A 472,987-nucleotide genomic window follows, 5' to 3' on the forward strand; every position below is an offset into this window, starting at 1 on the left:
TGAACATACATTTATGAACATTTTCGTAGCCTTTGAGGTGTAGTATCAGCATTTTTAGGGGAATTGTTATATTTTTTATGTAAATATACCTTAGATTATTTAATTGCATCGTTAGAAAGAACAAATATTTTATTATAACTACTCGTATTATATAAAATTTAAGTTTTATTGTAAATTATTGTACATTTTACTAGTTTTATTGCAATTTCTTGTATACTGCAGTACTTTTGTCGTAATTTATTTAATACTTCCCGGTTTAGAACAAAGAGAAAGAAAGATATATAAGAAAGCTATAAGAAGGAGTGAGACAGATAATATCGACCCTTCTCTCGAACCCCTGACTCCATCCCTGTGAAAAGTGTTCAAACTGATCGCTCAGCAATATCGACAGCGGCGTAAACTACTGAAGCACTAGCACCATCTCTTTAAAAAACGCTGAAACTAGTCGAGCATTAGTTTCATTACTTTCTGCAGAGATGGCGCCAGTAGTTCTTGAGTAGTTCACTTCGCTGTCGATAATGCTGAGCGACCAGTTTGAGCACCTTTTACAGAGATGGAGTCAGGGGTCTAGAATGGGGTAGGTAACATCTTTCTCACTCTTTCTTATAGCTTTCTTATATATCTTTCTCTCTTACCTCTAAAGCGGGAAATATAAAAAAAATTGCAATGAAACTAGTGAAATATGCAAGAAATTACAATAAAACTACTCTGGAGAGACTGGTTTCTCGAAAACGGTATCATGCTAAGCACTATTTGCATCAATTTAAGCGATTTGTATGATTATACTGTAATTAATTAACCGATAGTATAAGTTAAGTTAAGTTTAGGTTCCTGCCGCTGGATCGCCGAAGAACGCGGTCTCTTTAATTTTAAATACTTGTATAAGTAATATGTAACCTGTAACTAATACGTTTGTAAGACTATATACGCACATAATATGTGAAACTATTCACCCAATGAATTTTTTTATCATCCTTCCTACATAAGAATCTAAAGGAACTCTTTGCATTTATAACACTTTCAACACAGTGGAAAATCCTTCTGTGTTACATATATTATTAAAACCTATGGCAGCCATTTGCTTCAATTATTTGCGACATAATTTTTAATTGCATCATATCGTCGTATGATGCAATTAAAAATTATATATCAAACAATAATGCCCGGGTCTCACCACGTGGAGGTTGCTGCGAATGGAGACCCACCCTAGCCGCGTCCCATCCACCCTCCTTTTAAGCAAATTTTCATTTAACAAAATCTTCTTTCAACGTACATTTGCAACACGATCGCTATGCAAATGTACGGTCAAAGGAGTTTTCTTACAATATTCGCGAATCTAATGCGAAGTTGGAAATATAAATTTATGTAGGAAGAAGACAAATTTGGATCAAGAAAGAAATTATCTGGCCAGAAGCCTAAGCAACCCACCTACGCGACATATTATATTATAACCAGAAGTAATGGTTGCAAACTTTCACATGCACATGCGTTGTACTACAGATACATGCAACTATAACCATGCAGAATGCAGTAACACACAAAATAACCATTTCCAGAACATTACGAAGAAATAGCAGAAAGATGTAATGTACAATGTAACATGAACGTATTGGTAAGTAAAATTTAAATATATGTATTACACATATTATCCCAACGTCTGCAGCACCTGAAACAGAAATGTACAACATACGAAAAAATAATAGATGGTGAGGAGTTCGCCAAGATCCTCAGAGTTCGCCAAGAGTACCTGCGAAAATAGAAACACACACAAGCACGCACAAACAAAATATAAATTACAATATAGAAATACATATATGTATACATAGAAAATTAAAAATTTATATCACTTAAATATAATTTCGTAATATACCTCTTTTTATACCTTTTTATGTTCTTTCATTTACCCTTTCATTTGTGTTGCATTTCCATCTAGGTAGCTCCTGATATAGTCCCTTTTGTTATAATAAATAGTATGGCTTCCAAGCCATTGAACCTTTGAACCTTTTTCTAAAATCTTAAATCTGTAACAAACTTGTTCAATGGATTAGTAACAGTACACACATATATGTATGTAGATATACAAGATATACAGGAATAAACATAAGTATGTTACAGCAACTGGACACAGAAACATTATTTTATCAAATAATACATTTGATATATATATATATATATATATATATATATATATATATATATATATATATTCTTACATGTATTTTGATTAATACGTAAATAAAAATTTGAATTTACTTTTATTTCTATCTCATCTTTTATTGTTCTTAAACAAATTCATTAAATCTTCACCAGTTTTGGAAGTTAATACATACTTATGCACAAAACACATATAGAATGTTTAAAGATCAGTCATGAATTAATATTAAATGAACAAATTACTTATTTATTAAGTAATAAAATTGACCAAGCATATTCTAATGAACAATGCCTATTTATTGAACAAATGAATGTGTAATATTTTCTGACAAACACTCGATTTGTAATCAAACGAAAATACAAGAAATAATTCAATAGAAATTCATCCAACATAGAAAAAATTCATTATTATTCAGTATATTTATTATTAAACATGAAATAATCATCATATATTTAAAGATTATATGTCAAGAGACAAAGTGAGCAAAATTATTCGCGACAATAGCCACATTGTGGCTCTCTTCATCATTCGCAACGCTAATTTACTAAATAACGAATAAAGAAAATCTGAAATTTAATCGCGAGGTGTGTCATGAAAAAGCAATTCGCGAGCAGCCACCTCAGGGCGCTTTTCTTAATTCGATACGCTAATTTATACACCCATAATTTAAGTACGCAACGCTAGTAAGAGAGATTTTTAAACAATGATCTGCATAAGTGCAATGTCACCACGGTGCAATGTAGCCCTTGTGGCTACTGTGGTGACTCTATATGCCAGATCATCACTTCCACAACGCAAGTGGAAGATTTTATAGATGCGACATCGCACTCTGGTGCGATGTAGATCCTTTGGATGACGTTTCCACAGAATCAGTGGAATATTTAGGCAACTCATTAATCGCAACATTATCGTAAAAAACGCGTAATTCATTATCGCAACACTAAATGGAATCAGGAACTTCACAATTGAAAACTATTATTTCTACAAGAAACAAGATGCAATTACACGCGATACCCGTAAATCGCAACACTATAAAACTAATTAAAAATTATTACTACATATCAAAATAGCAAATACAATTTAACATTATTCGCGAAACAAATATTAGCAAATAATAATTATACATTTAGCAAACAATCGCGATCTCATGGTTCGCAACACTAAAAGAGCAACGCGATTATCATTTCTACGCAACTCTAACTCAAAGCCCGATATATTAATTAATACGCAACTCTAATAGAACTCCCGATCTGGATTAGGACGTAACTCTAATACAAATCGCGATCTGGATAAATACGCAACTCTAATAAAAATCGCGATCTGGAGTTAAACGCAACTCTAATGAAACCGCGATTTAGATTTATTCGCAACTCTAACAGGAACCGTAATTAATTATACGCAACACTACAATTGAAATCGCGATTAGCCCAGCATATGATGAGCCAGCACTCTGCTGGCTAAACTATACTACTACTACACAAATATGAGCACAGTGACAAAGTAGTAACAAAGAATGACTTTGCATTCAGAGAATTACTTCCAAATGCATAGTCATTAGTAGTTGCCCTCTTCTCCGGGCCTCTTCGGCATATAGCCTCTTCTTTCTTCGAGCTTGAAGCCCAGTAACAAAAAGTCCTGAAACTTATATCTAAGCTCGAGATTTCCTGAGCGCAAACCAAAGAATAACATATAAAGGTGAAATAAAAATATAAATCGCGAGAACTTGGAGTGCACGAAGACAAGCAACGATTGCAAAGAATCGTTGTTCGTACAAACGTGCCAAACCTCGAGCAGAAAACACGTTCGTTTCGACCAAATCGCGACCACGACCGCGGGTCGATTCGAAAAATCGATCGAGTGAAGCCAGTGGCGAACGACAACCCCCGTTCGCGCCAGCTATACCGTCGATCTTTCAAATCTAATTCCCTGAAACAGGTTGAACCACGCGAGAAACGCGCCTGCCCGATCGGAGACTGTGGTCAACCTGCCCGGCCCTACCTACTTATTTTTAACAGACAAACATACCAGAAGTAAACTACCTACCTACCTAGCGCTATATTTAAAATGGCAAAAGATTCACACCAACACATTCATTCAGCCCCCGGAAATTTCTCACTCAAACACTCGGGCGCAAAAATCCTACACTAGAGAGAACGTCCCGGGACGCCTCCGACACCCGAGCTTGGCATACAACTTTCACACTCTAAGGGTACGTACCACTGCTGTAATCGACTGACAAGACTAGCGAACATTGCGTACAACGCCAGTAAAGCGTTTTTATCTACATTTGTATGTTTGATGTGAACTTTGAAACATTGGAAAAATCTGTATTTTTCATCGAACACAGAAGTTATATTAGCGACGAGAATTTTATTGAAATTGGTACTATTATAGTGATCAAGAATAAATTTGGTACCACTTATAAGTAATAGTAAATTGTTTCTATGGAAACGACGCACTTCCACGGCCTAACCACACACACACACACACAATGTGGAAGATACGTCGTGCACGATACACTAGCTCGTCAGCCGCGAAAAAAACATTTCATTAGTTACAACCATCGTGCCCATCGCCTTTTCCTCACCCAAGTAGCACCTGGGCACGTGAGTGCGGTCCAGGCAATGAACACGGAAAGGGTTAAACCTAAAAATCCTGATCTAATTATAATGGTTAACACCTCGTTGAAAGTTATTCATTGATAGTTATTATGCTGCACAGAGTTTGAACAATGACACGCTGGATTTTTTTACAGTACCTTCAAACGTAATCCCTGGGCATGATCTTAAAAATGATCAAGTCAAATATACGCGATAATGCCGCTATAGCCACCAGCGTCGTTGACGCATTTTCGCGTCCGCGAAAATGGTTAACGTGACCAGAATGTCATCGAATAACATTCCAGACACGGCCTCCCATGAGGCAGGAATTGAGATACGCTCAATTAGCGCGCCGCGAACCCCTAAGCGAGATTCGAAGCTACCAATACCCTTGGTGGGGGTGGCGGGCTCCCCCGTCTGCCCTTCAGAATAGCTGAGGGCCTTACGGACGGGGCAGGGCGCCATACTGGGACGCTATAGCGACAGTTAACAAACTAACCGGACACGAAGCTAGAAATGCTCTATGCAGTGGAGTAACTAACTACCAATTATTAAATAGTGATCGAGAAATGAGAAAGAAGCTTGACAATTCATTGTAACATTATAATGTTTAGAATAGAATTAAAATACGCGGCGCGACGCGAACAAAGTGAAAGATTCTGCACCCTCAAAAATGATCGACACCCTTTGGGATGTATCCCTTCCTTCGAAGCGCACCCACCCCCCCATGAGATCTTAAAAAGGAGCAAAGCAAACCCATAAGAGGTTACTACTACAGCCACCAGTACCATTTGACGTATTTTCACGTCCGCGAAATGTTTAACGTGACCAGGTGCCTACGGTGACACCCAGGCACGACCTCTCCTTGAGGCAGGGATTGGGATACGCCCAATCAGCCGGCAGTGAACCCAGTGCAGTAATCTTAGTACGCAGTCCACCACTACCGATGCCCTCGGTGGGGGTGACGGACTACCCCGTCTGCCTTTTGGAATAACCAAGGGCCTTACGCAACGGGATAGAGGCCAATACTGGGACGCTATAGTGGTAACACTTCGCTACTCGACGATGAACGCAAAGTTCATTTATTGACTAGCAAGAATAATTAAATTTAAATTCAAAATTATATTTCGTTTTCAAGTTAAACTTCAAATTAAAAGTAAATTTAAAGTTGAAGATAAACTTTAAATTACAATTAAATTTAAGATCAAAGTTGAATTCGAAATTAAAATTAAATTTAAAATTAATTACTTTATATTCCGTACATTACAATGGTAGAAGGAATTGGAAAGTGTCTCTCTCATTGTCTCGAACAATATTCAATTTAACTATAGAATCGAATCTAATTTTATAAGATATGTACTATTTTCGAGCGATCTCGTCATCAAAGCAATCATTCTAAAATATGAAAATAATATTCAAGTTCAATGCTTTGACTTCAAGATCTACTCGATGCAAAATGCCTTCTTGCACATGTGTATGAACATAGTTTCGGAAATCAGACTTTAATTACATGAAAGCTACACTATATATTTATAATCTATTCCATATATATGATAGTCACCATATATATGATTTATTTTATGCATTCAATTTGCAATAAATACAAACTCGATAGTTTCTCTCACATTAAATCAACATTAAAATAAATATTACATGTCTTTGTATCAATAATGATGCACTTTGTCAACATTATTGGACACTAATTATAATTATTACAGATACGAAGTCGGAGGGTATCCGACTTCACAACTATGTACTGCTATGACAAAGCAGTTTTCATATATATTACTTATTTATCCACAAAATATATTATTACTACATATACATAGATATATATAATTATTCATAAGAATATTGCACCTTTATATATATTCATATCTAATATAACTATTGTAATATTCATACTTATTTAGTTAATACTTATATATTCATACTTATTTATTTGTTTAATAATTATCAAATATTACTACTTATTATCACATTTAAAACCGCGAAGTGCAAGAAGACCTAGCCTAATCTAATAAATAACACACATAAAATAAATGTTACTACTCATGGATGTATCCATTGTATATCCATGGTCACTGTGCTCATCAGATAAATTCTACGTAATTACAACCAGTCACTCGTGCCGATTTGGATCTTTCGTCCTACGACATGATTGAGTGACCAGAGGAACTTAAACGCATGCGACTCACAGAACGATGAGTAGAGCAGCTCAGCCAGAAGTCATCTGAGATGTTGCTGGCACGTGGGAGAAGTCATCAAAGACGTTACCAATGCCTAGGGGATGTCATCAGGGATGCTGAAGCCTCGGTGAAGTCATCGGAGATGCTGAAGCCTCGATGCAGAAGTGGCAGCTGAATCCGTAGTATAAGTAGCTGAAAAAACTTAAATAGAAACCACATTATTATAATTTGGCCTTTAAAAGTCCTTCTTGGAATGTTTTATATTAATTTTCTTGATTGTAATTAATTTTGTAACTGATTACAATAAATCAATCGAAATTATGTTAATTTTGCAACGAAAAAGATTAAAAGTTTAACGAATTTAGAATTGTAAGTAAAGTACGAAAGATACTTACATTTTTGGCTTTTGAAGCACAGCGAAGTCCTTTGGGAAGGCAGCAAATATTTAAAAAAAAAAAAATAGGAACAAAAAAAAGAAAATAAAAGACTACAAAGCTATTGCCATTTATACGAATCAAACACTGACTCTACTTTTTCGCGTATGATTATTAAAAAAAAAATGTGAATGAAATTAGAGCAGCTGTGCTCTAAGTAATATTAAAACTATATCGGAACAAGCACTGATTCTACCGACCGCATTGCGCGCGGTCACCAAAATTTTCTGAAAGAAAGACATTGTACATGGGGAAACAAGGGTAAGAATAAAACAACACATTATACTTTTATATTATTTTTCGTCTTCTCCTAATCGAGCGTCTATCAAAGAAAATATTACTTTCTTTCTAAATTATTCAGCTATGTAAAAATATATATATGTGTGTATATAAAATATTATGCATAAATAAAATAGATTGTAAAATTTGAATATATTGTAAAATATATTCAAATGTTATAAACTATTTATGAACACATAAAAATATAACATGACTGATCTATAAAAATTCTACTGTGATTATTTGTTATACACTATCAATTATTTATCAAATATATCAATTATGTATCAGTATACAGTATGAATTATATATCAAATGTTAACAAATAATCAATAAAAATGTTAACAAATAATGTTAACAAACAATCAATAAAAAAAGATATATAAATTTATACCATACGTTCCTCTTGTCACCTCTTTTAGATATCACTGCAATATTACTCGCCATATCCATTGTTTGTAAGATGCAACTCATTAAAAACCTGTAACAGAAGAAAACAAAACAATTCGAATAAATCTACAAAAGTACAATTAGTTACGACGAGATTTTATAATAATTAAGGCTATAAGTCATTGAATAAACAAAATTAATAATATAGTAAATACGTTAATAGAATCACATTGAAAATACTACGCATTCGATAAACGTGTAAACGTACCTCGAAAATAGAAGCGTGTCTCGACACGTATTATCAACAGCAGAGGTCATCCAACTAGAGGTACGTCTCCTTACGCGTCCTTTTGACACGTATGTAAACTCCATCAAAGACATCATTGGTCGTTATTGAATAATGATTACGATGTTAATTACTCGTTATATCCATTTTTTGAAAGATATAACTGCTTAAGGATCTGCAACAAAAGGAAATAAAACAATTTGAATTAGTGTACGATAGTAAAACTCAAAGATATATCGATAGCTACAATTACAATGTTTAATAAGTAGTTAATTAAGTGTGTAATGTTTAAACAATATTAATAATAGAACGAAAGTGTTAATAGTATCACAATTAAGAATATTACGCAATTAATAAGCGTCAAACGTACCTCGAAAAAAGGAGCGCGGCTCGACACATCTTATCGATAGAAGATGTCGACACGAACTAATTGGCGGAAAACTTCACGTGCGACACGAACGCGACCGAACGTAATCCCCCACTCCGCTACCATATCGTATTCGGTTTCTTTGCTATTTCGTTCATTTGCAAACGTACTTAATTAATTATATTACGTATAGAACACGTATAATAATAATCATTTAATATTTCCATAATTTTTGCCATTGAAAACGAGATATTACGTATTATACACGTAACAAATTATAAATTCGCGTGGTTTTCAAACTTTTGTTTCTTTTTTTAACATTTGTAACATATAAAATATAATTTAACAGTACGTATAAAAGATTAATACTTACTGGTTAACAAGAGATGCACTCACGATAAAAGCACAAGAAAAAAAAGGAAGCGAACCGAATTCTTTCCGCTCAAAGTAAATAGGCGATCGTGATTGGTAGAATTCAAATATAACATATTTGAGGGAAAGTGGTACCAACTTGGAAATGATACAGATGGAGTTGGTTTTTATGGATACGAAACGTGGGTTTTTTGATTAGAAAAATGTTAACACAACTTTTCATTAGTTCATTCTATACGCATACATTACTGATCCATGGATCTTTCTTGCGACTTACCAACCTAATAGCTGAATTGAATATCATTTTTGAACACTTTTCTCTCAAAATTGTAGAGGGCAAAACCTTTGATTTTTGCACAATCGGTATTTCAGAGCACGCAGGTAACACGTAAAGACTTTTAGAAAAATACGCACATTATATACATAAAACACGTTCCAAGAAAAATATGTATTATATTAAATTTGCATATTTTTTTACAAGATTTCTGTAAAAATCAAATACACATTGACTAGCTTGTTTCGATTTATCCATAGTTTCTAAAAATTCTGTTTCTGTAAATTGACCAGCAGTATGACAGCATATAACATCTTTTTTGATGCTGTCAAATGCATAGGTGAATTCTGCTCTTGCATTCTAAAATAAACGAACAAATAATTAAATTTTATTTTATACTTAAAAAGATATGTATACACTCCTTCATCTACATACTTGTAACTGAATATTATCAGGATCCATTATAATTTTTCCTGTATCTTCTTCAATCATGCAGTTAATTGCTGCAATAGTAAATTTCATTGGAATACCAGCATTAATAAGAGCCAAACAAGCTGCATTAATTGTACATGCTAATATCTGTAAAATTAATTTATAGTTATTACTTTGTAGAATAAGAAACTTTACAATTGAAAAGTATAGAAAATAAGTCGTACACTGCCAGAATCTTCTACTTCTTGTATATTAATGCATATCGCTGTAGCTGGATGAAAAGTAACAATTATTGCAGCCTCGCAAGTCTCTTTTATGTACATTTCTGTCATTCTATCATCCACCTCTTAAAAAATTAATCAAATGATTATACATATAATGTTACATTATCGAACAATATAACTGCTTGCAAAGTATATTAAAAATACAATTATACTTACTGCCGGGTCCTTTTACAGGAATGTATGACACTTCAACCGATGCTTTATCATAAATCATTTTTTGTGGTTTAGCTTCTATGGGTCCATAGATTCCAGCAATTACTGCCGTCTCACCTATATTATAATTATATGTTTATTTACAAATAATAACAGTGATAGTAAAATCTAAACTACCTTGCATTAACATCGCCGATCCGTCAGGCATAGAAAGTTGATTTAATTCACAATTTATTGGTCGCAGTATACACTCGTTCTCCGTTGCCTCTTCAGACATATTTTCTTCGTGAAATTTATAACTTAAATTCTTGAACTATATTTGGCGGGATACGATTTCTTTAGAGGTTATGAGATTAAAAACAATGAAGCACGTGTAGCGTGGACGTAAATGTTTGGAAACAAAAATTCCCTAGGAACTAGCTACCACCTGCTTTATCGACAGCGAGATAATAACAAGCCTGTTGTCCGAAAAGAAAAACAGAGTAGAGCTCTGTACAAAAAAAACCACAACTAATCTCAAAATCATGTGTTAAAGATTATTTGTTAAATTTAAGTCATTTGCAATTCAATTCTTAAACGTTCCAAGTCCTGAATGAAGGATTTGGAACGTTTATGTTAAATTACAGATGACGTAATACATTATTACATGGCAGAAAAGAAGAAAATGCGGGAACACGCAATATTTAACTGTGTCATTTATTAAAAAACTGTTGACGATAAAAAATATACCCACTCCCATGCCGTCGCTACAATACGACGAGCATCTACGAACTAACAAGTGTTATAAGGTACATGTATGCAAACGGGTGCTTACTCTGTTCATACACATACATATACATATACGTATGTATGTTTGCGATTATATTTCGATGACGATTCGTGATTTTGCTGCGATTTCTATTAAATGAACATGACTGCTTTTGTGCGTGTATCGATCGCTCGAATCGACTCTCATATAATTGACGAAAATAGAAGATCACGTCTTTGGAAGAAAACGAAGCCTCTACATATAAGTATACGTACTCTAGTGACTGTAAGTTCGAATTAGGAAGAACAAAGATAAAATATGATCAGCTTAACCCTCCAATCAATTTGATCGATGAATTTAATGCACTTTGTAGTTTTTGAGCATTGGCCTTGAAAAACACTCGCTTATATATCGAAGTGTTTGAAAGTGCTTCGACTTAAACATTTTAAATATTTGTCTAAAACCTCTGGTCCTATTTAACATCTGTTAGACATCTAGACTGCAGACGAATACTTGAAATACTGAAATATTCGAACATCTTAATTTTTTCTAATCATTAGTTGGTGGAAATGTTTAGAAATCAGTATCTAAAATATCTAACTAACAATAAGTTCTCCCTAAAATATCGATACCTTTATGATTCTAATGTTTCGTAATATCTTAAACATCGAAAGTATCTAGGAACCACTTTGCAATTACTTCAAGTATTCACAATGTATTACAGCTTAAACCTCCGCTGATTCAAGTTCATATTTAAACGTATAAACGTTAACACGTTTGATCAAATAGCATTCTATCGTATTATTTTCAATAGATGACAAAACAAGATACATAAATGTCGATAACGTACGAATTGGCTAGAAATTTCAACCTATTGGAGGGTTAAGAAAGGCGTCTAGAAAAATCTTTGTCCATTAAAAAAATAATAGCTAGCCCAGTTAAATGTAATCTCAACTATCAGTCTTCCCGGATATTCCTGTTTGTTTTGTCGTTTAGTATATCCTCTAGTCGCTTAAAAAAATACAACGCACAGGTGCGTTCCTTTCGTGGTTTGCGTCATGAGTACAATAAAATTAGTATCGTTCGAGTTGCGATCGTAGGAGGATCAACGTGGCTCACGATCGAATCGAATCAACAATGTGTACGTGTATACGTGTACACGTAAATCGCCTCGAATAATCTACGATCTTGATTTCTCTTAGCTACAAAATCTCCCTAAACTCTAAGATCGATTTCCGATAAATCTCGCCGATCGACGAGTTACACAAGTTTATCGTAGCCGTACGATGACTTTCACGTTTCCTCTCTCATTTTTTATATCTACTGGTACAAACATTGAGTCGTATATATTTAACAATCACGCTACCGAGGCCAGGGTATTGTTCTGTTCGTGATTTATATGTATGCTTATATGTATACGTACAAATACTCGAGATCGTTCGAACCTCGAAAGAATCAAGGCGACGATCTTCGTTTCTCTGACTATTACCAAATAAAATTACTTTGTCTCTGATAAAAATCACTTTGGCATCGCTACACTCCGAATGTCGATGAAGAAACGCAGAATCTGGAAATTTTTCACCTTCCAGTTTTCAAGTTTCTTGGAAAACAATCTGAAAAATTAGAGAACTGTTGTTTGGAGTAACGGATGTCTGTTAAGAGATCCTCGTATTGCTCCTCTTCTTTTTATTCAAAGAATTACGGAATTTTTGTTAGCTGCGACTAAACATTTACCAATCGTCTTCCCTTCGCAAATAAAATTTTGGCAAAATGATAATCACCCAAAGATGGCATCTTTATAAAGACAAAGTAATCCTCTTGGCAATCGATTTTAGCTTCTAATATCGATACAATTTTCAGAACTCGACTACCCTATGGTTCTCGTAGCTCCTAAAGTTGTCCAATACACAGCAGCGTCTAGAACTCGTTCAAAATTCACCTCAGAACAGTATACACGTGGAACGATATGAAATGTACGAAATCGTTACAAAATCGTCTATAAACGTCCTCGCAATTTCTCCTCTTCTACCTCTAATTGTAATATTACAATATCAGCCGATTAATTCGTGCTTGATTCCTAAAATCAGCTCTCCGTAACAACTTCTGCAGTTTCGTTCAAAATACGGTTTCAAAAATTGATGAACATGCGTGAACGCGTCCTGGAACGCTTCAAGGTAGATCCTAAGAACACATTTTCTTCAACATCAGTCCAACGAATCATCGTGCATACGGAATCCTCACAGAATTCCGTCGGAGTTTACTCCATCTTCATCTTTCAAACTCGGTGCTAGGTAAGGTGTCTTTTTTTTCTCGTTTTCTTCGTCTTCTTTTCATTTTCGAGTCGATTCTTTACACGTCGATACCGAGCAGCTCTCTGCTGTCCGCTCTGGATAATCGACGACGTAAACTGCGACGACGGAACTCCTTCCATCAGACGGATGCACGTTTCACGCGGAGACTGGCAGAAGTCGAAGGAGGCCTGTACCCTTGGTACCCTTGGTCGAGAAGCTCAGAATTCGCTGGTCCTAGACACGTGCACGAGCACACGCTCACGCAGTCCTCGGTGTCGTGAATGATAGGCACATGGCCGGCCAATACTTTACCGTTGACAGCGACCACCTCGCCGTCTAAAGTCAGGACCTGGTGGGAAGCTGGCTGAAGCTCGTTATCATCCCTACGAGCTTCGCCAGTGTTCCTGTTCGATCAGTAATATCAATTGCTAGTTACGCGAACATTATGCGTAAAAATGGGTGTACAGTTTTTTTCATGTAGATGTTTTCTGTGTCCAACTTAAGAGTGAAATAAAAATATCGAGAACGAGATCATTTTTCCACTTAAACGATGAGAATATTCTGACGGATACGGAACCTTTTATAGGTGTAATACCCAAAGGTGCTACGTGACCTGGATTTACACAGGCAGGGGTTTTAAAAGACAGCGATGGTAAGTAAAAAGAAATGTACGACATGTGAGTATATATGTGCATACATAGGTATACGTGTACGGGGACAAGGATTAAAGAAACGCGTACTTACATCGTCATAAACCGGAGTACGAGTAAATTTATGCTAGCAGCGACGACGGCGAGGCCGAATAGGATGAAGACTAAGCTTAAGGCCACGTATCCAGGTTTATTGGAAAGCGCATGATCGTTCTGTAATATTTCCATCGGAAACGATGGAGTTAATAAATTATTACACTTTATCTTTAACCGTACGATTTCGATTTCAGACATACTAAGTTCATCGGGGGAACTGATGGAATTTTAAACTAGAATTTCGATAGAATTCTAAAGTAGGTAGAATTAAACAAGATCTCGAGAATACTAAGATTATCGATACATATCTACCTGTAGAGCGACGTAATCACCAAAACCGATGGTAGTTAACGTCACGAAACAATAATAGAAGCTGTCGAAATAGCTCCATCCCTCGTAACGCGAGAACACAGCTGCCCCAGTCGTGATGATTATACTCGAGAGCAAACCTGTCGCTAGCATCAGGTTCATCTCTGTTGCATCTGTTTTCTGATACCTTAAATAGGTTTTCGCCCGCTTGATCACTACAGAGGCGAACTTGTTCAAGCGTTCACCGATGCTCTGGAACATTACCAGTCCCAGAGGAATGCCCACCATGGCGTACGCCATACAGAACGCTTTGCCCCCTATCGTCACTGGGGTCGAGTGTCCATACCCTCGAAATTGAAAGTTAATTAAGTGAGCAATTAAATTATCATCCTCGTTGACGGGATTTAATTATTATGCAGAAGGCTACTAGGTTGACTTATCGAGAATGGCCAATATTGATTCGCATAGCCAATGAAAATGTTATTCGCATTTAATTTTTAAAATAAAGTAACCTATTTGGCTACGTAAATACCAGCACGTTGAAAAGTCCAAGGTTGAGACTCGATATTGATCACCTACGATATATTTAATTCCCGCTCCACGCGAATTAGCAACCGCGACGCATATAGCAGGCATCCTGAGAGGTATTTCTTACCTATCATAGCGAGCACAAGTGTCGCGAAGTAAAAGGCGCCCGCGAATTTCCACTGCGGACCGGCTTTGTGCGGTTTGTTCTCTATTATTACTATCTCCAGCATCTTGTAATCTTCCTGCGTGATGTTGTACTTCTTTATCATGTTCCGACGAACCTCTAAAACCATCAATACAAATAAACATAATGCAATTTAATGAGATGCTTCTCTGTACAAACTCAACCGTAAAACTTTCCTTTTTATCTACATTTTTAGCCTTCGTTATTAGTTTCGATAGGCACTCGCTCGTTTTCGTATCAATCGTACATTCACATGTGAGGAAAACAAACCCACCCCCTGACACATACATAATACCATATGTCCATGTTTGTAATCCACTGTTCCACTACTAATTTATATTACCAGAACTCAAGCTAGGCGATATCTACCTTTTTACCAATAATTTATTGTTTACATTTAACCAGTCGCTTTTTGACAATCGTATCGTAAAATGTTCGCGTATGAGAACAAAATTTACAAATACCTTGGATCGTTCGTACCTTCGACGCATCCCATTCTTCTCTATTTACAATTCTACCCTAAAATTTTCGTCGCCTCGGAAACGTATCGTATTATCTATCAACGAGAGGCTGAAATACCGACACGTGAAAGCTCACCCGAGAGAAACTCCCAGCGTTTCCTCTCCGTGTTCGACTCCAACGCGTCGAACACCGCCGCGCCAATCAGCAGATACGTGAACGTGCACACTACCAGCGACAGGGTCCTGACATTCTGCCTCTTCATCTTCGCGAATGCTGCGAACCGCGGTGGTGACTGATCGTGTCGTCTCGTAGAAGCCGCGTCGCCCGGCGCACCTCGCAACGATCCGTCACGTTTATTCTGCGCGCTGCACGCCCGCACGAACACGCGCCGCGCTCCTTTTCATGCCACTCGCCAGACCAGGCGAACAGCCGGCAACATTTCCCTCTTTCCTGGCCCGTTTCTCAATCACGCGACGCTATCGATGCCACGGCGACATGTCACGAGGGAACGGCCGTGAGAAACGTCGAGACGCGTGCAGGAAAGCCAGGCACCCAACGCGACACCCAACTCGCTCGACGACGACGCTCACCTCGGCGACACACGGCCATGACGAAGTATTGATCAGAGCCGCGTGCGTGCTGGAATAAGCTCCATGGAGACGTGGCTGGTTCGTTTCTGATATCGCGAGACTGGCTATCGGTAACGACGATGTTTCAGTAGTACAGGTTGACTGAAAGTCGGACCAAGCATTCGAGAGGAGACTGATAAAGGAAAATTAATGCTGTTGGCTTTTTGTTCAACAAATGATAATGCAGATGGAAGTAGTAGTTGAGAATATAGTGTTTTAAGGTGATAGTGACAGAGGAAAATTGATATCGTTACTGACAAGTAGTAATAATGTAGGGCGAAAGCTCGTAGAATAAGGGATACATTGTCTTTCAGTAGTTCGAATAAACCATTTGCGAAACAAGTATTTCTTGGTAGTATTATTCATTTGGAGGTATTGAAAGGTATGATAACTTTATGATACGAGGTACCTTTGAGTGATATTATAAAGGTAACATTTGCGTTTATTGATTGAATGATCGGTAAGAGCGGTTGCAGTAGTACAAGTCAGTCTGATATCAGCCGGCATGCTTGGAAAGGCACTGATAAGGAGGAACTGATATCGTTGATAGCTATGTATGATAATGTAGATAGAAATGTCGTAGAGTGGTAAATACTTGAAGGAAATGTAATTTTTTGAAATTGTAACATCATTAATGGTAATTGTAATTTTACAGTAAATGATTTGTGAAAGCAATATTTTTATAAAAGTGTAATTGTACAAATAGATAAGCAAATTGTATGAAAATGTGAGTAATATTTATTGATTAGAAGATGAAAACGATAAAGTCGGTCTTTCAGTAGTACGAGTCGATCACAAAGCGGACAATAAACGAAATATAGAGTAAGCCCGTCGTTCAGAGTATTTGCGTGAACTAAATTCGTGACAATTTAAATCTCCATCGTTATTTTCATGTTACACCCTTCTTCTTACAAGAGATATATCATGGAACTATAAATAACATAAATAACGACTATTTTAATTAAAAGAACTAGTTTTTTATTCATTTCAATTGAGTACAACTGAAAACAGAACTTCGTATAAAGATTAATAACACGAATAAAAATTATTATACAGAAAATGATGATCTGTCGATAGAAATAAAATTTTGCAGTAATTTGAGTCGGTTATTAATCAGACACAGTATTCAACAAGTCCAAAACGGATGTAACCAAGTAAAAATGGACGCTTCCAGGCCTCATAGATAATTCAAAGGACTCCTTATCGACCGAAAGGGTTGACGAAGATACTCTTTACCTGTTCAAATAACCGGTATCGTTTAAAAGGAACTTGCTACCTCGATGCGCAGTTTCGGTTTAACTTTCCGAACTGACTCGCGTCTAATCGAGTTGCTGGCGGTGCGGTGCTCCAGTTTTACGGCCAAGTTAGGCTTCGTCGTTGCTTATGCAATTATTTGCCGTTCACAGGTCGCTATCGCTTACTTCAAACCTCGTTTAATTTATATTTGATGCTAATGCGTCCTGGTGCGACCAGGAAATTCCTCTCCCGGCATTCGCCTCGTTTACCAAAACTTCTACCAGACGAGATGGAATTCCAGGGATTGTGGATATTTTCGAAATTAAAATCCAACGTGCGTTATGCGTCGTTTCTTCCAATTGTACTCCCCTGCAAAGTATTCGAGGAATTATCCCTTTAGTGGAACGTTAAATAGAATGTCGCGTCTTGTTTGAAGCCGTAAAGAAATTCCCTTGGAGCAGCTCGGGCGAGATAAGTGCGCAGGAGCGGAGAAAAAAAAGGTGTACAAGGCAAGAACGTAGCTGCTGCGGATCTAGGTTAAAGGCGAACGACCTTCGCGAGCCTTCAACCGGAAACCGTAAAATAAATTGCATTCAAACAAGAATTCACCGTGCGCGCGTCAATCGTAAAAAACGTTCGAAAAATGTTCTCGCGCTTAGAATGTAAAAATACCTGGGTCCGTGCTTATGCGAAACTAATATTGGATCGGACTTATCGCCGGTCTCGAGGGTGTTCCTCAAGGGCGTTCACGGTTGCTGGACACATGGCGCTACGATTTCACGTTCGCAGTTTCATTGCGGTTACACGTCTTAAAAAGAGACGTTTACGAGCAAGAGTTACGGCCTCCGACTGGCGAAAACAGAAGGTCCGACCTCGTGATAACTAGCCATACGTATAGCCTCGCGCATAGAAATCCATATTGTCGGAAAACAAAAAGGATCAGCGTCACGTAGCCACGAGCCAAGTGGAGTCTGCAAATGCTATTCCAGACGTGTCGCTATCGGATATTTCGGAAATTTACGCTTTTCTCCTCTCCGCTGGAAAACTCAAGCTGTCGGATATTTTTGGAACGATAAAGAACAGAGAATTTGTTTGCGCCAATGGAACCCTATAAGAAATGAAACAAGACCGTCGCGTCTGCTGGCGATTTTCGCAAATCCCTCGTGAAACACTAGCGCCATTGCTTTAAAATAAAAATTCGATGACTAATTGTTTTTGAATATCTCCATCTCGTTCAGAGATTCTATAAGTTGATTTAGAAGCTATTTCGAAAGCAAGCAATCAAACACCAAGCCGAAAGGACGAGATGCACGTATTAAATGGTTCATAAAATTCGGTTCGCACTTCTGAAACGCGTTTAACATACAAACGTTGGTATAAACGTTTACCCCAGCTAAACTTTACGTTCATCTACCACAGCTGGAGTCCCGATAAATCGCTAGCAACGTATATATCGTAAAAAATAGTTCCCTAAATAGTTTCGCGAATCACTTTTGATCGTTTCAATGAAACCTTTGAGCATTTTTTACATATTAATATCTCTTCTTCCGGCTACCATCTCTAGCTGAAGATTCTGCTTCGATATTCCAATAAAATCTAGTATGAAACATTGTGGAAGTTGAAGGAATTCCAATTTCTACCCACACGAAATAATAACAGTTTTTCTCATCGATCGAGTACGTTCCTCCCGTGAAATTGTTCGCTCATCTCAGCGGGGAACCCACTGGCTCCAACACTTTCACACCGGACAAAGCTTTGAACCCAACTGTTCGACTATTTGCACGCAGATACCATCGCGGACGAGCGATCCAGTTCGCGCGAGTGCCATAGTTGCACCGCTAATAACAAACGCCCCACGGACTCCCTGCAAGGTGAAGCACCAGGAGAATTACCGTGTGTTTCGTCGACCGTTAAAGGTGTCGCCTTATTTATCGGAGAAATTGCACTCTTCTTCGATCGTGCGTCAGAATTCGCCTTGAACGTGATACGCTCCGAATACGCCATGGAATGGAACATCGAAAGGTTACGCGAGATCCTTGGGCATAGATTATTTATTTTTTTAATTCACTCTTGACCAACCCAACGAAATTAGATTCGTAAATATTAAGGGATCTTTCATTGAGAGTTGCTTTGCATTCGTTCAGATGAAATTTCAGCAACAATAAAGGAGGATTTAGGCATAAAAGATGATATCAGAAAGTGCGGAAAGTAATTAAACTTTAGCATTGACTCGTTTACAGCGACGTCTGACTCCGGTGAAATTGACGTTCGATTGATCAATGACCCTCCGGAAACTTTCGCCAGATTGTATTTTTACCGATGGTACACACAGTCGACGATTACGTTCGTGGATATTTGGTCGTAATGTCGAAACGATTGCAACTATTCGAGCAGGTATTTCGAATCTTGCGGAGATTAATTAAAAACGAAGCAAGTATCGATTGAACGACGAGATTTCATCGCGCCAGATGTTTAATGAATAATTTCCCTCCCATAAATGTTCGATAGCTTGAACGAGATTTATGTCGCGCGAGATATTGAAACGGTTCACGCTGAACGTATTTACGAATGCGCGAGAGATTTAGAAGCACGCGAGACGTAAGGATCGCTCGTGCCATCGAAAATCTGCTAAACAAACAGCGTCCTCTCTTTCAGCTATAAAAAGAGATTCTTCGACGAACGGGGAGGAGGAAAAAGTATCTCAAGGCTCAGGCAGTTACCATTCAACGGGACGTTAAATCAAAAATTTAATAAGGTCTAAAACGGATACTGCAGCTGGTATCGAAGGAAAAGAAACATTCCGCTTTATCGCTGTGAAGAAAGGTAAAAATAAACGAGGGCGAGAAGAAAGCCCTCTGAAAGGCTGGGGGGGAAGACGGAATATCTACTCGAAAGGGAGCTGATGAATGGCCTGTCTTTGGAAACACGCTTGCTTTACCTTTATCATCGCACAAACAGACTGGTGTTATGGAGAAACGGTGGAAACGTGGCGATAAGCCGCGACAATAATTGAAATCTGTTTCGAATATAAGAACGTGACGACTTGGAGAGAGAAGAAAAACACGTAGCTAATACAACGAGTAAAATCGTAACTGGTAATATCATCTGAGACGTCATTCGAGTGAACTCGCTTAACGTTGATGTAACATCGAAATTCAAAACGTGCGTAGTCTAATTAAATTAAATAATGTTTGATTCAAGTATATGAATCTTAGATTTCAAGGGCTAATTATTTGGAAGCTCCAATAGTACGCCATGTCGTAAACTCTGCGTCAGCTGATGCAAAAGAACGAGTTAGCCGTCGCTGTGAGAAAAAATGATGTTTGCCGGCTTTACGCCGGCTTAAAAGGCATCCTTAGAACGTCTTAAATTGCCCGAACACGGAAGTCTCTCCCATCCGCTTCCGTTTTCTCGCTGCCGCGACTACATCAAGGCGTCAATGTCAGGCTTTCATACGGGGCAAAAAGGGCGTGGCTGGTGCCAGTAAATGCACTCTCCGCTCTCCATTTCCCATGTAAAGAAAAACCCCCAGGCATGACAGCGAATTTATCCGTACGATGAGCGATCCGTGTAACTACGTATAACACCGACGTGAAATGTTTTTTGTCGCGGATAGCTTCAGATTTCCACTGATCGTCCGCGAAAAGAACGTCGAACGTCCCTTGGGTTCCTCGAATTAGTCATGTCACTCGACTTCGAGTCGCTCGAAATGATGCAATTTAAAATCACTTTACGTACTCGTATTCGATGGTCTCGTAAATTATCTTCTGCTCGATAGCAAGCTGAGGGTTGCGAATTTGAATATCTCTCGTCTGTGACACGGAACTGGTTCGTTTCTCGATGAATCGCACGAACGAACTTCGGGTATAGGAAGCGAGAAATAAATGACATAAAATTAAAAACTGTAGATACGTGTAATTATCAGGACATGTGACGTTACGATAGACGATGAAATGAATGCACCGAGTTCGGACAGGTTCGAAAAGCGTAAAATTAGAAGCGAAAAGAAATGCCCGTTTGTTATCGAAAATTCGTCGCGTTTCACGCCCCGTAACGTAAACGAGATTTTATGTTCCAACGACTCCTTCTACGCTTGTATGTATAAAACTGTCAAGTTTAAACATCCACCGATACTTCACGCGGTATTAACAAATTATTCCAATAAATCCGATCCCAACGATATTTCCTGCATCAGCTGTACGAGCTCTGAAATACGACCATCCTTGCAGCATCGATCGATCAAATGATTTATCAAAACAAAATATTATTTACCGGAAATCTAGCCAGGAGGATTGAAACGCGGTCGCGGCAGCGTAATTTAGGCGTTGGTTCGCAGGCTGGATTCAATCGTAACAGGACTGGATGCGTCTGCAACCGTTGCGGGCACCCTCCGCGTAATTAAATGAGATACCGTAATTGTGATCGCTGGTCCCCGCGTCGAGCTCTTGTCATTACGCTCACTTTTACGCGCCCTAACAAGCTTTCAGCTCGGGGTTTTATTACAACGCGACCGAGCCCCTTTCTCTGCCTCTTCTTTTGAAGCCTTTTGTTTCATTTGCGACTATTATTTCAGGTCACTACCGCGAGACATTTATTTAATATATATCGTAGTCACTCAAAGGAAATATATTATTCAACGTCCTTCGAAATTTACATTCGATCGTCTGGTCGATGTTTAGTATCAGATTTATCTGCTGGTTCAATTAAAGGAAGCGGAACGCGATGGTAATAAAGCTGCAGAGCATGCGAGGAATCTGGATAGCTGCTTGTGAATTTATCCTCCCTGTTATTCACCCATTCTTTCCGAGATTGCGTAATTGGCAATAATGAATCATTCCCTCGGGATGCCCAGCCATATTCTCCACTTGTGCCTTCCGCTGACCAATAAAACTTGTATCTGTTTCCCTCCCGTACGATCGTTCAAGTAGATTGAAGAGTAATTGAACTTGACTCCCAGTCCATGTATCGTGGCATGTCCTTGAATCTAACGGCAAGTTCGTGCCACGGATCGGCAATAAATCACGGCCGGTTTCTAGGGTGCAGCCTCGTCGTGAATTAACAGCGAGGGCCTCGGTTTCCCCTGCATTTTGCAGCGAACGAGGCATCGCCGCTCGAATACAGAGGCGGGTTCGCCTGGGAATGATATCGTTCGATGAAAATTCGATGTTCATCGTTACTACGATTGCACGTTGTCCGTGGATACGCGAGAAATTCCATGTAAATAGGTTTCAACGTTCGGGGCAGACATTTTTCCGACGATTGCTTGTCCATCCGCTGGTATTTTTACGATCATGAAGTCCAGCTCTTGGTTTCTTCATATAAAAGAGATTAGGAGTACGCTTAATTCATGATCGTCACAGTGAAATCGTAACCATATATTAAATAAATTTTTATTTTAAATCAACAGTTATTTCACAGTATCATTACATTTTTAATAGTTTTTCGAATTAACAGAAATATATAATAACGATTTTTGTAGGTTCCACCGTAAGGGAAAGAAACTGAGTAACGAAGATTCACGTATAACATGAGAACCAAGTAAATGTAACAGAATACTGTAATAACGATTGTATAACGCTCCACCAAGTAAACATATCATCCTATCGATACAACCAGTTCAATACATCTCTTCTACCCCTACAACTTTCCACCTTTTTGACTGGGAACGCAACAAGCCATCCCACACGCTCTGCACGCGAATCTCGAGGGTACTCGTGTCTACCCACATATCTGGTATTAGATGGTACGAAGAATTTTGCAATAAAAATCGCTCTCTCAAACGTCCACGAATTCAATAACGCCGATTCATCAGTCAGACCAGCAAGACCATTGATAATTTTACACCCTGGCACATTTGCTTCGCGAGTAAACCGAGCCAACGTTCGTACCAAACCGTTAACGGCGCGAGGCGTCGGATCGGACAATCGTTCGACGCTTGACCTATTTTTACGAGCTTCCAGACAAGACTAACGTCAGCCTTAAGGGAGAAAAGAAACGCGCGGTTCCCTTTAATGCCCCGGACTCGCGAAGAAGAGGCGCCTCCCAGGAGGATTTCTACGGGCTGCCTTTTCTCTACTCTTCGTTATTCACCTGCAGCACACCACGCCGGTTTATGACGTCCTTGAGGAGGCCACCGAGAAACATTACCACGGGACATTGCTTTCGCGATCACGACGAACTTTCGTCCCCGCGTTGTCCTTCGGAGCGCGTCTCACATTGGGGAATAAGCGGGTTCCTCGAATCGTTCGGCCCCTGGCGACCAACGTATAGGATGTTTCACGTAACTGAGCGAAAATGTATGCTGTCTGCATATAAAAGTACCGTGCGAGGTTTGAAGATATCTACCAACTCATGGGACGTTTCAACTTGGTTGGTAGAATCGGCGTTGAGATGTAAAACTATCAAAAATATATTCCTTAGACGACTTTCGATGCGATAAAATGTTGCCTCGAGGAACAAGTAACTTCAAGTTTCTATTATTTGTCAAAGAGAATCGTCTACTGTTTCCTGGGACTCTAATCGCTCCCTTGACCCTAAGAAACCTTCCATTAATCATTTTCCAGTTGCCTTTGCATCCACTGCACACCATCCTCGGTCCAAACTTTCCCTTTCCGCGCAAAACGAGCACCAGTCACTGCGACAATTTTTTACTCGCCACTTCGAATCCAACAACACCTCGAAGAGACCCTAACGGAAGGACCGTACCGATAGCAGCGTATTTCAGCAGACGAATCTCATCGAGGATCTTGGCACGCGTTGCGGTTCGCTCAGAGGAAGCGGAAATCCGCGCTAATCCCAAGGGTGAAGCAGTCGCGAAGCTCTGGCACTCCTCGACGACCAGTCGAGCGCGCAGAACGCTGAATTCGCGGGGGACGCAGGAGTCAAGGACGGGTCTCGAAAAGTTTCCCCATACGACTCGACCAGTATTGAAGTTAACCGAAAAAATAATGTATCAGCTAGTCGACGAAGCGACGAACCATCGAAATTCAATGAATCGAGCTACTTGCTTGCGTCTTTGCAAACGAACGAGAGGGTGGCACACGGACGTGTGCAAATTTCGATGAATACTTCTGTGACACCTGTTAGGTAAGGCTCGTCGAGGAAGTTTGATAGAGGACCTTGGACTTTGCGCGCGACTAAGAGGTTTCACAGGACGGCGGTTATGATGCAGGGGGGCTTACGACCACGGCCCAACGACGGGGATTGTACGTCGCTAACAATGTGTACGAGATGAGTGACGTCGGTGGAACACTTTGTCGCGGAATTTGACGGCGATTAATTCAAGGTTGAGCCGTGCGGCGAGGAACTTGGAACTGCGCGTTTAGCAGGGATGACGAAAGGGGTTGCGCGGGGTGAAACGATAACACTCACGACTTGGAAAGTGATATCTTTGAAAGCACGAAAGCGGGAGAAGGATTTTTCTAGGCGACTGCGACTGTAAGATAGATCCTCTCGTGTCAAATAATTTTTATTCGACAAACTTTTCTCTCGCTTCCATGGCTTCGTATATATTCAAGGCTGTCCAATTTGTGTCAGTTTTTAGCACGCGCCATTTGCGAACGCGTCTAGAAATCTGTGACTGACTGAGACTTAAGGTTTAAAATATTCGTGGCGTTCGAATTCAATGAAAAGATCTCGAAACTATAGCGTCAGTCCCGTGGGGCGACCTCGATGTCGCAAAATGCAATGTTCACAGTCCCGAAATTGCAGAACAGGACGCTGATAATTCCGCAACAGCGAAACCTATACAATTCGATAATTACGAAACTTCTCCCCGGCAACGGTGAAGTTGTGCAAGCTGCCTGGCGCCTTTGCAATTGCGAAATGTCATGGCAACAACGGTGACGAAGCTGTCAGTTCAGCGTCACCGTTTCAAGCGGTGAACACGCCACGCAACGTGACGTTGCAGCTGATCGCGCGACACGCGAGGAAACTTGCTGTTACTCTTGATGCTGATCGTGACTCCACTGTTTCAAAGGGAAACTGTTCGCGGGAAGAAATGCCATGGCCGAATAATGGCACAGCCGAAGGAGAAAGCGAAGGACCTGTCGCGGAAGGGACGATTACTAAGGGCGCATCATTTCCGTCGACGAAATCGTAAACGATCGGACGTTCCGCGTCGATCGCAGACTCGTCGACCTACCGCTGCACGGGAAATGGTCTACAGACTATTCTGCGACCATAAACATAACCAAAGTACTTAATTCCAAAAATTAATTGCCATTTTCAGTCGTGCACGCTGGATTGTTTCGTTAAAACTGCAAAATAAGATCGACTGACGTTAGAAAACTTTACGTGAAACCATTTTTATATCAGAAAGATAATTATTGTAATTACTTGCGTGTTATACGCGCGCAATAAAAAGTAAGTATGTGTACGATGTACATTAAAATAGAGGTAAAAATAAATAATATCGCAGAGAGTAATGATACAAAATAACGTGTAGCTACGTCGACCAGAGCTCGACTCTGTCCTCGAAAAGAAAATCATATTTATCGGAATACCGCGCTCTTTCGAACGTACTCGACGGTAACGATCGACGGTTCTTCCAGAGAGAAGGCAGAGCAGAGGCTACGGAGGTGGCGGCGGAGCCAGCGAAAAAATTCGAAGATATCAGGCCTCGTCTGATAGCTCGTCTCTTCGCGATAGCTCGCCGTCAATCGAGGAGTCCAAGTACACTAAATCCGCGGCAACGTCCGTGGAGAACTTGTCGAGGGTGATGGACGCCGCAAATAGCTCGGGGGCCAGCAGCTCCGAGAACAGCAGCGTATCGAATGTCTCCGTGGAGCCGATTGCGCGCGTTGAATCGATCGACAACACTAGGGTGCTTTTGAAGAAGAAATCTCTGGTGCAGGTCATCAACAACTACATCAAGGCTGGGATAGAAGAAGGTATCCGCGCGATTGATCTTCAATTATTTGGATTTAGATAAGCTCTGCTTGGGAGACTTGTGGTTCGTTAGTTGATATTGGAAATATCAACCCTAATAAGCACCCTATTCGATGTATCTCGGTCTTATTTCTTTCGTATCGCGATATGGTCGAAAAATCTTGATTAAATTAAGGCAAAAAAGTCTTACGCGTGGATAACTTTAGGGAAGCGACAAGCCAAGAAATACATCCGCAAGGCACTATCCTTTGGCGTGAAGTCCGGCTATCTAATACCTGCCGATCCGAAGGGACAAGTGATTCGAATATCCCCGACGTTGATAGGGGCGAGAAGAGGTAACGCGGAATTGCGGAAGAGGCGAAGGAAGGCTCGAAGGGGTGAAAATGAACCGTACACCAGCGGTAGGGAACGCCGTCGATCCACCCCTCTGTGGAATACAAAGAAAACCCCGCGTCGTGAGGACACACCAAAACCGGAGACCCCTCCGCGGAAACGAAGGAAGACTTCCGATTCGAAGATCCCGGAGTCGAACCAGAAAAGGAGGAAGACCGCCAGAAAGAAACCTCTGGAGCGTTCCAAACGCAGTAAAAAGAGGACCACCGGAAGACGCAAGGGGTTAGTGGTTTAATCATCATTGGGTCTCTTCGTGCCTTTGAGATTGTACGGGATGTTCGATCGAATCTCAGGGAAATTTCGGGACGCGACGCTGAAAGTTAAAGGCGAGAGAAAAGTAGAGTAGAATTAAAAACGTGGAGTTGGAAAGTAATTCGAAGTTCGCACGTTTCAGTTACAAATCGATGTCCAACCACTCGAACGTTTCGTTGAACAAAAGCGAGGAGGATCTGCAGATAACAAGAAGAGCGCGAAGCTCCCACAAAATAGCCGAGAAGCAGAAAGCAGACGAGCAAAGAGAGGAGGACCGTAGGAATCGAAGGACCAAATCCTCGCGAGCCAGGAAAGAGGACGGGGGGAATTGCAGAGAAGAATGCCGGGACTCGAGCAACGAGGACGAGGACAGCGTGAAATTCAGCGGAAACGAAGTCAACGAAAGAATCCCGTTAGGACGGCGAAAATCGGCGACCAGTCGAGAGGATGCTCCACGAAATAGCAGCGTACCACCCGGAAATCCCGCGAGAGAAGTGGAGGAATGTCTGGAAACCGCGAATAGGGTGAACGGGGACGACGATACGACTGGAAATGTGAATTAATTTTATACCTTTGTACGTTGGTCTTTTTCTCTATTTTTTTAGAGATTGTATATTTCGAGAAGTTTAAGACTGCAATAAAAATTATTTATAAAATGAACAAGCATTGCATCAACACAATTATGATATAAAATTACTAATAATTTGTATCGCGTATTGGAGAATGTGTTAAAGATGTACCTGAATGCGAGTTTAATTGAACTGTTATTAGAAAAAAAAAACTAGAAAATGAAAATTGCAAGTAATTTGTAGCTAAATTTTAAAGGTTTGATAGAGATTTGTTCAATAAGAGTCTGATTGGACTGTATCGATTCTCTAACCGCGTGAGTATAGAATAAAAGCAATCTTCCGTCGTAAAACGTAATATGGGTAACCACCCAATCGTATGATTCGCTATCGATGGTTTCTGAGTATATCTTGATGTATTTCCAGAATTAAGATTTCTCAGATGGTTACAGTAATTCTACCATTTATTATTTCATATTGCACGAAAATCGTAACAATTTTTTAATTATTTAATTACTTCGAAAGCGAGATAGATCCTCGATAAAATTACTACGACACGTATCTCTCCACTGTTACAAGCATGAAAACACAATTTCCGTTTTAATAAGGAATGTTTCGTCACGTGAGAATTTGAAAACAATTCGTCGCATAGCTCATGTACAACTGTCGAAAATATATCGATAATTCGTCGTGTGAAATGCACGAATGAACAAATCCGAAATGGCGTGGCCACATTTCCATGCAAATTACTCGCGGCGACTACGATCTACGATAAAAGTTTTTATCCCGTGGATGGAGTATTTCACGTTTTCCATCACGAGCGATTAAAACAATTTTTACTAGAGAACTGCAACGACGAAACCACGGAAATTAAATCGCAGATATTCGCCAAGCACCATTACTCTTCCGTACCAATACTGTGATCGTCGTAATTTTACGTTCGTCGAGGATCAATATCGTCGTCGTAAATTTCGAAGATCCATTTTCCTTTTTACGAACTCTGAACACGGTAGAATGAACGTTGGCCTTGCCATCGCGAAACTTGACACGAATACGGGTCCTAAAGTCACGATATTTGGGAAATGTTGATGTCGCACGAGACTCGATGTCGACAGGTACGTGTCGATACCAAAATCTTTCGTACCGTACAAGTCGATGGATTCCCCTGGCCGCTTAAGACGGTGTCACCGATCTCTGGTGCTGGTGTTTGACCCCGTCACCCATCGCGGGCCACTCCATCCAGTGATCGTCGCTATTAGGTTCCACGTGTCGGAAGACTCTCCAGCTTGTGTGTATGTGCGGGTAGGGAAAATGGATGGAAAGGTCAACAGACGGAAAATGGTTCGGATGTTACGATGACACGCTCGCTCGTAATGGTACAGGCGTGGATCTACCACCTACGGCGAAATTGAACTTCGTTTCTTTCCCGCGCGCGCGCGTGCGATAAAGTCGAAGAGTAAAAAGCGTGGAAACTTGTCGAGTGTGTACATTAGCTAATTACCGAATTAAACTGAATTTGAATCTTTCGTACAATAGCTTGTTCAATGAATTTTTAATAACGCAAGCGGAGATTATTTTAGGACGAGGCGATTTCAGCTGATAAATCTGGAGAGCGAACACGCGCAGAGCGGTGATAAATAAAAGCAAGGCCTGCTTTGCTAGGTTTGCGATATGAAAAAAAAAACATGCAAACGTAGTCGATTGCGCGAGATTTCGCTGTTTCGTGGAAAATAAAAAAGGAAAGGCGGAAGGAAGCGACGGGTTAGGACCCGCCTGTTGTGCCCCTCTTCTTTTCTTCAATGTCCTGGAAATTGGCAGACAAAATTTCGCGCCACGATCAATCAACGACCTAGAAAATATTCAGACCGATCGAGGAACTTGACTCGATGCAACGACGGCTCTCGAACGGTTGCGGACACCCGGAAGAATTACGGATCCAACAGTAAGCACAAAATGGCCCCCGTTAAGAGACGTCCTCACACGCGAAGCCATCAGATGAGTGAGTGAAATCACTTTGCACGATGACAAAAATCAAAATGCGTTACCAAATTCTTGTATCGTCCTCGTTCACAGCGCCAGAAAGTTATGCGTTGCAAATAGATGTACATCCCACTCTTTAACTAAACGTGACGTAGATATTTTCCGCAAACGATAAACTATTCAGTAGCTTTGATACTAGAGAATTATCTAATGTGATATTTGCACGCACACTAAGTCGATTAATGGGAAAATACTACAACGTAGTACAATAAAATATAATTAGATATGTCTGTTGCAAGTGAAACACATTCAACCGTCTTTGTCTAACGTATCAATCAGGTGGATACAAAATGGAGTAATTAAAAAGCGCTTGGCTATTTCAAAACTAATTAAATTTCTATCAAATACGAGTGTAATGAAAATTCCGTGAGACGTTAAAGAGGAAAAAATATGTAGCCCTTTCAAGCTCTCTCTCTCTCTATTTCTCTCTGCAGAAACAACGGCGAGTTTCATTTCAACAAATGTTGAACGCAGTTTATTTAATCGTCGCAATATCTGCGCGATTAAGCTACATTTATTCCAGTATAAAAGTACATCGACGGCTACGAAACACTGTTGACCGACTTTTTTGATCGTCGATAAATGCTACAAAAGCAAGACACTTCATTCGTTTTACCTCTATTTTTTTTTCTTTTTTTCGTGATTTGCTATATTTAAAGGGAACGCCCACGGTACGGTACTTTGAGCTCCTTCTGCCATTTTCCACACCGTTCCTTCGAACTTGAATGTCAAGCTTCATTCAATATTTGCAACAAACAGCCTGGTGGAACTCCATTGAAAATTTCCCTCGCGGATTCCGATAACTGTGTACCTTTCCAACGATTCGATGGTTAAAGTCGACTTGCCCCCTTTCACCTGCCACTGTGCACTAAACCCAGCTACTAATTTCTCGTTTCGTTTAATTTTAAACAGCTTCCAGAGGTCAGAACTTCTTGACGTCGAATAAACAATTTGCTACACTCTGAACTTCCAGTGAACAGAGTTTTTTAAATTCTTTAGAAATTGAAAATTATTGTTGTCCTGGGATATTTAGAGATCATAATTTCCCGCATTTGACATTTTGAGATCCTGCAGTTTTCAATTTTAAGACATGTGAATTAAGACCTGGGATATACAATATAATGGTATTTCCATATTGCTTTTTCGCATTGGAATTCCTCTTCATTACTCACTGTCCAAGGTTGAAACACTTTCCAACCGGTTTTTCAAAAGATTACATTCCACTATCCATCCTTGAACTTTCATGAATCGAAGCTTTCATACAACTTTAAAATTCTGCAGAAGATATTCGGATTTCGCATCTATCGCGTACAAAAATCATTACTCGTTGCTCGAAAATTCGTAAAACTAATTGAAGAACGTAATTCGCCGACTTTTTCCAACAACCATCGTTACAACTGCATCCAACCACCGACTAAAGTAGAACGCGTCAGCTTCTACCTAACAATCGAGTCAGATTTGCCGGAAGTTGTAAATTCACGACGAAAAATAGCGTGTTTTTTTTTTTTTTCTTTTATTTCTAAGAGAACCTCGCTCGTGAAGCAGCCTCGAGGTGCGAGATACAGAAAATTTATCGCGTTTCAGAGCTGCGACGCCGTAGACCGAACATCTCCGAGCTGGTATACAAATACCTCAGCGAGAGCGTGAAGGAGGGTGGCGCGGAGGCGTCGAGGAACTGCGACGGTGCAAAGTGCCGCTTTTGCAGCCGACCGAAACCTCGCGAGGAAGTTTTGAATTCCTTGGATTCCCGAGCTGGCAGAGGCATGGCCAACAAACGGAAGGAGTCCGCGAAGAATTCCAAGATCCACCGCGTGAAGAGGCGGCAAACCTCCAGAGAGCAGACGCTCTCGTCCTGCATGCACAGAACCACCAGCAGGGAAGGTTAGAAGGGATGAGAATAAAAGAATGGTGCCAGTTATTGCGCCTGGCGGAGGAAGTTGCTTTTAGATGATACACTGTTAAAGCGAGATTGCGGTGTTTCATTTTATTGCTTCATGAGTTACCAAGGTCATGATTCATCTATATTTCAGTGCAATCTTCCTTTCTTAAAATAGATAGATTTCAGAATAACTTATCGCTGGCTCTATATTCTCTGTTGGTAATTGCTTAATTTATGTTGTCGAGGACTGGGAGGTAATTAGTACATAACAGAATGAATAAAATATAGGGAAACTGAACAGGCCTGTTGAATGCGTTTGTAATAAATGGCTAGTTATCTACGTTTATTTAAAGCCTACTGGAAAGTGACGTAACGAATCATCCCCTCCTCCCATGCCTGAAAGTGATTATTTAATATTTACAAATTAGCTTGACCTTAATCGCTCTTCCAATAACATTTATCATGGCCTGGAGATAATTGTAATCGTTTAATGAGCGTGAAAAGGGTGGACGCTGAACGGTTTTTGTTTCGGTCATACAGTTACACAATCCGATAAAATGTATCATTAACGTAACAGTACCGTGTTGTCGTGAAAACCGATAAAAGGACGATCCAATTTACCGTTCTAGTACTATTGCTTTCAACAAGTTACTGTACATAATAATTTATATTATTTTTAAATTATTATTTGAATAATATTCAAACCAAACTGTCGCTTAATCCTTTGCAAATAAATGTTCGAATAACAGACATTTAAGAGATAGATGAACAAGAGATAGATAAAGGAGGCTCCGCTATACCTCTGTTTATTATCCGCATGTACATCGTATACTAAAGGTGTACTTCCACTTGTTAGTGACCCATCTATTTAGCTCCGCAAAATTGCATCGTTTGTCAGTATCGTTCCCTTGTGACCCTTCAACCCTTTCGCTGTTGAACGTCGCTATAGCAGCCTTCCCTCCGACGTTATATTACAACACGTTACTATAGTGAATTGGTCCTTACTCTGGCATGTCAAAGGACGCCACGCCACCAAAGTGTCGTCCATTTCCCATCTCGCACTTTTTTTTTTCGCACTATCTATACCTTTCATTTTGTAAAAATAAATAGGAATAGCGTAACTTAATCAAGTAACGTAGCTAAGTTTAGTGAAAAGCCGATTATGAACTCTTCGCTGTTGAATTAAAGCTGATGTGCGGGATTGCGCGCCATTGAATGGACGCTTATCACTGATACGCATGAACAGGACTCGAGGAATTCCGCTGTAGTGAATTTTCCTCTCACCTTACAGGGGTGAGGAGGATGAAAAAGTACATCCAAAAGGCGATAAACTTTGGGGTGGAGTCCGGCTACCTGATCCCAAAGGACGAGGCGTACAGGGTCCTGCGCGTATCCTCGGACCTTACGAACGACAGCAATTACACGTTCAGAGTCCGCAAACGCGACAGCACGGTATCGCAAGCTAGGGACAGGAGTCCGCGTCGAACATCACCGATTAGGTTCGAGGATTACGAGGTGCAAGACGCCAGGCGGCGACGAAGACGTGGTCGAAGACGCAGGAGGTCAAGGCGAAGTAGATCGAGGAGCGGGTCGAGAAGAAGGCGAAGGAGATCGCGCAGACGCGGAAGAAGGCGCAGCGCGTAAGTGCATTAAATTAACTTTATTAGCCCGCTGGATTAAAATTTCTGATTAAATGACATGGTTAACGTCGTTTCGCGGGTCGACGTTGTTTTATCGCGCAACTGTGCAGTTTCAAGGAGAAATCTTCGCAGAATTTGAATCGCAACGCAAATATGCCGGTCCCAAAACAATCTACTTAGCGGAGCTAATAGAATTGTCTTAATTCTCGCGAATTCACGATACCTCTTGGAAACGTACAGGTAAGTAAATTATTTCAACGCACAACACGTTCCAGATCTGCTGACGGGGAGGAAGTGGTGCAGATCGAGAACGACGATGACAATTACGACTCCGACAAGCAAGATGAAAGAAAGAAGAACCCAGAGAACGCGAAACGAGACGAGGGCAACGAACAGCTAAACCAATCTGACGGCGAAAAGACGATCGACAAGAAGAGGGAGGACGATGCCTCCGATATGTCCATGGACGACGAGGAGAGCGACGAGGACGAGGACGAGGAGAAGAAGGCGGAGGGTACAACCAAATCGTAACCGCGAGTGCATCGCTAAATTAACCGTGTGACTGTGTCGGAATCATTTCATCGAATGTGTCGCGTAACACGCTTTTATTCGTTCATCGAAATTGGCAAAGTGTCCTGTGAAATTCATCTTGCGCTTATTGACAGTTAATGTGAAAACGTTGCTCCCTTTTATTACGATCGTGGTGATTTATAGAAATGTACAACAATAGATAACCTGTTTTCTGAACAGTAAAACAATAATACGGTGAAACAAGTTATTGTTTTAATGGAGATTTTGGTAAAGCATCGATTTTTCGGCAAAGCAAGTAAAATATATCACTTAAATTCCAAAATTCAAGTTCCAAAATTTGCAAAATGGATTGCAACAGTTATCTTCTTTTATGGGGTAAAATTGATAAAATACAGAAACGTTTCGATTAATTTCCGGAAATAATTTCACGTAAGGGTCGACCATTTTCTGTTTACAGCCTCATCGCAGAAGTGATCCGGGTTTCCCTGCGTATCTCGACATTATGACAACCACAAAACGTTCTCGTCGTGCACCAGTAGTACACGTGGCCTCATAAATTTAGCCCATTATACGTTTCCAGTGGCTCATAAAGAGGTAGCCTAATTTCCCTCTTCTGCTCGTTACATCGATCGTATCTCCACGAAAAGTATACCTGCGTACCGTACGCCTCCGCATCACGGGAACGTTCACCTTTGCCCTGAACGCGAGTAAACGACCCATGATGGAATTATTAAAATGATAGGCAGGGTAAACGATGCAAGAGGTACGTCTGGAAGTCGGTTCGTTTAATCCAGTGATGAGCAGCAACCCCTCTTTCCCACTATCGACGCCCCGTGTTAACCTTCTCAACAAAATCATTTGTTAAATTCAAATAACGAAGTTATTGAAGATACTATTCTTCCTGTAAATTCCTTAAATCGCGATTAACGCCTACTTTCGCATACATCTCGTAATTACCTTTTATGGTGGATGACATTATGCTAAATTCATAAATTGTTTGATTTAATGCATTTGAGAAATTTAGCAGAGAACAGGGTGCTCGTCAGTGATGCTGCTAGTTCAAGGTTAACCATGACAAATGGACACGAACCTTCCTTCGAATGAAACTGACCATTAACGACCCAAGATGTCCCTAAGCTATCTTTCCCTTTTTGTAGCCACCCTAGAGTCACGAAAGTATCGTAGAACCGGTGATCGAGGCTGGAGCGTGAGAGAATCACGCGATTTTCTAGTAATTCGTATGCGTATACTCGTGGCCCAAGGGGTGAAAGGGCTAATTGGATGGGAATAGAGAATACTTGCAACCGGGATGAAAACGCGCACGTGGACATACGAATAGTTTATATTTTATTCCTTCGAGCTTTTATTAGATCTTTGTCACTTGAACATGTGTTTGGGTTTTGTATACGTAATAATGAGAATTAATAATTTTCATTCTTTCCTTTGGACCAACAAGTTTTAGTAAATACCAACTGTTTCCTCGCGAACAAAGGAAATCAGATTATTATAAAGCAAGTCCTTCGTAATTTAAAATATAGATCGACTGCAGAATATTTCTGCGTAACTCAGAAGGTAATCGATACGCCATTATCGTTATTTCAATTCCGTATAAACTTTCTAGAGTTCTGTGGAATCTTCTTTGAGAAAAGTCTGTCAAGGACATGATGATATTCCCTTTCGTAAAACAGTCAACGTTCCGAAAAGTTTCGAATGCTTCGAAAATATTGTAAGTCGAACGCGTACAACAGTTCTCCCTTGGCTGACGAGGAAATCGTGAAATTTAATTAATTATCCGAAAGGTATAAGGCGTATATGTATACACTGTAACTATGTATCTAGTATACTCGGTTCAATCTAATTTTCTCCTGGCGATTTACTTAATTCTTGGCTACACTGTGCGTTCGTAAAACCAACAATTTTCTGGGGCTGGGTTGCTCTTGCCTCGAACAATGTGCTCGTACGATGAATCGTAGCTTTTTGCTGGTCTCGCAGTAAAAACCCTACACCTTCGCGTTTACTCATATAGCTGCGTACACTTGAATAATGAGGGCAAGAGCTGCTTTATTTAAAAAATTGGTTTTTCAAGCAACTGGAAGAAATAGAGAAAATTGGTTTACAACCTATTGCTGCGTACAATATATCAATAGCTCTTCGTACAATATTACAGTTTACTTAAAAACGAAAGAGATGGCCAATCGATAAATACCTCCGATATAACATATTACACCAAAAATGTAATTATAGGATAAAAAATTGTACATTATGTATTAAGCTCGTGTTACGGAAGATTTTATCGACGCATGAAACATCTCTCCCTTTTTCTCTCTCGAGCCTCGAAGGATATTTAAAATGAAACTTTGCTACACGTAGAACTGATCCTACGATTAATTGATACGGACACAAATAGACGTCGAAGATAGCGAATTGGAGAGCGATATTAATGATCACAAAATAATCCGAGAAAAAATGAACCACAAGGCTCGCCATCGATCACCAAATGTAAAACACTCCGCGTTTACAATTCCCGCTAAATAAACTACGAAAACGAGCCTCTCAGCCGCATACACATTTCCTCGTACATTTCAAACCCCCTCCAATTCCACGCGAAACGATCTTCCGCGGTCGGAGATTCATCATGCAACGTCTCCCGGCGAGATTCGCTGCTGGATTTGGCCATGTGCGCGCAGACGAGCACGACTGGCTGGTTGGCGCTCGCGGAATTGCACGAAAAGCACGCGATTTCTTGGTGAACGGGAAGCTGGCACGTTGGTCCAGCGGTCGCGATGGCTTGCAGCCATGACCAAGCACTTGACCTTCGCCAGTCCGTGAACCTAGCCACGAAAATTTACGGCCCCTCTGTTCTCGGTCCGCCCCGTTTCCAAGCCCTCACGCCGCGTATCCTGCGTCCTCGTTCGTCCTGCTGCGTCCTCCGCGCGCGTTATCCTCGTTGCACGCGGACCCAACGGTGCACTCGATCGATCATCGACTGCATCGTCGGCGAAGGGCGCAACCACGTTTCCCGCTTCGACGGCGCACAATGCGACCGAGCCGCAGCTTTTCAACGCGACGAAAGTCGGGAACGGTGTCCCGTACGGTAGTTCGGCTGGGCGGACGAGAAGTTGGGCTGACGGGGGGTTTGGCGTCGCAAAGAGTCGGAGGGTGACGAAACGGGGTGGGTAATGTGAATATTTTGCTCTGGTTTGATCGATGGTCCTTTTCGAGGGGACACCAGTGCCAGTTTGTAGTAGTCGAGTAGTTTGTTTAGGAATTAGCAAGCTATGGAGTCTGTCGAACTGTCTGCGGGTGCGACACGTGACAGTCGTGGCACGGAAATGAATACTGTGACGTGAAGTGTTAATCTGGTCTTCGTGGGTTTGTACAAGAAATTGATTCAACTTATCGAGCATAAATTGAACTGAGATTAAAACGCGTGTACCAACAACAGACACGCTGTACGCACGTATAACAATTAATCTCTACCTGTAACTCTAAACAATCCCCCATCCCGGCCGTCCCATTAAACAACCACTCTGAATCCTCCATTCACCGCAAAGAATCGCACCCATACATCAACACCGCTAGATTTCACCACAATCGCCAACCATTTATACCAACATCCACACCTCTCGTCGCTCTCCACGCGCATTCTTCCTATTCATTCCCAACCCTTCGACCCGCGTTACCACTTCAATTACCCAACCATACAAAATAAGACAATAGAACCGAACCAAAGCCATCCTGGCCAAGCGCCACGCATCTTCGTAATAATCGTAGAAAAAAAGAGAAAGGGTATGTAAAATCGAGCGTGCATACAGTGACTGTAACTCTTCGAACGTCTGAAGCTTTGATGCTGATATGGCACGTATCTCCAACAAAATTAACAGAAGAGGCAATTTTTCATCCCCTGTTTCGATAATTCGTAACGATTCGAAACTTTTAGCCAGTAGTGCACGCATAATTGATAAAAAGTAACCGATGCAATGCGTTCGAACATAGTTTCACGGAGCGGTGCAAGTTTCGACGAGCGTCGACGATTGCGCACCACGTGGATCCGAATTCGCGCCAGTAGGGGTAGACCAGTAGGGGTGGACTGCGGCTGGCGGGTAGGGGCAGCGTCGTTATAGATGAAGAGAGGCGGCGGGCGTCCAGCAACGGCAGACGCACCCTACCTTCTCCCCCCGTGGGTCCGTTGCTTCAGAAGGAAAAACGACGGCTTCAGTCGGCACGCGGCGTCGCGACGCACTCCATCGTACGCGTTTGATCCAGCGGCGGGACGACCACCTTCTCGGGTCCTCTCGTTCGCCGCGAAACGCGAGCATCGGTTTCACGCGATCCATCGGGGTGAGATATTACGAACGCTGTGAAGTGAAAGGGGACGACGTTCCTCTGAATGGACGATCGAACGTTCCATGCAACTCGAATGGGACGGACCTTGAACTTTGGATCAGCCAGCGACCGGGGACGTCCACGCTATGACCATTGCTGAACGGTGAGTTTCAAACAAAAGGGAAAGTTTTGCGGACGATTTGTTATCGTCGTACATGGATTTCGTGTTCTTTTTTTTATTTGGTGTATTTGGTGATTAGACTTGGAGTTCGAGGGAGGAGATCTGATTCGATTAATGGTACGTAAACGATATTGGAAAGTGAACGTGGTAATTGCAGAAATAAGAAATTTTCAAAGTGTTACGCTACCAATGTGAAGATTCGCATAATTTGACAAATGTCTCTCTCTCCGTTAACTTCCTGCTACGATGAAACGATGTCTTATTATGACTTAGTCGAACTCCCTGGCAAACGTTTACAAACAAAGACTCTACGATTTCTTAAGTTGCGCATTCATGGACTTGACTTAGAAGCAATGACACGTAGAATTGTTGGAGTTAACAATGAATGAGACGTCGGTACCGCTACGTACATAAATTAAAATAATCGTGGCGTAGAAATGCATACTTTACTAGACGTTTAATTACCGTGAATGTCTCTCAATCTTGAAATACGAAATATCTACAGAACTCACGGCGTCGAGCAATATATTAACATTCGTTAACACGCGCGAGCTAGGCACTTATAAATCTTCCTGGCGCAGATTTATGGCAGTTTGGATTTTAAGGAACGTTCTGCGCTATCAATTACCGCGACGTTTACATCAGAGCAGTTTCGTGCAATTACGCGGGAATTAACCGAGCGTGGTTTACAGTAATCGCGGTGCGTTCGTGTAACGGAAGGGTAATGAAATCAACGGAAGATACTGCGCGGAGGCGCGTTCGCGTAATTACCGATGAGGCTGGCGGAAAAATTGTATCGATCGACGACCCGACCAATTACGATGATACTTAAGAAAACAATTCCGTTTCCCATTAGTCCGCGTTTATCTAATTGCTATTCGTATTAGAGGAAGAAATTTGATCGATTCTCGTCCGCGTAGCCGTTACTGGAATTAACAAAACGGACTCCATGGAACCTCGAGTATCGCGAACAAATATTACCTCTTGATTAAAGAGAAAATTGATCGGTAAAATAAATAAATAAATAAATAAAAATATCACTTGAAGCTAAAGAATATTATCATTTGATATTTTAACGTTTCTTTCCGCTTCAATTAATTTTGCGATCTCTCAAGATTATTAAAGCTGAACTTGGGCAACTTTTAGTCAAAACCTAGAGATATCATTCTTTACCTGTAAGTTACGCCCATACAGCAACAAGATTAATTACTGGCAAAGCTCTCAGAGAACTTTCAACATTTTAGTACCACTGACGGTATCTAATCTAAAACGGAGGAATGCATAGATTAATTAAGTAGGACCCGAATGCGCCAAGTTCAGAAAACTTTCGACTGGACTCGTCGTCGGTTTGGCAGTCGCTCGCCGGAAAATATTCTTTCCCCGACTTTGTCTCGACTTCCACGCGATTCAAACGTCGACTGTCCGTCGCTGCACTTTTCCGCCCGTGAATCCTCATTTTCCACTCAATTTTCCACCGCCGGCCCCTTTCATTCATTTCCTTCGGTCCCGTGATATTTAAGCCTGAATTCCCGCCGCCCTCGCAAGAAACGATGATGATGAATTCCCGAACGAGACAGAGGAAACTTTACGGCGCGGAAAAGCCCGCGTTTCCGCGATCCCCGACGTATCGCGCTCGGTGAAATAAAATCCAATAATCCTGTCGGCGTTTCGCCTGTAAATTGGCGACTTCTATGCAATTTTATCGACATCCATCTGACAAATGCACATCGGGTCGAAGATTCGATTTCAAGGGATATTGCTCGAGTATCTCCCGCCTCTCAAAGAATTTACTCCTTTACGTTCATTAATTTATTTCATTTCTGCTTACCTCCTTTCCTTTCCTTTTCGTCGCGACGTTGTTCCGTTAAGATCAGACACGCTTTCGTTGGATATCGGTAACTACGATGTATCGTCGTGTTACAAACGTCTATCGTCGATCCGTAAAATTAATTCTCAATTTCCAGTGTTACCTTCTTTTTTATTCGTATCGATAACGTTGCAGCGTATTCAGTGTGTTTCAATATCGATCGTGGGCTGCCCCCCTTTTCATTGTCTATCGTGTTTACTAATTAACCGATCCTACGGGCGACAGTTAAAATATTCAATGAAATCCTGCCGTTCGGACTACGTGCAGAATCCCCCTTGAAATTACGTCGTCACGCAATTCACCGTACCCGCCCCTGCAGACTATCGCTATTATTTATGCCAGCCCGTAGAACGCACTTATACACACAGAATACTTAATACATCGAATCGCTACGATGAGCATTAAAAAATAAATTTAACCAACTTTCTTCAGCACTCTTCTAATTACTTTGCGATCCTCTTTTCGTACTTTCATAATAAACTTTGCAATTCGACCATTAACGGTGTTCTATAATTAAATCGGTTATATAAAATAGTTTCATAACAATCTGTATTAATAAATTCGTAATTCCTATCAAAGAGAAATTATTATGAATTACATAATCTCCACGCGCGTGTAAAGTTCGTTTTGCCTCTACCTTTTTAACTGTACCTTAAGTTGAAACACCTTAAAACCACATTCAACGTAGCTGGAATTGTCTTCGCTCGTTTACGTTCACGTGTGAACATACTCGAGCAAACAAGACGACCAAACTCAATTTTAACGTACAATTGTTCGCGTAACACGTAGCAGTTATCGTCCGAGGGCACGAATTTCTCGTCGAACTGCGAGGTAAAACTAACTTAGAATAACTCGGAGGGAGGAAAGAAGCTTTCATGATACAAAATTGTCAAATCTTATCGCGCCACAGTCAGACGAACTCCACTAAGTCCTCCAGTTCAAACTCTTGTTCAATCTCCAACCAGGTAAAAGGGACTCGTAATGAATCTCTCTGGTTCACACGCGCGTAGCTCTGTCGCCAGGAAACTGTCAGAAGGAGGAAATGTGAATAACGCATCGTTAACGCTGGAACAATTAGAGCTAGATTTATACCTGATTTAGCCGCATCCATCAATTTTACGAGCATTTTCTTCCTTAAACGACTCTACCAATTTCTTCAAAATCTTTCACCAGTCTGTCGATTTTTTTCCACTTCCCTTTTACGTTGATATCGTACGTTCACAAAAATAACAATCGATTTCCTGCCTCGATAAAAGTCGACATATATTCGAACCCAAAGGTAGCTTGATAGTTTCTATAATTTAAGAAAAGGGCTCCAAAGCTGGCCATTTATACAGGTTTACTTCCTCGAGCATTAACCTGGGCGAAGGGTTGGCTGGCCGTCACATGCATGCCACCACCTTCCACCCTGCCGTAACATTGAATTTTATTCTCCGTCCATTTCTATCTTCCATCGCTTTACCTGCCATTTATCTTTTACACAGAGGAAGTATATTCGAAAAATACTACCTGCGTTCACTTTCCCTCGTTACATCAAAAAACAAGCGCCACGAGCATGAACTTTCCTACGCGAAACGAAACGAGAAACGATCCGTCTTTCATATATATATATATAAATACAGAAGGACAGCTGTTTCGTTCAAATGGTAAATTTAATTTCAAATAACAGGCAGAATCTGACGTCGAAATCTTTTTAAAGTCTAGCTATACAGCCACGTGTCCCTTGGATCGCCAGGCGAACGTGCTCCTTCAAGCATATCGCCCACGGATCTATTTCAACAAATGTAATTTTCGTCGAGGACGGTGGCCAAAGACAGATCTCGTCCGGGCGACGTCAATTTTCCAGCGACGCGAGGTCGATTCGACGCCTGACGTTCGGGGTTGCGTGTCCCGAAGAGGGCGAACACGTGTCGCGGAACGTCCGCGAGCCGCACGCTGCCCGTGTGGTTTGAAGAGCGCGCAAATTGCATGTACAGCTGCAATCGGCCAAGATCGTGCGTCCCGCACGTTTCATTCGGAAATACATTGTGACGCCCACGAGAAACTTTGAATAGGGAAACCTTGCGCTCAACGACTGTCCCCGCGAAGGAAGGCAACAATAAGGGTGGCCGTCCTTAACGGCCAGCGTTTTTATCAGCGCGCAATTGCGAGCTCAGCGTTACGCTCGTGCGGATAGGCACTTACGCCGTCGCGAAACTAACGGAACAACGCTTCCTGGCATTGTCATCGAGACGTGTAAACGTCCAGGGATGAGAAAATTCGAGGACAATTCTTGGGGGATGGGACTCTTCTGATATCGCTTCGTTTTACGAAGAGAAATATGAAGAAATTTGAAATGGCAGAATGAGATTGTAGTGAGGTAATTATTTTATTAATTTCACGACGAGAGTAAGTGGGACCAACGAAACTGTGCTATGAAAATTGTCGTTCAGACAAGCGAACGTGCAGAGATGAGAGACACTAAAGAAGATTTTTGCTCTTTGATGTTACTTTACTTTGCGAAGGAGTAGAGAGGGGAATGGAAAAATGTGGAACGAAAGGTCATTGTAGAATCATTGGTAAATTGTTACCTGGCCTATTGTGAAATGATGGAGACTACGGAATGTTCTATAACGAGAAAATCAGGAGAGAATTTTACTTTTTGAATATCGTACCTGGCTTCGATTTTTCCATATTAATATTTCAAAATCGAAGAAAATAGTCCCGTGCCCTGGCATATATCTCTATTATACGTGAACGAATGTAGGTCAGGCTGGCTATATATAGAACCGAGGAAATTAGAGAGATTCAGTTTTGCCTTATATTTCTTTCCTTTGTGAAGGAGTACAGTGGATAGGGTGCAACCTGAAAAGCTGGAATCATAGAGCAGGGCGCTGACAAATTATTTATCTCAAACGTTCCGTAATAAAACAAAAAACGGATCGCACTTTTCGCGAGACCTTCCGATCCACGTAGCGACGCATAAATTAGAATAACAGAATCCCTTTTCCCGTGTTCTTTCAACAAGCCATTAAAAGGAGGGAAACTAAGGAAGGTCGAATAAAAAATTCGAACCTTCGCTTCGGATCTCATGGGCAGAGAAATTCTATTTAGAAGACCTGAATATAAAATCAAAACGACTCGTAGTTCTACTTTGGGGCGATGGAATATTGAGAGAAAGAGAGAGTTGGTAAATATTGAACGAAAGGGCAAAGTCCTCGCGAATTGTTCTCCTTGCGAATTGCGCTGTAAAGAGATAGGGGAAAATTGTTTTCCTCGCGGTCAAGGACTTTTCAATCGTGGTGTTCGAGGAAACGCCGTGCATCTTTCCGTACACACACACACGTATAACGCAAACTCGATCCAACCCCACGTTTCCTCCGCAGCGGAGACGCGCCACCCTTCTTTATCCTCGACTGACTTTCGAGAAATGTATGGGGCGAGCGGTCACACAGACGGTTCGATTCGTCCTCATTCAACCCTAAGATTTAGAGCACGAAAATTCCAACGGATTTAACTAAAAGGACTTTTTCCTGAATACGGCTACGACTTTATACCCGCTCAGATAAGGGGTGAACGTGTAGACAATTTAACGTGAAAATTCTCAAGATTGCCAGGAAAAGTTGGAGCAAAATAGAAAAGGGTTACGTAACAGCTTATGCAACGTTGTAAACGCAGAATTTCAGCTGCTCGGATTTTTTATTGGACATTATATAATCAGAAACTGCATACCTCCAATCGATTATGAAATTGCGTATATAAAATTGATTATAATTACAAGTGATAATTATTACAAGAGTGTATTAAGCATAACGACGAGGATTCGTTGTTCCAAAGATGCAGATCTACTTTAAGAAGCACTCTTCGTCAGTTTTTCACACCTTCTGCAAAAATTGGATTAGTAAATCATACGAGAGCAAATGTATACTTGTTTTCGAGCCTTTTCTCAATCGTTTAGTACAATTCGTAGCAATTAAAAACGAGTTAATACCAGCTAAGTTTACGAGTTAAAAATAATGTTTTATCGTCAATTATCCAACGATCCATTCACACCTTCGGAACAAACGCGCGAAGACAAAGCGTAAGACAGTTCGTTTCTAATTGACACGCGAATCCAGCGATTCGAAACGGACACTTCCGGGGGACGATGAATCATCGCGACGGAATCGCTCCAAGGACAATTGGGAAGCGTACAATAGGGGATGGTTCCCTAGAATTCACCGGAAGTTGCTGGACAAAAGGCTGGAACAGTCGGATAACTCTGGTAAAACGGCGACGAAGTTCACGGAGGGTCGCTTTGCTGTTAGCAATGTTGAACTTTCGGTCCAGAAATTACGTTCGACTACGTCACGTGGATGTCGATGATATCGAGGCGAACTGGAACTTGTTTCGAGCTTATTTTCTCTGCGCTCGGAGTTGGTTGGCGTGCGACGAGCGACGTAACGTGGAATGGAACACGAACACGTGAATATGACCTTTCGTCGAAGGTGCGTGGTCTATTCTCGTGCCAATTTTCGGACGTGGCACATTGTAATTTGGCAATCTTAATGACGATTGATTAGGTCCTTATTGGGTACAGCAGCGAATTTGTGATCTCGAACAGCAACAACTTTCGTTTTTCAATATAAAAGGAATCACGGTACGAGGCGATAATTAAATACAAACACCCAAGAGGATAATTTCACGGAAAAGTAATTATAACGAGTCGCTAACAGCATTATACGCATGTCGACTGCCCGTTACGCTTAAACAAGAGGCAGAAACAAGAGAAGAAGAACGAGAAAAGAAAACGCGAGTTGAAAGATAGGGGGAAGCCTCGCTCTCGTGTATAAAATAAATGGCGCCATAAAAAGTTAGCAAATCGGGTCACAGCTCCGCGTGGACGTAATACAGGATCCAAGGTCTGCTCGGAGGGACCGCAATTTTTAAGCAGTCCTCTCATATTGCGTCTTGCGTCTGACTTGACTCAGAGTGGAGAGCGAACTTTGGTACCCGCTTTGATCGCGTCTCTCCATTCAATCTTCAGCACGTAAACTACTTACCTAGCCGTGCCATCTCGCGCGTCTGCTTTACGCTTCTCCTCAGTTTCGAGCATTTAGTTAGCGAAACGAACTTACAGCAGCTGCGATTTAGCTGCGTTTGCGTTCCTTGGACTTGGTTGGGACCGTGTAAAGTGCATTGTGAGGCGTGGACGAGTATCGTGAACCGCGCGAAGACGCGCGAGGACGACGTTGAGGACGAAGTTCTCCAGGATTCGTGATCGAAAAGCAAAAAGTGACGTGCGATAAGAATTGCACGCGCGATCGATGCGAACGAGTCGCTGAACCCTCTTCGCCAGAGGAAGCATCGCACGTGCAACCCTCCTTGAACGCCCTCCCTATCACCATTCTCTGACGCGCAATGTCCTCCACCCTAGACTCAAAGGCAATCACGGTCCGTCACCACCTTTGACGAGGCGTTGGCTGCTTGGATCCGTCCACGTTACGAGCCCGATATATATTGTATTTAACGACACGCGGTCGGTCAGCAATCGATAGCTTTGTCTATCAGTGTTCGCGGTCGAGCAAACAGGCCCGGAGGTAAGGAGGCTTGTGAACACGCGAATGCTCGAACGGGTAGGGAAAGAGCCAGCCAAAGAGGGCCTCTGAGCGGTGTAGATAAGCGGGGATTGCAACACCCGTGACAAGACACCGAGGAAATTCTGATTTTATCGTCCAACCAACCATCCTCGAGCTATTAATTTCTCCTGCTACTTTTCGATGAAAGAGCATTACTTTCGAGGCAGCCGTTCAGCTCTGGCTTAACCAATAATTGCTGCAGCCAATTCTTTTAATAGCTCTGTATATTGAGGATACAGATCGAGATTAGAAGATTTGTTTGTTATGGTAATTATTAATATTGTCGTAACAATTAGAAGAGTGTGCAGAAAAATTTCTCTTGCTGATATTTGGTCGGGAACTACTTAAACAGTACTCTGGCAAATATTAGCACAGCAATTCGCGGCCAGAACGGCCCCAAAAGATTTTCAAGTAAAAACCTCTGTCTGAAAAGTTCTTTTTCTACCTCAGATTATTCCGCGGACTGGAAGGAGGAAACTTTGGAGAGCACCGCTGATCTCCAAACTCGAGCCTCTGCAGTTAGATAAATGTACCTGTCTCTTAACGTCATCCCTTTCGCAAATACAGAATTTCCCTCTTATCAGCTTGACATTAACGATTGTTAGCCACGGAAAGAAGCTGGGTTAACGAATCGATTCAGATTGCACGTCTAACTATTACCTTCAGAAGTTTACTGTCTACTGTGATTTTTTCTAATTTCTGATTTTTAAATTTCGTAACATAATATATCGATTTTTGGTAACTTCTGGCGAGAGTTGCGATTTCTACGTTAGTCTGGCACAAGATATGTAGCAGTTCTATTCTTTATATTAGAAATTTGGAGGGTGGCTGATGAATTATGTAAATAAATATCGGAATTTAAAAGCGTAATTAAAATACCAGATTCCCTGTTGACGATGCATAAGTCCGAGAAATTTGCAACTTTCGCGGAAATTCCGTAGTTTAATCCCCTCGGAGCATCGTCCTGGGCGTTTCACGATGTAATAATTTCATAAGGAAATGCGATCAACGAGTTCGGTTTTTTGCTCGTCGGTAAGACACGGCCAAAGGAACTTCTTTCCCACTTTTTAACGAGTTATACTCGAGGGACCAAGGTAAAGTGCGGCATAATCGTCACCGTCTCGCGTAGATTACTCGCTTACGCTGCGAACCTAGCGCAGAAATGTCGATCGTTGCAAAACACACATCTATATATATCTTTGTACATTAAAAAGTAGCGATCGCTACTCTTTAATGTACAAAGATTGCAATCGCAACGATTACAGAACGAACAGATTGCCAGGTAATCACGTTATTGGACCGCGGGTTCAGGTAAATCGAGTTGCGAAATTGGAAATAAGAGAAAGAGTGAAAAAAATGCGAGGAAATCTACTTTTTCGCAGCTTGTCTCAACCCATTTAACAGTCGGTCACATTACGCGAAAAAAAAATGAAGAAACCTGTTTACTACGGAAACCAGACCGAGGTAAAAATTGCGTTTCAATTAATTAATTCCAAATCGTTACATTATGAACACTGCTGCGCAACATTTGCGCGCTGTAATGCATCTCGTGGAACGAAAAATTGCAATATCCGCGAATTTTAATTAAAACCGCGTCTCGTCTCGTCTCCGCGTAATTCTCAAATATTGCCAACCGCATGGAAAACGAAGGGGATGTTCTAAAAGAAATATCCCACAAAAGATTTTCACGCTCGAACAATTCCTTTACTTTAATCATCGTTCGTCACGCACCAGCGGGCTTAAAAGAGCGAGAATCATATTTCAGATCGCCACCAAAGGGGGCTCGACGAACGGCGTCAACCCGTCTGGTTGTTGAACCCCCGCCAGACAAAAGGTATCCGAGAAGTGAACGAAGAAACAGAGGCGTTGCGCTGGGAACCGACGTCAAACGCCGATAATTCTTGCCGTTTGTTGTTGTTGTTGCAATTACAAGCGTTGCCGTCGAGCCGACGCGCAACCAGCGAAGGGTTCGTCAAGCGATGATTGCCCCGTTTCCTTCGGTTAACGCGCCTCGCGAGTAAACGTTAGGGGTGGGCGCGCGATCGACGCGCGACATAATTAACGCAGTGGATTTTCGTAGGGTGCTCGAACTCGGGGCTAATTACGAGCTGCTGAGGTTAAAACCGCGTTTCGGTCCTGCGAACGACTGGCTGGTTTTGTACGTCTCTCGAGGGAAACGGGAACACAATCACCGGCGGTGGATCTACAAAGCCTCGAAACTTCTCTGTTCATTAATTTCCAGGCACTGCTACCCCTTTGAACTTTATTCAAGAAACTGCCGTCGGGACAATATCGCGCTTTGAAAATCGAGCCAGGCGTTAACGAGTGCGCGGTAAGATTTTCTACGCGAGGTGAGAAAGGATTTCATCGATACGTTTGTTGGGGTGGAAAATAAGGGTGCTCTCGTCGAATGTTCTATTTAGAATTAGCGATCAATTGTAATTTATTCCATTCATCTGTGAAGAAATTACTGAAACTTCGTATTCTAATTACAAGCAGTTCGCGGTATGATAATTAAAGATAATTAAGCTTGGGTAAGAGAGAACGTGATTACTTCGAACTTTCTTCGCCGCGGTAACTTTCGCGTATGCTTAACCCTTCCTCGAGAATCGCTAATTACTTAACAATCACCTCATAATCGATACCCTCGGATGATCACCGATAATTATGCATTGAAAGACCCCTCAGCTTCTCGAGTTGGAACTTCTTCGTGGAAGTTTAACGTTACACCGCGCTGCGATCCGCCGAACTTGGCTTCGTTAAACTTGTTATCACTCGTTCAGTGATCATCGATGTTCGTTGGAACGAATGGTAATCTTCGAGTCTTCGCGCGCAAAATCTAATGCTCTGTAAAGGCTATTTGAATTCAAAACTCTGCAGTCTCGAAATTTTGCATTACTTTAATAAATAATATTTTCATTTTACATACAGTACATCTTGATGTACTGATAGAAACAAGTGGTAATATCTTAACGTTACCACTGACTTCTATTATTACTGCACAGTGCTAACTTTAGTACAAACGCGAGCATAATTTAACTCTATCTACTGGGCGACAGACTAGCTGGACGTGTCTGGATCTACTGTGCCAGTAGTATAAACATCGCTTCTCATTCAGCTACCGTTGCCATAAGTTCGTATTATAGAAATCAGTAGTATCACCACATGGAGTGTCATCCCACCATAGTGTCTGTTCAGCTATTCAATTTATCTCTTTTTATAATCAAGTCGAATAATATTGTAAACAGTTCGAGAAGATTATTTCTAACTTAATGTAAAGCTTAACTGAAAAACTTAATTTATCACTGAACAAATGGTCCCCTGGCAATTGGATAAGGATTGAAAAAAATTTGAACAATTCAATGACGCGAATGGAAGGAAGGAGAGAGAAGTCGTAGAAGCCACAGGAGGGGTTGACAGTCCGCGCTCGACGCTTAAAGAGGGTATTGCTCCACTGTAAACCCAGATTCTATTTCTGGTACGCACGAAGCTTAGACGTTGCTCGCGATTTAAGTCTGTCTACGATTCCCTCTGGCCGCTTTTTGATTCGCAAACGCCGCGACGTTACCATAAATGCCATTGCCTTAACTTGGTCGCTCGTTGCCGTCATTTTTAAAGCAGCTCAGTTTCGCAGCTCAGTCGTTAAAATAAAACGCGGGTGAATCGTCTCGATTCTCAAACAACTTTCGTTTGAGGAATTAATTCCTCAACGATTTTCACCACGTTGCAACGTCATTAACTGATGCAGAGACGATAATTAACAGAGTCTGTCTGGTTCGCAGCTACATCTGCGACACCAGAGATTACAAGCTTAATCTGTTGGAATTGCGGAAGATACGAGTTCCACGTCAATTGAAAAAAAAAACGAACACGAAGAAACGCTATGTTACGAATAATAAAGTGGAAACAAACACCAAGTATTTCCACCTCTGTGTAAACGAAGAAGCTTAAATAAACGCAAGCGTGAGCTTCCTCGTTGGTTATTATTCTGATAAAAATGTAGACCTTCAGCCTTGCACGTACACAGCAAAATGGAGCTTGCGTTCACCGTTCGATTAAAAACATCGAGCTTTGTTATACCTGACAATTAGCAGTAACGCGAATACTGCTTACAACCGCTTTGTGCCCACCCTATCGACGCACCAAATAAACGAATCTAATTAATAAACTCCAGATCTTTAAAATTCTTTAATCTACAGAATTAACAAGTTTCGAAATCGTTCAGAACCGTTAAAGTTCCAGGGTAAATTTCACGAAAAAATACACGCGAAATTTATCTCTCGCATCGAGTCCTTTACGTTTCGTCCCAGATCCAAACAGAAATACTTGGAGACTCCAGAAAAGTGTCGCACGCAGGGTAGACAGCCCATACTTTATCCGACGATGTTTTAGAGAGGTTTATGCGGCCTCTAAAAGTAGACAGCGTCCTTTTCCGTTACGGACGAGAGCCAAGACGAAGAAATTGCCGGAATGGGATCAATAATTATTTCAAATCGCTGGATCCCCTTTTTACTTTCGACTTAACGTGCTAACCGATCTCGAATCGTTACACCACTGTCTCGTCGTCTAACAGTAAAAGCGCTTCGTAGCTTTGTCCGTGGCCGCACACTTCGCACCTTTGCACGCAAAAGGAATCCGTAACAGGCGCAAAATAAATTACAACCCTTAAGCTGTATCAACTCTTCGCCGTCAAGTCGCACACAACGTTTCCAGCCCAAGTGGATCACGTCCACCGGGGGCTACTTTGAAACGTTGTTCATAATTCCGCTACGTTTTCATACTTCATTAACCATAACGCATTTGCAGTGGTGTATTTCTATTGCGTTAAGCTTTCGCGCGAAGCTGTGTGTTTTATGGGTCTAAAGTCGAGAGGAAGGATGTAATTTCGACTCGACGTAGATAGAAGTAAACGAGCGTGAAAATTTTAAGTACTCCTCCCGATTAAATCTTTGATGGACGATTATCCGCGTGACGTTAAATGTATTACATAGAATTTGCGTCTTTTCACTTGAGAAACGTATCAGTTCTCCTACAGCTGGTCCTGTATCTATGTAGCGTTATATCCGTCTCCGTCGAGTCCTGTTAAATTTCTCTTTACAGAGCGGCACTCTTAAATCATCCGGGTTTTCAAAGATTCATTGTCGCGGCTCATCTCCTCAGGGGAGCGGTTGGCGACGATATCCGGCGGTTCTTTCAGCGCCGGATCTGCCCCAAAGGTGGAAGAAACGAGCGCCAGGCGAGAATTCCTCGCAAAAACTAATTTCATAATGAAGGATTATTCGGAAAATTGACGGATAACGGATTAACCTTCTTTAATGGGCGGTTCGTTCGCTCGTCGGAAGGGAAAATTACAATCGAGTGGAATTTCTCACTTTTAACTGGAAATTCGAGATTAACAATTGTCACGACAAGAGGTATAATAATGTAAGATGGGTAATGATTAACGAATTGAACGCCACGATACCATTGGTGACTCGCCTTAGACTTTTTCCATAATACGTGACTCTCGAGTCAGAGAACACGTTGTACCATAAAGGATTAAAGGGGGTAGAGAAGTGAATTCGTGCGTCCCTCGAATTGGCATTTTCGATCGATGCCTCTGAAAGCAACCGATCGATCCTGATTACCCGGCAATTCGGATGACACGGATCTCTCTTACCTTCGGCCTTTCCGGGAAGATTCGATGAAAGGGCATCGCACGGTCTTCCTTTTTCACTTATCGATCCTGCCTCGCCATTTTCTCGCGGAGCAGGAGGATATTAAATCGTTAACAATCGCAACATCTTCGTCAACGCTTTAATAAAATACAACACGAACGATTTTGCTTACGCTATCCTCGATTCATCGTGCGGAGAAACGAGATTCAATCGCAAGAATCTCGTCGTTAATGCCAAAGGATATCGTGTTATTGCTAACAGCCACTTATTCTTCTGAAACAGGCGAAAAATTGGGAGTTGTTATGACCGTAACAACCCACTCGAAATTCCTTGCCTTCTATTCTCATCGTTAAATTTCGAACGATGCATAAACGAGCATAAAACCATCAGCTACCTTCGAAGCAATACCGCGCTTCATAACCAGATTGGGTCAAGTTCATTTTTATTCTAAATCGATTCGCGTGCATTCTATCGCTGTTCGTTCTACCTAAATTTATTAGTCTCGAAAAAGCTCCCTTAGCTCTGTTTATGAAAATTTTCGTCTCGTATAAACGGCAATAATCCACCAGCTCGATAAAATAGTACGCGAACAACACAGTATGGTTCTCAAGTATAGGATAACGCGAAAACAAACAACGGATGTTTGTACAAGCCCGTACTTTTACAAGTAAAACTAAAGAAGCCTATATTTATATCAGGCCTCTAAATATTATAACCCGCGCTTTACTTTCGATGTATTGTATATTTTTCCACGTCGCGTGTGTATTCTGCACCCTCCGCGTATTTATGTGAACCTTTCGCGAATGCATAAACATCGCCAGTCTAAACACAAACGAGGCCAACAAACGATCGTACGCGAGTTTACGATCACCAGTTTCGCAAATCAGCTTCCAACCGCGTCGCGATTCTCGTCGAAGGATCGCGGTTATCCCCCCAAAAGCGATGGCGTTCGCCAGATTCGTGTCGCGATTTTTCGCACGATTACGCGCAAGGATCGCCACGAAGGTGCGTAACAGCTCATTCGAGGCGCATTCAAGCCGCGGACATGAACGAAACCGAGACGTGCCCGCGCGAGTCTCGATGCTAATTATAATTCCGCGGCTGTGATCCGAATCACAAAAAGTCACGTAACGCGACGAATCGCCGTTGGGATCGACGCTCGACGCGGTTTATGTTAATTAAAATACCATCCGCGATGACACGTCCGATCTATCTATAGGCGGCTCGATGCCACGGGTCTCTTTGATTCGCAAATAATAGATTCGCGGATGATATAGCGCGGATTCGTAAATAATAGGGCAGATCCGCCATCGGCGCGGTATTTGCGCCGAAAATGCCGCTGAGAATCCCATTCGCGATGAATCATTCACCATCCTGCTGGCATTAATGGAGCGTTACTCGTCCTCAGTTCTCTCGCGTGGATTTACTTTTTCAACTTCCACCTCGGTTTCCGGAACACGGGTACCAGAACCGGAAGGCAGAGCCTCCTGTAACGAGGAACGCGTTCCGGAAAGGAGCGTTGGAACTAAAATACGAACGATTGCGTGAGAATAGGATAATATAATTGTCATCGTATGGGCTTAAAAATCAGCGAGGAGATAGCGCGCGTCGAAGTGCAGTTACAGCGATCGAGATTGTTCAGTGGTACAGTCTGTATATCAAAGGAAACACGGTGTTCTTCGAGCTGCACTAAACGCAAAGAAGTCCCTTCCACTTAACTCGGTCGTACCGCTTTAATTAAAATGATTCATTATAACGTTCCTTCCTATTTTACTGCTCCAGTCCGCGACGGTAACTACAAGGATCGCAATCGAATCAAGGAACGAGAACGTATAATTTAATCATACCACCCGGTGGAGCAACAAAAACGACACTACCCCGCGTTACCAATTAACAATTCATCAATCTGCATACCTTCCCCTACTGCTAATTGTTACGAGTGGTTCGTGAAATTTTATTGTCTCTGACTTCGCTTGAAACTTATCGAACAATTTATCCTCAGAGTTTCTCAGCAATTTTTCGCTGGTTTTACGATTCTAAAAATTCTGCACGGTTTAACGTGCCGCTGTGTACACGCTACTCGATGTCGCAAATGTCGCTGCTCTCAGAAGAGAACGTATAGATGACGATTAAATAATCAGCGAGCCGATAGCGGTCCAGGCGCGTGCGTGGAAGTTATTAAAGAGTCTCGTTCGATCGGAACCAATAAACTGGTCTCTCCCCATTAATTCACTCGCTCGTTCTATACCATTCTCTCCCTCGCTTTCCCTCTTTGATTAACGGACCTCGCCTCCGTGAAACTCACACCGTGTTATTCGCGAGGCGTATAATTATCGGGAACGAGGACTACCGTGGCGAAGGGTTTCGAGCCGCGACGAAAGATGGGGAGGATTTCGACGCGGAGGTGGAATCCGCCGCCCAGCGTCGCGCGGTGGATTCGTTGAAGAAAAAAATGTGATAACCTTTGTTCGCGAAGCAGAAAAGACCGAGGGGAAACACATCGATTGCGTAACCGGCCAGCAAGCAGTCGCGAGAATAGAGGCGCGCCTTTCTTCGTGGCTTTCCCTTCTTTCATCACCACTCCCTGCCACGACTCGTGCCTTTTTGTCCGACGAGAAAACAGCCGATATTCGCAGAAAAGGAGCCTCGTGAAGCAAAAGGAACTGAACCTTGGAACGTACAGGGCGATTCATTTCATTTTCAAGGGTTACCAGCGATACCGCAGGGTGTCTCGCGAAGAAAAATCGAACGGAGATTCCAAGCTTTACTTTGGAGTCTACATTGGAGTAAGCAATGTGGAGGAAGGATCGTTTCTGGTTGTAGAATTAGACGAGTCACCCTGTAGAAGTAGCAAAACGGTTTAAGAGGGCTGCACCTCGATTCGTTCCCAGCGGAAAGTTCGATTTCTTGGTGATCGTTCTCCTCCGGTGACGTGTAATCACGAATTATGTGCGTAGCAGAAGAGATAGTGGAGATCGAGGGGAGTAAATGTTGGAATAGTCGAGGGACTCGCGTCGAAATTGGAATGGAGGCGAACAAATTGACAGATCCACGGGTACCTGGTGGCGAACACGGTGAGAAGTCGCAGAAATAGAATTCTCGAATTGGAAACGACGGAAATAAGTTCTTATCTGCGCCTCGAAGAACTGCTACCACTTGGCCAAGCATTCGGCTGCCTAGCGTTTGATAAAGCGACATTTCATACGAAAAACTCGCCTGTTCTTCTTTCGCTCGCCGCGTCCCGTTCATTGCGGATGTTAATTCGCATTTAATTTCACTCGAGCTCGACAAGTGTGCGCTGGATTATTTGTCGGAATGAAGTATCGCGATTACACGCAACACGCTTGTTACAGCCGGTAAATAAGCATCGTTGGCGTGCAGGCTGCTACTGATTAAACGTCTGGCACGGTTTTTCGTGTGTATTTGCGCGACTGCGAATGAGACGAGTAGAAACGGGATTACGTGCCGTTCGAATAGCTCGCAAGATTCGAATGTCATAATATTTATCTTGTTTCTTTCAAGTTGCGTATAATTGGAACAAACTCGCGTAATCGCCTCGTGTTTATACGTGACAGCTTTATTTATGGATTCATACATATATATTTATAATTCGATTATGAATGGCTGAGCAAAGTTTAATCGCTTAACGTGGCTGATTGGACTGTTGCCGGCTATTTTCGAAAGCAATTTGTCACGATGCTAAATAAATAAGTAGACGCGTGACTAAATATGTAACCATAAATCGATCATTTTACATGAAACGACTCAGATTTACCCTATAATATTGCGATTACCGTAGTGACCCGTTCAAGAAAGAAAATCAGTCCATATTATACGTATACCTGCGTGCGTATGCGTACACGCGTGGGTAAAATGACAGAGATCCTTTCATCGTTGAAACATGATTTATCCGGGGAGAAAAAAATAACCGCCGGTCTGTCATGAACAAATTGCCTAATCCAATGTGCGACCTCAATGGTCTGTGAATATATTCATTGTCAGATGAAAGAGAAATATCCGCGTGTACACGTGTCCCGAAAAAAAAGAAGAAAATGCCGCAAAAATAACCGGGAAAATAGGACACGTATCGCGAAGTGCGACGAATGGTACGTAGCGTCGTCAGCCATTTATGTTGGAGATCGATGAAATAATTTCTGTGCGAATTTTCACCCGCATACCGTTTAAAGTAACAAGAAATCGCGTCTAAGAGTGCATCGTAAGATGGAGAACATATACTGATTCGAATATCTGAAGTTGTCGTACGAACGTGCTGGACCAAATTGGGCAAATCAACAGATATTTATACTCTGGAATGAACGTCAGAGAATTTCAAGTATCTAAGGACACCTGTACTTTAATTTAAGAATCGTTAGTATCAAGTTCCTCACGACCATAATTGTTTGTATCGAGTTCCGATGGGGTCGTGGTTATTTGCATCGGATTCCATGAATCGAGAGTGGCCTACATCAGCATTCAACGATCTGTGGTCGTTCAAATCGAGTCCCCCTAATCCGCAATCATCTGAATTCGGTTTCATCGATTTAACTCTACCTCCATCGCGTTCGCCGAATCTAACGGTGTTCGAGTCGACGATCCAAAGCCTGTCCCAGGAAATCATTCGTCCTGATGCTACGTAAATACCGAACTAGCAGAGTTCCGGGTATAAAACAAGAATGCACTACACATTCTATATCAATATGAACGCGAACTTCCGCGAAAACTGAATTAATTTCGAGCTTCTCTCTCATCTCTTTTCTAAATTCCGATACGCTACGAATCAGGAAAAACAATTACACTCTGTTAGTGTAAATTTAGAAACGGAACGCATCGGTGTCGAAATAAACTAATTTTATTATAGCACAGCGAATTCTTCGAGTTTTGAAAAAATAGCCAGCAAATTGCTTTCATAGTACGCGATTATCCAACTGGTATTTACATTATTACTTATGACAGACGTATCACGATAGCTCGAGTTATCTCATTGCGAAGAACCGTGATTATAAAAGCTGATGGATTGTGTGTTATGGAATCTTCGAGTATTTTCTATTGATATTACAGGGAATTTAAATCTTAGAAGGTAACCAGCGTTTTGAAAACACTTATCGATCCTGATGCTTTAGATACTTTTTAAATACAATGGCCGTTAATATCTTCAGGGGAAAAGATGTTTTTCATCGTGAAAGAGTAAAAGTTTGAAAACTTTGTTTCTTCGAAACAAAAATAGATTTCGCGAAATCTGTTTCGATACATTAATTAAATTTGAAATTTCACAGTATCAAATAGTATTTTTTTGAAAAAGAGGAGAACAGAGGACACTCTAATGAAATCTATCGTGCTCTGGTATTTTTTCATTGCCTGGAAAAAGGATGGTGAACCAGAGACAGAGTTTACTACCACATTGGAAAATGAGATTAAAGAAAAATATTAGCAATAAGACGTATTTTCTTATCGTTAACGAAGAATTGATGGCACACAGTCGAAGATAGAGTTCCCAAGAATCACGACAGAAAGTAACAGCAAGAAGTATTCGAACGTTCGATGAACTTCAGTAATATTACCCAGCAACAACTTCGCAAGATCATTATCCTCGACGATAAAGGATACTTTAATTTCTCCCGCTTACTATTATTAAAGTTAAGCGTCAAAAGTCCCAAAAGTCCAATAGCCTTTTAAAATTCTACAACCAAACTCTGACCATCTATCTTCTACGAATGATAATTTCACTTGCATAAAAATCCTTTGAAAATCAGACACTTCAAAATACGTAGATCCCAATTTACTCCCAATCATACGTTACCTCGATTAATTACACGAATCACAGATTAAAAATACAACATATTCACGTGCAAACATAGGTGATCCTGCGTCACACATACCTATCAATTTCCAATAAAATGTTTCAACTATCGAATGTCTCGATATAAATATTACCGTGTCGTATGAACTCTGAACAAGTGAACCGCGATAAAACATCGGAACGCATTTTGCAAAATGATATATCGCGCGTCGGCGTATCTGCCCCCGAGTAGTTTCAACAGTGATAACTATCGAGTTACCAGCGTGCAATTTAAAATGAAACTGAAGTTTATTTAATTGCTCGCGCGACAGGATACGACTTGGTTACACGCGTGACCGCTGCGAAAGGGGATACACCAGCGACACATCCGACCAGTTCGATAATTCACCCCCCGTTTCGATCTGTTTCGCCCAACGGTGGAGTAAATCTACCCTGGTAATCGTGGTTAGGAAGCAGAGGTGGGCGAAGCCGAAGGGGCGGCTGCACGGAGTCTGGGACTCGATGCGGATTGTTTGCGTTTGACATTTGGGAACAAAGATTATGGATGAAGAGGGTCGTCGACGGGGCCAACTTGGGCAAGGGTTGGAGTTCCCTGCGGTCTCGGTGGTTTCTCTAATGGCTAGACCAGACAACACGGACATTTTCCCCGTTAATTCGCGATTCTGTTCGAAGACTCATATATTTTCGATACGCCAAGAGATGTATCAGAAAGTTTATCCGGTTCGTTAAACTAGGTTTCGATGTTAAGGATTTCGAACGAATTAATGCCCAAAATTCCGAACGAACTTGTCGATCGAAGTTTTGCGCTCGGATTTCTCGATGAACTACATCATGAATGATTCCTCGTTCGTTAGGAATGAAAATCCGGGGGGATGGAAGGGCAAAAACGAAGCGACTCCCTCGACGAATCTTAATATCATGAATTTTAAAACATTCTTGGGAAAAATAGAGAGCAAGGGAAACGCTACGAATTCAGTCTGTATTCACGTGGAGTGTGCACGCTGAAATAGAAATTACCGCGTCTAGTTAATTAATGTACCGGATGTTTGCACGCCGTTGAATTTATTCACGCAGTAAAACATTTTCGTTTTTTTCTTCGTTTTCTGCCGGAGAGAAAAAGATGTACGGTTGTATCAAAGCATGAAACCGTCGATTTAAATATTTTTCCTAGCGTTGCAAAGGAGTTGCGATGTTTTGCAAATTCGAAATTGTAACGGACGTACTTCGAGTGTTATTTTATTTCTCTGCTAAAAACTGTACGACACAATGGAACTGTGATCGCGAAACGAATGCTCGTCGCACGGAAACACGTCTTATGGGGGTGAACAATACGCGACGCTGGTGGAGCCGCCCTGTTTTATTATCACAAATTGGAATGGAATCAAACACCCTCAGGTCGGAGGTCGTATACGTTGACATCCATTATAACCTCAGAATAAACCCCAGTATAACTCTTGCGATACTTCATAGGGAGCATATCGAGCCTAGGTGTGTAAAATTCGTGCGACCGTGCGACAGTGTGTGTTCAATTTCTATTTGCTGGCGATTTCACATTAATTAACTTCGACGCGATCAATGCGCGCATTAAAATTAATGCTTGTAACGCGTTTATTATCAATCGCGTGTCTTCGAACTGTAAAATCGAAACTCGTGAACTGCACGATGCAAATAATCCTATAAGGAGCTACTGCTTTTTCGCTGTCAGAGCGTTTTGTGCGTCGTTACTTATTCTTGAACATCTTTTCGATACTCAATCCGTGGTGGAATTGCTTCCTGGAACGTGAACATTTTTCTAAATCTCGATTTCCTTTGGGGCAGAGTGTACGCTTGAGGGATTACTGCCGAAAGGAAACTCGTGGAATGATAGATTGTCCTCGATCATTAATCTCGGAGGGCCACTGGCCACAGAGAACAGTTGTAGCTTGAAGTGAACCTGCAGAATTGTCCGCAGTAGTCCAATAGTCTTTTAGTATGATCTTGTAGAAAATGGCCACTGTTTCGCCATTACGTGGGCATCGCCTGTTACAAATAAACGGTCAAGTAGTAATGGTAAATGTAGAGCGCAACTTCAGACATCCAAGCACTTCCAAGACAACTCGTAGCAAAATAAATCGGTTTATTTTAAAATCAATTAAATATTTACTGTATGCTAATATAGAAAATAAATTTATACGAGGCATTGTAAAGGGGTGAGTGATGTGTTCGATCAAAGACGAGCAATGTTTCTATTACATCTGCCCAGAGGGTGGTTGAAAGAGAAGAACGATGCAATTAGACAGTAACGAGTTAAGAATGACCACGTCATCGTGGAAGAATGTCTCAACGAGCTCTCAGCGTTCATTCAAGTGCCGACGACAAACGCTTCCGCCACGTGTAATTCGCCCCCATAACAAGAATATTCTTATACGCGTCGTTATCTCGATATATAACTCTTGGCAGCTGTTCAGCTCGTTCTGAAACGTTACGACGGTAAATTTCAAGAAAACTACACGGGACTATATGTAATTTGGTCGCGCGCGTCAACAGCCGCTTATGCTTTTATCGTTCGCGCCGTTGATCGCAAACAAACCGTAAACTGTCAGCCGCGATCCTACTCAGGCCATTGAAAAAAGGCAAAACCGATGACGAGGCGAAGCTGAAACTCTATCTGGTACGGTAGAAATGATCTATTCCACCGGATGATGCAAACACGTTTGATCTATCTTTAAGTGATGGATCGTTGATGCAATTTTATTCGCATCGAACAGCCGATCCTAAAACTTGTTTAAAGAGAATCCAGCGTTTTCATTTCCGATCGCGTTCGAAAATATTCTCCACCAAATGTGAAAGCTTCACGGTTCAAGATGGTCTCAACCGCATAACATTTCGCAACAGGCAAATCTGCGTTAAATACAATATCGTATCTCCTCTACCAAAATCATAAATGTGCAAATTCACTTCATGAATAAGTATACTGTTTTCGTTTTTAATTCGTCAATTAACACACCCACGTTACCACGCAGATTTCCAATCATAATTTAACAGCGAAACGGTCTTCCGTACGTGACTCTGATCGATGGTACGCTTTTCTAAAAATAGCTCCAGTTCTGAAATTGTTTCGAGAGACGCTCGACGATGAGAAACAAGACCCCGAAAGAGACGGACAGGGAGAACAAAGCTGGTCGTATTAAGAAAGGAGGCAATAATTAAACCGAGAGAATCCCGTGTGTGACGTCTTCGCGCGGACGGTATTAAAAATAAAAACGGAACAGAGGCGAGCGCGAGGGGTGGTAAAAGGGGGCGAGAGGCCATCCGACGAAATGGAGGCTCGCCGTCGTTGTGGCTGGCTGTGTGCAGACGACGGTGCAATTGCAGCAGCCTCGCGTACAGAAATAACCATGGACACCATGGAAGTGTATAAAGGGAATCGAGGAACGAAGGACGTTTCCTGTTGACCCGAATAGCGTGACCTGTATTCTGATCGCAGGACGCCCGGTGACGTCGACCTGCCGGAGAGCTCGACGACCTGCGTGGGCGCGCGAGAGAGGCCCTTGCCTGGATTAATTGAAACTCCAGCGATAATAATTCGCGTTTAATTGAGCCGGAGCTCTGCGAAGTGCGTCCACCCGATTCCCGTGCCGTTGTGTTCGCCTATTGATGTTAATGATTTGTTTGACGGTACACAGAGAATAAACCCGGGGATAAAAATGGGATACGGAAATTGCTGACGCATCCGAACGATGAAAAAGAGGATTCTTTCGACGTTTTTTTAATTAAGTACCCTCGACTGTACGGACTAAACGAACGTGAAAATTATCAAATAAAATACTATATTCGATTCAGCTTCCTTGTGACACAGAGAGACTGAACTTCGTTTCGAAATGAATCGAAGGGAAGAGCTGAAAGTGCAGCCGAATAACATGTTACCCCTGTCCAGGATGCAGCGATAGAGTTTTTTTTTAATTAAGTATCTTCGACTATACAGACTAAACGAGCGTAAAAATTATCAAATAAAATACTATATTCGATTCAGCTTCCTTGTGACACAGAGAGACTGAACTTCGTTTCGAAATGAATCGTAGGGAAGAGCTGAAAGTGCAGCCGAATAACATGTTACCCCTGTCCAGGACGCAACGATAGAGTTGTAACGGTGAAACGGACGTTATGCCCTGGAATAACACGAAATCGTTGGGAGAACGTGTACACGGTTGTACAACGTGGATCCAGCGACGGGGATTTACGAGGGCGAGACGCAAAATCGAATAATTGGAACGTTTGGCTGGCTCGCGCGCACCGCTACGCCGTATCGCGTGTCTGATCGCGAACGGTATTAACCACTTTCCACTTGAAGTACGTCTCTCGGGCAGTTTGATGATTTGCCAGCGTTATCTAATGTCCATTATACATAGAAATTCCAGCAGGGATTCCAGTCCGGCTAGACACGCGAACACGAACGCGTGCCGCGGTCGTCCGATCAAAAATGACCACGATATAGATAAAACCACTTCTAATTAAATGGTCGCGCGACGCGGACGTATTAATGAATCACCCGTCCACCCCGGGCGGTTGGTCGCAAAGCTATGCATAAACGGTGAAATTTAATTCGGATGACTTCACCGTTGTTACATCACGTTTTCGAAAACCTCCCGTCGCGTTTATCGTGGGCGAAGTGAATTAGTAAATTGGAGTGCAAAGAATTACTGGGAGCTATTGTGCTGAATATGAATAATGTAATAACGGGATAACGTAGTGCGCAGAGATTTTAAGGTAGACTATACAATTATTGGGTTATCGATTAAGAGATTAAATAGCACAGCATTGTGTAACAGTGATTTTACAAAGGTAATAGCTGTACTAAATTATTCGAAGGAGGTACTTTAAGTAAGATGGACTTTCCGTTCGAATATATGAACACCGTTTAGGGGACCACTTGGCGGTCTCGAAAGATGTACGAAACTTCCTCGAGGGCTGCTGAAAAACTTGAATATGCATTACGTTATCGATCGACGCTGTTGTTTCTTCCAACGAGCTCAGACATTGATCTCGTTAAGAAACGAAGAAATGGAAGACACCGTAGACGTAAAAAGGAAAGTGGACGAAGAAGATTAGCTTCTTACGATGACTCGCGTATACCAGACGGGAGGTACAAAGTAACACGAATGCAACGGGAGCAAGATTTAACGAAGAGCTATTTGAAAATCTAACTCTGAGGCCATTCGACTCTGTGAACGAGGCAAGATGAAAGAGGCAAGTTTCGCGTCGGAATTCTCGTTGTCTCGAAATTCAATAAAAAAAAAAAAAGATTACATTTAGATCGACAAGGAATAGAAATGTACAAGATACATAAAAAATAAGATACGTTCACCGTTCCGTTGAAAATGAAATAATTCTCAACGACGAAACGTATAGCGACGAGAATTGCGAGCGCTATGTAAATTATGCGTTCGGTCCATAATTTGCACTTTAACACACGCTGGGCGAGTGCTACGTAAATAAGTACTATGCAAATTAATGCTAAACAGAATGATGCAATAAATATATTCGGTCCTGCATACGCGTAATTTATTCTAAAGATTTCTAAGCTATGAGTACACATGCACACCTCTTTATTTGCCGAGATTTCTTTAGCAAACGCACCTCTGCCGTGCGAATGCCTTTTGCGCTCGTCGTACTTCTGTTTGTCCAACGGAAACGCGTTGGTTCGCCACGTTTCACCTTGACAGCGACGTTTATCACGATTGCAGCCTTCCTCCGCCACCTTTCTTTCCCTCAATTTCACTTTTAAAGCTGCACTGAGGCGAAATGGATTTTTACGTCAGTTCTAAGAACACACGTTTCGAACGGTGATAGCGGTAACGGCTCGAAGAAAACTCGAGGACCATCCAACGGGCCCGAGATTTGATTTACGACCCTCCCTGGCCTGGATTCACTAGCTGAAGAAAGCGAGGGAGGACAAGGTATCTCTCCTGCCGCTCATTCGCGCTGAGAAAGTAAGAAACAGAGATTAAAGTATTATTTCTCGATCGACAGTGAGTTCCTATGGTGATACGTGACACCTGTAGGATGGTAAAAACAGGTGGCTAATATCGGTTCTTACCTTTCCATGCCTTTCTTATCGAGTTCGTAGAATAGAATGCATTCGAAGCGTAGCACGGAACAACTGATGAAGCTAATGAACGAATGGAAGAACTACTTTGAAAAAAAATATTGCGACGAGTTGTGATCGCGAATGAATCATCCACATTTCTAAAACTTCAATGATCGTACACGATCGATAGCACTGTCAATATCGTTGGTAAATATTGACAGTGTTGCCGATGAAATGCGGGTTCCTATAAAATTCGACAACCTTGACCCAGATCGTCGATAAATTCGCGATCACGTAGTGTGAAGCTGCTCGGAACTTTTAATGCTTCGGCCTATTTAAAGGTAGGCAATTTAGTTGCTCGAACGAAAAGCTGCTTAGCGATGAAAGGCTCCCTGTTTCGAGAGCAGCCTGACCGAGTGGTTTTTTTCTTGCTGTACAAGCGCGTAACGAAGTAACAAATGTAATAAACGAAACGGATATCCTGTGAAATTTTCGAAAAATAATCTTTGTATAATTTTCGTTGCAGCAACTAACTTCGTAGTAATAAATCGATACGCGTAATTACTAGAAACTGGAACGGCTATTTTGGAAGCATATAGAAATTGCGTTACGGTTACGCAAATTTCGTATTTACCTTCGCTTTATAAATGTTACGTGCAGCTGAAAATCATTGATGTAACGTTGATCGAAATGAAAAGTGTATAAACTATTCAAAGAAATATCGTATTCAACTAAATTAAATATTTTAATTGATAAAGAAATAACGAATTCATTGGTACCATAAATAGTAAAGTTACATAGCAACAATCTATTAAATAACACAGTGCCCGAATATCAATGACTGTACGCACAACTTCCCTCGAATGATTGTGTAATAACAGGAAATTCAAACAACTGATCTCGAAACTCAATATCTTGAGAATTTAAGTTTACGTTTCACTTGTTAATATCTACACTTCCGGATCTACGGAAGTTGGCATGGAGTCACGCGTTCGCGTGAGTGTTGGATCCAATCCTCTCTCTTAACCGTAAGATTCGATGGTTTGTCTATGGTCAGATTCGCGCTTCCTCCTATTGATAGCCGTACTGAATCGAACGATGGAAATCGGACAACGGAAGAGGCTCCAACGCTTCCGGCGGTCGAATTTATTTGACTTGAAACGGCCAAACAACCGCAGAACGAAATTTACTTTGCCGTATAGCGACTAAACTTTCGGCCAAAAGTAATGCCTTTCCATTGACGGGTGCTCTCTCGAAATACCCTGCAAGGTCAATCGACTCCACTTTGGCGAACGGTACATTCTCCAGCTACGTGAAGACTTATATCGAGCTTCGTGTATCGTTACGACGCTACGAAAGCAAACGTGAATTGAAACAAAAATTTATTTGTAGCAAAATGTTGCCAAATTTGTTTTCCCAATTCGTTCTCCCCGTCTGCCACGGGGATACGTGCCACGTCCACGTCTCTATTCTTGCATTCAAGGCTCTCTCTTTCTGCCTCTCGTTTCGACGAGGATCAGACGCGAACTGAGTCACCGCAGACATTTCAGTGCATACGAAACTCTCGAAGCTAAAAATATTGTCAGGAAATTGAGAAATCGTTACCTTTCTGATCGCCAAATTCCAACGAAAAGCATACTATGCGAACTCTTAAACACCTGACAGTTCGGTAGCGCAGCGAGGTCAGGAACTGACGCTCGAGGCATTGAACGCAGCCCCGTTTACTGTCAATTAGTACGCCCATATTGCTAAGCAAATTGCAAATCCGAGCTGCGTAAATTCGAAGCTAAACAGGGCGGTGTTGTAATATTATTATAGCTCGTAGAATGTTTCCAACGATGCGATATTACCGTAATTATGATGCATTCATTGCAGCGTCAATTTGATATCGACTCCTCTTGTTGCCAGACCAACTTTAATTAGTCCTTAGAATTTTTGACAACGATTTAAATATTACCAGTTTATAACGATTCAGCGATAGAATTTTCACAAGTATCAATTTATTTATCGTCCACTGATCCCCTTTGAACTGATTGCCGTCAATTACTTGTTAACTGCGTCGTTAGATCGACGACAGATGGTAGTAAATCAGCGAACCAGTAATCGAAATTTCCATTAGCTGCACTTTCCACATAGCAACTCTAGACTATCGTGCCCTGTACGACTTGTGGCCTCGCGTTTCATAAAGACGTACACCTAAGGGTCGCGCATCCATTAGCGCCATTAATTGCAAGTACCGCTTCTTAGTGATGTAACGTGTATATGAATCTCTATGGAACGTAAACGAGCAAAGTGTTCGAAGTACATACGACTGATAGAACGTCTAGCGATGCATCATATTCTAATTTTCAGTGAGCATTATTTACTGCAAATCTAATTTAAACGATTTATTAATTTCATTGGTGTCATCGGTTGAAGAATCGCTTTCTATTCTGTAACAAGTACAGAAATCGTTGTGAAAGATAAACGAGCGGACCGTTCCAAAATACATACATACGGTTATTAACAAAAATGTTATTAAATCACGGCCGAATGATTTGTCGATGCGAGTCAGCCGATATACCCTATTCTAATTCGGTGCTCGAAGCCTAATATAAACCAGCCTTCCGTGTTATAAATCAGACGACTATCTTTAAATTCATCCAGAACCACCATCATCGATCACGGATCAGAGAGACCGCAGCCTCGCGATTTATTCTCGCCCAATCGACAACGATTTTTACCTATCGAATAACAAACGCTCGAGCAAACGGCCGGTGTATAACGTCTAGCTCGCTGATAGACGTTTAAATAATCGCAAATAATCGATCACCACCCCGGTTATCCGCGTCAAAGGAGAAGGTGCGCGAATATGTAAAAGCACGGAACGAACTCGATCGTCGTAACGGCGAAGGGAGAACGCTTGCGATCGGCCAGGGAAAATAAACGTTCCAGTTTTAGCGCGTAACAGGTATTGTTTGAACTTGCGTGTATATCGAGGTCAATTAAACAAGCTATCCACCGGTGCCCGTCGACTGGTTCTAACCTCTCGACGTATCTTTCGCGCGTCTCCATGTGTGTCAGGGTTAAAACCCGCGTACACACAGAGGCGCCTGTGAATTTTCAACGACGAACGTTGCGCTTGATTACGCTTTCGCTCCAGGTTCTAACGTTCCACGGATTGATAGCCGTGGATGCATCTGCGGCTGGGCGACGTGATCCTCGCGATACTCAGAGAGATTGCGACAGGATTGCGTGGTGTGATCAGAGGGCTCGTAATCGCGTTCGATGGGAGCTCGAAGCGGCACGAATATCATCGAAACGATTACTTCTACGCACCGATTTTACCTGCGAATAGAGTATGACATGTAATACCGGAGGATTGAAAAATGGAAGATGAGTGAATCCTTCGCTCTTATCGAATCTACTCGATGCTGCCACGTGCAATTTCCATTATGGTCACGACCTAAGCGATTGATATACGTTGCATAAGATTACGATAGTGGAATTTAAATTCTTCGTACAAGATACGCGACAGTGTTCGAGAGTGTAAAGTTTAAGAACGGGTCATTCGCAATTTGTCATTGTAAAAGTTCCATTCTTTGCAAGCTATGACACCGTTGCTGTAGTAAAATTGTTTCTCGTATCTATCACTAAAATTAATCGCCAGTGACATTTGTTGGCCACTAGGAGAAATTAATTTTACACTATTAAGTATGTCACCAAAGCTCGATGGAGACTTTTCTCGCTTACGGATGTATCCGTCGATAGGCTCGCAAAGGATTAGATATTAATCACTGTGCTGTAATAGCGTAACACGCGTTACTTTCTTTTATTTTGCAGGGAAATCAACTCGTGGAATAATCAGAGCCTTTAGCCATTAGGCACGTGATAAATAACCTTTCGTGTACAGTGGATTCCCCATTAAATACCAATGCGATTTCGCCACAGTTTCTCCACGTGCAAATATTCTGATCGATATATGTGGACACCGATAGTTTCAGTGGTAAACCGTCCGTTAACGGAAAACAGTGGTCACAATTTCCGTTTCCGGTTAATCCGTCGCATCTCTATAGGTGTCGATTCAGTCTGAGCCGTAAACGTCGCAACCTCTATTCACAGACAGATTTCGATGCTCGACACCTGGCTCGATGGTTCTACAGTGGTAATCGGTCAAAACCGATTCAAAGCGAAAGTGACCCAGTTTTCAAGATCACAATTTCGAGACGCGCGTGTCAAAGCCGTTTGCGCTTCGATTTGATCTAAAGTGGGATGCATTCCGTCCCCGTATTAAATTGCAGGCGATAATATGATCGAGCTCCGTTCAGACCTGTCCATTACCCCTCTTTCGCTTTTTCCACTTCATATTTTTTTTTCTTTTTTTTTCTTGCTTCCTTTCTTTCTCACGCCATTATTCGAACGCGTAGCAGTACTCGAGGCCTTTGAGTCATTCAACGAACACACGATCGTTTCGATGGGAAATGATAAAAACCGTCACGGCCAATCATCGTCGATTTTCATTTTCCATACTCTTTTACTCATCGACCAACCCCTCTGCCGTACCGCCAGTCGCTGCATCAAATTGTCTGCGAGTTATTGTTCACATCGACGTGATGCAAACAAAACTAAGTACCGAATATTACAAACGGAAATACTGTTTTCAACGTTACACGGTATCGTGCTACGTACAACAGAGCACTTGCGTGCCATATTGATCATTTCATGCCGAACGGATCATTTTCGTGTTCGATGTCTGGATTAATTGATTGCATTGAAATCGGAGACAAGGGGGAGGATTCGAGGCAAATATTTCGTTGGCGTACAAATGATTTAAAAAGCACAACAATTCGAAGTTGATAATTTTCACTGGTTTTTTGCGAGAAGTATAATATTTTTTATATCATTCGTGTTTCAAATATAGCAAGCATCCTCTGTATCAATTTCAGTAAATTCTAACAAAATTCAGGTTTGCATAATGTGCACAAAATATTCCATTAAAGGTTCCCATCGGATATGTTTCAAGATACCATGTTATCAAGCTTCCTCCAACTCGATTTTTTCAAGACCTTTTTCGCAACGTCCACACTTTGATCGGACGTCTTTTAGAACGTGATCCATCCCCCGTAAAAATGAATTTAGTTTCCATAAAGCTAAATAGACGTTCTTAAAACTAGGTAAGATTACAAGACGTTTGAGAGCTGAGCACAGCACGCTTACAGTTCATCACTTTAATCCTCCATCTTAATCCTACACGTAAATTCCCACCCCCTTTTTTCGCATAACCCTTTCACCATCGAAAAGTAGACGAAATGTATTCATCTTTATCGCACAGATCTCTACGAAATTCCTACCATTCATTCTTCAGTCTTCACCTTCGATTCTACTTCTCAAAGTAGACGAAAATCTCGACGAGAGTCAAACCAGGAAACTACCCCGACGAGAATTTCATAATTCACTGTCATAGCAAGCAAGGTTCATTCGAATCAACTAGCACAACCTCTGCCCCCTTTCCAATTAAGCTTTCAGGGTCGAGTTTCGTTACTCTCGTTGCTCTGACTGATTGACACAGATACCTACAAGTCCACGTCCTGGAAGATTATCCAATATAATATACAGCGTCGAGTGGTAGCCACTCGGAACGCCTGAAATCAACTTCCACTTGCTTTCACAAACACCATCGATCCTCTCTAGACAATTAAATTCACGAGCAGTGCTTGTATCTACCTCCTAGACTATAATATCTGCTTTTCTGGCTGAATTTAACTAAACTGCATAGATTTTACTAATCTGAATCTATGTTGGTACCTAAATAGAACTAGAAATACAATTTTCAATCATTTGAAGATAGAAGAAATTAGGCTAGCTATACTAGGATTGAGAGTCTCAAGTTGCAAATAAAAATTACGATTGTAATTTACCTTTGTCAGTGTTATTCTATGATGCCCCTTGATTCTTAAGATAGAAATTCCCTTTTATTTTTCTCGAGCCGTCTCAGTTCATCCCCCGAGCCAGCCACAACGCTACGAAACACATGCCGTTAGAAGAAGATCCCGTGAAATCCCAGGGACAATGCAGAAGCCGCGAAATTCATCGAGTTCCCTCGTTTGGAACGAAACAACCGCGTCCACGGTTTATCGTTCCGCCCGTGAACTAGATTTCCTCGACATTTGCGTAAACGACACCCACGCGCCGCCCTATCGATCCACGATCGATCCCAGCCGCTTCCTCCTCGGAAGGGGGTTGCGAGTATCCTAGTTGGCCGCGCTTCGAACGCGCCGGAAGCCGATTTTCTCTCCGGGGCATATCGAAACGATCCTCGACGTTTAATTACGAAACCGCCACGATTTTCGCCATGACCGTGAACTACATTCTCGTGGATGGAGGCATCGCGATTAATCGATTAATCGCGCAAGCACTCGAGCTCCTCCTCGTTTGCGTCTTCCGTAATTAGCGGTCGTATAAGGTGGATAACGGGTTCTGCCAATAAGAATGCCTCGACCTGGCAAGGAAGCGACCACGGAAACCGCGTAACCCGCAATCAAGGACGAAGCGTTTGATCGCCAGATAAATCGCGACGCCATCGAGGGGTTGCGTTTTGCACGCGCGATCTCGAGAGCGTGACAGAGAAGTCCTGATGGAAATTGATAGAAAATTGTGCTTGTGGATATGTCAGTGAAATTGGTATTGGAATTTAGTAGCGGAAAGATTCTCTGTTTGGAAGAATGGTATCTATGAAGAAAGTGTTTGCGTTCGTCCACGCATATTGTAAGTGGTAGGCCAACAATAAAGTTCTGTTTAACTGCTGTCATAAATCAAACCCCACGTGGCACAGATTGATGGCCGCGGATTTAATTTGATCACATTTCGTCCATCGTGGGACAACACGTGATGTCGGACTCGGTTTCCTAATTTTGCCCGGTGGAGGACACGTGCGGAAATTTAATCACTTTTCCAGTCAGCCTGAGTGCCATGGGATTTAAACAATGCCACGGGTTAGCGTGAAAAAAAATTGCGAGGAAAGTGTACAGAGGTAGCCAGAGCTAATGTTTTATAAGCAAGGACGCAGGGAAAATATTCTCTTACTATTGTTTCAAGGATTGCAAATATTTCGTGCATTGGAGATAATAAAAGTATAAGAAATGCAATTAGAACTTTACCATTTTTTTTGCAATTGATCGTAGAAGTTGTGATTGTTTACTTTGAAACGAAGTTTAATCATTTTTAATGAGACAGGATGCAATCAAAGTCGATAATGATACTTTATGGAGGGTGCATAATGTATTTAGCTGCTGTAATGTATCTAATGCAACATGGCGTCGACTCTAAATAGTGTTTGGCATCGATGAAAGACATTTTGATAATCGTTATTGGCAGAAGGACCATTTGTGTCGACGATGTTCGATACGGTTTGCATTCTCGAGCTCGATTAATGCGAGATTTAAATGAGTGGCACAAAATCAATCTTGCTAATTGCACCAAGACAATTACTTTACACGCTACGCGTTGGCAGTTGCGAAATTTATTTCGTCCAATATTTTAACGATATACATTTCATTAGTCATCGCCTAATATCCTGTCTCGAAGAAATTCCTTTAAAATCCTAAAGACCACTCTCACAGGTCATTAATTATCAATTAAAAATGCAAGATAAAATCCTACGCTAAGAATTGTTCGAAAGTTTTAAGAATTCCTTATCTCTGAGAAACTAACGCTGAGAAACTACTTCAGAGAGAGAGAGAGAAAGCCGTTATGATTGTATATAGAGGGACGTGGAAAAAAGGGGCGCATCGCTAAAGGGGAAAACTTCGCTGGTAATCATTGTTCATCGGAAATCGGATGAAAAATGGGGATGCTGTTTACGGACAGAGATCCTGCCAGATGGTGGAAGTGATTTGGACCGACGCCAGAACTGTGATGTTCTTTTCGGTCAAAAACGATAGCCAGCCGAACAAGTGGCACACGATCATGCAAGAAATAGGTTCGAGCAGGTGCGGAATTATTCAACCGGCTGCGATAATAAAAAGCTCGTTTCTTTTTCACTTTATGCAGACTCGACAACAGCTAATCCGCATCGATTTCTATTATACTAATAATACGAAATCCGAATACGTATTTCCTCGTGAAATTTTATATTTAAGATAAACGGTAGGCTGTACATAGCTGAAGGTATAAACTGATTTATATTATGCAATCGTTATACGCTGATTTATTATACATACAGTCGGTACACATTAAAAGAAAATACGATTTTCCATAACAGTCACAGTATAGAAAAACTGACTTATACATGAAGCTGACTGCAATGAAATGCTAAACTTCCACTGTGTTTAGATTAGTTGATTCGATCTATCTTGCCATCGTTGTCATTAATTCATCAGCAGTATCAATCGTCACTAACACATCAAGGATTCTCGAAGAGCAAGAAGCATCACGGATGGTAGCTCGATTAATGTAATCGCGAATCGGTCTTACTTATATCAATCTGGCAAACATTCAGCGCAACGACGTTAATCCGACTCCTGTTTCCGCCTCAGTCACGTATTTACCTCTGGATATTGTCTCCACTGTGCAAATGTCAAGGATCCCACATCGAGGCTCGATTATCCACTGGCTAAATTACATTTTGCCAGTGTGCCTTATGAGATTTCTGTCACGGCTCGCAGCCCCTAATCCTCGACCAGAAGAAGTTCGATCGTCGATCGTCGGTTGATCGCGTTCGAATGAAAAATGAACGCAAATCGATGAAACGAATCTGGGAAATGTTGGCGGAAAGGGGAAGCAAACACTTTTCTAAGAATAGCAGGAAAAGTCACGTCCTGCTGTGGAGGCTGCATTGACACAGGACAAATATCAGAACACCGTGGCGCGGAGGGTGTCTTCCACGGAAATGGGGTGTTCCTGCGTAGGCGGAACACCGTATCTCAGCCTTGCATATACGTAATTCTGTTTACTGTTCGGTGCTACCCTTAATCTCGGTTCGACAGGGCTCGCAGCATGGGACGCTTTTTTTTTCGGATGACCTAAACCGCAAGAGATAAAAAAAAAGTTCGACACGAGTTATCAACGGAAGACCGATTTATGACCTTAAGAATTTTTTTTATAGACCGTAAAATAGACGCGGTTAGTAATAGCCTGCATGTAAAAAGCATGTTTATTAGAGTGTACAAAAATGGTGTTTTAAATTAATTACTCTCAAGTTGAGTATCAATCGTGCTTACTCTTCAGAAGCAAATATTACAAATTTGTATTACATTAAGTATAATCGTTTGCATGGGACTAGTAGATTTAAAGACTGGCTACCACAAAGGTTTTATCAGATAGAAAAAAGAATCGAACATTAGTTAAGCTTGGACTCGAATTCGTGACCTTTCTTTTATCAAGCCGGCTAGATAGATTTAATTGATTCCCCTAGATCCTGCAATAGTTCTCCCTTTAATCCTGATACCGTAATGGTTACTGTCTGTACCGCAGGAGTGGCACAGAAATCCCTGTTCTATATAGATACGGACACGCAGTTACAATGCTATCACAATATGATATCGTAATAGGGGAACCGAGTTAGATGAAGGATGACCTCTTTTAATTCATAAGTGGGTTTCCCTTGTAAACTGTATTACATCGAAGAAATCAAATACACAGGGGCTTTTAGCGGGTGGAAAAATTGATAAACCAAGGTATTTTTCTTGTAACTTTTAAAAACTTCACGGTCAGCGTTACCAACACTTTCGACTAGCCGATCGATGCCATCCAATGATATTGTGATAACTATATCTCCAATTTACCCGAGTCCATTTACATATCAATGTAGGTCAACTCGTGCGATCAGAACGCATGTATCGATCGGTCGAATGGAAAAAATCTGCGACAGATAATTGCATAGGCTAACATCGCAGCAGAATTGCTCGCCCCGTGGTTCGTTGCCGAGTAATATTTGAATGCATTTCGACGTAAATTAATATCGTTCGATCCTCGAGATTGAAAAGTTCCGGTTAAAATGACGCGAACGAAACTAATTGATTTACGAGTAACGTTCCATAGGAGGTCCCTGAACGCGTCTATCGGCCCCGGTAAACGCATCAAGAATTAATTTCAGCGAGGCAGGCTGTCGATCAAAGCCATCGTACGGGAAGCTGACGCAATTATCGCGAGACATGTTCAAACGATTAGGAAAGCCCCCGAAATCGAGCGCGTAGCAACGTGACAAGGTGGATAGGATCCCGTGCGCGCCTCCACGGGTACCACCGATCTGTAATTAGGCGGAGACAACGCGATACGGGCTCGATTATCGTCATCGATCGTCCCGTCATAACGTGCCCTCCTCCCCCCTAGATTACGCTTAGGCGATTAAATTAACGCCTGATGTCACGCAATACTTGCTACGTCTTGCACCTTCACACGATTGGTTAATTATCGATGAGCACAGTCTTCGCGATTTTTTTTTTACACTGTTATAGAAAATATCTAAATGGAAAAAAAGATTTATTAGAAAAATAAAAAGGGCCAGATTTATTGCATTCAAATTAAAAAAAAAATTGTTTAATCAAGTGGAAACGATATAGACTGAAGGGAATAGTTTATTCTGAAAACAGCGGAATATGGGGTGCAGCGATCCTTGGCCGGATATTTTATGGTTTACGAGATTCGAGGCGAAAACCTCTTTTATTGAAAACTTCCTGCTGTTACCGCCAGATGCGTAAGATTTGTATACATTTAAATTTAAATGCAGAAGGTGAACACGTTGATGAATAATGCATCTGAAAAATACACCCGGTGCCGGGGGAAGGTTATCGATCTAGAGAAATGTTTGATCTGTATCTGGCCGTGGAATGTGGTTAAAAAATGCACGCTCGGAAATAGCAAAATGGATGAACGAAGAGAATGAAAGGAAAACAATCAGAAAATATTCAGCCTGTGGAGAATGTATTTTTGGAACTTACTACGAATAACACTTTTGCATGATGTCACGGGTCTTATCAGAGGCAGGGGCATCCCGTTTTTAAATATCACGAGTTCGTGGAATACCAGCACAGTTAGCTGCAAGATAAATTGTTAGTATCGTGCCTCCCTATATTACATCACCTTTAAAGTAACGAATAAATAAAATTATCCTCGTGTACACTATGTTAATTTACTGGTTAAATGACGCCGTCCTCCTTGCCAGGAAAATGATAGATACCGTTATAAATAACGAAGCTAACTATTTCGTTATTTCCGAGATCTGATCCAAAACCAACATGGAATGTATCGATCATAAATAACATTTGTGTTTATATTAAGTTGTAATTTATCAAAGTTCAATTCATCATTGGTATTAAACGCCGCGCGCGGAATTCCAAGGATTTAATATTGAATATTGAGGTCAAACAAAATCATATCCTTGAATAATACAATATCAGATCTCATCTAACTTTCATAAAATATTTATCTTGGTAATTATGGAACGCAAAGCACTCGCAGGAAGCTTTAAAATTTATCTTAGACATTGTTTTATTTTCATGTTGTTCCACTGATATAATAAAACAAAGTTAAAGTAGATAATCTTACATCTCAACATGACTATATTCACAACTCGAGTATTAACGCACACGCGTTTCAAAGCTGATCATTTTTAATACCTCTTTCTCTCCACGTCCCAGCTTTCACTTTCTCAATCTAAAATTAATTTTTATAATGCATTGTCCGCGATAAAATTTGCTAGCCAGCTACGCAGCTTCTTTAACAGCCACTCTTTTCAGTTTCAACTCAATCACGCCTCCGTCTAATTATCCATTATTTCCGGAGGATAATAGAATTCACAAAAAGTGAATAACTGGCGCTGACCCACGCAGTGCATAAAGGTTAAGAACATCGCCTTGCTACAATGTCCGTCACAGACGCCTGATCGGCGCCTAATTAATTCTGTCGCAACGCTCGTTCCAGTGCCCAAGGGCCAAGAAATCGAGACAAATGCCCACGCAAACGTCTCGAGCGGATCCCATTCAGTAGTCCCGAGTCAAATTCCTACGTCACGTTCGATCGACTTCGAGGTGGAACCCCATCCGCAAGGGAAACTTGTTTACGTTCCAGTGAAAGGATTATTAAATCCACCCCCGCGCGATTCGCAGAGAAGAACAACGATCGACCGTGACGTTGCGTGTTCCCCCTGGTCTCGACCTATTCATTAACGAATACTTTTAGACAGCCTAACGAACTGTTCTCGTGACGAGGTCCAAGAGAACGCACGGAGCAAGGGAAAGGAGTAATCGATCGTTCGTACACATTCTTGCCTTCGTTCTTACGACTACGTTCGCCCCTGTCGTCAATTTTCCCGATACTTCTGCTCGCATCTCGCGAACGAGTGTATCGTACTTGGAACATGGTTGCAATAAAGAACGTAGGAACCAAAAATAAGTTGAGTTAATTCAGCGTAGAAAAAAATGGCGATCCATTAGAGAAGAATCGACGTCGCGTGAATGGCGCCAAGGGAGCGTGGGAGATCGCAACGATAAGAAACACGCGTTCTCGTTAACGCTCCTCGCGACGACCATGCTAATCGTCCACGTCGATCCTTCGTGAACTGTTTGCTTTCTCGATTAAGCGAATTTCATCGACGAGCAACCTTCCGCGCGACGACCAAGCTCAAGGTCCATCGTGGTAGAATGAAATTAATTCCCGACTCGCCTTGAGCGGTGAACTTCTTCGTGGAAGTTCAAGGGATTTTCTAATCGATAGAGAAGGATTAAATAAGGTCTGTCGTGTACGTTGCGGCGATTGTGTAATTTCAATGGGAATTCGTTGGTAAATAAATGAACGGAACGGATTATCCATTGTTAATCGCGTCTCGATTTAGGAGAAGAGGTGGATCTACTTAATTAATTTTTGTATCATGGATACATGGAAAACTAAAGCGAAAATGTTGAAATAAGGTTTTTTTTCTTGCAAGGAACGGTTTTCGAGAAAATCAAGTTTGAAAATTTGTTGAGTGCCGTTACACTTAAAACGAAACACGAAAACACGAAAAATAAGTTGGAAATGTAGAATGACATTTTTTCGTTCAAAGTTAATTATTCGATACAATCTATTTTTCTGCAGAAATGGAACTTGGTATGGAAAATTGACGATGTACATTTTCGACTCATTCCATCGTGTCTGATAACCTCCCATCGTCAACATTTATTCGCAAATTAATGAAGTGCGCGTGTACTCGTCAGAAATTTTTTTAATTTGGACTCTCATACTCTCTATGGATTAAATAGAATTCATTTCAGATAAGAATTAGCTAGGATAATTACACGAAGACCAACGTATTGTTACGGTGATTACATGTTTTGAGGTAAACTAAAGAACTGCGCTCTCCTAATTCACTTTCATGATTTTTCATTATAATTCAAAAGAAATTTTATTTTCACTTAAGAAAAATGCGGATGTTACTTCTGCTAGGCAGGAAATAAAAGGAGAAGAGATTTCAGGAAAGGATTTTCCGCTTCGCTAAGTGCTACGCATTCAAAGAATTAACGAGAAGAATAGAATGAATTATAAAACTCCTATAAGACATTCGTCCTGACTTTCATAAAAGAAAATGTTTCCGCTTATTAATTTCTTCTCATCTCATTCAGCCTCCAATTTCCAGCTAACTTCTACCAATTTCGTTAGAATCCTTCAATTTCTAACAACGCTTATACGATCACAGTAGAGACATATAGTTCTGAACTTGTACATGTCCAGTAAACAAGGTGAAATCAAAAATGATGAGAAAAGAAATTGATAAATGGTCTGTCTCTTCTTTCCTTCTTCAAGACCTTTAGCTCGCTGAAAAACAGCGTTATGAATTATAGAAAAGCTTTTGACACTCCGTTGGAATGTCCTCGTCGTGTCCCAGTGTAAGGACGCGTTGGTCGTACCTCGACCGATTCAGTTCTCATATCGATTACTCGCAATGTAATCAGAAATATGTACAAAGACGAGGGGATAACGCGCTTCGCGGGTCAAAATATTCCTGCAGAAAGAAATCCAATTTAGCTTCCAGTTCTCGACCGTGTCATACACGTAGTTTTTGCAGCATCGAGTTCCAACGATTTGCCTTGCCGGAGCAAGAGCGAGTCAGCTTTGCGCGAGCGTATTGGATTGAATCCGCTTTGGCGACGATGTTAAACGGTTGATCGCGATATGGTATAAGGCACAATTTAGAAAATTGGATTTATTAACGTGACAAGATCGACAACGACGTTTCGTAACAGAACGGACCAGACTTATGGACGTTATTGAAATGAACCATCGGAAAAATAGTTGCTCGATTGTAACGTGGATATCCATTCAGTTCTGAATAGAGCAAAGTTTCCCTTTCGTTCGATAAATTTGCGGCGCGGCCTTGCACGCCAACAGGGCGTAAAGATAAAATTCAATGAGATGCATTTTATGATAATGCGTCTTGGGGGGGTGCATACGATTGAGGGATTATTATTTCACGAGACGAGGAAACGGTGACGCAACATCGCGCGGACCTTCGAATACTCGCTTCAAGGGTAATTTGATAATTTCAGGCAAACTGAAAGATATACACGCGAGTTGATGGAATTTCTCGCGAAATTCATAACCCACGAAATGGAGTGACATGTTCTGCGTCAGATTCCTCATAGAAAGAGGATTATGAAACATAAGAATGATTTATTAAATCTCTTCCACAAACGGGCGTTATTTGCAATTTCTTCGTTGGGTTTATGAAACCTTGATTATAAAGTGATTTAATGGCGCTTAGAAACTCGTGTGCGTCAGTTATTCACACGGGTCATCTTCTATAATACGATACTCATTGTTCGGATATAACGGGACATGAACAATTGCAATATTCGGAAAATGGAAAATTCTATGCTCTAAGACCTAGTCACCGTCGATTTTCCAGGTTCCAATAATATCGAATTTCAATAAACAGCACTGAAGATTTTCTATCGAACAGCTTCCAAAGGAAATTTTCTGAGAAACGAGAAAGAAGAAGCCAAAGATTCACCTTGTATCAAGAAGATTGCCTCTCATACAAATCCCTGATGAACTAATCGTCGGAATCGTTGAAATAGGAACGCGCAATGCTTGTCCGCCAAGCGATTGACCAGAATCACATACTTGCTCGTGATGCTTCAGCAAGTCCTCGGTCTCGACTTGAACCAGCAAGCTGGTGAACGTGCTGTCGTAAGTGATGCTCGAACAAAAGTGGGAACCAATAGTATCAGAGCATCGTGAGAGCTTGAGACAACGAAATGTCACAAACGTTTTCTAATTTCACACTTTTGTAAACTAATCTCATCTTTAGGTTTACTTAGTAAACGACTAATCGCAATATTTCGCTATCAATTACTAATCGAACGTTTATTAATTTAATTATTTCGTCATTGATTAAACATCGATAAGTCAGCCTGATAAATATCCATTAACTTGCGATCACAGGAAATAATTGATGCGTTTTACTCCAAGCTTCCTTGACATCGTGATAAATTGTTCGAATGATCAAGCTCCTTTTCGACGCTGCTTCCAACAAAGCGACAGTTTTCATTGCCAAGGAAGCGACCTCGAAGCGATCATATTTCGCTTCTTCCCTAAAAGAGAGACACTGAATCCTTAAAATAAGACGATTTAGCAACGATATCGATCAGTGCCCGACAACTTGAAGCACCAGCCCGCATACGTTCGAGTCAACGAACCTTACGACTCATGTTTTATCGACGAAACCGTGTCATATCTATAGTTACAGTCGAGAATTAAACTTCCCTGAAAAACTGTAGTTCCGATCTAACTGAAACTATCGACTTTTCCAACCTAATCGCAGAGTATCCGTCCCACATGAGTGTCATTCTTTATTCTTCGTCCATTTCCGAACGAAATCAACTCGAGCCTGTCTTCTTCGCGTCAGAAGTAAGCAGCATCGTCCGTGACGATTCAGCGTTTCGCTCTGCACCGAAGAGGAATAGGAAATCAAACGGAAATCCGCGGCAAAACTCTGAAATCCAAACCGCGCCGTTCGCAAGCTGTGCACAGGATCCCACAGATCTGAACGTAATCTCGTCATCCGTTCTATTTGCACGGGTTGATCGTACTATTGGCTGCGTTATCAAACATTAAAAACACCACGTTCCGATAGTTAACCTTTAACAAATATCCAGCGGCGATTCTGGTACGATTGTAAACCGGCATCGCAACGTGCGCGAATTGGATTTACCAAAGCGGAAACAGGCGAGCCCCGAGTTCAGAAATCCGTGTACGTGAAACTACTCGCGTGAGAAGTATTGACGCGGCTCCGCGTGGAACAGCTGAGATCGCACGTACCGTCAACGTGACGTAGACGGGGAACGATGTACACGAGAACGTACACGCTCCTCGAATCTCGTCGCTCGCGGTGGAGGAAATTGATATCCCGCAGGAGGAACAACCTGGAAGTGCTAGACAGTATGAATGGGTAGCAATTTGTACGAGAACAGATTTTATCTGGGAAATGGGCGTGCGGTTCCTGCACGCGTCGATTATCAGCCTGCCAGAGTACTGTTTTCTGGCTTTGCGGGGCTTTACGAGGCTTCAATTTCGCGCGGCGGATTCGTTGCCACGCTGTACGACCAGAATCGTGAGAAATGGCCGGTGTTCGCGCGCTCCACGGTTAGAAAATTGCGGCGGAAAATTGGAAAATGATAGGGGGAGGGTGGGGGCCAGAGAGCACGTGTTAGAGTTCATAAATCAGAGTGAACGTTTTTACGATCGGAAGAGAGTTTGTCAGAAGAACAGAATGATAGCTTATCGCCTTCGTTTTCATTAAGATTTCACGTTCCGAACATAAATTACACCCTAACTTTTTTACTCTACCAAGAAAGACGTTTAACAATCCTCGTTTCGAGCACGCGAACAGATGTATTGGTATATTCGAATTTTTCTTTATAATCGCACAGATTTTTTACTCGTAGCTTGTTTAATTTTCATTGATCGGTTAATTAAGGAAATGGAACGAGGAGTGTTCATAGTACGCCATCTTGGTTCCTTAATGCTCCTTAATGGTCCTCTGTGTTGAAGCGGCTACAAACGATCGCCAGGATCGCGTAAGAGCTGCACGTGTCGATGCACGTGGACAAATGACACAAGAGACGTTGCGCGGCTGAGTTTAAAATGGCAATCGTCCATGACCCTCTGGATCGTTGCAGGATTTGCACGAGCCCGGGTGCAAGAGCGGGGTCAAGTGCAAACGGGCAACTTGCCAAGCGACCGCGTAACCGTCGACTTCCTAGTCTGCTCGAAACGTCGAAAAATCGCTCGATCGATCAATAACCGTACACGAGGATCCCCTATTTGAACTCGCGCACCGCCCACGGAATATTCAACGTCAACTGATCGAATAAACGCAACGCGATTTATCGTCTCATCCACGCGACGCGTCAAGAACTTCTTCTCGCTGCTGGTCGTTACATTTGCAACGGAAACAAATGAGGATCGCCCAAGGTTACCTTATCCCTCGTACTTTCAGCACGAGAGAACCCCTCGTCGTTCACGTATATCGTGTACAATTGCGAATAACGAGAGCGGACCTAATGGCTTTCATCAATTAACCCTTTCCTGTTCCCTGGCGTACGTGTCACCTAATGAAAGAAGCTAGCCACTTGCGACGAATTTCGTAACAGGACATTTTATTCGCAGTTAAACAGTCACGCTACGCGTTTATGTTACTTGTATCGTGAAATCAGGAGGCGTACTTGAAAACAATGAATGAGTGGGTTGTCTCGAGTAATTTATATTCTTGCCCCTGACTCTAACTGTGCGCCAGCTTTTAGCACGGAAATAGGGAAGAATCATGTGCAAGCACGAGATCAAGATGTTCCAAATGTTGAAGTTGGATCACCGTGTTGACCAGATGAAGGGACGCGATTTTCTTCTGCGTAGAATTCGCAAAGTGGCCGCAAGTTTGAAAAGTACGTTTTCTCCGGCTGCGAGGTATTGATCCGTGGCAATTCGAGAGAAAGTTTCTCGGGAGTTATAGAATTCTTTTCCAGTACCCCTCTGCGAATGCTCGCACCGGATCCTACTGGAGACACTGCGCGATTAAACGATTTGCGCGTGCCACGAGTTAACCTGAAACCTCTGAGCAAATTAGACGCTCTCTTCTGCAAGAATACGTACACTGCATCACGTGAATATCAAACGTGTTATCATTCGTACACTTCTTTTTTTCTATCGATAGTAGATTTCTAATCTTAATCTTTAATCATTCGGATGTTTATCAAATTTTGCAAGAATCCAATTGATTTTTCCTTCGATATAGTATATCGTGCAGTGAACGTCGGGGTTGTATCAAAGCATAAAAGTTCACCCCCTTTTATAGCTGTGCCAAAAATACCGAGCCGATCAATTCAATGAGATCACTGAGTTATCTGTTCTGGCCATCGCGGACACACCCTTTCCCTTTGCCAATATCCCCTTCGGTGAAACTTTTACTTTTGTGCAAACGCGGTGTACCAGTTGTGCAAAAAGGGAACTGAAAGGTAATTTAAACTTTCCACGCCTGCAGGATTCTGAAGCAATACGTAACGATTGTGAGCTCGTGTTTAAAGCTTTTTCTCCCCGATCACTCAATATATAGATACAGAATTACACTGAACCTGTGGCCTACTTTCCTTACATTAAAATCGAGAATTTACATCGAAATTAGAGAAGCCTCTCATGAAATATTCAAGATCCTAAAAATTGTAACTCGTCTTTAACCAATAACCACGAGGACTTAATCCTCGAAGCGTAGGCTCTAGCCAAAGACAAATAATATCTTTCTGTCCTCCTCGTTTGAAGATTATACACGTATCGAGGAATTAAACGAGCCATCGTATCGACCAACAACAATCGTAACGTCGTCGAAACGCCTAACGATCTACAAACAGGGGGTAAAAAGGAACCGTTAAACGCAAGTCAGCACAATTTCGAGATCAAACACCGAGAGGACGTATCACCTACGACTCAGCCAGCCCCGTAAATATGTATCTTTCCGTACGGAGGAACGCGACAAACGGTTGGCTTGACAATGGGATCGCATTAAACGCTCGTCCTCGAAGGGAGCGCGAGCGAATAATTAATGCCCCGCTCGTTGGTTCAACAGACGTATTCCTCTGCGTGCACGTGCCGCAGCCGGTCGATAATCGAAGCAAACGGTGCGATAGTGACCGCGGCCTTCTGGGAAATCTAGAAAACACCGACGAAGGAGGCACATTCGCGGCGTCGGGTTCAAGGACGCCGACGCAGACGCCGGGCGTCGTTCCGTCTCCACGAGGACCGTCACGGTCGTCTCGTCGTTTCTCCGTGAACGGCGATGCATCGAGTCGCATCCAAATCTCGACGCTACGAATCCTCTACGATGGCACAATACTGTTCGCATCCGAGAAATTCTATTTTCCAGCAGTACAATTCTTCGCAGACGCTGTGAAGAACTTTAATCGTAGACGAATTCAACGTTCGAACTCATTGTCAGATGAATTCACGACGCGCTGGTTGATTTTTAACGATCTTAATTACAAATTTGTGAGAACTTTTTTGTTTTGATAGAACGATATACTATGAGAGGTAGTAGAGCGGAGATTTGAAAGTTTGATGAGCCTAGAAAGTGAATCGTTGCGGGATAAAAAAAGGAATGAGTAAATAAGCCAATGTTATTTCTCGCCACGTGGGAGTGGAAGCTATAATGTACAATGAACGTGATTAATATAGCTCATTAATACGTGGTTGTTGCAAAGTCTGTCTTACGGTTATTTCGGTTAGTACAATTCCAATTAGTTAGCTTGGCTTTGAAATGCAATAATGTCTCGTTACGCTAAACTGCTTTGAAATGATGGAGTTGGTTTAATGAGATCGTGATCAGTTTTGATTCTTGAAACTCTGCGAGCTCAGGTCAGTTCGCTAATGTTGCCATGAACCGAGTAATCTACCGACCAATGTCCAAAAAAATAAAAGATTAGGGACTGGATTATTATGAGTAATATACCTCCCACTATTATTAGTGAAATGTACAATTAAGTGAGGAGAGATCGATTGGTGGTCGAAAGAGCGCGCGATCGATCGCTAACAAATTCTCTCAAGTGTTTCGAGCTCGCAAACAAAAGTCAAGGATAACGTAAAAGATGCGCCATCGAAATTTCCACGTGTCGGACCCTGTTCAACCTACGTATCGCGCTGTACAGTATACAATCTCCAACGTGGCATGCACTGAACAGATTATTCAAATTTAAAAACTCCCGCAAAAGCGGCGCGGCGAAGGAAATTCCGACCTCGTAGCTTCCACGTGTCACCCTTTCCCGAACCTCTTGCATTCAAATGAAGATGAGCATCTATATTTAAAAACGGCCGCGTCGCTCCTCGCTTCTCGTTTGCGGAAACGAAGTATTACTACGAAAACGGAGCAAGTAAATAACGATATCTCTGGAGACAGTGGAGTATGATATAAGTACAATACCAGAGATACGCGAGAGATCTCTGTTGGACGAGCCAAACATTCTATGTTTTTACATCGAAGAGTGTATCCCTGTGGTAACGTGTTATTCCGCCGCAAAATGAAGCAAACTCCATCTATCGGTATTATCGTTCCATTCCAACGTCGATCGATTCTGATATTATTAAAAAGTTCACCAAGAGAGAATCCACGCAGGAATCGACGTTTTGCATGAATTGATTCAACGTTCTCTGAAGGAACCTTGATAGTCATCGGAGTGACGGCGATGCGGGCGATTCTTACCAGCAGGTGCATGATAACTGAAAGCTGGCCATGCAAAAATAGGATCGTACGTGCGATATTTTTATACGGGTTGTTCCACGATAAATCGATTATTTTTGCGCTCTATTGCTAAGATTCTGTCTATGTGAACCTAGGAGGGATGTAACTATCGTTAGATATTCTATTGGACGTGTACACTCCGTCCTTGAATCTATAGTTAAACCAATTTTTGTCTCCCGCTTCTCTCTCAAGGTTCATTTCTCCGCGAATGAATGGAGAAATTCTCGTACGATGACATATTAAGGTAAATACCGATTAAATCGTTGCTACGAGGCGGGACAGAGCCAATTGGCGACGCACGGAACTCCGTAGCGTAACAAGCAGAGTAATTAAAAGTTCTCAACTGTTGCCGGCTAAGCATCGTTGCTACCTTTTTTTCGCTTCCGGTAAGCTGCTTTGAGTGACTGATGAAACGCAAAACATCGTGCACGCGGCATTATTTCTCCTGTTGCTGTGCTCTCTCCAGAACGGGGGGACTACGAAACGCTTCAGTTTCGCTGGTCTCCTCGTCCAAAACAAGCTTAAACGAGTAATCCCATCCCAGAAATGTTAACATACGCTATCGGGGAAAAGTGTAGAACGGCGACTAAAAGTGGAAAACACGTTGGGTGGGAACGTAGCTTTATGCTTGTAATCGGAAACACCGCTCTTACCATGAAGCGGCAGAGCACTTTTCTACTAAACAAGGGGCTAAACGAACGTCGTAACTATTCTAACTAAACAGTCGGATCATCTGATCTAGAGATTTTTACTCTTTGCACTCGATCTTTCTTAAGTTTATAACATCCTCGTATTTTTTAAAACAAAAGAAGCAATAAAGATTATTTTAATAGCAAGAGTACAAAATAAACGCTAATAACTTGGAGCACAGATGAAAATACAGCAGGCTATGTATTTATTCGACGACGAATATTACAAGCGAAGATTCGACCACAGATTGCTCGTTTCCTGTGCACACGTTGCCTTCCCCATAAATTTTTGATGAACACGAGCCAACAACTAGTCCACGGATCGCAGCGTGCGCAGATTCGGACTGACCAATCGTATCCTCTCCGTGTTCGATGATTGTGCGTACCAGCAATTTCCGGCCAGACTGACGACGATTATTCCTGATCCGTGTTATTATTCATAGGATGTACGCAGCAGAATCGTAGCGTATCGTAGGTGTTCAATGGCGCCATAACTCTGGTGACGTAGGAGTTCCCATAGTCGAAGCCGTCCGCAACGTTATTCAACAAACCACAAACTTCATAGACTCGAGGACAAACATTTTCAATACGCTGGCCCGAAAACTGCGTGTGACACTGCATTTGACGCTTTCATCGATGGATCCAACACCATTGGTACGGACGTTTCCGCCTGGCTACGAAACAAACACCGCTCGACTCGCATTCACGATCACTCTCCCCTATGCTTCTTATTATCTTTCAATTCTGCAACTTTGTCGACTTTCTTCTCGTCAATTGAACATCCGCTGAATTTTTGCGATCGATGATCGAGGTCATTCTGATTCGTGTCCGCTCGTGGACAAAGCTAATGGACAAAATTGGTTCGATATACAAGTTACAAGTCGCGTGACGTCATAAAGGGTTCGCGTGATTATTTTGTGTACTATCCTGTATTCCGTGCGATGCAATTATTCTGGATAAACGCCCTTCAGAGGAATCAATATGGCAGAGTCATTATCACGTCCCAGCGACGCTTGCACTATAATCTGAAAGTCTGATTAACCCCGGCCTTTATAGTCTAAAAATCGGATTTTCGTCCCTTTCGCCCCCATAAATGGTATCGTTCCGCTCGTCGGCGTAAACTTAGTTAACCACGGTTCTTTTAAACGGCATTGAACGTAGAGCGTTGCGTTTCTGCGCGACGAAAAATTTCATTACAAAACGTCGTTAAAATCCCATAAAACGGGGGAAGCGCGGTGATCTAACCGTGAGAAGTAAAGGCGGGTATCGTCCACGTGCGAGTTTAATTTCTACCCGCGCCGTACGTTAGTTCCGTTTCGAGCCGGATGAAAATTGCACCGGACCGCGCCAGGCAACCGCTTAATTATTAACCATTCAATTTTTCACGCTTCCGCCACGCTCAAAAGCCCGTTGGGCGAAATTGAATTTCCGACAAAGCAACCCTTTCCGCTACGCCATACACGCCGCGTGAACCCTCTAAAGTGAGACGCTAAATTCGCGCCTTCGTTCATTCCGCGTCCGATTGTTTGCACATGATACATTATTCAAACGCTGTTAGGCTAATTCATCCCCCTCCTGGTTGACCTTCGAATTTCATTTAAATACGCGGACCTTCGCGTACGAATCGTGACCCGTCCCTGAGAGGATCATGCGTGATCGAAATTCATGGCTAAAAGTGCGTTTGGATAGGATACGCGGATCTGATTTCACAGGGAATGCAGTTGCCGCTTGTGTCAGAGTTTAAGAGGATTATGCCTTTGCTGGCTTTGTCTCGTCTGTTTCATATATTCATACGAGCAACAGCTAGTACGCGATAAAAATAAAACTTGTTTTTCCATCTTAATATTTCCCCCGAGATCCCCATTAAGTGGATATTCAAATTTTTTCAATTCGATAAAATCCTCTAACACACGCTCGCATACGTCGTAACAGGGGTTGTAGTGGATCCTTTTACATGTACGCTCCACAAATATATCCCGTTTATATAACAACTTTTTTCTCCCTCTCAGAAACATACTAAAATAATCTCATTTATTCGAAGTGTTTTTCCTACAAATGCTTTTATCCACTCCCCTAGAAATTCTTCTTCGCGATACAATGATAAATAACGGAAACATGCTGAGTCTAGATTCTGTTCTACCGTCGACATCACGGACGCTTATTATCACCTGAAGCTAGCATTCTTGGATTTCTGATACGAGCATGGCATTTTTCCTTGGAACCCTCAGATATTCCAGGAATTTAAAAGTTGTTCAACCGAGAGGACGCCTTGAAATCTGTAAAAATTTCACTTATCCTTTTTGCTAATACTATTTTTTATTCCTTCCACGAGGGCGATCATTGATCGAATTTAACATCGCTGATACACGATCTTCCCCGTTTTTCATTCGCTGAATTTCTACTGCGACTGAAATTGCGTGTAATGTGCGTGATATGCGTTAATTATTAGAGACGTTGCCGTCATCCGACATCCACGATGTTGAAAGGAAGATTTGAATAGAAAAATATTCCGCACGAATCGATGGTCCCGCGCGTTAATTGATTTCCATTGAACAGACTCATCGTCCACACATCAATTCTCCCATCCTCTTTCACCGGCCACCCACCAACGTTAACCACGCTCAGATTTCATTTTCACTCGCTCACGCCCGACTTAATGGCACGTTAATTCGAAATTCCATCAACGAAATCGCCACCCATTAAAGGTGTTTAAAATGCCGTTGAAATTTTTGATCTAGCTGCACGGGAAGGTACTTTTTTTCAGTTTTAAATTTGAAAAATACCCAAATGGCGGGGTATTGACTGATTTTCGGAAATATCTTAGTTTTTTTGTTTCTAAATTTCTACGCGGTAATGATGCGCCAGGAAACGCACTTTAATCCGCGTGGCGTCACGCGCTCGTCTCCAAGGCACCGATCGTTCCAATTCGCGGACGAAAGGAGGACGAAAAATCGAGCAGTCGAAACTGTTATATATCGAATTAGAGCGGAATAATTAGTGCGATACGACGACAACGAGGTCCACGTTCTGACTTGTCCGACGAGTGCCGCTATACGTCCGATACGCCTGGGAAATATGTTCCACCCATCGAATTGATCCGTTCGAAGGGGTATCGCGACTGTCGAGACATGTGGCAAATTCGAAACGGCAAGCTGAACGCTGTGGATCAAGGGGGGGTGGGAATGCGTCGTCGAATTCCCATTGAATCGGTGGGTGAACCGCGGATTAATTAAGTTCTCAGCTAGAAACGGTCACAACCCGTTTTCACTGGCAACGATCTCGTCGTGATCAAATACCGGAACGAATTTATCGAATTTCTTCAAGCAAGCACGATTTCGTACAGGTACATAGTTCCGTTAGAAATTGGGATACCATCGGTTTATTTAAGTCTATTTAACATCTAGCTGGATTCTGTTTTATTTGAAATTATTTTTTCACAGTATCCGCGAAAACGAAAAATATTTTATCGTATAATACGCGTGTACGATACCAATGCGTTTCGAACGAGTACGCATTAGGTTCACTATAAATATCCAACGCGAATTTTTCGTAACAGCTGTTTCGATATTTACTGAAGTTAAAATAACCTGATCGAAATCAATATCGACCTACATCTGGCGCAGTGAAATGAAAAGGATACTCGGACTGCGAAAGCCTTTTCAAAAATGTATTGAAAATGTATTTTCGTTCCCGGTGCACAGCATCGTGAACAGCAGAAAAAAAATGCAGAACGAAATGTTTACGAAACGATAGAAAATTACGATTGAAAGCCCGCAGAGCAGCTATATATACTATACCTTGTCTAATTAAGCTGTTATATATAATATACCTTGGCCCAGTTTACCAAAAATTTAACATTCATCGAAACAGGATATCAAACATAATTAGCCATCTCATAATCGAAATCAAATTGTCTAATTTACACAACAAACAATTGCCTTCAGTAATTACGTTAAACGGTTTAATCCCTGCAACTATTCGAGCGTGTATCGCCAAATTACCAGTCAGGTATGCATCAGTCAACGTGGCTTGTTGGAATAATTGTTTGAATCGGCGGGTACGATGAGAATTTCTAGAAACCATAACGAGCGAAGCTTTCCCGCGCTTTAAACCGACCGGTCGATCGGTTCTCGGTTCGATGAACTGTGGAAATAGGAACGTCGAAATTCAAACGCGATCGTACGCAACGGAAAACGAAGATACCTGAGACTCGTCACATTTATGAACAACCGTGCTCGAAATGCTATATGAGAATTGAACGCGATTTTTATAGAAACGTTCTAGAAATATCGTACTATTCGCAAATAAAGATATTTCTGAAGAATCAGATTTAAATATCTCCAAGCATCTAGAATTTCCCAGGCGATATGACCGATTAATCCAATTATTTGATTTTTCTCTTGTCTTATCACGAAAGAAAATTTGCCAGAAAAACTGAACTCTTGCGAGCGATTAGTCGCTCAACGAGAAAGTAAGCGCTGTGTAAATAATCAACCAACCCTTCAGCCGGTAAATGGCTGAAAACCATCGAGAAATGAAAAAGGAAAAACTATCGTTTCTCGATGAAACGATTTTATTGGAACAGATAGGTTGTTCGTCTCTGGTGGATACTTTTGTAAACGGTAGGCCAATCGGAGAAAAAGAAACGGAAATCGATTTATGCCACATTGGTAAAGCATTGTAGTTCATTTAAGCAAATGAACGACGCATATTTCTTTTTCAAAAGGCGTCGTAACAAACGACGATAGCGTTATGCAATGCAGTCGGAATACAAAATGAGATTCAAATATTCATATGAAGATTTCCTTAACTGTGACGGTGTCAATTGGAAGATATGTGCATTGAACTACCTGACTACAAGCTACGTGACGACTTTTACTCGAAGTTATTGGGTGACTCTGAACTTCAACATAGAATATGAGCACAATGATGAATAACAGTTCACAGAAGCTATCAGCAAAGCGATATTGACTCTGGTCTGACAGACGGTTGGTCACCCCAGCATAGTTAGAAAGCTATTAACATCTTTCATTATGACTAAACACGCAGGATGTCCCATAGATTTCCATACAAATTCCTCTGGCGTGTTCTACAATTCTACGGTACAGTTCGTTCCACGTCTAAAAATAGAACACGAACGCTTTACTAAAAAATTGCAACAAGAGTGGAAATCTGCAAAACGCTTAGATTCTTATTATATATTACCCTACTGAAGTTGACTGAAAAATCAAATTTCGCGTAGTCCCCAAAAATGTCTGCTCCCGGCAAATGTACCGAATCCAGGAAAACCCGATAAATTGCTCGTCCAAATTTGCTTTCGTTGGCGAAAGGAGCGCGTGTCGTAGAGAGTCTCCCATTCAAATTCCGCTCTTTCTGCATTTACACACATCCAAGCATGAAAATGCAATTTGTCCCAACTCCGGGGCGATCCCTTTTTCCATCGGATCCGGCAAAGCGGCCCGCGGGAAAATAAGAAAAGAGGAACAAAACGCGACACGGGGCGGATCGATTCGAAAGTATTTCACCTCGCGACTTTTCATTATTCAAGATTTGCCGGATGCTACGAGCCGAGAGACAGAAAAGGTGGGGGTTGGCGGAGGAACCGTTTTCCGCCACAGTGCAGGGCGACGAGATCGCATCAGGCCGCCATGAATAAGTTGAACTTACTAAGTAGGGTAAGCAAGTGTCTAGGCAACATTCCCCGTCAATTTCCCAGCGATGCACGTGCCGCGCGTTGCATGAGCGGAACGTATGCAAATGCATGTATTCTCCGCCGCGGGTACACAGTCGAGGGCATAACTCGCGATATAGAAAGGACCTGGCGTTATGCAGGAATAATGTACCGCTAACCAACAGAGCACCGGATCCTCCGCAGAGAGAACGAACGCTGCGAAGGTTCAGGTAAACCTGCTTTAACGTCGGCTCCACGAGGATATTCCGGCAGATTTCACAGGAACTGTAAAAAAGCGCGTTGAATGGACGTTGAGCTTCGACGGACGATGTTGTGATGCAACTTTTATCTTTCAGATGGTTAATCAAAGTTACGGCGAGTAACTTTAATTATTCGAACACAATGGGATGGATGAAATTGATTCTGAAAATTCATCTGCTTCTGATATTTCTAAAGACATACCACGAGTGTATAAAAAAGTCTGTTCATTTAGAACATTAAAAGGGAGATATGAAAAGAATGTGTAATTTTATTGAATATCTATATTTTATCTATCATGTTTGAATTCGTTGAAGGAAGAGAATTTTTGCGGTTTAATATTTCATGAAAAATTCGATGCTTCCGGTTACCACATGATTGTCTGATCAATGAAACTACCCAGAGTAATCGACAAATTGCTTCACCTTAAGCCTAACATTCAAACTGACTGACGTCTATAAACCCAACGCCAAACTTTCGCCAACGTCAGAACACTCTCAAGCTCGCATTAAGCTAAAGTCCGTAATTTAAAGTTCACACGATATTAACTAAGATTTCATCAGCTGATCGCATTGCTTAGACCTATCTTTCGCTTGCCAAACGACTGCCTTACCTCTTAACATATGTCTTCAGAAGTCGCACCTGTTTTTCCCACATTTCACACATTTTACGCCTTCCTTCAAACGTGTTGACGAGATTAGCGATCGTTGCGATGTCCAACATACGCGTTCTTCTCGCTGGTTCCTTTCCCTCTGCATTTCTCGAGCATCACAAGTTCCTTCAGTCCCAAAAGGAATTCGACTACATGTCTCACTAATTGTAAAGTCTGCATTTCTGATATACTGTCGTGGACAAGTTCATCGAATCTGGCTTTTCTTCACGTTCTGCCATCGTAAAGTTATTCACGGACTTATTACCTCTAATACTGGGCTGCGCAGAACAACGATTTCGTACACACGCTATCGTTTGCACCAGGACGATTTTGCGCACTTTGCGCCCACGCATACAGCAAATATTGAATGCACTCTCGCGTCTCCCGTAAGACCAATTTTGGATGTGCCTCCAAAGATATAGGGAACTTTGCATTAAAGATTAGAAAGAAGATTTATTTTATTCAACTGAGACGCGCTCTACGAACCATCTCAACAATATCGTCCTCGAACATTACCGAGAGCCTGGTTCGAGGACATAACCGTAGACAGTAGTCGATCTATGGTACAACATTCCCTACGGTAGAATATTCTAAAAAGTGCTTCGAGCTTCGAGTCACGTGTAAGTAAACGACCACCGCAAAAGAAATGCGTTACATACCCAAGTGAGGTTTGCTTTTTCACGTGCAATCGTGGAAATTTTTCTCATTCAAAAACCATCACAGGAACACATTTACATATATTCATACGAGGGGTTTAGAGTGAATTGAGCTTTCAAACTTTTCTAAAATAGCGCTAGAAACGCTCCTCTGGCGAACCATTAAACGGAATTCGATTCGCCAAAAGAAACGATCGCGATTTCGTGCACTTTGTATGGTTCCCAACGCGTAGTCTTTGGACTTGTGGCTATGGTTCACGAAAAAGACAAAAGAATAAAGGTTGAACCTTTATGAACCATGAAGCGAGTAAGCACGAAGGTAATGGAATAAATGAAATCTAAAGAAACATGCCAAAATCCAAATAACTTAATATCATTACATATTATTATATCTTTGACAGAAATAACATTTTTTTCTTCAATTTTTCAGGACACGTAACTTATTAATGAATGAAATTAAATCTCGTAAGACCCGTGCATACAAAGGGAGGGAACGAGATATAATTAACGTGAATTTTATCCTGCGTTATAAAAAGTGGAATTATATGATGTCATACATTATGATATTCAGTTTCCTATTCTCAAGCTTAATTTTATTCCTGAATTCTCATTGCTCGTTATAAACATAACGTTTAGTTCCCGCCTGCTCTTTTGCGGTATTATAAACACAGACTGGTAGAAAATATTACCGTTTAAACAGCGTTCTGAATTTTCTATCGGGGCTAGTATCGATTATGCAAATTCCTTCCTCCGTTTCAAATAGATCCCAATGTTCCCAGGTCAAACGTGGCGATGGTGCATTCTTGCACGTAATATCGAAAGTTTCGCGTCCCTCGATTGCACGTTAACACCGGAAGTTGAATTCAAATAGTGACCCGTATTGACTCTCAACAATTGCATTTCAACATTCAGAGCGAACGATCGCATAAACACCAGGATTTCGGTGCAATTCCGGTATACGTTCAGGAATAAAAACAAGTTCCGTCAAAAATAAATTCCTCCCCCCTTGGAAATATTACGTCGTCAGAGGCGAAATGAAGACAAAAAATTCATTTGAAAGTTCTAAATAGCTGGTGAGAAAAATGACTGTCTACAAGGTCCCCCAGATCCAGCTAATCCTGAGTTCCAGCTTATCCCGGACCTGCCGCAATCCTCTTCATGTACGTGACCCTTGAAACTATCTAGCATTATCTTAGACCATCTCACGTACTACTTGAAGCCTGTAAATTCTCTTGAACCTAAGAACACCTATATCGAGTACCCAGTTTCGAAATTCTCTTAAATATGTTCTACAAACGTGATGTATTGGAATTTTGTTGGATCTTATAGATCACAAATCCTATAGAGAAGTTGTACAATAACAATCGCGTAAAGAGAAATTTACTAAAGTCTTACTTCGCGCAGTGTCTGACCATCCACGTTCCAATTCTACTTACACTTTCCTTCTATGTATATTCATCACTGATCGCAGCAGAGGAAATGTTGAACTTATGAGAAGATCGCTATTTACGAATGATCGTTTCTCTGATATCTTACAAAACTGGTTCCATTCGTTCCATTAACCACTAACCATTAAAATTTTTTCCCCAAGCACCTATACGTTCGCAAGTTTCATCGAATTTCCGCCTGTCCCTCCATCATAAGCGAGGCCTACACGATTTCATATTGGAGTACGGGTAAACGGGAGACAGAACAATTAACGCGCTTAATGTAATTTGTTTCAAGCACATTACGAGCATTATTCGATCGTCACTCTGAAAAGGTGGCAGTCGCGGGGCGGATAATTGGCCTCCGCGTAAAATGAATTGCAAATTCATCGATGATACATACCCATCACAAAGACAAGTTGATTAGCAAAACTGAAACTGAATATTCGTGTCAGCCATAAATGGAACAGACGATGAAATCACACGCGTTGAATATAGGCGCGCGATCCATATTACGCCCTCGAACCACTCACGTGTACAAAACCGGGCGCACATCTTTACCAAATCAAATGTTCCTTTATTTCCTTATATCATTCTGTCATTTTATGCGCGGCAATGCAACAGTGCTGTCATTTCCAGGCAGTCGTAATATAAATATAAACGTATTTCGCCATTCTACTCGTTTACATACATATTGTATCGAACGAGTTTACATAAATTGCAAATGAATTTCATCTTGTTTTAATTTAAATTAGCGTTCAGCTGATATCATTTGCGACTGGTTAAAACATTTGTAATTATACCGTGGACAAGAAGACAGTTTTAATAGAAATTCCTTCTAAAGAGGGCAAGAAGGCAGTTTTAGGAGAAATTCCTCGGGGGTGTTTACCCCCTCTGAAGAGAGCGCACTCCTGTTTGTGATCCTGAAAGTGAATAACTTGAACACTGTACGAATTTTTGCTCCACCGTGCGAAGTGGTCACGACAGTGAGTAATAACACCGGAATATTAGGGCAAAGTTATCAAATGAACAAACTTCCTGACTCATAACGGGGAGATAATTGATCATTCGATACATTCACGTGGCTCAGCGAGAAGAAAAAGGACGAAAGTACCAGATACGAATCTGAGGAAAATTCCTATATGAAAAATTGAGATTTTCAACCAAGGCGCGAAATTTTTAACTAAATCGACAATCGTTTCCTTTCCTCAAAAACTTACAGAGATTAAACTAATAATGAAAAGAGGTAGAAGGTAAGGAATAATGCTCTTTTGCAATGGCCGATAGTCCTCGTATTTACAGACGATGGAGCCCCTTCGTTCCAATAAACGAAGGGCTTAATTGAATAGCAAAAAAGGAAGACGACGATAGTGTCAGATTCAGCAGACAGTTGAATTGGACGTTCAATCTGAAAGTTGATTATCGAACTTTCCCAATCAAGAGTCGGCTCTGTATCGGAAATCGAAACAATTTCGAAAATACAACCGAGAGAGAAACGACGCTAACGCCAATCTTTTGTGACCTGTTAGTCATTCCCAGCGAAGGAATTCGTTTTCCATTTCGATGATTGATTTCGGGTGTTGCTTTGAAAGTGCGTGGGAGCCGATGCAGTTAAAAAAGAGGAGGAAAATTACGACTACAGCGACGGGAGATCTATTCGTTGTCCTTTTACAATCGAAATTTGATTTATCCATGACAGAAACAGCTACAATTTATTAGACTATTTTTAGTTTGACTAAAAATTAATTATCGTTACGTAATGGCGTCCGTTCCAGAGCAACGTTTCACATTTCCCCTCGCTAATTCCTGCGTGACGATTTCGCAATCCGTAAAACTGCTCGTCGTTTCGGGGACAAAGAGGAAATAATACCTGGCCAGCGACCAAAGGCAGTTCATCGTTTCGATTCTCACAGAGGAATCCTTTGCGTGCACGGAATGAGAAATTGTCCATTATGAATCAGATTTAATATTGAAATTTTTTAATATCAAATATAGCCATCGTCTACTGTTGGATATTGAAATTGTTCGAACTAAAACATACATTCTGCATAAAATTTATCGATAATGTATAGAGAGAGAAATTTACGAGCATAGTCCCGAATCTCTCAAGTATATTTACTTAAATTACATCCCCTGACATAATTATATTTTCCACGTAGATTAGAGACTTATAGTGAGGTCTATAATAAACGTCTAATAACATCTAACTACAAGGCGACTCTTTGGTACGTAGTGTTTCACGCATGAATAGGGCTAATCATCGAGGCTGGCAGAAATTTTCTATCAAAGACTTTAAATGAAGCTCCGACTGATAAAAACGTGTCCTTAATGAAAAAAAAAAAGAGCAGCTCAGTGGACCTTTATTTATGCCAGAACACACTGCTCGCTCGATCGAACAATCGGCTGCGATCGGTAGCATTGACTATCGAAAGTGGAGCATACGCAGAGAAGCCTTCCGTATCCATCGAGACTATCATTATTATTTTATGGGACATGAAAAAGGTTCGCAAGGTAGAGGAAAATTTTCGCGATTTTCACGAATCTTCGACGCGTACAGGAATAGCTGTGTAACGTAGACTGGTAAAAGCATCAAATCCCATATCATAGGTTGGTTTACGATATCGAATGTCACAGTCTTCTACTCTATCCACGAGGTATGCTACGTGTCATTGGGTTTGAGGAACACTATATCTCTCGTGTTCTCAGCTACCCATATATTCGTTCGTACAGAGAAGACGCGTTATGTCTCCAGAGACACTTTGACAGACATTTGAATTTTAATAACCAATTAAAAGCGCCTCGAATGAAATTTCGACGACAGCTGAACGATATGCAGAGATTCTCCTCTTTAAAATGTACTATTCTGCCAGCGTATTTCGTAGAATTTCCTTCGATACTTTCCTAAAAATAGCCTGGCATTAGGATCGTTAACACCGATATTAAAAAGTCATCAGTTTCAAAAGCACCATTTCGCAGAACCTCATAATGAATTTCAGCAAAATTGTTCGCAAATGCTATGAAGGTAGCTCTTCTTTGAACTATTTATAACGATACCCCCACTTTGACTTCGCGCGATTCTTCTAAACTAACTATTTCCGTCCCATGTATTTCAACAGTACAGTAGAACGATTTATAAACTTGCATTATACGCGAAGTATATTGCAGTTGTGCTAAAAATAGGTATTGAATAAGTAAAGTATAACTATGTTAATTCAAGAGATAACATCGAGCTATAAATGATGGGGGTTCGTATGTATACTTTCTATCGATCGTCAGCAGACGTATAAATTGTGGTTAATAGATTAAAATTAGTAATGAAATTAGTTCAGTTAGAAGTTTGTTGCATCAGAGGGAAAGTGAGGAAAATTTCTCCAATTACAGATCACACCTTGGTGGCATGAACGTATTAAAAGCGTTATCGACGTGTCGAGAGGATTACGTAAATTATCGAAGAGGATATTTATAGAAGGGGTAGATAAGCAACCAAAATTGGTATCTAAAGTTACAATTTCCAGACAGCTAGCCAGTAGCGCTAGGCGCGTCGTAAAAACGAGTGGATCATCGTTTACTGTTTATGTGAAGCAGTAAATGCACTAGGATATAGCTCACTGCCGGGATATATAAATTGCAATTTTCTATCTTCACGGTCAAAAAGTGACGAACAAACGATTCGTGCGTCCAAATCCATCTTCTTTATCGATACACGAAAGCAAGCGGAAAGGCTCCGATGATTAAACGACCTCGAACCTTCCGTTTAACGCCGGCTGAAGCTGCCACGCGACGCGTGAAGAAAATGACAGAGAGAATCAAGCGAGAAGTGTAAGGTAAACCCATTCTCCATGTACCATCGGTGTCGTCACTATAAAATTATTTTAAACACAACGGTTGACCAGCGTGCAACACATTGTCAGTGGTGTAGAAGAATTTTTGACGTTCGTTGCATTAAAAAAAAAAAGGCAGACGGTTAAATAAACAAGCAATATTTGCAGATACTGCAGATAGTGTTGAATATTAAGGAACGTCGATGTTGACCGCAATAAACTTGCAGGAAGTAATTTTAACTTCTCGGTTAAACATCAAAGTGCAGGGACTTTAGATTGAACGCGGTCAGGCTGGAAAAGAGTTCCGATTGAGTTAAATCCTGAACGAATTAGAAAGCTCCACGAGCATATCACGCATTGTCAATAAAAAACAGAGATGTATAAATAGTCTTCTGAATTACTACAATAAATATTTAATCTGCACATTATGTGGCCTGGAAAAAACGCGAGGGAACTCATAAAATATATTCTCCTCCGCAACTTCCATCGAATTGCAATTTGTAAAATTCACACGCATAATTCATTCACGCTTCATCTGGTACCACGCGTTCGTATTACAATCGCGGAATCAGCATTTCCCCGGGGAACATGTGATACTCCCTCTTTCAGGTAAATTCCACTGGCTCGGTTAAATAGCATGGTATAACTGCGAAATCGCGTCAAAGCAGCGAAGAACATCAAGCAAGACTTAATTACAACGTCCCGACGCCGGAAAGCCACTAATGGACGGACACGCAGGAAAACGACCCCATCTCGAAATCCGCTTACGCTTGGACGAATTAATTAAACGTTTCCCCATGGCTGGAATAAGAGAAGTGGTACGCAATGAATGGCTTCCATGCGACAAGTTCAGCAACCGTTGCTAGCAAATTTAAGAGGTGATAATCTATACGACAGAACAAGATAGAGGTGATGAATAATGAAAAAAGCGTGTCGAGCTTGGTATTTGAGATGAACGACTTCGAAACTCCGTGCAGTGCGCGTGTACCAGTGATATAAGTCTATCGCAAGGGCGACGAACGATGGAAGTCTTATATGGCTGCGCGCAGTCATCCGCGTCGCGCTTATATCAAACTCGTACTACTGGTACACGTACACTTCTCAGATTTCCCAAGTTATTTCTCGCAAAAACGAAGCTATTCTTCACTCTCGTCTCATTTTGTTGCATAGAATTACCACTTAAAATATCAATTTTATACTAATGGATATAGATCGATTACGATAATCTAAAACGTCCTCGTTCAGACGCGAACGGTGAACCCCCCTACCCAGTGGTCATTTGTCTCTGAAAGCGTTAACACCAACTGCATTCGAATTGCAAATTCGAGATAATGGAAGACGTGAGAGCGAATATAAACTAGTCTGCTTGTGCACGCGAAGTTTGCGTTTCTTCGACGCTGGACAAAGTCTGTTACGTTCAGATGTGCCCAGGCAAACATTCTACTCTGTATCCTGGCAGCTGGGTCACTTGCTAAAACAGTTTTTGCACGTCTCTATGCAAGTGCATAAAAGTGCCAGGTCTTGGAAAGAGGTCCTGTCGTATTTCTGTCAACTACAAATGATGGAATGTATTTAGGTCAGTCTGACGGTAATTTTATTCATCGAAACCATTTCCATCGCGATCCTGTAGCTTCTTCCAACGTAACGAAGGATCATGATCTGTTGTGCTTGAAGTGCACTGATTTCGAAAGATTATACGTTTGGTATCATTAACAGAGAATCTACAAGAGGCGTAGTAAACCGATAGGTAAAGTATCTGACATGGTATACGTGAGTGGAGAAAGTTTCCAAGTGGGAATCGAAGAGTAAATAAAAGGATATTTCATTTGAATGAGTTTGAATGAATGATTCCTATTTGTCTCTAATATTGGTCTTTATGTACTTGCAATCAGTAAAGTATACGCCAAATATCAAACATTTTTACTGATTTCACGGACATTAAAAATTTAAAGTCATTGATATCAGAGGAATTTAAATGTATGAAATAAATCTAGCAAAACAGTTGCCATTTACCACCAATCCTAATAAATTTCGTGCATTACCGTATATTCTACGGCAACCATCTCAGCATAACAGCATAAACAGCCCAATATTAATTATCAGCGAGCCGAAATAGGGGAATACGATTCATAATCGCATAAACTGTAATCATTGCAAACGCCGCAATTACGGCACCACCTAGAAGTGCATTCTCCGAGATGCGTAATGCGTTTTGTAAGCACGATAACTGCGCCGTGCTCGCAGCTGTAGCGCGTAACAATGCAGGCCTCTAATATATTGTACAAATCCCAATTTTACGCGGTAGCGTAGAACATTTCGTAACGGGAGATAATCGCGACAAAATACGGATGTTTGTTTCCAGGATGCTCGAGGCAAAGGTGGAGTCGCGCGGACTGTAAAAGCCAAAGGATGCGAGAAGAAAATAGGGCAAGGTTGTACATTACCGAAATCGAATAATTTCCGGCCTCCATCCACGAAATAGCAGCGCTGCCTCGAATCGATGCTGATTCCATGACGAATTTACCGCCAGAAGCTTAAATCACTCGAAGCATCGAAGTAGCGACGATTCCTTCTTCGATAGTGGATGTCGAACTTTTACCATGGCACCGGACGATCTCTGTAAAGGCACGAAAGGTTAGCAGAGTTGATCGTTACCATTTTATCTCAAGAACGAAAAAGCTTTCGCGTGCGAACAGTCACGTTTGCGTAATATAGATAAAAATTATAGAGAGACAAGCTCAACGGTGAAGCTGTGCAGAATCGTAATTTTGTACTTTTTTTTCTGCACACTTGGACGCAGTTTTATCGCAACCTTGCATTTTAATGATTAAACACGGTGGCCAACTAACGTAATTTCCCTATCGCTGATGCGGCTACGATCGACGACATTTTTAGAACACTTCTGCATGAAGCGGGACAACAGGAACACGAGATTGCCGTCGGGCAATTAACGATTTCGCGAGGGTTGCATCGACGTGGCCCGTCGGATGCGTCATGTCGTCCTACGAGGGGCACGTTTACGAGCAGAATCTTACTTGAGAACGCCGTGCCGTGGGGCAAAGCATCTAAATTACAATGTCAACGCCCGCGACGGACCCGCTGCCGTCCACCATTTCCGGGGAATTGACGACCGCTCTTATACCGACGGTTACCAAGATCGATACGCGGCTAGACGTCAATCCCATTTCGGTGGTTTTGGCCGTGTCGATAGTCTGCATTTTATCACCGATCACCGTCACCGGAAACTCCATTATCCTGGCCGCCTTCTATAGGTACAAGAGGCTACGAACTGCATCCAATTACCTGCTGGTGTCTCTGGCCGTCAGTGACTTTGGGGTAAGCTGTCAACAATTTCTACCATTTATTTATATTATTAAGAGCTATCCCAAGCAAGATATTAAGATAGAAGTATCCCACTGTCCCGCAAGATTGATTATCTAAAAAAATATTTTAATTAGTCAGCTGTCTGTAATCAATCAAGAAACAGGACGAAGGATACTTCCAATAGAATTCGTGCGATAGTCATCATAATTGATTTTGATACATTTTACTCGTGATATATAGCGTTGCCCTAAATTAATCGGTTAAATTATATCTACTTATACTTTATGAGTAATAAATCGAAGGTGTAAATCTAATGGTAGTCGTATAAAAATATAAATTTCACGATTCAGATTCATTACAGAAGCATAATAAATTTAGGTCGATCATTTATCCTAGAAACGCTCTACTTGCATACACAAGTTCAATCCATTGTTCGAAACGATCGCAAGATCCTTAGTAAATATCAAATTGCACCCTATATCATTTCCACGCTCCGTTATCTTTGCAAGCCGAATATCTAACCCGAAGTTGAACTTTCAAACCCACGTTATCATAAAGCTTTCGTTTGCCCCTGTATCTGTTGCTTATTACTAAAGTTACACCATTAAGTTTAACGTTTTTCTTTCGAGACTTCCTGAAGTTAATTGAAATACTTCGACGTTAAATTTAATCCAGGATTTTTCGTAATCGATGAAAAGTGATTGAAGTATCAACGCACGCAAATCCGATATTATTATCATACAGGTCGGAGTGTTCATGCCCTTTGGAATGCAGCTGGAGCTGTCTGGTCTTCCGGAAAATGGTGTTTCCACGTTGTGCATCGTGCCATACTGCATTGTAATCGCGCTGTGCAGCGTAAGCGTGCTGGTGACCGTGGCAATAGCCGTAGACCGTTTAACGTCGCTTGCACAGCCCCTCAGATACAAGAACATCATCACTCACAGCAGCATCGAGAAGTACATAGCCGTGTTCTGGATCTACGCGATCGCCGTTGGTCTCTCACCTTTGATCTACGCTGAAGTAGCGGGAGAAACTCAACCGCACAGGTAAGTGGAGAGATCGTTAAGCTTCTACCCCTTCTCCCTCTCAATTCTTCGTTAACGAATTCACTTGTTCATTATTTTAATCTTCCTTTTACTGCATCGCTTTCTAAACTAAAAGCGCTTAGCACACTAATCGACACCATTTTAATCAATGTACCAGAAATGCAATAGCTGCACTGCACTATACATTTTGACAAGAGAAGTATTAAATTAAAAAGTACATATTCTACGACCTATTTTTCGTACAGCACGATAATCCAGGACATATTGGACAAACATTTCAAAAATTGTTAAAATCAGATTACCAACCAGTCACGTATCTCAAACAAAAATGAAACGAACAAGTAGAGTGCATTCCAATCAGGATTGCCTCTTTTTTTCTACTCTTTGCACCCGTCGTGGAAAAAAAAAATACCGTGGCGAATTTCATTGTTGTAAACAAACGTAACTAATTTCTTTTTTTCCCCTCGCGTGTTTCATCGGTACGTAACATTCGTTAAGAATGCGCACGTGCTTTGAAAAATGTCCGTTTCCCTCGTTTTCGCGTGTTTACGCAAAACCCAGTTGTGCAATCTAACGTATAAAAGCGACACGTGAATCCCCGCGAGAATACGAAGTATCGCATAAATCGTACCCTGTACCTAACAAATTGAGTTAATCTAAATTTATCATTGTATCCTTTTTTACACGGTACTTCGTTTGTATCGATAAATAGCCGTGGATTGCAATCACGCCATAATAGGATTAATATGCAACACGCGTGGAACGACGCTCCCGTAATTTACAGTAAAAGTTATAGATCCCAATATAGTTATCCAACCCCAACAACGGAATCAGCGTTGCTTTGACCTTGCCACGTGCTCCGTTTGTATAATATCACCGTTACACACACAATCAACTCTTGTTCCATTAACTAAATATCAACATGGTTTACATAATTCCCCGTTTATTTTGGAACAAAGATAAACAATTATAGGACGCAGTTACCCGTTAAAATTACCTTTAATCGCGATCCGTTCGAATCGAGACGCGAATCTCTTCGACAACCTGGTAAATGTTCCTTGGCGGTGCAATAATTCGTACCGCGAGAAAAAGGTTCAATTAGCAGCGAACCGTCCGCGAGCATCGCCCTCGCGAAGCATTTGACACGTGCGCTGGCAAGGCTTGCGCAGCTTGGCAAATTGGAATTAATTAGACGATATTCGAATCGCCGCAGTTACATAACGAAATCGAGTGGCTAACGAGCGAAACTAATTTGCTTTCTGTCACAGCGGCAACTGCAGGTTTGGCGCGGCGGTGCTGCCTCCGGTAAGGGTGTTCCTGGTGGTGGCAGTATGGGCGCCCAGTGCCCTCGTCCTTCTCGGCTGTTACATGTACGTGTACCTGGTGGCACGTGCACACGCTCGCGCGATTTATACGGTGGAGCTGTCGTTCAGGCATCAGACGCAAACCCTTGCGTTACCGCGTTACGGTCAAACGCTGGCAGTCACGGTCGGCGCATTTCTCATTCTCTGGCTTCCCTTTCAAGTGAGTAGATACGCGAACGGACACGGTCACCATATAAATCACCATTTGTTATCGAGCCCAGCGCGACGTCGCACGTACATCCCTGCAGATTAGCATCCCCTCGTGACGCCGCGTAAGCGGCTGCTGCAGCCTCCCGTCTGACTGTTGTTACGCACGTGCTACTTGCGCGTCGGGACATACGCGACATCAATTCTACTTTGTCGAGAATACGCGCACGCTGCACCGATCTCTCCGATACGGAATTTACGAGCGACGTACCGTGTATATTAACCTGTTCGGCACGACGGTCATGTACCGTGCGGTACTATCTGACAGGTAGTACTTGCCGTTCGACAGCGACATAACGCGAGAAACTATTTTTCGATTGACCCAGGGCGATTGAAAATTATACGGCTTATGCAATGATTGGTAGTGTAGGCTGCGCTATTCTCTCTTGCTAACCGCACACCGTTGCTCCTTTATTCAGAACTTTCACTTGTTCCACGAAAACAGTAATTTCCAATTAAAATGCATAATGAGTAGTTCTCTCGACGTAAAGGGCTACGTGGTATAGCGTGTAAAGTATGGACGAGGAAATACGTGTACGAAGGATGTGAAAGATTTAATAAGCCCACTATGATATCGAATAAAGAGGAGAAAAGTTTTGTCAGAGAGAGAAAGAGAAAATCGAGAATTGAAATAAAACTAGGTTTCAAATTGATATGAGATATTGTGAAATTAATTATTTTATCATAAAATAACAGAACAATAATATTAGTGACTTCTACTGGTTTTCAGTCGTAAAAGAGATACGATTCACGCGTTCGTTTCTTGAATTCGATTTCATTCCTACGCATATTCGATAGCTACACCGCAATTTCTATATTTCATACGCTCGGGAGAAAAATCAATATTCAAACTGTGACTGTTTGATCCGTCGTGCAAACAAAGATTAATAAAAATAAATCTGCAACTTTCTCTTCCGCTTCCTTTTCTACGTAAAAAAGTTATTTAAATAACGGATGCGTTCTCTTGAATCGAAGCTATCTAGCGAGCATTTGACGCCGCGCAAATCGATGTCGTAATCAGGTTTCCGTTACCCGTCCATCTTCATCCCCTACAAACAAAAGTTCCACGAACAGAAGGGTGAAAAACGACATAACTTTCGAAATTGTGGCGGAGAAGTTGCGGAAACGGGTGCTCGCTAACCGTCCAGGAAAAAGAAGCTGAGCTTCGAGAAAACTCCTAGTAAAGTGCTTCAAGTTTTTCTCCTTTCGCACAGAGAGAAAAACCACCAACAAGACGGTAATTGCAAACAATTTCGTTGTAATGTGCAAAAAACGGAACGCGAATTGCACGATTTTATCACATTTTCATCGCGACAGAATGATTGTGTTCATATGAAATGAACTTTATCGAATTTTGAATATTGTTACAGACTTTTCGATTTACGATCGCAATAAATATTATCACAGCACTCACTGTGGAAGTTTGTACATAAACACAGGAAAATAGTTTCGAAGCATGAAATGCGTAGACATTCTCTTTCTCTCTCTCTCTCTCTCTCTCTACCGGAAAGGGAATTAAAAGTCTGGATTCCGAAGTAATTTTCAATAATGGAGGTCAAGGCAAACAGCCACTATTTTAGTCTGCATAGTACTAGCAGACATGCAAAATGATGTAGCTGTTGTCCAAACTTCAAGTTCATTGAGGCCACCTACGCACACGAACCGAACGGAAAGTAGTTGCTTGCCAAGATTTTGCCAGGACATACTTCTCTAACTTTCTATTAATACCTCCCAACCTTGTACTTCGCCGTGATACATTCAATCACGACATTCCTCCGTTTTTACATTAAACATGATTAACGTTTACATTTCCTTCAGTGGCATCTATTAGCCCTGAGAGTCCCGGTATCTTACAGAATAAAAGCAGAAATTATCATATAAATTGTCAAGAATCCCAGATACCGACCGAGAGATAATAAAGTTTAAAACAAACAAACTGGGCATGATTACCATTTCCTTGTTAGGAGAGAGCCTCCCACGGTACAATACAATTTCATACAATCGAGTCACAAAGACTGAAAGCGTCCTTCTAACGCAAGGCTAATTTGCTTCGCAGACCTGCATGCTGCTGGATATTTTCTGTGGCACGAACATCCTCACGGAATGGGCGGTGATATGGCTGGGGTTGCCTATTATGGCGCACAGTGGCGTGAACCCATGGATCTATGCCTTTCACCACGGTGAGATGAGGATGGCCGCGGGAAAAATCACTGAGGAGCTGGTCGCCCTTTTTGGGGTGACACCCAGTCGGTATGGTTGCTCGCCGATGAGACGCGGCTCGAACACGCACATGGAATTGGCCGAGGTGAACAACAGCAACGACACCAGGAGGCATCCCGTCGAGGATTGTTTCGCAGCAAAGCAAAACAGTACTCTGTACACCAGCAGACGGTGCTTGGATGTATCAGGCAGGCACACTGATATTTCCCCTGAGAGGAACATCGATCACTCTTCCGGTAGCAGGCAAGAGAACATCATCGAGGAGGACATCCACGATCTCACGAAGATGCTCGATCTCAAGTACATCATCGACAGAAATCACATGATCGATTCGAATCATAACATCGACAAAATAAAAAATCTCAAATACCTGCTGGACCCAACGTTCAACAAGATCAGACACCTGCGAAGACTGAATCACAAGAGGCTGACCAGCAAGAACTTCTCTAAAACGTCTGAGCCAAAGTTCACCTCGTATCAGAATCTAAAAAGCGACGGGACGTTGAATCAGAAAGCGTTGCAGATAAACACGATGTCGGATCCGGTGTTGAGCGCGGACAGTCCGATGGTGCACGTTAAAGACTTCAACGATGGCCTGAGTCCTACGAATATAAATATAAGAAGAAACTCGAACCTCTGTTCCATGTCTGATCCCAATATCAAGGCAGCGATTGGGCACTCGTCAGAGGTTAATCTTCGACTTCCAGCCGATGGTAATTCGCAGGTGATCGAGACGCACAGATACTCCGTGCAGAATTTGGATCACAACAGATGCGACGGTGGATTGGCCAGACACGTGATGCTCTCCCAACAGTTGGAGAACCAAAGGCGACTCCAAGTTTGTCCGCGTCCACGAGTGAAGATCAGCAGTAACTACGATCGAACGAGTCCAAATTTGAACTTGAGATTCCAGAACAGTTACACGTCACTGTCAACGCCAGACAGTGCGAGGTCGAGCTTGTTGGATAGTCCGAGACAGAGAACGTCTCCGAAACACATAACGATTACTGCCAACAAACTAGCAAGCCTCGCTCATTCGGATAATCCGGCTTCGAGGAACTTGGAGCACAGAATCGATCCATCGTCCAGGATACTGCAAGCTCGAAGAAACATGGAGATACTGAAACATTCCGAGTCGATCAACACCATCGAGCCGATGACGCACGCAAGACTGTTAGAGCCCTACAAAGTCATAGAAACTTTGGCGGTGCCAACGATACACTCTGAACCGCCAAGCCCTATAGATCCTCTTCCCTTAGCCTCTCTGGAAGAAGAGGAGAGCAAGAACGCGGAGATGCAGAAGCCCTCCATTAATATCGATCGCTTGAAGTCCCCACTGGGTAACAGAAGGAGTCCAGTTAGACACTCGGACCCCGTGATACCATCCGTCTTGTTAAATATCGAAGACTACAGCGAGGACCACGAATCGATCAATGACATCTCTAGTCACGAGAGTTCCTCGAACGACGTTACATCACCAGGTCAAGTAGCGTCGATAGAACCCATAGACTTGTTCGAAGCCCTATTGAAAAATTCAGACAAGTGTCGAGAGGGGAGGCTACCAGAGCCGATCTTCGCGGAGCACGACTCGACGAGGTTCAGCTCGAGGAGACCCTCCGACTCGAAGTGGTCAGAGTCGTCGAGGAGCCAGGAGATCCTGTCGAACGTCGTCACGGAACACCAGGCGTTCCCTTCGTCCTATTCGGTGAACAACTTCCAAGTTTGCAACAGCGGCAGCGATCTGAACGATCTGACCTCCCTCGACCCCTTCATGTGCCCAGACGCGTTGACGTCCTCGTTACGAGAATCCTTCTTCAGCGCCCCATCCGTACCTGACTCAGAGATCTTCACGTCGTTCGAGGAGAACGACGAATCCAATTACATACCAAGCACCGAGCACGACTTGATCGCCTATAATTCCGGATCGACGGTCGATCTGAAGAAGTCGACGATCGAGGCCGATCTGCAAAGCAAATCCACGGAGTCTGTGCTCAGGAACAGATGCCTGTCGGCGAGGTCTTGCACGATCCTGAGATTAGAGCCGTTCTTACATCGTAGCAGATTGCGAATCAAGCCAGGAGCGGATTATATACTGAAGGATGTGTCTATGAAGAAGAATCCACGATTAGCCCCCCTCGCCTCGCCAACGCCCACGGAAATCTGCACCCCCACGTTCGAGCTCGTCTCAGAGATCAAAAGTGACAATGGTGTCGGTGTTAGAGTGTAAATTCGTTGGTGCAACTTTCGAAGCGAACACTTTGCGGTGACGCAGCGAAAGCGACGCTTCGATTTCGTTTAGATGAATGAAATTGGTGAACGACATTCGAACTCCTGATCGTCGAACAAGGATTTTTACGATGCGCCAATGTTATATAACATATATACGATTACGCATCTGTATTTTTATAATAGCTCGATGCCTGTTGGAGAAAATTGTTCATTGTGATTGTTGTGAAACAATGGAATCGAACTTTCAAGTTGGACTGTGATAGTACGACGTGTCTTTAGCGAGATCATAGAACGATCGCGCGAAAGAAGAAATTTTATGATCGTTTAACGGGGATTAATCCTTCGACTCCGAACAATAGCCACGGGGAGCGTGTGTTGCCGTTTGAAAGAAACAAAAAAAAATTTACCGCTCCACTGAGAAGCTTAGAATGTATTTTCGAAAAGTCCATCCAAATCGCCAAACTAAAGGTTTCGATTTCGTTCTGAAATTTATGAATAGCAACTGAAATTATTAGGAGCCTTAGGATTGAGATCGTCATTTAAATTTGTAATATATTACACGATTCAACATTGACGTATTTAATATAAAGAAAAAAAAAAAAAAGAAAGAACAGTTCAGAGTATAAAAATGTCAGGAAGGAAACGATATCGAATACTGTGTAATTCGTTAAATTAGTCGTCTATTGATAAAGCAAATACCGTTTAAAATATACAATACGTGAATTGTACTTAACAGATTTTGCCTCGCCGGTCGCACTTCACTTGGCTAGTATACTTAAAACATATTCCAGCGTTTTTTCTAAACATTATCGAACACTGTGTGCCAAGCGGATTACGTACGGTTTCTAAACATATTCCCTTCCTCTCGGATGAAGTACACGAGGACAGTAAACTGTGAACCACGTTACCTTTTGTGTACCTGATTAAAATTAATAATTTGCAGGCAAAGTTCTCTCAAATGATCATAATCTCAGAGATAGCGAGTAAACATTGATGAATGGTGTTTGTTTTTACACAGCCAACGAAATCTGCCCTTCGTATCGTCTAAGTTCCACTTCATACCTCCGCGTCTATCTCACCAGCCACGACCGATCACATAAATCATATCTGATTCCAATTAATTTAACGCATACGACCTAACAGTTCGAGATGACGGAACGTCGTTATTTATGATGGAAAAACTAAAAAAGAAAAATAAATCACGTTCCGATTCTTGGAAAATATCGAACCCACTGATTATCAATATTATCACGTGAACCTCTGCAACAATGCTCAGACAGTGTAGAGATTTTTAGAGTAAAAAGGATAACGAGAAACCAGGCCGTTCCCCTGATCAAGGCAGCTAACGAAAATCACATTAGATTGGGAGAGCGTGTGGAATGTACTTAAATTATTTAAGAAATCTATACAGTAGAAGGAACGTAAGGACCAACAATTTTCAATATACGAACTCAACTAAGAAAAATCGTCAGTCCTCGATTTAATAGCTCGTAATTATACGATAGAACGTCGTCAACATAATCGATTCTATTCTTTTGTAATATCCCGTGATGATCGATATTCTGCTCGTCTGACAAGTTGAATTAATCCGTGTGCATCCTTAATCGGATCAGTCTCTAATTTTTTATATCGCGTCGTTGTAAAAAAGCGCTTCGCTAGTTCGAACTCCTAATATATCTCAGGACTGTTTAGATCGTCCTCTCAACCATATTAGCAACGCCAATTAAATATTAAAACTACTTTTATACATATGTATTATAAGTTTACGAAAAGATTCTCAGTAAGATAAAGTTATTTTTGTCATATATCTGCGATATTTTTTAAAACAGATTATCCCATCCGCGCTCACATGTGTGTATATGCGCATATACCATATTACCGATCACACAGAAATCGAAACCCCTATTTTTTAGTTCGATGAATGATGCAAATGCGAGTGTGCGCGTCTGTGTGCGTGTCTGTAATAATAAAATGTCCCTTAATCGATAGCTAATTCAACCATATGAAATAAAACCTTCGTGTACTAGAAAACTTAAAAAAAAAACCGTTGCCAGAAATTAATTTTGAAGACACATGTCTGGGTAAATGACCACCATTTTCAATAGCTCTTAATTACTCAAAACAATTAAAGGACTACTTAGTGAAGCAATTTTATTGCTCAGCAAAACTCGTTCAATACAAAAGTTCCATGCTGTATATTCATAATTTGTATAATGAGAAGATTATACGAATATTTTATTTATTATTATTAAATATTTGCTTTTGATCCTTGTAAACTGTACGACAAACATGATCTCATTATTTTGAAAGGTATTTTGTGATTCGTACTTTGTTTTTATGAGTTCCATTCGCATTTTATGTTTATCTATACATTCTTTCATATACTTCTATGTACAAATTTATTATAATCTCTAAACATAATGTCGCGTCACGTATAAAGAATTCATTAAAATTAATTTAGTGTCCATTTCGAGTAGGTCTGAATGAAAATTTACTTTTCGATACGATTCAAAATGCATTTTGGTAATAAACACTGAAGCTTCACTATGTTAACGACTGCGAACAATGTACAATCAATTTCTTTAATTATACATACGATAATAAAAGCAGATTTCATATTTCAATTCCTTACAGCCGATTCGTTCTACGAAGTGTCTTCCATTTGTGTGAATCACGGAGAGACGGAAGAACGAAAATCTTAATTCGTTCTTGTGTGCTTGACTTTAAGTTATATGGATTAACAACGCTTTATAATACATTCAAAATTGAAGTTCTGTACAAATAAACAATAACATTCGTCGATGTAAGAGGCACTGATATATTTTTATGAAATAATTTTATCGTTCTTTGTAGATACGAATATATATATATATATGCAAATAAAATGAAAATCACAAATTAAAGGTTTACGTGAAGCTATTCTAAAATTTTTACCAAAAAAAAATATATGTTACTATATTATATTTACTTGATAGCAAAATTATATTCTATAATATCCAATTTACCTATCAATAATATTCAATATAAGAAAAACTCATAAATTGATTCTACTAATTCGCATTAAATTTATTATTTGTATTATATTCTTCTTTTGCACAATATTTAATACCCAGACAACACAGCAAATCAAACGATGTGATGATAATATGATAATAAACAATAGAGGTTCAAAAGCTCTTTTCCTTATTTTAAATTTTATATTTCCCGCATTCGAGGTAAGAAAGAGAAAGATATATAAGAAAGCTATAAGAAAGAGTGAGACAGATGTTACCGACCCTACTCGAGAACCTCTGGCGCCATCTCTGTGAAAAGTGCTCAAACTGGTCGCTCAGCATTATCGACAGCGAAGTGAACTACTCAAGAACTACTAGCGCCATCTCTGCGAACAGTACTGAAACTAATTACCGACCCAGCTTCAGCGCCCTTCCAAGAGATGGCGTTAGTAGTACTTCAGTGGTTTACTTCGCTGTCGATAATGCTGAGCGACCAGTTTGAGCACTTTTCGCAGAGATGGCGCCAGTGGTTCGAGAGAAAGGTCGATATTATCTGTCTTACTCTTTCTTATAGCTTTCTTATATATCTTTCTCTCTCTCTTACCTCTAAAGCGGGAAATATAGAACAAATTACAATAAAACTACTGAAATACACAAGAAATTACGATAAATCTATTGAAATATACAAGAATTTACAATAAAACTGCTGAAATATATAAGAAATTGCAATAAAACTAATAAAATGTACAATAAATTACAATAAAACTATACAATAAAATATACAAGAAATTACACTAACTAGTAACTAAAATCTACAATAAATTAAAATAAAACTAATTAAATATACAATAAAACTTATGTTTTATATAATATGAATAGTAATAATATAATATTTTCTCTTTTTATGGATGCAACTAAATAGTTTAAGGTACATTTACATGCAAAATAAAACAATAGCCATTGATACAAAATCAATATACGTATATTACACATCTATTGCCTTTCTGACCCTATTGAATCGACTCTATTGGCAAGACCCAATCATATCTGTCTAACTCTTTCTTATAGTATCTCTCTATCTCTCTTACCTGTAAAGCAGAAAATATACAATAAATTACAGTAAAACTACTAAAATATATAATAAATTACAATAAGACTAAAGTATACATCCCAACAACACAACTTTGTCACAGTAAGAGCACTGTGATGTCACTTGCACCACATAACATATATTTACTACCTAGTGTGCAATTTAAATAGGAAAAGAGCTCTTGAACCTCTATTGTATATCATCATATTATATATCATTTTATGACGATTTAAAAAAATATATCTGCTGAAATCTGACAATTTCAATTTGTACGAAAACAGTTTCCCCGTTAACATATATCATTCTACGGCACTGGTTAAAAAAATTCATGAATGAATGTATAACAGGGGTGGTACACTAGTGGTACTATGGTGCTGCACCGTATATGCTGCACTATGTGATACGCTGGTGCCCCAGATCGTGATGTTACCACGTGCTATCACAACCATCGACGAGTGCAGACGTAGATGGCTATAGAAGTGATGTCATGCGGCGCAAATAACATCACAGTGCTCTTACTGTAACAAAGTTGTGTTGTCGGGTTATACTATCAGAGATTTAAATATAATTTATCTTATAATCTTATTCATTAAAATAATGATACTATCTCGAAAAAGATCTGAAATATTCTTTATAAAATTTATTATAAAATTATAATAATATATGTAAATAATTTTCATTGCAATAAAATAATGATAAAAGTGGCTTCATCGCCGCAAGATGACGCTAGTATTTCAATTAATTAAAAGTGCTTAAACACTATTTTGATAGACAATTTGACAGATTATTCAAACATTATAAAAGCAATTACTATCAACGCATAAATTAATGCTAATGAAAATTACTAAATTAATAAATATAATAACTCATGATCTCATCAAGATTTAATTATAAAAAATATAGTTAATAAAATTTCATACCTGAAAGTGCAAATGCGTGCGCAGGAAACATACCGTGTGGCGATTAAGGAGCTACATAACCTGATTGGATTTGAAGCCGAGCTTGCATAGCATATGACACATTTTTATCGTGGAAATCTCTGCTCGATCGTACTGAAAAATCGAAAAGGATATAACAATAAAACGAAATGACAGCAGAGGAAGTAAAAATTGATACACTAACGTTAAATGGAAAAACGGATGACGAGGATATTGTAACACCCTGGGATGTTGCAACTAAGAACGAGTCTGGAATTGACTATGACAAACTTATTAGTGAGTTATGCAAAAAGTATTTTTCATTAAAAAATTTTCAAACATATTTTTATCACATAAAACCAGATTTTTGCTGTTTTATGCATCTTAATTGCACCAATTATAAATCCTATGCATTCTCTCTTTGTAGTGTTACATACATGTTTGGATATATATTATTCAGTAAATTTACTTCTACAGATTTTCCTTTTTTATTACAGAACGATTTGGAAGTTCGAAAATCGATGAAGAACTACTGGCGAGGTTTGAGAAAATCACAGGACATAAACCACATCACTTTCTGAGGAGAGGAATATTTTTTTCTCATCGAGACATGCACACCATCTTAAACCTTTACGAACAAGGAAAGCCTTTTTACCTTTATACAGGCAGAGGGCCTAGTTCAGATTCTATGCACTTAGGACATTTAATACCATTTATGTTTTGTAAATGGTTGCAAGATGTATTTCATGTTCCATTAATCATACAACTGACCGATGATGAAAAAGCAATATGGAAAAATATAAAAATAGAAGATGCAATTAAACTGGCCTACAATAATGCCAAAGATATTATTGCCCTTGGATTTAACGTGGAGAATACATTTATCTTTTCTAATCTAGAGCATATAGGAACTAACCCAGCATTTTACCAAAATATGATCAGAATACAAAGGAGCGTTACGTTTAATCAGGTGAAAGGTATTTTTGGATTCGGAGACAGCGATCCTATTGGAAAAATTTCATTTCCGCCTACCCAAGCTGCTCCAGCAGTTTCTGGAACCTTTCCCTTCATATTTAAGAACGCAAAAGTTCATTGTTTAATACCGTGTGCTATAGATCAAGATCCCTATTTTAGAATGACAAGAGATGTCGCGCCGAAAATTGGCTATCCGAAACCTGCTCTACTACATTCTGTATTCTTCCCTGCCTTACAGGGCTCTAAAACAAAAATGTCTGCTAGTAATAACAATACTGCGATATTTTTAACAGATACTGCTAAGCAAATCAAAAATAAAGTTAACAAACATGCATTCTCAGGGGGACAAGCTAATATCGAAGAGCATAGGCAATTAGGAGGCAATTGTGATATTGATATAGCATATCAATGGTTACGATTCTTCCTAGAGGATGATAAGAAATTAGAACAACTTAAAAAGGTAAGCTTAATACAAATAAAAATATACAAATATAATTATTAATTGTGTGTATAAATTTTTCAGGGCTATACAAGTGGAGAAATTTTAACAGGAGAACTTAAAAAAGAATTAATTGATGTTTTGCAACCGTTAGTTGCTAAACATCAAGAGGCTAGAAGTAAATTAACAGATGAGATAGTTAGACAATACATGGTTCCTAGGGATCTTGGTTTTATAACAAAAGCAAAATAGTTAGACACAAATTACTTATTATGCATATAAGACATACAAGAAGTCCATTTTCATCAGTTTATTTAACTTTATTTATTTTAGCAACACGAGTAATTGTTTCTTTAAAAAATTTATTTTTTAGTCTGTGATGGTGATAAATTAAATTGCTTTTATAAAAATACAGCTATTGTATTTGAATTTATGATCCTCACTATTTTTGTATAAAATAGAAATTATTATTATAAATAATGTAATATACATATTTATTAAGAAATAATGAATAATGTATTATTTATCAACACTACGGATACAATTTATGTTACATTTTTATATATATTGTATATTAAATAATTAATTTTTTTACATTATATGTATGTATGTGCATATGTGTGCATGTGATGTTAAAAATATTGAAAGAATATATAAGAAATAAATCCAGAATTAAATAACCACGGATTACATTATAAAAGTATTATTTCGATAAAATTAATAATTAAAATAAATTTATATTTACCAAGAAAGTTATGCTCTTACAGTTTCTAAATTATTACATATACATGTATATTTGTAACATAATGTTTTTAAACATACATTTGTAAGTGCATAAAAATGTTTAAAAAGGAGACTATCAAAATATATAATTACTAAAGCAACGAAATATGCATTATTTGATTCTTTAATTATATATCTATATGAATTTTAAATAATAAAATAGTAGATTGAAACGCGTCTATTGCCCGCCATTTTTATTAGCGAAGTATATGGTCGTATAGTTACATTTTACGCACATAGTAACTAATATATTGTTTGCAAATAACAAGAGTATCAGTGAAATTCAAATAGATAGTCGGTACGAAAGCAATGATTATGTAAAAATATTCATTAGAACGCACTTATTTGAAAAAGAAGAACTAGCCAGAACAGAATAAGAACTAAGTATTTTTAGGTCTCGCGTAAAGTATAAAATATTTAATACACCGTGTACTGATAGAATAAAAATAATATTATTACAAAATATATTATTATAATGCGTAAACTTTTCGTCGTTGTAATGGAATTAGTGAGAATTGATTAAAGCATGTACCAAGAACTAACTTACTTGCAAAATTTCGAAATTCAAATAAACTGCGTTTGCTGACTGTAGCGGTATTGATAAACATGGTAATCAGTGACAGTAGAATTTATCATCGACAAAAACTTGATGTTTTTGTTTATATACTTGTTAGTGAGAGTTAATTCCAGTATCGCGCGCGAGTTAATTTTACTTCAGGATCCTATATGATTGCCCAGGCTTGAGCGGAAATCGTAGGCTTCCGATTGGTGGATCGTGACGCCACGAAGCATGCTATTAATAACCGACGCATGCGCAGAAAATTGCCTAGTGTATATCCGTCATTCATGCAAGTCGATTTCGTTGGTTCTGTGTGTTGAGCCTAGCAAAAGAACATGGTGATAGTGATATGAAACAAGTCTATTAGCAATACCACGCTCTACACATATATACTTTCACGAAGTAACGATGATATTTGGTCACGATCTCCCTACGTAAGTTTTGTGAACATGCAGACTGAGGTATAAACTATTTTAGTCGCGAAATTTGGCACTGCCAAATAGTTTCTCATTAGAATCTAATATAGCTTACGCTTGTGAGATTTTCCATTTCTGTATTCAATTAATTTACAACATTGAAGAAGCTACTGTCATTATTATATAGTGAATGTAATTGCATGTAATTCGAATGATTCTATTTACATAAACGGTCCCGTGTTTCGTTTGAAATATTTGTGTATCGAGATTTTCACGTTCGTTACGACTCGACGATATTGAAGCAATGTTATGTTTTAATTATCTTTGTCCCACGTTTAAATTGATATTATAACTGCAACACGGTACTGTTTCATCATACAAACTCGTTTTATAAAACGATAATCAAGGAGAAAATTCTCTAAGTAATACTATACTATATACACGCAGACATGTACAACTTAAATGTGATATTGTTTCATTTTGCAGTTGATTTAAATTTATGTCTTGAAACAATGTCATCGTATTTAATATCATGCTCTATATGAAATGTAAAAACCCTTCTATTTTTTCCGTTCTTGTAATTTCTAGGTAAAACTCGAAAAAGTGTCATTTGATTGATCGGTTAAAAGATGCTGATCAAATAATATCTAAAAAGTAAAGCAAATTAATCGAGCTGATACAGCAATTGATAAACAAATACTATGGGGGCACTTTTGGATACTCCGAAAACAGATAAATACAATGAACATGGTGCTGGCAATGGACTACGTTATGGTGTTGCCAGCATGCAAGGTTGGAGAATGGAGATGGAAGATGCTCACAGAGCAATAACCGGTTTAAAAGGTGGTCTCTCAGATTGGAGTTATTTCGCAGTATTCGATGGTCACGCAGGTGCATTAGTTTCTGCGCATAGCGCGGAACACTTGTTGGAATGTATAATGCAAACAGAAGAGTTCAAAGCGGAGGATGTTGCTAAAGGAATTCATTCTGGCTTCCTTCGACTTGATGATGAAATGCGAGAATTACCAGAAATGAGTTCTGGTACAGAAAAGTCTGGTTCTACAGCTGTTTGTGCATTTATATCCCCCAGAAACATATATATCGCCAACTGTGGTGATTCTCGGGCAGTACTTTGTCGAGCAGGAGATCCAGTCTTCTCAACGCGAGATCATAAACCTGTCTTACCTGCTGAAAAAGAGAGAATTCAAAATGCTGGCGGTAGTGTAATGATTCAAAGAGTTAATGGAGCTTTGGCCGTGTCTCGAGCATTGGGAGATTATGAGTACAAAAATTTGAAAGATCGAGGCCCTTGTGAACAGTTAGTGTCTCCAGAACCAGAAATATTTGTACGAGATAGAGACGATGAACACGATGAATTTCTAGTTTTAGCATGTGATGGTATTTGGGATGTAATGAACAACGAAGATCTATGTAATTTTATACATTCAAGGCTGCTGCTTACAGATGATCTAGAAGCAGTTACGAACCAGGTTATAGACACCTGTCTATATAAGGTAACGATGTCTAAAGCCTTTTATGTATTTTACGATGAGCTTCTTACCACTAAAAGTGTGTTGATGTTTAAAATTGCAAACAATTTTAATTTTAAATATATGTATTCGGTGATATTAAACATTAGAAATTATTTAATTGTTATATGTGTTGTTAAATTTCAAGCTTTAGGTAATATTCTATTTTTGCTCATCTTATATCTTTATTTTCTATCACTACTTTGTAAAAAATGTAAAATCTGTTTCATTAATACTTTTCACATATTTGTAAAGTCAAATATACATGAAATACTAATTAGATTTTTTTTTATTTTTAATGCAACTTTAAAAATTTATTTTGTTATAAATAATGTTTTTATTACAGGGTAGCAGAGATAATATGAGTATAGTTTTGGTAACGTTCCCTGCTGCTCCAAAACCAAATCCAGAAGCACAGAAAAAAGAAGCAGAGCTCGAAATGGCTATTGAAAGGAGAATTAAAGGTTCATTAACATTTTCATATTCAAATCAATTATATTCTCTTTGCTGTTGCATTAATGCAAAATCGCAATATCATACGCGCACTTGACATTCTAGTAACTCTCAAATGGAGAGTAACCCTTAATATCATTATTTAATAATGATACTTTAGTACAATTCAAATATACAATCATTATAATAATATAATATTTACAAGTACAAAAATCAAATTTGGTACTCAAATATTGATTCATGTTTTTCTTGAAAAACATAGAAATATATATATATATATCTCGTTAAATACATAAAAAATACATACATAGTTCATAAAATATAAACAAAGTTTCTGTAAGTGTCATTATCTAAATATAAATATGCGCTCTCAAAATTTTTATCTTTTTGACCAATAATTAATTATTTTTTATAGTATAATGATACTTTACATGGATCAATTATTTATTACATATATATACCGTTTATTGGTAAAAATATTTTTCTAGTAAATGCCACATATTTTCCCTTGTATCTCTCTAATTTTCTTAAGAGAGGTATGTGTGTATATAAATATATACATATATATATATATATATATTTCCATTAAGAAATGTTAAATGTTTATTCTTATCCAATGGATGTATTTTCCTACTGTACAATTTATGACTTAAAGCAATTAGCTATAATATTCTTTCTCTATTTCACAATTACAATTACCAAGTACCGTTTAATAGATAAAGTGTTTATTTAAAAAATACAGCACATAAATAACGGTATAAAGTATATGCAATACCACCAAAGTAATATATGTGTCTGTGTAATAAAATTTTAATTATTGATAATCCAATTTATGGTTAATCATATTTGTGCAATATATAAAAGACTTCTACAACAGAGCAATAAGTATTATTGAAGTAAAAAGTTGAAATTTATTTTTACAAAAATTATTTTCAGCTTTTACTTATTTTTATCCACAATATAGAAATAATAGATATTTGAAATATACATTTCATACTTTCCATCTAATGTCAATTTTAATTTTCTTAATATTCAGATGTTGACATATGTCATTGAATTCATTATAGTGTAGCCTCTCTCTCTCTCTCTCTCTCTCTCTCTCTCTCTCTCTCTCTCTCTCTCTCTCTCTCTCTCTCTCTCTCTCTCTCTCTCTCTCTCTCTCTCTCTCTCTCTCTCTCTCTCTCTCTCTCTCTCTCTCTCTCTCTCTCTCTCTCTCTCTCTCTCTCTCTCTCACATGTACACACGCACACACAGAATATTTATACATATATAAAAAAAAGTAACAGTTGTTAAAATTATAAAAATTTCTATAGAATAAATTAGTGGAATGATTTTTGTAAATTCGAAATGTTGATAATATTTGTAAATCCAAAACAGACTTAATATAGCTTCCATTTTAACATTTATTGAAAAGTATTATTAAGGCACATACTGTGTATATTGTTTGAATATAATATCCATATTGTGCTATTAGTATATGAAGTTTCTTACAGTATTATGTTAGAGTATTGACAACTGCGTTTCTTACATAAACAAATAGCAAAATTATAAATGTTGGTAGCTGTTTATATATACATATATAATGTTAGTTTTCTCTCTGCTGTTAAATTGTACTAATGATTTCTCCGTTGATTAAACTCTTTTAACACCAATCATTATTTTTACTTAAAAATGCATTCCACCCTTGGAGTTGGTATTCTTTGAAACTTTTTTGTAAGTAAAATTTTTATTCAAAGTTGTTTGTTCCTCTTTTTTAAATATATTTAAGTGGTATCACAGGTAGGTAAATATTTCCTTATGAAAGTTTAGAAATATTTTATCTACTATGTTTTTATATTTCTATTAATAATGCATTTCTTATGGAGGAACATTGCAACATATATATCTATGTGTATATATATGTACGTGTATTATATAAGATTATACAATTCCAATGGTGGATGTATTTAACAAGATAGTTAAAAGCGCTTACTTATTTATAAAATAAACATTAATAGCAATGTATCTACTTAAGACCGGACACTGTTTCCAGGATTTCCATAAGAAATGTACAAAAGCACTAATTATTCCAGTCCTAAGTAGATGCATGTATTTGTAGTTACTTTGTTATGCATTTATCTTTTTGCATTATAAAACAATTAAAAAGATACAAACTATTTGAATTTTTGGAAACATGTATCATGGATATTGTAAAATATATTTGATTTGTTAAACAATATTAATCAAATGTTTGCTGCACAAATATGATAGTATATGCACAAAGCGCTTGAGTATTTGTAATCAAGTCTCAAATGTTTATAAGATATGTTTGTTTAAAGCACAAGCCATTGTAATTAATGAATCCAACAATCATCTTTTTTTTCTTTTATTCACAGAAATAGTTGCTGAACAAGAGGACAAAAATGAATTCGATTTTTTGAAGCTACTACAACTTCTTGTGGACCAAGAGTTTCCTAATCTTCCCCCTGGTGCTGGACTTGCAGCTAAGTATGTATAAGAAAAAATTGTAAAATTCTTATCTCAACATAAATTGTTGCAGTTAGTAAATTATGTATTAAATTATATTTGGTGTCTTTGAAATTAGAAAGAATTTAATGTTACACTTAGCTCCAAAATTTTGTTACATCAACTCTAATATTTGTTATTTTTTTAATATTTGAAGCATCAAGAGGGAAACAGTAGAAGTTCTAATAAATTGCTAAAGCTGTAATAAGACATTAGCGAAATCTACTAATGATGGACTCTTGTTGTTTTCCTGTCTATGCTATCATTTATTAATTAAAATCTCTCTAATTTGTATTCATTTTTCTCTTTTTAGACAACTTTTCATTGAACAAGTGTTTCGAGATGTATGCCCTAGCCGAGCGGATAGTGTAAGTCTTGGATACGATTTCCCTTCGATATAACTAACCTTTGACTTTTTTGTATACTGCATCAAATGTACAACTATAATCATTAGACATTGTTCCATAATCATATAACGGATGCAGATGATATCGGAAATTACCTTTATTTTATTGATCTCTTCTGATGTAAAAAAGAGATTAATTTTAAACTTGCAAGAGAAGTACACTGGTATATTATGAAGTAAATCTTACCTAAACTACAAATCTGCTGCTACAAAAAAAAAAAAAAACGTACGCAGATACTTACATTTTTGCAGTGCATTATTGTTGGTAAAAATAAATTAGAGTTTAAAAAACTACACTTAAAAATCGTGAACTATTATACATTCACCCATTTAAAAACATAAGTACACGATTCATTTCTTGAATTTAAAAATTATTTTGTATATGTCTAATTATAAAGACATATTAATTTTGCTTTTGAAATTATTTATTTAAAAAAAAAAATTAAACAAAATGTATACTATCGTGATTTGGTAAGATACCATACAAGTATGTAAAAAGTGTATGATTATCAGTTTCATAACTTTTGATAGTTGTTATTACAAAAGTATGTTTCTCTTATCAGTTAATACATTTAGATTACAATTCGAATAACATAAAAGTAATTAATAATATGAGTAGGTAAAAAAGTTTATTTTATAATATCACTCTTTTTTCCAAAAAGATATGGATTATAAGTGAAATTAACAAAAATGTTGACATTCTACAATATTTATACATTGAGAAGTATTTCTTGATGTATTACACTACATGATTTAAAATATAACAAGGTATGAACTCAGAAGTACATCTTACAGCTAATTCTAATCAATATTAGCATTGGTGGTTTTCATAATTATCACTATCTATTGTTGGATTTTATAAATTCTTCATCCAAGGAATGAAAAATGTTTATATTGCAGTTATAAGCAGAGGATTTAAAAGTATTCTACCGAGAACGTGTGCAAATATACTTATATTCTATGAGAAACTAGATAATGTGAAATACTAATAATGTTCATAATAAATTTTACACTAAAATTACATAAATTATTTATTTGAAATATTATATAGTAATTAAATTTACATATTCTCTATTCGATTTGTATCAAATTTTCAAAATAAAAGAACTTGTCAATATTTTTAAATCATAATTTTCATTTAGAATTTAAAAACATTTTGTGGTTCTAAATTCCTTCTAAATATGTTGATTGCAGTTTGATATTAGATTAGTTCCAGATTTTTTTTGAACATAGAGTTAAATTCACAATTATTTGCAAACCAGTCTCTTGTAACAGATTTTATAATTAATTTGGAGTCATTCTATCAATACAGTTTGTAACAGGTATTCGGAAAATCTGTTTGGGGAGACTTCTGATTGGGTCCTTCACAAATCTAGTTTTCCAATTAAATTAATGCTTGGTAGAATATTTATATCATATCCTCTTGCTATGTTGATAAAAAATGCATAATATTACTATAAACGATTATATATTTTTGTAGCTCTAGAGAACTTGCGCTCAGAACAATTACTTCATAGGTCAGTTTTTCATGCTCTTCCGTTATAACTTTTAAGTATATTTATATAACTGTTTATTATACTTCGAGAAGTATCAAATTTTTGTCACGCGCTAGAAGAGTAGAAAAACTGATCACTTAGCTTTAGAAATAATCAATACTATGTATATACATAAAAATTGTGTCCAGGAAGCTGTATCAATATTTTATTCTGATCATTTTTAAAATCAAGCAGTAGGAATTTAGTAATAAGGAGGCCTTGATTTTAGTTTCTTAAGCTGACAAATTGTACTTGATATGTTACTTATGTTTAGATGATTTGGATAATTGATTTTGGGATAAAATTATTTTGATTTAATAAATTTCATCACGTTTGAAACTCTGTAAATAAATAAAAGTAACATAATTAAGAGAAATCATTACTAAATATACAACTTGTAACTAAAAAAGAAGCATAAAAATCACTAAGATACAGGTTTCAGTATTCATCATATAAACATAATGAAGAACAAGTAAGTATAGTACTTAAAACTTCTTAACAGAAATAGTACATTATTGATTTCTGAAGAAATTGAGTACATTTGTGAACAGAGACTTAAATAGTTAATGAAACTACGTATATATGTATATCAGGTAACTATATTTATTCTCTTGTCTTGTTATGTGATTAATTTTGTAACTCCAAAAATGTTGCGTAACATGGAAACTATGTGTCAAGGCCATCCTCAAATATAAAATCTAGCATACATATACCAAAGTATATATATATATATATATATACTTATATATATATATATTACCGTTCCTGGTTAAAAAAAGTTCTGAAATTAACTAAAATTAACAGTCTATTATCGTTTTAAAGTAGTATATGAAAATAAATAACAAATCCCTTGCATAGAGTGATGTCCTCTATTTTTACTAATAATGAGGGGGGTATGGAGTGTATAAAGGTAGTAACATATTTTACTGATATCCTAGGTCGTTTATAATTTTTGGTCAGATCTTATTTTATATTCCCGGAAACGATAATTTGTCATAATAAATTTATGATAAATTATTAGAAATACATACATTGGAAATACGTAAATCTGTTCCACCCGAATAACAAATAATTCCAATCGATTGCAAAATAGTTAAATAATATCTAATTAAACTATCACACATTAGCTATTATATATTGATACCGCTAAAATGTGTTTATAATTATATTAAAAATTCAAACGCGCTAAAACTTTATTATCTTAATACCTGTGTACTTTTAAGTGAAAGGTAAACTGTTTTATCTTGGTACATGCAATTAGAAGTTTACTATCAATCTTTTGTTGGATATATATTTGAATATTAGTAATAACAAAAATAACAATAATTATACTCGTGGTAATAGTAACAATGGTCGTGAAAATAAATCCAAAGTGCATTTTTGATATGAGTTTCTATTGCTCTTCTTATACTTATAGTTCTATTCTGTATTTTTAATTTTAGGTATAATTCCTATTGATTTTGTGAACTAATAAAATTTAGACTACAATGCTAAATATTACTTAATTGTTGTTAAATGATAAATTTATTTTGTATTGTCTGTACTTAAAATAATGTAGGTACTAGTGTGGTACAGGATAGAACTATTAGTTAATAGAAATGATAGGAAATACATACATATTTATAAAATTAAAAAAGTAGCAATTCTTTGTTTCTTTTTCGTTTGTATATACTTATTATAATTTTTGTTTTCTTTTGTGTGTTTCTTGAATTTTATTTTGGAACAATTTTGTGGAATGTGCTTGCATAATAATTTTTACGATGACATAATAATATCCACAATATTTGCTTTGAAAAATCAGCATTTTTCTTTTAAACATTATATAGTGTGCAAAATAAACGGAAGCAAAATTTCAGCAATGTGTATTTAAATTGTGTTTTCTTTTCAAATGATTGTGTATGTTTTTCTTTATATATTTTTTGCTTATTGCTTCACATTTGACTTTTAGATTTCAAATGAATAGAAAAGTAATTTCTTAAAAAACTTTATAAAGTTTTATTGTTGCTGCATAATCCTTTCAAGTTCCATTCTTTTGTTCTTCAGATTACATTTCAACAATATTCAACTCCTTTCCTGCAATCCATATTGAAGTCTCCAAATAATGATCTCAATAACTGCTGTTAATATTTCGAAGCAATTATACATACTGCATAATTTATCTTGCAAGACAAAAAGATACAATTATATATAAAAGATGTTACTCTTTCTATCGTATATATCTAAAAACATGTTAATACATCGAAAATAATATTTGCTTTCTGTACACTAACTCCAATTATCTGCAAATGTTTGTGTAAATTAATAGTATATACTTGAAAATATAAAGTTTTTAAATCTTGTATAATTTTTGTTTTCTTTTCTAAAAGGGTGAAAATGCTCTTATCATTCGCATATATATATATATATTATGTGTATGTAAATAAAGGCGATCCTTTCCTCATTTCTCTCTACTAATAATACATCTTCTTAATTTTTTCAGTGTAGTACTTAATGCATCACAAAATAATATTAGAATGTGACATGCTTGGTGACATGCTAGCGTAAAATTACCCATTTTGACTGCAAGTGTATTAAGACCTTAACTGTCGTTATCCAATTTATATTAATTCAGTTATTGCTTTAACAAAATTACCTTGTATATTATACCATTACAATAATATTTATTTAATGATATATACAGTTACATGCGTCTACATATATATAAAAAATTAAACATATATTCAATGAGTACAATTGTTATTTTGATAAATAAGTGTGTGGTATTTCGTGAATTTGTATTTTTATTATCTTATGAAATTTCTTATTTTAATTCTTATTGAAATAATTAACATGCTCTTCTGTTGTTTGCTTTTTGCAGCTTTCAGTATCTTTAATTTTTCTCTTTTCTTTCTCATTTATTTCTAACTTTAATTTGCTACTACATATATTTTAGATTGCTTTCTCTAATGCAAACAAGTATTGTTTGAAAAATTTATATACAGCACACACTGGAATGCATTGAGAAATCCACTATTCCAAACAGTATTGTTATCCTAAATTGTATTTTGAGGGCTACTTTTTAATCATTTTGAATTTTGTGTCACAATGAAAGCTAATAATGAGTAATTTTACATTTAGAAGTAGTAGCTACAATTTTTTTCAAGTTTTTTAATTGTTTCCAACATATGTTTTCTCTCTTCCATATAATTTAAAAAAGTTAACGTGTTGTTTTTGGTAAATATGTAATACCTTCCAAAATTTAAATAAGATGGAGTGAACAATTTTTAATATTGTTTAAACAATTACAAAAATAAGGATAAATGTAAAACAATATTTCAGGCATAAATCTGGAACTTATCAAAAGGAAGCGTATAGAATTATGTTTTATTTGCTACATTTTAAAGTAAGTTTGAAATATAAAAAATTCAAAAGAGATAAAAATATTCTTTAACACAATTTACTTCATTATTTATATCCCACTTTTAAATACTTCAAGATATATAATCAACTTTGTTTATGTTTAATGTATATCACTATGTAAGTATGTAATGGAACTTATAATTTTTACCTATGCCATTGATATATAGTTTCCCATTATCTTACTGTTAAAATATTATTACATAGAAAATATCACACAAAAATAAATATTTTTAGGATATGCAATGCTTAAAAATTGTTTACTGTAAGATTAATATGTTTGTAATCTTACATTTTTAAAAATAACAGTGTAAAATAAATAGTGTTCTATTTTCTTTTAGAAGAATACTAGGAAGAATGATTTTCTTTTTCTTTTTTTTTGTTCTTATTAACAATAAGTATCTTTTATATATATATATTATAAGTTTTATGTCTAAAAATATATGTATATAAAAATTAAAATACTATATGATGATATGCTTACAGAATTCTCAAGCCAGTTAGTGTATACAATATGTATACAATTTGATACATGTGTGGTATACAATAAACTGGCGAATCCAAAAGTCATGAAAGTGAGATACCAAGCAACAAGAACTACTGACGAGTGAACTACATGAAGAGACTGTGGAATGGTATTCGAATGATGTTACAAGCATATTTCATTTTTGGTTACACAATCAATGGGAGTTGTATTGCATTGTAATACAGAAATTCAATTACAAAATTTATTGTACAAAGAGCATTTTAATTTTTAAGTAAAGATTAAAAAAAAATTTGATCAAGTTCTCTATAGCAATATACTTTAGGTTTTTATTTTGAACATATAGTTCATATTGTATATTATTATCCTTCTATACAATAAATATTTATCAACTATATTTTATTGATATTATTTTATCATTTAATTTGAAACCCTATATTACATATTTTATATATATATATATAATTAGTTGGTATTGAATTACAAAATACAAAGCAGTTGATAAAAAACAAATTCTAATTTATTTGCGATATCACAATGAAACTTTGTTTGGATAAAACATAGCCATCTTGTATAATATATAAATTGTATATCATTAATTTATATTTACATTACTTATATTACATTAATTAAAAATATCTTTTATGCTCTTCCATAAATTTTCAATTAAAGCACATAAGTTGTGATGTGCTATCAAATTACTTTAATGATATACATATATGTATGTATACTTATCAAATAACATTTACAAATTTGTGCTGATTTGCATATAAATTTCAATTCATATTTAACATCGTGTATTAGAATTTAATCATGTTTTCATAAAATAATTTTGTCCGTATATATAATTTACAAAACACTATAATTTTTTAAAAACCCGGACGCGTGTAAAATTACTTAATCGTATATTATCTGTGTACTGAATTTATCTATTCGTATAATAGATAGTTTTACATTTCATTGTATCCTACACTTAATAATTACAAGAGATAATTTAATTTTATCTTTTTGTAATGTTTCGTATATAAAAAAGAATACTACATAAAGGAATTGTATTATAATTGTTAGTAAATTATTATTACAGTTGTATTTGTAACAAATTACAGTACTTCTTTTTTTACTGTATAATCGTGTAAAATCAAACGTTAACACATATTCGCTAAACGTAGTAAAATTAACTAATTTTTTTATAATATACGCATCAGAAATGAAATGTATAACATTAGTGAAACGTAGAATATCTCGTTTCTATTTATAATATTCATACATATCAAATGTTTCGAGTAATTTCAATTTTACAAAATGAAATATTTCATTACAAAAAATATAATTTACTACAGGAATTTGCATGTTGTTAAGAACGATATAATAGTGCAACTATGCTACATCAATAAATTCGTGCTTTAGTGATGACAACGTACAATGTTATTTTTCTCTTACTGAATCTACCATACAACTTTAGCAACATTTTAAATATAAAATTCATTTTGATGTCGCATATGTCGTTCTTAATTTTTAATTGAATATAAATCGAAAGTTGTTAATCCAATACAACTTTCCTTGCACTTACATTCATATTACATATTGTCAGATATGAAATGTTTAACAGGTCATACTTTTATTACAGTCGAAAATACGTATGAAACGTGGTACAATCATATCTATACAAGAATAATAACATTTAAAGGGTTAAAGAGAGAATAATGAGAGTCCATTTTTTGGTAGGTTTCACACTCGATGCTGTCGTCTTATGATCCTTACAGTCTACTAACATTAACTAAAAGGTAAAAGCCGCTACATAATATCATACTATAATTTTCGTAAGAAGTACGTTGAGCCACATCGAGAGCTTAGAAAGACGCAGAAATCTTACGAAAATCAAAGTAGAGTCTCCTAAAATAGAATGTGAAAAATAACAGAAGTAATCATGTCCATGGGAAACGTGAAACAATGTTTCTCTCATTTTCTAAAAAGTAACAAAAACTGGACTCCCACCATTCTCCTTTCTCTGTAATCATTCATTTTTAAGGTATCATTTCCAATCAAAAAACATTATACCGTTTGTGAAATACGTTAAGTAAGTTTAAGTAACAGGTTCGTTACTTGAATTGTCCGACTGTACACTTTATAGAAAAACGTAAATTACTTAGAGCTTAAAGAGTGATTATTTTATAGCTGCTGACTGAATTGAAAAGTACATAGACAATATAATTATGATAGCAATGATACTGTTAATGCGAGGAAATATTTTATGTATAACATTAACAGATACATAATTAGACGAAGTTATGGTGAGCATAAAAAAGGCAGTCGTTTTAAACTCACATCTTATTAATGAATCATATATAGATAAGTAAACGATTATTGAAAATGTAATATTTATATATAGACTGTTCACACAAACGCTTTATTTGTACACTTAAAAAGTTTGTACCAAAGAATTACGATCTTTAATTCTATCGTGAGCATACTAAAAGTGTTTTGGAATTATATCATACAAGTAACAGCACAAAAATCGGTATATTACATAAATACTTTAAAATAAACTAATCATCAGATCTTAGAAAATTTATTATCGCGGAATTGGACTATTTCACGTACCCATAAGTATATGAACAAATAAATTCGTATATGTATTTACAGTATACTATACTTTTTAAACATTTATCCCTCAACTCAATATGTTCCACATTTTTATAAAGTATAGTCAACGCATTTCGTGTCTTTTAATACATACGTTCTTACATATGTAGATGGTGATTTTTGTATAAAAAGAAGTTTAATTAAATAGAATTGTCTATTTGTTTGTTGTCCAACCACGCCAAATAGAGGCTATACTAGCTGCAGCACTTGTAACTAACCCACCGGCAACACTTTGATTCACTTGCATACTAGACGATTGTTGACTAATCATTGCACCAGGGATGGGAACTACCATTTCAGGACAAGCAACATTTGGTACCTATGAAATAGTTGGTAACATGAAATACTTAAACAAAGTATACTATTTAGATGAACTTTATACATACACATTATACTTATATATAGGCTTTAAAACAGTTATTAAATAGCTTATCAATAGTTGGCAAGAATTAAAAGAAAAACTTACAGCTTCCCAATCCCAATTAAAAGCATCTTCCTCTTCATCAGAAGCAGAATCGTCGCTATTTTCTAAATCGGGAACTAATTGACTGTGCAGTTGTGCTATAATATTTGGATCAACTTCCATTGGACCAATCCTATTATAGTATAGAAATAATTATAAATTTTTAGTTAGTGCCAATGTTTGACAGCAAATGCAATAAATGTTTACCTTCCAAGATCACTAATTTCAGTATTGAGCAAATGCATTATATTTTGCAGAGTGTGCATCGGTTGTAAAACAGCAACATTGGTATTTTGTGTAAAACATAGATGTAAGACATTGCTATTGAGCCTTGCTACTTTTCTTGCAAATTTTTGATCCGACATTTCATTCCCGCAAAATTCTCTGTAAATATTTAAAATTAAATTTTAGATAATATAATAATATATATACATATTTCTATATAAAACGATCAGTGTAAAAATATTACATATGAAGGATGAAATATCACACACATACCCATAAGCAAGTTTATATGGTAACCTTATGTTAACATAATAAGCAATAATATTAACCAATTGTGTAGCATAAGTTAAAGCAGCACTGATATTGTATGCTGGATTGTGCATTGCAGTCTCTTTATTTGCACCTGGTACTCCATCTTTGTTTGCTGCCACTAAAAATGTATTTAATATAATTATAAAATAATAATACATAATATTACAAACCTTTTTTACATTTTACGGTATATATACCCCATAAAGAATAAGCACTATAATCTCCACTTCCTGGCAAAGTTGGAGCAACTATACGGTGCTGCACTTCTAAAGCATTTTCTGTATCATTAATCCATCTACCTCTCACATAAGATGTGCCAGATGCATCTGCGAGTGCACAAGTTACATCTGAACTAGCATCTTCTTCGCTGCTACACAAACTAAAAAGAATTAATATGTCATCACTGTCTCTCAATTACAAATCACTTTTTCAATAAAAACAAGTAGAAAAATATTTCATTCTGATTATAAATTATAAATCTTGCTGATATTAATAATTTTTAGAAACAAATTGATGAATTATTACCTTCTGTTTGGTTGCACTTTAGATAATGGAAAAATATACTGAATCAATTGTTTTGCAGCAGTTCTAATGACTTTTTTGAGCTGCTGCCTTTTCCTATCTACTGCTTCTTTTTGTTTTTCTTGTTTTGCTCTTAAACCAGTAACATAACGATGTAATTTTTCTACTCGTTCTTCATGTCTAGGTAATCTAAGCGCTAACTGAGAGTTTACATCTTTGAGAACATTTAAGCGTTGATTACCTATATGTTATTGAGTTTCTTTTAGTACAAAAATTTTTTCAAATGTTGTAATAAAATATAATTACACAAGTGTATACCTCTGTTTATACTTTGCCTTGTTTCATTCACTAATGACTGGAGTAGCCTAACTCTTTCTTTGCAAGTATTTATATCACATATCTAAAACACACCAATGAATAAATGAATGTAATAATGGCTTAAAGAAACTTATTCTTTCAGTTATTACTAATTTTACAACATTTCATTATAAAATACCAATTTGTCCCGTTGTTTGTATTTTTCAAGTGCTTTCACACATTTCTCTTCCAATTGAGCTCTGGCAGCTTTTAACCGTAAAAGTCGCAGTTGTTTATCTGCAAATCTGTTCAGATATAAATCAGAATTACAGTACAGAATTCAGTACACAATACAGTACACTTGTTTCAATAAAATTCATCGCTATATGAAAATATAGCTAAGAGAGTAAACTCAGAGAAATACTGTCTACTTCATATTCATTGCGTGCATTGTTTTTATTCAATACGAAATACATTTTTTTTTTGTTATATGGGGCATTTTATTGCTTGAATATTTATAGTTACGAAAAATATATATTTCCTCTCATAAGCACAAAAGAAAAATTTGTATTCAAAATTATTAAATTTGTTAGTGTGTACCGAAAACGGTACACGTGGCGTGTAAACGGCATCGACTGGTAAGCAGCTTGGCAGGGAACGTGTTAAAAAATAGTCCGACGTCAAATAGAGATTTAACATAAAGAATAAACGGACATTGATCACGTAAATTATGAGTATATATTTACCGTTCGGAGTAAACAGAAGTTGAATGGATAAAATCACCATTTTGAATACACTGTCGACAGTAAAAGATTCGACGGCTATTATGGCACAGCGGACACTTTAATAAATTCACGCTTAAACGATTCGAAACATCTTCCAGCTCTGACGAAAGCTGAAAATCTGCAGGTGCTGTACAGGACCCATCAGAACTGCTTGTCGCCATAACCAAGAACAAGAACAATAGACTTCCGTTTGTCTGTTGTCACTCATCAGCTGATCTACTATTTACTTGTAATCTCCCGCCACTCCGTGTATGATATTGTTTTCATCGCGTGTCTTTACTTTCATATTTATTCGGACTACACACGCGCAATCCAATCTCCCATAAAATTTCCATACAGTTCGTCGAGTGATCGTTCAATTATGGAAAAAATAAACTTAAATATCTCGACCCTATGTATCTCATAGCTCCACCGTGACAGCAATCATCTTGGGAAAAGCCCGTTATGCTGTAAGATAAGGAGAGAGACAAAGAAAACGCATACAAATCTGGAAAGAAACTCTTTTTAAATATACGAATAAGATAATAAAACGTACAAATATAGGTTTAAATAAAAAAAAAAAAATAGAATTTTTAAAATATATGAAAAACTTATTTAAAAAGATAAATCATTCACACCTCACGTATCAATTTACTCAAATTGAATATCTTCTATATTAATGTTCAATTGTTATTTATTTTTACGACATATTTATAGAATTCATACGCTTATTTAATGTAATTATGAGAAATATATATCAATTGTATTTAAATTTATCCAACAAATATAAACAGTATTAGTCATCTTTTTTTTGCCGCGAAATGCCGTGAGAGTAGTTAAAATCCCATTATCCCGTTTGTTGTTCACTTTTCCAAACTTGGATAAATATTTTAAAATGTTTTTTCAGGAAATCAAACTATTTAAAACCGTCTGAATAAATTTTGCGAACGGTATAGAATATATTTTTTTAAAACCATATTGGAACTTCTTAAACATTATGAATTTATTCATAGTTAATTACAGTGTGAAATTAGGTTAGAAGTAGAATGTACACAACTTATTTTGTAATAATTAAGAAACAAGAATACATATTTTGATAAGGAGCAAAAACAATTTGTAAGAATGACATCGATCATAAAACTTCATGCTGTTTCGGGGGCTATGGATGAATCTCCTCCCTGCTACATATTACAAGTCGACGAGTTAAGGATATTACTTGATTGCGGCTGGGATGAAAATTTTGATCAAGAATTCATTAAAGAATTAAAACGGTAGATGAATTATTATGACACGAATACAAGTCGTAGAGTTATAAGATATAAATTTATTGGAAAGATCAAATAAAGATAATTTATTTTCAGACACGTACATCAAATAGATGCAGTACTTTTGTCGTATCCAGACCCATTGCATCTGGGTGCTTTGCCATATTTGGTTGGAAAATGTGGTTTAAATTGTCCCATATATGCTACCATTCCAGTGTACAAAATGGGACAGATGTTCATGTACGACATGTATCAGGTACTTTAAATGAAAAAAAAATCTTAATCCTTGAATATTATACATGATGAACTACCAGAAGCAATTTAATCATGACATAATGTTTGAGGGTGATTCATTTTTGTTTTCATTTACTAATATTACATGAAATAATCACAAAAAATGTTTTGTTACAGTCTCGTCACAATATGGAAGATTTTGATCTTTTTACATTGGATGATGTTGATGCAGCATTTGACAAGATTGTTCAATTAAAATATAACCAAAGCATTTCGATGAAAGGAAAAGGGTACGGAGTTACTCTGACACCTCTACCAGCTGGTCACATGATTGGAGGAACCATTTGGAAAATTGTGAAAGTTGGAGAGGAAGATATAATATATGCAGTCGATTTTAATCACAAGAAAGAACGACATCTAAATGGTTGTGAATTGGAACGGTTACAAAGGCCATCGTTGTTAATAACGGATGCTTTCAATGCAACATATCAACAAGCTAGACGTAGAACTAGAGATGAAAAATTAATGAGTAAGCAAGCAGATTTTCAAATACTTATATCTTGAGTCATCCCATGGGTGATAAAGTATTTTAAAAACAAAGTAAAGATAAATATGAAATTATTTTACAGCAAATATTTTACAAACGCTACGCGGAGGTGGAAATGTTTTGGTCAGCGTAGATACAGCCGGTCGTGTATTAGAATTGGCGCATATGTTGGACCAACTCTGGCGCAATAAAGAATCTGGTTTACTCGCTTATTCTTTAGCTCTTCTAAATAATGTTAGTTACAATGTCGTGGAGTTTGCTAAATCACAAATAGAATGGATGAGTGATAAATTAATGAGAAGTTTTGAAGGGGCCAGAAACAATCCTTTTCAATTTAAACATTTGCAATTGTGCCACAGTATGGCAGAATTAAATCAAGTTCCAAGTCCAAAGGTTGGAATATTCATGGAAAAAATGATTGGCTTCTGAATGTTACAATTCAAAGTAAATTTATATATATAAATATTTCAGGTTGTACTTGCAAGCACTCCAGATATGGAATGTGGTTTCTCAAGAGAGTTGTTCCTACAATGGTGCGGTAATCCTCAAAACAGTATTATAATAACTAGTAGAACATCGCCAGGAACGCTAGCAAGAGATCTAGTAGAGAAAGGTGGCAACAGAAATATTACATTAGAAGTGAGACGAAGAATTAAATTGGAAGGACTTGAATTAGAAGAATATCAAAGGAAAGAAAAATTAAAACAAGAACAATTAAAACAAGAACAAATGTATGTAATTCTGGGATATTATAAAAATTTACTTTCTATCACCATCATTTTTTATTAAGTTTTGAATACATTGTTGGTTTCTAGGGAAACTGCTGATGTAAGTTCTGAATCAGAGGATGAAATAGAAGTTGGTGGAGGAAGAGGGAAACACGATCTATTAGTGAAACAAGAAAGTAAACCAGGTTTCTTTAAACAAAGTAAGAAACAACATCCTATGTTCCCATTTGTAGAAGAAAAAATAAAAATTGACGAATATGGAGAAATTATAAGGTATTGTTTTATCAAATTATTGATAATAATGTATGCATAATGATTCTTTATTTTTCAATATAATTCTAATTTTTAATTTCATTCAATTATATTTAAATGATTACGTTAGTTTGTATTCATTATAGACCAGAAGATTATAAGATAGCAGAAACTATGCCAGAAGTAGATGATAACAAAGAGAATCTGGAAACAAAGCCAGAGGATGCGGCCCATCACCCGGAGGTACCTACTGATATTCCAACGAAATGCATTCAAGTTACACGTACAATGACAGTCAATGCATCTGTCACATACATAGATTTTGAAGGCAGATCTGATGGGGAATCGCTACAGAAGATCTTAGCGCAATTAAGACCTCGAAGAGTTGTACTAGTTAGAGGGTCACATAAAGATACTGAAATCCTAGCTCAACAAGCAGAAAGCGCAGGTGCCCGCGTGTTTGTACCAGGTAGAGGAGAAACGTTAGACGCTACCACGGAAACCCATATATATCAGGTAATGCATGTATATAATATACATTGATCATTGTGAAAAGGTATGTGTAAATAAAAATTTTTATCATATATACATATAATACGTATTTTTGTCTAGGTTCGTTTAACTGACGCTCTTGTTAGCGGTTTAAATTTCTCGAAAGGGAAAGGTGATTCAGAGGTAGCATGGGTTGATGCAATGATAACTGCTCGCGATCAAGTGTGCCGAGATGCTGTTGCAGACACGGAATCAAATGATACAATAGATCAAAGCGACAAAATACTCACTTTGGAACCATTACCAATAAATGAAGTATGTGTCTTTACAAAAAATAAAATTTTAACATTTACAGTACAATTGTACTTGTGTTTTATAGGTACCTGGACATCAAACAACATTTATAAATGAACTAAAACTGTCTGATTTCAAACAGATTTTGAACAAAAGTAATATTCCCTCTGAATTTAGTGGAGGAGTTTTATGGTGTTGCAACAATACTATCGCCGTTAGAAGGGTTTGTATTTAGTGTGTTTCTGTATAATTAAATCAATATTATTTAGTATAATCAAAATATTTCATAATATTCAATTAATTAATTTTTTTCAGCACGAAGCTGGAAAAGTAATACTAGAAGGTTGCATTTCGGAAGATTATTACAGAGTGCGCGAGTTGTTATACGAACAGTATGCAATCGTATAAATTATTATCTTTGTACTAATAAATATAAATTTAATACGAAAACTTATAGTGTTCTTCTGACTCTTATGAATAATCACTAGAAAATAAGTTCATTAACTAAATTTCGATAAATTTTAAACTAGAATATTATCGCAATCTAAGTAAATTCAAATAATGGCGCAAAATTTCATTAACCTAACATTTACATTTTTTTGGTTAAGTACTTAAGTTTATCCGCAGCAAGGATTAATATTGTTTAATCACATACAGAAGTTGTTGAAAGTAATTTCCCTGACATTAATGAAGTGTAAAGAATGGAAGTTCGTAAAATCCAACAAATACCGTAAAAATTTAAGTTTTACCATAAATGAAGTACCTCGCTAACAACATACAATATTATATATCGCAAAGTAAAATTTCTAGATATGTTACTTTTAAGGTGTATAAAAACACAAATTGTTGTAGCGTTCATAAAAATCAAATAAAATTTTTGTTTCAGAATTCTATCTATGCGCGAGATAGATCAATATACAAACTGTAAATTGTTACATGTTATATGATAAGGTTGCTGCATTAAATTTTTAAACATGCGAAAGTATTATCAAGCTGCACTTGTAGTAACTGCTGTTGTGAGTCTTGTATCATTATTAATTTACCGACACGAGTACAATAAGTTAAGATATGTCTTAGAAGTTTTTAATTACTTTGGTAAACCAAATCTGAAGACTGCTGAAACAAATTGTACAATCAATGTGCCAATATTCACTAAGCCTAATATGAAATTTGAAGAACCGTTTTCTTCTTGGCAAAGATTAGACAATGATTTGTATGTTTATTCTGCATACAATATACGCGATAAAGAAGTTCAGGTAATAGGTTTTGGTTCATCGACTAGTATTAAGGATGTACAATGTGCAGTATTATTTGAAAGCATGGATGAACCAGTTTTAGGAAGCTTTAGTTATCTTTCAATTGATAATAAAGTAAATCTTACAAATGCTGATAAAAATGTTAATTATAAAGGATATCATTTCTATTGCACATATACTAAAAACAAAGTACCAGTAGGGATAATATTCCTTACAAAATCTAATACAAATTTTAACGAAGTGCCTATATTGCCAATCAAAACTCAACCACAAAGCTTAAATTACACTAATACTGGAATATGCATATCGCCACCATTAACAAAACCAATACAACGATTACAGATGGTTAGTTTCATAAATTTCCATGACATAATTGGTATAGATAATTTCATAGTATATGATTTTGGTATTCCTAACGAATTTAACAGCAACTTCAGAGAATTATCAAAATCCCAAAGTCCATATTGGAAATTTACATATACAGTAGTGCCATGGAATTTTCCTTTCCCTGGCATTCATCCGACTATAATAAATAATCTAATACAAGCGGATTGTCTGTACCGTACATATAATAAAATCACATACATCACCACATTATCATGGGATGAATATATAGTTCTAAAATACCATCATTCACTTGCAGACTTGATGAAAGATTATAAGAGAGCTAGAATGAAAGCTGAGCGTTATAAATTAAAGACATCAACTTTTTGTACCCAACAAATAGATAGTACAGTTGTTAAAAATATAACATTTACAATATTTAAAAAGCTACGTTATGATTCAACTATTTCCGACAATCAGCCAATTTATATTTATAATACACATGAAGCCTTAACAAAGAATAATATTTATACACGTGATATTGGAAATGATTTAGTCACATTGAATCGTTATAAACATTGTTACGGGAAATTCAATACAGAATCAGACACTAAAGATACTTCAATTTTGAAATTCACAGAAGACATACAAAATTCATATATATATAAGAAATTTGTAATAAACAATAAATTTTAAATATATAATGATTGAATAATGTTAAGCTAAAATTGAAAATTTAACTCATAAATGCTTTAATTTTCCAATATCATTTTTTGTATCAAATATATTTCACACATTAATGTTTTCTCATACTCTGATTATTAAAAGGAATAGTGTATAAAAACACTTTTGTAACTTATTTGGCACTGTATTTAAAAGTAAACTTTGCAAATTTTATTCCATTTTTTAGTTTTATTTCCTATTACAAGTGTAAGCTGCCTATATATATGTATATATAAATTATGTATAATAAATATGCCTAAATTGAATGATGTTATTGCAAACTTTATAAATGTTTTATAATTTTACTTTGATATTTTATATATATAACTAAAGTTTTAATATTATATTTTCATCTTTAACTCCTTGCATTAGCAAAAATAATGTTATATACAACAAAAATTATACTTAAAATTAAAATAAAAAATAAAGACACGTGCCATTCAATTACTAAATGTGTTGAGATGTTACTTTCAAATATTTCAATGTATATTTAAGAATCATCTAATCAATACATCATTCTTAATAAGAATCTAGAAAAGACATTTATTTCAGTCGTTGAATTATTGTTGTATTTTGTAAACCAGCTTCTTCGATTGTTTTATCTTCTGTAAGCTCCTTGGTAGGATACATTGTTAATAAACTGAATTCTCTCATAGCGTACTGAGGTCTCATACTAAAATACAATTAAGGAACCATACGTGTATTTGGTAAAAAAAGAAAAAATTAATTTATATTTTAATATAAATAGTGATAGAGTTCAGAAAGGATACTTTGTTATATATTGTCTCAAGTCATTAATTGTATGAGTTAAATTAAATTGAGCTTTTACACTACTTCCATCAGCAAGACGAATTTGTAATGTTGTAACAGGTTTTGATTCATCTAAATTTAACTTTTGTCTTGCCTGCGTCTCATTTGCTGTTTGATCTGCAATATCTATTGGTATTGTCATGCCAACTGTAGCTGGAGAAGGACTGAACAAAAGCATTATTAAAATTAATTAGAACAAATTGATCTTTTACATCTAAATCATAAATAAACTAAAATTCTTTAAACAAAGCATAGACACATATTATATACCTTCCTAACATGTGTCCTTTCCCAGTAAAAGCTTTTACTTTTGCTTTCGAAGGAACATATGTTTCATGATGATGATCTTCTACGTCAAGACGTGCTTCTGTACCTTGCATTTCTTGACGTATCTCAGCTGGTATTTCACCTCGTTTTATAGTCTCCAGAAATTCTCTATTTTCTGGATCACTATATAATCGAAGTTCAGAATCGTTTATAGTAAATCCATCTTTCCATAATTTTAAAGTTATCAGTCCAGAATTTGTTTGCTGATGATTGGACGATGTAGCAGTAACAACTGAAATAAAATAAAATATCTGTTTTAATTACAATATATGTTATTATAAGATACAAGATATTATAACTTACTCTCGGTATCAGAACTAGTTTGACCTAATTTATATCCAGTACCACTAAAAGTATTCGGTCTCTGATGTCCGCTTGGTTTTGGTTCTACAGCAATTGATTGTTTCTGACACGATTTGAACATATCGCTAACAATATCCTTCTTCTTTCCAGGCCCTAAAATTTGCTGTCCAGTGTGTTCAGAACCACCAGCATAAAATGCTTGTCCTTCCTCATCTTCAGGGCTACTTTCCCTATCTTTAAGATCACTGAGCATTGCAAATTTAGCCTTTGCCTTTGCCTTCTCTTTCGATGATTTTCCTTCCATTTCTGATGATTTCAAGCCTCCTGTACTTTTTTCTGCAGTGTCTGCACGTTCACCTTCCGACGTTGTACTTTCACTAGGTTCATTAGACAAACCAAGAGGACGATAAAATGTATCAAGAGCAACCTGAAAAAAAGAAACGTCCACTAAAATGTTTAAATATAAATAGTATCGATAAGTTATATCACTAGAAATCTACAGTGCACAAAGAATTAATTTTATGGCGACTGATCTTATTTTTAGGTATGTATACTGTCATTGACAATACCCTTAAAATAAGACATCTAACAAGTTTAACCACAATGTTGCAACATGTATGCAATATATTTATGTTGCGAAGAACTTTTCACTGTAGCCCTTAATTCGCTAGGAAACGTAATAGCCTTCTGTCGAAACGTTGTTAAAGATTGAATTAAAAATTGAAAAAAATCGGTAAGATTTGTCTTTAACTTAAGGTCACAGAACTGGTGTTGGAATTGCGTGCAACGAGAAATGTAGTTGAAAGAATTCAGAAACATTATCGTATTAAATTTTATAGAAGATGTAATGTAAATATGCTGTCTCACCTCGAGATGCCAATCAGATAACTGAAGATAGAATTGTGCCTCTTCGGCTTCAACGCCAGTTGTGTCTATAAACTGCGAAACCAACTCATCATGGTTCGCCATTGAAATTAATTAAATCACTCACAATGTATCGCAAAGTCTGTTTCTTATCGTAACTTCAGTGATACCTCTTCTAACAATTTCCTTTGTTCGATTATTCAACTTTACGTCAATTTCTTCAATTTACCTGTCATTCCTTCCATTTATGTGGAACTGAACCGGATATATACAGTGAATGAATCCGCGAAATGTTTGAATGTACATACAGTTTGATTTGCTTCCAATTTTTCGGCAATTTTTTAACTGTTTCACTTTTATGATACGATTCTCTATCATACTATATTCTATTTCTACTTTACTTCTTGTATTGTAAATACATTGTCAAATATTTTATTACATGCAAAAAGTATACTGTATACATATATATATTATATAAAAATTGTATTACAGAAAATACAACACAGTTATACTAGGAAACTGGTTCACGCGTATATTTTATGGTACATGACAATATAAGGCGGTGCCGCATTTTATCCAATGAGATTGTGGTACATTGGTTCTTAATGGTATACTAAATATATAATTCTGTAGTGGAAATTTAGTATTTTTATCGGTATGTTGAACAGCAGTTACGTAAACTGGACATCTGTATATTTCGTTTGTATCTTTCACGTTTCGTGAACATTTAATACGTATAGGTGGCATGCTTTGCCAGGTTTCATTAGTAAGATTTTCGACTAACATATTTTTTTCAAAGTCCCATCGACCACCGCATAAATATAATCCATGAATCAAATATCCATTTTCTGCATCGATATCATCCTCCTTTGACATTATTTCAAAATCAAACGCGATTTCTACGATGGGTATATCGTATCTTTTAGAAAATACTAATAAAATTGCAGAGATAGCCATTTTACAATGAAATAGCGCATCGAAGCGAACAATTGTAAGATATTCTAGATTCATCCAGTTTTTAATAAAATCAACATGTTTTACTATGTTATCGATGTATAGCGTTAAGTTTTCAGTAACAATATTTGTTTGTACCTTTTTCCAGATAGATGGAACTCTGTTTTTATGTATTTCTTCTGCTAATTCCTTTAATGGATCCGTGAAATGAAGATAACCATTCAATGCTAATTTTAAATCGTTTAAAGTTTCCCTTATGATTTCTAAAATATATTTTAACGTTTTAATTTCACAAAAAAGAACTCTTTGTAAAGGTTCTTCAAGCATAGTAGTACATTTGTCTTGAACATCATTAATCTTTATCGAATCATGTAATTTATCGTTAATATCGTCAATTAAACTTAATACTTGATCCTGTTGTAATTCTTTGTTTATCGAGTGCGTCGAAGAGGTCATATATAAAAAAGACGATAGAAATTCGGTGGCTATCATAGTATTTCGAATGATAACACCATTCTCATTAAATCCAAAAACTTGAGGTGGTAAATCTAATGGAATCTTTTTAATATGTTCAATTATATGCTGATATTCGTATCTTTGTGGTACTAGTTCTTCTATATGATTTAAATATGAACGTTGATCAGTTTCGATTATATTTGAATTACAATAATCGATTAGCAGATGCTTTAAACATCTACCATCAAACTCATCTTGAATTTTTCCGCCATAATTACACTCTCCAATTAGATATAGAAGAATATTAAAAGGCACATACTTTGTATTGTTTATGAAATTTTGTAACTGCATAATAGATAGTTGAAGGTCAGTATGATTGAATTTATATGGTACATTCCATCCATAAATTCCAAAATTGCTTCTGTCATTTATAACTGTATGAAATAGACACAACCCAAAAAGAAGTTTTAAAAAAGCTTTATCTTTTCCAGGGCAACCTTCGAGAAATTCTTTATTTATTATAGGTTCGGACTGATAAATATTCAATAACGATTCTTTGATATTCAATGGATAATCATACGTTATTTTTACGCTGTTCTCTAAGATACTAATTGGAAATTCCTTATAGGAGCAAGTAGATAACCACAATCGAAAATCTAAAGATATGTTACGTGTGTTGCAGTTTTCGCAAATTTCTTCAAGACGTGTCATCCAAGAGGATACTAGATGACAATTTTCCAAAAAGACCCAACTTCCGTCTCTCTGAGCTCTCTGTATCAGAAGTTCAGCTTTTTCTTCTTGACCAATACTCATAGATAGAGACTCAAACTTTGATAAGTAACCTTTACTTTTAGCAAATTTATAAATAAGAGATAAAGGTGTTATACATGTAGGTAAAGTAAATAGAAGAGGAGTTAAACAACTTGATTCTGTGTATAACTGAGATATTTTTATTTGCGGGGAAAAATGTTTTGTATTCCCTAATGTATTTTCTATTACTTGCACAATTTTTAGTATGATTTTATCTGGATGTAAAATTTTCACAATGATAAGTTTTTGAAACAAAGATAAGTTATTAATCCAAGGTGTGGGCATCAAATGGTCTTGAAGTGATTTAGAATTGTAATATAGTTTCCAAGCTTTGTTGTTACAACAAAAATTATTTGCTAGATCATAAAAAGGAGGGAGTGTTTTACTAAGATTATAAATGTTTACCCAAGTGTCATGCGGGAGCCAATTAAACTTGTAATCAGGAACAGTATTAATGTGACTTAAGTTTGGTTCTATAAAGTAGTTAATTTCTTCCTCAGTTGTTTGTTGTTCTAGCAACAAAATCTTGCAACATAATAAAAAAGAATATAACATTTTATGTTTTTCTAATAGAGATCTGCAAATGCTTGAATAGAGATTTTGAGTAAATGAAGTTTTTAAAAATATCAATCTTTTTTCAAGTATAGTGCTTCTATTTGAAATTTCAATTGACCTTTTGTATAATTGCATAAACCATGAAAAAGAGAAACGATACATATGGTCTAGATGTATCAACAAATTTAGCGTATTAAATAAATTTGAACAATATTTAGCAAATTGTACATAAGTATTTCGAAATTTGTTTATTTCTACTGACATTGCTTTTGTCAATTCTTCTTTTTTAATAATATTTAATGAAAGACATTTCGAAGAATCCAGTTTTTGTATAGCAATTTCATCTTCAAGAATATTTGTTGCTGTTGACGATAAAATGTTTAAAATAATATCTTCCTGCTGTTTTAGTACTTTTTTATTATTAACACTTTCCATAAGTAACGTTTCAAACTTTCCTTGAAGTTCTGGCATTTCTTTAAACATAATAAAGTCAAGAAGTCTGTCTTGGAGAGCTTCATTTGGAATAGAAAAATCAATTATTGTTAGTTTGCTAAATATTTCACATGAAAATTGAGGATTCAGTAGTCTTGTTGTAATATATAACCGAAAATCGGGTGAATATTTTATGATATTACAACCAGTATCTAAATACAAACATTTTTCATTGTTGTAAATTCTTTCTACAAGAAAGGGATCTAATAATATCTCCAATTTTTCCCCTACATTTTCAATCAATGTGGGAATACCATTCTCAGCATTATATTGAATAATTGATAAGTAATTGGAATCAGTAAATTTGATAGTTTTTAGATGATTTCTTTTCTCAATCTTCTTGATCCACTGGTTTGCTTGATTTTGCGAATCAATAAATAAAGGCCACAAGTTGGAATTATCCATAATAATTGCATTTTCAAGAGTAAAACTATTTTTAGGTAAACCAGAAAAATACCAATAGCTTATATCTTCTTCTTTACCAAGTACATTTACTAACTGATAGTTTTCATGATATGATATTTTTAGATCTTTTAAATACTGTTTCCAATATGTTAAAATTTCATTACGGAATATCAGGTTGTATGATGCAATATAACTTATAATACCACATGTCAGTATCATATCTCCCACTAGATGAACATATTTTTTTTCTAAATTTTCTGCACACTGTATCCAATGAGTTTTTTCTCCTCCTAAGCTTGTCATTAGCTTTTCCGCTTTGTGAAGTTTAATGCTACAATTTTCTACTTCTTCTTCTAGTTTCACTTTCTGTTGTTGCGTTTCTTGAAGGCTGTTATTTAAAGCTGCAAGCTTTGCATTTAATACTGAAAGCATTTCTTGTTTTTCATTTAATAGGGCTTCGGCTTTGTTGCATTCGTTTTGCGCGATAAATAACTTTTTTTTCTTAGGAGCAACTGTTTTTGCAATTTCGTCATAAGATACCATAGCACGTACCCATCTACAAAGACCCTCAGCAGCACTTGATGCTTTGGCAACGATATGCGGTTTAAAATTTTTATCACTTATATATGTTTTTTTAATAATTTGTATAGTATCTGATGGAATACTGTCTTTATCATAATCCTTTAAAATTTGTAAAAAGTTCATATCGCTTAAAATCCGTTTGCTTGAACTCCAGTAATCTGTATATTTTTTACCAGTAACGGAATCAATAGTTTTGTCAGGGGGAACATCGAGCATAACGCAAATTGCAGCCATTACTAACTTAACAGTATCAGGAGGATTTTTCATTGCTTTAACAAGTGTAATATCTGTAGGTTTTAATGTATTTAATGCAACAATAGCATCCTCTAAAATTGGAATAGCTACAGCTAGATCAGCTTCGCATTCCATTTTCAATTTTCCAGCAATCTCTGTTTTTTTATTTGCTATTTCCTTTTCTTGTTGTACAAGAATAGTGGCTTTTTCCACACTAATATTTTCACTTTCCACTTCTCTCATAGTAATTATCATCTTCTGAGCAGATAATTCTAATTGAGGTTTCAACATTGTCAATGTATCTTTCATCTTTTCTACTTGTTGGGCTGCTAATTCTAATTTTTCCAAACCCACTAAATATCTCTTTCTTGTAGTAGCAATATCATTCTGCTTTTTGGATAACAGATGGACATATAATTTCAACATATGGAAAAATGCAGACAATGTTACATGTATTTTTATGTCATTTTCTTTGACATATTTAGCACTTATTTCTTTGGCATTATTATGTAATTTTATGCAAGCTTTTACTACATTTATCTTTATATTTTCTTCAATATTGATGTCTTGAACATATTTCAAACCTACCTGTGTAAGTATCTCTGTCGGCCATATTTCATGCCAATTTATTGCACAGTACTTTACTAATTCTGGATATTTATGTAAATATAATCTGATGGCTTCATTTGTTGAGCTAAAACAGATTATAATATGGAGTTTATTCCTGCATTGTTCTAAAAAATAATTCATTACCGCATGATTACTTATTTCTTCATTTTTATTGCCATCTTGAGCATCTAAACGTACCATTTCAATGATCGTGCATCTTTCTTTAATAGAAAATAGGTCAGGTATATCGCCAGTAGCTAATAAACAACTAATATCATGAAGAAAATTAATCTTCATTTGTTTAGCTTTTAAGAAAAGAATAAAATCTTGTCTTAAACCACCACATTTTTGTAAAACTGTCTTTAAGTCTCTCCTCCATATATCAAAGCTACAGTAAGAATGTACAGAAGGTTCAAATAATTCTTGTTGTTGAATATAAGCAGCTAGGGTTGCTAAGGATTTTCTACCAGATCCTACACTGGAAATTAATAATAAATTGCCTCTTGGTATAGCTAAGATTCTTGAAATTTTGATCAAAGATTCTAAAACATATTGTGTTACTACCACATCTATACGTTTTTTACTTAAATTATTATTATTATATTCATTTAAATAGAAAACAATTTTATTTTTTAATTTCTCAATAGAATTTATTTCTTCGTACTTTTTATTTTTGTCTTTTCCCATATCCATAAAATTACTGAATATTAAACTATTGAAACTATCTTTAGTAATCTCGTTATTACATTTTGGTAAATAATCAAAAGCTGTTTCGAATGAATCTTTAAAGTGGCGTTTGCTAATTTCTCTGATTTGTAAAAAGAGCCACTGTTTGTCCTCATTGTCTAATATTCTATCGCCAAAAACACGCCATATTTCATGTGCCCAGAGCCTGATAAATGTAACTTTGGTGTCTACCGATTCTTTTTGAAGAAGACTACATCCATGAATGACTTCACTTATATCTCTTATATTAAACAAATATTGGAATTTAGTAGGGATTGGTCTTAAAGTTTTAATTACAGAAGTGTATACATCTATTATAGCATTAGTTATATTAGTTACAGTGCTAAATACATCTGCAGTAAAAGAATTTTTTTTCAAGTTAATGAAAAGTATATTTGAAAACATTCTGAATATTGTATCTGTAGCAGGCATGTACATAGTATATAAGATAAAATGTCTTAAAAATCTTGGACAAATTTTAGTCATGGAACTTTTGGTAATTGAAAGTGAAAACATGATGTTCTGAATAAAGACTTTTTCAGGTTCATTAATATCATAAAAGTAACCATAAGTATGATATTGACGAAGAAGTTCCAAAATACTGCTTATCTCTGATTTGCACTCATACCTTTGAATATTAAGATCATCTATAAAATTAATACTAAACTGATTTTCTGATGGACCATAATGTCTCTTCTTTATTTTATTTAATTTCGAAAGCAGCAATTGTTGCGTTTTAGCAACTGTACTCAAAGAAATAAAATTAAACCAATTAAAATGCATACCTTCTGATAGTTTATTCTTCAAAAAATTTTGTATGAGAAAAGTCTTTCCTACAGATACATCCCCATAGACAATAAAAGGTCTTCTATATTTCATGTGTTTTAAAAGAATATGATTATATTTCATTGTATTAATTGTCGGTACAAAGATTTCGCTGCATTCAGGACTTTCTAATATTTGCTCGCTCTTTAATACATCCAAACTTCCCCAATATTTCCAATTTCCAACTCCTTTGAAGATATAAAAATGATCTTGTATCAAACCATCATGAGGTAGAGTAATTTCGAAATTCTTTATTATTTCTGGCTTAGGATGGTCTTTATTTGTACCGCTCCAAAGTGACATGTAAAAAGAATTGAATTTTACATGGGTGTCCATATCCAATGTTCCTCCTAATCCCCATATTATAGACAATATAAGCGCAGCTTGTGCCCATATTAAAAAATGACTAGTTTTTGTTTTCTCCTCATTATTTTCTGTCAGAGCATCTCTTAAATACATTTGAAACAAATTTACTGTTGACATCACACTGTGTAATTGATTGTTAGCTAATATTGGAGAACAATTATTTTGTATGAATCGCAAAGAAGGATCCATTGCCCACTCAAACAGTAAAGATAATGTTTCTTTATATTCATTATAAATATCATGTTTAGAAAAATGAGTTTTAATATATGATCTCCAATCATTAGAATTTGATTCTATGTAAATTATACCACAAGTTGATAAAATAGTAGGGGAAGTATCTTGTATATTCGTTGTTTCAAAAATAATGGACAGAGAATTGTTAATATTAATCTTTTCACCAGATGATAGATATAATGTTTCATTTGTATCAACAACTGTGTGTAAGTTCTCGATCCATGTATTATTTAGAAGTCCATCAAATATTATCCATCTTTTGGTAAATGTATTATTTTCAGAGGAAAAGCGAAATATTTTTGAACATATTCCATCCTTCCATATTTTAGACTTTTTGTCAAATTGACCAAAAAAGTGATTAATATCAATTGTGCTTGGAACTATTGTTTCTATATCCACATTACTACCAAACTCGTTATCTTGTTTGTACAAAGCTGATAAAACTAGTTGAAGGACATTTAAAATTTCTGTTTTTCCAACAAAAGGATTGCCCACAAGTAATAAGGATCGATGAACATACATTAGTTCAAACAATTGTATAACTTTTAGTTTGAAAGCATCGTGAACATGAATGGATTTAGAACTACATATTGCTTCAAGTGTTTCTAAGAATATTGCATAATTGGGAGGGAGTAAGGGAGTATCCGGAAACATATTGTGAACAATGTTTTTAAAAATATGTATGTCTACATTGCAGAGTTTTGGAAGACTTGTATCAATTAGTGAACGTAAAAGTAATGCAGTTTCGTTCTCGTCTGGGTAACTCCTTTTTAAATAAATTACACTCTTAATAATTACTTTCATTGAGTATAAGTTAAAAATGTTACATAATTCACACCATAACTGTTCTGATAGAATTTTATATAATGTAATCAGTTTCAATGTTAATAGCTTTGAATTAGATATACCACCTGCAGAAAATTTGACTTCTACAATTCTCTTCATGTCTGGTACAACCATAGATACTGTTCTAAATAATGTTTTCAAATTATCTGGTATATTAGAACATTTACTCAAACCTAGTTTTGTGATAATACAAATATGTCCGGTTGGATTTAGTTTTAACGAAGTACCATTAAACATTATTGTTTTTAAATTTGTTGTTACAGCTTGAGAAAAGCAAATTATGGTTTGAGTAATTCTCGATAGGAGATCACTATGTAATATATCAAAATTTTCAAAACAAATCCATGCTCCGCAAGCAATAAATCCTTTAAATATACAAGACAAAAGATCAAAAGATAATATACTAATACAATTAAATGTACGAAATTGTATTGCAATAGCTTTTGCTAAACTTTTAATAGTTTCTGATTTTCCTGTAGCAGATGGTCCTGTAAGAGCTCCATATAAATGATATTCATATGCTTGTATAAGTGTATGAAAACATCTGTCTGTTAACGGAGTATTAATTATGCGTTGTTCATAATAACTATATTCATATCCATATTGTATAATTGTATTAAAAGTAGATACATTTACATAATCTGTTACCAAATAATATCTTAACTGTGCAACCCATTCAAAGTCTGTAACTTCAGAGATATTTTTATCCAATAGTAATTTAATAATGTCTTTTTGTTGAATTACTATGACAATTAGAGACATTAATAGATTTCTGAATTTATTTATTGAATAATTTTCCAATGCACTGGTTAGATTATTTAATTGATCAATATATTTCGAATACAAAGTACTTAGTGCTTCAGAATTGTATGGCGCAAGACATTTCTGTACTTCAATAGTCCAGTAAAGTTGAAAAGTACAAACAATTACCATACTTGGAAAGTTTATAATATTGTTATATGTAAATGTTTTTTCAAATATCTGATAAGATTCAAAAATGTTTTGCTTTAGCGTATTGTTTATTTTATTTTCAAAATATATCCAATGTTTCTCACCGTCTTCATCATTACTTAAATTGAATTGCTCTAAACACAATTTTTCTCCATAATCACTAATAATGAAACAGATACTTTTCTCAGTATCGACTTTTACTTTTTTTATACCTTCAAAACATTTTTGTATATATGGTGTTTCCAAGTTATAATAATCAAATAATATTTCTTGAATTTCTTTGTCAGAAAGAAAATAAAATCTTGGGAAATACAGCCTCTTAATTTCTATATAATTTGTTATTTTCTGATTTATGCATTCAAGCTTTTCGATAATATTAAGTAAAGATTTCAACATTAATGTATCATTAATTCCTGCAAATGTAGAATTATGTGAAAGTTTGTTTTGAATATCTTTTAAATCATTTACGATTGTATTGTACAACAGACATTCATTGACTAAATGTACTTCTATACTAGGATGACGAAAGATACAATTTAAGGAAACTAATAACGTTTGTATGTAATCCCATCGACTAATAATTTCTTGAATTTGAACGAGGGATTCAAAGAAATCTGTCATTATTTTAGCTATTTGTTTGATAAAATTTGATGTTTGCATTTCTTCGATTACTATAAGATGACTTTCAAGCATCGATTCTATGTCCTCTAAATTAGAAAATATATTCATTCCAGTCTGTTTATCAAAACTTATTTCGAAAGAAATTTTATCCCATTCTTTTATCATGTCCGATAATTTTTTATGTAATTCCAATTCTTTGTTAGCGCCTATGCTGATAGCACTGTATTTCTCTATATCATTCATGAGATTAAACGAAATAAGTTTTCTCAAATTAGTTCCAGCATTTGGTGTAAGGTCGAAGTTGCATATCATAGACATTTCTACCCAATGTCGTTTTTCAAGTGCTGGGTTACACATACATGTTACCAATGGTAAATATTGCTTGAAATTAGTTATTTCATTAAGCGCTTGCCAACACAGTTTTAATGGTGCGGGCTGTTGCAATGGATCTGGATCGTCTGCAATTCCAGAAAATTTGAAACATTTATTCGCTGTTACATCCAGCTTAATTTTTGTTTTAAATGTTTTGTTCATTTCAGTAATTGTTTCAAAATAATTCAACGTTTTGCTTTCTATAACACCAGCATTTAACCATTCGAATGGACCATCCAACCATACAGAATTATCTCTTCTCCATTGATAAACATTACAAATGAGATCATGAAACGATATGACTATTTCATGTAACTCAATCACACTCGGAAACTCGGTTTCAGGGAACTTAAACAATGTTTCTTCTTCGTTTATCTTTCGCATTTCATAGTCAATTTGATTTACTTGTTTAAGGAGCCCCTTATAATGTTCAAAATATTCCTCGATGCTATTTATGTCGTCCATGTCATCTAAAACACTAAGCTGAGGAATAATTTCATCTACTTTAAGGTTTAAGTTATTTATTCTTTTTTGCGTATCATCTTCTAACTCATTTTTCATCGCCTCGCATAACACATTGCTTTGTTTAAACACTGGTTCGATTTCATGTAACCAATTAATAGTGTCTTTATTTAATTGAACATGATCCTCTGACAAAACAGTTATATCTATTAACGTACACAACATGCGTATCGAATTCTGAATTTTACACTCCAGTTCATTTACTAACACTTGGGATGCATGCGTCATGTAATCGGTTAATTCAATTAGCGATTTTGCATCTCTCTGCACGTCTAACGCTTTTGTTCTTAATTCTTCAAAATCTGAACAAATGGACCGATTAAATTGCTGATGGTACCTAACAAGTCTAGTTAAGAAACTATCTATGATATTGCAGGCTTCTTTCCTTAAAGCTTCATTAGCTTTACGTTGCTCTAATTTCCCTATCGTATGATATGTGTTCATTACCATTGAATTCGCTTTTATTAAATAGCCATTATATTTCTGTATGTGTTGGAGGTATAAGTCAAATTTCATTTTCTCTGATATTAATAACGATATTCGTTTCCTTGAATTGGACGCATAAATAGGATGAAATTCTTCTGCGATACTTGCTATGTGTTCATTTACAGATTTAAACAAGTTATCCAGAATAACTTGTAATTTGTTGTGGGATTCTTTCATATAGCAATCGGGTAATTTTATTTTAATGTATCTCAAATTCGTTTTCATGTTCAACAATTCTTCTAACGGTATTAAATCTTGAGCAATTGAACCAATACTTTCAATTACGTTGTGGTATTCGGAATATATTTTCTCAACACTAGGGTCAAGAAGTAATTGATCGTCTTGCATAATAAGTTGAAATTTAATTTGAGGACATCGATACTCAGCACTCATAGTGTTTAACATGTGATCAATAGATTTCATCATAATGTTTAAAATTTGTTGCACAAAAATATTTGTTATACATTTCATTACATTCGGTGCTCTTCTTTTGTTAATATTTTTTAACACTTGAGTTTCGACTACAGCTTTGGATACTTCGGTATAAAAGTAATTCGTTATTGCCAACGATCCTTTTCTAATGTCCTTGCTAATCATATTTTGAAAGCCAGCGAATGACATAAGTCCAAAATTCCGATAATATTCAAAATTACAAATAAACGCTGGCAGTTTAAGTTGTGCGCTATTTACAATGATTCTAATTGACTCTAGAGAAAGGAAATATGTTTTCTCTAACATCTTCCGATGCTTTAGAAATGTATTGTAATTAAAAGAATTTCTTTCATTTGAAAATTTGCGATTTGTATAATTCATTTTTGTACGATAATTATCCATTTCCCTTGGATTTGATAGTACAACTTTGCATAGAAAATCTTGTGTATCTTTAACATACGTCTCTCTTACTTCTTCTAACATTGACTCTATCAGCGAATAATATTTTCTCCTATATTTCTTTGGTAATAAATCAAGAATAGCTGTTCGCCAATCAGTAGGAAATTCTTGGATACAGATACACTTTAAACATATTTTTACTTTATCGTGCATTAAACTATTATCAGATATTGAACTAATGGTGTTTAAATTATGCGACTGATGTACATTTTGCCTGCCTATATCCATGTTGTATGTAAATAAGTACCTGTTTGTTTTCTTCTAATTATCAGAGCTCGCTGTACATTGAATTACACAATACGTTTGGACTACGGGCAAGGAATGTTTTATCAATACTCTACTAGCGATATATTCCATTTGGTATACTTCAAACTTGATTACATATATAAATAAAATATATATATAGATGTGTGTATAAACATTTATTAAAAATAATTTTATGTAATTAACAATGTACGTACATTTTATTATTAATTATTACAAATGAGAAAAAATGAGAATATATCGTTATCAGCAACAAGATAATTTATTTTTATAGTTATTCACAGAACATATATGTGTATTATTGTTAGTAAACAATCAGTAATAAAGGATAATAAAATAATTAAATTGGCTAAATAAATGAAATTTAACCTAAATCCTACTAGAATTTAATTTTAATACTAAGTATTACATAAAGCCGGTAAATTATCTTTTTCTAATTACCTTTTAAATAAATTACATGATAGATTCAATTTAAACAAAATCCACAAGCTTACGCACGTGTCACCGCAATTTAAATTACCTGTGGCGCCATCTCTGAGAGAAACGCCGGAACTAAACAATTTGTTTTGGAACTATCCGCAGAGGTGGCGCCATCTCTGTGGTAAACGCTGAAACTAAATGACGATTAGTTTCGAAACTTCTCGCACAGATGGCGCCACCTCTGCGCATCAAATCTCTGAATTGACTGCAGTGGTGCCATCTGTGTGAGAAGTGTTGAAACTAATCGTCGTTTAGTTTCAGCTTTTCTCACAGAGATGGCGCCACCTCTGCGGGGCCAAGTGTCAGAATTAATGTTAGTGGTGCCATCTCTGTGAGAAACGCTGAAACAAAACGACGACTAGTTTCAGCACTTCTCACAGAGATGGCGCCACAGGTGTCGCAAGTGGTTTGACAGTTTACTGTATTAGTGACTTGTAATGCCCCTGAATTTCTGTGAACATTTTGTCAAAGACATCTAAATCTTTCAAAAATATTAAAAGTGTTAACTCTTCACTTCTTTTTAGTGAATATTTAAATATTTTACATCAGTATTAAATTCATCATTTCTTCGATTTACGAGGGACATGAGATTTTAACCTGTACTATGATTTATAGGTTACAGTCAACTAGAATCTTAATATGAAGTACTGTTGTTAACGAAGAATATTTGTAAAGAAAATGAGTAATATTTATATACAAGAGCCACCCACTTCGGGCAAAGTAAATATTCATTCAACGTATTTCAATGAATTATCTGTTTTCGCAAACATAACCTGCACGTAATGTTTACGTTTTGTTAGGTTAAAGTTTTTTTATATATTTCGCACAGAAGGCTACATAAAATTTATTTAAAAAGTATTTTATCTGCAGCTAATTAAGTATTATGAATAATAGGTGGTAATGAAGACGACTGTTGGCGATATCGATTTAGAATTATGGGCGAAGGAAACTCCGAAAGCTTGTCGGAACTTTATACAATTGTGCATGGAAGGATACTATGACAACACTATATTTCACAGAATTATTAAAGGGTTCATAGCCCAAGGCGGTGATCCAGAAGGTACAGGAGAAGGCGGAGAAAGCATATACGGACATCCATTTAAAGTGAGGTCTATCCTGAAAGAGAGAATTAGTTTTATTTTAACTTTTATTCAAACAAAGTTTCTGTATACGTTAGGATGAATTCCACACAAGGTTACGTTTTTGTCGACGAGGCTTACTTGCTATGGCTAATGCTGGAAAGGATGATAACGGTTCTCAGTTCTTCTTCACTCTTGGTTCTACACCAGAATTACAAAATAAGCATACAATTTTTGGTAAAGTTACGGGTGAGACGATATATAATATGTTGAAACTTGAAGAAGCACTTGTAGACGAGGTAAGTTTACCACTTCTATATAAATCTATTAACGATAAGTAGGAAGGCAATACTTTTTTAGAATGATAGGCCACTCTATCCTCCGAAAGTTACAAAAACTGAAATATTAAACAATCCGTTTCCTGATATCGTACCAAGGATAACGGCGAAGAAAAATGAGGAATTAGTGGACAGTTCGAAGAATAAGAAGACAGGAGTGAAGTGAGATTAATGAATGTTTAACGATATTTGATTGTTATTAATGATATGGTCTTGGTGACAAAATGTTTTGTTGCAGAAATTTCAATCTTTTATCATTTGGTGAAGAAGCTGAGGAAGATGAAGAAGAATCTGTGATATTGAATAAACAATTTAGCAGTAAAGGCAAGTCGGCTCATGATCATCTATCTGATCCAAAATTGAGTGCACAACTAGCTGTGGAACCAGCTGGGCCACCGAGTAAGAAAATAAAAGAGGATCGTAGCAGCGACTGGGAAAGTGATGATGAAGAACAAACTCAAGAAGAATTAAATGCTATAAAAAAAGAAAAGGAGTGAGTTTCTGATATCCAGTTTTATTATTATTATTATTAAGTAGGAGGCTTTATTTACAATTATATTATTTTTAGCGAAATGACGGAAAGAATAAAAAGTAAATTAAGAGATACAAAGAAAGAACCAAAGAAAGCAGAAAATTATAAAGTAGATGATGAAGAAGACAAAGAAGTAAAAGAAGATGAGTATTACCTTGGTAAAGACAGAGACGACGAACGTAGGAGAAAAGCGTATGTTCCTTTTGTTATTAATACTCCTTATTCTTTATAGTATATTATATATAAATATTTTAAAAAATTAACCATCACACAGAGAAGAGATTAGAAAAGAAATTCGAGACTTAAAACGGGACGTTAGAAATGAAAAGAAAGCGAAAGAAGCCGATAAGAAAGAGAAACAGGCCCAAGAAGAAAAGAAGGAGAAGAAAACTGAAATTATGAGAGAGTATATCGAGACTCAAGAGAAGTACAAGGAAACGAAATTAAAATTGCCTAAAAAGGGGAAAAGTCGCGAGGATTTTACGATGGAATTATTAAATAAATTCAAGTCTAAACTTCAAAGTGCTAAAGAAACTGTAAAAGAAAGATCTCCAAGTCCACCAAAAGTAAAGGACTCTAAAGAGGATGATTTCGATCCAACCGATGAATCTTGGATGGTACATGCATTGCGCTGTGAAGAAAAAACACCTGTTCTTGCTAAAGACGCGAGTACAAAAGACGACGATTGGTTCGAAATTTATGACCCTCGAAATCCGCTTAACAAACGACGGAGGGGTGAAAATTCATCGAAATCGAGGGACGATAAAAGTAGTCGGATAGATTCTCGACGCAAGTAACGTGTATCGCGAACAATATTAATAGTATATCGCGTTCAATTACTTGACTTCCGCACAGAATCGTGTATAAAATGTATATTACATTAAATACATCACTTTTTACAAACATCAAACCGCGTATGATGCGTTTATTGACTAAGCGAATGAGCGTTAACAAGCCTAAAATTCGAGTAATTCATTTTTTGCGCTTACTCTACCTTTCTGGCTAAATACAACATTACGCAGTTCCGCAATAGCTACGAAAAAAAAATTTTCGTACGTGTCGTCGTATGTTCGTGTTTAACTCATTTGAAGAGATAACTTTAATATTTTGATGGCACACAGGACGGATAGCAGTAGTGTTACGATTTTCTGCAAACATACGTATAGATGGTAGTTTATCCCGGGCACAGTAAAACTTGATAAGGCACTGATACAAAGCGTGACATGTTCGTTCACTGATTCAGTCGATCTGTTGACAGCGAACGACACGCATCACGTATTTACATAACTTCGCGATCGGGTGAATGCAATTAACTACCTCGCTCGGTTGATTATGTATTTATCGTTGCGAAAAGAAAGACCGATATGATATTTTAAATTAGTGAAATAGACTGTACAGATTTCAGTAATAATAATAAAAACGGTTGAAGATTAAGAGGAATAGGAAGAACATTTAACGACCAAAAATTTTGCGTTTCCAAAAATAAAAATAAATCTGCGCACGTACATTTTAATATTTATTCAACAAATTATCGACGTATATAATTGCGTTAGCGCGTACCGTTCTTCCCACGTTCAATCCACGTGTGAAAATAGTGATCCTGGTTGTGTGTGTGTACTCTTCACTGCGCGTCCACGAAGACAATGCCAACAACGCCATTAAAAATAGACATACTCGGTATGCTTTGTTTTGTTTATGCGTTTTATAAATTATTTCGATAATGTAACAGTTAATATAATAATTATATTGCGTTGTTAATGAGTCGTTCGAATTCTATACAAATTATATACTCTTTTTCTTCCTTCTCTTTTTGCCAATAAATCACTTACCATTCAAATAAATTTAATACGTTCACTTTTTGTCTTTTTCTGCGACAGCGAACTGCGCATTTGAATTTGCTGGATCGCTCGCGACGATGGTTTTATCTTCTTTCTCTTTTGCCACGTGGTGAAGTGGAATGTATGCGTTACAAATATTCGCGTGCGCAACGCGTGCACACACGTACATACGCTGCGATCGGGTAGCGGAGCTTTAGACGCGGTCCATCAAAATCGTATTAGCATTGATAGATGAATGAGCTAATTACGCGATGACAGTATTTACTTAAGCCACTGTAAGCAGCGAGAAGAATTATATTGCTCCTTTGAAACGAAATGTAGCACATTCACTCTTTAATCGTATATTCTTCTTTAATGTAGCTCATTTAATCGCAATAGCATAAGTAATCCTCCTTCTATCTTTCTTTTCCTTTTCGTTAGATAGAACTTTTTATTTTAAGTCTCTCTCCCTCTCTCTCTCTCTCTCTCTCTCTCTCTCTCTCTCTCTCTCTCTCTCTCTTTCTCTCTTTTTCTCTCTTAGTTTACCTATATAAGGGCTGCGTGCACACGTGTGCATCATGCATTAATACGAACGTTCTGCACCGACCGTACTGTTATACTATATTTCTTCGCTATCGTTCGAGGCCGCGTGACGACGATTTTATCGAGTTTCCTTAACTTTCCATTTTCAAATTTTAAAAGAAATATCCATTGATCGATCGAGCGGCATTAAAAACAATAAAACTGTTGAAAAGTTATTTCTGCATTTGTTTATTTATAAAATAAACGAATAAATTGTTGTTATCTTCTCTAGTTACACCGTAATCCCACTTAATACGATTTTATTACCATTATCAAAAAGATATTTCTTAAAAGAAGACGGGATCTGTGATAAAATTAATTATCTCAGGCGATACTTGCAGTTAGGATTCTTTTACCGTACAAGTTTATTTAGAACTCTACACTTACAATTATTGCATCGAAGGTACACACTTTAGACTCGATGGAACAATAGGCTTCGCCGTGATAATTTTATAGGTAAGGGTTATCACTCTCATTGTTGCTAAGTGCAAAGGTGAATGATAACAGCCAATGCCCTCGTACTCGTCGAACTTACGCTTGCGGAAAACTGTAATGTGTAGTTACGTTACATCCGATAGCAGAAGCAAAATGCTCGATTATACTTTCCATACAAGGATAACGGTTTTGTTCTCTTTCAATTTTTAATTATATTTTTACATCGCGTGCATTTGTGTACACATTCTTTGTACGCAGTGTGAATACATTCGAGCGTTCATCCGCGGAGGAATGTTTGTATCGGGACCAAACAAAAACGGTACACGATTCCCTCGATAAAAATGATTCGATCGTAGACAATAAGTCTCTGTACGATACGAATATTTGCCGACATCATTGATTATTATTTATCGCGAACGTATCTCGACCTAAAACGTACATAGAATTGTTGCTACAACGTCAACAAGATAGCGGTTCTAAGAACCGAGGACCGCCGCCGCACGTGGCGTTTTGTTTAGCTATAAACGTTAATTTTCTATTATCCACACAGCGGCTAATTGTCCATCTGTTTGGACGTTCATGTAGGACTTCTTGTTGTTCGAGCGAGGAGATAGAGAACGGCAGTTGATCCTCTCCAAACTGAGATTGCAACGTCGAGAAAGGATATTATTTTTAGTGACTGAATTGTTTCGATTTTCTTGGCAATGAACAAACAGATGGAAATTTATGTACCCGAGTGCTTACGCATGGTCTCACGAAAATAGCGTAACTAACGCACAATTATCGCGGAGAAGACGGAGAAGTATATAATCGTGTAGCGAAATTTAGCGTGAAACGAGATATTTCAATACGTTCCGTTCGAATTATTCACGATACATATGTACCAGGCGATAAATGCTTGAATAAATACAATATGTAAATTAATTATCTACTTTCTTCGAGCTAAAATTACTTATAGCGCGATGACTGTACTTTTGGAAGCTCTTTTGGCAAAGAAGAGCGTTAGAAGAAAGAAAGCTGAGGCATTTAATTATCTTTTTATATCGAATCGTGTTGCACACCAACGCATGTTTCTCTGACTATGTTTCGAATCGAAGAATCTGATGACAGTTTTGCAATTCCTAGAGGACGGTGCACGTCCAAGAGATTGGCAGCCTCGCAGGTCTCAGTATAAGGTGCCGTTGAGAGTGTTGCGATTATGTTTACTGGGAATGTTTCTACCTATCGTGTTGGTGGCGGGCCCGATGTACTTGCGGTATCGCGTTTATTCCGAGCAACTTTACCCTTTAACCGCCTCCGATCAGAGACTCATCGACGCTAAAGTCTCTACCATTTGGTGTCAGGTAAGCAACGAACTTCTATCGCGAGGTGTTCTTCTACCTTCTTCCTTCTTTTATTGCGCCCAGAAGCACGATACGATTTTACGAACGGAAACGATTCTTCGCAGAGCCAGGTGATCAAAGTTAACGCGACCTTCAACGCGTATCTGATGAGCGACGAGCCAAAAGTGAACAGCGAGATTCTACCCGTGTCCATGACGAGACACCTGATTCTGGAGGACGACATGAAGGAGTATTGGGGTTTCTATCTTCTCCGTGGTAGCAGCGTTACCGTTTCCACCTGCGTAAGGTAACGTCGATAGAAAAAAGCGAAGAATGTTGGCTTAAATTGGCAAGATTGAACGAAGAGATTGAAAGAGTGGATCTGAAAGAAGAATGTTGGGTTTTATGACAGATGGCCCGGTGCTTCCTTGACGATGATTCGCGGCCACAAACATCTCCACGAGTGCGCCTTTATTGGTGACGATAGTAGCGAAGAGTTGGAGGAACTGCTCGAGGTCGCTAAAGAAACTGGATTCCTCGCGACGAACGGATCTGTCGAGGTAATAAATTCACCAAGAACGTGTACTCGTTTAACCACGACGTACTTGAAGAGTTAAACCGTCATGGGAATCGCGTAACTTTTCTAGAACGAGAGTCCCAGTAACGAGCCAGAGAAGATGAAGAGGGTCCATCAAGGTGTGCAGTTCCATCACAAGGACCATGCCAACGTTTTGAACAACTCGAAACACATGGTGTCGCATCATTACAACAGTCACGAGTTAGACGCCAAGGCGATGAAGGTGATATTGACGGAGCTGTTCGCGAAGACGCTTGGGACGAAGATAAAGCAGAAGGAGAATCCTCATCATCATTACGAGGGTACCTTCGTGGAGACGGACAATATCGACAAACCGCCCACTCCAAACCCTTCCAATAATACGAAGGAAGTTGGAAGTAAGCAAACGAAGAAACAATTGTTAACAACTTTCAAAACGGTACTGAGAAAGCAGGACGTGGCGACCATTGACGTGGACGAAGGAGAATTGATAGAGAAACATGGGAAATTGGAGCATGGAAACGCTAAGAGGAATCAGAGCAACGAAGAGAGCACAACCGTTAAGCCTGAAGAGAAAGCGAAGACTGTAGTAGAATCGTCGTCCGCGGAAGTGTTTCGAGATGTCCTGGGCAAGATCAATTCCTTGGGCTATCGGGGTAAAAAGATTCTGAAGAAGTTGATGGATGAGATCGAGAAGAAGGGTCCGGATGGTGAAAGTTTGCGACAAGTGGTGAACGAGACGATGAACGATCGAACGCTTACGGATGCTGAAAAGCGTAGAAGACGAAGGGACTTGATCCTCTCATCGCCTCTTCATAAGGAATTAACCGAGGAAAGTGAAGACGACGATGTTGCTATCGAGGAGGTGAGTCGTTGCGATTTCACATTAATTATCAACGCATCTCAGCTGAAGAATGCACCGCAAATGTAGCGCGATGGAATTCTAGGATAGTACCCTGGAAATTTATTGGATATTTTCCACGAGATTTTATTCGTGGCGCCAGATTTCCGTTCTATAATAAAGATCCAATTTGATGGACCGTGATCGAAATATTATCGCGCGAAGATAGACGTGTATTGCTTTTACCGTTCTCATAAAAGATTAGGGAGCCATATAATTAGCAACGCCGCGGTGTTTGCAATTTACTCACTTGGATTTCCTTTAAGAATGCAAGAGTTTCCTTATCGTGGTATTTTCGAGACAATGTTAATATTTGCATGCTTTTGCCTGGGGGCAATAAGGAATATGAATTTTCTGTATAAAAAGTATCGTTCGATGGTTCGTCTCGTGATGTCAAACAGAACAAACGATTAAGGATTAAGACTGCATTTAGGGAAAGACGTTCGTCTGTACAGAAATAAATAGAAACCATTTCGTATTATTGGTCAGAGTCTCGACGAACTGCAATGTTTGTCAGACTTACGACATGTTTGGTCACTATTTTTACGATTTACGAATTTCGTCTGATGTTATTTTTGTTTTATTGTGTAATCTCTGCTTATACATCAGGATATGTTGAACCCAGATGGCATAGCCGAGGACAGAGGTACCGTAAACGAGACAACGTTGAACGACAGAAGTAACTCTGAATTCTGGAGCTCGTTCAGCAGCTCCGAAGAAAGACTTCTGGATTGCAAGGGGTTGATTCTGAACTTACCTTTAACCCCCCATAGGCTTTGCACGCCCAAACACGAGGACGAACACTCAACTGCATCGTTTGCTAATACGATCACGTATAGGTACGCATGGTTTTATGGATCGTGTGTGGGATAGTTCGAGAGACACGATAGAGAGGATAAGTCATTTAATTAACGAAAAATAGCAACTGTTTCGACAATAGCAAATTTTTAGATACACTGAGATTTTATCGACGTATCAAGTATTACTTTTACGTAACTTTATGAGTCTCGATGGCTACTGACGATTTTCATGTTGTTTGAGTTATCAGTGATTGATAAAGTGTTGGTAGAAATATAACTTTTATCGAATACTTTACGGTTTAATTCCTAAAAAATTCTTCGAAACATTTGTTTACTCTTTGTTTTTAATATCTTAAGTATCTACTCTCCTCGAGTTTTATGAGATTTTTATCTATATATATATTTCACTTCCGCTCTTTAGTATCTATTGAAAATAAAAATATTAAAGAGTCGATGTGTTAGATATCGAGATATGATCGTAGGCCATAGAGAAAAGACAGTGATAGTTATGGTTTTATTACTTGTTCTGGGGAATTATAGACGCTATTAATTGATAATATAAATCAACGATAAACAGCTGTTTTTACTCACAAGAATGAAAAAGGACGTCGACTTCCGCTGAAGTACGCTTGTCTGATTCACTTTTTAATACATTTTCCAGAGTACCCATGAACGGATACTACTTTTTCGTCTTCAACTCGGAAAACGAGATTCAGCCCAATTACCTACGCGTACGATTCGATCTTCTGAAGACCGTCTACAATATTTCCAACCCGGTTCATGCCTGCAAGAACAGCACGACAGAGTGCTCCTTGCCGTTCAGGATCTTCAGCAACGAAAGGACTGTGTTGGAATTACCGTTAAATGGCAATGACTCACAATGGAACGAGGAATACGTGGTGGTGTCAACGTGCGAGCCAAGAACTGCTATTTATTTGCTCTGCATCATATCTGTCCCTTTACTCATTCTTATATTTGCGTTTCACTGACAACATTGTCCACCACGAGGAAAGGATAGTGCGTAACTTCGACTTCACGACGAGGACGCTCGCTAACAATGCTCACTTGTATATAGAATTTAAGATTAAACCGATGAAACGCGCGTGGACAAATCACTGTCACCAGTGGTGATAATGCGACAGTATTATCTTTTTTTTTTCTTCTTTTATGTACCTTTAAATTGGCGGCTAAAATACGACGTTGAGTTTGTGATAATCAAAGTGGGAAGTATTTAAGTACCGATAACCCTACGAGAAGTAATTGTATAAATTGTACGCTGCGATACGGATTGTAAGAGCCAATATGCATCACAGTTTAATGTATCTCTACGTTAAAAAATAGTTGTACGATTTGTTAGGTGCAATTAAATGGTACGTATATACGGTTGCTAATATTGCTCGATGCTATTAGATTGTTATAATTGTGTACATAATATTGACGCACTTTATAGACTTTATGGTACCTATGTGATTTACGGATAGATTAGGATCATGTGTTTCTTACGTCAACGAATAGTGAGATCTTTTTCCTCTCTTCTCTTATCAACGAAGAAACTTTATTGTAATATATTTTATCTTCAAGTAACGGTACAGTTTCGAGTAGTCTCAATTACTTTGTTTTTTTCAAACAAATTAATGGGCTTTTGAGAGATCAATTGTTGCGATCGTAATGAAACGCGAAAATATTCCATCGTTACCAGCATTGTAGCGTACATATGCATGTTATCGCGTGAGCGTTATTCCAAATTGGTAGTCCTATTTATTATAGACGAATATAGTTTAATTTATTACTTTTATCGTACTATCGATGCATATATTACCGAAATGTGCGCTTATCGATTAACATTTCTACTGCGATTCCTACTCCAGACGAGATTAACTTTATAAACTATAGAAGGCGTTTATATTTTCAATAAAAAAAATTCCACAAGCAATCATAACAAGCAGCAAATCATATCGCATATTAAAGACCAGTGTACATAACAAATAACGACGGTAAACTTGGTAACAAATTAGGATTCCCTCGCTTAAGGTGAAAAAATGGCGTGACCGAAGCGATGCTAATTAAGCGTCCCAGGGTAATCCTTTACGTCTTTCGACGTCTTAAAAATTAATCTCCGTCCTATCTGTCCTTCTAATCCGTGAGATTAATACTCCATGCCGATGCAAGTGCCTCCCGACAACTTGACCCTGCGATTCTATGGCCGGGTGGGTGCGAGAGGACAATTTGAGGGGTTTCGAGGGCGGAGCATCCCTTATCAGCACCGAACACTCGTGCCTCGCGCAGCCTCTGTGGCTTCAATGACTTTTTGAAGCGAATCCACCACCGTTCGTCGTTCTTGCATACGCGGACGTCCTTGCTCGATACTCATCTCCGGAATATTACCAAAGGATATCTTATCTACCTTTTCTTGTAATAACAGTGCTTCGGTTGCAATGGAAAAACAAGCCTGCCCGAGTTTCTACCTCTTCCGTGACTTATGAAGAGGCGGAGTCAGGGAGCGTCAAGGGAAATTGGAAATTTTTCGGTCGTATTTGCTCGTTTATTTGCTGGGTTAAGATACACGACTTTTCGTTCTTGATTTATTGGTGTTTTAAAAAATAAATGGTTTCGTATAATTTATGGAGCTATTAGAACCACGATGCTACAGTACTTTTACCCCAGTTCAATATTTGACATCAAAATATTGGAATTCATTTGATTACTGTACGTACCTGTGCAGCAAGCGAACGATACCTAGGTAGAAAGAAAAATCGATCGTATATTATAAAACTGTTGTTTGCATTTAAATAGAGAACACTTCGACGCTACTTCGTAAAACGCTTCGATGGATTTCGTGGACGACAAAATTTTCATACGTATCAGTAAGGATTATCATGTATTGAGTGTCACAACGGAAAATGTATTTGATGACCAAGGCAATTGCATTTCTTATTATACGGAAATGCAAACAACTCCAGACTTTTCGCATTTTCGTGTACCGTAACTTGGACAATTTCAGGATGAATTAGCGATCGTCTAGTAGGTATGGCACGTGGAAAGCAAACACTAATAATGGGATTAATATGGAGCGGCTGGTTGACGGCGATAACGAAAATTGATTTCATCCCCGTGCCTTGCGGGTCCACCCTCCACCTCTATAGTTGTGCCACCGAGGCCACCTTCGGTATGGGGATTCTATTTGAACGCGTTGACGTTTCATGGGACACTGCGCAAACCGGGCGACACGCCTCTTTTCTATTGCCGCAGCCTGCCAACGATAATTCTTCTACGTCCTCGACCATATTCCATCCCCGGTTAGGTTTTGTCCATGCCATAATACCTCACTGATTTCAGATACCACCGATATCTCACGATGATTCGTACAGAATTTAAATCGTTACTTTTTACGATAATATGTCCGCGATATGCGCGCACGAATCGATAATTTTCAACTTTGTCATTTTATGCCATGGAAAGAGAAAAAATTTCTGTAGAGATAATAATTTGTGGAACGAATACAATTTTTTTTTACTGAATTTTACGTACACTGTTTTGTTTTTAAAACACTAGCATTGCGATCAATAAATTACTGAATTATCAAATAATTCTAAGAAGAGGCGTTTTAATTTCGTAATATATTTTTAATGTTTACGTCGCAATCTGTAATTTTATTTTATTTTAGATGACCACAGAGAGTATATTTCATGGGAGATAGTGGTAATACCCAATTCGTATTGGTAGGCACGCACAAATTGAGCTGTATGTTACTATCTCTGTGGGAAACCGCTACAGAACTCACCCCGCACGCCCTTTTTCTCACTATGCCGAGAATTAGAGCTCTTTTGGGGTGCTTATAGGTTCGATGGATATTTTTATCGTTTAACGTATCGACATCAGTTAATAATTCTTCTTTGAAATTCGTAGCTGCCCAGTTATCCACATAAGTCTAAGTACATAAAATGTTTTGTGCAACAAATTTCTCTAAGTGTAAATTCCGTTTACGCGTAGACGTGTATCGACGTTATTTATTCATATATTACCGCACTTCTCTGTCGCAGAAGTATCACACACCATATGCGGCCGCAATAATGGATTAGCGAAGAATGAAAAAGAAGTCACCCCTCGAATGGGTGGCATTACGAATAAGGCACGCGACACCATTCAAGGGTGACGCACGTGTCGTTTAGATGCCTTTTATTTTCAGATTAAGGTGTCGATAAAGTTAAAAAGTACGATCCTAATAGCGGCATTAAAAAATATACGTTCTTAAATTCCTGATGCCTGAATTATAAATTTTTAACAATGAACAGTTCGCCCTGGTCTTTGGTTCGGTAGCGATGGGTAAGAAAGATCTTTAACGAAGCCGTACTCTCGTTATCTGTGCGTCATATGCATAGAAACTCGTGACTAAGTCTGTCTCCACCTCCTTCCTGTTTCGTCCCATTTACATCTGCCTCGAAGATGTTTCCCACACAATTAAGCGACAAATAACATCGGCTGGTGTCTTATCTAATCATGGCTGCGTTATCAAACGAGAGCTGAACTTCATTTTTTCGTCCCGAATCATTGATTGTACTCGTGCCAGTCGATTTTTTTTACTTATATAACATTATATTAAATGTAAATTGCGTTTAACATAATTATTTCAATTTGCGCACCAACATGTATAACAATTATTTGTCTGAAGAAATTATTCGGTTATTATACGTTCGATGCTGAACACGTTTAAAAGAAAATAGCTTATTAAATTGGGTTATCTGTGTTCTATCTCAGTCTTGCTCTTATCTATCCAGGTGTAGTCAATAAATTAATCACAAAATAATGCAAAGTACCTACTGTCAATAGATATACTATAATTTTAAATTGCCTGAACAGTAGCATAGAATTGCATTTTCAATTTTCCTCGAGGTGCTTTTTTTAACGTTTGTAGCTCCAAACGTGCGATGATAAAACGTAAATTGTCAGAGTATGCAATAACACGGCGACTACCGTGTTTCGCAATGTATCACGCGTTTGTTTCTTTGTCTTCCCAGCAAACGTTTTCCAATCACCCTGGACTTAGGCGAAATTATAGCCAGCTCCCACGCAGATTGCCCAGTAATAGCGCTCGAATGAACGCGATCGTAGATTTAATCATTTAATCAGGATCGTACGATGACACCCTCTGACTCGTCCCGGTGGAAAATCTGTAGCACCCTCCGGAGGTGTCACAATAAAACAGCTCGTGGCTGGTGGCCACTTGACAACAGCCAGGAACTTCTCACCCCTAATGTATATTAAACAGGGCTCCCTTTTTTTACACCCCACCGTTTCCCGTTGATTCGACGGGGTCCGCTAATAAGAATCTAATTGTTTGGGAACTTGCTGAGATAAAAGATGCTCGCACATCGATTAAAGTATTTCACTCAGATTTTTTCAATATTACTTTTACTATCAATATAGAAAAATAGTACGAGAATAGAAAAATGGTAGGAATTGACTTAAAAAATATTGCTGTGTTGTTAAAATAAATTATTTAGAACCCTGACGACATCCAAAATTGAAATTCCATTTTTAAATCGCATCGTATCGAATTTATACGCAATGTTTGTTACAATACTCGCTGCTATGATGTTTTTTTTGCAGTGGATCGCGGACAATCGATATTTCTTTCTTTCTGTCGCGTTTATCTGGCACCCAGGGGTTGAACAGCGACCTAAGGGTGCACGGAGGGATGCTGGATACGCATGGAACAGTATGGGACGGTCCAAAGAGGAGCTCCACCCATGAGGCCTGCGCTCCGCCTTCGCAAAATTCATTTTCCCGGGGGTTGTACCGTACTTTCTATTAGTTAAATCGGCCCGTCTGGGCTCGTCAGTCGGTTTAACGTCAGCTACAATCGTAACCACGGGAAATCCGTAGCCGAAGTGCCCCCAAAGATCGTTACAACTTGTTTTACAAAGTGAATTAATTTGTTTCACAAATTGTAAATTCAGTGTCGAAGTGAAAGTGAACAAAAAAATCTTGTATTTCAATATGGTAAGCTGCTATTGTGCTGAAAATTACTTCATGTCTTGTGCCGATAGACTTCGATTTTGACAGAATACACGTTGTCTTTTTCGTTTTAATCGAGTGTTAACTATGCTGGCAAATTTTTGCTAAAAGTCTGTCTCTACTCTCGAAGTTTCATGGTTTATCTTTTCCTAGGAATTGTATTTTAAAAAATAAATTGTTTCGTAGAAGACGAACAAATGCTATGCACATTGACTGATAAAATGAAATAATTTGTTCGTGTGTGTGTACGTATCTATTAAATGTCAGGGACGAAAACGTGAAGGGAGGTTGCGATAGGGACGTCCTGTTGGCGCCTATGTAGGCTAAATTCGTTCGTGATAATTCAACCAGATTTCCCGCGTCTTCTGTCATTCATCGTTTGATTAATTACCATGCGGCTGGGAAACATGAAACAATGCGTATAAATATTAAGCGGACGTAAACGTTCGCTCATTTGCGTACATAAATGCGAACAGTTATGCATGATCGTTCGGAGATGTAACGTGAATAATTGTAACGAATGACTCGAGTGAAGACGTCGCGAATGATTCGCTGGTATTGATAGAAAAGTAAATAAGTAAAAATTGTAAGTCTTTTTTAAAGAGAGAGGAATTTTCCTTACATAAAACAGTGTGTTTTGATAACTTTTACTAAAAGAGATTCTAAAATAAAATATTTAATTAACAGAACGTTTCAAGAAACACGTGCGAGTAATTTTAAACGGTTTAACATACAATAGACTTGTATGCTTCCCTCGAAAGGAGAAATTGTTTCTTCGCGAATCTTGTTAAAAAGTAGTATCATTTTCGTGCAGATTTTCTACTCGATTCGTTTGCTGTTTCATAATCATTGGTGTGTTATTGAATCGCAGTCGATGCTGACGTATAATGGCTGCGCCGGAGGAACAGTAGAAACGGAGAACGGTTCTCCAGCGGACTCACTTTTGTCTGGCGAAGGAGAACTGGTGGAGGATGTCGGTGATTCTCCAGGCACGTCAAGGGACACGGAAGAGGAAGCGATGCTCTCTGATGAATTTTATTCCCACGACACGGACGAGGAAGAGGAACAAGGAAAGAAACGGAGGGACCGCACCAATTCCGTGAGTAAATGTGTACAGAATCTGGCGAATTCTTGTCGAACTCTGTTTAACAAATAGTGACCTACAGCTTACCATTAAAATTGATAATAATTTCATAGCTAGATGGCATTTCGTCCTCTGGTAGTGGACACCTTGGCTCGCCAATCCCTCGAGTTGGAACCGTGGGTGTACGGAAACTCTTTACGAACAGTCGCGAGCGTTGGAGGCAGCAAAACGTAAGTGGTGCATTCGCTGAGCTACGAAAATTGGTACCCACTCATCCACCAGACAAGAAACTGTCCAAGAATGAAATCTTACGGATGGCAATTCGGTAATTCGCTCCTACGAATAGATCGTTCGTTGATCTAGAAGTTCATCAAGTACGGCATGTAAAGTTGTAAATATTTTTAGATATATACGATTGTTGAGCAACGTCCTGGAATGGCAGAAAGCGCAAGAACGAAGCGAAGCGACGCAGCACGAAGTCCGTATAAAATGCGAGCCGAATTTCAGCAGTCAAAATTCAACGGGCTATCACACGAAGTCCACAGTGCCGTACTTGAAGCAGGAGAAGCAGATGAACGAGAATCACGCGTACAGAATGAACTACTCTGGACAGAAACAGTTACAGCATCCGATCTCTCACGTGGTGTGCGACAAGAATGGGAACAATTTGTTAATGATCGCACCTACTGGTGGTCACAATATGGCAAATACGGTTAACAAGAGAAGCATCACACCGTCTACGGCTGCTGCACAGAATCCACTTCCATCAAATGCGCCCAGCAACGGAAGTCTGCCTCGTTCTGCAGCCGGCTCACGAGTTTCTACCTATCCAAAGTCACCTCAGATCAACGTGCAAGTCATAACCAGTACGAACATCTTGACGAATTGTTCATCGAGTGTGTCAGTAACGAGCAACTCCACTATTAACGGAAGTGCGTCAAATTGCGGCCAAAAGAGACTGAAAGTCGAGAAAGAGGAGGAGGAGCAGTCGTCCAGTCAGAGCAGGGACTGCAAAACTTTACCGTCTTCTATACATGGCGTGCCTATGAGGAAGAGGGTGAAAGTCACATTCGTAAAAGACTCTAACTCAGGGTTTCGTAACGATTTTCGGAACGTCGAGCGCAAGTAAGATGAACGATCGTGTGGTTTATTGAGTATGACGTCTTGAATCGATCGAAGCTGTTTCAGTAAAGATGATCGATCGATTTGTTTGAAAGTAGTTCGTAATTTTAAGGGGCAATCTGGTTCTTCAAATGCCAATAGATAATTGTAAAAGCTCGTAATCACCTGAAAGTAAAAGTGTCATTCAATGCTGAACAAGTGCAATCTAGTCTAGAAGAAGTTGTTTTATTACTTAGAGAACCTGAACGTCAGGGAATCGTGAAGTTTCTTCTTAGTTGAAAACTATCATCTTTCTCGAAGAATATTTTATTAGGTAAATCATATTACATTGTTTGTACAGTATTAAGTGTACCTCTCTCTCTCTCTCTCTCTCATAATTTACATTCAATTGCAACCATAAACGATGTGTCTCATATATCAGTTAACGAAAATCAATCCTCTGTTCAAGATTTACAATCGTTTAATCAAACATCGGTGCAATCTCTTTTTATAATCTCGATTGGATAACATCGTACGGTTCAACAATGTTGCTAGATAATGTACAAGAATCGATATGTATAAAGCACCATCGTCAGCGTACGGTACACATATTCAACAGTCTGAAACTGAATAGTGGCGAGAAGGGTGCTAGTAACTTTAAACGACTACGTGTAACACTTAATTAGAATAACTGCCTTACTAACAACCACAGGCTGATAGAATAAATTATCAAACACAAAATCTATCTCGAACGCACATCTTGTCTACCTTCGATGGTACTCTGCCAACATTTTCTATTACGTTTGTTAAGTCAGTTCCGCGTCAAAGAAAATACATATTGAGTAATCGAACTCCTAAAAAGGTTCTTGCTATGTGTACACCAAGCTGTACACGCACACTTATTCGAGCACTAACTGGAAATCGAAAACACGCTCGGCTATTTTACGTCAGGTACACTTTGTATCTTGTACTGTCCCTTTTCTGACGTTCAGCGATCTGTTTGAGGCGAGCAGCTGCGTAACGATCATCATTCCATTCCACAGGCGGGACAGGCGACGATGGCCTCTCTTCCGTTTGGCTGAAAGCTCTTCGCGGCGGAAGTTCCACCATTGGCCTGGTACTTTTGCAGTCCACACTCGCCCGTTTCGCGGAGTAGTTGGTAACAGTCGCATAACTCGCATCGCTGGTACGGGAATCCCTCTTCACAGCAGTTATGGGAGCAACCTCGGCGTAGCTACCCCTGGACTTGCTGCTGGCATCGGAAGGCCTCTTTTTCTCAACTTGGTTGGTGGTTCTTTTAGCTTCTTGCGAGCCTCCTGCGCGTGCTGAACGCGTAGATCGAATGGAACCCTCTGTTTGCAGGGAACCTTCCGTTCGATTCGATCGCGTGGATGCTCGACGAGTCTTCTCGTCGTAATCGTCGGAATGGGTTCGTCTTTCTTTGATTTTTGGCTTGGCCAGACCAAGATCTTCGCTATATCGGAGCCTCTCGTTGAACTTTCTTAATCGCTCCTCGTACTCGCTGTTGAAAACATCGGTACCATCCGGGTGCTGCTCTGTCTTTGGCGATTGTTTGGGCTCCTGGTATTCTGATCGCACCTTCGTGTCCTTTAGCTGTGAAGTTTTCAATAAAAATTCAAGAAATATTTAGTATCCAATACGGTCGATGCTCACCTTGATTACGTTCATTCTATCGTTGAACTCCAAGTCTTGGCTGTTTCTGCGAATCTGTTGGTTAGTCCTCTCCTCCTCGCTGCTACTCTTACTGATCCATGTGTTACCACGACGAGCATTCGTCGCCCTCTTTGGCCATTCGTTTTCCGTTTTAAAATCGTACAGATCTCGCATACGTTGGGTAAGTCTTTTCGACTGCTCATTGGCATCAGGGGAATGCTTCGACGCTAGTAAATCACGGCTTGGTTCCAACTCATCTGCAATTATATTATGAATTGCGATTGTTCGCGCGTCAATTGTTCGTTACTATCGCACGCTTACTTACCTCGTTTTTGGCTAGTTTCCGTGTTGGTCTTCGACGCGAACTTTCGCAGAGGTTCCCACTTTGGAGACTCATGCTTAACTTCTTTAAGCTGCGATTTGTTGGTCGCGTCACACGCTTCCGTTCCGGAAGACTTTCTTTCCGGGTTCATTCGCGGTAGCGGACCCGGGGACGGGTTTTTCACGAATGTCATCCATCTGGTCGCGGCGTTTTTCGTGATTTCGCAGCTGTTGCTGATCCTGGCGAATGGTGACGCATCGTAGCGGAACCTTGAGGTGTTAATTTGCGGTAGCCACCTAAAGGTATTTGGTATCAGAAATCCAGTGTCTAGACTCGGTACATTTGGTTTAAGCGTCAGAAAGGGTCAGTTAATCAACAACGATTTTGTTTCTTTTTTCCGTTATGGCTTTTATATATTATACGTATGCTTTATATATGTATTTACCGAACAAACGAGAGCTGCGTTTTTTTCTTTTTTTTTTTGTTCTATTATAATGCCGTATACATTTCTATCCACACAACGACCGACATCGAATTATTATAATTATTATTCTATGTACATATAATGACATAGTTAACGTGTATCCCTAGTGATCGATTATTACAGGTTAGTGCAACAACTCGGTTACTTATCACGAATTCTACGCGTGTATCGAATCGACTCCGTTCACGGCATCGGTTTCTTTTTGACTAGGAAAATGTGCTCAGTCAACCTCGTCGCGATTGTTCTGGGGTCGCTGCATTCCGTATGCCTTCGTTCCTCGACCAGTTTCTCTTTCTTTATACGGCCAACATCCGCGCTAAGACTCCTGCCGGACGTCTGCCTCTGCGTGGCTGCCGAGGCTGTATCATTTTTCTCTTCCTGAGGACCCTTCGCTGCCCCTTCCTCCTTCGTAGGAGACAATTTCTTTTGCGTGCTTTCGTTCGCTTTACTATCTGTCGCGTTTTCCTCTGGTTCACTTGAAACCGAACTCCGTTTCTCTTCATCTCTCGCTGGCTGTGGGGATTTCTTCAACGCCGGTTGGATCCGCGTTATGTTTCTTGGCAGTGGGATCCATCTGGACGGATCGAGCTTGCTTGTGTCCGGTATTTCAGTGTGCCTTCTCTCCTCTACTCGTCTCTCCGTGTACTTCTTTAAACAGTCTACATCCGCGCTACGACTCCTTTGACTGCGAGGAGATCGAGATGGTCTTCGTTGACTGGTGCCCAGCCCTGGTGGGCCAGCCCTTTCCTGCATTCAGAAATCGGAAATCTTTATTGTAACTTCCCTTCGACGCGCCTGTTTCTAACAGCGCGGGAAAATAATTCACCTAAGCAAGATGAAGCTTCGCGTAATCCGATATGTGCAAAATACCATGCTGTGCGGATGCAACGTGTAAGCTGGCACCGCATGCTCGAGGATTTATTCGAGAGGTGTGCAATTCCGCGATTTGGCTACTGCACGCCGCGGCAGGATCTCCGCTCGACGACAAATATCCGCACCAGAATTCGTTTCCTACAAAACGAACGATTGATTTCTATGATTATTATGATTATGGGTATTATTCTGATCAACGTAAGTTATTCGACAACCTGGTAACGCGTTTCCGTCCCATGCGTACGTCACCACTAGAAGCTTGTCCACGTCCGAAGATCTAAATAGTTTGCTGTGAGGCTCTCTGAGAGCGAAGTGAATCTTAATATCTGGAAAAAGTTGCAACAATACAAGGAATACGCACAAAGTTAGCGTTCGAGGAACAGATAGCTTAGAATTGTTGGCAAACCTCCAAGATAGTCGCCGTTTCCCGCGTCGCCGCATTTCTGATGATGGAAGTACGCAAACATTATATCAGAGACGTATCTCAGTTTCTTGTTCATCTTCCTGAGCGCGATCTCGAACGTTTTTAGAAAGTATATTTCTTGGTCTTGAATTATTCTCCATACACCTGGAAATATATTTTTATACGAAAATTAATGATATATTTAAAAAATGTAAATATATACAATCTTTCTTAGAAGAATTTTTTACTAACCGAGACCAAAACCCACAACGTGAAGAAAGGCAGTCGTATTTTGCTTCTCGGCTCGTGTATTAGCTTCGAGAAGTATTATTTCTACAGTGAGTAGTGTTCTCTTCATGTAATTCTCGATGTCGAAGACAGTTTGACTGGTTAACGAGAGATATCTTTTGTTGTCTTTCGATTTAACTTGCTTCAGCGTTTCCTCGTACAATGGAAGGTGTTCCTCGCCATAGAATTTTGCCCACAAAACGCGCAGCCCACGTATCTCTTCTGAACTTCCACTCGAGGGCGGTCCATATCTGTTGCAAAAATACCACAGTACACATTGAAGTCTATTTTTAACCTTTTGTGTATAATTTTCATTTTAAATATACAGTAAGTGTTTTTTAGGAGGAAATAAAGTACTGCTTTTCTTAACAATGTTTTATTTATGTACATCTTTGACGCTGAAAGTGGATACCTACTACTAATTTCTGTAGCTTCTTGAAAAATTTATCAAACGATGAAAGGTATTTCAAATTATTTTGTATACACATGATTTAAATTTAATAATATTAAATATCAAAATGATTGTTTATTAACTAATATGCAAATAAAATAACTGTGTGTACTTTTTATACGATAAATACCACAACTCACCCGTTCTCCACGGTATTCTGCTGAGGTGTTGTAACGATATCTTGGTATTCCATAACGCGTGGTCGTGTGAATCTGTGAACAGCAAGCGAATGAAATGAAAAACTCATGCTTGATTAAAGCATACAGGTATTAGTTTTGTAAATAAATATTTAGGACAACTTTTGTTAATGGTAAGCGTTAAATGAACATAGAAAACCTTGTTCCCACGACACCTATAATGACTCCTCTCGGCTGAATGGAGTCTGGGTCGGCACTTGCGATGCCCCTGTTGTCTCGCGAGCCATCGTTTATGAATTCAGTGTGGGAAGACATCGCCATCATAGAAGACAGTTTGATTTCGTCGTACGACAAACATTTCGTCAACACCTATTATTTAAAAAAAAACCAAAACATTCGAATTAAATAATAAATAATTAATTGGAATGTCCAAAAGTAGAACAAGTATAATCAGATTTAACATCGATGGTGCACTAACCAGAGGTTCTTTTTCCTGATCAGTGCCAACGTTCTCCCATCCATTCACGCCTGTCTTACCATCTATCAGTTTCCATCGATCATTCGGCCCGAAGAAATGAACGGCACGTTTCTCGAGCAAACGATGAATGAACTGCACCAACCCCATGTCTTTGTACATGGCCCTCTCTATAGCACTGCCGTATAGTCGTTTGTGTTTCAACCACTGCGCGACGAGTGGTAGCATTGCCTCGTGTATCAATGGATAAACTGAATTTGCGTTCATCTGCAATTAAATTTCAGTCTGCAAACACCGGATTCGACAGTACCAAACCGTACTACGCGAGCCTCGATAAATGTCTTCAATTTTCTAAGATAGATTCGAAGAGTCCAACCTCGAGAATATTCGTGGCAACCCCTTTGTCTCTCAGCGTGGAACATCTTACGGTGTTAATCGGGAAATTGATAGGAAAGGCCTCGCTTCGCTTGATGATCTGTGACAGGGTCGTAGGTGTCGGTGTCGAGACGTCGATGCATTTCCTGAGGAGTTCCTTCGTGTCGTCGTCAAAGGGTACACCATCCGGTGCCCCAAGTGTATTCTCCCATGATATCTCCGGTGGTTCTTTTAGCAGTGCCTGCTGGCGAGTACTGTCGATTCTTCCATGATTCTGGAAGTTGCATGCAAAACAGAAAGGATAAAACAATAGCAAAAGTGTCTGTGCTGCGAGTAATCAACTTGTTCGTCGAGTCAAGGAGTCACGGTTAAAACTCAGTTCGAACGTGGTTGAGTTAAAAAAGGGCTGGGTACGTATAAAATTAATCCCTTGTACCTTGCCCGAATCGCAATCAAGCGATCGAACCTTTCGACCGAGAGCGTATCGTTCTTAACTTTCCGCTCCATAATCGAAGGGAGCCAACGGTTCCGTTCTTTTCGTTTTTTTTCTTCGTCTATTTCGAATAAGTCTCTTCTGGCGGGCATCTCCCAGGGCGCACAAGGGATGAAAAAGGCGCGACGGTTCTAAGAAAATTTGCAAAACCAAAGTCGCGTCCTATTAATACACGCGCTGATTAGAGCAAGGACACGATCTCTTTGATACTTGAGCATGAAATCCGTTAAGTAGCGGAAAATGTATCCGTTCACCCTAGCGAGTTGCGCTGAGCACACTCCCCGCCCCCAACAACCCCGCAACGAGAAGTTAACTTCATTTTTCTGTTTACCGATTCTGCCACCTGAGCGACAGGGGTGAGCAAGAATTAAGGCTAGCCCGCGACCATGGAAAAATCGACACGACACCGATTTTTTTTTTCATTTTCTGGTAAACAAGCCGTTTCTTTTTGTTCTCCCAATTGTCTACATTTTGGCCAATTGATAAACGGGTCCGTTAAAAGATGAACGTCGAAACGCATCGTTGTCGTTACCTTTACTCTTTTACCTTTGAATCTAGTCAAACATTAATAAATATTCTTTAATCTTGAATACAAGGATACTTTGAATAGTTTTCTTGTAAAAAGTACAAATATCCAGGAAATGGTTAATTCAAAAACACATGGGAAAAAATAATTTATTAGAACTTGAACTGGCTTCAAGTTACATAAAAGATATTTCTAAAATTATTCGCGTTAAATACATTTATAAATAAAGGCAGGCTGATTTAAATTAGTTACACTGACGTAATCGATGCAGGAATTAGTAGGCTATAAAATCGATAGATTCGCTATATTTGCTACGTTAATATCGTACATAAAATTTTCAGTGATTCAAGCAGGGTATTGCGTTTATCATTATTATATTATCATATTGTCTTTCAACTGCAAACATTTTTTGCCCCAAGATACTGGAAAGTAATCCATTATTCGTACGTTCGTGCGATGGCGCGTGATTCAACAAACCAAATAAATGGCACTTTAGATCCACGAGACTTATTTCTTAAAATCTGCTAAAGAAACAAAACGTTGCGTCAGTTCCGACACCATGTAATTCAAAAATATTTTTGGCGCCTTTTCAGACATAATTAAGCAAATCTAACAGGTGGGGTAAACAGGTTGAACTGGAACGTTAAAATAGAGTTGCACATTAATCGATTAAAATTTTTATTTTCATTGCCTGTATGTATGATCAATGCGTATTTATATTACAAAAATAATCATCGAAAAATTGATGACTGACGTAATTGGTTGATGAAATTAACCGTCACTCGTCGAAGACGTTAATCGACTATCCAATTGATGGTCAAAATTGAAAAGGATTTAGTGTCTGATCGCAATTAATGAGCAAAACTGGAATTCGATTACGTTTTTTTTCCATTTTTGCCTCAATCGCTGATAACACTTTTACCCAACTTTATGCAACAGTTGTTCTGCTAATGCATTATTGCAATCTCGGTAGGTATGGTTTTATGATTGTCCGCAGGAGGGAGCGGAGATGATAAAACTCACCCGACGTATGCAACAGGAGAACAGCGACATGTCACCTGCTCCGTGAAGTTTAGGCGCGTTAATATCGGATAAGATCGGATAAGCGCGTCCGTACGGGATGAGTCGTGAAATGAAACTTGTGTACAGTAAGGAGCTTGTAAGTGGCAGTCGGATGTGATTGGCTATGGGTCAGCTTAGGTCGGCTACGATTGGCTATGGTAACAAACACATAAAAACGCGTTTACCCCATTGGATCCTAGAGATCACATTTATTTATTTTAATTATATAGGTTTCGTGTAAAAAAGATACCCCTTTTGCCCCTCATACATCAACGACTGCCAACTTACCAGCTTCTAACGGTACGTGACACCGTATGGTTACACATGCGCGTGTCTTGTTTGGTTAGCGCGTGCGTAGATTTTCTCGTGGAAAAACGAAAGAGATAACGAAGCTGTAATCTAATTGCAAGCAAAATATCACGATAAAGAAGTAGCAAACAATCAGGATCTATGAATTCCTTAAATCGAATTTAGTTTTCGATGCAACTATAAATGAAAGTTGAACTGATAAGTGAACAATCGTTTCTTTACTCTAGTTGCGATTTGTGATATCATAATTATATTGGTACTAATTTTGTTGCATATTCAATGGTATGAAATGTTTAAAAAGAGCGGCTTCTTTTAATTTAAGAATAAGAGGCAATTTAAAAACCACGCAAGTGTCGCGCGTTATGCGCGAGTTCCATCTAACAACTGCCAGAGAAACTAGGAGCAGCGCGTCGGTATTATTCGCTTTCAGTCCGCGAGCATTCCATGGCCCCTGGCAAGTGCTGTTATAATGGAATTTATCATTCAATCCGGTCTGTACGTACGTACTAAAATACGTACATACAACGTACGTACTAAATTCTTCAGGACACGCTCGTCTTTAAAACCGGTTTTACGGTTTATACTCTGGACTACCCGGTAAATGCAAACTACATTCTTCCACATGAGTACACGCGCCGAGATCATTGTGTATTTTGATATCGCGCTACGATAATTAAATTTCACGTAGAATTAAGTAAAATATATGTAACGCGAAGCATTGATAATAAAATTTGCATAGGTGAATTCCGTACTGCGGAAACTTTCTTTGAAATCGTGTTTCCACGATTATATCCCCATTGGCCGCCACTAGGACGAGGACGGCGTATCAATTCGCATGGTACAACAGGAATTTTTCGAGGTCGACACGGTTATCGGACGAGGGATGGAAAGGTATGCAATGGACGCGTAAGTGAGTGTTAGACATTACTGGAACGAAGGAAAAAGAAAGAGAAAGAAGGGGAAAAGTACGTCGATAAAACTGAGGTGAACGCCGCCACGGTGAACGTACGGTACGTTGTATCCCCGTTTTGGAGGCAAGTAGTTAGTCCCTCTCTCTTTACGACGGCCCAGGGACGGCTCGATGAGACTGTATCTAAATGACTTTTTAAACGAATACGCTGGGTGCTTGCTGATTATTCACTGCCCGGTGTAACGGGTCTTTCAAAAAATTTACTTCTTTGACGTACTCCCTTGCTCAAGTACCGGCAACCTGTAGCGTTTCATTGTCGTCGGATGCATACTCAACATTGCACAACGTTGCGAAACCAATAGCTTGCACGTTTACAGTGCATGTTCATGTCAGTATGCAATAATTAAATAGAATGACAACGATTCAACTTTATAGACAACGTAAAATTTTATGTTTAATGGAATTATTAACTTTCTGTTCCGATATAGTGCTATTTAAATATTTGGTATACATGTGCGCGTGAGAGAGAATTAGAATGGTCAAAATCATGTGAGACAATCTATCGGTAATTGGATATTTATCCTCGTGCACTTTACCTTTCTAAACGATGATTTCGCCATGCGTCTTTTCATCTTAGATCACGGCACAAGGTTTTGGTATGTCGCACCTTTCTTCCACTATCCCCGATTCCTAGAGTAAAAGCTGAAACAGTTGTCCAACATTAACACACCGATGTAAGAATCGATTCTAGGTGTGGCCTTGTACAAAACATTCTTCACGACGCACGGGAATGCTATTTTTACCAATTCTGTGCAGAGGCACAGTTTTGGTATTCGATAATTATTTCCGTAAACTGAAAAACGCGGACATCAACATCAGGCAAAAAAGTTGTTCGGATGAGAATGCAAAGAAGAGAGAGAAACAGGAACTGCGCGCACAACAAATGATAGCTATGCGGCAATTTACGTGTTTATTCAAGAAGAATTCGTAGTAACCTTGTGACAAACTTATCAAATACCCTTTCTCAGAGATTGATCTTTTGCAAACGAGTTGTTCCATTCGATAGGAATTCAGTTTCGCGGAAAATATCGTTCGTACAAATTCTGAAGCTGCTTTATAATCGATTTAGCGCGCCGGCTCGTTCGTATTGTAAGCAAGGATCGGAAGGAGCGCGGATCGTACGCGTGGCACGGGCACCATTCGCTATCTACGCACCTGACGTGGTCTCACGGGCGAGGGCCTTTCAACTCGATCCGTATATCCACTACAGTCTCTCGTAAGGTGTGGTTCTCTACGTTCTGGTCAGAACTATGCTCGTCCGGAATCAACAAGTGCTTCTCGAGACTACGCCGGGAAAACACTTGACCTAACCGAACTCAGTGAACACCTTTTTCCTCTTCGTGGTCTCGTGTCCAGGAGAGACTTCGAAAGAGACGCGTATAGGTGGCGGTTAGAGTCGCGAACGCTGTTTAAACGAAAGAATTATCGCAATACGATTAAGGGGACTGATCTTCACTCGAGGCCCGACTGCTGAACTGTGTGACGAAAATCGTTTCGATGTTGTGTTACTTCGTAGCGTACGACGAATTCATGAATCATCGGTTTTCCCCTGATGCGATGCTTTTATGATGCGCATGCTTCTTCGCCAAGATCAGGCAAGGATATTGTTGTGTACATCGCCGTTTCGCTACACGTGATTTCAGGTCTTGCCGACCGCGTGTACACTACATGTATTGTGAATATACATAGTTGAATAGAAAACGCCGGATCGAAGTTGAGGGAAAAGTCACCGAGTATGAAGTACCGTGAGTACCGATCTCGAGTTGTTACGTTCTAATTAGGAATACAAAGTGAGAAACTTTAGTCACGACTGCGTGTCGCATTTCTACGTATAAAAATCGTCGACTGTGTAATTGTTTTAATTACTTAGCATGCATCGAACTTGTTAACACAGAATCGCTTGCTTTTTCATTTCGCGTGGTACCGTTCCCGTTCGTTACGAAACTCTGAAACTCGATGTTGCGATTCTGTTAATCGATTGATAGCGATTAATACTCTTGGTATAATAAATAGATAAATTTTATCGACAACGCGATGCACAAGCCAAAAAATGACGTTTTTCGTGAAATTTATTCCGTGAGAGTGTATTCGAGTAAATAAACTCATCAGTTGAGAAATATCTTTCGATAGTATAAAAACATCGTAAATTCATTGTCGATCGTGCTTCATTCTAAGTTCCGCGTGAGAGGGGACCACTTAGAAGAACAAGTTTTTCAGTGCACCTGTCACCAGCCATAGTGTTTTTGTATTCGTGGATACAGCCAATCTTAGAAGGAATGTAAGCCACGGATTGTTATACAAATTTGATTTTACTTTATTGCGTGTATTTACCCGCGTAATTAAGAAACGAGTGTACGGTAATAATTTAGAAAGTTAGCGCCGTGTTTGAAAGTCCAACGAACTTTCTTCCTTCGTCCCACCGGTAACTGATTCGAAATCGATTATCGATAAGTAGTGCATTGGATGGCATTAAAACGATTCGTTTGAACTGTTATTCAATGATCCGTTTTAAAAAATATTTCTGAGCTTAAACTTTGTCTCTCGGTTAATGTTTCAGAATATTCGATAGATACGAGTGAAGTTCTTTCCTCGATACGAATTTTATTAAGGAAGAATTGATTGTCAATATTGTGGGTGATGTGAATTATTCATAGTTATTCATCCAGTGTCTTTCGCCAGTATTCTATTCTAATTTTGCATTGTTAAGAGATACGGTACCTAGAAAAGTACACATACATTACGTTAAAAATAACTGATTATGAATCCGCGAATTGTAAGGTAAATTAAAACCAGAACGATGCACGAGCTACTGTTTTTATACTCGTTAGTATGTAACAGCTGTTGGTAGTAGCTTTAAATTTGTGTAATAAATTACTTAGCGATGTGACGTGTTAACGTAAGAATCTCGAAACAATGTTTAACGTGGAATTTCTAGGGCAAGAATGCAGGCATAGACGAACAAAGTAATGAACGTATGAAATAATAAATCAACACAAGGCTTGACATATTAACGCTGGAATCTACTTAGGTGTATACAATGTCCAGGGAGTAATTTCTGGGACAAGTGGATAACGTCACTATGGCGACGTGCTCGTCAAACATTAAGTCTATGATTCGATCTCATCGGAAGCTATTCGAACGCGTAACAATTCTTCACATAAATACGCAATATTTAACGTAACATAATATCGTGTATAAAATTTGTTGTACATTTGTTAGTTAATTTTATTCGATCTCCTGCAATAATTTTACATGACAATTAAATTTGGTAACGATAAGCGATATCTAATGTTATTTGTACAAGTGACGCGTAATGTGCGGTGGCGTGGCTGACTCATACACGATCCCATTCATGTATAATTCATAGGTAGATGCGCGATCGTATCCTTCGACATCGGAGAGGAAATGTGTACACACATTTTCATTTAAGTCTTATTTCTGGGTTTCCATCTAGGGCAATGTTCTCGTGTCATGTACCGTAAATGTTTGAAACCAGCGAAGCCTAACTGTACGTACGTCTACATGTATCAGTATGCCGCACGTGCATCGTTATAAAGTTTTCTCACCGAACGCCAACACCGCGGGACTTAAAATTATTCTGATATTCTAATATTCAGTTATTCGAATGAAAATACTGGCCTTCCTGTAGCAGGTGAGCGGTTCTCCAGCGAGGTACAGAAGAGAAATCGAACAACTCGCGTACATTTTTATTTCGGAGTATACCGTTTCGCTCGCGTTAGAAATTCCCTCTCGCGTGGTCGCAACGGGATCGAACGAAAGCGCAATTCTCCGGATTAACTCGGTCACAGTGCAACATTGTGCATTCGCTGGCGGCGTCGTTGCCCGCGCGGTCTCTATTGCAGCCACGATTCATAGATCGCGCCGCGTGAGCAGCGTCCGCGCGTACTTTGCAAGCCGCAAAACGCGACACGGCGAAGCCTTGTGCCCGTTTCCTCGAACAATACCGCAACGATACATGATAATAACCGACGAACCGTGATTACCGTGCTCCTTAACTCATAATCTGTCATTCAAACGCGATTCCCACTTTTTCCTTCGAATGAATGGATTTTTATTCCCCGTTTCCACCTCTGCGGCGCTAGAAGAACAATGTCCCCGTTTAAGGCTATTGTGATGCACGCGTGTACACACCGGTCCTGTGTTTCACGTGTTCATTGAGTAGTTCGAATGGCCGTTTGCGATATATTGTTCGAGCTAGATCGGCAGCATTGATGTCTTCGTTACCCTAATAGCTTGAACTGCGGGAATTTGAGAAGATCGTAATCTCGTTGAACAATACACTGGTTAAATAATTAATGCGCTCGTCGCGTGATACGTTTACGATATGCACTTCGCTTTTAACAAACTTTTATACGTCACCACGATCGCTCGTTTTCCAGCTTGTCCGTTTGCCTACATTCCGCGCAATTATCTTTTTTTTCAATTCTATTATAATAGGAATAGCGTTCAAGTATGAAAAGAGATACGAATCTTACGTTACTCCACGCAACGAAGACATTGAGAGACGTGTAATTATATAAAAACTTGCAGTATAATGCTGTGGAAGGTGAATGAAAAAAATTTTCCCATTATCTTGGAGTGTCAAGGTACAGATCGCGACGCAATTTCGATTTAGACGCGACGAGAAACGCAGGATCGTGTGCATTCATACGCACGACGTTTCGCAACACCATCATTTTTCTCGACAACATGTGTACGAGGTGGTATCTCCTTGTTGCGAACATCAGAAACGCCCGCGACATTGCGAGGACCCATATTCGCGGTTTTATAACATTTATCGCGGGTGCGACTCTGTCAAAGGCGCGCGCGTGGAACAGAGAAGATTTCGTTTCCGGCACATTTCCGGCTGAATTGAAACAAGGTAGACGCGCGTGAAGCTGCGAAAGCTCACGGGCGATAGTCTGACATCGTCACTTTTACGGCGAGTTAAATTCGTCGAGATTGAAGCATCAGCCGCGTAGACGGGGACGGGCAGAGGGGTTTTCTTGTATTCTCGCATCTACGTTCAATCGTACGGGTAATGTTTGCATGCAGTCTTAGAGATTTCTCTTCGGTTTCACTCTATGGAGATTGACTCGTCGAGATATCTGCTGGTAACAGGTTGGTAGCTCGCTTTCAGCTATGTAAACGAAGGTGAATCTATCTTATATAAACCTACCCCAAGGAAAAAAGCGCGCGATTCTTCTCGAATTGAAGTTCAGGTTTAGCTTGCAACCGTGGGTAGGAGGGACATCTTGGTTTTAGATCCTTCGAAAATTTCATACGAAGTCTCAGCTGATTTGTAGGGTCTCTGAAGTTCTCTGATAGATTTCCGGGATTTGCGAGGGGGTTCTATGAATTTGTAGGAGTCTTCGAAATGTTTTGGATGTTGAAAGATTTTGGAGTAACCGAGGATCTCTGAAAATTCTGGAGTATATAGCCAGGCTTTTGTGGATCTAGAAAAATACGGAATATTCCGGGATCCCTCGAGATACTAGATTCTCTTCCTAGACCTGAAGAATGTTAGGAATTTCTCGAAACGCCTGGGCTTTCCAAGTTCCTTGAGACCTTTGACGTCCTCCACATCGGGCACCTCTAGTTCAGGATTTTCCGTCTTATGTATCGCGAATCTTCGACGTCCTTTATCGAATCTAATAATCACGATTGGAAGGAAAGCACGGATCCCAATAAGCATGTTTACTCGGAAAATGCCAATCCTCGCGTTATCTGGTTGCAGCATTAAAGGGTTAATATCATCTGGTTACGAATTCCTTGCTTTCGGTAATGGTCCCATGAGTCACGTTTCGCTAGATTTCCCCTATTCTAACAAGGACAATATTGGAACGCCGCCGGTTTCTACGTGCCGCGATTTGTTGCAATAGCGTAAATGGACCATAACAAAAGTGGACACTATCGACCTTGTCTCGAATGCCTCGAACCTATAAGTATAAAATGGCTTTCGTAATTGCCCCTAAAAAGCGCGATTGTTCTTTCGATCGCGGCCATTAGTACGCTTCGGTAGAGTGACATGGAAACACGATTTCTTCTGGAAAAGAAAGGCACTACTGTTAAGAATGTTTCCATGTCTCGTGTTTACCTACGACGCATACGATTAGAAATAATTAGACGCCATTGACTGCATCGAGTGTGCGATTATTTTTGCATCAAGTTTCACTTGGAAAATGTTCTTACGAATGATCGGTTGAAATTTTATGAGGCGATATAAATGTGTAACGAGTGTAAAAGTTATCTGTACGCATTGTAATATTTATATAGCTGTTAATTAGCTCTGGGAATAATAAGCCCTTCAACATTGATGGAACAATACACCTCAGTTGGTTAGTATTTGTTCTGTCCACATTGAAACCTATTAAGATATATGATTCCATTGTGAGGAATTAATAGAATTGTATATTATATTGTGAAGAGTATAATTAATTCATCTTGAAAAATTTAATTCGTATTAACATTCATGTATGCCTCTTTGTTTTCCGCTTTTCATTAATTTGCGCTTCCAATTTGGTGGTACAACCGGAAGTAGGGTGAATCGATATGAAAACTAAGATAAAAGCGTAGAATAACGCGCGTTCATTTGAGATCTCGTTTTCAAGGAATTGAGTCTGAAAATTTGATGAGTGCACTTGGTTGACTGGCAAATGAATATACAACCGACAGAAGGCTCGAAATGAAAAAGTAATTCCCAAAATATACAGCGATATTTTTCGTGGAAATTCCACTTCTGTTTAAAGCTGATGTTGAAAATTCAATTTATTTATTTAATTGGTTCAATCGATTTTTTTTATCGCGGGGAAGTTTGATACAAAATAAAATTGCTCCTAAATTTTTCGTTAACTTTTTCATATAGAATAACCTGCTGTCAATTTTATTAGTTCTATTACACATATTCGTTTGCCACTTAGTCAAGCGGACTCATCGATGTTATCAAACATGGTTCTCTCGCAAATGAGGACACAAATGGAAAAAAGTTGTTTCAAGCTCCGCAAAAAGCGTAATTTATTTTAATTTCAGCGAGTTTGAGATACCAACGTACACTGAGTGAATGACTTATTGTTAGTACCTCGAGTCATGCCTAACCCACGCACGATAGACGTTAACTTTCACCTATTAGCTTCTGTTGAACGACCCACGTAATTTTTTTAATCACACATTCTGACAGGCACTAAAACATTGTTGTTCATATTACGTAAGTCATTTTAATCGTGCACGACCCTCGTCGTTGAAACGTGTTTACAGGTTGCTTAACAGATTTGACGAGAACGCTTGACAAGAAATGTTAGATAACGACGAAAATGTTGCACATTTCTATTAAAGTAGATCAACACGCGCAGCTGGTTAGTATAAAGTCAAGTTTTGTGGTTCGTAGCTTCTTCTATTTTTTTTATTAAATGAGTAAAATATTTTTTTTTCGACTATGGACTAATACGATTTAAGCCAGAAAAGTCAGAACTTTTCTCATCTCTCTTTCTTCAATTTCTTCTCCAATCTTTCATACCCCTTTACAAGATTATAAAGGTATCCGTGAGAAAGCTTGCGTATCTTGTTTGCTCGGATAACGCGGATCAAAATTTTCCAAGTTTCTAAAGGAAAGCTAATTAAAAGCTGAAAACTGCTAGTCCAACTTCGTAATCTTTCCTCACTTCCGTACCCTTCTTACCCTCGTTTTTATCTAACAATACCAATTATCCAACGGTTCGTCGTTTTTACTGTAACCTGATAATACGTTCCCATATATAACATAAAATAAATATTAATCCCCTCTAACCGAAATTTTCTTTACTTAAGGGAAAGAAGTTGCACACGATCGTTAGTACCCAGCTTGAAGTTTTTCATCTCCAAGAATAGACTTTATACTGCCGTAACAGCAATGATATAATAATAGGAGATAATCGTAGCTCAATTACTCCAACTTACATCCTCGAACAACCAAGAAAAACAAGATTCCATCACGTTTCTTGCCTTCGCATTGTGCTTCACTAAAATTGCACAAATTCCGTGGCTTCGAAAAACATTGTTAATTCTAACTTTGGCGATGAACGTAGAGTGATACTTGATCAAAATGAAACGGAGTAAATAAAATGAAGGAAGTTAACAAATACTGCGAAATCTTTCCTGTAGAAGAATTAGTAGCGTTGAAATTATTGTCGCTGATGACAACAGCTGCTCTATATCGATTAAGGAAAAGAGCAGCAGGAAACTCCGGCCGATTCAGTGCGATGACTAATGCCTGGCATGTAGGTTCAGGGTCAAACCAAACCTTCCAATGGACACGAGTGATGTGTACGCAGAAAAAGCGGGCGTTGTAGATCGCATCTGCAGGGAATAAGCACAAATTCCTGAACGTTCCATTATACATGCAGAGATGTTCCTGGAATTGGAACGATATCCTTGTGCGCGGTATCTTCTTCGTAATTATTCCCCAGTGTAGAGGTTGTAAAAACCAGATTGAATAATGCGTGGCTGGCTGCGTATAAGGACAGATTGTCGGTGGTGTCTGTTCTTCTGATCAGACTAGTCACGCGGGTTTATACGGTTGCCAGAGATCCGACTTTGATGCTCGTTCATTGGTAGGGACTCTTCTTGTTGGAGATTTGGTTGAGATGAGACGATTAAACGAAAGAAATCGCAAAATTAGACAAATTAAATGTACAAGAAAAAAAATAGCCAGCATAATAATACTATTTTAGATATAATTTGTAGAATCATTCGTGGTATTACGATGGATTATGGCTTAGAAAAGTCTGTAATGTATGTAAAATTGATGTTACAGAAATGAAGGGGACGTACCTAATCTTGCTAGGCGTTTTTTCAATGAGAACGCTGGGTTTGCCCACTGGCGCGCCTCAGAGTTCCTGCGAAGATATGATGCCTCGTCATCCAGGAGCTGCGAATCAGGAATCTTATCCTCCACCGTACCAAGTTTTACCAGCTGCAGGACAGGGTAGAGTCCGCTTAATTCTAGGAAGTCCTCATGGTCTTGCCTACGAGGGTTTCATGATACTTGCACGTGACTCCGATACTGGTGAATTTGTCGGGGAGTTCGCAAACTTGCCTGATTCGGCGAGGATCGTCGAGTGCACGCCAGGTGTAAAGGTAAAGCTGCATGATATACATATCTTATATAATTTACTTATTGCGCCACGTTTAAGTAATAATAATTATTATTTTTATTGTCATCATTGACCTATTCGCGATTGCGTTAATCCTGGAATTAATGATTTGAATTACAATGATCTATTCACTCACAGTAGATCGTGACGCATCTGATCAGACAAACGATTTCTTATGTCTATACTGCTCTTTATAAGTAACTACAGCAACGATCGATAAGAGCAAGAAACAGTTATATATTCCAAATGTATATTTAAAAAGTTCTTTAAATATTACAAATTGAATACAAATGGTGAATCTGACATAACTCCATTTACTTGTATTTTCCTTGTTTGTTCCAAGAAGGAGTAAGTATGTAATCGTATCATGACGTAGAAGGAAAGTGTACTAATTCTTAGTCGTTACATGATTCATTTTCCTTATACGCCCACAGAAATGTTCTCTGTGTTAAACATTTGGACGATAAGATATAACTAAATGTATTTTTTTTCTTTTAAGCAATTACATAATTGTCGATCCTCGAAAAATCATAATATTAGTAAGAAATCGTTTTTTATTGTTAGTTTTAACGCTAATAATATTAGCAACATTACGAGTAACGTTCAAGAAATGTCGTTGCATATCGCGGTTCTCATCGAATGACTAGGAGGAAAGTTTAATTGATTTGCACAAGTATGCGATAGGTCCTTTCTGATCGTACACACAGTTAACAGCGCGTTTCAAGGCTGCATGATTCACGTGTCGCACGTTTTTATAAGGAAAGAAACAACGTGCTACTCGACGATTAAATTGTTTTTTTCTTTTCCTTTTGTTAAAGAACGCCGTGACTCATACGAACACCAGCAAGAAGCACAATCTCGAGTTCGACTGGGAAGCGCCTGTGGATTACGAGGGCACCATTGTCTTTAAGTAAGTACTCAGCGAGACACGATGCTTTAATCTTGTTGGGATTAACAATTTCCGTCTTGTTAAAATTAGAAGTCGAGTAAATTCCGGCGCTGACTCGAAACGATCGGACGTAATTCCATGATATTAACGTGTTTGTGCAAATTTATTTTACCCTGATTCAATACTACATATTGCAGCTAAATTCACCGTGACGATACGCTCGCTGGGCGTGCAAAGGGAATAACTCGCGGGAATGCGGAAGCAAGATGAATCGAGTCACGAAAATCAACCATCGCTGTACTTTCACATTAATTTCCCTCGTAATAATCCGTGTCAGAGCGTCGCGACCTGCTGCATTTAAAGGTCTTGCACTTTGACGCTACCTTAAACTCGCGCAACTCTTTCATCGTCCTCAATTACGATGAAATTACCGCCGATATTAATTATTCTCGTTTATAAATATATTTTGCGCTTCTCATCATAGTTATCGTCCAAGTATTTTATACCGTTCCACGAAGTTTCCTCCACTTCTCGTTACCAGCAGCAACCTTTCAATCGAATACATATTTGATACAAAAACTTTTATCACGCCAGCTGTTACCATTAAGAAACTGTCTCGATACTTTTGAACGGGGATCTACCTACGTCCACCGACTCGCGATCGTATCGATGAATCGCCCGTTCAGTTTCTAGGACAGAATCTGACCTATATAGAATGCGCACGTAATACGTCGCGATCAGTTCGCATATGAATTACGATTAGAAACGAGCATGTGGCACGCGGCACGAGTCGCCACCCCGTGCACGGAATACAATATAACGCGAGTATAACGGTGAACGCTATAAAGCGGACAGCGTTCGTTACAAACTTTTCCCCTGGCGATCGCTGCCAATGGTTATTCCTTGAATACTCAATTAATGCGACGGTAAGAGAACCACGCGGGCTCCATTAAGCGTTCGCCGGAAATTTACGTCGATAGTTATAAATAACCCGTTCGCTTCGATTTCCTCTGTCGACGCGGCGGTACCAACCACCCCCTTTCATTCGAGCGCCCGTTCGTTAATTCTCCCGCTAGCCAAAACTCGCCTTATCGCTATCAAGACGATTTTTCAACATTACCTGTCCGCCGCGTTGGTCGTTCTCAACATTGTTATCTTTTGTTCCCACGCCTGCACCAGCAGCAGCTTGCATCACCCTGAATCCGGAAGATCGTAATTTACACGCTTATCCGCCGAGATGGAATACGAATAGACGCTGTTCCATTTGTATTTTTCCATCTTCATCTTGGTGGAAACGTGGAGAACGGACGGCTCGTTTCGCGATCGATTATAATCTGAGGTAATTGTAGTATGCAGGGTTTATCAAGCGAAGCAACTGCGGGGATAGGTTGTTCAATAAGGTGCTCGTTTAATTCGATGGAAAGGAGGAATGTTTACAATGTCTGCATATGTAATTGCGTCTGGCAAGACTTTCCAGAGTCCCGTGATATTACATTGGTATTTAATGTCTGCACTTGCGACCCGTTTGCATTCAGGATTAAACTCGCTTTAAAGTTTGAAACGACGGAAACGGTGAGTGTCAAGCGAAAGATTTCTAAACTCGAATACGTCGGGCGTTAATCAACTAGCTACTTCCGCGAGTTAACTCCGGCGATACAGGAGGATCGGATGGTGGTCGAATTGGAAACGACTTCCTCATTTAGAACGAGCAGTTTTAACGTTTAAATCCGTAGCTTAACTATCGATCAACTCCTGCCATTCCGCTGACTAATTATAACTATCGTTACTTCCTGTCAATGAGTCGCGTCTTGCCGAAACGTTCTCGTTTCCCGTTTCACCGATGAAGGATCGATTTTTGTTGCATCTATCGTGCGTTTCGCCTCTCATTCTCTCGTCCGTTCCTCTCGTTTCAGGTCCACGTTCGCGCAGGATTACAGTACGTACTGGGTCGGCGTAGAATCGCCGCAAGTTAACGTTCGTAAGCGAAACATCGACGTATTGACCTCGTCTACCCCGATCACCACTTCGAGAACAACCACACCGCCCTATTACAGCCCGACCGTCGATTACGAGGTAAGTATTCTCCCATTACGGCCTCGCTGTTGATCACGGGGCAAACGTGCTTTTCGCACCCGGTAATCATAGCAAGGGTTGATCATCAACCTGTTCCGCGTAGCAGGACGTAGGCGAAGTGAAATCGAGCCGCATCAGTAAAATATTCAACCCCAGCCTTTTGATGCCCGCTCGCAATTCGCGTTGATCGCCGTTCATGCGTCTCGATCGGAACAGAGAGAAACGTCATTTCTCTTTCTACAGCGTGTGGAATCTTACACGTGTATTTAGGTACTTCATACGTAACAGGCAGAGAGATTTGCCGAGAATGTTCGCATCGAGGTAAAGTTAGAAAGTGTAGAGAACTAGTTTTTTCTAAATTTGAACAGAGAAATCTTAGAGCCACGCTCATTTGGTGTACGCTCATTTTCAAGGAATCCGGGACTGAGATCGAGGATAATTAATATCTCCTCCAGATGGGTGGAGAAAAGAAATGATACTCTCGCGATTAATTGAAGTTTATTATCGAACGAAGTAGATAGAATGAGATGTACATGCGTTCATCGACCGAAAGTATGTTCGCGTTTCGGAAAATATTGGTTCTGGTTATACGCTCGCTGCATGTATTATGCATACGCACACGTGCACGCTAGTTAGCCGTGCACAAATGCATAATTTGCCATCGCCTGGATACGCTCTCGGGTTTACGCCTTGTGCACTTTCGCCGTTCACTTTCGTGTATCGGCCAGCCCGTCCGCACCCCGTGATTTTTACCAACGTCGCTCGCCTGTCGATTTATTTTTGCCCGGTTTTATCTTCGTCGCATCGACGCTCGTATCAAGGACCATGCCGGCTCAACGCTGCGCAACGAATGGGACGGGAAACGGCACGAATCGTATGAACGATTCAAATGAAATGCATCCTTCTCTGTTTTCATTGGGACGTACGCCCTGGAAATTTTCCATCGATCGAGAAATTCAGGGTGAATCGTAAAGTTTATGAAAGGGATGCATCTGATCCCTCGGAAAGCGGAATGTTTCTGATTCCTCTTCCATTAGGTTGTTCCACGATTAAATCGGTGTGGTCTTTTAGTTTACAATGAAATTTTTCAAATTAAAATTGCACCAAGTGTTCAAGCACCGAGTATTTTTGTAGCGAGTTAGCGAAGAACAGGTTTTCGCACTATACGCAAGAGTAGCCGTTTATAATGAAGAAGTAAGAGACAATAAAGAATGACTCGAGGTTTAAATGCACTTTTTTCGAATGATCTACGGCTTATCCTGTGCATTTATTGCTCGTTCGGATGCATTCGAATAAAGTAGGAAAGGAAAAACGATGTGTCTCACGGTCGTTAATACAGGCACGCGTTTATCTTATCTTTATTCAACGAGCAATTAATGTAATTACCAGTCCAATTATACTCAGCGCGGTACAGAAAATTCCACGACGACAGGATCAAACGGACTCGCGTTCAACTTAATGAAAATGAAAAAGCTTGGAAATACAGTACGGACACGGTAATAACCAGCATAGGAAACTGTAATTATTCTGTTTCACGGACTGTGTCTAAGTTGAAGGCCGGTCGTCATACTTCCTAGCTCCCGAGGCGTCGACTTCTCTTACGATTCTCTTGTACTTCGCGACCGATACTGCTTTCGTTAAGGAAAATTTCAGAGATTTTTTCAGACCCTGTCCTTCTTCTTAACTAAAGTGTCCTTACTATTCAGGAGGTATCTGTTAACACTTTGACTGCCACGCCGAAATTACATGTTTTGTTCAGGACGCCACGGAAGTCCTTTTGTCATTTAAAGCATATAAAATTAAAATAAATTGATGATATAAGACAAATTTTTAATTGTTATATTCAAAAAATAACAATTGTAAACAGTTGAAGCGCTCCGTTCACCAATGACCACCGTGGCGTCACAGGAAAAATCATGGCCGGTCCATATATGACCAACATGGCAGTCAAAGTGTTAAGGACATCTTTCTCAACGTTTACACGTTCGTTTATCGAGTGAAATTATTTGCTCTTCGATAAAAAAAGTTGCAAGTTTCCAAAGCAAACATCGGTTCGCGTTAATTACTTGAAGTCTCGAATAGAGCGACCTCTGCCGCTGTTCTGGTTGATGATTTCGTGAGCGCCGTCGCGGACGCGGCGGATTAACGCCTGCCTTAAATGAAAAGATACGGGTCGACGCGTTTTTTTACGTATCGTCCTCGTTACCGGTCCACTTTCGAAACGAGATCAGCGTGAGAAAAGGCGCCGCGCGAATTCATTCGCTCGGTCTCTAGCTTAGAAACTTTATTGAGGAGTTTCCCGAGTGTCGTGGCTCGGAACTACTCCATTTAATCGGCCGCGACGCGAACCGTTTCCCTGCACGCGGAAATAAATCTTTCGGAAATTCGCACGGAAGTTTCGCGTTGCTGCTGAGTTTCAACGATAAATACGATCGAAGGACCAGCGGACTGAGGAATCAGGGGGTCAACATTTGCGCGTCGAACGCATTGCTTCACCATTTCTCGTCTCATTGGCTCGAATCGTACAAGCTGTACACGAACGCCGCGAATTTCTATTCCTGCATAGAAGAGATTCTGTTTTTAGCGAGTCTTGAGAAGCCTCTGTCAGTATACTAGGTTCTAGAAACTAAATATTGCGCGGACTAGTTAACGAATATTAGTTAACGAGCAATTTCTTGTTAAGTTTGATGACGCGGCGCTTGTTCTTTAGCCGAAAGATGTGGAAGATCCTTTCTACGACGGATGTGGCTCGACGAAGAACTGCTTTGGCACGCCTGTGGGTTGCGTGGAGAGCAAAAATTGCATCGCTGCGGTCACCGTACTCGTTCGTGGAGAACGTTATCTGTTCGAGTTACAAGCGCGTGACAGTAAATATGTTGCAGTTGGCTTATCTGACGATAGCAAGATGGTAAGTTCATTGGTATAATAAATTATACGATAAGAACATTTTGCCAATTATCGTGTTACTATAAGAACATCTTGTCAATTATCGCGTTATTGAAATTGTAACGAACTTCACGCAGCAACGATTATGTTAATATAGTCGCTGAGGGATTCCTGTAAGAGTAACCGTAATCCTAATAATTCCTCGGCAATTATTTAATCCTTTGTCCATTATGCAGGGCGATGACAGCGTTGTCGAGTGTGCGAACGAAGACGGAGAGATTGCATTACACATGTCTTGGAACTCTGGGAAGCAGAATAAACGCCAGCCCATGGTTCGTATTCTATTATGCGTCATGCTAAAACACCCGCTGTCGGAATACCAAATTTTGTCGCGCGGAATATGAATCACAGAGATAATGAATTTTATTCAGCTGTCATTCGTTAAAGAACGTAAAATATCAATGGGCTTATATTATATGATTGGAAACCCTGAAAATGAAGAGATTCAGTAATTCAACGGTTCGAATGTTTGACGATTCAACAGTCTGATAGCTTGTTTCAATTCTGTTGGCCATTTAATAGCGAATATATCGTAGCAGAAGAACGCGTGTTAGGCTAAACGACGAGCCTTCCTTTTACGATTAATTTATCGAGGTCGACATTACGAGAGCTGCGAGCAGCGAGCAGGTGAGATTTAATACGGTCTCGATTGAATTGAGCCCAGCGGTGACGGTCGACTTTCGCTCGCGCGTAACATTGTTACCGATCAATCATGGGAACGATTGCGTAAACCTGTGGTTTTCGTGAAACCATACGCGACCTTGCTCCATTTCCGTTTCTCTTCGCAGCAGGAGGGAGCGGTGCAATTGGAGGCGAGCTCCATCAAGGACGACGTGATCTCGTGCAAATTTTGGAGAGAGAAGACCACAGTCGTTCGAGGTCGCGAGTACGATCTGGTCAACACACCATACAACCTCCTGGTCGCCGCTGGCAAAAGCTTAAGGAGTACGTAACAACTCAATTTCGTCTAAAAATACCTTTCCCCTTGAAGCGAGATCCTTGTATCGCTCGCGAGCATTTCTCTCAGACCTGCCACCTTTTTGTCCCTTCTGTTTCCTCGACGTGCCACGTGAAAGTAAGTATCGAGGGACGAAGGGACGTTTTGAAGAAACGTATATCGAAATGTTATAGGTAACGGCGTCGGGTACCATGACACTGTTCGCGACGCGACCGGTGCCGCAAAGTTATTATCCGACGTCGGTGGTTACACAACCGCCAGCAACGTCCTAATTCGTGTCCATGGTGCCCTGATGCTGGCGTCTTGGATCGGGACAGCGTCGATCGGTATGCTTCTCGCCAGATACTACAGGCAGACCTGGGTCAGCTCGCAGTTGTGCGGAAAGGACCATTGGTTCGCCGTAAGTATCCAATTTTTCCTGTAATCGCGGGTCACGAACCAGGCCACAGAGGCCAAGATCCCGATCGAACGGAACTAACGACCCGGGTGTAGTCTGTGATGGCACCTATTTGGTCGGTCGATGCGGCTGTCTATGGGCCCGTGGATACGGGATCGGGGTTAATCGTAGGAACCACGAATAGAAGGGCGATTTGATAATGTCACGCGGCGCTCTTTCGGAAAATTAACAGTCGGCACATGGAACTGTGATCGCAATTTAAATCGAGTGTGTTAATCATTTCGCGTAATCAGGCTTTAATTGGGTAGTATCCGGTGAAATTGTACCGGTCGCCGCGCGAGAATCGTTTGCTTTATGACTAACGATTTCGGTAATAAATATGGAAGCCAGTTATGTTAAATATTTGAGGGACAGTTAAACGTATCGATCGCATGCTGTAATTAGATGTCCCTCTATTTCGTTTTTAAATGCAGAGCAACGTTCTACCTTTTTCAGTTCAATATTTGTCAGTTTGTAATGGTGAACGTGTATCAGAGATACCGGTTTTTTAAAATAACGTGCTGTACTTGACACTGTCGAAAACCAGAGGGTATAAACGTTCCCGAAGCGCACTCGAGGTTGGCTGATGTCCAAGGATCATATTGAACTTATCTTAAATAGTTGAAGAATACTTATTATCGTTTGAAGATTATTTAACACTCGTCTGAAGTATCTATGTAGTATAACGGTATCGTTATCGCGTACGTTGCTCAATTCAATATCCTTCTATCTATAAATATCATTAAGTACAAGAGTCCAATCTTTTTCTTATAGCGAAATTAAGGTTGCCCATGAGGATGTATAATTTATTTTATTCTTTTTTTTTTTGTTTACCCAAGTGGCACAGATTCTTTATGATATTGACATGGTCTATGACGATTGCGGCTTTCGTAATAATATTCGTCGAACTAGCTGAATGGAGTTCCGAGGTGATACACGCGTCCTTGGGCTTAGCTACCACGATCTTAGCCTTTATTCAGCCGTTTATGGCGGCCATGAGGCCACATCCAGGAGCACCTCGGAGGCCACTTTTCAATTGGGTACACTGGTTCGTTGGGAACGCGGCGCAGATTTGTGGCAGTAAGTTCCCCCCCCGTACTTTAATACCGCGGGTCTTTCATATGTTTTTCTTAATTTACCCAGCGGACAATGGACTAACCGTCGCATTGAAATTCCATTCACAGTAATCGCGCTATTCTTCGCGGTTCGGTTGAGTAAGGCCAAACTGCCGGAGTGGGTCGACTGGATTCTGGTCGCCTACGTGGTATTCCATATTCTAACTCACCTCATCCTGACGGTAAGAATGATATATTTGATATTTTTCAGAGCGAAATTATCGTAGAACCTATACGGCATGTATGTACAGAGCTTGGTCAGCGTATTTTGTCTATAACGGATGTCCTACTTTAATCTATAAATGGATATCTCGATAGATACCGTTGAATTGAAAAAGTCGAACAAACGGCGATCGACGATACTAGGGTAGGTCAACGGAGAATTATAAAGAAAGAAGTAAACGTGCCGTGTCATCTGATGGTCAACTTCATTTTTCTAATGGACTTTTATTAGTCGCCGCTCTAATTTACCTTGTCAAGCTTCTTAAAATATTACGCGACTATCACGATGCACTTTTCAGTTGTATCCATTTGCAGATGAATAATGTTCGTCTTGTGCGTGTACGATTATCATAGCCGTTATGCAGAAATACATCTGTTTGATTAGTCCCGGTAATAAACTACTTTAAACATTAGTGTGGTTATTAACAAACTCAAGCTCCAATTGAATTCGTTAAATTATTAACGTTCTAGAAAGACAATCCTAATCGACTGTTTGATTTCAATAGTTACGTATTATATCTAAAACATCTCGATGTTGATAACACCAATCGCTGTTGAAATTATCCCTAATTATACGAGCGTGAATTCGAGACAGCTGATATCTCGAGCGTAGATTGGTTTCGCTACCGAGCCTGGCCGTTTGTGGAGCATTGTTGTATAACGAAGAAAATCGATATGTGTTATAGTTCGTCGGATGTGCTTCTGACAGACAGGCAAGTCAGAGGGTGAATTCATTTCCGATGAAAGACATGCACTCCCGTGGTTCAATGGTCCATCCGGATGCGAGGCAGGATGCTCCCGTAAGTTTCTTGCTAATAAGAATCGGCGCTGTGCGCCATGAATCTCTGAAAATCTTCGACTCATTTCACATTCTGTTCGACAGCACGCCGGAGTAAGGAAATTCATCTTCGGCGTATACTTCGTCGTGATCGTCCTATTCACTGCCGCGCTGATCGTGATCACGGTATTGGCGCCTATAGAGGACACGTGGGTCAACTTCACGACTACTATTAAGAATTATTAAATTTGTCGTTCGATGGCGGATGAAGCGGCGAAATTTGCGACGCCTGGACCGCGCGTTGGGCGCACGTTGTGTCAGGAAATTATCCTTGCGATAAGTTTCGAGCAGTTCCGTGCGCAGTACATTCTCGAGCGCACGGTTTCTAGGTACGTAAATTAATTCTGAATCGAGATAGATCGTTGTTGTTCACGGAAACCACATCGGAGTGTCAATTATATGCTAATATTCACGTGTACATCATTCGATGCACTGAACGTTGAAAAATGATTTCGAGTTTGTGGTAGTGCGAATGCGACTAGCGTTATTATCGAACGATAATACGTAGGAAGTATACATTCATCGGATAATTGTATTCATTGAGCGTAGGTATCTTCGCATATTTTCAGTTTGTTCTTCATCCTACTCGGTAGACTGACTTTTGACTATTGTTTGAATTTAATAAAGATTCACGCGAATTATCCGTACAAATGTCCGTCCAAACTATGAGAAAAAGGGAGAGAGAGAGAGAGAGAGAGAGAGAGAGAGAGTGAGAGAGAGAGAAAGAGTGCGTGTTTAATTTAAATACAAAGTATCATATTTTTTTTTATAAGGAAGAAATGGCATTAGTTCGTTTATAATTATGATTCATTGTTCGTAGGATGTAGTTTGTTGTTAGAAGTTCTTTAAGAGTTCTGTCTGTAGGGTGCTCTTATATTTAAGTTTCTCTTTGTATCGGTACAATCTATGCAGATTATCTATATTTATGATATAGCGTTTACAGTATTAGCTTTTATAACAATGTATTTTCGAATTTTTTCATATGTGTCTAGATTTATTTTGTACAGCAAGCGTTGCTCTACATACGAATGGAGACAACAGTTTGTGGAAGTATTATGGAATCGCGGCTTGATTAACCGGTATAATAGTTTGGATATGTTATTTTTTGTTAAATAAATTAAATAAAGATATAACCAATATCGCGCATTGTGTGAAAAATATAATTTAGTATAAATATTTTCTTTACTCGAATTGTATATCCATTATATTATATTATATTATATGTACACGAATATGAACACGAAAAGTTTGTCAGGGTTTCTCACAATGTGCGACACTCATCAGTCTCACGCTAGATTATTATAATCTTATTCCGTTGCACTTGCTCCAGATTTTCGTCGCTTCGAGTTTTCTACAGCAAAGGCTATCCGTTCATCGTTAAGAACTTGCAGAGAATGAGGTAGTGGTTGAACTCGATTAACTACAAGAGGCTGTTGTTAATCGGTTTAAACGGAGTGTGAATTAACTTGAACGATAAGTGAAAGTCGCGAGCTAAGTACGCTACCTGTTTTTATTATTCCCTTACATTAAAAGCCCTATCGCCGATATTTAACTCTCCCCCGTTACCTTTCAGATGAGAAATACATTGAAAGAGAGTTCCTCGTGGATTCTAGTATCCTTTGTGCTCCATAATCGTTACACCTAATTGTTACCATATTTGAACTCGCTCGCCGATACGCTTTATTGTTACGTGCATTACAGTACACTCGAATAGGCTCGCTGCTAATACAATTAATTCATATACAAACAGATGCGTCGAATCTATCCGTATAACTTACAACGCACGTCATTCGATTTCTCATCTCCCTAAAAATTGTCAAACCTATTTCACTCATTTAATCGTAACGTGAAACTAAAACTTACCGATTACCAAAAATTTATAATGCAATCCAAAAATTATTGCTACTTATGTCGAAGCATAATATAATTCAGAACGCGTGAGAAATTGCATGCGCTGCGTTGAACCGATTTTTTCCATCCCCTGGAATCGTACACGCTACCAAGTTCCGATCGGGAAACAACGTTCGGGGCGGAATGTTTTCAAGGGGTTAGTAACGCGCTTCAAAAAAAAAAATGGTGGCCGATCGAAGGCGGTGGCGTTATGACGCATGCCGCACGGCGAACCTCGGCGAACCTCGGCGTCCCTCGGCGGCGCCACCGTCGACCAACCCTCGCAGTTCGATTGGAGACACCGGCCGGCGTCGACGGCTGTCGCGGAGCTCCTTTACTTATCGCGTTCGCGTGTGCATCCGAAGTCCTGCCAGCGGTCGTATCTTTGCCCGTTTCGTGCCGAGCGGCGATCGCGAGGCCAGTCTCGACAGGTACGCCGATCGAACGACCGTTTCCGATCGTTACTTCCTCCCGTTCTTTGCCCGTCGTTTTACGTCTGCCTTCCTTTTCTGTCGCCGCGTTTCTTTCGCCGGGACACACTCGCAGTTACATCGCATTACATCGAGCTTGTAACTGCGATCAGATCGCGACAAGTGTTGGAAATTGTGATCGACACACGCGTCTCGACACGTCCCGTTCGCGTTACTTTCAAACGTTCGCGGGTGCATCTGTCCGTGGCGTTCGTATCTTGCATGGTATTCGTTGGCCGCGACATAACTATGGTTTCAAGCAGCTCGATTGTGGTCGTTGAACTTTATGAGGATTAAGGAGGATAGAGAGAGGGAATTTAGCTTGGACTTATCAGTCGATAGTTTACGTACGAGCTTAAATCGACTTCTGTCAAGGAGGACCGTGTTGGATCAAAATAGTTGTCCTCGCTGTTGGTTTACTTTCGGAGCGAGCCGCATCCAGTACGACATCGTGACCGCTGTTTGGTTTCCCTAATACGCTCCGTTTCCCGGAATCCTTTTGAAAACACTGCATACACGCACCTTACGACAATCGCTATAAGTAAACTGAGATTGTTCAGACGTGTGTTTCATACCTTTGTCACTGCTTGGAGAACGTACACCCAACATCTAACGACGCCAACGCGAACTTCTGTATAATTTGAATAGAAGGTCAGGCTAGCGTTCGTTTACTTTTTTTTTTTTGTTTTTTTTTTGTTTCATTCCCGTATTTTTATTCGGCGAGAGAAAAAACTTTTCGAACGGCCTCGTTATAAAATATGCATGTCGATATCGATATGCACACGGCGTCGAGTGAATTTGCATCGGATATCGCCGGGAAAATGGAGACTCCGATCATTTGCCGACGAGTAACAGGAACGGCAAATATCGGTAAGGGATCTCATTACGCGCACAATTGAATGTGAAACTACAGAGCTCTGTGAAAAGGGCTCTCCGCGCGAGAAGGGACAGAGGGAACGAAAGGACGCGCACGACTCTGAAAGATACGCGATCGCGTATATATACGTATGTGCATGCATGTACGTTTCGTTGTATACGCGTGCTGAAAGTGGAAGGCAGACAATTGTTCACTTTTTTTCTTTGCCCCGTGAACCGATACGACGTACTCGATACGATGTATGTAACGTTTCCTTGACGCGACCCTTTGTATCCGTTCTCTTGAGGAGAATCGTTGACCGAGTGCCTTCGCGTTGTGTTGCGCGCGACTTTTGGTGTTTCCGCACAGTGTTCGTAACGCGCGTCTCATTTTGATTTCCTTGAAATTTGCAGAATCAGTCGGTAAATCGGGGAGAAGTGTCGTTGACCGATTCAGTGTGCCGTTCCACGCGAACGGTGAAACCGCGATAATCGATAGCCGATCGGGAAGTTGCTTGGTTCGCCGTGAAATGCGAGAGTGAACGCTGTCTGGGTGAAACGCGTGCATGTACATCGCGGGACGATGGCTGAACTTCGTGTTTGCCGGTTTTTCGTGATCCTTGGTCATCTGGCGGTCGTCTTGGTGCTCGCCCAGAACCCTATCGAGGAGAAGACCACCTTTGAGGCCGCGTTTCAAGGTATGTCCTTTAACGAACATATTTATTTCGAGCTCCGACATCTCTGAAACGATGTCCATCGATCGTCGATTTCGAGCATACTCGTCAACAGTTAAAAATGAAATTTCATATTGATTTATATGAAAATTGAAAACCAATTTTTAATATCCAATTTTTAATACCCAATTTTTAATGGTTCAATTATTTCAACTCTACCTCTAAAATTGAAAAAAAATATATATATATATACATAAAACTTGTTATTCCGCACATTTTAAATTTATAAAGATATACATATAGTGCATGTCAAAAGTTAATATTTATGGACAATAAATATATTTGATGAAACGGTGGAGGAAAAGAGAGTAGAGAAATAAAAGGAAGCATTAATTGAAATGGAATATAAAAATTGGTAAGAGTTATATTTACGGGAGCTGGTGTATCGTGCGTGTTGATAACGCATGTACGGTTAACATTTCGCGTTGTTAACTGTTATTGCAAATATTCCGGTGCATTAAATGCATTTCTATTACACTCGAAAATTTATATTTCCATTTCGCGCGTTTTTATCGATGCGATGAAAATTTCAACGTTGCACACAGGATTTACCCGATGCTTCGCCATTAGCGATCCATTTGTCAACGCGGCGTTCCATTTGGCAACATTTTTGTAACGCGTACGCCGCCGAGTCGAAACTTAATTAACGTCCGCATATTTACGCACCGGCTTTTGTCGGCTGACAAATGAATCCGTATTGACAAAGTCGACTCGAGCGCATTAGCAAATTTTCCGAACTATTTTGAACACGCATCGAACCCAGCGGCTGTAAATAGTTACGCGCGAAAAGTGTTTGCCCGGCGAACGCCTCGAATCGTCAAACGAATTCTCATACGGATTCACTCGCTCGTGTCATCGCGCAATTCTCATCGCACGATTGTTTATCAATGCGACATCAATCGAGTAATCCAGGCAACGCGGTATTCATTATACACATTTGTCGCGAAACGAGAAACATTTATCGTTGAAGGTGTACACAATAATTTCCGTCGATGCTTTTTCAGCTAGCTTGATAATCGTTTTACATCCCGATTAAATTGTCCGATGAAATTCTGCATTTCGTCTAGGATTAGAGACGAATTTATTTACGAGTTAGTAATCATTATAATATTAAATACAAAATTGTATTACTCTTTCCACTTGTCGATGCGCGGAATAAGTGAAATAGCTCAATCATTGCGGACATGCGAAAGCGAACGGTAGTTCAGGACCTTCAGGTTTCACTATACATAGAGTGAGTCACTAGAAATTAGAACTTGAAACATTTTCAAAACTGTATTTTATTAATTTTTCCAAAATCGTACAATTTGTGCGTTAGAGATCTTAAAGGATGGTAACTTGTTTCACAAGGTTACTCAGGATTCGTCAGGGAGTGGAGACTCCAAGTTCCGTTTAACTTTCAGCGATAGTCCTGCAGACGTTGTCGTCGTTTGGCAAAGAACAACGAGCGTTGCATTCCTGCTGTCAGTTGCTCGCGATTTAACCTCGTGCACGCGACCCTAGGATCGTGATGGTGGCATAGAGCAGGGCATGTTGCGTTAATGTTAATGGCAAACGGTCGCGCAGGGATGCCGCTCCCTTTGCCAGATCTCCGCGGGCCCATTTACTAATAGCCAGAAAGCAATTAATATCACGGCCAGTAACTGCCCTTTAGACATCACGGATGCGTGCTGAGCTGGTTAGCGTACAGTCGAGCCACAGCCTAGAAACATTTCCGTGTAACAATGATGCTGCGCAGGGGTAGCATTCCAACGAGTGGCCGGGGTCATCTGCGCCGCACATATGTAATTGTGACGAATTTCAGATTCATCATGGGTCGCAAGTTCCATTCAGAGCCGCTATTATTCGTCGAGCTGAAGTTCGATGAAACAGGGATTTTTCATTTTGATTCGATGGGAAAAGGAGAGGTCGTTTTGGAGTTAACTTTATTAAAGAAAAGCCATTTTAGTTAGAGTTTATTAATTTGAGGTTTGAACTGGATTCGAATCGGTTTTTCGTTCTACTTTGCGAGAAACGAGATTATAGTGGACTAACAGGGTTCCTTGTTTTAACTGTGAGGTAATTAGAAATAATATTTGTCGTAGATGGAGTGTTCGATAGCAGTAATGCGATGAAACAATAAGTATATAATAGCGTGGTATGGTTGTGCGCGGATAGAAAGTCGTCACATGGTGTTATGGAAATGCATTTCGAGCTCGTTTTAAGAGCAGATTCAATTGGGGCGGAAAATGTCCCTTTAAAGCCTTTTACACTTCTTCTGGAATACCTTTTATATTTCGAGCGTTTCTCGTTAAAGTGTATACCTTCCTCGTTATGAATATTCTTCATCGTCTATTTAATTTCGTTCATTCGTTCTTTGCTCGATATTCAATTTAATCTTTCCAAGAAAACGACAGCATTTAATTCGTTCATCAGCGCACTCGCGAGGAAAAAAATGTTTCCAGCACGATTGGTTCTTCGTTTCATTGTCTGAAACAAGCTAGTTACATCAAACGTATTCCTGGAATAAAAAAAGAGGAGAGAGGAGAGCTCGGTTCGACGAGGGGATGAAAGAGGCATTTTTATCTTCATCGATCCGAGAAATCAACGTTGTTATACTTCAGAGGTTCGGAGAAATCGAGATTAAAAGCACGATAATCATATCTTCGCGAGTATCTGTTCAGTTCTGCCGGTAATTTTAGTACCGATCCAGGGATACTCGTTTAATACCCCGGCTGATTAAGAAAATAGGTAGTAATCGGTAATAAGGAACGCAGCTGAGAGAAAGTTCCGTTTCTGTATCCGAGTAATTTACTAATTCCTCGTCGAATAGTAATCGCGCGATAGAGAAGGAAAGAAGAAAATGGATTAACGACACGATCGATTCAGTCGCGCCTGCAAACATAGCTGAATTATGTATTTTCAAGTACGAAGGGCGAGAGACGTGCCCGCCGCCAAACGAACGAATTTCCTTCGTCCCGCCTTCTTGTTTGCTCGGGTCTCTCCTTCGTCTTCTCCTCTCTCCTCTGTCCTCTGCTCGTTCATCCCTGTCCTTGTTCTCGTGAGAACGTAGCAAAGGGACAACATCGTTCATCTTCCATACCCACCCTCCACTTTTTATCCTTGCTTATTTTCTACCACCCCGTCGCGCATCTACGAACAGGGGGTGGGTGTTGACGAACGAGTGGGTGGACGGGTGGCCTGTCGAACATGATACCGGACGAGAAGCAATCATCGGCTGGCAAATGCACTCTGGAAGAGTTCCATTGGCTCTGGTGATAAAATCTCTTATGAGGGTGGCTCGAAGACGCGAGATAAAGATGCAGTGGCTGTGGAGCGAGTCGGGTTACAGGAAATTTTATATGGCACCATCCTATTTCGGGGGATCCGAGCCCCTCTTCGTCTGCAATCTGAAGGAACGTGCTCTGGGCGGTGGTCGGATAATGAGAGTGCCACGGCTTTCTCCTGCGAACGATGTTGGATTCGTAAACTCTGCTGGCGGAAGGGAAATTATTACGGGGTAATCATTTCGATGAAAAGTTCAACGCGTTCAAGAAAGTTGTTTCGATCTTCTAAATGGACGTTGGTTTTTAATACTTGGTTACCTTCTAGATTTCTCTGATTCTATGGATATCTGTACGTTAGTCGAGTAGATTGAATGGGATTGGAAGTTTCGTACACGCAAACCAATTTTATCGAACGTACTTCTTTTTTGAAATCGAATAAATTGTTGGATACGATACAAATACAGGCAACGGAAGAATTGCTTACAGAATTCCGATTTCGCGATGTTCATAAATTCAGCCAATTTGTCTGCAGAAAAATCGAATCAACTCCTCGCAACGTTACGTGTCAGCTTTGTAATTGTCTATCCATTCCTTTCGCTCTGATTGACGCTTCGACGCAAACCAATATCGAAAGATGATGAAAACCGTATTTTCCAATAGAATATTCGTAGATGGTTGTAGCCGTAACAAATATTTATGACTTTTACTCGAAGAATAAAAGAAATAACAGAGATGGTCGGTTGTTTCCACTTGGATAACTTCGTTCGACGATGTCAGGGGTAATTCGGTCCTTTATGCACGCGACACAATACAAGTTGAACAGGAATGAATAATAGAATAGACTTTTCTAGGAGAATTTAAATTGCGTCCCTACAATTGTACTTTGTTTCGCGTACAGCTTATAGTCGAGAACTCGTTTGACCTTAACACGCTCGTAGAGGGTGTGCACTTTCGAGGGAGCGTTTCGAGAACGCAAGCCATTGGCGTTTCTAGTTCTCTCCTCGACAGGCTGGCAGGATTTCAATTGTTTTCGAAAATCGGAACACAAGCTCTCGCGTGCTTTCGCGCATGAATTTTCAAATATTCAAGTTCCAAACATCCGGGTACTCTATGTATCGGGACAGCCGTTCGCTCGAGTTCTCAGAGAGACCCTGTTACATCCAAGTAGCCGAGTATTTAACGCTCGAAACTGAATCCAAGTATCCAAGTATCCGAGTAACCTTAATTACGGTAACCAGGGAGTATCTTGAAGGCAAAGAGCGGTACCGAAGCCAGCACCCGTGTACCGTTTGCCTTCGAGGGAAATATTTGTCTTAAACAGCGTAGGATTAATCCGTTCTAATTATTAATAAAGCATTACCGGTTCGAGCGTAAACCGTCGCGCGTGATTGATGCCCCCCGTTCAATTATTTAAGGCATCATCTCGGTTCGTTTGGGTCTATTTACGATTCAACGTTGATTAATGGCCAGGCGACGTGGATATGTTGCGGCGCGTATAGGTTGGTATCACAGAAATACCTATTAATCTTACTAAGGACTGTCTGTTAGAACGAACAACGGGGTCCGCGCCACGGTTAAGGTACAACCTGATGCTCGCACGCATTTGCAGCACCTCGTGCCGCAGGTGTGCCCAGTTAACGTTTGTTAGCCTGGCAAGGCGTCGACGATTCGACTCGCGCGTGTGTACGCGAACGGGTTGAACGGTGACGCGCGTTCGCAGGCAGTTCGCATCGAACCAGGGGAAACCTGTGTTGAACTTAAGGCAACGGTACACAGTTGGTGCTGTTCATGGTACACGAGATGCATCGGCGATTCGCTGGCTCTCGCTGGTGTGCGGAACGCATATATACCTTCTGATTGGCTGATTCACGTGCACCGTCTCTACGTGTAGCCAATCATTCCGGTTATCGCTTTTTGTTAAGGACCAAAGCGAGCGCGGGGTTTATCTTGCGGACGCGGTGATTTCGTTACAAGCGCCGGACGGATTAATCCCGTTCTACTCTATAATTTCGTTGGACGCGCGGCTCGATTTACGATCGCGTATTAAAACTCGCGCAGTCGGTATAATCGACGTCCCATCGGGATTGTTTTCGCTCGGTTATTTTACTTTCATTTCCGATATCTAATCCGACCATCGATTGCCACGAACAGTCTTCCTGCTGTTGGTTTGGCAATAAATTCCCCTTCAAATACATTTTTAAGCACAGAACGTTTATAATTTGCTATTTATTTTCATTGCACGCGAATCGTCGAGGTAAATTTATTTCGATTGTTTCCACTTTATTAAAGTAGCGCTATACGATGGCGCAATAATCTTTGCATGGGGGAACGTGCTTTAATGGATGACGAATTTCGCTGGGAACAGACACGATTTGAATAATTTCACGGTTATTACGCGCTGGACCAGTCCGTATTATTGTGCTCGTCGTATCCGCGCTTTTTATCGCGGTCGTAATCGTTTGCTAGTGGCTTCCAACGATATTTTCGAGCGGTGAATTACATATTTAACTTCCGAGGGTAAACGGCCGCGGATCGATTCGACGACAACAACCACAGTCCACCCACCGAGGCGATCGTTAAAAAATTGATCGCGAACCGTTCGTCCGTCCTACCCTTTGCCCGGAAGCGATCCGTGTCGTTGCTTGTAGCCTACAATATTAAGCGGAAACACGACAGTGGTTTTCCTCACCTCCAGCTGAGAGCCAAATCGTTGCTGCGATCGAAAAAGTTTTACGCAAGCAATATGTTTCGTGATCTACAGAAGATCGATCTCGTTTTCGTTTCTATTTTCGTTATTGAATAAGTAATGCAAGGTTTCTCAAAGATTCGTCGTATTTTCGATCTTCGAATCTTTAGTTTATGTCCTCAGAGTGTGACAGAATTAATGAAGTTTCGAGTTTAAGTTTCTTAGCTGGTTCGACAATGTATTTACTGTTCTTCGTTCTTTGCAAAGAATTTTCTACTGCAGATATAAATTCATAATGAGAAGGAGGGGAGGAAGGAATCTCGAGCACGCTATTTTGCAAAAACATTTAGTTTAGAGTGGCCTTAGTTTACCGTGGAGCCTTAGTTAGCTTTTAATTATGTCCGAGGATCTGTTTAATCGCAGAGAGGAAAAACGTGCCGCGCGCTCTTGTGAACCGGGCGAGTGTTGGCATTTGAGAAAAGTCAGTCGAGCGTCAGCCGTGAAAGGGAAAGGTCACGAGATTCATGAGAACAGAAGGGACTTAGAGTGAACTCTTCACAATTATATTTAATTTTTTCTCTGTTTCCTTCTTTTTTTCACCACTCTTCCGCCCTACTCCCTTGTTTCTGCTGTTAAAAATATGCAATTCACCGACGTCATTTCCTGCACTTCCAACCCTTTACACAATTTGCGCGGGTTTTCCTTTTGCGCTTAAATTTTTTGAAGAAAAATGCAGAACGATGCGCGAGTTTGTAGATCTCGTTTTGCTCTATCAAAGAACAGAAATTTCGCGCGGAATGTTAGACCCACTGTAACTAAAATTTGGTTCGTTTCTGCGAAGGAAAAACCATAATTAATTGTGTCAAGCTTTTCATTTTAATTTAAATGTAATGTATGGGTCTATAATTTCTAAGTTCCATAACATTTATGGGATGTGCGAGTGGACAGGTAACACGTAGACTTGTGTTTTCACGTTTCTAGCTGATTTGGAGTCTAGAAACGACATGTAGAAAAGTACCATCTATTTAAAATTCACGTTAGTAATTTCCCTTTGGCACGAGAATCCCTGGAAATCGCAGAGTCACGACAGAGTTCGCGTGAGTCATTTTTAGCTGGCTTTTCCGGCAGCAACAGCGCGAACACGTCGCGATCGTTTCACTCTGGTAGAACCGGCGGATCGTGAGCGCGGCTGTTGTAAAAAATGTAACACTCGCAGCCGTATCGCACCCTGAAGTTTTCAAATCCAACGCGAACAGAGAACTACCAGCTTTTTTCATACGGAACGTTTAAAATCCACCGAAACGTCATCGGTCCACCAGATTTTCCCCTGAATTTTTCATTATCTATGAAGCACACTTTGTAGACGGTATTTTTTGATGGTTCCATTTTTTCAAATTCAGACATTTCGCATCGTAGCTTTTATCTCGTGCGCGGGTCACTTTTTCAAAAAGTTGAGAAATCTAGTTTTTCATATAGCATCGCACACTTGAAGTTCTGCTTTGCGAGCAAAAGATTTAACAAATTTACACAAACAACCTGTGTACAATACCATAATTCTTCGTTAATCGACACGATGTAAGTGCTAAATTAAATAGAATGACAGATACGAACATTACTCGTAGATAAATACCGTACATGTTTTCGCAGACTGTTATCACGAAGTACTGTGCTTCCTTTCCCATATTTTCTTCGATTTCAAGTAGAAACATAGGGTGATTCTCGTCGCATTACCTCGTATCGCCTCTTTCCTCTCGTAACAACCCCCTTTCCTCGTTTCCACGGCAGTAAACCTTATCCTTCGATGGTAGGGACAGAAAGTACCCAGGATCCCTGTTTTTTTTCTTCGTCATTCCATTATTACCACTCTGGCGGCTACCACCAGACCAACCGAAGAAAATTGTCGAACTAAAGAAAAAATATATTCCGCTAACCGAACTTGGTTTTCGTTCGTAAAAGTTGGAGATTCCAGAGACAGAAGGTGTTATCCGTTGTAATTCCTCGCGAACCTAACACTCGCACCGTGTAATTTCTTTAGAGAGTTCAATGAGAGTTTATCGCGCGGCCTTCTGTTTGGCTAAAAAGTTGGTTCCCCGTTGGCTTTAGAAATCTCGTCGAATCGAATTATTTGGTTGCCTATAAAACACACAGCGGTGAAACTTTGTAATCAAGTTGGAAAGTAAACGAAACACAGTGAAGTTCATTCGCTGATGACGGACTTAAAATTAGCGTAGAAAGTTCGTTGGATCGGATGAAACAACGGGATTAATATTCCATCGGCGTATGTCGGGTACCAAGGGTGATTTCCGTTCGATTTGTTAGCTAATTGCCTCTGATTTTCGTACGGCACGATATCGGCGCGCAGAGAATTGCCGCGGTTTGAATAATCGCGCGGACCGATAATGCGACACGTCGAGCGATTTTCATTCGCATTTTTATCGTCCTGCGATATTCTAATCGATCCATCTCGATACGCAGTGTAACGCGTAATCTAAATACATCGAAATGAAACAACGAAAATACGAAGTGGAGTATCGTATTATTTCTGTTTCGACGATATAAGATTCCCGTTTTCATCGTCGAGAGGTTCTCCAGTGAAACGCTCTGTTTTTTCTCGTTGCGGTTCGACGCTCGACGCACACAAGTGTAACGTCCTCGTATGTAGGTTATCCCATTCTGCTCCTTTTTCGGGTGTAATATCGATTCTCGGATCGGAGGACGCCGCCACGGATCGTAACGTGAATACAGATTCGTGGGAACGCGGTGTCTCGACCTCGAAATAGAATATTACACCCTCTGTGCTGCTCGACGAGACTGGTTAGATTTCTCGTTAGCCTGTATCAGCGTCTGCGACGGAACGATCGGGGTTTCTGTAAATACCACGTTCACGAGATATTATATTAACTGGTTTTAATATCGAGCCGATATTATGCGCCCACTCTGTATAATGCACGCGCGTTCCCCGATCCCGCTCAGCTTTTTCGCAGAAACGAAAAATTGTTACGCATCGTCGAGCGAACGATGAAATGTTCGCGATTCAGGGAACACAATTATCTTCGCCACCGAACAATTTAACCCCCTCGGCAGTGGAGCTCGAGTAATATTGACGGTGCAGTCGCGAGCGAATTGATCTCTCATGGAAAATTAAATCGAAATCGGGGAACACATTTTTTCCCACGGCGGAATTTCCTGTTTTGAGAATAATTCGTTTCGCGGTTGGCCAGTGATCACATTTTATACCGGTGCCAGCTGGCAAAATAGAATATCTCTTAATATCGGATAATGAAGCTGCCTGTATGACATAATAGACGACAAAAAGATCGTTTTCGATTTAATTTCCCTTTCAAACTAGCTGCAAACCATTGCTGCTGTTGTCGTAAACAAAAATCTGCTATATCAGTCGCGTCTGGCTCTAGTCTCGTTATTGGAATTTTATATGGTATGCTAGATTGGATTTCGTTCGTTTCTCGCTCGAACGAACGATTAATACACCGTTCGCGGTACCGTTGTTTCATTGCTGAAGTATAAATTGCCGTTAAATCTGCTATCGCGGCTCGTTTCCTTATCCATCGGTCGTCATGGCTTCGAGGCTGCCGCGGAGAGGGTAATTCGAGGGCAGGAAACGTTCGCTGGCTGGAAACGCTCGCGGTGAAAAAGGCTTCCACCCCTCCATCGATCAGCGATGGGAGTTAATGACGGAGTCCTGGCTGATGGTCGACTTCGTTTCTCATTCGCGTCGCGGAGGAAACGAGTCCTGGGACCAAGTTCGCTAACTCGATCTGCCCAAACTAATAGAAACTCGATGCGTCTCGCGCATAAAGAGACGCTGTTTTAGCGAGAACCCGATGAACAGGCCGTCGAAGTGGGGATTTGACATTTCGAACCGATTTTTCCTCGATTCTATATAATTTAAGCTCCACCTTGTCTTTCTATAACAATACTTTGTTTATCGCAACGATTGCACTCGAAATTACTCAGTTCTATATAATTCATGTTTCACCTTGTCTTTCTATAACAAAACTTTGTTTATCGCAACGATCGCACTCGAAATTACTCGATAATTGAAACTGAGGAGAGAAACGTCCTGAGAAAGCAAACGTTCGTCAGTTATGGAGCGTAGAAACATTCTGTTCGTACTTTCGTTGTTATCAAGTATCGTTACCGTTGTTATTATTACGAAACGTGAGTATGAATTTATGTTACGTATTGGATGATTGTCCGTGGTGTCGTGTTGCAGCGCGGTAATTGCAAGGGTTGAGCAGGTTTTTGGTATATGTTTGCGTGGTTTCGCTGAACAGTTGTTTACATTGTTGATTAATCGTTCCGTTTCCGTAATTAAAACGTCCCTCGAAGTGGTCTGCGCGGTTTTTATTAGGCACAAAGGAAGCGAAAGAGGAACTACCGGGAACACCTGTTCTTCTTTATACTCGTCATACACTTTGTCACATTTCTCACGGCCCTTTGTTCGAACGTTCGTTCTGTCATAATAGAGTCCACTCGATACGTTCTGTATTCATTTCGTTCGGTACATTGTTCCATTCTAACCATTCCACGGAATACGTTCATTCTTCGCGTGCTATTACGGTGAAGTTCGTCAATTACACAATTCACGTATTTCAGAATCGCGTCTATCCGCTTAATCTCTGCATAGCAAATTATAGAAACATCGAACGATTAGTTTAACCAAATTTTCGCTAACCTCGTGAATAATTCGCGGATATTGGAATCTGTTTGGTCGTTGAAATTCATCGAACTCACCCTCTAAGAACGTAATCAACATCGCGCGAATTGTTCGAAGCAAGTTTTAATTGAAACAAGACAACAACACGTCCGGTAACGAGATGTACAACACTTCCACCCATCTAGGATGATCATTAAATTATGTCTGTCCATACGAAATTATATTCGCGATATAGTTACCATGGAAATTCATTGGTAACGCGGTGCACCCGCGTTTTCGTCCAAGAATCAATTAACGAATGAATTCGAAACGCTGCTGAGGATTCATCCAGCGATGTAAGAGGAACGGGAGCTAACTGGAAAATGGAGCTTCCTACTGGTTGTTCTTTAACAAGAAACTGGAACTTCGAATTGAGCAAACGGGGCGGAGAACGTGGCAGAAAGAAGGGAACAAAAAGTAAATGGAAAATGCGCGATCTATCGGGCAACTTCTCCACCGTGTTCCTCCAACTTCTTCGTGCACTGACGGTGTATCGTTTTGTCTGTTAATTAACGCGAATCGAGAGTTTCGTTTCTTTGAATATAGAACTCTCGAAGGAGGACGGTTGCGCGCGGGTAGAAGGGGACGAAAATCTTCCAGTGGACGGAGTAGGAAATTAGGTAGTTCCGATTCAACTTGCAACCACTTCGAGAAGATGTCTCATAGCTGGTGTTAACGTAAACGATTGCAGAGAATTCGATACTCGAACGTATCTCTGATTTTCCTCTTATTCTAGCGAATAAGAAGTGAATTATTCCTCGAATTCGTTAGATTTATCCGTAGTTTCTGGACACCTTGTGTACAAACGGATACGTCAGAGAGTTACCAGTGTCCATTTGAGTACTGGCGAGATTTGTACGGGTAAGGAAAGGCTTTAAAATTCGAGAGCTGGACGAGAATGAATTCTCTCTTGGGACTGACAGGAAAACTACCAATCCGGCTTTCGGCTTGTACGATGGCCTTTCCTGCGCGAGTTTAATTGAAAAAGATGACCAACGCTCGAGTACGACGGCTGGTGAAAAAGTTACCACCCCCTGCTGGTCGAATAATGCGGTTCAATCGAGCGACGCAGACAATTAGTTACTGTAATAATAACGTTATCGCGAATTCTTTTAATTGATTATTGGAATTGATCCATTTGCCAGCTATTATCAAGAACACAAGGTACTTTTGTGTTCATCCTTTTCCATTTCGTATCGTGGAATTCTTATTAAAAATGACATCAATCTCTTTGTGTTTATTTAAGACATTCGAAAAGATTGATATTTTTAATGGCACTGTGTTTTAATTAAATACGTTACATAGAAGAACGTTACATATAAATAATAAAACGTCTCGAGGGTATCGCAAGTCTCCATCCACCATTTGGACTTCGAATTAATCACCAACCAAGTACTAGGAACTTGTATTTTCTTCAACGGGAACTGTTAATTAGAAATTGCTTAGTTAGACCGGCGTGAAACTTGAATTTATATTGCTAGTTAGATGTCAGCCTGCAATCGGGACTCTCTACTTACCCTCGTTACCACCGAACTTCGAAACGCTGCTCTCTAATCGCGAGTTAGAAATCCTCGCTTATTTTTCGCGTAAACTTCCAGTTGGTATATTAAGATTTAACTATCGAAGAAATCGTCCCTCGTACCCTTGCCATCGGTTACAAATTCGAAATTGCCAAACTCCCGTACAAACTCGAAATTAGGAACTTTCGGATCGAAAGGCGTCGCTCGCGAGCATTTTCGACTGGCGCGTTCCTCGAAGTTTCCCATCGACTCAGATCACGAGAAGAGAGAGAGATAGGCGTGTTCGCGTTTTAGGCGTTGGAGCGTGTTCGAGAGGTTCAATTACGAGGGACGTAAAACGCGAGCAAAGGACACGGGGTCCCGCGTCAGGCTCGCGCGAGTTTAGGGCCCTCGCCTCGGAGACGATATCCGAGAGCTTGAATTTCGAACCCTTTCGCCTTGGATAAAGCAATAAACCGTGGTAACCCGGCACAGCTACGCGAACCCTTTGCCCCGTCGCAGCTTGTCGAAACTGGATTATAAATGAAGGATTCGTGGACCTGGCGCTTTGCAGCGTTCAAGTCTCTCTTTCCTAGCGTAAACCGTGCGTTATTTGATAATGGAACGTTACCATTTATGTCCACGACTGAGCGAGCAACAGGGTGAGCCGCGTACAGCTTGGCACGATTAACAGTCGTTCGGAATAATGGTACTCGTAGAGTGGAATCGTTCTGCGTTAACGTAATGTCCTCTATTATCAAATTTTTTCCATATTTAATCAATCGTACCAGAAGAAGGTGAATAGAAAACCTTAATTCTGCTATTATAGTCATTCGATAATTACGATCAACATTTTCGAATCGAATACGAGAAAAATAAGACAGAGTCCTATCTCACTGAAGTGTTTTATTCGCGCTTCGTTTGAAATCACGTATCGTTATTGAATACAAACGAACGAGGAAGGCGAGAAGGCTTCGAGCAAGGAATTCGGACGCTTTGGTGCCATCGCGTTCTATGAATATTTACCACAGACCGATTTACTCGCATATTTTTGTATTCGCGGCAACAATCGCTGGGTAGCGTTCGTTCCTCTATTCTCTACTGGGTGTCCCTGTTATTCCAATTTTCCTGGCGAGGTTAAAGGTAACGATTCAAATGATAACGAAGCGCCACCGGCTCTTTATGCGATAATATCCCTCCGCAGCGTGGAATTTTAATGGACCGGAGCTTCTTTATTTACACCGGCGACCTACTTCGATTTATAACGCCTGCTCTCCGGGATCGCTCATCCTGGCCATTAGCGCCAGGTAATTAGACGCCCAAGCTGCAGTTTACACCACAATGAACAGGTAAACGCGTCTGCGTGGTGAAAACGGATCGGTGGCACGATCTTCCGCGTCTCTCTCTCCCTCTCTCTCTCTATATATATATATTTCTTTTTCTGCCACACACGTCACACACGGTGCCCTGGAAACGAGGATTCGTACTCGATGTGTCTTACCGTACCTTTCAGAGAAATTAGTCTAGATAGAAATAACGAGTACGAGGGACGTGAATATTCGTTAATCTCAATTGAAATGTCTTTATCTCGCCAATTATGAACGTGGACGTTGATATTAAAGAGCGAGAGGGTTGGAAGTTTAGATTGGTTGAGGTAACGCTGCGATATTAATTGACAAGTGCAATTAGAACGAGAGCTGGGACCGTATTTTCTTTTAATTGTGAGCTTCAGTCTTCCTCGACAGTGTACGAATTTAAAGGGAGCTATTTAATGAGGCGGAGAGGAACTCTGGGGATTGATTCAATGGAGTCGAAGGAAATCTGCGTGTTCCCAGCCGGATCGTTCTGCGGATAGCGTAATTGATCGCGACGTCATTCGCAATGGAACGCCAGGGTTCGTTCGATGTGCACGCCTGATATTCCTCGGGGGATCTTCGCCGATTATAATTAGAGGGGGCAATTAATGTAACTCCAAGGAAGCCAATCGAGTAGCCGACGTATGAGAACGATTTCAATTAGTCATAGTAAGCTGAAAGGCGGCTCGCTTAAATTTTGTCCTCCGCTCAGCATCAGAATCGAGCGAAGACCCTGACTTCCTGCGTCAATTGGCCTCCTCATTAAGGAGATCCAGGCTACGCTGCTTTTCTTTGCCTGCAGTTACGTGCTCCTCGACACGATACCGTAATCTTGCGAATTTCAATGCTTCTTAGTAGCCAGCCTCACCTTACTATTTATTAAATCGAGTCGATCTGCATAACTTCAGACGTCTCGTTTGGTGGTTGCTCTAGTTAACCCTCTATTATCATAGTACACTCTATCCTAATCGTATCGTACTCGATTAGCTGCTCTTGAGAGTACGATGGAGATCTTCGACTTACTTTATTATCGCAAGGATAATTGACGTTAGTGATATTGCTCGTCTAACACTGGCAATATTATCTTTATGGAAAGACTTGCCTCGTACCTCGAAAATTTCAATATTCAAAACGTACGCAACGTATACAAACCTGTTTCTTTATTTTTCTTGCAAAATGTTCAAAGTAAACGTTGTACCAAATAGCACCATCGTTGAATCGTTCACGATGATTCGAAAGTTTGCGTTAAAATTACGTTCAGTTAGAAATTTCCAGCGAGACTTTGTCGAATAATAGAAGCACAGGCTCCAAGCAGGGAATCGCACGGTTTACAAGCGTAACACCCGGAACGTGGCGTCATTGTGCGATTTTCTGCCATTCACACGCATTACCTTTTCTTCTATCATTTAGTTCAACCCAGTTACATGTCACGGATCATTTATATGCATATACGGAGCCGAAGCAGCCGTAAAACGCGGCCAGTTAAACGCGATCCCTTGTTCCAGCTTCCTCTCGCTAAAATTTGACTACTATCATTCTCGTTTTCATTATAACGTTCGCCACCAGAAAGCTACCAACCACCACGCCTGGCTTGGATCCAATGAAACGTTGCTGAAAACGATCCAGGATGAAACTAACGTTCGACTAGATCCAACGAGCAGACAAATGTACATTATATACCTGCACAGGTGTAAAAGTTTGATTCTCAGGATAATCGTCCAGCGACCTAATCGTAATCACGTTTCTAATCTCGTTTGTCTCCCAATATATAAGGTGGTTTATTAGTAATTGCGAAAACGACAACGCAAATGCAAAATTTCCAAGGACCACCCCTTTAAACGGCTATCAAAGCTCTAAGAATTAGCTGGTTCGCTGTTTCATCGCCGTAAGATCGTTCCAGTCATCAGCTAGGTCGGCAATTAATCGATCCGACGGCGAAGAATAAATGCCTCGAGATTAATTGCGAATACTAGGGAGCAACCGAGTATCGATGAAGGTGGTAGCAGCAGGGCGGCGCGGTCGGCGAAGCCGACGTCGCAAGCACGGTTAACGATATAACTTTATAATGGGATACAGAAAGCTATAAGGTAGCGTCGTCGTTGGGTGGCCACCTACAGCTCGAGGCCAGCGGGGCCAACAAATGAGACTCGTCGATGCGATGCAAGTATTTCCCGATAGTTTATCCGCTGGGGTATACCAGAGAGTGGAAGGGGTCGAAGACGTGAGTCGAGAGGAGAGAGGCGGATGGACACGGGGATGGGACAGAAACAAAGAGAGATAAAAAAGGGGGTGCTGCGTGAAGAAAAGGAACTGAAGAGCAAAAAGTAAGACAGCCGTCCAAGGCCTGCAGCGGATTGCTTTCAGCCGAAACGGGGACGTGGAACAGACGTTGACTTGTCGCGGGCTGAAAGTGGAGTCGGAGGAATCGGAATAGGGAAACAACGGGGATTTTTCATGAGAGTGAGAAGTGAATGAAATTGGAAGACGCAGGCGGCCGAGGTTGACGCTTGCGTCGTGAACAATAAACGCTCGTGTACCCAGGCGTTCCTCGACTTGGTGTGTCCTCCTTTCTTCCAATTGGGATGACCGCGTTCTTTTTTTTCACTGAGAGAGAGAGAGAGAGAGAGAGAGAGAGAGAGAACATCGTGCTGCTGTGACAGTTGCGTGATTTATGATGACAATCCGAGTAATGCATCCAGAGTGGAGAAACTCGAACCACATAGAGTTGATAAGCGAGTCCTATTGATCTTTATTCATCGATTCTCTTTGACCTTTATTTCTCTATAAAGAACGTTCGTGATTCCGCAACCAGTGATCTATAAACCTTTATCCTTTATCTTTATGATCTTTGGTATTATTCATGAGAAAACTTTTAGCCGTAGACATTGAAAAGTATCGACGATCGGTTGCAAGGATATGTTTTCACGAGCAATGAACCTGGCGTGACGATGGCAGCAGTCGTTGCACGTGGAATACGGGCTTAACGCTGAGAAAACAACGGATACGATCGACGCTCGACGACAGACAGCGAGGCGTCGCGAAAGTAAAACAAGGTAGGGGCGACACGGGACGATTCACGGTTCAACAGAGTGTTTAATTGGGCTACAATGAATCACGAAGTTTGCTCGGTTGCGGTTTCGCGTCGCATGCAAACCTGCCTCGCTCCGTCGCCCACGTTCGAACTGGTATCGACTTCTGTTCCGTATTAAACGATACCCTATCCGAGTCGCGTGGAACTCGTTAATCTCGATCTTTCCGCGGGTTACGACGAGCCCTGCACCCTCATCTGACTGCGTTTCAAGTAAGACACTCTTTTTTACGTAGCTGCAAAGTGGTCGCGATTTGCGTGCAGCGAACGCGTTGTCAATTCGATCGATCGATTATTGGGGACACGGTGTTTGGGTTTTCGATATGCGTGCGTTCTCTGTTCCTCGTTGAAATAATGCACCAGGACTCGATTTAACCGAACGAAAATCTGTCTCGATTCCTCTATTATGCGTTACTTTTTACTCGAATAACCAGAGCTCACTTTTTATCGAATTACATTTAGGTTCTGATGAATTGGAACATGCAACGAGCGATCAGAGTATTCGTACTATGACGTACAGTGATTGCTAACAATATTCGCATGTTATCCATATAAAGTGTATCAATTTTCATGGATAATTGTAGAAGCTGCAATAAGATCATTATTAAGAATAATTAGGCAACATTTGTGGGTTTGTCGTTTAAGAAAACGATTCGTCGAAAGCCATTCGCGTATTAATAGCAAGAGTTCGCGCAGCAGTGCGTCGCGGATGACCATGCACAGATACCACTACTTACTCGAGGGATATGTAGCAGCATACGCGCGACATGCTTCAATAAATCACAATGCGTTGTAGAAGTTTTGCACGACGAATTGTTTGCTGTCGTACAATACGAATACTTTCATCATTCACCTCACGTACGGCCATTCTCTTTTGATTGCATGTATACATACAAAATTGTAAGGGCCTGTACACATAAGTGGAGCAGCGCTTGGTAATAGTTCAGGCAATTAGAGCCCGGCGGAGATTCAATATACCCGGGCATTGAGTTAAAATTTCGTTCCAGTGAATAGAGTTCCGCAGCAGTCGTAACCTTTTAACAAATTAACGTTTCACTTGATTCACGTGTTTACCCTCAGTTTTTCATCCGATTATGCGGCACGGCTGCGAAACGTGCTCCGATTTTTATTAAGCTAACATCAACGCGAAACTTTGAATCGTCCACTTCACTCCTGCATCCGCTACAAACCATCAAGTTAATTTATCGTAGTTATCAACTTAGAATTGTCGCGTCAAACTGACAAAATTATAATTCATCGCGGTACGTTTTTTTTTCTCTAAAGCAGAGAAAGTGCTTTGATTAGCAGTGAAAGGAGTAAAAAGGGTGTGCTTGTTCCCAACAATTCCTTTAGAGTCTTTTACGGTGTGAATTGCGTATAAAAAAGGGGTGTTCCGTAAAGGACACCGAGGGTGAGATCCAAGGCAGTCCCTCGTCCGTGTCAGGACGTATGAATGGCATCACGTGCCCGTGAAACGCGTTTCCCTGTCGCACGAAGAAACCCGTACGAAATGTATTTTTATGCCGCTAGGACAATCGCAATAATCCCGCGTACACTGGCTGTTACACTTGCTCCATCCCTCGAGGTGGTCGCGCATCGCGTCGCGTACGGTTCCACGGAACAGAAGGAAGGTATTAGACACGTCGTTACGCTCGCTGCCATGAAAGTTGAAAAGAACAGCTGGCCAGTAGAATACGCGCACGGAGCTTTACAACTATTTGTTAACTCGAAACCCGTTTGTTCTATGAAACTTTTCAGAACCTGGTCTGGTTGGATGGGTTCGGTTGCTCGTGCCCAGCGCAACGGCGAAGTGATTCGTATTTTCTCTGCCATTTGTTCCTCGCTATTTTCACTTCGCTTCGAAGAACGTTTATTTTTTCTTTTTTTTCTTTTTTTTCTGGGAATGTTTGTGGCCTCGTGCAGTGGTGTAATTTTATCAGAGTTTCTCTTCCGCAGTTTAAATCACATCCCTTTGTCCAGACTGTTTCTTTTTTCTAACCCTCTCCTTTGCACTGCAAGTCTGTCTTTTTTTTTTCACTTTTTCATTTTATTCATCAACGTTTCAATGCGCAGCGACAGAATTTTACTGGGAAAACATTGCGCGAGGGAGGTAGAAAGCAACGTTTCGAGGAAAACACCGTGTCACAGTAGATACAGAGAAACGTTTTCAGACAAATACCTTTCTTGTTACAATCGAAGCAGAAATTAGTGGAAAACAATAATATTAATTTGATTATATACGATGTTCAGTATTATTCTCGCTCTTTCGTATCACTTTGAAAGTAGTCTCGTCCCATAATGGAAAATATGTACGTGGAAAATGTATTCGATCGCGAAAGTTAAATTCAGTCAAAATGCGCAACTTCTCGAACGTGCTCGCGGATCGTAATAGGTTCCACAAATTTCGACTGACCTCATTAGAGGGCATCCTTTGAAAATCCAGTCGAAAATCTACTCTGCCTAATAAATTCAGCGAGCAACGAGCGCCCTTAAGTTATTATTGCCCGTTACCGATACTTTTTCGACTGGCAACAGTTTCGAGGTGGTTGAAGCGCATCATCCGCTAGGCAACGGTATTGTAATGCGGGATCTCGCGCACGCGATGCATTCGACGTTGCTTCCGCGTGGTGCCAGCGCGGTGAAAATAATACCAGGATTTTTTCTCCACCCCCCCTCGCGATAGAACGTCGATGAACCAATTTTTTTCGCGTGCACCGTACAAAATACGGCAGAGGGTCGCGCGCATACCCGGATATTGGAATTTTCGATGGTTGTTCCGCGACAACGGCGTACAACCATGAAAGTATTCGACCATAGTGGATCACGTGCGACGAGCCGCGTGATCCGGCCTGGTTCCCGCTGTCGAGGCTTCTCGCGAACGATCGTTAGTTACTCCTTATCGATCCCGCCTCTGCGCGACGCGAAATCAATTTATGAAGAACGTCGCTGCTTTGTGTATCCGTGAAAAATTCGAGTGACTTCTCATAGTTTAGCTAGTTTCACTATTTCTTTGAAGGGTAGTTTCGCTCATCGAACACAAATATTCGATAATAAAATATGTACAGACGTATCGAACATTTCCAGATATTCTGTCCATATCAGCTTTTATCTTTTCTGCACGTGTCTTCTAAAACGAAGGTTCGAACGCAATTTCTTCGCTCTTGATTTCTAACTTGTTTCATCCCCCTGAAACAGTGTCTCATTTCGATCTGTACTCGATCACTCTGCACGTAAGATTACAAGTCGATCGAACGATTTTATCGACTTTATTTGTCTGGTATTCGAAGTAATTCCTTTTGTTCTCAGCTATATATATCTATACACGTGTTCCTCTGTACGATTCGAAGCAGGAGGGTAAAGGTGATGGTGGTTATTGCAGCTCGTAGAGCTCCCGGTAGAATAGATCGAATTACTCGCTTAATTTCAGAGTCAGCTATTGGAGAACCGAGCGGCCGCACGATCGCGTACGTATGCATGTACCTACCTGGAAAAGTTGGCTTCGATGTGGCTGGCGTAATTACAGGGTAGACAGTGAACGTAAGGCGCGCGCGCGCGCGCGCATTCACTCGCTTAGGGGTGTCCGTCGCATTTTAACGGTCGACGAGCTGTTTTAATATTAGATTATTAGAAAGTAGAGCGTTCGGGAAATGGTCTTTTTTATTGCCTCTTCTTTGATGTGGAAATTTATGGGGCGATTGGTAATTATTGGCGAAACCGGGTACGCGTTCTCCTCTATTAATTCCGGTTCTCCGCTTTGTTCATCTCTTACTGTTACGCGAGGTAAATTGAGGAGCAACTCAGAGTCGTTTGATTAACGGACCGTTTAATGGACACTGAATTTCAAGTTAACTACCGTCGAACGCTCGTTACTTGTTACTCTTTCAGTTTCTTTTATTTCTCTTCCACGAGGGAACGAATGATACAGTTTAGTAGCCTTGCATTTCTTCGTACAGAGACGACCACGAAGGTCTACGATTCGTAGTTATCATCTGTAATGATTGTTTACGTTTGAGCCTTGAAACGAATGTTTTCAATCGCCTCTTTGGACCCGACTAAGGGGATGGAACGTGGAAAAAGTAGTCCATAGACAAGAATAAAGCTTGCAGACCTTAATTCGAACGCCAAACCTCGTTTCGCCCCGCGATGGGCGCCTTCGTTGCAATTTTAGATAATCCCACGCGAAAGTCGGGACGCTGACAGGATCGCCGCTAAGCAGTTTAGGGTGAAAAAGTTCTCTGCACGAGTCGGGTCGCGTTGTTCGCTGAAGATCGTGGCCCGTTTTATCCGCGCCCCTGTTTGCTCTCCAGCATCCGCGCGTTCTTTATTCCGTTCCAGTTGTACCTCGTCGTTGGAACGGGAATCCAATATAGGAGTCACCGTCGCGGCACGCGGAGACACGAAAATCCACCGACTGCTGGAATATTATTGCAACATTCCACGTGGGGTACGCGAAGGGAGGTTCGTGTACCGAACGAGTTTCGCAGACGAAACGACGACCACCACCCATGCCTCTTCCTTCGTGGCTGCTGTCGCCATTTCGCGTTACTCACTTCGATTTAACGTTGACTTTTTCTGAGATGGAAAATAATTACGCGAATGAAGAAGAATCGTCCGTGTTGTTCGCTCTTGACGAGCGAATAACGTTAAAATTGCTGAGAACGTTATTCCAATCGCCAGAAGATGCGAAACTGAATAAGCAATGCGGTTTCTTGAACTTCCTCCGTGGCGTACTGAACTTTAAGAGTTTCGTAGACGAAACGACGACCACCACCCATGCCTCTTCCTTCGTGGCTGCTGTCGCCATTTCGCGTTGCTCACTTCGATTTAACGTTGCGTTTTTCTGGGATGGAAAATAATTACGCGGATGAAGAGGAATCTCGAATGAGGAAGAATCGTCCGTGTTGTTCGCTCTTGGCGAGCGAATAACGTTAAAATTGCTGAGAACGTTATTCCAATCGCCAGAAGATGCGAAACTGAATAAGCAATGCGGTTTCTTGAACTTCCTTCGCGGCGTAGCGAACCTTAAGAGTTTCGTAAATTGGTTATATGTTTCTCTGACGTTGTCTTTATCCTCTTCTTCTTCTAACTCCATTCTTGCCTGGCTTGTATCGGATCCCGTCTTACGTCCCGATTTGTTTCTTGCTCTTTAAAAGTCGAGGCACGTCTGGCACGTATTTCATTGCAGCGAAACAATAGGGCCCCGCGGAGCTGTAATAAATGCATTATTGAACGAGCTGCGAATAATGGGAGGTGAACTATAACGGTGAAGTTTCAGGTTGAATAAGGAGAAAAATACCAACTTTGGTAACCTGAGAGAGACTGGTAAACTCGACGAAGTCAGCGATGTTTAAAGAACTTGTGCAAACTATTAACCTAAAGTTTGATACAGAAAAGAATACAACCCCTTGATGATCGATATCGACAGAAATTCGAACGCAAGCGATTGTTCCTGTTAATTTTCACCCTGAACGGGTATCATCGCGATCCAGCCAGCGAGACCAAACATCCACCTTGCCTGACGAGGTTCAAACATGCACAGCAAACCGCCAGAGGTTTCCTTACGATCCATAAATTCCCTTTAACGGCGTTCGTTTGCTTCCTACCGATACACCGTGCTCTCGTCCGCTCCCAGCGGTCATCGTTGACCCGGATACGGAACGTTCTCCCACGGACGCAACGCGAAAACACCCGGAAGCTCGCCGCTGAACCGTGGATCACGTTTGCCGCGAACCTGCCGCGGACACGTAATTGGGATTACCTCCGCGCGCATCGACGAAATCGTTCCACGCGGCCCATCGATGATCCGTTTGCGTTAATAAACCGACGATAAATATTTACGTGTCGCGCGACGATAGGAGGAGGGTGCGCGTGTGTCCGTGTGTGGGGGGTTGCGATGGGCAGGATTAAAGATAGAGGGAAAAAAAAAGAGAAATACCGCGGTCGTTCTGAAGTGATCGCCACTTGGCGACGAGCTCGTGCTCCATTAGCTGGAAATTCAGTTCTGCAGGCTTAGTGCACGTCTGAACGGGTTTTTATAAGCCGATTGTACGGTTTTTGTGCCAGCCCGTAGCGGGTCCCCTGAAAGGATAGTATTAACGGGAGTAATTAGGAGGCTAATTTCTGCTGGATCCGAGTGTTGTTGCATGGCTGGGTTTGTAAGCGAAATTGCCCTATCCACTCTCTCGCCTTGAAAGAGTTAATTGCGGTTTTATTGGATCGCGGAGCTTCCGCGCGACGCACCGCACGGCTTCGACTACCACAGGTTTTATTAATGCCGTTAATTAAACGGAGTTTATTAAATAACGAAAGCGTTCGCGCTTTATTTTTATCGAATTTCTCGATACTCCATTATTCGGAGGAGCATCGTTCTCGAAGAATTTTTATGGATTTATACACGACGCTCCTTGAAGCGATCTTTTGCGGTCTTTAGATTTCTTTGAAAGCAGCTGAAGTTGTCCAAAACGTCTTCTATCTTTGTACGTTTATTTAAATTGACCTCGTGTAGAATCAATCGCGCAGTATATTAGCTCAACATCAAGGATATATTATACCTATATCAGGTAGCTCGACATCGATATCCGATAGAGTAAAGGTCCCAGTTCTGTACTATCCATTTGGTATTCAACGATCGCGGTGTTATTACTTTCGCGTCGATCTTCCAACATCCGTTGCACAAAATCATCGTGTTCTCCATCCTCGCATTCCTCCATCGGGGAATCTTCTCGCTGAAATTTCGTCTCTATCGACGAAAGCTGTTGCCAGTGGTCATGCTGGGAGTTAAAAAGGTAGCTTAATCGTAGCACAGCTGTTTCGTCGATCCCTCGAACTGTTCTCGAACGAAACGTGGCCTCCATTGTAAACAGGGGGTTAACATCGACGTTCGTTCTCAGCGGCTCGTCTTCTTTCATCAGACAGCGGGCAGAAAAGCGAGGGCTTCAGATTGTCGGCGCAACAAGTCTCGAGCAACTTCCGTTCCACCGCGCCCACGATGAAAAGGAAAACGACCGACAGACACTACCTTACACCCGGTTAAACTCGTTCAATCGGACCCTCGAGCTCCTGTCTGATCCGCCGTGGGCGGCAAAGTCAACGGTTCGCGAGCGACGCCACGCTGGATCTGGAGACACGTGATCCCGGATTTGTCACGCGCCATCGCGGTTAAAATAGACAAATTTCCGCGGGATTTATCGGACCTCGTCGAGGTTGAAATTCCTGACGCGAACGCGGAATGTTGGCGCACATTGGGACCAATGACGGTTGCCAGAAACAGGAATCGAACCTCGCTACGTATTTCGATGTAGCAACGCGATATGCCACCCTCTCTGCTATTCCTGGTATTTGCCACCGGAATTTCAAACTTTCAGACTCGTTACGTTATTCCAAAACATTCCACTTTTATTTTCACTCTCGACAATTCTTATCTCATCCCCGGATGAAGCATTCGCGACGCGTTCCGCCTCCAATTTCATCCCCCGAGCACTTTGCCAAGAACAATTACCAGCACAACGCCACGGAGATCCATTCGCTGCGCAATGTTCGTTCTTAAAATTCTTATCTAATTCTCGCATTAAAACGCGATGCGACTGCGCCCCGGTTTTCATCCCCCCGCATATTCGTTCCCACGTTATTAACCCCGTTCCTCGAAGACCACGGTTATACGTGATTACATTAAAAGCGCGAACACGACATCGCCATTAATAGGAACGGTCGAATCCCACCGTTGTCCGTTTCATTAAAAATCCAGGCTCCAACAGTCCACTTTGGTCGCGCGTGAAACGCGAGGGGATAGGAGAAAAAGGGTGGGCCCCGTCACGAAACAGAGCGAGGTCGATGGTTAAAAAGTTGCCAAGCCTTTAATGGCGCGGGCCACGGGGACTGGTAGCGCGGGCACCGACAGTGGCTGTCGTCTGTTTAAACATGGATCGATAGTCGTTTTAGGAGACCCAGCCGCGGCGGTTACTTTCTCCCGCGTCGGTCACCGTGCAATTAATCACGCTGACGTCCGTTGGACTTCTATGGACGCGGTCGGTGCACTCTGTGAAAACGTTGTCAAGTCTTTTAAGCCCCATGAAATATATCGCCGTTGGTCTCTATGAGCGGGGCGAGCGTGCATGGGCAAGAACGACGATTTGTTGCCCGCTCTTTTGCACCGTTCTTGCGATCTGCGGGGGACAGGATGTCGTTAAGATGGTGTTCCGCACTTTGCGCCAGGATTTCTCACGACTCCATGCCAGACGAAAATGTTGGCACGCGTGCGTGCTCTTCCTGTTCATCGATCTCGAATCATCTGGATGCTCGCTGTTGCTTATGATCGATACCATCGATCTTATATTTAATGGTTCTCTAACGTTGCGCGAGGGGTTTAAAGGTGCGATATTCCTGACGTTCAGACGCTTTTATCTTGACGTTAATTTCCCTGGCTAGAACGAAGCCTGTTACGGATTATACCGCTTCGTGTAATTAAAAATTAATCACTCGTATATGAAGGATCACGTTCGAGATTCAAGGGGATGGTTCTCAGGGAATCAGCAAGGTCGTCTTTCACTCCGCGCTCGTTACAATAATTATCCTGCTCTCTTCCGTCTTCTCGTAATTTTCTTGCTCGTGTCCCTCATTCTGATCAAAGTTATTCGTAGTTTCTAGCTTTTTTTAATGTCATTTGGAAATGTTAATCCGAAACGTGTTTTGTACGCTTTAATAGGACATAATGCGATATCCATGATCGATTTATGAAATTTGTTAAGTGTGGAGGATCGAGAGAGTCGATAGAGTCTGTCGACGTGAAAATTAAAGCGATACGAGTAGAGTAGTTTGTACTAGGATGGTATTTGAAAGCGAAGGGAGAGCTGTCTGATGCGTGGGTCGACGATAAAGTTTTATCAGGAAGTTAATCGACGCGGTTAGGGTAAGAAACGCGTGTTACGCAGAAATCAGAAGATCGACTCAAGGGACAACCCTTCCTCGTTTATTTCTTCTTGGAAAAAGGGGTTAAAGTGTGTCTGACGGCGATGTCGCGCCACTGAGGTATGCATAAAACTTTCCCCGTTATTTGGCGCAATAAATTCTACCCGGAACAAGTTCGAATGGAATTTAAGACGAATTTCAGTCGATTTTTACGATTTTCAATTTTCCTGAAATTCTATTGTTCGAGTAAATTTTTAAGTTCGAATAACGTTCTCTTTCATCGCAAGCGTACACCTCGACATGGGAAAGTTTTGGGTTCGAGGGTGTTTGAAAATTTCGAACGCTTGTAAATCGGCTCGATGTAGACAAGGGCGTGTAAATTTGGCGTGTTTCGCGAATACTTGTTTGCCGAACACCCGTGTTTGATGCCAGCTCGACAGCTTTCGAGTTGCAAAAACAATTTCCTAGTTTTCCCGTTGCGCCAGTATTTGTCCTCTTTTTTCCATTTTTCTGGTAATTATTTTACCATTTTCTCTCTCAATGGAACATTTTTTATGTAGCACTTCGAGTGTATTGAAATTGACGTTAATAGCTTTTAGTAAAATTTCTTATACAAGTGCGATCACCTTCGTAGAGTAGCGACTGTCACAGAATTTACTTACTCGAACGAATCGTTAAAGGAATCTTGCTGATCCTTACGTTTCTGTTGTAATTCAATCCCGTTGGATGATAGTTCGCGAGGCGTATGCGTATCGACGCACTTGGATAGCTCAGGTGAATCGAGCGTGCACGTAATAGCGGGGTTACCAGTCTTGTTCAGCTGGTTCCGTAATTCTATCGATTATGTAGTAACTCAGCGATATTCCTGGACGAAGTGCGTGTGACCCGGCCGTAACGAGGTATCGGGATTGACGTGTCAATTTATTGTGCCCGCGATACATCACGTGAACGTCAAAACAATTATCTGCGCTGAAACATACGGGACACGTGACAAAATTAAACAGTTTAATCTGTACCAGTCGCGAATTCCCATCGACCGTAAATGCAATTCATCCCCGATCGCATTTCCAGCTATCGTTCGAAAATCCGTATAGATCGACGTTATGCTAATAACGGTCTAGGGAAATATGTAGTTGACCGTTACGAATATTAGTTCAGCTTGTAACACGCTAATCTCCAATTCTATCCGTCCCTATACCCCTACAATTTCTAATTATTACGATCTCTCACCTTTGCCCCTGGATCATTTCATCCCTTACAACCACTGATTTTGTTTCCAACGAAAGCAAAACTGTATCGATTAAACGGATCGACGAACGTCCTCCCACGCAGACGTTAACCATTGTTTTACTACGAAACCGTGAACCATCGCTGGGTTAATCAAATCTCTATCTTGCGACGGCGAGGCTCTCTAGATTCTCAGAGCTGGAGAGCAATCCGTGGGAAGAAGTTCTCAGCCAGATTATACCAAGCGAATCCTGACTCGTGACGAGAAACGCGCGACGTCGTCCGACGCGGGGCGCAAGGACGGCCGGAAACAATCGATGCCAATGGTCCATCGGGAAATACGGATGCGATCTGGAGGGTGGAGAACGGTCGCAGTGTCGTTGCACTTATTCGGAGCATTTTCACGGCGCGAATTAGGGCGTGACTGCGGATGACGACGCGGGCCCGATTTTCCATCGGAAACCAGCACCCGCTCGACCCGGTTCCGTCGCCGTTACAACGCGAACGGGTGTACGCGCGATATTCGAGCGCGCCTTGCGGCGTCGCGCACGGTCGAGGTACCACGGTTATAACGAAGCCCTTTGCAATTAACGCGCGGTAATGTGACTTGTTGCGACGATAAATCATTCCCCTTCGCCGCGCGAATAATTCCGGCCCGTGGCCGTGCAACCGGTCCGTGTCGGAACGAGAGAAATCTGCATCGTCCTGTCCCTCTGCTCCAACCTGCGTTGGGGCGAACGCGGTTCGCCAAACGAAAAACATATACCCGCGCAGCCAGATAATTACGTGGAGTAGCCGTGGAACCTGAAATTGCCATTCTGAGAGCGTATTTGTGTATATAGTCGTTGAGTCGAGGCTATTCAGCGTGTGTAGTTTTAGTACGTTGTAGAGGCACTCGAAAATTAGTAATTTCATTGCGGATATTGGAAAAAAAATCGCATCGATCTCGATCGTTCGATATGCGAGGGAGTTACGTTGGGACGTGATGGTTCAGTGTTAGGTTTACTCGTAGCATTTGCAAAATGGATATTAATGTTGCAACGGAGAGGCACGCGAGGAAATAGCAAGGAGTAAAACGGAAACGCGGAGGCACCGAGGAACTTTAAAGAGACCTTTCGTAATTAAATATGCAGTAGAATGTCGTTCTGTTTGTGGTCTCTATGGGTCTCCGGTGGCGTTTCCCTGCAGAGAACCGAGCCAAGAAACACTCGAGACTGTCCTGTCTGTCGTTGATAATATTTTTGACGTCCTCAAAGGACGCGGCATGAAAAATTCAAGCGCACCGACTCGTTTAAGGAAATCTCACTTTTTATTCCGCGGCTGTTCGAGAGTACCCGTAAAAACGAATTTAAATTCAAGCCCGATGCGCGACCGTGTTCCGCGTCTTCGTTTATTTGATACAACCGGATAGATTTCAGAGGTAGAAATGAAAAATTTGACGAGGTTTTTTGTAGTCATTTAACAATCACTATCGTCGAAGGTACGCGTCGCGGAAGGATGAAAATTCCGTGGCAATTAGATCTCGAACTGGTAACAAGGTTTCATTCAAAATTTAATTGGCTTACCCTCTTTTCGAATTCGCCTAAGAGCAAATAACGAGGAAAGAAAAACGAGCTTATTCTTTTATTTTCTTTAAACACGACCACCGAGCCCCTCCTCCTTGGATCGATACTTGAACAAAGAAGTAACCGTCTGATTCTTCCTTTTTTTTCTCCCCTTTTCTCCTCACCCTTGGTTTCGTCAGGGACCTTGCGCATAAAAAATGATTTCTTATCGACGGTGAAAGCATTTTCGAAAATCTCTCGAGCCTTCCTCAATTAGGTCGCGTGGATCCTCGCGAGGATAAAATACGAGCGTCGCTTCTTCGTGTATATCTTTAGATTAACTCCACTTTTCACGATGAAACTTCTGCACGAACGGAAAAAGGGATTTCTTATTTAATTCGGAACAAGAATGCGATTGCTCGAGGCAATACAGAAAGGGAAACAGCGAGCAACCCTTCCAATCCTGTTATTTAGTGTAGTAATTATCCACCCTCGTTCAAATTAGCTCTACCCTCTTACCAAATAGTTATTGCAGGAGCAAACAATACGGAGTGGAAGATGTTTGCTTCCCTTTTTCACAGAAGTATCTCAGTCCCAACGATGGATCAATATCCGGTCAAGGGAACCAGTCTCATTTCTTTCCTCGATTATCAACAGCGACCATCAGCCCTCCAATAATCCCTCGTTCTTCTTCTCTTTTTTTTTTCACTTTTCCGTTCGAGCAGAGTTTACTCCACTCTCCATTTCTCACCTCGATTCATCTAAAACACTCGAACTCGTCCATGCAAGAACCAGCCATCCCATTAACTCGACTGTAACGTTCGAGGAAGACCGTCTCGCGTTTAATCGGCAATTTTACCGCCACTTTTACGCGATCCGTGGCTTATCACTGATCCACTCCAGCCAGGCGCGTCCTGCCGATTTTCCCTGACAATTTCACCGCGACCGCCACGTTCGACGACGGTTACGCTCGAGCGATTCGACGGCAACGCGGTCCCACCGATCCTTCCACGGTTCGCCGGCGAACGGAACCGCCTCGTCGACGATTCCACCCAGGCGTCGTTCCCCGTCGGCGTAATTAAAATAAACGGTTAATTAGCCGTGGAAACGGCAAGCCGGCCGGGCTCTCGTGGCCGTGCATGCGCACGCGATGGATTTCCAGCGGGTGCCGCCACGGCTGGCTGTCTGGCCTCTCCAGACGGGGCTACGGCTAGACTTTTCAAGCACGGTCCACTTCCGCACCCTATGGTCGAACGTCAAAAGAGCAGAGGCCATTTTGTGCGTCACCGGCGCGTGTCCTCGTTGCCGGCGTCGACGTCGCACTTGTTGAACCTTCGCCACCCGGATACCCGACTTAAGCTCTAGCTGGCTCGAATACTTTCTTTGATGCCTCTTTTCCGCCAGAAACGGTTCGTGGTTAAGGACAGTCGGTGGAAGATGGGGGTCTTTGTGACCGCACTGTGCCGAGAGAGTGGAAGGTGAGATCGTTGGTCTTTCGATTATGCTAGACAACGTTTCACGCGTTGATCATTTGAAATTGACGCTATTAATTTGTTGGATACGTATGTAATGATGATTGTGCCTGGGTCTTTGTGATCGCACTGTGCTCAGAGAATCGAAGGTGGGATCGTTGGTCTTTCGATCGTGTTAGACAACGCTTCACGCGTTGATAATTTGAAATGGACGCTATTAATTTGTTGGATACGTATGTAATGATGATTGTTCCTGGGTCTTTGTGATCCTACTGTGTCGAGAGAGTCGAGGGTGGTATCGTTGGTCTTTCGATTATGCTGGACAACGTTTCACGCGTTGATCATTTGAAATTGACGCTATTAATTTGTTAGATACGTATAGAACGGTGATTGTTTCTTCGTAACCTTCTTGCGTCAAGGATTTGGGGTTTGGGTTGGTAACGTTTTTCTAACAGAGTATTGGAAAGGAAATCTGTGTTCTGTATCGATGCATCTGTTGCTGAAACGAACGTACCGCTAGGTTTTGCCACTGCCGCACGGGACTAGCGTTCGTCGGTTATGGCAAACGATGTATCGAGCGTAAAGGGCGAAATTACACGGTTCACCGTCGTTGAACAGCCCTGTCGATTCAACGGAATTGATGCCAAAGTGAACTACGCGAATGGCCAGTCGATCAGTCCGTCCAACCAAATAGTTATTTACACTGTTCACTTTGTTTGCGATCCTTCTTTATCCGACCACGGCATCCGACCACAGTGAACCGTGTGTAATCGCGCGGCCACGTGTTCTGGAATTTTCTTTGAAACAGCAGCATCGTGACCTATTAGTGACATACTTGGCGAATCGATATCTGCCATGAAATCCTCTTCTAGAAATTGTCCATTAATTCCTTTGAAGTACGATCTGTGGAAATAGCTGATGCACGCGACGCGCTTAATGCGCTCGACTAATCCCTCGTTTTATAAAAAAAAACTCGACATTCACCGTCTCTTTCTACATCAATTTATATTAAATCAGAGTACCATAGCATTATCGACGCTCTCGTCTATCAGGAATCTTCTTCTCTCCATACGAGGGCGCTCTCGTTATTCATCGAGCGTTTTTTTCAACGTACACGTTCCGTACAAGTGGTTTATCCGTTTCATTTTCGCGTTCAACAGCTGGCACTCGCGTTTGTCCATCGTTCGAGGACGGAAGGCGGCCGGCTGGCTCGTCGTTTCCGCGTGCGGATGAATTTTTCACGAGAGACCCTCGTTGTCGCCGCGCACGGGGAAATTTGCGCACGCACGTGCGTGCGTTGCACATGCGGGATACGCGGCCGCGATGAGGATCGATCGCGAACAAACGCGTGGAGTAACAGCCGTGCGATGCCCGGAAGTTGGACCAACGTAATCCGTTCAATTTTACCTTCTTATTTTTTTATTTCAAACTGCTCTCGTTCACCGTGCGAGTCTCTTGTAGGCAAAGGATTAATCCATCGAGGTTCGACGCGATCTGAATTTTCATTTCGCGAATCGTTCGCCACGCGAGACTGACGAACTGCATGGAAAAGTAACTCTAAGGTGGATCTTCGTTCATCCAGCGATTCTCTGGTCGCAACGCGACTCTATAGATCGGTATTAACGATCTGAACTTCTAAAATATATGATTATGCGTATACGACGATTGACAGTGACTACTCGCATCCAAGAGCTTCGTTTCATCCAGAATTTCAACTTCCCAAATGGAATTCGAATACCCTCTGCAGGTTATTCGAAGCAGACAGACGTAATCGGCTCGCAATAATTTAGTTACCGCGCTCGTCTTGCTCGTCCTCCTCGACCTTTCATTTCCACTTCTGCGATTTCAGTGAGGTTCGTTACTTGGAGTCTTCTTGCGGATTTATTGATGGAGGGTTAGTATCTTCTTGCGAAAGGGTTACAGGTTTGCGAGGAAATTTGTGCAACTGTATTAACAGGACGCTCGAAACATGCGCGACGAGATTCAAATTTGACGATCTTCGCGTGTACACCTGTGTGCCTCTTATTTGCAACATCTTCCATCACCAGAACTAAATTCTCCCACTTTCTGTACGTCGATACAAGATCCAACGAGGACCCAAGCGGAATAATTTCGAATTCCACCCTCTTGTGTAACGTTCGATTTTAAATACCAAGGTGGAAAAAGGATGAATTGAAAGGGAAGAAGGTATAACCGTAGAAAATTCAGCGGAAAATCGGGGGGAACGGTGGGGCTTTCGTCGCGTAAGCTGATTACGGTACGAATCTGAAATTTCCTGCGAGGCTTCTGTGTTTAACCACCGATCGATATCCCCCGTTTCCAATAGCCGTTCTCCCCCGACCGTTTTGTTCCGACGAGCACGAGGAGAGTCAACGCGAGCGTGGTCTCGCCGTTTCGCGTCGAAAAAAGGAAGGAACCGATCGACGCTGTTAACCGTGAACTGCGTCGGTAGCCGGTCGACGGGTGCCTGGGTTTCGTACGATTTCGAAATCGTACGATGCTGAGAGAAGGGTAGACGACGACGTGTCCGAGAGAGTAGCGCCGTTGCTATAGAAACCCACCCCATAGCGCTATGGGTGGTCGTAGGTGGTTGTAGGTGGCCAGGGGTTCTCAAAACGCGACGACTCGTCGACCAGAGTCGAGTCGTGGGCTCGAGTTTCAGTAAAACGATCGAGGATTGCGAGGTCGAAGGGGTGCGGAAGTAACGCGGGACCATGCGAGCGCCAAAAGTGACGAAAGGCGTCGTAATGAAAGAAAAACATGGACAGGGGAATTATTCTGGTGTGTCTCGCGGGTAGAAATTGGCTGGCTTTTATCAACGGACGGTGTTGCGGTAGGATCGTTTGGAATTATCCGGCAGCTTCGCAGGATGAATGATAAAGAGCCACGGTTGCGAGGGGATGAGATGTACTGGGACCGCGTTAGCGCTTCGGAGGCCATTGAACCTTGAAATAGCACCTCCGATGCCGGACGTTGTATCTCGATAGATCTGACTTTTTGCGCTGGTTTTTATTGTCCCCCAGCCTGGCCTTCTCGCGATTCCTACGCTCGCGACATATTTCCGCGAAATAATGGTTTTATCGCTTACCGTGGTTTTATCGCGAGCACGAACGCGACGCGCGCTGAAACTTTACCATTTCGCCGCGCTATAAATGAACGCGGCTGAAACTATTATGGGGCGGGAATATTAGAGCGACTCTTAAAATATCGCGCGATGTTTGTCGATCTCCATTCAGGTCGTCCATTAAAACGAGGGATTCAGAAATTTCCCGCTGCTATTTTCTGTAACAACATCTATATTCTCCCATTGGTACTTTATCGAACAAAGGTATCGTTCTAGAATTCGTTTCTGTTAATCACGAGCCTGTATTCCTCGCTCATCATCGCTACGGCTCCATTAAAGGCGAATAATTACCAAATAGCAGAATTCCCTCCGATGCGTTAATCCAGAACCGTTCGACTAACAATCCAATCATCGGAATTCAAGCTCTAAACGGGTTATCGTCAGAAAATACGTTACCTCCGAACATCGTCCCTCGAAAATGTCCGAACGCGTGCTACGAAAGGATTCTGGTAGCCCTGTTCGTAAGAAATGGGACAAGGTGGTCAAACATCCGCTCGAAGGGATGTACCAGCCGATGTTCCCCTCGAATTCAATGCCCTTTCGCCGTCCTACGCGATTCTGGGATGAACGAGCGCGATAAAGAAGGGTTGATAGAAGAGCAAACGGACCAGCGATTCGAATGGCTCCCTCGGATCCGTCCACGCCCCTATCCTCCTTCTCTTTGGGAACCCGTCACGAGTAGAGGACGCGTGGCGCGCGATCATCCGGTTTTCTTCATCTTCGAAGCTCGACTTGTTCGTTCGATGGATAAGAGTGAACGTTTGGTCGAACGAGCCATCAGATCGGCTGCGAGAAGGCGTTTCCACGACGATTTCCCTGGGAAGCCATCGCCAGAGCAATTCGAACGACACACCGCGTGGATCGCGTCGCCTCGAATTGTCGACTTATTGTTTGGCTGGCTTTTAACTTGAAGGCGTCGCTTCTCGTGTCGCGATAAACTCCTGGAGATGGAAATCAGAATTTCCGTATTTATGGATGTCTGACGCGCGAATTTGTCCCTTTGCAAAAGGGGTGGCTGAGGATCGAGCGTGCGCTGTGGTTTCGCGAAATCGAAAAATTCATTCGCACTGAATTATCGGTGTTAACGATGTGATATGCGAGCTTCTGCTTCTCTTAACCTTCCTGCGTTCAAGAATCTAAGTTCAATTCACGCGACTCTCATTTTCCTCCATATTGGAACAGAGCCAAGTGTTGATGTACCGGAAGCGGAATTTTGCAATTGCGGTGAAACAGGTCGAACCGATGTTTAATTATTGTTAAAGGTCGCGCGAAATGCGGACAATATTGCGTTTTTAGCGAAGAAGTACGAGAAACGAGAAGTACGAGTTTACTCGCGATGTTTCGCCTGTCACGACCAAATATTTATGCATTCACAGAGAGTGATTGGTTAACTTTTTCATCGTCCGAGTGCGCCCTTGTGCAATCAGAAAAGTTGTCGTCGCCGTAATGAAATGTAAAGCTTAATTAAAAAAAAAAAAAACATTTCATTGACGACAGAAAAAAAACAGAAAAAAAAGGAAACATGGATATGAGCAAATACTGTTCGCGCTCATCCAGCGCGCGCATTGTCCACCTGTTTTGCGTCCGTGTTTGTTTCCACCGTTGTTTGTACTGTTTTTCCTGTCGTTATTATTCGCCCTCCCCCCGCGTCCAGTCTCCTTTTTTATCTCGCTCGGCTGTACAAATTTTCGTTCGACGAAATTGAATAATCTCGACTCTCTTTGCCGAACGTTATTACGGATCAGCACACGCGCCAGTGTCGATCGAAGTATTTTTCTTTCGAGATTAATGTTTCCGGTGAGCTATGAAATTGTTTTTCATCCACCCGCCCCCTGGCAGTTTTTTTTTTTAATGCTTTTGATTTCGCCTCGCTTCCGAAGCGAACTGGGGTAGGGCGCGGAAATTATTGGTGGTATAAATTTCGGTGTTACGTATTGTCAAAAAAAAAAAAAGAAAAAAAACAGGGGAAGAGACACGGGAATTTGTTGTTGATTCAATTTCAGTCGCTACAATGGGACGGATTCGCCGTGATGTTAAGCCATTTGGAAGATTGAGAGACCTTCCCGTCCGTTGTATTTTTAGGTCGCGGATGATAAAGGATATTTCGAGTTTGCTCGCGGATCGCGCTGGTTATAGCGATTCGCAGACATCACGAGCAATCCTGTTACTCGAGCTCTAACTGCAGGTATTATCAATTGAAACTTTTATTAAACCTTCATGGATACATCACGCGAGATATGTCCGTCATTCTTCTCTGTCGCCGCGTCCGCGCGCATCGATCGCGCCCCCCGTTTCACCTTAATGGGGTTCTTCCATTCGAGGGTGCAGTCGAACGTTTCGTTCCAGCTGTTGGTCGTTCACTGGCGAGTAAAATGATGAAAGTCGCGTTAAAAGATCGAATGCTGGACGCGATTCGACGCACGATGATCTGTCATCGTTATCAGGGCGGCAAAGCGTTCTGTAATAAAGATCCATGCGTGTTCTTGTTGCTGATCCTATCAATCAGATTCCTGTGCAGGACGTCTCATTAGGCTGCACGGTTACAGCAGCTTTGTGCGCGTTTACACGCGTGTCACTGTGCTAATATGGGTTAATCAGCGCATCCATTGTAGCACCGGCCGTGTTTCTGTATTAGCTGTTTGCCATCCTGTCCGCCGTTTAAACTTCTCTCTGCATCGATTATACGCCGTACTAAATTTTCCAGGGATTAAACGCGAGACGCTCGCGACACTTCGTTCATGTCCGACATTCTCTAGATTAAAACGCAGTGAAACATTACGAAAAACCAAGTACCCATCAAAAGTGAAAATTCTCACGAATTTCTCTCAAACATACGTGCACCACGCACCCATACACATCTTTTTATCAACCACTACTTCAGTCCTTCCCCAAAACGTTTTAAATTTCACTGTGAGAGGCGAAAATCTTGCGCAGACCACCCGTTCGTTGTCTCGAATCGAGGTCATCGCGAAATGAGCGGGTCACGAATGCACGCGATGTAGAGGAAAGTTCCATGGCGTACACGTGGGAATAATAGAAACACTTGATACCCGGGGACACGCTGACGTTAATTATCCTAATGAATGAGAAGCCAGCGGACCACGAACGGGACCGACGAAAATGTCACCGCGAAACGGAACCGCTGACTGGTCTCCTCGAATTCTTCGAGCAACGATGACGCCACGTTCGCGTACGTCAGAACGAACTCGCGTCCCGCGCCACGTGTCCACTTGTGTGCCATTTCGCATTGTCTCGTTTTCGACGCCACGGTAACACGGCCCAGTTCTCTGTCGCGGTTCTGGGCAATTCGAGACGTGTCTGTCGAGGGGTTCTCGTTGAAACTGGGGACGAGTAACGGGTACGATGCAACGGTGCGATAGAGGGAAACGTTTGAGCGCGGTGAACAATGGAAACGGAGGAAGAATGGCGTGACACGACGCTGGCGGAGATTTAAGAGAGTAATCTCTGAAAACGTATGAGAATCGTAGGAGCGATCGCGTATTTCGTTCGGTTTTGTTAGGAAAATGAGGGCCCCGTTGCAGACGTCTGTCGGTACGAGATCGTTTCCTGTCCTCCTGTACACCGTCTCTACATCGTCTCGTTCACCAGCTCTGGCGCGACGACTGCTTCTTAACATGAAAATGTAATCCTCCTTGGTGAATTTTAATATAGCGCTCAAAAAGCTGCGGATATATTCCAGGCGATTTTACCGTGGCTCGGGTGTTTTTACATCTCTAAGACGTCCCTTTATCGTTATTAATAAATTTCCTGGCTGGAGGGGAGTAAAGATCGCGGTTATGAAAATTTCCTTACGAAGCGTCGAGGGTGTCCCAGATTTTTCCGGTTAAATTGCAGCGGTATGTCGCGTGGGTGTAAATATGATAAGAGTTTCGCGTTTTATTAAAACGTGAACTACGCTGCTATACTTTTATACGAGTTACCTGGTTGCTCAACGTAGAAATAGACTTTCAGCTGTGGAGAAGTTTGATAGAAGAAGTGTATCGAACAGAAATTAATATGCACGACAGACTGATGCTATCTGCTGATGATTTATTCATCGAGATTGAGCAAAATCATAATGAACTCGACGGGGTAATTAATTCAGTTTCTTGCACGCCGTCAGTTTTTTTTTTTCATTCACGATGAATGTCTTGACATGAATGTTAATGTAATTAGTTTACCAATAAAAGCTACGAATCCATTGCTTCGTTACGCGACAGCGACGCGAACTTTCCTTTGCTAGAATTGCAAGAGTCAGACTAATTATGGATCGATGTGTACGTAACGGTTATCAACCGGTGAATCCAGCCCAGGAATCGTAAGAAATTATTCCATCGTTGGATGTTGGAAGCTCGTCCAATAATTTTCAGCCGGATGAACGGAAACTCGATGAAAAGGAACGAATCGCGGCAGCGTCCCGGAACTTTCGATCTTCCGCGGCGTGAGTTTTAATTAAAACCAAAATGTAAGCGGTCAATCGATAACGCGCCCGCGGTCGTTCGATATCATATTTTAATCGCGCGACGGTTGAACGCGAAATTATTTGCGTTACCAGACCGCAGCCCCCGTGAATAATGGCGGCCGTTAGGCGTCCATCGCGCAACACGTTCCCTCGTTCGAGACGGCGATGGTTCCCGCTTTTTCATTATTTATTAGCCGAGCAACGGCTAAAGACGCGCGAACGAAGCCCTCGCAGAGTTACCGCGGGAGTTATCCCAACGTTGGCCCATAAAAAGGCACGTGCAGAGAGCCGCGTAAGGCGGAGGGGAACGTTACCGGGGACTGACTCGCGCCAGAGTTAGCTGGTCGTCCATTTTTCTTCACTTCGCGGATTTATGGCGCATTTACGCGGCCAGGACTTTTCGTATAAATTCATCTGGCTAGGCTGCCCTGGGAGCCCCGTGGAAACAGTGCCTCCGATGTGTAAACAGAATTCCAGAGAGCCGTGTCGGGTGCTTGGTTTGCGCTCGAGATCAACGGAGAATTCGTGAGATTCAGGCCGAGTGATTTCATCTCGACGGAGAGAGAGCGGCTGTAATCACGCGTCGCGTGGAAATTCCGTGGATCTTTGAGAAGATCGATCTTCAAAAACATCGCAATCGATACATGATACCCTCTCGACAGATCTCACGATTAATCGTCAATAATTCCAAAAGCGATTACGTTATGCATTTAATAGCAGAGTCTCGTAAACATCGATTATCCCAAACGTAAACGAAACTTCGCATCATGTTGCTAAAAATCCTCCAATAATTAATCAAAACGTACCATTCATTTTCGAAGGAAGGTTCCAATAATTATACTCAAGGTTCAATCCGCACGTACGCTGGCTACGCGAGGGTTGGATAAATCTCGACGATTACCAACGTCGTATCCTCGTGAACCGTGCACGGAACAGGAGGAGAAAGCGGTTCATTTACCTTTGAATTATTCCGTGCCTTCATCGGGACGCTGGCTCAGCGTCGCAGCTTTCACGCTTTAAGGATTTTCCAGCGGCGACGGCGGTCGATCGACGCCCGGCGACCGACGGAATAATTCACGTCTAACCGCGAACTTCCTGTAGGATTACAATTCTCTGGCCGTCGTAACGGCACGCTCTATATCCTCTTACCGTGCGATCTGCGCGAGCCTGATTGCCCACGGCACTTTCCATCGTTGGATAGCGATGACCGTTTCAGGACGGTTCCACGTTTCTCTTCTCGTATCAGCTGAAACTGTGCAATCGCCTCTAATGGACTGCAGTCATGTAAAATTCTCTGCTAATCTTCTTGGTTCTTTCACCATTCATTTATTTGTCCAGCGTTAGCTGATTCGTAGCTGAAATTAATTCTATGTAGCATGTATATCATATTACGTTGGTTCCTGTAAAAGTGATTCGTTCAACAAGTACCACACGTTGTAGAAATTTCATTTGCATATACACGTTACGATTAATTTCGAAGAAACGGTTAAAATAATCGTCGAGACAGCTTAATTATGTTAATCCACGGGAACCACGTGCAGGACTGTTCTACTCTCATTCAGTCGTGAAATTAATTCGCGACTAAAACGAGAAACGCGGCACCCGGAAGGTACGCGGAAAATTCCGTTTCGCAGCGAGTCGGGCGGCTCTTAACGGAAGCGGAGGAAAGTGAAACGCGTCGCGAGACACCGCGCGTCTCTGGTCCCTCTGACGATATTTATTGCGCTCGAGATCGTCTCGCGCGAACGGTCCAGATACAAATAAGAGTCTCAGCGAGCCGATATTTCGCATTCCAGGAAGATGCGGCCACGGGTCACCGTGCGAGCAGCTCTGCTACGAACTTCACGACGGGATGTACGAGTGCGACTGCAAGGACGGCTACATTCTTCATAAAAATGGATACAGCTGCGCCGGTGAGTTCACCACGAGACTTGCCCTCCGCTTATCCCAGCCGCGCGTTTGTTTCGCGCGCGTACCTCGACCACGATTTCCCCACAGACAAATTTGTTTATTCGATCAGCTCGCGCGGCGAACTTCGACTCTCGACGGTTCCCCTGGAATTGCCTCTCCTCGAAACTGCCTGGGAATACCAACGATTTTCCCGGACTGTTCACCGTAATCAACTTTCCGGGGCAAATTTCGAGTATAAATAACGGAGAAGTTTTCTGATTATGCGAGAGGCCTCGCTCGATTTCATACGAGCGATCTTTTTTTTTTTTTAAGGTATCCAATTCGCGGACCTCTACTCTTGAGGTTTTTCTGCAAATTGCTTTCGAGAAGTCGGACAAATTCCTGCGGTTCTCTGCGATAAAGTTCCGCGTGACGTTTGGATTTCCACCGTTTCGAGTCTCTAATTCGATGATAATACTAAACGCGTTTCAATTTTATAAATCACCCCCTCTCGATGTTAATCGCTTCTCGAGCAACTTATATTTCGCGAATAGCGTCACTCAAGGAAATCCTTTCGCTGGGAACGAGGTTCTTTACGCGACATGTAATCAGTGGCCGCGTGGCACGTTTGAGACGTAGGAAAAATCGCGGGCTGGTAGATTTTTTCCCGATCGTTTCTCTCGTATGGAGATCCTGTTGGCTGCAGGCTGTGGGGCAACTGGCATATCAAGGGGAAAAGGGATCTTGGGGTCGGTTCAGGCGCGATAAACGAGCGATTCGACGTTCAATTTCGTCTCGAGACACTTGTGTTCCACTTTTTCCACTTATCTCAGTCTTGGCTGGCGGGAATTCAATCTTGCGCGTAATCTTATCCTCAAAATTGCATAAGATCGCCGTATTATTGGAGCCGCCTTCCCATCGAGGCTCTATAAATAATTTTTCGTGTCAATAGTCACGCTCGGATATCGAACGAGCCGCGCGAGCTTAGATTAAAAACCGTAGAATAAACATGTAAATTATAACGCGAATTTATATCGAGGAATCTGGGTAAATTCCTCTTCTAGATTTTATCAGGGGAAAATTCTTCGACTCGCGACGATAAGAAATTAAATTCTATCACGAACATAAACCCTGCGCACGCAATATGCTATAACAAACTCGACGTTGCTCCTGAGAGCATCCTCAGCTTCGCGAGTAAGGGGAAAAATTCTTGGCGAACAAGATGCAAAACTATGTTAACCAATTCGTTGTAAAACATCGCGCACTCGACGGACCTCAGCGACCTGCCGCAAAAACCGTTCGCGTGATTACGAAACTACGTAATACCACGACCGCAAAAAAGGACCGCTCGAAAAACTGCGACGCTTCATAAACGTTCTAATAACTCGCTCGTTTCGTCGCGTGCCCGCAAGAAACTCAGAACCGTCGAAACTGCGCTACTCTCTCGTACCTCGCTTATTAATAATAAACAGCGAGGAAACTCTGGTCCCTTTCGTCGCAAATGCCCTAATACTGCTCGCAGCTGGTTACGCGGTCCAAAAAACAGCAAAAAACTAGCGATTTACCTCGCTCGCGAAGCTTAATGGCCGCTCGTCGATGTTGGAACGCTGACAGTTCCGGTCTCCGCGGGACCAAAGACGGATACTTCGCGGTGGAGACGCGCGAATCAAAGGAGCGAGGAGCAAACTCGGCTCTGGGTTCGTTCATGCGTGAAGACCTCCGCATCGGCTGGTACCACCCGATGGAGGCCATTTTGCGCGCGCTTGCAAGAGGTATAAGCGTTGTTCGAACGTACGCCCGCTTCGATGCGCTTTCGACGCCTTGTCCGCAACCCAGCGGAAGCGGTTATTCCTCTGCAGCCACTGGGGGAACGCGGTCGTGATCTTCGACGGAATGGCCTCTTCCTCCTTGGTCCATCGAAAACGAACCTCGTCTGTCGCATCGAGGAGTTAGTTTTCAATAGATGAAAGTACGTAGGCGGGTTCAACAGTTTGGAAGTAAGTAGAACGAGTGTACCAGGGCCAAATTCCAGTCGCGATTCGAAGAAATGTTTCGTATCGTACGTGCGCGTTGTTCGCGATGCTTCTTTGGGACAGTAAGTAGTTTTGATCGAGTTTTAACGTTTCAATCAATCGATACTATAAATTCGCGAAGGTGAAACTAGAATAGGACGTTGCGCATCTTTGCGAGCTCTGCAAGTACAGCTATCTTACATTGGGACAGTAGATAGTTTAGATCGCGTTTTAACGTATTGAATTATGGGTAAAAAGAAATGAAAAACTGTCCAGAGTTCTTTAGAGTCTTTAACTTTATTCAGAAGCTTTGAAGGCACGTTAACAAGGTTTTGAAAGCTCTATTAATTGCGAGAAATCCGCATAGGAATTTGAGGTCCTCCTCTTAAAGAAAATTGACGACGCAAAGTCTGCATCTCTCTTTCACAGTTCATATACTGGATTCTATTTCCTAGCACAAGATTCATTTTTGTTTCTCCGTTGACGCGTGAAATAATCCAACGTACCGTTCATTAATCAATCGGTACTATAAATTCGCGAAGGTGAGACAAGAATGGGACGTTGCATCTTCGCAAGTTTCGCAAGCACAGCAATCTTAAATTCGAATCGCTAGCTGCATTCTATATTTCCTCGGTTCACTTCTCGTTCGCCTTCCATCCGTTTCTTGGTCCGAACGCGTGGCATCAGGAAGTTACGTAAAAACCTGGTCGCACGTGTTGCGTCTGCAGAGACGTACCCTTCCGCCGTGGAAAGGTGGAAAGATGGATCACGGTTGGAAACGGCGCTCCTGGCCGACGAAAAGGCACTCGAACGTGCGTTATACGCGGCAATGCAGCAAAACGCGTCGACCTTTGACAGGGGATCGTTTCAACTGGAAATGCATGCCGCGTGGTACACAGAGGACCGAACGACCGACCCGTTTCCCTCGTCTGCAGGCATTTCGCGCGTTCATCGCGCCACGTACCTCGCTCCCATTGAAATAACCGTGCATCACCCCCGCTTACGCGAGGTTACGAGACGCTGTTGGAACCTACGCGGGACAGAAAGATTATCGGGAAACGGTTTGCTGGCTGTCTCGTGATTCTGGATCATTCGTTTTTATGACTCACGGTGGTTGTTAGATATTGTCTGCGGTTTGATTGGCTGGAAATCTGCTGGGTATCGATGAAGCAGAATATGTGCTTCGAACAGAGTCGATTTTATTTCAGTATCTGAGGAAATTATTTACTGATTGAACAGAGAAGTTCTTTATCTACATGAAAATTATAATTAGGACTAAGTTTTATTGCAAATTAATAGAAGGATCATCAAGTTTAGAATTGCTAGAAAATTTAGTTAAATAGATTGTCATTCGTAATTGTTAAGCATAATAGAATTACTTCTCGATCGTTTCGAATCGCAAACAGAAACGAAACGACCTGTCTCTGACCCGTGTCGAACAAGCGCTCGAACACCGCGTTAACATACGCGTCACGCGATTAGCGACCTGGCGAACAATCCAGACGGACTCGACACAGGGTCGAGCAAGAAGAAGCCAGCAGGAAAATGGAAAAACACGACCTCGACACCTGCTAATGAGAGCACATTGTCGCGAGGACCACTCGTCGTTGCGCCGCGGTGCAGTCGAAACGCGTACAATGCGCCATCGCGCACTGGTTGGTCCGCGCGCGCCACCCTCTTCTCGTTTTCCAGGTCCTTCTTCGTTTCTTTTTTTTCCCTTCTTCTCCAAACGCGACCGTGTTGTTCTGTTTACTGCTCCCACTGGACCTCCACCTGGTATCATTAACGTGTATGTATACTCGCGAGAAGCAACGCGGGTGTGTTTGGCGCAGTCTGTCGTGCGCGTTGCGCACTCGATCTGTTTGGCTACTGAGGGTAAGAGAATCGCCAAGGGGTTGGCTTAAGGACCTGGAAGAATGGAAGGTTGTAAATTCATCGTGTTACTAGAAGTTTGTGCGCAATGGCTGTTTTGGTGGGTTTGTCTAGGCGATGGTTTTGGATTTCTTTAGCTGGAAGACCTCAGGAGGGTTGATTTTTCAGAGGATGCTTCGAACTTGCGAATATGCAGCTCGATCTTGTATCACGTGAATATATAATACAGAGAAGATAAGTACGACAGTTTTAGATATTTGTCGACGTATTTACCTATACGTACGAAAAGATATTGTCGCTTAATATTAACTAATGGCTTCAGACACAAGTAGACGAGCAAAGAGAATGAATCATGCATAAATCTGATACGTGTATCAGAATATCTAAACTGATAAGCTGTGCGCTGAACGAGATTGATATACCTCTCTAAGTAAGAGATATTTGAATAAAAAAATTGGCAGGTTCGAAATATATTTTATCGTACGTTTTATACGGGATAAACTGGATCGCTTCGACGTTGTACACCGTACGAAGGTACTTTGTAAATACCACCGTCTACCTCGGTTTTTTCCGACCGACTGCCATTTCTGTCGCCTCTCTGTGTCGCGAGCTGTTTGCGTAAGGAGCTTTCAGTGATAAATAAACCTCGACGGTAATCGAAGAACAGAACCGAGGCGGGCACGGCCGCTTCCGGGCGCAATAGCGGATCAAACCCTGAACGAAGAAGCTCGTCGAGCGTTCGCGTTTTCGAGCGTCGTGTGCACTTTTCCCTCGACTCGCTCGCGGATCGCCTGCGAACGGGGGAGAAGGATACGGGGCCGTGGAAAAGGACGAGGAAAGGAAATAAAATTCCCAGGACGATGCCTACGCGCGCTCCTTTTTGTGCCGCGCGTAACAATCGCGCACTCAGGGTAGTCAGGGATTCCGACTCGTGCATAGGCAATTCGAGTAATGGACCATTGTGCTGTTCAAATTCTGCGCGACCTTTTTTTTTTTTATCACCGCTTTGTGTTATCTCAGCTCGAGACGGGATCAATGCATTTTCTGCTAATACTTAACGCGATTCAAAACGAGAACTCGTCGCGGATAATCCGAAATCGGGATGCTGTTCTATTTTATTTGATACGTAACAATTTTATATTTCATATTTTATTCAAAACGGTGGTTGATTGACGGACGAGTCGTCAGAGATTCAAACTCTTGCCGATGCAATTTAAATGATTAATCGCTGTGACATCGAGATCCCGATCCGTCTCTTGGTACCTGCAGTTATTTCCGTTTCGAATAATATTCATTTTGGAACATTAGCTGATGAGATAGATGGCCACGAATGTAGAAGAGAACGAAGGACGTCAGGAGGATCTCTGAAAATTTCTTATTTATTCTACGATTGCGTTGATATTAGCTCGACTTGGGATTGCAATCTTGCGAGTCACGGAGGCATTACAGCAAAGTCCATCTCGCGACGCGAATCTTTTTTAATCCGCGTTCAAACTCGATACGAGAACTCGCAGGGGGCATCGCAATAAGAGACCTTCTCGTTCGAAGTTACAGTCATCCAGGTTGCTCAATAACTTACAGAATTCCGAGCCGGATCGCAGAGATAGCTCTTGTTGCGACTCCCTCCGTGTCGACTCGAGACCAGACGTAGCCTAAATTCAATCTCGTCGAGTCCCTCGCAGAATTTCCACCCGGTTTCGATAACATCGGTCCATATTGAAATCCAAAATGGCGCGCAGCGAGACGTCTCTTTCCTCTCGAGGCGAGGTTAATTGACTCGCTTAATGAACGCGACGAAAAGACGGGACTTATCGAGCCCCGGTCAATTATACCAATCAACCAACAAGTAACGTCCTCGATCTGCTCGAGGCTTCCGCTGACATCGATCTGTCGCTTCTACTTTGCTAGTCGTCTACTTTTAACTTGGCGAAACTGGAACACGATTCTACGACGATCCATGGTAATTAGAGAATAGTCGATAGTCTAGTCTCTTCTAATTATTAATGCCACGGTTCTTGACCCCTTTTATATAGATTCGATCGTTCCTTTTCTTTAATTGGAAAATTTTCTTCTTTGGGAATCCTACGTGGCTGAGATTTAAAGAATGATCGTTTGGTATAACAAAATAAATAATTTATTTTAACAAATAACGAAGTTAAACGTATGCTCGCTCTAAGTGTGGTCGCTATATCGCGCAAAACTTAACTAATTAGCTGAGGACTCTTTCTCCTCGCATTGCGTCTATTTCCGCCCTCTAATTTCGATGTCTCGGAAGAGGGAGCACGTTCACGAAAAACGCCCTTCTTAACTCTCGAAGACGAAGAGAAAGTTTCAAAGGAAGAGTCGAATATATATTTAATGTCTCCAATCTCTTCGCATCGAGGGTCAAGTCTTCTCTTCCTGCGCCACGGGGTGCAAGGCGACTACGATGATCACCATCCTTCAAATCTCAGACTGTTACAGATTTCACATGAATTTATATCTTTTTTTGTAAACTCAACCTTCCAAACTCTACGTCATCAAACGGATCGTTTGCATTACCGTTTAAATCGTCCTGGGTTCGATCGTTAATTGATACATCGCGATTACTTCTGTTCGATCGATCACGCGGAGAGCAAGAAGCATCGTCCCGTTGATTCTAAGTGAAACTTCGATTCACGGTTGCAGCCGTCGTGGTTCCACGAGTTCCAGAACCCACGAATCGATCCAGATTAAGCTGTAACCAACAGAATTACCGGGTCCTTGCCGCGGTGGCGTCAGTACTCGAGATACTGTCGCAAAATTATGCCCATGGGTTCCCGTTGGTGATAAAGAGCGGCCGGATCGGACTTTCCCAGCCCAGCCGGACACGGCTCTCGGCTTAGCAGCTGAGTTACCATCTCTGGAGGTTACCGTAACGCGTTTAACGCCCGCTGGAAACGATTCCAGTCCATATTGCCACGAAACAGGGCTGTTAATAACGGATTCCGGTGTAGCACGCTTGCTAGCACAGGGCGAAATCTGTTACCCGCTGCTTATCGTCGATTCGGCCCTGATACTTCATTGATATTAATTAGAACTTCGTAGTCGATCGATGAGACTGGCGTTCGAATATTTCTGGGGCTAGATTCACGATTATAGAATATTAGAAATGAACGAGTGAAATAAAAGTTTCCTAAAATTCATCGATACGAATTACTCTTTATTCTTTAGACTTGGAAGGGTGTTTGTATGTTTTGAGAGTTATACGAACAGTTAAGACACTCGATGGACAATCTGAGCTACTATCGTCTAAGAAAATTGACGACGCGAAAGTCTGTACGTGTGTTTCTTTCAGACTCTCAGCTATAAACAGTTGTTGGCTCGTTTGAGTCGATATTTTACTATTTTATATCCAAGATTCTATTTCCCAATTTGACGTGATCGAATCTAAAGCAAGTGAAATTCATCGTTCCTGGGGATCCATTAAGAAACGATGTCCCCAGCATTTAACAAATTAAAATTAACGATTTGGGTGTTGGAATGCATTTTATTGTCGAGCATACGCGAAGCTATTAGCTACAACTAATCTTCCACTTGGACTGTAATCTATGCCATAAGAACGAATAGCGGTTGCAAGGCAAAGAGACAATTGCAGTCGTTAGCGCACGTTTTTCAGTTGTCCAGGTACTCTAGTAACCTAGTAACTATTCCAGGTTGCCCCAGTCGCACGCTCGTTATTCTCACTGCTGAATAAACAATCGTAAACTATAGTCAACCCTCGGTTTTTCCGATGCAACGGAGTTTGCGAGCGCTACACACACACACGCTACAGTCTTAAATTGTATCCACCATCTGACCCGTTAACGCGGAGTAACGCGAGGCCATAGATTCCTGAAATTTGTCTTCCCTCGTTCGCCAGAAATGGAGCTCAGCTTCTTATCTACGACGGTTGTTCAACGCACTCCAAAGCATTCCATCCTCGAGACAATTTCCAAAGCGAGCGCCGCGGCACACTCGCCGTCACCCCCCGCACAGATTAAACCGATACCGTCCGTTTAATTAACAGAAAGTTCAGATCCACGTTTACGTAGCTTTAATCAACATTTAGTATCGAGATGCCAGGGGACGATAAGCCTCATTCAGCTCGAAACGAACGCCATTATTCGGCCAACAGCTTTGACGTTCGATCTCTGTCGCCCGTCGTCGTTCCTCGCCAACGTTTCAAGCTCGAAGCCTCGTATTTCGCGTTCCTTTTATTCCCTCTATGGCTCCGCTCATTTACTCTGACCTTCGTGCGCCGGCAACTCGATTGGCGGTTGATTAATCTTTCCATATCGCGACTACCAACACGGACCAGCGCCGTTCGCCAGCGTTTCGCACCTCCAGGTTACGTTCCGCGGGCTGGCGTAATTAATTTCTCCCCTGTCTCTCTACGCTCCCTTCGCGACACGGTGAAATTTTAATTGAACGTCCGCAGGGAGCGAGTCCTATTGACTCCACCTTTCACGGTTCGTTTTCGAATTGAATATTTTATTTTCAGACTGTTCGGTTGTGCGAGGATGTGATTCGATTTGACAACATTTATTCGTGTTTCGTTCGATTCATTTGGTAGACCTGGTAATTATCAATGTCTCACGTGTCTGACTTGGTTGTATAATATTTTTTTCATTTTCTACACTCTGGTTAATGAATGGTACTTATCAACGTCTCACGTGTCCGACGTGGACGTTGTACGAGTATGTTCACTTGGTTGTATTATACTTTTTTCATTTTCTACACTTTGGTTGATGAATGGTAGTTATCAACGTCTTTCATTTTGAACACTGGTTAATGGATGAAGTGATTGCACGGTATAGATTGATTTCATGGTTGAATTGGAACGACAAATTCGGGGGATGTAATGCTAAGGGGTTCAAGTAATTCGAGCTCGAATAGCTGAGAAAGTTGCAAGCTGCTCAGCGTAGAAAGCAGACTACTGTGGTCAGTTTACTGAAGCGATTCTGCGTACGATTGTGACCTGTGGTTCTAGTGGTTTCTGGAGATTTTGGTTGCCCCGTTATCTTAGGTTTATACCTAGTGGTGTCTTGGACATTTCGAGGACATTCTCTGTTGCTGCAACTAGCAATATCAAAGCATTAATTATATGGAAGACAATTAAAGAAAGAAATCGATGAAATAGTATATATTGAGTTGGCAAGAAAGTATAGTAATTTTATACATCTTCTATTCTGATCGATGCTCTTCCGCCATATTTCTGGTAATTTTATAATTGCACGTTCATAGAATTTCTGGTCGTTATGAGAAAAAAACTCAATCGAGTGCGATTCGAGGTCACTAGAGTTATTACACAAATGAAAGTTTCGAATAATCGTTTATTCGTATCTGGTTTGTGTCCCGATGAATTTCGAGGGAGACGAGGCGTCGCGACGATATACAATCTAGTTCGTGGTCATTGATTAACCAATTGGATTCAAGGGTCGAACGACAAATATTTGCCGTCACACGAGTGCCAGTGTTTCGATCAGCAGCAGGCATTAACAATCTACTGTTATTTGCATAGCTTTGAAAGACGCGTTCCTCTGCCTCCGTCATATTCAGCTCTTAATGAAACGACAGAATAAACTATGCAACAGCAAATTTACTTAAATCCCACCGAACGACATTTACCTTTAGATGTTCCTCTAGAATATATCTAGTCTTAATCCTCTGTAAACTGATTTCCCTTTGCTGTCTCAGACGAGAAATTGGGACCAATCAAGTGTTTCTCCTCTGCTCGATAAAAGTGAAAACCAACAATTTCCATAATCGAATCGCTCGATAATAATTATGATAATATAGTATTAATACAAGTGTAATGATATTTTGCTCTTAATTTTTCTAACCTTGAACATTTATATTTAAAAGGAATAATAGATTTTGATTTCGATCCTGTTCATGGTGCTTCTGGACAAGCTGCAAATGAGAAATACCAACGGCGGCGTTCCTTTTTAATAACGAAATCGCGAACAGTCGTGGAATCCGCCCCAGTATGGGCATCATTTCTAAATCGACCCGGCAATTGCATTCCAATCGGAATTGCCAGAGCGCCCAGCATACCCGATCGATCGCTCGGATCGCTCCAGCGAGCTCTCCGAAATTTTTGAATATAATCGCCGCGTTAGAGCCGCATTCGAATCGCGTCACGAGCTAATTGCTTCTTAATCAACGTTCGAGAGAACGCATCGATTTTTTTATCCAATAAATTAGACGATATTTAATAAGTAGAAGTTTGCAGGTAGAAATTAGATATTTTTTTTTACATTCGAAGATACGATAACGCTGCACATAATTCTTCTTGCTAGCTCCATTCATTATTCTCTTTCTTACTTTTGTAAAGTACGACATTGTTCCTTTTGCTGGGTTTTACAAGACGATCTTTTTATCTTCTTGTTTCCTATATACTCGTAGCTGTAAAGTATCTTGGTCCTTTTTCTCTCGTTCGTTCTTCTTTGCCCAATTTTTTACGCTCTTGTATTTAACTCGGTTATTTAATGTCCTTACAAAGTTTTACTTTCTTCGACGCTTTTTCTCTCTGCGTGTATATGTTGACCTCTTTTTTTTTTATTTAATCGCGCTACATTTCTTATTGTTTCCATCGCCATTGCCTTATTACTTCCAGTTTGGTCTTTATCCGAGATATTTCTCTTTTCTTTCTCAGTTTCTGTCCGATAACCCCACAGTTGCTCTCCGGTTCACCCTCTCCCCGCCTTTACGTCTTAATGGCCTTCCAGTTTCTTCTTCCGTGGCAATTTCCCGTAGACTAGTATCATTTCTACGAAACTTCTTCGACTCACACATTATCTAACTTCTTTTAAATTTCTCTCCACTTTGACGCGCCATCTTGCCAATTCGCGAATCATCCCTCAACCCCTCGAAACTCCTCTTCGTCGATCCTCGGTTAATTTCTCATAATTTGATCCAGTCGCACACTTTCGCGCGGAAAAAGTGTCGTCGATTTTGTCATCGAGTGGAAGCGCAGCCCTGTTTGCTATTCAGAAAAGAAGAAGTCCTCTCACGCCACACGTATCAGCAGCCTGAAACGTGGCGTCGCGTTGGCACCGGTGGTGCCAACTCCCGCGTAACTTGCAACCCTCTCTCAATTGTTTCTTCTTCTCCCAGCGCGGTCTTTATCGCGTTCGTCGCTCGTAGCTTCGCGAGCGGCCAGAATTTATGGGGAAAGTTTCTCGCGCACGTAGGGCCGTCCGCCTCTCGAAATAACGATATAGTAGTCCCGCGTATTCTCCGCGCCATTCTTTCTCAGCGGGGACGTCGACGACGCGCTCGATACGCGGCTGGTTCGAGAGATGCATCCGTTTCACTGATGTTCGACGGTCCAGACGCGAGTTTCCGCCATTACGCGTCCCATATGCTGATCCCAGTCGACGTCGCGATGAAATTGCTCCAACTTCGCCGCCCTCCCGCGACGGAGTCGAAGGAAATTTCGGACGATTCCTCGAGGGAGACGACGCAACGATGCTTGGGAGCCGGTAAATCGTGTTTATTAGCCGATCGATACACCCAAATACATTTATCTAATTCTAGTTAGCGAAAGTTCGCGATTTATTAGATCCATCTCTTATCTTATCTGTAAAAGATAAATACTCAGAACTCTTGCTGTCGTTACTTCTTCTGTACACATAGATTGTTCGTGTGACAATTTTCAAGGCAAATTTACTGAACGTAATCATATTTAAAATTATTGATGTGAATATTTCGTGTGATTTCTCGAGCATAGAATGTTCTCGTTTCGTTGTCGTCTGTTTTTGGGTAGGAGAGATAGAAATTGCCAAACAGAGGTTGCCAGAGTTAGTTGTGTAACAATCCTTTTTATCGTAGCTCTGAGTGGCAAATTCAATGAAAATACTGACAAAGTTCCCTTAAAAACGATTACGAACAGTTCTTAAAGATATCTCACTGGTTCTCCGCGACTAGTAGAAGGGTTGGAAATCTCGCGTCGGATCCAGCTAGATAAAATCGACGGAGTGTTCGCGACGGGTGGTCCCGCGTACCGTTCCTATTAATCAGAGGAATAAAGGGATCGACGATTCGACGGATGGTAGACACGGTGAATTTGCCGCGTAAAAGGATCTTTTGAAATGCATCGAAAGGTAAGCGGTCCGCCCGCTTGCTCGCGTTTTCCATTGAAAGGGGCCGCCCTGCACAGCCGCCCGCTCTTCCGTTTCCATAGACGCGCACGAAATTTCCCTTGTAGTGATTCCACGGAGCGGTTCGACCGAGCTAACGCCAACCTGCGAGAGTACGCGAGGAGCAAGCGGAGCAAAAAGAATCCTCGCGTTTCGACGGATTGAATCCCGCGGAAACCCGTCCCGCTCGTCGACGTCGACTCGTGTGTCTTCCCGTTGGATCGTCTACTCGCATGATAGATCCTCGTGATATACACGCGAGTCGAAGCTCGCGAACGAGAGTTACGTAACGTGAATTCGTGGCTTTTGTGTTTTAAGGTATCTGCAACGATCATACACTTAATGGATCTCGATAAAATGCTGACAAATTTCTAGAAACACTCCACTCGTATTCGATATTAACATTTCTCGCTGATCGATCGGTATTAATTATTAAAATAAGTTGATAAATTGGAATTAATGGCAGCGATGCTAATAATAATGGCCACTGAATGGATGATATCCGTGTCTAATTAATCATTTTATTCGTTCCACTGATACGTCATGGTAACGAACTGCTCGACTTCCGTTTCGAAATGTGCCGTTAGTTTGACCAATTTATAGTTCCTTCGCATACGCTCGCATCTACGCGTGGCGATCGAATATTAATGCTCGTTTGTAATCAATTACAAACGCATTACGTACCGCGTTCCCAGCGCATGCTGGACGTCGACTGCTGTTGATACATCGCGAGACACGGGCGCGCGATTTTTCGATCGTTCTGTCCCGTTAACAAATCGGGTGGCAATAAAACCGGCGCTACCTAATCGTTTCCATTCAATTGGAGGATCCGGCTCGACGGCTCGCATCGAAACCTGATTACCGGGGCTCGTTCGCGCGGAACGTTTTACGAACCGCTTCTAATCTTTGCGCCTCTCGTGCCAACGAATCCATCGATCCCACATACGCGAATCGTCCCTCTTCGAGCGTTCGAAATCCGCGTCGCACCCTTCTGACGACGCATCTGGAAGCTCGTTGCAGTCCACGTTCCAATTCCCAGAATTTTAATCCCACACTTTTTTGCGCCTCAATACTTTTAACGTTAGCTTGTGGTTCTTCGTACAAGTGCCATGCAAACAAACGCTGTTCCCTTTTTTCGAACGTATATACTTTCCTTTTTTATACATTCTTCTGCTATTTTTATTCGTTGGATGGTCCAAAAACTCCAATTACAGCTCGACGAAAGTTTCATCGAGTGTATCGTACAGGGGACACGAGGAGAGAATCATCAACGATCGGTTGTTTGTAATTCGCGAGGTCGTCGATGGCCAGCGTTCGAACTGGGAACCGCATCGATCTGAACGGACGCTCGGATTCCTATTCGACCTTTGCGAGGTTCCTAAATTCTGACGGGGACCAGGTCAATCTCGGAAGTGTCAAGAACAATCAAACTTGGTGCATTAACGGGGTTTGCCGTTTCAAAGTCAATCGTGGTTGAAACGAGCCGATATTTGCCCCGCTGTCCTTTGTGCAGAGACACGCGCCGATCGATCCTCCTCGCGGGACGCCAGCCACACTTCTCGCCACCGTCGAACTTTTCGCGATGCCCTACCAGGTATCTGAACTTCTGCTCGAGATCACAAGGGAAATTCACAAAACATTCGTTACACCACGGCATTGATAAAGTGAAGTGAATACTGTCGAGGGTGTACAAATAATAAATGGTATCGTAGCTGCCGTTTGAAGGAAGCGTATCGTCGACATTCATCGTCGAGTAGCTTCGCCTCTACTTGCGAAATCAACTTAACTAAATATAGAATAAAACAGACAATACAGCTTTGACGGTACGCTGGAAAGTAACAGAGAGTAAAAAACCACCCCCTGTTCGATTGTACTACGATTGCTACCTGTGAGGCACCCTATTTGATCCTCTCAAACTTCAAGAATTGAAATGATAGCAAATAACAGTGTTCACTGACTACACGTTTACAAATTCCAATACATCTTAGAAGTACTCAACCACTAAGAGTCCCAGCGCGTCCATCCAAGAACACACGAGCCATAGCGTTCGCCATTGATAAACCAATTTCCAAAGCGCGTCACAACTCCAGTTGACCTGGTACGGTTGACACCTCACTTGATCCTCTCAAACTTCAAGAATTGAAATGATAGCAAATAACACTGTACACTGATTACACGTTTACAAGTTCCAATACATCCTAGAAGTACTCAAGAACACACGAGCCATAGCGTCCACCATCGATAAACCACTTTCCAAAGCGCGTCACAACCCAGTTAGCCTCGCACGGTTAATTTGCGCCGCAACGAGCGACATTGACTCATTTTCCTCCCAGAAGATTCCATCAGACGTCCGTCGGAATCAAAGCGAAACAGAGACAGCAGGGCATACCACAGCCCTTGCCCATCGACGATATAACGGATAGGCATTCGAGTCCGTGTAAACGCGACGTGTCGCGTGCAACGACCAGGTGCCAGGCCGTCAAACTCATTTGCGGACACGCGTGTACTCGTTCCGCGGTGGGCATCGTGGACCGCGTAACACGACCGCGGGCCCATCGAACCGATTAGTCCTCTGCCCGCAAAGCGAGACGAGGCATCGTCCACGACTGAATAAAAGACGACACGCACAATCGATTCCAGGCTGATTGGAGCGCAGATTTTGCGTGTTTACAGGGGCGTTTGAATTGGGGTGGGTCGAGGGTTGCGCGCTGGGGATTGGGCAATTAGCGAACGAAGGGGTGAATTTCGGTGTTTTGGCAAATTTTGTTAATGGAGTATCGATGTTGGCTACGTATGCGTGGCATTAGGGTCGCCTTTGATCTTGCCAGGAGGTTTCTGGGTATTCGCGACTGTGTTGGTTTTAAGGGTGACTGGTGAGTCGGTTTCGACGTGTTTCCAGTGATTGGCTCGTATCGTGCGGGACATTAGGCGGGCTCCTTCGATTCTGTATTGTGTGCGTTTCAGGTGTGTTTCACTGTGTCAAGTATTGAATATTCCATGGTGATCTAGAGCTTTGATTGGGTGCCTCGATCGTGTTAGTAGCCGAGCCCATGCGTTTCTCTAGCATAGAGATGGAAAATGATGGAGTACAGAGTTGTATAATGCAATCTTCTCACCTGAAAGAAATTGATTTCTTGTTGTGCATTGCGGTTAATAATAGATGTCCGTTTATAGAGGCGAGCCTTTGTCTCTCTATGTTATGCCAACAAGGTAGTCAGTTCATCGGGTGTCGCTCTGGTAACACCCCGATATTCAACACCCCGTTGGAATTACCTGCAATGTTGATGAAACGCCAGAACACCCTCGTAAGGAGCTTATACGCGGACGCATATAGCCTCTGACATTTATGAATACGTGTTAATGAAAGAATCCATTATAGCTGCTACAACTAACTTATAATCTCCTTTCGATTCAACACTCGTGTTCAATTCTCCATTATTTAACGACCTCGAAATATGAATCGAATAATGTAAACGATTCACGTTATATCATCGCGATGACAACGAGGGTTCCAAAAAATGTTGAAATTCAAATCCAAAAGTGTATCACCGTCCAAATAATTTGCTTCGTGCAAATGAATCCGTGACGGATTCGAAATAAACTCTGGCTCCCCTTTATGCGGAACAACGCGTCCCTCTTGAACATTTCCAAGGAACACCGATTCGAGCGACGCTCGTCCATCAGCAGCGAGGAAACTCCAGCGCAGGCTGCGGTGCAGGGTTGCTCCGTTCGCGATGCATTCGCACAGGCGAAACATACAGAGAGCCGCCTCGGCTCGCCTGATCTGATTCCGTTCCTCACCGGGTCAAGTGAGCCATTCAACGGAGGAATTCGAGACGCAGCATCGCGCATTCGTAGCCGCCACGGGGATCGTTACCGACCGCCTTTCAAACGGCTTGTTTAACGCGCAGCTTGTACCTAGAATTATCTCGCCGACGCGAATGGTGTTACACGTTGCGTCCATCGAGAGAGAGAGAGAGAGAGAAAGGATCAGGAAGAAAGTAGCAACGAAGAGAGAGAGAGAGAGACGACGAGTGGTGCTGGGTTTCTTCGAGAGGAAACGCAATGTTTCTGCGAGCAGAGAAGGACGAGGATCGATATTAACGAGATGAGAAAGTGGAACACCCTGTCGAGGGTGATTAACGCTTGTTCCGTTGCAGCGCGTACGAAGTTGGGCTCGTTAAAAATATTTGTATCTCACCAAACATAATCCAGGACATTTCGACGAAACAATCTCCAGCTGAACGTATTATTTTAATTATCCGCAGAGTATTTTCTTCTGGCTGCAAAAATTCGCGTCCACTCGATCGTGCTCGTTGCACGCGATAATTCAAGAGGCTCGTCGACGATCTTTTTACCGTGGACGCAACGATTTACCGCGCCCCTGAACAGGATAATACGAAATTACCACCCGTGACAGGGTTGACGCATAACACACGTCTATTTTCTCGAGTGGCGACGGGCTTAATTGTAAATTTCCCTTTAGACGGGCTAAATCTAGCAGATAACTACCGCCTATCCACCGTTGCACACCGTTTAACCCCTTTGAAATACAACCGTTCAAGGAAAATGTAGCGCGTCGCCCGTTCCGTTTCATAAACGTTTCAATTTAAAAGTGAACCATCGAGCGACCGACGACGCATCGCGGCCATTTCACGCGAGCGTGAGGATCGCGGATTTCCCCACCGAAACGTTATCCACCAGCGCGTATTAACGCGCGAGCGTACTTGTTTCACGAAGCTGAAAGAACTTTAACGTTTCCGTGTTCCTGGTCAAAGATAATTAACAATCCTACTTTCGTAGTTTGAGATGGAAACAGACTAATATGTTCGCCTCGTTGTATTCGTTTAAAGTTGAATTTACAATTTGCTACGAGAAAAAGAAAAGAAGGTAAATTGTTAATCGAGTTGGTTGATTTTTCCAGCGGTTCATTTTGCGATAGGTGAATGTGGTAATCCACGAAAATTGTCGTGGGTTTTTCATTTTACAATTTTCCAACCCCTGAGTCGAAATTGAAAACACTTGCCGCGATATCCGTCGGTGAGAATCGATTTTGTGAATTTAGGTGTGAAACTTTGGCTCGTATCTCCTTCAAGTTTAATTCGCAAATTTGTTGCCAACAGTTTTACCGCTCGGTTGAGCCCCCCATAGTCTAGGGGTGTGATGAAAAACGTCACTCAACCTGGCCGTCGACGGTGTTCCGCGGAATTTCGCAGGCACGGGCTATATACGGATCAGCCTTGAAGCATTAACCTTGTCGGCGTAAAAGAGAAAGATGTTCAAGGCGAATGAGGGTACCAAGCGTTTATAACTGATGCAACACCTATTCTCGGAAGCAATATAACTTGAAATTACGCTGTTGGCTCTGGTATAATGGTAAATTTCATTCGCGACACGCGTGTTAAATAGTTAACATGCATTGAAAAATCCATGGTAAATTAACAACACCATCGATACTATCCATTCGAATTAAAATGAGAATTACGAAATGAATTTCGAAACGTAATCCTCCATCGATAAACTCAATCGAAAATTAGTATTCAAGCTGATAAGTCGAGATTGATAAGAAAAAGGGTCGTTGAAAAGGTCTAGCGACAATGGAATTCAACAGTCAAACAGTGGCACGAACGAGAGATTTAACGGGAGAAAAAGGTCCTCATTGAGACGCGCGCGAGTAGAAGGTCGAAGGAATGAAAACGGGGGCGAGATGAAAGTGGACGCGAAGGACAGCTCGTCGCGAGATTCCATCTTTACTCGCGCCTCGCGGTGGAGCCGTTGAAATTCATGCAAATTTTACGAGCCGACTAAGTGCGCCGGCCAGATTAGCGACACGCTCGAATAAACGCCGGCTTATACGCTGGACTGGGCGTTCTTCGGCACATCTAAGATTATCGCCGGGACCTCCTGCGCTCTGCCACTTTGGGATCAGAAAGTTTCGACCCGCACCCTCGACGAACGCCAGGATTTACTGGGAAGAGGCGCACGCCAGAGTTCCTCCTCGCAGACGTCTGACCATGAACGGAACTTTCTACTCGCCGCGACGCAGCAAAGGTCGATAACGACTAGCCATAACCGTTCGCGGGGGATATTGGGTTCACGATGGTAGGTTTTTCGTTGCTCTTGCCAGGGAAATTACTATGCGCGCCAGTCGAGGTTCGATATTTGAACATTTTCGAATTACGTGAGGTCGTTTTAACGAACATTCTGGAGACGAACGAGTGGGTTTCGAAGATGGAATTTGGGCACGTTGACCGTGCTCAGCTAGAAATTCGCTGATAGAATATTACCTCTCGAATAGCGTTTTCTTTTTCTTTTTCTTTTATCGATAAACGCGAAACGAATCTCTTCGAATTACGACACTTCTGCTAGTCGATCGTTTAACGAACTCTCTTGGATCGAGCGCATTAGAGCTCGCGAGGGTAGAGGGTAGTAAAACTGTCTAATGCACTCGCTTGAGCAGCACGGTGTCCCAGTTTGATTTATACACGGGTACGCTTCGGAGGACACTCGGATCGAAAAAGTAATGGGTACGCGAGGAATTAAGGAGGTCGAGGGGATCATTAAGATGTCACAGACAAAAATTGGTTGTTAGCGGTGGCCAGGTTTGTTTTCGACGATCAATTCTATATCTCTCCGTACCATACAGCCATTTGTCGTCGAACTGCGAATTCCACTTGTCGCGTTGCAAGCATCGCGTTCCAAGTTTTAAGCCCCCAGCTACGAACATCTGAACGATGGAGAATCGTGGACAGCTTGTTATTTTTATGTTCAACTGCTCTCTTAACGAAGACGAGAGGAATTATAGCAGTTCAGCGAGGAAAGAAACGAATAATACGCTCAATTATGAAATAATAATTAATTGAAGATTATGGATTAGAATTGGTAACGATGCTGAATCTTTTCAATGTCCACGACATTGTCTCGTAATTACACGAAGTTTTAACAGCTGGTAATTCAAGAAGTGATATTCGAAAAAATAAGATGAGAATTTTTGAACGACCGCAAAGCGTGAGAAAAATGTTTTTAACGTGGTAAAATAATTAAGATTCGTTTGAGAGATTCCTCGCGTTGCCCTTTACGTGGGATTGGCTGTGCGAGCAGTGAATTCTATCGTTCGCCTCGTCGAAAGTTTCCCATTCGGCTGTTGTACGAAATAAAATTAGTTCGAAGAGCGAGTTTTCACAAAGGAACCCGTTGCTGCGAAATTCTGTGCCCGCGCGCATTTACGGACAACGTTCGTGCCTTCAACATCGTTCCCAGTGTAAAATAAATGTGAAACTTTCGACGAGCAGATATTTCACGAGCAACACGCGGCTAACAATAACTCGGCTGAATTAATTCGCGGAACGACGTTTTTAAAGAATACGCAAGCATGTCCGCCCCTCTAAGTGCATTCCAAGTTTTCGTTATACTTTTTCTCCGCCGTGCCCTCGTATCCACTTCGCGCATTTACCTTACGTTTATGAGCGCTGAATTCCATTTCACGTACTTTAAATTCCATTAACGCCCGTGTTACGATAATGTGTTTCGCTTAAATTATGCTCTCGAAAAATCCTGTTTCCCTATTAATCCGTTCGCACCTCTGAACACCCGCTGCTTTCGCTACGATATTTCTCGCTTTATTATTATTAAAATTTCTATCCGTTATGTTACATACGCGAAAGAATTAAATAATGGCTACGAAAAATTGAAAGACACAGTAACTTAGCAAATTGATAATTTCACCCTCTAGAAGCCTTGGTTATCGCGAAGCATCATGAATCAACTATCCACTGGCGTCAGTTAGAAAAAAAAACAGACCTCTGAATATCCACTGCTTTGGCTACGATACTTCTCGCTATATTATTATTCAAATTCTATCCATTATGTTACATACTTCGTATGAAACGCTATTTCCATCGCGACAGAATTAAATAATGGCCACGAAAAATTGAAAGACACAGTAACTTAGCAAATTGATAATTTCACCCTCTAGAAGCCTTGATCATCGCGAAGCACCACGAAACAATTGTCCACTGGCGTCAGTTAGAGAAGAAAACAGACTCTATTATTATCAAAATTCTATCCATTATGTTACATATTTCATATGAAACGCTATTTCCATCGCGACAAAATTAAATAACGACTACGAAAAATCGAAAGACACAGTAACTTGGCAAATGGATAATTTCATCCTTCAGAAGCCTTGGTTATCGCGAAGTACCATGAAACAATTGTTATGGTTAAATAAACTGTTGTTTGGCGTCGGTTAGAGAAAACTATGGCCGCGATATTATCTCGAGGAATCGTTCATTATGAGCGATAAAGCGTCGAACATGTCCAATCATCGAACGCACAGAGAGACTGTCAATACGGTTCGCGAAATCGATTCTGGGGGAACCGGTTCGAAACGCGCGACGATAAAAGTTTCGCACTCGATTCGTCAATGCGACTTCTGTCCCCCAATTCCTATTCTCTCTCTTGTTTTATTATTTCGTTGGTCGTCCGGTCGGATTTTCGAGCGAACCGCGGAACGATAATGGAGTAAATGAATTCGCCGCCCGTCCCGGTATAAACGCGGCCGTCGCGAAATTGAAAAATGAAAATCTGTTTTAATTAGCGCGTGTCCTCGTTTACAGAACGGCCACGCTCGCGACGTTCTCGCGATTTATATTTATTGAAATTAAAGTCGCGCCCCCATTAAATATCGCTTAATTACGAGCTGCCATTTTGTTTTTTTAGCCAGCGGCGTTCTCCGACATCGAAATCGAATTTCGCTCGTTTGCTTCGAATCGACGAAACGATTTTTCTAAGCTAATTTTATCCTTGTCGTTTGACGTTATTTTTAATCTAATTTGAGTATGTGGATATTATAACTCTGTTGGAAAGTAACAAGATTAATTGTAACAAATGAATTCTTAATTTTATAGACATTTTGAGAGAGAAAAGTTAATTATAAAGTGTATAATTGGCGTTTCCGTATTGAAGATTTATCTGTGCCAGATACGTGGACGTTTGATTAGATATATATATTCCAATCTGGCCAACGTACGTGGAAGTCTATGAATTATTTCACACTAATTAATTAATATACGATCCTATTTTTGAGACATTAACAGACACGAGATTAGGTTAATTTTACGCGTACAAATCGGTATAACGTTTTTATTATTCACGATGTCAAACTCATTGGCATTTCTCTATCTCTCTGTTCGCTATACCAAGTGAAACATTTAAATGTAAAACTCTAAATTTATAGTTCCACGTAAGGATAGTTATTTATACCAAAACACACATAACAGAGTTCAATTAAACAAACTTTACACAATAAAACAATCACGATCCAACATAGAATCTCAGTCCCAATTTCTAAATCCACGAAACTTATCAGCTTCCATAGCCACCCGAGGAATCCCAAGTTCGATCGAAATTTCCACAAGCATTAATGTGCGTTCGATTCCCACCACGCTTCCGGTCCCGTGGTCTCCAGCGTGGCCACTCGACTGGTCCGCTGAATCGCAAGCCAATCGAAGATCGCCGAGTGATTTGAACGAGACCCGGGAGTGGCCTCCAGCGTGATCCTTTTCAAGACGATTGTAGCAATTAGCGGTTAATTGCCGCTGCCTCGTGGCCAGGAAAAACGTTCCAACCACCGATTCTCTTCTTCTTCGAACGAACCAACCCTTGTCCGTACGGGAATAAGGGCAACGATCCTCGACCTTTCGCTCTCAATTTTACTATAACAAACAACAACAACGATAGTGGTGTATATGTGGTACAAAAATGGTCCTTATCGTATGAGCGGTGCTGTGGCCACGATTCCTTCGCGATCTTATTGAAAACTCTAAACGAATTCGCAATTCTCAACGAATAGAATGGCTGTTCTGAACGAATTGCGGTGGCCTTTCGACTTTCTTAGAGGAACAGCATCATTTACACTTTCCTGAAAGTACTCGATGACCTATCCTCTCCAATATATAGAAGTTCTGACCTGTCCCTAATATCCCAGCGTCTAAGACAGGACTTGCTAGGTAGCTGCACTGATGAGTCCACTAGCAGGACGAAACGTCCTTTCCCTCTCTTGTCCTTCCTTTTTTTCTCTTCCATCTCTATAGCACACTGAAGCATCGTCCCTTCAGAACCAAGTGTTCTAGACGAACTGTCGCGAAGGCGAAACTGTCGCCCCTTAAAAATGCGTACAGCAAAGGATGGAAAAGCCAAGAATGAAAAGAATGGGATGGGAAAAACGCAAGGGATGGAAATTGGTCATAAATAAACGAAAGTCACACGACTGGGCAATGCTCAGTCGCGACGAACTTTAGAGGAAAACAATTGCTTGGCCTGAATGATGGACACAAACCAGATGGATGTCAGGATTAAGAAGCGCACAGGCCTAGTCGCCAAGTGCTGAACCGCGATGACCAAACCTGCGCTGAGTCGTGTAAACGCATTGTTATTTAGCTCGAAAATTTATAACTCAAAAAATCGTGGAATCGTAGCTGCCACAAACTTTCTGCTCGCCTCCAGCTCTTTCTCGCCGATCCACCAATGGCGACACACGAAGAACGCGTAGCTGCTGGCTCGTTCGCAAAGACAAGACGGATGGCAGAGGACAGAAGTCTTTAATCTGGCCATTTAAAATTTCATAAGACCGTGTAGACGGATGCTACGTTCGGTTTCAATGAAATAATAATTTCGTACCGAGGATGTCGTCTCGTTGCCGTTTTAATCCCCGTCTTCGAGGACGGCGGGGCTCTTCGCCAGCTTCAGCTGGATTTTAATTGTTCAGCCGGGACGACGGGCTGATTGGGTATTGAATTAATGTGTCCCGCGGCAATAACGAGCACTGGCAGCCGGAAAACCGTGGGACACCTTTGATGTCGGTGTTTTTACGTTACCCTTTGAAGCTTGTTCTATGATTTCATTAATTTCGATGGAAATTGGTACGAAGGTAGTTAAGGGACGAGTGCAATTTCCGTGTTTGCGTAAAAGTGTAGTTTCGATCAATCGAATTTATCTCTTGGTTTATTTAAACTGTACAAATGATAGAAATGTTTCGTTCAATGGGATGTTTGAATTATTATTCGTCTGTAAATGTACAGCTAGGAATATTTGTCGCTTTTCACGCTCGAACACAGACGTACAATTAAATGTCCGAGCCAGTTTTCGAACAGCAGATCTGGGCTGGTGTTTAGCGGCAATTAACGAAAGCTCGATCGTTCAGCGAAGCCAGAATCCACCGGCTAACAACCAGGGCCAGACTCTGTTCGGTAAACTTGGAAGTTCGCGGGCCGGAAGTTCGCCACTTTGCATTTTATACCAGCCTCGCGGCAAAGTTACGAATGAATTGGGTTGGTGAAGCTTGTTTACGAGACGGGGCGCTCGTAAATCAGCCTTAAGATCAGCGAGAATTATATAACTTACTATTGTAGTAATGAAATACTTCTTTGCGAGGCGAGGCGCGCTACCAGCGCGGTATCTCGCGAGTTTCTTCGTCTGTCCTTAATGCCTCGCCAGCCACCACCCTCCCTCTACCTTCCTCGAGATTCTCAGCCTTTGTAGATACCCTCGAAATGCCCTCTGCAAATACGCGGAGAAGATGAAGAATTGTCGGATGTTTGACGACGTTTACGTGTTAATAATGAGATTAAGTTTAAGTAAACTGCGTCCGTAAGAGGATCGTCTGTGCCTCTCTGTATTTGAATAAGTTATGCAGCTTCAGCTTTCGTTTCGTTTCACTGCTTTGTCGATCCTTCTGATGTACTCGATGGACAGCTTTAAGGTCTGCTTCGTAGCAATCGCAACAGAGATTTAATCACGAGAAATCTAGCTAAATAACGAACAACTTCTGACTCGAAATGAATCGGTTTTTAAAGGATTTCGAATCTATAAATCACGGCTGCTGTATAGAACGGTTCTCTTTAGAATCGCATTTTGTTCTAGAGTTGAATTCAACGTCCCCGTCGACTGGCGAGCTGGGCGAATTAATCGAGGGTGTCGAGAACGACGAACTGAACAAAGACACCGACGACGAGGATGCTGTCCAGGATATCCTTTACATGCGTGGCGCGTCCTTCACGATACACCTGGACCCGCCGCCGGAAAACGCTACCACCAATACCACGAGGATCAACGAAGAGACCAACCCACCCCTGGATCGAATCGAGCTGCGAGCCACGTCTCAGGTAGACGTCGAACGCTTCGCCTGAATCCACAATCTTTTCAATTATTATTTCACTGTTCCATTCTGCTATCGATACAAAACTATCTTTCAGACGTTGCAATCACATTTATCTCGATGCTAGATCTACACTTTTCCTTTCTTATTTCACCCCATTTCCGTTTTCGTTTCTTCTAACTCTCAATGCTCGATCCTTAATAGCTGTCGATGCACAGACACCCATCCTGGATCTGTTCGGAACAGTTTACAACGTAATTGCTCGCGATCGATTGCTTATTATCACTTCACTGGTCGATTTCTCGTTTCCATTCTTTCACCCCCTCAAATTTGTCTACCATCGTCGATTCCTTCTTTTTTATTAACTCGAGCGCGCGGAATATTGCACGGACGGGTCATCGAGATAATTGGAAAATTGTTGCCGTTATTTGCCGTGCGTAGATTTCAATCTCGCCGTATAATATCGCGCGTATATCGCGAGGGATGAACGCGCGCGCGTGCACCAGTCCGCGGCTGGTTTCGATCCTGGCGCAATCCGCTCGATCCCCTCGGGCGGCTCGCGTATACCCGTTCGCGCTGGTTCATTGTACGCGACGAAAATTGTACACGATTTCAGATTACGAATAATGCTGGGATTGTCGCCGTGTTCGGCGCGCGGAATTGTTTTCGCCGGGGTTTCGCGCGTGGAAACAGAAAACATCGTCGCACGGCACCCGTGGGGATTTTTAATACCGTCACGGTTCAATTGGGATGTCGAAATGATTGTTACTTGCTCGCGCGCGAAAGGGCGAGGGTAAATTTCGTGAATTTGTTGTTTCGAGCGGATATCGCGTTACGTTTTCCATTATATTTCTATATCGACGATACCACGACCACCTCAACCCTTTGTACGGGGTGCGAGTAGCTGTCGTTCAGAGTTTATCCATAAACTCTTCTTTTTTTGGCATCGTTCATATTTTTTGCGAGCATTGGAAATATTTTTTAAAACATACCAAATTGTGGATGATCTGTGCACGATTTATCGTACGCGAAAGGGTTTGAACGTTTCAATTCGAATCAAAGGCACTGGTTGGTTAAGTTTTGTAGCTACACTGAGCATTTTTTCTTATTCAAAGCGAAGTGAAAAAAGGAACGAAACAGGGACAGGGCTGTTTTAAGAGCCCTGCTCGTTCCCACGCAACCCGGACTTCCTCTAGCCTCGTTCGTCGGCTCTTCCGGCTAAAAACGTCACGACGCGTGCAACAGGTCTTCCGCGCGCCAGCTCGATTCGTTCCTGTCATCTCGAACCCTCCCTTCGAGCACACAATCGTCGTTCTCTTTATCCATTTCTAAGCCAACATCATCGTACAAACAGCATCCGCGTGTTTATTCTCCTCGACGCTTCATTAACCGTAGTTCCATTCGTTTCCCCTTAAATCTACGCTTCTCTCTATTTTTCTCAGAAAAATAACCCGCGCTAATTTCCCTCGAAGCTTCGATACCAATAGAACGCGATCTGTTTTCCAATCTCCGTTCGAACGAACGAGGATACCAATGTACTGATCGCTTGTGCTATACATTTTTCTGTCCATACAGGGTCCCAATCTGGAACAGAAACTGCCTTCGACCATGGAGAGCATCGTGAGCACGGAACCAGCCTGTTCCCTCGATTGTGGCCCAATTGGGAACTGCTACATCGAGCAGAGTCGCGGCGAGGACGTCGATCTGCTCGACGAGGACGCGGAGGACGCGCCAGACAACGCGTCGATGGCGATGGACCTCGAAGGGAACGACGTGGCTCCCAGACGGAAGCAAGGCTCCTTCAGACAGCGGTGTCAATGCCCCCTTGGCAGAGGCGGCGATCGATGTCAGCTTGGTGAGTGATTCTTCGGTTCGTAACCGGTTACATCTCGCGTTCTCTTTCCACTCTGCGAGTATCTCGCGGGGGAGTTGTTGGGCGAGAGCCAGTGCTCACTGCTCGAGCTGGAATTAATCAGTGGGCGACGAATCGATCGACCGAGATCTCATAGGGGAGATATTTAATTATCCAGCTGGACTTTTCGCTCGATACTGGGGGACTGAGAAGGGGTTAGAAGTACGAGCGAGATTGGGCTGCACTCACGGTCTGTCTGACCTTTTTCGTTATCGAATTGAACCGTTTTGGGTAATTACTGCACGCTTCTTCGTCTATATTTTCTGTTCATTCTGAACAGGTTTGCAATATCATTTCAGGAGTTGTGACAAAGTTTTCGAGTGCGATTAACACTTGTTTAAGAACGATAGTCTCATCTTCAAGTTTGTAGCCAGGTATTACTCTGTGTATCTGGATATATTTAAATACCAATGTCCCCGATATCACTTCGAAATCTGTCGTGTTTCTCAAGGCTCACGGAAAATGCAATGGCAAGGAACATACTCCTTTTTACGTTTACTGTTCTTGTTTCATACGTATAGCCAATCTTCTCTTGGAATTGCTTTAATTCCACGAATAGTCCAGGCGTTAAGAAGCCGTTGATCGGGCCGTGTACACACAGAGAGAAAGAGAGAGAGAGAGAGAGAGAGAGAGAGAGAGAAATTCGGTGGACAGCTCATCAGGGCAACCTTGTACTGCCCTAGTTTGCGGTATGTGCCACGTGATTTTCCGCCACCGCACGCGTCTGCGAATTGCAAATTCCGTTCACGGGGCCACCGGGGCTCGACCCGGGTTACAACACTTTGATCTTAGAGCCATTACTCCACGGTATCGCTCAAGTACAGCGGGTGACACAATTCAATTTAGCGCGGGACCATCGTGCAATTAGAATTTCGCCACGGTAACGCGATTACATTCGCTCGCCATTTAATTTTCTCTCGACGCACCCGCACCACCCCGTGGAACGATCGTCGAGAACAATTTTCTCAGCGAATTCTCCCTCCGCTCGAAAAGAACGGGACGCGTCTCGTACATTCTATTGTTTTCCTCTTTTTTTCATTAACAATCCACCCTTTTATCGCGTAACGAGAACGTGAAATGTGTTACGATGGATTTTAACGACAATTTCCGCGAGAGGACGCGGTCGTACCGCTTACTCGCGCTCCTCGAGGGAGTTTTTTTTCTGTTGCAAGCTCCAAGAGGATGCGAATACCTTGACGTGGACAGAAATAGTCTCGATGCTCGCGGTGAATCACGTCCGAACGAGATTTATTTATCAGCGCGGTCGAATCGTCCCAGGCACAATTCCTCCGCAATGACGATCGATAAGCTGACGAACTAGCAGCTATCGCCACGCCGCGATTTATGTGTCCATCTTCGTTCGTGACCGTTCTGGCGAACGTTTCCGCTGCTTTCTGTGACCTCTTCTTCTCCACGAATTTCTGTTTCACATGAATTTTGAACTGAAGAGTAGAAATAAGTAATTTCTTTCTTAGCGAACTTATAATAAATTCCAATCGATAAATCGTAGAATATAAATCGATAAATATATTTAACGCAATTCGAAACGATTCGCAAATCAAACGAACGATCTCAACAATGAATTGTCCTCGTGTAACCAGTCACGATCGACGCTCGTTAATATCAACTAGCGAAATGAAATTTATCGAGCGAGGTATTGGCTTATTTGGGAGCGTCTGGATAACATATGCCCGCCTCGTGGTCCGAAATCACGAAACAAAGCCATTCAGATCCCTGGGCGATCCTTGAACTGCTCCAGGCGAATTTCACCGGATCCCAGGGCTGACGAAGTTAGCCCCCGGATTTAATGAAACTACAATTTATTTGCGCTAAACTGTTGCAGCGACTGCGAAACTGAAACAGCAAATATTTGCGAGACATTAGTCGTGCGAACTTCTGCTTGGTCCTTGGCATCGAATCAAACGCCGTTCTAATTGCTGTTCCTCGTTCAGTGCCGTTCGATGGACGTTCAGGGGGGTGCTTGGTTAGGTCGCGCGATCGAAAGACGAGTTTCGCGAACCAACTGTGTTTCACTGCTTTTAGCTCGTCGAGGAGTACCTGTTTTATTGAAAGACGATCGAAGACGACTTATTTCGAAATGTATGCATAAACAGACACGCGAAGCGAAAGCTTTTGCCTGTTGCGTTTCGAATTGTTCCATTCTGCGTTCTTCGAGTTCCATTTCACTTATAATAAGGAATTTCGTTTTGTGGCGGCTCTTCTACACTTGCCAATAGAGGGACATCATCACTTATAGTTTCCTGAAAGTGCGCATTTGCTTCTCTATTTCAATATATATCACTTTTCGACTAAGACAAGGTCTGCTAGGTAGCATTACTGATGAGTCCACTAGCAGGCTCAAGACATAACGTTCTTCCCTCTATTTTCTTTCCGTCTCTTCTCTTTTATTCGCAGCAAAATCGAAGCAACACGCTTCAATTTGTATATCAGAAAGCAAACGGTAACAAGCATCGCAAATTTCCCCCAAAAAATTTCTAAAAATTCTTATTTTCATTCCACTTAATTCTAGAAATTTATTTCACACACTCGTGCACATCGTGTCGATTTCGAGTAGCCTCGTTTTACTAAACGAGAAACGATTAAAGATCACGTGAATAACGGTAACAAACGTTACAAGTTTGCCAAAAAAAATTTCTAAAAATTCCTATCCTCATTCGCGTCGAATTCGAGTAGCCTCGTTTCACCAAACGAGAAACGATTAAAGATCACCTACGCCTGAGATATCCTACGGTAGAATTATTCGTCATCCGTGATTCCTGTTCCCCATCCGTCTCGATTCGCGTCCAATTTTCCAGCCAACAGCCATTATCAATCCCAACGCGCAATCAGCTTAACAACGGGCACGAAATCGTTACGCCTTGACGTCTCGCAGCGAAGACACTCGCGGTGGCGTTTAACCAGGACCCCGTACCCGCCGTCAAATCACGTTTATACCCGCGACAAGGCTCGCCTTATCGCCGTGGTCGTAATCCAACGATGAATCGTATATCGTTCGTCTTAAAACGCGTGGTTGTATCGCGAAATTAACAAACGGCTGAACGTCTCTGGCTCTGAAACAGCTTCGCCTAGTTTCGACCTCGACAAGGTGGATCCTCGAAGCCGCGCGATGACAGAGCGCCGTTTTCCTCCGGGGATTACGGAAGCCACGACAGGTTCAATGGCTGAGCGTTTATCGCGATTCGGTTCCTCGAATTTGTTGGCTCGATGGCTCGATATTAATCAAACCCCGTCAGAGCCGTCCGATTCTGGTCGCTCTGCCCAAGTTTACGCGGGACGAGGCGACAGGCTGCCACTGTAATTCACGTCGCGAACCGTCGAGCGCGGGTGTAAGTTTTTCAATTTCAGAATTGTCCGCGAATGAAGAATGGTGGTGGCCTGGGGAGTGGCGAGGGTGGTGTTGCACGGTGGGTGATGAATGTTTTATTTATGAGAATGATTTATATATCTGTTATATTCCTAGGAGCACTTTCTGTGGTGTAAGATTCCATTGTCGAATAGTCAATGGATAAATCTATTGATTAACGAAATAAATCTTCCTCGATTATTGTACGATTTGTAATATGTATTTCGTCTCTGTTTGGAGATGTTCAATTCTCGTTGAATCGTGGTGAAACACGTCGCTTTGGTTTAGCTGCGAATGAAAGAGGAAGGGAGGAAGGAAAGTTTCGTCGAGAAAGAAGAACGTTTCGTCCTGGGCCTGCTAGTGGACTCATCAGTACAGTTGTATATATTAAAACGGAGAAGGAAAATGTGAACTTTCTAAAAATTGTAAGCGTCGATGTCCCTCTAATGGCGAGTATCGAAGAGCCGCCACAGTGGTTCAAATTATTTTTCTAATTTTATCTGAAACATTGACTGAAGATTAGTACAACCACGGATACAACCGACAGCAGGGGTTGCAACGCGATTCAGCGACCCGAACGCGAACAATTCGTCTCAGTTCGGAGATCACCTGCGATCTGTCCAAGTTTCACGACTCGCCTCTTGATACACACCGACCCGCGCACATATTCATCCGGGAGACAATGGGAGGCTGGCAGGGGGGGTTCGTGGATTATCTGTAGCAATTAATCTCGGCTATGTGCACGCACACAGCCACCGCGAATCGAGGGGAAATCTCGTGGAAAGCCTGGCTGGGCCCTCGAAGGGGTGGCGGGGGTGATTCAGAGATTAAAAAGATCGCATCGACGCAACTTTCCTACTCTTTTGTTCCACTCTCGAGTAGAAGTTGGCTCGATCGTTCGAGCTACGCAATCTCGTCGTCCTGCCCGGTTCTTCGCGAGCAAGTTTCATTTTTTTCTCCACGACCAACCGACTTTTTCTCCCTCTCTTTCTTGCTCTGTACTCTCCTCTTGGAAACTAGCTGACGAACTCGATCGAGAGATCGTGTAATTACACCCCTTCGAATCTCTCGAAGGAACCCTCGCATAGTTACCGCCACTTCTGCTCGATGACTTCCGCGAAACTCGTGGAAAGATCCCTCGTCCCCCTCCTGTCTCACTTTTGTCATATTTATTCCGCGACTGTCGACTGATGTCCCGCCATTGTTCGCCTACGGGAGTTGTTGTCGTTTCCCGATCCAGACTGTATTATCTCGAACGAAAGTAGATGGGTACGACAGGAGTCTTGTCTGGATTGCTTCTCTTAAGGGAGGGTCGGTGGGAACTTTCACTGTCTTCAGAAGTGCAGTGTTTAGATGTTCCTTCTAAAAAAAAAAACAGATACTCTATGAGTAAAAATAAATGAAAAGCTATCCAGAGTTCTTTATAATCTTTAACTTTATTAGCAAGATTTTAAGGCACGTCTGCACGTTTTGAAAGCTCTACTAACTGTGAGGAATTTTAGGCTCCTCCCCCCAAAAAGAATCGACGACGACAAAGTCTGCAGGTGTTTTTCTTTCAAGTCCCTAGGTGCAAAGAGTCGAGAACCCTACTCGAACCGATAGAACTATTTTGCAGTTTCTATATCTAATGGATTCTATTTCCCAACACGAGCAATAATTCTGTATCCACGTTTCTAAATTCGAGGGAATCTCGAAAAGATTCAGAAGCGGCGAATGAAAATTGAACGTCAGATTTGAACGATACCCCTTTTCGAGCACGAGAACACGAAGGGATGATTCGCAACGTTAAACGTCCGAAAGATGAACACTCTCAAGCCGTTAATTGGCAGCGTGCCGGAAAATTGGATTTTCCACGTGTGTCCCGCAGAGAAAAAAAAAAAGGGCGAGGAAGGGCTCCGCGAGGACACGGCTGACAGTAATTAATCTTTCCGACGTGTCGACCAGCTAGCAGGACAAAACTGTCGGGTTTTGTTTCAACGTGTCGAAAACACGGGCCGGGAACCGACAGACCGAGCGAGAGGGAGGAAGTTCGCCCGGACGGTCCGTCTAGCTTTTCGATGCTGGATGAAATCTCCGGGCGGAACTTTTTCTCTCTCCTCGGGATAAGTTTTTGAAACTCGCGGAAGATTCGACGGGGAAATATGCTCCTGCGTCACCGTCAACTTCCGGCACAAACATCCTCGACCCCGTTTCGATCGCTAAAATTCACTTGTCTCACTCTGGGACTATCGAGGAAAATACTTCACGCGTACGTTGGTATTTACGCTGGTTTACTCGATTTTTTGGGAAACCTACGTGGGTGAGGTAGAACGATGCTCGCTCGAAATGATTTATTTTAACAAATTTTATGCTCCCTCAAGGTATCGACGCTATGCTGCTCAGATGGTAACTAACGAACTAACTTCTGAGGACTCCTTTCCCTCATATTATATCTGTTTTTGCCCCGTTATCTCGATGTCGAAAAGGAGGGGGCACGTTTGCGAAAAACGTTCTTCTTAACCCTCGAAGACGAAGAGAAAGTTTAGGGTCAAATATATGTTTAATGTCTCCACTCTCTTCGCTTCGAGGGTCAAGTATTTTCTTCCACCCTGCGCCAGGGGGTGCAAAGGCGACTACGGTGATCGCCACAAATTAAGCTATACTTCGAATTAACTATAAGTATACTTTGAATTAAACTAGACCGATTTTAGCAATTTTTTTCAGTCGTGTACTCTAATAGTTTATCTCGAAATGGCATAATTTATATCTTCTGTCTGGTACACAGGGGATTTGATCGCGTGTATATATCTTGCTCAACGAGACGAGTTAGAAAGAGTGAAACATTTGCCTGTTAAACGGCACTACCACTTGATAGATGTACTTGTCACTGTTTCGCTTAAATGGTCAGTGCATGCTTTTGTTTACAGCTACTGACTCGCCTCGTCGAATTTACTATATGAATAGCCATTTTAAAAATGGCGTTCTGGTAATCCGCTAAAAAACGCGATTGGGTTACGTATGTTGACTCGATTTGTGCTCGGAAAAGTCCAATTTGGAAGTTGAAAATCCGCAATTTTTTACAGTTCGACAAATCGTCACGTCTCAAATAAGATATTTCCTGGCTAGAATTGAAAAACACAGTTTACGTCGACACTTTTTCCAGTATTTTCTTCCGTTGTAGTTCGTCGTATTTACTCAGTTGATGCAAAAAAAATGCTGTATTCCATCGCGGAAACAAAGAAACAAAGAGAAAGAGATATCGCTAAGAATCTTGAACAAATTGCCACTTTAAAGACGAAAAAGGTAACTCGAAATTTTGGCTGGACAAATTGGACATTGGTCAGGGAACGCCGCGTTCGAGAACACTGTACATCGTTAGTCGTTCGTCAGCGTTCCCACTGGATCAAATAAAACTTTCCATCGAAATGATATTTTTCGTCGAGAAAGGAAACCGTAGAGACGAACAAGCGCGGCAAACGAACCGCGTTGACAGTGGCCATTCTTCCCCGAAGTTCTGCCTCGAAACGAGACGTCCGGTCGAAAGCGATAACCGTGGAAATCGCTGACGAACGAAAGTTCGTCGGCATCTTTCGACATTATTAAGCAACCGCATTGTCCCACAGGAAGTAACCAGTCCCGATGAAATTCGTCGCTTTAATTGTCACCCTTGTGCCTGGGAAACTTCGCCAGCGATCGATCCTACGGAAGTCGCGAACGTCCCTCTTTAATTGGTCCGTTACCGCGGCGGTGCTTTTTTAAAATCAGCTATGCTAATTGGCACCCTTTGACGATGGGATTGGACGCGGAGTTTCGCTGGAATTTCTGAGGTACCCACCGTGAAAGTGTATAATTTCTGCGTTCCGCAGAGTTCGCGAGAGGCTAGTGTAGTATGCAGAGTTTGATATGCAGATTTGGTTAATTCGAGCGATGGTTTGGTCCAACTTTTTTTCTCAGTAATACCTTTACAGCGAGAGAAAGGAAGTGAACGTAATAGTTACATTGAAAACGCTCTCTGATTCTTTTTTCTTTCACTGCCTACACTTTTCGAAGTTGTTCGAAAAATGTAACGATGATTCTACTGTAATTAGCTGAAGTATGTATGGAGATGAAAGCGTGGTTTTATGAAACGTAGGATAGTATAAAAAAAATGCTAGAATAGGCAGGAAAATTGGCAGAGTTACGCTGGCACGTGCGAGTAGAAGCCCTTTAACTATGAGTAAGGCGAAGCGGTGCCAGCAGCTGTCGTACCCATTGCAGTTCGAGAAAAATCGGTTCCATTAGTGGTCAAGCTGGCGAAAGGGCAGACTCTAGACGCTGACGCCACTCGTGGCTGCTCCATTTGCTGTCGTGGATCGAAGCTTCGCAAATTCTGCTCCAAAATCCCTACGAATTTTACGTATTGATATATCAACTTCTGCTTACTATGACTAATATGCAAAAATCAATCTTCAAATTCTCTAATCCTCGCAAATCATTCGTACTCTCCAAATCATTAGATATTTACGAAGAATTGGAGTTTTGTAAATTGAAAAATGAAGCTGCGATCACTTAATACGCTAGCAAAATACTTATCCAGCAAAATTCTCGGCTTACTCGAGATCGAAACGGATCACTTCAAGATGTCCCACTTCGAAAGACAGAAGTCGCTTCGATCGCAACGCGGAGAGAGACGGAGAGAGTTCCACGGCTCCCTGAGGCGTTTCGAGCTTAAACCCGCGAAAAGTTTCATCCCCCGGAAACTGGCGCGTCTTGAACGAGCGACGAGGACCGGCGAAACTTTCTCTAATTGTCCTTTCATCGCGCGAACAGCTACCGAACCGTGTCCGACCATAAATGTCCCGTGACCGCTAAGTCCTCGAGCGCCTCTTTCTCTCTAATAAGACTAATTCGGGCAACAATTTTCGGGATCCTCTGCGCCCGGATCGGTTCGCCCCAGGCGTGAAACTCGAACTCGATTCGAAGTTCGACGGCCGCGCGCAACGTCTCGCTCTCGATTAGCGGTTCGACGGATGACGATCTTTTAATCGCTTTACGACGAGCCGAGCTGCGACGTCTCGTGTCCCATTTCTCTTCCACGAAGAACGGGAGGGAACCGTCGAGGATCCTGGGCGATCTCGAGGGGAATATCGATAGCAATTAGACCATCCGTTTTCGACGTTACTTCTCTGGGACAATCGAGAGAGATGAAGAGAGAGAGAGAGATGAAACTGTTCGCGATCGAATCGACGGGTTTTGTCGTTTTCTTGGCCAGACACGACGATCTGCCAGCGACTCCGTTTTATTCCCTTCGAGCACAGAGTATCGTCGTTCTTGTTTCGTTGTACTCCCCGTCGTGGTCGTCGTTTTTCGTATCGTCCCAACCGTCGAGACGGATTTTCCGCGAGGTATTCTATAGGTTCTAGCTACGCTGTTCCGAGATCTTTAGCCAAGGAACTCGTACTCGTCCGGGCGCGGCGAAGTAGAACAAAGCGTAGGGCCGAAAAAGATCTTAAGAGGATTTCAAGATCGGGACGGAAAGTTTCCTTGGGCTATAATGCACGCTCAGAAGAAGCTCCCTGCGATTCTGCTCGACGGACTCGTACAAATCCATTGCGTAGTAAGTGGGCGTAAATAGATCGATGAGTGGAGAACCATTGGCGAACGCGTTTTCTTCTTTTTTATCCACTGTTCCTCAAGGATTACCTTTTCTAATAATTATCAGAAGACTTGTCGTTATAGAATCGTGTTCACAATTGAACTACAATTGTTGAGTCATCTTATATAAAAAATAACAATTTGGAATTGGCGAACGCGTTTTCTTCTTTTTTTATCCACTGTTCCTTAAGAATTACTTTCTCTAATAATTATCAGAAGACTTGTCGTTATAGAATCATGTTCACAATCGAACCACAATCGCTAAGTCATCTTGTACCAAGAATACCAATTAGAAATGAAGAAAATAGTTGAAATAATTCACGCAGAGAAATCACGAAGGAACTCTGTTCTATATAAGCGATTTATTCATTTTTTTCAACGCGAACAGTGTTCGTTTTAGGTATGGAGATACACTCGTGGGTGAAGAGAACGCGATCGTAACATCTCGTCTGGAGGTGCTCGCGTCGAAACTTGGATAACGAGTTCCGTCGAATCCTCGATTCCCCGCTCGCGATCTTGGGTAGGTCTGAGCGGCGTGCAAACACCCGGAGGCGTCGGAAGAACGGAAGTTGCCCGCGCGGCACGCGGACTCCAGTCTCCGTTTCGAGACTCGCTGCGAGCAAGTTTTATGGGGAATAATCCGGTCGCGAAACTTTCCGAATAAAGCGGCGCGAAAACGCGTCTACCGTTACGATTGTTTCGCTCAGTTGTTGATACTTGTTACGGGATGTAGCTGAGGTGTGCGGAAAAATGGCGCGTCCCTCTCGAGGCAGTTCCATCGCGTTCTTCTTATTCTCAGCGTGATCTTTCTATCGTCTACGTGTTTACGCGAAATTTAAGTATGAAGAAATGTGCAGAATATTTATAACGCGCAAAAATTTTTAATATATTTAAAGTAACGTACGCCTTTTATAATATTTAAATTTCACTCTTTCATTTTTTCTAACGCGCAAAAATCTTTAATATATCCCAAGTAACGTACAGCTTTTAATATTTGAATTTAGTTCTTTTATTTTTGTTTCGAAAAATACGATTTGTACGAATATTCTGGTGGAGCAGTTACGTTCTGTCGCGTGGTTCGAGAAAGTAACCGATTTGAAATGAAATTACGAGGATTGTTCGTCCCAGTGGGGGATTCAGTGAAAGTGCGTGACCGCCATGTGGAGGAGGCCGTTGAAGGGTGTCTGGGACGAGCGCGGTTGTAAACGGGGAATTGCAGGAAACGCGGTTTAACAGCTGTTACGCGTTAGAGCGTAACGCTAATAGATCGCGCGGGCCGCTTTAATTTTGCAAAGTGCAGCTCGCTCGTAATTTCTGAACAGCTCGTCGTCCACTTTCATAAAACGGACGCCTGTGATTTACGTTACGGCCGAAGTGACGCCGCGAGACGAGCTTCAACCTTTTTACGAGAGGGCTGCCGCGATCATCCCCCTCTCGAGGTTATCCTCTGTCGCCGCGCGTGTGAATAGAAAGCGAAAAGAAGCTGACAGCGATGGCTGCGTCGGTTGCTTTGGTAAAGATCACCTCTCAGCAATGATTCGATCGTTCGCAGCTCTGCGCGGTTGGATGGAATTTCACTCGTTACTCGTATCGATTCTGCTGCTCGCAATTATTCCACGATATCAAACGCGTTTCAATTCGCTTCCTATTACAAAGCATAACAATGTAACAACTATGGAAATACCTCTGATTAGATAATTTCCTAAACATCGATTACTTATTCAAAAAGATAAGAAACAGCTACTTCCATATGATCGTTGCTCGATCGATCTTCACGATATTATACGCGTCATAGGTCACGCGTTCCCTACTAAATTAGCAAACACCAAAGATCAACATTGGTAGCAACCAGATAACGATATCGCGGTTATCGATTGCGTTCGACGGCGTCTTCGCCTCGAATTTCGAATCTCCTTCCAGCTGTTCGAATTCAGAAACGCCTCTTCTATGCATGCACGACCACAGAAGGAGTCTCGAGCAGTATAGTAATTCTGAGCGACAATGGAGCTCGTTGCCTAAAAGATTCAACGTCTTCCAGTACAGCTTCATTCAGAGCGGCGAAACTACTTTAATCCAGAGGAGAGAGAGATAATCCCCTCCGACAAGTATGCGCCATGTCAACTGTGCAAGCCGCAAGCTCGAACGTAGCTCTAACTTTAGGTACCATGGATCTTGGCGGTCGTTTGCCCGCGTGCCGATAAGGCCATCGCTGAGCGAGGAGGAGAGGTCTTTCCATTTCATGCGTAACGGTGGACAGACTGCAATTCAAAGCGGTTGTAGATTGGAAGGCTGGGTTACCGACTCTCACCCTTGGATCGGATACCCAGCCGGGCTTGCATGCCTCTTTACTACTGGCGACCACCACCATAGTGCTGCTACCACTGCTGTTACTCGAGTTCTACTCAGCTCGAGTACGATTAACTTGGAACCATTTTAATAATACGATCTCACTTAACTTTCGTTATTTTATTTGGCAAGAGGAATGTGTGTGTGTGTGTCCAAGAAATTGTGTAGGGAAAATAGTAATCGAGTATGATTAACTTGGAACCATTTCAATAATACAATCTCACTTAACTTTCGTTATTTTATTTGACCAGAAGAATGTATGCGTATCCAAGAAATTGTGTAGGCAAAATAGTAATCGAGTACTTTACTACTGGCGACTACCACCATAGCACTGCTACCACTACTGTTACTCGAGTTCTACTCGCTCGAATACGATTAACTTGGAACCATTTTAATAACACGATCTCGTTTAACTTTCGTTATTTTATTTGACCAGAAGAATGTATGTATATCCAAGAAATTTTGTAGGGAAAATAGTAATTGCTGGAGTACGATTAACTTGGTACCATTTTACCAATACGAATCTCACTTAACTTTCGTTATTTTATTTGACTAGAAGAATGAATGTGTATCCAAGAAATTGTCTAGAGAAAATGGTAACGCGGAGAACTAGATTTTATTTGATAAATTTCAACTCCTTCTACGATCAATCCTACCAAGAATTCGCACGCGAACGTGTATACGCGTGTACGGACGCAGAAAGTTTCTACGAAATTCCGTGAGGACGTAGAAGTGGGAACGAACGGCCGTTCGGTCGACGGAAACGTCGCGCCGTTCCATCCACGACGCTTCCGCAACGTTTCTCACCAGGGTGAATGCACTCGTGAAACGGTAATGGATAGACGGAGCTGTCGCTAGTCCTACTTTTATGCAGTTCCACGTTGCGGGACTCTCGTCCTACTACACGAAGAAATCCGTCTAACGTCGCGGGGATCGAAGTCGCGAAAAGTCGAACGCGTCGACCGGAAGTGTGGCCACTGCGTTCAGGAAGTTTCTACAGCATCAAGAAATTAATATCATCAACTAAACGCGTGCAGTTTTTTCTTACTAATTTCCAACAGCTTAAATAATTATTTTACTGTTTCAATCGAAGAGAATAGAGATCGATGTTTATGATGATTTTGAAATCCGTCTAACATCGCGGGGATCGAAGTCGCGAAAAGTCGAACGCGTCTACCGGAAGTGTAGCCACTGCATTCAGCAGGTTACTCTATAGCATCAAGAAATTAATATCGTCAACTGAACACGTGCAATTTTTTCTTACTTATTTCCAACAGATTAAATAATTAGCATATATTTTACTGTTTCAATCCAAAAGAATAGAAATCGATGTTTATGGTGATTCTTAAGAGAATCGTTCACAGTAATTTATTTTGCACATCTCATGCGCAATCTTCGAAGCAAAGAAATATTTTCCCCCATCGTAGCCGCAGACACTCAACTCGAGAACGATACAAAGTTCCTCGCGAATGATTTAAGCCCCATCCAGCGTAACGGAGCCATTGACCGGGGTTGGCGTTCGTAAAAATGACCAGTCGTTGCAGCAAGATTGCGGGTACCAGCGGTTTTGCTTCGAACGCGATTTGTAATCCGCGAGAGGGCGAAGTTCGAGCGTGGCGCGCATTAGTCGGCTCTCCGAGTAAATAATTGTCCGCGTTGAGAGCGTGACGGGCGTAGCCAGATCGAAAAAAAGAGAGCGAGAAAGAGAGAGAGAGAGAGAGAAAGAGAAGAAATGACACGGCTGAAGTTACAGTTTCATTATCGTCGCTGGGTGAGCGGCCAGGGGTGAAGTTGAGTTATTATCGTGTTTTCCGCGACACGGAACGCGTGCACCCGCGAAGACGCGCGCGGGATGCCCAGCCACCGTGATAAATCAACCGAATTAGGTCGAGACGAATTTATGACCGTGATTACGATGACTGATCGCGTACAAATGGCGTACGACCGCGAAAGGGAAAACGGGATGCAAATACACCGTGGTGGGAAAATCTGATACGCCTCGGGTGGAAATCATTACGCGTTCGCTTGTTTGGAGGACCAACAGGGTGTTGACTAGCCCAACGACGTAATTCGTACCGACAGCGTCACTTGGCTCGAGTTTCTTAGTAAAAAATTGTCGATATTCTTTCGCGTGATTTTCTTCGAAACTTTAGACGGAAATTAAAGTGGTTAAGTACTTTTATCGTTTCCCTGATTTTCACAAATTTTTAATGTACCGTAAAGAAGCTTGCAAGCTTAGATCGTGTTCGAATAAGCTTTTGCGATGCACGCAGAGCTCGCAAACTCTTCTATTAAGACACTTACTTATTCTAAGTGCTCCCGTGAAGAAACAGCGCGTCGAATATAAGTCAAGGGGTGGAAGAGATTATAATACGCGGCACAAAGAAAGCCTTTCATCGTTTATTTCGACGACTCGTGTAAAGTAAAGAGCCCGAGCCTAGCTAATAAGGCCGCACTTGAGCCTTTGGTGTCCGTCTAGTCGGCATGGATAATCAAAAACGGCTGACGCAGTCAATGCAGGGAAACGCGGAGAGCAAGTAGCTCGAGGCTCGACAAATTATTCAGCTACAATCCATAGAATCTTCGTCTTTCTAGTTCTTCTAGATCATCGTTATTGCCGCCTGAGTTTATCCTCGTGCTTCCTCGGTGTATATTCAACAAGGCATCGCAAAGTGGTCTTCGAATTGCCCTTCACCCTCCATATTTCACTCTCTCGTCGATTTTTCGATTATGTTCATCCATACCTCGCGTTAATAACAATTTTAAAAAGTCACAGACTGGTCTTCGAATTCTCTTCATACTCCATATTTTACTCTTTCTACTCCCTCGTCGATCTTTCGATTATATTCACCCATACCTGGCGTTAAGAAAAATTTCAAAAACTCACAGAGTGGTCTTCGAATTGCCCTTCACCCTCCATATTTCACTCTCTCCACTCTCCGGTGTTCATCCATACCTCGCATTAATAATAATTTCTCTTCGTCATAAAACAAAACAAATACGATAACGTTTGCAATTAGTCGAACCCGTTTGCATAATTCATGGACGGTCGATCGCGGCCATGAAGGGGAGAGGGCGAAAAAATGGTAACGAGGAATAAAATTAAAGCGCGTGCCACGCGAGCATAAAACAGGAAGAAAAATCGAAGTGGCGGGAGATTCGAGGGCCGGATAAACCTCTCTCGCGGGGATTTCCGTGATAACGGTGAAATTGTCGATAAGCCAGGCCCGCGCATGGAGGGTTGGGACGGACTCGGGACGCTGGCTTCACGGTGCGTGCCGTATCGCGGACTTCGATGGAAATGGTAATAAGCCTGGTCGAGTCAGACATCGCCGGCGTCGAGGCAATAGAACGCCGCGGCGGACACGCGAACTCCTGAAATCCCTTTAGTCACGGAATCCACGGCCACCCCCGATCTGCAACCCCTCCGTCTTCCTCCTCGCCATCTCTCTCCTCTTTCGACCGGTGTAATTCCATGCACGTAATTCCATCCACCTTCGGAATGGCGCCTTTACAGGGGCGGCTGCTCGCTGAGACCCTCGTGAAATGCTCGCGGAACCATTACCAGCGTATCGTTCGCTGGATCATCGTCGAATGGAAGCCATCGCTGGTTTTTGTTTACACTGTTTTCTCACGCGTCGAGAAATCGGAAAAAATCGCTGCAATTCAGCTTAGAAAATAGATGAACGCGAGGAGTTGCTAATGGAGGTTATTGAACGAAGTTAACGAAGGGTTGGAACGTCCTCTCGATTTTTTAATTTCTTAACTTCTTAACACGTGCATAGTAGATTTATGAATATTGTCTATTCTAGAGAATTTATCACAGAAATATATTCTTTTACATAAATGTACTCTCTGAGACTGCTGGTCTGACCATGTACGATCTCGTTCCACTGAATCGCCATTTCTTCCGGTCATATCCGTGCGTACTGGCAATCCTATTAAAAAAGTATCTTCCCCGAAAAGAGCAAATGGCAGGGAAGATATTTCACGATGTTTCACGGCAGCTTCTTGTAGCGTAACGAAAATGGCCGTAGGAGGGAGCGACGGAACTTGTTCGTTATCACGAGGCGCTCGTAAACGTCTGGGGCTGTGAAAAAATACAGGGGGGTGCGTGTGAGTTACGCGACGACGAGCCAGGGGCGGCTGAGCCCTATTCCCTGGCTCAGCTTCGACGCTTAGCCCCGACTTTGTACGTCTTCTGACGCGGGCAGAAATATAACCCGGACGGGCACACGTTCAGGCATGCGGCGCTGTAGAACACGCGCGCGACCATGTTTTTTCCACGACGTTTCGCGCGTTGAAAGTGGCTCCGCTGCCGGAGGGGCGCGAGATACATCTCGCCCCTCGAAGCAGAAAATTGAAAGGATTAGTCTTCGCGCGCGCGTTCCCGCGCCTTCCTCGCGCGCGCATTTCCCAGACGCTCGGCCGCGGGTTCACCAGAGCCGAGTTTAATGCAGACAGCGTAGACGGACGCTCTCCGCGGGACGCAAAGAGAATTTCTGATGACACGTGCGATTTAGGGGCAAAAAAAAGTCATTTTCGTGCGCATAGGTGGATGGTAAGTTCTTAACTCTCCTCGAATTTCGAGCTCTCGCGAGCTGAAGCTTCGCAGATTTCAAAGTACGCTAATCTGGTCTCGTCGCAAGGTTACAAAAAATAACACGCGACCTTGCCAAGCGTATGTAGTGATTATAACTCTCGTGTCGCGAGTATCATCCAGCCTGGCTTAATATTCACGTCTGTTAACCTTCTGCCAGGACGATCTTTTCCTCCAGCCGTTGTAACGACGTAACTTCTCTAGGCGGTAGGCGCGTGCTTAACAAGCGAACGAGTTCGAAGGAGGAAAGGAGCGGTCCTCGCGCTCGTTTCGCTCCGCAGACTCGTGGACGGGCACCGATGCGAGGCTAATTTGCCGAATAAGTTGGCAGACGTGCCACGGGGACCGATGTAATTGCGCGACACCGTTTTTCCAACCCCCGGAGCGGAGGCCTCGTCCTGCTCGAAACGAGGCCTTGTCGAGCCTCGCGCTCATCGAGGAAGTTGCGCAATGTCCCTCTTGGTAACAGCTTGCTCGTAAGTCTTTGGCCAACGCCTCGGATAGTTTATAATCCGTCGTGGTAACTGTGGATAACCGTGCTGAAGTTGTCGGTGGCTGGGCTAGAGAATCGAGTCGCGAGGAATTTTTGGTGGGGTCCACAGGGTTTAAGATAGAGAGTCTGGAACAAGGTTCTTTGCTCTGAAGCCTATGAGTTTTATTGCTAAGTGGTTTCGAGAGAGTTCAGCTCTCCTGGAAGGAAATTAATTGGTTGAATTTAGGGTCCTCTCTTATCATTCACTTATTAAATATAAATATAATTTGCAGTTGTATTTCCTGTTTCTTCGCCCTTCTTTCAGTTACCAAATCGCTGAAGAATCGTATCTCCTCCTAAGAATAAACGAAAAAGAAGTCGAGTCTTACCTATTCTTTATCCATCGTCATCCAAAAGTGATTACATTCAATTAGAAACTGGTAGCGTACAAGAATATTACAATGTCCCCTGTTGCGTCGAAGGGTTGGAATCGAAAGTCTAATGGGACGCGCGCACGTGTACACCTCTGCACATCCACAGACGTCGTAACGACGGCGAAAGGGGTGAAATTGTCTGCGGAGAACGCGAGAAATCTCGAGCAAATTTCCATTAGTCTCTCAAGGGCAGGACAGGAAGAAGTGGGGATTCGAACACGGCAAACCCATCGACGCTTCACGGCGGTTGATCCTTCGTTCCGTAACAATGCGGGGCCATTGTTTTTCGTTGAAAAAGCCAGACAAGGCGGCGGGGGTGTTCAGCTGCGGCATTGTGCACGCTCGCCGGTGTACTTTTTCGCCTCGCCTTACCACTTGCCGTTATTCTCCGCCCAAGCCCTCGATTATTTTCTATTCAAAGCGCCCGGTTCGTCGAGCGCCGCGTATCGTTTCCACGACGTTCGGCTTCCTTTCTTTTCAAACGCCTCTCCACCCCTCTCGTTCTTTTCCCACGGAATTCCGACGATCGTGCACGTTACGCCGGCTCGTTTCAATATCTTTCGAACGTGCAACACCAGTTCCCCTCCGTTTCTCTTCTGATTTCCTTTATTCCGCAACGCTTTCTTTTCTTTCACCCTTTTTTTTTTTTTTGCCCTTCGACGCGCTGCACCGCTGACCCACATATCCAAACGCGATACCAAATCGAGGCGAGAATTTCCGTCGACCCTGTTCCTTTCCATTGGATCGCCACTGTTCGCGCGTCTGACGAAAGTGATAAGACAGATGCTTCCGTTTATGGGTGCCATTCTCTGTGGTAAAAATTGTAGTTTGAGAGATTGAACTTGTGGGGGATTTGTTCTTCACGAACAACTGTCGTTTCTGTCTACTGTTTAATATTCTTCTCCTTTGGTCGATTCAGATTAGATATCTTCATCTCGCACCACTTTACCTTGGAAGGGAAAATCCACGAATGGATAATTTTCGTGAATTTTAACCCTTTGAACTCGACGTCTTTCTAAACATTAACGATATATAATAAATTATTGCTAACGTCTACCAGCAATAGATAATTTCCATTCTAGTGGAAACCTTGAGGGAAATATACAATTCTAAAAAAGTTAACGGTAGAATAAGTTAACCTTCTGAATCACTGAGCAATCCTGATGTGACGATTAATTTTAATTAATACACTGGACTCGCGATGTCCCCTCTGAAGGGACATCCGAGTGCAAACGATTAAATCCTACTTATATACCTACCCCTAAACTACTCTTTGGAATAAAACAGCCCCTTTCAGAATTCCAACGATCTTGCCGCCATAATGTTATCAACCCCATTAAGGCTGCTCAATTATTCAGCAGCACACCTTGCCTAACGAAATCTAATCAAACGCAAAATCCCACCGTCCCAATACCACTCGTTTCGACTCTCGTCTATTCCATAGCGTCGCTCCGCGGAGGATTTCTCGAACCGTGGAAGCACGAGACCTGATAAATTCATTTTCACGAGGACTCCTCCGCCGTTCCGGAAACTCTTGAGGTTGCAGGCGAAGTCGTTCGCCCCCTCTGATGGCAACGACGCTGTTCTTATTCCGCGCGTCGGTGCGGCGTTCCGTTTTTGCGGCCAGATGCAGCTGCGATGCATCGCGATGGCAATTTTCCTGGGCCTCCGCGCCCTGCGAGGAAACGGAACGAGTTTCTCCGCGAAGCTCGATACATTTCTCGAGCTTACGAACGGACGTACGTGAACCTAGAGGAACGCTTCTTCTCGTCCTCGTGGCGGACTTGTTTGCTCGGCTCGAGATCCAACCGAGTCGTCGACCTCGCAGACATTGGTGGTCCTCGATCGTCCAGCCTGCTGGTCATTACTTTGTCCAAGTAAATTTTCGTGTTCGAGCTGCGATTGGCTGTATCCTGTAGCTGGGGGCTTGCATTGGTTACGTTCAGAGAATTCAAGTTCCTTATGCTTCGTTTTTTTCTTTTTTGGTAATTCGAACCACTTTAGAGTGAAATGTTGAAAAAGTGATAGGAGTATAATTTGATTAGAAGAAAGTAGGAAGTATAGAGCAGTTTAGACAGTTCTCTTCGAAGTTCTCGGTTAATTCATCGGGTAGTTTTCGGCCCGGAAATTCGTCGAGCGACAAGATCGTGGCGGTAATTCGCGACGATATTCCGTTCGTGTTCGCCCCGAAGAAATTTCATTACGTCGAGATTTCAATTCCTCGCAACGCAGAACTTCGATTGCTTTCATCAAGACGCAACTTCCGCCGGAAGATGTCTCTATTTATGCGACCACTTTCATTCGTTCCCCCTCCCCCCTCCATCTTTCTCGAATTGAATATGTAGATCTGCGCAAACAAACGCGCAGTTTCGCGTCACGTCCGGGACCGCGCGGCGGAATTTTCGCTACCCTCCGCCCTCCCCCATCGTTTTACTCGAAACTCGCAAGCTGAAGCGGTCTCGAAAGCAGCCGGATGCCTCTGGCTCGCCCCCTCAAGCGTAAATCGTAATTTGAAAGCAGAGACCGTGGAACTTCGTACCCGCTACGCGAAAGGGTTATTCCATTTTTCTCCGCGAGGGAAGACTCCGAGAAATTGTTTATTTCCCTCGTGTCCGATCCCTCGCGCGGAATTATCGCGATATTTCCTCGTCATCGCCGTGGACGCCGTTCTTCGTGGCACACGAGAATCCCCCAAAATTACTGGCCATTCTTTTCAAACTTCCCAGACATATTGCACGGGGCTCGCGAAAAAGAGCGGAGAACGCTAGCTGCCGTGGCAATTTCCCCGATGTCTCCTTCGCGAAATTACTATCGCGTCACGAGTCGAAGACGCGAAGCCATTAAATGGAACGCGATTGGAATATTGGAAAGACGCAACATGAATCCAATATTTTCTATATATTTTTCCATCCTTAATCTCTTTAAGTATCGCTTAACACTTTGACGCACATTTTTTACTTTACGATCGCCCTCAGAAACACATTATTTTTTCTTCGATTGTTTATGAGACTGCAAGATGAAATCGGATGTAAATTGTATGTTTCGAAGTGAAAATGATCATATTTTGCCACAGTTTTTCTCAAAAGACTTTCGACGGCTATAATCATCATTTGTTCAGCATGTCACTTCTTCTGTTCCCGAAGCAAATAACGGCTATAACCGTCGTGACAATTATACGGCATTTGCTTTACTAATTCATTGTATTTACTTAATTCATGAAGAAATACTTACAGAATAAACGGTTCGTCTTCGCAGAATCATCTTTCGACTGCGTGAATTGAAATCCATTAAACTTTTGGTGCAACTGTTATAGCAATCATTTGTCGTCTAGATACTTAATCTTTTGCGCTCGAACGAGGACTCTCACACGCCACGATGTTTCGCGTGGCAACTCGAGCGGCGAGCAAGAAGCGACTGTCTCTGTTTATAGTGAATTTCGTTATCTGCAATTGATAGAAGCGAAGAATTGGTTCGGAAATAGGTCCCTTAGGCTGTTTATGTTGTTGGTTGGAAAGTGACATTGTGACGTAAAATTCCTCTACGACTGTAGTCTTGAATACGATGCGTCTAGTTTCAGTACAGTTTCGACGATCGTAGCAAGTACACGTGTCGCGAAATTTTCCACTACTCGTTCTGAAAGTCTTAACGCGAGTTTAATCGCGAATTGTACTTATGTTCGTGTGATGTAGTATCGGGTACGAGAGATAAAAAGATTAGAGTGATAGACATCAGTGAAACCGGAAGTAGCAGCGATGACCCACAAAGATTCAGGGAATTTTGAATATCTTGGTAAGTGTTTATGTAAAATATCACACCAAACGCAACTACAGAACTTGAACTTCGATAATTATGCTTTTCAAACTGTAAACATAGATAATATATCAAAATCGTCACGAGTTGCAGTGCCGTCCGACCAAAAAAGTCGTCGAGCGCAAAGGGTTAAACGTTCCGAAGCATGAAAAGAAAGCAACTAATATGCTGTCTGGCATGCTATCCCTTTTTTTCTAGACGCGTTACTCAATAATTAAACAAGCGTACGTGTTAGTACGCTTCGTACTAACGCTGTTCTTTTTTTATTGATTAAAATATGCACGACGGCTATGACCATTTGCGTTCATTTGCGTTCATATCGCCAAGGATCAGACGGCTATAGACGTCATTTACGTCAAAGTATTAAATAGTTTCTTCTCTCGTTCGCGATTATTTAAAAATCCGTGACGACTTTCGATTCGTCTAGACGACTGTACAATCACGACGTTGAAGCGCGCAAGACCCTAGGGGCGATTCTTCTTCCGGAAAGCGGGAAGCCTCCTCCACAAGAAGAGGACAGCGGGTTCAACGACCCCTCGCATCGTTCACTCGTCAGCCTTTTTTTTCTCTTTCGCCCCGTGGTATCGTTACAACGGTTCGAACAATTAGCAGCGACAAATCGAACGAAACAAGGGGTGACCACGAGCCGATATTATGGTCATCCCCCCCGGATTGCGCGGATTATTTCCAGCTGGGTACAATGAAGTTCGTGGCATTGTGCTCCCGCTGCACAGTACCCGGTGCCTCGTTTCGGTGTTATCTGGCAAATGAACCTGTGCCAGGTCGAGTGAATCGTGAACGTCATTTGTTCCGCGGTTGCTCGCGATCCATACCGTTGGGGGTGGTAGCTGGCAGGTGTGTAGCGTTCGCTGAAAATTAGCATCTCGACGGATTTACGTCGCTCGCGATATGGAATACTAATTTAATCTACCTCGAATTGTCGACTCAATAAATATCGAAAGATCCTCGCTCTCGAAGAAGCATCCTCTTTGGCGTTCTTCAATTTTTAGAAGACGTCGTGAAATCTACAAAATTCCGTCGTTTAATTTCAAATTACATTCGACTGCTTCTGTACGCGTCGTAAAAGAATTCCCTGCGCGTCACATCTAGCGCGCGCCGCTTTTCCGCTCAGCTTGGAGCGAAAATTAGAGGAGGTTCCCTCGCAAGTTGTTTCGTCCGTGACTTGGCGCGGGGGATGAGGGCAAAAAGTTGTCGAATCCGGCGGCGTAGGACGCGAGCGACTTCGTATGCAACCGGCGGAGTGTCGCGGGGCAAGAAACCAGCACCGCCTGAAGCGTAGCGCCGGCTCTAATTATCCAGTGACCTAACGAACCACGTTTCTCGCATCGTCGAGATATCAGCAGCCATTCGAACCACCGGCGTCCCTCGGATTCCACCCCCTCTCGCGCGCGCAAGAACGCGACGTCTGACGCCGCGCGACACGAACACGCGCCCCATTAGGGGAAGTTATGATGATTAGGCGACACGCTTCCTACCGCGGACGGTGCTGAGGACCTGATTCGAGGGTGGGACGTCTCGAACCGGTCCCTTCTGGTGAACGCAGCCTGAAAATGAACGTAAATTGATATTACGCTGATGGCGCAGCTGACGAGTTGCTTTGGAATTAACGCTGGGTCGAGCAAGAGGGTGAACGAGTGCATCGAGTGAGAGATGTTTTTAAAGGGATTCCTCAAGGTTTTGGCAATAGAGTTTCTGGAATATAATCAGAACGCGTTCAGATTGAAATATTTCATTTCCGTGATCGTTTCAGACTGTAATCCATTTTTCTAAAAATGCTATTTCTTTTATCGTCATTTTTACAGAACATGAAATAGTACATTCGCATTGATGTACGTTTCTAGTGTCCTTATTGTACTATTGTGTAACGTAAAATTGATAAATTTATGGTGCCGTGCATCTCGATATCGAAATCTCTTGGGCACGTTAAAACAGAGAATTGTTAGTCCCTCGAAACTTCGTACAGGTCGTTTCACCGTACTTACCTCGCAAGTGGCATTAAACATTCTTTGGGAAAGCGAGGTGTCTGCTATACGCGAAGCTGTAATATCAACGCGCATAACAGTAAAGTCTATCACGAGGGTCGCGAAACTATCGGTGCATATTTCAAGAGCGTTAGAATGATACGAGGGTTGATGATGGCTGCGTTACGAGCTGATAATGCGACAGCTGAATAACGCCTATGTGCATGGTTTCCTTAGAGCGTGCACTTAACGGCAGAGAGAGAGAGACATTGTTCGATGTATAAGGCGTATACATATATTCATTAGCTCGTGTACACGTGAATACGTCCGCAATATTGTGCTGAAGTTTCTTGCGCGTTGATGGCTCTAGCCGCGGCATTCCGTTCTCCATCAGCGCTAGTAACTTACGAAGATATGAAGTTGCAGCTTATGGTGTCAATCTGTTGCAATATTCGCACAACGCGTTACAAAAGCATTATCAATTTTATTATTCTCAAATAGGAACTAGAAGTCTCGCAAAGTTCAAGATCTCTCGTTTGCTCTTTGGAAGATAGTTGAATATTGTTCAGAGAAGATATGAAGTCGCAGATTATGGTGTCAATCTGTTGCAATGCTCGCACGACGCGTTACAAAACCATTATCAATTTTATTATTCTCAAATAGGAGCTAGAAGTCTCGCAAAGTTGAAGATCTTTCGTTTTCTCTTTGGAAAATATTTGAATATTGTTCAGAGGAAGATTATAATTTCTTTTGTGCGATATTCTTTTCCCTTCTTTTACTACTTGGGAAGTTCCAAGCATCAAGAGCGAAATATGGAATTTACTAAAGTTGGATGCAATAAAGCGCGACTTCTCTTTAAAATTCTTCTTTTATTCCGGGATACCTTGACTATGTAACTTGCATCGAACCCAATTCCTTCCACAAATTAAACCCATTCAAACGCTGAACCGTTCAAAAGAACGCGATCAAATTTTTCGATCGAATGGCAGCAAGCTTCGTTTTTATTCTTTATTCTGAAAATCAAGAATTCTCTCTCTCTCTCTCTCTCTCTCTCTCTCTCTCTCTCTCTCTCACTCTCACTTTCATTCTCACTCCCCCTCTCTCTCTTTTTGATTTCTATACTAAAAAAAAAAATGTGAAAAGTCGCCAGTTTTTCGTTTACTACGAAGTTTATCGGTAAAGGAAAGTTTGATATTTCGAAACAGCTTGCTCCCACTGCCCGGCGCGATATTATTCCGGTTTTCTCCAGAAAATCGTGAAGAATTGTTGCTGGAAAGTTGGCGCGTCATACGTACGCGGGGAGATAAAAATTTATGAGCGCACAGTGGCGCCGGAAACGGGAGATAGAAAAGTTTGCGACACAAAGAAGTTCTTAAAATGGCAAACATGTTTCAAACCAAGTTCCGGGACAGTTCCGCGCGATACTCGAGAACTTTTTCACGTTGAACGATTACTTTTTTTCGCACGACAAAAAAGGAGGAACTCTGATTAAACTCTCGTCCCGTTTACGTTCTCTAATCGAAAAATATATCGACGCCCGGTACAATCGACCATCGCACCATATTCCACGTCGATTCGTTGGAAGATCGTGGCGGGAGTTTTAAGTCGAAGCACTGGGACATGTGTTACGTGTCGTTAAATGCATCCAGAGTAATTTCAGACTCGATCCACTCGACGCATCCTGTTTGCAACATGACCTCTTCGTCCCTTACAACCTCCAATTATTCTGCGAGTCCACAAGCTTTCATCAATTTAATTGCTACAATTGCACGTGAAGCTCCATTTATCTGGATCTGTTAGAAGATGAGTAATTCCTATAATCGAAGCATGACTGATTTTTCTCTCTAATCATTATCTTTCGTGCTGCACTGACGCTTAATAATAGCACTGATAATAGAAAAATAACAGAAGTTCGACAGACACGGCGAATAAAAATTCAACGAACCTTCGCTTATGGAAGCCAAGGAGTGCGACTACCTAAGCTAGACCAGCCAAGGCGAAATCTGTTCCCATAAAAATCATGTTTCACGCGTCAAGATCGCAGGCTCACCGCGGATGTAATCCCTGACGGTGAACACGGAATTTCGCGAGTGTGTTTGACGTGCACGAGGGAACAGTCGTGGCGGAGGGCGTATTGCATTTATGGATCAAGAGTAGCCTGTTGCGGCTCGCTTGGACGCGGAGTCTGTGATCGACGTGGCGGAACGGGGCCAGAAAAACTGTTGGCTGCACACTTCGAAACAAGCGGCAGGAGAAGATAAATAAAAATCGAGGCACCAAGACGGAAAGAAAGAAGTAACGAAAGGGAGCAGCGAAAGCGAAAGACCTTCGAGGGGGGCTGAAAGGAAGGCGAGAGGGAACGACGAGAGGGTAAAGTTCGGAACAAGTTGGATGGAGTCGAGGAACGGGAAAGGCAGAAACTCATCGAGAAGGACGCGCCTCGATGCTGGGTCGGGGGAATAATGGAAAAACGTCGTTTGTCGTGGCGCGGTCATTAGTGGTAGTCGTGAACGGCGGACGAACGACGCGAGGAAGACTCGCGACGACCAATTAAACCGCCGACAGGATTGGATTTATCGACAAACGAGCAGCAATTACTAACATTTAAACTTGACGAGACGCAGGCTTCTCGTTAAAAAGGCCGGGGGTGCGCTCGGTTCGATTTTAATCGCGCCGCTGCCGTTTATCAAATTTCGCCTGGCCAATTGCTGGCTTCCATGGACAACAAGAATGCAGACTCTGTTCGAGGCTTGGACGTCTGGCAATCTGAGGACGATTGCTGAGAAAATTGTCCTTGCGAACTTGTAGATTGTCCTGCGGTATAAAGAATTGGAAATTGAGATTCGATCATAGCGTGACACGTGTCAACGTTAATTTATATTGTTCAAAGTGACTCAAAATTTTTGTATGGACGATTAAGCTGTCGTTACTTAGAAACGTAGTGGTCCATCTGAACTTGGAAAAAAGACGCCACAGGGTAAACACATACACAGCAATGTTTCTTTTTCCCCTCGATCGGAGGAAGCAAACAAGGCCGCCTCGAACACATCGCCCTCAAACACACCTGTTCCTTCTCTAAGAGACCCGTTAGAGAAATTGCGAGGTACAGAAAATTGCAGTTCACGGATAAAACCAATATGCTTCGTCTCCCGTTACAACGAAATTTCTTTCGATTAACCGCACGTGTTACAATCCGTAAAACAGTGGCTTCTGATTAGATGCAACTAGTTCACCAATCTCTCACCATCGAACACAAATATCAAGAAACTCATCAGAGACCCTTTGATCATTTTATAAAATACTAATTAAGTACGTATAACGAGAATTAGTAAAACAGTCGCTTCTGATTAGATGCAACTGGTTCACCAATCTCTCACCATCGAACACAAATATCAAGAGACTTATCAGACCCCTTGATCATCTTATAAAATACTAATTAAGTACGTATAACGAGAATTATCTGGTCGTAGCCGTCTAACAAGAATCGCGCGATACGCAGACCGATTCGAGCAACGTTAACAAAGGTGGAACGCGAGTAATCCGCTTAATCTACCATGAAGAGCAGGGGTTTTGGCTGTCCGCCAAGTATCCCGCTCGTTCTTGGTTCAGGATAGTCTTTCAGGACTCGGCTGAGTTCGCGACCATGTCTAATAAGGCCACGTGATACCGGTTCCCCAGGCTGGACATTGTTTTCGTTCCGCTGGACAACCGCAGGAGGATGTTTCTTTTTACGAAGGAAGCTGCTGGCCCGGAAGCACCGAGCGGTTGCAGTGTGTGCGCGTTCGAGAGGCGGGGAAATAAAAGCGACGCTGAAAGACGCTAGCTTTGATGGGACTTAAAATCTCATTGGCCCGTGGCGTCGAGGTTGTTCCGTTGCGCTATCCTCGAGAAAATTGCACTAGGAATTCTTTGTGCCTGAATGTCTCTCATTACTCGAGGATGGAGCACTTCACTGCAAAGATTAACAATTCCTTTTGTTTCAGGCGGATAAATTCTGCTTCATAATTCCTCTGAGAGGAACCGTGTAGGTGATACTTCTCTGTGTTTAACCACTTAAAGTTCCACGTCGTTTTCTAACGTTTTTAATATAAATTTGGCTCCCACGAGGGTGTTCACTTTATCGTTATTAAGGAAGTTGCTACGTGAGACACTTTGCACAGTACGTTGAACGTAATATTCGATATTTAATCGCGAACCTTTGAGTATGATTTCGTTTTATTAAAGATCGTCAGCTGTTGGACGCGAGGGCTGTGCATGGAGAATGTTGAGCGTGAAAATCGTTTCTTTGGGGTGTAGAAGCAGGATGTCGGCCAGCAGAAGCTCCATTTCCGCAGCCGTGCGATCCTTCGCGCCGCACTTCCCCCCTGCGTGCGTCATAATAAGGAGAGTAATAAACATGGTTTATTGCCCTGGCGTTATTACAACTCCCCGCGTAACGGGACGATGAAAGTTGGTCACCGCTGAAATGAGCGTAGCCTCGAAGCATGAAAAAAAAAAGAAGGAGCGAGAGCGTGCGTGGCTTGGTTAACACGAATAATAAAACCTGGGTGGGGGAAAAAAGTGAATAATAACTTGGCGAGTCCCGCGAGAAATTTTCAACTGATGCGTCTGTTAAAAGCACGCTAAGTGGTCTAATAATCGTTCCTGTCTCAACGTTTTGAAAATGGCGGCAATCTCGCGGAGCGGTCATTAGCAAAACTCGCGAGGAGTAATGGCTAATTATGTTACATTCTCTCTCGCGTGAAATAAATTGTTGTTTCCTCGATCGTGCGTGACAGAGATGGAACGAGTGGATTTAATTTCGATTCGTCGATCGAATCGATAATCCAAAGGGGCGCAGCTTTCAATTCCTCCGCGAAAATGCCCGCGAACAGTTGGCTGATATATAGCGGCAGCGTGTATAGATTTTGTTAAGCTTGTTTCGCGATGCAAAACGCGAGCAACGAGACTACCGCGGGCGTGAAGTGATATACGAGTACACGTACGGTAAGATAAGGACTCTTTCGAGCGGTGAAGCTACGAAATTTGGCCCATATATTCCTGCGCTCCGATAAACCCGCCAATGCCCGCAATCTCGTCTAAAATTAATTTAATCCGACGTTTTCGTAAAATATGCATATCGTTTCTTTAGCAGACTGCTCTTGATTTGCGGCTGTCGTTTATTATTCATAATGCGACGCTGGTGTCAGGAATATTTTCGAAATCGTCCGAAATCGATGCTTCGTCCAAGTCGAACGATCGATAAAAGGAACTATTATACAGTTAAATAATTGCTTCGAGCTATTGATAATTTAGGAAACCTACGTGGACGAGGTAGAGTGACGTTCGTTCGAAAATAGCGTAACAAAATAATTTATTTTAAACAAGTAATAAATAACAAATCAAGGTATCGACGCTATGCTGCTCAGAACGCAACTACTAACTAACCCTTGAGCGCTCCTTTCCCTCGCATTACGTCTATTCTCACCCCCTCATTTCAGTATCGAGAAGGAAGAGACATATTTACGAAAAACGTCCTTCTTAATCCTCGAAGACGAAGAGAAAGTTTGGAGTCAAGCATATGTTTAACGTCTCCAATCTCTTCGTTTCGAGGGTCAAGTATTTTCTTTTGCCCTGTGCCACGGGGTGCAAAGGCGGGTACGGTGGTCGCCACAATAACTTCGCGAAATAATATATTCGATTTTCGTAACTTTACCAGCACGACACATCGATCTCTATGAGCCTCGTTCACAGACATTGGCACATCCGATGTTGCGTGGCATGAAAGAAAATACCCCCGACCACGCAACGAATTCCCATAGACCTTTGAATTTTCGACGCCCGTCGAAATGCTCGGTTCGTTAAAATCGTTTCGCAAAAAACGCGCACCGTTCGTTAATCCTGTTCGCCGTGTGGATAGCGCGGCGTCGTTAACCATTCGATGTTCGACAACGGGAACGACGCTGTTGAAAGAACCAACACGAAACGACTTTCACGACGCGGCCGTAATAACGTGGGAATAATTTCAACAATTTCTTTTTTCTCCAGTCTGCTGGTTTTATTTTTTCCCTTTTTTTTTTTTCCTCCCCACTCGGACGATATTTCCACGGCAAAGGCTAACAACGAAACTTTCCAGTCGCGCACAGGTCGCGTCTGTGTGCCTGTACATTGTTCGTACAATTTTTAACGCGACAGAGGGAACGACGTAGCGCGTAAGTAGAATTGGTCAGTCATTACCGCGACTATGGCGGCAGTAGACGTGCTCTGAAATTCGGCTGGCCCTGCTTCCGCCTCTCTCTGGTTCGAATAGGACCTCTCTGTTCGGTGTGTACACCGCATCGAGCCGAGTGGATGAATTTTCGAGAGATATTTCGATGGTACTTTCGTTGGGCGACGTACGAAATGTTCGGCAATGGCCCTGGAAAAATATCTGAGCGCACTGCTGAGTTATTTGTATCGGTTTTATTTTCAATGGGTGGAGAGGTTCGTGTATCTTCGTGTAAACGGGCAAACGATATTTAAGAACGTTTCTATGGGGCATTGCCAAGATTTTAATACCGTTGAAAGTATCGCTGTTATTAAAATCACGAGTTCTGGCTGAGTTCTAACTGAGTATTCTATGGTGTTAACGCGAGCGTTGCGTTCGTTGGAATCTCGTTTCCCAGTTCCGTTGGGTAATTCAGAAAATTGCATCCTCTTTTAAAGGGGCAGGGAAAGAACTGATCGAGCCGTTAATTCGAGGAGGAACGAGCGGTGATCCTATTATTTATACACACCGAGCCGTGGGAACGGGAAACACGGTTAAACTCAATTTGCCGGAAACGTGACTAAAGGTAAGAAAAACGATATTAAGTGCCGCTTCAGGCCCCGGTTACCGGCGTTAACTCAATTTAGAGAAACGCGCAACACCCCGACGCTGTTAGCGCCGGGACGCCGCCGCTCTACGCCACGTACGAACACCCGCGCGGAAGGGAATAATGGCGCGAAGATTGGGAGACGCGCGCCACTTCCGGCCTAATGCAGTTGAAAAGCGCGCACCCGCGGCGCGTTCGCCGCTCGTCCGCGATGGACGACGCTGAAATTGTCTCGAACGCGCGAAAAACTCTGTTCTATTTCGAAATCTCCAGGGTAGAACACAGAATTCGTTGGGATTCGTTTCATAGGAAACGATTTTTGAGACGCATAATTCTTTTTATAGAAAGATATGGAAATTCACATTGCAGATTTATTTCAAATAACGCTCCTTTCTTTAATCTATGCAATCGTGAATGGTGCAAGGCTTCAACTTACCTTCAAATTAAATTACTTCGCCCCTAATGGAATTCCTATAATGAAAACTTCCTCGTCGATTTGCCGTTACTTACTGTACGAACGTGTACCTGATCATTACTTCCTATCGTGCTCTCTAATAACGAATTATACAAAGTATAGTACGTCATCGGGTCTGTCATTAACGCGGTAAGGGAAAAAGGGAAAAAAGCGTAGAGTAAATTGCCAAGGTAAATTGAGGAGGGTTCTCGGAAGTCGCGTGACTAGGGTGCTTCGGAAAGGCTATCGACGGAACGATTATCGTCTACACGCGTGGTGCACGCTCGTGCACGCGCGAGTAGTCGAAATTCACGAGACTCTGGGGAAATATTCGCAGCCGTATCTAACTTCGTTCGATCCATTATCCACTGGATGATCGAATACCAAATTCGAACTCCTTATTCCATGGAAAAAAAAACGTCCATGCATACAAAACTGAGGTGCCTGGGGACAGTTGTAAGTACCAAGATGGCCGACGTTATCAGCGCGCAATACTCTGGAAGGTTTCGAGTGTAATTCGAACGACCATTCACCGATAAATTATGGGGACCAGCCACGAGGCCTTGATTCGAGCTCTCCGTCGAAGTTCGCGACCAGGCGGGAAATAATCACGAGGACTCGTTGAATATTTATGGAAGCGTGGTCGCGAGCTTCCGGTAGCGTCTATCGGGAATCGAGGCTGGAGTTTGATGCACGTTTTGCTCCCACTGATTAGACGAGGATGGGATAGACTTTGGATAGTCGCGTGTTTCAGTTTGCTAGAATTTCCTTGCGATTTTTGGGTAGTTTCATATCGATAACATCGTTGGAAAAAATTGCTGAATAATATTTAGTTTCGCTAGAAAGAGTAATACATTCGAAAACGTTCCTTCTTCTCCGCAGATCACTTAGCATTACATTTCCTTTGCATTCGCCACTGGCATCTAGAAATCTCCTGGTTCTCCACATTTTTCCCTCGCATTTCTAATTAACTCGACCGATTTTCCCATAACGTCCTCCAACGAGCCTCCACCCCTCTTTTGGCTCGCGTCAAACAGGCCTCCGCCATTGTTCGCCGTACATCCGACACTCTACGAGCGAACTAAAAATTCCTGCTGGCAAACATGGCACACGCGTGCAAGCACGACGTGGAGTCCCTCTTTTGCACGTTACCAAGTATATCATGTTACTTTCAACCCTCCCGGTAAGAGAGACGACTCACCCCTCAGCCTGCAGCTCGTGGAGGCAAGCAAAAACAGGGAGGAGGGGAGCTGGCAGGCATGGAAGAAGCAACGGATACCAGCGTCGGACAACGGGATCGAATCCTCGAGCATTGTGGCCCGGCATAATGCGGCGTGCCTCGTGCAAACGCAATTTGTCGCGTCACAGCGGATAGTCAATCGATTAGGGACGCGATGCAGACCGCGCCACAGGTGCATGTGCGGTACACGCCGTTCAGGATTACTGCTGTCCCGACGCCGCTTACGGTACTTCGTAATTCCGACGCCTAACGAGTCGACGCGACCATCCAATTAGACGTTATCGCGTCCTGTGTAATAATTACCGTCACCTTGTCCAAAATCGGCCGCGATCGGTGAGCCCGTTTCTGGTGGCTCGACGAACGACTCGAAGGTGATCAATCGACCACCTTTGTTGTTGGACATCGCCACGATAGGGGACGTTTTCAATTCGCAACGACGTCCACCCCTTTTTCACGCGACACCTCCGACGCTGGGCTAGCCTTTCGAGGGTGAACGCGCGGCGCAAGCTGTCGCGTACGATCGATTCCTTTTAATTGATTGACTGAATTGGGGTGCTCGGTTGACGTTCGAGACGGGTTATCGACGCTGTCGTGGACCCCGTTTTTAACGTCGTGTACATATGTGAAGTGGACGTATATCGATGAATTTGATGCTATGGCGTCGTCGAGGCTGTCCTTAGATTGGTATATAGAGTATTCCATCGAAAGATCGCGGGGCTCTATTGTGGTTCGTGTCGTCTGACAAGGAGGCCAAAAATTCACGTTGAAAATCGTGAAATAAGTGAATAATAACTGAAATAAGGTGGTGCGATCTGTTTCTTAATTTTTGCTCTTCGACCAACAGAGCCAGCCAGGTCGATCGCGTTGTTTTAACTTCAGACGTAGGGGATGCGGTCTGAGAACTTCGTACAGCCGATTTTTTTTCCAGTCTCGTGAACTTTCCTCGTAGCGCATCGTAGGAACGCAACTGATACAGTTTCCAGCGGTTTTCGCGTCTGGAGAACATTCCTGCGACCGCAAAGTGAAATTAACGTTTTCGTTGGCGAGGAAAGTTCGTTCTACCTGCGATCCGCGCGAATTTCTTTCGATCCTTTGTGAACTGAGTTTCCATTAAACGTTTCAACCCGTTACTTTTAATTGTTCCGAATTACGCCAGAGCTGTTATAAGCCGCGTAGAACGCGGCAGTTTTCGGCTTCACCTTTCCGCAATGATCATTGGCCGCCATCGTACGCCAGGATTTTTCCCTCCGCCATTGCGGATTCCGATATTTTACCGCGATCGTTAAGGCGTGGCGGTTATTTCTGCCAAGAATTCTAGAGTCGAAAGTCGTTATCGTTCTTTGTTGCGTCGGAAGTTGGGTGATCGAGTGTCTACGGAAAAAGTAGCGAAGATGAGTGGAACGTTCTTTGGTTCCTCGTTCTCTGTAACTTTTTCGATTGAACCTTGGACGATGTAAGGTGCCAAGGTAAATCGACTTGGATTCAGATTTTTATTCTTATTTTAAATTAATACTGTTTAATGACACGTTGAGGCTACGTATCTGCCGCGGCTTCGCTCATTTAGGTCACCAGTTATGTTTTAAATATTCTTACTTTTTCTTAGTTTCGTTTGGTATTTTATGCGATAATAAAAATGGTATATTCAGTCGTAAGCAAGACTATTATCTAATTAGAGAGGAGAAATCGCAATTTTCCAGTACAATTGCACTCGTCACTTTTTCCCACTTTGTTTGCCACTAGACCGACTTGGTCGAAAAAAAGGCACTCAGAACTGCGGCACCGCTTCGTCCTGCGAACGAGTAATCCATCAAATTACTAACTGGGTGACTCGACGCGCTCGCGGAACGCGGGCGAGACTGCTACGGAACGAATTCCATTTTTTTAATTAACACCGTGGCATCGCGTCGTGGGCTCGATGCAGCGTCAGAGGACGCGAGAGACGCGAGAACCCCGAGGAAAGAAAAAGGGACGCGTGTCGCGGGTGTAACGGAGTTTGCATAATTAGAATTCTCCGTGCTCGCATCGCCTGCGATCGATGCGCGCTCTTTTTTAATAATTTATCTGCCGGAAAATTTCTGAATAAAAAGTAATATACGCGCATGCACTTTGTCGTTCGTAATTAGCGGAGGCGACGTCAGGAGTCGAGGCGTGTTATCGCACGAGCGAGAATTTTTACATCGACAAAACGAGAAGTTGGCTCGTTCGATTACTTAAAATTACTCGCACGTTGTCGCTTTACAAGTAACGTCCGCTTATTTATCGCAGCTACGGTCGCAGTCTTCGAACAGCCGCGCCATATGAAATTTCCAAAGGAAACCCATTCGAACCGGCGATACGAATTAAACGAAACAAACGCGACGTGACACGTACTACAACAAAAAGTCAGGGACGTGCTTTCGATGTGGGTGAACGGAGCCATGGGAAAGCGCACAGCTTCCTTTCTCTCTCTCTCTCTCTCTCTTTCTCTTTTGATTATAAAATCGATAGAACACGCGGACACGCGACGCTCTACGACGCCGTTTCGCCGTTTCCCCATCTGACGGCCCCGTCGAAACGATTTCAAGACATCAGCCACATACCGTTGATTTCGTTTTAATGGCGGATCACCAGACGTCCCTCGCGTTACCTCGTTGTTAATTAAATTTCTCTCGAGAACGGTGCCAGAAGAAAATTCTCTCGACTACGGCTGCAGCGTCGCTGTTTCTTGCCCACCCGTTGCAACCGTGTTGCACGAGCTCGTATTCTGTTAAACGCAACGGAGGCTGTTCTCGTTACGTCTCTCTTTCTCTCCACTTTTTCAATATGAGATATATAGTTAGTCGTTAATTAGAGCGATTTATTGCACCGTGGACGCGATTCGAACGTAATTAAGAATAGGTGGGCAAGTGTGTCTCGAAAGTTAATTGGAATCGAAGCAAGAGGACTCGAGGGTGAGGTACTCGTCTCGTGGAGGCTGCAAGATTAACGAGCGATTGATGTGGGTATTTATAAAAGGATTTTACATGACCCTTTAAATTGGTTCGCGTGGGTGGTACAGTTCGCTGTTGGACTCGCAATTATATTAAAAGACGAAGGAGTGTCCTGCGAGGGTGACGCCAGCCACCCTCGCCTATATAGTATAATCGATAACGCAGCCATGTAATTTCCAGTAATAATTCTCCGGTGAAGAGGGGCGCCATGTGTTTCTAATAGACCATCGATTTGCAGTACGATTATTGGCGGTGTCCCTGGGTCTCCTCTATCGAAACCTGTTAATTTTCAGACACGAATGGGATCGATTATTCGAGTCGCCTCTCGTCAATGCTTATTTCGCACACGAAACGTTTCGATCGATCATTTAACGCGTTTATTTTCATCGATTCGAAGGAGTTAGAGTTAGGAGCGCTTCGTGCCACTGAATTCTTGATGAAAAAGTTGTTTAATATTTGCGTTGCTCGGAGTATATTAGTAATAAATTCGTCGAACCTGGAACACCGTCCAAATTGAAAAGTCTCACAGAGTTATAAAATTTGTATACTTTCAAAGTACATTTTCTAAGATGTTCAGAAGCGGGGTAAAAAGAGTGCCCTCTGTCTTTTAAAGCTCTCGCGCAAGATGTTCTCAGAGGGTGGAACGGAACCGCGTGGGGTAACTTTTGAAAATGGCGATAAAGTCGACCCGCTGTCGTAAACTCGGTCCACCTCGTAAAACGTGACGCGTATTAAGAACCACCTGCCTATTCTTTGGTCCACCGCATTAAAGATGATTAAAATCGCCTCGTGGAGAGCACTGCAAGACGATGGGGTTCATTGAATGGAAGACGCTCGATCGCGATCGAAATCGATCGGTTAGCTCGACGCAAAGGACGTTTGGCGACCGTCCAGAGGAAGTTACATTTGTTTCTGATCGGTTTCAAGTTATTTCAGAGGTTCCCAATGGAGACACGTGGACTTGTGCGAAGTAGAAAACTGTACTGCTGTGTGTTAGCAGATTTTTTCGAATTTCTTTACATCGGTTAATCTTCTACTCTTCCATTCTTTCCTACGTTAGAGTATTAGAGAAAAAGTGCGAGGAATTTCCTGTAGAGATTCTAATTTTCAAGAATAATCCAAGCAATTTCGTCTCACCGATCAGACACTTCTCTATTGACACTTTGGCTCATTCCTCCGACATACCTCGCGATCCAGAGCTGATTCCATGGGACATTGTCGCACACAGACATCCAAAAGGCTCTTGCGCAACTTCAATTGTCATTCTTACAAGATCGAAAATTATCAAGGATAGTCTTTTGAAAAAGTAAAGAGACATCTACACGAAAATTCGACCTAGCGTTTCTAGGAAATTCATCATCAGATCCGTATAATTTTCTCTGATAGTCTCGAGTCCCCTTTATGCGCACTCTAATCTGGAACGCTCAAATTTAAAACACTCTTCGTTCACACTTAACCACTTGAGCTGGAATTACGTGTTATATGCCTCGAGTGTTATCTGCTCTCAAAGCGAGACAGACGTACGTAATACAGCGACTTATAGCCCGCTTAAAATTGAAGGACTTAAAGGATGAAAGCGTGACGCGAAATTCTCCTTAGAAAATTGAATTCTCAAACGACCGTATATACAAACGATGCCTTTCTCATGAGAAAGATAAATCGATTTCGTTTCATCCTATCACCAAAAGAAATAAATCCAACGCTGACAAACGAGATACGAAACCTTAAGGTATTTATGGAACTTCGTAGAACGCAACAGCTGTACGAGCTACCCGTTCGAGCTACACGCTCTTCGAGATCCACCTGCGAACCTAAGAATCCAAACAAATGAACTGTCCCCAGAACTCGATTTATTCGAAGCTTCGTACGCTCCACGCAACCCCTTCATCCCCTTTGCGAGCCCTTCGATGAAGCTGTACGCGTTGATCCTGTGGCGGCCCTTCGACTCTCGCCACTAGAAAGACAGCACCGTTTACACTTTCTTAAAAGTACCTGATGATCTATCCTTTGCAATATATAAAAGTTCTGACCTGTCCCTAACATCCCAGCGTCTAAGGCAGGGCCTGCTAGGTAATAACCATTCGACCTAGACAATCAGAACATAAACTAAGTTAGATTAAGCGTTTATATAATTCATAAAAATGTAATCCCTGGCACAAACAATAAACGTATTTAAAAAAGAAGGGCCTGCCTTCCCCTCTCTTTTCCTTCCTTCTTTCCTCTTCCATTCTACAGCAAATCGAAGCATAGTCGCTTCAGTCCCAGCCACCTGCCAATCAATACTCCGCGTAAGCAGTTAAAACTCCGCTACCTTTACCCGAACCCTCATAAATCACACTTGAAAACCCAGCAGAGAATCGAGACCTTTTTAGGGCGGTCGGGACCCTCGTGAAAAAAATTCAACCGGAAACAATCCCATCCCAGGTCCGCTCCTCTATCCGTGACCCAGCGTCGATCCCGGAAACAAAGGTCCGGGTGGGGTTAAACCGGTTAAGGGTGTCCCATTCGCGTGGCAGAAGTGCACTTCCAGCGGCGGGACGGGGGTCGCTGGGACGGACGAATGGAGCGCGAGCCGTGTTCAGCGCCATTATACCCCTGGGGTGGCATTAATGGGGGTTCGCGGCGACCCTTCGTCGCTTGAAAATATATCCGCCGCTCTTTTTCCGCCGCTGCATTTTTCATTACGCGCCCACGAGCACGTGAACGCGTGCACGCGCGGCCACTTACCCTCCCGCGGTGGTTCGCCAGCGACGAATCTCGCGTCGTGCACGAGATTCGTCCCTCCTGCAGCGTCTACCCACCACCGCCCCCATTGTCCCCGTGTAACCTCGACGCGCGTGTTTTATCGCCGTGTTATTAACGGCGCGGTCTTGCCAGGGACCGTTTCGCGGTGACGTTTCGACGCCACGACGATCACTGGCGAACCGACGCGATCGAATGCCGATGAACGTCCCTCGTTGATTAAACGCGTCGTTGCTCTCGAGTTAAACAGGGTGTAAACGATTTTTTAACGTCGAGTTAACGGCGAAGTTCGAGTCCATGCGTTGAGTTTCAAGGTTTCTACACCTCGCTTTAGAGTGGTTTCCCTGCAGGCAACGTTATATCGCAGCGCGCCATTATGGCTGCTTGCCTCTAATCGAAGTTGCACCGCGACACGTTGCTGTAATGGTATACCAGGTTGTATGTATAATCGCCACTACGAAAGTAATTAAAATTCGTTGGAAATTCGTCAAATTTCCGGGATACCTTAATCACGTTGTACCCTTGCGAGTCGAGTACCGTTCACGCGAGCGCTGTGCAAGCCAGGGAAGAAACGATAGGTTTAAGGGAAGGCGAGATAATCCGGATTAGCGTGGGGCGAGCGTAAAAACGGCAGTCACATTGTTTAAATTAAATTGCGCAAAACCGGGACTGTCGGGTGTACAGAATCCCCGGAATAAGAGAAAGAAATTGACTTTATTTACTGCTACACTTTCGAGAACCGGTCCCATTTATTTCGAGCGCTTTTTCTTCGCGTTAACCTCTTCTTGCCCGTGCATTTTACATTCGCTCAAGCCCCAGTCCCCCGTCTTCTAATTAATTTTTCGGGATTTTCCCAGGCACACACCCGAGAGTTACTTTCCCTTCTCGCAATGGGACAGTTAACATGTCCTTATTAATCCGCCTGTAAACACGAACGCTTCCCTCTATTGGGGCTCGTAATTAACAGCAGAAAACGAATGCGAGATGCGAAATATAATATTACACGGAGAATAATCCAAAAGGCGTTTTAATATCGCTTGATATGTAGCAGAGCACGGTCAACCTTTGCTTAATTTTAATTATCGAAATTAATCGCGGAGCTCAAATAGAAACCCTTGCACTTGTTGATTTACCAAGCAAGAGATGAGCTCGCGAGTATTGATACGCGATTTTAATTCTCGAATAACCAGACGTCGATTGGAAATTGAGTTCATCTTAAATGCGTATCTCATTTGGTTGATTAAAATTGGTCAAACGGTGCTCGAGTTGATCGTTAAAAATTCGTGTCGGAAATTATCGTCATAAGAGAAGTTCAAATATGTTTTAGTCCTTTATAACGATGATTCGATATATCTTTCAACGTTTAAAAGTGTTTTGTTTCTTTTTTGCCCCTTTAAAGGAACATTACTTCTTTCCATGAAATAACTTGATACACGAATCGCCTCAAGATCGACCATTGTAGTTGAATCGATCGGTTCGCGGGACAAGAGAACCCACAGGAACTCTCGATGCAACGAATTTCACGTTGTCTCGTCGATCCTCTTTGTCCCGAGTTTCCCCTCGATTTCTGCGTCCCATTATGCGAACAAAAAATATGCTCCTCCGGTGAGATGGACCGCGATTATAACACCGGGGGATTCTTCCTCGAGGAAACGGAAATGCATAGCGGTCGTTTCGAGCTCGATCGATATTTCGCTGGGAAATAAGAGGGCGACTGAATTGCCCGCTATACATTCTCCCTAGCGAGGTATCTTCGAAACGATAGTACATGCTTAAGCATAGATATTTCCCCTGGAAAGGACTTGTCTGCGGTTCTCCGCGACTTTGCGAACGATATTGAACAGTGGCGAACAATCATCGAGCCCCTCGTATTTCTCGCAAAATCAGAAGAGATTGAAGATGTTTAGGAACTTTTACAGAATATCTGGCGTGAAAATATCTCTCACGCTCCTCTCGTAGTGGAATTTCGTTTCACCAAGAGCAATATGAATTTTTCCGTTTAGCGAAGAGTTTACGAAGTAGCAGAAAAAAGAAAGCAGAGAAGAGCATGGCGTAAAATTAACTGCAACCGTGGGTACACTCCAAAATAACATCTAAAGCATGGAAAAACTGAGAAACAAAAAAGGTAACGTGAAAAAAGTCAAATCCACTGATCCTCTAGAAGAAAGAACAGAAAGAACGTAATAAGAATACCTCGAACCAAAAGAATCTCATGAAAACACAAGAAGGACATAGAACAAACTTGAAGCATAGACCAATAAAAAGAATGAACTCTAGTTAACGAAAATCACCAGCTGCAGTAATTAAGATCTCGCATACGCAGCCTGAAACGCAAACACACACAGTAGATCCACCCACAAACCTTTCGTCGCTGGTGCAACTTGCAAATCACGTGGCGTTCCAAAAGGCTCGACAAAAGCAACAGTAACAAAGTGTCTCGACTAACGTTGGAGCGTGCGAAATAAGACAATAAGCGGCGCTTATTAACATTCGCATCGCGCGTCGTCGCGACGTAAAGCGGAGGACTGTTTAGCACCCGTGGACCCACCGCGTAGACACCAGGAGGGGACTCTTCTTGATCCGCACGATTTGCATAAAGACACGCCTCCGCCAGTCGCCCTGCGAAACGATCAATCAAGTCAGCACGCGGAACATGCAACCCCGATGTGTTCCTCTCGAACAACGACTCGCAGCCCAGGAGGGTGGTTCTGGGAGCACGTGAATCTCCTTAATTCGTTCTGATCGACCGCAATCCACGCGGGGGTGCGAGGCTTCCGCCACGCCTTGGTGAACCTTAAATTGACCGCGCTTTCGCGTTGAGAATCATATTAGCCGGTTAGAGCTTCCGCTTTCGCGCGCTTTGCCGCGTAACGCGAGGCCGTTCGCATGCAAATATCGCGCGGTCGTTGTTGCTCCTGATGGTACGTTCTCTGAGCGTCTCTGAGCGTCCCTGGGCCGCGTGCTGCCTCGACTCGAATAGAATTCTTCCCTTTCTCCCTGTTTCGTTCTTCTTGTTGCTTTTTTTGTTGCACGGTTTCTACCTTTGTTTTTGACGTTTCGCTCGGAAACGTGGAGAGGAGAGACGCGAGGGCAGCTTGTTGCGCTCGTTCGCAGGGTAACTGAATGTGAAATGAGCCGCGAGGGCAGAGATAAATGCGATGGGTGAAGCGAACGTTCCGATGGAATTATTTGGGGATACTATGAAGTTGTTGGAGTCGTCTCGCGTTGAGTGTAACGCTCGTTTCCGGTTGCATTTTTAACGTCCCTCGATTGTACGTGTATAATCGATAACGACTCACAGTGAACTTAGATAAACCGCAATCTGAGAAATATAAAACAGAGAAAATAATTGACTTTGGGTAGCCGCAATTCTGGCTGCAATAATTAAGATATAATATGTACAAGAGATAGGATGTAAACGTCGAGAAACATTTCGTAGATGGTAGAACTCGCATCATGGCGGATGGTTCTTAATATGCTGTTGATAATGTTAATAATAAATGTACAGATAGAAGATAGACGGATAGATTGAAGGATAAATATATAGATTGAACGATGAAAGTGTAATTAGAACATCTGCTCGATGTTACACGATAAAGTGGAAGCTCGAACTCATTAATCCGTCATAAATTAATTTCAAATGGATATTTCGTCGAACTGACGGAAATGGATTCGACAAACCGCAACGATGGAGCCGTTGCGCCCTTCTATTTGGCGTGGCTTGCAAATCTCCGCGCGCGATAAATCGCGCCTCGTGGTCTGGAGCAAGTGAAGTGGTTAATTGAAGCCCCGGTGAGGAACTGGTTTTGGCGCCAGGCCAAAGTGACTGATCATACACGTGGTACAGAAAAGCGCGGAGGTTGCTGATCCCGTCGATTCGTTAATTTCGTCGATCCAACGATCCTACCCTCTCTTTCTCGGATACCATCTTGCTCGATCGTGTTCCACGTTGTGGAAATTTAACGATACGACCCGAATTAAATGCCTTACTAAATAAGTAAGAAATAAGAACTATGCAGTATATTTAAATCGATCGGATCCTCGACTAAATCCATCTTCGAGCATCATAAAAGCTGATAATGCAATCACAGGATCGTTATCTAAAAGCGTGCGGAGTTTATAAATAATTCTAGCGTGTTATTCGAATCGAGTTCCCCAGGTAGCTTTAAATATAATAATTCCGTATATCGGCTATCGCCCCTATGATCGATGGATCGCTTTCGTTGTTTTTAGCGTCGTTTAATTTTATTTACGATTCGGCAGGAAATTGTTTTTTCCAAAAATTGCGCGGCCCGTCCCGCGTGCATGCGATATTTATGCGACGCCCCTCGAATCGCCGATAAAATCCACGAAAATACGGCAAAACACGCTGGTACGAATCGTTTTACGCTTTTATAGCCACGGTTTTTGTTATTCTTTTGTGTACGGCTGGTAGAAAAGTTTCGATTAACTCCCGCCATCTGCTCGACTGGATTGCTATAATACCAGCGATATAAATGTAAAATCGGGTCGCTCTGGTCCGCAGTGGGTGTCACGGCCGCCGTTGGAAAATTTTGAAGTCATATTTCTTCCAACGAGTCACAAGTCGATCGTTAGATGTACGTGGATTTTTATATTAATTAAAGTCGGACATTAGATCTTCGTCACTCGTCAGGTCTCGCAACGACAACGAGGCGAGAGAACTTTTTCTCTCGTTATTTAAAACAGGAACGACAAAATCGTTCAATGACACAATTTACGGCAACAAACAACGCGCTGATCGAAACACATCGACGAGCCGGGGAATAATTTATTCGGGTGCGATAAACGATTGGAGCTGTTTAAAAGCTATGAATAATGAAGTGACTCAAATGAAATGTGAAAATCGCAATAGCAGTAAATGCAATTATAATTCCGCGTCGAAGGTGTACATTATTAACGAAACATCGTTTCGATACGAATTTAATCGTTGCATTCCGCTTAAACGTGTTACTTTGCAATCGTTGCCAACTGCGCTGCAGTAACAACCCTCTTTTATCGCTACTCGAGTAACACGAGGGATACAATCGCGTACGGAAACGTATTTTTCTGCAGCGCTGAAGAAGCGAAGCGAGAAGAAACTTTTTCAATTCGAGACTGACGAGTTGAACATTTTAATGGGTACTTATTGAAATTAATGGATACACGAGAAAGATTAGCTCAATTATAATTGAATTTTTCATATTTTCGTTCTAACAGGGAGGAAATTAAGATCGCTGCGTATAAATGAATTATCGCCGCTAACAATGCATCAGACAGAGGTCGTGTAAATCCTTATCATTTTATGTAGCTGCAATTTTAATATAATCGTGCACTGTATTACTTTTAATCTGTTTCTCGTGGGCTCGTGCTTCGTTGCTGTTTCGTGCTACGAATCCCTTGATAAATCCACCCGCGGCACGCAACTATGAAAAACGAGATATTTCATTAATTTACTTTAATTAGGTGCACCGTCTCTCGATGGGGATGGAAAATATAATCCCTTTGTCTAAATCACGTTATCTTGGACGACAGGCAACGGAAATGTAGGGCAGACTTTGTTTCGCAAGAAAAATTTCGAACACTATTTTATTTCTCTGAATGACATTAATTTCATATCTCACAATATACTTTACACTTCCCCTCGATGCGATCGTTTTTCTTACCGCGACCAAAGAAACGAGAAGTCCAGAAGAAATCGATTGGTCGTTGCAGGTTACTCGAACTTGTACTCTAATAAACCGATTGAAACGAGATATAATTAACGAAACTACTTACCGCCGCATTGCGAGCCAGGCTCGAAGGGTTGCCTCGCCGGTGACTGAACCCATCTTTGATCTATATCCGGTTACAACCGACCAATTACAATGCGCGACTGCTAAATCCACGGCGGACGCGGCGGCAGCCAATTAAGCCGGGAAATCGATTTGCCCCGCTATTCTTATTTCCTCGCGCAGATATTGACTTACCTGAGATAAAACCGCGAGATTAAATTGGATTAACTCCCTCTCGTTTTCAAGGACTCGTATATCAGCCGCCTGTGCATTTATATCTCTTCGCTCTCTCACGACGCTGCGATACACACGCCAGTTACAATCGACTGAAATAAACGCTTCCAGCCTCCTACAGAATTCAAGATCCCCTGAATTCAGTACAAAATCACGACAAACACCGCGTTATAGTATATTTCGTTGCGTTATATTAACACTCAATCCCATTCTGGACATCCCAACGAGCACTTATAAGCATTTACATGCAGTCAGCTGTAACCGTTCAGAGAAGTCGATGCATCCACGTATGGTATTTTAATTAACGCTCGTGTACGTCGCGAGATACGCGGACAGAGATCGATTTAATCGAACGGAAGAATAAACGAAAGTATTTTGGGAAACCTACGTGTGTGAGGTTGAATAATGTTCGGAAATATGTAACAAATAATTTATTTCGACAAGAATCAAAGATCGACGCTATGGGTGCTCCGTACGCAACTCCAAGCTCACTAATCATGAGGGCTCCTTTTCCTCACATTATATCTGTTTTTGCCCCCTCATTTCGATGTCGAAAAGGAGGACGTTCGCAGAAATCGTCCTTAACCCTCAAAGACGAAGAGAAAGCTTGGACTCAAACATATGTTTAATGTCTCCAGTCTCTTCGCTTCGAGGGTTAAGTGTTCTCTTCCGCCCTGCGCCACGGGGTGCAATGGCGACTACGATGGTCGCCACAAATTCAAAATCACGACAAACATTGCGTTAAAATATATTTCGTTGCGTTATATCAACACTCAATCCCAATCTGGACATCCCAACGAGCACTTACAAGCATTTACATGCAGTCAGCTGTAACCGTTCAGAGAAGTCGATGCATCCACGTATGGTATTTTAATTAACGCTCGTGTACGTCGCGAGATACGCGGACAGAGATCGATTTAATCGAACGGAAGAATAAACGAAAGTATAATATAAAGGATGGAAGAATTCGAATCCGGAAGAAGTCGAGAACCGCGGTTTCTTCGTGGCCACAATGCGCGATACAGTTTGTCGAATAACGCTTTGTTATGCCGGCGGGCCGGAAGATCAAGAGGCGTTATTCCATTTCCTGGTCCCGCAGGCGCGAGTTTTTCCATTCCCGGTGTCGGGCTGATTTATAGCCGCCCTTATGTTCGCGTGTACGAATGTTGCCCTACGCTTCGCCGTGTACCGCGCCACGTTCCCTTGACTGATAGTCGGTACCGCGCTCGACCAGGGTGAAGAACGTTCCTTAAGCCTCGCACGTACCTGGAATTCTCGATTCCCAGCTTTCTGTCTATCCCCGTCTTGGCCAGCCCCTGCTCGAAACCATATTTCTTCGTTCCACTCCCGGATACCTCGATGGAGAGAAAGGGGTGAAGACGAAGCCGCCGCTTTGGCAGTCCCGGGTTTATCGATATATGGCGCAATTAATTAGATCGGAATAAATGGACGGCGAAAGATGGGCTGTTGCCTGAGAAGCGATCCTTTACCTTCGTTTCGTGTTCCGCTCTTCTCAGAGAAATCGTATATTCTCCTTGAAATTTCTATTTTTGTTTAAAAAGAATCAGTAATTTAGATGATAGTCTGGAAACTGATCGTCCATCGTATCGAAGATTGAGGTTCGATCGAATCTAATCGTGAGAGTGAATCGATGTAAGAAGCGTTTAAGTGAAATACGAATGTAAATGGCCAGACGGAGGGTTCGAGCGTATTCATGCTTACGCATTCGCTGTACGACACTTCTCTCGCGCGATATTCGCGCGAAGCATAGAGTAATTTAAGAGATTCCATTACGTCGTAATGAAAACGAGAGATTATTAAACGAATACCCGGTGTATCACGGTGGTAACACAATAGCTAAATGACAAGCGAAACCATTAGATTCCCCGGGCCAGGGTGTAATTGGATGCAACAGTGTGCAGCGGAGAATTACGTTATAAATACCCGTGCACGTAGGATTAATCCGACCGTTCTCTCGTTCAAGTCAAAGTCCGTTATCCTTAGCCGATCTGAACGCCGGGGATGGAATCCCAGGGGCAACAACGCGACGCCCGGGACAATAACACTAAATTACGGCAAAACAAGAATGGTAAATTACACGCGAACGGCCTTAGATTGCTCAGAAGCTAGAGAGCAAACTCCCGCGCGGACGGCACTTACAAGCGTCGGCTGAATCGTCGCTGTAAATCGCGGACGGAAGCGTCGACAAGTTGATAAGATCGTGCCATCCCTCGAGGGATGGGAACGTGAATTAATCCGGGACGAATCGCGCAATTTGCGAAGCGCGTTACGCCTGCCAGCGGCGTTAAGTCGCCTCGCGGACCCGACCCGTGGCAATAATAACGAAGAGGTCGCGTACTAACGACGCCAACGCCTTTTTTCCGGTTCCAGAGGCTGAGGTGAGGTCGCCACGTTTCACTGGCTCCGGATGGCTCGCGTTCCCAGCCTTGAAGGCCGCGTACAAGCACGTCCAATTAGAATTGGAATTCCGACCAGAGGCCTGGGACGGGATACTGCTGCTGGCTGGCGAGAGGGACGATCTTCAGGGTGACTTCATGGCTTTGATTCTCCACCACGGCTTCATCGAGTTCAGGTAACGATATTAGTTTGTTAATCGCGTCGCTCGCTGGGCTGCGGTCAATGTAAATAGCCTTGGCAGAGGACGACGGACCGGGGATTGGTCAGGGCTGGTTTCGCGTGCGATCGAGTTTCCAACGAAAAAAGGATGGAAGGGTTAAGAGAGCGATCGAGGTTGCACGGTTTATCGGGAATCGATCGGTGGTTCCGGTTGTTCCTTTCATTTCCTAAACGGAGCCTCGTATCTGCTGCTCCTCTCGTATTTATCGTGCGGAAGAATCGCGGGCGTACGAGTTTTTGCGGTCAGAGTTCGACGAAATTGAGATTCATTGATTTTTAAAGAGGAAATTGTTAATCTTAAGTTTTGATTTTCAAATCGAGTTAAACGGAGGCGTACTTTTTGGTAGCATTCAAATTTCATATCAGAGAAATCTAGTGGACAATTCATGCGTTTCACTTCCTTTTTTTTAAGAATCTTAGGAAATTTAATAATCGATCATTGCTGTTAGTACTATCGATAATGCTGATAAATGTTAACATTCGCGTACCAAACGCTCGTTTTCGACGCGTAAGAAGAATCGTTCGAGAATCGAATTTCGTGGCTCGGAAACATCACGACGGGGCTCGATCGATCCGAACGACATAACGAATCGAGTGTTTGCCGCAAACTATGTGCACTGCCGTCGCTGACATGCATCATCGTGTTATGTTAACTTTCCCGCAACTTCCGCCAATATAACCGAAGTTTCCACGGAAACCTTATTGCTCTATTAACGACAGGACATCAAAGGAATCGCGCGAAACCGCGATTTGCTTCAATTTGCCGCGAGACGCGTCGGACTGGCAAACGCGTGATCGATAAACTTGGAGGAAGCCTCGAAGACGCGCATCATTCCGCTGCGCGGATTAATTCCCATCGATGTGGCCGCCATAAATCTCTATTATCCTATTTAAATCAGTAACAAACAGAGTGCGTTCTCTAAAATCGAATTATTTCAACGTCAGCAGAAATCCTCGAGTCGCGCAGAATCCTACGATCAATGAAACGATATTTCATTCCTTATACGTTATAAACAATTTGAGACGAGTCTGACGTCTTGATACAACATCGACAAATGAATTTCAGACCGTGTCGCGTAAGAAAGTAGCCTGAAGGCTCCGTGGAAGTATCGCGTTGACGAACTTCGCCAGCGCTGGATTTTCCTAACTGGCGAGGGTGGAAGTTTTCTAAAAGAACTTTCGCACAGCACACTCTGACCTCCGTTGACGAAGTTCAGCCGGAGTTTTGACGCGGCCATTAATTAAGCATTCCAGGGCGGGGGCCAATTTTTCGTTTACAACTTAATAACCCGTGACTGCCGGCCGTGCTGGGGCCGATTTATGAATCCGGAAGTTCCGCTGCCGTAGGAAATTCCGGTGCATCGCTTCGACACGAGGAACGCGTTCCTCGTCCGTGTTGTCGTTTACTTTACGAGAACGAAATTTTCATTAGCACCGGTTTACAGATCGCCTCGCAAACTCCGTCGCGAGGGTCTGTGTACGTGTTTGATTTTCATTTAAATTTGCCGCGATCGAAAATATCGCTACGGAGGGTGGAGGCGTCTTCCATCGACGTTCCAGTTTTTTTTAGAAGCTGGAAAATCTTTTATTTATTAATTTAAAGTTCTGAGAAACTAGAATTTTCATAGAATTCGTCTGATACTTTTACTGACGATTATTCTCAGCCAATTATAGCAATAGCGTTCAAATAGATTAACAGAATGACTTAATAAGATCGTAACACAGTCGCTATAGTTTATCCGGTTATTGGGGTAATTGTCCATTGTTCCGCGATCATTTCCATAACTCATTAATTCCCAGAAATGTATCGTTACATTAAACACGCATCAGTGTAAAGTAATCGCTTATTAACCAGCCAGAAGAATGAACGCAGCTAGATTAAGCTTGCTCGCGAATAAATCGCTACAATCTTCAAACGATCTCTACTCAAAATTCAACTATACTCATTAGTCGACTCACATAACACGTCTCATCTCTAAAAGCAAAACGATCATCTCTATTCAATATTCAACTATACTCATTAGTCAACTCGCATAACATGTCTCATCTCTAAAAATCATTTCCAGCAATGAGTACGCGATTAATACTACAGCAACGACACTTTTCTTAACAGCAAAGAATCCCTTAACAGTGGTACGTTACTGTCAGACGAAATTAAATCTCCTCGCTTACCAATCGAGCCTGAAAAGATTAATTCCCTGAAATTATTAACCAGCCAGAAAAATGAACGCAACTAGATTAATCTTGCTCGAATAAATCGCTACGATCTTCAAACAATCTCTACTCAAGATTCAACTATACTCATTAGTCAACTCGCATAACATGTCTCATCTCTAAAAATCATTTCCAGCAATGAGTACGCGATTAATACTACAGCAACGACACTTTTCTTAACAGCAAAGAATCCCTTAACAGTGGTACGTTGCTGTCAGACGAAATTAAATCTCCTCGCTTACCAATCGAGCCAGAAAGGGACACCCACGTGATCCTATACCCAGCCGTGTAGTTACCGTTCGCTTTCAACGTTGGAACAGAATCTCGCTGTCCGAGTTTTCCGGCTTAGCTATCCAATCTAAGTGGTCCTTGCTCCCCTTCGTCCCAGCGAACGTAGCCGTCCTCGCGCTGGCCGTGCTTTCGACCACGGGGGTGGTCGAACCAGCAGACGAGGGGGCGAGAAAGAGCGCGGTCGTTTCTCGCGTCGAGAGCTCAAAGAATCACTTCCACGTACACGGATGTCCGCGTTACCGTTACAGGCCACGGACGAGGGACGAAACGGAAGTAATATCGCGCAGCTCGAGGATCGGACGAAAATAGAAATTGGGCCTTGGATGGCGTCCAAAAGATTCTATTAAAGGAATCGTGTGGACCCAGTGTGGCCTCTCTCTCTCTCTCTCTCTCTCTCTCTCTCTCAGTTTAGGATCGTGTGCTAGTGCAAACAAGGCGAACGAGGTATTTAACTCTTGGCCTTGTTGAAGCGTAGGTAGAATGTTTGCATAGCACTTTGCATCGATCCGTTGTTTCGTTCGCGTGCGAGGCTGCGATACTCTTTAGTCGAAATTCGGGGTGCGCTTGGCGGAGAAAATGGCATCTCGAATTGAACAAAATGCGAGCGATATTAATAAACTGTATTTCTAGCCATTTCCATTTCTTCAGACAAATCTGTGCGATGATACGAAGTTAAATGTAAATTGATTAATTCCTATTGCGCAATCGTCGCGATGAATCGCGACGCGGGGTGGTTAAAGCAGAAATACGTGATGTTTCGTCGATGACACACGAGCATCGCGAAAATGTCAAGTGCATCTTGCCCGTGGAGGTTTTCGCGTCGCGAGAAAGCATTCGCTCGAACAAGGTCACGACCACGATCCTCCATCCCCTCGAGGCCAGTCCTTAATTATTTCGCAGCCGCTGAAAAAAAACCTGCGCCACGAGCCTCGCTGAACGACTTTTCGTCGAGCAAAAAAAATCACCCCGTTCGCGCGACCGTTCCGCTTTATCTTCGGACCATAAGAGGCATTAGACTCCCGCGGATATATCTCGCAACAATGGCCGGAATTGAATTTCCGTTCCTCCCGTTCCGGTCTCGAGTGCGCTCTAGTCGGCTAATCGGCTTTTCTCGCGATCGTCTCGAATGCAGGACGCACATTCGTGCCCGCGTTACGGTTTAAACCGTTTCTAGACCTACCAGAGGGACCCGTGGAAATAATAGAGACGACTGGCTGTTACTGGCGTTCCTTTTCTCCTCTTTTCTCGCGCATTTTATATCGCCGCGAAGATGGAGGAAATTTCAGATGAAACGCAGGACGTACATTCTCGCTCGGTTACTCGAACCGTGCGCTTTACATAGCGAATAATGATTTGCAAATACAATGAATTGCACACGCGATCGTGAAACTAGATATTCCGCTTACTGTTCCATTCTATATCGTTCGTGCGATTCCTTCGATGCACGCGTGTACGCGGTTGTGCAAAGAATATTTCGCAACGCAGACGATTATTGCAACAAGTATCTATCGCGATAGTCGAAGTAGAGTTTACTGATTACTAAGAGCAGAAGGTGAAGCGCATGGCTAACTGTTGCATCGTGAAACGTATAATTGGACAGAGCACGTACCACGTAAGGAATCGTCGCCCTCGTAAAACAAGGAACAACATAATTGTCAAACTGGAATTACAATTGGCCGGATGCGTCTTAAAACTTGCGAGCAGCACACGCGTATCCTGCACGAGCGACATGTCATTAGTCACGTGTACACATCGACCGCGTGGGGTTTACGCTGCACTCGGCGTAACTCGTTAAAATTTCTCATTACCGTGTTGTTTACCCTCCGACAGTGATAATTACCGCAACTTAGAATCCGACCCTTAACGCTGCAACTAAGCGTGCTCCCTGCCATCCTGAGTCCCTTTAAAATAAGCTCACGTGCACGTACCAATGAACTTTTGCTACCCTCTTTTCAATTACAATGGCACTCCTTTGCACGCGTTGCCCCGTTTCGACCTCGAATTGAAGAGCAATTCGAGAGGGACGACCGCGGTCCCGTTGCTCTAGAATTTAATTATGCTAAACCATGTATTTCACTTGAAGCGTTACAAAATTCGATGCCATCCACTCAGAACAATCTAATCGCTTCGATAACGTTATTCTCCGGTTGGAATTAATTTCCGCGCGATAGAATCGCCCTCGATTTCTGTTCGTGCTACTACAGATCCCTCGAGAGTGTGAAATCGTACGCAATTCGAGGCATCAGGAATCGTTTTCGACGATGTTGGGATCGTTTGCGTGGTTGGTAGCAATCGATCTCTATCTCAACAGCATCTACGTTATTATTGTGTCCAGAAAAGTGAAAGGATCAGACGAGGTAATGGCGCACAGCATCCTGTCGTCGTTGCACCACGAACGAGTAACAGCAGCGAATCTCAACGAATTTCATTCTCTCCTTCGTCCACAGAACTCTCGCGCGATATTAAGCGATTTCGAACGCGATTGCCACTAGTTAATCTCATATAGCGGAATAGTTAACGCGTCTAATGCTTTTTCATTTCCCTGAAGCGTGCTCTCGCTGCGTTATCCGCGGAAGCCAACGGGTGAAAAACGGGTGAGCGTTCAAGCAGCCATCTGGCTGGATCGAGACCGAAATTTAATTGTTTTGTTCGCGAAACGGTGGAATTAGAATTGCATATTAACGCAGAAACCGCTGACGATTTGCTTGAATCTATTTCTGCCAAGCTGGGGAGCATGATTTATTCATGAGTGAAATGCGCCAATCGGGAAAAACGCGTGTAGATATTTATATCGTTCAGCGAGAGAAAAGTAATCGCGCGAAACCCAATCCTCTGCGATCTTTATCTACGTTGGTGATAGGATGGATTATATTTTTCGTTCGAAAATAAACGGAGAAAAACTAATTCTAAGGGTACCTTACTATCGACTCGACGTTAAACTCGTCTCGTCTTAATTTAATTCTTAATTACTCCATATGCTGGGACAGAAATGCAAGAGCGTTCAGCTTAACGGCAAACATATATCAGATACGTATGCCACGGCGGCCATTATTCCGGAAATAGGTTCCTCCAAGGGGCTGCCACGCGAACGACTACCGCCCCAATGAATCTTTACAGATCGGCATTTAAGATACTCGACCGACTTCAATACGTTATCCTCGTTCGTGGGAAACCGCATTTCCTGGCGTTATATTAATGGATGGCTAGGTGCACAATGCGAAAAAAAAGGAAACGAGACTGCAGGAACAGGGGAAATTGAAATCCACGGTTTACTACATCGCGTTCATTTCACTTCTTATTGCTTTTCATTTCGATTTCCTGTATTACGCGGCTATTGTGCCGGTTGATATATCGAATTTTTTATCAATTAATAATAATAAGTACTTAATTATACTTTCTTTTCATTAATTAGTTACAATAGATAAAACAAAGTTCACTGATTCTTCCGATTAACAATTCTTTATCAATAGCAACCTTTTTATTTCCTTAGCTTGCTTTCTTTTCAGAAATGAACCTGATCTTCGATTAGAGAGATGTTAAAAAATAATTTCTTCGATAACTATAAGGCTAATTATTTTCTCCTACCGAAATTCTAAGTTCTGATCGTAAAAGAGACGAAAGTGAACGTTCGTTTGTTTAAAGATTCGATTGCGGAAGCGGCGTTGGCACCGTCAGAAGCACCCAAACGGTCAGGCTGAACGAGTGGAACACCCTGACCGTCTACAGGCACCGATGGGACGCCTGGGTTCAGCTGAACCAGGAAAAACACGTGGAGGGAAGATCGAAGGTAAGAACCAATTCGTTTTCACGTGTAACCGAGGCTTACACGGAAGCTAAGAGGAGACGATCGATTACCGATAGGGACCATCCGACAGATTTGTCGGCGTCCCGCGCAAATACTTAATCGCGCGCAACGACGTTCGAATTAGAATTATCAGGATTTACGGGGATTAGAATTGAAATTGATGGCTGCTGTTTTTCTGCGACGCGCGTTTGACGAATGGATAGCCTGAGTATATGAGCGAGCCTGTTACGTTCGATGGTTCGAGAGGTGGGACAATTGTCAGACCATTTGAAACGGTGCTGAAAGATAGAGAGGAAAAAGGTGCAAGGGTTTTGCACCATTAGATTCGAAGTAATTACCAGCCTTTTTATTGACGCGACCTCGTTTCATCGTTGGCTTAGACTATTTTTCAGACTATTTTCTGGATTACCAACATCATTTGGAACAGTTTACTATTCTGTCTACAATTTCGATGTTTAGAAATCACCAAAAAGTTTTTTAAATAATTATTTGCGTAACTTTATAAATGATGTGTCAGTCATTATAGACATTTATTAAAGCGTAACAATTTTAATTAAATCTAAAGCTACAGGTTTTTGCTAGTCATTATATTTTATATTAAAGAACGTAAGAATTGCATACAATGATATGTTGCTAAAGAAGCCAAAGATCTCTTACGACACTTTAATCGATGTAATTAATTCTTGAGAACACCGCCAGCTTCTGAGAAACAGTAATCTGCGAACATCATCAGCAATACAATGTAAAATGTTCAAATTATGAGAAAGGTTCAGGATATTTTATGTGCATTTCAAATAGCTTATATCTAATGCGTAATCCTTAGCATGATATCGTTTTGGAGAGACTTGTCTCGAAAACGATACCAAGTACCCAGGTCCACCAACGAGGAGGTGACTACGCAGGGACCCATCCCTATTTCCCTAATCCCATCCACCCTCCATTACATCTGTGCGTTCTCGGTACAGAAGGTACCGAGGACTGACTCTACTTATCAATTTAAAACCGGAATCCATAATACATTCCCCAAAATCTAACATAGACTTTAGAGATTGCAGTATGGACTTTACGAAAGGGATGACGAGGAATGTCATTATCTTACCAGAAGTGAAATTCTTTAAGTGACTCTACTGACACTTTACATTAATTAAAGTCTTTTGCAAAAGGGAATACGATACGATATTCTACATTCTAATACTCTACTATATCTGGATAAAAATGGAAACAAAGTTAAGTTAAACTAAAGTTAAGAAGAGAAACTAAACTGAAGCAAAACTAGAGAAAATTCGCGACGCGATTAAAACGAACAAGTACCAATAAACCTGCGTTACATTTCCGCGAGAGCATTCTAACCCGATGGTTCAGCACTAGCCACTAGGCGAACCATACCCGACGCGAATCGCGAACAAGTTATGTCACGTCTTACGTCCAAACAGCTGATACCACGCTCTCCCCAATGGTGAATGCGGGTACCATCAAGAATTCAGCGAGACTTAGCAGTAGGACGCATTGCCCAACGACAAGAACGAACTTCGTAGACCGCCCCAAGTCGTCTTACAGCAGGTCCGAAGACCCCAGCGACACGGGGTAGGAGCTACTCGGAACGAACCTGCGTGAGCGCGTCCAATGTACTAAGCCTATACCCAAGTCGAGTACCCAACGGGCGTACCAATCGACAAGGGCTGCGAAATCTCAATGGGCTCCGAAAACCACATCAGTTTGATTGAGTATCGACTATTTCGTTGCGTGACTGTAGAAGACGAAATCTCGAGCGAATAGAAAAGAAAAGAAAAGAAAAGAAAAGCTACGTGAAGCGATTTCACGCAGTAGAAACTTAGAATGCTCAAGGGAGTATGTAACGCATGTTTATAGGTACTGACTACACGCGATTATAAAAGTGGCTATTTCTCACTTCGGATAAGAAAATGGATTCCTTTACAATTTTGTTACAATTGAGTTACAATTAAATTACTTAAATCTAAGTGCTTATAACTAAGAACGCAAGTGTCCCACGGCGATCCAACGGTGATCCAGCTGTGGTCCAGCGACGAATGTGGAAATTGAAATGAAAAAGAAACGAAATAGATTTCTAAGCATCGAATGACGAGAACAACCTAAATTTTATGATTCTCCTAATAGCTTTTCTTAATTAGAATTTGAGCCAATAGATTCACGTGAAAAAGTTGGAAAGAATCTTAGAAAAGATTTCTCATTTCAAACAAAATCGATGAATATAAAATCATTGAGGAAATTCCAATCATCAAACACCACAGAGAGATAGAAATTACTACAGATTACGAAGGATTGTTTTAAACATCCCTAATTCCGACCAACAGTGTTTATAGAAAGATAATGAGAATAATACTGTATGAACTATTTAACGTCGACCATAATTATGCTCAATTGGGATAAATTAGGGAAATCAGGATAGAAGGGATTCACTTATAAAAATACAAAGTTATTATATGTATTTGTAGTACAGATATCTTCATTAAAATTAACTTAAACTATTTGCAATCCAATTTAAAGCTTCAAAGTCCTGAAAAGGACTTGAGAGATTTAAATTGTACTGCAAAAGACTCGATACTAAAAGTACCAGTGATTCAATTATTCTAATCTACTACAAAGTTAATGAAATAATAATTGAATAATGAGATAAATAAATGAATTAGTGAAAGTAAATCTATGAAATCTTTATGCAAGACAGAAGTTATAATCCATAATCTTTTAACTCTATTCTGGTACTAGTACTTTTAGTATTGAGTTTACAACTATACTTATGTCTACGTGCGTAGTCCTTAGCTTGATACCGTTTTCGAGAGACCGGTCTCTCGAAGACGTTACCAAGGGCCCAGGTCCACCCCGTGGAGGTGACTACGCAGGGACCCATCCCTATTTCCCTAATCCCATCCACCCTCCATTACCTCTGTGCGTTCTCGGTACAGAAGGTACCGAGGACTGACTCTACTTGTCAATTTAAAGCCGGAATCCATAATACAATCTTTAAAATCTAACATAGATTTTAGAGATTGCAGTATGGACTTAACGAAAGGGATGACACGAAATGCCATTCTCATACCCAAAGTGAAATTTCTAAGATGACTCTACTCACACTTTAGAAAAATTAAAGTGTTCTACGGTACGATATTTAAGGCGATGACACTTAGTAAAAATGAAAACAAAATTAAGTGAAATTGAAGTTAAGAAAAGAAACTAATTTCAACTAAGAATTGAGATAAAATTCGCGACGCGATCAAAACGAACAAGTATCGATAAACCTGCGTTAGATTCTCGCGAGAGCATTCTACCCCGATGGTTCAGCACTAGCCACTAGGTGAACCGTACCCGATGCGAATCGCGAACAAGTTTATGCCACGTCTTACGTCGAAACAATTGATACCACGCTCTCCCCAATGGTGAATGCGGGTACCATCAAGAATTCAGCGAGACTTAGCAGTAGGACGCATTGCCCAACGACAAGAACGAACTCCGTAGACCGCCCCAAGTCGTCTTACAGCAGGTCAGAAGACCCCAGCGACACGGGGTAGGAGCTACTCGGAACGAACCCGCGTGAGCGCGTCCAATGTACTAAGCCTATACCCAAGTCGAGTACCCAACGGGCGTACCAATCGACAAGGGCTGCGAAATCTCAATGGGCACCGAAAACCACATCAGTTTGATTGAGTATCGACTATTTCGCTGCATGGAAATGGAAGTCTAAATCTCGAACGAATAAAAAAGAAAAGAAAAGAAAAATACGTGAAGCGATTTCACGTAACAGAAACTTAGAATACTCAAGGGAGAATGTAACGCATATTTATCGGTACTGACTACACGCGATTATAGAAGTGGCTATTTCTCACTTCGGATAAGAAAATGGATTTCTTTACAATTTTAATACAATTGAGTTACAATTAAATTACTTAAATCTAAGTGCTTATATCTAAAGACGCACGCATCCCACGGCGATCCAACGGTGATCCAGCTGTGATCCAGCGACTAATGTAGAAATTGAAATGAAGAAGGAACGAAATGGATTTCGAACCATCGAGGAGAACAACTTCTGCGAAAGTACGATCAATTTTAAGATTCTCAAAAAATAAAGAGAATATAAAGCAAATATAAAGAGAATAATGATACCGCTTTACGATCACAGAATATAAAATCGTTGATTAACCCCACAATGTTTTCAAGCGAGTTGTTACCCATGTAGAAACTTAGAAATGAAGAAATTAAAATAGAGCAGAAATTAAGTGGAATTCCAGTCATCAAACCCTCCATCGAGAATAAACATTAGAGAGAGATAGAAATGACTACAGATTATGCAGAATTGTTTTAAACCTCTCTAATTCCGACCAACGGTGTTTATAAAAAAATAATGCGAACAATACCCAAGAAAATGATTAGCGTCGACCACAATTATGCTCGATTGAGATAAATTAAGGAAGTCAGGATAGAAAGGATTCAGGTTACACAGTTATAAAATTATATTATATAAATGTACAGATATGTTCACTAAAATTAACTTAAACTATTTGCAATCCAACTTAAACTTTCAAAGTCCTGAAAAGGACTTGAGAGATTTAAATTGTACTGCAAAATACTCGATAGTAGAAGTACCAGTGATTAAATTATTCTAATCCACCACAAAGTTAATGAAATAATAGTTGGATAATAACATAAATAAATGAAATAATGAAAGTAAGTCTATGAAATATTTATAGAAGACAGAAGTTGTAAATCGTAATCTTTTAACTGATTCTGATACTTTTAGTATCGAGTTTACAACTATACTTAAATCTACGCACGTAGTCCTTAGCTTGATATCGTTTCCGAGAGACCGGTCTCTCGAAAACGTTACCAAGGGCCCAGGCCCACCCCGTGGAGGTGACTACGCAGGGACCCAATAATGCATTTCTAATTGCTTTATATTTTAGCACTAAATCGATTTTGTAAAATTGAGCAGATCATTTAAAAGTGAAACCACGGTAAAAGTTAAATGTATAGAGAGAGTAAAAATATTTTCGGTTTCTCCGAATCCAAAAATATTGGCCACACGATGGCCTTGCACGTCATCCACATCGTAAAACTATCACTACTCCCACCACCGTATAGTTAAATCTTTAATTTGTACACTTACCAATTGTCCACTGCCATCCATCGTCGTCCACCACCGTCCACAATCGTCCACAATCGTTCACAATCGTCCACAATCGTCCACTATCGTCCACTATCGTCCACTATCGTCCACAATGGTCCACAATCATCCACAATCGTCCACAATCGTCCACAATCGTCCACAATCGTCCACAATCGTCCACAATGGTCCACAATCGTCCACAATGGTCCACTATCGTCCACAATGGTCCACTATCGTCCACAATGGTCCACAATCGTCCACAATGGTCCACTATCGTCCACAATGGTCCACTATCGTGCACAATGGTCCACTATCGTCCACAATCGTCCACAATCGTCCACAATCGTCCACCACCGTCCACAATCGTCCACCACCGTCCACCACCGTCCACCACCGTCCACCACCGTCCACCACCGTCCACCACCGTCCACCACCGTCCACCACCGTCCACTATCGTCCACAATCGGCCATCAGTGTCCACTACCCTTGGCTACTCCACCATCGTCCACAATCGTCCACTACCATCCACAATCATCCACCAGTGTCCACTGCCCCTGACTCCTCCACAACTAGCCACCAGCAGTGGCCATCCACATCCTGACCCTGACCTTCTCGCCTCGGCGTCCAAACGGCCAAAAGACCCATAACAGGCTCGCACTGCTTTTATACACCCATCCCCACTGTCATCCCCATCCCCTTCTCTCCCACTCTCCCACTTTTCTGAAAGTCACGATTTGACAAAATCAGTTCTCATACTATATATTTCAGTCTAGTCATTATTTCATTGCTATCACAGAAAAACTATATTTATTGCAATCGCTAGACTATTATCCTTAATTTTTTAATAATTATTATTCTGTATTAAATGGACAAGATCGTAAATGAAAACGGAATGGTACAGCATTGGGTGAGATATTAGTATCACCCGTCGTTGACAATTAAATCGGTGCCAGTATCAAAGTCTCGACAGAAGGGAAGCAAAATTAAGAGGAAGAAAGGGTACTCTTTTATCTCCACTTTTGTTATACCTGGCGAAGCTCGCGATCGATCATAAACCAGACTCCCATGACGAATCCTCGTCGACAGAAGTACTCGAGTTGCGCAGGGATTGTTGCACGTTGACGTTCGTACATAAATCCGTTTCCCACGACGTAATTTTCCGCCAGTTAAAAGGCGGCCGCTCCCTTAGACATTTCCCTTTAAAATTCCAGGCCAGCTGACGTCTTTGGTGGAGAGACGAGGAAATCTTTTCACGAGTCGACGTGTATTCTTGCCTCGGTGCACGTCGACGTCATCGTTATTCATCTGCATGCAATTCCATCCACGATACGGCTTCCACGGAGAAAACGTTATTTTCCGGTGAAATCGTCCGTTTAACGACGACCACGCGGCTCGCGATTATTGCTCGAGTTAGATTCGAAATCCACTCTGTCGCGTTAATTGTCGTTTCGCTTTCAGGAGCAAATGTGTCCGCAATTTTATTTATCTCTCCCTACTTATTCTTACCTTCGTCTCTCCCTTCGTTTTTCATTCGATCGCGCGGTCATTAAGGATAGAAAAATCGCAAGCATTCCGCGCAAGCGAAAGCGCGAAGATCAAATTGGCAATTACTTGCCAAGAGAATGATAATTTTTCGTTACACGTTACAATATTTTCTACTCCCTTGGAAACGTTATTTCTTTTTATCTCATTTATTTCCACTTCCAACTCTTTTAATTTAATTGGGAGCCCAGGTCCGCATCTCGAGAGAGTTGTTATTGAATGCTCGAGAAATATGAAAATGGCTAAAGTGCACGGGGACAGTCTCAAAACAAATTTCCCGACTTTAATTACCGTTTCTTTTTCTGCCACTTACTTCACTTCCTCGTATTAACGGTTTTTCGTGCACCCCCCTGCCTCGTCTCGCAGCTCCATTTCTTAATTTATTCGAGAGTCGCCCCGCATTTTGTAAGGATTATTATAACTTGTTCAGATAGTGTAGACATCCGCCCATTTCGATTTGATTAGCGAGCTCGTTCTACATTTCGAAGTGGCGGCCGTTGGTTAATTGAGAAACGTGGAGAGAATATCAATATTGGCGGTTGCAGTGAGAAGTTTTTATCCGAACGAGAGCCGCCTGTTCCTCTCGTCGTATCGCTGGCTGATCGACTGGTAATTAATACTATCACTTATTCAGTGGTTCGTACACGAATCAATTAGTTACCGTTCTATTTCGAGGCCAGTTTGTTATTCATACGAAATTATTATTTCACGAAGCTTGTTGCAAAAATACACCGTTCCCAATTCACAGAAAACACACAATATTACCATGTGAAGAAAAATGATAGAACAATTTCGTTGTTGCCAATTAACTATTTAATTGCTGTCTCGTTCCTCTTGAAATTTCTCTGAACTCAAACGAAATGACTCTGTCGCCTCTCTTCTTTATTTACATCAAACCAACCGCGATAACGTGCGAGTGGTGTCGCCAAAAACATCAGACGGTCACCAAAGGGGGCTCGCGTAAAAGCAAGCGATCGCATCGAGAGGAAAATTGACTCGCCTCGGACATTTTCGCGGATGAAAGCTTCTCGCGATGTCTGATTTGTAAAATACAGGAAGTCAGGAGGGAACGAAGAATGGGCAGACAAGCGAAAGAAACGAAGGAAGAGGGGAACGAGGGAAAGGGTTGGGGCACAAAAGTAACGTCGACCCTTTACGCGTCGCGAGGACTCGCACTGCGCGGAATAAAACCGAGACGGGTAAGTGCCGGCGTGATTAAAACGGGCCAGTGTAGACGAACAATGGACGTCGTCGTGTACGCGCTTGTTAAGGAATGGAAGTGAAAAAAAAAAAGAAATGTCGCTACGACGCGCGAAAAGACATTCACAGGGGCGGCGCGCGATAGATTCGTGTTTGCCTCGAAAGAGGGGCGGACAGGGGGTTGGGATATTACTTTCGTCTGGTTTGAAAGCGACAGCTCGCGAATTACGCGACGAAATGGAGCATGAGAACACGAGTAGCTGCGACTTTCTCCGTTTTTTCTGTCTCGCGCACGAGATTCGCTACCCTCGACTTGTTTGATCGAACGCCAATTAATAGCCGGATTTAACGGCTTGACGATCGACCAAGTTACAAAGAAGACTTTGTACAGCCCCTCGATAGCGTTCCAATTGTTAGTCTGTGCGTAAGTAGATGGAAAATGATTTCTTCTTTCAGCACCGAGGTTTTCGAGTAATCGTTAATAGATAACAGTTCAGTAATCGTTCAGAGAAAATGTCAGACGAGGCTTAGCGTTAATTTCAAAAACTATTATTTTCGTCGAGTTAAACACTGACTTCCCACTTAGCTCGTAATTCTGTTCTTATGCAGAGATGAATTTCCACGTTGAAATGTTGTACTGCTTCGGGAACGATATATATTCGTCTTAGGGCTTGAGCGCTGTATACGAGTTTGATTGCGGTCTAGTATGGTATAGTGTTGCAGTGTAACGTGTAGGGTGTACAATTGAGTTGTAGAAACCAGAGAGAGATACGAGGTAATTAAGGTAGCTGAGGATAGCGAGTGTACAGGCAGCGAAATACTTGAACAGAGGAGCATCTGGGAATCAGTGCTTCAAACTTCTAACGATCACGTCGTACGAAAAATCAAGAACGCATTATCAGGAATAACACGAAAAAAGAACTTCCCCGCTACACGTTTCTATAATTCAACCCTTTCCCCGTCTTAGTTGGCAACTTTCTTTCCGACGTCGTCGTATCTTCCATTAAATCGCATTATTGTAATTAACGAGGAATTTTCGTAAGTACTAATTCGAAGAAATCTGGTTCGCGTGTTCAAGTAGAAAGAAAATAAACAGAATACAAAGTAGAACTCACCAGCTCGACGTGTAATTACGAAGGATTAAAAACGAAATTTCGTTCTTTAATCACGAAACCAGTCTACCCCTAATAACTGTGATTTCTCTCCAGGTCCGTTGTACGCCGTAGTACTGCGAAATGATCACCGTACACGCTAGAAAATGACCGTAGATCGCGTATCGCGCCATGTAATACGTTCACGTGAAAACTCGATGCATTTTCATCCCCTGTAACGTTTATGGCTCCCAGTCAGACGTATAAAGACAGATGGCCAGTCCTGGAAGCTATGAATAATCGAACCACGCCCATGGAACGAGCCACGCCATTCTGTGTAATCAGTGGAATGGTATCGTTACCTGTAAAACTTGGCCGTAGTTTACCCGATTAAGGAAATCACCGGCTACGACGTCTCGTATCACTGCTCTTTATTCATTTCCTCGTCTACGATACGTCTGCGAGCACCAAGAACTTTTTGCAGCAGATGGATTTGCCACTTTTCTCGTTCCTTCTGGTCTTTTTTTTAACTTCCATACAATGAGATTACAATGGACTTGGAATCAGCTTGGATACAAATTAAATCATTGTTTCTGTGCTGGACGAAAAAAGACCACCATCTGTGATAATAAACCGCTGCACAATGAATTGTCAGAGTTTATTTTCGCAGACCTTAATTCACATGCGGTGGCATAATGAATCTGGGTCGTTGCACGATGTTGTTCGACATCCATCACCCGCGCGTGGTTTTATGAAAATTTTCGTAACGCTCGGCGGAAACAGGGATCTCAGTTAATTAAAACCCCCGGTGCTAATATCGCGCGGTGTATCGCAACGAAAGCGCAATATTTCGATAATTTATTGCAACGCGGACGGTTCCTTCCACGCTGCAAATAGGATAGATTATATTACATTGAACTTCGTAATTGTTATGCAAATAAAATCATTATTACACGCTGACTTAATTAACCATCACATTGTCGCGTGTGATTTAAAAATGGACTGCCGTCGATTTATATTATTTTAGCCAGTGCGCAAAGTTAATAGCGATAGAGTATTGGGCATAAATTCAGCATTGTCCTTTTTGATAAACGTTTAATCGCAATAATTATGAGTCATCGATCAAACGAGTTTCGCGACGTGTTAACGAGGTTCCGTTTAAATAGCACCACGAAACTAGCCGGCATTTCGCTCTCGAATTAAAAGCCTTTATAAGCCGCCCACTTCCCTAAACCTCCCGTCTCCCCTTTCCACTCTTCTTTCTTTCGCCGCCTTGGTCACTCCCCTTTCTTTCCCTCGTTCGAGCTTTCCCTCTTAACCTCTCTCATAAGACTTGCAAATTGTTTCGTAATAAGTTAGTACGCTGCCTTAGCAGAAGCAGAAAGAGGCGCTACTTTCCAGGGTGAAGGGGGAGGGAAGGCGCATTCGAGTGCTCCTTTAAAGACACAGCCAAGTTCGTCCACGGGCAAGTTCCGCGAAACAATCAGAGAATATTGTCGACCGACGTGGAAAGAAATCTTCAACTCAACCGAGAAACCACCGTCCTTCCGGTACGAGAACGGAGTCTCTTATCAGTTGATAATTGTTCTTTACTCTTACGAAAGAACAGCGGAATTCCTTGGAGATATTTTGTATCTCGAGAACCATTTACTGTTACCTCCATTATTGCAAGCGGTTTTGTTTGTTTTAGAAACGATTTATTTATTTATTTCCGCACATGTTACGTATATTACATGATTTTTTCATTCAGCAGTAAGTAGAATAGATCAGGTATACATAGAAGCTGTGACTAGTAGAATAGGTCCGTCTATGATCAGACGTAACCTGCAGAGGAAGTTCGCTTTCATATAAACGTAAAGATTACAGCAATTCTCATTTAAACAGACCCATTTGTTTACATGTTAAGAATAGAGAAACGAAAGATTAAAAGTTCTGCAATTTGGTACATGTCTAAGAATTTCTATGGCGAATCCTGGTCGAAAAAGACGCTGATCAATGACTAGTAGAATAGGTCTGTCTATGATCAGACGCAACCTGCAGAGGAAGTTCGCTTTCATACAAACGTAAAGATTACAGCAATTTTTATTTGAACAGGACAATTTGTTTACATGCTAAGAAGAAAGAGGAATGAAAGACTGAGAGTTCTGCAATCTGGTACGTTTCTAAGAATGTCGATGTCGAATCCTGTCGGTCGAAAAAGACGCTGATCAATGGGCCGTTTCAAGGATCGGTCGCGACTCGAAGACAAACCCTCTGTTTTTCCCGGTGGCGAGTTTAATTGCCTTTAAAATCAGCCGACATCGCCGGCAAATGGGTCCGCGAACCGAGCCCACTTTATCCCGAAGTGCCATTAAGCACTCCGGTGTCCTAACGACAGCGACGTAATTAGAGGAGCCGACCCCCGATCTTCACCCTTTTTTCGTCCCTCCTACCGCATTCTTTTTTCCCGCCTTTCTCTCGCGACCCTCCTTGACGCTTCTTTTTACTCTTCTTCGGGCAGCAGCCGCGACACAGTCGCTCGGAGAGCCAACCTCGTTACCCGGACGTCGACGAATCTCTTTTCCCATTCTTCGCTGCCTGCTTCCAATATTTCATTCGAATCCTCTTTCATCCGTGTATAACAACTTCGCCACATTTTTTTTATCACAAATTGTATACACGTGAACATCGATTCCACCTGCCTCGCATAGGTATTCGTTGGTATTATGGTGTTCGCAAGTAGTACAAGTAAACCATTTGGTGGCTGTTCGATCAGATTAGTCGTTTCTGCAGTAATTTCGCTCTTAAACTTGAGCTGGCTACTAAATCTGAAATAAAACGTGTTAACAGAGTTGTGCAATATTCAGAGTTGTGAGAGAAGATTGAAAGCGCGTGTTCATCCTGACGTGACGGCCACTTTTTGAAACATTCAAATATCCTTGTTTTTAACTGTTGACTGAATAGCACGAGTTTCAACTGCTCGTAACACAAAGCACGTTCCTTGGGCATCTAATTTTCTCGACTTCGCAACGGGTCAGAGAATAACTGGGACTCTTCGCAGCTGCTTTAATTTGTTCCTACTTTTTGCCCCCTGGCTAGACAATGACGACGTGGCTCACGAGAGAAAAAAAGGGTGAAGAACGAAACGAGGTTGAAAAAAGGTATCCGTTAAGCGAGAGGTAGCCACGAAACCGCGGACTAACCGTCTAATACTGCGATAGCAGTTTACTAGTCCGTTCGTCGACGAGCCGGAAAAATATTTCTTCTACTAAGTGTTAAACGTGCATCGCGTTCACTCGTCGACCTGTTACCACATATCTCTTCTATTCCATTTGTCTCGTCGCGTTCGTTATACCGCAACTATCCCGCAATTTGTTTCACTTGCTTTATTTCCTGACAATTTAACAGCGCTGGAAATCTACAGTAGCAGCCAAATAGAAGCAATTACGATCGTCAGACGCGGTCGTGGAACTTGTTTAACACAGTCTGCAAGTTCGCCTCGTATCGGGATAAAAACACGTAATTAACTGTAATCACAATCGAAAATACGAACAGAGGTAGTCCAAGCGCACGCATTTGGTAAGCATGAAATCATCAGGAACCCTTCTCGCGGAAGAACAAATGCATAATGGAACACAGAGTAGCAGTGTTCTTTGCGCGCGACTCCTTCTGTCCCAACGAGAAGAGGCGCGGCTAATCCACGGTCGAGAAGAGAGAAAAGCGACGCTAGGTGACGAGAGGACGGGGAAAAAAGAGCACGAGGCACGGATACAGCCCGCTGTTCCGCGAGGGGCGAGATTCATTAAAAAGTAAGTCCTGGGTGTCCCCGCGTTTTCCGCGCGCCTTCCGTTAAAACCCTGGAAGTCGTCGAAAATTAACCGACCCTCGTGCCAGAGCACGCCAGATTAACCGCGAGCGACGACTGATACGCAACGACAACCCAGGCTGTTTCGTGCAGTCGCGAGGAAAGGGTCCGCGAGCCGGATTGTATCGCGTCGTTTCATGAAGTCGCTTACAAACGACGGATTATCCCCTGCCCTCTGACGACCTCGACCTCCTCGTCTCCCGCGAGGTTTCCACCTCGCGAACACGTTCGCGGTGTCCGCGTGAAAAATGACTGCCGGAACGCGGGGAAGGGAAATAAATTGCGCGCCGTGTCCCCTCTGGAAACTTTCGTTTGGGTCTCTCGGATGACGGGATTCTGGGGTTCAAGGGAAGAGGTGGAAGGTTGGGCTTCAATGGTGATTTCAGGGTGGATGGGGCGGTCGTGTTTGCGCGTTGGATGCCTGCGTGGTGGGAATGAAAACTGGGGAGCAAAGTTGGGAACAAGTTGAGACGAAAACATTCATAGAAATATTCTGAGTGTTCATTAGGTGCGTTCCAATCTGAACAAATGAATAGTGTTATGTGTAGTCTTATCTCTGAAAAATTATTGCCTCTGTGGTGGGAATGAACACTGAAGAGGAAAGTTGGGAAGAAGTTGATACGAAAATATTTTCAGCAATTTTCTAAATGTTCGTTAGACGCACTCCAATCTGAACAAATGAATAACATATAAGAATTCGTTGAGATTAAGGAATTCTTGTGTGTAATCTTACCTTCGAGAAATGATTACAACTTCATTGCACGTATGCAATCTCAAATTTGACTGATCTGATATTTGAATTCATGTACCCCGAAAAAGAAGACATTTTAAAATGTGCTTATACAAAGTAGCCCGTAATAAAGTTTACTTTGCGTTCATGGACTTCCACGCAATTTGCGGCCGGATCGAATTTGTCCGGAATTTATCAACTTTCTGGAAAACGAATATCTCGCACCACAATGAACAGTCAGAGTTAATAACAGGATCAAAAGAACGGCGTATTCAGATTTACCGCATGCGTGAGCCTTTTTTACCAGGCAGCTGCCAGCGCAAAGGGGAATCACGCGTTCCGAAAATGAATTTTGCCGCGCGCAGGCGACCGAACCTTCGTCCGCGGCAACATCAAAGGGGACCCGGTTAAATTTGCATTTCTGAAAGAGCGTATACTTTCAGCGCGCCGCGGAATCTCATTTACGCTGATACGACGAGTATTTCTCGCGGCCCGATGTTAATCGTGCCCCGTTTCACTTTCGTTACGCGTCAATAAGGGAGATTCTCGAGCTCTCGTTTCCGTAACGACGCCCAATATAAACCTTGCGAGTACGTCCTAGTACGGATCAAAAGATTCCTCTTCTTTTGTAACGCGTAATCGTTCGATACTTGGCCGTGTGAAGCTTGCAAACGCAGAATTACTTTCTCTATCAACAGTTCTGATGATTTCTTAAGGGAACATTGTTAATATTAATTGCTTTTTTATACATTTTGTGGAATACGACAAGTTAGAATAGAGTTAAAGCAGGGCAGGGTAACTACTTGTGTCTAGTCAAACAAGTGGAATATAATCGCATATGATGAAGCAAGTAGAATAGGTTTGACACGTAGTCGGACAAGTAGAGAGGTCCCTCGCGTAATCGGACGAGCGTAACAGATTTCACGTGCGATCAGGTGAATAAATAATGTCCGGGTATGAAAAGTAACGGGACACGTTGCAACTGGGACAGTAAAACAGATGACGCGTGCAAAACTTTTTATTATTCCCACCATTTCTACTTCGAAAATTTGCAGAATGTTCTGATTGATCGTTGGTTTGCAAGCGGTGGTGAAAAGTGGTGGAAATTGATAGTATTCCGGGACCAGCGGCAGATGGAAATTTCTGGTCGACGGAAAAAGCTCCGACTATGATTTTTTTTTCCCCCAGGTTTGAAAGCGAAAATTTATCACTCACGGCTGGTCGACGTTCAGGTGTTATAAAATGCGTTCGTCATTCGAACGCTCGAACTTTCCGCCGCTTAATACCCCTTTCAACGAGCCTAAGTAAATGTCCCGTGAATGTCTCTATCGATCGTTCCGGCTCGATACAATCGCGAGCGAGCCATCGGAAGTTCAGAAGTCACGTTTCTAGTATACGTTTTGTCGCGCCTAATGGGGAAAGCTTGTTATCGAGAATGGAAGAGGGATTAGTCGCAAGTAGAGGGTAATTCGAGAAAGTTCAAACCCTCTCCTCTCTGCTTTCGTGAATTTATATATATTTTCATTTTTCACTAATTACGTTTCGTCCATTTTATCGCACATTAATACCTGTACATACACACATCCCACTCCTTTTCTCTCAAATACAAATCCAAACGAAAAGCCCTTCGAAGAAACCTTCAAAGAAGCACCGCAACTTTCCTCATCATCGCGAAGGGGCGATTTCTTGTTCGATCAAAATTATTTTCCACCCCGATCGACACAGTCGAAAGGTCTCGTCCCTCGCTTCGAACGAACACAGAAACCTTTTAGAGGGGTCCAGGGCCAGATGATTCCCGGTAAGTTGGCTCGAGCGAAACTTTCGAGACTTTTGTAAGTGCATTAACTCGTAGACTGCGGGCCAGGAATCGCGCGTACGTGTAGCGTGAACCCCCTTCATCCTGGCGGTGTATTTCATACGTGCACGGATGTGTACACGCGAACGCGCCTTGGTCGTGGACGCGCACAGAGGGTGCCTGGCGAACAGGGGAGAAACTCTAGTAGTCCACACTTAGACGTCGGCTACGCAAATATGGGCCACCTTGGATGCATAATCCGCGTAAATTGCTGCCATCTCCGAGTGCATTGCACCGTCGCGTCGATACGACGATCTCGCCAAGCCTTTCGAGACGAGCCACGTTACAGACGCTTGCTTATTTTGGCCACGTCGTAAGCGAGCGTCGTTTCGACGGAGATTCCAGGGGTGGAGATTGTGAATACAAATCGGACGATTGTGCGACTTTGACGCATTGGAACCCGGCTACGTAGACGGATGGGGGCGTTTCAAGTGTTCGAGATTCGAGATCCTCCAGTCGGGCATGTGACGCTGTAAAAAGTTACAGGAGATATGCGTAAAAACGGGAGAATCGTTCTTCTCCGATGCTGAAAACTTTAAAAAAAAAAAGAGAGAATAAATGCAACAAATGTTTGTAGAATTATTCTTTAAGTGGGAGCGATTGCTTTTTTTTTTTTACTTTGAAGCGCATATGGAACGGTGCAACGAATCAATTCCCTTCGTTAAGTCAATTGCGCGTCGTTTGGCTGCATCAGAATGTAGTCCTCGTGTGGGACGAATTTAATCGACAGAAGTACAATTGCGAAACTCGACGAGTTATTACAGAGTCGAATGCTTCGCTCCATCAATATTAACGCGCGCGTCTCGTACAGCGCCAACCGAATTCCTTCGTAATTACTTGTTCTGGAAATAATTCCCCCGCCGCAGAACAAGTATGCGATTCCTGGAATCTACTACTACACCCTGCTGTGCGGAATACATATTTTCATCGATATTATACATGCTGTATATTGGCGAGGAATCTACCAACGTATATCGACAATTTATATAAACGTTTACCAGTACCAATTTCCTCTAGACATTCATTGGAACATCCTCTGTCAACAATATTTTGTATCAAATCCTCACTTCCTCCTACTATAATAAATATATAACTTAAATAATTACACGATAAATTTAAGGTTTAAATTCGCATGGTCGACCGCTGAAATTCTCGATCTTTAAAATTCCAATATCGCAGACCACCAAAATTCTCAAATTCTCGAATCCTCGAGTCCTGGTCTTCCAGTTTCCCGCGAGCCACTCAACTTTCAACGGAACAATCTTCACCAAATCACGGGCATAATCTCGATAAGCCGAAGGTTTCCATTCGGAGAATCGAAATAAAATGCGGCAAATTCCATTTGGAAGGAGAGGGGTGAACAGGTCCTCGAGGCTCGCGCGAGCACACAAATGGCCGTTAGATAGGAACGGCCGTTGGAAGAGCGCGAATTATACACCGGGTTTCTGCCAGCTGCGTGAACCGAGCTGTTCTGGATTTGATTGCAGGGCTTGTTTGCGAGGATTACCTTCCGCGAGCCGCTGTTCGTCGGCGGCCCCGGAAACACAACCGGCCTCGAGCGACTTCCGGTAAGGACCGGATTTAAGGGTTGCGTCCGGCATCTGGAAGCCAACGAACACCGCTATCGCTTCCCCCTCGCCCCGCAGGGCGACGCCGCGAATGGTTTCGACGTTGGTGAGTACAACTTACTAATTAAACCGACCCTCTCGCTCTTTCCGGCGATTAACCCGTTCTTTCGCGTGCCCGCTCGTTTCGCCGCTCTACAAATGTTCGTGTTCGGGATTAGTTTCGCGAATAATATTTTTCGGAGAGCAGAGTTTCCCGGTGAACATATCCCGGTTCGAATTCGGTTGAGAAAGGGAACGCCTCGCGTGCTCGTTCGATGCTGCAACTTCGTTTATCCACCTCGCGTTTTAAAGTCGAACAGCCGCTGTATTGTGAAATTTTAATTCTCGACAGTAATTCAAAGTTCTCGTCAAAACGAAAATTGTCATAAATACATTATCCCCCCGCTGGCCTTCTAATTCTTTCTCCCTTCACGTCGTTCCGTACGCGCTCTCATACTGAGATCTAATTAGTTCTATCACCCTCGTTCCTTAATTATTCTCTCCGTGTTTTCCAAGCGAACAAAGCTCGCCGACTATTTTAATAGTATTCATATATAGTTCCTGGGAAAACACTGGTTAAACCAAAAACTAATAATGTAATCCTTTCATCGTACTAATTCACTGTTCTTAGTTCATCCAACATTTCCAAACTATTCGTCCATTGTTAAGAAGTACAATTTTACTTGTGCGACTGATCTTGCACACGAAACTCCTGTCACGCGAAGCAATCGACGAGAAACGCGTCGAGAAATCCGACAAAAGGTGTCTCGCATTTTGTCACCCGCAAACGAGGCAAGGACAGTCTATCGACTGGCGAATCTCTATTGAAGCTGTCCAAGGAGTTGCATACGTACGTATAATCCCCTGAAGCGTGGCCTCTCGAGAGATAGCTTTTAAGAGGATCCTCAGTTTCTTTGCGAGGACGATGGACACACTGTCACCCCCGTCTCTATTCTCCGGTGAAATGCACAATACGCGAAAGCAGCGCATGCCACGGGACCAATGCATTTTTTGGTCCTCGACTGGCCACTGGTTCGTGGCTCGCGAGGCGGCCAGGACGCGCGGCGTCGTCGAGGAACCGACGCAAAGAGGAGGATGAGGGCCTCTGAACCATACCAAAGCAAATCGTCCGTACGTCTCGATTCGTTTTACGAATGCTTGCTTGGGAAAATATTTCCCCTCGCTCTGCGAAACGAGTTATCGCGGTCCACTTTCGGTTCCTTGTGTACCGGGCGTTTGGTCTTAAACTTCGCGGGAGAAGTATTGTTCTTGGTTTCAGGGTGGAAATTGCAATTGCAAAGTGTTCCTTTTCTACTTCGCACGAAAGTTTTGATAAAAGGCTCTCGTATTTCGAAGAATTTTTCTGTTCGAGCGATAAGCTGCTTTGGAATATTTCATTCCAAGAAAGTGGTTTTCGCTCTTCCCTGGCATTTATTTGTTAATAACATTGAAAATAATGATATGTAACTTCTGTGGATAATTTAATAGGGAAGAAGAGATTTGTAAGCAATTGAGAGGTGAATGGTTAAAAGTAGAAACGATCGTACTGTAGCATGTAAAGTACGAGCGTAACAATTATAGTCAGATTGCATTGCCTCGTGGTAAATCGGACGCCAGCCAGTGATAATCGCGACTATAAAATACCACGGTTCATAATTAGGCGTTTCAGAGTTACACTTTGTTTGGGTGGAGTAGAAGCCGCGCAATATCGGCTGCTCGGATTAACTCCTATATCGGCGAATACAACAGGTGTCACATGAATTTAGTTAGGAAATCCTCCCAGCCCTGGCTGTGTACCATCTCTCGATTTACCAGGGAACGTCTTCTTTAACCACGACCCAGTTCTTCATCGTTAATTTTGAAAATTCAAAGACACACGTGGTATCACATATTTTTTGACCGCACCTCTTTCACAACCCTCGATCCACCGCATTAAAAGGGGTTAACGAAACAAAATGGTAAAACAGAATTCCAAATCGGATACGTACGAATCGAAAAATGCGCAAGCTGATCCCTTCGCGTGCAAAGTGCATGCTTTACTCGCAAGATCTTCGTCGAATTTGAACTCGGAATTCAAGAAAGAGATAAGCTCTTTGATATATGAAGCGAAACGAGCCCTCGCGAACCACGCGCGAGCTCGAGAAAGGAAATAAAGTTCGAGGGTAGAAATCTAAATTTTTAAGTAGAAATTTAAAACTCGCGACCAGGAGACGAAATCGAGCCGCGCGCGGTCGTAAAATACAAAAGACGCGGGACCAATTACGCGTCCCCCCATAAAAGGTGCTCTCTCGTAAAGGGAAAAAGTTTCCGCGGAATAAGCTCGTTTCCTGGCCAGTTAATCGAATTACCTGCCGATATAAGATTGAAATATAATTCGAACAGAGAAATAGCGGGCAGTAAAAGGAAACCGAGGGAACGTGATCCGTATCGTCTACGCCCAATAACGGACGGGCGGAGCGATTTTCCGGATTACCCTGTTTCGTACGCAACGAATCGGGATTATTCGATGCTGTATCGAGTCAATTCGCGCGAATCGAAGTTTCCCAATTTACCAGACGCTACCATTCGCGTCTTTATTTTCTCTCGTTCCCGTAGTCTTCCACTTCGACCGTTCTTTTTTTCTTCTTCTTCTTCTTCTTCTTCTTCCTCTTCTCCTTCTTCTTTTTCTTCTTCTATTTGCGTTCACCATCGACGAAACGAAATTTCTTATGCATTAGTACGGGAACGAAGTAGACTTGGAAAGCTGGGAGCGTAGACGTGATACGTTATCGGCGGGATTGGTTGAAATACGCGTGAAATTTTAAACGGACAGAACCGGATAACGCGGCAGAAGTGGCTCGTACCTTCGTTTCTGGAACTTCTGCTCCACTTCTGCTGCTGGCTTCGGTCCGCTCGGTCGGACAAAAAATTCGGAAGGGGTGAGACTGCGCGCGGAAAAGGTATGCTTTTTTTCTGGAACGCTGGATTCTTCTTTTCCCGTTTTTTATCTCACGGATGGCAGATAGGCGGGTGAAAGTTTCTAGGCGTAATTAATGTGACGGTGCTATATATTATCTTGGCAAAAAAGGGAATACTTAGTCAGTCACGCTTTCTTCCTTTTTCTAAAAGTATCTCTCGCTGAATATTCACACAATTCACCTGCAACTGTAGGTCATTCTTCGAATGCATAATTATTCGCGTCATTGGCGGCGTCCAATCATCTTCAACTGTAGCGATGCCTCTTCGAACGAGTCCTCCTGCTTTCTCTCCTGCGACGCGTTTCAAAAAGTTTCGCGATATAGAAGTTCCGAGATGTTATTAAGCAAACTTTTACGGAAGAAAAAAGACCCGTCAGAGATGGAAAGTGACTCGAGTCTTCGCAGATATCGCTGTAGCTGACTCGAGAAAGAATACGAACCCACTTAATGAATAAAGCATGAAACAAGAAAGGGGTAAATAATTGCAGCAATAAAAAGCAGAGCAGTTGCATTTAAAAGAATTGGTCCATGAATTTTCTACTAAATTATAATGAGACACTTAAGTATATATAATTCCTATTGATTTTACGAGCCTGTAATTTCAAGCGATTCTCATCAAAAGAGTATCGAACAATTCGAAATCATCTACTTCCTCTGCACTATACACGTTTTCAAAAATTCACATTATCGATAGCGGAGAATCTTCTCGCACTCATCAAGGTACAAGAGAGGAACTCGTACCCAGCGATACTTGTAATTCTCGCCTTGAATGCGTAGAAGGACCGAATACGTGCCGCCCGACATTTTCTGGTCCCGTTACCTCTTTTAACTTGCAGATTACGCTCGACTTGGAAATTTTCGACGTTGAAAAAGACCGCCTTTCGCGAGAACTAGTTTGGTAATTTCGATATCGACTAGTTCTTTGGAACTTACGCGTTATACTTTCACGGTTCCATTTCCTTTGCAACTTCGAATCTCTTTCTTCGATCTCTGCCAGTTCGAAAGGGTTATTGCATATCGTTCATGGGTACGAATATTAAAGATGTAATTGAAATTGCAAGATTCAATTATACTAATTTTTTAACCATATATTTACGACTGTAATCGTAACGAGTGGAAAGGAAAAATAATTTCTATTAAAGCAATTATACTAACGCTCGAAGGAACAGTACTCATTGTACTTCGTTTCCAAACTCTGTCAGTTGGAAAAAATGAAACAAATTCTCTCCTCGACCGAAATATTGTCAGGGGCATAAAGAGCGCTATCAATTTTTCACCGTTCCGCCGATCGAAAAATCGACAAGTGTACCATCGATTTTTCAAGAGGCTCGAGTTCAGCCTGCCGCAACCCAACCTCTCCTCCGTCAGAGAGAAAAAAAAAAGAGGAACAGAAGTCTCTTTGGTTCGTCAGAAATTTCCGATAGAGTGGAACGAGCGCGGCGGAAGATAATTTCGCAGACATCTCACGAGCTTCCGGTACCTACGGCCGTCGACGGATGGAGAGGAAGATAAAAAACAAAGATAAAAAATGCATAAAACACGAGAGCTTTTATATTTTCGTCAAATATTTACATCGACGATCGCTATCGACGAGCACGATTGTGCTGGAATTATTCGAAGGCAAAGCCCAAGTAATCACTCTATATAGGTATGTACAAAACTGATTACAACGATAGTGATATAATAATAATAATAACAGTAACATTTCCTTACTTTAAGTATTCTATATACTCATTGGACTCTAATAGTGATTGAAGCAAATTATTACGATTATTACGATACAATCCACGATATTCCTTTTATTTGTCACTTTAAGGATCCTGAAAGATGACAAACTCTCAGAACTCTAGAAGGCAACGCGATATCAACGAGTACGCGAAGCTAACGCTCGAAAATCAATCGATACTCTCTCCAACGAGCAACACGCGGACACTCGTCATTCGTATCGATTCTATCAGACATTCGTTACTCAGACAAGATTCCTCGCGACCTTGTCGTTGACGACGTTCGATCGCGACCCATTAATCCAACTGATTTATCGTCGTTGCAGAGGAATGCACGGCGGACAGATGCAGCAAGGTGCCATGTTCTCACGGCGGGAAATGCTTGACTACCGGCGGAGACACGGCTGTGTGCCTCTGCCCTCTCGGATACACCGGCGATCTCTGCGAGACCAGGGTGGATTTGCAGGTAAATATAATATATCGACGAAATTTAATTAACTCGAAATGTGATTGATAACGTTCGCTGGATGCTCCACGGAGGAGACGATGAGGACTGTTACGGTAGATCGAGGATCGCAAAAAGGAACAGAGGATTCGATGTTCCTGGAAACGGAATTCTCCGTGGATGTTTCTGCTGTTTGAGTAATGACCGTTTTAGAAGTGTGATAAATTACGACTCTGTCGCCTAGTGTGACGCTAACGTGAACACTGACTGGCGAACTGCTCGGTGAACGCGCAGAATGGCAAATGACTTTGAGAAAGTGACGTTCGCGTTAGCCTCCCACGAGCATTTAATAGTTAAAACGAATACAAAGGTGCATCGTTTATATTTCAATTACGAAGCAATCGCGATTTGATCAGTGATTAGAAATAAATAGATCGCAGGTGTTTCTCTGACTCACGGTGAATATAAATTTCGTATAAGTTTAATCTACGAGGAAACGGAGCGTTGAAAAATATCAAAGCGAAGCGGAGGAAATAGGAGCGTAACGAAAATGAGCGAGAGCATTGGTGACAATGCTCGGAGGTGTTCGAAATATTGCACGTGCCCCGGCTGGATCTCGCTTTTGGCCTGCTCGCGGGCAAAAGCTACGTCCCGGTGATAAGCGAATCCCACGGGTCCGTAGAGGGAAGTGACTCTGCATTATGCGAGAGGGCAACAGCTCGAAAAATCCCGCGAGGAAAACCATTTTCCCGCCTACATAGAAAAGGATGCTTCGCTTTGCTTATCGCGCGTTTCGATGTGACAAATGGCACCCCTAAAATCTCCACCCTTTCTTCTCGCGGCAATAAAGGAATCGCAGACGAGCTACACTCGATCATACCATCGAAAACTTCTCTGTTATTCAATTTTTGTTGTCGCCAACGTGTATCCAGATCCCCTCAACGCATCTCGAGCCAGACCACTGTTGCTTGGACCGTATAATATTCCTTCTGGACGCGTGTATACGAATCGATGGGATTAGATCTAAAATCAAGCCTCAGAAACCGATTGTCCACGGTAATCGATAGTTTTCAAGAGCACCAGGAACGGTATCGGGAAATATCAAACGCAGAACGAGTAACAATATCGGCTGGAATTACAGTGTCACGGATCTCGATGGGAACTAGTTTCGTTTACCGATCTCGATGTCAAAGCCACGAGCGATCAACTATTACGTCCGCTACTTGAAGTACGACGGAAACGCCCGCGATTAATTAAATCTTGACCGGAGTCCCGCTACCATTTCCATCCTCGTCCTCCACCTGGAACTTTGCGTTCAACCCTCTATCGCGGCGCGAGCCAGCGGTCCCAGTGTGCCTCGCGCTTTTGAACTTGTCGTCGATAACGTCCTCTCGGAAAATTCCATAGAATCGCGCGGGATTAATGGCGGACGGATCGAGCATCAGTCGCTGGAGTTTGGATTACGAATGATGTTTGTTAATGCCGATCCCTTTTGGCTGATTGGCGGACGAGCTTTCAGGCGAGTTCGCTCGCTCTTTGGCCGTCGCGATTTAGTTGATCTCACCAGGAAGTTTTGAAGATAGTTTGCCATCGAAATACAGACCATGGCGAATTACCAAGTCCAAATGTAATCGCCGACTTGTACAAATGACATCTGTAACGGAAGTAGAGAAGCATTAAGATAATTATAACGATCACTGTAAGTCGTGAGAACTCTGTAAAAAAATCCGCAGGCATTCAATCACGTCGCCAATACATACTCAAGCGCGTCGAATGAAAGAGCTCGTTCGATCGCGATATATCTTCTAAAATGCGACGCCGTGATTGCGCGGGACGGAAGAACGTTTAAAGGGAAATCGTTCTCGCGTAGCTCGCGACGCGTAAATCGTGTGCGAAATATCACGCTTAATTACATCCTGCACGGGGATTCCATGCATCGAAGCCTTGAAAACGAGTGTCCAGCCGATTTCGAGCGGTTCGAAGCGAAATACTCGGACCTCGAATACTTCCGATCGAATTAACCAGCGACGCCGTTGGTCGCGCGTTACCCGGATTCGAAATTTTCGACAGATATTATCTACCAACGTTTTTACCGTCCCCTCGATCGTCGTCGCGTTCAACCTGGTTACCATATGCACGCGTACGTGTCCGTGTATGTACTTGTTTGAACGAGCACTGAACATAATACCGATCAATTTGTCCTCTCGTTCGCAGACTCCACTTGGTGCACATAAATTCACGCACATATGCGTCGAAACATGCCGTGGATTATATATTATATCGAGCGTATACATGGCACGGTCTACTAACTTTGTCCACGTGAAAGCTAATCGATAATCTGAGAAACGAATGAAATTTAGCTAATTGAAATACGACATTTTGCCATTAATAGCATTTTACGTACCTACTTGCTCTTTTAGTTTCACTTCTAATCGTGAAGATGATCTTCTACGGAAGATTCTTGATGACATATTTCATTATCTTGGCTATCTGTGTCTTATTGCGTAAAAAGAAGTAAGAGATTAACTTTTTTTTAGAGGATATTTCACTATATAATATTTATCTTCTAAACAATTATTATTCGAGTAGTAAAAAATATGGTTCGATGTAATTCATTGATACCTTTAGTTTCTTCCTATTAGTCGAAGTATCAAAGGCATTCGAAGATGGTAAAGACAGCGTACCACCCTGTACAGCACGGTATCGATTATAACAATGGCGGAAGCGTTAAAGCACGCCCTTTAGACGCGTGCAGGTGCCTCTAATAAAATCGCTATCGGGCTGTCAGCCGTTATTACTTCCTGGATACTCGAGCAGTAATTTTAATGCCATCGGTTGTACGCTTTTAAATTTATACTCCTTCGTTCTGATTCTGCCGCTTTTGATCACTCGAGCGCCCTTCCTTTCTCTCTTGTCGTCCCTTTCGTAATCCATCCGTTGAATTTTTATTTTTATCCTTCTCGTCCATCCTCAGGACTCTCCGCTTCTTGGTTGTTCACCTTTACTCCTCGCCTTGTTATTCTCCGGTGTGTTTCTCCCAGCTTGCTTCCCTTTATCATCTACTATTTTACTTTACGAGTTCCTGAAAAGTTCGGTTCTTCTCCTTTCCCTCTTGTTAAGCTCAACACCCTTTCATCGTTTTTCTCTGGCTCCTTTGCTATCATAAATCAGAAAAATTTCTCTTATCTAGCCTTCATCTTAATTCTCATCTCCAGTTAGCGTTTCCTCTTCAACGAGCGCCTTGTAGGATAAGAGACTAAGTGGAGCTCTGACGGTGCAGTTGTTCCGGTTGTGGAAAAGATAGTGTACGAAGAGGAACAGATCGTATAAACACAATTTTTGGTAACGATAAAGTTTACAACGCAAATGATAAATAGTTAAATACTAAGATACAAAAATAACCTAAAGCACACTGGATGCCATTTCTTTACAATGCTATAAAATCATGAATTTACGTGAACATCCACAGTACAGTAACAAACCACGATCGTCAAACATTTACACGGCAAAAAAGCGTGGTAAAGACATATAAGTAGGACTCATTCAGATTTATATCACGCAACAAACAAGAAAAAGTTAAATAAAGAATGCGATTCTTTAATTCGTAATCGTTTATTCAAAACCTAACGGAATTTCAAATTCATCGAGCGAATCGAATCGAACGGTGGCAGAAAAGCTCGTCGTCTGTGTAATGCAATATGAGATACAAAATTGTTCATCGGAACAGCTGTCCGGCGGGGGAAACGTTATTTGCGGACAAACTGAAGCCAGAAAAGTCACAGCCTGAAAACCATGGCCGGGGCAAAGCGGATTTTCCTGGCCGTCGACGACGCCTCCGGCGGCGAGTAAATAAATTTAACGATGGCCGTTACATCCGGTGCTCCCGTGGCTCCTGCGCGATGGTTACTTCCACGGAGGAGCTCTATTCCATTTCTTGGTCTCCATCTAACGAAACGCAGTCGAGCCGCGCCGATGGGATTTATTCTACGGGATATAACGCGGGGCAACTGCGTTTAATTTAGTGGCTGTGTCTACACAGCCGCCGCGGCTCGCTCTTCCTGTTCGGTAACTATGTCATTTCGGAAATTGACGCCCGCGAGATAACGGGAAAAATAACGGGGACCAGCCAGACGGGAAGATGATGTCGTCGTTGCCAGGCGACTTCCAGCCAGGGAGAAGACGGTGTGGGAACCGGCGCTGGTAACGGCACCCATTTTTCTCGTTCGCCCATGAAACATCGCGCGATTTACAAGCTGCCTCCCCGACCGACGGTTCGCGCGAGGAACAGGGACCACTTAATTCCTTGCGCGCGCGCACGACGCCTCTGAAGGCGACGCACACGCTGGAAATTACTCTAAGGGATATATATTTGACAGACTTTTGCGTATCTTCGTAGAAATAGTAGGACTGCGTTGTAACTTAGATCATTTGTTAGTTGTTGAGAGATTATTGGTGAGATATGTATTTCTTTGGCGCAGCTATATTGAAAGGAATTTTTTAGACAAATTTTGCTTCCTCTTGTATTTGTTAATTTCATTGCGAAGGGACTTGAATTAAATGTATTTTGTGATTAATGTATTATTGGCTACTGAAGGAGGATTTGCTCTATCGTCTACTTGTTCTATTTTTTATAAGGTACGAAGATCCAGGAAGTAATCGTTTTTCGAATTGTTTGGGTACAGGTGCCGTCGTTCAACGGGTCCTCTTATCTCCGTTACCCTGGTTTGGCGGACACGTCGCTGTCTTGGCTGGAATTCGCCATCACCATGAAACCGACCGCCGCTGACGGCGTTATACTTTACAACGGCCACCACAGCGACGCGACTGGTGACTTCATCGCGTTGTACCTGTCGTCGGGGCACGTTCAATTTACCTTTGACCTGGGAACAGGGCCAGCCACTCTGAGGTAAGTCGATTCGCCGTGTTTTACATGCGAAATCTTCTTTGGAACGTACGTACACGTAAAGTGTGCACGTGCACGCGTATACCTCTCCACGGTGCAAGAATACAGTGAAAGTACTTTAATTTTAAAACGAAACCGAGTTCATAGCTGGTTTATTATTTTCTAAAAATTACTAGAATACGTATCGATTAATCTTGCAAATGTTTCGCGTAGTCTGGTAATTTTTATAGGTAAAATGTAACCCTGAGCGTGTGCATCCGCGTTTAAATGCCAGGACAGTGACGCACGAGACCGTTCCTTTCAATTTTCCCCGTAACTCCTTTCAATTCGAGCCGTGTCTAATTAAGTCGTTTGCATGCCGACCCCTCTTCGAACGAGCGAACAATGGGCCAAAGGATATTGTAATTTTATCGGGAACTAACGTACGAGGTGAAAAAGGGAAGAGTGGCCTGGCCGGTTATGGGTGCCCCGCTCCCGCTTGATTGGATGGGGTAGCTTGTTTTAATTTGTTGAAGGCGGTGGCTTGATTTGTGGCTGAAGTAGCGGCAGGTTGATAGGGTTTCGAGGAAACTGTATATTCAAGCTTTTCCATTATTTTTCCCTACCGTTAATGCACATCCCCTTGTTTCCCCCGGAATATTGCAACGCGATTCGCCGGAAAAAAATTCATGTTTCCATAACCAGGCGCGTATAGGGCTTCGGATATAATACGAAGCGGTGTCAGCTATGTAAAATTATGTAAATGAAACTTGAACCTCTTTAAAAAGTTTCTGTCGCCCGTCAAAATATTACAACTACTAATTCCTGCCTCGCGCCGCCCTTTGTGCCATTTAACATTCTCGTGAATGCACGAACATCCACGGACGAGATAAAAATTTCGAATTAATGAACATTCTGTGTGGCTTGCACGAGTTGAGCAAATTTAACGAAAATACCGCGACATTTTGCGAAAGTAAGAGATATGTGCAGTTACATAAAACGGTAGAGTAATTGCCACAAAAATACGGATTCTCATCGTATGAAAGTGTAAAACACTCTTCCACTTTACAATGGAAGATATTAAGTTGTTTAACAAGCTGAAATTTACACGAGTGTCACCTCACAATCTTAATATCGCGTTTCGATCCAGGTAGTTCCTGACCCAGTTGTAAAACTCGATTCATCCTGTCTTTCATCGAATCTTTAACTTGTCCAACCAACGTGTATGATGCAATTGACAGCAAATCGGAGTTATGCGAAAAACGAACAAAATAAAAGGTCGCCCTCCTTCGCAGGGTCACCTCATTAGATTCGAGCGTCGATAGATCAAAGTCTCGATCGGGATCTCCGTTGATTACGCCGCTTGTAACGCGATGTAACGAGTTTATGCGCGATGCGATCGATTAACGAAGCTTGACGTCGGTGTCGAAAGAACCAACCGATCGTTTAATCCGTCCTATCGCTAGCTAACCGTGTATCGGTGTCGATCGGCCTCGTCGCGAATTAAACCCCTTGAATATTCATGACGGAAAATCAGTGCACGCGAGCACGTCGCACTCCGCGGATCAGAGATTCTAATCAGGTCTGAGGTTAGCTTCTCATTTTTGCTGTTTTCGTTACGCGGATTAACCCCTCGCCTTTCAGAGATTCCTATCCGAGATCAAGGGATTCGATGTTCTGGTTTGGTTTAGAATATTCTGTTCCCCGTTCTCTGGCTCTGTGCTTCGTCGTGTTTCCAGATTAATATCGACACTGGGGGATCTAGAAAAGATGTTTAAAGAGCAAATAACGATCGTTAAATTTGTTTGATCTCGTAGTAATTAGGTGTACGAATTAATTCGTCGTCTTTCATTCGAATTTTAATATTTTCCTACGTGTTCTAGAGTTTCCACTTGTTAATCTTAATATTTAGATACACCACTGTTTGAATTTTGATTATTTTCGATTGAAAGTGTCGTTCTTAATTAAAAAAGCGGAATTGTTCAGTGAAGATTTACGAAATGAATCATGATCAGAAAAATTCCGAAACGTATAGTTGATTTTGCAACTAATGATTAATGGTTCCCTCGATTAAAACACGCAAGTCTGTGGCAGAAAATAATTAGTTGGCCGAAAGTAACGGGGACGAGCCGAATGGAGTTTCCATTCGAAAGTACGGGCAAACAGGACGATCGGTTATCGATCAGCCGTTTTGACAATTAAATTACAATTTACAACCACGTTACCTCGTTACGTTTCTCGGTACAATGGCGGTCCCGAGGCCGCTTACCACGGCCCCATTCGACGCGAAAGTATCCCCTGTTAATTAATCTCGATTCGTATAATCGACTGTGGCTCGAGCGCGTTTTTTACCGTCGCGAAAATCAAACATCGTTCTGTTTTACATACGAAGATAAACCGGCCGGCGTTTGCCCGCTTTTATGAAACGCTTCGATAAACAACCTTTTTATCCGCGGCGATCTTCCAGCTGCTGGTCTCAACGAAATAATATCCGTGGGTAAACTTCATTCGCATTCGTCGTTTTGGTCGAGCCGAGCCGCCATTATTTTCACCCTCGCAGCTCTGTAATCGTTGAAATCCTTCGGTGCTCTCGATATTAATATCCCCCGAAGAGGGTGAAATGAACGTTTTCTCGCATCAACTTTGTAAAATCGTACTGGTCGATAGTTTCAAAATATTTTACAAAAATTGTTGCATTTTATTCGAGCACAGAATTATTATACGATACACTGCATAATAATGTACCAATACGAACGCAAATCGTCGTGGTATTATTTAGAAAATTGGCTTCATCGGAAAGTCGTATGAATCTAGTCACGAGATCTTCGCGTTAGTCGTTGACCACACCCTGTGCATGAAATCCTCGACGTCTGAAAGCACACGACTCATCCGGCTATTAAGAAGCCACGCAACATTCGGTTTTCCCTCTGAGAACAAAGTTTCCCCTCGCTGTGGATCGTGGGACCGTTCAATAGAAGACTTTTCCACCCTTCCTTATCCCCACTGTGCCCACTTCGCCCGGCGAAATATTACCCGTGAGCAAACTTCATTCGCATTCACGACGTTTGACCGGAATCACGACGATGGAACTCCATTCTGACCGGCTCTCTTTCGACCGTAGACTCCCCCACGGATGTGTCTACGCCTTGACATTTTATTATAACGCCAGAGAAACATTTGGCGTTCCTTGCGACCATAAGTAACGGGGACGAAAATCCTCCCCCGTTTTCTGATGGGGAATCTTCGATCGTAAATGGAGAATATCTTACGTTAATGTTCGACGGATCGATAATGAAGAAACGTAACGATGTCCTCGTTATATGAGAACGAAGCGCGTTGCTTTGGTTTGCTGTAGACAATGAAAGAGAAAAGACGGAAGTAAAAGAGAGGGAAGAACGTTTCGTCCTGGGCCTGCTAATGGATTCGTCAGTAAAGCTACCTAGCAGGTCCTGTCTTAGACGCGAGAATTTTAGCGTTAGTAGTGGTATATATTGAAACGAATACAAAACCGTGTGCCTTCAGGAAACTGTAAGTGTCGATGTCCCTCTAATGGCTAGTGTCCTGACAAATAGTTTGGGCTGTGAGATTCGTTAAGAAAAGTAGAACAAATAGAGAGATAGTCAGCCTAATCAGTGGAACAGGTCAATGTCAGTTTAGGGTAAAAGCAGATATGGTCTAATCGATCAAATAAGTAGTACGATACTCGTGAAAATTCGAAAAATTGACCATAAAGGACACAAGATGCTTCTATACGTAGTGGCTAATGGCGGAGGGCCATCGCAAGTATTATAATTGATAGTTATTTCGCAGTTCATATCGATTATTAAAGTAAACGGTTCGTTTATTCGCGATTGCAGAAGCGAGAATCCAGTACGTCTGGGCGAATGGGTGGAGGTGCGAGTGTCGAGAACCGGACGTTTGGCCTCGCTCGAAGTCGAGGAGGATCCGCCGCAGGAAATCCTGGCGCCAGGCGCTTTCACGCAACTGTCGCTGCCGTTGAATCTTTACTTGGGCGGTGCACCGTCCACCGATATGTACTCGCCGAAGATGAAAACGACCGCCAGCTTCGTGGGTTGCATTCAGACGGTCATTTTGAATCGTCGCGAGGTAAGAAAGTTCGCCGCTGCGATGTCTCAACGCGTGGAAAGGGATTTCGATGTGCCTGAAAAGTTCGAGTTCTGCGTTGGAGAGTCCACCAGAGCTTTGGAAGATTTATTTTAATGTTACTTGAAAATATATATATATATATAAATTTTGCAGAAAAAATGGAAGCGAGAGGGTCGAATGAAAATATGAGGAGAAATATAGTTAGGAGCGGATATTTATTAAGGTCCCCAACGATTTCATTCGGGTGGAAATTATTCTGCAGAATGGCCAGACATAAATATTTGCACGGCGTTAAACCGTATGAATGCACGCATTGTGCATTCGCTTTAACTCTTTTCCCCGATGGCTTGCAGAGAGTTAAATCCAGCCGCGCGCGCCTTATGCTTTTATTACATTCCCTCGCCAGCGTTTTTCTTTATCGCGCAAAAACTACGATCCACTTAATTTAGGATAAAGTTCTATCAAGCGACTGTATCACCTCTCGTAAATTTACAAATAACTAATGCAATCGCATAATATCATACTTCATTTTCAGCATGATACATTGTGCATGTTCGAGTTAAGAAAATATTAAAAATTATTATCATACACTTTAAACGTACGTTTATGCAATCAACACGATTAAAACGAGCGTAATCATATATTATAACGATACGAAGATACGACCAAGAGTGTCATCCAACCAGTGATATAGGATCGATGTAGTCAGACCGGCTAGTGAAACAGGTCGATGCTACTTCAGCCTGGAAATAGTATACTCGACTTGACCTGACAAATAGTATGGGCTGCGAGATTCGTTAGGAAAAGTAGAACAGGTAGAGAGGTAGTCAGCCTAGTCAGTGGAACAGGTCAATGCCAGTTTAGCGTAGAAGCAGTAGATATTGTCTACCCGATAGGACAAGTGGCACTGACACAGAATTGTTGGGCAAAATAGAACAGGCAGAGAAGCGATTAGAGAAATAGAATGATCGTATCTGCACAGCTCGGTTTTATTAACAATTCTAAGTACGTACACCCTTGAGAATTAAAAAAATTGACCAAAAAGCACACAAGATGCCTCCACACAAAGCAGTCTACAAAACAAAAATCTTTAATTAAGTTTTCATATCTAATTAAACTAAAAACAGTAAAACAAAGCTGAAAGAGATGGAAACAAACAAAATGAAAAATCAAAGCCTTAATCATCAACGCAGTATTCCACTCGCAAAGCTCAAAGGGAAAATTAATACAAAGCACACATCCGACGGCTCTCAGAATTCGATTATAAACAGACGAGATTATCTTACCCTCACCAGAGAATCCGCATTGGATCCCCTTTGTGGCTGCGACTCAAATATAAAAACTTGCAGCTCCTCTATCGCTCCGTTCGTTAACGATCTCGTCGGAATCCGCGCGCGGAAAGTGGCAAGGCGAGCGTTCGGTCACGTTCAGCCTGGCGGCGAGCTGTCTCCGATGTTAATCGCCGTTAACGAAGCGATTACGTTTGCACAGATCGGGATCCTGGCTGAGGCGTTGGGCGGCGTAAACGTCGGCAATTGTGGGCACGCGTGCGAGGCGAGACCGTGCGGAGACGCGGAGTGTCGGCCGTTGCGCGACCGATTTACGTGTCGTTGTCGACCTGGGATGCCGCACCCTTGTCCAGCGCCGGACGACAACGCGTTCCTCGACGGGACGGCGAAATCGAACGGTGGCACGCGACTCGACAGATCCGTGCCCAGCTTTTCCGGCAGCGAGAGCTATCTTCATTACAACGACGCGGACACGATGAAAAGGTGCGTATGGAAATCTCGCGATACCATATCCACTCGAATGTATGTTCTTCTCACTGTGATCGCTTTCGCGACGACCACTGTAGTCCCCTTTGCACCCCTGACGCAGGGAGGAAGAGAAAACTTAACCCTCGAAGCGAAGAAACTGGAGACATTAAACATATGCTTGACTTCAAAGTTTCTCTTCGTCTTCGAGGGTTAAGGACGTTTTCTGCGAACGTGCCGCCTCCTTTTCGACACTAAAATGAGGGGGCAAAAACAGATATAATGTGAGAGAAGAAGGAGCCCTCAAGAGTTAGTTAGCTAGTAGTTGCGTATCGAGCAGCCATAGCGTCGATACTTTGATTTATTATTCATTCTTGGTAAAATAATGTAGGTTTCCCAAACTTTCAATCGTGTTCGAAGAATATCGTGTAGCGGCTAGCAGTAAGGCACGATAGAAGGCCTTCCACTAGAAACAACTTCCACTGTCACGAATATCCAGAACACGCAGAAATAAATTCGTAGCCTTAGGAACCCTTCAATTATATAGAAGTAGAATATTTAAAAACGTAACGAAGCCTGTAATCACAAAATCTTGAATTACACCCACGAAAATCTGATCCATTGTACGCGTTCGTAATTTATCTCGTTACTCCCTGTGTACGTTCTCGGTTTTAATTAAACCGGAGGTATCAACAGGAGATTTAAACAGCAACGCGAGCCCCGCTTTGATCCCCACTAATCCTCAAAGAAAAGCTACCACGGCGAGGGGTTCGTCTCTTAGCCCTCTGAAAAGGACTCGCTCTGCCCGTTTCTTAACTCTTGTGGGGGATCTTGTCTGTTACAGGATAATAAGCTACAGGGTGGATATCAATATGCGATTCAGAGCGAGCAGCAGCAGCGGGCTGCTGCTGTGGAGCGGGCGCCAAGCGGATCCGCAGGAGCAGCGCGACGAGAACGACGATTTCCTTGCACTCGGCTTGGACCGTGGCTACCTCACGTTGGCTTACAACCTTGGCTCCGGGGAGGCCGTTCTGCGGTACAATTTGACGAGACTGGACGATGATCTATGGCACAGGGTCCGGGCAGTGAGGTAACGCCGTTAGAAAAGTTCCTGTCGTTAATCGCGGATCAACGGAGTTCTTAATTCGATCGAGAAGTTCTTAATCGAGTTTCGATGTTCTGAAATTGACTGATGTTTCTTTAGGAACGAACAGTGGGCGTCGTTGGTCGTCGACAGCGGCACAGGCGTCTCCGCGTCGTCGCCTGGCCAGCTCAGGCAGCTGAACACCGACACGGGTCTTTACGTCGGTGAGTGAAACATTTATTCGACGCCCAGGCGGCCGTGGACGAGGCGTCCTGGCTTGCAGGATTCATGCGAACGTTGCTGGTGTCTCGCGTCGCGATGTTTCCGGTTGCAACAAGCACGATCCTTGGGAAACGAGCACAGGTTTCTTGTCGAGGGCTGCGCGAGAGGCGTCGCGTGATTTAAATCGGATTTCCCGCTGAAAATCGGAGACGACGAAGATTAAGCGCCCCGCGTTTCGGTGTTTGACGTAACTCGCGCGATCCTGTTTCAGGTGTCATTGAGTTATTACCGAAATTACCAAGTGGGTCATCACATGGCGCGCGTTACGAATAGTCGGTAACTTCTGTTAACTTGTCGAACTCGTAGAGATACAACTTGATACATCGCTGCGCATTCAAGAAGTTCACGGGCGCGCGTTTCGTGCTCTAACTTCATCATATCCCATTAAATTAACACCAGAGTCGAACCGTATCTTTATTCTCTAATCCGATCGCGTTCGAGCTATGAGAAACTTTATCACAGTATAGAATAAAATAAAAACTGAAAGGTGTCAAAAAAATCGATCAAGAGATAGTATAACAGCGTATCGTGTTTTTAGTTTGCATGATAATAACTTCCACTACACCGAAGTTACATTTAACCGCGAAAAATCGATGAAAGTAACGCACAGTAACGCTAATAAAAAAAAATACGTTTTTCCATTAGAAAAAGTAAATATAAAAATACAATGTGTACGCGCATAAATGGTAACAACAGTGGATATGCGTTTCACCATAGTAGCCGCCATATTTCCTTCTAAAAACTGCACTAATTTTATAAATCAACGAAAGGAGCGAGTAGATACTTGACGCACGTGTTTCGCAGGTGGTGCGCCGGATATCGTGAGGACAACGGGTGGCAGATACACGAAGGGCATAGTGGGCTGCATCAGCGACCTGGTCCTGGACTCGGACTTCACCGTGGCGTTGTCGTCACCTGGGCAAGCCACCAACACGCACTCGTGCATTCCCTGAAAACCATCCGTGCCGTCCGACGTTAGATGGTGTAGGTCCCCGTGGACCAGCGCTTAGGATTACGAAAATGCATCGCGATGAACAAAACACCCTGGCCAAGCCAGAGAACAAAAAGAAAGAAAAAAATAATAATAATAATAATAATAATAATAATAATAATAATGATCGACGTCGTAGCCACAGCGTTCAAGGTGGACCCAGCCGCCTCGAGACGCCTTGAACGCTGGTCAATTCTCGGCGTGAACGATTTATACACACACGGTTCACCATTTTTGTACAGACTCATCAACGACGAAATTCTCCCGAAGAGAGCGGTAAGGTAATGAATAGAGAAGAAAAAAAAGACAAAAAAAAACGAGAAAGAAAACTACCAAAAAAAAAAGGAAGAAACGAGAGAAAATGAAAAAAAAAAGTAAACGAAAGAGAAAGACTACGTCGTGTAAGACCGTCGAATAGTAGACAGCTTACTGTAAATATTAATGAAAGGTATCTGGGGATCTGTCAGTCGCCTCATGATGTATTTCCTGTTCGGTGACAACTTCCTGCCTGCGCACACCTTCGTGTCTCGTCGACCTCTCGATCTCGACGGTATCGGGAGCTTCGATACCCGAAGGTTGGAGATAGAAGGATAATTAAATGACTAAATAATCGCGTGGTCAGAGATACAAGGCTTCTCACGATCCAACATCGCACGGTTGTCAGCGTCGAGGCTTTGGGGTGAGCAACCCCATCGTTTCGCGAACCAGCAGCCTCGTCGCGAGGCGTCGCGGCGCGGATGGCACCACCGCTTTAGGCCGCTTGCCTCGCGGTGATCCACTGTTCGAAGCTTGCCCTTGTCCCGTGGCGTTGCGTTTGGTCGCGTTCTGCACAAACGTAGAAATTTAGGCAGATCCAATGCGCGAGTCGAACGACATCGAATACTACTTTGTCAGAGTCGAGTCCCGTCGCGGGTAGTTCTGAGTTCCTGCGAAACGTCGTTCCTCTCGCGCGTTGGTCACGTACGGAAGTTGTCACGCGAGAGGGAAACGCGCGCGCGTGTGTGTGTGTGTCTAGTCAGAGTCACGACTGTCACCGGCCGGATTAAGAACTCGATGGAGCGCGTCTCGTGGACGGCTTTCGGCCTAATAAGATTAAAGTGCGTAGCAAACGAGAGAGAGAGGGTATAGAAAGGAAGAGAAGATGAGAGCACAACCCCTTCGCGTCAATTTTTATTAAGCTCCCCGAGCGGATGTCGCGCAGAATACCATTCGATTACGAGGCATTGTCGGTTTCAACCCCTGCGACAGAGAACCGGCGAGAAAAATGCGATCGAACACGCGCCCGGCACCCTCGACGCGTCGAGGGTCCTTGAATATACGTCCAGCCACTTCACGCGACAACCCTTAGATCGTTACCCGATGTATCCATCGCGATTTCTTTTCTCTGGCGAGTCGTGTACGCGAGACTAGCCCTGGGTAGTTTAATCGTTTCGTTTTTCTTGTTCGAGCGCATCACACACGCCATCGAACAGTCGATAGAAGAGGACTAGACGCAGAGCAGAACGTTTAATCAATTACGAATGGTACAAGGAGGACCAAAAGCAATTAACACCTCTGTGTAACGACGATACGCAAGCGTAAGCTGAATTCCTTGGAAAATTTACGTGTGCTCTACACTATGGAGAAAGAAGCGACAGTTGCTCGTTCTTGTTATTGGATCCGTTGGATCGATTCGATACAGGCGATGGAAAAATTGTAACTGTTAATTCGAAAGGAGTAAATATTCTCCTCGCGTAATACCAATCGTTGGCGATTTCTCGAGATTCTCGTTACCCTTGCGTTCGCTCGGTATACACGCGAGATGAAGAGGATCGACAAGCCCGCGCGCAGAGGATCCGCGCGCCCACGTTCACGAGAACCGCTATGCTTCGCAAGGTACTCCCGCAAGTGTACGCTCCTCGACGTTTCCGCTTAAGAAGCACCGAGCTGCACCCTTTAACGGTTAAATATCTGTATAAAACGTAGCGACTTAATCACGAAGATGTCCCCGCATATTTTCTTAATTCGATAAGGACTTTTCCAGGCGAACCTGAACGAACGGATCTCCCGCGTGCAAGTTAACCCTTTCGCCACAGCTGAAGCGACGAAGAAGTCATCGAGGAGGAACAGCTGATTGACGGGACAGTAGTGTAACTCGACGATCGTACCAGCGGACGCAGACTAAGTTCCAGCGATCGAAATTAATTTTACACACCTAGTCTGATGATTTAAGGAATCTACAATCACTAAGTCGATTTACAGGAATCTCACTGATTATTTCAAGGACAATGGAACATTTATTTATACATTTTTAACGACTACTTACTCTGCGTCCAACAGTACCATCGCAAGATCGAATTGAAATCGAAATTCTCGAAGGATCACCGCCGATGTGACTCTAGATTTCGCTATCACGAGATGCGACTACTCTCAGACATCAAAACTTCAAGACCAGGATATCGCAATCGATAGTACGTGTAACTATTACACGCGAAAGCCGTCAGCAGGATCCAAGTCCAGATAGAACGCTGCTATCAACCGATTCCACGTCCCATCGCGTTCTACAGAAGTCCTAAAGGAGCAGTAAAGACTGGTCGACCGTTGGTTTTACGCGAGTCGATGGATCATGCAACAGTTCGTCGAATCGAGCGCAAATTTCCTTCGAAGGATGGAATCGACAAAGAAATCGTAGCGTGCGCTTCGATAAAGGAATTCAATGGCTAAAGAGAGCGAAAGGTATCGAGAAACGCGAGCGAAAAGGTCGTGACGAATGGGTTAAAGGCGAGGGAGCCTGTCGGGACGATTCGATCAGGTCGACACGTACGTACACGTCATATCTTAACGGGAGGAACGGAAGTGGGATGATGGGGATGGTTAGATGTACATGTACACTTTGATTTCTCCGTTTAGCGCGGGAATGATTTGAAACACAGGAACGATCGAACTCGAACACATCATAAAAGCAATCGGCTGTAGTCAATTTTGTACGGATGTTATTTTCTTGAAATTATATAACGAGGAGGAAGTAGGGATGAGGTGATGATGAAATATCAAAGATGAACGGTAGTTACGTAGGAAAGTATAATATATAATAATGTACGATTATCCGCGCGCGTGTACGCGCCCAGTGGAGTCTAGCGAGAATATTTTAGCCCGTCTCTCTCTCTCTCGAGGATACTCTTCTACTTCGTTTCTTTACGCGTACAGTCGTCCCTCGATTTAATCTGACACGTCCAGAGAATAACACCCTGAATAGTCGTAATAAGAATATCAATTTCAAAGGCACGATCGTCTCAAAATAGAAAAAGAAATTCAAAGGGATTTAATCTAAATTGGCGAAGGAATATTAAACTTTCATTTCGTTCTCCAAACTTCCATCGCAATTATTTCGAAACAGAAACACAGTCTATCGATTAGACATCTTCTTCTCTTACACACAATCGTACACATCGGTGACGACACCCCTAAACGAATCGAGGGAGGATCGCGAGCACTACCTTTCCTTCGCTATCATTTCTCTCGCACAATTTTTACCAACCTCGATGTGTATGCGTGTGCGCGTGTATGTGTGTACGTATGCGTGTGTGTATCAATCTCTGAACGATCCTCCAGGCTTTGTAACGACACCTGTATAAACTTTCTTCGCGGAGATCGTTTCGCGAGCGCCGCCACGGCGTCGCGGAGGACGCGTAGCGTTTTTTGTACAAAAACATCCGCGACGCCTAATGTAAGACACTGTTCCATCGCAAGCAGAGACCGCGCTGTTCTCCCACGACGCGTTTCCTTTTGACGATCGCGCAGTCTTCTCTTCTACACGCTTGAAACCAGGTTCCTGGGACGATTTCTCGCTGATAGCGTAAACTTTCGTTCGATTGTAATTGCTTATCGTTTCGTGATTAACGAAATTATGGTTTGTTTGCATTATAGAGATGTGCGTGAGATTCTTTGGGTTCGAAGTAGTTGTTCAACGATCATTTATTGCTTTCGAGAATACGAGAAACCTTGGTACCTCTAGCGTGTAGCTTTCTTCGAACATTCGAAATTTTATCAGATTGTTTCATAGTTTCTTAAATAACGAGACGTCAGAGGCTTTTATCCGAGTGTACTCTCGATTTTCAAAGCGGGATCTGCGTTGATCGTATCGAAGGAGACGCGTCGCTTGGAACTCTTGTGAAACAATCTGATCGAGGCGAGGAATTTTTACGCGAACGATGATGTTCCCTTCGATATATTTCTGTGTAATCGTCGTTTAGCGAACCAGCGCTCGAACGGCACGCGTAAATCGTTCGCCTTTGGATTATTATCGATCCTACGAGCCTCGTTGATCGTTCGTTACAATCAAAAGAGAAGCGAAACTGTGTTTTATGCGCGTAACGTCTACCCTGGGTTCGTTTCGTCGGTAGAGATACCTAAAAATTCCAATTGTTACGTGGAATCTGTTTAAAGGGAGGACGTAAACGGTCAGAGATCGTCGAGATCGTCGATCAGTTCAGTCGTAGCGTTTCGAAGGTGGGCGCGTTCTAATTGTTTCCTAACGAGAATGTTACGCGCGCGTTCCGAAACGGCCAGCGAGGAGTTTCGTTGTATAAATTCTGGATCCAGGTCGTAAAGAAATCCGCGAGCGATTTGGAACGGTCGAAGCGGTAAACTCGCGCTCGCGTCGCATCGAATTCGTAAGTAACGCGTAATAAGAAGGATGAATCGCGAAAGCGGAGGAATATACAAATCGCTGGATATCGCAACGCCTCTCACAGGACAAAAAATGATCGAGACGAAGATGGGGACGCTATTATTGAAAAGAAACAAAAAAAAAAAAAAAATATCATACATATTAATATATAATAGATATTATATTATTACTGAATATTATATTAATATATGATGCTATATATTAAATATTTCTATTATGTCCGTCTGCAAAGTCTATTAGAAGAGTCTATCCTGTCGAACCTATTCTTGCGACCCATGTGGATCTCCTCGAATATATATGTATATACATATATGTAAGTGTGCGTATGCATGTATGTATGCATATAGAGTGGTCGGAAATGATTTTTTCGTATTTCGATGCTGCGGGAAACAAAGCGATAGGCGAAAAGGGGAACGATGAGAAAAGAACGGAGAACGTGAAAACGAGCACACATCACAAACGAGAGACGTTTGGTATCGATGGAAAATGTAACGAAAAAAAAAAAAAAAAAAAAAGAAAGACACTCGAAACGATTCTCTCGCTCTTTCACTTCGGATAAAATTACGATGATCACGGAGAACGAATCACCTGATCAGAATCGTGCCATCGAACATATTTGTACCACTTATAGGTTTGTAACTTTTTTCTATCGTTGTACCTTCTCTGAATGGAAAATTGTCCGTTTTTCAATTCCATCGTCGGAACCTAGAGATTGCTCTCGAAACATATCCCTCGCGATCGAGTCGGGACGATTCGTGTTCACTTTGCGCCACTTTTTGTCCAAAAAACGGCCCCGCGGACGTTTGTTTGTTCGTTTCTCCTTTGAGATCGAAGGTTAAAACGGGAATTTTTACACGAAGGACCATAAGTTCACCGCGGTATTTACAACTGTACGGGCGTACGTGGCTTGTTTCGCTGAATTGTATCACCGATCGGCTGTAGAAACGGTTCGGTACCAATTGACACGATCCTCTCGAACGATCACGGAAACAAATGCGAACCACGCGCGATTCTAAGTTAATCTACTTGTTACCACCTAATGTCGCGCGATGCAATAATTTAACGAATTGCGTATGTATATGTTGGAAACACGCAGTGGTATAAATTCATATGAGCAAATGTGTGTGTCTCAGCCCATGTTGTCGAAGCATCAATAAAGAAGAAATTTTGTAAATCGAAGAGATTCATTACCTGATTCTAATCATCGTCGAGAATAACAACCATTCTTTATCAATTGACAATAATTCCTGTATCGCTTCTCGCTATTTCCATCTGTTTCTACGTTTCAAACGCGTTCAAATTAATAAATACCAGGTACCTTCTACATCTCGATAGTAATAGCACATTTGAATTTCGTACCTGATCTATCTTCGAGTGCGCAGTGGTCGTGATTCAAATTTAAAGGGCGCGGAAAGAGCCGCAAGTTCAAATTCTGCTTCACGATAGTTTTTGGTAATTCTATTCGTTTCTATCTATCTTTCTCTACCTTTTACTCGCTTTCGATTACACGTGTATCAATTAGTTCTTAATGTATTTAATCGTGCGTGCAGGTTTCTTGTTCCTTTTGCTTTCGTGGACAAATACAGAGAGAGAGAGAGAGACTTTGCAAGGCGAAGTATTAGAGAAGTGGTACTAATTCCTCGCAAGAGGAATCCCTCAAGCATATAATAATGCAATGTATTAGAGAATAGTCTACTCTGTTACGTCTCCAAGTTTATTTCTCAATTTCAATTACATTACTAGTGACGCGATTCCTCCTAAAAGTGCTCAAACTGGTCGCACATCATTATCGACAGCGAACTAAACTACAGTCAAAAAGACAGGTATCGCCATCTCTGTGAAAAACGCTCAAACTGTTCGCACATCGTTATCGATGGTGAAGTGAACTAGTGAAACTGCTAGCGCCATCTCTGTGACGAACGATGAAACTACATCGCATCTAGCTTCGATACTCTTCGAAGAGATGGCGCCACTAGTTTCACCAGTTCACTTCGCCATCGATAACGATGTGCGACCAGTTTGAGCACTTTTCACAGAGATGGCGCCACCAGCAATAAAATAGAATTTTACAAAAACAATGGTAACCTTCGTTTCGACGATATAATCCGAAACGTGGCCAACGTAAAGAGGAAGCTGAAAATACCGAAGTACATCGTAGAAAAGAATGACAGGAGAAGACTCTGGTTGCAATTCCCTGGCGAAGTCGTACACGTTTGAGAGAACAACTGGTGGCCAACGGCCCGTGAACGGCTGACGCGTTCACTGTGGTGACGACTCGTCCGTGTGAGCTCTCACGCGCGCGATTACGTCGCCAGTGCATCTCTCTCTACAATTTACATGACACATCTGTGTTCTAGGAAAAAGGTGGAAGGACGATGAGACCGTTTCCGCCCCTGAAGTTTTTCTGCTGCACAGGCTTGCAGAGTACTCGCTAGAGGAGTCGAGTCACTCCGTTTACTGTCATGAGATACGGTTGGACATGCTCCTCGTCGAGTTACGCGCGTCTAACGATTCCTAGAAACGGATTGTATATTTACGTACACGTTTTGCATTACCATTTTTAATGACGGCCACGATTTGAAAGGGAATTAACGTGATCATCACGAACCCATGCTCATGGTACGTAATTACCGTTTCGAGTGCAGTTCAATTGTTAAATCGTGTGTACACCGATCCGACGTCCCTTTCGCCACACGATTAAACGTGTAATTCGTTACGCGACACGTCCTACCAATTAACGATGATTAAATGTTTCATCAACGGTCGCGAGCAGAGGCGAACTTTCTTCCGCCAACTGGAACGAATGACATAGAAATTGCGCGTTAATCGCGTGGGTCAAGTGCGTTTAAATGGTGTACACGCGTGTACGTGTTACCATTTAATAAGAACTGGATCGGACGTATGCCATATGTGTGTGTACGCGATCGTGTCCAATTATTATTTAATGTTTATCTGTCGCGCGTTACGGAATTCGCGTCATTGTAATGTCTGCTTGACATACTTTGTCTAGAAAATGTCTGAAACAATTATTCAATGGTACGGTTCATGATGGAATTTGTCGATTGTATGATCGTTTTTTATTCTAACTGCGTATGATTTTAAGTAAATAATTTTAGCTTTCTACGGATATGTTTTAGGCTTTACGTATGATGTCAGCGATAGTGCCAAGCACGTATAATGTAATTGATACTAATCAAAGTTACGATCGTACAGCAGAGCGGCAGAAACTGTTAGAAGATTTATTAGCTGCCGCTAAGAAGTGTCACGTTAGATTCGGTGGGCGTACCGAATTGGCTACTGAATCAGATACATGTGTCACTCAGCTGTGTCATGTATTCGAATCGATTTTTAACCATGGATTGCGTACGAATTGCATAGAGAAAATTAATCTAGCTATAAGGTAACAAATGTGGCACAGATAACAGTCACACGAATTTCAATTTCAAAACTCTTTTTTTTCCCAGTTAACGTTTGTTAGAAAGTACAGAACATGGGAAGTAAACAATCACGCTTGTGTATCATGTTCCTTTGAGATAAGGTTGATATTGCAATGTTATTCGCGATGCGTTTCTTTCTTTACATCTTATCACTTCAAAAGTAATCATCTCGTTGTACGATCAAAAGATAATGCGATGAAACGACTCGTTAACTGAGATTTATATGTTGTTGCGTTAATGTGTTATTTGCTTTCTTACAGACACGTCTCAGACATAGTGTCTGGCAGTAATACAAAATCATGCAACACGTCTGATGTTGCATTTTGGCCATGTATAAAGGAACAATTGACATGGCACGAACAAGAACGTTTTAGCGTATTGAAGAAAGTTCATACAGATTACGGTAGAGGCAGAGCATGGCTCAGAGCTGTTTTAAACGAGAGATCTTTAGAACGTCATTTACATGCTATACTTGACCCATCCATACTGTCGCCGTTCTATGAGGATTGGGCATTTTTACTTGACCAAGAACGGAGCGCCGTATTGCCAAATGTGGCTGCAGGTATAAAAACATTTATTCATACTTCATATTTCGCTTCTGTCTTTGAATTAATTAAATAACATTTTAATCTTTAGGGCTTGGTAGTATTTTATTTGCAATTAGAATAGATAATGAGGAATTAGATAATAATTTGAAAAGCAAAGAAATGGAGAAACAAAAAGTTTCATTATCCGAACCAATTATATCGACTGCAATACCAGGTAACTATATTTTTTTTCTCTATTAGATTAGTGTGTACGATTGAAATTAATTTTTACACCGGTACAATTAACACCACAAGTAGGACCTACATCGAAACAGAAACAGAGGAAAAAAGTGCCAACTCATATAATCTCCTTCGATACTGAAAACGATGAACAAGAAAGTACAGAAGCCTCAATTTCAGTTAGTGCACCACCGACTTGTCTCAGTTCCCCCACAGCAATATCAACGAAAACCTCTACGTCACCTAGTCCATCACTTTCACAATGCCAAACAGAATCAAATGATATTAATACAACAGTTAGTAAAGAAACTTCCAGTTGGGAAACTGTGTAAGTAAAAAATAAAGCGAAAAAGAAAAAAACCATTTATCGCGCCAACTATAAATTATACTGAAAAATTTGGCATTAGGCAATTATAGTATTGAGATACGAGGCACGAGTTCAAAGCCGCTCAAGGTCACGCAGTATCTACTGTATGTTTGTATTTAATATTTGTGTGCACAACGCGTCAACTTTCCGCTAACAGAACTCTGGCAACCCAAACGTGCATGGAAAGATGGCCTTGAGCAGCCTCCACTTGTTCCCCTTACCAAAGTAGTACGTAATTATGTCCCAAAATAGCAAAGAAAAAATACAGTTAATTAGTTACCTAGGAGTGATTACGAAGTTATTGATTACGAGTTATTGAACGATAATGCTTATCCAGTGTTAATAATACTTTTTAATATTTTCAGGGATACATTCGAAGAGGAAAAAGTATTAACACCAGTCACGAATTCCGGAAATATGGGTGGACTTGTTCCTATATCGCCTTTAGATCAAACGTTGGACGATATGTTGATCGCATTACCAAACTACTTAGATGTACGTATAAAACATATCGAAATATGGTTATTGACGTAATATAAAAACTGTAATATTTCATATTTTTGTATAGGATTCGTCTGAAGTAACAGAACCGGCAGTAGAAGCTACCGAACCTCTTACGGATTTAGATCTTCATACGGATGACGCAAATTTGGACATCGAGGCATTGCGAATGAAACTCTTAGCTGCGACTGAAATGTTAGAACAAGCTAAAGAGGACGCTGTGTCTAGTAGAACACAGCTTGCTCGTTTGCAAAGGCAACATCAAAATTACCTCGAAAGGCACGAATTACAAATACAAGCGCTAAATAGGTATAAATCATCGTTAGTGCAACCTTTTGTTTGATAAAATAAAAGTAAATTATAATTTAATATATAATAATAATTCTATAGAGAAAATGAGCTATTAAGACAACAGTTACGTAAATATGTAACAGCAGTACAAATGTTAAGAAGGGATTCCGATTCCACTACAGTTTCCGAAGAGGATCCATCATTAGATTATCATTACGAAGCTCAACAGTACGAAGAAAAATTAATTCAAGTTGCAGACATGCACGCAGAATTAATGGAATTTAATGCCAGATTAACTTTACAATTAAATGATAGGTATAACACTTACAAGTATTGCTGTTAACGATAACTCTGTTGATGTTTTGTACTAATATTTTTAATATTTATAGGGATAGATTAGTTAAGCTGCTACAAGCTGAATTAGAGTGCCTTCGCGGCCCCTTAAATGAAGATGACTTACCATCTGAACCACCTTGTCTTATACACATATGGATTCCATCCGCATTTCTTACCGGACAACCTTCTGATATTCATCATGTTTATCAGGTCTGTAAAATAAATAAATATATAAAATATATTGATTTCTTATCAAATTATTGTCGCTACACTCTATTGTTATAACAATTCCTCTATATAGATAAATTGACAATGTAATCTTCAGGACTTGTGATACGAAAAACTATAATACAATCGCACTTAACTTTGTTATTTATTACAGATATATGTACGTATTAGAGATACCGAATGGAATATATATAGACGATATGCGCAGTTTTATGCACTTTATAGAGAATTAAAAAAGCATGATGCAATTGTTACTACTTTTGAATTTCCACCAAAAAAGACAATAGGGAATAAGGTACTTACAATTACATAGAATGTATTTAAAAAGAAAAAAAGAAAAAACCGCAGCATTTTACATTTATTTTTATTCTCTTTTATCTAGGATGCTAAATTTGTCGAAGAACGTCGGCAAAAATTACAACAGTGGTTAAGACGAATTGTTGGTAGATTGGCACAGTGTTCTCCAGCATTTGCGTCTCGACCAAATAGACAAACACTTATATCCCTAATGCCTTTCTTTGGGTAATTTATTTCACAATTCTAATTTAACACTTTGACAGTCTTTTCTAAAACTTATTAAAAGAAACAAATAATCGCACAAAAGTAATGTAGATATTTTGGTCTTATTAAATATTACTTGTTTTAGTGATAACCCTAATACTGAGGATTCGAGGAAAAATAACTCTACAAGAAACACGTTTTCTTCTTCCCCTCAATACATGGGTTTATAATTATTAACGTTTTTTATAGACAATTTGTACATACACGAAGACTTTTTAATTTAATGTGTAAAATACTTATGTTGCTACATATATATATATATATATATATATATACGTTATAATTATATATATATATTGTTGACAATTTGAAGAGACGAGCATATGCCTGTATGTATACAACTATAATTTTACGTACATCCACACATATGCTGTTTATAGACGATATATGTATAAAAGTAATATGTAGCAAAAATAATTAAAAATTAATCATTTTTTTACAAAAGTATGTATTATTTTTTTACAAACATTTATGTGCATATTGTTTAAAAAACTAATTCAAGTTCAAAGAGGAAATTCTAATCCTATTTCTAATCTTTCTCAATCAGATTGAAAAATATATATTTTTCTTATATATTATATAAATTTGTTATATATCCTATAGTTTAGAGTAAAACGCGTTGAATATTGTTTAATGTATATTATAAAATAAAAAGAATTGTATACAAAAAAGATGATTAATTGATGGATCAACGAGCAAAGGTAAATCAAAGAATATATAGATAAGCAATGCAGAAAGCATATAAAGAAATAAAGTATCATACGTCGTTGTTCTTATAATTAAATTGTACAATACCGTCTTCAATCTCGTTTTCTAAAAATTTTATTCATGTAAGGCGCCTTAACAGTAATATAAAAAGGTACACTTTTCCATTTATACTTTATGATAAAAATAAAAGTGCATATTGTTATTGGAACAAGTACATACAGTATTATGCTGGTAAATAATACAACTAATTGCATATAAGATTCACAGGTTTAACAAGTTGCATAGGAGTCTCACTATGGAGAGGTAAGATAAGAGAGAATTTCACAAAGAACCAATCATCAGAACATATTTGCGCGCAACATTTTTGTTCCTCGAACGTGACGATTGTCAAACAATAAATACGCGTGTTGTAACAATGAAATTTCGATCGATAATGTAAATTGGTATTTGTACTGGGCGATACAGACTTCTATTCATTCTTTATTTTCTTTTTTTCTTCTTTGTTCTTCGTTTTTTTTACCTTTCCATATTGAGATATAAAAGTTTCTTGTATAATAGCAGTTTATCGAGTCATTAATTTAATCATCCTTAATACTTTGACTGCCAGCTGTGTGGAACCGTAATGTTTTTTGTCTACAAAGGAACCAACGATGCGCCGTTATTATTGTTATATATTATAGTACATACATCGATAACGCTGCGACAAGAGCTTTATATTGTAACTCGAACGAGCAACAAAATAAATGACAAATCACGATAAATCGTTATTTGTCGCGTTAAAAACGTTTAAGTCGCTTACACTTAATTCGATACTTTTAATGTATCGAAAAGTGAGACAGTTGTCGTGGTGGCAGTCAACGTATTAATTGCAATTACATACACAATTCAAACGAATTTATGGAATCTATGTTTTATAGCGCATCGCAATCATAGCATCATAATCATAGTAAGTTTCAGTAACATAATGATATACGATTACATTACTTATAAAATCGATTACAAATCAGACACATTCATTTCAAGAGAGAGGAGAGAGGACAGAGAGAGAGAGAGAGAGAGAGAGAAAGAGAGAGAGTCGACATCATACAATATAATATTATTCTGTCTTGCGGGAGTGAAAAATAATCAAATATATCGAAGATCTTTAACGTTTCGATAAGAATATGATTCGGCACTTAAGATTTAATAAACAAAAGTACAGTTTTTCAAAGGAAATATTCAAAAAAAATAAAGGAAAAGAAAAGCAAAGATTAAGATTGAAAGTAATTAAAAATATCCTTAAACATATCAATTAAAACTTTGAATATCAAATATAAATAACGCAATATAATGATAAAAATATTCAAAAATAAAGCAATAGTATATTTTTTTCTGTGTACTATAAATCTTATATTTTAATTTGCTTTTATATTTTGAAATTCGATAATGCACGAAAAATACAATGTATAACTTATCGCTTAAAGAGTATTTTATTCCGTAGAAAATATAAGTTCATTTATACATATAACGCTTCATGAAGATTCATCAAGAGTGAAGAGAAAAATAAATCTCGGTCACGAGAAATTAACATACATTACAATACTGATATATGTGTATATATATATCGCTACTGATATAGATATATATACATATATATCTATATATATATATATATATATATGTATATATATATATGTATATCAATATATTACGCGGTACTTACAATGAAAAACGATAAACAGTACTTTATTAAACTGTACTGATCTCTTAATTTACGATTCACAGAGATGCGTGTAACTATCTATAATCATTTTAAATCAGACATTACGTCGTCAAGAATAAACGGAATTTATTCGCGAACAAGAAATAAATGATAATAAAAAAAAAAAGAAAAACATGTAAAATATATTCAATAAAAAAGAATTAATGAAAAAAAAACAAACAAAATTTTGAAACGTATAAAATTTTTAATAAAATCAATAGATTCGAAAATTTATATGTATGTGTGTATATATAAATATATATATATATATGTATATATAATAAAAAATGTCAAATGAATGTAAAATGAAAAAAATTAATATTTACTATGATTTTGACAATTGCATTGTGCCGTTTGGAAAAGGAGTCTAATCTCAGTTGACTATGGACAGCTCGTGTTATGGTAATTTCTTTTATACATTTCTTTTTTTTTTTAAAAAGTTCGCACATTGATCCACAAGTTTTTCTTTTCATTCAACGAACTTTCGCGAGACGCACAAAAAGTACAGAATTCGTTGGCCTTAGTCACTACGTTCCGTACAAAGGTTTCATCGTAAACGGCTTTAAATTATTATTTACATTCACTAGCTCTCTTCGCTGACACTAATTTTGATTTAGCCCTAGGACAGACTAGAAGGTGGATAGATCCTTATGTATAAATTATTGATTTTCAATATGTACCGTTGCGAATCTGTCTAGTTGAATATTCGCGACTCGGCATTGCAAGACACTCTTTTACACATAAAATTCATTTACCGAAATAGAATGTTATATTACACGATGTAACGTAAATGTACAGTGCATTATACATTTAAAAATGTAAACTTAATTTTTAAAATATAAAGTTTATAACAATTAAGTATAATTTCATAAATATCTACAAATTTGTACATATGAAAAAAGTATCAGAAAGGAAACGTTACACAAAAGGTTTTGTATTCTTTCGTTTAAAATGAAGAAAGAACGATAAATCATATTTTACGTATTTATTATTGAAAAAAGAAAAAAAGAAAAACAATACGAATAAAAGCTTTGTTTAACGTTACCGAATATATATAAAATTTCCAAAACTTTTTTTACAAACTTACAAATTTTATGCGGTAAACGATCTGCATAATTATGAGCATCTTACAAATTACAACTATTACGTTTAGCAATCTTTGATACGTTCTTTTTCTTTTTGTTTCTTTCGTTCCGTTGTTGTGTGAGATATTACAACGATACAGTCTGGACAGTCCTAGGGATAAATAAATTCGTAATTGACATAATCATTTTGCCATTCTGAAGCCTGCTCAGATTTAGATATGTAAAGAGAATGTACCGAACAGTAGTCACATAAGGTTCGTTTAAGTTAACGAATTAAAGAGTACCTATATTGTTTCACAGGTAACCGGAGAAATTTGAGCCTAATTTTTAGTTTAACTTTAAATTTAGGTATATCCAAATAACAAGTAACCATTAGTTTAGCAGTCTTTACACACATTCCTCTGTTTATGAAATTGACAACAAAAGCTAACAATAATGATAACACATTATGCAAGTACATGAAGGTTAAAAAGTGGAGCCTCGTGAGTGTAATTGAAAAATAATAAGGCTAGCTGTTTTTCCTCTAAAGTAATTCCCTTTTTTCTGTTTAATTAGTAAAAGTATGAAACCTTTTATTCACTATGATTAATACAGTGTGTCACGTTAAAACATTTCTCGTCTCCGTTTCAAGTGAAAATACGTCAACAGATGAAATTACGCGGTCAATAAATTTTTTTATCATTTTGTTTTTTCATTCTTTTTTTCTTTAGAGCGCCTGCAAACTTCGACGTTCACATTCACATGTGTATTCTTACAGCAATGGGATAGATGTCATTTAGGTCCATAGCGAAAATAAATAAAAGAAAATCTTCTTAAGCTAGTAGATAGCAGATTAGTTTTGTATTGTATACTTGTTTAACTAGTCAGTGCATTTTTGTATATATCCTGACTCTCTCATTAACCTTCTTGTCTATTTAGCACACTTTGCCACGCATTCTAAGGCATGAACTTTCTAGTGAGCTGGATAAAAGAGAGCATAGACCAGTGTGCCAGGTACTTTATGTGTTAACATTTTTTTTCACTGTTGTAGCTAGATACAATATAATATTAGAAAGTATATTACTATTGTATTTTAAAAAACTGTTCTTCCCTGCTCTCGATCTTATTACTTTATTAAGATCCTTATTCCTCAGACCATAACTATAAAATCGTTTGCAAAACGTTCTGTAATAGAAAGCAAAAAATAAATTGAACTTCTTGAGTGGCTATGTCTGCATATACTAAATAATAACTTAACCCATCGCACGAATAACTCTTGACTTTTTTTTATGTATATATATATATATATTTATATATAGGGTAGTAGTTTGTTTATACAAAGATATTTTTGACAATATTTGATATTGCTTTGATTATTCTTATTGTAAAATCATTTAATAGAAAAACAAATAATTGCTAATAATTGTCAACGTATTAAAAATATGCACAAATGTTAGCATAAATTTGAATAACTAAATTTCAGAGTACTTCTCAAATACTTATAAGTATTTATACAATATCTCGATAATACGATGAGTTTCAATGTTATTCGTGGATGGTTTAATCAGGATTCTGATATTACAGCACATGCATACTGTCATTTGTATAGAACGCAGATTATAAATTATTTCTTCCTCAACTATGATCCACGTTTATACAAAAACCCTACACGCACACCCATACTGTGCCAAATTAGGGAGCCATTTGTATGCACATCTGATACCACACTGGCTAAAGCACATATCGTCATTTGTTACCTCGATCAATGTTTAATTTTTACCACTCGTCGTATTTTTTACTCATTACATTTTCCACCTTATATCAATTAGGTTCATTCTATCATACATCCGTCAACCTGTCATTGTATGCTGTATTGGTTGTACATATTCAGATAGTAAACTAACATAATACAAATAAAACGAAAAATTTTGTAGCCCTATGGTAATATAGTTATTAAACAATAAAATATACTCTTGCTATTAACTTAAGTTCGATAAGTTGCTTTTATGACACTGAACACTATAACTGAACAAAGTGTTTCTTTTATTTCCAAACAAAAAAAACTTATCATCTAAGAGAAATTACCATTAAAAAAGAAGCTATGTAAAAAGTGCACATTTGTACACGTAATACAAAATAAACTATAATGACATTGAATTTACGCCTTTATCTTACATACGCGATCTTAAAAAAGAAAAAAAAGGAGAAAGAAAGAGTAGAGAATGTACGTGTATAATTCTAAGAGAACGTAATTCTAAAAAATAATGTACCATAGGGATACACTATTTTCGAGCTCCTCGTATAATAATAGTTTGAATATTTCCAGTGTATAAAGTAATAATACAAAATGATATAAAAATTCTAACAAGTGTTTTGTTTCACTATGCAATCGAATCATTTAAGTAATAAAGATCTAATCAAAACGTTAGTAACGGGGGTACCGATGTACATATCCAGGCACATGTACCCTTTTTTTGTATCCGTATAATTTTGCCTTTTTCCAACAATCAAATTTTTAATACTCTGACATTTTGAATATTTATCCCTGTATACAAAACTAAAGTCGTTTAGCACATTTTAGCACTAAATTTAGAATACACAATTTTATTAGTCTTTCTCCCTGTAGAACACAATGTTCATTCCTAAATGTCGTTTTATTCATTTTTTGTTTTTTTTTTTGTTTTTTTTTCTTTGTTTAGTTATCACAAATTATTGTTCCTCGTATTTATTATTGTTTGAAACATTAATGGAGCTCAGATGCTTTCAATACTTTGTATATCAATGCAATCATAACTTTTTTTTTTAATTACACATTCACGATGCCCGAACGTTGAATCGCACTGGAAACAGGCTGCTTTCTTTTTTTCGGTAACTTTTCTTTGTTGGTATATGCTTTCATATCAAAGTAAACCCATGAGGTCGTTAAAAAAAAATATATATATACCAATCGGGTTTGTGAAACGTTATTCCGTAAAGTAAATAGCAGGACTATGGATTTGGAGGAGGTGTAGTCGGTGTTGTATGCGAAGAGGGTGATGCACTGGCAACCATCGTTGGACTGGCTGGCTGTTGTAATGGCAGGAACGCTGATCCCAAGCTAGGTTTTAACTGGAATGCTACACACGGCTTTGAGCTATAGTCTAGTTTGCTCAAGTCTATCATGGGTCGCCTATGCATACAAATATAATAGTTTCAATAATGCGGAAGTGTTTGAACAGAAATTTGTATGATTTGTCGATATTCCGATCATGTTTAAGCAACAAGGATTATTTTAATTGTGACGGATATGCAAGTTATTCTTCTCGTACAACACAAGGATGTGTTCGGTTCAATGTATAACCAACTATCATAATCATTCATAAAAGAAAAACCATGCATAAGTGTTTACCTGGCATCCTCTACAAATTTAAGATTGACTTTCTCACAGCCATCAGGTGGTTCTCTTGCAAGGAACCTATTAATGTGAGGTGAGGTGCCAGGACGTCCTTCTTTATCTTGTTCAGGGGTTGAACCACGACTTCCACCTTTAAGATAAATTAGATTAACTGAATTAATAATAACATAAATTTGATGTGCAAGCACATTGTTCACATCAAACGGAAAACATTTTTAAACCATGCTCTTAATAACTGAAATTAATTAATTAATGCATGTATTTATGAATTCATTTGTATAAAAAAAAAAAAAATAATGTGATTAACTTCATACATCAAAATTAGATACATATTGCTTTACAAATAAATTTGAAAGTATATAGGTATTTTATATGACCCTCTTTCGTATATATTACACATTAATACAGTATGAAATAAATACTCCATTTAAATAAATACCAAAAGTTCTATAATCTGTTATCATGCAATTATTGTAATTAAAATAGTCTTATACTGTTTTAATAAATAATGTATCACATTAATTCTTTGTTCAGTAATAATCTGAACAACATGGGGAATAATTAAACAACATTAGATCAAAATATACATAAATAGTAACACCCATATAAAACAAAGTATTGCATGCAAACTTTGATGCATTAGTAATAAATACATTAAGTACATCTTAAGTTATTAAAAACAGATTCGTTTACCATGTAATATCATAATGTGTTGTGTACACTCAACTTGGCATTATTATTATTTCATGAAAACACAGTAAATTTTTTAACAATACCATAATATGTTAATAGATCGATTGTGTAAAGTCAGAAAATAACCTTAGGCGTAATAATGATGGTAACTGATATTTTATATCCTATGAAATTTGTATGTACATTTTTATAGATATATGTTGGGGAAAAAAGATTCATGCACATACTTCAGACTCAAGATATATGTGTGTACATATATAAATATATATATGTATACATATTTACGAAACAGTAAAAGAATTCATAGATAGACATTAAGACATATAAAATCCCATTAACTATCTGGACAAAGGCATTCAAAAAAAAAGGAAAGAAAAAAAAAGAAAAGAAAATCTGGATAAATATATTTCGCTGAAAGGGATTTTATGAAAAATAAAAATAACATTTCCGCAAATATGCGCCAACCTTGTAAGAGATCGCTAGGCGGACGGGAGGCATCCATAAGACCAGGAATCAGCGGAGACTCAGAATTCCTAGATGGAGGGCCTGTCTCAACAGGCACACACCATAGTTAGTCTGTTATTTATAGTGTTACTAGTAACCAGAAATACTTCAGACAAACATATATGTATATATATATATTGTCGATGAAAAGAATAAAAAGATGTTTAACCTTTTTCTATATTTCTGAAATTATGAGAAAGAAACTACTAATATTATAAATACTAATCAACAAACATTGAACGTAATTATTAATTTGCTGGTGTTATAGTTAATATTCTGATTAGAGTTTTCATCATTTTTATCAACGGAAAACTTATGAAGTTCGTAATATTTTCTAAGAACATTAGTAGTAGCTACTTTGTACATCTAAGTGCTACCAAACAATATAACATAAAACTTAAACTTACCTGAAGAATAAGAAGTGGAGGGAAGGTCAGTAGCTGGTGTTTGTGTGTCTACGCTGCGAGTGGCCCTCAGTAGGTCTGCTAATGGTGCACGATGTCCTTCTGGTGTGATTTGTTCACGATATCGTGCATACTATAAAAATAATTCAGTGGTTAGATTACAATTAATTGTCAAGTTTTATAAATTTGAATTTAACTTGAAAATGATTTTTAATACTTCAGGTAGAAATATCATACTTTGTCTTCCACTAGATGATCAGGATCACTAGGGTTTGTTGTAGATTTGAGAACCAATCCTTCAATTTCTTGATTTAGCCCTTCGATGGAAGAACGCATCGGAGGCCTCATTGGTTTCACAGGGATATTCATAGGACTTGCCTTTGTACTCAAACCAAATTGATTGTCTGGTACAACAATAAAACTAACATGTCAATCAATTCTAGAAACAAAGAGATTTGTTACACAAGCATCTATTCCTAATGAACTTACGTATAGACGTTTGTGAAGCAATACTGGGTAAAACGGTGTGATCTCCAGGAAATGCTGGCGGTGGTCCACTTGGCATTATAAGTCCGAATGCTGCTGTCCGTTCTCTACTGCTGGTGCCTTCTTTATTCGAACGTTGTAACCTACAAGATAAATATTATTGTTAGAATAATACATAAAGTAACAATACCGCACACCGTATTTCATTGCAGTAATACAAAATTTAACATTATTTTAAACATAAAACTAGCTTCGATGACTTATACGTACCGATGCCTGAAATACTTTTCCAATTTTTCATCAGTAGTAGTTTGTTCTGTAGGATGTCGAGTGTGTAACTTTCTTGGTTCATTGGACCATTCTTCTGTCTGCAAAACAATATTTTCATTGACTTAGACAGTACAGAAGACATATATAGCAATAAGAAAATATAATACAGTAAGAATAAAGACTTAAATATTCAAAACAATATATCTATATGAACTATTCATACTTGTGTAGATTTATCGACCAAGAGAAGACTGGAATGAATGTAATATGAATCACGAGGCCATTGTCCTTTCAAATAGATTGTGTCTAATGATGCTGTCCTCCGAATATTTTGGTTTCCACTTAGACTTTCGCTGCATCTTCCGCTTAATGTTTTTGATTTTGCTATACATAGAACAAGGTTTTAGATAAACATAACGTTCATGAAATACATTATGGGACACATTAGTATTTATAATGTATTACTGCGTAATGTGAACCAGAACCGGACTATCAAGAATGTATTCGGTTCCTGGATAAAATGAACAGTCCTGAATGATGTGAAAAAGTGAAAAATAAAAGCAAAATTTAAACAAAAATTGAAAGGGATGATGAAGGAAGAAATGGCGAATTGTTCAAACTATTTTTTATGGAACCGACTAAAAAGTATATATTCGGTTACCGAACTCTTTAAATTTTACAATTATTAAGCCAAGGAGAAGCGCAATAAAAAACAGGTTAGTTATTTCCTACATATTATATATTAATGATTATATTATGCAAATAATTTGATATGGTATATATATATATATATATACATGTATATATATATACATGTATATACCACACATATATACATATACATATGTATATATATACAAAACACTCATCATTGTTTAATCACTATCACAATCAATATCACTCACTTTAGGTACAGTTGAAACCACAATACATAATTAACATTGAGAAGAAATATATTTGTTTAAAACTGTAAATCAATATAAAAATTCGATGTGGTTGATTGAACTAACGAATTTGCAGCATAGATTTAAGAAAGCATATATCACGAACGTCTGTTATTCGATCCCCAGCCACAACTATAATATTTACAATCAGTTGTATATATGACACGTACCTGTCACGAGGAAATTCTCTAAAATCTGATAGAAATAACATTGAAAATGATTGGAAACGGCGAGGAAAGTAACAACGGTACATTTACAAATATACGATCGATTAGAAATTGACACGAACTGTATAACGGGACGATAAACATTTACAATCGTCGTATAGTCTGACATCGATGAAAAAAGAGAAGAGAAACGGGGAAGAGAACGTAGCCCGTAAACGGTGGATTGAATGTAGAGAGGAGGGTATGGAAAACATAAAATGACAGACATAACAAAGAAGTGTAGCGAAAGATAACAGTGTATAGTAAGTACGCGAGGATGTAGAGGTAGCGAGCGTAAATACCTTTGTAAGAGAGGGAACCGGGGCTTCGTTGTCCCGAGGAAGAGGTCTCCGGCGAGATGCGGGCCCGCCACGCATTCGCGTTCGTCGGCGACACGGTAGGACTGTTGCTGTTGCTCTTCCTGAGGCTGCTACCCTGCCGGCCTTGTCGTAACAGCGAGCTCACGGGTAGAGTCGCGCGCATTGGGCCTTGCTTCGACGTCGAGCATGGCGAGGACTTTCGCATTCGCTGTGATCCCGACATTTTGTCATATAGACAGGTGGCACTCGGGCCCTCGATGCTGTTGCGTTTGGTACACTGTTCCGATAATGTTATACTGTAAGGACGGGGCGCCGCGGGCACCGTTCAGGGCACGAGGCCTCCGAGCACCCGCGACTTTGTCGCACACACGCGGCGACAGCAGCGGTGGTGCCGACAGCAGCGAGGACAGATCTCAGGAATCGTTTAATACGCTCGCCTTCCTGGTGGCGGGCGAGATCTGAACAACGACTGTGGGAGCAACGACAGCGATGGCGCGACGAATTCACCAACAACTACGACGAGAACGGTGGTAGCGGCGGCGCGACGACAATGCCCTACGCGTCTTGTCATTTGCAATGTTCTGCTGCTGCCTCGGCACGCACGTCACGTGATCGTCCGTCCCGGCTGGTCATTGGTGCAACGCTAGCCCGTGGAGCGTCGTACTACGCTCACCCGTGGGGGCCGCGTTCCATTCACTACCACCGTAGCACCGTACCTAGCGTCCTATCGCTCTCTCGCTCTTCCCTTCTTTAATTCTCTCTCTCTTGTTCGCGCTTGTGCAGTGGCACTCAAATTCGCCCTTTCCCGATTCCTTCGATGTCCCGTCGAAAATCCTCTTCAACCGCTATTCCCGATGCCCGCCTACCCTCTCTTCTCTCAACGATCGACGATTACCCACTAGCCGTCCACCGATATCCACGCGAATCGCGCCGGATTCCGTTGTTTAGCACTAAATCACCACCCGATCAAACGATGTTTTGGTGGACGTGTAACAACGTGCGCAACTCTGCTTATATACACCTGCACGACGACACACGTACGGGACCAGTATGTAGCGTCTTACGTTTCACGTTATGTACGTAATGGAGGAGCACAAGCCGATGAATAGCGTGTGTGAATAACTTTCGTGTACGGGGCACGTACTAGCACACAGACGTAGTATCCTCGGCTTACGTTTTTCAGCTACGGCGCGTGCACGCTACGTCCATTCGATACTCTCGTTAGGAGAAATCTCGAGTAATCGCTTCTCTTCGCTACTATCGAACCGGTATTACGCGCGAACTTGATTTCGATCCTATTGATATTACCCAATTTTTATCCCCTTCGCCTGCAAAAATTACTCCTCCGATTACTTTTATATTCGCGAGCGTATAGAAATTTCGAAAGTAGAAATTTTCTTTTTTAACTCTAAGTCTAAGCAAGCTACTCTCTATTCCCCGCAAATATCAATGAAACCAGGAATATGTTTAAACTATCCTTCGGTTTCAATAATTCAGGGTAAGAAATTTTATTTTTATCAATTAAGCTCGTATATTTATTTACAATGTATTATACATTATTCTATGTAGTTTCATTACATCATTTTTAAAGCGTCACTATATTATTGATAACATATATGACTAGATTAAATAATATCAATAAAATATCAATAAAAACATTGAGTGAGGAAAAGAGGAAAACATCAGTCAAATGTTTAATATGTTAATAAATGCGTGAAATAACAAAAGGTACATATTTAAGATGTATCAATTATACGGAGGACGTTTCTCATGTTATTTTCAGCTAGAAATCTAAAAATAAAGTTAAAGTATATATGTATGTTATAATGTGCAGGCATTCTTTTATGTAAATTAATTATGCCCCTTTTACACATAGAACAAAACAAAAAATTAGAAAACAATGAAGTACATAACTTCAGAAAAGCAAGAAAACTATTGGTTTCACTATATAAGCATATTGGACTGATTGAATTTTAAATATGATTTTTCAAACTAATCTCAAAACTTATACGAGTTCATATGAAAATTTGTGTAATAAAGGCACTGCCATTCTTTTTGCTAAATAACATGTTTATAATTAATGTCATTTTCATACATATACATTTATATGTATGCATATGCATAAAACTCTTGAAAATAATGCTAAATTACTATGTAAAGGAGTTAGGAATGCTGTACACATCAATTTCAAAAATAATTTTCTGAAATTATAATTTCTCAGAAATTATTGAAAATTTTTCTATTACATTTACTTGTTAGCATTAATTGCAACAAACAAAAATAGTTAACATTTTTAAATAGACAACAAAAGAATAAACACTTTTTGCACATTCTATACATGCGCCAATCATTAAAAATTTTATATGTATTTTTACTTGACAATATCCTGAAAAAATATTGTAATAATGAAAACATAAAATTATCAATTGATGAAAAGGATATTTTTTTAATTACACTAGCTTGCTTCTTAAATGTTGGAAATCACTGAACACAACATTCATATATAATCTGATTTTTAAATCAGACAAATTTTAATTAAGTCACATTAATTACTAACTCATTGATTACAAAAGCCCATTACCTTAGATTAATTAAGTAAATAAAGCAGATATTTAGTAATTGAACAGTCTTAAACATAAAAGATAAAATACAAAGATTGAAGTAAGAATTCATTTTTAACTTGCTAAACTTTTCTATAATTTGTCCGTTTTATTAGTTTAATCATTTTTGCTATGACTTTGCTAAATGTTTCCAAATTTAAATTCAAAGCATGATCTAAATTGTTTTTCTGTGATGCTATATGTTGACAAATAATAAAATTGTCTTGCAATGTAATAAAAAAATTTCTGCATAAATTATAATGCATGGAAATATATATTACATTGAACAATATTTCTTGTAAATTATTGCTTGCAATAGTATTAGCAGTAATCATTTACATATAAATAAATAAATACATATGCCAATACATATATATTTACTTACTATACTTACAAATATAAATTAGATATGAATAGCATATTTTATATTTCATACAAAATTTAAGATAATTTATACAAGTAAAGTATATTATTTCAACTTCCTTGTAATAATACTGGAAAAATATTAGCACACACATTAATTTATTTTCTTTTAGTTATCTATATTTAACGCGCTAATCATTTCTTATATTAATCGAAAAACCGTGTATCCTTAAATCGAAAATCTTAGTACATATGAAATGGAAATGGAAAATGTTTTCAATGACAAAAAATTAAAAAAACTATAATATCTATAAATGATAATTGATAAGTTTCTATAAAATATATGTGTTACATATTGAATTATATCTATATCTACATACTAACTATGACTGAGATATTTAAAATGACTTTCATTCTTACTCTTTCTTTGTTTCAAAGATTTTCATGTAACAAAGCATTTTAAGATACATTAAATAATTGTATTAGTTTAATGTTCATAAAATAAAATATTGTTCTCTATCATAAAAAGAACTAAAGTTCATAAAGCAGATATAAAAAATGTAAAGTTAATATAATGAAAATGAAAGACATGTATATAGATATCAATAAACAAAGTAACTTCTAGATGAAGTGCTTTTTGTAAACATATATATTTTTGAACAAAAATATTAAATATTCTAATTTTTATTACATAATTTGATTTTATGATGGCTGTTGCATTTTTCATTTATAATAAATATAAAAAATAATTACAAAAATCACATTGAATTTTTTGCTAGTTATGAAACTAGTATTTCTTGTTTATCGTTAAACACTAATGATGTCAATAGATATAAGTGATCTATTCTTTTAAACGGAGTTAAATACAGAGGAAAAAATTTATCTATTAAAAACATCCTAGTATCCTATTTAGGTCTTGTAACTAATCGGAACTTTGTCATCCAATATTTAAATTATTTTATCATAAGTAGAACTTCTTATATATGGATTGTGTAAGAATCTACCTATCAATACATTTATACATATAGTTTTCTACGAAATATGTAGACTCTGGTGACAATTGTCATGAATTTAAAATATCAAATTATGGCAGTGTAAAATACGTACAACATTATACTCAGACATTTGTTAGGATAAGCATAAAGAAATTGTTTAAATCACAAAGTATTGCATTCTAGTAAAAAAAATTAAGTTAACAAATATAGCTAAACACATGCTACAAATTGCATTATACCAACAGAGTCAGTTGTATTTTAGGAGAGCGACATTATGCCGTAAAACCCAAGATATAAATAAATTGAAACTATATTCCATATAAGTATTACATATACATATCTATATGTAGTACTCATATATCATTAACTATAATACCAATGTTTTTCTTTTTTTATATCTAAAAGATTATTTTGATTTATGAAATCTGTAACACACAGTAAAAAGAAAAACAGTACACATGAAAAAACTTAAAGAAACATACACATTAAGATTATAAAATACAGAATTACAACAAAGAAGTCTTTCATAATAGTAAATAATTTAAGCTACATTGAATACATATTTGGTATATGTCTGTAATGTGTGAATCATTTTTGTTGATCATATGTAAAACTGATACTTTAAACTCAATTGTTTTTACCAGTATCTATATTTTTTTATACAGTCATTTCCCAAGTCTACAACTACTAAGTGATTGTCAGGTAATACTGCAATACCTGAAGGTCGTCGTAGTTTCGAACAATGCGAATCGATTTCAGTTAAAATATTACCTCCTCCTAACTTTAGTACTTGGATTATACTGCGACCTTTATCAGTGCGAGTACCAAGTATTTTACCTTCTGCATCAACAGCCAAGCCCCCATAAGTACCTTTTCCTGTAACACACAAGTGTTAAGTGAAAAATTACTTTTAAACCTAACCTAACCTAAATACATAATGACAAAAAAATGACAGTTTACCTTTGCCTTCTGAATAAATTTCTTCAGAGAAATCACCTTTAGCAGAAAACACTTGAATACGACTATCGGCGACTACTATTTCACCATTGGGTCCAACAGTCACAGAAGTAATTAATTTAAATGTACTTCTCTTTCCCACCTGTTAGTTAACATATTTTAAATATTTTTGTACATATATAATACAATTTAAATGTAAAAAGATCTTATCCAGACCTGAAAGAGAATTTTGCCATCAGAATCAAACACAAAAACACAACTTTGTCCGTTGTCTGCAACAAGTATATGACCATAGCTTCGATCTACCGCAACATCAATTGGCTCCTGAGAAGCAAAATTAGTAGTATAATTCAATCAATAATCAACAAAAAATACATATGTATGACACTCACTTGAAACGCGTTATGCGAGAAAGATTTAATAGTGTCACCTAGAGTACTCATCTCCGTAACTTTTCGTGTTCTCCAATTGACAACAACCAGACCTTGTTCAGAAATACCAATTCCTGTACAACTACGACCTTCAAGTCCTTCGTTAGTTACATGCCTTTGAAACTCTAAATCACAATTGAGTACCTAAAAACGTACTATTATCTATAACAGTACATGAACATTTAATAATTCATTTTAAATAACCTATCATCTTTTACATACTTTTATGCGTGAATTCCCAGTATCTAAAATATATATCATGCCGTCGTCGTCAACAGCAACTGCTACTGGTTGATAAAATTCATCTTTTCCATTTCCTTGTCTCCCATATACTTTAATAGGTTCATTATGTTCCGTTGCGTCAAAAAATAAAGGATAATCTTTAATAGGCCGCTCGAAAACTGACAATTTTAAGACATAGCGGCTCGCAGACGGAGGTCGGAATAGTACTTCGTATGTACCATTTTCTAAATCTACAATTTCAGTGTCAATACTGGAACTTTGGTTTTCTGAATGTATACTATCCGCTAAAGTTAGTTCTGCGGAGATAAGATCTCCTCCGACGTTTCTAGGGTGACCATGATAATCAACAGTTTCTACTGTTACAGCTGCTTGTAATTTAACTATAGCGGGATCTTTTAACCGGGCTCTACATAAACCTATTAAAAAAATATACATTATAAAAATACACAATAGTCTTACTGTTATAAACGACATATTTAAAAATATATAAAGCAATAACGATTCCATAATGATTAATAACAAGTTTACAAGAAGCGGGTACTTTACTGTATTATCAATCCTCAGGATACCTGGCAATGTTGTACTAGAACGTATTCTTCCCAAGTTATTAAGAGCTTCCTCTAATTGAGAAAGAGCATTATTGTGATTAAATTCAAACGTAATGAAAGCATTTTCTTTAGGTTCACTAAGTGTTGATGCTGCATCAAGTTGGTCAGATAAAGTACCAATTCTTTGTGTAATGTTCCGTACTTCAACCTATAAGAAGAGTATACATATTTTTTTTTATTATTGGATAAGAAATATATATGGGCTGTGTATGTTATAGGTTCTTTTTTAGCACAACAATTTAGTTTTATTTTTAATTATGAGATATACTAGTAAAATTTATACAAAATCCTATGAACCATTCTGTACATATATTCAATCCTCATTAGTGATATTATACCTGATATTGTAAGCCTTCACACTCTCGTTGTACTTTATTTTTTTCAGCTTCTATAAGAGCATGCTGTTCTTCTAGTACATGCTTCTTATCTCTTGCTGCAGCTGAGACAGCTGCCTGCAATTCTGATCGTCTCCTTTCAATTTTTGCAATAATTTCTGCAAATTCATGGTCCACAGCACTCAAGCACCTTTCTGTTGAAGCTTCCAAACGTTGTAATTCTGTAGTTACAGAATCTTGCGCTTGGGTTAGCTAAACCCAATATAGTTTCAATTTTACATAATGTCATACAACTAAGTGTTTTTATCTGATAATGCTGATGCAATATTACCTTGGATATACATTCGTTAGCTTTGTAAAGTAAGATTTCAGACATCCTTTTTATTGCAATACTAAAGGGTATAATAGTGTGTTCAGTACATCCTGGTAAAGTTCCTGCATGATTACCACCAGTACATACTGTACAAAACACTGTATCACATGTTTCGCAAAATAGCAACTCTTGATTTATATGAACAGAACATTTTGGAATAACCTGCAGCAATGAACAAAATGTAATGTAATTTATTTAATAATACATCAACAAAAAATTATACAAAGAGTATATTGCGCATATCAAACCTCTCGTCTCTGCCTGGACATAAGGTCGAGTAGTTGATTCACCAAGAAACTAGGTGGCAATGCAGGAACTCCACCACGAGGTATTGTTATCAATTCTCTGCAAATAGGACATCGAAAGGCACCAGTCTCGCGAGTCTGAGATGCAGCAATTCTTGTTAAGCAATGCAAACATACCTATATATATAAATAAATATATAACATTTTACATAAAAAAATTATTATTTAACAAACATGTATAAAAATAGCTAAAGTAGTAGTTACCGTGTGTGAACATGGTAATAATTTGGGAGTGTGTTCTCCACCATCATAAACGCAAAGACATGTACCACATGTTAGAAAACTTTCATTAAAATCTTCATAGTTTATACTAACGGTCTCCACGAGCATAGAGCTCATGCTAACCATCCTCTCCCCTAGCCGGGTCCTGGAAAAGATGAAACATTTGGATTTATATTACATTTTATACAACAAGGGATTTATTTTGTACAAAAAAATTTTACGCATAGGATTTTTAACACTTTCGATAAATGTTATACTTAAATGAAACATTATGTCCTATATGTGTAATCTTATAAAGATGAGTGCATATTACAAACAGTTAATAAGACTTTTTATAACTTTATAAAAGTAAAAATTATATATGGTGTGACAAAAGTTTACTGATCTTCGAGTGGCGAACGGATAGACGCATTTTGACGTTCACTGTCCGTTTCCACTTCTTGATCACGACGAGTAAACGCATTAAAATAAATTTTTCATAAAAACATTTATTGTAAAATAAACTCACTGTATAGCTAAGCGCAATGCCTCCATAATGGAGTTAGCCCCGTCGTCGTTTTGAGAAATATACACATCCGTTACATTGCACGCGTTTTAGAGGGGTGTCTGTATATATACTTGGAAGATATCTTTTCCCCTCGCATAAATTTTCATTACCAAATGAACTGACAACGTAAATAAAATTCGTCTGATAACTCTCACCTAAACTATCACGAATCTCTCAATTTCATAATTTCAATAAATTTAAACGCCAAAATATATCGTAATCAACAATCAAAACACCTTGCTCTCAAGTGCCTGATCGAGCCGAGGAACTTTCTACATGCAATTTTTTTACGTTCAGAAAATATTATTAAGCAAAATTATTCGACACATTCCATTTCTTTTCAAGTTAACATTAAAGCGTTTCAAATGAAATAAATGTTCGCACAGAATGTTATGACATAAATACGACACTTTTCTCTACGATTTTCATGGCAAAAATGCCAACAAGTACAAAGCATATGCCGATGGGAACTCTTTGTCTATCTTTCTTTCTGAATAGCTATTGTCCTCGACGTGGAAACTGTTGCTAGGACGATTTTTTGCATCGTGAACGAATTCGCTGAAGATTACTTTCGAGACACCGTACAAATTGAACGCGGAAACCGATCCTAGTGAACTTTAAACTTTTTCTTTATTTCATTTTTAAGATCGTTTGCCTTTGCAAATCTTGAATGTCATTTCGAATATTTGCTGTATTGTGTGTCACTATCACTCCCGGTATATTTTGCGAATCGCGTACGCGCCCACCCCCTTGAGGTGGTAACAATAACACTGTCGAATTTCGTCGCTCTTCTGTTGCATTTTTCCAAACAAATACAGACAGAGACAACAGCGAACCGCATCAGCTGCGGAGCGCAGCGACTCACGTTTTACAGCTGCGCACGTTCTCGCCTGCATCCACAGCCGGCACCACTACCAGGGACGAAATGATAGGACACACTATGCGGGTGCCCGCGGCAATGATCTGCGGCAAGATGCATTCCTTCCTTTCTTCGTTTATTATGTTTCTGCAAAAGTTTCCTTAACGAGTGTACCTTCGTCCCTACGCAACGTTTAATGACCATAATTTCGAACAACTGATCCATCTGAATCACTACGACAAAAATGGTATCCTATTTACAAGTGGACCGAATAGATAAGCGTAGTTTTACGAAGAATACTATCGTGAACAGATAATGTTGACAATTGCGTTACTTTGTGTGTGTGCACGCGCGCATACGTATATGCGTGTGTATGCGAGAGAGATTAGGACGCATCACGATTTACATGAAAGGCGTAAACATAGCGTTAACGATGCAAAGATTGAAATAGAATTGTTTTGTCAGAGAATGTTTAGCTGAAGAGTTTATTACAGGCTACACGCGGAATAATACGTCCCTGAGTATTGGCGCACCGTCAAGCGTTTACCACGAGAGTGAGAAGAAGTATATTGAAAAACCGATGATAAAGAGAGATACACGCGTTTGCTGGAGGGTAAGGAGACGCAAAGCACCAACGACGGTACAAAGACGGAGAAATGCCTGATATGCTTGTGCGAGGTACACGGCCAGATAGTCGGCTGAATTGTCTACTGCGCAGTCGCCCGTTAAAAGGTGTAGTAGCTGATGTGTATGCTTTGCTTACTTACATGCACTTGCTACAGCTAGGTCCCCGAATAGCTGTTTTTTTCTAGTCACGAATTTCATGTTTTAATAAATTCTCTTATCTATGTGCAACGTTAAGTTCACCTTTATAGTATATCTAGAACCTGTTTCGTATATTTACATGATTTCAGTTAATTATTTCTGATTGGAAACTTGCTGTCCTTTCGAGAAAGATCATTTTTATTTGATGCGCATGAGAAATAAAATTTCATTTATATTAATTCATATATGAACTTTTACAAACTCTAAGCAAACGTATATTTTTGTAGGAAACATTCTATTTTTGATTTCTAATTTCTTCAGTCGTTTACACTTTATAAATAAGATTGATTTCAAGACAAATTCAAGATCTATTTATGCAACGTTCCGAAGCAGGGCGAAAATGCAGATTTTTATCGCCATTTTTATCAACCCCTAGAATGCGAGTCACGTACTATCACGTAAACCACATAAACTTTTGTACTGTATGCGTACACACGTCTGTTGGAAAAGCTAGTCACATACTTACATGAATGGACAGCAGCTCATGAAGCTTCCTTTGATAAATTCAGATGATAACTTATTTTTATACAGGCAATGTATTTGCGCGGTATATTATTTATGGCGTCCCAAGGAATCTTATACACAGGCGTGATGTACACACTAACAAAACACCATGATAGAATAATTCGAATACGGCAGAATCCTCACTGTCCTACAACTGTTTATGACAGCCTTTCTCAGCGAATAATGTATACTCAAATGTCGAGCGTCAGATACTTTATCACAGATGTAAACTGGCGGTACGCGGTAAAACATTTACGTATGTATATTACTCCTAGTTTTGCAGAATCGTGCAATGTCAAGGCGTATAGGCTTGCGCATTGATATAAATAGATGCATTCACTGATTTTATTTAATGATCGTTGTCACACTCTGGGAATGTAAACAATGGAATTGACGAGCATAAGTGCGTCCCCGATACATGTCACGAACCGAAACCGTATTAATGCTCTATCGCTTCCACGGTGATACTGAGTGGTCGATACGTTTATCAGTGCATTAACCCTTGTCAATTTTATGGTCAATGAATACTGCACTTACGAATTTTATCTTGTACACACGACACATTAACACTCGATTATTAAATTAATCTCGTTAAGCAGCGTCCGCGAGGAACAGCCCCGCGGCTGATTCTTGCGTTTTTATACGGCGATTTAACAATATTCTCGGATCGTCGTTCGTTATGTCTTCGCAGTTGAAAACACCAAAGGTTTCACCACTGTTAACACAATCTCCCGTGTACAGTTTCCATCGCGTTCGTATTTCTCCTGTGCAAGCAACTAGAATAATATTGTTCAAAGGCAGAAGAAAGACAAGGATGGCAATATCGATTTCAGACAATGTACGTTTAGCTCCAGCAGGTGGCACAGCTACTGGTCTTCGTCTTTTACACCACGCTGTTTTCTTCTCGCGAAATGACACGAACGTAGAGAGCACAGTAAGAAATCCGCGAGACACAAGAAACAGGGGATGAAAACACACCCTCGAAACTGTCCTTGCCCGACTGCGCTTGCGCACTGCGATTTAGGTCATAGTAATATGACAGATGAACGCTAGATGTACACGCGCGGGGTTTTCCTTCCTGTTATGTTAACCGAGGATTGTTCTCCATTGTTTTTCAACAATATTTGTTACGTTTAAATATGATGCTCATTTTAGGTTTTGTGCTTCTCGAATATTGGCACTTTGTCACAGAATACACACGTGTGCAAACATTGACGAGGTCGGGGTAGCAGTGCGCATCCTTGGCCTCGTTGCTGGCTCGATCTTCGAATAAGTATTACCACTGGTCTAATCCGAGGGGTATATGCAGATATCTTGATTTTTCTCAAGTTTCAATTACAGGCACGCTTCTATCTTGATCTATTACAGAAGATTATTAAATTATTTAAAAACGAAACAATAAAATCTGTTTGATCATAAATTGTGTGAGATTTTAAACATTTTCAAGAATTCTAACATCGAAAGTTGATATCCGAGGATGTGTTACTAGGCGCACTATCCTTCTAGGTCCTGAAATGATTTTCGATGCACACAATTCAGGCATGCGCTATAGAATTCAGGTCATTCGACTCTTGACCGAAATTAAGATTGAAGATTTTTTTACCGCATTTTAATATCAAGGATATCTTTTATTCTAATTACTCTCTACTTTATACGTTCTTTACTTCAAATGAATTGACAGCTATATAATTATATTTTCAACGATTAAATATGTGAGATTGATATATCATGTGCGTAAAATTTTTATTTTGATTTCTTAAAACTGATCACATGTGCACTTTGCTCAAAGAAAATTGCTAGAATACAGAAAAAAATAAAACAAAATACAGAACAGGAGCACGTGTCTTAATAAACATTTGAAATGGACATACATTAATTACATATTCTAACACTAGACTACGCATAACGGTACGTGGTATACTTAATTATAACTCTGTCTATAGCGGACTACGTTTTTTCTCACATAAATATTACATTCTGCTTAAATGTTCTATCTAATTCAACGCATTAGGCACGTGTGACATTAATTCGTGCATACGAGACATTAAATTAGTGTCACCTTAAAGTGTGCTTGCATAAGCGTAGGTCGTGTTGCGAGCCGTGTGTAACTTAAATTGTCTGTGCGTATCTAAGAAAAAACATAAGAAGTAGCAAATATAATAAATATAAACTAAATAGAACAAATAGGAAAAAGTGATGAATTTGAAGCACGATAATGTAGTTTCTTCTATGATTAGAATCGAACGCTACAGTCCGTTTAATCTCCCGTTGAGTTTCCGGTTTCAATTAAGGCTTCTTGCACTGTAACACTTTTGTTTTAATATTTCTTCTTGTACTAATATTACAAGTAATATTATAGAGAAACGGACTGATGTTTGACATAAATAAAGAAAACATATATTTAATATTGCATACATCTGGGAATTATACGTAGAAAGGTACACATCTTGCAATGGGTACCTTCATGTAATATTCATTTAGCTTTAATTCAGTTACATTCAATCATCTCCTTATCTAGCTTTTATTTTCTGTGTGATCTTTGATCCAATCGATATAACTGTAGACGCGGGTGAAGACATCCGGTCGACCTCTTGCACACGGTATTCCCCAGGATACCACACCGATTTGCGCATTGTCGGCAACCAAAGGACCACCAGAATCGCCCTGTTCAAGAATAAATAATTTACTTAGTAGTTAATGTATGTATATCACCATTAAGCACATGCTTAATGTGCCAACGCAAAAGCTCTGATACTTCCAAGTAAAGGAATTAATAAAAATATGTGTACACAATTTCGTTCGATTCTATCGCGAAAGAAAGTTAAGGGCAAATCCGATACATTCCGCGAATACTTAAAGCAATTCTTTTGGAATTAGGTGAGCAGAGCTGAATGGCGCTCACTGTTGCGCTCTCAACGACACGGTTTTTGCGACAAACTACAAATAGGAAAAAAGTGCTGCTTTAGTCGAGGGATCCTTTAACGTGAAAGGGCCCTCTTCTCAAGCACTCGACTACATAGACGTGAATGCACTTACGTGACAAGCGCCTTCACCCCTCTTATTAAGCGTGCAGATATTGTCGTCCGTGACACGAAAGCTGGCATTTAAACATTGTTTCTGATCGATCACGCTCAGCTGAATATGATACAGATCATTCGGCGTTTGTCCGGGATACTTTGGTGATTTTCATGTAATTCGGGGCCACATACATTAAAAATAATTATAAATACAGCAATTAATATTAATCTAAACAGCAAATATAAAAGTTATAACTTGTAAGTAGGTATTTGTACTCACACTGGTTGTTCCCCAGCCAGATAACACAGCTGGGTAGTCCACTTTACCAAAATTTTCACTGGGTAACTCGATGGACTTCACTTTGTCTCCAAAGACAATGCTCTTGTCTACCTTGATCAGTCCAATATCGTTTCTGATCAATGCAGAGTTATAATTCGGATGGCCAATTACTTTTTCAGACTGGTACTCGTCGCCACCCTTGTCCAACGTGTTCGTGCCCAGCACGATAGTTATTGCCGTATCGTTGAAACTGAAATAATCAATTTTAACTGTAAGAAGGTGATGAACAACATACTTTCGCAGGCGAACATTGTATCGATATCAACTTTGACAAGCAATGGGCGGCTGTCAGTATCCATCTCTCGTTCAATACCGATCCACCGCAAAAATGACGATTTTTATAACGAAGCGAAGCTTGGTAGGGAAATTGTCCATCTTTCGCTATGGAACCGCCGACAATTTTTGGACCATCGCCTATACTTGCAGCTATATTAAGAAATTTTATAAATTCAATTATAAGCGAACAACGTCATTTCTTTAATGGACAAATTGTTACCTGACGCCTCAAGTATTGCAATAATAGCGTAACTGTAAAGGAACAGAAACATTTCGAGACACTTGATTTCCCGTGGCAACGAATGAACAGTGAATTTGACATACCGGGACCATACATGGGGTATATATACCTAGCACATTCTTAATGACCGTGGGAATTAAAGATACACCTGGCCAGTATTTAAATTTGGGTCAGATATTGCCTTACGAAAAAGACTCATTCGGATGTATCTCACGTGCGCTATGATAAAAGCTAAGAAAACTCGTGACCGAACGGGTACCGCTACCGCTTAAGAGGAAAACGATCCTCGACTAACAATTATAGTCGAAATCTATTCGTTTATCTCTTAATGAAGGGGGCCCGACCGTGGCACGGTAACAGGTAATTTCCTAACTCTGTGCAACTACTTTTTCCCTGTTTTGTTTCGGTTTCATTCAATTTGCTATTACCTTTTTACTCTTTTTCAACAAATACTAATTTTTTTAAGAATCTTTATTGATTCCAATTTGCATTCATTATTAAAGAGCAAAAATATATGCCTCTTTCTGTCTGAAGACTAAAATGATTCACGCGACATTGCGCGTGACTCAATGGTATTCGAAGGGATTAAGAAGTATGATAGTTACAAATCACTTTTCGACAAATGAACTATGGTTTCTATTTACAGTGATTATGCATATATTATTTGGTTCGCCCGATTCGCGTCTCTTCGTCGATCAATGACTCAAAGAGGATTATTCCGAGGGTCTTATTAAGCGAGCGCGCAGGACAATTTAAAAAGGCATAAAGCTGCACAATTTATTCCATTATGACATGACTCACCCTGATTATGTTCCATTCAGAGACGGTGGCTGGGTGATTGGCCTCATTCAAATTGTATGGTAGTGGTAAAGGTCTAATTCTGTCGTCATACACGAACGCACTATGCACTCAAATTAAACTCATATTGCTCTTAAATATCGTCATGGATATTGGCGACACGGCTCCATAATGCGCATTCTATCATACACAATGTCAAATAATTTTCTCTTTCTAATGACTTAATCGGAACCGTGCATGCGATCCCATATCGTTTGTCCTGATAATTTCATTGTTGGGCGTGGTACCACAAAGTGTTCTGGATGATCTGCCTGGTGTTAGGAACAAGGATTTTTCAATGTAATATCGAAGAACAGAAAAGAACGTAACATCAAAAGTATACAACTCGAACTTCCTTTATTTAAATGAATCAGAGGTAATATGAACTGTCGATGTAACGTTACTTGTACAAAATTAAAATAATTTCTGTCATGCATTTCCCGCTTATAATTCTCGAATACTATCAACGCAATTACCTAACAAGTGCAAACTATTGCGTGTTATTCTAATTAATCGGAACTCTGACGTTCACAAATGTATATTAGATGTCGTAATCGCTCATATTCTCTGTAGTGTGTATGTATTACGTATAAAATATTCATGTATCTCACAACCAGAAGTTAATAGTCAGAACTGTACCGCTTTCTCCCATACATACAAGTAAATAAATAATCATAAAAAAAAAAGCTCAACCGTAAGTAACCTTTTTTTCTATCGTATATATCTTTTTCTTTCTTCTGTTACTCGAGCATCAACTAAATGCTATATATAATATGTATATGTATGTATAAACTGTCCGTACCCTTATATAAGTATGATCGTTTACAAAAGCTACTGTTTCAGTATCACTTGCCGTCGGCCAGACTTTAATGCACGTATTTTTCGGAAAACTGTGTGAAAGCAAATATGCGTAATATAGTAATGTTCAAAACAACATGAATCTCGATGGTTTATTTTCATGTTTTATTTTGTGTTCGCGTAAAGAAACGTATATATTATAATAAATTCACCTTGTACCATAATACCGAACCGATAAAACTTTATGATTGTCCAATATATGTATATATATATTCTGGATATAATTATGTATAATATATGATAAACTATGCCTTATTTTTCGAATGTTGCTCCTCACCGACAGTATTGGTAGGGGCGATTGAGTATTTCTGTGCGGCGTGTCTTTCGTTAACACCCGTTACGCATAGAATAACATCGATAGTACTAAAAATATAAACATTGTGTTTCTTTCTTTAAACTTTAAATTATACAATTATAATTTAATCGCTAGACAGTACGTACAAAATTAAATGCCAGCACCCCGTTTAACGAGACGGATTTCCTGTTGATACTAAGCGCGATCGCGTGCGTACTTTAAAGATTTCCGTGAACATTTAAATGTAAATGAAAATACTTTTTTTCGCTGCTGAGATACTTATTGTAAAGAAGAAAATGAATTAAATAAATGATACTTTTAGTATGCGATACTATTTAACTTACTTAATCTTAAGTTTTATGAACGTTAAACATTTGATAAGAAGTGCGCAACAGAATACTTAGGATCGTATTGCAGCATGTGCATTCAACATGCTGTGGAAAGTGAAAACAAAACTTATTTTACATTAACCTTTCCTAATCTTCGATTTGTAATGAAGAATTCTACGTAAATAAAAATACTTGTAACTGATTGCTTTTGATAAATGCAAAGTAACCCAAAGATCTGTCTATTCTAAGCAATTTAAACGTCGGTTCTGCTTGAATCGCTTAGAGATAAATAAATAAGGAAAAGCTTCACACGATCATGCGAATCGATTCAAAGATCGTTTTGTATGATACCTAATAAAATGACCAAACTTATACGATTGAGTTACTTTGTATTAATATTCGTTCAATGTAAATGCTTTAAGAAGATATGCGTATACAGAAGTTTAATACCCAATATCGCAAATTATGTAATTCAAAATATCGAGTAACTTAGATTCATAATATCACATGGTGCTGCCATCCAATATTTGTAGTTATAAAAGTGTGTACAGAACGATGGCTATATTATATACTCTAGGCCGCGAAACTCCGTCACTTATTGGCTATAAAGTATTTAAGTATATTATTGGGTTTTGGTTTACTAGTTGTCGGCCAAGGACGGGTGACTTCTCTTTGTATATCAATAGGTAGGGACTTGAGAACCGCCGCGTCGATTTTCGGTGACAGTTGCATCGGTGACGAAGGACTGAGTCGAAGATCGGCCATTTCGTTGCTCGGTGATTCTCTGCGTCCGCTCAACCATACCTCCAGTCTGGTCTTTTTTGGCAGGGGTTCTATTTCACTCAGCGCATCGTCATCCGCACTCTGATTGCTAGCACCTATTGACTTCGAGATCGGAGAGGACGTAGTGCTCATCGTCGAACCGTCGTTACTGTCTTGATTCACACTCATTGGCGATCCGAGGTTTACATCGGGTACACCCTCTTCTGAGCTTATATCTAGAACAGACTGAACAGCGACTTGTTTTCGTAGGAAAGATGTAATACTATTCTTGCCGGATGATCTCTCCTCGAATTTCGTAAATGCAACTCCGAGAAGTGTTAAATGGAATGGTTTAGATACATCAACGGTACGATGAAACAATTTCATTGCAAGTGACAACATTTTCGCGTGATCATAAACACCAGACTTTGAGGAGGGCAGTAAATGTTTCGGTAAAGCACATTGTCGGGTTTCTCTTTTACCCGAGGTTGGTTTGTTAAAGTCATGTTTTCTGACCGTTAACCTCATCGCAACGGGAATTCTTCCATCCTCCATGGCTAATTCTGTCAATCGTCTAAGAAGTGCTCCTAGTCGTGACTCTACTTCGGCTACTAAAGAAACGCTTTTAAAGCCATCCTCTAGGCCTATAGACTGTCTTTTCCCTGTCGGTTTTACAACAGTTTCGTCTATGCCTTCGGCATTGTCTTTCAGTTTTCTTGCCAATTCGATGCCAATTTTCATTTCCAACGTTTCTAACGATGTTCTACGTAAGTCCTCGACTGTTTTTATGTTATTAGACACTAACAATTGTGTAGTTTTTTGTCCAACACCTGGGATTTTCGATACAGACCCTATGCTAGATAATAGCATTGGCGCACTGCATGGAAATATTAGAGTTTGTTGATTCGGTTTATGCAACGACCCCACTAGCTTTGCTAAGAGTTTATTGTGTGCTATTCCAGCGCTGCATGTGACATGTAATTCTTTATATATTCGTTCCCTTATTTCTGTTGCAACCTTGGAAGCAATAATCAATCGAGCATGGCAACCGCAAGGGCATTCCTCTTCAGATGGTCCAAACACTTCACCAACTGGATTTTCATCTTCCATGGAGATACTCATATTTAATTCAGAATTGTTTCCCGAATTCATATATTTTTGTACAATAGACGTTACATCCATAAAGTTGTCATCAAAACCAAGTCTTTCAACTAACGGGGTAAATTGATGTAATATATCCAATATTTTGGCAGAAAAGTGACGGTAATTGGTTAAATCTTCACCATTCACCAACACCAGTCCTGGGCACAACTGTAAAGCTTCTTGCACTGACATACATTTCTTAATTCCATATTCTCGTGCCAAATAATTACTCGTTACTACTATATTTTTTTGTTGCACACCCAAAGGTTTACCTTCTAGTTCCGGATGCCTCAGCATCTCAACTTGGGCATAAAAACAGTCGACATCGATATGAATTATGGTTCTTGGGTGTCTTATAATTGAATCAAATTCAATGGAATCCATTGAGTCAATTTATAAATAGTGTATTATGATATTGTACATAGAACCTTATCGCGTAAACGTCTTATTTAATATTTTAACATACTATAATCTGTAATGATAATAAATAGATAATTAACATTATCAATAATAAGCTTAAATACTGCATAAACATTTATTGTTATAAAGTCAATTCGTTACCTTTTCTTAGAAAACAGATTTGGTTAGAAATCTATTCGTAAATGCACATTTTATTAATTTTATTGACAGAATCAACAAAGTACAATTTATGTCTCGTTATTAACAAGCTTTAGCGCAAATCTTTATAATTTCTGAACGTACAATTGTTTGTTTTGTCGATATGTTCAACTGTAGACGTATACCTAGAAAATAGGTTAAGTTATTTAATCAAAACATACAAACAATTTACTGCCTTTGACTTACACACGGTAAACTTATAGCTGCACAGTTATCGTTTTTAATCAAAAATAAATGAATTCAAAATACGTTTGTTAAATTACTTTTATTTTATTGCTCGTTATAATTTTCTTTAGGTCATAAAGTAAGGTTACCATTATTTAGTATTCGCTCGGAAAGTCTGTTGTTATCTCACAATTATATAAAATGTCAGCCTGCAATTATATTTTTATCCTCCAGAGATCCGTTAGATCATCGAGTAGATATTAAAATAGTGTATATAGTTGTAACTATTAAAAACACGAACGTTTCACTTGTGAAATTTACACCAACTTCTTGCAGGGTTTATGGAAGAAATATATTTTTTCTACAGCTGACGGGTTTCGTTGGTCGCGCGGAACAAAATTATTGTAAAAACTAAATAGAAACTTGTTTACAAACTGTAATGCGACTAATTTATTTTTCACATGGTAGCCATGTTTTTGAATTGTCATAGATATCTTCGTATGTATATATTTACATAATTACATTCTAAATATTAGTTCACACACACACAAATGTGTTAAGATGGACGCACGCATGATCATTTCCTGACGCAACTATACTTTTCCACTAGATAATAATACGTATGTTATGACGCATTCTCACGTGATTTTCACGTGCAGCCAATAACATTCAACATAAAATAGGGGAATATTTATTATACGTAGGCAAAATTTTAAGTAAAACGTATTATTTCACTAGACATAACCCAATCAAATTACAGATCAGCTAGTAGAAATATACCACGAATATAGTAAAGATGAATTACTATAAAAGATAGATTCTTCAGGAAATGTAGTAGGTTTTATATAGTATTGTGCACTCGTGTCTCCAATATTTGATTGTTTCATTATAATGTGCATTTGTACAAAACTTGGTAGAACGTTGAAAAATTACTTGAACATTTTAGAAGTGTATGCCAATACAATAAGTTATTTATTGCAGTAGGTGTATTGCTGTAGTTAGTTACAGAGGAATACGAACGGTTTGGTTAAATGTCTGCACTCCAAGAGATGAAACATAACCAGCAAATGTATTCAAAGATTTTCCTACTCGTGGTACACTGATGAAGTGTTTAAAGAGAAAAAGACAAGTTAAATTTGTAAATTCGTTGTTACTTTATTACCTTATTCATAGATCATTAAGCGATATCGTTTCTGATGGTAAAATTACTGCGATATTGTAAATTTGTTGAATTATTTATCTAAATTGTAGTCGGGCTGCTAATTGAGTGCAAGCAGCCATCTTGGAAAATCCTTTTTCACATTTCGAACGAACGAAGTGTCAAATATCGATAATTGCTTCATCTCCCGCGGTTAAAACCGAAAATCTTCGTAGGGACCGAGCTTTCTCGGGAAGTTAGAATTTTTTTTTTAAAACCCTCGCAAAATTGAAACGTGAAAATCGATTTCGCGCCATAAAACAGTATTAGTCAATATTTGCATTTAAAAGCAAGAAAAACATAGTGACGAGTTACGATACAAACAACTCGAATAAGAAAGGGATAGGAGAATTTTTCTATTGAAAGTTGGAAATAATATAGGCAAAACGGCTTCGCAAAAAAAATCGTCTAAGAAGATGGCGGAGAGTAAAGAACTGGAGGTGAGTGAAGTATTAAAAGTGGTGCGGTGGAATTAGATTATGTGGGAAATTTTAGAGAATAGTCGGCAGGTCTGCATTGTGAATTTGTCGTGGTTATATTCGGCTTATTAGCGATTTACGATTTATGTTGGTGGATATTGAATTGCTAAGCGTAAATACACTGTTGAACGCGAGTTTCTCTCGGTTATTGTTATATTTATCACTTTCCTCGGTGAAATATTACGATTAATCGATAGAATTGTTACCTCGGTTATATTGTGCTTACAATTATGTCGCGTTACCAGCATAATGCGTACAAAACGTGCCAATATCTTCATAATTATAGGTAACCTAATCATTTTTCTTCTTTTATCGTATCGTCTCTGTGTCTCGTTAGTTTCGTGTATTTCACTGAATCATAATAAAAAGAATTTCACTTATTCGTACACGGTTGTCAGACAGATGCTATCATTTCTGATGATACAGATAAATTCTAATTTACCGTTGTATAACTTTCATTTAATACAATATGGGTACTGGTGAAAATATGTATGTATGTACTCATTATGTGATTACCTTAGTTTAGAAAACTTGAAGTATGATCCTTATGCCTGGTACTCTAAATTTTATTCCGTATTTCTGCAATTATGTATATAATAGCCAATATAACATGATAATGTACTATGTAATTGAACTTAAATAAATGAAATTGTATACAGATTACAATAATTTCTTTTCTATTGACGTACTTTCTTTGTAAAATATATTTTTTCTTCTTTAATTAAAGTAATTACTTTCTCTAGAATAAGGAACAAACTAAATAAAATGCATGCTATAATTTTATGATTGCAGAATATGGTATTGAGTTTTCGAGTGTCTGAACTTCAGATGCTTCTTGGTTTTGCCGGTAGAAATAAATCAGGTAGAAAAAACGAATTACAAGCACGTGCGCTAGAATTGTTACGTTTGAGATCTCATCCAGTTCAGCTCAAAATACGTGAATTATATAAAACCATACAGTGAGTATAAGATTTATCAATGACAATTGTAATTATCCTTATGTAGATCATGTTAAATTTTTATGTGTGATCACAATTATTTTTTAATTTATTTGCATTCCGTTTTTTTCATTCGTTTTTAGTAAAGCATTGTCCTTTTTCTTTATAGCTACTAAGGCATACTATTATACTTTAAGTATTATACATGTCGATAGATTATCGAATCTAAGCCCTAATTTCATTATATGTTTCGAAATTTTGTTTAGAGCTGATCAATTGGCTGCACACCAAATGTATGGTCAAACAGGAGGTACTGGAGAGCCACAAATAGATCAAAACATGCACTCCAGAAATTATTACACAAGGTATGTAGATTGTTGTGTATTACCTTTGCACCAAATTACCAATGTAGATTTACTTTTACAAGAAAACCGATTGAATCCGGAAAATATATAATTATTTATTCTGAATTAATATAAAGACAAGCTATCAATCAACAACAACAGTCACAGACATCGGTTTCCAGTGGAAAAGATTTACCACCTGCACATCAGGCATCTCTACCTCAAGCACCTAGAGCTAATCCAGTATATCAATCGACAGGATACACTAGCGTTACACCACAAGTAAATACACAATTTCCTATCTATAAGTTACACTTATACATTATCTTTTTTTTTTTATAAACGTGAGAAACAATAATATTTTAGCAAACAACAAATGCAGCCTTTAATCCCTATCCATACGCATCAAAAGTTTTACAATCACCGTTGCAAATACAACCCAGGAGTCAGTATCCCGTTCATCCAGATGTCAGATTGAAAAAACTACCATTTTTTGATTTACTGGCTGAATTGTTGAAGCCATCTAGTCTAATGCCTCAAGGATCTATGAGACTTCAAGAAAATACATTTATGTTCCATTTGACACCACAACAATCAACAGACGTAGCAAGTTCTCGAGATTGTCGAGCAGGAAGTAAAATGGATTACACAGTACAGGTACATTTAAAGGAGGATTTGTTATTTAATGCAATGTGAAATTTGCATTTATCATTATTGAATATTTCTATAATCCACAGATACAAATGAGATTTTGCTTACAAGAGACATCTTGTGAACAAGAAGACTGTTTTCCTCCAAATATCGCCGTAAAGGTTAACGGGAAGTTGTGTCCCTTACCTGTGAGTACACAAAGAAAAATATGTGAAAATTTAGATCCCTTCCTGTCTTACTTTAGATTGGGATCATCAAATATTTTATCTTCTGTTTTAGAACCCAATACCCACAAATAAACCAGGAGTAGAGCCAAAGAGGCCACCACGGCCTGTCAATATTAGTCCTTTAGTTAAATTATCGCCTACAGTAGCAAATCAGATTCACGTCACGTGGTCAGCTGATTATAGCAGACGATATGCAATCGCCATATATCTTGTTCGAAAGCTTTCAAGTGCCGAATTGTTATCAAGATTAAAGAATAGAGGTGTCCGACATTCGGATTATACAAGAGGTTTAAGTAAGTATGAACACATTAAATGTTAGAATTACTAAATGCATCGAACTTACGGATTCCAGATTCTCTTTTTTTTTTTATGTTGCAAGAAGAACAGAACGACTCTAATCTATTCAACATAGAGTATTTTACATTGCTTAAAAACGATAGAGTTGAAATTATGTTATTTTTTTTAGTTAAGGAAAAACTAAATGAAGACGCAGACAGTGAAATAGCCACAACGTCGCTTAGAGTATCGTTAGCCTGTCCGTTAGGCAAGATGCGAATGTGTACACCGTGTCGTGCGTCAACATGTTCGCATTTGCAATGTTTCGATGCATCATTGTTCCTTCAAATGAACGAAAGAAAACCGACGTGGAATTGTCCAGTTTGTGATAAGCCGGCGTTATACGATAATCTCGTAATCGATGGATACTTCCAGGAGGTGTTGAACTCTAAGAAACTATTACTAGATGTGAACGAGATTCAACTGTTACAAGATGGATCATGGGAGAATTTAGTCCTGAAAAAAGAGAAAGATAAGGAGAAGAGTGAGACGAACGTTATCACGAATTCACAAGATCGGAAAATCGACGTGGATACGGTCGACCTAGGTAAGATTTTATTTCAATTCTATACATATAGAAATAATCTTTATTTCAGGATAAATATTCTTTACGCACAAATTGCTATCACGTAATTGTTTAGACGAAAGCAATCCGGCTCCGCCAAAGGAAAAGAAACGGGCTGTTGTTATTGATCTAATATCAGATAGCGATGACGATGACGAACATAGCGCGCCCACACAAAGTACAAAAAAATTAGCCACTGGCACTTCGTCACCAAAAAAATCGCAAACCAGTTCGATTAGCAGTACAAGCGAATCGCCAGATTTAATGATAATAGATTTAGAATAGAATTTTTTTATATTTGTCGTTACTATTAAATTGCCAAATTTCGAAGTAAAATATCTCTTGTACAGAACGGAAGTCAAAGAGTTGATATGTTCTGTTATTATCAGAAAAGGAAAGAGCTATTTATTATATAAGGGTTAATGTAAGTGAGTTCATGATATTTTTACTTTTGGTACTTAAAGTTGGGGAAGAAACAAGTAAAATAATATTCCGTTTTATTGTAATAAGGTTGTATTCCTCAATACACGTACAGCTTATTCCGTTGTTATGAGTTAATTAAAGAGAAAGAAAAGTAAGCTGACATCGCTAATACAAAACTAGATTTAATAAATAAAATACATTTTAGCATATTTTTTCAGCATCATATAAAAATCGCTGTGTAAATTTATTGAAGAAGAAAAAAAATATGTTAAATAAAGTCACTCTTTGTTTTATAGCATAAGCCTTTTATTAACCTTGACTTGTAAATCAGGAAGCAAAACATGAGATGTAAATACTTTTATTTCAAACGGTTGTTTCATGGATAGTAGTGTTATTCACGCTATCAGATGTACATGATTTCCGTGAAATATTGATTGTTTATGTTTCCGAATTGATCAGGGTTAATAAAACTGCTTAGACTATACTTAGTGTAGATTTGGTTTTTATAAAAGTCGATCTGAAGTTGTAAGAAATAAGATAGATAAAATTGATACAAATAGGGTATTAGCAACATTTAACACTTTTGTATTGCATTTTTCATACGTAAGACAATGTGATTCGCACGCGCATCTCAGAGTTTTAAATCATCTTTCAAAACTTCTTCTACGTTTGGATACATATAATTACGGAATGATATTTGAGAGAGTTGTTGGTCCACAGGTTCTCTTGTATCGTATAAACTTGGCGCTTGGAATATTATGCCAAGCGTCCCTCCGGTACACGCCAATGTAAACACCCAAAGAAAAAGTCTGTCTAAAACCATAGCTACAAACTTCCAATCTTCTATAATCTGAAAAAAATTTTATGTTAGAGTTAAGGAATTATTAATTCGAATTAGTTACCTATTATGGATGTTTTTATTGACAAACGATAGATGTGTTAAGTTATAAGAAGAAAGGTATCAAAAGTAAAAGAAATGAATATTTAGTACATAAGATATTTCACTCACTTCATTATCTTTGTCTGCATTTTTAATATGTTGAGCAATAAAACGCACACCCTTGAGAGCTGATATGACATCCGGGGACAAGTTTCTCGGCATCGTATTTTCACTATCGGTAACTGGAATGATGTCACTATCAGTAACTGTCGTGCTTATTAAACATTTAAAGAAGTATTACGATACATGACGTTACTTTCTAATCAACGTGACAAGCTACATCTATTTGTGGATAGAGTATACCCGCGTTTATTTCAATACACGGTTATTTATTTCCGTTGCCATGTAGGTCTGTATGTGTAGATGGAATGTATTATGTTTCTCGAACGAAGGAATACCTTAAGCTCATACTTTTGTTAACGAAAAATGGTTCAAATACCGACGCGTGTCATAACAAATTTGGTTAATAAAATTTTATACGAATTATATTATATGTTCTATTGAAGTGTATACGATTTACCTGATGCATGTGGCATATGCCGGGCGTCGTCTTCTCGTATATTTTTATATTGGGAAGTGACACTTTCAAATCCATCCGGACTTCCTTTCAATTCCAGCGGGTAATCGCTAACGCTATCAAGAGATATTAAAAAAAAAGCAAGGATTTTAAACATTTTATAAAGACAAAAATGTGGACATATACAACAATGAATAATAAAACATCACAAACGCTTTACAAAGTTTGACAAAGTCTAAATAAAAGAATATAAAATAAAATGTTAAAAATTCTCGACTTTTTTCGGACATTTATACTTTCGAGCATGGTGTCTGTGAATTTTTGTAAAACTGCCCGTAATTGATAAGTGGCTAGTTACCTAAAATCTATTTCATTGGTATATCCGCTATCCATGTACGTATCGTCGTACTCTGGCGTTGAATATGGTGTTCGACGCATCATTAAAATTCGTGGCATCCAATTTAAAAATACTTGTCTAACCCACGGTGACATGTTGTGCGTAGATGGAGAGCTGTGTACGAAAGTTATAGATCAATTTTAGCACCTTCCAGGTATAGACATTCTTCGATCTACGCGATACTTTGGTAGAAGTAGGATTCGGTGTAAATCGAAGAACGATTATACAATAATACCAACAATATTGCGCATAGGTGTGCGATAGAATAGTACAGAGTATAAACTACCGGAAGTGAACGTTTAAAACGCATACGGTGATCCATATTGACAAAGTGACTAAGATCATGGTAAACAGTAAGTATTTCCCCAATAACGGTATAGCCAGCGATGTAGGCGGAATGATTTCGGCTAGTAGTAAAAAGAACACCGTTAACGAGAGTAGAATAGAGGAACATAACGATACCTGAAAAAAATACAAGTTCCAAGCAAGTTTATAAATATAAGTATAAATATCGATTCGTTCGTTTATTATCAGGTACTTTTTTTTAAATCGATTACTTACTTTTTCACCCGAGTCACTTGGCAGGTAAAAAACAAGTACCGTAAGGAACGTAATACCCACGCACGGAATAATTAAGTTGACCGTGTAAAATAACGTCTTTCTTCGCATCGTAATGTTAAACGTGATATCTGTTTGATTTGTAACAAAATATGTTAATGTCTTACCCTCTTCGTGCCAAACTAACGAATGAGCAGTTCGATAAATTATGGTGGTTCGTGTATTGCATGCAAAATATAATTTTAGACGATAGAGGATTCATAAATTTGGCATAAGGGGGATGATATATAATTTCGATAGGTAATTGATGTGTAACATATATTTTCATTTAATTTGCTCACCAGAATAAGGTTCTGTGCAACACGGATAATACTCCTCGTTTCTGGACGCAGGTACTTCTAGAATGTCCCATTCTACTGATAAGTAGAAATCATTTAAGTCTATCCCTGTCGCGACTAAATTACTGCCAGGCTCCTGTTTCATATGCTTCAGATCCACCTGTTAGTAAAAGTCTTTACAAAGCATTTCTTTGCCAAACCATACTAACATGATTTTTTTGTACTTTGTAACTAATTTGCATCCGTCCAGCTGTCATAGAAAAATTATTAGATCGTAGCGAATGAGGTGTCCGTATCAACTTCAACGAGCGTCTGATTAACTCTTGTCTGACTTTACTTGCCTGGATCTACTGTCGAGCGTCGCTCAGTATGAGAAAACATCTAAAACATCTACTATGATTGTTAAATATCTGAAATTTTTGTGTTAAACGCGGAGTTTTTCATATTTTATGCAATTCAGAATTTCGAAATCTTTATTAGAACGAAATGTGAATTTTGCATCAACCGAAAATGAATGTTACCTCGATAATCGATAGTGGACATTGTCATATCTTACGGTCTAATAGTTGTGAATTAAAAATATTGTTGAGTTATAACCTGAGCACCATTGTACGTCCACGAGCCGAATTTCATGATGCACGATTGTTCATCGAACGGGAAATATTCGACGTTTATTTCACAGGATGATTTGTAAATAGCGGGCGGTTTCCAAGATACTTCACCAGTATACTTTAACGTAGCTTTCGTCATTAGCGTTACTTCGTAATTGCCATCAGCGCTGCAAAATTTCATTCAACCTTTAACTAACGTTTTCTCTTTTTATAATATATTCTTTGAAATTGTTAATTAATTCTAAGTAGTAAAATGAAGTTTACTTATTATATAGGACGATATCTGGTAGCCAAATATTTTCGGAAGGCACGTATAGCATTTCCACGCCACCGTAGTCTTCTGGATCCCATCGTAGCTTATAATCGAACCATTTCTGAAACCAGGTAAGCCCAGCGATTAATAAGGTACCTTTACACTTTTTATTAACAATACCTCTAACTGTAGGAATATACTTTGGCGTTTCAATAACACAATAGAGCTTCCTGTATCTTCCTGTATATCCAATAATAATTAACTAAATATTTTATTATCTAAACAATATCTTCTACAAACAGATACTTCTCTCTTTTGCAAATATATAGTAATATATAAAAAGGAAAGAAATATTATATTGGAAGCTCTATTGTATCACTCTCATGTTATTGGTGGTTGCAATATTATCCATATTACTTTTAAGTAGTTCATACCTGTTCTACCCAGACGTTGGTAGTCATCACTTGATTTTTCAAATTCTACGAATCAAGAGAAGAATAATTATTAACATGGTTATCGAACGGAGAAATAATTAGATAAATAGTGAGCTCGTACCATTTCAATCAGTTGCGACAGCTTTAAACCGAGCCAAACTGTCAAGGTTTCGGTGTTATTGATGACTGGGCGTATGAGTCTGTTGTAATTCGACAACAAGTCATCGTAAAGCCTTTTCGTGTCGGGGTTTGCCTCGTAAGTCTTCAGCCTGGCAACACCTGAACGAAACGTAACACTTTTCTGTCATGTTTGCGAATAAAAATAAGGAGGAAAACAGTCGGGTTCATCGCGCTCGAACAGAACGACGAGAAGCCCAAAACATCAGTCACGATAATGTTGTTGGAAAGCTTTTGCGATCCCTCGTACGGTTACGATACCGAAAGTTGAAACGACTTACCGTATATAATATGAAGAACATTGAAAAACACGCCCAACGTCATCATTCGCATTTTAAACGTAACTATTTACAAGTTTGTACAGAATCGAGATGGCAGTGACCACTCCCAGTAAAAAAATTGTTCACCTGCCGACACCGTATGCAACAGTTTTCGAGTAAAGTTTGTCAAACGTGAAAAGAACGGATACCATATTAAATATTATTTTCTTACTGACGACAAGCGAGAAACGCGATCAGTTGAGTACGAACGTTCTGCATTCCACTGGAGCGAAATCAATATACGAAGTTAGCGCCATGACACTTGCTCCAGGTTGCACATCCTCTGTTACAGAAGCACATCCTCGCGCACGCGTGGATTTAAGGAGATATAGTTTCTCTTCGATAATGTATCGCGGTTAATCATATAAATATTATTCATTACGACGTTTTAACCACAGACGAAATATACGGTGGACCTATCGCATCGCAGGATCTTGTGCTTCACGAAGGAGAGAGAAAGTTGCTCGTGAATGAAGCATAGGTCTCTTCGCGTTCTCCACGATGTAAAAATAACGTGTTTAGAAGTTAAATCTGATCAAACAAGTTATCGAAGTCGATAGATGCATAAATATTTTCTTTTGTTATAGTCATTTAATTGTTGGGTTTCTCCACATATGAACATTCTTGACCGCATAACTTTGTGTTTAAAAATTTTAATATTGTCGATACTAATTGTGGGTGATTTAAATTGATAAAAGATGACATAAAGTATATAGTTATTTTAGAGGAATTAGAAGATAGTGGATTCAACTTAAATGGGGTAGTTTCAGATAAATAATAGAAACATAGATGATTTACTGCCTTATTTTTATTTCCGTTATATAATATTAACGTATTTTTATTACTAAATATTGTTAAATTTATTATAAAACCAATTTAATCGATTCATCTCGTATCGATTCGTAATTTATTGTCAAAGGAAGTCTTTCATTTTGTACGTGATTTGTGTTTATGGTCATCGATAACGTTTCAGAATTTTTAATAAGTTAGAATAGAATTAAACATACATAGGATATCGGCGGGGAAATTAATTCAACTGATTGAAAGAGGAAGATAATCAAATTTTCTGCTGAATCGATAACAGAGGGATGACACTAAAGTGGTAAATGGATGCATCCGTTTTCAAGTTGTGCAATAAAAAAAAAATGGATCGAGCGAGAGGTTTCTTCCGTACATTTGTCTGTGGTTTTAACAGGGATAATTTATTGTAAAACGTTATGGTGGATATTACCGACACTTTGGAGGCCTTGTTCGTCAGGTAGCGCACTCTGCATTAGTTGTTACGAACATTTCAACCCCTTGATGCACCCTTGCAGTCTTCTCGCGAAACTATTCTCGAAGCGTCTTTACGCTAAAACCATATTTTATACGCACACTTCTCGTTATGGCAGTTATCGTAAAAGTACTTCAGACATGGTTAAAAAGTTTCTCATATCAGATGCATGTTCAACTTTCTTTTTTTTTAATTATAGCAGAACAGAAGGCCGTCTCTTGTCTTCGTAGACACTTTGCGCAGAATGATTCTGACGTAAAAATTTTACTTTCCACTGAAATTTAGGGACGAGCTTCATACAAGTTTTTGCGAACAGTTTTTTTTTATCTGTCAGGCGATTTCATTTTTGTTCTTGAATAATTTTCCACTTTTCTCTGAGGCTCGCTGAAAACTCGTTTTACGTGAGCTCTGCGAGCATCCAGTTTCCCAAATTGCGCATAACGTTCGCATCGCTTTTCGTGTATCGCAAAGAAAAACTGGAAAGTCTATTTAATCGATACAGTATCTATAAATACTCGACGATTGGTATTTGGAGCCTCGCCCATGTTGCTAAAGTAGTTCGAACATCGAACGATAATCAGCTTAACTCGCAACGATTAATTAAGGGTAGACGTAGTAATCGACGACAAGCGATGAAAGGTAGAGCACGACTAACAGCGAAGACAATTAAAACAACGCGGAATGCGAAACGGCGGATCCATCGATCGAAAGCGCCGACAATTCATTCACGATTTTATCGAATCTCGGCTCGTTTCACTTAACGCTCCCTAACGTAAATATATCCGACTACCCCGCCTCCATCCCCGTGAGATAACATCGATCAAAGTTGAAAACCACGCTCACGCTTCAGCCAACACTCGCGTGCCTAGAAAACATCGTAATTATGTCAAGCTGGAACCGGCGGAAGTGCAAACCATCGCAGCCACGTTGCAACGGAAATTACGCCCGGACGGAGATGTACACTCTCCTCAAAAGTGCGATCCGTGGTGTAACAGCATTCGTATCCACTCGGATAAAGGGTGGAAAAGAGCGAGAGGGGGCGAGGAAGGGCGGATCGATCCGCGACCACGCAACGATTCCACGTACGCTGGTACGATTATCGATCAAGGATACGTAAACAGCCGGTGGTATGGCCGCGGCGACCAGGCCACTTAGCGTATGTTTGTTTAGTACCTTTTACGACTATATCGTTGGGGCATGTGTTAGGTTACGAAGGAGCCAGTGTCTGGCGCACGGCTGAGGGTTGGGCGTCGCGGCGCCGCGCTTCGAGAGGGTCATTTATAACTGTTATCGCGAGACTTACTAGCCCACTTACTACCCTCCGCTGTGTCTATTTCCCCACCCACTTTTCTAGTCCGCACGAAGAAACGTAAGCGCGAGACGCGCCGCTCGACCGGACCCCGCTGGTCATTCTATCGCACGGTTTTTATTCGCCCGCCCTGTATCGCGCCAGAAGACAGCGGCTTTGAGTAACGACCCGAACCCGTGAATCGATGGACGCGTTTCACGCTCCGCACGATCGTCACGTCGCGCGCCTCCTCGTCGACGCGCGCATGAAAATGAACGAAGTTCGTGCCTCGCGTATGATCGCCGCTGGACCAATTACAGTCCTGTTTTCATTAGCCCCGGGGACTCGCGGCCGTAATAGCCGAACACACGGTCCTAATCCTTTGTTCTTACCGCAAAGTTACTTTGAACAGGGAACTGACTGAACTGAATACGAAACTCTGGACACGGTATAGCGTGGGGTTGCTAATATACCAGCGTTACATAAATCTGCGCGATGCACGCTGGCGAAGTTTCGTCGCTGGTACGAGGGATAAGCAGCGTACCCCAGTCGATTTAAATGTCCGCGCGATGAGGCTGGAACAGTGGACTGCGAAAATCGGCAGTGTTCGTCGGGGTGAACGCGGAATAGTCGATGCCAGGTTGTCCAGCAGAGATCGTAACGTTTACCAGGGGGTGAGGCAGGGTTTTATTTATTAGAGCCACGTCCGTTCGCGCCCCGAGCGCGAGAGCGTCGCGACGTTTCCGGTGGTAACAACCGATATCTCGTCGTTACCGGGGACATTTCTCGTGGCGTGCTCTTTTTTTTCACCCCGGCCGTCGCTCAGGGTCGTAGCACTTAATCCTAATATGGAAATATGTCGTGCCATCCGCAAGCCGACGATTAATGTGAATAAATCGATTTTCGGCGTTGGTCGACGCGGCCGCCAAATCCTGGAAGCCACGCCAAGTGGCGGAAACACGGGAATTCCATCTGGATTTACTAAGATCAGTGCCATTTAATGTGGAGCTCGATAAATCCCTTAAAAGCTGGCGGTCCGCAAGAAGGCGGCGCATTACAATTTTCCAAGGAAGGAGAGAATGGAGAACGTCTGGGTGGAGGACGCGGACAAATCTGCAAATGCAAGGCTTCAGGTGCCAAATGCTTTCGTCGTATAACGTGAATAACTGCTTCGCCCCCGCTAGCTGTCCTACATCGATCGCGATCCATCGCGAGTCCCGCAGACGGTCGGGACCGAAAGGAAGAATGAAAAAAGAAAGTTACACTTCGCGTCGCACGATGGAGATAACCCTCTCACGGAATTGATACGCATCGATCGATCGTAATACGTGCATTCATACGCGCGACGAGCAAGTCGAGTGTCGTTTGAGAAAATGGATGAAGCTGTCGGAACTCTATAACGCGATTAGAACGAACGAATGTTAAGTTTTGAAAAGAATTAATGTCGCCGTCCCCGTCGAGAGTTCCCCTCGATCTCGAGAATTCTAACGTGGTTAGTATGTAGAACGATTCGGTTTACTTTCGTAACAAATGCACGTCACGGTAGTCTTCGTCATAGTTCGATCTTCCGGAAGAAAAATAGTCCTCCTCATCGGCGTCGACGTTATTGACTTCCCTCCTTGATATTCTAGCTCTTTTACGGTAGTTCTAGCATCCACGCGTTCGACTAGTTCCTACGTCCTATCCATTTGCGTGATTAATTGTTTCGAACTTCCATTTCCTCTTCACCTGAACTACTCCACGTTCAGAATGTTCAATTTACGGCGAAACGCTATACGCTCTTCGAGATGGACCGTCCACTTGATATCGCGTGTACCGGAAGCGATCGCGGTACATTTTTCCCTGCGTATCTGCCCGAAAATCGCGCGAAGTCACCCCTCGAGGGACGAGGGATGGGCCCGTTGTTCGCGGTCGGGATCGTTGCTCGCGCAACGATGTCGCTAAACGCCGTTGCTTGCTTATGATTTCCATAATTCCGCGCACTTCGTCCGCGGCAGGCTCTAAAGGGCCAATATCGGGCAAAGTAGGTGTGTACTTTAATTACTAGAGATAATTACGTCGTCACCGGCTTGAGTGAGCGATGGAGGTTTACTATGATAACAGGGTATCCAATATCCTGGTGAGTTAGTGCGCTACACAGCCCCGCGCATATGTATTCCGCACGTACGCACCCCTCGATGTATTTACTATCGTATGCGCGCCAGCACACGCCGCCCGCTCGCGTTTGACCTCCATCCGTTATTAATATAATTATCCTACCGATTATTGTCTTACGGTTGCCGCATTTAACTACTGACGCGCGATACACCCGTTCCACGAGCAGGCCTCCGGCTGGAAATTAACATTCTGGCTGCATGCCTGGGAGACATCGGTCTCGCTAGGACCTCGTCACCCTTAATTGAATTTTCTTTCCATCAGAAAGGACAAATACGTGGACTGTCTGCTTCGACAACGTTCCAACGCTACCTACTAGCCACGAAACTTTCCTCGCGTCAAATTGTTTTCAAGCTCCATTCCTCTTGAATCGTTTGAAACGAGATTTTATCGCGCGCTTCGCACAGGACGCTGCACTATCACCCAACGGCTGGTCTGCATGTATGTACGCGCCGTAAACAGCCATCAACGCGTAATTATCGTAACCGAGAGCCTCGATAGCGTTGACAGGGGAAGATCGTTCGGTTGGTAGGCAGGGAGTAAGAATGCGCGGTGCATTTTCGGGGTGATATGCGGACGGGCTCGCTACTCTCTCTCGTTCTCTCTCTCTCTGTCTCTCTCTCTCTAGCTCTGCTATTCCCGTATGCAACGATAGGGCGAAAGCCACGGGGGTAGCACGTCGGAATAATTTATTTAGCTTGAGCAATGTAATAATGGTGGGGTTGCGCCGAGTGCAAACTGCAGAACGCGTTCATTACTACTTTAGTCGAAAGTGTATGGCGTGGACAAACCCGCCGGGAGGGTGAGAAGGGTTTGGTACCATGCGCGGGTGGAGACGCGCGTACTGGGTATATACAGGTTGGTTAACGTCGCACTGGATCGGCTAGTCGCGGTGTGCGGTTCACCAGACGACGATATTACCAACGATAGGTATCCACGTGTACACGGATCGACCTCGAAGAAGGTTGGGCCATCATTTCCGTTACCCTGTTAACCGTGCTCAGGTATTTTTATTATTATCGTTCGATTGCATATGTACAACTGTGTGTAGGAAGCATCTTTATTTTCTCCTTTTTTCAGTGGAGAACTAGAACGTACGGGTCGTGGGAAATGGTGTGCAGTCGGGGTTGTTAGTTTAAAAAGTATTGTAGTTAGTCGTGGATCGTCTCTTGGGGGTTGGCGAGGATCGACGCAAGTTGTAACGCTTGTCGCGCTACTTCATATCCAGTAGTTTTCGATCGATTTATTTTGTTGGGAAAGTTAGTTGACGGCGTTCGTTTCTTCGCTGGTGAACGGCAGCTTTAATCTCCGAACTATCACTTCCGCTATGTCAGCTGCTATGAATAAGTATCGTTTCTACCAGAACGTGGGCGGCTTGCAAATCCTCTATTTTATATTGATAACTCTATACATTCTGCATTTACGCGGCGCTAAAGTGCGGCGACCCGGTGCATCTAAGGGTTGAAAACGCGAGCACGAACGGAGAACTTAAACGTGGCCAGTACGCGCGCGGGCATACAAAAGACCTCGAAGTTCGATAAAAAAAAAAAAGAAGAAAAAAACGGTATAATACAGATCGCTGCCGTTTCTGTCCACCATACCCAAACGCGAGCGTCTGAAAGCCTTCTATCGCATTTCTGCGGATTTCCCTCTAATCACATCCGGTAACTTAAGAGGCGGCCGTTGTAATTCTCCCGGCCGGCGTGGCTGGGACGGTCGCGCGAGACAAAAGGGGCGAAACTGGGGGAAAAAAAGGAAAAAGTAGATTTATTTTTCTTCCTGTGTCCCGTGAACTCCTCTGTCCTCCATAGATCTTCCCCTTTTATCCTTCGTATAGCACGGCCAGAAATACGGTCCGGTTACCCGCGGGGCCGCGCCCCGCGCTATTTATAACTTCGACTCATTTTCCCTCATTGCGCGGAACACCGGGACTCGGATAAATAATTGTTTTTAACCGAGCTTTTATTGTAACGTTCGCAGCGCGCGCGTGCGAGCGGAGGGTGAATTTCCTCGCGCGACGTAAGGACAGAGCGCGGGGGCTAAATGAATTTACGGCTGAACCGGGGGTGGCGAACGATAACCGAGTTCGGGGCAACTCTCAGCGGTTGATATTAAATTGCTCGCTGGCTCGTTTATTAGTCCCGCGCGTTTTCGGACGCTTTAAAGAAGGTGGCAAAAACGGGGCGGTGTGGGAAAATGCGCGCACCCCGCGGTCGCAATTCGCGAACGGGTCGGTGGAGCGGCGCGGTTCGCGGAGAAAAAAAAGAAATTGGGTGGTTTCGGATCTCGCGGCTTCGATCGCTGGGCTGGGTTGAGCGTTTTAATTGATTGGCAATTTACAGTGTTTACTTTGCTTCCAATTTTATTGTGTCAATCGTATTGTTCAATCGGAGTGGGCGAATTGCATTTTTGCCCTCGCGTTTTCATTCCGCCATTCCGGGTAACTCCGTTTTTGATTCGTTTCAAGTGTTAGGTGTTAGGGTTCACTCTGTGGATACCTTTCTGATGGAAAAATACGCAAGATCGAAACGAATTGTAAATTCTATTTGTGATACCTGGTTTTTCTGTTTGTCTTTTCTGTTATCGAGCTGGCGAGTCTCAATTGTCACGTAATTAGTTGAACTATTCACTGATCAGTTTCTGGAATCTGCGGGAATTTAATCAACTCAACAGCAACCATTGATTCCTCGTCTGGTATGGATGTTTCCGTTTAAGTAAGTTCGATCGTAGCGCCGGCTGCGCATGGGTGTCCCTTAAAAATAAATCAGGATGTCGAATGTCTGAAACAGCTCGAACAGGGCGCAACGGGTATTAACGATGTAAACGATAATGTAGAACATTGTCCTGTGATTCTGTTCCACGTTCATTTGCATGGAGCTTAATGCGGGCGCCGATCGTTGTTTTACTGCAGACAATGAATTTCAAATCAATTTATGCGACTACGATCGCAACCTACGTGTAACCCATTGACGCTTGCCCATAAACTATCCATGTTTATCGCTCTGATTACGCTAAGTAGCGCGTAAATTTCACCCGAATAATATTCTCCGCGCTTCCACCGACTAACGTTCCCCTCCTCGGATTAACTCCTTTCGAAATGTTTCACCCTCTCGACACGAGACACCGTGTTCTACGTTTCGCTATTCTCATTCCTTCCTTTCGATCGTTTCTTTTTTTCTATTTTTCAATTCAGAAGATCTCAGTTTTCCCTGCAAACGAGGTACGAGAAAAAAAAGTACACGCATCGAACAACAGAAGAACCGCTGTAAAAATGATCAATAGTCACGGACACCTCCAGAGAATCCCACCGCGACGCTAACTTACCGCCAACTTTTAACAATACCACTTTGAACCCTCCGTCTTCTATCCCCTGGCCAATAACGTCTCACAATACCCTCGCCAGAACGATCCTCGCCCAGCACAAACCCAAGTATCCGCATTCTTACGCTCGCGAGATTGGGGCTCCCTCAAAAGCGTGCACCGACTCCGTAAAGGATTACGTAAACGGAATCCTTCGAGCGGACGCAATCGAGAGCTGGTCTCGAGCAACGTTGCAGCACAACGTGGTGCGTTACGTGCACGCAGCCGGCAAATTTTCGTTTGGCGATCGCGTGTAGAAGGGACACGATTCTACGAGGAGGATCGACGAGGAAAAGTCGTGGCGCGGTCGCTCGGACAGGATTCTTGGCACCGTTCGACTCGCGTACACGTGCGACGCGCACGTAGATACGTTTGCGACGCGCGTGTGGCACCCAGTGCCAAAGGAGGCGCCGTGGAAGAGCGTCGAGAACGCCGCGAAGGGTAAGGATCCGCCGCGCTCTCCACCGGAAGTGGATGAATTGGCTCAAAGGCGATATGGTCTGAAAGCCCGAAAGAGGAGGATCCGGCACTCAGGGCGACATAGATTATTCATGTAATTCGGCACTCACTTTGCCTGGCGATCGATCAGTCACGGGACGATGCTCATTTGAATAATGAAATTCGGAGGATTCCTTGTGTCGATGACGGCGGCTTGCGCGGAGATTTTTCGAGTTCAACGGGATATCCTTTCGAATGCGCGAGCCGTGATCCGGGTAGAGGGATCCACCGCGTCCGTTCCCTCGCTTTAAAGCCGACACGTCCCATGCAAAACGACGCTTAAGACCGTTACGCTGGATGTAATATTTACCGGTCTGCCAAGGGGTGAAACAGGCCGCCCCGGATGCCTCTCTTGGAATATCGTAGCGCGCCTGCTGACGTTTTACGATTACTCTCGAGCACGTAATTTTTCCAGTTATTCTTGATAACGCTTTTTTCTTTTTTACATGCGACCCAGAACTGGAGCATCTTGTATGGATTTTACGAGCACCGTTTCAATCTCTCGAGAGTAATATCCCAGGAAACATAATAACGATGATCGTACGTAATTATAATCACGTAGGGGTGAAAAATTGGTATCACGTTAGGGAGCGGGAGAATTCTTCTCTCGCTAGGTTGAAGGGGTTGAACGGTCGCCATTACGTACACGCGAGGCCACTACGGGTTAAACGTCGCGCAATAATGGGCAAACGCGATCTCCTTTAGCGACAACGCTTTCAAACACCCGTCGAATGATGTACGACATCGATTAGCAGGAATTACTCGCACGTTTTTCGTCTGTTAGCCTTTATCCTTAACCCCATCTTGCTTCTTTCTTGATCTACGAGCTGCCAATAATTAAGCTCGCGATACAATCGTAACACGATCTTCCGAGAAGCTCCCAAGCAGTATATAATCGTCGTTACTCGTGTACGAGTGATTCTCACGTCTGATATATTATCGAGCGCCCGGTTCTGTGGGGTGGCTCCGTTTTTTTGATCGACGAGGTCGTTTACGTATTAAACGCCACGATTTACGCGGTCCCTCGTACATTTTCGACTTGATATCGCGAGTAATATACCAGTCGCCTCGTAATTCGCGCGCAGGTGTTCTTGATTCTTGCGGCGGGGATATGGCGGCGTCGTGTTCACGCGGCGCGTGCACGCGTTCTCCAGCGTGACACGATGGAACACGGGGCCTCGCTCCGGGGGTTTCGGTACCGGCGACCAGCGCACGGTTTCCTGGCTCGCGTTATATTGGATTTTACCCTGGCGTGTTTTTACATCGCCGCGCCTGTTCCCGTCCGAGCTTCAAACACGATAAAAATCTTGAACGCCGCCGCTCTGACGTACCGCGTCATCGCACGTGATGCGTGCAGCTCCGCGTGCAGAACATTCGAGTCGTTTTTCTCGAATGGTAGCGACACAAGGTGCGATTTGAGTTCTTTAATGAACAGTTTACTGATCGATCTGAAATATTTCACCCTGGATATCTCAATGTCCACAGCGTGCAGTCGATAATATTCGTCTTCGCTTCGAACGTTAAAACGTTAATCAATTAATCCAGTGGGTTAACGTCGGTAGCCAGTCGACCTCTTCCTCGTAGCTCGCTCGATGTAACGATTAAAATTGTTGAACGACCGTTAATCTCCTTCCCGACTAAGGATGCTCGTCCAGAGGGGCTACCTCGTTAGAGCACAAAAGCGGAATTATTCTCGCAGTACTTCCTCCCAGCCAGATTAAATATAACGCAGCGATAATGAACTGAATGTAAACGCAACAGTTCCAGCCTGTTTAAACCCGGCCACTAAAAACTCTTCCCGGGTGTTTACCCCGAAAACCCTCTCCGAATATGTTTAAAACTCTCTGTTCTATCTAATGCGCCTCTTCGTAGCAGCGCGGCGATTACCCTTTTAAAAACACTCAGCCGCGCGCACCGCGTACGGATAACGCACAGAGGCCTGCTCGCAGGCCACTTAAACGATCTCGAGCACGAGTACGCGTACCTGCGCCACTTATTTCCAAAATATTCCACCCCCTGGCAGCGGTCGGTTGCGTAATCGCGGCGCCCGCTCCGCGAGCTCGCTTCGTTCGATAGATACGCAAAGTTTGCGTTCGCGATTCTTGATAATCGAACCCGGAGCCAGGAGGAAACAGGGAGACGGGGGATGGTTAGAGAGACGGGGGTTGGGCTCCTCGACGAATCGAATCCGGGACGAAATGCGTTCGGTCGGTCAAAGCACGTTTGGCAGGACGCGGTCAAGCGTGCGTTCCCAATTTCGAACTCTTTCCAAAGCCGAGCGTCGTCTCTCGCAATCTGAACCATTCGACGGGGCAAAGGCATGCGACCGGCTTGGGAATGTCGCGTACGTACGTTTGCTTTATGCCCGGTATCGAAGGAAATTGGAAAAGACCCCGCGGGCTCTAATCTATTTATACTGACAAACTGCTATTTCGTGGCACGTGGGTAATTGCCTGGTTTTAATGCCTTTCTGCGTTTTATTAGGGCGCGTTTTATCGATACACCCGTGGCATTGTATTTCATCAGCGACGCGTTTGTTTTATTATACGCTTCCCGTTTCATGTGGGACTCTTAACGTGTCCTAAATTTGCCTTCAACCCCTTAGCGACTGACTTACTTAGCTACCGTTCAGTCCATCTTGCATTGAATAGATATAAATCATTTCACACTGCTATACTGCAATCCTATTATGCTTCGAGTTATCTATCAAGCGTACAAAATCGAGAATTCGGTTGTGCATCTCGCAGCCATGGTAGAGAGGCGATTTTTTATATCTCGTGCAAAAAATCTGTTATACGAAGCAATGGTATCTGATATCGAGGCACAAGGGTGGGTATTGTCAGAAATGAAAAGTCTCCGGTGTTTCGTCTTATCCGGGGGAAGCGTCGGGAGAAATCGGTCCATCGGCATCGCGATGGCCACGTTTTGTCTCCGCGGATGCAGGTGTAACAGGACGCGTGACTGGTATTTCATACTTATCGCGGCGCCATAGAGGAATCGGCATCATTTATTCGATCGACGTGTACGATCGATCGCGGCCCATATTTCGTTCCTATTTTTTTTTCCGTCACGCGTTCCGCTCTCCTTAGCTGAAACGTCCCATCTGTCCATTTATACCTTTCCCTGGATATTTTCAGGCTGAAATATTCCAGCCAACCTGTACAGATTTTTTTTTTATTAAGTTTCCATTCTTTCGCTCGCACTCGATGAGACTCCTGGTCCGTTTCGCGCGGGATTCTCTCGGTTGAATTAAAAATATTCCGTGGCGCTATTCGTGAACCGAGACCTTTAGAGGAGACCTCGGAGGGACGAAGAAAAGTTAACGTCCACGAGTGCAATTGCGCGAGCGACGGGCAACAAAAGCCGGTTGGCCCCGGAGCTTGCCGTGGCGCGGCATCAAAGTGCGCTAAACTTCGTTTCCGGCGACGCTGATGGAACTTTGGCGCGTGTGCGCGTATGAAGTAAGCGTATCGACTGGGTGGATCCGAAACAATAGGGTCATTTCCTTCGGAAACGCGGAATTCCCGCGTTAACCGTGAGAACGTGCCCAGCGGTGGTGCTACCGAGTCCTCATTGTTGCCTGCTCGCGTTTTATAAATTACCAAAATTTCCCTCGACCGACCCGTTCCCATTTGAATATCAATGGGGCCGCTGATGGATAATTCGCGACATTATGCGTCGCCCGTTATTATTTCTTTCAAAGAGATGACGGCTGGTTTCGTTGGTATTCTAAAGTGGCGGGCAAGTGGAAAGAGGCGAGGGGGAGGGAAATGTCGAAACGTGTTTTGAGAGCACTTTAAGTCTTGATGCTCGGTTACGATACTACGTGGGTGGGTTGAACAATTTTTGATCCAAGTGCAGGTCAATACCTTGGTTCAAACCCAAGGTATAAAGGATCGTTAATGGCTCTGTTATAATTTTCGTTCGGTACGATGTGGAATCTGCGAGTGGATCAAGTTGTACGATGAGATTACAGTCAGTCAAGCTAAAGACGACATTCGAATACCGTTTTAATTATAGTTCCACTCCGTTTCGTCTGCTGTTGAGTTAATTCATGTCATTCCAAGTAATTCTAGTAACTCTAGTAATTAAGCCACGGCCAAGAAAATTCAGAGAACAAGGTACACGCGATACACGGTATTTAGTGGAGCCACTCGCATCTGCACGCCATTTTTGTTTCCTCCTCTGTTGCTCTCCTCCTCTTTGAGGATGTACAGGTGCGACGTCGGCCGCGAGATAAATTCCAGCGGCGTATCTCTTAAACGGATCGGACTCGTAATTAAAAAGGAAAAGCGGATGTAACCGAGAAAGCTTATTTCTTCGCGCGAAATCCCCGCGTGTCCCGGTCCAACTTATATTCTGTAGCTCCCCTCGGTATGATAAGTCCTCCTCGCTGCTCCCCCAGTTTCACGGTGTAATAACCATTTGCTCGGTTCCTGGCCAGTGCCCGTTCCCAAGGACGAAGTATCAACAGGGTTTTATAGCCGTTCCCCGGGGGCAATGAAATTCCTCAACCTCAAGACTGTCCTCCGCTGTTACTCGAGCGACGCGAGGTCGAAGAAAAATGTCGTCGCGTTCGATCCTCGACTTCTGCTCTCGTCCGATAGCTCGCTCGATTCGTTTAGTCCACGTCGACAGAGTGCAAATACTTGGACACGATAATGGGAAAAATAAGGGGGGGAGGACCGCTGGAGTCTTATCCCTTCGAGCGTAATTGTTCCGAGTCTCTTGCTCGAGTCTGGAATATAATTGCACAAAGGTATACAAATCGGAGTACACAGGTACAAAGATTCGAGTTCCCGAGGGAGCGCCGCGTTCCCGTGCATTTTGCGTGTTTTGCATTACTCGTTTATCCCCGGAGCATCGTTCGCTTCCGCCGTTATTGTCTTGCTCCTCATATTTTTCCATGTAATTATCGGTGTCTCGTTCCGTCTTGTCCTCCTCCTCGAGACGCAACCAACGCTGGTGAACGCTGTTCGCTCGCTACCACATTTTTCTCACGGCGAAGTTTCCACCGTTTTCGTTTTCGTACGCTCTATGACGAACCGCTCCGTTACAGGACCGCGTCGTTACACGCGAGCACGGTATCGATCAAGCGTATAACAACCGACCATAGACGAGTCCCTCGTTTCCGTTCCGCGTACGTGAAAAATAGAAGCCGTTCCGCCGCTATTTTAACCTACACCCCGAATTAAAAGCGAGTCGAATTACGCGGTCGCGTTTCTCTGCCGATAGTTCAGCCAATAAGAGACCGGCCCTGTAGCTGCGTCCCGGTTGGCAGAGTATTGGGTTATAGGTCGAGGCGCGCTTTTTTCCCTACGAGTTCCATCAGAGCCCGCGGCCAGCCATGTCGGCCTGGCCCGACTGTGTAAATGACAAGAGAGCGACGGACATTAATCTTTCGCACTATCCAACTGATGAAGTGGCAATTTCCTCCTGATAGTAAGAGGAAATAGGGTCTGCAGACCAGTTGATCAAACCCTGAACAGTAACCTCTCGGCTCCTCTCTTGTTCCCTTGCACCGCCGCCGCCTCCAGTTATCCAATGGCTATACTGCATCCACCAATCGATGGTGCACTGTATGCACCCCCTGGACCCCGCTACAGCGCAGCCCCGCAGAGCAACACACACCCGCGGGATGGAAAGTGCTCCGGTAGTGGATTCGGTTCTCTGTTCTCATCCCTCCCCCACCTCAGCCGTACTCTCCAACCCCTTTTCACCCCTCGTTCTATTCCATCGAGCCGACCGTTTCGGGGCTAAGGAGCCCGCGCCAACCCCATCCGCTGAAAGAAGATGATCGTTTAGAAGATACTCAGGCGCCGGCTAATGGTCGCCTTTTATTAGCCTCGATTGACATTAAGCGGACTCCCCCCGCAGTTCCATTCGAGACAACGATACCGCTCGATGGAGCTTCCGCGGGAGTTGTCCGGGACAGTGTCTCTTGACAGTGTCTCTTAACCACCCTCTGCCACGGACACTTTTTGGATGCTATATCGCCACGGCTGGCGGAATTCTGCGAGTACGAGTGCTCGATGTAAATCAATGGCCCTCCTTTCTTTCTTTTCTGGGACACGTTCCGCGCAGTCTGGCGTTGTTAATGGGGGTTGGAAGGGTTGCGCTCGAGAGGTACAATTCGTGATACTCGATGATCATTTTAGGATACTTTAGAAATTGATTTTGACCTTCGCGATCGAGATCATCGTCGACTACATAGATACGTACACCTTTGGTATCAAACGCGTGTCCTCGCGTGGAAGAAGCGTTGGATTCTTGTGAATGCGCGCGGACACGTTCGCAATCACCCTGAGAGGACATCGCAGCATCGAAGGGTTTGTGGACCACGGGTTAAGAGCCACTGGTCTAGGAGAATAAACGGACACAGGCACGTTATAGTTCTCGCGGAGCGCGAAGGGAATAAATATCAGGCGATATTTCGCCTCTGGCGACGGCGCACCGGCTCGGCCGGGGTGTGCATTTTCCAGCGACGAAGACGAATGAGGAAGGGTGAAATATGATTTCGAAACATTAGAAGATTTAGGACCAACGGTGAGGATAAGGGGCGACGTTGTATTCCATGGTTGTCGTCGTTGTTCGTCCCCCAAACAGAATGGGATGGGACAGCGCGGCAAGGGGTGGCTACTGGGGTGAGGAGGCGCGCGCGCGTGCGGGCGAACACTCCCGTCGATTCGACGACACGCGGCCACGCTCGTAAAACGAGGCTTGTAATTAACTCGCGAGCCTGATAATGGGGGATTCGTTGTAGCGTACGCGCGCACTATAGAACCGATTTCGCGAAAATATTGGCGCGCCCTGCAAATTACTGTTGTCAGCCCGCGCATACGCGCTGACGTATCGCCGTTATAGCCGGGCCGCCTCGATATTTACAGATTTTAATGATTCAATTACGATTTAAACAATAGACCGTGGGGCTCGTTTCCGAAACGGGCTACGCGGACCGTTCAATTTAATTCAAATATTTAACTTTTATTTTACGTATGCAGCGCTCGTGTTGTCGGGCCATTTTGTTCGCTGTTTCGTTCGCGAATTCGCAAAAAAAAGAAAAAAAAAGAAAAACGCCAGCAACGTTCCCCTAGCGCTAAATGTACCACTCGGCTACCACGGTGGGTCTAAATTTCGCACAGCCTCGCGCGTTTCTCTGTCATTGTACATTTTTGGCTAACGCAAATATTGCCTTTAAACGCGCCGCAGTGGCAGATGCGCGTTTCGCTAGCCAGAATATCCGCGCGATCGTTTAATGTTTCATACGTAGCCCCCTGTTAAACAAACAACCCTTATCCTCGCCTTTCACTCGCACACTGAAGGGGGAAACGACCCCTTCTGGAAACGCTGGCTACGATTATTAATCCATTCTCCTCCGATGTCGCGTCACTTTTTGCTCGCGGACACGCGATCGGATCTCAAGTGCCGTGAGGGTGTCGCGCGGGTGTATTTTAAATCTCGCTACGTAGCTAGTAGCTCAGAATGGATTTCGTCGTCCCGTCTGCGCGCCACGGGATCAGTTAAGGGATAATGGGAGTTTGGTCGAGCGTGTATACATGGCCATACAGAAACACACATGCGTGGCGCAACGTACGCGAACGGGTTGGACTACCTGGGTGCTCTCGCTGTCTAACACTGGAACGATCATTTCGGAAGCTTTCGAACGAGATTCCTGTCGATAAAGCGAGGATATCGAGTGGCGGAAGATCGATGAAAGCAAAACATTGAGAGAACAGCGATTTTTTTCCGTCCACTTTTCCCTGCTTCCTTCCTTTCTTCCTTCCACGTCCCTCCTCGTCCTTTCTTTCCTCGATCTATCCGCCCCGTAGGACGTGTCGACGGTGCTTAAAGAATAATATTTTCGCTGGATCTATATAACAGAATACGTTTATCGAATTCCCGGCTCTATACCACCGCTCATCCGTTTGAAGTTTCCTCCGCCGTCTGCGAAGAATTCTGCACACCAACGACGCGGGTATAAAGTCTACGGAAAAATAACTTTTCCTCGCCTACCGCCACTGCTAGTTGTTACCAGCAGCCGCGTTTCACTCTGCCTCGCTCCTGTTCGCTCTTCCTGCGGGGACGTCGCGCGGACCATCCCGGATACGGTCGGTTCTTTCCATTTAAGAGGCATCCGCGTGGCGGCTATTCCGCGTTAAGCCTTTGGGCTCCCCGTGCTGCACACCGCTACCCAATTACGGCCACTTCTTGGCTCTATTATCCTCGATTGTTCTTCTAGAACGAGCGTTATCCCCCGCTGGCCAGCGGCAAGAAGGAGGATATATATTTCTATAATGCGCTTTATTAAGCTGATCCGTTGCTGGGCGTTCGTCGCAGTCTGAAATATCGTTCCGCTCGACGAGCACCGCGTGGATCCTCGTCTACGTCCCGACGCGATGTCCCGGTAAGCGCGCCAAGCTGGCCAACTTTAATTGGGATAAATAATGTGTACTGGCGTCCAGCCGTTCGACAGGAACGTTCCCGTTTCCTATAGATACCTTCTCTCGATTATACGGGGGACGAATTGAATTTTTTATACCCATCATATTTCAGCCCCTTATCCTTTTTAATGCCGTTAGTCCGAGCGGAACGATCGGCGGAATTAATCGACCGTCAGGGATGAGAGGGCCGTTTAATGGAGTAATACCTTTATTGACTGTTTGGTGCCTTTAAATTAACGGAAATCTCGCCGGGGGACAGAGGCTGTTTGAGCAGCCGCTGTCTCCAATTAGCCTCGCTAATGTCGAACGGCGGTTTTGCATTTATCGGGGCGCGCCTTCGTTTTTGCGACCAAACAAGACACGCAACGGGACATAAATTCGGCTAACGATTCGACGTTCATCTCTCGTGCGAGATGAACATAAATTTCTACTTCTATTTTCGTTGAACTTAAATCCACCCTCTCGCGAGGTAAGAGGGTTAGTCAGTATTGTTTTAGTATTCGTTTTCATTCGTTTCACTGTATGAAACGAAAATCCTCGCGGTGAACGAGGTTCGTTCAGGAAACAGCCGATTAATTTAGCAGAATCTTTCGTCGTCGGACAACGGGGATACAGGATTTAGTCGCGAGCCCTCGAAAAGTTTCGACTGCACCGTTGGGGCACGATCGTCGCTTGTAGTCGAATGGCGTTCATACGGCCTGATACTAAATTACACCGTACACGAGACCCGCGTCTGTGTACATAGACGCGCGCGGTCGCGTACAAGCGCATTGAGCAACATTTTCCCCGGAGTGCATTTACAACGGATATTACATCGAACCGGCAGAAAAACGACCGCGGCTACAACGCGAGATTAAAAGCTATCGCTCGTCAGTGTCGATGAACTCATTTTTCCGTTCGTTTCGTTCCGTTCGTTCGTTCTCCTCCACCCCTGCGCTTTTTTCTCCTTCCTCTTTCCACCCCACCCGCTGTTTGTTTTTCCTCCGCTCCACATTCGAATAAATATTTGAATGGGGAACCGTACGAAACTCCGCGTCTGTACATATACACGGGGACGCGTATAATGCGATGCGGGTAGCCGGTGAACGATTCGATTTAAGCAACGGCTGACGACCGATCTACGTTCGACAGGCTCCGCTCGAACCGGAAACAAGCGCACCAGACCTCTTTCCGTTGTTACGGGGTTGGCGTCCACGCGCGCGAAGAATCGCCCTTTATGAGCGCGTACGCTACGCGAATTGATATATTCCGCGGCTGGAGTTTCTTTTTTTTCTCTTTTTTTTTTCCCTCTACCCAGGTTCGCCTCGCCGACAAACAATGAATGGCCACGTTTGGCAATATCGCGGGCGGCTCGCCGGTTTTTACATTTTTGATTCGTCGACTTTTTTCCCTCCTGTTGTTTTAATCCCGAATCGGAGGCATTCATTTTTCTATTTACATTCCATGGACGGATTTGCATAAATGTAAATCCATCCTGTGTCTCTGCCGCGTTTAACGGCGGAGAAATTAAAATCGATCAGCTCTCCCCGCGTATCCGTCGCGTTGCGAGGATGATCGGCTCCGCCGTTTCTTTCTTCTGGATCGCGTTCGAAAATCGCAGAGCGAACAAGTCGAAGCAAATGAGCATTTCAGTAATAAATTCATTGCAGTTGGCTGATTGGTTCGTTGTAACCATGTTGTTTAAAAAATGGGGACGAAGAAGTAAGAAGTAGGACGATATTTCTTTTTCTATGCTCTTTTTTCACCCCCTCTAAATGTTCTCGCGCGGTACATATGTTAACCCTTGAGGAAGCACTCCCCTACACACGTTGCGCCCTTATTTACAACCGCAGCAGGGTCAATTGGTTTGTCGGATACGTATCATAACCCCAGGTCACATTTAAACCACCCTCCCCATCGCATCAGCCAAATGTTTTCCCATAGAATTCATGAAGCTAGTATTACAAAGTCGATTAGCACACGTATAAAAGAAACGTGTAACATATGAACTTTAAAGTATATTTTTTAAAAAACCACAGATATTTATCATTCTTTATTAATCGCTATTTAATCGTGACGAACAATCCATCTGTCGTTTCCTCTCGAATAAAATCGAGCGATGCTCCTTGATCCGCGCTGGTAATTGCTAAAGCGGCGGCTTCTTAAAACCGCTCGAGCGGGGCAGGCAGCGAACTCGCGATTCAGAGAACGGGTTGCACGGTAGATGAGAAAGGGTTGCAATCGCAGGAGGCAGCCGCGAGACGGGCGCCTCATCTCGCGGATAATAAATTGCGCCCGCAGGGGCAACCGTCGCGACTGTTGTGCGTCTGCGTGACACGGTTCCACGCGTGTATTTACATGCACGTACGCGCAGCGGATCGACTAACATATTACGACGGTAACGGGGTTACAACAGGTATTGCGCGCCGGATGTCGTCCCCTGCCGGCGTTTCCGTGTCGCCTGAACGAGCACCGCGAGCACGTTTCGCTGCTGCCTTTCAATGGAGACGTCCTCTCCCGTGTCTACAGAGTGTTGCGCAATTACGGACCAACGATCGAGCTGGCTGTGAGTACATAAATAATATTCGTTCTCGAATTTACATTCTCATGTTATACAATCAACGACAACGTAATCAATTGAGCAATTCGACGTACATCAGCTGTTTCGTAGGATCCTTTCCAAGTCACAGATTGCATTATTTGAAATCTTCGTTATCAAACAGGCGAAGTAAAATCGATCGTATCGTTATTAAGAAAGAACGTGTCCTTTTCGTCTCATCAACAATCCTTAAACACTGTACGAATATGAGTATAGGCACAGACATGTATACAAGTTTGAATGCGACGCAGTCGGTCTGGAAGCCGCAAACGTGCTCGTTAATTGCGATCTTTTTATTCCCACTTGTCTCACGCGACGCGTCTTCTCCTACTCGCCACCACTACCCGTGGAAGAGCTCTGTTCGTAGACCGCGACGCGCGCTACCCTCTCCGCACCCTTTCGTTGGCGCTTTTTGTCCGCTTCGAGGAGGCACGGACACGGCATTAGGACGGGAAACGCCTGCTTTTCGTGGCAAGTGGTATGCGAAAGACCACGCGTCCACGGTCGTCGGAAAAAAGCACGTCGTTCGTTAGGGATTCTGAGCGTTCAACGGGTTGAAACGAAATTAATGCTCTCTCTCTCTCTCTCTCTCTGTTCGTCGGATACGTCGCGACGGCTGTTTATCGGCATCGAGTTCGTCGCGAGCGTTTCGCGTTTTTATTTAGTATTTTCTTTTTATTTATTTACTTTGTTTCGCTTTTTCTTCTCGTCTCGTATCGTCGCGCGACCCTTGTTCGCTGCGGAGGTCTCGACTTTCTCGTTTCATCCCTCGCCTCCTCAGCGTTCCTCTTTTGCCGGGTGCTCGACTGGCCGCCCTCTGAAATACGATCCTCCACGGCTCTATTATACTTGTACTTATTGCGAATGTAGAAGCCATGCTGCCGCGTTACTTGTCTCTCGGATTGCCTCATCCTCGAACTCTTCTTCCCCGGTTCCCCGTGTCTATTCCTAATCTCGCGTACGTGCTCCCGTAGTTGGGAAGTTTGTTAATGGAGCCGCTGTTCGGGACGGGTACTATAGATTCCGTAGATAGGGTAGCTGCGTACGAATTCTCCTTTTTAATCCCCCTCGTAGTTACACGGATTCGATGTTTGTCTTTCGTGCGAAGTTTGAATGCAGCAATTCCTATTAAAAACAACCGGGACCGAGTGTTATTAACCTTGGTTGTTATTAAAAACTCGATTAATAATCCGCTGTTGGATGAAACACGAACTGTAGTTAATTATACACGCTTAATGTTTTATTAATCGGTTGAAAGAATTACAGCTACGAATTTTTAATTAATCCGTGAAATGGGATTTCAAACCGCCGCGAGTGAAAACGGTCGATAAACGTGATATTACAAAGTTCACGCGCGAACGAGGGGGATAAATTCGTCGTATTTTCGACGAAAAGCTCCCTCTCGAACGTGGTTCGTCCGTATCCGTTTGTCTCCTTGTTTTCTTCTCTTTTTTTATTCTTCTTTTTTTACATTCCCTTTTTCTAGGGTCTCTCCGGGAATGGTTGCGCCCTCGTCGATCGACGACGAGCCGAAAATCGCGGTGAAATTTATTTCCGTTATAAATATCGATGATTAATCGGGGGCGCGAACGCGTTGCGCGGATTCGAGCGGCGTGGGTCGTCTGACCTATCCCCCGTCGGGGTTAAAAGGAGAGGCTCGTGGATCACGGGCGCAGAATCGATCCGATCAGCCCGCGAAACGTTTCGAGATCCACGGATCCGCCTCGAAAATACGCTGGAATTCGTGTCAAGCATTTACGCTATGAAATTCCTTTCCTTAGAGTGGAAAATGTCGATTCCAGGGTGATATCCCGCTCCCTCTAAATGAAATTGTTGCCATCATTTTATGCATATCTCGAGATCCCTTGGACAAACGGATTTGCGAGTGCATCGACGCGTTCGATCATTTTTCTCATCTATCAATCGCGTCGGCCAATATTATTCCTAATAAAAAAACAAACGATCGCAGGCGAGCCGTGAACGCGTACAAAGTAATCGTTCGTCGAATTAAAAGACAGAGTGCGTACCTATTAATATCGAGCAACACGCGCCACGTTCTCTCGTCTAGCAAGAGATCCGTTTCAACGGCGACGATTTATCGCGGCCGTGGGGAAAAAAATATCGAGCAACCATTCGAGAGCCTCGCGCCTTTGTAATTCGTAAAAACGTCAAACGACACAATTTAAACCTTATCGTTAACGAGGACGGAGAATTAGTATCGGTGGAGGGAATTTATCGAGGTTTTAACAATTTAATATGTAGGAATTTCTGTCGGAAACGCGTCCATACGTCCGCTCGTGTCCCCGCGCCAACCCCTTCGCCACACCCGACCACCCCTTCGCTCTCTCGCGCGAAGGAAAATTTATACGTTCGTCGGAATAAAATTTCGGCTGCAAAACCCCCACGCCCCATACTCCCTCCCTCCACTTTATACGTGTAAATTGTTTTACGATCGTACCCGGCTGCATTTTATATCGTTCATTCGTTCTTGTTTCGACGGGGCGCCCGTAATTCGCTCGAAGAGTGATGAAGGCGTTTGTTAATGAAACCGACATCTTGATTAGTTATTTGGCCCGTCGTCGATGCGGGGCGGTTAGGCTCCGCCGCGAAATTTATCGGCTCGCACCCCTTCCCCCTCCTTCTGTATAAATCAAATTCAGCCGGCTTAGCGTTACGCAGGGGACTAGCCGCGGCCATTACGTTACGGAATTTATCTCGCGTCTAGTATTTACATTTAATAAGGGAATTTAGTGGCTCCTCGATCGATACGGTTTAATGAAACGTCACGGGTCGTCAGCGGCTCGTAATATTTCTAAATTACACGGCGCGTACACACGCTCGTAAATAACCGGACAGTTTTGCCCCGATTCGTACCGTGCGCCGTTACGAATGCGGCGACCAGGTAGGCGAGCGCGTGAATTAATGACAAATTGATGATGAATCGCGACATATGCTGGTCGGATTTTTGTACGTCCCGCGGGCTATAAATTTGCATTATTGTTTGTAATCGAATTTCGTCCGAACCCCGTCTGATAACGTTATCGACACTGTATAAAAATTCGATTTTGCTCGGTACAGATTGATACACAACAGTTCTCAAGCTCTAATGGGTTAAACAAATTTCGTGGTGCAGTTATTCTTGGGATACTTAGGAAAGGAAGAAGAATCAGTGCAAGTTTAACGCTCAGTTGCCTTTAATGCGATGAAGGAAGCTGTTTGGATAAGTGTGTCGTTATTTCTTTTACGTCTATGAGTGGTTTAGTCAATTCCACCCTTACGTCGCTTGATCCAGAAAGTCTTCTCATGCAACAAGACTGACAAGTGGCACATGTAGCATAGACAAGTAGATTATAAAAAAGAATTTACTGCTAAATTGCTAAAACTTAACAAATATTAAATATCATCGCAGTTTTAGAATCCCTGGATTAATATATATATTACATACTCTTAGCAAAATGTTTAGAACGACTGAGTGTATCAAGATCCTCGAGTTACTCAAATTGAAACGACCAATGCTCGAGTAACACGGTTTATTCAAACGATATCGCAACAAAATCAAAGGTACCGTCGTACACGAATAGCAAGGAGCGGCAAGAATAAAAAACGAAGCGAAAAGAGCGATAGAAAGTGCAGCGTCACGAATAATCCGCGCGCATCTACCGTTCGATGTCCGGAGGTATCAGCTAATGCGGTCGCATCGTATATTAATTTACCGATGCGCGCCGCCGAACCCAGTATTTTTTGATCCCGCGCGGTATTCCCAGCGCTGAATCCTTGACGATCAATTACCATTAGCGGTGTCATTAATAATCGAAAACGAACGAGGCGGTCGGGGAAGGGGTGGTTCGTGACAGGTGACAGCGACTGGCTGCTAGACGTTGTTTCCCCGCAGCAGCTGGAAAGTTATCGCGGCCTGAATACTTTTGACACCCTGAACGCAACATTTCCGCGACAGCCGCCAACCCCGTGAATACACCTCAGCGTCGCGTTTCTCAACTTTCGCCCCCTCGAAGAACAACGCGTACCAGCGTCGAGAGGCCACCACGGGGACGTGGTGCGAAAGGTCGCGTCTACGCAACCCTTAAATTTCGATCTCTCGCACCAGTACCTCCGTCGATCTCCTCCGCGTTCGCCAGTTTATCATTCGCCGCTCGACGGACGCGGGGCATTCTCGAACGTTCGATGAATCATGAATGGGAAAATCTTGGCGTGTTTTCGTGCTGGTTCTTCATCGATCATCGTCCTTCTACCGGGGTTTCGTATAAAATTTGCCTCTATTACGGACTTTATTCAAGCGTTATTCGTATTAAAATCGAGGGGTTCGAATGGAGCCGTCGCTACTTGGGACGCGCAACAACAGTCGATCGCACGGCCGTTGTTCCGCGATGCGCAATCTCATTCTTTCGCGGAAGAGTTCTCATCGTCCTGGGGATGCATGTTTGTTACGAGGCTAGCTGGGTTCCGCGGGTCGAAGTGAAAACCCGTGACGACGCGTTGTTGTCGACACTTTGTATTCTAACTGCGTGCACGATAAATTATGGAAATTAGCGTACTAAAGTCAGACAGGCAGGAAGAAAAGAGAGTGGACGTTCCCTAGCGACGAAACACGATCGGCGCCGCCTTATTTACCCGACTGGTTCGATGTCTCGCAATCGTATTGTGCAACATTCCGCCGGCTCTATCCCGTGGCTGGCCTTCGGCGATAATTATAGGTCGATAGCGCGTGCGGCGCCACGAGGGCTATTTACCTGTCAAAGTAATCAATGTGTCGGGGCGAAAAAATGGGCGAAACGGATAGCACTGCAGGGAGAGCCGCATAGGTGCCCTCCATTTTTTTTTTTTTATCGTTCGACTCTCGTAGAACGACGATCCTTCCACTGATTATTCTTCTAAACGGCGAAACTATATTTATAAACCCGACGGAGCATCTCGAAAACTAATTTCTGCAATCGAAGCAAAAACTTTTGCAAGCTTATAAAACTTGCCGCTGGATAATTTCACTCTTCGCCACACATCGAGCGAGGGTGAGAAAAAAGAGGCTGGCCTAGACCCGGCGCGCTCTTCAATCTTTCATCGGCTTCTCAGGCTCCAAAATTACTCCTCACTCTTCCATGCCGCGCCGTTAACGGTCTTCCGGCAAAGTTTCCCCAAGTATGTACCACCTCTTCGTTACACCTTGGGTTGCACGTATCGCCGTACACCAGCGCGGAAGCTATCTATCGATCGCTAAATTTCATAACCTCCGTTAATCCCGTGCTACTGCCCGGATTCGTCCAACTCCCAGAGGACTCTAAACATCGAAGAACCGAGCGTAGAGAGTCTTCCTTCTCTCGTCACACATGGCAAAGCGTCAACGTCCATCGAAACTACATTTCTATTAAAATGGAAACACGATTAAACCATTTCAACCCTTTGACATCACAGTCGCTATCTGTATATCGTTTTCACGAGAACCTATCGCCGTTTTTTGCCCCTCGTTTCGACGTTACGTTGGCAAACAATATCGTATAAACTGCCAGAATCCACTCAACCGAAACACGCTCGGATTCTGATCGACTGTGCAGAGTAACCGGCCGAACAAAGGCAAAACTGAATGGCGGCAGGTTCGTCGGATGGACGAGGTCAGAGTCGCGTTCGTTACAATCCGTTTAATCGCGAGGAAAATCGGTTAATGACGGGCGCGTAGCCGCGAGGGCCGAAACGCAGATGTTGCACCCTCGGGTGCGTTAATCATCAAAGGCGCGTGCATCCCTCTGGGCCGTGCTCGCGAGTGATCCGGACGTTCCTTCGTCCGTTGGTGCGCGCGTTTCGGTCTGCCGCGGCCGTTACGCGCGCATCCCGCTAACGGCGCCCGCGGATAACACCCCTGCTAAGGTAATAATGCTGATGCATGCTAATGGAGAGCGCGATAGCAACGATGGGGAACCGGGGAAAAGTGGTGCTCGTCGTACACGCGAGCTCTCGCGTATCGTTCGCTCGCGCGAGAGGATAAATTGATTCGCGAGGACCCCAGACAGCTCGCACGCGTTCTTCTTCCTCCTCTTTCCTCCTCTGCCGTCATTCTGTTCTGTCCTTCGCTCTTTGCGCTTTTTTTCAGCCACGCGTATTCGTTCATGGTTGAAGAGAAACGCGCCAAGTTGCGCAGGATGTTTCCTCGATCGAGTCCTGGCGCGTTTAAATAAATTATATCTCGCGGATGGCGCAACTGATCGATATTCGCCGCTGTCAGATGTTGTTGGATCAAACAGACCGATCGATCGGTTGTTCTCGTTTTCCGCTTCAATTTCGCTGGCTTTTTCCAGCCCGCGTTCCATCGACCGTTCTTTAACGCTGTTTAACGTTTCCCGTTGCGTGCTCGCGTCGCTTTTTAATTCGCTCGTTTATCCGTTCCTCCGATAACGGCTGGAATTTCGTAGGAATTTTTGTCGACGATCATTCTTTGCCCGTGCACGGAGAATGGGCACGGCTGTATCGATACCGATATACGTGCACGCGGCTTTGTTTCGTTTGCTTTCCATCCTGCGTTTCCGTTTCTCGTGGAAATTGTTCGATCTCCGCACCAGCGAGTTCGTAATTAAGAGATGTGATCGACGTGGAATTTATGCTGGGCTACAATTTGTTGGGGAATCGCCGCGTTGGAATGTTCGTAACGGAATAGCCTCGCGATCCGCGAGAACGGTACGCGAATTTTCCTTTTTAAGCGCGGAGAACGCTTATTTTTGGGACGTTCGAGGAATCGAGCGTAATCGTCGAGTTCGATACTCCGTTCGACGATACGAGCTTGCTTATCGACGCGAGATTATTTATTCCTCCTGCCGGAAATGAACGATACCGTTCGATTCGATCCAGTTTTATGGATACCCGTGCGTGTCTGCTGTTTGACGAGGCCAATAGCGAAACCGGTACGTCCTGGGAATTGTAATGTATCGCGATCTTGCGGGCGTGCGGTTGAAATTCCCTGGAAAAATATTTCACCGTGACGCGTCGGGGATATATCATTCTTAAACCATTTGCATCGATAGGGATAATACGAGTTTTTTTTTTCTCGCGCGGGAACCACCCTCTGTCATCCGGATGCGAGATAGCCAGCGAAGTTTAATACGTCCTTACAAGGAGATCCTTTCGATCAGCGAGAAATATCGTGTCCTCATATTTTATCCATCGCGGATGTATAATAATAGATGCATTCGGTTCCTTGACGTTCAAAATGTGATTCGAGGCGAATAATTGATCCATCGCGTTCTATAATTCCGCTCGGTCTTGTAATAGTAACAGCGAACGATTCAATTATTAATATCGCGGTTGATATTCCGACATTAATACCGATAAACATCCGCAGCGGCTAATGTTCTTCGTCGTTCAGAGCCTCGGTTATTCCAAAGATTCCGTAACAGCAATTAACCAGCCGTCAGCAGAGTTTGAACGCGGTGGGAGTGCGAGCCAGACAAAAAATGACGGCGCAACCGTTGCAGCAGACAGTCTTAAATACCGGCGGGGAACTAGTTCGAACAACAATGCCCATAAATTCGCGTTTACGAAACGGCGTTTTGCAATCTAAGTCGGCCGCGTGACAGAGCTTGATGACGCAAGTAAACCAGGCGGCAGGAAGTTTACGAGCATCGAATACATTTCTTTGGGGATGGCGGGGGATATCCGCGCGCGGGGCTGGAACGTTCGCCGCCTATCAGCCGTTTCCGGTGGAAATTGATCGAGGGGTACGCGTCATCAACCCGTCCGACGCGATCCAACGCGAGTTATTACTTGAACATTTTGGAAATGAATATTCTTTACTTCTGTGCCTGTTCAATGTCGTTCAGCCAAATATAGAAAAATTGTATTTAAAATTTTCAACATTAATATCGCGCTTCTCTCGCTTTATGCGATACGCGACCACAAAAATATCGAGCGATCTTGCGGTAACTGGAACGTTGTCTAACAAGATATTACGCAACAGCGAATGATAATCGTCTAACGTCAATCAAGAGATTTAAAACGAATGAAACTGTTCCTCGAAATTATGAGACTGTATTAATCAAAGGATCGTGGAACGTGTAAGATGCAAATGCACAGGACTATCGAACGGTAAAATCGGTCGATCCGTCACGCGCGTTATTTCCGTATGACAAGCGGTTTCCGTATTACAAGATTGTTAACCCGTCGACGAGGAGAAAAGAAAATGAGCCCGCGATTGCGGAAGTGGTAACAGACCGCGCGTCTCAGGCGAGTTCGTTGGACGACGAAGACGATAAAATCATCGCGATCCTCGATAGAGTCTAGAAGATCCTGTAATATAAGTATACGTTCTTAAGATCGCGAGGCTCTCCAGGCACGCGAATTTTAAATCTTCAGGCTGGACTCGATGAATCCAGTGATACAAGTAGAATTTATGTCAGACCGTATCTGGTAGCGCGAAGTAAGGCGAACGAACGAGGTGCATAATTTAAACGTACCAGGGATCAGGATCATTAAGAACGCGACCGAGTTGAACGAAACTGCACGCGTGCATGTATTAGTACCTCGAACAGGAGTAATCGTTGCGTATACAAATTTATTATCATATAATAATTACACGAACCTCTGCTGCGTATCCAATCTCTGCTTATTAATTTCCTTAGCTACCCTTAAGGGTGTTCCATATTGCAAGGCGAATTACCGTTTACATAGTAGAGGCTGCGGTCGCATTTTTCAAATTCTAATTGGGCCTGACAGCCACGTAGTTAGCGGAGAACAGGTAGGCGAGAGAAAGGGTTAAACGACCGATCGGAAATCGATAGAAGAGGAGAAAAAGAAATCGCGTTTACCCGAGGGTCCTGCGAGGGAACGATTGTAAATAACCGTGAGGGGGCAGGTAGAGAAGGGTGATTAGGGTTGCGTTCTTAGGACAACAACTGGAGGCTCGACGTAAAGTAAGAAACAAAGGAAGGGCGCGAGGTTAGGGCGGAGAGAGAGGGAGAGAGAGAGAGAGAGAGACAGTCAGAGGACGGCTTACGTGATCGGAATTAATCACGGTTATTTATTGGACGAATAAATTTCCCGTCGATCGGTGAATCTCGCGTGTCAGCCGCGCTCGTTCCGATGCAGCTGCGCCGTTAAAAATGAGGGAACACCGCGTGGAACGGGTGGACACCCTGGAAAGAAGGGACGCTGTAACGATTGCGAATCTCTGAACGTATCGTATCGATAAGTATCGACGCGACGCGCTGAGAGAAAGGCCCGCGCGCGTGGTAGCTTCGCGGTGGAGAACGTTTTGTCCAGCGCATATTGTTAATAACACGATCGTAACTAAATATCTGAAATATATCGCGAAATGGACGTGAACACGGGTGGTATAAAACGTTCCGGATAAAGCATCGAACGTTGCGAGCGTAACGGTAATGCAGAGTCCATTAGTAGCTTGACAGCGCATTGTACAGAAATAGGAACAGGTAACAACCAGGGGATGCACAGACCAAAAACAATGGGACGTGGCGTGCGGAAAGTACAGGCCTTGTTAGTACTTAACAGTCGTTGTCAGAATAATCTCTGAAGTTAGATTTCCATCCAGATAGGGTAATAAAAGCTGGAAAATGGAAGACGGTATTTAGAGGGTAGTTCGTCGAATGACCATCTGACAATCAGGATCAAACTGATCTAACTTCTGTGTTACTTTTACTATACTATCGCAGAGTAGCAGAACTTGTCGTGGCGATTTTACTAGTTTAATTTACCGCTGGATTAATAAAATACGAAGATGATAATAACGTACAACCGAGGAGCAGTAAATTTTCCCGGCTGAAAGTTACCCCTCTCGCGCCACCCTCTTTTTTGGACGCTGAACGTGGTGTCTTCGCGACTTTATCCCGCTGGTGGTCGTGAATAACGTTAGTTTCGTTTCGTATAACGTGGCACGGGCGAAAAGAGACGCGAGTTGAAAAGGGGCCAGCAATTAATGCGTCTGGAACCGAAGCGGAGTGTAATGGACCCGGTAAAGCTTCTGTTCGGTAATGAAAAGCTTCCTGGTCGTTGACTACCGCCACGTTTATTTCGTCAATGAGACTCCCGTCTCCTCTGGCAGTGACGCGTTCGAGGTTTTCAAAACGGTTGTAGCACTCTTAATTGCTACGCTGTGTTTACTCGCCACGGTTGAATGAAATTCGGACCTGGTTTATTCAGTGCCATTTTATTTCCGAATATTTCACGGTACCGTCGTCGATTCGAGGCGATGAATATCGATGGTAATTAGCAAGGAGCGAGTGGACGGTGGTTTAGGACTGCGTTCTCCACTGCGAGATACGTTTGGAGTTTCAAAGCCAAAGAAATTCGATGCTTCGTATTATTCACAGATGAATTCAATCCCCATGATTTTGAAGAATTTCACGCTGCAATCTCTCGAAAACTCTTCGATCCGCCACGTTTTATAATAGTAAATTCCACACACCGCGTACAGATAGCGATGCGCGCGACAGTTTTTGGAAAATTGTCATTTAATCCGTGCTAAATCAAACACGGGGCAAAATACGGTTTTGTTTGCCCGGGATTTGTTCAAATTGAACGCACGCAGAATTTTGTTTGCGCGTGACGTAAGCTATATCCTGTCCAACGATGCGAAGGGATTCCAGTTAAACAATGTTACTATTATTACAACGGACATTGTCCGTGCCATGAAACGGTATTGCGGTATCAATCTTTCGAAAAAGAAATCGATCAACGCAACAAAACATCTTTCACTTGCTCAACAATTGAATGTGAAATCCAGAAAATAAGCAAAACAGCAAAAGTAATTTTCATCGACAAACCAGTATCCTCATTTTATAATGCTTTTAGACAATTTTGCTGCAAGTACGCTGTACATGTGTCGCGTAAAATCGTAGGAGAGGCGATGAAAATATGGTGCCTGGCGAGATCGATAGCCGCGCACGCGAGCTGTGACGGAACAGCCGGTTATCGGTACCGGTCTGGGCGATCGGCAGTAATGCGAATCGCGTTGACGGTTCCGCGGCTTGGTCCGTGGTCCACGCTTCGTCGCGCAACAACGCTGATTTACTTACGCGCGTTAACGTGCGAGTTTTCGCCAACCGAGAATATTTACTACCGCGGCTCGACTAACCGTAGGGATTGAATTATAATGCACCACTGCCTTATCCAGACCGCGATGCCCCATCCTCCCTCGCGATCTTCGCGAGCCTGTTAGATAAGGGCCGCTGTTTTCGTTCGAATTCGACTATTCCATCGATCGATCGAGAATTATTATCTCTATTTCATGTAATGAACTGTACAGGGTGTGTTTTGAAATTATTTTTCTGAATATTGTTACGAGTACGCGTGGAGGCATGGGTGATTAGTATTGGCGAAAGAACAGTTGTTGGTTGTGGTAGACAAGCTGTGAGATCATAGTAAGAGCTGTTTGGAGGTAGACGTGTTAAGTTGCCACGATATTTGTGTATTAATGGTTGATTAAAGTGTCACTGGGATCGAACGTCTATATATTATGCATGACGAATCGTTGTTTATTATGTATCCTATTTATTGGTGTTATTATATCGCGAGCCTTTGGAATTTAATAATACAGTAGAAGGAATAAGATAAGGGGACTGTATTATTTATTTAAAAAGATTTGAATATCGAAGCAATCTTTTCACATACTATATCCAGTAACTATTTATTCCGAAGTGATGTCTTGGTCCATGCTCCATGCGCTTTCTGTCCGTCTACACGGTTGTGTGATATTAATGAATACGAAAAAGGTATAAAACATCTTACGGTGAAGAATGTCTGGACGACTCTCCACCGCTCTTCGAGATAAAATCGATTTGACGAGGGCAACGCACTCGCGTTGTTACAGGACTGAAATAAAAAAAATGAAGCCTCCTACCCTGCAGAAACATCTTGTCAAACATTCTCTCGAACACTCATCAATACTTCCGCGGAAGCAGCGTGCCTTGGGAGAAAGCTTTAATGATCCTCCAGATGTTTTTACGCTCGCAACGTCCCACGACGCGGAGGGAACAAAAGGCACGGCGCAGCTCGTTAGTATCTCTCGCATTCGCCACGAATTTATAGCCACGTTAATTACTGCCGCCGCGCCCTTTATTACGAGGACGTCTTTGCGTCGTGGAGCATCCGCGAAACTTGGTTCAACTTCGAATATTGTCGCGGGTCCGCCCCGATCGGCCCGCGAACAGACGCCGCCGGAAGAAACGGAAAGAGGAGACCCTGCTGAATGCGGTTATTCAAAAATTACCAACCCCGTCGCGGTAACGAACCTTCGTTACGCGTGCACGGTATTTTGTTTAATTATAATCGCTCGCGTTTGTTCAGTCTGACAATTCCTACGCGCCATCCTTCCGTGACTAATTAAACCGTGGAAAGGGCGCGACGTTCGTTTCTTTGTTTGAGAATTAAACGCGAGCACCATGGTCGAGGCGATCGCGAATTTTCTGCTCGCGACTCTCTGTTGATTATCCCATTGATTAACGACGAACTCGCGAAGAAGCGACGCGACGGGGGAAGAGCTCGATCTTGTTATTCCTCTGACAGAGCAAACGCGAACGGAACACCGTAGAGCATCACGGTTTCACGAGCTTAAAGTTGGAGCTTAAAGTCACAGGCGGTCTTTTCGTATTCCGAGCAGTGCCGCGTTGGAGATCGCAAACACCTACTTTTCCATCCGCGGCAATATTACACTCGTTAGTCGACATTGTAACAGGGAAATCCTGCAAATTGCGATTTTATGGCTGGCACGGTGCACACCCACCGCTGACCGACCGAACGCGAGCCCTCTTCTTGGTCTATGCGAAGCGTCGCGTCGCAAATGGGGCGCGTTGCACCCTCCACCCCTGTTGGAGCAGTAAAACTACGTTTAATGATTCCTTCGTTCGCTTTTATCCCCGATTTTTGTCCCGTCGTTGCACAAACGTGCCGAGGAGACGTATTCTAATACGACGAGTGGCATCGTGGCGTCGTTTCGTGGCTTCAACTGACTTCTTGATCGCTGCGAGAACGCGACGAGATTCTTTATTTCGCCTGCAGACACGCGTTCCCACCGGATAAATGAAAACATGACTTTAACGGACAGTGTTATCGATTCGATGTAATTTGCGAGTACGATCGAGCCTGCTGGGACTCGATGCGCGATTGCGTAACCGGTTTGTTCGACGCTCGCGAGATCTGCCAGCGATATACGGCCCAGCCGCATGCATAATTGGATAATGCATAATGATTTTTTACGAACAACACCGGACAGGTGGTTAACGTCCCCCGTTTATCGCTCCTCGGTACGATTCTCGACTATAAACAAACATTCTCTGCGCCACGCGATTCCTGATAACGTGATTTCGCGGCTGTTAATTAACGAGTGAACATTCGACGACACGACAGGAACGGGGCTCCCGTTTCATCGTGAGATGCAGCCTGATGGCTGGTCCATGTAATTTCTTTCGATAATTTGCTAGACACTCGATTTTATTCAATCGATTCGCGTCATTTTATGCTGTCTGATATAATCGCATTCGGTTGTTCAATTTCACCCTTTAAAGAAGCAAGAGATATTGTATGCACTCGCGAAGTTACGTCGAAGTAAGTCATCCAGCTGCAGTCTATTCGATGCGAGACTTCTGTAATGGTAATATTTGTCCGAGTGTTATTTGCGCAACCGCAGGGGATGTGCTTATCTTCGCAGTGTAACGAAGAGTCAACGTTGACAGAACCCTCGTCTCCCTCCGCACGCAACGAGACCGACAAAGAAGAGGGAACGAATTGCAAGTAACGAGGCAGAATCGGTCGACGAGTTCTCTTTCAGTCGGACAAAAGTGGCACCCCGGTCCTTCCATACGTTCCGTTTAATTTATATCCAACTGGTAAACACATTTCCGGCCGTGTAGCTCGCTACCAAGCCTGCTCGTCGTTTTTCTGTACGTCAGTTCGCACAATACTTCAGCTACCACCCCTTCGTTGGCTGTCGAGGCGGTGTCTGAAAAAACGAGCGGTAACTGCCTTAACTGGTTACACTTGGTACCATTCCGGACTGCTTTTAAAACACGCGACACGACGCCCCGTCCGCGGCGTTTCTCAGCAACCGCGGACGCTCGTTGGCAATATAATTTGCATTTGTCCCAGCTCGCGTGCCCTTTCCTGTCACGGTTCCATTTCCATTTCTCTGCCGTCCTCGACGGTTCCTCGCCAGCCCCAGCCACCCCTGCTCGCGACCCAGCGAGATTCGTCACGGAGATTTCCGCGGCGGCGGCACTTCGAGAGCGGAGTTCGCGGGCCACCGTTGAAGAATGTCGCCCGTCCCGTGGCATTACGGGTCTTGGATTCAACCTGAAACTTGCCGTCGCACGAGATAAACGAAAACGCTGCCAAACATCGCCGCGACATGACGATCTTCGCGTTCCTCCGCGCGTCCGCTTCCATCTGTAATTACGGTTCCACGGTCGTTACGTTAATTACGAGTGGCTCGCGAATTCGCGCGGTTAAAACGCGCGAACACCGGGGCTGGATTCGCGGGATAAATAGAATTACCGTGCGACATTGATTCTTTGCTTTTAGCACCGGCGCGGTTATCGAGCGTTTATTAATGGAGGCTGGTTTATTTCGCTAGATATTTGTGGGATTCTTTTATTCGCTTTTATTACGGTTATTCGCTTTTGTACTGCTCGCGGGAAATATAGCCGCGCGTTGGGAACTTTATTCGGCTCGTAAAACTTTGGAGAATTTCACACTTTTACGGTGGCCGCGCTATTTTTCAGTGGATGTAAATATAAAAGGCAGGCGCAACCCTCCGCGCAACCCTCGCGAATTCTTTACTCTCGCCTATATCTACGGTTACGCGGAATCATTTTTCGTTATGGACGCACTGAGAACTTGTACTCGTTCCACCCCACTCGTATCGTCGAAGATCATCCACGCTGACCGCTCGTACTCGCGCCTCCACTTTCCGGTATCAGTGGTGACCGCTGTCCAACCGAGCAAAGTTCTCTCTCGCGCGACCCTTGCGACAGGGGCTGGTAAATGTCAGGGATCGTACGTTTCGATACGCGATTATGTCCAAGCAGTCGAATAATCGAGTTTAGAAACTGCACGGGGGTCCTACTTTCGCGTACGATATTGAGTTTCTCTGGTACGTACCATGGAGATTCCCGCCCCCGGGTGTAAGCTGGGCGCGCTCGCTTCCCTTTGAGACCGGCGTTGATTCGATCGTCGGTTCGAAAATCCCGGCAGACACCGTCCCGGAAAGTATATTACCGATATATATCACCGTACTTAATACTTTCGCGCGACGCTCGTCGAGCACGCGGAGTTTGGCCCCAACTTAGAAAAGTTACAAATTCCCTCGGTCTAAGCCATTCGAAGGGGACGCCTTCAGACGTTCTCCAATCCCCAGCCGTCCCTTCTCTCGTCCATTCTCGTCGTCCGACACGAGTCGTTACTTGTTGACTGTCTCGATTCGACGTGTCACGGCGTATGATTTCTTTTTTCTTTCCTTTCTCTCTCTTTTTTTTTCTTCTCCAGTCTCGGTCCTTCCGCCACTTTGTCCCTCCTCGGATTTCGTTTCTCCCGCTACGTTTGAAATATGGACAACCGTACTTTGCTCGCCCTCCATCTACAGATTTGCTTCTCTCGGGGCGAACGGCTGCTCGCTCTGGGTTTTACGGTTTGAAATACTGTTCCTTCTTTTTTTTTTCTTCAAGGGCGGACCGTTCGAATCGGCGAAGTGGTTTTTTACGAAAAATTTGTGGAGTCGCATCGAGGAGAGAGTTTGCTGTATGTCGCGTGCTAAAAGCGTTATTAGATTCACTCGTTTATCGAATTTTGCGAATTGTTTAGCAATTATTAGTTCCCAGATTTTAGGTAGAACCGAGACACTTTAATCAACCGTAATCTTATTTCGCACGAGCGAACGATGCCAGTTACGAATACTCGAATCGAGCCAAGTAGCCAACCAATCAAAATGGTGTTATACAAAATGCAGAGACACTCGCGAAGCGCAAGCTAATTTTCAGAAACGAGATCGTGCAGGAGACAAGTAAAACAAGTAACGCATTGCCTCTCGTCTGAAGCGGATGACATCGCACTCCACCCCTAGCGACGCACTCCACCCCTTGTATCTCCATGTATCGCGTCCGATCCGGTGATAAAAGTCTTTCGCGAGGATCAAGCGAGCAGAAGCCAGCGTTCCATCAGAATTTTTCCACGACGGCAACAGTCTCCTTAAAGCTTCAATTTATATAGTTTAGAGTGTAGCCTGGGCCCAGTCGTTAGGTTCCGTACTGGCTCGTTCTCGCATGTATTACCGTCGCGCGTACACTTCACCCTCGATCCCAGCCTTTATACGGGGCGCGCATACACGCGCCACAAGGGTTGGTTGGTCTCTCTCGCGCCAGCCACTTCGCGCACGTGCGCACGGAGGACGCACACGTCTTCCTCTGGGTTGGCTGGCACACATCTACCTCACTGTATTCCCAGTCACGGTCCTGATTAGCCTAATAGAAAACACAAACACGGCCTTAACGTATACCATCGATATATCATCCTTACATCCACCGCCATGCTGGAATACCGCCACTTCTACGGAAAAGCTGGCTGCTGCTGGCTGGCGCTGGGAATGGAGGTAGTAGAGATAAAAAAGGGCGGAAAAAGAAAGGGAAGGAACGGTCGAAAGTGGGTTAATACAGGATGAGACGTTCGTTTTCTATCATTGACACGTATGGAGGGACGTGCTCCGAGGGCGAAAAAGTATCGAGTCGATACTATCGACTGTACGCGAGCCAGCAGCGTGAAAAACGACGGAATGTTATTCAGCCCGGGTAAAAACGTCGCTGCGAACGAAAAGTTGTCCGCGTGAACGATCATGCGTTTCGAGGGCTTCGAATTGGTACATACATTTGGCTGTTACTGGTCGGACAACTTTGAAAGTGACGAAGCACGGTTTTTTAAAATGTCCACGAGAAAGTTCATAACAGGAACCATCAATGATAAGATTAATTCGATCATTAAAAGAATATCGAAGCGTGCAATTAACTTTCTCTCTCTATCATTAAAGCTACGGTTACAAACTTAAAAAATAGCTAATCGATGAAAGAAATATTTAATAAGACACTTCAACACGCATCAAACGTTTCCATGCGATCGCATCAGGAGAAGTGCATCTGCGAAGATCTCACGCACAGATTTTATCCAACAGGATATTCTATTTCCTTTTTTTTTCATTCTCTTCGCGATCGCAGGGATAAGATTACGATTCGACGATTTTTTCCGTTCCAACGAAACCTACGCGGCGGTTGTCGACTCGAATAGCGTGCTTTCAATTCACCTCGAGTTATCGCGCGAATTTCAACCCCCTGTAAACCGTCCGGGGGTGTACGAACCGGTGTAATCGAAAAATTCTTCCGCCCCTTAACCCCCGATAAAATAAAGAGTTGTCAAGGGCCAAACTGTTCCACGATCACTTTTCTAACGGCTGATAATTCACGACGGCGTCCATTATCATACCAGGCACCTTCGAGGATTTCTATTTACGATACGAGCGTGCAGGTGGCTACAATGGGACGTCGGACCATTGTGACCAATTCTCTTTAGCTCTAAGCACCGTCGGAAATAATTCCATATCTTCGGAGAGAGGTAAATTGTTACAACCGTTGCATTTACCGTCCGGCTGGATTATTATATTCTTCCATCGTGCCTACTCTTCACCCTCACCCACCCTCGTCCTCCTCTCATTCGGTCCTTTTGTTTGCCGTCGCACTTTCGTCCATTGTCTCCCTACAATACGCTGTATCTATCCGTGGAACCACGCGATGAATTTTTATTCCTTCGATATCGCTCGCTGTGCCGGCTCGAGGAGATCGCGACGGCGCCGACGGGGCTCGAAAGGGGTGGCGGAGGAACGTTTCAATTGGTGGACGGAGGCGCGAACGATTTATCATTCTGAAAAATCGCGTAATGACGCTTTCACCGCGACGCGTCGTAATAAAGGACCGCGAGGCGTAACGCGAGCGAGAGTCAACCCTCGCGCGAGGGGGTGAATGGCGCAGAGGGTGCAGCGTTCGGCGTTTTCGACCGCGTCACCGAGTGAAACCTGTAACGTAGCGAGCTGGTGAATGTTACGCGTGGTAAAAAATAGTTTTACCTTGGAAAACAAGGGCGCGGGAGAAATATTCGTGTCGCGCGACGGAAGAATCCGGGGAAATTTCCCGCGGACAGAAAGTTCTCTGGTAGTCGCCTGATAAATACGAGGGAATTTCGAATTTCGCGACGGTCATGCCTCGCGTTCGTAACGGTGGTAAAAGCGAAACGGAGGCGTGCTTGGAAACGATCGCAGGAAGTTTGATCGTTAGCTCGTGCGAGGTAAAACATGAATAGCATTACAAGGAGTTTCTTCTAACATATAAAAAGGGTTTCAGCTACCATTTAATTAAATCAACGAATCAGTGAATGTGGTAGCTCTCTGAAACAAGTCAATGTAATTTTTCTTCGATTTAAATCAAAGTCTTGCAGAGAAATAATCGATCGATTAAATAATATGCCAGAAACAATCCATCGTTTTCAGTTCGCCCTGAATTTCGAGGGCGGCGTTCTTATCCATTTTCATGAGCGGAACAGAAGCCGAGCAGACACAAAGCAGGACGTTAGAGAGTGAGGAAGAGATTGCTCGAGCATTGTCGTTACCCGCGTGGGGTTGTAATTTCGGAAAACGCGCGTCCCTTTGACACTTTCGCCGGGAAGGGTCAACTGTGCGAAACGTCGACGCGCCCGCCTCACTCTCGTCGACCACTTCAGACGCTTAGGCTAATAACAGGCCCTGGGACGGGCGCGAAGGAAATGAAACTACCTGACCTGTCCTCGCGGCAGAGGACGGCTGGAGATTTACCTCGCTGCAGGCTCCTCTCTGTTTTTTACGCGGCTCTAAACGCGACATTATTATGACACGAAAACGGAAGCGAGGGTGTCGCGTTGCCTCATCAAAACTTCATGAACGCCTCCGTCGGATGGGTTCTTTTTTTCGGCTGTCTCTAACGGTGCTCGCTGAAAAAATTCATCAACGTTTCTTCGCTCGATTGACCGCAAAACTTGCACGTTGCGCGTGATCCTCGCAATTGACGCGAGTAGAGCGAAATAATTTTTGCAGCGCTCGCCTAGGACGTTATTCCGTTGGACGTGATTAGTCATTACCGTGGCGAGCAATAAATTCGATCGAGTCGCAACTATAACGCGCGTTGGATAATTGGGGGATATCGAATGAAAATTACGAGGGCGTTAACAATGCGCCAGTGACGAAACATTGGGGAAATTCCCCGTTAATGCGTCGCGATGAGCACGCGGGATAATGAAAGTAGTCGGGGCCCCGGCTAGGATAGGAACAAATGAACGGAAAATTGAAGAGGGCGTCGGCAACGGATAGATTCTAAAGAATTCTATCAATCAATCACTGCGCGGGCCCGTGTTCCGTTCGCGAGCGGGTGGCTGAATGGGTGCATTATTAGAGGGAACGATCCTGCTCGGCCCCGATATACTTCTCTCTTGCTATTCAAATATTCGCGAATAATTTTACCATAAATTTTTGAACTTGGCGTCGAATGGCCATCGGGCGAATTGGCTCCGGTTGCTCGGCAAACATTGAACTATTTGATATAAAATACTTATGCTGGCTCTGCCATGCAATTTTCGAGGAGTGCTGGAAAACACTGGACCCGACCAGCTCTCCGCCACCCTTATTTTCCTACGTTGCGCCTCGCTCTTTCTCTCTCTCTCTGTATCTCTCTCTTTCCCTATCCCTCGAACCTTCCCTCTGAATCGACGAATTTCCACTGGAACCACTCTCTCGCGTTTCAGACGGTGGCTCTGATCCGCGCCACACCAATCTCTACCTCCTTCCGATGAAATTTAAGGCGCGCCGCAATTCGTCGGATTTTTTGGTCCAATTGCCCGCCGCGCGCGAGAAACGAAGTTTCGTGAAATACGCTTCTCATAGCTCTGATTGCAATCGCCGCATGAGGAAACGGCTGCGAGTTCGCCGCCTGCGGATCTATCCACGATTCGCTGTTTATTGAATGAAACGTCGAAATTCCTCCGCTTCTCACTTCCGCCCGCCGTCTTCCTCGCTCTCTCGCCAGCCGCTCGTTTTAACGCTACGATGGCTCGCGGTTCTCGAATTAATTTCAAATTAATTTCGAACGCGGCTTGCATTCTCGAAAAATCGTTCGAGCTGCCTTATTCGACCGCTTCGCGATGCTATTTTTTTCTTCTTCTTTTTTTTTTTTTTTACTGTTGAAACATTTGGCTGCGCGAGTAGTTGGAATACTTTGCTCTCGCGTTACGGCTTCGCGCGTGAAATCGTAGGCGTGCAATTCTCTAATTGTTAACGGATACACGAGACGAGGGCTAACGCGAATATTCGAGTAGAGACGTGAATTTCCATCATCGAGGATGTTTGACGTTGGTAAATGAATCGCAACCCTTGGGACTCGATCTCCGCAGACGTATCACTCTATTGAATTCAACTAGCCGAGGTCATCAATATTACTCGCTAACAACAAGTCTATCGTTATTGTTCGATTTCTCTATTGAAATTCTCATTAGTTGACCTCGTTGAAATTCACTGAATATCATTATATATCTCGAAGTCGTATAATTTTTGTAATCTATTTATTATACATTTTTCCGATACGTACCAAGAAACATGTAAATGATCGCAATTTGAATGTTCGCTGAGAGAAGTTAAGAAACTTACATTCGTCTGCGTCAGTGCTGTCTGATGCTTGTCTGTCTGAATCTACTTACAGTTTAGTTGAAGCGTCGCGACGCGCGCCCTCACTTTTGTCCCCGTTCCGTCTTAGCCGCGTTTGTAATTATTTCGAATTTTAATGTCAACTGATATATCCCGCAGCGGGCGACGAATGAACGTTCTCCTAAATTTGACGGGGACGGGTCTAGGATAATGGCGGTACGACGCTGGTAGCGAGAGGATTCGAGGTACAACGCGTAAGGATATTTAGCGGTGGTAGGAGCTTGTCACGAACTAAATTAGCAAAACCTGGCAAAGAGCTAAATGTAGCCCATCGGCGTAATTTTAAATTCATGGCCTGGTGCCAATAAAAATGGGCTGAACCCCGCGAGAGCGAGGCGAAGGGACCCACGGTGAAATAGGACTGGTCACTGAAAAAGTTTCGTTCGTTTCTATTTTGTCCTTCCTTCCTTTTTTCCCCCTCTATTTTTGCCTCCCTTCCTCTGTGTCTTGTTAGCTCATTTTTTTTTCTCTCGTCCCGGTATGCAACTACCGGCTCGCACTCATCCGTCCCTGGGTTGCTTGTTCCTCGATGCTCGAGGTATTTGTACACACGCTGGCTGAAAACACGTGTACCACGGTCAGAGTGCGAAGCGTTTTATGGATGCAGTTTGTTCCTATGTACCATCGACCTTTTTACCTGATCTGCCCCACCCAGGAACGTGTTCAGTGTACGACACGGAAGGGGATAATTTGTTAAAAGCATCCCTTTCCGTTTGTATTATGAGCGCCGGGCCCTTTCAGACTCGTTGCAACGTTCATTATTAAAAGAATCCTCCTGGTGTATCAGCTAATTAATTATTCAAAGTGCTGCTTAATTTGCTACCCGATATTTCGTTGTTCGTATCGATCTAGATGCTCCTTAAACGCTGGATTATTCGTTGTCTCAATTGGTCGTACTCGTTTGTCATTCGAGTTAGATCGCGCGAGAGTAATTTGGAAAATTGATGGATCTAACGTTGAATTTTTCAAGATACGTCTCGTCTCGGTTACAGCCCAAGCATCGATCTTTCGTTCTATTTATAAACTCATCTCGCGTGCTTATTTTTCCAGAATGGTTCTCGACTTCTTCCTTACGCCAGTCGCGATCCCTCCAACCCTTCGCCTTCTTTCTCAGTTTGATTATTGTTGCTTCTTTACACGGCGAACCTGACGCCAGTTAAATAAATCTGGGTTACTCGTCGGTCCTTGATTTCTTTTAGCGTAGCTGGTCCCTTTAACTCTTGTATACTCTTCGACCATTCTTCATTCGTCATCGCTGTTCTTTGATCCTCTTCTAAGTACTCGAAAGTTTATCCGACGACGCGCCTTTAATTTTAGATTCTTTTCACTCTTACCAAAGGTACGAAAGTGTTCCTCGCCTTTGTACTTCGACCTTGGCGTTCGTAACATTCGAGGACCAGATGGATCGTGTACCAAGCGACCATTTCCGTAATTCGAAAGAACAGTACGTAACATTCAAAGAATGGCTACAAGGATAATTCGCGAAATCGATGAACCAACATGGCCACCATTCGTGAGTGGATGAAGACGCTTAGCGATCTTAGTCGGACAGTCTTCCATGGTACTACGAACTCTTACGAATCCACTTTCTCGCTCGAGCGCACCGTATTCAAATCAATATAATCATAATAATCGTCGTGGTCGCAAAATAAACACTCGCAGCCTGATTTTCGCGAGAGTTCCCATGGGTCGCCTAATTAAATGCGAAATTGCGGGGACGAGGTGCGTGGACTCGTACTTAACGAAGTCCAACGAGTCTTTTTACGTCGACGGAGGAGCGACGTGCCGCGGAAGTTCGAAAGTAATGCGATTACGCGGGAATTACGCGGGAATATTAATGAAAAATTGGCACCGGACGGGGTTCCTCTTGGGGGTCGTTGGCGAGCTGAATTTCGTTGTATCGAGGCCACCGTTAAAACGACGAATAGTAACCGAACGAGGGACACTCAGGCGGGTGTAAAAGTAACGAACGAGCTGCGATGCAACGCGCGAAGCGTCGCGTGTGTACACATCCGCCCTTCGCGAATTTCTAAGTAAGCCAATTTGGCTTTCCGTGCCGCGCGATCGGCGTTGTTGCGTCCAAATGGCACTCAGCATTTGCAATGCGCTCGTCCCGGAGAAAGTATGCCGTCGTTATCGCGGTTTTATTCTCCTAACGTCAGCTCTCTCTTCCTCTCCCTCTTTTTTATTCTTTTTCCATTTCCGAATGCCGTTTTTTTGTCTTCACAGCGACAGAGCGCGAAGCAACCAGTCGTATTGCTCTCGTGGCTGCTTCGAACTGATTCGCAGCGCTAATTGAACGTAATTGCTACTCGATAGAGGGTGCGAGTCGTGAGGGGACGCGTACGAGGCTGGACGACAGGGTGGCGAACGCGTAGGAGGGACTGGTGAACGGTGTTCGTGTCGTAAATAAATATTTATAAAACGACCAAGTAGCGGAGAAAGCGAGCTGGAAGTCGAATAATCGGGGTGAATGCATAAATTAGCGCGGGTCCGTGTAGTTTGACGGTGTTAAGCTGATTAGAACCGGAGAGATTAAAGGGATTAAAGGCTCGGTGTCAGACGCTATTTCGAAACGGCTCGGACGACCATTCTTCAGTTAAATGCAATTCCAGTCGTATTAAACGATGACTCGTGCCGCGAAACGAGACGCAGCGTTTCAGCCACGCGTCGAAACTGTAACCGTGACGAATATTTCATTACAAATGGCCCCTGAAGTCGCCTTCGACCTGTTAATCATATTTTCTAAACACCTCGCATTTCTGTAACACACGACTATTTTTTTTACGCTCCGATCGCTATTAAAGGTCAACAAAATTCGACTGAGAAATATGTCTACCCGCGTTAATCATAGTTTCACGAGAACGACTGTGACAACGCGAGTCAAAACGCGATGGAGAAACGCGTCGGTCCAGAGGACGTTTGTAACGCGATGGAAGAAACGTCGACGGAAGCGCTGCATCGTTGATCGATGAGAGAATCTCGTGCTGGCGAGCACTTCTCGAGTCGAGTTCTTTTCCAACGCCTGGACGCATGAATAAGGGCGAGCGCGCGTGTAAATCGAACGGATCACTGGCGTTCGCTGGACGAACGAACGCTGCTGGAATGCGTGTGGCGAGGAAAACAGAGGGGCAGGAGTAGAGGCTGGCAGATTTAATTAGCGTTTTCGCTTGTAAAATCGCGACGGACCGAGCTGGGCGGCTCAGACAACGACGTCGCCCGGCACTTGGTTCCGTTTTTGCTTGTTAACGGCGCAAAACGCCGTGCCCGGCGTCCTTTTGCTCGCGCGCGCTCACGTGAATTCCCCGCGACATAGAAACTGCTGGCCTCGTTAACCGGTTATGGTTATAAATCTCGTTTGGTCTGTTTGCTTGGAACAGAGGATTTCTTGAAAGAACCACGCCGGAAACGGTGAATAACGTCCGGTGCCTTTACAGCCACGCGTATTGCGGAGGGGTTGAACGGCACTGGAGGTATACTCTTCGACTTTTTCGATGCTTTTCACGTGGCGTTATGTGGTATCGAGATGAACCATCTAGGTGCTTCTTGCTAGAAATTTATTTCATTCTAACGTAAGAATTTCATCGCTTTAATTTAACGCGTAAGGGTGCGTCGAGGAGTGTAGACCGATAGATTCAATCTCCATCGTATAATTATCTTCCATAGAATCTTCCGCGCTAATTGCTCAAGGATACGAAAGATTACAAGCTCCAAGAGAAAGGAATTCCAGTGATCCCTTTAAAATACAAATCCTCAGAAACTTTCGACTTTCGATGGGGACCAAGGTATTCGAGCGATCCGCGGCAGGAAAATGGTTCACAGAATCGCGCGCTTGCAAATGGCGGCGCGGCTCGATCTCTCGCAACGGCGGAGGAGGCGCAAAAAAAAAGAGAGAGAAAAAAAAATGATAAAGGAGGTCTAGCGCCTGAACCCGCGGACTGTCACCGGGCCATTTTCCAGACGTCACCGGAATTGTTCGGAGCCGCGCGCCGACCGGGCAGCGCCGATAAAATATCGCTGGGAATTGGTGCCGGCGCACAATGAGGCACCGTTTAACAATGCGTTTGATTTGAATCGAAACGTCATGAAAATAATCACATCGCCGTGGCGGCGCGACGCGACGGGGAGACGCTCCAATTAATGGCCGTTTGGACCTGCTCCACCGCCGTCCTCTATTATTCCCTCTTTCTTCCACCCTCGCCTTTAACCCTCGCGTCGTCCTCTCCCTCTCTCGCTCGTTTTCGCGCGTCTGTTCTCCTCTTATCTCCGCGTTATCGGTCGCTGGCCTTCTCTACCCGGTCTCGCGGTCAGACGACGAATTTATCGGGGGTAGCCGTGCGGAATGGCCGTGCATCTGGCCGAGCGAATTCCCAGCCCGCTTTGTCCGAAAGGCAAACACGGAAAATGAAGCGTTCATCGGTGTTCACCGATGCGCCGCTCGCCGTCGACGGTCCTGCCCGCGTTTCCGCCCCCCATTGTTGCCCGTCGTTCGCCACGAACCGTCTTTTAGCGTCCCGTAGGCTCGCGCGCAACCCCTCTTCGTGGAACTCGCGCGAGATATTTATTAGGCGTCGGTCAGGGGAGTGGAAATTGTTGGAAGTTTCTTCTTTCGCGGGGCGAGCGGGGCGCGATGCTCTCGCGTTCCACGTAGCCGGAATTGAACTTTTGCCGGAGCTTATACCTGTTGTACGGAGTCTTGTTGGTCTTGCCAAAATAGCTTCGCGACTCGCGCTAATAAATAGAAATTAGCTCGACGAAACTTCCTCCTCGAATTGTACGGCTGTTTTAATTCTGAATGGATTTCTCTTGCTGTTGACTATTTTGTATTTCCAACAGCCGTATTTGGGATTACTCCTCAGAGAGTCATTTGATTTCTTATTTAAATTGATTTAGAGTTTCGTTAATAATAAGTCGTAGGAGGAGCAATTTTCTTGACGATCCGAAGGGGTGCGATCTCGATAGAGTTAACTGTGATACAGCTGGGGCGAGAGGGAACATCCTTCATCCTGACAACTCCGAAAATGGAGGCCTCGAGATTACGATCATCGCGCTGCTGCATTCGAAGCTTCTAAATTATGCTTCGCGCGGCTTTTTATGCCGTCGCGTGGGACAGACGCGACGACGTGATCCGTCTTCGGCCACGGATCACACGAAACGTCGTCCCAACGCATTCCACGCGGGTATCCAGCGGGAACATCGTTCCTCGATGATCCTGGTAATCAATAAAACAATTGTCTCGCGGGACTCGTTCGATTGGAACTGCCGATTGGAAAGTATTGTCCGTTTAACCATCGATACGATCCAGACTCCACTCGACTTTAATCTGAAACGCATCCTCGTTTTATTTCAATCGTCGGTTGATAGATCCGCGCTGGGGTAAAATTGAATCGCGGTGGATGGATCTGCTCCTCGATTCATCTTGCTGGAACTCGATGATAAGAACTATGAGAAATAAAAGTAATAATTCTTTTAACTATCGTGATAAAATCTTTAATTCTTCTTATTTAACCAGTTAAGCGCGTTTGACGTGTCTACTCGTCGTGTAAAATAAAAAATTACCATTCACTATAAAAATCCGAAATCTCACTAAAATGTAATAAGAATATTATTTGGTGGTATGTTCCATTTACGGGTTGAAAATGAATTATTAGTTTTTTTGACGAATAAAAATGTAATCCTTCCTCGTTTTTCGTAAAATGTTTAATAGTACCATTTGCCCTGCGTTTGACGTGTATACACGTCGTTGCTCGTTTTTAATTCCACACTCCGTGCTGATCTTCTAAAACTAAATCCCACAGTTAACTGGTTAACATTTCACGAAACGCGTCAGAGAATTAGCTCGCGCGTTCTACAGAAAGATCGACGCTGTAGGTACGACACAGCGCCGCCATTAAATGCAACCCTTCAGCCTCTAAATTCCCCAATCGAACTCCTGAGTTAAGCAACATCACAGACCCCTCGAAATCACCGATAACGAGTCATCTTGACCGTACAAAACGGACACCTTAAGAAACTAACCAGTCGAAGAGCAGTCGAGTTTGCTTTGGGCACGAGAGAATCGTTTGTCGTCGCTCGAGAGACCCTCGACCGTCCCGTGGATCGAGGTCAGCCCTAAGGAGAACGAAAAAAAGATGGAAAGGAGGCAGCGACGGTAGCTGGGAGCGGAATAATTGGATTCTAATGGAAGGACTCAGCGAGTGTAGTGTTATAACGATCGTAAATCGGAGATCCGTGGAGTAATAGAAGCTCGTGCAGTCGATTTTAAAGCCGACAACTGGAAAATTTCCTCCCAAACATCCGTTTCGTCCCTTCGTCTAGCTAATTCCAAGCGACTCGCTCGTCACATTCGAATCGTTCCTCTAAAATCACACCCCTTCTCAATCGATTCTAATTAACGTGTCGCTCGACGATGCGTTCCACCCAGCTCACGTCCCTTGTAATTTCGAGATCATCCACCCAGCAGTCCCCTGGCGGGACTTTTAAAGCGCGCTCTCGAAGGCGGAGCCGAGTTATAAGCGGATTTCCTCGCGACAAGTGTTCAAGCCTAGACAGAGAAAAAGGAGAACAGTGTCTTGTAATCCGACTGGTCCATTTTTGTCTCGCCGTTTATCGTCCCGTTCCCTTTTCTCATAAACGATCGTGTATCTAGCAGCCGTAAAATTGTCTTCGAACCAGCCCGTTGACACGGCGGACGTGCAAGAACGAACGGATCCGTGAGCAGAGAGCAAGGGAGTGGGGCCATGGTTGGATGAAAAAGAACAGAGAGAGAGAGAGAGAGAGAGAGAGAGAGAGAGAGAGAGAGAAAGAAGGAGGAACGGAAATCGGTTGCCCCGAAACGACGACGAAACCACCGTGTCTGCTTTCGATTACGATCAAAATAAGAGGCGCACGCGAAACAGCTCTTTGATTAGCCGTGAGATCGAGTCCTGGTGAGTCCTCGTTCCACTCGTTCTCCGCGTTCTAAGCCCCGCGCGCGCGTTGCTTTTTCGTCGAATCGGGGGTAAACCCGGCCACCACCGCCTCTGACCCATCGTCTGGGCTGAGCAAGAAGACGCGTAAAAACGTCTCCGACTGGATCACCGTGGAACGGAACACGGAGAGCTGCGGGGTGGGTTTTGGTCAAGAAATAATTGGATTATCGTCGCGATCGCCCCGTGTCTCTGCCAGTTTCCGCGCGATTGCCACGCGGTGGGGCAACAGGGGTATTTTTTGCTCGCGAGAACCGCAATTCTGGTTCTTTGATCGGTGGGCCCGCTGTGACAAGCCCTCTGCGAACGGTGGAATTTAATTGCCAGTCTCCTGTAACGAGGGATAGGGTTTTAGATAATATCGTATGCGGATTTAGTGTCTGCGTTTGGGGATTTAAATGCCTCTTCGTGGCTGAGTACTTGCTGAGTAGCTTGTAGACGTTATTTGTCCACGTTGCGTTCATTCGTACTTTGGTAAATCCAACTGCCAAGCAATTCAATTGGTTCTCTATCCTTTTTGCGCCACGTCTGTGAACTATTGAATAATATTTATGAGTACTTGCTGAGTAGCTTGTGGACATTATTTGTCCACGTTGCGATAATTCGTACTTTGGTAAATCCAACTGTCAAGCAATCCAATTGATTCTCTATTCTTTTTGCGCCACGTCTGTAAACTATCGAATAATATTTATTTTATGCTTTATTACTAAGCAAAGCTTCTCGAAATAGTGTTCACGATGTTATACAGCATTCAGAAACTGAGTTAGTTACGCTCGAGACACCTCGCGATCGACGTGCCAGTTTCTCGAGGAAATTTTCGTCGAGCGGAACCAAATAAAGTTCGAAACAAGGCGATCCTCGTTGCAGCAATACTGCAAATTGAACTACGCTCTCCGATTTTTGTTCCTCCCTCGTGGACGTCGCCTGTGTTCGTCGACGAGGATAGAGGCGAGATTGTAAACGGAGGAAAAGAACGGTTGAATCGAAGGAGAAGCTTTCCTGGCTTCGCGATTTGAAAGGATTTAAAGGCTCTCTTAATTCGCTGTAAAACACCGGGGGATGAAGTTACTTCTCGTTCTTGATGTCAACTCCTCGATCTGCGAACTGATCGAGGGAAAGAAGAGCAAACGAGACGAACGGATGTGGAAAACTAACATTGTCGTTTTGGTTCGAGAAGCTTATTCTATTGGAATTTTTTTAGGATCTTTTTAGATTTTTTTAATTATTTCTTATAGTCTTCTTTCTTAGAATTTGTGAAGAACGAATCAACGAACTTAGTATTCATTAAACCTTCATATCTTTGTTAGTTCAAATTAGAAAAATGATCGATGAATTTATTCTCAATACCAGAAGATCGATCTCTCACCTTCGAAAATGATTAACTTTCTGGTTACGCGCTTTATGAATTCACCATAAATCCGTAATCACCGCATCGATTAGGTCCCCGCCAGGACAGCGGAGTAAACGGTGCACCGAGAAAGTTGCGGGGAAGGTCGAGGCGTGAAATGATTGGATTAAACCTGGATCGAGCAGGATGGCCGATCCTCGCAGTGGGCTAATGTCGAAGGACGAAGCGTGGTCGATGATCCTGATTTGATAAGGCGAGTTTAGCGGAGAATGGCGCGGAGCTTGGCGAACTTGGAAAACCTTCGAACCATGAAATATCGTCGGCCTTTAAGAGGACAATTCTCGAAGGTCGCGATACGTTCAAACTTTCTGCACGTAAGACGCCAGAAGCTGGACGAAAGGAGCGTAGAAAATCGAGCAACGAGGGTGGCGTCCGCTTAACGAACCGCGAGGAGATAATCGTCGTCGATACGTGGCGATGCATAAGATTGGGAGCCCCTCGAGAGACCTCAGTCGACGTTGAAAACGAAGGGCTGAGGATCGCCCAACAACCAGGCTCCCTTTCATTATATCTCGCGCTGCTTTTCGTGAAACGACCATCGATACGTCGAACCAGTTCGAAGTCACATAATAGTTAAGGGTACTCGAAGTTTCGCGCGAAAAAGAAAAGCGCGAGAGGGTCGAGCGGAAAATAATTGGATTTCATCGGCCGATAGTGGATGGCTGGACGAAGGGGGAGAGAGAGACAAAGGGTACGGGTCGTAATAATCGGTGGGTAAAAAGAGGAGACCGTCTCTGCGACGAGGAATGAAAAAGGGACGCTCTGAACGGGGCAACGATTCGAACGAATGCGAGTATCGACGAGCGACGACTATCAGAGGACCAACTGCTTCGACAAGGATACCATGGCTATCCAAAAATTGTCTTCTTCACCCTCTCGATATTATCCATACATCCATGCTTGTAATTTCGAACAGATTTCACGTCATCGCGTAACAATCGACAACGCGAACGATTCTTCCACATCTTAGAAAATCTCAGCTCGTGGGAAGCTGTGAATAATTGGACTTTAACCAGTCCGGAATCGGTACTCGCCACGCTGTGTTATAATGATCGAAGAGGGGAAAAAAAGGAAAGAAAAGAAAGAAACCAAGGGAGAAGGAGGAGATGGAAAGGTAGAAAAGGAGGAGTTGGTAGCTGGTCTTGATTTCAGGTCGTCGGTGGGGGCGATCGAGATAGATGGAAGCGGTGAGGGAGAAAGAGACGCGGGAAAGAGTAAGAAGAAGAAGGGGAGGAAGAAAAAGAGGAAAAAGCTGGAGGAGCCTGAGGTGGTTCGAAACGTTGAATGCAAGTCAGCCGACTGTTCGCTCTCATTCGAGAGTCTCCAGTGGTTGCTTGTTTCCCCTCACCTGTCCTCCACCTCTGCCGCTCGTTTTTTCTTGCGTTCCCCTTGCGTTCGCCACTTTTTCCTATTTGCTCGCACGCGAGCCCAGGATACGTTCCTGCTTCGTAGCGAAACATCGTGTTCCACGACCCTGTAGAATTAGTTGATTTTCCCGCGGCAACGACGGCATCGTGGAAATCGTCCCTATTACCATCTCGTTCTCTATTTCTCTCTGGGAAATTCAACGCTGCTAGGTAAAACGTCGCTGCTCTGGACGCGTCACGCGAACCGTGCCCGTTATCGAGTGCCTTTCCTTCCCTCTCTTCTCTCTCTCGCGGGTGTTTCCCCTTGAATCTTCGAGAAATCCGACGTCGTTTCAATTTGCCGGATGTCATTCATATTTCTAAAGCCAGACAAACGATTAACAGGCTCTCGCGCTTTCACCACTCGAATTACCCGGAGTTCGCGCCAGTTATCGACGTCCCTTAATTAGCGCTATATCGTCTCAAGATAGTACCATTTAATCTTCGAAGAATCTACCTTGATGATATTGTCTACGTTTCATATACATACAACGCTCCATTCGAAACGACGAAAAATCCGTTTCGATGTTAGCCAACCATTCCGGTTTCGTCCTGGTGTACAGTGGAACCGAAGTCAACGTACCCTCTCCGGGCATTATTCTCCGTCTAACGCGTTCGCGATTCTCAATTGAATGACCCACGCGCCGGCGTCGTTCGCCGTTTTCCATGGTCCCATAATTAATCGCATTCATCGCCGGTTTTTATGCGGCGCGACGTGACCTCGTCGGATTCCGCACAATACACGCGAATAGCGAGGACTCAACGGCTATATTATCGCAACAATGAAGCACGCCCCACCTTTTATTACAATGGATAATGAGTTTGATATAGGAGGCCACCTTCCCCTTTCAAAATCCCGCCGGATTTTCTGCCCGCGAGCAGAGCAGAAAGGAAAAGAAACTTATGACCGTTATGAATACCAGCTGGCTAAGTGGGATAGAGGGGGTGGCGATGCCGCTACCCGCCCTGGCTACGCGCGGGGGTTGTATCGCGCTTGATGTACCGGCACTCGCATTCATTCGGATTACCGCGAGTATTAAATGTTTCTACCCGTCGGAGGAACCCATTCATGCCTTTTCGAACAAGGTTGCTCTGCGAGCCCAGAGAATGGGGACGCTCGTTCCGACTAGCTCAACCGAGAGCGACGTAAATCGTGAATCTTCGCCCGCGTCGACCTTTAATTAAGCGTACGCGAGCGTTCGCGACGTCGCTGATCCATTCGCGTCGTGGACAGAGTTTTGCTGAACGCTTGATTCGCTTCAACTTATCGCTGAACTCTTGTTACTCGAACTGCTTGATTAATTACTCCGTCTGAGACGCGTGTAGCCGCGACGACAGAATCGGGAACAAACTGCTGGCGAACACGTACGCGTATTCGCTCGACCTCGCTGAATTGTGAATAATATATATACGCGAGCGAGTATTTCGTTCGTTTCGGATCGTCGAACGAGATTTGTGGATTCGCGCGGTATTCGTGCGTAGCTGCATCGCGATGGAATTATCGGATGGACCAGATAATTCGTCTGATTCCGGGGGAAATTAGGTGGACGAGGGAATCAAGGTTTGCTGCGAATGTCGGGTATTATTACTTTACAGATTATACATCTGGGAGAGGAGGAATCAGCGGTTACGCGATTCTTGCGAATCTAATATTGAATTATTGAAATCCCTTTTTTTCTCCACCCCCATCTCGATGATCGACATAAAGCTTATTCTGAAAATTTCAATCTAATCTTCTTATACGAATTACCCCATTCCCAACTTCGGGGCCGGAACTGTTCGATATTTTATACGACTCTTTTTTATACGACTCCCCGCAGACGTTCTCTTACGACGCCACCGGAAATCTTATGTTTCATTTCGTCCCTAAAACTTGATTACTTTCGAATCGCGTCCGCCGCAATCCGCGCGCGAACCAAATAGTCGTGCAATCATACTAAAAACACAAAAAGCTTTTCAATTAACGATACAACGACCAGTTCGATTTCAGTCAGCCCACGAACGCGTGGTTCTCAGAACTCTTTCTGTAATGCGTTTCCGTGGTAATGTCCACCGCGATGGAGTCGAAAAAAGGGGGCAGAGAGTTGGTCGTTAGCCCTGTCGGTCAATTCGTTCCCTCGGACGGTCCACGAGAATGAAAAAAGAAAAAGAAGAGAGAAACGAAGGGCGGATTGTTTATTCCATTATGCGTGGATCATTAAGAGGGCTGGATATAACTCACGGTCGAACGAAAATTACCCTCCTCTGGACGACGGCCCGCGGGATGAAAAGTCGTGGCAGTTCCTCTGATTTCGCGACGGGAATGAATATTTCATGCATTCGGAAGTTGAAGCGGTTGGCATTGATTTACCTCTTGGGCTAATTCAATCTCTTCTTTTTTTTCTTCGCGCTATCTACCCCCTCCCTGTCAGATCCCATTGAAATTAAGCTGTAGTCGTCGCGTTACGTACACATCGACGAATATTAATGACGCTGGTCACTTGGGTGGCTTCAAGATCGTCTTCAACTGAGGATAAATTATCGATACCCCCTAAAGGATACTCTGCTCGTTAATCGTAGCTGTTGCCACTGTTTAGATACGTTGATCGCGACCATAACCGCGCGATCTTTCTTGTTATTCGTTCAGTCATCGTTTAAGAACGAAATTAATTAACCAGAGAATTGTAGCTTCAGAATAAGGGTTGAAAAAGGGTTGATGGATACGTGAAGATTTATAATCGAGATTCGAGCGACACCTTCGTGTCTTCGCGTCGAAATTCGCAGCCAAACTTCTCTCATGGGTGGCGCGTACACTTTTGCATCCATCAGACCATCCACCACCGATACGAGGTGGTGGGTTAATCAAGAGCCCGCTCTATTACGAAATTCATGTCCGACCGTGGCGCGCGGTCGTTAACAGGAACGAGAGCACGTCCAGCCACTAAACTATTGGCATAACCGGCGCCGTAAGTTCGCATTCTCTGTGTCGATTGTCCGTGCATACAGTTTGGGGGCTCGTGGTGGCACGTATCGAGCGTGAATCGATCGGCGAACGCCTCGTTTCCGGGGGTTGGACTAATGGACGGCGACGAAAAAATAGCTGAGGGAGCAGGGTGGAGTAAATGCGCAACGTAAACGGATCACGGTTAGATCCGTGAACGTACGACGCTCGCTGAGGTTTGGGGGTAAACAAAGGGTGAATCGAATCGAGAGGTGCAGCGTCGAGGGAGAGCCTGGCGACTCGGTAGTTGTCGCAGGTCGTCGTCGAAGTTGCGATAACGAACTTCGACGACGATGCGTTATCGTCGCGTTTCTCTGCTGCTGCCACGTACATTCATTCATGAGCTTATGTAGAAGAATGGGCGTTTGTGTATGGTTTGCGAAATGTTCGAGGGATAATTTCGCAGGACAAATCGAAAAACAATTTTCGCTCGAGGTTTTGGATGTTTATTGAGTGGCAGTGTTAAGAGTACTATATGAGTGTCCACGTGCAATTATATAGTATAACGCTGATCATAATAGAGCTCCTTTACGTTTAGAGTCTCGCCATGCAGTGGTACTAACTGAACGACAGAGATAGAGAGTTCAGAGGGAGATTAACTTACCCCCACGATTACCTATTTACGAGACACCTTCGGTATTATAAGAGAGACAAAGGTAGTTCAACTCTAAATTATCTCTAGCACACGTGTACCAACGACACGTTACTCGAGATATTGCTCAGTCTGTACGAGAGTAGGATGGAAGAAAATTCGCAACAAAATATCTACACCTGTGCAATCTGAATAGACTGCTACCATTTGCAAAGCTCCTTCGTTCAATTTCAGAATTTCGTTACATCCTCGATTCCCTCTAATCTTGAATTTCCGTAACGAGCTCTTAAACCCACGAACAGTTATCGAGAGTATCGCGTGCACACACCTGCATCAGCGTGTATCTTAAACGCAGGCTAATTTGTTCGTTGCACTGATCTCTCGCAAGTCGAACGCTGGCGCAGCTCAATCCGACCAGTGGATTGTTTAACCGTGTTGTTCGACCTGTTCCAGCTGTTTGTCAGCTTCTGTTCCGTTCTTCCCTCGCGCGTAGCCCGTCTACCGCTGTTCCCACCCCATCTCGCTCGAAAACACACCCCTGCTCACGAGCCCTCGGCGGGCATTACATTTACACAGCGGAGTAATACGTTTAATCCCGATATGCTACCTCATTATAATCCCGAGGCTGACCAATAACGGCACCCCGTTAAATGACCAACGATTTCACGGTACCGTGCGCGGCGGTACGCGCGACACATTATCGCGTCGCACACAAACGCGGCGGTGTCCCGCTCTGGGATTAGACTTCCGGCCAGTGCCACTCTGTCCGCGTCCGTCATGTCCACGGGATTATGTAATAATCGCGATTTCCTATTTGACCGCCTTCCGTTCGCCCGGTTTGCTCCCAAGATTGGCACCCCGTGCCCACTTTGCGTTACGCCGAATAGAGGTCAACTCTGCTCCCGCGTCAGAATTCCCCTCAAATTCGTCCGGGAGTCCGATTAAATTTGTATTTGCTCTGCTCAGCTGACGGCGCGCGGCTCTGTTAAATTGAACGTATTTTCATCAGAATCGAGTCTTCCTTTCAGACGCTTTCGTGTAAAAATTTTGCTAAACAACGTTGGAAATTAATCGCGTGAACTTTGGCGAATCGATCACGATGAAACTGTGGGACAGTCTTGCACAGTGTATCTCCTTTGTAACCCACTGCGATTTTAAACGAGTTCGACGAATTTGACGATGAAACTGAAAGAATATTTATCTGCATTAATCTTCAGTATTGCGATAGAAATTTGCGTGAACATCAGACGCCACTTCGCGCGAAGAGAAAGGAATCTCTTATCGACTGTTTAAACTGTTCTATGTTAAATTAAATTGAAACTGAAGAGGCTGCTACCGATCACAGTTCGAGGCACGATTAGAAACAAGAATCGTGCTGATAAAAGATCGATTAATTTATTCAATACTGGGCGGGCTTGTATTAGTTCCAAAGCGGGACGATTAAGCATTCAGCTTGTTTCACTCTTTATCTCCGTTGAAGCGCGTAACGATTTCGTTCGGGGCTCCTTTGGAGAATTTTCACGGGGGTCCGTCGAACCGCCTTCGGGGGACACTTTCGTCCCTGGCTGGAACGGAAGCCCGTATGCATATGAACTATCCTTATCTCTATCTCGACGTCGCTCATTGGTGGGGAACCCAATTCCTCGATAAATGCTCCGGGGCCCCAGTATACGTCCCTGTATAATGCATTCGTAAGTAACTACGCGATCGCTGATCTCCTCGCGATAAATTTCACGTTTATGGACAGACGTATGCGCTGGTTGCGCGCGCGATCTTCCTTGGGTTTCTTTAATCTGATCTGCATTCCATGCTCGAGCACGGTTCTGCGAGATTATACATCATTTCTGCGTTAAAAATTGTTTTATAGCAAGTAATAGAAATATGCAAGAAAATATCTATAATTTCGACTATTTTTGCTAGCTCTTCTACTGTTTTTTTGTTTATTTTCAAATCTTCATTTAATATTTCAAGTGTCTTGATCGAAGAGACCAATGAAACGATAGTAGAAAGCACTGTGTAGTGATAAAAATTTGCCAGATGGAAAGCTCATCGAATTTCCTTTTCTCACGTTTCTTTTTTTATCTGATCAAAAGTGTCGTGGAGGACAGAAGGGATGGTCGCGCTACAGCGTCGAGGGCGCCGCGTATTTCCGGTCGGATTAAGAACAAAAAGCGCGGATGTACGATCCCGTCGAGGCGCGGATTAATTGAAACCGAATGAGCCAGACTTACGCTCGCAAATGCGATTACATCTTCTAAACGGTGGCTGCACTCGAACGGGTCGTAGACGAGCGTGTCGTTGAAACGCACTGCAATTGATACTCGTCCCCGTTTGCGCGCGAGCGTGAAATTAATGGGCGATATGGAACACGGAAGACGGTCAAACGTAATTGATCAAAGGGATCGACTTTTTCCAGTAATTGTTGTATCAGTGTCTCGATATTCGACGGTATTAAAAATTAATCCTGGCTAATGGTAAACAATACGATTAAAATTGAAATTCCCATTATTTTCTACCGACGAAACGATGAAATTCGAGCGGGTTAAACGTATTTCCGCTATCTGCGCGTTCCTTTCCGGTGAACTCGTCCGATTAAAATACGTACTTTTCAATGAGATCTATTAATTACGGTTGTATCCCTTTTTTTCCTGGAGTTGTTAGAGGCGAAATTCGAGGTGCTTCTTTTTATCCTCCCTTTCAGCGCGACCCCTATCGTCTAACGAACGTTTGTCATTGTAATCCGATTTACAGGGGTATTATAAATCGTTGAGGCGATGAAATAACGGCGTTCTTTCGCGTTTTCCCTGCGAATGCAACGCTTTACGATCCGTAATCCGCAGAAGGGAAGTCGAAGGAATAACGAGTCCTTCGCGCCAGCCGCGCCAGGATCGTCCCAATCATTGCGCGTCACGCGTGTATGTATGCAAATATATATTTTCATAGAAAATGAGGGGAGGAATGGGACAGAGACGGAGGGAGAGTGATAAACGTGTATCCTCTATTTAACGTATTTTATATAGGCGCATATGTGTTCTCGCGGCGCATATTGCATACTTTTTGCATATTTTATCCACATTTCTCACGTACTTCGTATGCATATTCAGCGCGCTCAGAATCAGACCGTAAAATTGATAAATAACTTTTTAATAGCTTTCCGCCGGTTTCCTTTTGTTTTTCCCCAGCCGCAGCCGCTGATATATTTACTCTCGCGCGTACCTATACGGACCTATCGTTATCATAGACAATGTGCGTCCCGTATCAATATGCATATCGAGTGCATATCGCGCGCCTTGTATCGATATCATGAATATGCGATTTGATAAATTACAGAGCGTTACAATTGATTCGCGAAGGTAATCGTACGGTTCTTAACGTTCGAATTAAAATCCTTCGGATACCCAATCGATTTTGTACAATCAAAAAAAAAAAAAAATAAATAAATAAAAACGAAACATTCGAGTCCCTTTTCCACAATTTATTTAAAAAGTGAATACGTTCCAAAGTACAGCAAACCACATTGGTACCCATATTTCGCACGCCTCGAAGTACCGCGGCTACGAAAATGTCCGCTGTCTAATCGTCAGCCGCGGAGGGCGGAAAAAACCGTGGTCAGAAGCCCGATTCGAGTCGCCAGGCGAACTGGGGTGGCTGCAGAGAATTCCAGCGAGCTCAGTTCCTCCAGTAAAGCACGGTCACGGTGGCCCTGTCCCTTTTACGTTTAACCAAATATATGGCTCCACTTTACCACGCACGATACGCATAGTTTTCGTCCTGGCGGTCCTATTTTCTGCGACCCTTTTCAACCACCGTTTTTGGTCTCGCGGCTCGCTTTCCTCTCTTTTTTTCAGCCACCCCTACCGCGGCTACCCTTTCATGTCCACGAGAGAAGGTAGGGCGCTGAAGGGATCTTTGTCAGCAGCGGAAACGATGTCGCTCGTTCGTTCTCGTTCCAACGCTACCATCGACGTGTTTCCGCGTGCGTACACGCAGCCGCGTAGCCACCCCGTGTATCTAATTTCACTGGCGCCAGGTAATTAGAGGCACGTCCGTGTTCGAACGTGATTTAAATGGGAACCGTCGAACCAGTTCGTTAAAGAATGAAGTAGTGGCATTTAGAGCTGATTCTAGATAGTCTTTGTCTATCGTCTATGGTTTTGTGCGACGAGATTGCTAAACAGTGGAATAAACAGCGAGGGGTGTGCTTGAAACGGAGGCGATTCTGTTTTTCGTCGGAGAGCAGATGCATTTTTTGACACGCTCGTTGCGTTGCTCTCGAATTTTTTCAGCGACCGTTGCTTGGTAAATTCGTTTGTTACTTTTCGGTCGACTGCTTGGGATTAAAGGGCGCGGTTTCCAGTCGCTTTCGTTACTTTTCTCTGTGATGTACTGTGTCGATTATTCGGGACATTTAACCCTGTGTTTCCGTTCTGAGAGATTTCTTTTATTCCCATCGCAGTTATATTCTCAAAAACTGAAGCTACTCTTCCCTTCACTATCATCCATCAATTTCATAAATTCCAAACATTATCTATCCCTTATATCCAATTGAAAAAATTATAATTATCAACACGCACACAGTAGTTCCCAATCAAGGCATGAAAAATAAAATCGAAGTTTCCACACACAAGGAGGAATTAAAGTAGCGGTAGCTAGCAAAAGAAAATCGACTTTCATCAGACGGGCCAGCGGCTAAGACGCGAGAGCAGTCGCGCGCGAGGAACGTTGGGCCGCGCTCGGAATTGCGGCGAATTCGTCGGAAAGAAAAGGCATCGGATCGCGGCAGGGTAGATTCGTGGGTGGTGAAACAAGGGCGGCGAGCGAGCCAGTCCATCGGAATCGATAGTGACGCGATCAACCGCTCAAACGGCTCGAATTCTTGCCGCTGGTCTCGCAGCGAACAGCAGCAGCGGCCTTTTAAAGGGACGATTCGCGGTGGAACACGATGGTACGAGACGTGCGCCGTTTCTTTCAGCGTGCGTGGAATCCGATAAGACGTCTCGAAGAATCCAGAAGGGGGTGGAACGTGTACGCGAGCCGCCGCGGAGAACTCGCCCTTCCCGCGACAAGCGGAAAGACAGAAACGCCGGACGCGGGACGGTTCTTGAGAGAATTTCCGCAGGAAAAACACACTCGACGGTCCGCGTCCGTATACTGGGTGGACCATCTGTCTTTTATACCCCTAAATAACATCGAAATTACGTGTAGATCGTGCGACAACTTGTTCTAGAAAGTGTCTCCTTTCAAATCGGTTCCTATTATTATTTCAAATCGCTCGAGAAGTGTTTTCAATGGAATTTAGTTTGTTTCAAGGGTCGCATAACGGGAGGGAAGCATGAAACAGTCAATTTTCTTCTATTTTTTTCAAGCAAATTTTGTTGGTATTTTTGGATCGATTTTTATTTTATACAACGCGCTATTTTTAGGGTGTACCACCCTGTATACCGATTCTGCCAAGTTACGTCGTAAAGAGTAGGGATGTATAGACACAGAGAGGAAAAGGGGGGTTGCGGAAAGAAGAGACAAGTGGAAGAAGAGGCTGACCGGTCAGCCAGCGGATTCACCAACAGGAACCAGTTGCACGCGTGTGCGTATATTAAACGTGCCGCTATCTCGCCATCTACACGTGCCACGTCGACTTTCGAGGATCCTTTAAAGTCAACATTCTTCCTTTTAGAAGTCTCCTCTGAACCCTCGACGTTGTTGCCCCGATGAAAATGCCTTCTTCTGATTGTAACGATGCTGATGCTCGTTTCAACCCCCTTGTCACTCCTTTTAGATCGACGAAGACTCGCACCGGTTCGACGCTCGGATCGTTCGATTGTCCTTCGACCATTATCGAAGTTTATCCGTGGTTCTCGTTTCACATATCTTTTCTATTTTTTTTTATAACCACGCGTAGTATTTATCTGTATGTGTACGCGCGTGTAACGCGATTCTAAATGGAATACAAGATTGATAGCCTTCGAAAAACCCAATACTTTATTTAGCAATTTTTAATGTTAATTTGTTAGAAAATTTTGAGGGATTCAACTTCTTAACTACTTTTGACAACCATTGAGACACACGCAGGGATGAACGATAACTCTCGCTCGAATCTCGATAATTGCAATACGTTCGAGTGACTCGGTTCGACCCCTCTGAACCGGAAACTGCAGCTCTGGTTGCACCCGCGGGCAGACTCCGGCTGGCCGATTTGCTCAAAGACGCATTAATAAACATTGCTCACGTTCCACGCGTTCGCGTAAATCCGTGCACGATCTTACACGATTGCTTCGTTTGCGGCAACAAATACGCGCGCCGTCCGATCGTGTTTGCTCGGTCTCCCCCTGGTACATTACCGCGTGACACATCGGTTCTGGTTTAGTCATCGGTAAACTCGCGTTTCCGCAAGGGCCACGGACCGAGCGCGTGTACCTCCGGTTACGTTTGATCGCCAATTCCGTTGTCGTCCGCGTACCTTCGATTATCAAACAAACGCGAACTTCAAGTCCGCGCGCTAATCACGCGCTTTTGACGAGCGCTGGCAATTAAGCAACAACCGTTTGATCGACGCTCGAACCTAAAAGAAACGACACTTCAATTATTCCAACCAGCTACCACCTAGAAATTTATTTATTAACCAAAAGAACCGAACGACTCTTAACAGAGCTACTCGATTCACACCGAATTAACGCCAAATCAATCCAGCTCGATTATTGTCCGATCGACTGCACGTCTTCGCACCAGAATTTCCCTCCATCAATCATTCCATTCTACACCCCTGAAGAGCAAAAAAAGAGGGTGAATAAAAACCGTACGAGCTGCTGCGCGATCTCGAATCGAATTATCGAGAACACGAGCTATTTCAACGAAGTGTTTATCATCTCGATCGCGCGCTCGAACGCACGGTCGATCGTACAAGCGGCCATTCGACGTTCCAACCCCCTAGCGCTGGCTCTGCCGCGGGGAATTATTGTCGTCGAGCTGCGAGCAGACGCGGCGCCGTAACTCCGGCGGGAAATTAAGTAGTCTTAATTGGAAATAATTCCGACACGCGGCTCGTCGAGTGGCTCGCTTCTAGCGCGTGCTAAAAGGGGACGATTCACGCGCGGATCCACAGCCGATGCTCGACGCTTCGAGGCCTCCTGCGCGTCGTTCCGCGAGCCTGCACTGCGTTCGTTTCACGCAGACAATTCGAACGCGAGCGTAAACGCGCTCGTCATCCTGGAACGCGAGGAACGCCTTTGCCTCTTTCACCGTGTTCGCAACCCCCGCTAATCGAATCGCGTCGGTTCCGCCATCGATAATGCGTCGTCGTACGCGATTTCAGTCGCGTCTGAGTGTCTTTCGACGTTCGATTTTTGCGTTTCTCTCCTCTACGTTCGATTACAAACGATTCTTTCCTTTTACCTCTGGAGAAATGAATTTTTTACTTCGATTTTATTTGTTTGAGTATATCAAGTGTATTGTGCGGAGGAGTCTCTCAGTCGTGCGATAAAATCGTCAGTGCTTTAATCGAGAGACTTGAAACTCGCGCGTTGAGGCTCCCTTCTGCCTCGTCTCTTTTTTACTGTTTACAGACGCGAGCTGTTTCAGATAGAATCGCAGATAATCGTCGGGTATAATTAAAACGGAGAGAGCGGCGGATACGTTTTCCTCTCGACGGAATTAATGAGACGCGTGTAACGTCTTCATTTATTCAAACGAGACGTCATATTCGTTACTCGTTTTTATCGCCACCGGCGCTGAGACCCTTTGAACGTCTTCATTAGCGTACATAATTCATTCTGTGGTTCTCGTTTAATCCCGTTTGGGATTTTCGTGTTCGAATTTCTCTTAACTCGAGTTCGTTACCAAACTTGCCAGAGCCGCGTAATTAGACGAATTAACGTACGCGCGGGCCAGTGATTAGGCGTCCAATAAATAAACTGGCGGGCATCTTCGATCCGATCTTCGAAATTCTTCCGTGGCCGCGTCACGCTGGTATCGCGCGCAACGATGAAATTGACTGCTCGAGATCCGATCGGACCCAACGGATCTTCACTTCCAATTAACCTGAGGATTAAGCGGACAGTTTCTGTCTCTAACGATCGTGTACCTTTTTACATTCCTCGCTTGGTAAGTAATTGTTTTTTGTGTCGAGACACTAACGGACGCTAATGGTCCAATTACACGACGATCCTCAGGTGTGAAAATAATTTTACCAGCAATCAGTTTGAACAGAGATACACGAAGATACCAGTCTGTATATCTTCCTGGTTCTACGTTTACATTCTCAAATTTTATTCTGGTATTTGAACTCTTTTTGTCGTGCTAATAAAGAACGCGTAGCGTGTCTGATCGATTAGAAACGATTTAAGTATCGTTACTGGGTTGAAAGCATTATTTTCCCTTACTCAGATCGAAACGTGAAACCACCCCTTGCGAAACACGTTTCTCTCGTTCGTCTGAAACACTTCGTATCTCGCGATCCCCTCTAACCGTCGAACGAAATCCGCGAAACTTCATTTGGAAAGTACAATTTCTTCCATAATTCCATCGTCGTGCGAACTTCGAACGTACTGTACGCCGGCAACCCCGTAATGGCGGCGCGCGGTGCTTGAGAAACGAGCGTGGGTAACGTTTCGAAACGCCGTGATTCGCTTAAGCGGTAAAGGGTCTCGCGAACAACGCGAAGAGGCAACGAAGTATCGCGATAAGTAAATGCGATTGCGCCTCGTGGATGGAACGTGAAAGCTTGCCACTCCTCGTGGAGCATCGTCGAGCGATTTCTCGTTGGATGGCACTGGAGGAGGGCGAAGACAGCAGAAGGTTTCACTTTTATCCGCGCGGCTATGGTGGCCTTTTCTGCGACTTCGACGCGCTCCTTCGCCTCGACAGCTTCGAACGTGGAGGCGTAACCGGTCGTAGCTTCGATCGTTCGCGACTGGCATCGCGGATCGCTCGTTTTCACCCCGTTCGCCACGGGGTGTGCGCGTCGCGCGCCTCTCACTTCCGCCACGGACGTTCTCCTCGTTTCTGCGTTCTCTTTTTCCCTTTTTCCTTATCGTCGATGGCGCGAAAACGATGGAACGGCGGTATTTAACGTCGTGTAAAGTAACTGTTTACGATCGCGGCACCGTCGCACGCGTTTACGAGGCGTTAACGTCGCACGATGGTCGCGCTCGGCTTTCCTGTCGCGTCCCGTTTTCATGCCCCGTACTCCCATACTCTCATTAATACTCGAATCGATAGCTTCTTCTAGCACCCGCGAGCTGGAGAGCCAATCGAACGGCTCGACGAGGAAAGGATAACGTTTCGTGTATCCTAGTTCCTCAGGATATATGGCAGACTGTTTACCAGCTGCAAGTTATATTGAAAAAGTTCGCGTCGCGCAGTTATCACGCTGGTGATAAGTGGTTACGGTCAAAACTGGTGAGAATGTAATCGAGAGATTAATTAGCTCGAAGAACCCTAAATATCGACTAATCGAAGAACTGAGTTACGTTTGGACGTTGCACTCTATTCGTAATAAAACAAAGTTACGATTTGCGAATAAAAATCGTTGAAGGGACGAAGATTCCTTCAGTCCACGGAATAATAAATATAATTTAACAGAAATAATTTCGAAATGGTGATTTATTAAGAAATATCGAATTGAAGGCAGCAACTGAATGTCAAAATTCCTCTTTGAAATTTCCAGCTCCATTTATCGCTGCGACCATTCATCGAAACATATCCGCTTTTCTATACACTTAACAGATTACTCGCACAAGCTACCACCACAGACAGACTATAGGAACGTGGTGCCTCTGAAACTAGTATATACCTTTTTCGCTCAGCAGTTGAATGTTTTCGCTGCTGCAACGTTTATGCCCTTTTTCGACAGTCGAAGCGTTCGCCACGGCTGAAATCGAGCGCGAACCATCGCCAAGCGTCGTTCGACGCGGGGTTGCGTCGAGAGGGTAGGACGACGCGTGCGAGCACGCGAGCTCGTTAAAAAATGGGTCATTGAAAAAAAGTTGTACGACTTTCTGAGTTATCACGTCGGTTATCGCGCACGGCTGTCCCTTTTTCGCCTGCTACAGAATTATTGTCCCAGAGGTGGTCGTCCAGGGTGGATAGTTTCCTTCGAATTTAGGCGATAAACATTTTCCACGCGACGAATTTTACGTTAGGCATAAATCTGCGCGCGAAATTATGGATTTAATAAATGTAAACTCCGCTTCGTGTGCAGCGGCTGGCGTGTAGCTGGTATTCGGTGTTTCTGATGGAAAGTTGCGGGCAAACGCGGTCAGTGATATCCGCGTGGGATCGAAAAATTTCACCGTCGTGTCGATCCGCAACTCAAAGTCGTTCCAATCATCGAAACGCTATATTTTGTTGGCCCACGTCAAGGGGAGCGCCGTTCGCGCAGAAAAAAGCTACGTTTGCCACATAAATTTCGATGGAAAAAAAAGAGAGAGAAAAAAAAATGGTTCGTAGAACCGCAACGGTCGCATCGGCTCGACGTCTGCTGGAAATTTGTCCTCCTTTTTTTTTTCGTTCCAACGTCGAACGAAATTACGTTACTCGTTGCCCGCAAGAAAACGCCAAATACGGAGCAGAAGGGGGGGAACGTCGACTTTTATGTAAACGAACATCGGTCGCGGAATTGTTTTTCATTTTCGATTCGATGCGCGCGGTTCCGAGCGCATTTTCATCTCGCAAAAATGTTCGTTACGCCGGTAGATTTCCCGTAATATTTACGGTTACATACAGTTCCCCGTGAACGTAGCGATTTGAATACAAACAACGATCGCTTCCAATCCGCGCTATCGATAATATTTCCACCGATAATTCATTTCTGCGTTCAACATTTTTCCGTATTTGAACAGGGGAAATAACAACTACCCAAGCTTTTTACATCGCGAACGTTCGGAACGGTTGTAAATAACGAAACGCGCTTAAATATCGTACATTTGCGATACGATTGGAAGAAGTGGTAAAAGAAGATGGACGACTCGACGCCTGTATCGCGGATGGTAGCAGCGGATACGGTAAATCGGGTTCGAGAATTGCTGAAGGGGAAACGTTAGTTTCCTCTCACGGTTCATTTCAAGTTCGTCAAGTTAACCTGGCCCGTAAATGAAACACGCTGCCGTAAGCTGGCCTGTAATTGGGAACGTACCCGCGGAGTTACCCCGTTACGTATAATGTTTACAATTCCGTTACATCTCCACCCCTAATCACGCGCACTTGCCGCTGCAACCGTTTCGCGTTCCCTCCCGCGGGAGCATAATAACGTTCCAGTCGAATCTCGTTACGCGCCACGGAAGGTGGTCCGTCCGAAATTTCCGGAAGTTCATTAAAGTTCAAAAGAGGCCGACGACGCTAACGACAGGACGCGTTAACGGCGGGGCTTTCATCGGACGGACGACGGAGAGACGCGAGAGAAGGGATTCGAAATGAGCGAATTCCTTTGTGACTTCTTCGCTTTTTATTTCCGACGGATCGACCGTGTGTTTCTTTGCGCCACGTTTTTCGACTTTGGGTTTGATTCCTTTCTCGCGCCTTTTTTTTTTGTGGATCGAGTCGACTGGTGCGTCGTTTCTTTCGCGGATAAAGAATATTGCAATGGAAGAAAGTATCGTAGAAATGTTGGAGGGAGTGAATGAAAGTTAAGTTCACGTCGTTTTGCATTTAAGTTGTATTATTGTAGGGGTTGGTTTTGGTCACGCGAAATTTCGTTAATTTCCGACTGTCTTCATTAATTTTTCTTACGATTGACATTTCTATTTGACGTTCGAAAAACTTATTCCAAAAGTATACTCGTGAGTTCAGAGCTATAGCTATAAAAATACGTTTACATACAATTATCTATTTTCTCCATCTAGCTATTTAAAACCATATAAGCAGTAGAAAAGTGAAACGAAATTATTTCTGAATATACGATCAGTTCACGTAAATTTCACATTCTCCTGGAGATGTCCACGGTTCTTATACCTGTTTCGTAATAAGTGAGTTTCCAAAGCTACGAACGTTTACTTCACGAAGGATACAGTTTACCGCTACCTGTCCGGAATCGCTGCATTATTTCTGTTCAATCGTTGCTCCCCATTATACAGGACTCCTGGGACCAGGAAACGCTGTGGTGGCCGTAGCTTCTCGAACGGCGTTTCCATTAAATCCAACGGGGCTGGTTATTAAATCGATACGTGCGAAACATCTCGTGGCTGGTCGCACTCAGAGAACCTTCTTTTATTTCGTTTACACTCTCCTCGCAGTGTTTACGACGCGTTTAATTCCAGACTTCGTAGATCACACGACAAATATTTCATACAACGTGGTAGATAGAAGAAAGGTAGGTCATTTGGTCCACGTTTTCACGAGCCACCTCGCAAGTAGCTCGATTTTTCATTCACCAGATAAACCAGCGAGGGCCATCGTGTTCGACTGGACGAGGCTAAAACCGCGCGGCTCTCAGATAGGATTGTCTGGAAAGAGATTAACATAAAGCGAGACACGGTCCCGAGGACGAGGTAAGAGGATTCTCAATTCGCGTAATGAAAGTGCCCGATGCTGGGTAAATAGACGTCAAAGCGTGCAAGTCAGTGGCGAAGCGCTCTGTGCAACGTGTGCACCCTTGTAACTAGAATGTCAAAGGTCTCTTCTAAAGTGTTATTGATACATTACAAGATGAGTTTGGAAGTTTCGAACGGAGATCCCTGAAACGTCACGCAAGTAACGATTTGTTTAGCCGTCTCTCGAAATTTTTGTCGATACGCTCAAGGGTGGACGCGAAAGGGGTTGGTTCACGCTGACACCCGTGTCGCGTGTATTACATTCACGGACATTCCGAAAAAAAGAAGTATCAACGAAAGAAGCGATGTTACCCGCCCGTAACGGAGAACGGGACGTGTTTCCGTTCGATACGCGAAACGTCAGAATCTGATCGATGCTCGTCTCTCTCGATCGTTACCGCGCAATCTCTCGTGGCATTTATATCGTCGGCGTAATAACTCCTCTTTAAATCGCAAAATAACAACTACGAACCGGAGCGTTTAGCCGAAGGAAAATTGAAGTGTCCCTGGAGGATGCATCGCGGACGATCCTCGTTCTATCCAACCCCCTCTTCCGCTCTCTTCCGTTCCGCGCTTCGTAGATACGCACCAGGCACAATAAACGTAATCTTTCCAATCACTATAAACGCGAACGCGATAGGCGACGTTCCCTAAAGCGTCAATCTTTTCTCCTTTTTCCCTTTCGTTTCTCCTGTCGTTCCTTTTTTTCCTTTTTTTTTTTTACGAATTGTAATAAAAGAGGGGTTGCGACGAAAGGGGGTACGCGTCGCGAGCGCGCAGAGACGCGCCGTACCGGAAACGCACCGTTTCTGTTGTCTGGTCGCTTTCAAAACGCGCGTCGAACTTCGAGACGAAAACTCCCGGCATTGTTTGGAACGACTTGGCGTCTGGATCCGTCGTGAAACTTTATTCTTCGACGGGGCAATCGCGTTAATAATTCTACCCCCCAGGTTATTCCAAGCGATTTGAACGGTTACGCCCATATTCTTCTCTGGTTCGGAACGCGACACTTATGTCGTGCGATTCGTTCTATGAAACTATCGTAGCGTTTTATTTAATACGTTTTACCAAAGTAATTAGAATACATTCCGCTTTAGAATCCTTCCTCTTCAACCCTTCTGAAACATAGAATCAGACGTGGTAGAATTTGCTTAAAGAGCTAATACAAAACACAGACCCACTCAAACCGCAAGAAAATTAATAATATACTAAATCTCAGAGCCAGTAATTTTTTCCGGTCATCACCAAGACCATCATCCCTTGCTCCCTCCTCGCCCATTCGAGTAGCGGGTCTAGCCGCAGGAGTAGTCATTTACACACGCGTTATCCTACCTGCTAGCACCCCAAGCGTCCCAGCTTTTTTCCGAATCAATTACGAATTCGAGGGTCCGTTTTTGTCGACGCGAGTGGGAGGGCTCTCGTAATGGCACCGCGTCGCTTAACCCCTGGCGGAGTGACATTAGTAACCGATTTTCCGTTTCATCGCGTCCAAAGTGCCACCCAGTTTCGCCCCCGTTATCAACGATCGCCATTTGCGCCCTCGTGTCTTATCACTGGTATATACGTATATATATATATCCGGTGCACTTTCGCCGTACAAAGCGAGGAGGGTCCACTTTGGTCCCGTGTCCGCGCACGCCGTTCCTCAGCCTACGTGGGGACGTTTACACACACGCGAGCGCGCGCGCGCGCACGTTTCGAGACACGTACGACGTGGAACACGGGCGTAAAGTTAGTCGACACTCGCATTACAGATAGGGCTTTGCATTCGGACGGCGACCGTACGGGGAACTACGTCGCTGAGTTTTGCCTGGTGAATGCACCTCGGGGCTTCCCAAGGTATCAGCTGCGACCAGTTCCACCGCGGCTACCGCCCGCCATCGCGCGCCAACTTTTACGAATTAAAGGGGAGCCAGGGTATATACGGCGGTGTATCGTGATTGATTCTGTTGTCCGTGCGTCGATCACCGAACCAGCCATCAATTACGCGGAAGTTGGCGACACGAACAAGAAGTTCCCGTGGATTCAATTTGCCTGCTCGTTTTCACGAATTTCTGGGGGGATGGTAACCCCTTTTTTTTTTGTGCTAGCCTATGGATAGTTCGTGATGAATAATGACATTCTGAGAGATGTTTAATTTGAAACGAGAATTCGTGCAAGGTTGACGATCTTTGTGGAGACTTTTTTTTAATAGCAGAGACTTGTATGCGTGAAAATAATTTACAAAGGTATCGTGGCAACGTTGATAGTTTAGCAATCGAATTTTTGGTCCCGTTTGAAACTTTCGCGGACAAAGATTTCAAACGAACTGAATTTAGTGGCCCAACGGACCCCTGAAAGAATAACACGATCCAGGACAGAGTTACTTACTAAAAAAAGAACACGAGCTTCCCACGAACTTCAGGTTATGGATTTTTACGTAGCTATTAGCTGAGAAACTTCAACGTGGTTGCAGTGAAACTTGAATTTCCCTGCAATTTAATAATGAACCCTGAAAAAAAGGAAGGAACCAGCAGAATTTGTAAGTTAAAACGTTGCCAAGCACACGTGAAAATTCTCAGCCGCACATCTAATTAATCTGAATATTATATTTATGCAAAAAGATATTTCAATTTCCTTTCTCTCTATTTAATAATATTACATGGGATACAATATCAGCTACAACGAAGCAATGCCAAAGAACGCATCATAGATTAATTATTTAAGAAGTCGTTTACAGAGACAGCCTTCGATATTAAAATCCACGTTGATTCCAGTCGCTCAAATCCACATTTCTGACGTACAAATTATCTCACAATAATACGTACACTTACGATTCATAATTCACCGTTATAATAATTAGTATCATAGACAGTAGAACCATAGAAAACGAATCGAGGTGAGAAGAATTCATTTGACAGGGGTTGTCTCGCGTACCTCCGCTACGCGGTCCGATAACCCAATACCAGCTGATTGTTCGCTGTCCGAATTTCAACTGATCACCATAGAACGCGTTAGATCTCGTACCCGATAATTTTCTGCCAGCAACCACCTACCAACCCTCTCGCGCACCCCCTGGTCTTGTTTCGCGACGCGATCAGTTTCGACTTCGCGCCTCGATGCTTCGCGTCGAACTTCCGTCGGACCAGCGATAAATACGCTGGCTCGATCGCGAGATAATAAAGTGGCGAAAGAAAGTGGAACGAGGATAACAGCGGTGGTAGCCGATAAAAGGGGGTAAACGAGGGAGAAAAATGCCCGTTCGGTTTACGATTCACGGAGAAATACCTTCCCAGGATTTCTCGTCTCGTTTTCGTCGATGTTATACACCGTGTTCCGGAACTATCGATTAAAGGGGCGGCGAAAGGGTTATTTTTCGCGCGATTAACCCCGTTCCTCCTTAATCTTCGTCGCTCGCAGGGAGAATTAATTATTGCTTCGCGGCATAGAAATCGTGGACGGTTCGCGTGCGCTGGTTTTTATTTGTCAGTCGAACGAGGACGACGACGAGGGACGACGAGGGACGACGAGGGACGATGAAAGCGGCCACGGGAATATAAAATACGTAAAATACGTAATTAGCGGAACGCGGACGAAGCCTTTCAGTCCGTCTCATTGACGCCGGTTCTATACGGGTTGATGCAGGTGGATCGGTAAAAAAGATAC

General features: G+C 41.8%; 26 protein-coding genes and 1 long non-coding RNA gene across 47 annotated transcripts; 14 read left to right on the top strand and 13 right to left on the bottom strand.

Moving 5' to 3' along the window:
- Window positions 1-9,505: 9,505 nt before the first annotated feature.
- On the bottom strand, window positions 9,506-10,608 carry Rrp46 (exosome complex component Rrp46). The gene is made up of 5 exons (XM_076906224.1): window positions 10,393-10,608; window positions 10,219-10,332; window positions 10,003-10,124; window positions 9,782-9,925; window positions 9,506-9,706 (listed from the first exon to the last, which is right to left on the bottom strand). Exons 1-5 carry the CDS (start codon window positions 10,490-10,492, stop codon window positions 9,524-9,526), a joined length of 663 nt encoding a protein of 220 aa, XP_076762339.1. The 5' UTR covers window positions 10,493-10,608; the 3' UTR covers window positions 9,506-9,523.
- Window positions 10,609-13,297: 2,689 nt separating this feature from the next.
- Task7 (TWIK-related acid-sensitive K[+] channel 7) lies at window positions 13,298-99,478 on the bottom strand. 3 transcript variants are annotated; one of them, XM_076906387.1, is made up of 5 exons: window positions 99,383-99,478; window positions 14,965-15,120; window positions 14,313-14,656; window positions 13,999-14,117; window positions 13,298-13,658 (listed from the first exon to the last, which is right to left on the bottom strand). In XM_076906387.1, exons 2-5 carry the CDS (start codon window positions 15,104-15,106, stop codon window positions 13,394-13,396), a joined length of 870 nt encoding a protein of 289 aa, XP_076762502.1. In that variant the 5' UTR covers window positions 15,107-15,120; window positions 99,383-99,478; the 3' UTR covers window positions 13,298-13,393. The 3 variants fall into 3 exon arrangements, with proteins under 3 accessions (XP_076762502.1, XP_076762501.1, XP_076762503.1); XM_076906386.1 differs by lacking the exon at window positions 99,383-99,478 and adding an exon at window positions 15,619-16,059; XM_076906388.1 differs by lacking the exon at window positions 99,383-99,478 and adding an exon at window positions 15,486-15,549.
- On the top strand, window positions 25,364-27,445 carry LOC143430130 (uncharacterized). The gene is made up of 4 exons (XM_076906130.1): window positions 25,364-25,544; window positions 25,901-26,239; window positions 26,444-26,859; window positions 27,086-27,445. The coding sequence occupies exons 1-4, from the start codon at window positions 25,364-25,366 to the stop codon at window positions 27,443-27,445; spliced, it is 1,296 nt and encodes a 431-aa protein (XP_076762245.1).
- On the top strand, window positions 29,402-33,538 carry LOC143430402 (uncharacterized). The gene is made up of 4 exons (XM_076906669.1): window positions 29,402-29,447; window positions 31,073-31,369; window positions 32,659-33,007; window positions 33,253-33,538. Exons 1-4 carry the CDS (start codon window positions 29,402-29,404, stop codon window positions 33,536-33,538), a joined length of 978 nt encoding a protein of 325 aa, XP_076762784.1.
- On the top strand, window positions 99,443-107,326 carry LOC143430273 (uncharacterized). Its single transcript, XM_076906375.1, has 5 exons — window positions 99,443-99,572; window positions 99,834-100,274; window positions 101,007-101,308; window positions 102,577-102,832; window positions 104,936-107,326. The coding sequence occupies exons 2-5, from the start codon at window positions 100,014-100,016 to the stop codon at window positions 107,324-107,326; spliced, it is 3,210 nt and encodes a 1,069-aa protein (XP_076762490.1). The 5' UTR covers window positions 99,443-99,572; window positions 99,834-100,013.
- A 5,032-nt stretch (window positions 107,327-112,358) lies between these two features.
- Trprs (Tryptophanyl-tRNA synthetase) lies at window positions 112,359-114,152 on the top strand. The gene is made up of 3 exons (XM_076906383.1): window positions 112,359-112,625; window positions 112,826-113,763; window positions 113,827-114,152. The coding sequence occupies exons 1-3, from the start codon at window positions 112,499-112,501 to the stop codon at window positions 113,992-113,994; spliced, it is 1,233 nt and encodes a 410-aa protein (XP_076762498.1). The 5' UTR covers window positions 112,359-112,498; the 3' UTR covers window positions 113,995-114,152.
- A 1,193-nt stretch (window positions 114,153-115,345) lies between these two features.
- Window positions 115,346-126,205, top strand: LOC143430408 (protein phosphatase 1B). Of its 7 annotated transcripts, none has more exons than XM_076906681.1 (6): window positions 115,346-115,518; window positions 116,089-117,014; window positions 117,376-117,493; window positions 119,858-119,969; window positions 120,301-120,355; window positions 125,811-126,205. In XM_076906681.1, exons 2-6 carry the CDS (start codon window positions 116,202-116,204, stop codon window positions 125,826-125,828), a joined length of 1,116 nt encoding a protein of 371 aa, XP_076762796.1. In that variant the 5' UTR covers window positions 115,346-115,518; window positions 116,089-116,201; the 3' UTR covers window positions 125,829-126,205. The 7 variants fall into 7 exon arrangements, with proteins under 7 accessions (XP_076762796.1, XP_076762797.1, XP_076762792.1 ...); XM_076906682.1 differs by lacking the exon at window positions 125,811-126,205 and adding an exon at window positions 125,247-125,267; XM_076906677.1 differs by lacking the exon at window positions 125,811-126,205 and adding an exon at window positions 123,972-124,206 and having other exon boundaries at window positions 115,346-115,545.
- A 201-nt stretch (window positions 126,206-126,406) lies between these two features.
- Atg14 (autophagy related protein 14) lies at window positions 126,407-131,473 on the bottom strand. The gene is made up of 9 exons (XM_076906312.1): window positions 131,017-131,473; window positions 130,470-130,575; window positions 130,292-130,373; window positions 129,977-130,214; window positions 129,649-129,830; window positions 129,413-129,569; window positions 129,122-129,298; window positions 128,918-129,047; window positions 126,407-128,770 (listed from the first exon to the last, which is right to left on the bottom strand). The coding sequence occupies exons 1-9, from the start codon at window positions 131,214-131,216 to the stop codon at window positions 128,606-128,608; spliced, it is 1,437 nt and encodes a 478-aa protein (XP_076762427.1). The 5' UTR covers window positions 131,217-131,473; the 3' UTR covers window positions 126,407-128,605.
- A 401-nt stretch (window positions 131,474-131,874) lies between these two features.
- On the top strand, window positions 131,875-135,300 carry Cpsf2 (cleavage and polyadenylation specificity factor subunit 2). Of its 3 annotated transcripts, XM_076906483.1 has the most exons (11): window positions 131,875-131,984; window positions 132,069-132,305; window positions 132,396-132,555; window positions 132,711-133,062; window positions 133,163-133,473; window positions 133,552-133,811; window positions 133,896-134,081; window positions 134,207-134,576; window positions 134,673-134,867; window positions 134,932-135,069; window positions 135,162-135,300. In XM_076906483.1, exons 2-11 carry the CDS (start codon window positions 132,157-132,159, stop codon window positions 135,252-135,254), a joined length of 2,214 nt encoding a protein of 737 aa, XP_076762598.1. In that variant the 5' UTR covers window positions 131,875-131,984; window positions 132,069-132,156; the 3' UTR covers window positions 135,255-135,300. The 3 variants fall into 3 exon arrangements, with proteins under 3 accessions (XP_076762598.1, XP_076762597.1, XP_076762599.1); XM_076906482.1 differs by having other exon boundaries at window positions 131,908-132,305; XM_076906484.1 differs by lacking the exon at window positions 131,875-131,984 and having other exon boundaries at window positions 132,171-132,305; window positions 132,396-132,539.
- A 23-nt stretch (window positions 135,301-135,323) lies between these two features.
- On the top strand, window positions 135,324-137,806 carry LOC143430320 (uncharacterized). Its single transcript, XM_076906485.1, has 2 exons — window positions 135,324-135,643; window positions 135,733-137,806. Exon 2 carries the CDS (start codon window positions 135,821-135,823, stop codon window positions 137,120-137,122), a length of 1,302 nt encoding a protein of 433 aa, XP_076762600.1. The 5' UTR covers window positions 135,324-135,643; window positions 135,733-135,820; the 3' UTR covers window positions 137,123-137,806.
- On the bottom strand, window positions 137,614-139,710 carry LOC143430321 (NSFL1 cofactor p47). Of its 2 annotated transcripts, none has more exons than XM_076906486.1 (5): window positions 139,457-139,710; window positions 138,590-139,016; window positions 138,230-138,518; window positions 137,920-138,123; window positions 137,614-137,822 (listed from the first exon to the last, which is right to left on the bottom strand). In XM_076906486.1, the coding sequence occupies exons 1-5, from the start codon at window positions 139,556-139,558 to the stop codon at window positions 137,693-137,695; spliced, it is 1,152 nt and encodes a 383-aa protein (XP_076762601.1). In that variant the 5' UTR covers window positions 139,559-139,710; the 3' UTR covers window positions 137,614-137,692. The 2 variants fall into 2 exon arrangements, with proteins under 2 accessions (XP_076762601.1, XP_076762602.1); XM_076906487.1 differs by having other exon boundaries at window positions 139,581-139,706.
- A 280-nt stretch (window positions 139,711-139,990) lies between these two features.
- Window positions 139,991-151,618, bottom strand: LOC143430131 (dynein axonemal heavy chain 7). Its single transcript, XM_076906131.1, has 2 exons — window positions 142,498-151,618; window positions 139,991-141,921 (listed from the first exon to the last, which is right to left on the bottom strand). The coding sequence occupies exons 1-2, from the start codon at window positions 151,616-151,618 to the stop codon at window positions 139,991-139,993; spliced, it is 11,052 nt and encodes a 3,683-aa protein (XP_076762246.1).
- Window positions 151,619-152,704: 1,086 nt separating this feature from the next.
- LOC143430280 (spliceosome-associated protein CWC27 homolog) lies at window positions 152,705-154,897 on the top strand. The gene is made up of 7 exons (XM_076906382.1): window positions 152,705-152,854; window positions 153,029-153,238; window positions 153,312-153,512; window positions 153,574-153,713; window positions 153,790-154,044; window positions 154,120-154,275; window positions 154,358-154,897. The coding sequence occupies exons 1-7, from the start codon at window positions 152,813-152,815 to the stop codon at window positions 154,878-154,880; spliced, it is 1,527 nt and encodes a 508-aa protein (XP_076762497.1). The 5' UTR covers window positions 152,705-152,812; the 3' UTR covers window positions 154,881-154,897.
- LOC143430284 (uncharacterized) lies at window positions 153,254-155,698 on the bottom strand. The gene is made up of 2 exons (XR_013102616.1): window positions 155,590-155,698; window positions 153,254-153,414 (listed from the first exon to the last, which is right to left on the bottom strand). It is a non-coding gene; the product is annotated as an uncharacterized LOC143430284 (long non-coding RNA).
- On the top strand, window positions 155,616-161,749 carry LOC143430275 (uncharacterized). The gene is made up of 7 exons (XM_076906377.1): window positions 155,616-155,760; window positions 158,043-158,260; window positions 158,365-158,546; window positions 158,652-158,799; window positions 158,887-159,660; window positions 160,306-160,535; window positions 161,158-161,749. Exons 1-7 carry the CDS (start codon window positions 155,727-155,729, stop codon window positions 161,483-161,485), a joined length of 1,914 nt encoding a protein of 637 aa, XP_076762492.1. The 5' UTR covers window positions 155,616-155,726; the 3' UTR covers window positions 161,486-161,749.
- A 2,451-nt stretch (window positions 161,750-164,200) lies between these two features.
- On the top strand, window positions 164,201-169,187 carry Hlh3b (Helix loop helix protein 3B). 2 transcript variants are annotated; one of them, XM_076906385.1, is made up of 5 exons: window positions 164,201-164,335; window positions 164,537-164,819; window positions 167,383-167,610; window positions 167,709-167,920; window positions 168,001-169,187. In XM_076906385.1, exons 3-5 carry the CDS (start codon window positions 167,386-167,388, stop codon window positions 168,722-168,724), a joined length of 1,161 nt encoding a protein of 386 aa, XP_076762500.1. In that variant the 5' UTR covers window positions 164,201-164,335; window positions 164,537-164,819; window positions 167,383-167,385; the 3' UTR covers window positions 168,725-169,187. The 2 variants fall into 2 exon arrangements, with proteins under 2 accessions (XP_076762500.1, XP_076762499.1); XM_076906384.1 differs by lacking the exons at window positions 164,201-164,335; window positions 164,537-164,819 and adding an exon at window positions 166,988-167,097 and having other exon boundaries at window positions 168,001-169,186.
- Window positions 169,188-169,476: 289 nt separating this feature from the next.
- On the bottom strand, window positions 169,477-171,929 carry LOC143430132 (uncharacterized). Its single transcript, XM_076906132.1, has 4 exons — window positions 171,406-171,929; window positions 170,696-170,988; window positions 170,371-170,627; window positions 169,477-170,310 (listed from the first exon to the last, which is right to left on the bottom strand). Exons 1-4 carry the CDS (start codon window positions 171,927-171,929, stop codon window positions 169,639-169,641), a joined length of 1,746 nt encoding a protein of 581 aa, XP_076762247.1. The 3' UTR covers window positions 169,477-169,638.
- LOC143430279 (ADP-ribosylarginine hydrolase CG2909) lies at window positions 171,781-176,346 on the bottom strand. The gene is made up of 10 exons (XM_076906380.1): window positions 176,221-176,346; window positions 174,180-174,452; window positions 173,807-174,070; window positions 173,528-173,697; window positions 173,332-173,403; window positions 172,705-172,991; window positions 172,456-172,617; window positions 172,265-172,375; window positions 172,003-172,187; window positions 171,781-171,923 (listed from the first exon to the last, which is right to left on the bottom strand). Exons 1-9 carry the CDS (start codon window positions 176,248-176,250, stop codon window positions 172,003-172,005), a joined length of 1,554 nt encoding a protein of 517 aa, XP_076762495.1. The 5' UTR covers window positions 176,251-176,346; the 3' UTR covers window positions 171,781-171,923.
- A 2,638-nt stretch (window positions 176,347-178,984) lies between these two features.
- On the top strand, window positions 178,985-196,329 carry LOC143430278 (putative ferric-chelate reductase 1 homolog). Of its 2 annotated transcripts, none has more exons than XM_076906378.1 (12): window positions 178,985-179,283; window positions 186,327-186,649; window positions 187,485-187,576; window positions 189,469-189,628; window positions 192,339-192,536; window positions 192,751-192,846; window positions 193,363-193,519; window positions 193,706-193,932; window positions 194,808-195,048; window positions 195,153-195,265; window positions 195,992-196,105; window positions 196,189-196,329. In XM_076906378.1, exons 1-12 carry the CDS (start codon window positions 179,274-179,276, stop codon window positions 196,327-196,329), a joined length of 1,872 nt encoding a protein of 623 aa, XP_076762493.1. In that variant the 5' UTR covers window positions 178,985-179,273. The 2 variants fall into 2 exon arrangements, with proteins under 2 accessions (XP_076762493.1, XP_076762494.1); XM_076906379.1 differs by lacking the exon at window positions 178,985-179,283 and adding an exon at window positions 179,313-179,387.
- A 1,878-nt stretch (window positions 196,330-198,207) lies between these two features.
- Window positions 198,208-352,567, top strand: LOC143430274 (pikachurin). Its single transcript, XM_076906376.1, has 15 exons — window positions 198,208-198,464; window positions 199,773-200,056; window positions 239,233-239,349; window positions 263,277-263,518; window positions 265,087-265,366; window positions 310,679-310,880; window positions 317,072-317,216; window positions 334,121-334,307; window positions 339,248-339,387; window positions 344,049-344,272; window positions 348,106-348,355; window positions 349,847-350,127; window positions 350,954-351,199; window positions 351,314-351,417; window positions 352,280-352,567. Exons 2-15 carry the CDS (start codon window positions 199,942-199,944, stop codon window positions 352,426-352,428), a joined length of 2,682 nt encoding a protein of 893 aa, XP_076762491.1. The 5' UTR covers window positions 198,208-198,464; window positions 199,773-199,941; the 3' UTR covers window positions 352,429-352,567.
- A 7,067-nt stretch (window positions 352,568-359,634) lies between these two features.
- On the top strand, window positions 359,635-364,891 carry LOC143430374 (sorting nexin-29). The gene is made up of 12 exons (XM_076906607.1): window positions 359,635-359,754; window positions 360,273-360,535; window positions 360,833-361,134; window positions 361,209-361,334; window positions 361,418-361,667; window positions 362,072-362,201; window positions 362,275-362,516; window positions 362,598-362,813; window positions 362,888-363,044; window positions 363,217-363,357; window positions 363,445-363,584; window positions 363,709-364,891. Exons 1-12 carry the CDS (start codon window positions 359,746-359,748, stop codon window positions 363,791-363,793), a joined length of 2,061 nt encoding a protein of 686 aa, XP_076762722.1. The 5' UTR covers window positions 359,635-359,745; the 3' UTR covers window positions 363,794-364,891.
- A 2,172-nt stretch (window positions 364,892-367,063) lies between these two features.
- LOC143430375 (protein FAM117B) lies at window positions 367,064-375,231 on the bottom strand. 2 transcript variants are annotated; one of them, XM_076906608.1, is made up of 9 exons: window positions 374,340-375,231; window positions 373,111-373,271; window positions 372,888-372,985; window positions 372,621-372,760; window positions 372,369-372,535; window positions 372,135-372,264; window positions 371,689-371,769; window positions 370,525-370,660; window positions 367,065-370,305 (listed from the first exon to the last, which is right to left on the bottom strand). In XM_076906608.1, the coding sequence occupies exons 1-9, from the start codon at window positions 374,578-374,580 to the stop codon at window positions 370,125-370,127; spliced, it is 1,335 nt and encodes a 444-aa protein (XP_076762723.1). In that variant the 5' UTR covers window positions 374,581-375,231; the 3' UTR covers window positions 367,065-370,124. The 2 variants fall into 2 exon arrangements, with proteins under 2 accessions (XP_076762724.1, XP_076762723.1); XM_076906609.1 differs by lacking the exon at window positions 371,689-371,769 and having other exon boundaries at window positions 367,064-370,305.
- Window positions 375,232-377,951: 2,720 nt separating this feature from the next.
- On the bottom strand, window positions 377,952-385,112 carry LOC143430409 (tripartite motif-containing protein 2). 3 transcript variants are annotated; one of them, XM_076906683.1, is made up of 12 exons: window positions 384,487-385,112; window positions 383,202-383,342; window positions 381,772-381,934; window positions 381,511-381,684; window positions 381,221-381,424; window positions 380,893-381,141; window positions 380,516-380,702; window positions 379,926-380,362; window positions 379,665-379,847; window positions 379,489-379,596; window positions 379,276-379,414; window positions 377,952-379,191 (listed from the first exon to the last, which is right to left on the bottom strand). In XM_076906683.1, the coding sequence occupies exons 1-12, from the start codon at window positions 384,504-384,506 to the stop codon at window positions 378,953-378,955; spliced, it is 2,244 nt and encodes a 747-aa protein (XP_076762798.1). In that variant the 5' UTR covers window positions 384,507-385,112; the 3' UTR covers window positions 377,952-378,952. The 3 variants fall into 3 exon arrangements, with proteins under 3 accessions (XP_076762798.1, XP_076762802.1, XP_076762801.1); XM_076906687.1 differs by lacking the exon at window positions 383,202-383,342; XM_076906686.1 differs by lacking the exons at window positions 383,202-383,342; window positions 384,487-385,112 and adding an exon at window positions 382,298-383,039.
- Window positions 385,113-386,985: 1,873 nt separating this feature from the next.
- Window positions 386,986-390,873, bottom strand: LOC143430410 (chymotrypsin-2-like). The gene is made up of 5 exons (XM_076906688.1): window positions 389,200-390,873; window positions 388,148-388,307; window positions 387,822-388,071; window positions 387,561-387,698; window positions 386,986-387,188 (listed from the first exon to the last, which is right to left on the bottom strand). Exons 1-5 carry the CDS (start codon window positions 389,213-389,215, stop codon window positions 387,039-387,041), a joined length of 714 nt encoding a protein of 237 aa, XP_076762803.1. The 5' UTR covers window positions 389,216-390,873; the 3' UTR covers window positions 386,986-387,038.
- Window positions 390,874-390,934: 61 nt separating this feature from the next.
- Window positions 390,935-393,912, bottom strand: Poli (DNA polymerase iota). 3 transcript variants are annotated; one of them, XM_076906332.1, is made up of 3 exons: window positions 393,596-393,912; window positions 393,184-393,365; window positions 390,935-393,094 (listed from the first exon to the last, which is right to left on the bottom strand). In XM_076906332.1, the coding sequence occupies exon 3, from the start codon at window positions 393,004-393,006 to the stop codon at window positions 391,309-391,311; it is 1,698 nt and encodes a 565-aa protein (XP_076762447.1). In that variant the 5' UTR covers window positions 393,007-393,094; window positions 393,184-393,365; window positions 393,596-393,912; the 3' UTR covers window positions 390,935-391,308. The 3 variants fall into 3 exon arrangements, with proteins under 3 accessions (XP_076762447.1, XP_076762445.1, XP_076762446.1); XM_076906330.1 differs by having other exon boundaries at window positions 393,555-393,912; XM_076906331.1 differs by having other exon boundaries at window positions 393,504-393,912.
- Window positions 393,913-394,358: 446 nt separating this feature from the next.
- Su(var)2-10 (E3 SUMO-protein ligase Su(var)2-10) lies at window positions 394,359-398,622 on the top strand. Of its 2 annotated transcripts, XM_076906489.1 has the most exons (10): window positions 394,359-394,474; window positions 394,894-395,043; window positions 395,875-396,041; window positions 396,287-396,385; window positions 396,502-396,646; window positions 396,731-397,021; window positions 397,102-397,203; window positions 397,295-397,535; window positions 397,709-398,125; window positions 398,220-398,622. In XM_076906489.1, the coding sequence occupies exons 2-10, from the start codon at window positions 395,020-395,022 to the stop codon at window positions 398,426-398,428; spliced, it is 1,695 nt and encodes a 564-aa protein (XP_076762604.1). In that variant the 5' UTR covers window positions 394,359-394,474; window positions 394,894-395,019; the 3' UTR covers window positions 398,429-398,622. The 2 variants fall into 2 exon arrangements, with proteins under 2 accessions (XP_076762604.1, XP_076762605.1); XM_076906490.1 differs by lacking the exon at window positions 395,875-396,041 and having other exon boundaries at window positions 394,388-395,043.
- A 16-nt stretch (window positions 398,623-398,638) lies between these two features.
- Window positions 398,639-403,368, bottom strand: Nachrbeta2 (nicotinic acetylcholine receptor beta2). Of its 2 annotated transcripts, none has more exons than XM_076906492.1 (12): window positions 403,073-403,368; window positions 402,736-402,893; window positions 402,615-402,659; window positions 402,192-402,301; window positions 401,914-402,094; window positions 401,320-401,476; window positions 400,982-401,109; window positions 400,707-400,882; window positions 400,382-400,534; window positions 400,027-400,139; window positions 399,576-399,688; window positions 398,639-399,416 (listed from the first exon to the last, which is right to left on the bottom strand). In XM_076906492.1, the coding sequence occupies exons 1-12, from the start codon at window positions 403,122-403,124 to the stop codon at window positions 399,198-399,200; spliced, it is 1,605 nt and encodes a 534-aa protein (XP_076762607.1). In that variant the 5' UTR covers window positions 403,125-403,368; the 3' UTR covers window positions 398,639-399,197. The 2 variants fall into 2 exon arrangements, with proteins under 2 accessions (XP_076762607.1, XP_076762606.1); XM_076906491.1 differs by having other exon boundaries at window positions 399,576-399,712.
- Between the last annotated feature and the right edge of the window lie 69,619 nt (window positions 403,369-472,987).

The sequence above is a fragment of the Xylocopa sonorina genome, chromosome 13, assembly GCF_050948175.1.
Source record: "Xylocopa sonorina isolate GNS202 chromosome 13, iyXylSono1_principal, whole genome shotgun sequence".
Taxonomy (NCBI): domain Eukaryota; kingdom Metazoa; phylum Arthropoda; class Insecta; order Hymenoptera; family Apidae; genus Xylocopa; species Xylocopa sonorina.

Excerpts from the sequence above, each read along its gene's own strand:
- Hlh3b (XM_076906385.1), top strand. The coding sequence starts at position 167,386 with ATGCTGACGTATAATGGCTGCGCCGGAGGAACAGTAGAAACGGAGAAC. Across the intron at positions 167,611-167,708 it reads GGAGGGACCGCACCAATTCC|CTAGATGGCATTTCGTCCTC; the intron begins GTGAGTAAATGT and ends ATAATTTCATAG. Across the intron at positions 167,921-168,000 it reads ATCTTACGGATGGCAATTCG|ATATATACGATTGTTGAGCA; the intron begins GTAATTCGCTCC and ends AAATATTTTTAG.
- Task7 (XM_076906386.1), bottom strand. The coding sequence starts at position 15,745 with ATGAAGAGGCAGAATGTCAGGACCCTGTCGCTGGTAGTGTGCACGTTC. Across the intron at positions 14,657-14,964 it reads ACTTGTGCTCGCTATGATAG|GGTATGGACACTCGACCCCA; the intron begins GTAAGAAATACC and ends TTCAATTTCGAG. Across the intron at positions 14,118-14,312 it reads GTGATTACGTCGCTCTACAG|AACGATCATGCGCTTTCCAA; the intron begins GTAGATATGTAT and ends GAAATATTACAG.
- Trprs (XM_076906383.1), top strand. The coding sequence starts at position 112,499 with ATGACAGCAGAGGAAGTAAAAATTGATACACTAACGTTAAATGGAAAA. Across the intron at positions 112,626-112,825 it reads TGACTATGACAAACTTATTA|AACGATTTGGAAGTTCGAAA; the intron begins GTGAGTTATGCA and ends TTTTTATTACAG. Across the intron at positions 113,764-113,826 it reads AATTAGAACAACTTAAAAAG|GGCTATACAAGTGGAGAAAT; the intron begins GTAAGCTTAATA and ends TAAATTTTTCAG.
- Nachrbeta2 (XM_076906491.1), bottom strand. The coding sequence starts at position 403,124 with ATGCGAATGATGACGTTGGGCGTGTTTTTCAATGTTCTTCATATTATA. Across the intron at positions 402,660-402,735 it reads TGTCGCAACTGATTGAAATG|AATTTGAAAAATCAAGTGAT; the intron begins GTACGAGCTCAC and ends CTTGATTCGTAG. Across the intron at positions 400,140-400,381 it reads ACCAATGAAATAGATTTTAG|CGTTAGCGATTACCCGCTGG; the intron begins GTAACTAGCCAC and ends ATCTCTTGATAG.
- Cpsf2 (XM_076906483.1), top strand. The coding sequence starts at position 132,157 with ATGACATCGATCATAAAACTTCATGCTGTTTCGGGGGCTATGGATGAA. Across the intron at positions 133,474-133,551 it reads ATCAAGTTCCAAGTCCAAAG|GTTGTACTTGCAAGCACTCC; the intron begins GTTGGAATATTC and ends TAAATATTTCAG. Across the intron at positions 133,812-133,895 it reads CAATTAAAACAAGAACAAAT|GGAAACTGCTGATGTAAGTT; the intron begins GTATGTAATTCT and ends GTTGGTTTCTAG.
- LOC143430275 (XM_076906377.1), top strand. The coding sequence starts at position 155,727 with ATGCCAACAACGCCATTAAAAATAGACATACTCG. Across the intron at positions 158,261-158,364 it reads TCTCTACCATTTGGTGTCAG|AGCCAGGTGATCAAAGTTAA; the intron begins GTAAGCAACGAA and ends GATTCTTCGCAG. Across the intron at positions 158,547-158,651 it reads ACCGTTTCCACCTGCGTAAG|ATGGCCCGGTGCTTCCTTGA; the intron begins GTAACGTCGATA and ends GTTTTATGACAG.
- LOC143430321 (XM_076906486.1), bottom strand. The coding sequence starts at position 139,558 with ATGGCGAACCATGATGAGTTGGTTTCGCAGTTTATAGACACAACTGGC. Across the intron at positions 139,017-139,456 it reads TATCTGATTGGCATCTCGAG|GTTGCTCTTGATACATTTTA; the intron begins GTGAGACAGCAT and ends TCTTTTTTTCAG. Across the intron at positions 138,519-138,589 it reads AACTAGTTCTGATACCGAGA|TTGTTACTGCTACATCGTCC; the intron begins GTAAGTTATAAT and ends ATTTTATTTCAG.
- LOC143430408 (XM_076906677.1), top strand. The coding sequence starts at position 116,202 with ATGGGGGCACTTTTGGATACTCCGAAAACAGATAAATACAATGAACAT. Across the intron at positions 117,494-119,857 it reads TATTGAAAGGAGAATTAAAG|AAATAGTTGCTGAACAAGAG; the intron begins GTTCATTAACAT and ends TTTTATTCACAG. Across the intron at positions 120,356-123,971 it reads GCCCTAGCCGAGCGGATAGT|ATTACATTTCAACAATATTC; the intron begins GTAAGTCTTGGA and ends TTTGTTCTTCAG.
- LOC143430130 (XM_076906130.1), top strand. The coding sequence starts at position 25,364 with ATGGCACAGCCGAAGGAGAAAGCGAAGGACCTGTCGCGGAAGGGACGA. Across the intron at positions 25,545-25,900 it reads CGACCATAAACATAACCAAA|AGAGAAGGCAGAGCAGAGGC; the intron begins GTACTTAATTCC and ends CGGTTCTTCCAG. Across the intron at positions 26,240-26,443 it reads CAAGGCTGGGATAGAAGAAG|GGAAGCGACAAGCCAAGAAA; the intron begins GTATCCGCGCGA and ends GGATAACTTTAG.
- LOC143430278 (XM_076906378.1), top strand. Across the intron at positions 187,577-189,468 it reads GAGGGCACCATTGTCTTTAA|GTCCACGTTCGCGCAGGATT; the intron begins GTAAGTACTCAG and ends CTCTCGTTTCAG. Across the intron at positions 192,847-193,362 it reads AGAATAAACGCCAGCCCATG|CAGGAGGGAGCGGTGCAATT; the intron begins GTTCGTATTCTA and ends TTCTCTTCGCAG.
- Rrp46 (XM_076906224.1), bottom strand. The coding sequence starts at position 10,492 with ATGTCTGAAGAGGCAACGGAGAACGAGTGTATACTGCGACCAATAAAT. Across the intron at positions 10,125-10,218 it reads TCCTGTAAAAGGACCCGGCA|AGGTGGATGATAGAATGACA; the intron begins GTAAGTATAATT and ends TAATTTTTTAAG. Across the intron at positions 9,926-10,002 it reads AAGTAGAAGATTCTGGCAGT|ATATTAGCATGTACAATTAA; the intron begins GTACGACTTATT and ends TTAATTTTACAG.
- LOC143430409 (XM_076906683.1), bottom strand. The coding sequence starts at position 384,506 with ATGAGCTGCTGTCCATTCAT. Across the intron at positions 381,685-381,771 it reads TATTACCATGTTCACACACG|GTATGTTTGCATTGCTTAAC; the intron begins GTAACTACTACT and ends TTATATATATAG. Across the intron at positions 381,142-381,220 it reads CTAACGAATGTATATCCAAG|CTAACCCAAGCGCAAGATTC; the intron begins GTAATATTGCAT and ends TATTGGGTTTAG.
- LOC143430274 (XM_076906376.1), top strand. The coding sequence starts at position 199,942 with ATGGCTGAACTTCGTGTTTGCCGGTTTTTCGTGATCCTTGGTCATCTG. Across the intron at positions 265,367-310,678 it reads CGGCGATCGATGTCAGCTTG|AGGCTGAGGTGAGGTCGCCA; the intron begins GTGAGTGATTCT and ends TTCCGGTTCCAG. Across the intron at positions 317,217-334,120 it reads ACGTGGAGGGAAGATCGAAG|GGCTTGTTTGCGAGGATTAC; the intron begins GTAAGAACCAAT and ends ATTTGATTGCAG.
- Poli (XM_076906332.1), bottom strand. The coding sequence starts at position 393,006 with ATGGATTCCATTGAATTTGATTCAATTATAAGACACCCAAGAACCATA.
- Atg14 (XM_076906312.1), bottom strand. The coding sequence starts at position 131,216 with ATGGCGACAAGCAGTTCTGATGGGTCCTGTACAGCACCTGCAGATTTT. Across the intron at positions 130,576-131,016 it reads ACTTCTGTTTACTCCGAACG|ATTTGCAGATAAACAACTGC; the intron begins GTAAATATATAC and ends ATATCTGAACAG. Across the intron at positions 129,299-129,412 it reads CCATATAAACTTGCTTATGG|AGAATTTTGCGGGAATGAAA; the intron begins GTATGTGTGTGA and ends AAATATTTACAG.
- LOC143430132 (XM_076906132.1), bottom strand. The coding sequence starts at position 171,929 with ATGCAGGAAAGGGCTGGCCCACCAGGGCTGGGCACCAGTCAACGAAGA. Across the intron at positions 170,989-171,405 it reads CCCAGAACAATCGCGACGAG|GTGGCTACCGCAAATTAACA; the intron begins GTTGACTGAGCA and ends AAATACCTTTAG. Across the intron at positions 170,628-170,695 it reads GGAAACTAGCCAAAAACGAG|ATGAGTTGGAACCAAGCCGT; the intron begins GTAAGTAAGCGT and ends ATATAATTGCAG.
- LOC143430374 (XM_076906607.1), top strand. Across the intron at positions 362,517-362,597 it reads CAAATACAAGCGCTAAATAG|AGAAAATGAGCTATTAAGAC; the intron begins GTATAAATCATC and ends ATAATTCTATAG. Across the intron at positions 363,585-363,708 it reads TCCCTAATGCCTTTCTTTGG|TGATAACCCTAATACTGAGG; the intron begins GTAATTTATTTC and ends TACTTGTTTTAG.
- LOC143430320 (XM_076906485.1), top strand. The coding sequence starts at position 135,821 with ATGCGAAAGTATTATCAAGCTGCACTTGTAGTAACTGCTGTTGTGAGT.
- LOC143430280 (XM_076906382.1), top strand. The coding sequence starts at position 152,813 with ATGAGTAATATTTATATACAAGAGCCACCCACTTCGGGCAAA. Across the intron at positions 153,714-153,789 it reads AATAAGAAGACAGGAGTGAA|AAATTTCAATCTTTTATCAT; the intron begins GTGAGATTAATG and ends GTTTTGTTGCAG. Across the intron at positions 154,045-154,119 it reads GCTATAAAAAAAGAAAAGGA|CGAAATGACGGAAAGAATAA; the intron begins GTGAGTTTCTGA and ends TATTATTTTTAG.
- LOC143430131 (XM_076906131.1), bottom strand. The coding sequence starts at position 151,618 with ATGGATATAGGCAGGCAAAATGTACATCAGTCGCATAATTTAAACACC. Across the intron at positions 141,922-142,497 it reads TAAAAAAGAAGAATTGACAA|AAAAACTTATCATTGTGAAA; the intron begins AAGCAATGTCAG and ends TATCTTTGTTTC.
- LOC143430273 (XM_076906375.1), top strand. The coding sequence starts at position 100,014 with ATGTCAACGCCCGCGACGGACCCGCTGCCGTCCACCATTTCCGGGGAA. Across the intron at positions 100,275-101,006 it reads TGGCCGTCAGTGACTTTGGG|GTCGGAGTGTTCATGCCCTT; the intron begins GTAAGCTGTCAA and ends ATTATCATACAG. Across the intron at positions 102,833-104,935 it reads TTCTCTGGCTTCCCTTTCAA|ACCTGCATGCTGCTGGATAT; the intron begins GTGAGTAGATAC and ends TTTGCTTCGCAG.
- LOC143430402 (XM_076906669.1), top strand. The coding sequence starts at position 29,402 with ATGGCCCCCGTTAAGAGACGTCCTCACACGCGAAGCCATCAGATGA. Across the intron at positions 29,448-31,072 it reads CACGCGAAGCCATCAGATGA|AGCTGCGACGCCGTAGACCG; the intron begins GTGAGTGAAATC and ends ATCGCGTTTCAG. Across the intron at positions 31,370-32,658 it reads CAGAACCACCAGCAGGGAAG|GGGTGAGGAGGATGAAAAAG; the intron begins GTTAGAAGGGAT and ends CTCACCTTACAG.
- LOC143430410 (XM_076906688.1), bottom strand. Across the intron at positions 387,699-387,821 it reads CTGGCTGGGGAACAACCAGT|TATCCCGGACAAACGCCGAA; the intron begins GTGAGTACAAAT and ends AAATCACCAAAG. Across the intron at positions 387,189-387,560 it reads GGGGTGAAGGCGCTTGTCAC|GGCGATTCTGGTGGTCCTTT; the intron begins GTAAGTGCATTC and ends ATTCTTGAACAG.
- LOC143430375 (XM_076906608.1), bottom strand. The coding sequence starts at position 374,580 with ATGTCGGGATCACAGCGAATGCGAAAGTCCTCGCCATGCTCGACGTCG. Across the intron at positions 372,761-372,887 it reads GAAAAGTATTTCAGGCATCG|GTTACAACGTTCGAATAAAG; the intron begins GTACGTATAAGT and ends TTTATCTTGTAG. Across the intron at positions 372,265-372,368 it reads ATCATCTAGTGGAAGACAAA|TATGCACGATATCGTGAACA; the intron begins GTATGATATTTC and ends TTATTTTTATAG.
- LOC143430279 (XM_076906380.1), bottom strand. The coding sequence starts at position 176,250 with ATGTCGCTGTTCTCCTGTTGCATACGTCGG. Across the intron at positions 174,453-176,220 it reads TCTCCTGTTGCATACGTCGG|AATCATGGAAGAATCGACAG; the intron begins GTGAGTTTTATC and ends TGCAACTTCCAG. Across the intron at positions 174,071-174,179 it reads TTGCCACGAATATTCTCGAG|ATGAACGCAAATTCAGTTTA; the intron begins GTTGGACTCTTC and ends ATTTAATTGCAG.